The 537950-nt window shown below is 39.8% G+C and overlaps 1 protein-coding gene across 5 annotated transcripts; it reads left to right on the forward strand.

Annotated features, from left to right (window-relative positions):
- The first annotated feature begins 6047 nt into the window (after window positions 1–6047).
- Window positions 6048–476653, forward strand: cadm1a (cell adhesion molecule 1a). Of its 5 annotated transcripts, XM_026182490.1 has the most exons (12): window positions 6048–6277; window positions 311265–311282; window positions 347918–348064; window positions 371740–371892; window positions 373399–373536; window positions 384376–384534; window positions 392559–392655; window positions 402772–402944; window positions 416999–417088; window positions 431577–431609; window positions 463165–463293; window positions 471699–476653. In XM_026182490.1, exons 1-12 carry the CDS (start codon window positions 6205–6207, stop codon window positions 471815–471817), a joined length of 1329 nt encoding a protein of 442 aa, XP_026038275.1. In that variant the 5' UTR covers window positions 6048–6204; the 3' UTR covers window positions 471818–476653. The 5 variants fall into 5 exon arrangements, with proteins under 5 accessions (XP_026038275.1, XP_026038276.1, XP_026038272.1 ...); XM_026182491.1 differs by lacking the exon at window positions 311265–311282; XM_026182487.1 differs by lacking the exon at window positions 6048–6277 and having other exon boundaries at window positions 310802–311282.
- Window positions 476654–537950: the final 61297 nt, after the last annotated feature.

Genomic DNA, 537950 nt, shown 5'->3' on the forward strand with positions numbered 1-537950 from the left:
GCCAACTATCCACCCCACTTTATTTTCTCCTTTTTTTAAAAACCTGAAACACATTCCTTAATTTCAACATCACAGTCCATTTACCCATTTTAGGATCTACAGTGATTCCAGCCTTACAGGTTCTTCTTTGACTTGGCTTTCTCTGTGAGCACCGGAACCAATAGGTGGCAATGTTGGTCAATCGGTTTAACAAGTCATCATGTCAGTCAGTCCATCCAACAGTGATCTCTGCAATATACAGGAGGGAAACATAAACCACTCACAGAGGATTCAGTGGCTCTTTTATGCTTGCTGGTTTGGATATGATTTCCTCCTTAGAATAAAATGTCTTTCTGCTTTTAGCATTGTTTTTCGGTGTATGCAGCATTCTTTATAATAACAAAGACACAGGCAGTGTTCAGTTATACTGAAGGGCTGACAGAAGTAAATATGAAGAAGTGGTCTCGGAGAGGCTGAATCAATTGTGGGAGGAGGAATTAATGCTGGTGGATAAGATAGTGCAAATCCAGCTTCAAGGGATTTCAATCAACACTTGGACTGAGCCTAAAGCATACTTGGTCTGGCCTTGTTTGTAGAAGAACAACAGTCACCAGCATCAGACTTGTCAGTAGCACAGTCCAAAAAATGCCCCATTCTGCAAATATCTTAAACCGGGCCATATTTGATCTAAGTGTCACAGGAATCAGAGTATGTTTTTAGAGGCTACAGACTAGTGGCAGTTTAAAAGAAAACAAACCAAAAACAGATGTCTGGCCCCAACAATGAGAGAATCTTGTTGGCTATTGATCCAAAATAGTTCTGAGTGATTACTTTTATCCTGTGATGAATAATTTCTAGCCTAATGGGAGTGGTCTATTGCAACCACAGCATCCACAGGAGTCACTGAAAAACCTTACCGTAAACTCTGTAATAAATCTCAACCCAGCTGAGCACCTATGGAAGATTTCTGATTGTGTTTAACAGTCCTCTCCACTCCAATCACTGAAATGCCAAATATATAAATATCTTTTTGAGGAAAATGATCTATCCTTTCAATATCCTCCAGTTCCAGACACTTATGAAATCAATGCCATGGCACACTGAAACAGTTCCAGCAGCACATGGTGGCCTAAAACCATGACAAAACCTTTAATGAGACACTTTATTTTTTACTTCAAACTGTAAATTTAGCTTGTAATATCATAGTTTAGAAGAGTTCTAACAGATAAGACATTTATTATATAGTCAAAATGATATGTTTTTACTATACTGTATAAATATTTAACTCACTGAACAACTGGCATTGTAGTTCTTCTTTTAACAGGGCAAAAAAGGGCATCTGAAAAGTCAGCAATAATAAAAGCAGCCACATGAAATAGGTTACATAAGCATAATGCAGGCACAATTTGTACATATTCAAAAGTCGTTAGGTTAAATATTTTAAGATACTGAATACAGTACGTCATGTTGCCTACCTACACACATGTATATCAAGATAGCATGACAAAACATTCAAAGATTAGGCCCTGCCACATAAGCCTGGAGAACTGTGGGTGACCATTTGGGAATCATCACAATGGAAAAATGTACATTCTCCAACTAGTTGGTGAGTGGCTGCTGAAGACTGTTTCTAGTCACTTTGAAATAGAATGGAAATGCATTCCTTGCAATTGCTTTGATACCTAACAATAGCTACAGTTGCCATTAGTTTGCATGAAGATGCCAACTTGTCTGCAAACACCTCCCAAACAACAAGACAACCGGTATTTTAACCGTGATACAAAGTGAAATTTGTACCTTTTATTCTTGGCAATGTGTTGGTGAGGCGCAACCGTCACTTAAGGTATATTCTTCAATTCAAATTTTTCAAAGTTTCACTCCAGCTGGAGGAATAAATGGTGAATACTTGTGAACAAGTTAGCGATTGTTATCAAGGGGTCACCAACCAGTCTCTTGGTCTGTGTGACTGAAACCTTGTACTGCAGTCATCGACTGAAGCTGCCATATGTAATTTCGGAAACATGCCATCAAGATAGACTGTTTTGAGGTTGAGGTGTTGCAATCTCCTGCAGTGGAGGATTTATTTATTATTTTTTTTAAACATGAAGTGCTGTTCAATTTTGAGATTTCATAATGAGTATTAAAGTTAAGTAGCACTCATAGCCGAACGGCAGTAAGTAAATAGTCTTAATTTAATCTGTGGTCCCGCTGTGGTTTGGGAGCCAGTTTCAGAAATGTTAAGAAAAGAAACAAGTTTAACTTCTTGTGTCCTATGTGCCATTGTTTGTGATGAAAAGAGCAAGGTATTACAATCCTAAATAGGCACTCCTCCACAATCCCCTGTAGTCTCATCTGCACATATGGCTGCTGTGAGGTTTCTCATGCTTTACTACTTCCTGCTACTACTGTGGATCAGGGTTCCCTATTCGAATACTTCCGCTTATAATAGGACAAAGACATAATTTTGCTTACTTTTCCAGTCATATCCTGCCTGTACTTTCTTACTCATCTGCAACAAAAAGTCATACTATCCCATGTGGCCTTGGGGGTAAGCTAATACTTGTAACCTACATTGTGGCATTTTTATATCCGCTGATAGATCTAAGAAACTAAAAGAAAAATGACCTTCTGAATTCAAGGTCACATCATTATTAATTAATGATCTGATTTTCTTAAAATATTTGCACATTCTTATTTATAGTAACTGAGACATGGCTGACCTCGGTAGACTCAGCCAACTTTGCAGAAACACATTTCCACCTGCCTGTTAGACATTTATAGGAGATGTCTTAGGGTCCCGTTTCCTTCTTTTTTAATTTTATTTTATAGTCCATTGTGCTGCTCCCCCCACACTGAGTTCTACACACAGGTAAAACAGGTACACTGATTTTTTCTTCTGGGTTATGATTGGCCAACTTTGATAGATTTCTTTGTGTTAGATCACAGAGCTGCCATTTTTAAAGCACCATTTAGGACATCATCCTGTCAAAGTGCGCTTCATTTTTAATTATGTCTCTGCATCGAGACTCCTTTCTAATTGGTCAACACCACCATTAAATGTTGAATTTTGCCCTCTTTAGACATATACTGTGTCTCAATTCTTTGTATTGCTCCACTGAAATGCAGAACTTGTAAATGGTCATATTATTGGAGCCGAAATGGAAACTGACTTCAGACACAATTGTCCATGAAAGTGGTAAAAGATAAAGATTTGCATATTTGTTTGACACAATATCAAATATCATTCAAAGGGCCAGGCTCAGTCAGTCCTCTCAATGGTAGACGTATTTTTTAATGATCTCGTCTCACAGTGTGATAGGAAAGAGCAATTTTTTACCCTTTGGTCTCAAATTGCACCTAATTCACAAATCAAGTTAGCTAATATTACTGCTTTGCTTTCCCAGTTATAAATGATTAACTATTCAGAACTATTTAAAATAGTTTCTAAAAAGAAATAATTTACCCGAGGCTTAAATGCCACCTCGGATAATTAGTTTATTCTATAATTCTTAATATCTCTTTATTTTGCTGATTTACTGGTTCTTTATTACTCAACAACCACAGACCAATTATCTAAGTACCTGCTGGAGAAAGTCAAGTCAGTTCGTGTTTTTTAAGAACAGTAATGGTATTTTTAAGAGTTTACAGTTAGGCTTAGAATCTCACCACAACACAGAGACATCTCTCTGTATGACCTACTTTTAACCACTGACAGACATAGCTACACACCCCTAGTGCTTTTAGATCTGAGAATTGCTTCTAATAGGATCAGTCGTTCCATTTCCCTCAACCACTTATGAACCTGTGTTGTTGTTAAGGGAACTGTCCTACATGTATTACATCCATATCTCACAAACACAACATTTCCAGTTACTATAGAAAATGTCTGTTTCTGTCTAATTCAGTTTTGGTGTTCCTCAAGGCTTTATCATTAACCCACTTGTAATTACAGTATACAATACATGTTTCCTCTCAAACAGGTTATTCGGCCCACTCTAAACTAACCCTATCTGTTTACCTGTTCCACAGATGTTGACTGTAGCCAGCCTTCCTAAACTAAATAACTTAGATGTCTTAGTCACTGACTTAGTTATTGACCATAACTGTTAAACAACTTGATAGAAATCTTTGTCTTTTTTATGGTGATCTCTGTTTTAATGTTGTGGTGAAAAAATTTTTTTCCAGTGATCTTTTTTTAATTAAAAACTATTACTGTAGCACCCACTGTACCAACAAAGCAATTAGGCTTTTCACTTACATCAAAAACTTATTAACTACTTGTTAGCCTACATGTAAGTTGGTGACTGGGTTTAGTTCAACCCAAGGAAAGCTTCAAACTCTAGATCTCTTGGATGTTTTCATTGCTTTGGATTATTTTATATTAAAGTTAAGCATATTGTAACCGTGTTAAGTTTTTTTTTTCTTAACAAAGTTACAAACAAAGGTTATAAATAAAGTGTATTGATATATATTCCACTAGACAAGTTAAAATCAGAAAATTTATACAGGTTTTTGAATGTGTTCAAGATACACAGAGAAAGGCCCTAATTGGTCCGCAAGCTGAAACCCAAATCTTTGTTGCTATGAGGCAAAATTGCTAACCAGAACATTATATCAAACTAAATTTAAAATTTTAAACAATTTAAATCACAGCAAAACAGCAGAACTTTACTGCATTTTGTGAAATGTCAAATCACTTTTCCCTTGCTTATTCTGTGGGATAGTAAAAGGTTTGAGGTTCGGCTCTGGTAGGAAAATGTCACCAGCTTTCTTTCGTTCTTTCTTTTTCTGATTTTCATGACAGAATCTCAAGGAGTGTCTACTATGGTGGCTCCAGGATTGCATCATTACTTTCTGCAGATGATTTCATTCTGCTCTGGAATGTGAGACTTCACAATGGGTGAAAGAAGTGAAAGAGTTCAAGGCTTTGTTCAAAAGTGATGAGATGAAACGTGATCAATAGATTTCATTGGCTTTGTCAGAATTAAATAGGATACTGTACTATACACAAGTGTTAAAACACCACGTACTTCAAAACAGACATAAACAAACATGTTTGCACTCTGGTGCAAAGAAGAATCTCCTGGACTTCAGTTTTTGATTTCATCTGGCATGCTTGCAAGCTGTAGCTCAGTATTTTATCATTAATTTAGTATAATGTCAAACCACAGGCTCATTGGCTAATGACTTTTCAATCCCAAAATGTTAACCAGTAAACATACCCTAAATAATCCTTCTTTAAGAAACAAAATATGACCAACATTTACAAAATGTACTTAAATATTTATTCAATTCAACCCAAAATGACTGGCAGAGCACTTATACAGTTCAACTCAAAAAGTTATTTTCAAGGGTCTTTTTGCAACAACGCGTACTGCCCCCTGGTGGCTTTTAAAATGAGGGCACGTTAGCCTCACTTTTCTAATCTGGGAGATACATCTATTATATTGTTTATGATAGTCCCATATGCTTTTGCTCAACTTTTAATTATTTGTTTAATTTATTTTTAATGATCTCAGTTTTGTGTAGTCTGATTAGTTTTCAGAAATTAACACAACTTACTGACGTAGAAGTGCAGCTGCCAAAAGGAAATCACTTGTGTTAAGCTTGTTTAGTATTTCCTTTCATATATTAACTTAGTTATCTACAAACCTCATTTATCGAAAAAGTAATTAAAGTGATCTGGGAGTGCAAAATTGTAACTTCTAACTGCAGCACTAACTAAGCTTGTGCCAGCCAAAATGCCAAACTTGAGCCTTCAAGACAGTGTTCCAGAAATTAATACATTTTAATTTTATATACAGGGAAGGGGGCTGGGGGCCTTAGGGCCTCAAAAATAGTATGACCATCCCTGCTCTTCTGAAGCATTACATACAAGTGGGTGAAATGATTAGTATAGTTTTCAAATTTTCAAAATACAAAAGAAAAACTCTACAAAAGAGACTAACGCCAAGCTACTAACACCACACACAGACACCTCCTAACCAACCCTGCAGCAGAACACAGCGTTAAAAACACTTTCCCGCCCTCCAATAGCATATTCTGAGAGCTATTCAATAGGCTGTGAGGCACGTCCATTACAAATAACAGTATTTATCAACACTGGTAATAAATGAATATGGTAAATAGTACCCTCCCTTTCTCGCATCTCATTAAGTGAGCCCCGTTGTAGCAGCTATAGGTGAAGCTGCCTCTATCTCTGCCATACTGAAGCAGGTGTCCAACATGGCGAACGCTCGCAGCGGCTCTCTCGCGACTATTCTCTTTTTATTCATGTCTTCGGCGGCTCTTCACAAAGGTAGGACTTTTCCCGCGGGTGTCTAAATGGAAGTGGCACTTTGTTCTTAGATTTCCGTGGATGTAGATGCGAACGAGTGCAATTTGAACAGCGTTCTGGGCAATTTGTGCTTTTGAGAGCATTCGGACGTTACTGTGCAGTTGTACTGTGATGCTGTTGAGCAAGAAGTAACAAAACCTCCCCGTAAAGTTGAATTACTGTGAGGAAAGAAGCCGATGCGCGCGTGGATACATCGGAACCGGCGTTACAGATGCGTTGCCCCTGGAATGCATCACTTTGGTCAGCTCACCATTAGGGTATAGGCTGAATGGCTACACAGCTGGCAACTCTTGGGTTTAAAAAAAATAAAATAAATGCTGATGTGAGAAAACAAATGGCGTGGTGTTTTGGTCGCTTGAGGGATATAAGGATGTATATGTGGCATGCTTAAACTGAGGGTTGCTTATGCAGTGCGCTAGCTTTGGTTTACTTGTGTAGCGTGTTCGGAACGCTGTAAACCACAGAAAATAGCGGTGCGTTCAAGTGGAATAGCTGCAGCCCCGACAACGTGCAATCGGAGGAAAAGAAAGCGCAAACTGCTCAAAACTGTTCATTTAATGGGAAGAAACAAGAATTATCATGTATTAAAACGTGACTCTCCGCATATTAATAACAGCGGGACTTTATGGAAAATTCAGCACAACGGCCTCACACGAATCAGCAGTTTTTTCCTCTCTCCACCCGCGTTTCCGAATCTGTTCACTCTCGGCCATCCCGCTGGATGTGGTGTGGAGAGCGCCTAACCCGTTATAAAAGTTGTCTTTTCAAAGAAACAAGTGCCGCTCGTGTATTTTAGCTGAACGCCGAACTGAAAAGCGGTGTCGGAGGAGTCCAGGCGATATCTCAAATCACCGCCTAATGCGCGTAAACTGTTAATGGCAAACAAGGAAAGATTAATTTCACCGAGTTCGCAGTCGCGCTCTGGGCTGTGTTTTCATAACACCGGGACTGGATTTGCTGTGGAGCCATGCATGAAAACATCAAAGCTTTTCGTCCGGGTGTAGTAATCTGAGTCAGAAGCTTTAAAGAAGCGGATCGGATACAGATAAAGCTGGGCGAAAACTGCGACACGATTTCTTTCCTTCTTTCTTTCTTGAACGCTTGGTGATGTTGAGCGCGTAAAGGAAAGCACGGACGTTTATTTAGTAAGAAGAGATAAAGTGCTGGGGCTGTTTGTTGCCAGCACGAAGTCCGCGTTGAAAACTGGAGGAGGGGGGGGGGGGTTGTCGTGAGCTACTGGGAAATACACGCTCCGTTTCGGGGGTTATTTATCCTTGGACAGTGATACGCTGAAGCTGTGGTGAAAGCACTTGCTTTGCCGCTTCCACCACCGGCGGTAGTAATGTATTTACATCAAGCCAATTATGTAATGAATCATTACTAACTTAAAGTTAGTGCGAAGCTGTTCGTCTGCAGATCATAACCCCCTTTTATGCTGAGTGCCGAGCCTCGGGGTGGGGGTGAAAATGACGGGAGTGCAGATGTCCTCGTTTGTCACATTGTGGATTATCCACAAGGCTTAATCTACTCTTTGTTTTTTAACCCATTTTTTAAATGAATCAATGTTTTTTTGCTTTCTCAAGTCAGTAAAAAGCAAACAACAAAGCAAACAAGGCTGTTGCTGTCCTTTGCTGGACAGTGGGCAGCTGTTACCTTCATGAAAATGGCTCCAGTGATTTCAAACAAAGCTCAGGGCGCACTTGCACAAAGCATATCAATTATTTACCCCGAGCAGAATACTGTAAGCTCTCATTGTGGTTAAGCATTAAAGAGTGGTGATTTCTACAATGTAGACAGTCTAATAAAAGGCTAATAGAAGGCTGCATCAATTCATTTCAAGTTTTATGGTGTTACACAGGTTGGACTCAGACTGCTGGGAAATCACCTCTTGTTCTATAAGAAAAGATTTAGAAGATGGTACCAATCTCTGTGCTCCACTCTCACATCATTTCTTGTTTTCTTGGCAAACCAATGTACTTCCAGAGATAGCTTTTCATCCTGTGAAATAAATAAAAGTTATAACTTTAGTCGGAATAAGTTATTTCAGGGGAATCAAACAGTAAACAGATATTTAGTAGGCATCATTTTTAAGTTGTGCTCATAGTATTTATCCAAATTCTTTGCTGTTCATATAAGTGGATTTTTTAAAATTTATTTAATGGTACTTTTTTAGCAGATAATAGGCGCTGAGTATTTTATCGCTTTCCACTGCTTTCAGGAAAGTGAGAAAGGTGTTATTTTACTATGATGCGTATACTGAGTGAAACATCAGCGATGATCATGCAGTCCTGTAGTAATTAACAGTTCCAAGCAGATGCACATGTTGTATCCTGCTGTAATTTATGCATTTTTCCATTTCTCTGCATTTATACAGTTCCTTTGTGATTCTGCACAGAAGTGTTTAGTAAGGCCAGTTGTAGTGCAGATTACAGGTTTAGAACACCCGGGCACGGTGCTTTACAGGTGTTTATTAAAGAGCGCAGACGCAGCACACCCTGACCGTAAGCCTGCTGAGACTTGAAAACGTGGTTAGGCAATCCTTCACTTATAGTGAGACGTGTCGCTGTTTTCATTTTTGCAAAGTTATGCAACTGTGTCGTAGCGCAGGTGAGAGCGGGGACTGGTATGTGTTTGAAAGCAGGAAAAATGGTTGTTAACATGACTTCTCTTGAATATCACCACATGTTCAGGCTTGGGTAATGATTATGTTAGGATAAGAGCATTAGTCGTGTCTGTTTTTAAAGGTTCAGTCTCACTAACTGCTGATGGAAAACTGACAGGAGGAGATTAGGTTGTGGCTTGCTGCTTTGTCACAGCGAAACACAAGGTAGAATAAATATTTTATGCTTAACTTAAAAGGTCTTTTTTAGCATACTGTATCAAAAATCCAAATGATTTACTGCCCTAATGTGATACTTGACAGGTTATTCCAAACTGTAAACGAATATCAGGGATAATAAATGAAATAGCAAGGGTGTAGTTTAGTGGGATTCTCTAATACTCAATAGTGTAGCTGAAAAAGAATCTCATTTCAGTAGTTTTAGGCTGTAGTGTGGATTTGAATACAACCTAAACCTGGGATGTCTTTCATTTGACAGCTCATTTAAGATGTTATCTCCGTGCACCCTGCCACTGAACCTGTTGTGCTCCTTACAAAAGATTTATTGGTCGCGTTAGAAAAGCATTTGCATTGTTGTCTCCACTTTAGATTGACCTGAAGGCACAAAGTGAGAAGCTGTTGCATGATTAACACTGAAGTTTACATCTTTCTAGCAGTTGCTGCGCTAACCTAAGCGTTGTGATTAGCAGTCAAGCGTGTCTCTGTTAACCTTGAGTAGGCTCGATGCACTAATAAGTGTTTTGGGTATTTTGGTCCAAAAGTTAAGACGTGCAAAAGAATAAAATCGTATTTTATTGGTGGATATGTTGAATCGATGACTAGCATTAGCTATACAAACAAAAAAACTCATGATCACCTTCACCGTTTAAAAACAAAACGAGGAGCTGTACTGGTGCTGGGATGACTGCAGAGTTTCATTATAGATGCTCAACATGATGCACTTAGCCCAAGCCCTACCTGCTTTTACAGCGTAGACAGAATTACTTCACCGAACAATTTAATTATTTCTTAAAAAAACCCAACTTTTTGTACGAAATTTGTCATGTGTGTTATTACCTCCAACTGGCTACGGTCTGTTTCAGTTACAAAGAAAAGCTGCATCACGCACAAATGAATCATACAGTGTGGTTTGGCTCAGAGTCAAGCTGGTAGAAGCCATACTGCTGGAAAACAGGTGTGTAAATGGACTTGTTCACCGTCTGTACCCTCCAGCAGCCTCTCCAGCTCTAATGAAGAACAATGGCTTTATTCCTGAAGGGAGGGGACCCCAAGTGACCCCCCCCCCCTCCTCCTCCTCCTGCCTCTGCCAGTCTACAGTGACTCTGCTGGCAAGCCAACAGATGACTGGGCTGGGTCGCATCTGGCCTCTGCGCACTTAGTGTAATCAAAGGGAGAAAAAAGGTTTATGGCCTACTTGTTAGTGATCCGCCAAATGATGGGATGTCAAGTAAGCACCCTGCGATTTCAAATCTCTTGAGGGGATTGGTGGGGGTGGGCGTATGCTGCAATATGCTATTCAGAAAGCAGCCTACCGGCCTATGCATCAAATTAGACTATTCCGTACACATTTTGACAACCTGGGTGTGAAACAAGTGAAATGAGTAAAATTAAAGTGATCTTTGAATATTTATGTGCTCATATTAATTGCTGTTAATGCACAACAGGCCTCAGTGATGAATGCTGCTATTTTTCACTTGCAGGATTCTCGTCTGGCACAGGCCTCTAGCAAGTGTGTGCTAAAAACAAACGCAGACTAATTTAAGTAGTTCCTCTGTGCGGAGCTCAAAGAGGAAAACTGCAAGACTGTGGTTCCATTATGTAAGGTTTAAAAGGGAAAAAATGTCACGTACGTAGTACTTTTTCCACTTTGTGTCCTGACCAGCTTAACTTTGCACACATAAATAAACCTTGATGTGTTACTGTGGCTGTTAAGATTGTTGTATGCTGTCTTCTCACAGTGTGGTCTTGGAGCTGACAAGCAGTGTTGCAAGCGGTGGATTTGGAACGTGAAAGACATAAGGTTGACCCACAGTAGAGACGAGGAAAAAAAACTCAGCTTCTAATAATTTATTATGTAATGTCTTTTTTTAGTCTCTTAACTTTGTGGAAGCTCAAATCTGAGGCAGTCTGATAGGTACCATTTTTCCTAGCATTGTTCCCCTAATTAAGGTTTATCTAGATTGTGCTTTTTAGAGTAATTGCATAATAAATATGCACTGCACAATGCTGGGTAGAGTGGCACGCTAGATGAGCATTTACCTCTGAAATCTTTACAGGCTGGCCTGTGTTTTATTATTAGACTCTGCAGCTACAGAAACCGATGTATGTTGATGACCGAGATCCACTCAACAGAAGACCACTTCTGTGATTGTGTTCTGATAAAATCCCAGATAATTACATACAAGTGGGGATGATTTTCAGTTTTAATGTCATCCCTGCCAAATGCATATAGGATGAGCACTTCCTCTTTCTGACAATTTCCTCTTCCTCTCGTCACTCCTCCCATTGACTAAATTTAGTCAGTGCAGCTATCATCAGTGACAGCATGGTCTTTTTTTTAAAGGGGTTGTGGGGGGGGGGGGGGGGGGGTGTGCAGTCATCACGTGCTGCTGCTTCTGTCTCTTGTCTGTGTTACGGTACCTGGGCTTAGTCACACGTATGAATAACAAATGTGAATGGGCAAGACAGCAAATTCTTATGGAGTTGTTCAAGCAGTTGTGTAAAACTAGTGATTCTCAAACTCTGGTGAAAAAGCAGTGAAAAGCACACACACACAACTTGGCTGCTGTATTTTCAGCAATTTTGTCCTATTAAACCATTTGCAGGACTACTGTGTAAAGGTGCTAGGTATCCTGTTGACCAGCTGTGGAAGTGCACGCCTTTTTCTAATTAAAAAGAGGGAAAAAACTATATATGTCCACATATTTGCATTGCTGAAAAGTCTTTAGTTGTTGGGCCTCATAGCATAACTTGCTTAATATATGACTGTCCACTCACCTTGATGCATACTGTGTGGCAAAGATGAAACATCTGAACTGCAGCTTTGTCTACGTCTGTTGCTGACGACAGAGGCAGTGATATCAGTAGATATCCAAGCAACATGTTAATCATGAATTTGGGAAGAAATCCCCACAAGCACACACATACTCACATATCGCTTTCATTATAGTGCAGTAATCATACAAATATATATCTTCTACACAGACATCATTATTTGGATTCACCTCCCGAAGGGCGTTGGTCCATGTCCCTTGGATTCCACTGTCTTGCCAGAAACATTTTCGGAAGCGTAGACAGCAGTCCATTGTGCTCTCCAAGAACTGCCTGGATTGTGGAGCTCCTGTTAAAAAGAGACCTTAGTTTAGGAAGTGGGTCTTTGAATGGCTTGAGCTGGATTCTTGTGTTGCACCAACAGGCACTAAAGGATTTGTGAATACCATGATCTTTGGAAGTCTCCCCAGGGAATTTGACAGCACTGCAGGAAATGCAGGCTAAATCCATCCTGTGTGTATGAAATTGAACTACATTTGTGGCTTCCTTGTGGAGCTGTCCAGGCAATGCTCAAGTTCCACTTCTTCTTTTTCACGTCTGATCTTTTTCACTCTAGATCTGAAGCATTGTGTTGACTGGAAAATGGCCCAGTCAGCTAATTAGACCTGATTAGTGAGGAGCCACATATTGGAGGCCATTAGTGGTAGGATTGAGATAATATATTGAGATAATATAACTGATAACACGGACACTAGTATCTAATATGTATTTTTGGAATGAATATCAAAAACAGCCATGTGCCAACAAACATGAATGAAACTAATGAGGATATAATTGTTTAATCCTTTCAAGCAAAGATTATTAGAAATGGAGCATGGTATTTTATTTAATGTTTAATGTCTAGTAATGCTACTAGAGATGGACCGATCCGATATTACATATCGGTATCGGTCTGATACTGACCCAAATTACTGGATCGGATATCGGCGAGAAATAAAAAATGTAATCCGATCCATTAAATATCAAAAAAGCACCTCACAAAACTTGCTACACGGCGTAACTCGGCTCATAACCGTAGCACGTCGCTGCATTATGCATCACGTGATAGAGCGGCTGTGTGTAGCCTCGCTACCAAACCAGCATTTCATCTCCGAGGAAGTGATCCCAGAGAGAAGTAAAGCAAGTGTGTAAGTTCGTCTCTGAATGTCTGTAAAGCATTCCCATGTTAAGCTTAACAACCGACTGCCTCTCTCTCTCTCTCTCTCTCTCCTGCTGCTACTTCAATCGTGAAACTGCTTAATGATCAGCTGATCGGCTTTTCTGTTGCGAATCCGTCTCTCTTCTTTGTTTTTGGCCCACTTTGCACCAGAAAGAGGAAACCAGTGGCTGAACAACAGCAGCACTATTAAGCTTGATCAGCTGTTGTTAGAATTTATTTATTATTACTTTCTAGACCAGGATCTTTTTCTAAGTAGCTGACGACTGGTAACTGTGCAGGGGCGGATCTAGCCAAGTTTAGCCAGGGGGGCCAATAGGGCACTAACAGGGAAAAGGGGGCACAAAGACATACTTTTCTTTCTTATTCTCATTCAAAATATCTAGCTTTTAATAAATAATTATCTGAATCTTACACCTAAAGTTTTAATCTGATGTAAAATATATAGAAGTCCATTACTGTATATAGTAACTGTTAAGTCTAATATACCCTAGTAAGCTAGTACTTTTTCCTTTGGGAAGATACCATCTGTGCAGTCTCCAATTCTGTTGAAGAAAGATGTTGAATCTATTTTATTATTCTTGAAAAATAATTTATTTCTGTGCATTTTCCCCCCTGCATCAATTAAGCATCATGAGGTGGGGGGTAGTTCCCTATTTTTTTTTTTTTTTTTGCTGGGAGTTTGCAACCCTATTAGTTAGGTTGCTTAATATTACTTCATTTGTAAAAAAAATCTATTAAAAAAGATCAAATGAGCATTAATTATCTAAAATAGGTTATATTTCAGGGGAACCACTGGAATAGATGCATGAAATTGCATTTGAGTCAAAGGAGTGCTGGTGTCGATCAATACCAGTATCAGTATATGGTGTCAGTACAGTAGTACTAAAAGTATGAAAAATCTTTTTTTTTCTTCAATTTCAGTTTCAATCAAAATTCGTGATTTTTGTTTTGCTTAAAAATTGGCACCACAAAAAACATGTTGGAAGTATATTTTTTCAGTCCTAATAAAATTTACTCTAATAAACTCATTAGTCTTTAATTTTAAAAAAATCTCCTTCAAGAGAACCAGAGAGGAGTCTTTGCAAAGTCAGATAACAATCTCAAGCAGTCTTGATCGATTGCAAAATATAAGGAGGACAAAATTCTGAATTTCAGACTCTTTTGTTTATGCAACATCACAAAACCTTTTTAACATAATGGCAAATTGGCTTAAAAATCTATCTACAAAATCACGTAAATATGATACATTGAAAACATTAATATTTGAAATCATAAATGAAATGAATAGAGTTCTAATGAAAACAAAATTAGTATGATTGATATATCGCTGTTGCATAGATGGATATTTATAATAGTACATAGTAATATATATTAAGATTTTCATAAATGTGGGATAAATATAGCATTTCTTATTTTTGTTATACCTTTAACACCAGTATGTTTGTATTTTTGTAGTATAAATTGGCTGTAGTCTGTACTGTCTAAAATTGACTTTAACTTTGCAATTATATGAAACAAATAAAAGCAACAGCCAAACGTGGTAAAGTCGAATCACTAAGTACTTGAACAATTTCATGGAGAAATGAATAAAAACAATTGGCAAGTATGTAAATGAAGGTTTTTGTGGGAGTCGACTCATTAATAAACTGATGAGTCATTTCAGTGTAATGTGGAGGGTCGTATCAAGGACAGTGTAACAGCCCTAATAGTAAAGCTGTATGGCTGACTAATCTAATTTGAAATCCCAAGTGAACCATTGTCAATCACAGCAAGAAATGTTTTCCATTCCAGTTTTTGAATTAACAAGAGACAATAAGGGGTCTTTGATTGCCCCCTTCCTCTGACTTTGAGGACTTCATCATCTTGCTGTGCTGTGGAGTCGCAGGGAGGCATTGCTTTGCTGTAATTGGACCCATTTTTCCTGCAATCATACTTACAATAGCCGAGTTCAGCAATGAATGAAAAAGGAATCAATGCAGATCATTTGTGCTTTCAGCCAAGTAAACAATACAGCTGGTGTTCGGTTGTAATCGTCGGAGGGGAAATGAATGCCCTTCTGAATACAATACAGGTATGTATCAGCTGCAAGAGCACACAAGGCTTGAGTGATCTGGGTTCTTCCATCTTTCATTTTACATAACACTCCAGCTTGTATTACATTTCAGTGAATTTGCTCCTGATGAGACCCTTCAGGCTGTTACACCGTTTCCAGTGGAACTGGATCGTGTCTCCCCACTGTGCTTGGTTCCCGTCCTTTGTCTCATCTATTGTCACTCTGTCTTGACTGATATTTTCTGCACTATTGCCAGACAACTATTGTACAGTAGCACAATCTCATTTTCCCGGTGTCCTAGTTGGATGATGCAGAGGAAATTCATACCTGCTACAAGACAAGAGGGCACTTCTTTGAGCCTAAATCATGGATTGTAACACTGCAAAGCACCACTTAATTCCACTTAGTGTCACAGTCCAATTCTCTTTGGTATGAAAAAGAATAGCACCTCCTTCCATTACTTTGTTTTCCACTAGTCATTATTTAGAGAGAAGAACAGTATCCTTTTTCATTGAGAAAAAATGGAAAGTTGGCATGGGAAATAAGTTCTTTCGCCCAGTGAATCTGTCATTATTTAGAACCACGAGAATTGGCAGCAAACACCTCTTTGATGAAGACTATAAAGAGGATTTTCAATGTGAACTCGGGGGTTTCCTGACTCACAAAGCACCTTTGGTGGAATTCTATGGATGCTTGTGTTCATTCCCACTGCAAGCAAAGGCTTTCTGCAGTTTTGCGTAAAAGCTCAAGTTCAAGTCCAAGTTCAAGGTTCTTTATTTGTCACATGCATAGTTATACAAGTATAACACACAGTGAAATGTAGCCTGACACGCTCCTCGACATGTGCAAAAATTGGGGGGGGGGTGTAGAGGAAGAACATTATATATATATATATATATATATATATATATACAGACATATAGTATATACACTGGGTGAATGTGCAGTAGTAGCAGCAAGCAGGTGAATTCTGTACATTAATATGAATAGACATCTGACTATTTTACAGGATAGACAATATAAACATATTTAAAATTAAAGGAATTGAAATGTACATTGTGCCTTGGTTTAGAGTGTCTGGAAGAGAGTCCTGTCTCAGTCAATTATAGATGATGTGAGAGGGCGGGTGTGTGTGTTTAGGGCACGGATGGCTTGGGGATAGAAGCTCCTCTTGAGTCTCTCTGTCCTTGCCCGGAAGATGTGGAACCTTCTACCAGATTGCAGAAGTTGGAAAAGCTGGTACTTTTCGGGAACAATTGGTTGAAAATAAGTACCCTTATAAATATTGGGATTTAGATTTACCTTTACCATGTTGTCTACAACTGATCATGTCCGGAAAACATATTTTTCAAAAGAACCAGTTAATGAACAAAGATCAAAAAATAGGGGCGACAGATAACATTAACTTTGGCACGATTACCTTTGGGGGAAAAAAAAGAAACTCAAGGGGAGCTTCCACTTTTCTAGTTTTCAAAGTCAATAACAATGTGAAAGGATCCTAGCTCTTAAAACTACCATGACCTAGATGACTGAGACCCTAACACCCCTGCTAGCTGACGTTTAGTAAAACGTGATTCTACTTGTTTATGTATGATATCATTAGGTTTGGTGTGACTTAAAAACACACGAAACAAACCCGGCATGTATCCTTTTTTTTTTTTACATCTTAATTTACACTAAATATACTAAGACTTAGGTTTTAGTATATCCTGAAAGCAAGCGCTGATCTAATCACTCTTAGTTGTAAGGCTTGAGTAAGACTGCTTTATAACTAAGATACGAAAACCAAGATGCAAAAATATATATATTTTTCTGTACATCAAATAGATGAGACCCATATATAATCACTTGCTAAAATGCAAGGGATGTTTGTGTTTTAGGCTAAATAATAAAATGGAAATAGGAGACCGGTTGATTTGATTTCCTAGAACACAATTAGTCAGGCCTGCACTATCGCAGCAAGTAGGACAAACAATCCCCTGCTCTGTTACAGGCTCTGATCTGAAAGACTTACAATTCAGTTCCCTGTGTATAACTTCTTGTGCTGTTGCTTGAAGAAGACACACAGCAGGATTCAAAGAGTATGAATATTTTAAAAGAATCTTTTTATAAACAATAGGCAACAAAACTCTTACCGAGCCTTACAGCTGGATGGTACATTTGCGGTGGTGTACTTTTCTTTCTTTTCTTTTTTTTTTTTTGAAGCTAAATATCCATAAAAAAAAACATTTGGCAGATTTAATAGTTTAATATAGTTACTATGTTGTTTAATAGATGAGCATATTTCATATTTGTGGCTTTCATTTTATTGTGTAACGATCAAAAAGCAAGTTCTCCTGTAGACATACATCCAGCAAGCACTCAGAGAGACATCGCGTCCTGCTGTGGTGTACAGATACCAATTTGTCCAAAGTGCTTTCACACCATGCACCCAAACAGCTTTAATGGACGTCAGTACCTGGAACCTAGACCTGTTGTTAGGTCATGGCTCTTTGAGGTTTGGCCTCGGGACAAACACATGGTAGTGCTGAAATTGTTGTCCTCCATCCATCCGTTCAAAGGTCTTTCAGGCTGTGGCTATGTTGTGGTGATGCCTGGTGGGGGGTTTTTCAGCCCAGAATTTAATAAGTGACATAATATTTTTCTCTAAATATTTATTAACTTTCAGCACAACACCAATAGACTTTGTTTTGGCTTTAAAATGTAAAAATGTTTACAGCTAAATAATGATGAAGTCAAAAAATGTCAGACTGATGATATCAACTCGTAAAACAATTTTGAGCTGAAATGTTCAGTTCGTACATCAATAAAAAACTAGATATATGTGAGGGTTTACTAAAAGTTGTTAAAAATACCATGGGCAGGGTATGTGTCTCCGACTGAAAATAGAAATGAAAGGAAATGTTTGAACCCGGCCTTTTCCAGAGCGGTTTCTTGCTGCTTTGAAGTGTGTAGTATTTGTTGGGCTTCACTTGGCTGTCAGATTAGTACCTTCTCAACTGAAAATGAAAATGGGTGAAGGAGCAGTTAATCCGCATAAGAATATTTTTTTGAGGATGAGAAGCTGTGGGTCTAGCAATCTGTCTGCGTATTGATTGGTTGTCTGGCTCTGCAGAGTTAACCTGACATGCCAGGATAATTTAATTCCCTCTACATCGCTGATTGCTGAACACAATCCTGTCTTATCTTAGCGCTCCTTCTTTGAGTTACCAACAATGATGATGCAACACGTGCAACACCTGGAAAGTGAAAAGTTGCGTTGCATCAGGAATTTCAGAGGCCACCGTCATTTTGAACGTCTTAATTGGGTGTAGTATTTGTTATTTACTAGAGAGCAATTCTTCAGTGTTGACTCGCAAAAAGTTTACCGTTGTAATTGCACAGTGAAAAATGAATACCTCCCTTAGTGCCCTTAGGAAAAAAACTGGAATCTTAATTTGATCTCTTTATGGGTTATTGCAAGCAACTACACCTCGTGGCCATTCTTTCTTTTGTGATTCTATTTGTTTCCGTTTTTGTCAAATTGGTGCCATTGTGGAAAACTATTACAAATTCATGTTTGGACATTAAACTGCATTATTTTAATTAGCAGGTTAATCGCCAGGCTTGGGGTGTGTTTTCAAATTCGTCATGGCTCACAGAAACATATTTAGTATACACATCCAGAAATGCATATACTATTATATATTGTACATATATTTATTAGTCTCAGATTTAGCCATTCTTATATTTTGCTTGTTTTACGTTATTGTATTTTTGCACAACTCTGTTGCTTGTGAAGCTCGCACACAAGAATTTCACTCACATGTACTGTACCAGTGTATCTGCACATGTGATGTGACAATAAAAGTGATTTGATTTGATTTGAAAATTAACAAATGTTGGAGTGTGACACATGAAACAAATGCAACATACAGACATATCATAATAGTAACATACCATAAAAATATTTTTGACTGGGAAGTAAATTAATTGATATTCATTTGCCTTTTTTTGCTTACTTTTAGTTTTTATGACCCAAATGACCGACAGTTCATATATTTTGTTCCTTACTTTGCCTCATAATCTTAATCCTGTCAATTCATTTTTATTTTTACCCGTGCAATTATAAAAGCATATAAACATGCTTCAATCACATTTGTAGCCTTTGTGAATCATCAAGAGGAACTGTAGAAATAAATTGAATATAATATAAAACACCTGCTATAAATACATAACGGTCAGAGTGCATTGTAGAATCCCATAATGGACAGTTTACCTCTGTGTGTTTAATTCTGTAAACATGATTGACCACCTGTAAGTGAATCGTGTCACTTTACATAAAGTGACTTTGACAGTTCATGCTCCAGGCCTGTAGACTGTCAATTTGAAATCTGAGACAATGTGCTTGCTTACCACCTCCTATATAGCTGCTTTGAGAATCCCTGTCACTATACATTCTTCATATAATCTCTGACCTGTTGTACACGACTAGCGGAGGACGGTACTTTGTTCTGCATACATTATTTTACCTCCCACACCAGAAAGATTGGCTTGTAATTGTACTGTTAAAGGTTCAGCCAAATGCTTTCTGAAAGCCAAAGAACAGCATTAAACCTCATAGATGAAGTCATTTTACTCCAAAAAATCAGACATCCGTTTTCAGCTAAGAACATAACCGTGTTTGTTGATTATTAAATAATACGGTTAATACAGCCAACGCACAGGAAATCACAAAACCTCACAGATTAGCCATTTCTTTTTTTGAAGAATATGCCTTAAATCTCTGTCTTCTTTCCTTTTTCCCTTTTGTTATTTCGACATTGCACTTATCAAGTCTATTGCTGTCGTCCACGCCCTGCTTAAAAAACACCACATCTCTACTTTCTCGCACTTTAGCATCGATGCAGCCTTGGCGACGTGGTCGCTGGCTGTGAAAGTCACCACAAATAATCAGAGCAGTCCCGGGTCACCGAAATTCAATTTTGAAATCTGCCCAGTGTGTTCAAATCAGAATATTACGTGATTGATATGAACATCTTTATACGATAACTACAATCCAGTCAGGATTAATTCAGTTGCTGTCCCCAAATGCATTTGTTTGTCATGACGGAAACAATTTGTTGTCAGCTGGTGACTAGTTTTTCAGTTTGCGACTGATTATAATTAAAAATGAAATGTGATACAAAGGCTGCAGCTTGTTTTTGTTAAGCTGTGCTGTCATTGGTTAGTAATATTCAAAAGAAGATAAAGGAAAAAAAAGAAAAAGAAGGCACATCAGACAGTAAAAATCAATTCATTGCGTCTTCTGTCATCCACAGATGGTGCCACTTCAATCTCCTTTCTATTTTGTCAGGCTAATGTGCTGAAAGATGACAAGGGAGGGTCATTTCAGAGCAAAAATAGCAAAGGCTGAGCGTAACGGCCGTGTCAGTCAGCCTTCTATTTTGTCATATTAATGTTTGGATAAATGACAACTGTGGGACATTTCAGTGGAAAAGTGGCAAAGGTAGCCGACTGTGACAGCAGGCCCAACAATGCAAATTTTTTGAGATTTGATCTCCTACTCTCCTCTGTAAAACAACATCCTAAAAATATTGTGGAAGACACATTTTGTTGATTCATATAAAGTGGAAATAATCTTAATTTCAGGCCCTGAGCATTCTCTTAATATGCCACATATCATTTGGGCATTCGTACTATAGAGAAGAGTTTATAAAACTGTCAGATGTAAATACAGGGTTTGGTAGGAGCCCATATGGAAAAGATATATATAAATCTTATAAAGTTTGTATCTGTCTTGTGTGAAACTTTTATGAAAACAGATATAAGATCCCTTGAAAATTATATAAATGAAACTTGTATGTTTTGGATACTTCCTAAAACAATAAATGAAAGTAATGAGAAAGTGGCCACTTTCATGAGTAAATCATGTAAGCCTTTTATGATTTACTATATGAAGTAGGCCACATCTTATGCAAGTCTTTTATAAGTTTTTACTATTTCTTTTCCATATGGGAGTGCTCTTTGCAGATGTTGTAATGTCCTTCACAGTTCTCTTCTTTTTTTTTGCTTTTTTTAAAACAATATCTCAAAGATTTCTTTTTAATGGCTATGATTTTAAGGGACAGTGACTCATCAGTAAGCAGTAACGGACACGGCAGATTTTTTGACATTCGCTACTTTAATTAAATATCAAAATGACCAGTTAATCAGCAGCGGACAGGCACCCACAAAGCTGTGGTGGGCTTAATGTATCCGTTGCATGAATTTGTTTTTGTGTACGTTTGCGCATCCCCGGCTATTCATTTATTTTTCGTATCGATAGATTTGTATATACCATGTGGTATTGCAAGCATCGGAGTTCCAAAGGCTACTTCTGAAAAGCCAGGTTTTGTTTTTATCTTCCTTGTCATTCCTTGCATTTGAGACGTCTTCCCATTTCAATATCTAAAAGCATCTGCTCTTTTTGCTGAAGTAAAAAAATGTGTATTTGATAAAGGTTTAAAATGAAAGGAAGGCATTTAATAAAATGATATTGTACATACAGTGTAAAAGAAGAGTTTACAGGTCGTCCCCAGCGTCGTATTGTTGGCCCGCTTTTCTGGCAAATATATAGAGCGTGCGCTGCATCACACATAGATGAATGCTGATTAATTTATTTCGTCTACTCCCATAGAGTGGGCGTTTCAGACACATGGTGGTGTTCATTTAAAATGCAGAACAATTCAGTGTGCCCCTGGCACTTCTGTCTTTTAATTAAGGCCTGTTATCCTGACAAGACTTTCTAAATCTAGAAACAGATTGTTGCACAACTATAGAATTTTAAAAAATTGCTCTCTATATATACTTTTTGAATATCCCTCACTGATCACATTAGTCAAATGGATGCTATCCCGCACAGATTGTAGCTGCTGGGTAAGAACGAGTGTTTTGCTGACACAGCCACTTCCTATATGATTTTGGGTTCGTTCCAGACAGTAATTTACCATAGCTTAGAGACTGACAATACGTTTCCAGCTGAAATTAATGAGCAGTAGGAACAACTGGACTTTGTTCAATGGAAGCTGGAAAATAGGGCTATTTCAAAGTTGTTGTTTTTTTTATGGCTTTTTATTTATTGAGCAAATGTTGATCTTAAGGTTTGTGATTGAACCTTTGCAGAAATGTTTTGAAGTCCACTCGAAAGTACTTAACGTTTGCTGTATCATGCGCCATGTTAGCGCTGGAGTATGTGTGGGTGCTGCTTGACCTCGCTGTTTTTTTTTCGGTTTTGCGATGGTAGATTTAGAGCATTAGCTTTTAAAAGGCTAAGGTTTGTTTATCTATTTTTTTTCTTTTACCCTGCTGTATGTTGTCAATAAAAATACATTTTATTGAGCAAACCTACTTCCAAACTCCTTTGAGTCATGAGTAACCAGCAGTGCTGTAGCTGCCATCAAGGACACCAAGTCCGTCTTCTGATTGATTGTTTTATTTCATATAAGCTTACTTCACTTATTTATTTTCTGTGAATTTGGGATTCTTAGTCAAGCTGGTATCAGCTGAACGACTTTCCAAGTATTTCTAAAATCCTGGCAGCTAGTGGATTCCCTAACTTGAAATGTTTACATTCTCCATTCATACATTATAGTTTTATAAAGTCCATCTGTGTTCTCGCTTCAAAAGACGACGAACCGCTGATAATTTAAGCCCGGTTCCCCTCTGACACAGACGGCCCCACATTGCTTCCTTGGACATTTTGTTTTATTAAATTTCCTGCATGTATGGCAGTACAATCAGAGCCCCCTGAGAAACAAGGGGGATTATGGTGCACCCAGACTAGTGTTTGGGAATAATCACTCAGGCCTGTGGAGAGGCAGCCTGGTAATTTTCCTTTCTTGCACTCCCATCAGTGTAGCATCATAAAGTTCTCGCATGAAGTAAATAGTGCACTCTGCCACGGCATTTTCACTACCTGCCTGCGAGTGACTGTGATTACAGTACATTTTTGTAACGTTTTATTTGTTTTAGAAATTTTAATAACCTTTAGAGAAGTGACATTTCCTGCTTGAAATCCATAATACTTTAGCACTTCCCGCAGTTTCTTAATGACTGTTTAACTCACCTTAGTCATTAAATACTTGATTCTAGTGTGGCATGCAACAACACTGCTCAGTTTTCTGAAGCTCTGTAGCGTAATATTATATCTGATTAAAATGGGTGCTTTCTTTAGATGATGCTGTAGATGTTCTGTGTGTGACACCAGGTAGGGTGCCTTTACTGTAAAGCAGCGGTCCCCAACCCTTTTTGCGCCACGGACCGGTTTATGTCCGACAATATTTCATAAATACAACAAATAAATACAACAAAATAAAACCAGTACCGGTACCAAAAAAAGAAGATTTATTCATAACACACGGGAAAAGATCCAGGGAAACCAAGTTAATGATAAAAACGATAAAAAACATAACGATAAAACCCCTGAAAATCATACATTTCACACCCGAGCCTCAACTATCGTGGCCCGACTCACGGACCGGTACCGGTCTGTGGCCCAGGGGTTGGGGACCGCTGCTGTAAAGCACATGAACGTCCTGCCTTTAGACAAGTATGTTTTATAAGACTGAACCCAATGATTGAAGAAAGTTATTCACACTGCCTATTTCACTGATAATCAACAAATTCTGCATCTTTCAGCATCTTGTTTATTATATTATCATATGTTTTAGTATTTAAAATTAGGAAGCAATTTCAGTACAAGAATGGAGTGTAGCTGACTTCAAAGTAGAATACGATACAATATTCATTTCAAGTAAGATAGCTTACAGAGCGGTATTAACCTCTTCAGTATTCATAGCAATAAAACTCATGCCGTTTCCAAAATTTATGCTTGAAGCTAAAGTCTCTACATCAGCCAGTATATTAAGAAACTGCCGGTTGTGTTTAGATGCCGTTTCTCTCCTTTAATACAGAGAATGGGCTGCCCTACAGGTCACTAGACATAAGAAAAAATCAGACATAGGTTAGGTGTGATTGGACCTTCGTGTATCTCCAGAGATAGCTACAAAAAAAGTCCTTAGCCCATTTGACTTGGGTTTTATGCATCATGCATTGACTTTCTACAGAGATTCACTGCACAAACACAGGCAAACATTGCACTTTGACGTAGGTTGATTCTCTCCATGCCAGGTTAAAATCCGTCTTTTACTAAACGGCTCAATACTATTGCCAACCGATGCTATATTAAGATATGTTAGATTGTCCATTGTGCAGTTAAATACAAAAGTGTTCATTAAATATACATTCATATCTTAATATTTAACAAATTCCAGAAATACGCGTTCTTGGATTTAGATCATTTCAATAGATCATGAAGTCCAAAGCTGTTGTAGCCAATTCCATCTACACTATATTAGGCTATGCCATAGTACGTAGACCTCTTAAATATTCCATCTCTTTGTGATTGTTAAAAATGACATTTCAGCACTACAGGCATTCATGTGCTGCTTTAACAGCCTCCACTCCTCTGGGAGGGCTTTCTTCAATATTTTGACCCTGGCTGCAGGGATTTGCTCCCATTCTGCCACAAAAGCATTAGAGAAGTCAGCCACTGATGTAAGACGATAAGGCCAGGTTTGCTGTCAATGTTCCAGCTCATCCCAAAGGTGTTGGACAAGGCTGAAGCACTTTCTATTGTGGTATGAGGCTCTTAACATTGAGATTTTTCTTCACTGGAGTTTAGGAGGTTACTATATCAAACAACTCCCAGATCAAAGTAGATTTAATTGCTGTGCGTGGAGAGATATTTTCATCTTCCTGTGTAGCTTTACATTATGTATTTAGCTTGAGTTTGCTTTAGCTTCCTGCATTTGGGTAACTTAATTGTCGTTATAGTTTTACTGCTATAATTTAGCACTTAAAATTGATTATTATTGCCCTACTTGAAGTACCATGCTAGAAACAAATTAATCACTTTACACCCTGCGGGTTTTAAATAAAACATTGGGAAGAGATGCTGCAAACGCTCCATAAACAAAAGAGGGGAAAGCCTCTGAGGTCACCTGCACTGATGAAAAACAAAGATGACCTTTTCTCACAGTCACATACGATTGCTCACATTTACCCAAACAGCAAACCAAACCTTATGGTTCCCTCCCTGCACTTAGCCTTCATCAAATATTAATCATTTCCAAGACACTGTGGCTTTGTTCACACTCTCGCGCACTCTGGCTGTTTGAACGCTTGGGTGAGATTACCATTTGGTCGCCTGCTGCCAGAGGTTTTTGAGAGATTTAGTAATTTCGGTAAACTGGTTCTTGGAATTGTCCAGACGGAGAGGTGCAAGAAAGGGAAGGGAAGAAAAAAAGTGAACTTTTCTGAAACCTGAAGCTTCACAGCACAATAGCACTCTAAATCATGAATTAATGATTATGCGTATAGATTTGCTGCCAGTGTTGTTGACAAAGTAATTTTATTAAAATATTTATGATTCTGGAAACACTGAAAATTCATTCCATGTGATAACTTACTTAACAGGAGCACCTTTATGTTACAAAACAACTGTAATCATTAGAAAGGTCATTACGAGAAATACTTGTGCACACAATAATGACACAGTAATCTCTGAGACAAACATTTACTTTGATCAGAAAATGTGTTGAAAATGAACATTTGTATATTTTTGGCTGTTGTAAACGGATCAGGCCTTTACTAACATTAAAATAAAAATGCTTTGACAGCCGTGATAGAGCTCAGGACGGCTGCTGTACAGCAAATGATTTAACTGTACCTGTATGTGTGTCACCTCACCTGTCGGAGGTGAGCTGACACAAATGCAGCCCGTGCCGTGATGCTTAACACCTGCTTTTTTTCTCCCTCCACACCAAAACGGAGCACTGTGTACACATTCATTAGCATGACGCCGCTTGCTCTCTTTCATCTAGTGTCAGCTTTCCAGAATGCCACTTATGAGCCTATTAGAAGGCATTAATTCAATCTCGTCATTTATGGAAGTAAGGTCTCTGTGAGATTAGAAAATGGGGGAAGATGTGTAACCTATATGTGGTAGAAATGGTAGTAAAAGGGTGACAGAAATCCTAATTTGGTGAAATGCACCATGGGTAGCTCACTGAATTTGAGCTCTTGAGCTGTGTTATCAGATCACATATCTGGTAAAATAAAAAGTATTGGAAAAGAAAGTCATTCCCTGCGAGAGAACAACTTTATTCCCAAGTACTTAAGAAAAGCCAACTTCTTTGCCCTTTGGCCCTAGTTAGCATTGAAAAAATACCACATCCCTCCAATGACATTTGCATGGTTCATTTTTAAACCATCCTCTGTGTACAAAACCATTTCATGGGAACCCTAACCAGCCCCCTCAACCAGTCCTGCAGGAGGGCATGCATTTGATATCGAACGCACTTTATATCGCAGGCTGTCGGTGCAACGCTGAATAGATTTCTCAGACACAGATGTATTTTTGTGCTGCGCACTGGGCCTCGGCTCAGGCTGGATACGGTGTCCCCAAAGAGCAGGCGGAGCACCGCAGCGTTTCAAGAGATTAGAGGTTGGTCAGTCTGGGGAACCAAATCGATACATCCTCTCAGGGAAAGGATTGACGATGCATTGATCCAGACCTAACAGGAGCTGAAGATGCATCAGACCACTAAAAGTAGAGGTCTGGTGATAACAGTACCTCTCAGCTTGATTTCTGAATCACAGGGACCAAAGTGGCATTTATGTGCTCATAAAAACGGTCATTAGGTGTTGAGCAAAATTACTGACTTGGAAAAACAGAACAATATTCAGCAGTGTGTTGAGAGCTTGAAACTCCCACTGGCTTTTGTAAATGTGAAAAATCCGTGGGCATCTAGATTCTCATCACTATTACAAACAAGAACATTGTTTTGGTTGATTTTTTGTATGTGGAATGATAAATTCACGTTGGCATGTAGTGTTCAGAACGTGTATTCGGTTAGTCGTGTCCAAAAACACCTCCAGGGTTAAAGCTAATACGTAGAGACGGTGTTCTTTGAATGTCTTTGTTTTGAAACGTGCCTTCCTGACATGTTTTATGGCAAAGAACACAAAAAATGGCAAAGAAAAAAGAACACAGTGTGACATGACTGAATTCTTGTAATAATGGAATTTGTGCTGTAGAAATGTAGAGAAAGACTTGAGGCTTCGGGATATCGAAATGGGAGCAGAATGTTCTTCTGTAGGTTTCATCCAGCTGTACAGTTGAACTCTTGTTATTTCCTTTGGGCAGTGTCAAAGATGATACGTGCTCGTCTTCCAAGGCTGTATGCTTCAACTGCAATTGAAAAAATAATCAGAGTGGCTCCAGGTATCACAAAGTTAGCAGTGATCAGAATTAAGTTTATATCTTAATATTTTCCACTGTTCTTTGCTTGTTTAAACGTCTGTTTTCACATATGTGTGATTACAAGCTGTCCTGTTTCATGTATGTGCAATGTATCCTAAACGGCACAGGCAAATAGCTGCTTGGAAGCTAACAGCCACATGCTAATCTGTCATTAGCATGTGGCTAAAGAAGTTTTTCCTTTCAGAGATGAAGATACAAAATTCGCTGTACTAAAACACAGTGTAACCAGCACAAAAACATCTTTTTAAAAAACAACAACATAATGAGATACTTAAGTCTTCCTCCCCCAGCTAAACGTGTCCTGTTTGAAGAAGCTAACGAAGAGAAAGTGGATAAATCTAAAGCGAGCTAGACGTCAGAGCTAGATACTCGCAAATAGCCTTGGTATAAGCCTTGGTACAAGTAGTGAAAGGCCAAAGCAGTTTGTGAGGGAAATTATAGAGTAAAAAGAGAGAAATTACATCTTGTTATCTGAAATTTGTAAATGTTCTGGAAAAAGGGGTAGCTTATCTGTCACACCTTCAGGTAAAGGTTCAACATATGTTCTTTAAATTATTTTATATCTTTTTCTAGTAGCAGAACACTTTATTCTCTGAGCTCTTTAACTAAGAGAGGCCCTTGTGGAGGGAAACTGTAAACTTAGTTTATCATGGAAGTGAAATGTTTTTTTGAAGACATGTTGATTGTCTGTATTGTTTGTGGTCATAGTTATAGTTTTGAGAATGAAAGAGTCAGCAACAATCTTGTTTCTAGATTACTGTTAGTGCAAACAAAAGGGCTACATGTAGTCATTATGGGCATGAATGACATAGTAAATTTAAGATTGAAATGATTAAAATTACCATGCCATTCTTGCCCATGATAACTGTAACTTTAAAAGGTACCTTTTACTGCCTTATATGTATATATAAACTCTTTCTATTAGCAGATACTTATTGAATGTAATAATACAATTCTTAAATATATTGTTTTTCAAGTACAAAAATTCACATTTTAAATTTTTAACTTAAAAGGTTCTAAAATTAGGCCATTTTTACATGCAAATATCCTGGACTTTGTACTTTTCTTATTTAATTGCAATATATTCTGTAATAATATTTAATTCTACACAATTCAAATAATTTCTCTGATGTGGAAGTTTGTTGTTCAGTTTAATTGACTGATCATTTTATTTTTGATGTGTGACTATTGCTGAATCCTATTTACTGACATTGCTTATGGACTGTTAACACATTTTTAATTTTCAGAAAATGAAGGAAGAACGCAGCATATTCTTCATTTCAACCTTTTTTTGTTGGAAAACCTTGAGTTCAGTATTATTCAATCATGACTTCATTCAAACTTACACAATCGCATTGCCACTTTTACTGCACTCTGATTAAATGCCATCATTTTCATTATATTCTCACTACTGTAAAGGAAAACAATACCCTGAAAGCAAATGTCAAGCAGCATCTTCTAAATACTCAAATACTGTATTTGTGTAGGTTTGCTTTTGAGGAGTAAAACTATTTATCTCTGCAGGAAATGAAGTGTGTGAAATGAAGGAAACAAAAACCAATAATTCTAAGATCACGGGTGTCCAACATAAGGCCTGGGGGACAGAGTCGGTCCTGCATAGATTTCAGTCCGGCCTGCGGGATGGGTTTGGAAAATGTGAAGGAGTGAATACATTTTTATTTAAATTTCTTTTCAAAATAACAAGTTTGAAAGTTTTTCCTGCTGATATAGAGCTCCCCACAGGCATCCAAAACACACCAAAGTAGTTAAGTAACAATGATGTGACAGAAAAGTCTACTACATAAATTTCACTTGCAAAAAAGAAAAACGAAAATTACCTAAAAACCTTATGTTTGAAAAAATTTGGGAGTCTTTGGAGTCAGAACTTTTTCTGTAATTTTACACATTTATTATGTAGAAATACTAAGATGAGCTATTGAAATTGCAATTCTTAAGATATTTTAGGCATTAATGTGTAGGTAAATGTCTTTACACTAACACAAAGCAGAGCTACTTAACTACTTAAGATTAAAGTGAGCCTCGATGTGAAATGAATATTATTGTCCAAGAGAAACAGCGTCTGCACTACTTAGTCTTAAACAGTTAGAGATGCTGGATACTCACATGTGACAACTGTGCAAGCAAAGTAAGTACTCAGGGATGAAACGTGTACGTGTAGTTGAGCGTGACCAAAATGTGCTGATATTCCTTGGTTGATTGCGTATTGTTAAATTATTATTATCCATCTTCCAACCAATATATAGTCACTTGGGCCCCAACTTTCTTGCTTTATTGTAAGGCCAAAGAAGATTTCTGATTTTTGTTCTAAGCATTTGTTTCTTCTGCGTTTGGATGTTTCGTTCAGCTGGGGCTGTTCTCTGCAGCATTTGCATGTTCTGTGTTGGAGGTACATGGTAGGTTGACTGGATGTGAGCATGACTGGTTGTCTGAAAGAATGTGTATTACGTGCATTCCATTACGACATCTTAGCTTTTGATATCTGCTGATACAGAGCACTGATCTGATAACAGTCGATTTGTACCTTTATATAAAAGATAACATTAGGCTTGACTTAAACATTCATTTCCCAAGTTTACAGAAAACCAAAACAACAGCAAACGTCTTTCATTTCAGTTCAGCGTGAGGTTCTTTAGACTACTGTGTGCTTTTGTTATTTACAGTTGCTGTAGTTTCATCTTTTCATGCTCTCACTGTGACTGTGATGGTCAAACTTTAGGTGTCTTAGTTCAGTATTTCAGTGTTGTTTGGCGTTGTTGTTACTAGTCTGCATATGCAGTGCATCCACAAGCAGATAATATAATAACAACAAGCAATTTCCTGATGCTCAAGTGTTTTTCATCTTAACTACTTTATTTGTTGCTGTTGTGTTTCTGGGTGTAATGAATTCTCCTCTTTTAGGGGGGGACGGAAGAAAAATAGGATAAAATCCTTTTAACGGAATCACAATCAAGATTACATTATAAATGTCTTTAAACCACTTTTACCAGTATAAAAGTGGTTTACACATTTTCAAATATTATCTGGCCACCCTATACTATAATGTATACAACTTCACATCTTTTAGAAGCAATCCAAAAGTGATGTTAATTTTGTTAATATGGTAAAAATCAAACAAAAGCAAAAAGCTAAACAAACTGTGCAGTAGTTCTTGTTTTGTGTCTTTCCTCTCACTTCTCAGAGGCAATAAACCTACTCTTATTGGCTGTCTTTCTCAGGAGTGTAATCTCACCAAGGTTGAGCAGCATTTAATTGCTATTCGTATGCTCCTGTTATCTTCTATAGGAAGTAAGAATTTAAATGCCCGACAGACAAAATTAGGGTGCTGTTATGTGGAAATTTATCCCGTAGGATAGCTGCTACCCTCGTAATTAGCACTGCCAATGACAACTGCAAACTTATTGCAAAACAAACCCAAAGGCTGAAGTGTGATGGGGATTGGATTGTTTTAGTCTGACACTTGTCTATTCTCTTTGCAACCTGCATTATTGGTGAGACTTGGAACATTGACCTTGCCAACTGGTTCAAACACTGAAGACGACAGTTCATTGAATTCAGCTCAATAGTTCTTATATTGCCTGTCTCTGTCTGTTTAACAGAACCAATTAAACTGTTAATTCTCACTGCAGTCGTGATCTACCGATAATGACTGGAGAAGAATAGAAAGCATGTGTCTAATTTTTTTTAGGCGAATCAAGAGTACGAGTCAGGGGTCCAGCTTTGAGGGGTTTCTCATTCAGCAAGGCAAATCAGACCTCAGGGCTTTGACGGGACCCTTTCTCATCCTCTTGGCTTTGTCAAGACTAGTTCATTTCAGTCTATTCAGGTGAACCACATTGTGCGCTGCTGCTCTGCTCATGCATTTCATTTGCTAGTCCTTTGTTTTGAATCCTGCTGGAGATGAACTGAAGGCACTGAGTCGGAGCTAAGGCAGGGATTAGGACCACTTTTTTCATGCTTTCTTGGAGGTGGGCTACCTTTAAAAATGTCCGGTGGGGTGAGGTGATACGGCTCCATTTGAATATAGACTGTTGACCCATCATAACAGTGATATAGAGCTGGAGCAGAAGTCAGATAAGTATACTATGGTTAATAGGTACTGTATGTCATTGACTAAATGCATGCTCAAGAGTGCCCGCAGCTCTAAAAAGACTGCAGTACGCTCCACTTGGTCATAAATTAGGCAGCCTGAACAAGTACAGCCATAGCTAATTGTTCGACAGCTCAATACCAAGACTACAGGCATTAATCTGCCACTATAACCACCTTTACTCTGAGATTTTGACTGTTGAGATTGGCTCACAAGAGCTTTAGTGAGGTCTGCCTCTCATGTTGTGCAGTGAAGCCTGGCTTGCACTTCCTATTCAAGTTCATCCCAGTGGGGTTGAGGTCAATGCTCTCTTCTCTTTCATCTGTAAACTGGGAAGACTATAATTCTGTATTAGTGTCAAAAGTTTAATTGTTATTACATTATCAATATTGACTGGAATCTAATTATATAAAAAAAATAAATGTCTTTTTTTGTCCTGTCCAGGGTATAAGGTCTGACTTTTATTTACATTGCAGGAAACAATGATATTGAAATAAACACATTATTGTAAAATTCTGTTTATTGTCCAGGTTAATGGCATAAATTAGAAGAGTACATTTCTAAGTAAAACAATCTCTGAATAAAGTGTTTACAATAAGGTTTGGAGCTCCACCAGTTTATCAGTGGGTTGATACTATCGGCCAGTATTAGCCAACGAAAAAACAAAAAAAATTAAATAAGAGACACACATTTTTGAAACTCCACAAACACAATAACCTGCTGATCCATACCGAATTACACAAAATAAGTTAGCTTCAGCCTGAGCCCGAAAAAAAGGCATGTATCTTATATGAATTTATTGTAGAGTCTGTGTAATGTGTGATGAATGAATTAATAAATATCATAAATATATCTAAAAACAATGTTGGGATATCTGTTTATGTCCCATCTCTGAAAGAAAAAAATATCTGATATATCAGAAGGTCAGAAATCACTAAACATCATTATATATATATAATAATATATGGTATAGATTTTTATTATACTGCCATAAATTCAATTTTCCTGAATTATAATGATCCCTCCTCTTAAAAAAATTATTTATTCTTCTTAAATAAGAGTGCATTGATATTTATATTAAATTATACACTTGCCATTATTATGGCATGAACTGTTAAACTTTACAGTAAATGTGTCAATAGATTAAACTGTTAAATGAGGAATAGGAGTGGTTTAAAATAAAAATAGACTTTGTAGGCTAACATGTACACAAGCCATAATTTTCCTTCACAATAGTTCATTATATGTTAACAGTCAAGTGGGCAAACTCAGTGAAATATTCAATAGTTAAGATCAGTGATATATTATGGAAGGTATTAGAGTAGAGGCCACCAAATTAGAGCTTTTACAGCCAAAATGGGAGGTTGTTATTGTTGGTTGTGTTGGTGGGGGGTTAGGAATCTAATAGCTGGCTACTTTTTCCCACTGGCTCGCCATGTGCTCATCTGCTGTTTCTCAGTAAATATTCTATTCAATTTCCCGTTTACCCAGTATGTTGCATCTGCATCACCTTTTGTTTCCTTATTATCCCATTCTTCCAAACAGAAAAAAGAAATCCAAACACCAAATCAAAATAGAAGCTGAAAACTCTCATTTGCTAATCAAACTTGGGACAAGAGGTAATTAATTCTTTGGAATCAGTCAATTAATTTGCATAATAAGAGGTACCATAATTATGACTTCTGCTACTCAAGCCCAAAAATTGTAATTAGAGATTTAGTTTGCATTACAGCAGAAAAGCCTGATATCTGGGAGCTGGTTCAGAGAGGAGATTGAGCATCCGTAGCTCTGGGATGGAAATGCTGGCAGAGCTGCGTCAGAATAAAAGCTTTTCCTCCACAGTTTTCCTTTTGCTGGGCCCTGAGGGGAAGTGCTGGTTGTACTGATCTTCTAATCTGTAAAAAACCAAGACCTCAGTTTTCAGGGGCCTCAGTCTCTCTCTCAAGTCAACTGCTGCCCCTTTTTCCTTGTCTTTTCTACCAAGCATATTTTTCTCATTTCCATTTGCAAAGAAATCCATAATTTTTGCAGTCAGCACCTTAATGCTAGTGCAACACACACACAAAAAGAGAAAGAAAAAAAAAACCTCACAACAAAACGAAAAAAAACAAACATGAAGGGTAGTATTAGTGTGGTGCTGTTTGCTCTCGAAGTGTCTGGGCTTTGACAGGAATAAAATAATAACAGAACATGAAATAAAAGGAGGAAGGAAATGTCACTGGGTGCCATGAGAGGACTGAAATCAATGCCAGCTAATCATCCACTTTATTTTGTTATATAAGGGCAATTATAAGCATCCAATCACTGTGTGAAAATGTGGTGCTGGGTTCTGGGCCAGGTCTTGTGCGTTAAGGATAAAGCTCAAGAGCTAGTTCTAATATCAAAATCAGTTCTGTGCAGTAATTTAACGTCTGCTTGTGGTGTGAGCACAGCTACAAATTTACATTCCAGTGGGTGGTAATATAACTAAATATCATTAAAAAAAACTTTATGCATGTAGTTAAACTTATGACTGTTGATATTTATTATGGCATCATATAATGTCGCCCTAAGTGTAATGTGGGTTGAACAGATGCACATCGTGTTTTACACTCTCAGATTATTAGTAAAATTGTAACTTAATTGTCCATAAGCAAAGTTACATAGTAGCAGTAAAGACATCTGAGCAATGCTCTTTGCTCACACACATTTACAATCGTGATGTGGATGTATCCTCATTAGATCACGTTGTATGAGTAGCAGAGGTGATTTTAAGCTGTTGCTTTGCAAGCCACAAACAAAAAGTCTCAAGAGTATATATTCAACTCCCACAACAAGACAGGCAACTCCCAACTGGGATAATCCCATTTAAAAACAAAAACAGGAGTATAACTCACTGCAGTCCAAATGGGATTGTTTTTCATTTTACAAATTATTGTTTGGTGATTAGAATCCTTTGAAATCTTATTTTATAGGTTTTTTATCTAGTCTGTGTCCTACACAATCACAGCTGCCACAGTCCCCAGTTTTAGGCCTTGTTTTATGTCCTGAATTCTTAGTTAGTATATTTAAGTTTGAGTTAATGCTTTGGTTCTATAAAGTTTAGATGTATTGTAGTATTCTAGTATTGAGTTCTAAGTCATGTTTACTCCAATGATAAGTTTTCAGTTTTGTAATTCTTCTTAGGTTTCTGTCTTGACTTTGTTATTGTGGCCTCCATTCTGGTCCTTTATATCTCTGTAGTAGTATCTCTTGGTTGTTATCTTTTGGGTTATTTCCTGTTTTACTTTGATAGTTAGTTGTTTTTACTTCCCCTGTGATTGTATTAATTGCCTACACCTGTTTCTCATTCTCCCAGATGTTTGCACTTCCCTGATTACCCTTTGTGTATAAATATGCTGTCTTCCCCTCAGCCTTTGTGACACTGTCTGTTCAGATGGGCTGCGTGGTCCCCCCTCTGTGTATGCTTGTTGTTTTTGGATGACTGGTCTCACTTTGGACTCTGCATCACGTTGAATAAAACGGCTTGCTTTCTACTTTAAGTTTGCTTCTGTGTCCTGTGGTCGGGTCTTTGCTCCTGTATTTTTCACTCTGAATAGTTAGCTGGCTAACTAAATGGTTTTATCTTTGTAAAAGGTGAATCTATAGTGTATCTCTATATGTTTTTATATACCATGTGGTTGTGTACCTAAACCACAAGCATATACCTGCCATATATATTGCAGCTGACACTGAAAGATAAAAGGCACAATCCTATTTATAAAGCAGAGGAAACACAACAAAAAGGAGGGGTACAAACTTGCATCTATTATAAGCATGCTAAGTGGTCAGCTACACATAAAATTAACATTGTGCTGCAACATCTATTCAGTTGTCAATCCTTCTTTCCTATAACTCAACTCTGATGAGGGATTTGTTCCACGAATGTGACGTTAACCCAAAAAGGCCATGTCATAAATGGGGCAAATGCCTTTCCACCACCACAGGAATATTCATGAAGTCGACATGGCAGTAAATTGAACGAAGGCATTTGTAAAATGTGGTGACAGTAGCTGCAGGCCCAGAACTGTCGCTCCCTGCCAGGGTAGAAGGCGTTGAGCTGAACGCTGTGCAGACTTCCTCTGAGAGAGTATTAACTGAGTGGTGAAAACAGCTGGAGTTGCATAACAGTTCCTCTGCATTTAGTCTGCTCAGAGAGAGAGAGAAGCTGTGGGTGAGAGTGTATGCAGAGATGCCATCTTTTAGTTGCGTGTCTGTGTGCATGCTATATGTCTAAATATGTCCATTAAAAAAAACAAAACCCCAGCATACTGCTTGGAGATGCTGTGATACGGTGCCAATTTGTGTGTATCAGCCGGCTCGTGTGTGTAGTGTTCACTCTGTGACTGTAAATGTGTGGTGGGTTGATCCAGCACTCTCAGGGGCTGATGGGAGCCTGCACTAAATCAAACATGCAGCCTCTCTGAGCAGCCACCCCCACACCTTCATCCCCAGTTTGCATCCTCTTCTTACACTGCGAGAACTGTAAGCTGTGACGCAGGCTGGGCTTAGCACACTGTACTCTGCTGATTCACATAATCGACTGATTTATAATAATGGAGGTTCATTTTTCACCATTTAAAAAAAAATCTAATAGTAAAAATATTCAAGTACCAGACCTTATTGTATTAGATTATTCATTTAATTTTATTTTTTTTCACAATTCAAGGTTGTATCTTTATTTTAAGTTGTCTAAAATTTCCTGAATTATGTTTTTTGTGGCAAGAAATTGTGTTTAATGGAAGTATTGTTATTTTTTAAATTTATTTCACAATAGTGATGAGGATTTTTGTACTGTTCTTAATTCTATGAAAAAAATCTCATAACTACAGGTAAAGTGTTTCTTCAAAAGTTTTTTGTTTTTTTTATTTGCTCTCCCTTGCGTTTATTTTTCTGAAGGTCAAAAACAGCAACACATGCTAAGGGTAATGAACCATCACAAGACAGAGATGCTGCAGAAATGAGTTAAATTAACACAAACAAATAAGAAGGCTTTGGAAGCACCTGCATGAACACCTTCAGAGATGCAGTCAGCTTTAGTTTGCTTGTCAAAAAGGTTCCCTGTTGGATTTGAGGCTAGCAACCATCGTCATGATCAGATATAAAGTGAAGTGGAACCACAATCCACTGTTTAATTTTCTAGAATGATTCTTCAAAGTGTGTGCATGCATGTGTGTTGGTCTTCAGCGACTCGCCTCACAGTGAGATATTTCAACCTTAAAATAAGTATTTCATTGCTACTGTCCATCAGCTTTGTTTGCTGAGATGAATCAACATCCCACAGGCCTTACTTTGAAAAGCAGTCTTGTACAAAGGGTCAAAGAAGAAGGTTTGCTTTTGGCCTTGGTCGTTGAAAGACAGCTAGGATTGTGTGCTATCCTGCCGAAGACACGTGTTGGACTTTTCAGTAGCCTGGAGAAGGAGAACCTTGGACTATCATCTGTTCATGCATAGGAACACCCACCACTTTAACATATTTGTTTTTTTATGTATCAGCTTGTTCCACAAATCTGTAATCACAGAAATTGTGTTTGTTCAGATATGAAGGTAAATGCATTTTATAGCAATTACTAGTCATATTGAGGGGAAAAAAAGGACAGTGGAAAATAATCATATTTGAAAACCAGAAAAAAATAGCAAAAATAGGCAGCAGGGGAGAAGTGAGAAAAACTAAAGCAGATGACAAGGCAGGTTACAGTCGGCGAACGGGAAGCATGCGGATGACTGACAAACAGCACGAGCAAACACAGGCGAAACCTAGTTTAAAAGAAATAAAACAAGCAGTGCAGCAGCACTTTGACTGTCAGGGTAGTTATTAAACTGGAGAGCAACAGCATGCATCTGGATTAATGTCTCTGATGGCAGCCTCAAAAAACAGGAACAGATTAATTTGTCCAGTTGGAGTCTTATGCAACTCATTCCAGTCTCAGCCCAGTGAAGTGGAATGAGGAAAAAAGCCCAAGGGAGTATTGGCTTTTGAGGACTTCATATGTATGTACTAGCTGAAAGCTTTAGTAAATAAATGGTATTTATAGTGTAGTATATATTTGGTTTTGTATGTTTATTACCTGATAAACTTTATTATGGTAAAGCATCAATAGTGATACCCAGATTTACCAAAGTTATATGATTCACTTTCGGATATCAGCTGACTCTTGCGTAGTGGTCATTTTAGGAAGTCGTTTGTGTTGTATTAAGAAAGCAGGCAACAAGGTGGAATGCAGTATAGAGATTATTATGGCTGGCAAAAATGTAATGGCAAGACAACACAGTAAATGGAGAAAAAATGAAGAATATAGTTCTTACTCTGACAACAAGGCAAGAACTTCTAACTCGGGGAGTCCTCTGTATGCTTGTACATGAAATACATGGTTCTTTTGCATCTATACGAGCCATATTTTCATGTAAATGCCATTGGTTGCAAATAAATATTGTGTATATTACACAGCAGTGTGTATATGGAATACTACCAAAAAAAGAGAAACGTTAAAGTGTCATGTTCTTTGTAATTAACTAGCCTGTTCCTGGTGGGCTACAAACAATGTGGAAAATATGCCATGCTTTAGTTTTTTTGCTTTTTGCTAATAATATCCAATAGTCTCCAGTCATGAAAAACGAGTGCGCTGTGAAAAAACTCTTAAGCTGATACATCACTGTGGAAAAAATTATCATTTTTTTTGCTGCGTCCCTGAGGAACACAATTCCAAAAACACTTCAGTTCCCAAAGCACCGCCTATAAATTAGGCAACATGAAAAGGTATCTGTTTGGGATGTAATTTGGTGTTCCATAAAGTGTTTTTATGGAGAGCAAGATTCAGCTTGTTTGCATGTCTACAAACAATTACAGCCTGGTTAGAAATGGTCCAACTGATGGGGGTTAACAGCATAGCTCCAGCGAAGGCATTATGGGAAGTTGATTTCTTCAGACCTTAAATGGAGGTTTGTGCCCCCATCAGGAGTAAAATATTACCCAAGTTCATGTGACATTGGTTGTAAATGGAGCACTGGTTCTCTGAGAGCCATTAAAACTCTGTTCTCTGTTTCATCAGCAGATCATTTGGAAGCAGCAAACAAAGTGCCTTAAAATAAGGTTTTTGTGAAATACCATGTTATTAACTCCAATGAAAGAAAATCTACTTTTTTAAATCTGTAACTGTTGACCTACTAATGGATTTTTACTCCTCTTGTGCATGGTATGGGAAAGCTGCTGAATAGACTGCAAGCTGTAAATGACATTAGCTTAAAAGGAAAGGAATAAGAGGGTTGTGACTTCTTTGAATGACTGTCAAGCTAATAAAAAACAAAAATAAAAACCTGCATTTTAATTTTAATTCTGTTTGAGCATGTTGTTTGTAGGATTTTTTTTTAAACACTGTAACATCTCATGACTGTACTGGACAAGGGGTTTTATGTAAATTTAATATAATGAGTAATTTATTACTCCCTGCCTTTCACCCTATAACAGCTGGGATAAGCACCAGATTCCCTGTGACCCTGAATTGGATAAGTGGAAGAAAATGAACAGATGGATTGATGGAATAATTTACCCTGAGCCACCCAGACTATAATCTTTCCCTGCAAATGCTAGTTTTTGCATCCAAAAATAAATAAAGCAAAAAATATATATGTATCTTATATTTGTACATGTTTCTATCCACTCATTCAGTGGTATTAGAAGATACTGTTAGAGTGGCGTCCAAAATACAAATCTGATGTTAGATGATGCTTTTCTGCAAATAGTAGGGCTGCTTACTGACATAGATATAACACTGTCTGTGAAGCTGGATTTAAGAAATAAGAGATTAAAGTTTTAAAAACATGTTTAGCGCCATCTTCTGTGAGTACAGAACGTGACGTCATGTGGTTGGTTGGTCGGTTGCGCTAATAGACTTGCGTTAGCTTATGTGAGCTAACTAGCGACGCAATCGATAACTCAGAGGAAAATAAGGACACTAACTAAAAATCTGGGGATCACATTTGCTCTGCCCCTGACTGTAACAATGAGTTTTATGTTTAAACTGATGACTGTCCACTTTCACTGTCTGTTCTCTTTTAGCACTAAGTGTCTGTTTGCTGGTTGGCTAGCTGCTAGCTCTTAGTCGCATTAGCCGGGTTCGTAAAGCACTTTATAAATAAGAACAGTGTGGAGGAGAGCCTGTAGGCTTTTTTCTTAAATCCAGCTGCACAGACAGCACTACATCTATGTCAGTTTTTGAGAGCAGAGCTAGCGGTGTATGTTATCCTTCATACCTGTAGCGTTTCATGTTCCCTTTAAAATAGTACAGTTGCATGCTAGGGTTTGACAGGCCAACTATTAGCTTTCAGTAGTAAAATATTTAAAATGTTTCTAAAAGCTCTAACAACCCCCCCCTCCAAAAAAAATCACTTATCTAATGAAATTTAAAGATGTCATTTACTTGTCATTTTACTACTTACCATTTGCCCCGAATTTCCATAAAACAACTAGATTAATATCCCCCCTATTCATACTTCCTTTTAACACTTCATTGTGACATGCTCACTGGAACGAGTTCCTTCTACTTGTCTTTCAGTCTGCCCAGACTTTTTAGGGGTCATATCACTTGAGAAAAGCTGTTCCTTAAATTATCCAGCTGCTACTTTTGGTTCAGCCTGATTTCAGTTGCTGCTGAGTTGTGTCAGTGATAAACCAATCTGTGGCTTTTGAGAGCTGGGCCCTCTTCCAGGCAGCATCTTTGGAGTTAAAGCGGCTTTTCTGAACCATGCTCAGGCAGTAAGCTGGCGGTATTTTGAATTTTCGGATGTTTTAAAGGATCAGACATGAGTGAAAATGTCTACGGTTAACATTGCAGTAGACCACTTTCCCATTGATTTTCTTCCTAATAGCTATTGTCTCCAGTAAGTTTCAGGAAATTCGGGAGTTGTGCAGTTATGTACCAATCCTAAACCAGTGGGCAAATAAACTGAAGCAAACCACAGTTGATGCTCTAATGGGATAATGATCTATTGGCTTGGTGTGTAGTTGGTGAGATAATGTAACTTTATTATGACCTCTAATACAATATTTCAAGGCATTATGGGGTAAGTGATCACTTGAGTGCCTCTGAACATCATGGAGCCATTATAACAGTAAATGCTGTGAAAGAATACATAAATGTTTCCACGCATCACCTAACTATGAGTAAGCCAGACATCACACTGTGAGATCAGCTTCAAGCCTTTACTCAGCGGAAAGGACCAGAATGAAGCTAAAATGCTTAAGCACTAGCCCTTCAGTGCAGCACTACAAGGGCGCCCCATAGGATAAAATTGTTATCACCTAAAAAACTGTGGACACACACACTTAACTTTGTGTCCTTTCTCTCTTCACTTTGAATTCCTGTTACTGTGTCCTTGCCTTAGCCCTTGGCGAGAGAAGCGGAACAAAAATATTAAAGGAGTGCTTCGTAATAGTCAGCCTAAACCTATTTGATGGTGCACAAAAAAACAAGAAAGGAAAAACAATAGCTTTATATATTACGCTGCACAAATAAAATAAGGCAACATTCGGTTATCTCAGTACAACTCAAAGTCAGTTAAACTTCAGGGATATCAATCTGTCCAGGTAGGAAGCATAAATGACTGAATCCATTTCACCTGCTGTGGTGAAAATCAAAGTGACAACAGGTGCACTGTAGAGGCGACAAGAAGACAACCCCAAAAAAGGAAATGGTTTTGCAGGTGGTGGTCACAGAGCATCGCTCCCTCCTCATTCCTCCTGAATGATTTTTCTCTATCCTTGTTACTACAAGTAGCATAAGACCGTACCTGCATTTCAGTCAAGTTGTACAGGTTTTTCCAGGCTCTCCATGATGGTGCATTTATACACTCCATTGCAAAAACGTTTGCTGTGTCTCCCAGCACAGTCTCAAGCATGTGGAGGAGATAGCACAAAGTGGGGAGTTACAGGACCTCAGCAGGACTGGTACCTGCTTGTTTGTGTGAAAAGGAGCACTGTCCAAACCCTACAAATTCCCTACAGCGAGCTGTTCATGCGCACGTTTCTGACCAAACTCTCAGACGCAGATTCCATGAGGGTGGCACCTTTAATAGGGTCTGGGGTCACAGCTGAGCAACATGTAGCTTGATTGGCATCGGCAGAGAACACTAGAACTGGCAAGTCCACAATTGGTACCCCGTTGTCTTCGCAGATGATTGTGCAGGCATCGTAACGCGTGCAACGTCATCTCTAGACTCTTTCAATCTGCCAAATGTGCTCAGTGTGAACCTGCTCTCATCAGAGGAGCACATGCTGGTCCTGCTTCTGGGCTCCTCTCCTGGTATCGCCTCTACGCTCTTGATACTATGGTGGGGAAGCAGCAAACCATTTTGTGACCAGCTGGATGGATGTGCCATACTGGAGGAGCTGGACTACCTGTGCGGCCCGAATGAACTGCAGGTACTGTCATCCCATGGTACCAGCAGTGACACCAGCAAAAAGCAAAACTAGATAAAAAATAATTCAAGAGGGAGAAGGAGAGAGAGGTCTGTGGCCACCATCTGCAAAACCGTTCCCTTTCTGGGGGTTGTCTTGTTGCTGCCTCTCCGGTACACCTGCTGTCACTTTGATTTTCACCAAAATAGATGATGTGGTTTTTTGGTTTCCTAACTGGACAGATTGTTATCCCAGAAGTCTAACTTTGCGTTACACTGTGTTGATCAAGTGTGAATATTTTTGAGAAGTGTGTTTAACTCAAGTAGAGTGTTCAAGGAGCTTGTGGATATATTTTTGGAAGTATTTATTTTTTTAAATACTGCCCATCAACTCAGCTATCCCACAGTGTTCCTCAGTAATACGCACTGCATATTGGGGCTGTGCGATTATGGCCAAAATGATAATCACAATTACTTTATTCATTAGTTGGAATTTTGACTTTAATGATTTTCATGAGAAATGCTTTCACATCTTTGCCTCAAAATAAATCTGGTCCACCCTTTTCACCTAAAGCTAAAGCGGGCACAGCTTTCACTTTCTCTGTGGCCGTTTTTCTGAAACGTTTTGATGCTTGGTGTGTTTAATGGACACACCTTCGGCTAAATTGAATGTGATTGCGGCGATGATTTTAGAGCATTTTTGTGAGTTGAATGAATACTCTGACGTATTCTGCAGGCTTGTTTTTATGAACTGATATTGGATGATTTACGTTGGGAACCACGGGACAGTTTTTTCTTGTCGTTCATGCATTAATTATACTGGAGTTTGCAGTGTCTTTGAAGCTTTTGAATAAGTTAGTTGCATATGCTTTTTTTTTCTTGGTTAACATCACTTGCACTAAATCCAAACTATTTGCAAAGAATAGAGGGACAAGCTCTTCATCTGCTTTGCCAGACATTTGAATTTTGTTGTGTATCCTTAATGTAGTATTACTTCTCCAGACTATTCCAGAAAACCTCAAGTTCTGTGGTGCAACAGCTGTGATTGGCTCATGCAGACATGTGGTCAGGTGCTGATTTAGGGTTTGCTTGATTTGCTTTTCCCTTGCATTTAAATATCGCTTTATGCCGCTTGTTTAATTGTCGGAAGCCAAAATTATGATTGAGATTAAAACTCAGTTCAAGTGAAGCCCCACTGTATATTTATGTTAATGATCTAAACAATGCAGCACCACAGGTATTATTTTTGAATGACGGAATTAAATATACTGACAAGACTAATTGTATTTTCAACAGTGTGGATCAGGTTCACCAATGCTTTACAGGAGGTAAATCAGAACCCTTGATGTACATTCATTATGAAGCATTACTGAAATCAATTAAGCCAGAGACAAGGGCTCATGGCAGCTTTTGAAGTAAACCCTCCAGTGACTTTGCTATTATGTCTAAACTATGATAATTTCCTTTTTGTAATCCCATCATGTGTAACTGTGTAATCTCACAATCTTTGCAAAGGTTCATTGAACCTGTGAACACAATTAAGATGTTTTTGCAGGAAACTGGATTATGCATTTGTGTGATTGAAAGTCATAAATCACGTCGTAATATCCCTGTCAACGTAAAGTCAAGTAAACCGTATTTAATCGGTTATTTGTTTATTTTTGGACCAGTCTTATGCAGCCAGAATTGCAGAAGCAAATTACAGTTTGAGAGTATGATTTAGAAACAATAAACTATAATTAGGAGAATGTCATTAGGCATTAGCATACTCTCACAGAGCAAAGAATAGCAAGCTTTCTGCCAGAGATGCACTTTTAAAAGCACTAAGTCAAGGACTGAGAAGGATTGAAGCTTCAGCACATACAGTAAAATATTCCTTGCTATACTTTATGATGAGGGACACTCATTATATTGTCTAGCATGATGTCCAGGTCATGGTAATCTAAAGAGCTTGGAAAGAAAAGCGACTGGACTTCTTTAAGATTTTTGAAGACGTTTCACTGCTCATCCGAGAAACGTCTTCAGTTCTAAGACCAAATAGTGGCGAGTCCTAGCTATTTAAGCCCTAGTGGGAATTTTCCCTTTAATTGTCCCCTTTGCGAGACCTTGCCTTACCCTATCGTGTGACCTATTGAGATCAACTGACTCAAGATGTAAGTGGGCGTTAAGGCGCCTGGGAAGGGATCTCAAAACTGGATTGTAGATGGCAGACAGTTGGTGTGGTAGAAAATACTTGGCTAATGTTAGTAAAAAGGAATGGAGGTCAGTCAGTGGTAACTCATTGCATAAATGTTATGCCAGCCAGGGCATGAATTCATTGGAATTCAGCTACAGCTCAGTGAATTTAGTTTCATTTAATTAAATTTTATTCATAGAGCCTCAAATCACATCGTATAGTAAATCACCTACCACTTTACATGGTAAAGTCAAAAACTTAAATCAATATTTTTTAAAAACAATTATATATAAGAATAATTCCTTTTGTCCATTTGGTAACAGTGGGGAGGAAAAACTCCCTTTTTATAGGCCATCTGCCCATACCAGTTATGATGAGCAAAGAGAGAAAAGAAGAGCACTGAGAATCAAGAAACAATCACTCGGCAGGTTAGTTAGCCAAGCAGATGTAGAGCAGGAATATATATCACTGGACCAAGTAGCCAGCAAGAGGACTGCATAATGGAGTTAAATAGAGAAGATTAGAATATATGCTGTCGCTAGTGACAAGGCAACTCAAGGCCGCATGTTGCATGAACTGAATGGAAGTAATGCAAGTCATTCATGATATCGAATGAATCACAGCTCATAGCAGGGGAAAACAAGGCAAGATGGACACATGGGGGGGCGGGGAGGGCAAAGAAGTGGGAAGAGATGGAAAGGTCTGGGAGGTCAGGTCTCGTGCATTGTTCTTTACCATGCTCCAGTTCCAGCCGTCATCCCAGCTCTTTGTTAAAGCCTGAGCACTAAGGATGTCTGGCTCCTGGGCACTATTGCCAGAGGCTGGAAGCTCAAGGGTCAGCGAATTTTCCAAACCATTGCTTTATAGTGGCCCGATTATCAGGAAAAATTGCTCCACTGTACTCATTCAACAGGCGTCAAGCTCAGTTTGGGCTGTCACGCTCAGGCACTGTTGATGGCCAGCATGATAGATGAATGAGCCGTTAGGATGTTACAAAGGCTGTTTTATGTGACTGATCTCAATCAGAACATGACCCAAATCTAAATTTAAATGTATTTCTACTTTATTATACCATGCCATCAATTCAACTGCTAGGCTCTGAGAAACAGTTAATGAACATTTCATTAAATGTTTGACCAGCAGCTACTGTACCTTCCTGCATTATCGAACAAAAACATTAGGCTACTGATGAGTGAGCAAATTGGTCTATGAATCAGCAAACAGGAAGAGTAACTGCTACTGTACAGTTAATTTTTCTGAGAAGACATCAGCCTTATGAGGAAGGACAGGCCGAAAGATTGTAGTTAGTTCCAACGATTTGACTTGTGGACTCACCAGATGTAACCCTGTAGCTGGAATCACGACGACAAAAACCTTTTAGAAATCCATTAGTGTCACTATATGAGCAGTTTGGTGGCATTTCAAAGAAAATCTCTTACTGCTATTTTTGAACAACAGGAGTCGGTAGTCTGAACAAATATGTTTTGTGAGGTGTCCACTTCAGCTAAAATAAATAAGTCACTTCAGAATGAAGTTTTTGAAGGCTGGAGTGGAAAACTAGAGGATTAGTTCAATGTTAGCTCATTCTCACATAGGTGCATTTGTTGTATTTGGATTGTATATTAACTTGCTTTAAAAATCTACTCAGCTTGTCTGGGATGGTTTGAGCCCATGGGCAGAGGCCAAAATTGTGTGTAGCGGTATGGCTTAAAGTGTGCCTATATGCACGAACGTGGCACAAATGTGCTTGTGCAAGGTTTTTAAGGCAATATGGACCAGCATTATCACGAAATGGTTACATTTTAGAAACACAAATGGGAAAAACTGTTGGATGGAAAAGGGAATTGGAGCTCTGATTAGAGCAAATGACAGAGTAAAAACAGGTAAAAAAAAAAAAATGGTTGGTTCACAACTGAGAGGTCATGATTGCATGCAACCATTCTGCAGGGTTGAAGGTATTTATAGCACCCATCCATCCATCCATCTTCATCCGCTTCATCCGGGGCCGGGTCGCGGGGGCAGCAGCCTAAGCAAAGAGGCCCAGACCTCCCTCACCCTAGCCACCTCCTCCAGCTTATCCGGGGGAACACCAAGGCGTTCCCAGGCCAGCCGAGAGATATAATCTCTCCAGCGTGTCCTGGGTCTGCCCCGGGGCCTCCTCCCGGTGGGACATGCCTGGAACACCTCACCCAGGAGGCGCCCAAGGGGCATCCTTGTCAGGTGCCCAAACCACCTCAGCTGGCTCCTTTCGATGTGAAGCAGCAGCGGCTCTACTCTGAGCCCCTCCTGGATGGCCAAACTTCTCACCCTATCTCTAAGGGAGAGGCCAGCCACCCTTCGGAGGAAGCTCATTTCTGCCGCTTGTATCCGCGATCTCGTTCTTTCGGTCACTAGGTATTTATAACACCTCCCCCAAAATTATTTTAAAAAACATGTTCATGTTCAATAATTCCTGAGGCACAATGCATGTATGTGAACAAACAAACAAAAAATATGTTCATAAGAAAATAAGCGCCTTTAAATTGGCTGTTTTTCAAAAGTCTCCAACCCACAATAGCTAACATGATTGCTCTCTAAAGGTGCAATGGTCTTAGGTATGTCTGGCATACATTCTGACAATTCAGTTTTATTTATACAGTGAAAAATCACAACAACATGCACTTTATATTGTAAGGTAGACCCTACAATAATACATACAGAGAATAAACCAACATTCATGTGAGGAAGCACTTTGGCAACAGTGGGAAGGAAAAACTCCCTTTTAACAGGAAGAAACCTCCAGCAGAACCAGACTCGGTGAGGGGCGGGGCCATCTGCCGCGAGAGAAAGAAGACAGGATAAAGACATGCTGTGGAGCAGAGCCAGAGAATAATAACAAGTATGATTCAATGCAGAGAGGTCTATTAACACATAGTGAGTAAAAGAAATACCCAATGCATCATGGGAATCCCCAACCAGCCTACGCCTATTGCAGTATAACTAAGAGAGGATACAGGGTCACTGTCTCTGCCAGTTTGTGACTGTGACCGCTGCATACACATGGTTTTTGTCCGTACACATAATTTACACAAGCGCCCCTGGAGTCATCACCTCAGGAGCGTGGCAGTAAATCTGCCTGCAGGGAAACTATGGTGACATTAGATTTGGTGATTCATGCTTGGTGACATCTATATTCCAGGGGTCATGCAGCTGGAGATTGGGGGTGATGGTTCTCTCACATCACTAAGTACTGGTGTTAGCATCTTTCAAATGACTTCTCCTACGCTACACTGAGCAGATGCTATAATGTGGTTCAGCTTTGCTGTGCAGTCATAATTTGTTGTTGCTGCAACGGGCAATTTATACCTACACGGGGGTTGAGCGACATAGATGAAAATCACACCTGGGTACTTTCAGGTTGAATGGAAGTACACAGATATATCTTTAATATTTTTCTAATGAGTGTGTTAAATGTTGAGGTCTGCGCCAAAACCACATGTGAAAACCATTCTTTTTTTAGATAGTTTCCTTCCCTTTTGAGAAAAGTCCAGCTGGAAAATATAGTTACAAGAAACTGGAGGGTTGTTCCTGTAGTTTTTCTTTGTCTTTTTGATAGTTATCAGTGTATTTATTCACCCAAGACCATTATATAAGTGCTTTATATTTTAATATTTAAAGAGGCTACTAAGAACCAATACAGATTTAATATACCTTTCACACAAACACACTGTACTATGATGAAGAACAGAGTTGCACCTGAAAGGCTTTAAGGAGGAAATGAGTTGTGTAAAGCAACATTAAGTTACATTTATATAATTGGGTTTTCTAATCTTATACCTTGTTTAACTATATTCTAACACACATTTTCATATTTTGTGGAAAAAAACAAAAATAGACATGTTTGGAAAACTGATGTGAACATCTTGGCTTGCAAAGTGACTCATAATGTCGGCAGTTGAATATTTTCAGTTTATTGATTGCCCTGGCAAACAGTATTAGAGTTCACAGAGAAGATGGTGCTTTGGCTCTCCACCAGGAAGAAAAAAAGAAGATATTGAGCGTACACTACCTCACTCAAATTGCATCGAAATTGCCAGCTGTCTTCTTGCCCCCTATGTTTTCTTCGGTGACTCTTGGATAGGAATGGTTTTATGGATTGGTCCACTGCAGTATGAAGCCAAGGTTATGGCATGGCTGGTCATGTTGGCTCTCATCATCTTACTTTTCAGTGGCTCCAGTTCATGCCCAGACCAACCCCAGCGCTACATTCAGACACTCAGACTGTCTCAGTGCCTGCCGCAGTGCTTCACTCCGCTATTAACATTCTGATTGCAGTCTTGTTTCGTTTGCCTGGCCAAGCACTTTATTTCCAAAAAAAGAAGGAAAAAAGAGAGACCCGGCCTCAGAGCTGACCTTTCCATTTGCAGAAACACGGCAATCATTCATAAATCACACTAAAATATCCAAACTGTTTGATATCACAGGCCTAATGAAATCACTCGCACTCCTTTACTGCTATTATAGCAAAAGGTCAGCGACATAACTGATGTTCAGCTTCAGCATGATTGTCCTACTTCATATTACCCATTGCTCAGCCCATAAAAAAATCAGTATAGGCCATATTGTGTGACATTTTGTCATAGTTTTTTTTTCTTTTTTAGACTGTCGAAAATAACTAATTTTGTGGTGAAAGCTCAGTTTGGAGTTTACTTTGAAATGAGTATTTTATGGTACATTTGGTTCAGTTATAAGTCAGACATTTATGAGTTTGAGGGATATTAGTGGGACCCAGACCGTGACTAGGAAAATTACCCTTACTTGTAATTATGTGTTTCTTTGCAAATAAAAAACATGAAAAATCAAGACTAAAAGGATATGAAGGAATACATTACATTGTGGAATTGCAAAAAGAAAATGCATTTGCAAAACGGGATATTTTATGAATGTCTGCACTTGTCTGCTCGTTATTCATAATGGCAACAAAACTCATTAATAAGATTTTAATCACATTCCCATAATGAAAAAACAACACATCTTTTTGATACAAAAATGCATATTTCAGATGTTTTATTTGCTCGGGTGTAAAATAAGATAAGATATCTTTTGCTTTAAGGCTTTGCTTTGGAGTAATAATATACTAATAAATAATATACAATAATATTGTTGTCCATTAATGGTGATCTCATGAGCTCTCAGGGAACAGTAACATGATTGCATAACCCCAGCACTGCTTCTATCATGGAGATCATCATTACTTTATAAATAAATAAACTTTCAGCAGGGTGGATTAACACAGTAAACTATAAGGTCAAAAGATGATATCTCAAGCCTTGTTCATTCTTTTTAGAATCAGCCGGGTTATTTTAGGGGGTTTTTGGTGGCACGTTTTGTGATAGTGGTGTCAGTTTAATCACATTAATCCACGACTAGCTTTGTAATTAGTTAGTGCTACAGCTTAGTAGCATGGCATAAGGCTAGCTTTGCAAATTAAATAAACTGAGCACAGAATATTACACAGGAAAAACATTTAATCTGCCACTACGAAAAAATTGGTAAAGCAAGACAAGACGTTACTTACAATAACAAAAAATGTGTGTTGTAGCACTTTATTATCTGGCTGATTGACAAAACATTGCTTAAGTTGTCTATAGCATCACTTTGATGTTTTGTTTTTTGCATCCTTGTGTTGTAGCAAAAATTAATGTGAAAATCGACAAACTCAAAATCAAAGAACATTTAGATCAACAAGTTGCTTGGATGCTTTCCTAATAAATAATAAATAAAGGAAATGTTTGGTAATGTTTCATAAAAACATCATGCAAATACATGTTTGTTTTTTGTTTTTTTTTTCACTTTTATTTGTAACATGGTGTTAGGTTGCAAATCTGGCATTTCTTTTTATTGCAGTGAGACTGAGTGCAAGTTAGACAAAGCAATTATATGCTCAAAGCATCAGCCTGTTAAAGCTGCCTAAGCAGTAAAATCCAGCACGTCATCTTTACAACATTCATGCTGAGCACATCGAAGTTGAAAGAACTTCACAACTGAGACCATCACTGAAGGAATAAATTTGTGTGGCCATGATCTATATTCTCATTGGCATGCAGAATCCTGTAGAAGCACTACCTTTCCCAATGCTACTCAGATCCCAACTTTCAGTAATGACTTGAACTTTATTTTCTAGCTTGAACAGCTTTAAGAGATATGAGCCAGTTGAGCAATATACTAACACTAACCTAAGAATTACTTCTCTTCATTAACGGCGCTTTAAATCCGGCCATATGCTAAGTCATATGTGCATGAGGGGCAGTCATGATAATAAGTTCTGATAATTAGTCCAGAAGCTGCCGGTGGCCTAAACAGTTATTAAGTGGGTTTGCAGTTGCTTTAACATTCGACCGGCATTAACTCTCCATCGTGTAACCAGGTTTCATAAATATTCATTAAGAAAGTTGAGTGGCGGCTCATTCAGTATTTAGTCATGCCCAATGTTAATATATCAAATGTTTATTCAAAGAGAGATGCAGGTCGTAACCGGCAAGTCCTTCCAGAAACAATAAGTACATCTGAATGGATCAGAGTTTCAGAGCTTTCTCGCTCGCAGATTACCAAGCACATTTAACTCTTCATGAACAAAAGTGAGACGTTTGTTGATGCCAGTCTTTACATTTCTGCCGTGTCACTGTGCTGGAGTTCTGCACTATATTAAGGTGCTAGTCTCACGATCTGGATGCATAGACTTGCCATAAACACTTGGTGCCAACAGATTTCTTTGGTAGAAACAGGAAGTGCTCCCTGAAAACACTGATGTTTGTTTTAATAGTTCCAACAATAGAACCCAAACTGTCGGCTTGCCTAGTGACTGCGGCATGCCATTTGTGGTACAGTAAAGCAGGATAGGGTGATTTTTATCTAATAGGGAGCTATAGAAGAAGTAGTCCTGTACTTGTCCTGGAGTTAAGTTTGTCTCACCCAGTGACACGCTGCATAAAAGTCAGGGCATGCCACAGCCAGCAAATCTGCGTGTTGTGTTAACTCGAGGTGGTGTAAGACTTTGTCTGCGATTAACTGAGGCTGACTCTCAGCACTGTCGATGTGCTGCTTGTCACACGGGGCGTCGCAGCAGTCTGTGCCTGGCTGGAAAGGTTTCTTCTTGGCGCGAGGGGATAATTATGATGAAATGATTGACGTTTCACCTGAGCAGAACTCTCGCTGATGGCGTGTTGCATTCGCCAATGTCCCTGTTTAAGTGTCAGTTAGATGGAGGAATGCTGAGCGATGACGTTAATGGATGCTGCAAAGGCAGAGGCATACTGGCAGATGTTGACGTTCCATGAAGTAGTTTTGCCTTATCATCTACCACCTGTAGGCTGTCTGTGGAGACACACTGAGTGTGTGTGTGCGACTCAGTTTTATATTAAGTGTTAAGTTTCTTTCCTGTAGGAAAATAAAAACGCATTTTTGCAAAACCCTCATATTATTCATGTTGTTCATCTGATAATATCAATAAGGATTTGTCCTGTTTGGTGATATAAAAAAACACTGTTTAAGCTTTAAGCTGAAAATTAAAAATTCTAATGTAATCAACCAATAATTAAGTCTAATGAATGTTAAAAGGTCGCATAAAAAAAGCATGTCTTTTCACCACATCGTTACACCCTGAATATGAAAACAACTGCATCCAGCAGCTGTTTTCTGACCAGTAAAAAAAAAAAAGGGATTTGATTTCCAGCCTTTATAACCAGAAACCTCCAGCAGTCAGGTCAGAGTGCCCCAGAAATAAAGCAAAAAACAACAAACATGGCAGAACAAGTAAATAATCTGCAAATATTAATAGAAATTCACAAAATATCTCAGTGAAAAATGATGGTGTTTTGGCATAACACAACCACGCTGCAGAGAGCTCTAGCTGTGCAGTATCCTGGTAGGAATAAAGCCATTTTCTTACTGACAGCGTATGTGGTGGTTTTTGAGGACAAGCCACCATCTTTTTTAGTAGATATGAGACCAGATAACAACAGGCGCTTATTATTTGTGGTTTGCTACAAAGAGGAGCTGTCATTAAGTAAAGGCAGGCGCAGTGTGTGAGGGATGGCTCTCTGAGTAATATTACTTGAGATTTTTTTTCCCACTCAAAATCTATTGACGTAAAACCATAAGATGAAAAGTACAATATGAATGAGCTCCTTCCAGTGATAACTAATTGAGTCATTATTTCAACATTGCTATCGTGCTTTACTGATTTTTTTTTTTTTATTGTTCAAGGTTGATTTATAGCTTAATATTTAGGATTAAAGTACATTAAAAAAATAGATTTTGTTAGCCAATTTCAGAGTACCGTTATATCAAGTTCAAGCACCGTATCCCATCACTTTTCATCTTCTACCTTATTGCACACTTAGACCTTAAACATTTCATTTAAGTGTTCTACCACTTTATTTGTTTCTTTTTGCACACGCAAAGCGATGGTGGAAAGCATCTGCCTAGTGAAGATATAAAATTAAACTCCTGGGGTAAAACAGCCTGCATTCTTCCTCATGGAATGAATATTTCATGGAAAGCCATCAGCGGCATATTGGGAATACTTCTTGAAAATAATTACGAGAGAAAAGGCAGGGTGATTCTGTTTAAAGCTCTATAAACATAACCCTGTTAGAGGGAAAGGCCACTTCGGGAAGAAGTTTCCATGCAGTGGCAGCTGACCAGAGTTCCCTTCCCTGTGGGATTAAATTCCACTGTTGGTTCCCACAGATGGATTACAATCCACAAATCCACAAATGAGTGCAAGTTATGCTATCACATTGCTACAATATCATAAACAAGAAACATGAGGTTATGCAACCAGAGAGACAGCTTTCACAATAACCTTCATCTCAAACGCTCTCAAAGGGACATTCCTCCAATTTTTTTTCACATGAAATGCTGGTTGAGAAATCAGGTGTAGGCCTGCTGAGCAGTTGTGTAATGTCTGCTGTGCCTGCAGAGGAGCTTTGTCAAATCAGTGACAACAACGTCCGATTATGTCATCAGATTATGTCTCGACTTGGCTGTTACAATCAGGACAGGGAGTCTTAAAATGGGAGTTTTGACCAGGCGGGGAGGGTGTATCATGTAATCTGCACTCCCCGCCCCCAAAAAAGGATATTAATTACAAACCAAAACTATCAGTATAAATTTTTTTAGTAAATTTACTCGCATTTCTTTTCATTTAAACTTTTTCGAGTGAACACACAAACTTATTAGCCTACTCTAAGTGCAAATAAAAACTCCCCATCAAGTGTTAATCCATGGAAAACCAAAGATGGACAGACGCTGCTAGAAAAGTCTCATAGTGTGACGGCGGGGAGGACAGTCTTGGCCGGAGTGCTTGCAGCTCTCCTGCTGAGTTACAGCTGAACCCCCGAACAAGCAGGAGGTACAGGCTTTGATTCACACTTGATTTCAAAGACAGAGGACCCATGTCAATGATAATGTTCATATTTAGAGAACAACCTGAAGAAAATGGATGAAAACAAGTCAATTGTCTCATTCTTGACTCCTGATAATGAAAATCAAATTTGGTCTCTACTGCCATGTATTAAATAATTTTATTTCCATTTACACTTTTATTTTTGGTTAACGCGCCTTAAATCTTTTATATTAGTTGATATGATTAGCGAGTTTTATGCACCTAAGCACAAGACTTAAATCGAATCACCAGATCGCTTTAAAATTTGCTGATCATATTTGTCGTCCCCAGAGTACGAACCATCAGCAGCTTCCTGTCCTCATCCTCTTTGCTTGAGCAAGGACAAGAAGTAAGCTTGAGAAATTGCCAGCTCGTCAGTGTGTTAGTTTTTAATGGGTGCAGTCAATACTGCATCGACGTTATGCTCAGACTTACACTTTTGGTGGCCCGTTAGTGTCTCACAGGTTTGGTAGTCTGGTACTATAAAACAATCCTAAATTTGAGATTAATTTTCGTCTGCATGCTTGCATACGTGGCTGCTGACATGCGTGTCTGTGTGTGATCGTAGAATGCGGTGTGTCCAGAGGCCCCCCCCCCCTAAAAAAAAAAAAAAAAAAGAGCTTCTTCTTAAATTGTTGTGGCATTTTTGACAGCAATTATTTCCAAGCAGCGCAGCATAAAATTACCATTAAAATGGCTTCAAACGACATGTCAGAATTTTCTGCTGGTTTGATTCTATTTTAAAAAGCTCTGGATTTACCGATGCTCTCACTTTGCCTGAATAAATAATGAAACCCATCCTTCTGCTGGACAAAGAACGCAGTAAATGAACCTCAATGAATACTGACAAGCATGTAGAGTACAGCTGCCTGACATCAGAATCATCGTCTCTCTCTCGTTCAGTCGCTCTTACGTCATTCAGCAAAGCAGTTTCTTTTTTTCCACTTTAAATCATTTAGCTGTTGTTACCTGTTATTTTGACAAATCTGCTTTTTAATAGGAGTTTTTTGGAACATGTGTATGACCTGAAAAAAGGGGGAAGATGGCTACAAAAGTTACTTTTTTTTCTTGTTTTTTCAAAGGCACATTTTATTCCGAGTGATATCTGTGGATTAGTGGAAACTTAGCAGACTGCATGAGCATATTCTGCCATGGGGAAAGACATTTCATTGCATTGGGGGATTAGTGCGCTGCGTGCCTCAATCACTCACTCTTTGTTGGGATAAATATTACCAGTGTCTGGAGAACAGGCGAGCGGCTGGAATCAGTGCTTCACTTTTCGCCATGCTTGACGTGCTGCTGGGTCTTGTACCAAGTCATTACCGTAACACTGCAGGGGGAAAAGTTATGCACGGAGACGACTTCCTGAGAGCCCTCGCTGAGCCTACCGGACAAAGCCGCTAGTGTGAGGGTTATTTGAGGTCGTTCGCTTTGCCTGTTTAGCATGGGAATCGTCACTTGAGCTTACTTTAACTGACTTAATTGCTCTGACACCCTCCAGTCCCTCTGAATTTATCATCTTCATCCAAGTCCAGGGAGTGCAAGTAAAGCAATAACATCACTTGGGCCAAACCAATAGGTTATTGATTGGCAACCTATATAGAAAGGGACATGTCTGTGCCATAATGGAGTGGGACACTAGAGTTTGTCAGGAAAAGCAGAGGTAGCTACCGCTTTTCTCTTCCTGTCCTAAATTTCCTAGCTTAAGTTAATGAGAGTCAAAGGTTCCCCGCTGCACATTTCTAATTGCCCTCATGTCGGCATGTGAAATGGCAGAGAGCAGCAATTTATCGGATAAATCAACATAAGAAGGAAGCTGGTCAAGGACTGCCAAGCCACTGAGGCCCACCAACTGCGAGCTTCATCATTAGTCTGTGACTTATTTTGACCTGGCATCTAGGCGATTACAATGGGACCGAGCAAAAAGAAGCTCTGGCATGACCTGCAGCAATAGACCAGTCCCCATGCAATGATTAACTGCTGGGACTGCAGGTTCTTTATTGCCAATCTATTACTTAGGTATCCACTAGTAAACATATACCCAAATATATTCCTGATGATCAAAGGTTCATACTGACTCAATGAAAGCAGAGCACTGGGAATTCACATGGGACCACTAAACACGTCTCATTTATACGTTTAGAAATGCATTTAGAGACATTTTGAAATAATCGTAGTTAACAAAGAAATTGTGCTGTTGTGTGAAAGTGATAGAAGTGAACTTTTTTTCAGTTTTTTAATATACTACTTACTTGTACTTAATTAAGGCAACAGGTCTGCTCCATGTATTGAACTCATGCAGGCTTTGAAGCCTGAAAGACGGTTAAATTATATTAAAGTTAAATTATTTCTAATTATGTGTGTGAGTAAAATTCAAAAATACAACCTCCTGTGTTGATGCCGACTTTTCTACGACATGAACGTCCAAGCTGTTATATTTTAAACCAATTAAAAAGAAACTGTAGAGAAATAAAAAGTCAAATAAGTACCTTTTCATTGAATACCCAATCTGGGATTTGGTTATAATATAATTTTAAACTACCAAATGGTTTTCTTTGCTGAGGCTATCATTTTAGTGAAATTGACTGTGAACTCGATACCCTCGCCTTCTTTAAAAATGCATAATCTTTTACACATACAAATGCACTTAGATGAGCGGCTCCTCTCTATGTTGGTTTAAATACGGCATATAATGAAGATAATAATCTCATAGGGCAATCCCTGGAATGCAAGTCTGCTCTTTTTAACTGCTACCGTAGTAATAAAACTGCTATAAGCGCTTCCCCACCATGAATTTTTTATAATTCCGTGCCATAAATGCCAGCTTACTGTGTACCATAAAATTAAGTGAAATTAAATGCATTGCATTTGCTAGCAGTGGGGTGAGAAGAATAGCTTGAATCGAAGAATGGTGCAGATAATTTTAGTTAATAGTTTTTAAATGGGGAAAACAACGGTGTTAGTCCAATCTGGTTGAGGCCTCTGCTGTGTTTTAAAGTTGGTTTGCCTCATATTAGTTTCAAAGACATTTTTAAAGACTGAGGCTGATGACATTTGGAGTTAATTCCACATATGCTATTTGCTCCCATGCATTGGAACCTTTTGCTTGCCGTGGTTAGGGAAAGATAAATTCCTGGGTTTAGGTAGATCCTTTGATAATTTTAGAATGTAAATTTCTCCAGTTTGAAAGTGTAACAGCTGGAAGAACTCCAGTTTTACCTATTTGTTGCATCATGATACTTTAACATTTTGAGCTCACCTCATCTTCATCAGACAGTAATGCACAGAGCATGGCCCGATTAAATCGCATGTTGACATAGAGATCACGTGCAGGCAAAAAAACACATTTGTTTAATCAATACAATCATTTTTATGGACTGTGCATTATTCCCTGGTAATAGAAGCTTGTGCATAGTAAAAACAAGAAAAAGTAGATAAATCAAGTAGGTAAAAGCAGATAAATAAACAAATAAATAACTAGATATAATAAAAAAAACTAAAGTAATTTAAAAAAAACATGTGAAAATAAAGAATAAAAATCCCTAAAATGAAAAAGGAACGTTAAAATAAAAAAATACAAAGAAATAAATGAAAGATTTTTGAAAAACACATGCACACCCTGTCAGACTGGATTTTTGCTGCTGTCTACCATGTCAACTTTCCATGCAAGTTGAAAATGAACACATCATGCTCTAGGTTATGCTTTATTTTTCTATTAATCAGACTAGAGAAGCTTTTCCTGTGGGTCTGTTTTGTTTTAAAGCTCTTCAAATTGTTTATATAAATGTAATATTTGAGTCTTAAATGTAAGAAAATGGCGTGTGGTGCTGGAATACGTTCTTCTTGTGATGAATTTTTGCACCAGTAATGCAGCTGGTGTTTTTTTTATTTGTACTTTTTCTCCAGTAATGAACCATTCTTACTCCAGATTACTCCTAAAAACAAGTCTATTACGATGAACATTACGGGGCACTTTTATTAATGCATATTCAGTTCCTCTGTTTGGCTGAGACTCAACCAAATCACAAAGGCAGATGTGAGCGTTGCCCAGAAAGTGTCAAACTGAACTGAAGGAACAGAGAGAAAAGATTTACGAGTAACTTGGCAGACAATGATGAGTTTTCTTTAATAGATTGCTAACATTTTGTTAAGTGTGGAGATCTTCAAAACCATGAAAGAGGAGGACTGTTTGTCTTTGTCTTAATGGAGAATTGGACAAGCTTCTGCATTTTTTAGACAAGGTAGAATTTTTAATGGAAAGGGAACTAGTGTTCTGTGACAGGCGAGGACAATGAAGAGTATCCTTGTGTCACCAGTCTGCATGTGAATGGCAAGAGCTGTTATCCTTAAACTGAGAAGACCAAATATGCAGAACGTTGTGTATTGTCAGCGAGGCATACTCATTTAGTGACACTGCATAGCAACAATAGACGAACAACTCGAATTCAGACATTAGAACATTGGCAAACAATGGGCTTGTTGAAAAAAGGTAATGGAGCCAGTAAAATCACACAAAGGGTGGAGATAAAGGGGCATTGCAGTTAAAATGCAAAATCATCAGAGCCAGCAGTGACAGAAGATATCCAGAAGCACAGGAAGAATAGGAACAAGAGTCATGAAGATGATAACATGAGGAGCGCTATTCTGATGCATCTATTCAGTTGCACGAGGCAGAAAAAAATACATTTGTTCTGAAGAGCAAAAGAAAAGAACGCGCTTCAGTCCTAAAGCTGAAACTGCATTCATTAAGATAAATTACTATTAACCCTTTAAAGCCAAGTACGTGAGTATTTTAGAGGTTTTGAGACTTCAACGTCATCACTAAATTGCACGAGACATTTTTAAGTTACAAATACCAAAAAAACGATTAATTGGTTGAAAATATTGGATTGTCTATCCAGTGTTTGAAAAAGAGTAACACTGAGATTCATTTGAAATGAGTGAGTCTCATTTTTAAGTGTTTTGGTATGAACCAGCTTCTGGGAAAGACTTTTGAGTTACTAACTACCCGTTGCCCTTACTAGCCCAGGTGTTGGCTTTTACACTCTTTTTATTAAATATTTCTCATTTAAACCACTTGCTGTTGCTGCAGCTAACAAATGAGTTTAATGAATGTGGAAATTGTGGGCTACACAATGAAAATGATTTAAAATAGGCCCAAAGAATTGAATCAAATCAAATCAAAATTTATTTCTGTAGCACATAATAATACAACAAAGTTGACCAAAGTGCTTCACAATCGTTCAAAGCAATAAGCAACAGCATAAGACAGAATAGATTTTAAAAAAAGAGAGTAAAAAGGAGGGCAGGAAACAATATGAACAATATGGGTAAACAACACAACTAGCCACGAAATAATATACTAGATTGATTTAAAAGAACTTTGGTGCTGAGCGGTAACCTTTCATTTTGGTATGATGTTCACTTTGAACACACAAATTGCTTTTATTCAATTCAATTTTATATATACAGCGCCAAATTACAACAACAGTCGCCTCAAGGCGCTTTATTTTGTAAGGTAGAGTGTACAATGAATACGGACAAATACCCAACAATCATATGACCCCCTATGAACAAGCACTTTGGTGACAGTGAGAAGGAAAAACTCCCTTTTAACTAGTATGTCTGTGAAGGTTCTCAGTCATCCAGGTCATCGTAGTCTAAGGAGCTTGGAAAGAAAAGCGTCTGGACTTCTTTGAGTTGCTTGAAGACGTTTCACCTCTCATCTGAGAAGCTTCTTCAGTTCTAAGGGTCAAATGGTGAGCGACCATCTTTGAACAGAGGCGGTGGTTTACGACACCAACTGTCTGCCATCTATAATCCAGTTTTGAGATCCCTTCCCAGACGCCTTAACGCCCACTCACATCCTGGGCCATCTGACCTCAGGAAATCACATGATAGGGTGGGGCCAGGTTTCACAATGAGCTCACCCGAAACTCTGGCTGATTGTGACCCACACCCGCTTTCACACCTTGGCTCATGTGATTAGGTAGAGGATCATCAGGGGGTCCTTTGTCCCTCTTTGGGGGGAAACTCCTACTGGGTTTAAATCTGGGACTCTCCACCATTTGACCTTAGAACTGAAGAAGCTTCTCAGATGAGAGGTGAAACGTCTTCAAGCAACTCAAAGAAGTCCAGACTCTTTTCTTTCCGAGCTCCTTAGACTCCCTTTTAACAGGAAGAAACCTCCGGCACAACCAAGCTCAGGCTGGGGCGGGGCCATCTGCTGTGACCAGTTGGGGTGAGAGAAGGAAGACATGATAAAAGACATGCTGTGGAAGACAGTCAGTGATTAATAACAAGTATGACTTTTTGAAGATGCAAACCTTATCAAAGTGATTACTTATACAGGGTGAGCTGCTAAAAATGCATGTTCAGCTCATCTATATCAACTAAAAACCACATCCCAGTTGTGGCAGATGACTGCCCCTCCCTGAGCCTGGGTCTACTGAAAGGTTCTTCCTGTTAAAAGGGAGTTTTTCTTTCCCACTGTTGCCAAGTGCTTGCTCATAGGGGCGTTGTCTGATTATTGGGATTTACTCTATATTAATGTAGAGTCTTACAGAGACCTTACAATATAAAGTGGTTGTGATTTGACAATATATAAATAAATTGAATTGAATTATGAATTATGAAATTGGGTGTTTGTGCTAGTACATTTGCCTTGATTCCTTTTGCCCTTTAAAAAACACTGCTGGTGTTTCCTTTTCACACACAAAGAAATTGTCCTCGCTTCAGTATTTCTAGATCGATTCTGTTTACCTGTAATTTGTAATTTGAGAAAACATTGCACAGTGCTACAAACATCCACAAATTAAACTTACATCAATGCAAAGGTGTAACACATATGTGGTTACACTGACGATGAGCTGTTTCCTGGAATGGTCGGTGCAGACGTGCCACAGCAATAAAAGCTTTGGAAAAAGTAGCTGCAAAATAAGTGGAAACTGGTGGGTACAGATTATGCAAACCACGCTTCTTCCAGCATGAGTATTAATTTGTAGGAAAAAAGAAGTGGCGCTTCAGGGCAATAAAGGAGGATGTGTGCAGTAAGACCAGGCTCGGCCATCCACTATTCCTTTGCTGCCATTTTGTGGAAGGCTCATGCTGGAGCAGTAACTCATGCATGTCTGCCCTAACGCACCATTGCAGATCAAAGCATGGCTGGGTTATGTAAAGCTGAAGGGGCTAATAGAGTGACCACATCCAATACAAAATATATTACAGTGCATTTGCCTCTGACAGGGATTGATGGGGTACATTATCCAATGAAATTGAGGGTTTCTGCAACACAGGCATAACACTGCTTAGTCCAGTAGAGCCCATGTGCTGTGCTACTGTAGAGCACCAAAGCATATGGTTAGATTTGCACATTTTTATTTCACCATAAATAGAATTCAGACCATGTTTTGGGAAGTAGATAAAGTTTCCAAGTCCTACTCTGTTTTTGTGACGGAGTCTAATAAGCTCAGTCTAACCTCATCACATCTTGTCGTCTTGCCCGTTTTATTTTTTTCAGCAGTAAACTGAGAGCAGTTAGCATATGTCATACCCACCAAGAACACAGATGTGTTGCTCGTGTAAGTAGGATAATAACAACATGTGTCAATCGTATCCATGCTTGTCACCGTCAATCTTTTTTAAAGGGTGCAGTTATGTAGCAAGCCAGCTAACTCGGAAAATAGCACCCTTATTCTAAACCCCAGCTACAAAACTCTAATTTGCAAGTAGAGCATATGTTCATCAATCACCATGACCAGATCATTAGGTATGAAGATGACGCAAGCAGATTCATTGCATTGATGTTATCCAACCCTTTCACCAAATTCTTGGGTGACATGTACCTTTATTTATCCTTACAGCTCCCGCGATGTATGATTTACAGTAGATTTACCTCCCTGTCTGTCACGCAAGGAAAGCGTGCCATACTACAGCTCAGGGAGCGATGAGAGTTGACACTAGCATTTGGGACGAGGACCAGAGGACATTATGGATTACCTAACATTTTACAGCATGCTCTCAGAGTAGTAAGCGTACTTGTGCGAGCCTGCTTCTGAGGGAATGCGACAAAGATTGCAGTTGTGATGATAAAAACGGAGCCGCGGGGCATCGTAAAGAGAGGAGTATTTGTGCCCTAGTTGCCCGGTGATGCCAGCTGAGACTGAGTCACCGTGCTGCAATGACTTTCACCTTGGCTGGAATCACTGTAGATTTGTGCTGGTATGTGAGGCAGCGGGGTCACTGCAACTGCTCCTCAGTTATTAATTGACAGACAGAGCAATTATCAGTAGGAACTTGAAGTAGGATAGATGCGCTGACAGTTACATGTGGCTGAAAAAGACACTCTGGGAGAAATGTCTCTGCATGTGCACAAAGCCATCGTGAAATGACTGCTTTCATTTGAATGTAATCATAGTGAACTTATACTAACAGTCAGTTAAGCACACTTACTCCCTAAACATGAGCTGGTTTTTAAGGGGGGACTGTTTTCATGCTTCGTTTGATTCAACCCTACCTCCCATTAGGTTTGTCAGGCCTCATGATGTGTTGGATGCTGGAAAATAACAATGGTTGTGTCTTTGATAAAATAACGAAGCGTTACAATTTTATTAGCAAACACGTACTGCACATCCATAGTTTTTTTTTGGGGGGGGGGGGGTTTTCAGGAGAGAAATGGCACAGCTTTTTAAACTAATACAAAAAACTTTTTCGTTTCTTCGAAGAATCCTTTTATGTGAAAAGTGGAGAAAATGTTTCCATTTTCTTCAAGGTTACCAGAGCCTCTGCGTTGAGCCATTGTATCAAATCAGTGCAACTGTCAAGCCATCTCTTCAGTAAGTGATAGACAAATCACCGTTCACTGAGTTGACCTTGAATTTAAGCCAATGGCTTCGCGTGCCCATTACCGCAGCTTTGGCTGACATATTGCATCAAAAGTTGAACTGAGTCGACGAATAATCTTGATTGAACTCTCAGGAAGCTTTATTAATCCCATGCTACCCAGAGAGGCTGTTAGCTTTTATGAGCTGTTGTCAAATTAAAATGTCCAAGCTTTTCAGTAGGAGTTTGTCATGCTTACTAAACTATGATCTTAACCAAATGGAAGGCAAGCAGGGCGGTCGAGCGCTAAATCATGTTGACAATAGTTAATGAACGTCCCAGGTGCCAAAAAGGCAGGCTTTAAAGCTTTACTGCCTCCTAGATAATGTAAAGTAAGACCTCAAGTAGATGATTTACACATCTAAACCAGCTGTGGAGTTTTCCTCTTTCTCCAAATGCATATGAGAACTAGTTTGAGTTCATGAAAAACATAAACTTTTTCTTAAATCACATCCCTGGTGGTTCACAGACAAAAGCATTGTCACTGCATCTGGATTACACCATTTCACAGCAGGGCCTTTTTTTCTAGGGAGAAAAGAGGAAAAAGGGAACAGGAGTAGTAAATACAAGAAACGCTGGCTGGTTGCAAAGAATCTTGCTGACGCCTTCTTTTCAGGATTGCTCAGCACCTTCTTCAGCTTGCAGTGTGGGACTAGAGGGAGCAACGAGGAGAGTGGAGTGGAGTCCCTCATGATCAATTACTTCACTTGTCAAAGTTGCAACACCGCCATCTTCTAGTTAGTGACCTTTCACCCTGCAACATCAGTTCTCATCTTCAAATTTGCTTTGCCAGCAGTTTTCTCAGTGGGCTGCTGTCAAATATTTTTGGGGAACCAAATTCTCATTCTTCTTAGAATATGTATATATATATATATATATATATATATATATATATATATATATATATATATATATATATATATATATATATATATTAGGGGTGCAACGATATTCGTATCGATATTGAACCGTTCGATACAGTGCTTTCGGTTCGGTACGCATATGTATGAACAATACAACATTTGTAATTTATTTTATCAACTTTCCTTCTGACGATGCTGTCTGTGTTGAGCGCTCAGTGCATCTGTGTTCGACTACTCCGCCTAGGCTGCACTGTCGAGCGCAGATCCACTGAGCGCTCAACACAGACAGCATAGTCAGAAGGAAGAGCGCTGGGCAAGCTAGCAAGACAGAAGTTAAGCTCTCCTTGCAACATGGACCTCCCCACCCTCATTCAGATCTGGCGTTTGGAATTATTTTGGTTTTCATGTGACGTATGACCCTGAAGGTAAGCGAGTCATGCACTAAAGTAAAACAGTATGTTGGATGTGCCATGCAATGCTCAATTACATGGGTGGGAACTAGTGTGTTAGCGCAGTTAGCTCGTTAACGTGTTGGCCGTCTAGCCCCAGCACGGGGCGTTCGGCGGTAGCTCGTTAACGGAGATTTGCCGTGTTGTGGCGTTAAGGTCATTTCAACGAGGTTAACCTGAAAACACTAGTGCAAAGACAAAAACAACAAGCATGCTACTAACTTTAGCCGAGTCATTTAGACAGCTGTTAGCACATGATTCTCCTTATGCTGCTGAGAATATAGCCCAGAAGAAGCGGATAGTATAGCTTTTATTTTGGAAAGAGACATTTCTCTGTAATAAACTCTCTTTTCCAAAGATGAGTGATTCCTCAATCAGATACAGGGCTTGCAATATCGCTAGCCCGACGTCCTGGAGCTAGCGGTTTTTCAGTCGGGCTACCAAAATCTATCTCTTCCCTGCGTGCGTGTGTAAAAGCAGCAGGATATATACTTGACTACGATGACCTTCACAGACAGATATATATTTCAGTTCTGCTGAGCCAAATAAGACAGGTCAGGGTGAAGAAGTGACAGCCAAAGAAAAGCTTACCACAAAACGAAGAAGTTATGACAAATGAGACTATAAGGCAAAAAGAAAGTGCAGCTTTATGGTTTCATGGACAAAATAATTTCTGTGGCTGCAATATGACGAGCTAAATAACCAGGGCTGCACATAAGTGGTCCGCAGGTGCGCATTCGCTGTCAAAATAAAAAACGCGCACAAGGGTTAGGGTTAAATTTAAAAACTGTACTTTTGAGTTAAAATATATATTTATAATTTTAATAAATGCCAAATTAAAAAGGCATGAACATTTTTTTGTATCGAAAAAATATCGAACCGTGACACCAAAGTATCGAACCGAACCGAACCGTGAATTTTGTGTATCGTTGCACCCCCTATATATATGTGTGTGTATATATATATATATATATATATATATATATATATATATATATATATATATATATATATATATATATATATATATATCCAGGCGTATGACAGCAATATCAGGAAGAAGGAACACGAGAAGCTAGAGAAATACCAAGGGCTCAGAGAAGAGCTCGAGAGGATGTGGAGGGTGAAGGTAACGGTGGTCCCCGTGGTAATCGGAGCACTAGGTGCTGTGACTCCCAAGCTAGGCGAGTGGCTCCAGCAGATCCCGGGAACAACATCGGAGATCTCTGTCCAGAAGAGCGCAGTCCTGGGAACAGCTAAGATACTGCGCAGGACCCTCAAGCTCCCAGGCCTCTGGTAGAGGACCCGAGCTTGAAGGGTAAACCGCCCGCATGGGCGTGCTGGGTGTTTTTTTTTTTAATTTATATATATATATAATATGGTTAAGGTCATCTGTTTGAGTGTTGTCACTTACATGGCTGTAACAGAATATTACAGTAGAACTTACTGAGAGTGTGAGCCTGGACGTTCCTGAAGTATGAAGCTGCTTCTGCACAACAGGAGAACTCCAGGAAATGTTTGATTGTACCTCCTTGGCTCATCATGTTTGCCCGAGATAAACCTTTGTTTGCACCTTATTTGCATTGTGCACAACATAACGCTGAGGGCTAATGATAAGATTCATTAGTGTGGGGAATAAGAACAAATCTTTCTTTTACAGACAAATGCTTAATATTGCCATTTTTGTTTTTTTACATTTAAAAATACTTTTTATTGCTTTCTGTTAATAAGAAAAAAAAACCCTCTCAAAGTACGGCTTAATCATACCATTAAGTTTAATCATCATCACTCAACCCATCACTTTTTTCAGGCTGCTTTAATCATTATTTAGTAGCGTTGTCCAGGGCAAACCATATGTGGCAGGACTCTACAAAGATAGATGAGTTGATTTATTAGACCTCATGTTTTGCTAACACTGTGTGGCCAAGTGCCCACCAGCCCACATAGAGTCTTCAGGTCAGTTTAACCTTGAGAACAGAGGGGTGTATCTGTATTGTAAGCAGCTGTAACCCTGCCAAGAGGCAGGAGCACCTCTCGCTAGCTGCACTAGAATAAGCAGTGGTTGTCAGTGATATCCAATTGTTTTTAAGTGGAGATTCCCTCAGCTAGAAGGCTACAAATAGGTCTTTTTGTTCCAGAGACAGGTAAATAAGATACCACAGCAGACCTGGCACTCATTTCACCGATGCCGTGCTGCTATTAGTGTTCTTAATCTTAACCCACATATCTGTAGGTTACATCACACATAGTCTTTTTTCTTCCGTGTTTTCACAAAGCTACCAGCCAGGGACTGAGGGTAATGATGTCAATTTTTCTGAGGTTTGTTCATCCATGCATCATTTTGATTCTGGAGGGTAGATTTCAGTGAAATTTGCTTTGAATATTTATAGATCCTGGAGGATGATGACCCCTGACCTTTTCCAGCCATTATCAGGTCGAAATATCACCACTGGAAAAATCTCATATTCAGTGAGAGAGATTTTGGTGCAAAATGCTGAGCACATCCATAATCCCACAGGGACATGCCCACTGGACTGTAACGGCCCCACAACTTTCCAGAGCTGTAAGATTCTGTGTGACACTCGTATATATTTTACTCAAACTGGATTTCCTGGATGGTATTTCATCTTCTCACTGATAATGTGGCAGTGTACCCGTATCACTACAGCTTCTTTCAAAGCACTTGCCAGAAAAACAGAGTCAGCACAATCAACACCATAGATTTAGCTAAATGAACTCACCAGTGCAAATAACTCAAAGTGCTCCCTGATTTAGCGTTGCAAAGTGTTTTTCTATTTGCCGAAGAAACTTTCTGTTCTTCAAATTCCACACGAAAATAACTAAATCTGTGTTATATAAAGTCATAGTTCATTATCATCATTTTAGAGGGACTGAAAGGGCACCTTTATAGAGGCATTAATTGTAAAGTTAGCAAAAGTATGGCAAGAAATTAAAATCAAGGCTGCTTTGGTCTCTGGCCCCTGAGTTTGGCACCAAAACAAGACCGACTCATCACACAGCGCCGCGACTTATAGCCCACAGGCATGGTCGTGACATTTCTCAGTTTTAAGATACAGAAGGAAAAATGCTAATGAAGTGGCTGGATGGAAAATGTCATATTTTTTTCTTCTTATTGAGAAAATGCAGCTCTGTGTTTTTGTGGTTTGCACTTACGTGCGCCTTCATGTCATGTTGGAGAGGCAGTAAAGTGACTACAGGCTGACTTTTTGCTTCTTTTTTTTCCCTACCCCCAGGGGCAGTGGCAGAAATGCAGAGCCACAACAATGGCTGTCTCTTTTTGCTTGGAAAGAGGTGTGGGGGGGAGGGGGGAGTGGAGGTTGGAAAGGGTGCTATAGGAGTTTATCTTAGTCATGGTAATTGGTTTGCTGGTGTGGAAGTAGGATCATTCGAGAAAACCTCATTCAGTCTGACCCCCTCCCATTTATCTGTCTGGAAGGCTGCAGGGAGAAAGGGGAGAAGGATGGAGAGAGTGAGGGAGGAATGAAGGAGTGCTGTTGCAGAGGCATTTTCATACAAAGGCTGGAGAAACTGAGTATATCTGAAGGCTAAATCTGATGCTGGCCTAAAACGAAAGGCACCTTTTTGCATCCCGCCAAAGTGCTCACTTCCTTACTCCCTAAGCATCCTTCTGTGATGCTTAATGTGTCTGTTTGCATGCACGTCTAAGGTGTAAAGGTAGAGTTCTAATGCAAACCAGCATTACTGCCACCATCAAATCATTTCTCATTTTCAGATTAGATTAATGGAGGCGGATATTGAACGGCTCTTTTTGGCCTGGTATTGTCTTAAAGTGAAATAGCTCATTCCCAAAGTACTGTAATGCATATTTTCAGCTTATCAGTCCAGGTTTTTATTAACTGGAGATGAGACAGATGGAAAGACCTGTGCGAGAGCTCTGGGCTCTATGTGGTGTTTAACATGCCTGTCCTATAGCACTGTTGCTGAGGCAGCAGGGTCCAGGTGCACAAATATCTTCCCAGTCACACACCATCAGCTAGCTGTTTCCATTTGTCCCAAGTGGCAAGCACCATGACTTTATACTGAAATCACTTGAGAGCTCCTCTAGGCGCAATTCTTCTCAAGACCAGTAAGTTGATTTAAAAAAAAAAAAAACGTCCTGATATTTCTCTACAAAAACAATGTTAAAAGTGTGAGCCACTGGAAGAGGTATAGCCAAGACATAAAGGATTTAAAAGGCGAAAGAATTATATTTTATTTGAAGTTCTGTCATTGAGTCACCACTCCACGCTGTTTTACAAAAGAGAAACAAGAAAGAAACGGACCTGGTGAAACTGCTGTGCAAATTTAAAAAAGTTTCCTTCCCCTTAATCTGACTAGAAACACGTGCATACGATGATCGGAATTTGTGGACGAGGAATAACATTTTCGGTTTGTAGTCTTGGGTTCCAGTGACAATCACATTTGAATAGGCTTTATTGTTTGCAAATAAATATTCAGTGTTTTTTGTTTGTCTGATTTAGATTTTTATTATCTTTTTGTCTTTTTATTATCTCTTTTATTTGCGTTTTTATTGTCTCTTTTTTTTAACGTATATGGATTTATAAACCATAACTGGCAGAGGAAAAGTAAATCTTGGCTTGAATATTCCCTGGCTACACTGGAAGTCCAGAAAATTTGCTCTTTTCTGCCAGTCAGAAGACTTTTTCCCACTCAGTTTCCACCCATATGGCCTAGAAAACGGGATTCAAAACAGAATATTTCATGCTTTTGCTATAATTCTGGTACGGTAGTCATTTTGAATATTTTTAGTTTTCTGTTAGTCACTATTTAATTAGTCAGTCTCCTCATTGTATACACTCACTTGAAACTTAATTAGGTAGAAATGACATGTTCGAATTCCCTCTGAAGAACCTTAATTCCTTGTAGTGTAGATTCAAGAGGCTACTGGAAACAAAGGTACTCTATTGCAGCAGTCTGCAGCCTTTTTTGCGCCACGGACCGGTTTACTGTCAGACAGTATTTTCACGGACCGGCCTTTAAGGTGTCGCGGATAAATACAACAAAATAAAATGATACGAACAAGACAAAGTGTGGCATTATGTAAATATAATAATCAACGCAAATTCACTGTGTAATTGTGTAACTTTATTAGCAGCGTCCTCCTGAAATGCGCCAACAACATTGAGAGTAGCATCCTCCTCTCTGCCCCTTAATGCTCTCTGGTCGCTAGGGTAACGCATAAATATTTCTTTCAAAATAAGACAAACTACAACACGGGAAAAGACCCAGGGAAACCGAATTAACGATAAAAATCCTGAAAACCATAAATTTCACACCCGAGCCTCAACTCTCGTGGCACTAAACGGCTCACCGGTCCGTGGCCCGGGGCTTGGGGACCGCTGCTCTATTGGATTGAGATCTGACCGTGGAGGTCATTTGAGTACATTGTCACGTTCAAGAAACCACTTTGAGATGAGTTTGTCATGCTTTGTTACATGGCATGTTCCTGTCAGAAGCAGCCTTCAAAAGATGGCTGCATTATAGTCATGAGTGGGACATAAAAATCTCTCAAGAATTTAGCCTGAACCATTGATACAAGGCTGGCTCGGTCCATCTTTTCATGTAGCCAATGAAATTGTAGCCTTAGTTACCTGTTCTTAGCTCTTCTGCTGCTTCAGAGTTTGGCATGTTGTGCTCTTCTGTGTGCCTTGATTGTAATGAGGGGTTACTTCAATTACTGTTATCTTTCCTTTTTGCAATTTTGCACCCATAACTTTGTTGTGACAGTATTCTATTCTATTGTCTTCTATTCTAGTGAGATCATGATTTAAACATAAAGAGCTGTTAATATGTATGTTTTGAGTACACCGGTGGATTTACCAACTAGTAAGCCTTATGTACTGAGAGAAATGTAGGGAGACCTCTCACACGTCTTTTACGCTGTGGCCCAATTTCACAGGTGATCAGATATGTTCCTCTGGCCTTCTCTCCCAACTGTTTTCAATTTGTTGATGCAGCTATCTTTCAACTTTGGCCCACCTTGCAATTTGTTCCCTTGGCCTCAATCTCTCTTTTTGCCTAGCCTGTTGGATTTATTTATTTATGTAGGCCATTTATTTATCTGTGTGGCATTGTTAGATAGAGCCCCCCCCCCCCCCCCCCCTTTTTTTTTTTTTTTCTTTTTTAACAGGGCAGGGAATTTCCACACGACACCGTTGCAAGTCTTGTGAGGGTCACTGCACACAGATGAATGATAATTGGAAGGGAAGAGGGAAGTCTCCGCTGGGCTTTCTGTCTAAGGTTGTTCCCTGCACCATGCTAGTTGCCAGGGTGACAACTAGACTCCCATAATAATGCATCATCTGGCCCAAAAGGGAGAGTGATGGCGAGCAGAGATAGCGTAGTAGCAGATTTATTCTTATTTTAATCATTGTGTTTGCTGCTTATTATGGCAAAAAAGCAGAGTGCTTGCATAAGTTATCAGAGTTCACGGCATAGAACTAACACTGCATTAATAATACACAACACTGGCTGTCTGATGAAGACAGGAGAAAACTTTCATGCTAACCATCTGCGCATATAACCTTTTCCTTGTTTACATGCGCAGAATGTTTTATTACTAAGGCGGCTTTAAAGGTAACACCTGACTGACCCTTTCCTTCCACAGTTTGCAAAATCTTTTTATAGGTATCTGAAGGTGTATTGGAACAACTAGTGGAAACATAGGTTTAAGAAGTGGTTTTAGAAAGCTAAATTCATCCTGTGAAACCTGTCAACTCATTGTCTGTCACAACTAACATGAGCTTTTTGAACCACAGCCCTGAACTTTTCTAGGTGCTGCATGTGAGAGCATAAATGTCAACTGACTGTGATCGGACATCAAGTGGTCTTTAACCTGCCAGCTCCCAATTACAAAGTCCAATTGAGCCCGTGTGAGAATAGAGCAGATAATTGTGCTGTGAATTCAAAGCGAGCCAGTGAATATACCCTGCCCTCTGCACGCTCTGCCCAGGCAGCATCATTCCCTAAACCAAACAGAACAATTCCAGGAGCGAGAACATGAGCCGATGCAGACTATTTCCTGCTCTCAAAAAGGGACGCTGCAGACAATATCTGATGTCCTATCTTGATTCTGATGTCCTATCTTGATTCTCCTGACATTGACTGAATCGATGCCCAAGTTCACACACGAACCCTTGATTATGCTAGTATAGCATGCGTCTTTGCTTATGTTTCACTTTACTTAACATTAACCCTCAGCTGAAAAACACTGAAAAACAACGATCCCCTGTTTGTTTTATATGTCTTATTGTTGCTGGCATGTATGCTGAAAAACATATGCAAAAGCTCTTCATTAAGGAGGAGCCCAGTTCTGAGCTGAAAAGCCGCCATAAAGACAAGATCTAGCAGCATGTCAGCACCCAGCAGCCATACATTATGCATCGTATTGTGAAGTATGCATGGCTGCTTGGGCCAATACTTGCACAGATTGTGATGCATCAGCAACACTGCTTTCTGCTCTAACTCTTGTCCATCAACAACTGCTATTCATAGAGCCCATTAATGATTTATTGAATAACAAATTGTGCGTAATGGGACCCTTATCTGCAATCCTGCTGCTGTTATTTTTGTCTCTTCAAAGATCCTTTTTCCCCCCCCCATTTAATTTTCAACATTTGAACCAAGAACTAAATTGAATTTAACAATTGTAAATGGATTAATTATGTTTTTTTCCCAGGGAAATAAAGGGTGTAGGAGGAAAACTGACCTCTCTGATCTCTTTGAACTTACCCTTGCCTTTGCGCAGTAATGAACACGGACACACTGGGATGCTATTAAGCATGACTCTCGCTTCTTTTGCAAACACTCAGTTTGATGCTGTTGATGTATTTTCTAAAGATGACCTGGTGTTTTAAAGAACCAGAGGGGAATGAGGGCTTCTGGTTTTAATAATGGCAGGCAGATTAAACCTTTTATTTCTTTCATTCTTAGATTAATCCATAAAAGCGCATGGGCTGTGATGCGGTATTGTGTGTGCAATGGGGAAAAGCAATATCATTTATATTATATTTAATTGGTCCCCCGAGGGCATTTGATGATGTGAAAAAACCCAGAGTCTAATACATTACTAAGCCAGACAAATTTTGGAGCTATTGGAAATAAGTTTTTCCCCTGTTATTTTTTTTAAATGAAAACATACACAGTCTTCAATTTATCCTTAACATCCACTTGGAAGAAACTGACACTACAGCGTCAGTGAGTGTGAGACAGTCACATCTCCAGATTTTGACCTGAGGCAGCTAACTTTACACTGCGGATGCAAATCAGCTTTTCTCAGCAGATGTTCTCCTCTCTCGGGGGGTCAGGGGAAAGAAGTCTGTGATAGTCCACTTTTGGGGAAAAGGTCAAATCTTGACACACTGGCATTGCCATCCTTTGCTCTGTATAATTAGAAAATCTTGTCAGTGGGATTCCAAGCTGTTGTTTTTCTTTTTGTTAGTTTTTTTTTTTTGTTACTATCTTTGTTATTTTGTGTGAAGTGTAATTATCATTGAATAGGCAGCACGGTGGTTAGCACTGTTGTCGCACAGCAAGAAGGTCCTGAGTTCAGTTCCACCATCAGGGTTTTTCTGTGTGGAGTTTGCATGTTCTCCCATGTTTGCGTGGGTTCTCTCCAGGTACTCCGGCTTCCTCCCACAGTCCAACGACATGCAGTTAGTGGGCAAAGGTTAACTGATCAATCTAAATTGCCCATAGGTGTGAATGGTTGTCTGTCTCTGTGTGTTAGCCCTGCGACAGACTTGCGACCTGTTCAGGGTGTAGCCCGCCTCTCGCCCTGTGACAGCTGTGATAGGCTCCAGCCACCCTGAAAAAGGATAAGCGAAAGCGAATGGATGGATGGATGGATGGATGGACAGATTTCCTTGAGCTGTTACAATAAATATGCTAGATTACAAATACTACATATATGTTATATCCCCCAAGAACCTGACCGATATATTGGTATATATTATCAACAGGTATTAACAATTCGAAATATCAGTTGTGGCAAATAACTTAAATTTATTGTCCAAAATTGAAAATGTAAAAAAATAAAGAAGTGACAGAGAAACACCTTGTTATGAGTGTTGAATCGTTAATCCATGAGAGGGCACTTTGCAACTTTCCAACAACAACCAGAATAACAACACGTTCTCTCACTCTCAAAGCGTAACATTTTAAGCTAGGTATATACTATATGTGTATATATATATATATATATATATATATTAGGGGTGCAACGATATTCGTATCGATATTGAACCGTTCGATACAGTGCTTTCGGTTCGGTACGCATATGTATCGAACAATACAACATTTGTAATTTATTTTATCAATTTTCCTTCTGACGATGCTGTCTGTGTTGAGCGCTCAGTGCATCTGTGTTCGACTACTCCGCCTAGGCTGCACTGTCGAGCGCAGATCCACTGAGCGCTCAACACAGACAGCATAGTCAGAAGGAAGAGCGCAGGGCAAGCTAGCGAGACAGAAGTTAAGCTCTCCTTGCAACATGGCAAATTGAACCTCATTCAGATCTGGCGTTTGGAATTATTTTGGTTTTCATGTGACGTATGACCCTGAAGGTAAGCGAGTCATGGACTAAAGTAAAACAGTATGTTGGATGTGCCATGCAATGCTCAATTACATTGGTGTGAACTAGTGTGTTAGCGCAGTTAGCTCGTTAACGTGTTGGCCGTCTAGCCCCATGCACGGAGCGATCGGCGGTAGCTCGTTAACGGAGATTTGCCGTGTTGTGGCGTTAAGGTCATTTCAACGAGATTAACCTGAAAGCACTAGTGGGAACACAACGAATATGACTGCACATTTACGCCGACATCATCCTAGTGCAAAGACAAGTGGAAGCAGACAAAACAAAGCAAGCATGCTACTAACTTTAGCCGAGTCATTTAGACAGCTGTTAGCACATGATTCTCCTTATGCTGCTGAGAATATAGCCCAGAAGAAGCGGATAGTATAGCTTTTATTTTGGAAAGAGCCATTTCTCTGTAATAAACTCTCTTTTCCAAAGATGAGTGATTCCTCAATCAGATACAGGGCTCGCAATATCGCTAGCCCGACGTCCCGGAGCTAGCGATTTTTTTCAGTCGGGCTACCAAAATCTTTCTCTTCCCTGCCCGTCGGGCTATTGTAGGAAAAATATATGTCAATGCTTTTGCATTCTTTCAGAAATGTAGCTGGGTAATTATGTCATTGGCATCGGTGAGCCACTGTCAATATGTGACATATTGAAGTCGCGTTTGAATTTGCGCTTGTTTTTTTTGCTTTCACTTTGCAATCGTGCGAACTGTGTATAGAGAGCGACAGCACTGATCTGTGAGTGATGATAATTTGTGCACCAATTCCTCTGACATCGTCTTATTAATCGTTAGCTTACTATGCAAACATGACAAGTGAAATCTCCCGCAGCAAGCTTAAACATGTGAGAGGTTGATCGCGCAGAGAATCGCTGAGCTTATGTGAGTGCATGTGTAAAAGCATTTCAGTTCTGCTGAGCCAAATAAGACAGGTCAGGGTGAAGAAGTGACAGCCAAAGAAAAGCTTACCACAAAACGGAGAAGTTATGACAAATCAGACTATAAGGCAAAAAGAAAGTGCAGCTTTATGGTTTCATGGACAAAAGAATTTCTGTGGCTGCAATATGACGAGCTAAATAACCAGGGCTGCACATAAGTGGTCCGCAGGTGCGCATTCGCTGTCAAAATAAAAAACACGCACAAGGGTTAGGGTTCAATTTAAAAACTGTACTTTTGAGTTAAAATATATATTTATAATTTTAATAAATGACAAATTAAAAATGCATGAACATTTTTTTGTATCGAAAAAATATCGAACCGTGACACCAAAGTATCGAACCGAACCGAACCGTGAATTTTGTGTATCGTTGCACCCCCAATATATATATACAATGTTCTTCCTCTACACCCCCCCCCCCCCCAATTTTTGCACATGTCGAGGAGCGTGTCAGGCTACATTTCACTGTGTGTTATACTTGTATAACTATGCATGTGACAAATAATAAAGAACCTAGAACCTAGAACCTAGGTGACAAATCGTTGATATATTACGCTTCCGGGCACCCAACACGTCCCTATATTCAGCAAATCTTGGTAAAGATTTGCTGAATGAAAATCCTATATTGGTCAGGCTTTATAGCCCACACACTAGTGCTTTTTATTGTATATTTGTTATCAATATTTGTTATCAATATTTCAACATAGCAGGCCAAGATAATGTCACATAAAGGATAAAATTGTTGTACTATATACCAAACATACTTTGAACAGTTAACATGTGGGTTATCTTGGCTTAATTTTGCCTGTAATTTGTACGAAAAATAAGTTGGTATAATGTGGTCAGATTTGCACCCCAAATTGGTGGATAACCTAGAACACAACTGTAACTGGCACAACAGCTGAGAAACAAAATGAATTAAACCCAACTTTTGATGAAATGCTTTTCAGCAAGATTAAAACTCCAAATGCAAATTGCTTTTAAACTGTGTGTAGTTCAGTGAAATATTTTCAGCCTCAGAGTAAAAGAGTGTGACTGCTTGAGGTTAAAGTAGTTCATTGGGAACTCATGCTTGCTGAAATCCCCAGGTTATGGAACACTGTCATGTGATTAATTAAAAAGCTTCAGGAAAAATGGCCCCAGTTCACAGCAGGACTGTTCCAAGGTGCCTGGAAAATATGCAGGAGGACCAAAAATCCACAAATAGACTATCAAACTGTGTGTCACCAGGAATGAACATGGAGCCCTTATTAAGACATCGTGCATCTGAATGTGTGCAGGAAAGTCTAAGTCTATGTGCTTAGCATAAAACCATCCTTGCTACTGGTTTAGTCTGCAGGAGCTGGCACCAACCGTGTTGGCTTTCAGATAATAGGACAGCATCCAAATTCCCCGTCAGCTTACTGAGACACGTACAAAAGATTTTTACAGCTCACACTTTAAAATGTGTGCTAAAGTGTGATCATATCTGGAGCAGCTTTATCCAAGTTCTTTTACAGTATACAGCAGGGCTGTGCGATATGACCAAAATCTCATATCCCGATATAAGAATTCTATCGTCCCGATAACGATATAGATCACAAAAATTTAACATTTTCTGTAAATTCTGTGAATCTCGGGCAGCTCGACTTGCGTGAAGTGTTTCCAGCTGCGCGTCCTTTACCCGGAGTAGAGTGTTTTAACCGATGCATGAAACTATATATTTTTAGACATACGTTGTAACGGCCGCCGCTTTCTTTGTATTTATTACACGGCGTGCTGCGGGGAAAAGCCTGTTCTAAGTTTGAGTCTAAGGTAAATTTTCTAGCACCTGGCGGCTCTTTTTTACTTCTCATCCGTAAATAATCTGCTCTTTCACGTGATTTAGTTTATTTTGAAAAGTCTCAACAGGATCTTGAGCTTTATTGTGAAAGGTTTATGTGGAACATAAACAAGCGGACACGCGAAGGCGTTACCGTCGCTGTCGCTAACGACAATGCATAAAAACAGGCGCTTGTCCGTCTGTAGTGTGGTTATATTAAATATAAGAGAAAGAGAGAACTTTAAGAAATTAATATAGCCACTGCAGTGACCATCAAAACGATGAAAAAATATTGCCGTAAACAGTTTATTTTGCGACACCACGAAACAAATGATAGCGTAAAATGAAACGATAGACGTTTTTATATTTTATATATATGTCATTATATCGAACAGCCCTAAATCGGACCATGTTTCGGTGAACAAACCAATAATAACACACAATAACACAAAGACTCATTTACAAACACCAATACCTCACCATGAAGATCAGCGGAACCCACACTTTTGAAAATTAAATGCTGTGCTGTGTATTAATGTGTAAAAGTCTGCAGTACTTCAAAGCACACATTCTATTTATTGGTAAAAAACAGACACACTGCAGAAAAGGCAATCTCAAGCCCAAGCCATTAACCTTTAATGGCACTTTAGCACCAAACAAAAGCTATATACGTCACATCGCTCACTCAATACCAATTTTGTATTGGTGCTGCCATTGTCCTCCTGGCCTGGAAAAAAAAAAATCAATAATTGGGGACTGCAATACACTGTATTTACCCAGCGCAGTACTGTATACTGTATTTACTCAGTATGCCGCCCAAAAAAAGAAAACAGATCCAAAAATGCATTTTATTTATGTACACCGTGTAAAAAAAAAACAAACAAAGCATGCCCCCTTTCGTTTCTAAGGGTTGACATATGACAAATGTCATGTCCTTAGCATACATTAAAATGTGAGTGAACAAATATGGTTTGTTTGGAAGGGTTGCCAGGAGATGGCCTCTTCTCTTTAAATGAACATGGCAGCATGGCTTAGGTTTGCACATTTGACTAACCACAAGGCATCTGGAACAGCACTTTGGAGAGAAAGACCAAAGAGGAGATGTTTGGCCATAATGCAGAGTGCCACATTTGGCAAGAACCAAACACAGCATCTCAGCTCAAACACCTCATCCCAACTGTCAAACAGAGTGGTGGAGGGATGATTTGGCTTGTTTGCAGCCACAGGACCTGGGTGCCTTGCAGTCATTGAGTTGACCATGAACTTGTCTGTATACCAAAAGTGTTCTCGAGCCAAACCTGAGGCCATCTGTCCAACAATCCAATCCGCGAGAGTTAAGGCTCGGGTGTGTGAAATTGATGGTTTTCAAGTTTTTATCTTTTTTTTTTAAATCGTTTTTATCGTTAACTTGGTTTTCCTGGGTCTTTTTCCGTGTGTTATGAATAAATCTTCATTATTTTTGGTACCGTTACTGGTTTTATTTTGTTGTATTCATCTGCAAACCCGTCGGTCCATAATAATATTTTCATAAACCAGTCCGTGGTGCAAAAAAGGTTGGGGACTGCTGCTATAGAAGACTACAAAAAATGCCCTGTTGGGTTAATGGGCTCACTCACTCATTTTGGTCCATGTTGAATGAAATATTATTTAATGTGCTCATCCACCTTTAATGCCATCAGTGCACGTGACACTCCATTTTTGGAACACTTGCATGACTTGCAAAATAATTTTCCCCGTTTTTTTGGGGGGGGGACTTGTGAAAATGTCTTTACTTGCATAAAAGCGTCAGATAAACAAAAGATAATAAAATAAAACTATTAGTTCTATTAACGGACATGCTGATGTCACAGAGTCTTTGAAATCAGAAATTGTGAGCACATTGCAAGAGTTGTATATAAGACTATAGCCAATAAGTGTTGTTAATATAGCCATTTCGATTATGTTGCCTGTGCTATTTAGACAGTTTTATGTAACTGCTATGACTTAGACCATTGATAATTAATGCGTTATATGAGGTAAGACAAACAAATGGAAAGTAATGACATGTGTTTGAATTGAGTCAGCATCTTAATTTTCAGCATTACTTGCATTTTGGTTTGTTTGGACGCCCTTTTGTGTCTTTTGGGACTCGATGTGCTTTTAATACTGCTTACTCCTAGAATGTGGTGTTTAGCCGCATCTTAATGTAATAGCTTTGTGCTTTTCTCAATGGGGCACTTGGAGATTACGTAAAAAGCCTAGCCTCAGAGGTTCCTCCTGGCTGCAATCCACTGCCACCTTGATCTGCTTCCAAAACTGTAAGAATTATTCATTATCTGTCATCGTTTGTTTGCAGCATTTTCAGTTCTAGAAAATTATGGACGCTAGTTTGAGATTCAGTAAATTCGGTAACAGGTTAAGCATTGTCATTATGTATACATTTAAAAAATAATAATGAGACAGCTGCACTGGATGAAATACTCCTTCATTAGAATGAGCTTTATCAGTGTAGGTGATTCTGAATCAGGTCTGTGATCTCCTGAGGAAATCTCCATCATGGCCAGATGTGCTTCGGTGTTTACACTGTTTAGCAAGTTTGACGAGCTGAGAGGAACACAAATGCAATGTTAATGCAGATTTCTCTAGTGTGAAGTTCTCATCTAGAATATGAATTTCTGAAAATTTGACCAGTTTGTTTCTGAATAATGTGCATCTGAAATGATTGAATTTCCATTTTTGTTTCACAGTGGTGCTATTTGTATTTTCTCCTTGTGCTTGTTTGGTTTTGGAAGAAGTTTCTGTGCTTAAAAGTTGAGATTGTAGTTAATTGGCAACTCCAAACCCATCCTGGTGTCCTTCCTAGGGCACGAATTATTGCTGTTTTGTCACAGCCAGTGGCATTTCAACAATTTCCCATGTGAGATCAATCAAATCTATCTCCTACTACTACGTTCTGGCTCTCGAGTTGGAGCGCTATCAAACATGCATCCTGCTAAGACTACGATGAATATACTATATGCTTTAAAAATATGTTGTAGGTTTCTCAAAAGCTGAAGGTCGTGTACCACTGATACTTAAAATGAAAATGTAAAAACCAATGAAATATGTGAATTTAATTTTTAAGATACTTTTATTGAGACACACAACTTGGGGATGAAGATAATACATGGCAAGCTTTGTGTAGGTCACCCTGTTGAGATTTTTCACAGTGCTTGATGTTCTTGATCCAGTAAACAAAGGTCCCAGAATAAGACTGAGCAAAAAGAAGGTAGAATTACGACTATTCTTTTAAATACCATTTTTATGAGCCGCAGCAGTTTCTCCTAACAACAATTGTACTCGGTAGATAATGATGGCTTAAATATATACTCACCCGGGGCCCGGTAATTAAATAATTTGAGGGGGTATGCAGTGAGCTGTGATTGTGTGCCAGTAACTGTTTTGTTTCTGCTTATACATACCAGAATTATTTTCCCCTAGTTTGGCTGGTGCTGGGAGGCAAAAGTGACATTGCTCCCATTCATAGTGGTAATGGAAAGGTCCTTGCTTGACTAAGACTCCAAAAAAGCATGGCATTTGAATTGTTTTGGTTACTTGAACTTTAAGAGGGATTTGGCACGCGTGCTCATTCAATGAATAAAAATGATGCGAAGTGAGTGTATGAGTGATCATGTGACGCTGTGTTGACTTGCTCATCAGAGTTTCACAAGTGTCATTTTGATCTTCGGCATTGTTGTTTGGCATAAGCCACATGCACTGGGAATTTTCTCCACCGTGTGGATTGCAAGGTGTCAAACCCCATCCCCGAAAAAGATGGAATACCATGTGATTTGTCTTTTTAATGGTCCCACTAGGATTTCTAATTTTATTATTGTGGATAAAGGTAAGGAGTTGGGAAGTATTTAATTTTTTTTCCATAACAAGGGGCCTACACCTCACAGCATGACTACCACTGTAGTCAAAAATTGCTGTATTTCAAAATCAGCTTGCTTGTTGCGACCTTTCGTTGTGCTGTCATGACAGTTGTCTGTGACACTCAAAAGGTTGGTATAGGCATCATGGATCTAATATCAGTTCTCGGCTGCTGGGTTTGTATGTTTTCGATGTTGTAAAGCAGTGTAACTACCAGTGTTTCCTCTGCAGTGAGGACTGGGTTGCTATTATTGCTCGAATTAGCATTATTTTTTCTTAAATTGCAAGACAGCAGATCCCTGTGTGGTACTGTTTGATTGTCTCCTGGCAAACTTCCTCACCGAGGACTTCACCCCATTTTCCTTCTTCTGCTTCTAACAAACCTCGGACATGCTGGCGCTTTTAAATGAAAAAAGCCCTCTTCTGAGCTAGATCGAATCACAGTGAGCCTGGTGCACATAGATCATCCCTTAGAGCTGCAGAAACACAGAGGCTTTTACTCCAAGCAAGCCAAGTGAATACACAGAGGACCCTAAAAGCCATGTAGCCTGTCAGGGTGTATTTATAGAATGTCCCCTAGGCAGCCATGTCCTGATTCTAGGAAAACACAATATAATATTTATATAGTGTGAACAGAACAATGTAGGGATCAGCCTTTATGTGGGGGCAGATGTAGACAGTTTGTCTATAAATCGAGTGGAGAGTTATGAACTCCAGATAGAATAATATTTGTGGCCACGTTGGGGAGAGGAACGGAAGGCATGGAGGAGCACGAATGCTACAAGTTTTCGGTGAGGTGTTATAATGTCAATTTAATTAGCTTGGGTCTTAGGCCTCATATAACATCTTCGATTTGAGCCCACACCATTGAATTAGACCCTTGTCCTGCAGGAAGACGCCAACCAGAAGCGCAATTATCACTTTCAGTGGCGTTCATCAAACTGGAAGCTGCTGCAGTGACAAAACAGTGGCAATAATAAGTGTCAAGGCTGAAACCAATATCCTTGCGTTTATTACATCAAGATGCGTGATTTAATTGGAAGTGCTGCACTGGCATCACAAAGTATAAAATATTGATATCACATTTTTGTGACACTCCTCAGAAATGTGTTTTGTGTTTACCTCGCCAGCTGCTGTTGCCAAACAGCCTTAAGCCCCGTGGGCTTTTCTTTCCATGCAGCCGCTGTTTAGCATAATAGGCACAGTAGTATACTGCCCTGGTGTTTTGCCTCTGTCAGCCCTATTAATCGGAAGTCAAATCACTTCCATTAGATTTCTAGGGTAAAGCATTTGGCTGGTGGGATTTGCTGAAGCAGGACAGAGGGAGGAAAAAGGCAGGAGAGGGGGGGAAAGATAGAAAGAGGAGCACAAGAGAGAGAGAATGGCTGCTGCTGATAAGCTGCAGGCAAGAAATATGCAAACCTCCGCAGTGTATGAGAATGATGAATCAGGGATAATAGTCACCCTGCAGTGAATGTTGTCATCATGGGACATTTTCTTCAGAGACAACATTTACCTGTCACAGCATCTACGTTCGGAGGAGCAATAATGGGCTTTGTTCCCAGGTGCAGCTGGGGTAAGGGGGCGGAGGGGGGTGCTGTGCAGGGGTATTGGGTTTTATAGGAAGAGTCGGTTTGGGGGATGAATTCGCTTTCACTGATTCGTGCAGATTGTGTTAAATGGGCCAGTCAGTAATTGCTGGCAAAAGTAAAGAGGTCATTCTACCTTTGCATTCGTTCCTGCTTGAGTTTACCAATCTTTTTATTTTGACGGTTACATTCTTATATGATGATGTCACAAAAGTGGCAGCAGGTGTAAAGGATTTTCCAAATAAGAGGAGCAGTAAATATGTCCTTGTAAACTGTGAATTCTGTTCATTTGAGGTCAGCTCATCTTGTTTTCCTCTTCACTGTTTACTTTCTAGCATTGTATAAATATGATATGTAAGTATTTTTATGCTAATACTGATCTAGTACCTGTATTAAACCAAAGACAGAGGCACAGGTACCTTCCATAGATTATTTATACCCAGCAATGTAAAAATAGCTGTTTTAATATCAATATAGGGCTGCTCGATTATGGCAAAAATGATAATCACGATTATTTTCACTGAAATTGAGATCACGATTATTTGACGATATTTATTTAACCCTTTAAGACCTACTATAGAACCAAGTCCACCAGAGCTTATATTATTTTTTTTACATGCTGTAGTGCCATTTGTGGGAGCATTTCAAGTTGCTATACATCAATACAACTGTTATAGCCCATATTTTAATAATATGTATGCATTAAGTGCATAGTAATTACATAAATTGCAAAAAAGTGCAATAAACTACAAAAAAAATTGAAAATCGCTTTTGTTTTGTTTACATATATTTCTACTTGGAGAAATTTAAGAGGTTTATCCCTCAAAACTTTAAATACAATAAAGTTGCAAAAAATAGTTTCCCACCACAGGAAATTTATTTTGAGTGTCTTCATAGTTTTATTTTGGAGATACAGCAATTTTTATATACTGCAGGAAAAACAAAAAACAATCCTATGATGCAAATTTGCAAAGAAAACAGCAGGTGCATCATTTCACTGTGGGAAGTGTTACGAACAGCTGATAGGATCGGCAAAGCGTGTTTCTGGAATATTATGTTTTTGTTCCTGCAAGCGCTTTTTATGCAATTTTTGCAAAGCTATATGTGGAACGAAACCGTGACCGAGGACAAGCTGATGGCATCAGATGTAAGTACAACTCCTCCGGTTTCATATACAAAACAAATTATTGCACTAGCTTACGCGGTTCAGGTTCTACAGGGATTTAAAAATAGTTACGCAAAACGGAGCGTGCTGCTCTGACCGGCTTTAAAGGGTTAACAATGACTTTAAAAAATAATATAAAATAGTGTGCAACACCACTGAAGTTTTTTTTTTTTAAACTCTCTTTTCAACCAACGGCAGTCACTCTCCAAATAACTTCTGCTTAGCTTTCCGAGCTTCCCTCGGGTCCTCTTAATCAGCGGTCTCCAACCTTTTTTGCGCCACGGACCGGTTTATGCCCGACAATATTTTCACGGACCGGCCTTTAAGGTGTCGCGGATAAATGAGGGAGGGGCTAATAATCGGCTCAGTCATTTTTAATGATCGTTGAAAGCCCAGATCGTAATCGTGATTAAAATTCGATTAATTGAGCAGCCCTATATCAATAGCTGTGCTTTTGCCAGTGATTCATCATCATTAAAACATGAATGCATAATGATCGATAGACACTTCTAAAGGCAAAGTCCAACCATGCTTTTAAAATCTCCCTCTTTACTTTTTCTAACTGTTAATGTGCCCATATGACTGATAGGCGCATTAGACAGGAGCAGCAACCCTTGTTGAGAGATTATTTGCCATGCTGAGTCAGTGGACCCCTGCTGGCCAGCAGGATTGCCACCGCCCCACTGTTTAAGCCCGGAGCTGACGGGTCAGCGTGACTGACACGGGAGCAATTGGTCGTAGTCGCCCATCTGGGTGTGTGAGATCTGGGAATCAAGCTGTCTGACCTCACACTGCGACACTCTAGAGCTCCAAGCTGGCATCCAAAGAGAAGGGAGCTTAAGTCTTATTAGAGAGGGTATTACATCCAAACACAGACACGCCACTTATTAAGACAACACTATCTAGGGAACAAAACAGGAGATTAAAGACCCATGCCATTACACTGTAGGTCACAGGGGGCTTCTTGGCACTCTTGTAATCTGGAAACAATCACCCATGGTTGACTAGCCAACAGGGACTCTGAAAACATTTTGTTCTTTGTTTTGTTGGGACAACTGTGTCTCCACCAGCTATTGAGGGTCATGGAAAACAGAGAAGTCAATAAACCTACTAGAAGAGCCTATTGGTGCAGACCTTTCAGTCTGGGTTCAGTCACTGTAGAAACAAAGTCTTTCCACCATGCTTTATAAGTCATTACCAAAGAGCAGGCATAGTAGGTTTCCTTGGTTGCACGATTTTTATTGTGTACCAGCCGGCGTATCGCTCGCTGTTTTGATTTCTTGCCTTTCTGCTTCTTGACACAGCTGATGGCTTGTCTACCAGCGTGGGTAATAAGAGCCGAATGCATTAACCTTGTTTTCATTTACTCCCCGTGGATACAGCGTGGGCCCTGCAAGTTGTAAATTCTTCTTCTTTTTTGGCAGCATACTTTATCATCGCTGGCACTTTCTGTTAAATCTCAGGACCTTTTCAGGACCTCCCTCCTCTGGTCTCGGGAGAATTCTCCTGGAGGTGACTGCAGCCTCTGTTTGTGCGTTGGGAGTTTCTCAGCCCTCGATCCTTGCCTCAGGCTGCCATATTCATTGCTTAAAGGGCTCCCAAACTCTAGCTGCCAATAAAAAATCCAGATGGGTTTTGATACTGAATGGCCCAAGCTCGAATATGTCGATTTGTAGACACTAGAGAGTAGAGTTGATTTCCACTATTGGAGAAGTTTTAAGCAATCCGGGCCTCAGTGAAAGGCACGACTTTTATCTCACTATGCATCTGTTTCTCACCGAAATGAAACAGACAAGAAACGGGGACGATGGGACTTCTGAAACAGAGGTTTAGATTATTGCCATGAGTGTGATAAAACATGCTCATGAGCAAATTATATTATTTCGCTTGCAGATATTCACTGCTACTAGGACGGTACAAGTCCCTGTGCACAAATTCAACAACCGCACAAGTACGTCTAAACAGCCAAGGGCACAAATCAGGCAGCAGCTTTCTTGTTTTATCCAATGCCATAAAGAAGCACAACAACAACAAATAACACTACTTGCAAGTTAAAGCAGCTGGAAAGCTATATCTCGTGAGCCCTAGATACATCCTCATTTTAAACCCCACCACACATACTTATTTCTCTAATGACATTTCCTGTTTCCTCTGGGAAACCAAGCTCACTTGCAACGAATCCACAAATTCCGCTGTAAAGGTAATTCAATCTTGAGTTTATCTACAGAGGTTAGACTGGTGTCATTACAAGAAGTCAGCCTTTTTGAGGTAATTGAGTTCATAAAATGTAATGGACTGTATTACTGTTCATGCCTAAATAATTTCCCTTGTAAAACCCCACTAGGATTGCTTTAACGGCTCCTCAGCTTTCAGATCTTTCACTCTCATTCAACTTATATATTTGCATTTGTATGATCTGGAAATTCATATTATAGATAACATACCGTCCAGTTCTCGCTGTTTCATTAATGTGCGCGCTGGCTGTCTTTATTACCCCACATTCCTGCTTGCGCCCTGTTCAATCCTGCACAGAGGCGCCTTGCATTTCAGTGTACACTGGGGCCAAAAGCACAGTTGGCACTCTCAAACCCGATTGTGCTTTTAATGTGCACAAGCTATTAATCAGCAGTTTTATTCTAGGCCATGGGGTTTATGAGAGGCAGTGTTACAAGGACTGTAAGCTGCCCTGCATATTTTTTTATTTTTTATTTTTTGGGCCCATCACACTGTAACAGCTGTTTGATACCACTGAGGGAACGGCGGAGCAGATTTGACCAATAAAACCTATAGACCCTGGCCTGTGACACACGAGACGCAAACAACACTTTTGTACTTTTCACTGCCTGCATGGGGGGTTGGTTCTCCTTCATCTGTAAAACTCAAAAGACTTGGTAGGCTAAAGAATGCTTAGAACATTGCATCTTACAAAGGCAGCTACACTGGGATTAAAAGTTAATGAGTGTGTGATTGTAAAGGAACAGAGACTCGAATGTGCAGGCTCAGCAAAATGTGCAAAAGGAGTCTGTTTGATACAGAACCTCTGGTTATCTTTAATTTGATTAGCTCCTTGACTGTGAGTGAGCGTTTGAGAACAGTTAATTGCAAAGAGATTCATATTTCATATCCATAAACACATTGACAGTAAAAATGAGACATGCACATTTAGAGTTGTTTTTTTTTCTTAAATCACCCTCTGATACTTTCTACCAGAAATCAAGCAATGATTAAAGAACCTTTTCAAAATGTAGTATGCGCTCATCATGCAGTCGGTTATTAGACCTTTAAAAATATGCAAGAGGTCAGCAGCAGAGTCATAACATTTGAACTTTTTCCATGAAGCATGATAAGTCGATATATTTGAAAGGGCTGTGAATCCCAGCGAGCACCAAACGGTACAGAACCTTCATGCTCAAGCAGTATTATGTAACAGGGACTCCTGCAGGGCAGGAATACAAAATTTGGCTTGTAATGTGCTTGTTTAGGGTACTTCCCAGGCTACACGCTTTTGTTCTCTAAACAATACAATTTTTCTGTAATTTTCTTTTTTTGTAAGTATGCATACAGTGGGGACTTCTGACTGTGTCTAAGCACTAAATGCATTTTAAATCAAGTTGAGTGTCAATAATTTAAGTGGCTGCCTGGATAAGTAAATAATTTGAGTACTTAGTATTTTCTATCTGGAATTGGTCTTAATAATGCAAGAGCTGTGTAACCCCATTACATTTGTGTGGATTGCATATGAAATATCAATTTCTTTTGGTTTACTTGTGGGCAAACTAAATCCACTAATGCATGGAAGGAATAGAAAGGGAGTTCAATAGAGTTTGCAGTGTATAATTTCAGGTAAAAGTTGCTTACAGAGCAAAAAAACAATTTTGCTGAGCTGATAGATTAACTGGCCTAACTTTTAAATGCCACTCATCCTTTCACAACTTGGGGAGAGTAAAACCATCCCATCACCATGTAGCTATGGGAGCATGTGCCAAAGACACCCACAGCATTGCAAAATGATTCAAAGTTTATTTAAAGTGTTTTTTACCTTACAGATTAAGCAGATAAAAGATCTGGAGTTGATTGCAAGTGTTGATATGGCATGTGGTATTTTATTCAGTGGAACTCTCAACATGAGGTCTAAAGAGTCATCAAAGTTAAGGAGGCCATGGACTCAAAGACCAAAATAAACCAAAGAGATAGATTCCTATGACTTTAGGCAAGGCCACATTGATAATTTGCTACATTCTGGCCTGGAGATCTGGAGTACCAAAGAATTCTGTCCGTGGTTAAGAAAAACCGCTCCACAACATCGAACCAAGTCAAGAACAATCTCAACCTATATATACATTATTACCAAAGTATACAATTGAAAGACACTTTACTGTAAATACAGAGCGTTTACTTCAAGGTGCAAACCACTGGTTACACTCAACAACAACTAGACAGAAAACATCTAAAGGAGCCTGCACAGTTCATAAACCAAGATTAACTGACACCAGAATGATCAGAAGAGAAAACATGGCAAAGAAAAAGTGGAAGCAGTATTAATGCAACAGTGGAACCATGTCCACAGTGTCTGGGGCATATTGTAAATTGTACAGGACATTCTGCACATGCAACCCAGGAGCTTCCCAATGTAGTTCAAGTTCAAGGTTCTTTATTTGTCACATGCATAGTTATACAAGTATAACACACAGTGAAATGTAGCCTGACACGCTCCTCGACATGTGCAAAAATTGGGGGGGGTAGAGGAAGAACATTATATATATATATATATACAGACATATAGTATATACACTGGGTGAATGTGCAGTAGTAGCAGCAAGCAGGTGAATTCTGTACATTAATATGAATAGACATCTGACTATTTTACAGGATAGACAATATAAACATATTTAAAATTAAAGGAATTGAAATGTACATTGTGCCTTGGTTTAGAGTGTCTGGAAGAGAGTCCTGTCTCAGTCAATTATAGATGATGTGAGAGGGCGGGTGTGTGTGTTTAGGGCACGGATGGCTTGGGGATAGAAGCTCCTCTTGAGTCTCTCTGTCCTTGCCCGGAAGATGCGGAACCTTCTACCAGATTGCAGAAGTTGGAACAGTTTGTTGCCTGGATGGGACGGGTCCTTCAGTATCTGCGCTGCTCTAGTCCGGCATCTCCTGGTGTAGGTGTCCTGAAGCGGGGGGAGAGCAATCCTGCAGCAGCGTTCTGCTGTACGGATCACTCTCTGGAGAGCTTTTTGGTCCTTCACACAGCTGTTCCCGAACCACGATGTCATGTTCTGTGTGAGGATGCTCTCCACAGCGCCTGTATAGAAAATCCTGAGGATCTTTGGAGAGACCCTGAACTTCCTCAGTTGTCGTAGGTGATACAGGCGCTGCCTAGCCTTTTTGGTCTGGACCTGAATGTGGGCAGCCCATGTCAGGTCTGAGGAGATGTGGAGAATTGGGATAATTTTCAACTGCTAGATCAGTCATTTTTACTATTATCATTATTATTATTATTAGATACAAAACTATATACAAAAATGCAGAAAGACAGAAACAAGTAGCAACTGAAATAAATGACTAACAGAGCATCTCAAGGGAAGAAGTGCAACACTTTTTGATGTCAATGGGCTCTACACTTCAGTCAGTCTTTAAATGTAACATTTTGTTAATTTGCCCAATTACTTTTGACCCACTGAAAATATGGGACAGTGTATAAAAATGGATGTAATTCAGCCAATTAACTGTGAAACAGTTAATGCTATGCCCTTGAATTAAACCTGCACTTAAATTACATCTTGATTGTTAAATTTAATAGCCTCTGTGGTGGTTTAGAAGCAAAATTCCAAACCATGACCTTTTCCTTAACTTAACTAGGGGGTATTGGTGTGTAAAGCTAACTAAACTAACCCTGTTGTAATGTAACAAGCAGTCACCAAGAAATCATTTGTTCAGAGCTTGCAACAGGTTCTTTCACATAGGAGAAAAATGGAATATAAGATCTAGAAATCTGTCAGAAATGAGCCAAACAGGTGACGTTTAAATTTGGTGTTCTACAGTCACATAAACAAACCTCTGAAATACGAAGGTAAAGCATGATGGGTAATCTTTGTATGTTGAGCAAGTTTTAAATCATAATTACTGCTCACTTTTATACTGCTCCAACAGTTTTCAAATGATTCAAAGGGCACTACAACTTTTTAATAATGTCAAAGTCCTTATTAGAACTTAATAAGAGTGTAATCATCCACTTCCTCTTCCAACCTCATGCTGCGCATTTGTTGACAAATCTGAAATGGGAATGCACCTCAACAACTCGAAGATTCACAGATTTACTGTACTCAAGCACAGCACACAATTGATTTCAGTAAATACAAGCCTGTGGCAGTTGCTCCTCCTGAGTCCATGCAAATCAACCCTATATGACCCCGGGAGAGGGTCACAGCGGGACACAGCAGACGGGCTCCCGCTCAGGGAGCTTCATGAGGTCATAGGGGCAGCACTGGAAAATTTTGGCAATGATATTCTTCCATCTGTTGAGAAAATAAGTGCTGTTCATTGATTGGCCATGCAACTGACTGGGGCAACACAGGCACGGGTAGGAAAGAGATGGAGATCACCCTGCCAACTGCCGCATAACTGCAGGCAGCGCTGTTTGGGGTTTCCATCCATCCTTTGCCCTATCTCGTTATTTAAGCCATGCACTCAGCACAGCAGATTGTATTTATTACATATTTGCATATATATGAGCGCCTCTATTTTGACAGCTTTTCAAGCAGCACACTCTTTATTGAGATTACATGAGGCTGAAGACAAAGTGAGAGATGTCATTCCATCTTGAAATTGAAGGATAATAGTGGGCAATGCTGCAGTTATTGCCAATACAGTATCAACAAAAGTAAGGTACTGGTAGGAATTTACTAAATAGTCACTGGTCACCCCTTTCAAAATTTAAAATAATCTCCTGTTTCTTTGGAGCCTTGCTAAACACACATATGTTACAGTTTAAAGCTATTTTGAAGTAGAGCAGGGCGATATGACCAAAAGTATTTATGATGATATACTTTTGAAAATTTGCGATAACGATATAACTGACGATATAATTGACACTAGACAAAATACTTTACAACTCCACAACTTTATTAGTGCAACCCCCCCCCCCATCAATGTATTTTCACTTAAACAAGCAGCTAGTTTTTATGTGCATTAAAGCTATATAAAAATTTAACCATGCAAATGCAAATCCTTGCTGACAGTTTAAGCAAAAGGCATTTCCAGTGGAAATTGGCCGACATATCCTCAGCATAACCGTGTATAATATCCACAAAACTTAAAAAGAGGTTATACACACACAATACAGTAATATTATGTAGGGCTGTTTGGGATGACGGTATAAAAACGTCTATCGTTTCATTTTACGCTATCGTTTTGTTTCGTGGTGTCGCAAAATAAACCGTTTGCGGCAATATTTTTTCATCGTTTTGATGGTCACTGTAGTGGCTATATTCATTTGTTAAAGTTCTCTCTTTCTCTTATATTTAATATAACCACACTACAGACGGACAAGTGACTGTGTTTATGCATTGTCGTTAGCAACAACGACGGTAAAACCATCGCGTGTCCGCTTGTTTATTTTCCACATAAACCTTTCACAATAATGCTCAAGATCCTGTTGAGACTTTGCATACTGTTTCACTTGATTCCATTTATTTTGAAGAGTATTTACGGATGAGAAGCAAAAAAGAGCCGTCAGGTGCTAAAAAATAAACCTTAGACTCAAACGTTAGAACAGGCTTTTCCCCGCAGCACACTGTGTAATAAATGCTCATAAAGAAAACAGCGGCCGTTACAACTTATGTCTAAAAATGTATCGTTTCATGTATCGGTTAAAACACTCGACTCCAGCTACAGGACGCCCAGCTGGAAACACTTCACGCAAGTCGAGCTGCGTATGAAAACAAAGGCACTGCGCATGCACGTTTTACCCATATTCTATCGCGATATTTCATTTTCTTATCGTTGCCCAACATTATACCGGTATTACAGTGAACGGTATGATATGGCCCAGCCCTATTTTGAAGGATTGAAGAAGCAGACACTGAACACAACTCAAAATTAAATTCGGTGAGAAGTCAAATTCAAAATCTAAGATACAGATAAACTGGAATGAGATTTTATCATTGGAGTGCAAAAAGAAGAATGCATTTTACATCGTGCATTGCTAATTTATGTCACCATGTTGATACTGGGAGAGAGATTAAATATTTATCTGCTGGAAAGTCTGGAAATCTTCTCAAGGGAGGAAGATGCCTGAAATACCTAAGGGGAAGATAAAAAACACAGGACTGACAGGGAGATGTGTGGCAACCGCTATAATGCAGATCTTATGAAAACAAAGCGCTTACTTGTTGATTTATGTCTAAAACAGAGACACAGAAGAGTCTTCTCCATCGGTTATATGGACACAGTTGCTTCTCTCTATCTCACTGTGCATCTTGGTTGTGGGCCTAGTAATATTAAATAAAACAGGAGCAGAATTCTTTTTACATTTCACCTTTAATTTCATGGCTTCACTGTACATGTTCGGTACAAGCAGTTAAATATTTCAGTACTCCAAGAAGAAGAACCTGTTCTGATCAACTTTGCTCTGCAAAATCACTTGTGAAATGTGAAGATGAGGGTATCGTGTGTGTATGGTGGAAAAAGCCAGTGATGTGTACTGGTGCATGTCCTGCCAACTTGTTCTGGCAAATCCGGACCTTCTGCCCGGTTAAGTCTCTCTGCGCTCTCAAATTCACAAGTCACGTGGCTGGCGGCATGATAGATGACCACACAACCGATTAACCGTGTTTTACGCTGACTTGAAATTGGATAGATAGTATTTCTGTCAAAAGAGTGAGCTGAGACAGGGGGATTAGGATATGGTGTTTTTCCCGCAGCACTGCCTTTGTCATCCGTCTGACTTTCTTCCACTTTAAGACAGAGACAACTAGTAGTCAGTACTCGGTACTGAGGTAGTCATATCAAGTCTTATCATACCACATAGAGTCACATCAACTCTACTTGAACACTCAAAGCACTTTATACAACATTCCTCATTCAACCATTCACACCCATTCATACAAGCACTTTTTTTTTAGTATGACACAATGCTTTGCGCTAGCTTCTGTGCCACAGCCAACTCCCCCACATTATTATATAAAAAGACAACACTCTGTTATGCTACACATTAGGGCTGCCACAAACGATTATTTTGATAGTCGACTAGTCACCGATTATTTTTGCGATTAGTCGACTAATCAGATCATCATCCATTAGACGTAAAACTACAGCTTATTGCACCAGCAGCATCTGCTCTTATATAACTATCATTAGCTTACAGCTTTAAGTGTTTAAGGTATGTGCTAACTAAAAATAAAGACAAGATGGTAGTTTATTAAATTTTAATGAAATTTGCAGATTGTTTCAGTGAAGATTAATAAACTCCTTGCTATCTAAAATATAACAGGACACTGGAGTATATTCTGGAGCATCTCACACTTCTGATAATCAGCTGTCTGCTTGACGTTTATTCAGCTGTGTAAAAACTATAACTTTAATCTCAGACAAACTGATTTACTCAGGAACAAATAAAATACTAAAAAAAAAAGCCAAACAATAACATTTTAAGTTATCTAAGTGACTCATATATATTTAACCTGAGTAGCGAAAGACGGCGGTGGGTTTGAAAACGATTTGTGGGGAGTCCGGTGTTCTCACGGCGCTAGTGAGCCTTGCCCCCGGCTCGCTAACGAGCTAGTGGGTAACAGATGTCTCCGAAAACGTCGGAGCGCTTTTGAAAATATGTGGTGTCCTGATAAACTGAGCAGATATTTGAGGTTTACACAGCTACATTCTCGCCTGAAAATATGTTAAACGTTTATTTTGTGACCCAGAAAGAATAATAAGAGTAACATTAAAACTAACTAGCTGCCGCCATTGTTGGAAACTGCGCTGGGCCGCGCTATGAATTCTGGGACACAGCTGCTTTTTCTTCTTCTTCTTCTTCGGGGTTTAACGGTAGCTGACATCCTTGTACATGCAATGCTGCCATCTTCTGTTTCAGTCCGTTATTACACTCTTAAATCCTGCCACTTATTCCTGCGTCTTTTGTGATCGTACAAAGTTTCAAACGACGCGTCGACTATTAAATCAGTCGTCGACGATTTTGATAGTCGACGTAATCGTGACTAGTCGACAAATCGTGGCAGCCCTACTACACATGCAGAGCTGTAACTCTTTTTTTCTCCTCTACCAAAAAGATTTTCGTGCTGTATTCTGGTTTGTTTGTTTGTTTGTTTGCTTTTTAAAGTAAACAGCAAATGCATTAGTGCTAATGAACCCATCATACTGCTCGTGTCATGCTGAATTTATTTGTAATTATCCTAGCCTTATGAGCCATGTCAGCCATGTCAAAATTGTTGAATTTTTGACGTTCTTGGGTTTTTGATGCCATTTAAAGTACTGAAAAGAAAAACCTGAATATATTCACTGTTCTTCTATCAACCACAACACTAACTTGTGAAAATAACTGATCACAATTAGAAAGTAAAGGCCAAATCTTTTTTTTTTTGCCCATTTCAAGTAATTCCTCAACATTTAAGTGGAGTTTTAAATCTGGGCTTTGATTATGTCATTCCTTTGAGGATTTGCTAGTGTGGTTTGGATAATAATCCTTTTAAAAGTTCACTTCTGGTTCCACTTCAACTCCTGGACAGATGTCCCCTCACTTTACTTTTGACTGTTCTTTGATATGATTCAGAGCTCATTGTTGAATCAGCGACTGTAGGCTGTCCGGTCCCTAATACAATAAAACAACCGGAATGATTTCCTCCCACTATCTTTCACAGTTCATATCCTAAAAAGTTGCCTTTGGACTCGGCTTTGGTGATATGTTAAAAATTTCTGGCCACAGTCCCTCCAGTAACGAGCAATTGCTGATGTATTCATGCTCATAGGTATCCTTAACCCTTCTCTCAGAGAGACTTCAGAGCTTGGCATAATGACAGCACACACATCAAGAGCAGAGAATGTCAGCCTCTATACATCATACTGTAGCTTTAAATAAGACTGTTTCCAAGTAGAATCTGGAGCAATGGTTATTCTATCCTTGTATGACTTTGAATATGTGATAAATCATTCTCAGTAAACATTGCTTATTGAAAATGCAACAATTTTCATGTAGCACAAAGCTTTTTCACATCAGACATAAGCAGTTTCACAGTGATGCATACAGAAGTGATAGAAGTTGCAGATTGTTTAATCATTCTTTTCTATAGTAAAGGCCGTGTAATAAGAGTTGTCAAGGAGTCTCGAGAGGCCTAATGAAATGGTGCGTCTTCTCTTAAGAAATTCATAACTTTGCTTTAACTTTTTACCTTTAGTTAATACTTCATGCTTAGTCTCTTTTCTTAACTATGTTTAGTTTTGCTATTTTCTAGCGGTCGTGCTTTCATTTTAAGACACATGAGTAGAACTCAAACACAAATGTCACAGAGTGCTACACCTGAATACAAAAGCCCATCTTACTCTTTTCTTCTTGCAAGAAAAGAAAGTCAACACCAATCTATAACACTCAAATGTTATTTTTATACATGTTTTCAACTTGTGAGTCATAGTATGGTCTGTAAATATAGTGTTTTGCAGTCCCCAATTATCGATTTTTTTTTTCCAGGCAAGGAGGACAATGGCAGCACCAATACAAAATTGGTATTGAGTGATCGATGTGACGTTTATAGCTTTTGTTTGGTGCTAAAGTGCCATTAAGGGTTAATGGCTTGGGCTTGAGATTGCCTTTTCTGCAGTGTGTCTGTTTTTTACCAATAAATAGAATGTGTGCTTTGAAGTACTGCAGACTTTTACACATTAATACACAGCACAGCATTTAATTTTCAAAAGTGTGGGTTCCGCTGATCTTCATGATGAGGTATTGGTGTTTGTAAATGAGTCTTTGTGTTATTGTGTGTTATTATTGGTTTGTTCACTGAAACATGGTCCCATTTAGGGCTGTTCGATATCGGATGACGATATAAAAACGTCTATCGTTTTATTTTACGCTATCGTTTGTTTCGTGGTGTCGCAAAATAAACTGTTTACGGCAATATTTTTTCATCGTTTTGATGGTCACTGTAGTGGCTATATTAATTTCTTAAAGTTCTCTCTTTCTCTTATATTTAATATAACCACACTACAGACGGACAAGCGCCTGTTTTTATGCATTGTGGTTAGCAACAATGACGGTAACACCTTCGCGTGTCCGCTTGTTTATTTTCCACATAAACCTTTCACAATAAAGCTCAAGATCCTGTTGAGACTTTTCAAAATAAACTGAATCACGTGAATGAGCAGAGTATTTACGGATGAGAAGTAAAAAAGGGGCGCCAGGTGCTAAAAAATAGACCTTAGACTTAAACGTTAGAACAGGCTTTTCCCCGCAGCACACCGTGTAATAAATACAAAGAAAGCGGCGGCCGTTACAACGTATGTCTAAAAATATATAGTTTCATGCATTGGTTAAAACACTCGACTCCAGCTACATGACGCGCAGCTGGAAACACTTCCCTCTAGTCGAGCTGCCCGAGATTCACAGAATTTACAGAAAATGTTACATTTTTGTGATCTATATCGTTATCGGGACGATAGAATTCTTATATCGGGATATGAGATTTTGGTCATATCGCACAGCCCTAGTCCGATTGTTAACCGGCAAAAGTTGAAATGTCTCTTATCTATTTGGAAACAGATGTTCTAGTACATGATTGGGCTTATATACAAGGCCAGAAATCAAGGTTCAGGCTACAGGATGCCCCTAAGTAAACAGGATACATTACTGTTGTTTTCCTTTTATTGTTATTTTTATGCCTGTTGAACCTCTGTCCTAACAGTAGTTGAGTAGTTGGCTTGGTTGACTTGTAGGTGCGGATCCACACAGCACTTTGTTAAGATTTGAGAGGTGTGCACTTGGCTGCTGTGTGCGCCTCTTCAATCGATGGCTCCCCATTATACCCTTATCTGTGTCTATAAAGGGGTTTCTGTGTACATTTGGGGAAGTATAACTCCAGCATGACACTCGGAGTCTGTACCGCATACTCCTGTTCAAAGCTCTTAATGAAATTGGCTACCTACAGTTTCTGTTGATAGCCAGTGTACAGTATATGTGCACCTTTCTGAGTGAAACAACAGCTTGTGTCTTCTGCTGGGAAACAACCATTTTACCACAGAAGCATCAAGCCACAGTAAAGGGCAATGAGCATGATAAGCAGATGATGATAGCTTTGCGGTTTCTGTTTGTAGTCCACTTGTAGTCCTGATTCTATTCCCAAATCATTTTTGAGTCGGTTTTGATTACATGCATGCAAACAGTTTGGGTGGGGAGTGTAAGAGCGATTACATGTTCATCTACACCGGAAGCCCTGGAATATTGGCTGTTGCCCCCAGAGGCCAAGGCAGCAGACTAACTGATGGATTCCCAGATTATTTAGACTTCAGCTTGTCCTTGTTGAGCAGTGAGCCATATATAAACTACTGTAGGCCTGTTTGACTAAATGCATCTATTCATGCTACAGCAACAGTAAACTTTAACCTTTGTATTAAGTTTTATTTTACAACACAACATGGTTGTTGGAAAGGACAGAGCAGGTGCCGCAGGGAGGTGTGTGTAGCTGTCTAGCTGTGTATTAAAGTTCTGTAAGGTCCCTTTTTTTTTTTTTTTTTATCTCTGTGCGTCTTTTTCTTCTGTTTGTTTTCGAGTCCTGCATTTGATTTCACAGTACATATATTGTCTAATATGTCATGTGATTTATGGATTTTATTTCTCTCTCTTTCTCTCTAGGTAAGTGCGATTTGGCTTTCCTCTTCCTCCATCCCGAAACAAGCACCTCTCACCCCACCCGTCAGAGAATGCCCCCTGGAGATAGTGGGTGCTGAGGTGATTCATCGGTAGCGGTACTGGTTAAAAATATTTCTCCTCCTCCTTCTCCCTCCGCTCTGTTTCCCGCTGACTGTCAAAGGAAATGAAGCCAGCTTGTTCTCACCCCTAAACAAGACTGGAAAAGGTCTCTGTAAGCTTGTATCATTTTAATGTCTCCTAACTCCTTCCAGGCATGGAAGAGAAGTTCAGACGGGTATAAAATGGGAGGGAAAGTCCCGGATGATGCGAGGACTACAGAGAAATGTGGGTCCGTGCCTGGACAGATGTAGGAAAAGACCAACAGCGATCCTTAAGGGGTTGGGAGCTTGTTTTCTTTGTGCACTGATTAGTAGGTTGCTGGTTTGTCCTTGCCTTTCATCGATGCACAGAACCAATTAATCATTGTTCTTTATCTAGACCTTTATTCATCGGGGTCGTTGACAAAGCTTGCTGTTGACCTTGTGTGTTCTGGGTTGTTTTTTTGTCTCTTTGTCCAGTGCGCTTTTCCAATTCAGATACTCATTAAGCAGTAGGGAAAGTGTGCAGGCAGAAAATATGACGGTTCTGTATGAGGTCCAAAAGTTTTCCCAACTCGAGGAAAGAATCCTGACCTTGACAGGGGACGATAAATAATTATCATTACAATGTCTCTGATACAGTTTTGCTCCATGTGATTATCCCTCCCTCCTTGTCCTTCCTGCTGATATTGGCCTGAAGTACATTTTATCTTCACCTTCCAGGCGGAACAGATTAATCCAGTGAAATGTGTTTTAGCTAAGTCAGTGCACTAAATGGAGAGAAGAGGAAACCCAGTAGTTCACTGTCTCTTGAATTACAATGAGTATGGCTCCTTTTTCTTTTCTTTTTTTTTTCAAAAAATGGTGTTTGTGCTTCAAAGATCAATCACTTCATAGAGCATTGTTTGGGTTTTAACTTTTGAGGACCTTGTTGGTTTGGGGATGACGAATTTTTCAGCAATGCTCCCTTGGACTCAACATCCAACTGATGCAATGAGGCTGCAATTGTTTTTTTGCTTTTGAACAGTGGTTTCTCAGATCGCTGGAGTTGCCTTACAGTGTCTCTCCTGCAAACCTATTCTTCTCAGCTTCAGACTGCAGCTTTTATTGGGGAGATTGTGTGCAGGGCGAGTCGCAGCAAATTAGCCAAGGGCCGCAAAGGTTAAACGCTGCTACTGGGGACTTTGTGGATGAGGCAGGCCGAACCACATCATTGGCAGCTCCCTTCTAGCCTTCCTGTCTTGTCAATAATGACTGTCCACATCACAGCCCATTCATGTCCACATTTCAAACACAATCCATTGTAACTGCGTTACATTATGCAGAACATGGCAGCAAAACAACAACCCGACATTCATTTTCGCTCTATTCATCGTTATATTTCTTTGCATATCAACAGTGTTCGTGAATGAAGCTTTGTTCGCATCCATCCAGATGACCTCTTAGTTTTGTCCTTCCATTTGTCCATAGTACACTGGCTCAATGGGCTACTGTGTTCACTCTGACACAGAGACAGTATGGGCCCTAAAGGCCCAAGGACTCCTAGATGATGGAGTACATGAGACATCTGCCATGGAAGTACAGATGGTAGCCTTGGGTACACTGGACCCTGTTAAGGCTGAAAAATATGATTTCAACCCAAGTAAGCTGTGTTGACCAAGACCTCTCCTCCAGTACTCCTGGGGTCGTTGGTGCAGGGTGTGGGTGGTGGATTGATTACACTATTCTTACGAGAGAGCGGTGACCCAGAATTTCTCGATAAATATGGAAATGCAGTTCTTGGAAATGAGGATAACCAAGAGTTATATAACTAGATTGTCAGATCAAATAAGGAAAGGAAAGGTGTTAAGTGCATTTGTCAAAACCAGTAAGATTAGATTTTTCATAGTGCACAGGAATCTCATATTTATAGGAAGTTATGTAAGTGGGTTTGGTTGGAGCTAGAGATATTGACTTGCACATAGACAGCGACAGAGTTTCTATTATGTATGATTACCAAATGTAGAGCTGTGGTGATATTAAGCACTGGTATGGAAAATAGGGCTGGGCCATATTATACCGTTCACGGTAATACCGGTATAATGTTAGGCAACGATAGGAAAATGAAATATCGCGATAGAATGGGAGTAAAACGCGCATGCGCAGTGCCTTTGTTTTCATACGCACATGGCCGATTGTTGAGTGAAACAGATGAACCAGAATTGGTTTGTAAAAATGGTGCAACTTCCGTGATGTGGAACTGGTTTGGTGTTTGTCCGTCAGATACACAACAAAGCACATTTTTTTGCAGAACATGCAAGCGGCCGTTCTAAGATGCTCTTAAATCTGGGAGTAATCTGGGTCCTAAACTCCGTATCCTTCAGGTCAAACAACACTGCAGCATCACTTAGAGTTAAAAACTGTCTAAATTCTTTCATCTTTAATAAAACGATCAGCATTGCTGCTTTACCAGGTGTAACTATAAAGTTTAACTTCCAGGCATCCATGAAAACAAAAGTTATTACATTTAACGGAGTTAGAAGTTAGCAGGAAGCTAGCGGAAGTTAGCTCGCTAGTTTCGCTAGTTACCTAAGCATGATATTGCATGTTCTGACTGAGAGATTTCTGAAAAAAATCAAACGTACAGCTCTGCTATCACTTCCAACATAAATGAAGACAGGAAACTAAACAGCAGTGACGTTTGTAGGGTTACTGAAGTTTGGCTAGCTGGTATATAATGATGTGCTACGTGATCGCTAGCGACACAGCTATGTTAGCATAACATAAACAGTGAAGCTGGAGGACGAACACTAACACTTTTCCACTTATAAAAGTTAACGTGAAGGTTCTTCATGGTTAGAGACAAATGCAATCGCATGGCAGGATGCTGTAAACGGACCAAACTTCAGTCAGGAGAACAACTGAGATAATCCATCCACAATACGAGGTTAGTCATTAATATACTGCAACAACATGGGAATAGAGCAGCTACCAGAGAATTCAACATTAATGAATCAATGGTACAGAAGTGGAGGAAGCAAGAAGAATGAGTTTAATAAAGTTTGATTTATCTGACTGCTTTGTTTCGCTTAATGTGCCTTATAATCCCGTGCACCTTATGGTCCGAAAAATGCGTACTGCACCTCTTTTTAACTTCAGTGGATATTATACATGGTTATGCTCAGGATATGTCAGCCCATTTCTACTGGAAATGCCTTTTGGTTAAACTTTCAGCAAGGAATTTGCATTTGCACTGTTACATTTTTATAAAGCTTTAATGTACATAAAAACCAGCTTCTTGTTTAAGTGAAAATAAATGGAAGGTTGTCTTTTTGCGCTAGTAATGTTGTGGAGTTGTATTTTGTCTCGCATCAATTATATCGTCGGTTATATCGTTATCGCAAATTTTCAAATATATATCGTGATAAATATTTTTGGCCATATCGCCCTGCTCTAATGGAAAACTCAAATTCTTCGGTGGGCAAATTTCTGCGCTAATGTTGGCCACTTCCAACATTGATGGCTATACTCACCTGCTTGCTCATCGAGAGGCTGTAAGATGTCCTTCATCTGACTGCTTCACGTAGGTCCTTTGGCTAACCAGTTTTGTCCAATTTAAAATGAAAATAATCCAAAATCGGTAACACATACCTTCTGTGATTTTATGTCAGATGTTAGACTGACTTTGTCTAACATGTGACCTGACCTTCAGTTGTATGTAGCTGGTGAATAAAACACTGAGGACAAAATGAAAAACAAACCACAGTGTCATGGGATGTTTTTCACATTATTGGACCACTTATCTTCATTTTTTGATGTAAAGCTAGACTGTAAACAGCTTTATTTTTTAATCTCCCTCTTGCCTCTAAAACGTAGATAAGCAACATCCTCTTCCTCAACGCGCCGGCCAAAAGACCTTAGACAGCAAAACTGTCACTTTTTGCTCGAGCAGTATTGGGTTGGACTCTAGTGGGCAATACATCTTCTATCGACCACTATGTGAGATTTAGATATGAAGGACCTCTTAACCAAAGAGGATCTGACATGAATTAATAATGTTTCATATAACAATCCAATAATAATTTAATATTAATTCAAATTTTAGGTCAGAATTGCTTCCCAATTAATCAGACGGTTCATTAGTCATGTGAAATGCCTCACAGTTGCTCGCTTGTCATTTAGTTAAAACCTGTTTTGCTTTTTTTTTGTATAAAACCTCCTTGAGCTCGCCAGGCTGTGCTCTGTTCTCCTTGTGCATTGTGTGGAAGGTGCGAGTGTGCTTGCCTTCAAACGCTCGCTTGTCGATCCTTTCTTTGTACCACGTCTGGCTGATGTCCTCCCACTACTGCTGCTTCGTGTTTGGAAGGGCCAGCAGGGCCAGCATGGAGAAGGGAAGGAGGGCCGTCTGTGCCCAGCCTTGGCCACCTGGCTGCCCAGAGGGGAAGGGGGCGTGGAGGGCGGTGGAGAAGAGGAAGGGGGTCAACGGGAAAAAAGAGACATTTCCCCTCCTCTCTCTCTCTCTCTCTCTCTCTCTCTCTTTCTTTGGCTTCTTTTCATCCACTCTGTTCTTTCTTTCCTTTTTGTCCCTCTCACCTGCTTCCTGGGTTTGCTTTCATTGATTTTTATACTCCCCCTCCCTGTAGGATCTCTGGGGGTCCAGCTCATGTCAAAAAGCCCCACAAAAACTAAAAAAAACGCTTTCAACTGTTCTTAAACAGTTATTATTTTGTATTTTCTTTATATACAAAGTACATTTATATAGAGGACACTTTGATACAATTTTGAGGCTATATCACTCATACCCAACTCAAAGTATTTCAATTAAATATGCCAATATTCATCTTCCTTTTCCAGTGAGCTGCTCTCATTGATGCCAGGCTATTTAATTTCCACCCCTGCTCTGCACTTCCTCTCATATTGCGTACGACTAGCAAGTGCTCCATTTATTAGCTTTTGTGCCCCCCCAGTATTCCTTCTGTGGGTGCCTTCATAGCCTGGTTATACTCAATGATGCAGCAGGAACAGTTTTCCTGCAAAGCTTTGTTGGAGGTCTAACCTCTTGTAACCTAACCACCATGACCATGGATCGTAGTCGTAGGTGGACATGGTGGCTGACTCTCTGCTGTCACTGGCAGGCATGCTTGGGTCAGTGTTGTCGTGCATGCCAGAGAACATAAATGCATGCCATGACAATACAGTGATATCACAAGATGGCACTTTTTTTTAAGGTCGCACACAGATTTAGCAACTAGATTCCATCTGCTGGAGTCAGACCTACACACACCTCACTGCGCAACGTATATTTGCACGCATACCAGCATCTTTTACCTATTAATATCCCACAAACATTTGTCCTTTTATAAATTGCATTTATTTCTCTCTTTCTACACGTCCTTTACACATCTGCTCTGTTATCTGTTGTATGTATGTTGCTATGACAACTCCATTTCTCTCTGGGATTAATAAAGCTTCTCTGATCTGAATAAAAATTAATAAATAGTAAAATTAAAAACAGAAAAAGGCCACTTTTTCAAAACAAAACATTGCTTATCTTTTATACTTTAATGTCAAAACCACAGGGAGATACTGGAGATAGGCAAACGAGCTGCACAGAGCCTCAGGTTCAAGACCTCTGATTTAGGAGAACATCTTGTAAACAGGAGCAAATTTCATATTTAAATATGTTTAATATTGCAAGTAAAGTGGTTAGGAGTCTGTCAGCTGTGGCAAGATGTTTAATGTATGCCACCAGATGCCATTATGAATGTTAGGTTTAATGTCCTTGAAAAGCATAGGAAAAAAAAACACTTTTATGAATGCGTGTGTGTGTCAATGGGTAAATAAGGCTTGTAGTAAAAAAAAGCTTTGAGTGCTCAAATAGAGTAGGAAAGCTTTATATAAGCACTCATCCATTTACCATGTCACAACTCTATTATTAGTTCAGATTTGTCCTCTGGTTTGGTTTAAAAGTAAAAAGAACAATTATTCAAGTTTTGCTTTTGTAATGTGTGAAAACCATAATAGTTTTTGGATCTTTGTGCACATAAAATGTCTATGTAAATGTTCAAATTATAAAATATCTAATTATATTATCTGACCAGAGTGTACTGCCCCTTACCTCAAATCAGATGGGATAGGCTCCAGCCCCTCCTACAAGCATGAATTGGATAAGATAAAGTTTCTCTTGCATTATTGTTAGTCTTAGGATATGAGTACAGCTTTTTTTAATGATGCTTATATGTATTATAAAGTATGGTTGCTTGTACTCTGTAGGACATACAGCCAAAAATCATATTTACACAAAGATTACTGTATGTTTGGTTTCAAAGGCGATGTTGTAAAGTTGTAGATTTTATTTTATTTTTGGTCAGGTACATTTTAGAAAACCTCTTATTTATGTTTAAGGAAGATTTATATTTTTTATTAATATGTAGAAAGGGGAAAAATGTAAAAAAAAACTAAATGAATGTTGTTGTGCTTTGTGAAGCATTTCGCTGACACGGTTTGTGTCCACTTATTCTGTAAGGGCCATTATGAATCAATACAGAGTTCTGATTCTGAGTCCTTTATCCAATAACGTTGATACACTAATGGGAGTGGTTTCTTTTAGGATGACAATGTCATCCATAAAGCAAGAGGGGTGAGATTAAACTGCTTTGACCTTTTATAGTTGCCAGGTTTCAACCATTTAAACATCTACAGGAGATTGAGAGCAGTTAGACGGCACTCTGCAGCACCATCGTCAGAACCGCAAATGAGAGAATATCTTCTGGAGGAATTGCTGTAGCACATTCAAGCTTTTTGTGTCTCACATACATACAATTGTGTTCTTGTTTTAAATGCCATCAAAAGTTCCCATTTGTACACATCAGTTACATCACCAATGTCAATAATCAGCTCGTATCAGCTCTTCCATTCTGCATGATGTTTAACATGTTTTTGCATCCCTTTTTGGATTAAATGTGTGTAATACACTTTTGAGCACTTAGCATGCATGTCATTATCTGAAACTACTTCCCATTCAGAAGACTTTTGCTCCTTAATTATTTTTAAGCTCTTCTGGAGGAGTTGACACATGGTCCAGAGGTCAAACTGTGAGGCCAGGTGAAACTAAACTCACCATATTGCAGTCTCCTCTGCCTCCTCCTTTCACTGCCTTTCCCCTCAGGCTGATAATAGAGATTTGGGGCTCCCCTGCTGCTTGAGCCACCTGTGATATTATCTCTGAGCTCTTCCGTGCAAGGTGGGACTCTTACCCTCGCTATGGGACTGAGGAATTAGAATTAACTTTGTGGCTAAGTGGATCGGATGCCTGGATATGAAGGATGAGCAGAAGGCAATAAACTGAAATTGTTCTGGTTTTTTGGGAGAGGAGGAATGTGTTTGTGTGTGCCGAAAACAGTGGCTTTTTTGTTTAGCACAAATGAGTTAAAGATTTAAGGCTATTGCTAACTAAATTATTGCTAATTTTGCATTTCAGTACATTCAAATTAGCCAAAATGAAATAAAAACCTATAAAATATACATATCATCCACATCAGGATGGGGGCAGGTGCTGTGCAAACCCTGACCAGCAGCAGCTGTTAAATATTCTTTTAAACTATCAACTGTTCTCACACTGCAGGGCTCCAGTTTTATTGCACTACGAAAAATAAGATTTTTCAAGCACAGCTGTTCTTCATCAGACCGATGATGACGTTTAGCTTTGACTGATAAACTGAGCTCATAACTTGACTAACTTGTCAATCATAATGTAAGCCTGCCTTACAAGATACACTTTCAGTTTCACTCTGAACACGTAAGTCATTTTGCAGTTAAATCACTGTCCTACAGCAACTGCGTCACTGCTTGTGGACGTATTTCTGAATTTCTGCTTCAGATCTATGAGGTTAGACTCCGACTTTCTGTGTATGTAGATACAATAGATTTGCAACAGAAGGCAACATATTATCACAAACAGCTGGCATGTAATTGCAAACTTGATTCCATTCAATCACCAACTGATAACAGACTGACTCTGCCTCGTTACCCTTTCATTGCTGTCTTGATGCACCAAAGTTACTTGGAAGATGGCTGCGAGTGGTTGCAGATCTGCTGCCTGTCTTCAAAGCAGTTACTTCATAGTTCCCATGATTACAAGTTTATTCGACACAGAGATTTTAGTTGTGTTTCAGTCTCCAACCACTGTTTTCCCAGTATGATTGTAGCAGTAATGATGGCAGATTGAATCAGTGTCTGATTGGGTTAGGGTAACTGCTGTCACTGTCCTTTTATTCTGATAAAAACAATACAGCAACTAAATAAAAACGAATGCATGAGGACAAAAACTTATAGACGTGTTCTTCAATGAATACAAATGAAAGACAAGATCCAATGAGAACTAATTACATTGTGTAAAATCAGAACTAATCTCCTTGTGCAGTAAGGTTAGATGCACATGTTTGATTTACCCCCACGAAACAGTACAACTTCTCACTTTCTCATTAAAAAGTAACAAATTGTAGACACTTGGGAAGAAGAGAAGAATATGGACATATTTCACATTTGATGTCAAGGGAAATAAGACACCTTGTAAACAGTTTTGAGCAGCTCTCACCAGTAAAAACAAGACTAAACAAGACAAAACTTTTACGCTTTATATTTTAGTCAACAAATCAACTTCAGATTCAGTCTAAGCCAATCTTTGGAGATTTACTTTAATCAAACTAAAAGAATTCAGATGACCAAGTTATGACTAAAAGTACATGTATCAGTGAAAAGAGAAAAAGTAAATCAAAATCTGCTGTTTCTCTTAACTTGTTCACTTGTTTCCAAGTGAAACAGTGATTGAACTGCCTGATCGGGTTCATTTATCAGTATGTTGCATACAGTTTAGACTTTTTGTGTAATTTTCTTTTAAACCTAAATTAATGAGGCTGAACATTTTTAGGGTTCTCATCAAAATAACGTATTATAAAATTTGCCATCAGAAAAAAATCATATCTGATCTTTTCTTTTTTTCCTATATATGTTTGAGATAGGCTAATTGGAATGACTGTGTGCAACTTCACAAGTGTAGGAGGTGAAAACTCAGAATAATAATGTATCGGTTACAGTTTGGTGTTACATAGTAACAGTTAAGTCCCTTAGGTCCTGTCAGGTTAACTACAGGTGAACTCTAATTGGGAGTACATGGTATGGTTCAAGCTTTGGGGCTTAAAAAACTGCACTGGTTCACAGTATATAGCGATTCAAATTCAAATGGAAGTTCCCAAGTTAAATTACGGTGTTTCTCTTCTTTCCTGTCAGCTATCCTTAAACAAATGTGATGGATTTCAAAACAGCCAAAGCTCTCATTTATGTGAGTGGGGGAAAAAATTCAAGGAGCCCTGTAGGACACAACGTATAGGCTAATCAAGCAAGCATTATGGGTAATTTTATGGAAACCTCCCTCGGTGCACCTGTTAAATGGGCCTTATCATTAAGTATGTATGTTAAGTCTCCACAGGGAATTGTAAACACTGTGTTTTTATTTTGTTCTTAGACTGCTCGCGTAAATCAGGTGATGGCTTTAAAGTGAAGACTAATGGTGGGTTTTTTGTGTGTGTGTGTTTTTGTTATGTCTTCATTCATGGTGTGTATACTCCTGCTAACATTTGAATTCACTGTTAAATATCACACAGGAAGCAGGGGACTATTTAACTAATGAGGTGAATTCACAATTGCATCATCCATCACTTCACGCTCAACCTGCTTCCATCAAGCCCCTCACCCACACAACTGCCATCGTCACGGTGATTCTGCAATTGCCCATTTTTCTTGTGCTCTGTTGACAGAAGCCCACTTGATACAGCGCTGCTGCTTATAAGGAGAAGTTCAGCACTGGGCGTTTAGTTAGTGTGATTTCACTTCCTTTTACGTGGCTGTGACAACTTTTCTCTTATGTGTGTGATTTTGCAATGCCATCATTTTTGCATGTAATGAGTAATTATTATTATATTGTTGTGGTAAATGCATAAGATAAAAGGTTTAATTGGGGAACAAGTGAGATGGGGCTATCCGGTCGTTAAGTGATGACGTGACGAATCCTACTTTTGTGTTGTTAACACGTTTAATCTTTTGTATTTTCTTCTATTTAATCTCAAAAAGCTCCTAAAACAGTCAGTGATCACTGTTGACCTCCCTCGGCTTTTATTACCGCTAATCATTTATTTAAGCTCAGTTTTTAAAACCTTAGGATGTAACTACAGCCCAGCCCATGCAGCAGTATATGAATGACTAACCTCGTATTGTGGATGGATTATCTCAGTTGTTCTCCTGGCTGAAGTTTGGTCCTTTTACAGCATCCTGCCATGCGATTACATTTGTTCCTGACCACCGAGAACACTCACGTTAACTTTTATCGAGTGGGGAAAAAAGTTAGCTTGTTTATATTATGCTAACATAGCTGTGTCGCTAGCGGTCACGTAGCACATCATTATATACCAGCTAGCCCAACTTCAGTAACCCTACAAACGTCACTGCTGTTTAGTTTTCTGTCTTCATTTATGTTGGAAGTGATAACAGAGCTGTACGTTTTAATTTGTTTCCAAAACCCCGCAGTCAGGACATGCTATATTGTATTTAGATAGAAGCTAGCGAGCTAACTCCCTGCTAACTTCTAACTCTGTTAAATGTCATAAATTCCGTTTTCATGGATGCCTGGATGTTAAACTCAATTGTTACACCTGGTAGAGCAGAACGCTGATCATTTTATTAAAGATGAAAGACTTTAGACAGTTTTTCAACTCTCAGTGATGCCATAGTGATCGTTTGATATATGGACCTGCAGCGGAGTTTAGGCCCAGACACGGCTAGTGACGTCAGACTTAACGACCGGATAGAGACTAGGTTTAATATATTGTAAACAAGGCAATTTACCCAAATATTATGCCAAAATACTTAGTTAACTGAAATAGTTATAGAAACAATGCACTGTGAGGGAAGATTATGTGCATGGAGGGAGGAACGTTAAAATACTGTAGCAAAACTTGCAGCTGGTTATCAGGCAATAACATGGTAGCAGCCCAGTGCATTTAGACCTGTAGACCCAGTCTAGACAATCTGCTGAAGTTCAAACTGAACATTCGGATGGGGAAGAATTTAAGTTGATTTAAGGCATGTTGTTGGCGCCACTTGGGCTGGTCTGAGTATTTCACGAACTCATGATCTGCTGGGATTTCCCCCACACAACCATTTGTATGGTTTACAGAAAATAGTCAGGAAAAGGGACGATATTCAGTGAAACGTATTTTGCAGGAGTTTAAAGGGGAATGACCTGACTGCTATGTGCTCACTGGAAGGAAACGGTAAATAACAACTCATCATGGCTAGAGTTAAAGTATGCACAAGGTCATCTGAAGATGCACGTACTTGAAGAAGTTGATGTACAGCAACAGAACGTGTCTTAGATTACAAAACAAAACAAAATTCCAGCATCGCACAGCAATGTTTCCCAAATCGATTATGCAAGTATGTAGAAGTTTGTAATATAATTTCCGGTCTGTTCTCAGAGTTCCTTCATCTGCACAGATTAATATAATCAAAATTATACAATGTTCCTGTTGGGACATTGCAAGTGTGTTGATAAAATCTCCTTGATCAGAGTCATTCATGTTTTCATGTTTTGATTTTATTTTTCAGCTAAAACCTCACAAAACTTGAAGTGACTCGTTTGATCCTGACTTTTTAGATCTTTAGGTCTAATTTATTTTTATTGTATCTTACATGCTTCGTATATCTGATGCAGTAGGAAATAAGCTGCTTATTTCTTAAGCAGCATCTCTGTTGATTGATGTACTTAAATTCAAATTGTTACTTGTTTCAGTCACAGTTGCCCACATTAGATATCGAAACATAAGTTGAAATCCAGGGCCATTTACTCTGTAGTATTTCATGCCTGTCACACATGTAGGTTTTATTGCACTTTCAGTTACCATGTGGCACACTTACTGCTGAAAGACATTTAGAGAAACTTTCCAGCTGATAAAAACATATAATTGTGAGACAACTTTTGATTTCACTGCTTCCACTCACCTGATTGTTACCTTCCTCATCATGTGTTCCCACATCAAGAACCCTCATAGAATTGCTACGTGGGAGTTCTCCTCCTACACCAGGTGACAGGGTGGATATTTCACTGCTACCAAATTGGCCATTTGTCTTGCCATACCCTCATTTGTGGCACACGGATGGTAAATGTAGCAAACTGCTCCGCGCGTTTCGTACCCTCTTGGTTGCAGCAATCATACAATCTGCGATGAGGGAGGTCGATAAACTGGGCAAACAGCGCAAGGTCAGTCGTGGCCTTCTTGCAGCTCAGCTCAGTCATTCTTGCATCCTCCCTAACAACCTGTCTTTGCTTCTCAGAGGCTACTGTGTCACAAAGATTCACTAAATCACTAATATAGTTTCATAACAAATATCCTGTTTCAAAAAGCACACCGTTGTTCACCGGTTTTAATTTTTATGACTGAACTTATTGCTTTAGATTAAACACTTTGCAGTCTGTATTGAAACAAGGGTCCAGCGAGAGAGAAGAAATACCTGGGGAAGGAGGCAAGAAGTCCACGGTTAATAAATATCGTACCATCCTGCCTCCCAGCTGTTTATCTTTCATTATGCCAGATTTTATTAAAAATGCTTATGGAAATCTCTGTGAGGTCTGGCCTCTCTCTGGCCTCTCCTGTGGGACCTTAGATGAGGAGGAGCATTTCATTTGCTGTGTTCTCACAAGCAAGGCTCATGGCTTTGGCCAGTGCTTGTTATTAGCAATCCTAATGACTTTTAAATTTGATATGAGAGCTCTTGCCAAGGCTTCCTGGTTGGTGGCTCTGTGCCTCTCTCCTGAGAGACTTACTACTGCCTACTGCTCCTTTGATTAAACTTTCATATGGCACTGACTTGCACCATCCACCTGGGACTGAGTCACCGTCTCCATCTCCCTGCCATTGTTTACCCAAGTGAAAGAGGAGAGGATATCTGATGTGCACCAAATGAGACTGCTGAAGGAAAAAGCGGATTTCTTAGTGGAGTCTCTGCAACAAATGCAAGTACACAATGGTTTGGCCTGGGTAAGCAGCACAGTGTTTGTTCAGTCTTTATAAAGTGGGTTTGGGAGAAGCCATAGTTGTTACATGGTGACAGGCAATCTGTCCTCTGCTCAATAATTCCTGAGGGCTTTTGTAGTTGACTTTTTAATGGAAGTTTCTTGCTTTTTCTGATATATGCTTGCATTAGTTTCACCGTGCAACTACATTTGCTGACACCGTTGATTAGAAAAGCATCTCCCACATAATTTTAACATTTCCACCAGTACTTTTAGGATACACGCTGCATCTATCGATTGTTCCAGGATGAAAAAAAAAAGGATTAAACAATACAAAACAAAAACATATGCAGCACTTCTTGACTTTGTTAAAAGCACATATTGTTTGCTGGAAGCCCTGTAGCCTTCCCCGCTGACATTAGTACATGTCTGTTTGTATTGATGGCCTGTCAAGCCACTAGCAATAGTGGGTGTATGCTATGTGCTAAATGGCTGAGGTGAGGTAAGACTGTGATGGTGACTAAGCTCCCACTTAGAGACCTTTTCCCACTGCCAAAGTTGAGGGTTGTTATAGTGGGAGCTCATTTATATGAACCGCAGGCTTCCAAGCAGCTGCTGAAAAACAGGTAAAAATGATTAAATCTCTGTTGTCGGTGGAGGTGATTTTAAGATATTGACAATGTAGGTAACAAAGTGCTCTTCATATCTCAAGATTTTAACACAGTGGGGGGGAAGATTTCAAGATACCTGTCAGAAAGTTTCCCTTCCACACCAATAAAATAGAACAAATTGATATATTTTTTTAATCTACTGGTAATAAAGTTATTTTTACCTGAAAAAATGAATGAAAAACTAAAAACAAAGACAGACTAACATTGTTTTGTGGGGGTTTTCTGTTGAACTGCATTGTATGTTGCTCTTAAAATGTTTAAATGACTTGTGGTGTGAGCAGCACAATGAAGATTTCATGAATCCCTGCTGGTTTAGGATGGAAGCTGAAATCCCAGGGACAGATGTCTATAAACCTTGACAAATAAAACCAAAACACTGCACATGAAGAGATACTACTGAACTAATAATGCTTGTTTGCATGAACTGCCCCTTATGATTAGCTGGGGGGGGGGAGGCAGTTGTGTATCTGAGTGAGAATTACTGCTCAGTGTGCCAGAAAGATGCAAAACAGAAGCAAACACCGTTCAGCATTAAGAAAATTAATTTGGAGTTTTTACATTAAGAAAAAAAAACTATTCTGTTGTGAAAGTGGTAGTCCCAAATTTCCTGCCCGCAGCCTGAAATTTTCCCCAATTTTTTCCACACTCCTGCACAGAATAATCGTCGTGATAAATTTAAATATTTTTTATTGCTTTCTACTGAAAGTCGAGCATTTGGAGCTGTGGTGCATCAACAAATAGACAAGCAAACAAAGGATTTTCAGAGGTGAGTGAAAATCCACCATCACAAAAAAAAAAAAAAAATTTGCTATTGTGTGGTTCATAGATCTGTTGTTCCTAAACTGATGATGCAAGTATGCAGAAGTTTGTAATGGTATTTCCTGTCTGTTTTTGAAAAGTTCTCCAAGCTCCTTGATCTGCACAGATCAGTATCATCAAAATTACACAACGTTCCTGGTGGGACATAGCGGAGCGTGTTGATAAAATCTCCTTGTTCGGAGTTCTGTCCTCTGCGTTTGTGCTGAGTTGTAAGTTGCTGCTTCTAAGCATTTGGCTATCACTGTGTGACAAAGCGTTGCGTAGTCCAACTCATTTTGCTTCTCTGCCATTACTAATTGGATGCATTCAAATTTTCCTCCATCTCAGTTCTAGTAAAGCTGACTTTCTAGTGTTTGGCCCCAAAACTTTCTCTAAGGAGGTCTGTCAGTAGGTCGTTAATATCACATCATCTGCTAAGAACTCTGGTATCATCTATAACAGGGGTGGGCAACTCCAGGCCTCGAGGGCTGGTGTCCTGCAGGTTTTAGATAACACCCTGGGTCAACACACCTGAATCACATGATCAATTCATGATCAGGCCTCTGGAGAACTTCAGGACATGTTGAGGAGGTAATTTAGCCATTTGAATCAGCTGTGTTGGATCAAGAACACATCTAAAACCTGCAGGACACCGGCCCTCGAGGCCTGGAGTTGCCCACCCCTGATTTATCACCTTGGTAACTGAAGCTTGAACCTCACATCTCTAAGCTCACTCAGTCTTGTTTCCTTCATCTCAGAAATGTGCAAAAATCAAACCTTTACTGTCATCCAAACATCTGGAACCTTTAGTACACACTTTAATTATCTCCATTCTTAATTAGTAGAACTCTGTTTTCATGTGAATCTTTGAGTCCTCCGTAGCCTGTCTATGTAGTCTACATGGAAAGGCACCTGTTCATATAACGGGGCTGCTGGACCGTATCCCCACAGCTGACTTCTCAGATCAAGGTCTCCTAATTGTTCCAGGCTCTTACTCTAGAACCAGAGGCGACCAGTGTTTTTGAACTTTTAGCACCCAAACTTTGAAACAGCCTTCCTCAGCCTATCAGGTCGGCTAATTCTGTTTCCTGAAACACATTTTTATTGGTTGGTTGTCCTTTAATTTTTGGCATGTATGGTGTGTGTATATGGGAATGAATGCGTGGCCCTGTGCTTGATTATGTTTATATATGTTGGAACATGTATACGTATCTTTAATGTGACTTCTATTCAAACTGTAAAGCACTCTGTAACCCTGTGGGCTACACAAGTAAAGGTATTATTATTATTGTTATTATTATATTCTTCTGTTAAAACCTCACAAAGCTTGAAGCACTTTGTCTGATTCTGACTTTTAAGGGTGATTATGGTGTCATTTTTTAAATTTTATCTAACTTGCTTAATATATGCCATGCAGTTGATCTTTTCAAAGAAGTCTTGACCTACAAAATATTTATTTTTCCTCTTCAGATGTTCAGCTCACTGTTTATTTCTCAGCCAGCATCACTGTTGATTAATAAACCCATATTCAAATGGTTACTGCTTTCGATGGAAGCTGCCCAATCCAGTTTTGATAGTCACATTATAGATCTAAATATCAGGTAAAAGCCAGGCTTAAATTATTTCATGCCCATCAGGAACACAGAGTTTATTGCACTTTTTCGGGGATCAATTTCCAAGTGGTACGATTTCTTCTGAAAGGTATTTAGAGAGACTTTCTAGCCGATAAACACACATAATTTTGAGGCAACTTTTGATTTCACTGCTTTCACTCACCTGATTTTTAGCTTCCACATCATGTGTTTCATCAAGAACCCTCAGAGTGCTGTGTGGGAGTTCTCCTCCTACTCCAGCTTTGGTTTTACTTCCAAGATTTCAAGACATCTGTCTCGAATTCTTCCCGTCCGTGTCAATAAAGTTGAGTTTAATTGATACGCTTCTTTGTATTTACAGATAATAAAGTCGTTTTTACCTCAGAAAGTAAGCACACTGTCAAAGTTTCATAATAAAGACAGAGAAACGCTGGCTTGTGGGGTATTGTGTTGTGTTGCTCTTAAAAAATTTAAATGCTTTTTCGGTGGTGTGAGCAGCACAATGAAGATTTCATGAATCCCCGCTGGTTTAGGATGGAAGCTGAAATCCCAGGGACAGATGTCTATAAACCTTGACAAATAAAACCAAAACACTGCGCATGAAGAGATACTACTGAACTAATAATGCATGTTTGGATGAACTGCCCCTTATGATTAGCTGGGGCGGGGAGAGAGAGAGGCAGTTGTGTATCTGAGGGAGAATTACTGCTCAGTGTGCCAGAAAGATGCAAAACAGAAGCAAACACCGTTCAGCATTAATACAATTAATTTGGAGTTTTTACATTAAGAAAAAACCTATTCTGTTGTAACAGCAGCCCAGATTTCCTCCTCACAGCCTGGAAGTTTTCCCTGTGTTTTTTTCCACACTCACAGGATGATCATCTTGATAAATTTACATTTTTAGGGCTTTCCTTGAGGCAGCTGTGTTAACTTCACTGCGTGAAAACCAAACAAATGACAACAAATCAACAAGCAAACAAAGGATTTCCAGCCCAGTGAATTCCCACAAACCTCAGTTAGCCTCTTTTGAGCCTGCATTTGCAAACATTGTCACACCCAGTTGCGATGGCAATGGTCTGGTGTGAATGACTAAGCTACCATTAAAATGCAGGCTTGGTTTAACCCCACTTATATTATGTTGTTTATAATCAATAAGCATATATCAAAAATACGACAGTCAAGTCTTTTCTGAAATACTGCAGAAATAGCAAGCACAACTGTAAACATCTTGCCTAGCCATTAGCTTTAGTCTGGAACAGTCACTAGACTGCCTCCAGCTGAACCAGGAATCCCCCTCAAAGGTGCCATCCTCCTCATCAAACATTGATTTCGATGTGTCTCTAAGTCCGTTTCATCTGGAGGTGGTAAACTCTGCCTCACTCCCAGCAGCTGTAAACAGTGAGCGCATCAGAATGGCACAATGAACTGAGTGTTGACACAAAGTATCTACTGCAAGAACTAATGGAACTGAAAATAAAGTCACATCCACCAACATTGCAGTGAATTGGAAGCAGATCCAGTGAGTCTAATCAATAGATCTCTTTTTTAAAGTTTGCAGTCATTCTGGGCTGATCTGCGTGTCCTTTTGTCGTTGCAAATCTACAGGCAGCTGAAAAACATTCAAATGAGCATGTTGCAAATTAGCCACACTGCGCGAATCCAGACTTGCAGTTAGAGCTTTGAGGTGAGGTCAAGTCTGTGAAAACAGAATAAGAAAATCCATAATCGATCACAGACCCATTTACTTATCCCTGCGAAGCATGTTGTGATTGCATGGACCCTGAAGTGTGCTTCAGAGTTGCAAAGACAGCAGGTGACTTCCTATAACTTAAAGGCAAAAAGTTAGTTGACTTTTCCTGTCACTTCTTTGTCTGCATTGACACTGACTGTTAAGATCCAAGATGTCTGTCTTTCCTCGTAGTCTCCAATACCAATACTCCCGCAAAGAAATTGCTGCAAACTTTGCAATGGAAATTCATCATGAAAGTTTTTAGAGTCCACTGTGACAACTTCAAAGGTCCTTGTTTCAATAACTGCCGATTGATAGATCCAATAGATTCTAGCTCATTCGTGTGCTTGAGTATTTAGCTTAAACTTACATTGAGTCCAAATGCAATCCCAGTACTCATAATCAGAGTCACTGCAGTGCCTGAGCCCTCATCACTGCAGAGCTGGTCCAAATCCAACGAGCCCGGCCAGAGCAAAGACCCAGCAGCATTTTGAACTTTTCAAGAACCTGAAAGTTAAATTCTGACTTTGTAAGAATTTGCACATCATTTTGCAACAACAAGCATGGTGATCTGTGTAAATAGAGATAAGCAGCCTTATTACAGCAGGCACTGCTGTAGCAGTGTTTCATTTATTTTTTTATAATTTTGGTTTTATTTCTTTCTCTAAGGAGCTTGGGAAAAATCTGGACTTCTTTAAGTTTCTTGAAGACGTCTCACCTCTCATCTGAGAAGCTTCTTCAGTTCTAAGAGCAAGTGGCGAAGAGTCCCAGATTTTAAGCCCTATGGGAGTGTCCGCCAAGAGAGTTATGGACCCCCTATTGTGCTTCTACCTAAAGGTTCCATGACCCTCTTTGGGGACACTCCCATAGGGCTTAAAATCTTAAATCTTAAATTTCAAGAAACTTAAAGAAGTCCAGACGCTTTTCTTTCAAAGCTCCTTAGACAACGATGCCCTGGATGACTCAGAACCTTCACAGATATATTTCTTTCTTTAAACACCTTTATCTATTGAATTGTCCTGAATATAGTTTTAAAAACAAAAACAAATGAACCGGATCTAAACCTAAGTAACTGCAAAAAAGTACAATTATCCATTTGTTTCACATTCACCTTGAAGTTGCAGACTCCGTTTAGATCCTTACGTAAAATAAAAGCCTGCGTTTTATTTTTAAACTCAACCTGTGTCACCTTTATTCTGCCACACAGGGAAAATCAAATCTACGATTCACTGCTTGCTACCCATTTGTCAAATAATGCCGCAGTTCGCCTTTATTCTGCGCACAAAAACACAGACATCTTTCCAAGTTCATCTGTCAGTCAGTCTATTAAGGCCTCTCTGAGCCCCATAATGATTCATTGTTCAGGAACTGAGGGTCGCTGATGGCCAGGGCTGATAGTGTCTGAACCTTGTCTCTTTGGCTGAACTGAAAATCTTTTGATTTTCATCAGGCTCATCCCTGCTTCCACCTACGTCTCGACACTGGTGACAAAAGAGCGATGGCACATGCTGATTCTTTGCCCAAAGACTGATTGATCTCATTCGACCCAGATACCAGCAGAAGAGAGACATTATTACCTTTGTTCGGCTGCACAGTGGCACATTTCAAAGAGGCAGTGTGGAGGGTGAACTAAGTCACTGGGAGTGTGTGTGTTCCTTTGACTAAGCCTTTTGATGAGTGCTTCTTCACAGTGGCAGTTTAGAAAGAAAAGGTGATCCGTGTACATATAAAACTTGCACAAATCTGATTTAAATTTAAAGGGGGAATAAAGTGCTATGGCATATTAATGTTAATCCCGGCAGATACACTTCTGTTCTTTCCTGAACATTTCCCCGCAATTTCCTCCGTCCTTCTTTGTTGTTTGAATTGCTCTACAAAGAGAAAGCCCAGATTCATTTTGCTTAAAGCTCTCATCGAAAGTGTGCAATTTTCCTTCTAAGGAAACACTGCAGCAGCTGATTTCTCTGATTAAAGCCGTTTCTTAGATTGAAAGCGCCTTAATCAATCAAGTCAGGTGTGGAAGTTTTTTTTTTTGTTTTTTTTTTTAACTGTAATGAAAATCTGGCAGTTTTTCTGCCCTAATGAGGCATGGTGGATGATTCCCTTCCAGAAATCTGACAAACAGACACTGAGGATCTTTGAGGGGGAAATATTTAAAAAATAAAGAGAGAGAAAGAGTTGGAGAGAAGGTCCAACTTCTGAACCCTAAACACAAAAAAGCTCTCATCCAAAAGCAGAGAGAATCGGGCGTGTTCACTAAGATGTCAACGCTACTTCATTATTGATAGGATTATGGCTCAGTAAATAGGCCTCCAGCCCATTTTCCTCTCACTGCCCACAGGAGACCGCTTCCATTTTTGGAGAAAAGTGATTGAATTTTGAAACACAATTGCCACATATCAATTCCTAACTCGCACCTCTCTCTGTTTTCCTTTTGGTGTGGTATTAAATAACCGGTAAAATATTGCAGGCTGTCTGTCAAGTTCATAACTGTTTTCTGTCACACTGTGGGGAAGAAGAAGAAGAAAAAAGATTAGACAATACTGAAATACATTTTCAGCGAGCATCACACGCGTGTCAGGACCCAGATATTAGAAAAAAAATAACTGACAGAGATCATGATAAGTGCAGAATTTCTGTTTGTATGATGTCAAGCAGAATTTACTGGAGTTATTGCCTGGATGCGCGGCGTTCATTTTGTAAATTTCCACGGGAAAATATTGCATTTATGTGGAAGTGAGTTGTGTGATTTGTAAACAATTTGCCTGCAGTTCTCTCTGATGAGATGAGGGAAATGAGAGGACAGGAAGCCACAGTTAGCAAATGAGATACACCCCAAGGGAATTGGCGGCGACCGCACTTCGCAGTGGGGATCCCGAGAAGTCGAAGCGAGAGCATTAGATTTTAATGTTCACTTGTGTGACGTTTTACTCCATTATTTGAGAACAACAGCGTGTGCAAATATTGAAGTTGCACATTCGATAACACTCAAAGGAAAGGTTACTGCACCCTTGTCTTACACATGAGAATACAAATAATAGTATATCTGTAGAGGTGTTTAAGTGGAAGGTGATGAATATGTGACGAATGCACCGAGACAGATTTCTGCTGACGTTGCTTTGACTGACAGAGCGGGTGCAGGTGGCAGAAATTTGTCATTAGGTTTGAAAGTACACGAAAAATTTTATTTTTCTGTGTGACTCAGTTCTCTACTTGAAAATTGAGTTTTTTCTAAACAAGAAATGGAACAGATGGCAAGCCACCTCACTTATTTGTGAGAAAAGTCTTGGGAGTGTATGTGGAAGGCAGAGAAGTTTGGTAGTGGTGCTGTAGGGTGACAAAGTGAAACCGCACCTATGGTGTGAACAAGTTCCTTCAGAGCGAGCTATTAAAAAAAGTCTGTATTTGCAAATGAAACACTTTTTTTTTTTGTTCAAAGAATTATGCGTACAAAGAGCACAAACCCCACCCCTCCTGCTCCTGGGAGGGCTGGGGACACAGGAAAGAGTGGAGGCAAGATAAGAGAGCACTTTCTCTCAGCTGTTTGAGGTTACACGCTTTCCTGAAACCATTATGTATTCCTTATGTGCGAGGGAGCACACTTAACTCATCAGAGAAAGGTGTTATCAAGGTTTCAAAGTATGGATTTGGAAAAAAGCTTTGATATTTTGACACAGAAATTCACTCTACACTCATTAGGCACTTCTTCTTAGCAGATTCAACGGGATGCTGGAAACATTCCTCAGACAATTTTGACGATCTCCATTCCATCACATCGCAAAGGAGCCTCTGTTGGATTGAGATCTGTTGACTGTGGCCCCATTAGAGTAGGGGCCCAAAGTGTGCTTAAAAAAATCTCCCACACACCAGCAACCTGCTTATACAAGGCAGGATGGCTCCACAGTTTCTTGCTGTTCATCATAAATTCCCAACCTACCTCCTGAGTTTCACCATAGAAACTGAGACTTTTTTTTTTTTTTTTTGCCTGTCCCATTTGGTTCTTTAGCCGTCAGAATTGTTGTCTGAAGACCAACAAGGATACCCAATGGATTTACTTTGCCAAATGGATCATCGTGGCATTGCCGTATTGGTCCATTTGATCGACCTTTGTTTTTATTGTTTATTATATTTTATTTTCAGATGTTACAGACGGGACAGACATGAGTGAGGGATAGGAAAGGGAGAGAGAAAGAGGAAAGAAAAGAAAAACAGAAGGGGAGAGGGACAGTGAGAAAGGGGGGGAGAAAAAAAAATAACATACTAAACACAACACCATCGCATTAATCTAGCTAAGTGTAAACAGCAGTAAATACTGAATATTCAATGTTGTTGTGCAGCACGCAGGACAGACAGCGCACAATGTGCTTTGAAGTAGCAGCCAAGAAAGGTGTAATTTAAGTCTACGAGCAGTGAACACCCGTGTGCATACCTGTGTGGATCAGCGTGCTTGTATTCAAAAGGTTTCCACATGTAATGGTCTGCAAGAGGATGTAGCGAGCCATAGCCCCGTCCCCCAGGGCATGAAGCAGGCATGGAGGAGATCCAGGCCCCAGACATCCAGAGGCTCCCAGAGCACGAGAGCCCAAAGAGGACCACCGGAGGGGCATCCGTGCCACCCTCATGGGGAGGGCTGAGGATCCCCAGACGAGGCGTCACCCAGTAGCCACCGAGCAGAAGCTAGAGGGGGCTGCACCGGCGTGCCCGCCGGCTCTGCCGGCAGCCAGCTGTGCCAGAGTGAACCGAGCCGCAGGCCCAGAGGCCCGAGGGCCCCCTGCACCCCGGAGGAGGCCTGACCGAGCAACAGGCGCCAGGCCCCGCCAGGTAGCCACCGGGAGTGAGCCGGTACATACCTGAGTGCCCAGCCCCGGACACCAAGAACCACCAATGCACCGACCCTTAAGGGCATCAGTTACCGGCAGGGAGTGTGGTGAGGGGAGATAGGCCTGGGAGTTCCCAGAGAGGTGGAGTCTAAGACCCGACCTGACATATAGACACAGACAAACAGGCACACACAGACATAAACATGCATTCCCACCCTCATGCACACATATACAAACACTCAGCACTCACCCAACATAAGGATTGACATAAATGGACATGTACACACAATCACACTCCCCAAACATACTCTATACCCCGGGTCCAGGTACCCTCGCCCCCAGAGGGGGAAACAGAACCCAGACCCAAGAGATATTACCCTTCCCCCCGAGGTGGAGGCAAGCAGACCGTCCCAGGCTCCGCAGCAGCAGGGAGGCCAATCGGACAGCTAACATCTCCTCCCAGCCCCCCCGCCCCAATGGCTAGCAGAGAACGGGGGTGTGTGAAGACCCCATACCTCCCTGAGACTTGCCATACCTACACATCTCCTGCATACCTTGGTTATTATGAGTGATTATTTTACCTAATGCTGTCTTCCAGTAAGTTCAAAGCAGTCTGGCAATTCTTCTCTGACCTCTGGCATCAACATGGCATTTTCTCCCTGATAACTGCCATTCACTAGACATCTTCTCCTTTTTTAAAGAGTTTTATCTGTAAATCCTAGAGTAGATCCCAGTAGATTAACAGCTTCTGAAATATTCAAGACCAGCCCATCTGGCACCAACCATCATGCCACATTCACTGTCACTTTCTAGTAATCTTTCTTCCCAAGTCTGATGCTCTGTTTGAACTTCAGTAGGTCGTCTTGACCAGCGGTCCCCAACCATTTTTGCGCCACGGACCGGTTTATGCCCGCCAATATTTTCACGGACCGGCCTTTAAGGTGTCGCGGATAAATACAACTAAATAAAACTAGTACTGGTACCGAAAAAAAGAAGATTTATTCATAACACACGTGAAAAGACCCAGGAAAACCGAGTTAACGATCAAAATGATAACAAAATAACGCTGAAAACCGATAAAAACCCTGAAAACCATACATTTCACACCTGAGCCTCAACTCTCGCGGCCCGGTACCGGTCCGAGGCCCGGGGGTTGGGGACCACTGGTCTTGACCATGTCTGCATGACTAAAAGCATGATGTGATTGAACATGTGCACCTAATAAAGTGGCTGGTCAGTATGCAGGCTACCACTTGTTTTTTTAGTTTTTTTATATAAATATCAGCCACGAAGACCAATTTATCAATGAGTGTTATTTAAAAGATGAGTGACCTCGTAACTGGTAAGTTGATGAAAACATCTCCTATGAACTGGTTGTTTGTTTGTGTTTGATTTTTTTGGGAAGCAGTTCTTTTTTTCTTTGTTTTTTTTTTCTAGTTTAGTGTTAAGCTGGAAGCATCTCCCCTCCTGAATATTTCAGCAAGTATTATGTGTTGGTCTGATGGTGGTAGTGTTGAAAAACGCTAACATATTGACAGCATGGTAATGATTACAGTGTTTATATATAATGCTAATGTTGCTAAGATTTTCTGACAGACTGGCTGAAGACAAAGAGGCTACGTAACTAAAGACAAGCTAATGAAGCTCACACAACATCCATTTACACTGCTCAGTAATCTTGCTCTATTTTTTATTTTTTTTGCTCCTCCCCCTTTGTGAGTGTGGACGCTTCATCTCTTTGCTCTTTAAATGCTTTGCTTCTTTTATTGATTTTTATTGATTTTTATGCTGATTTTTTCCCTTTTTTCCGTATGAGCTTACCTGCGATAGCTTCTGGACACTTATAGATCATTAGGACTAAAGTGTTCTTAACAGAAACAGCAACATTTTTATAGTTACCTTATCCTCAGCGCTCCGTGTGTCTGTGGCCTAGACACAGCTGAAGCCTGATTACAGCGTCTGGGCACTGAGCAGCCTCAATACCCTGGAAAGGTGCTAACCGCTAGGCTAACTAGCAACAAGATGCCTTCCCTCTCCACAGATGACTACCACAGCCTCCTGCAGAAGATTGCAGTACTGGAGACAAAAATTCATCGCTTAGAAGTAAACGTGGAGGTAAATGGACTGTGTGGAAATGAAACAACCTTGCCTTTGATTCAAAACAATGGCGATGAGCAAGCTAGTACACAGCTAAGGAGCACAGATAACATGACCAAGAAAGTAGACTTTGTGCACTATTATAAATACTCAAGCGATAATCCCCCCTTGGACTGTCTTGGTGCAAAACCAAGACATAAATCATGTCTCCTGGAAGGGGGAGGACGTATCACAGGCAGGGCACAGCGAGCTGAAATCTCTGAAACCGACTGGCCTTCACTCCCTACGAGACAGAGAAGCTCTTCTACCCCTGTATACAAGAGGAAACAGGACTGGACAACCGTGAATAGGAAGGTTAACAACAAACCTCCAAAACAACTGAATGTGAAACTGCACAACAGATTTGCTCCACTATCAAAGGACCCTGGATCTATATCGGACAACCATCCATCTAAAAGTAGCGAAGTAAGGTCCGAAAATCTTTTGAAAAGTAAAAGGCCACAGGGAAAGCTAAAGGCTAGGCCTGAAACTCTGATTGTGGGTGACTCTGCTGTAAAGGATGTACAAAGGATGTGCGGTAAGAACACTAAAGTCCTCTGCTTTCCTAACGATATGGTCAACAACCTGAAGGAGAGAATTCTTCAAATTGCAGAGGAATATCCAACTGTGACAAACATTGTTCTGCATACAGGGTCAAACGATGTGTCCAAACAACAGTCGGAGGTTCTGAAACGGGACTTTACTGGATTATTAAATACTGCAAACTCTCTGAAGGCAGCTGTATTCATCAGTGGACCTGTACCGCCGGTCAGAGGAGGAGACGAGGGATTCAGCAGGTTGTTTGCACTGAATAAATGGCTTATATCAGCATGTGCTGACCACTCAGTGCATTTTATCAACAACTTTAATATTTTTTGGGAACGCAGGCATCTGTTCAAAGCAAATGGATTTAATTTTAACAAGTCAGGGGTGAAACTGTTCACCTCCAACTTGTTTTATTCCATACGTCATCCATCTGTGCTTGGTGCCAAGGCTGAGATAAACGAGGAGTTATCTCATAAAGAGGAACAAACAGTACTCCAAGAACAGACAAAGCCCAGCAGAAACCTTGAGGAGGAGCTCCATCTGCCCCCACCCGGGAAGAGCCTCAGAAAGGAGAGACATCTGAGGCAAGAAGAGGGGTCTCTATTTGCCTCCAACTCTCTCAACAACACCAACGACCAGGACCAGGACCAGGGACCACGATCTTCCCCAGTCCCCCAAACCCCTGACAGGCCATCACCCTCCTCCCCCTCCCTTTCTCCCTCCTCCCCACGCCTGAAATTCACTGAGGAGATGATGGAGCGGGTCAATGCTGGGCTCAGATCTACCCCCCGGCCCAATCCCTTTTTGTCCCCCATAAACCCCCCACCAGAGCAGCCAAAGGATCACCATCGAGCCCCACCCTCAACAGAGCAATCGAAGTCACATTGCTCAGCCTCGCCCCCCTTAGTTCCTCCTTACCACCTTCATGCTCTGTCTCTGAAGTCTGATGTGTGATGTGTGGAGGGTCCGGGCTGCGAGGATTATGGCAGTGGTGACTTTTCCCAGGAGAAGCTGGGACCCTGTTTACTAGAAGGTTTTAAAATCTCTGTACTTTCAGGTGACAGAAGGAGACATGTGGCCTGGTCAAAACACAGAGAAATGCACTCTAAAACATCTTTAAATATAGTAAACATACCTTGTGTGCCACAGACTGCTCCCAAACACGAGGGGACAAGTAATGCCTCTAAAACACTTAAGTTGGCTTTATTAAACGTTAGATCTTTAGCTGGGAAAACATTTTTAATTAATGATTTAATCACTGAGCACAGCCTTGATTTTATGTTTTTAACTGAAACTTGGTTGGACCAAAGTAACAGTGGAGCTGTTCTCATCGAGGCGACCCCTCCTAACTACAGTTTTATCAGTGAGGCCAGGGTGAGCAGGAGAGGAGGAGGGGTTGCTGTCTTATTTAATGAATCATTTCAATGTAAGCAGCTATCTCCTGGAAGTTTTCAGTCTTTTGAATATGTGGCTTTACAGCTGAAGGCCCCATCCAAAGTTGTGTTTCTTAATGTTTACAGGCCTCCCAAATACTGCACAGACTTTTTTAATGACCTCAGTGAACTGCTGTCTGTGTTGATTTCGACTGTGTAATTATTGTTGGGGATTTTAACATCCATGTGGACAACCCTCAGGACAAAGGGACTAAAGACCTGAGTAACACTCTGGGCAACTTTGGGCTGACTCAGCATGTAACAGAGGCCACACATAATAGAGGACACACTCTTGACCTACTGATCTCCAAGGGCCTGAGCATTTCAAAGGTTACTGTGTCTGATGTGGGCCTGTCTGATCATTACTGTGTTTTATTTGAAAGTAAAATCTCAGCCCACACAAATATATCAACAGCAGTGATCACAAAACGATGTATAACTGAAGACAGTAGTGAGATCTTTTACCAGGTCTTCCCATTAACACCTGACCTGTCCAGAGGTTCAGTCAATGAGCTCGTCAATAGCTTCAATGCAAAAATGTTAAATGTAATGAATACAATTGCTCCCATTAAGGTGAAGGTTATCTCTGGAAGGAAAAAGTCTCCATGGAGAAACTCCACACTAGTGAAAAATGAAAAAAGAGAGTGTAGGAAAGCTGAGTGCAGATGGAGAAAAACAAACCTCCAGGTTCATTATGACATCTATAAAGAGAAACTTCACAATTATAATTTACAACTGAGGAGTGCAAGGAGGTCCTACTTCTCTGACATCATCACTAAAAACAGCCATAATGCTCGGGTCTTATTTTCTACAGTTGACAGGCTAACAAACCCTCCTGTGTCAGTGGCAGCTGAACTTCATTCAACCATGGCCTGCAATGACTTTGTCAAATTCTTCACAGAAAAAATCCAAAAGATTAGACAAGCAATTGGTACATCAACAGCAGATCCAGACTATGTATTGTGTCCACCGAAAAACTGTTTAAACACCATAAAACAGTTTCACCCTATTAACAGCAAAGACCTGGAGGACATCTTAGGTCAACTGAACTCCTCCTCTTCCTGTTTAGATGTCCTGCCAACAAGTTTTTTCAAAAAGGTCTCAAAGACTTTGGAGTCAGACCTGTTACAGATCGTCAACTTTTCTTTAATGTCAGGTGTGTTTCCGGAACCACTAAAAACTGCTGTAATAAAACCTATACTGAAAAAGGACAATCTTGACAAGACACAAATGAACAAGTGTTTAATGACATATGTCTGAATACAGACAGTGGAAAAATGTCAGTCTTAGTTTTACTGGATCTCAGTGCAGAATTTGATACAGTTGACCACAACATATTACTCAAACGACTGGAGAACTGGGCAGGTCTTTCAGAAACTGTACTAAACTGGTTCAAAACATACTTAGAAAACAGGAAATACTTTGTATCAATAGGTAACTTCACATCTGAGCAGACAAGTATCACATGTGGAGTTCCCCAAGGTTCCATCTTGGGACACCTTCTGTTTAACATTTACATGCTCCCACTGGCACAGATTATAAAGAACAACAAAATAAACTACCACAGCTATGCAGATGACACACAAATATATATCACAATGTCACCAGGAGACCAAGGCCCTGTACAGGCTCTTGGTAAATGCATTGAGGAAATTAATGACTGGTTGTGCCAAAATTTTCTCCAGCTAAACAAAAACAAAACTGAAGTAATAGTCTTTGGCGCCAAAGAAAAACGATTACAGGTCACCAGAGAACTTCAATCTATACACTTAAAAACCACAGACCAGGCGAGAAATTTGGGTGTAGTGATGGATGCAGACCTAAACTTAGAAAAACACATTAAGACAATAACAAAATCAGCTTACTATCACCTCAAAAATATTTCGAGGATAAAAGATCTGATGTCTCAACAGGACCTGGAAAAACTAGTCCATGCATTCATCTTTAGTAGGCTTGATTACTGTAACAGCATCTTTACAGGTCTACCTAAAAAATCAGTCAGACAACTACAGCTCATTCCGAACTCTGCTGCTCGAGTCCTCACTAAGACCAAAAAAGTGGACCACATCAGTCCAGCTCTGAGGTCTTTACACTGGCTGCCTGTCCGTCAGAGGATAGACTTTAAAGTTCTGATGCTGGTCTATAAAGCTCTGAATGGTTTAGGACCAAAATACATCAGTGACCTCCTGACCCAGTATGAACCTTCCAGATCCCTCAGGTCATCTGGATCCGGTCTTTTATCAGTTCCCAGAGTCAGAACCAGACACGGAGAAGCTGCATTCAGCTTTTATGCTCCATATATCTGGAACAAACTCCCAGAAAGCCTCAGATCAGCTGAAACACTCAGTTTATTTAAATCCAGGTTGAAGACTCACCTATTCTCAGCTGCATTTGAATAAAGCACCAAATCCACACCTTTAAGCTTAAATTTCAAAACTTACATTTTAACTACTGATTTTATCTATTGTTCTGATTTTATCTGTTTTGATTTTATATACTGTTTTGTTTGTTTGTTTGTTAATTAGTTTGTTTGTTTGTTTGTTTGTTTTAATCAATTTTAAATCATGCTTTTTATTCGTTTTTGTTTCTAATGTCTCTGTAAAGCACTTTGAATCACCTTGTTGTTGAATTGTGCTATACAAATAAACTTGCCTTGCCTTGCCTTACCAGTGATACCAGTATGTTATATTATCATTCATTGTTCAGTTGGATTAACATTAGTTCAGCTGTAAAGTGGAGGGAATCGTGAGAGTTTTCCGTGAATATTAGTGTGGATGAGATCTCTTTAGTATGTGACATCACTATAGCAGTGTGCTTGTGGCTTCGCTTTAAGAACCCACTATGTGAAGACTTTGAGTAATACTTTGATGGTGTTTAACAATCCAAAGTTAGTTTCGTTGCATTTTTAAAAATCTTCCACTTACACAGCAGAGCAGGATCTTCCTGACTAGTGAAATTTAAAAAAGAAAGTAATAGTGTGGCACTCTTTTGCAGATGCACAAAGGCACTTCTTTATTGTTTGTTTCAGACTCAATACCATACATGTCTTCCTCCTGCTGCGACTTTCTCTTGGTCCAAAACTGGGTTGAAAATTTGATGTGACTACAGTTTGTAGAACAGGAAGGGAAATCTGTTTCTGAACGGACAAAACGGCACATCAACCTCAGCCAGCTTCTTCTTTCCCTTGTTAGAGCATAATACATTTCACTGTCATCTCTAAAAGCTGCCGCATGCTTATCTCTCACACTGAGAGAGGATTTGAAGGGAGAGCTTTGTTGGACATATTGAGCTTTCCATGTTTCAAAAAGAAATATTGCCAGATTTTTTTAAGTGCTGCCTCGAGCCATGTTTCACCCCACCGCTCTTCTCTTTTACTATGAAAGTTGGCTGTCAGAGAGCTCATTTGAGACTACTGTATGCGTTCCCCTGTCTCCTCAAGACAGGAGGAGTATCCATATTGTTCCCCCTGTGTTACCTGTCGAGACATCTTCGGTCTTTGAGATGTTTCATGAGCATATGTGTAATACAGTCAGCTGTCTTAGGCAGTGAGACAGGGCAAGGGATGCTGGTTCAATACTTGAATCATTTTGGTCTGCTTTTCATGTAAATCTATCATGCATATCGCTCCGAGCGATCTACCTAAAATACTACAGTGGTGAGACGTGAGTCGGCTCAGGACTGAACACTCATAAGACATCACGCGTGGAAGCGAGCCGGAGTGCCTCTGCCTATTATTTTAGCCAGTGATAAATCTCGTCTCCAATCATCTTCCTCGTGTAATAAGTCTTCCTCTTGAAGTGTAAAGATGATTGATGTGTAAGGCACTCAAGACGTGCATATTGGTAGGATGAGGAGTACGTGCTGGAAAAAAGACGGGGCAGTAATGACTCGAGTGTGACTGTTGCATCACTTGTGCTGGGTTTTTCTTTGGGTTTTTTTTTTTTTTATCTTAATCGCTCCCTTAGACTCGTCTCACAGCAGGGGTGAGTGGTCGAGCCAGATTTGGCTCTTTGTGAAGGATTATCAGATGAGAAAGCGGAAAGCATTTGCAAAAGGCAACGGTTGTTGGCACAGCTGACCTTTAAATGCTGAGTTGGGGCTGGAATTGACTTGTTGTATCAGCAAACACAAACAAGTGCAAACTAATTACATATTTGAAGCTCAAATTGACCAAAGGTTTGAGCACTGGGCAGACTATTATGTGCCACCGGCATGTTTCCGAAGTACAACGAGCAGTAACCAACCGTGCGGCACGAAGAGGAGGGCGAGCAGAAACGCTACAATTTGTGATAATGACACAGTTAATTAACTTTCTGTTTATGTTGATTACTTCATTTACCTATAAGCTTTTCCGAGACTTGACGAGACTGTTAAAATTTAATACATTTTAAATTAAAATTTATAATTGACAGTGGTTCTCTCAGGGTTTCGGCATCTTTGTAGAATAAATGAATGAAGTATTTGTTCAGTGTTGCAATATAACCTTGCAGTTTTTAATGAAAACTCTCCGATGTCCTGTTATGTTAGTTATCACATTGGTCCCTCAGGTCCATTGCTTTTAGTTTATTTTGGGTGCAGCACAAACAGCTATTTTAACCCCATTTTGTTGGTCTAATCACGCCGCAACAGTTCAAACCATATCACATGCCATTATTTTTGAGTGCTGCTTATCTAATTGAACTTACCCTCGTGCCTATTACTGTGCGCTCGTGCGCAGCTTGTGACATGAGTCATACTTCAAGATTGCATTGCGCTATCTGTGGCCGTGCCCTTCCTTTGATATTAAAATATCAAAGTTTGCAACAACAAGGAAAATTAACAAAAAGAAAAAAAAAGAGGAGCACAGGCACGCATTAATTCTCGTGCAGTCTGCTCGTACTCTTTCTGCAGCGCTGCCTTGAAAACATATTTTTGTGCCTAAGTTCGAGGCAGGGGTTACAGGCAATTTATGCCATTTCTTTCGCTGCGATGGGTCGTTGAATGTATTAAATTAGTGTTACATTATGCACAACTTACTGGCATCGTTTGAGACCTCTGACCTTATGCAAAATTCACATGAAGACCTTTAATAAAAAGTTTGAGAACCTGTGGTATCACTGATTAAACATGTTGAGTCAGTAGCATAGGTAATTTGTTAGGGAGAGTGTTTGATCAGCAGGCCTCTGCCGCCTGTGTCTTCACACACTAGGCTTCGTATGTCAAAGGACTGAGTATGAACTTGTGGCTTTTTTAATTTCACCTAATCCTCAAACTCTTATCAACCTCCCGTGACGTATGGCTTGGTTATTAGCTATTTTAAGGAAATTCATTAGAAATTCTGGATGTTTAGCATGTAACATGCTTTTTAAACTCATGTAATAAGGCCTGATTTTTGCGCCCTGCCAATCAGAGTTTGTACTTCAGCACAAAACATGTTGTTAAATGTCTTGTAATGCTGCATAATTTATTTTCCTCCATTCGGAGTTGACGCTTGCAGCCGTGCATGCATGTAGCTGTGATGTGCAGACGTGCCAACACGTGTTTAAGTCTTGTAAAGTGAGCCTTGGCTTAACATAAATACCGATATGTTGGAGGTCCCTATGAAAAGGTGCAAATTTATTTTATAAATATATATATATATATAATTTTTTTTAACTGCTCAGTCTTCTGTTATCAGTCTTCACTTCATAGCTTGTTTGCTGTCATGTCATTCCAAAATGAGCTAATTACAGCAAAGGATGGAAGTCATACTGCGAGAGATAGTAGGGGGTCTCAGAAGATGTCTGATGGATTAGCGTGCCTGTTTACTTTAGATTCCAAAGTGTTCATTTATTAATTCCTGCTGTAACGCTGCTCACTGCAATCCTGTGACAGTGATGTACAAAGGCAGATACCCCACAAATATTTTCCTGTCTGTCTTTCAGCAAAAGCTCGATAAATTAGTCCGGCAAGTTTAACAGATGGCTTACGCTCTATTTACAGCTCACATTCCAGTATCATAACTTTCTAACACCACCTACACAAAAAGAGAACTTTTTGCACTCGACGACTTAAACGCTCTTAATGTACTTTCACTCACACAAACTTAAATGAACATCAAAATCAATGGCGACCGCCACGCAGAGAAATAAATCTGACCCCAATTATTGGAGAGCATTTCAGAACTGTTGACATGGAAGAGTTTTTCTTGTCTTTCACTGCTTTAGAGTAATCTAAAAGTTAAACTATCTTTAACTTTAATAAGTGACCTTAGTTTTCCTACCTATGAGTTGGTAACATCTGTTAAGAGTTCTTCATTTTCGTTGGACAGCATCAGTAAAACCAGGGTCTATATAGCAACTGTATGAAATAACTTTAGTCAGAGTTAGTAAATCCAAATTTGGGAGCAACAGTGAAAATAACTTTACACAAACAGTGGGAATAACACCATTCATACTTTTTCTTATAGGTTGAAGTACCTGTAAGCATAAGGCTGGGATTATACTCACTTGCAGAAGTGTATTATTATTTTTTTACTTCACCATTCTTTATGCTCATAAATCTCATTGAGACACAAAGTCTGATCTTCAAGAGTGACCTGTTTTAAATAATCATACAAAACTACAACACACTATCCGGTCGTTAAGTGATGACGAATCCTACTTCCGGGCCTAAAGTAGTCTGCGTTTAATATGGCTTTTGTGTTGTTAACATGTTTAATGTTTTGTATTTTCTTCTATTTAATCTCAAAAAGCTCCTAAAACAGTCAGTGATCACTGTTGACCTCCCTCGGCTTTTATTACCGCTAATTATTTATTTAAGCTCAGTTTTTAAAACCTTAGGATGTAACTACAGCCCAGCCCATGCAGCAGTATATGAATGACTAACCTCGTATTGTGGATGGATTATCTCATTTGTTCCTGACCACCGAGAACACTCACGTTAACTTTTATCGAATGGAAAAATAGTTAGCTTGTTTATATTATGCTAACATAGCTGTGTCGCTAGCGGTCACGTAGCACATCATTATATACCAGCTAGCCAAACTTCAGTAGCCCTACAAACGTCACTGCTGTTTAGTTTTCTGTCTTCATTTATGCTGGAAGTGATAACAGAGCTGTACGTTTTAATTTGTTTCCAAAACCCCGCAGTCAGGACATGCTATATTGTATTTAGATAGAAGCTAGCAAGCTAACTTCCTGCTAACTTCTAACTCTGTTAAATGTCATAAATTCCGTTTTCATGGATGCCTGAATGTTAAACTCAATTGTTACACCTGGTAGAGCAGAACGCTGATCATTTTATTAAAGGTGAAAGACTTTAGACAGTTTTTCAACTCTCAGAAATGCCATAGTGATCGTTTGATATATGGACCTGCAGCGGAGTTTAGGCCCAGACACGGCTAGTGACGTCAGACTTAACGACCGGATAGTCATTATTACAACTGATATAGGAAAATACATCAAAAATAAAATAAAAGACAGGAGCAATAAAACATTAAGAACAGGAATAGCCAGCCAGTGATGCGTTCTCCATTGTCCTTAGAATTTCTTTAAAACTAGTGCTGTCAGCGTTAATCTTGTTAAGATGACATTAACGCCATGACTGCATTAATGCGGCAAATCTCCGTTAGCGAGTTATCGCAGATCACCCCGTGCGTGAGGTTGCACCGCGTCAACGCGTTAACGTCATTTTATCGAGACTAACGCTGGCAGCGATATTTAAAACCCTTCAGTTGAATTAAGCTGCACAGCTTCAAGTCTTGTTGTAATTAGTTCCAAGTATAAGGAGTATATTGAAAGAAAATGTCTTTTTTCCAAAGTTTTGTATGTAGGAACAGTCAATATAATAAAAGCTGTAATAAAATTCTCAGTGGCATAACCACACCTGGTCTAAAATATTATTTTAGATAAATATTATTATTTTTTACTTGGTTAAAAAAAAAAGGGGGCTTGCACTTCTACTTTATATCAAGTGCTTTTTGATTTGCACAGTTTTGTTTTTTCCCCTCGAATTTTGATGACAAATTTTAAATCTTTTAACATGTAACATTCATATTGGATATCTCTAAAATGCTAATTCTGTCACATGAGGTGGTACACAGCATTTGTCTTGACACTTTTTGCAACGCAAATCTGGACACCTTGTCAGTGATGTTCCTGGCATCCCAGGGAGTTTTGGATCTTTCCCCTCACTCACATGACCCAGCTGGGGTTGATTAAGCCATAACCTGGGCCAAGAATGCGCTTTCCCCGACAGCTATCCACTCAGCCACCTAGAGACTTCTTTGGCATCTTTTGTTGGCTTTTCCCCGGATCCAGCACCCCCTCGGAACAGTAGTATGACCTGCTTGGAGGATCAAAAGAGTACGACAATGTTGTGTCTCCATGTTACTATAATCTCCTCAGGGAACTTGACTTGTCTGCCTGGATCAGCCTTCAGTTCTCAGTTGAGCCCTGTGGGGCTTGAAGGCCTTGTTGTCAGTTGTGTCCTCCACAATCTGACAGAAGTGGTGGCTTTTTGATATGTTGGCCTCAGGTATGTATTATAGATGATTGTCATGCAGGTACTGTCAACTATGGATTTCCACCATGGTATCCACCTTTGTTTACTTGCACCAGTGACGGGCAATGCAATAGCTGTTTGAAAATAACTGTATTAATAAATAAAAACAATATTTAATTTTTCTTTTCTTGAACTGCATGAAGTCTGCACATAGAGTGCTTTCCCTTGTCCAGATATTTCACATCCCATTTAAGAGATGAGTGAGATGAGGTGCTCAGAAAGTCACTGACGGTTAATAAAATGCAACCCAAGAGAGTAGACATTGCCTGCAGTTTCCCCAGTAGGGTTGCTTCAAAGTGCAAGGGCATTACTTTTTAATGCCTGTGTTGAATAACTGTGGGTTAGCTAATTTCTAGAGGCTTCTGAAAGGTCAGGCATTAGGGCAAGAATATATACGGCTGCAAGTCATTGTCAGTACTGCTAAATTGCAAATGGTCTCCCGCTCTTCAAGGAAGGATAAAATACTAATGTTAGCTCTAAATATAGTTCAAAAACCAAGCAAGAAATGTCGGTATATTATAGCCAGAAGGTTTGCTGAATGTGATCCGTAGCCTTTACAATTTTATGGGGCGGCAGGGGGAGAGGGGGAAGGCGGGTGGGGGGTCGGACATTCAATCAGGAGCAGCTTGTCTTCTCATATTTGTACACGCTTAGTAAATGTGGCATTAGGGAGAGTATTTAATCAAAACTTCTTTTGGTCCCATTGAGAGTTTTTAGGAACTAATACCATGACTGCACAAGCTCTGGCTTGGAGGGAATTTGCCAAGAAAGAGCTTGGCCAAACATCTTTTGACTAATACCACATTCTGCTCAGCAACCCTTGTTTCCCTTCATAGCATTAATTTGTTTCAGCTAATTTCACAGTCTGTGTTTGGGCAACCAGGAGCAGAAAAGCACAGGCTTGGCTTCAAATCCTAACCACAAGAGGACTTGTTTGCCTCAAATTACTAGTAATGGCTAAGGTGCCTCTTTTGCCTTTTTTTGACATTTAATTTTTTAAAGTGAGCTATGACAAACCCAGTCACAATTTAATGTTATATAGATTTTTATTCTGATTTATGTTTTATTATAATAATGTTACTGTTTTAGCTCTACAGTTTGGACCTCCCTTATTTGGTTTCATTAGAATTACACCAACCAGTCTACTCCTTCCAATGTGAATCATGTATACCACTTGTAGTGTCTCATTGAATTCATCAAGGCCCCTCCTCTCATACTCATTTCACAAGCACTCGACTCACATCTTGAGAACAGAAGCTTTAATATGGTTTGTTTACTTACAGGATCCAGGCTTCACAGCTATGGTTTACTGAAATGGAAATAAATCTTTTCACAAATCCAGGATTTAATTATACAAAAGGGCAACTATATTTGCTGAATTCATCGAAGGTTGGAACAGATCCACATTTTACCTCATCCATTCCCATCTTTTAATTTGATCAAAGGGTTTCCGGATTAGCAGCATGAGTTTTTTCAGGGACGTGTCCAGCTAGTTCAGATGGGCTGGCTAGCCTACCTGCAACCAATCTGCTCCTTTATATATATTCTGCCAACGGTTCTGGACAGCTAAAGCATTTCAACTGGCTGACGCTCAGCAGTTAAGAATTCTCAGTTAGAGACGCTCTGTTCTAGACCCCAAACCAGAGACATAATAATACTTAAACTATGTATTTATTTGGACACAGATGGATGACATAGAAGATTTTGGGACAAGCTCACAGTTTATTCCTCTGTTATTGCTGATTGATTCCTACCAACCTTTGGCAAAATATTACCAGAATAGTGGGAGTTTGTTACAAGTATATGGATGTAGGACCATTTTGCTTCTGTTTCAAACCCCTTTCTCACTTCAGCTGCCACAATGTAACTAAGTAAGGTTAAGCTAACTTTCCTACTTATGTTACCATGCCTTTTAACTGCACACAGAGACATGAAAGCCCATCAGTGAATTCCGAGGCTGCGGATATATAGAACAAATTCTTGCAGTCCTTGGTTTGAGGAAACGGAAACTGTCCCAAATTCCCCCGAGGCCAAATTTTTCCTTTAAAGGTTTTTCATGGTGGATATTTCATTCGCTAAAATGAGGTACCATTACCAAGCTCTGTGGTTGGATTCATTAGCACACTGATCATAATGAAAAAGATAATAAGCGAGAGATGAAAGGACTGGATTTTACTCCCTGCCTTCATTTCCACAAATTGGGCATCCGGAAGGAACAAAACATCCATCTGTGTTGTGCATAATACAGATAATGGCAATGGAATGATTCTATATTTCTGATTTCTGCTAAAGCCACTGCGAGGAAGACTACAACAAAAAAGAAGAACAAATGGAATTGGAGAATCTGACCTTTGGTTGAAGCGCTTGCTATCTCCTCACATGGGTACACCATTTGTATCTGGCAGAACTCACTTCCCTTCTGTTGCCCTGCTGAGAATAAATGAAGCTTCTTCAGGACCCTTGCTGTGTCTCTGGAACTGACTGGAACAGTCTAAAGCACCAAAACTGGCATGAATCCCTCCATACCAAGCACACCACATATTGGGCAAACATTACTTTAGCCAGAAAAGTCTATTTGGTTAATGGAAAAAAATCACCTCCATTTTTACCCCTCTAAATGTTCTAGCAGAAGTAACGTGAAGAGAAGCAATTCCACTATCAGGTGTCAGTTGCTTCTTAAACCCCCCCCCCCCCCCAAAACAAAACAACTTAAAAAGCGTTTTCTTGAAGTTAGTTTAAAACACCGCATAGTTTGGACTTAAAACTACAGGAGAGTTAGTTGGGAAAATGGGATATCTCCCTACCCCCCACACAATAAATAAATGTCTGATAATAAAAAATATTATGTAAAGAAACCACATTTCTTCCCATGCAAACATGGGTCAACCGCATCAAAACACAAGAAATATGCTTGAGCTGGTGTAGTAAAGTATTTGCACTCTTCCTGATTTCTTGGTTTGTGCATATTTGTCACATTAACATATTTCATATCATCAAACACATTTTAATGTCAGACAAAGATAACCTGAGTAAATATAACATGCAGTTTTTAAATGATGATTTCTTTTATCAAAGAAAACAAAAGCTGTTCAATATCATTAGCTACACCCTGGCCTGATCGCTGCCAGACCTGTTGAAGCAGGAAATCTCTTAACTAAAACCTGTCTGACAAAGTGAGGCAAGCTGAAAGATCTCAAAAAGCAACACATCTGATACAAAGTTACTGACATCTATCAGTTTACTAGCTGGGCCCACGTCCTCATTTTAGGTTTGGTAGCGTTTTTAGTAAATAAAGGCTAAAGGCTTAATCAAGAAATGAGCTGCGGTTTGGGGAAGGCCTCGATGGGGACTGGCAGCGGCTCCCGGGCTTGGCAGATCTCCATGTACTAATGAGAAGTGAAGAAGTGAAATAATTGAAAAAGGGGAGGGAGGGTGGGGCACGAAAAAGAGAACGAACAGCTCAGCTCAGGGGCGTGTTTGGAGGCGTGGTCCTGCTCCTGAAATTACAATTATTTATCTCCAATTGGGAAAGGGTTGTGAACCACAGTGAGAACCATTATCCACAAATGGAGAAAACTTGGAACAGTGGGGAACCAGTCAACCAACTTCTCAGGATTGGCCAACCTACCAAAATTGCTCCAAAAGCGCATCGATGACTTATCCAGGATGTCACAAAAGAACCCAGAAGGCATCTAATGAACTGCAGCCCTCACTGGCCTCAGTTAACGTCAGTGTTCATGATTCAACAATAAGAAAGAGACTGGGCAAAAATGGCATCCATGGGAGAAGACATCATACCAGCAGTCCAACATGATGGTGGCAGTGTGATAGTCTGGGACTACTTTGCTTCTTTAGGACCTGGATTAGTTGCTGCAATTGATGGAACCATGAATTTTGTCTGTACCAGAAAATGTGTGGCAGTCAAGCTCAAGTGTATTTGGGTTACGCAGCATGACACACTGGCAAGTTCAGTACTGAAAAGACTAATTCGCAGTTTCTATAAATACTTGATTGCAGTTCTTACTGCTATGGGTGGCGCAAGCAGTTATTAGGTTTAGACGGCAATTATTTTTTCACACATGACCAGAAAGGTTTGAACTTTTTTTTTCCTTAATTAAATCATGTTTTAAAAACTCCATTTTATATTTAATTGGGTTATCTTTTTTAATATTAACATTTATTTGATGATCTGATACATTTAGGGGTCACAAATATGTACCTAGTGATAAGGTTTTACTTAAGCTTAAGCTTAATAATGGAAGCTTATAATGCTGTGATAATTCTGGGCGAATATTATGAGTAGCATGAGTAATATTTCGTTAATGCTACATCAGATAGCAAAGTAGATTCTAATTGCACACGTTCATCCGCCGGTGCGGAGAGAAGTGACAGATAGTTGTTGACAAAAAAAAAAACATATCCTGCTTTTTCAAACAATTTTCCAAGAAAAACCCTCCAGAAGGATTTCTTATTTTTGGTCTTAAAATAAAGAATAGTGGATTTTTTCTGCAGGAGCTGAAATGTGTAACTGGCAGGTTTGTCTGCGGAGAGATAAGACTGGAAGTATTTAAAATTTGCATCGCATGCAGTAGCATGAACTACACACTGAGCAATTTAGCAATTAATCAATTTCAAAATCAATTCACACATAATGCTTTTAATTAATGAAAATGAATTCTATTCCTGCCTTGCAGTTGTTACAGCTGCCCTTGCATTTGCTTGTGTGCTTCACAGGAGATTATTCCAGCTACAAGTTGACTTTGGCTACCTACTGAAAATGAACTAGAGCAGCTCAGTGGCTGGTTTTAAAAGGGTAATGTTGCTTGGCTCGTGATTCCAGTCTTGTGGATGGGCATACCAGACTGACAGGTCAGCCAATTTGGATAGTTTTTGGCCAAAGAGTAGAGGACTGTGGGTATCCTTCTGCTCATCACTGACGCTGCCTGTCAACATGTGTCCATCAAGTGTAGCCCTGTTGTCACATTCTGCAGCTTTTATTTTGGAGAGTGCTGATTCACTGGCGTTCTGACAGCTGGGACTTGTGTAATCTCTGTGTCCACTTTTTCAAATGACTCTTGGCCTATTTGCTGCTCTCCCCACATCCCCTGTATAAAGCCTGAAATAGCTGCATATTTCATTGGTTGATACTCTGAACTAAGAGCTCAGATTTGGCAGCTTTGCTTTTCCCTGTGCCAAATAGAAAAAGAAGGAAAGGAAAAAGATACTATCAAATTAGCTGCTAACTGCTTAGCTTCTTAAGTATGTCTTTAAATTGGTCTTTAAATTGTAATTGCTAAGCGAATCAGGCTTTTAATTAAGACACCTAACAAGTTTGTAGCAGCCGTTTTAAATAGGTTTCATTAATACCTTCAAACTTGGTAGTAGTACCTTGATTACAAGAGATATGTGCTACTTGGTTAGGATTGTAAGCATTTTTACAAATTGTAGATACTTAACAGAATTAAGTAGATAAATGTATCAGTGCTAGCAGTTAAATTGTCATCAAAATGAAGCTTAAAAACAAGCAAAAATGCATAGATTGAACTAAACAGTTGAACTGTAATTTGTTAATTCAGAGGGTAACGTTGAAATCACAGTTGAAATTGGCACACACATACACTCACGGGATACCTTATTAAGTACGCCTATGTAGGACTCTGTTGGACCCTCGTTTGCCTTCCGAATTCTTTTCAATAACACACATTAAAAAAGGTACTGAAAACATTCATGTGGTAACTTCGGACCGTTACTGCAGATTTGTCAGCTGCCAATCCATGATGTGAATCTCCCATTCCACCCCATCTCAAAGGTGCTTTATCGGATTCAGATTTGGGGACTGTGGATATATAGTAAATGAGTTTGGTCATTGTGATGTTCAAGAAACCAGTTATGGGATTTGAGAGATTTGAGCTTAGCGGCGTGGTGTGCTATCCTGCAGGCATCAGAAGATTTGTATGTCGTAGTCATACAGTAAAGACATGGGCATGGTCAGCAAGAATATTCAAGCTGAATCAATGCTTTCGTGTTGCTTACACCTAATTCTAACCCTACCATATGAATGTCATAGCAGAAATGGCGACTAGGCAATGATTTTTGTAATCTTATGTTGTCTTTGTGGGAACTTTAGTCTCAGTTTCCCATTCTTAGCTAATGGGAATGTCACCCAGTGCAATCTTCACTCATGGATGCATCCTTCATTCAGCAGTGCATTCAGGGATGCTTTTCTGCATACCTTGGTTATAAGAAATGGTTTTTGAGTTGCTTTCTTATTAGTTCAAAGCACTCTTGCCATTCTCCACTGACTTCTGGCATCAACAAGACAGACTGAGAGAACTACCCCTCACTGGATATTTTATTTTCTTCACACATTCTGTGTAAACCCTGGAGATGGCTGTGTGGGTAACTCCCAGTAGATCAGCAGTTTCTGAGTTTCTGAAACATTCAGACAAACCTATCTGGCACCACTAACTATGCCACATATGGTCACTTAAAGTCTTCCCATTCTGATGGTCGGCTCGAACATTATCAGGTCATCTGGACTTAGGACTGTCTACATGCATGAATGCACTGAGTTGGTGCCATATCATTAGCTGTTTGGATATTTGCTTTAGCAAACTTTACCTAACAAATTGTTGTAGTTGTCATTTTGCATTTAAACTATGGTAACTTGAAATCTGACTACATTTAAAATGTTAACTACTGAAATAAAAAGCAGGTAAAATGTTGGTTGAATTATAAGAGATGCAATGTTAATCTTAATGAAATGAGCAGTTTAAATAAATAAATACATTTTACTATACAATGCATACTTTTAGTCATGACTTTTTTATTTCTACAACCCATGACCACACCTGAACTCAGTTCAAACGCAGTGTGCACCACTGATATGGGAGTTTGTCACGGCAATATTTGTTACAACTTAACAATTTGGGACTAATAGACAGATTTACAATTCTTATGCACAATATAACATCTCTTGTGACTACTCTGCATTTCTGCTTTAATTTTAGATTTTTCTCTGAACATTAGCATACAGTGGCAGCTTGTAAAAGTACGCCTTGGCTGCCTGACTTAGAAAGCTGAACTCTTTTTTTTTGGACTGCTTCAGAATATTCTGCAGTCAGACTTCTGTGAAAATCTTGATGTGATATCTCACTTTGCATGCTTTGCCAAATATGTGTTACAGCAAATAACAACATGGGTTTTAACGTAACGTCGTTATTTTCCGTATAGATTCATGTCAGTTGCCAGTTTCCCAGATCCCATCTGCTCTTGATTACAATGAGATATTTAAAGTGTTACAGGCCTTCGATGGGGTCTGTTTTTAAACTGTTTTTTTAACAGAAAAGCAGAGACAGGAGACATCAGTTGAGTTCGGTCTGCAGGCTCTTCCTCGTCTGATTTATTAACAGAGTTTAACAACGTCCTTTTCTTTTCATTTAGACACACACATTTCGCTTTTAACAACACAAACATTCAATTAGGTCCATAGCTCAAACCCTTTTGGTTACCTTGCACTCTCACAAGAATAAACTTACAAAATAATCATTGTATATGAACGTCCTTATTTACAATAAATCTGTAACCAATTTTACTGCATTTCAGCATCAAAACATTTCTGTGCAGCACCACTAACACTGCAATTAACCCGCTTATGTCACCTTTATACTTTTCTTATACTTTAACAGATTCAAACAATATATTACATTTGTAACCAATAAACAAAAATATTCTTCCATTGCTCACAAACAGTTCACAATCATCCACAAACAGTATACATCAGACTATTTACATTTGACACATAAGAACTGGGTAGGTCCTAATCAACTGTAACTTCCAATAATGCCAGGATAAAAGAAGTGTCTAAGAGCTCCATTTGTCACAAAATAAAACAGGTAATAAGACCAGCTGCCTATTTAGACTACGAGTGAAATGGCGGCTGCCATTACAAATGGCGGTATAGTTAGCTTTCTCTCAATCAGTGAAAACACACTCTCTCACAACATTTGCGGTCTTTAAACTAAGACAGAAAAAGGTTTCTTGCCTTTATATGTACATTGTGGTGAGCAAACTTGAACTACTGACCTGTTTTTTTAACAGAAAAGCAGAGACAGGAGACATCAGTTGCGTTCGGTCTGCAGGCTCTTCCTCGTCTGAGGCCGAGACGCGTTGCAACAGCCTATCGCACTCACCACTATCTCCCCCTTGTGGCAATGCCACGCAATTACATTGTCCATAACGCTAAATGAAAAGTGCAATACCACCATAAAATCAGGTCTTTTACATCAAAAACAATTCACAACAAAATTAAAATTGTGACCATACACTTGTGGGCGTCACAAAAGCATCTCTGTGTTCACTATGAATTCTGCTAATGTTAATGGTTGTGATCTCCTATTAACAGTAACCTTATAAAATCGTCTTAACTCTAGCAGGTGACTGTGTATGAAAACATGTATACTTGCAATCCTGAATTTAATCCCTAATCTGTAAAGGGCAGTAACTTGCGCAGTAATTGTTAGACCTCGTTATATATAACAATCAAACAGCTTCATATACGTTTTGGTGCCCAGTTGCTCTGAAAAAGTAGAAAAATACACTCCGTGTCAAAATGCACCATTTATTTTGAAGAACAAAAACAATGTTATAAGGAAGGCTGCTCCCAGATATGTGCGCATCAACACCGAATTGTCCAATTGAAGATCAAGAGGTTAAACAACAGATAGAAGTACAAAAAGGCAAACCACTGTAGAGTAGTCGACATGGGAAAAGGTACACCAAAAGAGAATCTTTTGAAAACCTTGCTGCTGTGAAATGAAGTTGTTTGATTATTTATTTATGTATATAAATTAATTACTTTATCTTCCTGTATAAGGAAACTATTTTCGCTAGGTTTTTGAGGTGTGCAGAAATGACAGCTCATTCACAGTTGACCATTTCATCTGTTTGTGGCAGGCTTGTTTCTCTCATGTTTGGATGTAGAAGTGCATTATGGAACAGCTTGTAAAAGTGTAACTAAAACTATCAGTAGATTAAAAAAAAAAGAAATTGGTTGACGTGTGTTTAGGCCAGATGGTGTGTGAGTAAAAGCAACCTGAACAGACTTTATTCCCTAAAGATTCGACTTATTAAAGACTTAACTCAAGTTTTAGGTTTTTATAGGCTTTAGTGTCAGATACAAAAAAACCCCACAGTTGATGTGGTTTTGAGTAGAAATTCATAAAGTGCTGTCATTTTGAAGCTTGGTGTTCAGGTAGGACTTCAGACAGTCACATGAAGACTTTATTAAGTTCAGAATTCATGTAGACTTGACTTGGATATGTTGACTTAGGGCGTAAAGTTATTTCAAGTTTCCTCAGAGTTTGATTAAATTGATATCTGACATGAACTTCTCCAGCTCTCCTGCTAACAGACAGACTGCCATCCTATACGGCCTGCAGCTGGCAGGCCAAAAATATCTAAACCCAAACTAGCTCGTGTTTCTCCTTGAGGATACATCCGTGAGAGTTAGTGCTACATGTAGCTTATGTTTATGCTGTCAGCTGTCAGTTTACCGGCTCCACCCTACATCTTCACTTCCATCATTCTCTTTTAACTGTCGACAACACGGCTGTCTACGCTTTTATCTGTTTATCTGTTGATTCTTTTTATACTCTCAAACACTAGCTGCGCTCCTCTTATCTTTGGTTTGTATCCCTTGAGTGTCTGTGTTTGCCCACTTTCTCCTTTTCACCTAGTCTTTGTTTGCAGTCTGCAAGTCGACTTAGTGGCATTTTTTGGGTAAAAATTTTTGGGACATCATTGTTGTCATCTTTTGATCTTTTTTTTTTTCTGGTCCTCTGCACTGCAACTTTTAGACTACAAATAAAAATGCCACACTGTATGTCGGTATGTGTTTGTGTGTTGCAGCTCTGTGATGGTCATGCTTCAAGGAAATAGGTTTACCTGTGAGACGCTATTGTGTCTTAGTGACAGGTCAGACTTTCTCCATTGGGAGCGTGGAGTTCTATTCCTCTAAGGCTGTAGACAGTTTAGGTTCAGAAACTCGGGAAAAAAATGGTTCCCATCAGATGGTAAACTCATAAAAAATGCTAAATAAGTGTTTTGAAGCAAAGCTATTTAAAGTTCCTTTACAGAGGCATTGTGTTACCTGCGGCATAATTATTAACTTACTTAAAACAAAACATGTAAGATGTTGCTGCTGATCCGTCGGTTCGGATTGTTTTTGTGCAGTTGTGTGACTAGTTCACATCTGAACTACTGGTAGACAAGCAAATCTCATGTTCTATGTGGTAAAATTACTGTCAAAGCAGTGTGGTGGTTTTGAAGAGAGCATTAGGATGGCTTTGGTTTCCTGTTGGAAAACTAGCTGAATGCAAGCTGATAATTACTTGGATGTTTTATTAAGTGGCTAAATGCATTCTTAAAAAAAGGTGAGTTTTCACAGGAATCTGTGGTGTCCTGCGAAAAGCCAAATGCGCTCCGTGATTCGACAGCGTCTAGAACCACCTTTTAGCAAAGCCAAAGTTGAAGTAATCATTTTCTGTATGACTGTATCAATCTCTAACAACGTTGTGAAGGAATTTGGGCCCCCCTGTCTTTATGACAGTTTCAGTTCACTGAGGTTTGTGGACAATCATTTATGCACCGCTGTCTTAATGTTCTGCCACAGCAGGTTGAAGTCTGGACTTTGACTGGGTTATTTCGACACCCCGACTCTTTTCTTTTTCACCCATTCTGTTGTTTGCTGCTGTGCTTTGGCTCATTGATGCATGATCCAAATAAGGCCAAGCTTTCGCTGTCAGACAGATGGCCTCATAGCTGTCTATAAAAAATACATATAGAGGAGTTCATTGTCATCTCTATGACCGGAAGGTGCACTGGTCCTGTGTATGGGCCACTGTGGTTGCGATTTCATATTAGGTGTTTGTGGTGATATGCTGTGTTTGGTTTTCAACAACCGTGGCACTGTGCCTTATGGCCAAACACCTCAAAATCAGGCTCATCTGTCCAAAGCCCATTATTCCAGAAAAGCTGGCTTTTTCATATAAAACTGAGAAAAAGCTAATCCATGCTGACATTTTCACTTTAGAGAGAAGGGGCTTTTCATATCAATCCCGTCTTTAACTGATTGTATTGTCATGAACTTTAATATTTAACATGCTGACTGAAGGCTGTGGATCATGTGGGGTTTTTGCAGTTTCTCTGAAAATTGCTGAGTTCTATGTTCAGAGAGTCAATTTTCTGGGACGTCCAACCCTTCGGTTATTGTAACATCATAGTAAAACACACCTGAATGTTCCAGAACCGTAAAAATTTCTGCTTTTATAGAGGTGGTCACACTTGCTTATGAGTAATTAATCAAATGTATTTGATTAGCAGCACCTAGCTCCTACATACCCTCTTAATTCTAATTGTACTTGGTTTTTCACAGGACTCAGTCTTGTGACATCTTTCTTTTTTGCATGGCTGAATACATTTTGATCTTGGTTCTTCTGGTATATACACACTATATATTGTGTTGTGTAACTTGCATGCGCATAGCAATAAGGACATGCTGACCCTGATCTATTGCAGGTAATACATCAATCACGTCATGCAAACTTACTTCAAAGAACCCAGACTTACCTTTTAAGCCTTGTGCAGCTGAAAGCCTCACTTGTCTCTTTTTACTGGCTGCAAACTAGAATTAAAAGGTAATTTAAGCCATTAAGGGACACAGGAAATATAAAATCACCTACTGAGATTGACAGTAAAAGCAATGATGAGAGGTGAGTGTTTCAAAGCAAGAGTTTGTGTCTTGTTTTTATTGCAATTGGATTTCATCACTGCAGTGATGAAATCTCATCCAAATTGTCCTCCAGTGATTTTTCAGTTATCCAGCGTATGACCAGAAGTGGTTGAGCACAGAAAGGAAGATGAAAACTTTTTTATCATCCTTCCTTTGATTAATTTCAGTGCAGCTAAACAGAGCATCGAAAACAAAGCAGGAGTGAAACCGTGGCAATGGTCTCACGTAAACGTTAGTTTGTAATGTGCATGAGAAATACAGCAGATGAGCGGTTGTACATTCGTTATCTATTTGACTGAAGTTAAACCTATGATTGGCAGAATTAATGAACCAAACTGTGTATAACATTTATATATATTTAACAGAATATGATTGAGCTTCCCTTTTTCTTACTAGTGTTAGATATTCTCTTTCATGCAGTGATCTAATGGAGATTAAGTTTAGCATCTTTATAGCACCAGTTTCCACTAGGTTAGGATGTACAGTTTGTCAGTTCTAAGAAAGGAGGCAGATTACTTTGAAATGTGCTTTTCCAAGTGTGATAGCTTTACACAACCTCAAGCTAAACAGGAAAATTGGATTTTGAAGTAGAAATTATTCTCTTGATGAAAATCTAGAAGTGTTGAATTACCCAAATTCCTGACAGCAAAGGCGACATTCTCTCAACACACACTATACTTTACATTTCGTGACCTTCTTTGAGAGCAAAGTGCCCCAAAGTGAATTTTAAAAAAGGGCGTTTCAGCCTTGAATGGTTTTGGCCACACTGAGTTAAATCAAATTGATGGTGACAAATTCCCTGATGTGACAGTGGTGTCGTTGCTGTCATCTGGATTAGCTGCATTTTTCTCCATGTGTTTCCAGCTGCTGCCAGCATTTATCCCTAAACCATTGCCATTAAGTACAGCGCTGCACTGGAGGAAATTCTACCATTTCTCAAGGGAGGTTCTGCCTTCCTTTTATCTCCTACCCTATCTATTATGTCAAATGCCACGGTGTGCTCATGTTCCAGTTTCTGAGCTGACCAAGGTGAGATTCGCACACCCACACTTTCTGCCATTCTTGACCTCCAGCCGTCTAGGCTGCATCACATGTACAAGCGTGAGGGAAGTGAGGATGCACAGATAGACTCCAGGGAGTTGGGGACAAAACAGGGCGAATCTCCTGTGGTGGAGAAATGGAGGTGCTTTCTGTGGAACTGCAGAAATACAAACTTTATTTACCGAAGCTGTTATTGAGGGTTGGTGAAAACAGTTGGTCTAAAGAACAAAGTTTTTGATATGAGTAATGACATGCTGCCCATATTGACCTTTTCAGCACACAGATAAGCTGGTCTGTTGTTTTCTTATGTAGCTTTAAATATCAGAAATAAACAATTAACACTGTGCAGTGGACATAAGCATTTACTGATTTTACTCTGTCAAAGAAGATAACTTCTATTTTTAAAGTGTCCTCACAGGAAAAATATTTATATCAAAATAAGGAATTTGGCTTTTAGTCCATCCTCTCTATATTATACCATATGTTCATAATGGCTCAGAAGTGGGTTTTTCTGAAATAATTGCACTTAGATGAAGCACGCGCGTGTGTGTGCATGATGCCCGTCAAGCTAATTCTAATGTAAATGTCAGGCTTTTTATTTATTTACCAAAGGCTCTGTCACCCCGCGGTTAGCTATCTTCTTAGAGCGTCTCTGTTGTCCGTGCCATTACATATCATTTAATCATAACATTTAAAAGGGATTAATTGGCTACCACCATGAAAAAATAGCATCACGCTGATCCACTGAAGTTATATTTATCCATATTGATTAAAACAACTTGAAAGTTCTGCTAGAACAGAAAAGTGGTGAGAATGAGATGAGAGTTTGTTTGGTCCTCTGCGATGGTGGTGATAGTGTGAAATTTTAGATGTAGTGTTTGAGCACAGAGATGGATATATTATCATACCGGGAAGAAAACAATTCCGTTGTGTAAAATGACATACATCTAATGGAAAAATTATATTTCAGGGAGGTCAGTCTCTGGTGTGCTGCTTGGAGATCACGACTGATGGAGGATTTTTAAGACCACGCCGGTATTTGGTGGTTTATAAATCCCAAAGCATGAGTGTTTCTTTTCTTTCTGGCATACGAAACATAACGCATTTTAAAAATAAACTTGTTTTGTCGTCACAGCAAGTTGCGGATTACTCATTTACACTCTGCCTGACACTGCTTGGATCAGCCGCTTGTTGTGTTTGTGGCATTCCAGACGTGTTCCCAACAGGGAAGCTGCAAAGTTAATTTACTGGTTGTTAATTTATTGGTAGAACTCTCATAGAATTATATTTATTGCATGGAATAAGAGACAATGCGATATTATATTAACTGTATATGTTAGGGTTTGGGCAATTGGGTGAATATATCGACTATAGTTTTTACAAGGGCGATTTATTTATTTATTTGCCCAAGTTTGCTAATAATGATGGAGCTAACATAAGCAGTCAACAGAAAAAGAAAATAATAGCGCTCTTTTAACAGCAGCCTCTTTCATCTGCGAGCAAATGCAGCCTCCTCAGAGTGCGCCCAAATACTTGTTTGTTGGAGCTGCAGAAGCTGGTGATAGCCTAGCATACTCAGCCGGATGGTGGACACGAGCATGCTCATGCAAGTTAGTCGTGTTTGACTACTTTGCTCGCATAATACGTCTGCACAAGCGGCACACAGCTTTGGTTACTTCCTTAAGTTTATCTCTGGTCATCTGGTTTAAAGCCAAAGAAATCCCAAATTGACGACTTTATATTTTTTTTAGTGCTGTCAGCGTTAATGCGCCGTCATCACGACTAACACAACTAACAATGAACCCATCTGGAGCGCAGACTGAGTCAAAATCCCTGAAATGGCAGTTTGCCCAAATGTTCTTCATTCTGCGCTCCAGATGGGTTGAGAGCGTTAAAAATTTTAATCGTGATGACCGCGTTTAAGCCGCCTTAACACTGACAGCGTTTCTTTTGGCGGGGGGGGGGGGGGGGGGGAATTAGTTCATCCATGTTTGGACTCTGTGCTGTAAGCGTGCAAATTAGTCCGTGCATGATTGCATTGCCCCGCCCATCAAAAAGTCTGCGCATGCGCAATTGATTGCCCGTTGGAAAAATTTTTACATATAGCCCAACCCTAGTATATATTAGCTAAAAGCACTTTACTCCCATTTACAAATTGTTTCTTCTGGATTAAATTAATGTCAGTTTTTAATTTTTTACAGTTAGTGCTGAATAATATTATATTTTAAATGTCTATTTACATCTTTAGTGCTCAATAATTAATCAAAAAATTAAAAAGTATTTTATAGAAGTACAACATTTTGTATTAAACTGCTTATAGTAGTTTATTAACATATTGGCCAAACTCAAAATGAATACTTCTTACTGCTTTTTCCCTTCATGTGCACAATATAATGAGTTTAAAATATAATGTAATGTGGCTGTGAAATAGTCAGTATAAAATAAGAAGGCTTTATTTTATTTACATTGTAAATTAGTAAATTAAATTCCTCACAACGGCATCATAATTGGAGAAGCAAGTGAATGAGTGAAGAGAGGGAGCAGAGGGTGCTTTGAGCTCCATAACACATTTTTCTTCTTCTTATCGTTATTTGGAGATTTGTTCTTCCTCACAAATTCTGACAGTGATGTTCACACTGTTCACGGGAGCGACTGGAAGATGAACACCAGACACTTTGTTTGCCGTGTCTGTTGTTCTATTCACGAGCTAAATCTACTTGAGACGCTTCTTGGAATTGTGTTTGAAACAAAACACTGCCTTCCTTTCCTGAAGTAAGTTGTGTAGCATGTTGCTCACTAGCGAGGATTTGCGAATACACAACAAAGTCAAGATCTCATCATATGCGATCTCTGGAGAACTCTGGATTCCAAAAAACAACAGTGAAAGCTCATACCTCTGGAATTTGATCAACAATTTAATGATGAATGGGAAATAAAAGCACACAATGGCTTCTTTTCAAATACACAATTTTAATAAAACATAAATGGTGTGGAAAAAAAGGAGGAATTCTGTTTTCTGCATCAAGGATTTCATGAAAGTGATATAAATAAAGATTTCAAGTGGAAGGCACTTTCATGAAATGCATTTTTAAAAACAAAGCTTGGTATTAGTTGAGCAACCAATAGCATAACAATAGGCTGGCTTAAGTGTTTCACAGCAGATAAGACATGTAGGCATCCGTTACAATGTAAGCACATATTGATTACTGGATTTTATTTTTTAGCAGCTTTTCAGCACTATATGCACACTACACCTATGTTTTTATTGTCATTATTATATTGATAATATCTCTATAAAATCACCATCAGCTGTTTGCTACTTAGATTTTCAGCAGAGCTAATAGATAGTAACCAGTTTTTAAAATTCATCATGTGAATCGGATATTGCAGTAGCATTTGAAAAAACACGATCAAAGTGAAATCCATTTGCAGGGCATATACCCAACTATCAGTTTTACAGGTGCAAAAAAATTAATAAACTGTTAGGGGCACACAGGGCAAAAAGCAGGTTATGTGCAGATATTAGTCTTTCCTTTTCAGTGAGGTCCCAATAAGACTCTCTCCATTTCTAGGCATCCCTGTACTTCTTTTGCAATGAGCTTGCCACATCCACAGGGAGAAAGTCTTCTCATGTTTGTGTCCAGTGTGAATAATTTTTCTTGAGCCAATTTATGTTTTACTTTGAAGGGGAAGTCTGGGTGGTTGGTGGAAAGCTTTCAAGCCCTTTTGCTTTGAACATCAAACCGCTTGTCTTAAAATTTGCTCTCGGAGTGAGAAGTGAAGAGCAGAGAGTGAAGGGAAAGGGGGAGAGAGAGCGATACTGACATGCGGAGTAGCAGGCAAGGTGTCAGGTGAGTGATTTTAAAGTTCTCCTGAGGGGCTGCACTGCAGGCGCAGATAAGAACAAACTCCAAATGTCACGACAGCTTCGGAAAGAAATTAAATTTACCTCAAAAAGGACGTTTTTGACATGCTGAAAGAATGATTTAAATTGTGCTTTAATGAGCCTTTCAATTAACAAGTTGTCCCTCAGGAGCATAGCTTATGGTGTTGTCACCTGGTCATGTTCTCTCAGTGGCTGCCCTTGTGCCATTATCTTGTGCGGGTCCTGTCCACAAACGAGTTGAAGGACGTAATTAACCTTCTGCACAAATTATGTCAGATGCGCGGGACACTGTGGAAAAAGACCTTTAACTACTTTCATAGTTCATGGTATGAGTAAAAGAATGTCATGGCTTATGCATAAAAATGGTAATTAATTGATAAAACAATATGTTCGTGGCTGATTAGCGGTCATAATGTGGACGCCAGATAAGACCTGGCACCTTCAGAAGATATTGACTTTTAACAGAAACAGTCAGAAGCCATAGGTGTGTGAGGTTCACCTCTCAAATAAAGCACAGGGACAGCTTATACTTTTCAGTGATCTTCAGTGATATCTTGTATATTTAGATTTCACCTAGCTCCATGAACACAAATAAACATACATCCATTTTCTGCTGCTTATCTGGGTTTGGGTCCCAGGGACAGCAGTCTTAGCATAAAAGCCCAGACTTCCCTCACCCCAGACAGCTCCTCCAGCTCAGCCAAGGGGACACTGAGTTTTCCCCAAGCTAGCCAAGAGATACAATCTCTCCAGCGAGTACCTGGATCTGCCCTGGGGCCTCCTAACCAGTACAACATGCCTGGAATACCTCACCTAGGAGGCGTCCAGGAGTCATCCTAGTCAGCTGGCTCCTTTTGATGTGGAGGAGCAGTGGATCTAGTCTCTGTTGAATGACCAAGCTCGTCACCCTGTCTGTAAGGAAGAGCCTAGTCAGTCTTCAAAGGTAACAAATTTCTGGTGCTTATATCCATGACCTCATTCTTTGGGTCACTACCCAGAACTTGTGATCATAGCTGAGTGTAGGAAAAAACAAGATTTCAGCCATGGAGCTACTAATTCTCATTCCTGCCGCTTCACGTTCTGCCACAAACCGCTCCAGTGCAAACTGGAGGTAACCACTTGATGAGATCCCAAGGCCGCCAAAGTCGAGACCTTCCACCACTTGGCTACACCTAGATATTCCACCCATAAAAGCTAAAAAGGCAACCCTGGCAAATATACATCTGGACAAAAGTTAAAAGTGGAAATTCATTTAATTAAACAACAGTTTCTCATTTGTAATGTTGTCTACTCATGTCCATCTCTGTTGGCGCTCTACTTGAACCAGTTTCATTAAACAGCTTTGTTACTAAAGCTTATAGATGGATAAGCCGACTTGTCACGCTTTTGCACAAGACCCTGCTACTCTCCCACATATCTCAAATGTGTCATATTTTCATGCCACGAGATTAAATATTCATTTGTGCCTTGGCTTTCAGAGACAGAATAGCAGATCTTTACAGTATGCATTGTTTCTGAGACCTATCACTTCTCCGCACGATTCAGAGATAAATTTCACTCCTGTGATCGAAGCCATCTGGTGAGATTTGAACTCGGGACTGTGCTCACTGCAGAAAATTCCATGTTGAAGTGCAAGTGCAGCCAGTGCGACTTTGAGACGCACCCTTGTCCACGCTTTGTACTCTTTGCTGGCTACTTATTTTCTCGCTGTTTTGTTGTCAGTCTTCCTGTTACCAGTGAAACGCAGGAGTCATATGGTAGTTGCCTTTTGGCAGTGAGGTTAATCAAAGGGGGCTTTGTAGTGGCAGCAGTCCTTTTGGTTTTGAGGAGGAGCCAAAAGCTGCTTCTGTGGCAGCAGTTGCTGGATCCTCCAAAGTGGGTCAGACTGAGCAGCACACAGAAATTTATATTTAATGTTCCCTGTGGGACTGATGCTTTAGACCATGAATAATTCTTCGTAGGCTATGGCAGCTCTCAGTTATATGCTCCTGTATACAACGTAATGCATGACCGGTCATGGTTGGTGATTATAAATTCAGAAATTAAGTTCGCGAGAGATTAATTTTCTTTATTATTGGCTCTTTCAGTCTGCATTGTAACCCTTCCTTTTGTGGTTCCTGTTGTTTTGTGGCAGCATGTTCATGCTTGTCTTTGTTAAGCAATACAAAGACAGAAATGTGAGCATGCCTGTATCTTGTCTGGACATTACACGCCAACATCAATTGTGTGCTAAGTGTTACTGCACAGTTGGTGTGGATTCATTGGCTTGTGTCGGTGTGTGAAAGTGGCACCACTTTGTGAGCCTGGTGCATGAAAGTGGCATTGCCTCACCAGTCAATAGCATGAATTATGTATGGCAGGGGAAGGTGAAAGCCATGTTCTGCATCATCTGCAGGCTGTTCAGCAAATTAACATTTGGACAGCCATTTGCTGGCTTTAGGAGGGGTTCGTGCCTTATTTAATGGCTTGCTTACAGTTCAGAGTCATTTTTCTTAACAGGTTTCGTCTCTTGAAAATCATTTGTGACTGAAGCAGTCCCACTTTACAGGAGCAGACTATAATGCGTGGGCAGTGAAAAGGGCAGATGGAAGTGATGTTTAATTGGCTAGCCTCCTGTCAGGTCTAATCCGTACTGGGGTTCTGCCATCGACATCATTCCAAGTATGTTTCCCTGAAAGACAAGCTTTCAGCCTAACATGTTCATTTCACCTCTGAAGACACTTTCAGAGACAGTCTCACTCTGGCTTCCTTAGTTTCCCCGAAGCCTGATTTGATAGGCAGATGGCTCTACCTGTCATATGCTTTACCGGCAGAGGTTAGCTGCATTATTAATCCTGTGGAAATCTGGCATGTCAGTAGTCTGTAAAGGGACCAAGGTTGGTCGTGACGAAGGTAAAAAATATTCAAGTGCAAGACAAAAATGTCACTGCAGGTCACGAGAAAGGTCTCAAAAGAGGAAAGGTCTGCATACTGTGAAGCTTCAATTCAACAATTTAATTCTCTTTTTATGCCATTCTTTCATTTTTCGGGCCTGAAGAAGATTTTGTAGATTGAAAAGAATCTTTTGAAAGTGAATTCAATTAATGAGTTGCAACCTAACTGTGTTCAGGCCTTTCCCTTTGTGTACATGGACAGTTATTCAAAAAATCTTAATGAGCACATTTGACCAAAAGAAATAAACTCCTCTGATGAGGTTTAGCTTTAAACGCAGAATTCAAGTCACTCATACCTAAACCACCTAATTAATATTTATAGCCCCCTTCCAGTACTGCCATGGCCCACTGGGACATGGGCAGGGGTCCTCTGGGGGTATCCTGAACACCAGATCTTTTGGGTGCTGTGGGTTTTGAGTGAGTGAGGCTTGCCCTGGCAGACCCTGTAGGTGCACTTTCCAATTATGATCTAAAGAGTTTGGACGCTGTTGGTCAAAATATTATCCACATAAGTGACAGGAACGAAGGTTTCTTTGTACAAAATTGCAGTGTAATAAAAAAAAAAATCAGTGTAATTTACTTGATTTTATTTGGCTGATCAGTTTTCTCTCTGTGTTTCCTCAGTGAAAGACTTATTAATGGTTGGTTTAGGGTAATTTGGATTTACTTATTTTTTTCTTTTTGTTAAATCAGCATCTGAACACTCTCAATTTTATCTGGATCTGTTTTGCCTTCTGGCTGCTACCCTCCCTCTGGTATAGCCTTATTAACTGGCAATCATATATCTTATCACCCTTCTTTGGTCTGACTAAGGGCAACATTGTGAAAACCATTATTAGTACCTTTGTGCAGGTTGTTTACAAAGCCAAAGCTGCCTTGTAATTTGGCTTATTCATTCAGATTAACCTTCCATGTTTTCCATTGATTCTCAGGATAAGCTTATTAATGCAATATAGACACAAATAAAACATCCCGGGAGCCATGACCCATGACTGATTTTATAAGCTAGCTTGAGGCAACATACTGAACCTTTTCCTCCGAGGGAGAAAAATACATTTGGGACTGCTGAAGAGACACGGCATGCTTCCAAATCTGTATGTATTCCTCCCAGTAGGCCTTAGACTGGCCTTTAGTCATGCTCAAATATGCTTTCTCTCATAATCTAAGAGCTTTAATCCAAGTGTTGAATAATTTGGATCAATTTTGATTTAGGAACAAGGTCTAGGAAAGGCTGCACATCCAGTTCAGTTAAATTTTACATATGCAGAACCAAGTTTCTGGTTTCCCTTCTGGGTTCTTTATAGTTTATTCTCTGGCCTTTTATTTAAATCCAGTCTCTTCTGATTGTTTTTTAGTTATTAATAGTTACTTTTAAATACCCTCGATGGACGATTAAAACTCACTTTTCCAAATAGTTGTTGGATATTCAAGCACTAAAACAGTTTTAGGGACATTATTTGCGTGTTGCAATAGGTGATGTGTTTTACAACATTTCAGGAAAGAATTTAAAAAATGCTAGCATAGCATTGCAAACTGAACATTTTGAATTTCAAACATCAGGTTTAGTTTTAACGTTTTGGTGGAATGAACAGCAGTAAATTGTTTTGTGACATTAGGAAATTTCAATATAAGAAAACACCGAACAGGCAGTACAGCACCATGATAAATGACTCTGTCTCTATCAGTACAATAGAGATAAATCAACAGCTGCCTCGGCAGTAGTTTAACTAATTAATTACAAAATTGTGAGTGTCATTTCAGTGCAAAAGAAGTTCTGGTTCAAACAAAAATTTTTCCTGTAAAAATGTTAGCAGCTATGTTTACAATAAGACTTATGGACCCAAACCTCTGCGCACAGCGTCTGCAAATCGGGGCTTTCATCTTTACGGAGGACTAAGCTGTCATCTGTGAGGCGTGAGCGGTGTTTGTTTTTAACATAGTTCATGGCAGCCGACCCTACCCGGGGTCGAAAGTCTCGATAAATGCACGGCGTTTCGGCGGGTACACCGGCTTCCGCGAGTGTGACGCTTATTTTGAGCGATGAAAAAATAATAAGATATAATTTCTTTTTTTATATTTCAAAATCACAATAATCTTCCAATTTAGAACTACAAGTTAAAAAAAGAACTAAACACAAATAAAATACACTTCAGCTAAATACTTCTAATTTATTTTCCCAAACCACCCAGAGCCGCAAAATAAAGACTAAAGAGCCGCGGGTTGCCGACCCCTGTCCTAGACAATCAAAATTGATTTAACTCCTTAAGACTTCTCTTAAGAGGTCAAGACTGTAGGCGGGAGCAACCATTTGGTTACCACTGGAGTCTAGAATCACATGTCAATAGGAAGTGAAAGTGTATGTTACATCGAAACATAAGCTCTGCCCACACGTGAAAAGCTCACCAATAAGATATGGTTGTGGAGTGGCTCACGCTGTCAATATTTCTCTTTCCATGAAGTTTTTAACAGCTTTCAAGCTAAAGTGCAGCACGTAGGACATTTATTTGGAGGCCATTGCTCTTTACTTAAGCGCTGAAGTAATGTTTTGGCTTTGAACACCTAAGCCTCAGGGAAATCACAGCTTTTTACAAATACTAGGTTCACAGGTTCAGGTCCACTGATAGTATGGAGAGTGAGCTATGGAGTTTTTCCAAGAACTGTGTTAATGTCAGATGGAGTTAATATTTGTTGGGAACTTGTTGTGAACATAGTGTACATCAAACTGTGACCTAAAGGAAATCAATAACCAACTATGGGAAAAAAAAGTCGAGGTTCATAGCGAAGGAGCGAATCTTCAGACGTCTCTGTATAAACCGAAACTGGAGTTCGTGAACGAATCCATGAAAAATATTGGATCATTGTTTTTAAATAATTTATTCTTAGTTTGTTTGTTTGTTTGTTATTTTGTTAGTTTATTTATTTTGATCATGTAAACAATATACAGGTATCTTAAGCAAAGAAAAGAACAGAAAAAAATACCATACAAAATAAAGTTAATACATTTCAATATTGCTTCTGTTCTGATTCTGTTACATATCAAAAAGGAGTGGGAAGAATTACACACTTATTTAATCCCAATCCTTTGCCATAAGTTATCAGTCAATATTTAGTCAGCTTACTTACTGATATGATCTGTAATAAAAATAGCAAACAGATTTCTGATATAATATATACATCACATCATGAAATTTTCTAAGTAGATACACTGACTTAATTTCAACATTTTCCTTTTTTTTTTACAGTTCAGGAAGATCATATCTTTATAACTCTTTTTCAGCTGCATTATGTTTGGACATTGCTTCAATTCCATATTCAAACTGTTCCACAGCTTCACAGAAACACAAAAGCCTTTTCTTGTAGTACGCACCTTCCCTGTTTTGAAGTTACAAAAACCTCTAATTAAAAAATTATAACTTCTTTAAAAAAAAAAAAAACTCTGAATATTACCTGGCATTTCCTTATTTTTTGCTTTGAATAGAATTTGTGCTGTTTGGAATTTCACTAGATCAGCAAATTTCAATATTTCAGACACGAATAGTGAGTTTGTATGATCGCTATACCCATCATTGTGGATGATTTGATGAGTAAAAAGTGATTGTATAGTGAAACCAGTGAACAGTAGAGAATATGAAGTGATGTCCCGTCTAATACCTGCTTTGCCTTGTTTAGGATTGCAATGCTTCTTGATACTTTGGAATGAATATATCTTACGTGAGCTCTCCAGTTAAGTTTTTCATCTATTATTACCCCCAGAAATTTATTTTCTTAGCATTTGGTTTAAACTACTATTTCCAAATAACATAATTTTAGTTTATTCAGATTTAATTATAAGTTGTTTATATCAAGCCAGGACTTCACTTTACTTATTTCATTAGTGATTTCATCCAGTAAATGCTGCAGATCATCACCAGAGCAGAAAATGTTTGTATCACCAGCAAAGAGTACCATTTTTAATACTTTGGATACTTTACAAATGTCATTAAAGTATAAGTTGAAGAACTTTGGGCCCAAAACTGACCCTTGGGGTACACCACAAGCAATGTCCATACATAGGTAATGCATCCATTCTCACAGTGAATGGATGCATTACCTTCCTAAGACCTGATCTGCTTCGTAGTTTCATGTCATCTTTTTTTGCAGCTTTGTATAATTTCTTATTTCAAAGATTAAACAAGAATTATGTGTCTAGAATGCAGCAAGCCTTGGAAGTATTTATAAATTTGCTTTTATTGGGTTTAAAATAAACTGACACAGACAACTTGATATAGTTCTGCATCACAGATCATTAATTTTTGTATAATTTTCAACTTCTGTTATTCTATTCTTTATTTTTATTTTTTTGTCGAGATGTTGCAGAGAATAAAGAGACAATTAGTAGCGAGCCTCGAGTTCCTGCTGCTAAAAGATCTTGGATATATTTTGGCCCTGTGACTGTTTTGGAAAAGACGATAATGTTTCTTTTCCAGTTGTATGTTGTGTAGTTAGTTTAAATGCTCCACTATGTTAATTTGATACTGGTAGAAAGGACATTTGTGATTTCACACAGTGAAACAAAAATAGATTAAATACTACCAGTAGTCAGTGGATGCATTACCATATTCTTGACATCTACCGTATTTCTTATTTTTAACTTGAGCTCTCAAATTACTTGGCTCTTAATAAAGCTCATTATAATATCAGTATGCTAGTATCATGCTTCTCTTTGCACTAATAGGCTTTGATGTGCATGTGGGTAGATGGAGTGCAGAGACTGACCTTATATTGGAAAAAATGTGCAATATTTATTATATAGTATGTACATAATGGGGGAAAAGGCTGCTGAGTGTAGCATTATACTGCTGTTTGAATAACCCCCAGTTCTCTCTCTTTTTCTTTCCCTCTAGGTAAGCACTTTCTTTGCTCTCGGTTGGTAGTGGTGATGGAGGCGGGATTGGCCGAGCGTGCATCCTGTTGCTGTCAGCCCCGGTGAAGGTTTCATGCAGCTGAAATGTGAGGCAAGAGTGTTTAAGCTGATGCATTGAGTCAGTCTGTTCATAACAGAGATGCACCTAGGTCTAGTACTGGCAAAGTCAGCAGTATGAACACAATGAAGCGAATGCCCTCCCGTCACATACTAAACCTTTTTACCATCGCCTCTTTGTCTACTGATGGCTTACTGGGTAGAATAAAGGTCTAAATTTTAAGGTGTGCACACACCAAGACCAGTGTTGCTTTGGATGACTGGGGCAAAACACAGCCTGCTTTGCAGAGTGTGCAGGCCACTGTGACATGGTTTAATGCTTGTAGAGTTCGGTGAGTCTTGCTGGACCTCTGTGCTCTACTTCACTAGTGTATTTCCAGAGATCTGTGTGGACTCATATTGTACTCACACAGAGTGACTTGAAGAGAAAACTTTCACAGATTGCACAACTCAAGCTTGTCCTGAGTATTTGAATGGTAAGGCTGGTCTGGGTTAGGGTCAGAGTTTCCTCCAATTCCAGACGGCCTTTGATTTTCACTTATCTTCCTCTGAATAAAAGTAAAGTAGCAGACAAAACTGGTTTGAGTTATGTAACACAACTCAGCAGGATGCTAGATGCTACATTTTTACCTCAGGGAATGAATTAACTTTGCTCTGTGTGAATGTCCAAAGGAGAAAAATAAAAGGCGTGTTGCTCCTGATAAAGGCTGTTTGGTTCCATTTGTTTGGTTTTGTCCCCATGTAAGATGCCACTGACCTGGTGCAGGTTGGAAGCCTTGGTGTTAACATCGATGTTGCATCTTGATTGTAACTGTCTTCAGCCTGGTGCAGTCAGACTCAGTCACCAAAATACCAACCAAGTGAAGGCTGGTATTAGGTAAAAAACATCAACATAGACTCACATAAAGCCTCAAAAAGGAGAATTTTAGGCTTGTTTGGAGCAGTTTATACTTCCTTGTTGCTTTCCTGTACGTATAATATTTGGACCATTAAAATCAATCTCAGTGCACCAAATATCCCCACACTACATTTACAAAATGCAAATCTTTGTGGTATTCCCTTTAACTGAAGAAGTAGCTTCCACGTTTCCACATCCAGCAGTTAATGCATGTTTTGAAAGCCGAGCATGATATAAATGAAGAATAAACGGCAGCCTAGACTGATGGTTCTTGTTATCTTCTCTTCTGTTCTAAACTGGCATGAACACTAAAAGAGGCAAATTATGGCAAACAGCACTGACAAGTTCATTATGTTTAACTCAATTATACAGAGTCTAGAATTTGACATGTTTTGACATTGTGCACTGCCAGAATTTCTAATCTTCGGGGCTGACATGTTACCAAGATGTAAATAAATGCGCCACTTTGAGAGTGCCTTTTTTTCACTATTCTGATTTAAAATGTAATTGGACAGTTTGTCTCACTATGTATTTTATAATGTGGTCAAATACACAAATGAGCCCTGTGTTACTCTGTGCTGTGTATATTTTTCATATTGTCAGTAAATCCAAAATTGGCTTAAACGAAGGTTGGCCAAGAGGGGAAAGGAGCTAAAATGACTTGCTTTAGATAGAAAATTAATTATAGGGCTGTAAAAATGACACTGTACTTATATTGAATGATTAAAAGCTACTCTAGTAGGATTAAAAATAGGGATCTGGAAATTGCACGTATGCTAATATTATTTTTATAAATGCTAACGTTTTTTAAAAACAGCTTGGCACTGTACTTTTTTAACAGATGTTATTTATGTAGGAGTAAATCTATTTTCAGTTTCATGTAATCAGAATAGACTGTACCATAATGACTACTAAACTGCATTAATGGTAAATGTACTCAGTCCTTTTTTGGACAGCAGTGGAACTCTTTTCATCAGGTTTGTTGACAAGAAGAAGAATAAAGAATATCAAAAGCTTCATCTCATAAATATATTAAAAAGGGACCTGAAGCATCAGATATCTTGCACATGCATGCTAGCGTATGTCTGCATAGAGGTACTGTGTCCACAGTCACATTTGATGCATCTATGGGGTAGAAATTCAGTGGAACATAATTATCCTAAGTGCACTGCATCATTCTGCTGCAAAAAAGAACATCTTTCCATTTCAAGCCTCCCACTTTGCATTTGATAGAAACAAAGCACATCTTTTATAACAACCACTAGCAATGTGTCATTTTCAAAGTGGTATGTGCATTTAAGATATGAGGTTGGATGTGTGAAGCCACCGTGGCTTGACACTTCTAATATCAGACTCTACCAGTGACAACTGAATTTTTCATTTAGCGGTTATTCTCTTTTGCATTTATGTACCGAGATATCTGACTAATTGTATTATTCAAAGGAGTCTGGTATTTTGAAAGATGATTAAAACAAAGTTGATGTAGATGAATATGAAACAACAGGATAGGGGAGTAAACAAAACTCTTCATTTCAGTTGTTTTGACTGCAAACGCATTAGCTTGGAGCCAGTTTAGAAAATACCAAGAAAAATGACAGAGACAGATCTGCCAGGCTTTAAACTAGATTCACTTAATGCTTTTGTTTCATCCCTCATCCTGTGCTAAAGCGTCAAGTCTCCTCTCCCCTGACATTTTAACAATGTAATGTGGTAGCTCTGCGGCCCAGCTTGAGTTCTCTGTATATATTTTTCTTAAATGGGTGCGAACAACACTTTATGACTCCCTGCTTTGATTAGGACCTTTTGCTAACATATTTCGACACACTGGGTGCATTATTTGACATGCAGCGTATTGCTTTTTAGTATCTTCCTGAATTAGTAGGTATAGAATTCGATGGAGGTCCATGTAAAGAGACTGGAAGATTGACAGTGTCAAAAAAATCCCAGATCCTAGACGACAGCACTTTTCTCTGCGTGAAAGATTTTTTTAGTCATACTAAGTTTTTGACTTTATTCTGTCAGTCATTGTTTGGTTAGTTTACACAACAACAGCAAAGAACACCTGGCTACAGTAATGTTAAGACTATTAAAGATGTTAAAGTACTTCTGTTTCAGTCACTTGGACTAACCTAGACAATGAAGAGGATACCCAGCATCCCCATGTCGTGAGGCAGGATCAGTCTTCATTTTTAGAACATCAGCACCATCCTGCTCTTTTTCTCTCTTTAAGTAATTGCTCTTCTGTAGTTTAGATATACTGCATTATCATTTTATTTCGCAGTTAATTAAAGCAGTTAACCTGGAACCCCCAATAAGACCACTGGTCTGTCATTCAATAAATCTGTTTATCTGATAGTAAATCAAAACACACTTATACAGATCATAAAAAAATGGTACTTGTAATGGTAAATAAATAGGTTCAGGGTGCAATAACAGAGGAGGTGATAGAATATTTATATAACTTCCAACTAATTTTCACATGTGACCACATTGTTTACAAAATTATTTTTATTTTGAAATGAATATGCACAATGTTCTCACTCTCATTCTCAAGTATTCCTCTTCAGACACGCTGATCCAATCAAATGTAACAATACAAGCATTTAATGTGGCAGCATTCAGTCTCACTTCCACTTGACTCTGTTTGACCAGCTGTGCAATTAACCTTCAGTATTTAATATAAAATAATGTGAAATTTTAAAACTACAAAATGCCGTCACTTTAAAAAGTAATAAATAAATATTTCATGACAGCAGGCTTAGATGAGTTTTTGTGGTTTTCTTTGAAATAAGTTCAGCAGAACAAGGAAGGAGGCGACTCTGTTCTGAGATATGTGAAAATAACTTGGATGTTACATTGTAACTTGTGAATGATGTTTAGGGGTAGCTCTTTTCACTATCAGCCTCGCAGCTGCACCATTACTTTCCAGGCGAAACAAAGTATCAGCAGGTCTGATGCATAGCTACAGTTTTACAAGTTGGAAGAACAAACTTTACAATTTACCTTTGCAGGGAATTCTAAAATTCTTATATCAGCAAATAAGCAAATATTTAACACACAGTAGGAATGTTTCTTGAATTCTTTGTGAGTCTCCTGAAACTCTAAGTCTGGGTCATTTTTCTTGTATTTAGTACTAATTGTTACAAAATAAAAGCAAAATACAGCAGTCTTTAGTGGCTTAAAACACACACACACACACACACACACACACACACACACACACACACACACACACTGCTGATAAACTGTTTTAAGCTGCAGCTTTAAAAATCAGATTTTTATCTCCACTGGTGATGAAAAATAATTTAGTAGCTGCAGGGATATGTGAGTAGTGGATTCCCTCCCATCCCCCTGGGCAATTGCACCCTAACTAGGACTTTAGGAGTTCCAGGTATAATCATAATTTCAGGAATTTCTAGAAATGGTTTGCTAAATATTGAACATACATTCACCGCCCCTAGGACATTACGGCACCTCTATTTAATAGACAAATAATTTTCTGTTTCATCACTTATTTGGTGTTCATGATTTAAAGTTTGAGAGACCGTGATGTGCCCCATTGGTAGCTGCCCATGCTAGCTAATTAACTGCCAAACTTAAGGTTTTGATGATCATGGGCCCGTTCTTCGTACGTCGCTTACTACATCCAAGATCAAATGACACATCCAAGATCAAATCATCGCGCTAACTCTGAGCTCGCTATTCTGGTTCCCCGAACACACCTGTTGTTGACGATTAGTATAGCTGGATGAAGTAATGTGAGATCACTGGGTGGCCCAACAGGGGCTACGCATCGATAGTAGAAACATTGATCGGCAACCCTCTGATTGGTCGGCGAAAATGTCGAAGGAGCGCGCTCGGTATTCTTCGGCAGCAGAGCAAGAACTCTTGAGTGAGGGATTTTAGGAGTTTCAGAGTCTAATTAAAACGCAAGGGAACACTGCAAAGGCTGCAAAAGCAAGGAGAGAGGGCTGGCAGAAAGTTGCTGACAAATTAAACTCGTAAGTAATTTAATAATAATAATAATAATAATGGAGTGGATCTATATAGCGCTCTTCAAGGCACCCAAAGCGTTTTACAATGCCACTATTCAGTCACTCTCACATTCACACACTGGTAGCTGTCACAGCTGCCCTGGGACAGAAGCCAGGCTGCCATATTGTGCCATCGGCCCCTCTGGCCAACACCAGTAGGTGGTAGGGTAGATTTATCATATCACACTATATTATCCAATATTATATTACATTATATTATATTACATTATGTTATATTAGTCAACAGTGCAATAGACTCAATACTTGAAATGTGCAATTCACTTGTATTTTTATTTTTTATTCCTATTTATTCTATTTATCCCCTTTGTATATTTTATTTATATTTGTCTCTGTATTTATATATGTGTGTGTGTGTGTGTGTGTGTGTGTGTGTGTGTGTGTGTGTGTGTGTGTGTGTGTATATATATATATATATATATATATATATATATATATATATATATATATAACAATTCTGTAACTGTAACTTCGGTCGTTGCTGTGCTTTTTGGAAGTCGAATTTCCCAGAGGAACCCACCCGAGGGATTAATAAAGTTCTATCTTATCTTATCTTATCTTATCTTATCTTATCTTATTATATCCTCTTTCACATTAGAGCCACAACAGGACCCACTAGAACATGGGAACAAGTAAAAGTGAAATATAAGAATATTCTATAGAATGGTAATATTTATCACTTATATTGCTTTTCGTCTCTTGGAAAGAGACCCTGAAATAATCTGTTTGTTTGTTTATAACAGCAACCAAGAAAAGGGGCAGCGCAAAAAAAGACAGGTGGTGGTCCTGCACCCCCTCGTCAACAAGTTGGTTAAGTAAATAATACCCTCACGGGAAAATCGATATCTCTCTATGAGCACACTGTCGCGCTGAGCTAAAGGATCCTGTCTGTCCCGCAATATACGCTGGATTCTGAGGACTCTCCTTATCAATCTTGCACCTTCCGCAATGGGTGGCTCGCGTATACGGACAGGACATGGCTGCAACAGGCTTCCCAAATCCACCTTCGCTTTTATAGCCGTGGTCTCCCATCTTGATTACACGAAGTAAATTGCAATTACTACTCTGAAATCTGAATTACATCTGTAATAATCACATACATGTAATAGAATCTTAATAGTACATTTCCCTTTTTTAGGAAATGACCTGTATGTATCTGTGTGACATCAATAAAAGGATCAAGTGCTGCATTATCTTTAGTTACATTGATGTTATTTATTTATGGTACAACAGTGGTAAAATATCGCTGTTGCTTTCGTATACATGAAGCGGAAATACCTGAGTGGCCGCGATCTAATCCTGTTTACATAAAGTAAACCTGCTCCCGAGCAGGTTTACGCTTACGGCTCTGTTGCTATGACAGCAAGTCCCGGATGGGCTTCGAAGAACCGAACGATCCAGGATCACGCGAAATCGTCAACAGTCAAATCCGGCTAACTTACTTAGCGAGGTACGAAGAACGGGCCCCTGGGCTCTAAAGGCAGTTTGCCTGTGTAAATGACCGCTTATGTTTCCTCTTAGGTGTTAGACATTTCACTTTAAACATGTTAAACCAAAAACCTTCCAGAGAGGCCTGGACTCGTGTGGATATATTGTAAGATGTAAATGAAACCCAATCTATTTCAATTCTAGAAACAGATGGTACTTGAGCTGTGGTTAAGAGTGGTAAATGATCTGCTCTCAGCCTGCCTTTATCACTGTCTAACTGAATGAAAAACTAGCATCTGATAAATGGACAGTTGGATTAGAAGCCCAAGAAAATAGATTATTAAAACTATGGCAAATTGAATTCTTGAGGATTTAATGTGCGCCTTAAATTATTTTGTTTAAACAGCTGTCTTTTCTTTGAGGCTAGGTAAAATAGCCTGCCTTAGATCCAGAATACAGATTATGGACTGACAGCACTGTTTACTGCAAGCCAGTATTTGTAGCATTTCTGTGGGAATTCCTGTGCAATTGCATGCTGGTTTTAGACACATAGGCGATGGAAAAATACAGAAATGTCAAGATATCCACTTATCCTCCACTTCACCATATCTGAGAGATTCAGAAGTTTACTGTCAGTTTATGACCTTTCTATACATTTCTTCAATAAAACCAGTAAAGCACTCGCAGGCTCTCTCAAAGATCACACCATGTGGACCTAATTGTGAAGAACTTATTCTTCAACCATATAGAGTGGTTTTAAAAAACAAAACAAAATACATGTGATTGAATGGGTTAAATTGTCAGTAAAGGCACTACCTTACATTAGAATACATCATATATGTTATGTTCATTGGTTGGTGCAAAGACATTGTGCACTGTTCATGCAATTATCAGATAACTAAAGGTAAATGCCAAACATTTTACTTCGAAATCACAAGTTAGGAATTGAATCGGCATCGGATGAGTTTAACATATCAAAGGACACAAATGTGAAATAAGGCTACAAGTCATGCTAGTTGCTCCGCGAGCCCGTGTTCGCTGAAGGCTTGGAGATGAAAAGTCAGGGATTATCAAAGTCATTACATTTCATCCTGTGGCAAACATGAATGTGCAAGATTATGGCAATGTATTCAGTGCTTGTCAAGATTTCTCACAGACCAAAGTAGCAGACTGACCAACAGACAGCACAGGCACTTTTATGGTGCAATATATTGATTAGATAAATTAAGTGAAATACTCTATGGCTCTGATGGTCCTGTAATCAGGATTTCTGCACCTCAGTAACATACATACACATTACAGTCGTGCATTCTTGCCCTAGCTGCCATTAACTTAAAGGGTAGACTCAGAACAGGCTTCTTCAGTAGGGTAGGATTAAAGCCTACCTTTGACTTGAAAAGACTGGTAGGTGATACACTTAATCTCTGTCTGTCTGTCTGTAAAATTCCTACAGGAGTTGTGCAACCAAACTTGGCACACAGGTAAATCTGTAGCACATACTGAACCGAAAGCCCAGACTGCACCGAAAGCTCAGTTTGAGACTGTTTATTCTAAACTCAGGCTGTGTATAATGTCAGCGAGAGCTGATATCCTTAATATGGTCACACAGCTCTATCTGTGAGCAGCCAATCCCCACCCACTTGCTGTTCAGATCAGCTCGTTTCAGGCGGTGGATGAACCAAGTTTTTGAACTGTGAGTCATGCAGAGCTTCTCCGGTAGTTCAGAAAGTAATTATAATGAATAACTCAGCTTGTGTTTAAAGATACTTTGTCCTCGCCATTTTTCCTATATGATGCCGGTGCATTTTGTACACTGGCAAATATCAGGAATCATGCTTAATTTTCAGTGCCTCTTAGGATTTTTCAAGTTTTTCATTATTTTAATGTTTAGTTTTGTTTCTTTAATGAAGTCAATTACTTTAGTCCTTTGTAGTTTATCTGAGGATATTAAAGCTCACAGAAGTGACACAGTGCTCACCCTCTTGAGATAACTTTGCTGTAGACCAAAGACGTGTATTTTCAGAGGTATTCATATTAGCAGCGTTGTGATTACGGTTTCTATAATAATAAAGTTCCCGAGTGTCGCTTTGACTTGTGCATTTCTGCTATCAATAGTTGAGCTTATTTTCTTTTGCAGATGTCAGTTACATTTGAAGTTGCATAATTCTATTCAGGCCTTATTTCCTGCTCTTAATTTAAACAGAGTGCAGCTGCAAAAGGACGTTTTCTGCTGGATATCATGCTGCCAACATATGCAACTCAAAGCATATTCTTGAGTTGCATATAGTTTCTGAAGATGTCTGCTTGCATGACATTAGGAAATGCAGAGCAAACGAGAGACTAAAGCAAGACTTGGCTCAGGCCAAAGATTTTCTGTCTTCTAAACAGATCCCAGGGTGGAGAATCAGTTTGAGGATTCCAGTTAGCATCTGGGTCGGAGCACATCTCCGCGGCTCTCACGTTACCCCGTTTTGTGGCAGTGAAGCCTGCGGTGGTGAATTCATGTGAATGGCTGAAGAGGCAGTTCAGAATTACCCACATGGGGCATCGTATTTATTCCGTTTTTTCTTGTACAGTGCAGAGAATTTCAAAAAACATTTTTTTAACATTTTGTTTGGAAAGTCGGGCAAATGAGCTCTGTCACTATATCTCATCACAACTCCGTCGAGGAATGCGGAGTTGATGTGTTGGTGTTGCAAGTTGTTTCAAAGTCCCTGGTGAGCTCAGATGCTCAGTGCAGCCGGAGGGATCTTCCATGAGATGAAATGCCATCAGAGATACAGTACGTATGTAGGAGTCTTAATTAAGTCAGTCTTCTCTGATTGTGAGCTTTTAGAGCATGCCTATCTCAAGCTTGCCTGCTTAATTGGATGTGTGTGTGTCTTTGTGTGTGCTTTCTTTGTACGTGGGCGAGCCTCTTTGGAAATGTGCATGTCCGTATCGCAGTCATTATATGTGTAAACAGGAGCTCAGTGGGGAACATTCTGCATAGCACAAACCATTGGCATGTTTACTCAGTCTCTTTTCTCAGCTCGGGCTTTCCCCCCCTCATTCTTCCTATCAGCATGCTGTCTGCTTCACAACTTCAGTGACTTAGATGACTTGGGTGTGCAGGTGGCGGCTCACTTCACAGACTTGACACACATACACACACTCTTTAATCTCCCCTTTACCCAATCCTTGTTAGGCAGATCAGCCACCATGTGCTGCTCTTTTCAATCAATGAATGCCAAAGGCAGTAAATCATGGATTAAGGTGCAGCATGGCACTCCATTCTGCATGCTCCCAGCCCTTCATCTCATCAAGGTGCAAACAGAAAAACCCAAGCACCTGCACGTCTATGATGGCCCCCGTAAACTTTAATCATTGCTGGTGACCTCGCTCATCACCACCAGATTAAAAAACAATTGTGCCTGCGCCTCGGTCCCTGCTACGGCCCCCTGCTAGTTTTATGTATTGGCTCTTATCTCTCTGGTTAAATTATTTTCATCAATCAAACAACCCTATCAAGAAAAGTGACTGCCGTTTAGATAAAAGGCCCCCCCACTGCTCACAGGTAATATTTAACCGATGAGGGAGCTCGTAAAGACAGATGAAGAGCTACAGTGCGTCTCTCCGGGGAGCCTGTGTACATCTGATTTTTGTTATGAAGCTGTCACAGATTTAAATAGAATTTCAGGATCACTTTGTCCCAAGAGAAATTCAATCGATTCCCTAATGGAATCCTGTCTTTATATCGGCAAAGACTTATAGAGACAGCACGCTGCATGGTTCAGACACACTAAAAAAATGCACAGCTCTGTGTATTGTTGTACGGGACATAAATTAAAAAAAAAAAAAATCACATTTCTAGGCCATTTTGGGCTTTGATGGGGGTATTGTATTTTTCTTACTCAGCTGATATCTCACCAAGAACACATGACAGAAAGACGTTTCTCGTGCAGAAGGAATTTTCTTAAAGAAAACAGCAAAACACAAACACTGCGTGGTTTGCAAAAAGGAGATGCAGAAGATTAATAATAGATTTTTGGTTGTGTCGTCTAAGTGGATCAAAAAGGACAGAATTTTCTTTTCTTGAGACGTTGCACTGATATTCAACAACTAAAGGCCTGAAAGGGTTAGAAAAAAAACCCCTTGATGGCAGTGTGTATTGTAACATGCAATATTTCACCAGCTTCAAATATAGTCATCGGTTTATTGGTTTGCATTTTACCCCTCCTTCCAAAAAACATTGCGTTGTTAAGCAGGAGTCAATGAGTCTTATTTCCCTTGTTTCTTGTCCCCTTACTAATCGGCCCTTTGTGAGTTGTAAATTGATTTGGTCTGCCATTATGAAGGAAGTCACAGGGTTTCTAATTTTTTCCCGGGGAAGTGCAAAGTGACCAGGCTTTCAGCACAGGATCTAATTTGGAGGTCTTTCATCTAAAGTGTTTATACTTGTTCTGAATGCCCTTGAAAGAGGGACAAACAAATCTGCAGCATCCCGCTTCATCCCACAAGTTCCTCCAATCTCTCTACAAAAATTTTAGTATAGACTACATCATGTTGTAGTGTCGGCATGATGAATTGGACACGTGTGGAGAGTGCCACATATTTTCAGACTCTTTCTTCAAAGCACTTTCAGTGCTGCACTTAGATGCACACGTGGCAAGTGGTGAAAGCAGTTTTCTGATGATCGTGATCAAAAAAGGAAGAGCAGCAAAGATGATATAATTTAGCCCATTTTTGCTACCACAAACTAATTAGCCTATACTTTTACACTGCGGATGCATTGAAGTGCTTAGAGCCTGCACAAAATTTAGCCAGTGAGGCAATATTAGTGTCTCACTCACCTTTCTTCTCTGCTTGTCTGTCAGTATGTGTGCGCTCGTATCTCTCAACTTCATGTGTGCATTTATTTTGTATTGTTATATTGTTGTTATATTGACTTCTTTTGTATTTCTTTATAATTTACAGTTATTCATTGGCAGCAAATCGAGGCAAAGCAGACAGATTCTCCTTGTCTGCAAATATATTTCACACTAGTAAAAGAATATAGTGCGTGTTAATATTCTCACAATGTGGCTGAAGGAAACGAGAAAGGGATAGAGACATGAAACCCAAACATTATATAGAGAAATAGCTGGAAAAAATTCGTCTGGAAGAACAGAACGCTCTGTAGTTCTAAAAGTTGTCTGCTGGGCATTTGCACTGCAAGACTGTCCTCTCTTAGAAAAAGACCGACATACAGAATATTTGCAAAAACAAACATGGAGTGACACTTGATGAAACTCTGTTAGGATGTGCTGGACTTCGCCCAACCAGTCTACACCTGGAGAAGGCATTCAACCACTTCTCTAAGGAAGTCTTGTGGGAGGTGCTTTTGGAATTTGGGGTATCAGGCCCATTGTTGCAGACTCTTCAGTCCCCGTACACCCTTTGTTGTCGGTGGATGTTGGAATCCACCAGGGTCACCAGTTGTCATTATCTTCATGATCTTCATGGACAAACGTCATGAAGACGTAAAGGTGCAGCTGAGGGGTGGTGGGTGTCAGGTTTGTTGGTCTCTTGACCCTGTCTTGAATCATGCAGCGAAATTTAACAGTTGATGTATATTCCTACCCTAGCGAATTAAGTTCATTGATTTGTAGAAACACCACTCTAACAGAGGAATTGCTCTTTTGAAAGCTGCCAGAATCTTTTGACATAAACTGTCATTTTTAACTGGCAGAAGTTCTCCTGTCTGCTTTAGGGCATACCTGCCGCCGTCTACAGCAGATACTGCACTGAATGAGAATCAAAACCTCACACAACCTCATTTGAAAGAAACTAAACCATCACCATCTGAATTAAAATATCTACCCAGGGAAACAGTTAATGTTTTCAATATTATGATCTCGAATCCAAAAATGTAGCCTTGCCACAGGCTGCCAACCTGTACAGCATGTAGCCCACCCTGTGACAGCCTGGATAGGCTCCACAACCCTGAATAAGCAAATGGATGGATGAGATGTGTGACTAAGTTTCTTAAAAAAATAGATAAAGTCACTGTTGTTAATGCCGTTTTCACATGATTAAAAATTTGCACAATACTTGATCATCTACGGCTGCGGGAAACTTGATTGCTTTGGGGAAACAATATATTTCCTGGAAACAGAGAGCAAGTGAAGTCTATGGATTAGGTGCAGCAGGTTGGCAGAATAACAGTGCGCTGAATATCACACATTTGCTTCCAACTGTGTAAATATACCAGAGGGAGGATTTTCTCTTTAAAGACCTTGTGAGTTAGCATAAAGCGTTACCCTGCTACAACAATCAATGTTTTAACTTAACCTCTGGAGACAATATTTTGACCAAAGTGCCTTTAGTTTCTGGTACAGGCTCCGAGTCAAAATTGGAGTTGAAGTAGCTGCGGGCTAGAGGTTTTGAATACTTTTGCAGTTACTCGCTTAGCGAAGGTTGTTGGAGATGAAGGAGAGCAAGATGCTTTTTAAAGCCAATAGGATTTATTATGTGTTCTGTGCCCTATAGCAGACTGGATTTAGCCAATCCCTAGACATATCCTTTCCCTCTCTGTACCCACAGCTGTCATGCAGAATATCTCATCACATCGACCGAATGCGGGTGGGTTGGTCTGTCGCCTTTCTGTGAGAGTGTGTGAGTGTGTTAACATGAGAAATGTGGCTTGTGGTTAAAAGGGCAGTGGAATAATAACTCTGGCACCTGCTCAGGCTCCCGTGCGCTGTTAAATGTCCCGCTACTCACAAAGTCAAATACAAGACAAGCCTAATGGCTCCCCAATGCTCGTCTTTATAAATGATGGTGTTAACTATAACTCTCTTAACACTGAAGCACTTTGCGGATCAAATACAATACATATTGCTGTGGTTTGTGTGTCCCATTAAAGGTGTCAAGTTAAACTCGGCAGTGCTTTAACTATTGAATTCTGTGTGGACTTTTCAGCGTATTTGCTTCAAAAAATTGTTTGAAAGCAGTAATGAAAGTGTTTTTGTTCAGCTAAATAAATTAGGTAGACATCCTGGTCTCCTGTCCAAGGCGTGCTGTCAGTTTGTGTGGTACTCAAATCAATGCACCACACGAAATAATAGGTTCCTTAGCCATTATTTAAACCATTCGTAGGACCTGAGTTATAGTTTTCAAAGTTCATTCTTTGATTTTTGTGCTAATTGATACCGTGTACCTGCACAAATCCAGTTTCACTGAAAATGTTTTTTAAAAAAGCCTCAAAAAAGAAGCCAATGTGTTTGTGTTCATGGACACCGTAACTGAGGCATTTAAATGTGAAGGGTATTTCATATCTGCAGTACAGATACACTGAGACAAGTCATCAATGCATCACCGTGGCAACCAAGAAAACAGCTCCTTAAAAGAAGCAGTATGTAGTATTTTAACCTAAACCCTGATCTTTTCTGTAAACCCTGCAGCATGTCCTCAGAATAATACAAATGATGTGCAAAAAAATTAGATGTGCATGACTTCTCCTCGACCCTGATAATGGATTCATTTCACCACCATGAATTAGTACATATGAGAGTGGGCAGATGAAAAATCCTGTTCAGGGACGCGGGAATAATGTTTGGAAAGTCCGGTGTCCTGAAACACTAGATCACCGGTTGTGGCCGTGAGACCGTGTTGGCCTTACATGCAGGATTTTGCATAACTTCGGACGACAGACCGTAGTTATAGCAGACCAGTCTCCAAGTGTCATCTTCATCAAAGTCCTCATGCTTTTTTCTTTCTCTTAAAACAACTCAAATGTCGTTTCCATGGTTTTAGGTAAACACGATAAGATGGCTTGCTGATTGCAGTATTAGTTTAGAGTGATTGTCATTCACTAACGTGTGCATGGTGATAACAGCAAATATTAGATATTTCATAACTCTGATGGTGCATGTACACTTATGTTGTGCATGAGGTAAGAATTCCTACTCACATTTTTGTAAACGAGGGCGCAGATGTTCATGTCGCCTAGCCTTTGGCTTTTACCTTTAATTTCCTTGAAAGCAGATGCATAGTCACATATCTCTTAATATTGAAATCTGACGAGAGATCATAAAAAATTGAGACCGATATTTTTTTGCAGGTGTATATATTAACACATTTTTATATATGAGCATGAGATGTGATATTGTTAGTGGCGGCACCACTCCACACCATCCAGATGAATGAGCTCAGCCCTCATTATGATTTCGGTGGATGTTGAAGGGAAAATATTAGAGAGATTGGTTCCATAGCAGAACCTAATTGATTTATAATGCATCAGCTCAGAAAGCAGTGAGTAGTTCCTCACATGGATGAACATCGGCTTAGGGTGTGGTGGAGGGCATTTGGAGGTTAACAGAAGTGTGGAATTGAGGACTACATGAGATTGGAAATGTTTTGAGGAAGATTGTACTGGTATCGGTCAGTGTTTTTTACACTTTTCCATCTGCATCTTGTTGTTCTGCCACAGCAGAGGCTGTTGTTGTTGTGAGGATGTGGTGTGTCGGCTCCAAGAGTACTCAGATTTACTTCCGATCAAGTGCAGCAGCTCCTGATTGTTAAAAACAATACCTGTACTTTCTTGATTGTCTAATAGTGGGATAATGAAAATTGGCCTTGAATGTGGATTGTGGATAATTATTGAATATGAATGCTACATCCTTCCTGTACTGTACTTTTGTTTATTTTTTCCCTGCATCAAACAATTTGCTGTTACTGCAATAAATTCTCTTATTTTTGCCCACTAGCATTTTAGCCTCCAAGTAGTGCGTCACCCAGTGCTGCATGGAGATGATGGAGGGATGCATGCATAGCCTCGATGTACAGCTTGAGAGGAATGCAATGAGGGGAAACCTTGGTATGAAGTCAAAGTGAAGGTTAACACGATTTGAGCTTTGATTGTTTTTAAATGAAAGCGAGCGAGTGTCTTTAGTGGTGAAAGAAAAGCATAGGATGTGCGACCTGCTTTAGCCTGTAAAGACTTCAGTGTACATTCACAACCATCATTTTAGGTATTTACCAATAAGTTGTGCTGGCTACAAAGCAATCTTAGATCAGTCTCTGCAGTCTCACCCAGTGATGACAGTAGATGGGTGGCTGATGTCTGTGTGTTCGGCTGATATCTCACTCCCCAAAACCTGCCGCACTACTTTTAATAGCGAAGCTCAGAGCTGTAAGGGAATCTCGTTTATTAGGATTCAGCCCACTTCCTGACATGCTGTGAAGGAATAGATAAGAGCAGTGGGAATGTGGTCTGAGATAAATAAATAAACAGATCATGCACCAAATAATTAACCTCACAGGGTCTTTGACATGCTCTGAAAATGCTTGGAGGTGGGGGGCTTGGGGGGGTATTGAAAATGGAGGTAGAACTCTCGCATTAGGCTCATCCTTCCGCCCTGGGAAGCTGTTCTATATGGATCTCCAAGGTTAACCGATCCATTCAGATGCTCCTTTATAGTGCTGATGATATGATTATTACAGACTGATCTAGATTTTTTTTCTTTCCCAAAATACCAGTATAATTTATGTGTAAGTATGAAATGTTCCAAATCCTAAGGGCTCTTGATTTCTGGCTGATGATCCCCATTGAGGTGGTACTGAACTGAGAAAAGTAGCAAACTGTAAAATTGAAAGTTTGAACTGCACAGTCAGTGCCATGCCTGATAATTTAATCACAAGGCGAATGATATAAAAATGCAATGCAGAATAATGCAGACTATAATAAAGACATTATAAAAGCCCTTTCTCTCATTCAGGGTCAGTTCTTGGTCATCATTTTCTATGGATTCCAGCCATTTCGGTTCCTTTTCAGGGACCAAGGCCAGAGAGAAAAGCCTCAAGATACCAATTTTTAATCTGCACCAGCATTTTCAAAATAACTCCAATTAGCTGAGGGAAAGAGTTTTAGTGGCTAGCTGTTTTCTCATGGAGAACTAACACAATAATGAAAATCAGCAGAGTTCTAAGCCTCTTATATCTCCCCTCATTCCGAGCTCTCCTTCAGCCTTTAAATTGCCATCATTTGACAAAGTAATCAACATTGTTTTAATTAAGTTGTCTAACTAAGCTCAGATGCATTTTTCCCTCTCCCTATTACCACTCTCCCCCACCATAAAGTGCCTCACATCACTTCTTCACTTCTCTCTGTAGCTTGACTATCCACAGAAGTAAGTTGGAAATCATGTTTTCTATTGAAAATTTGCAAAGCCCACATTTCAGTGCAGTTATTAGGCATTGGGCACATAGTATTATTTTCATACTGGAACACTTGTCAAAATAAATGTCAAAAGAATCCTTTCAAAAAGACAAATATGTTGTGTAAAATAACAGAATTCTGCTGTTATTAAAACCTGTTCTGCTGTATAAGACAGGAAGTGAGTTGCAGTACGGCTATGTTACTCTTTCTAATTCAAGTATTATATCTATGTACAATTCCATGCAAAACATTTGCTGCATGCATACAAGCATTAGACAGTTAAAACTGCATTAACAGAATTGAACTCAAAGGCAGCCCCGTTTACTGTTTTGTTTGGAAGCAGGGGCGTCGCTGTCCATGGTGCTGAATTTGAGCTCTTGCATCTTGTAGCTCTTGGAGCTTGGAGTGTAACAACAGCAAACTAGATTTAATTTCAAGCTATGATGGCTGTTATTTACAGCCTACAACTTGCAATAAAAACATAATCTATTATTCACCAGACGACTATTTCCGTATGTGTCCCTTGTTTCACCAGTGCAGTCTTATATATTAGCTTTTGCTGTTTATTGGACCTCTGCCACTGAATTAACTGAGAAGTACAGCGCTGCTTTGTGTCACGTAATAACAGATCATGATATGCAGGTGCTGAATTTGTCATTAACACACAGAATGGAATATAATATTTATGCGATTTTCTGTGTACATATGCACTTCATTTAAGAAAACAGCTTCCTGTTGGTTTTTGCACGAAACATGCTGGGCTTTCCTTTTTTCTTTCTTTCTATCTTCAAGTGCAAGTTGGCTTTTATTCTTGTACTTATTTGCCCTGAATCAGAAATGCACTAATTAGGTGACACGGGGAAATTTTACTGATGTATTCCAAAACATATTGAGAAAACTATTACAGAAGACTACATTATTTTTTATAAAACTAATCAAACATGATCAAAATGCAGTTTTAAAACAATATTTCTTAAGCTCAAAGATGATTGCCTGCAATATAATCCACATTAGTGTAATCTGATATACTAGTGACTGATGTTTGAAACATGAGCTACGTCTTCAGCCAAATGTTGAATATTTTCTCTGCAGATGATTTAACACATGTAGTCAGCACACTCCAGGAAGGATGTGTGCGTTTCATCCGCACGCTGATTTGTGAGGGGAGCTGTGTGTAATTTTATAGGCTGACATGACACCACTGACTAAAGTTATTTATTTAAATCTCCCAATAAGACGGCGGGATCAGTCAGCATCTACGGCTGGGGGTTTTTTCTTCAGCTTTTTTAAACATGACATTAGAAAGCTATTCAAAAAAGGTTTATTAGCAAAATGATCTGAATGAATGAAGCCGTCCTCGGGGGGAGTCACAGGGAGTCCAGAGCTTCATGACATCTTTGCAAATATTTTTTTAATACATTGCATATATTATTAAATCTAGTGTATGAATTCAAACATAGCACGGTGCTATATCGGAACTGATATTACTGTGCAACGAGTTTCAGTTTTTCAACTTCTAGCTATAAATATTTTGTAATAGCGGCATGTGTTCATGATAGATTATCTGTATAATCAGTAACACCACGAAATGAATCATTTTGTGCATTTTTATGAATACAATTTCATAACCATTGGATATGAAGACTCTGAGGTCTTTTTCCTTCCCCAATTAGATAAATAACAACTGTTATTGATTTATTTTTATGTTTATTACAGTAAGTTTCCAATCATAATGGAGAAGAAAAGCCACTGAGTTTAAACAAATTAATTAGTTCATATTAACTGTTTGCACTGTTAATATTCCTGCTGCTTGAACAGCAACACACATCAACTGTCTGTTAATTCTTCCACTGACAGCATATCTTGGGTGATAGATATTGATTCTTGTGGTGGTTTCTAATAATAATTTGGGACATCAGGGGCTTCATGGAGGTGAATGTTTTTCTTCCTCTCTCAGAGATCAACACCCCCCCTTAAACACACCGTTCTCAAACCAACCCCTGCAGCCTCTCCCTACACACTTCAACTGTGTTTGTGGTCTGCCAGTAAGTGCCATCTTAAACCAATTTATTGAGGGAGGAAAAAGGTTATTAAGCTCCTCTACCACAAGTCACACTGACTTACTAACGGAGTGCAATGCTGTGTTTGTAAAACACACTCTGTGCAAATGCAAGAGTTAAGAATAAGACGTACTTTTCTTTCATTTAGAAACTTGTTAATATGGTTATTTATGAAGTATTACATATTTATAGGAAAAAATGCCAAAAAGCTTGGGAGTAAGTTATATTTTCTTTCATAAGATTCCACAGGAGGAAGGTCCTGCCAATGTAATTTTATCCAACATCTTAATGGAGAGCGCTTCATGTGTGAGTGTGGCTACAAACACAGTTACGCTCCGTGACAGAGTGGGAGTGGGGAGGGTCCAGTTTGAAAGAGGCCCCCTGTTGCAGCTTTTAAAGGGGGATGAGAGGAGCGCACGTGATTGCGCATTACTCAAGCTCGCTCTGACTCCACCTGCTGATTTTCTATTCCTCCCACTATTCATGGATTCATCTCCTCTCCTGTTCTGTGTAGGATCCACGCTGCACCAAAGCTGGTTCACCATTTCGCTTGCGTGTTTTTTCCGTTTTATTATCCTCCTTGTTATTTCATTTGCCAAATTTCACCCTCACTGGTTTTGATTTTGGCTCATAGTCTACAAAATGCTCAGGGCTGTTTAAGTGCCAAACTGTCTAGAGCACCTTCAGATACTCTTACTTCCCTGATTTACAACCGTCAGTAACATGTGATCTCTGTATGGATAGATTATCTGGACCCTGCCATCCCTTTCAGAGATCTTTGCATTTACTATTAGCATTAAAATAGCATCTTGTTATCTCGATTGTGTCCACAGTGTAGTCTGACCTCAATTTGCAAATTCATTAGCTAGAGCCGACTGACTTGTCAACAAATGTAGCACATTTCAAATCAAGGAAAGAAATGCTGCTGTATGAGCTCGAGCTTACTTTTTCCATCGCCAAGATTAACTCTACCACCTTAAGCTGTAGTTGGATCTTCTTGAGTTAGCAGTAGCAGGCAGAGTTAGGGGAGCTTTCGGCTTTAAGATCAGAATATGGCACAGATTGTATTTATACTAGAGATGGACCGATCCGATATTACGTATCGGTATCGGTCCGATACTGACCTAAATTACTGGATCGGATATCGGAGAAAAATAAAAAATGTAATCCGATCCATTAAATATCACGAAAGCACCTCACAAAACTTGCAACACACCATAACTCACCTCAGAACGTTAGCATGTCGGAGCAGTATGCATCACGTGATAGAGCAGCTGTGGCATGGGGACCTGTGGTCTGGATAGCATGTGGAGCTTCGCTAGCAACCCGGCATTTCATCTCCGACAAAGTTATCCCCGAGAGAAGTAAAGCAAGTGTGTAAGTCCATCTCTGAATGTTTGTAAAGCATTCCTGCGTTAAGCTTAACGAGCGACTGCCTCTCGCTCTCCGGCTGCTACTTCAATCGTGAAACTGCTTAAATGATCAGCTGATCGGCTTTTCTGTCGCGAGTCCGTCTTTGTTTTTGGCCCACTTTGCACCAGAAAGAGGAAACCAGCGGGTGAACAACAGCAGCACGTTTAAGCTTGATCAGCTGTTGTTAGAATGTATTTAATATTACTTTCTACTCCAGGATCTTTTTCTATGTAGCTGACGGCTGGTAACTGTGCAGGGGCGGATCTAGCAAAGTTTAGCCAGGGGGGCCGATAGGGCATTAACTGGGAAAAGGGGGCACAAAGACATACTTTTCTTTCTTATTCTCATTTAAAATGTCTAGCTTTTAATAAATAATTATCTGACACACAAAGTTTTAATTTGATGTAAAATGAATAGAAGTCAATTACTGTATATAGTGACTATTAAGTCTAATATATATACCCTAGTAAGCTATAGTACTTTTTCCTTTGGGAAGGTACCATCTGTGCAGTCTGCAATTTTGTTGAAGAAAGATGTTGAATCTATTTAATATTTCTTGAAAAATAATTGATTTCTGTGCATTTTTTTTCACACTGCATCAAATTAAGGTTGATTACGTCGATTAAGCATCATGAGGTGGAGCGTGAGGGGTGGTTCCCTATTTTTTATTTATTTATTTTTGTTGTTGCTGGGAGTTGGAACCCTATTAGTTAGGTTGCTTAATATTTACGCTAAGTACTCTTTAAAATACCAGAATAGGGAGGATGGTGTAGGTCTAAGTTTATTAGATTGATCAGTATTGCTGAACTATGAAATATTTTTTTTTTGTATACAGGTATAACAGAATAGCTTTAGTGTAGTTGTTGTTTTAAACTTGAGTATGAACTTATACAAAATGCAGCAAGATATTTTAAAAAACAGTTTTGTTGATTAAAAAACACTATATCGGATTCATATCGGTATCGGCAGATATCCAAATTTATGATATCGGTATCGGTATCGGACATAAAAAAGTGGTATCGTGCCATCTCTAATTTATACCTTGCTAAGACCTGATGCCAATATAAGCCCAGCAGCCTCCAAATGTTTGTGTAATCCAGTCCCATTTGAATCATATGAAGGCATTTATATTTTGAAATAACATTCTTTTTTCCCCCTCAGGCTCAGGTCAACCAGGCCTAGAAACCAGTCGCTGAGCACTTGGCAAACACCAGAAAGGTGCTTGCTGTTGATTTCTGACAATAACAAAGACATGCAGGGTGCTGCACCGAAAACCTCCATGCAATTCCTTTGGTCACTAGCAAACTGCTAGTAGTTTGCACGTAAGATGCCAAGTTGTCATGCACTACTCTCAAAGTTTGGGGTGATGAACTGTTTGCTTCAAAGTAAGAGTCACACCATCTCTGTAAACCTCCAGCAACCCCTCACCAACCACTCAGGCCTCCTCATTTTCCCGTCATGACTAAAGTATCTCGGGGGGTCAGAAACTGGTCTCCAGGCTTGTGTGACTGAGATCCAATCCCTATTGAGTTGTACTGATACAAACTACATGTTAATACCCAGTGTAAGTGAGGTAACCATATTGTACACACTTTTACTCTCTATTATTATCAAATATCCAGTTACAGTTATACTCTGGTCATTTTACTAGCTTGAAAAACGTAGTAAAAACCTAAATCTTTATATAATATACCATTGCATTGAGAAGATTTTTCGTCAGCGTCATACATACATTTGTTGTCTTTGATCAGTTTAGCTTGAACATGTTGCTCCCTCATGCACCAAATTCGTGTCACTTAACAGCTATTCAGTTAATAACTGCGAGTAGAGTAATTTTCAGTGCCTACAGCCTCGCTTTTCTCCAACATTTTTCTGTCAATAATGCTGATAAAGGAGAAAGCAAAGCATCATTGGTAAACTTAATTATATATTGTACTGTGACCTTTAGAAAAAATCTCAACTTCTTCTCATTGCATGCTTTCCACACAGTCAATAATAAAGTTTCTGGCAAACAAATTAACTAACAAACTTACACCCTTGGCCAAATCCTTTATGTTTACAAAAAGGTGATTCTGGGCTCCAAATGAAAAACACATTTTTAATGAAACTGCTTTACAAAGTCTGAATACACCTCCCACACATAATTAGCCTATTGCCCTTGAATTTGAAGCTAGTTTTTGTAGTTTGTACTTATGTTTGAACAAAAATAATAGTCAAGGAACAAGAGGAGTAAAAATTATACAGTAAAAGCTTTGATCTATTAGAAAGATGTTGAATTAGAAAAAAGTAATGAACGATACAAGAATCAATAATAAAATGTAAAATTAGAATTTAATGATTTTTGTATTTCCATTCCAGAGGCCTCTAAGTTTGAAACGTGATGTTATGCCTCCTCCCGCACGCATCATTTCAGTCACAGGAAGTGGCGCCGAAGAAGTCACTGCTCCTGTCGTTTCATCTGCGAGTAACACCGGGTTCATATGTGCATGTGTACAATACACAGTCAATTATTTAAAAGTTTAATTTTAATAAAATTCCACCTTGGCATTAGGCACCTACTTGCGTGAAGCAAACAAGTTATTAAGAAGCATTCTGGATCAGGAATAATTAGCTACTCTCAGATATAATTCAATTTGTTTCCTTGGTTTTGCCCCTTTTCTTCTTCCGTGGCATAAACAGCGCATACATTAATTATAGCAACTTTATTTAATTATTTTGGTTTAATTTTAATTTAATAATTCTGTACTGTGGAAGGTTCATTGTTGGAGAATGCTTATAATATGATGAATAATAAAGGATTCTGAACGTAAAGGTGAAAATGCCAAGTTCATTTTTAAATTATTAATGAATGAGCCCATCTTCAGAACAGAGTCAGCTAATATGTGTTAGTGTCATGATCCGGAGTTTGTGACTCCGTGTTTATGTTTTAGTAGTTATTATTATTCTGGGTTTTGTTTTCATGTTCCTATGTGTTCCCCAGTCTGTGTGAAGTTTTTGCGTTGTGTCATTGGGTGTATGTGTTTCCTGTTTTATTTTGAAGGACCTCCCTTCGTTTCTGGTTTGTTTTGTTAGTTTTACCCAGTTTAGGTTTCCGGTTTCATGTTCACCCACCATTGCTGTTTGTACCCACTCCTGTAAATAAATACTCACCAGAGCTGCCGCCTTTTGGGTCCTTTCTACAACTCCACACGTCTGCCACACCGGACGTGACAGTTAGATTGTTTTGTACAGTAATGTGCAGAAGTCTTGAGCTGCCTCTTATTTATTTTGCGACCAAAAAATTGACTTTCTTGTGATTTTTCTTTTCTTTCTTTTTTGGGGGCAGGCATTTGTCACCTTCATTTGATAGGACGCGATATAAAGTGTTGTTGCTGAAAATCAATGGCAACAGGTCTTATGTAATGATTATTCAAAATTAGAATGTTTTAATTCCAATTTTCATCAGTATGTATCGTGGTCACGAGACAGGCACACCGCTGAGTGTCTTCATATTACGCTGGGTCAGCACACCTGAATCAAATTACCAGGCCTCTGGAGAACTTCAAGACATGTTGAGGAGGTCATTTAGTCATTTAAATCAGCTGTGTTGGATCAAGGAGACATCTACAGGGAGTGCAGAATTATTAGGCAAATGAGTATTTTGTCCACATCATCCTCTTCATGCATGTTGTCTTACTCCAAGCTGTATAGGCTCGAAAGCCTACTACCAATTAAGCATATTAGGTGATGTGCATCTCTGTAATGAGAAGGGGTGTGGTCTAATGACGTCAACACCCTATATCAGGTGTGCATAATTATTAGGCAACGTCCTTTCCTTTGGCAAAATGGGTCAAAAGAAGGACTTGACAGGCTCAGAAAAGTCCAAAATAGTGCGATATCTTGCAGAGGGATGCAGCAGTCTCAAAATTGCAAAGCTTCTGAAGCGTGATCATCGAACAATCAAGCGTTTCATCCAAAATAGTCAACAGGGTCGCAAGAAGCGTGTGGAAAAACCAAGGCACAAAATAACTGCCCATGAACTGAGAAAAGTCAAGCGTGCAGCTGCCAAGATGCCACTTGCCACCAGTTTGGCCATATTTCAGAGCTGCAACATCACTGGAGTGCCCAAAAGCACAAGGTGTGCAATACTCAGAGACATGGCCAAGGTAAGAAAGGCTGAAAGACGACCACCACTGAACAAGACACACAAGCTGAAACGTCAAGACTGGGCCAAGAAATATCTCAAGACTGGTTTTTCTAAGGTTTTATGGACTGATGAAATGAGAGTGAGTCTTGATGGGCCAGATGGATGGGCCCGTGGCTGGATTGGTAAAGGGCAGAGAGCTCCAGTCCGACTCAGACGCCAGCAAGGTGGAGGTGGAGTACTGGTTTGGGCTGGTATCATCAAAGATGAGCTTGTGGGGCCTTTTCGGGTTGAGGATGGAGTCAAGCTCAACTCCCAGTCCTACTGCCAGTTTCTGGAAGACACCTTCTTCAAGCAGTGGTACAGGAAGAAGTCTGCATCCTTCAAGAAAAACATGATTTTCATGCAGGACAATGCTCCATCACACGCATCCAAGTACTCCACAGCGTGGCTGGCAAGAAAGGGTATAAAAGAAGAAAAACTAATGACATGGCCTCCTTGTTCACCTGATCTGAACCCCATTGAGAACCTGTGGTCCACCATATATTGGCTTCGCTGGTAAAAATAAATAATTGAAATGGGTATATATTTGGTTTTTTTTAAGTTGCCTAATAATTATGCACAGTAATAGTCACCTACACACACAGATATCCCCCTAAAATAGCTAAAACTAAAAACAAACTAAAAACTACTTCCAAAAACATTCAGCTTTGATATTAATGAGTTTTTTGGGTTCATTGAGAACATTGTTGTTGTTCAATAATAACATTATTCCTCAAAAATACAACTTTCCTAATAATTCTGCACTCCCTGTAAAACCTGCAGAACACCGGCCCTTTGAGGCCTGGAGTTCCCCACCCCACCCATGATTTGGAGCTCTTGGGGATCTCTCCAAAATTGATGAAATTATGGATGCAGAAAAATATTTTCAGATTTTGTTCCACCATGCGGTACCATCTGAGTGTTTCTGATTAGCAACAATTTAATTTTTCAGCAGGGCAATGATCCCAAACACAGGCAATGCAATTCAGCTATAGACTAAAACACACAATGGAACATTATCAGTCATGGCCTGGAGTCCCCAGAGCCAGTCGATAACTGATAGGGACAGAGAAGGGAACAAAAAAGCAGCCAACATCCAAAGAAGAGCTGAAGATCTACTCCTGAAGATCTTAAAGATGGACATTCATGCTCGTTAGAATTGAACAGACTTGTGTTTCTGCCTCGTTTCGATAAAACCCACTGCACCCATTCCCCATGTTTCTAATAAAATATAAGGAAACAAGACATGGCTTAAGAAATGTAGATGTTCTTTGCTTATTTTTTGTTTAATCTATGAGCACAACCACTGAAAATTATTAAAAATTCATCTGTGTGTGTGTGTGTGTGTGTGTGTGTGCGCGTTTCAACTTCAAATTCCTGGCAAGGAAATCAGTTACCCTAACACCATTGCCAAGTTCGGTGTTGTCAGGCTTCATATCCTGTCATTGCATCAGCTTTCTCTATTAATAGGTTATTCCTTCAGGTTAGGTTGCCAGACCAAAAAAAAGCTTCAAACTCTTAATGAATTAAAACAGAAACACAACATCTTTACTCTAAAACCCCCTCATTCAAACTCACTATTTAATTCCCGGTATTTGTCTGAATGTTGTGATTTCCTCTACGCTTGGCTTGCATAGTGCAGCCCAGGGGAACAACTCTGCTGGCTCCGTTTTCACTGTGTTTCTCTCCTGGCTTATTCTTGAACACTTTGATTAGTAAAGACAACATTAGTTCTCTCATGGGACCGTGAACCTCTGGAGCAAGGGCATGTTAGTTCTTGTTTATGTTGGCTTTGGATCATTGACGGATCAAAGAAGGTGCACGATCTCTTAAAGGGCCACTTGTTTTCCATATTTTAAAAGGCTGCGTTTAGATTTTTTAATCAGGAAATTTATAGGATAAAACGAAACAAAAAAACGTCAGTGTGGGTGTTTTAATAAACTATAAGCTCACACATAATGTACATCAACAACAGACCATATCTTCCCTAACAAATTCCCAGTGCAGATCTCTATCAACAACTTATCAACCACACGCAGATACATTATGGTCATGTTCGCTAAGGGGCAGTAAAGACCTTGCACAATTCCTCTTAAAGCTGAGGCTTTAGTGTGGACACAGCCAAGTGCACTGTGGTGAGTGATATGCTAATAACAGTCTTTTTTGGATTGTGGACAAAGTGACTGGAGATCAAACAGAAACACAAAAAGCAGCCCTGAAGCTTTAGGCTGCCGTTTTTCTGTTTCGCTGTCATATTTACCTGCAATTTCAGGTTGCATTAACATGTTTATTGTATCTTTTTATCTTCCCTGCATAATTCAGTTTGATCAGATGATGTGGTGGTGGTCTGGGGAGCATTAAGGATCTAAGTAAAGTGCACTCTGATCAGTTTGGGAAATTCTAAATCCAGCCAATATGCTGAAGATGTTGAATTGGAGACCTAACCTCACCTCTCCTGCTACATCTCAAGCTGCTCATTAAAAAGCTATAGATGGCTGTATAAAAGCACATCTGCGAAGGGCTCTGTGGGACCATTATAGGTTGCACTATGGAGGTCATATGACATGGGCGGGATGGCTGGACTGGTTCTGCTGGTAGTGAGCTTCTCGAATTGTTACATTACCATAAAGTGATGGTGGCAAATTAGCTGGCAGGTGTCTTCTTTTATCAAAGGAGCCTCACATATTAGAAATCTTGAGTCTCCTCCATTGCTGTTCTATATCATAGATAAATTTGGTCACATGTGGAAAGAACATAGACCTTTTATTTCGCTGCAAAATAGGAGCACTAGAGAACTGGATAAAAACAGAGTCCAATTTGTTGTTTTGTCCTTGAAATCTTCAAATAACAGACAAACAAAACTCAGACAGAGATTCGAATCTTGTGGAGTTGTCATGGTCTTGTGTCGTAAGGCCAGTTTTCTCTCTCCCCTTCTTTTATGACTTTTTGAGATAATAAGTTGGCTCTTTACTAGCACCACCCCCATTACAGATTGTGCATGCTGATAATTACATAGCCCGGTTTCCTCACCTGTTATTGCATAGTTGCAAGCCTTCCTTTATCAGATTAGTTCCAGTAGGTCCCTCAAATTGCCAGTTTTCTCCAGTTAAAAATAAAAGTAATTTCAGATGCACACCTCTGTGGTTATATTGGCCATTGTTTGACTAACTGTGTCTGACTGGGTCATTTTACACATTGCACAACACTACCTTAGTTCATACATTTTCATCCATTTGTTTGAGGTAGTTTGGATATTAGAGTTTCCTAGTACGCTGTAATTTTGTGGTTGTTGTCATGCCCCAGAAAGATTGTTGAACCCATGGTGCCTTCCTGATTGTACCACTTGATGGATAAGGTGCTTAAAAATGTTGCACAGTGCTGTATGGTTAGAGTTTGGGAGCAGTGCATCTCAGGGACACAAACCTTCCATTCACGGCTCGACCGCTGATCTGTCAAAATTGCTTCTTCTTGCCGGGGCCCCACATGACTCCCCACTGTCAAGCCAAATCCTGTACCCTCACCTTTACAAAGTGCAAATGGGAATGTACTGTAAGAGCTCAAGGCTCAACAGCTTTGTTACCAAGGAAACTTAAGTTGAAAGTCTGCTTCCAGCTGTCCACAGGGACACAGAGCCTTGCTTCACAATCCCACCATTGACAGAGGTATAGTGAAATTGCTGGAGACTACCAACGGAGTCCCTTTAATACTTGTGTCCAGCAATGGTCCAAGGGTAATAAACGGTTTTCCTCGCTGATACCCAGCATTTCCCCGTTTTGTAATTTACCCATTTGTCTTTAAAGCAATAGGGCTCCAACAACTGTGCTTTTTCCCGCCTTACACCACTGTCAAAACAGCTCATTTTCAAATAAGGTCACATAGATCCAGCTCCATAGTTTCACATCAAAAGCACATATAGATTATGGTTGAAGGTTATTAAAGCAATGCCATCTTGTATCAATGCTTAATCGTGTTATTTGGAGATATCAAGTTGTTATCTTGTAATCCCCTAATTATCTCATCAAGGTCCTCACTTGTAACTTCTAAAGCCTGTTATCCTGAGATAAGGGTTTAATTATAGTGTTATGTGGAAGCATCAGCTGTTGTTTTATTGTGATCATATTATAAATGTGTCATCTTATGGGCACTGTGGAGATCAGAACAAGGGACCTATACATATCAATGTTTTTCCATTTTTATTTACTGACAAATCAATATTTCTGATATTGAAAAAAACCTTGTTCACTAAAATCAATTCTCATTTTACTTCATGTTTTGGATTATCAGTAGTCAATTGTTTTTCCAATTTGATATAAATGCTTATGTGTAAAAATAAACAACAGACCACATAGCAACTATTTATGCAAAGGGTGAGTACATATATTACAGGTAATATTAACATTTAACTGCTGCTTTAGTCTCTCTTTTCGTTATTTTGTGGGAAGGGTTGTCACTAGTGTATCTCCCTTAGAATGGAAAAGACATGCAGTAAAGATATGACCAGAATTTAATATAATGATTTAATTAATGTGGACGCCTTGTAACCACCTTGTGAACACAATAACGCATGAACAGAGCAGAACTTTCAAATTGGTGCTATAACTGTATCTACTGAAAAATAGTCTCTTAGTGACCTTGACCTCAAGGTCAGAGGTCAAAGGTCAAGTTTTCTGAAAATCTTGTGAATGTGATAACAGAAGAAGGAAGGATTTTGAAATGGATACTTGGAGGCTGAGGGGTACCGCTGGCGGCTGCCTGTAAGTTTGCTAGTATACTAGTCTAGTATATCATATTTATATCATTTAACTATCATAGTAAAATACTGTCATGCAATGCTTTTTGTTATGGACTTTTAAAAAACATAATTACTTGATCATGTGTACAGTTTTCTATTTAACTGTTAATTTAATCTGTTCAAATGCTGAGACAGTGGGTGTACTTTCACATGGCTTAAAAAATCTGCTGTTAGTGTTACCACAGCCCGATTATCCCTCACAGCCCTCCCCTCCCCTGATTTTCCCAAAGTCTAAAAAACTTCCTCTGAGACAGGACAAATAGGAGACCTAATTAAGGCTTCTTAACAGCATTAACAACCACAATGAAAGTGCCTGTCTTCAGACTCGGAGAAGCACTGCACTCCTCTTGAGTTCTGTGTGGGCTTTTCATGCCAATACATTTTATGAAGCAATACAGTGTCTGGGAATCCGATTCATTTTCTGCTTTACTCGCTAGGTAGGTCTGAAGGAGCCAGCTTGAATAAGGAGCTGTTTTCCCACCATCCGACTTTCTCATTACCCAGGCCTTCACCTCTTACCGGGGGACTGACAGTGTCTTGCACCCTTAATTCTGACAAGGGTTAAGAATCATTACATGTGATGGAGCCAGCAGGCTGGCTAGCTCTGGCACCCCCTGGTCTTCCTACATTCATTAAGCCTCTCAGAAGAAAAGGCAGATTAAGGTAGCCTTAACTGGAGCATGTTTTACCCCCACACATTATGTCAAGCTTTAACCTTTTCAGCTGAAACAAACAAAACAGTGAGCGCAAGTGCTAACAGGGGATGTTTGCCCGCTGGTGAATGTATTTGCATGTGTTTTTTGTTAAGTACAGTTAAACATTGGTTATGGCTGTTAGGGAAGGGGCAGTGGGGAGGAAGCTGACATGACTGAAGACAAGCACTTACAGCTAACTTTGTTATCCCTGTTGGGGAATATATTAGATTGTCTTCCTTCTGTTAGCAAGAGGTGGTTTGCCATGTGAAAAATAACAGAAACTGTCAGGATTTCAACATGTCGATGAACAGGTAAAGGGAAATATTCAAGCTTTTTTTCTGATTTAGGTCTACTGTAACAATCTGTGGTGAAAATTAATCTGTTTTCAAGGTACCATGGTAGAAACAGATGACAAGAGCAGCATTAATTTGCAGATGTAGTGAAGGATAGTGAAACTTCTCTGATTCTGCCCAATTTAGTTTATCTGTCTGCAGACAAACCATCAAAAAGAACCCACTTCCAGGTTTCTCATTCTCTGAGGGAAAAAAAGACAGTCTTTGTAATAGTTGTGAACAGAGTGTCAGAAGTCTGCAGAAATGATGTCTTGTGTAGTTGCAAAGTAAACACACCATCAGTTTGGGGTCTCTATATGCTGAAACATCAAAGGAGCAGAATCTCTCGGTGTGAGTTTTGTCATAGTCCAGCAGAAACCTTGTTTAAACTCTGCAACAAATGCAAAAATAGGCCCCATTATGTCTTTGTACATTTTGAAGCAAAACACAGTCATTTTTAAAAAAAAAAGAAGCTATTTTACAGTCATGGGAATAAATACACTAAACACCTTCAAATATAGGAGCAAGTGAGTATTTTACTAAGGATGAGTCATGCAAGCTAAAAAGATGGTGTTTTTCTGAACAACTAGTTGAAAACAGTTTTTTTTAATAAAAAGGGCTCACCTCCTGGGGAAATTAAATGCACCTTTAATAGCAGTTTGCAAAAGTACTTTTTATAGTTCTTGTTAAAATGCTGGCTTGTTGTTGGCATTAAGGACTTTTGGTTATCTGCAGTCCTGTGAAAAAAGCATTTGTCTGCTTACTGATTTCCTTTTTTTGTATATTTCTCACACGTTTCAGAATATCAAACAAAATATCAAACATATTTTAATAATAGATAACAAGAAGTTATTTTATTTTGTTTATTATGGGAAAAGGCTAAAATGTAATTGCCTCCTTGTTGCCCACGCACACCGGGATTATTCTATATGCTGATGCAACAGACGTTTTGTGTCCTGTTACATCTGACACGGTGGAGGTAGTATGATGGACTGGGGCTGCTTTGCTGTTCTAGGACCTGAACTACTTGCTTAAACTGATGGAACCATAAACTCTGTTCTCTGAAAAACCAAAAAAAAACCCCAAAATGAAGGTTTTGTAGTGGCCTAGTCCAGACTTAAATCCAGTTGAGAAGCTTTGATATTAAATTAAACAGACCTTTCATGCTCGAAAACTCTCCTAAAATCCACATAAAACAGAAGAATGACCAAAGAATGGGCCAAAAGTCCTCAATAGTATAAAAAGTAATTGCTCCATAGACCCAATAACTGGCTGTGCCACCCTTGGCAGCAATAATTGGCAGTGAGTCTTTCAAATTGTAGGTATGGATCCAAAAAACTCAGACAGGGTCTGATTATTCAAGACTTTGTTTATGAGAAGGATTTTAAATTCAATTCTAGATTTAACAGGGAACCCAAGAAGAGATGCCAATATAGGGGAAATAGGGTCTCTCTCCCCTTCTGCATTCATTTTGGAAGAATATTACAAATAATCTATTTCATTGTCTGGGCGTAGGAGCTCTCTGGGACCATTAGTGAACAGAGACTAACATAACTTCAGGCTGTCTCACTTATGGGTTGAAAAGTGTGTTCCAGTCTATGTAACTCACAGGACATTTGAATATGTTTTTGAGGGATATTCAGAAATATCAACTCTGGCAGCTTTTAATGCGTTTGAAAACCCTCTTCTCTCATGAGTGTGCCCCGTAGCTTCAGATCTTCTTGTTGTGAACTTAATGATGTTAGCTTTAGTTGGAAGCCACACTTTACTCTTTAATGTTGTCTGTCTTGAGAACTACTCAGTGCATTCATTCATTTGAGGATCTAGTTGCGCATTCTCTTTAATGGCTCTCTTGCACTGCCGCTGTAGTGGCGCCTTCATTTTCTTCTGCTGATGCAGAAAAGATGCTCACCTTCACCAGCCACCTACAGTTTTGCAGGTCTAATTCAGATTGCACATCACTGGGTGGCCCCCTTTCCAATTATGGCTTCTATTTACAGTATAATTACAGTAATATTTTCTCACTATAATGTAATAAACTAGGAGATAAGCCTGCGGATATCAAGCTGTAGAGGGGATCACTAGTTCACCATTTGAAAAACCTAATTGTGTTCTGTGCAGTAGAGGCTTTTTAAACAGCATTTAAAAGCTAATCAAATCAAGGATTTGCCCAAAAAGGCATCTGGCGAGACAGCTTTTTATAGAGGCCTTTGCACAGCTTGTCTCTAATCTGAAAATGAAATTTTACTTTCAGCCGTCTGTTATCTTCTCTCGCTGTTGTGCATCAATGGTCTTGTCTTTTGTTCCAAACGAAATTGTTTTCTCATGCCTGTAATATCAGTAATCTTGCGCATTAAATTGCAAGTGAAAACAAAAAGCAAGACAAAGAGGACGACTTAGCTTAAAGAACAACCTGGCAGGCACTGCGGTGAAGGGACAAGGATCCTGCATAACTGCTGCCAGTTCTTTTCTGCTGCACGGTTAATAGCGGAAACAAGAAGCCACTCAGCAGTACAATTTACGCGTATCTTCTCAGAGCTATTCCCTCAGTTTGAAATGCTCAACAGAAAAAGAAAGCCTAAGCAGAAGAAAACAGACGTTGTGTTTTTTTAGATGCTTTTAAAGCTTCAGTCACAGTAAAGAGAAAGCACACAAAAATCAAAACATTTAACAAAAATCGTCCGTTATTCATTATTCGTTATTTACTTAACAACTGAGCCAAAATGTAGAAGCAGTGTGTAAGAAAACAAACAAACTACTGCTTTCATATGAATTAAGAGGGTAAATAGCAAGCAGGTGCTACTAATCAAATGCCGTTGATTAATTAGTCATCAGTAAACATCGGCGTCACTTAAAAAGCAGATGTTTGAGCATTTTGCAGGACAGCAAACTGCAATAAGGGTTACAAAGCTATTTCCAAACAATTTAAAGTCAATCATCAGACAGTGAGAAAAAATTATTTACAAGTGGAAAATATTCAAGACAATTGCCAATTTTGCCAAGAGTGAAAGTCCCAAAAAATTCTCCCCAAGCTCAGACAAACTGTAAAAAACCAAAGATCTGCATTTGTAGGCCTAAGTTTGCATGTTAAATGTTAAAGTTCATGAAAACACAAGTATAGTTTGTGTTTTTGAATGGCTGCCGGGAGAAAGCCTCTTCTCACTAAAAAGAGCGTGGCAGCATAATTTCGGTTTGCAGAGTTGCATCTGAACAAACCACCAGACGTCTGCAACAATGTCCTTTGGATATTGTCCCACGTGTATGCGTTTACTGCCTCGAACCGGAGTTTCGGCCAGTATTTTTCAATCCATTGTACAATATCCCTACACTGCTGTTTACCTACTGTCCTTATTTTCTGTGGTCTTCCTCAGCTGCTTATCTCTCTGTGTATCTGTATACATTACACTCTACCGATCATCAAAAGTATGCAATCCATTCACATCTCCAAAAAAAAAAAGGTCCTAACCTTTTCTCTTTGTCTACTTTCACTTATCTTTTTGGTTCAGCCTTTATTTACAAGGTTGTAACATTCAGTTCATATTTACAGCTGTGAACTGACAGAGCCAAACAGGCTGACAGGGGAAATTAGCAATTGCTCCTCTTAGTTAACATATGTATTAGCATATGTGCATGTTTACTCATCTTTATTTATGAAAAGTGTTACCCCAGCATAACCGATTAGGCCTCTGATCAACTAATTATCCTAACTAAAACGCCCCAATCATAATTGTCTCGTAGGTGTCCCAAAGAGGTAATTGGTTTCAGCAAGAGTTGAACTTTTAATTCAAGCTGCCAAAGGAAGGTTTTAAAGGAATGAAATCAGGTTTTTAGACGTTCAAGTTTCAGTATATTTCTTAATATTCTCAGGTAAGAGTCTGACATTCAAAGTATGCTATAGAGCTTACCTCTTTGCACTACTTTAATATACACAAGATTCTTAAAAAAATAACCTCCCACCTCTATGAGTAATGTCCATACAGTCCACTTACATATTTCTGCCTCTTTTTAGTCGTCATCCTTAAATGAAACTGAATTTTTTGTGTATTCATTTGAGTTATCTGGTACCAGGGAAAAAAGAAAAATCTTGTTATCAATGGGGAAGCTGATGGCCTTAGGTTACAATTGTTACTTTCCAATAACTTTTTCATTTATATTACTATTTTATCAGCTATCCAGTGTTACCAACTTGATGAATAACCATTGTGTTGTAGTAAAGTAGTTACCAGAGGAGCTGTGCAGAGAATGTTTTGAAAGGATGGGTAGAAATTCTGACAAATACAAAGAATCACACAGTCATGTCGCCTCTAAGAATCTTAATGCGGTTGACTTGGAGTGAAGGCCATTTAGAGCGTGTCACAGACCTGCAGGAGTGTTAGAAAAGTCCCTTTTTCTTGGTGTGACAAGTTTATAATACTTCTGCGGGGAATTTGTCAGTTACAGAATATGGTAGACACAAAAAAATTACATGAATTTATGTAGCATTTTTGTTTTGAGATATTCAAGGTGATCTCAGTATTGGAGGGCATTTGCGTGTTTCGGCCCTGTGAGTTCGTAGTAGTGGCAATACTGATTAGTGAGGATAAACGTGATTATTGGGAGCAGATGTGAGATTTAGTGGCGTGACAGAAACGTTCCTTTTGGTTGAGCACTGACTCACAGGACTGACACTGTGTTGGACTGTATATTGTCACCAGCTTCTTAATCCAGCATCTGTTGCATAAATCCACTTCTAGAGAGAGGCTTTATCTTCATACCATCAGAATGAAAGTTGGTCTCTCTTGATTCTCATCTGTGTTCATCTCTAGCTGTCATGTAGCCACTATAGTTATGAAATATGGGACTACAGAAAACCTACCTTAAAAGAAGCACATCTTTGGGGCCAAACGTGAAGCTATTGCTTTAAAAAAACAAACCAAAAAAAATGACCCCGTTACCCTAAAACGCACAAAGCTTTCTGGCTAGCTATGATTAGAATGATTGTACTGAAAGAAAGACCAGTTAAAAGAAAGGTAAATAAAGAATAAGTACAAATAGACATTATAAACAGTTGTTTCAGCAGCAAAAGCACAATTCAGAGCTGAGGATTGCAAAACTGATCGGCCTCATTTGCATCGCCTTTCAGTCCAAGTGGGCATTTTGTCCAAGGCCTCATTTTCCGATCTGTAATTTCAATGTTGATCTGTCTGGAGAGACATGCCCCATAAAAGTCAATTAGACACCTCTACACAGGCTCTAGTGAATGATTTAATCTCCTATCATATGAGGAGTTCTAATCAACGATCAACCGTGGATCACTACTATTGTCTCTTACTATCTCTTGGAGACTTCTCTTAAATGTTGAATGGTGTGGGGCCAGTGATGCATCTCTGTTGGTGCGTTATTGATTTTGCAGCTTCATGGATACCAGGCTTCAGCTGGTACCTTTCTACTGATAAAGTTTGTATATCTAAAGCAAACAGTTGCCCTGTAGTATGTTCAGATACAGCAAAAGTCCAAGAGGATGTCCCTTTGGAGTCATCTTTATGTCAGCTTGGTGAATTGTAGTCTAATATTTAATGATTATTCAGCTCAGGTTTGGTCCAGCAACTCCCCAGAATAAAAATATGTGGCTCTGGCTGGCTGCATGTTCCAGTCTCTTCACCATCCTTTTGCTTTCTGCCATTTGGCACTCAGTATGAAGCTAGCCTGAAAATGGCCCTGATGAGAGTTTGAGAAAGAAAGCGCTAAGCCTCTAATGCACAGCATTCTTCAGCTAAGGCTTATTGGTACTTGGGCCAGTCCCAAAGTATTAACAGCAGAACTGACCCTTGAATTAATGCATATGTCTTCGGCATGATACTTATGTGCCAAAAGAATGTGAAGACTTTTTAATTTGAAGTCCTTAAGTTCCGAAGAAATGTAATACTCATTCTTGGAGCTTTGTCGCTGCTCTTTCGAGGGAAGTTTCTTGCTTTCATTTTTGAATATAAAAAGCTCCCTAGTCTCAAAGTAAAGTAAAACAATCTGCTGAGGTAGTGAGATGATCTTAGGAATAAGTAAAATTCATTCAAATAAATTAATTTGCAATATCAAGTTCGGGGATTCACAAGAAAATTATTTTAAGGATATAAGCAGATAACTGGCAAACATCTGCAAATGGGACTGAAGTGCTTGTTTACCAACTTCTTGCTTCCAATTAGAGCACAAATCTGGACTTGTGAATAAATGATAAAACTCAGGAAGGTAGATTATGTGAGTCAAGCTGCTGAGTTATCTGCCTATCTTTGTAATGAAGTAAGCAGGGTGGCCCTGATTGAAATAGGCGGCCAGGAAATGACAGCTTCAGCGAATCACACGGCATCAACAATTTTCCTTAGAGGAAAATTGACAGTTGCCAAAGTGGCCATTATTCTCAAGCAATCAGGCTTTGTAAAAGTGCTGACACCAGGTGAAAATAACCTCTTATTCAGAGCCGTGTATCTAAAGCTATGTGGGACGCTGCCGTCGTCACACAGACACCTCATCCATCTCAATAGCATGATTAAAACACAGATGTGGACATAAGTTAATGTAGCATTTTATCAAATTTAATGGTGGCGCCGACTCACAATTCATCAAATAAACGAGAGATGATTAAAGATGTGTTTCTTTTCTTGTGGGTTATTAGCATAACAGTCCCTTGTGGCATGAAAAACTTTGCATTGATTGACTAGGTGCAGCACTAACCTTTAGGCTATACTTTTTTTTTTCTCGTTGGTATCTTGGGTGTGCATCCTCAAACTGTCAAGCTGTCACGTTAAACTGGATGAATGCCAAGGGTCTATGTTAAGCTTTTCAAATGAGACTGGGGTGTTGTGGTGAGTGCACTGGTTTGAAATGGGATCATTATTTAATTTGGGTAGGGAAATTCAAAATTATACCATGCAAATCCATTAATGATGCCCGATGGCCAACAGAGGATGATCGGCTGTATTAAATGCTGCGTGTCCTGTACCTTTTTTCTCTTATCTGTGTAGAGGTATAATTTTGGCTCGTGAGCTTACAGAGTAGCTGTTTCTACCAATTTAGCTTGGTTAGTCATTAAGAAAAGTGTGAGGAAATACTGAGAGCTTGAGGTGAGCTATAGAGAAAACAACAGTTGCTCCCTGTAAATAGGTTAGAGTAGATCCTTTTAGGTTGCACAAGTTTTATTGTAGTTACTGTTTACTGTTACTGTAGTTGTTTTGTTTACTGTTCGATGCTGCTCTCCTATGATTCACTGATCTAATTGATTTTCTCATGATACTTTTAGAAGTGTATGATTCATCAAGTCACCTGCAAAACAGTTTTTAAGTGTCCTTTTGAAATTAGTTTCCAAGGACGACCATTTGGCGTCCGTCCATCCACCCATCTATTTTCTTTCACTTATCCAAGGCTGGAGTCTGTCCCAGTTCTGTCATAGGGAAATAGGCGGGATCCACTCCGGACAGGTCGCAGAGCTCACGCATAGACAGATAACCAATTTTATCAATGCTTATTAATGTTTAACTGCTATGATACATCAGTAAGACTGATAATCTTAATAATGATCACACTAATTGCAATATGTATTATGGGGGATATCATTCATTCTCTAAGACAACTCAACAACTAAAAATGATATTGTATCACAGATGATGAAACGTCACAAAACTGGCCACCTGTCTATGTCAGTATGTGTTCACTTCTTTTTTTTAGGAGGTAGGGTACGAGTTCGGGTGGGAGGCTCTGGTGTTCTTTTTCTTTATCGGAGTGGAAGGCAGTACTATAAATTGATATGAGAGAAGCAAAATGAGCTTTGAGCTGGAAAGGTTTTCCCACTGGGGATTATGCAAGACAAAGTTGGCCCAGATATAAGGATTTTGTTGTTGTTTGTGTTGTATTTCTGTTTGTTTTTGGATTATGACAGTCAAACATAGTAAGGTGAGATTACAAATGATAATAAGATCTTTCTTTCAAATCACTGCCAAAGCATTTCAGACTCGTCAGTCTACTTTTACACTTTTAAAGACAATTGTTTTTGTTGTTTTACAATTGCTGAACGATATGACAGAAATGATAGATTTGTTTTTCTTCTTTAATAACTGCTTCCAAATCAGTGACAGTTTTAGGTATGGTTAAATTAACACTTTACGGTGGATTTCACGTAACTTAAGAAATTGTCTTCATGTAGTTGTTAAATTTTCCTTTAAAAAAGAAAGTAAGAAGTAAAAATAAGTAAAGGGCATATGCGTGACATTACGTGACATCTAAGAAAGAACACTGCCAGGTAGGTCTATGCTGTATATTATCATCAATATCATCATGTTTTAAGGAAATTTGCTATACTGATATTTCAGACAATATAGAAAAACAGCGGTTTATTGGTCATTACAGATTGCAGGATGACTGACTACCTAATTTACACAGTGACTCTACTGCTGTAATGTGCGAGCAGCAGCGTTATAGTGCAATACTAATGACACAGCATGATGCAGAGTGACAAGGTATAAGACAAATGTGAGAACAAAAGTAGGTTTGCCTTGAAATTTCAAGTGTAACATAACTGCTTAAAAACTTACACGTGTAACTCTTAAGCAGGCTGCACAATATTGTCACATAATTCCACAAAAAAACCCAATTAAATGCAATTTTCGCACACTGTCTCACTTAACGCTTATAAATTTATTTCACAGCTTTTCTGTCCCGTCGACCTTCATCAGGTGCCTGATTTTAATGTGACATTGTAAGCAGGAGTCACATTTAATTGTTTTTGTAGAATTTCTTCTCCCACGCACCTGTTGCACCTTCAGATGTGCAGAGATTTTGTATTAGTAGTTTTTGACATCATAAACATTAAATATTTTCTACCTGGCAAATTCTTGGGTCGAGCTTTTGTACCACCATGTACACTCATCAGTTGTTTCCTGTCATATGGAGTGCAGCTAGCAAGCGATTCAAATTATCCAGGTTGAGCCATTTATGTACGTTTGTGCTGCACATGACCAGGTGCTAGTATCGCCTGTTTTGTAACCTGGTTGTTTTTGCCTCAAGCGAAGAAACAGTTTTGCTGTTTCCACCGTATCAGTAATCGTTTTCTTCAAATTGCTCTGTTGGCAGTTGTTAAAGTAGCTCTCGTTTCGCTACATCCTCAGTGGAGGCTGAAACACACTCTCAGTCTCAGACATTCCTGGGCTTGTCACGTGTTGTTTGTACTGGAGAACATAAATCCACGGTGTTGCTATATCACTCATATCATGACATGAAAGTTCTTGTGGATCATATCACAGCTGTTAAGTTAAAGAAATCTCTTATATGACTTCAGAAAAAATAACTGTAAGTCTTTGACGAATGCTGGTCTAATGCTTTTAGACATTATATAGATAACACATCACCTTGTAGAGAGTTGACAACCACACTTGTTTGTGCTGCTCAAATGTGTATTTTTATAGAGGCATTGTTAAACTCTCTTGGGTTTTTATACACTTCACTGGTGGCCCTCTTCTCTGTGTTGGTGTATTTTCTTTTTTTTAACATTTATTCACTCATATTTGTATATTTTATGGTTGTTTTTAGTTTTTCTTTTGGCTTAGACATTAATTCCATTTTAGCCCTTGTCTGGTAGTGAGTGGGAGTGGGATTGGTTTTAGGGGATTAGTTTTCATATTTTGTCCTTTTAATTTTTTGTGTGTTTTTTAGTGTTTCTTGCCTAACTTCCTTCTTTTTGTACCTATTATTTCTGTAAATGGCCTTGTGTTTGGGAAAAACCAGTAAACATAATTTAAAAATGACTGATGTCAGGGTTTTAGACTTATTTTTCATATTTAAATGTTACCATTTAGTTCGTTTGATAACTATGTATTTGATAATCCAGGTTTGACAGAATTTGACAGAATGGGTCAAATAACAAGGACTTCCAAAACAACGTGTGAGTGCTTGACCAGATTCTCGCTGGTCTGTTGTCACTAAACATCTTCTAAAGCAGGTCTTTCTGTCAGAGAGGATGGCCATAAGGCACTAAAAGGACTACCTAAATAAACAATTAAACACAAAACTTTCACCCAGGAAACAAAATAACTACTATATGGTCATGTATATCCTAAATGTCTTTTCATAATAGGCCATCAAATATCCCTGTTCTGCCAGATTTGCCAGCATCACAAAGATCTAAAAAGGTGACACACTGGTTGCAGCAGTACTGGACATAAAAGTCATCTTTTTCAGTCGTAAGGACCTGGTTTGTCTTGCAGTTGGGAAATTTGCGTGTTTTCACTTTTGTTTGCACAGTTTGTATCACTTTCATAAAGTTTCTACACCAAATCTAACCCATAACCTGATGAGCACCTCTATAGAAACATAATTCATCTCACAGCTATAAATTATAGTAAATGGTATAAGCGGTGTCATGACCTTGCATAGCTACTGTATTTCACTTGGCTTATATGGCCACTTTTTCAATCACAGATGATGGTATAAATTCCTAATGTTATGGTCATAGCCCTGCACTCGTCCTCCTTATCATCCCAGCTGGATGTACTGTCAACAGTGACCGCAGTGTCAGGTTTGCATAGTGGAATTGCTGGTTATTTTTAGCGTCCTTTACTGAAACATAGGGCCTCGGTGTCTACTGGGGAGGCTTTGTCTCCAGTTTTCTTTGGCAGCTGCCATGCACCTTCCCACCAAAGAGGAAAAGTAGTTGTTGTCAGCTGCAACAGGATGACAGCACTCCGAGGACGGACAGTGGGACTGTGTGGCCCAATGGCTCGGCTAGCCAATTAGCATACAGAGATTGCCCTGTCAGACATGCTCAGAGAGAGGGAAAAAAATTGAAGATCTCCACAGAGAGTGGGTGGCAACCTGTAGTAGCCATCTATCAATTAGCCCTAAAAGCCTGGATGTTAGCGTTTGTCCATATGCTTTCTGGAGTCTCTTTCTGAGTACTGTTTTCCTCTGAGAGTTGCAGCATCATTTATCTTTCAATTGATTTTCATATTCTTTCTTTTCACCCTCATCTCTTTGCTTCTTGTTCCCCTTTTGCCCTGTATCTGTTGCCATCCTTTCCCCATATTTATTTAGCGCTGACACATCTCCTCCTACTTATAGATTTGATGTCTCTCCTGCGCTCACTCTTTGTCAGTCCAACTAGCTCCCCTTACTCCTTCCTCCCTCCCTCGTCCCAGTGTGAAGGGGCCAGCCTTCACCATGTGGGGCTTCATTAGGTCTGCCTGGACAGCTCTCACTTTGGTAATGAGATTCCATTATTGGATGAAAGTGTTAGATCCCAGCAGTGTGCATCTCTCCCCTCCATTCTAACTTATTGGCGCTCGGCCTCCCTTCTTGTCCCCACGCCCGCTCCATATGCTGTGACTCAGCATGCGCCGCAACAGCTGGGTTTGCAACTGCATGACAAACGGCAGTACTTTAATCAAATGCCTAAAGAGTGCACGGTTATCCTCCAGCCACATTTGGTCCGAAACTCATTTTCTTTCCCTGTGCTGCTTAAGTCGCAGTCTCCTAACCCATGCATCGCTGAAGCCCCTTCTTACTACTATAAATACAAATTTGCTGGACTCTACAAAGTTCCTTTTTTTCTCCCACAGAGTAAATGTACAAGAGGAGGCACTTTTCACCCTGAGGCATTTTACCATTAGCAGTGCCGAGGCTTGTCTTTTTGTTTTGATGCTTAATGATAGCTAATCAATTATAAAACATATTACTCTCTTGATTTTTCATGCCCAAAGCACTCTGAATAGAAGTGCTTTGGGCTTCAATGTTTGGACAAGCCTGCCTTTAGTTCCTGTTCTTAACAGACAGTTATTTTATGTTTTATGTTTTTTTTGACTGAAAACAGGGTTATGGGCATTAAAATATGGTAACAGAAGACCTTTCCCTGCCTATTGAATCTAACCTATTAGAGATTGTGGCGCTCATTCTTTTGTCTAAGAATGGACGGTCCCTTTTCCCAGAAGTCTGATTTCCTACATATTTGAACAACCAGGATGCTGTTTTTAAAGGTGACTACCATCTCCCCACATCAGGTGCCTCTTCACTCCACTGGCTGCTCATGCTAGTACTTTGAGAGTCGTAGAGATCCCCTGATTAATCACTTAAGAAAAGTCCCTTCTTGTTGATAAACTAATTACCCAGTGCATACTGACCAGCCAACGTGATCCCGGCTCCAGGCATAAGTCAAATCAATGATCCCACTGTTAATTTATCTCACGCTTGACAACGTAATAGGCCCTCTGGAGTAAGCTGACTAATGAGGACTTCCTAAAGGTTAAGTAAACACAGATGATTTTAGAGGGACAGGGCACACCAGTAGCTAAGTGGTCCACCCTCTGTGTTCCAAAATGGGAGAATAGTAATAAATAGTGTTGTTGAGTTATTTTGTAGACTCTTCTTTCAAGAAATGAACTCTGACTGTTGAAGATCTGTTTGTTCTTATTAAATTTGATTTGGTAGTTTTTCCCATCATGTTTGTCAGAAATAATAACAAAAATCGATGAGACTGCAAAATAAAGCTGCGGGATCACTAAAGAAAAAAGAATAAGAAGTCAGATGAGACACAAGCATTCATACAATCAAACGGAATTTCAGAAGAATGGGAACAATAGAAAAGATATTTTTATCTATAATCCAAAATGTTTTTAACGTGACAACTTGTTGATTCAGTATTTACACAGCTGTATTTCCACAGTTCAGGACAATTTTTCTAAAGCTACAGTACAAATCCTTGCCAGCAGTGAGCTCTGAGGCTGAACAACAAAGCCAAAGGTAGAAACGCCACCAGCTACTGATTATCTCAATTTATAAAGGCTGATAAATAGAAATTAACAGCATAAAAAAAGAGTTGGAACAAACACCTTTGAATAGTTTGTCTAAAATAATATTCTGATATATTGGGTTTTTAAATCAGCAGTACTGGTGTATGTACTGTGCTCTGCTCATTTCCATTCCCATGACAAATGTATGGGGGTGATTTTTTTTTTAATAATTCACTTAAAATGAAAGTTTATACTATTATGACCTGACCTTTTTTGACTGAGGTTTTAGGTCCACTATTTTTAGTCACTGAACTAGATCTCTCAGCTAGGGATGGAGCAAAAATACATTTCGATATTCAGTGGGGAAAATTCGATTTGTAGATTACCCCCAGAACCCCCACCTCCACTCTCAGTTGACTGTGCTTAGTTGTGGCAACTTGTGACATGCTAGTTTTAACTTTTTAATTTCTCGAAATTGTTTGATGGTGGTCTGCGACACTTTCTGATGGTGTTTTTTTTTCTTTTAGCCATTTATTTTTAAAAAGTTCTGACCTGTCCTATTACCTACAACATTTGAGGTGTTGTTGACTCTTGAAATCGATGTTTGTGCTTCAGTCAGAATCTTGTTTTTTACTTTTTATGTTGCCAAGCATGTATTACTTATATCGTCTTTAAATGCTTTTATGCAAACCTGGCACTCCGCCCTCTCATCTCAATATACACACTGCTGGCTCCACAGCACCAAAGGTCAGTAGACTTCAAATTTAACCCCTTATCGACCAAGCATCATTTAGGCCGCCTGGACTCATTGGTCATTTTGGCTGTAAAAGGGCCAGAAATTATACGAAGTGTGAAGTATAAGTGAATTATTTTACCCCTTTTTTCAGAATCACCTCAGCTGTCAACATCTGGCAGTCATTTTACATTATTGTATTGTTATGACAATGGAACAACAGTTTAAAGTGGAAAAAAATAAAAATCGTACTTTTCAGATTTATAGTTAAGTGGAAACTGAAGTGGAAACGGGAACAAAATGTAACACATTTTTCTTACACTGTCACACTTTAATGTAACATTGTCACTGTAACATTGTCACTGTACCCATGTCTGAATCATGGCTGTGGTTATAACATAGTTCTGCTTCGTTACTGCCTTCACCCTTCTTAGTAATATGCTAAAACTACTGTGTTTATGTAGTCATATTTTGTTAAAGGCCAACTGTCCTCGCTGTGTAGAGGCTTTTATTAACTGCTTGGTATCCTTGGTGCAAAAACCTTTAATTTGTAGTTTTTTGTTTGCTTTAGATTTTGTTCCATTGGGCAGAAATCCTCCAAATGCAACACATTCTTGGGCAAAATTGATGTATGAGTATGATCAAAAGAGAAAAACAAAAGGGACAAAGTTTGACAGATGAAGTCATTTAGCCTTATTGCCGTATATCCATACAACCACTGGGGAAATAATCCTCAGCTATGTCTTTCTTCTCCAAGTAGGGTCGCATGATTTCCATGCTCGACCTTGTCATGGTTTTGTTACACATTCAGAAGAATCTCCTCCTTTTCTTTGACTTACAAGTTTGAATGAAGTTGTGTTTCAAGAATAGGAGGATAGAAGTTTTCAACTGAAATCATATTATACTTGAATCTGGATAGCATGAGTGAGTGAATAATATGAACTGTATTAGGCTAGGCACCCTGCTTGCTTTCTCATGAATAAATAACAAATGAGCGTGAGTCGGAGCATGGAGACATCAACTCCATTACCATTCTGTTTGCCCCGTCCGATATGTGGGGAGCAGAAATGAGAAGTGAATTGCTGCATTATGCACCCAATTTTCTATAAGGCTCCTGGCTTTCTTTGTAGATATTTGGTGAATGGGTTGTATGGAAATTCTAATTTTTCTCTTGTCGCAAAGAAGAAAACACACTCATAAGTATTGCTTATATAAAACTGTTTCCAGTGTTGGTTTCAAATCTTTTACATTCTAGAAAACATCCAGACAATATCAGCTGATAGATCTTGCTTTGAAAGTTCCTCTCAAATCTTTCTACTGTCACCTTTTATAACCTTGGCAATCCAGTATAGAGTTCAAAAAAACAATGTCATGCCCATGCTGTCTTTTGCTTCCCCTCTTGCTGTTGCTTTCATTGTTTATTTAGTCATTCTCAGACAGTTTTCCAGCTAATCCCCACCGTCCCCGGCAGGGAATTCAGAGGAGCAGCCAGGCCTACATCACACTCCAAACCCAACACAGAGCTGGAGCCTACAGGGTCACAGGTGGAGATCTTGCTCCTTGATGTTTTTGTCCATGCTCCCCAGCCAGAGTCCAAAGCCATTGTTTTCACATTGAAAAAAGGGGGGAAAGAAAAAAGAAAAGAACAAATTGCAAGTGCCTAAGATTTTTCTACCAAAGAAAAGAAAGAAGATGTGGACACTTCTGTGATTTTTGTGCCACTGCAATCATATTTGTTTATTACATATATTTTTAAAACGTTAAACGCAATCCCTGATACACTGAGTCACTGTTTTTATAATGAAGTATTCTATTAAGCATTTGATCTTGTAAGCTATATAGTGTTTGTTCAGATAGGCCACAGTGTTAAAAGCCTGAATGGTACATTTTATATTGCATATAGTAATCTGCAAGCTGCTTTGCAACCCACCTCCACCTGCAGACAGAATTAACTCTTATTTTGAGTCTTATGGTCCTGACTAAATTGTATTTGGGGAATATACTAGAATTCCTGGTTTACAAAAACAAATGGAGGGGTGGAGGGGACGACTGCTACCATGTAAACCTCCCTAAGGCTGCCCGCTTGGATTTTACACCATGCTTCTGTGCACAGTCCAATTTGAACGGGAACTGACACTGTTTGCGGAGGATGTTTCAGTGTACAACTAATTAAATGGCAGCAACCCATGAAATAACCTGAAAGTGACCTGGAGTGGTTAAGCTTAGGCAATTAAAACTACTTGTTTAAAGTTAGTAAAAGAAAAGAATGTGGTCATCGTTTCACATCCATCACAGAATGTTGTTAGGAAAAACAGACATTGTATTCCCTTCAACTTTTTCTTGCTAGAAAGCATTTTCTGAACTGTTATGATCAGGTTACTCACTCTAAATTGTTATGATAAAATAGTGAAAAAAATAGTCTCCATAAAAAGTTTTTAAAGCATGCTCATATATCCATTAAGTTGCTATATAAAGTACTTCCTGCACATGGTCCTGCATTCCACTCACTGTGGACATGTAGTTTTTCAGACTCGAAGTAGCTGTTGTGCAGAGATGTTGCATTTTCTACTAAATTTACTTTGACACTGACTAGAAACCTCAACCATTTCTTGTGCTTTGTTGCCTCAATAGTGAGATTACTGTGTGTGTTTCCTGTGTGTGTGTGTCGTGCACACATGCCGTGATGGATGAAGGTATGCTTCATTCTGCACTCCCTGACACCGTCCCATCTGCTCTCTCTTTCTTCCATCCATACCTTGTTTTTAGCCTCTGCTCCCCCGCTTGGCTCAACAAATAGTCGTTGTCACTTCCCCAACTGTAACAAATACATGGTAGTCAAACACAGACATTAATTAGGAAGCATGGCATCCCTGCAAAGAACATCAGAGTTGTGCATTGAAAAATCCTTCCGCAGCATGCTGAATGTAGAAAAGAGGGTAGGATCCTGGGCAATTCACTGCAACTCACAGGCCTGGGCCAATCTAGAGGCTTAATTTTACATGAAAAGCAATTAACAGCCAGAAAGTCATTTTAGTTTTATTAAAGCACTCACAGGGGCTTTATCACATTGGAAATTAAATTGATGAATTGATACTGAAATGATCCATTCTACCTAACTGACCACTAACTTGTTATTTAATAGCTTTAGTATGGTTTCGCCAACTCTCAGCTGTGATGCTGAAAATGGGAACGAAAACGTGAAGCCATGTAGTCATTCAGAAAAAACCCCCATTAATATAACTTCAAAATACTTTTGTGGTTTCTGGGAACAGCTTTGCTAGAATGTGATGTTCTTAACATTGATCAAAAACATGCTGCACCAATGGAAGATGGAGTTATTCTTTGTGCTTTTTCAACAGCTTTGCACAGCTGGGTTGATCTCATTCACATTTGTTGTCATTTTTTCTGCCTTTTTCTGTTTCTGGCACAGCAAGATCACAAAAATGGCATTCATAATTCTCCTTAGAGAGCTAGGATTGACTGGGGCTGTTTTTGGCATCCTGCTAAGGGAAACCGTCATCAATGAGCACAACACCAGGTCTATCAGAACTAGATGTGATGCTGAGGTATTGAAGGCAGGTAAAGAGCTAGTTGGCCTCAAAGTCAATGAATGATAAATTATAAAGATAAACTAATAAAACCTATGTAAATTATTGTTGACAGAAAATCGTGTGAGTGCATAAAAGACTGATGTGAGAGCTCAGTAAAGAAAATATTTATAGGTACGTATCTGCCAGTGTTGCCAGTCTAAAAAGGTATAAATCTTTGAAAACGCACGGAAATGTTGGTGCTACTTTCTTTCACAGTGCAGCTGAAGTTCTTCTTCTCCTGCAGTATTCTTCTTTTCGAGTGCATCTTTGTTCCAATAACACTTTAATAATTTTTGCTAATGATTGTTTTTCCAATGAAACAGTAGAATAATGCTTTAGGGAAAAATAACACTGGGTCATCAGCTTAGAACCAAGTTTGTACTTTGTTTACCTCAAATTGTGCTTTTTGTGACTGGGACAATATACAGTACTTTTATTCAGCTGTGCCTTAAGGCCTCTGGGCCACCAAGCAATATGCGTTCTACACTTTGAAAAACAGATCAAGGGTGGGAGCAAATATTTTTGTGCTAGACTTTATTGTTGATTTCTCTGCCTTAATGATGACTTCTTCCCAGCTGCCTCCCACACAGAGCCACACACAGAACCTCTGCTGGTGTATATTTTATCATCTCCCGGAGATGACTGACTGCACCAGACTGAGACTTAAGACTGGGAGGTTGCTGCGTCTTCTCTCTACTTTCAGCCATGCGCCAAAAGTAATCTAGTGGAGTTTGTTGTTCTTTAAATCTGCAATATGCAGCATTTCGCAACATAAAAATAAATAAATGTGATAGGGGTTCGGTTCCTGGCAGTGGTGCCTTCTTCTTAATTTCCCATGTGCTCTGAGGAATACTATAAAGTACTTTATTTGCATTTAGAGAACTCCCAGGGCTTAAATGGGCATGAAACACGTTCAGTTAAATAAAAAGTGAATGAGTCAAAGATTAAAGCTTTGTAGATAAAATCTTTGCAAGTCAACTATGATTTCCAGGTTGCTGCATGGTAATAAACATCAATCATCTGAACTTAAAAGCCTTCAAACAGCAAACTGAGACTTTGTATTGCACTATTTAGGCTTATTGATTCCTCCAACCTCCACACCATATTAGAGATGGCACGATACCACTTTTTTATGTCCGATACCGATACCGATATCATAAATTTGGATATCTGCCGATACCGATATGAATCCGATATAGTGTTTTTTAATCAACAAAACTGTTTTTTAAAATATCTTGCTGCATTTTGCAAGTCTGCAAGTTCATACTCAAGTTTAAAACAACAACTACACTAAAGCTATTCTGTTATACCTGTATACAAAAAAAATATTTCATAGTTCAGCAATACTGATCAATCTAATAAACTTAGACCTACACCATCCTCCCTATTCTGGTATTTTAAAGAGTACTTAGCGTAAATATTAAGCAACCTAACTAATAGGGTTCCAACTCCCAGCAACAACAAAAATAAATAAATAAAAAATAGGGAACCACCCCTCATGCGCCACCTCATGATGCTTAATCGACGTAATCAACCTTAATTTGATGCAGTGTGAAAAAAAATGAACAGAAATCAATTATTTTTCAAGAAATATTAAATAGATTCAACATCTTTCTTCAACAAAATTGCAGACTGCACAGATGGTACCTTCCCAAAGTAAAAAGTACTATAGCTTACTAGGGTATATATATTAGACTTAATAGTCACTATATACAGTAATTGACTTCTATTCATTTTACATCAAATTAAAACTTTGTGTGTCAGATAATTATTTATTAAAAGCTAGACATTTTAAATGAGAATAAGAAAGAAAAGTATGTCTTTGTGCCCCCTTTTCCCAGTTAATGCCCTATCGGCCCCCCTGGCTAAACTTTGCTAGATCCGCCCCTGCACAGTTACCAGCGTCAGCTACGTAGAAAAAGATCCTCGAGTAGAAAGTAATATTAAATACATTCTAACAACAGCTGATCAAGCTTAAACGTGCTGCTGTTGTTCAGCCGCTGGTTTCCTCTTTCTGGTGCAAAGTGGGCCAAAAACAAAGACGGACTCGCGACAGAAAAGCCGATCAGCTGATCATTTAAGCAGTTGAAGTAGCAGCAGGAGAGCGAGAGGCAGTCGCTCGTTAAGCTTAACGCAGGAATGCTTTACAAACATTCAGAGATGGACTTACACACTTGCTTTACTTCTCTCGGGGATAACTTTGTCGGAGATGAAATGCCAGGTTGCTAGCGAAGCTCCACATGCTATCCAGACCACAGGTCCCGCATGCCACAGCTGCTCTATCACGTGATGCATACTGCTCCGACTGCTAACGTTCTGAGGTGAGTTACGGAGTGTTGCAAGTTTTGTGAGGTGCTTTCGTGATATTTAATGGATCGGATTACATTTTTTATTTTTCTCCGATATCCGATCCAGTCATTTAGGTCAGTATCGGACCGATACCGATACGTAATATCGGATCGGTCCATCTCTACACCATATGTGCTTTTTGTTTGGTTTTAAAGCTTCTTAACATCTTGGGTGTTCACAAAGTCAGTTTGAGAAATGGATAATGTAAGTATAGTCACATGTCAAACCCATAAACCATCTTTGAAATGCTTAACTTCGCAGTCTCTAAAGTGAAGCTAATATGCTAGTGGTCTTTTTTTTTTTTTTTTTTAAATAACAGCCAGCAGGGGGCGACTCCACTGGTTGCAAAAACTGGCTTGTGTGTGTGCAGCGAGTCCGCACAAAAATCAACTGAGAGTTAATGCCAATAAAAAATGCATTTTTTTTTATTAATCTGTGAATCAAATAGTATTTTTTCTAAATATATCCTTTTTTTTGTATCAGTTTTTATGTATTTGTACTTAGTTTTTTTCAACTGTCCTTTATGATTAGATGAGGAAAAACACCATCCCAAATGTAAGCTCTTCCTGTTTAAGTACCAAACATACCCAGGTTTGACATTGATCACTACCCAATTGCTCCACTGGTGAGCAAATATACTAGATGAAGATGATTGGGTGTTCAAAACCTTTCCCCTAGAAGTGGTTTTCTACTCAAACATGCTGGTTAAAGTGTTTGCCTGCAGTTTGTTTGCAATATAGTTCTTGATGACCATAATAAAAACCACAGGCCAAGCAATAAAGCTGTTCTTTATACCAGAAGTGTTGCTGGAGCTTCAACCAATTAATGAACATCAGAAAGCCAGTACCTATAGAAATGTATTCACTCACTACTCTGTTGGGGCTCCACAAGTGTACCATGACATGGGGGTGGTCATCTTGTGGCGCTGCTGAGGTGTTATTAAAGCCCAGGCTGCTTTCATAGCAACCTTCAGCTCATGTGTATTTGTGTATTTTGGGGTCAGGTGTTTCTCATCTTCCTTCTTACAATACCCTGCAGATTTTTCTGTGTGGTTCAGGTCAGGCAGGTTGGCTGGTCAGTCAAGCACAGTAATAACATGGTCAGCAAACCATTTGCTAGTACTTTTGGTTTCCTTTTCCTGTGGAGTCATCATCAGCTAAAGTAATTCACTGGTTTTCAGTTCTTCAGGTGACAGGAAAACACAGCAGTTATTTGAAGGCTAGATAAGCATTTTCATTGCTTTAATTGCAGTTGCAAATCCCTTTTACTGGAATCTTTTTATATTTAGCAACGTTTTTATTTTTGTATGTTTTTTAAAGCAGAGTCTAATGCCTTAAATCAAGAGGATAGAGCTGTCTGAGAACAGCTAAAGCCCAGAAAACGCTTATTTCTCAGTCATATCTAGCCCTTCCATGTAGGATTTGATCTCAGATCACAAAGATGATACTCAACTTGTTTCTGAGACTTCACTGACCAATGGCTGATATAACTGTGGGTTTTTAAATGTCAAACTTTTACTGTAACACAGTCATAAAAGAAATAGAAGAAGATGAAGCGGATTTATCAGTTAACTTAGACCTAAACTTCTGGTCTCAGATTTGCTTAAAAACCTTTCATCTAATTAGAAATCCCAGTCTTCAATTAATTCAATACAAAATATTACATAGAGTGCACTATACAGGTCATCGGATGTTCAAGATGGGCTTTACGTCTACCAACAACTCCTCACACTGCCAAACCAATTCACCGGACAATTATATCCACGCTCTTTGGTTCTGTCCACCAGTTCAGAAGTTTTGGCGCGAGATATGTGAAGACTTATCGAAGTGTCTGAAATGTAACATTCCAACTTCCCCCTTAGTGTGTTTGTTGGGCAGCTTAGATAATGTCACTTCAGAAAAGAATATCGCCCATATGGTTTTCACTGCCCTATGCATAGCCAAGAAAACAGTCCTCATGAACTGGAAAAATAAAAATAATCTTAATTCTAACCAATATAGAAATTATCTATTAGATTACATTAGTCTTGATACAGCCTCTGCCACCACATCAGATCAATTGCTCTGGGCTCCTTTGATCAGCTCCATCACCTAGTGGGGGTGGGGGGTCATAGTTTGGTCCCGCCTTCACTGTTGTGATTGATGTGGGGGTAGGGACAGGCTTAGGGCGTCGGGGGGTTCTCCGGAGGCATCTTCCTTGGGGGGCTCAACCCGGGGTAGCGGTCATGTCCGGTTAGGGGCTCTGTTGGCTCTCAGGTGACTGTTTCCTCGTGGCTGTATGCAGCGGGGCTAGGGGAGGGTCTGTGCTGACGGACGTGGGTTACTGACCTGGTAGCCTGGCTGCCCCTGGGTGGGTCCGGGATGGGCGTGAGGTTCTGTTGGCGCTCCGTCTCTGGGCTGGGGCCCGGGCCGGGCCTCGGGGGCTTGGGTCCTGGTTGGTGTGTTGCCGGGGTTGTGGGCGGGTGGGTGCATGGGGGCCCAGCCCTGGAGCAGGGTGCCGCCGGTGCGTCGAGCCACCTGGGGGGCTCTTCAACTGGTGGGGGAGATTGTCACATCTTGCAGGAGCTTTCCTCTCCTCAGGAGCTGCCTCTGCAGGAGGGGGAGATACAGGAGAGGTGGAGGAAGATCTCAGCCTGGGTGTTTATTGTCTTATGTAGTCTGGAAGATGAGTGGATGGTGGGGTGGGTGCAGTTTTCTCTGTGGTGGGGTTGGGTGGACTGTCCCGGGCTCTGTGGGGCCGGGCGGCGCTGCTGCACTGGGCCCGGTCTGGATGGGCCTGGGCCCCCTTTCCCTGGCGGGTCGTGGAGTATGGGGGTGCCTACTGGGGTCAGCGGGGGAGCTGGCCCCAGGGAGGGGTCACTTGCCCCTCCCTTCCTTCCCTCCCCATCTCCAGCTGCCTCCCTCTTCCCGCTCCACCACAACCACCCACACATGCAGGACCTTGGAGTAGGGGTATGTCACCAGGGTGCAGAGGAGGCTACCCCCCCCCCCCCTCTGTCCCCTTCTGGCTGCCTCTGCCTCAATTTTATCCCACAACTTAGACATTCACATTACTCACACTCTCATTACACATACATATAGGATCTTGGGGGTGGGCACGATACACGGAGTCCAAAGTACCATCAGGGTGTACACCCCACCCCTGGCATCGTTGCCCACCTCTCAATTTTAAATACACGTAGACATTGAGGGCTAGCAGGAGGGACCATGCGCTTACCTGCTGCTCTCTGGCAGGTAGCTCCAAGCCCTCCTGGGTTTTAAATGCACCTTAGAACACACATGCATCAACACTACAATGAGCGGGTGGAGGGAGGTTCGGAGTCTTCTCTCACCCCCGTTCTCTGCGACCTGCTGGAGCAGGGGGGCTAGGAGGAGGAGGAGGAGTTGGCCGTCCGACTGCGGTCTGGAGTGTGGAGCCTTCCTGCTGCTGCGGAGTCGGGGCAGTCTGCCTCCCCCCACCGCAGGGAAAAGGGAAACACCACCTGGGTCTGGGTGCAGTTCCCCCCTCCAGGGGCGAGGGCACCTAGACCCGGTTTGTAGAGTACGCTTGGGGAGTGTGATCGTGTGTACAACGTCTCTTTATGTCTGTCTCCACGTTGGTTGAGTGTGGAGTAAGTGCATATGAGAGCATGAGGGTGGGAATGGATGTTTGTATCTGTGTGTGCCTGTATGTCTGTGTCTATATGTCAGGTTGGGTGTCAGACGCCACCTCTCTGGGGACATCTCAGGCCCTCCAAGGTTTGGAGGCCTATCTCCCCCTACCACCACTTCCCCTGCCAGTGGCGGACCCCCTCAGACATCGGTGCGTTGGTGGTTCTTTGTGTCCGGGGATGGGCATCCAGGTACACACCGGCTCACTCCTTGGCAGCCGCTTATCGGGGCCTGGAGCCTGGGGCTCGCTCGGGCCACTTCGGAGGTGGGGTGCCCCCGGCCTCTCGGCCTTGGGCTCGGTCACTCAGGCGCAGCTGGCTGCCGGCGGAGCTCACGGGCGCGTCACTGCAACTCCCCCTGGCTTCTGCTCCGCGGCTGCTGAGTGAGCCCTCATCTGGGACTCTCCTCAGCTCTTTCTGGGACAGTGGCGTGGCTGCCCCTCTGTTGGTCTTCCTTGGTCTCTTGTGTTCTGGGGGCCTCTGGATGTCTGGAGTTTTGATCTCCTCCACACCTGCTTCACGCCCTGGAGGACGGGGCTGTGGCCCCCCCACACCCTCTAGCAGATTATTACATGAAGGAACCTTTTAAAAAAACAAAAAACAAGCGCGTCCATGCTCACAGGTGTACACACGGGTGCTCACACCCACAAACTACACCCTTTTTGGCTCCTACCTCAAAGCACACTGTGTTCTGTTGATCTTATGTGCTGCACAATAATGTTTAACATTTAGTATTTACTGTCATATTCCCATATATCATTGTGATGTTGTTTATTCTATTACTCTTGTTCTCTTCTGCTTGCTTTCTTTTTTCTTTCTCAGCAGGTGATCCAGGTGATTGATATATGCTTTTTTTTTTCTCTGCCCGTTCTGTTGGTTTTTGTCTTTTGCCCTTCTCCCCCGTCCCTAAAATAAACAATAAAAGGTGAATCAAACGGACCATTACGGCAAGGCTGGGATGGTCAGTTTGGTAAAGTAAATCCGTTGGGCATCTTTCTTTGCCTTTAGACAACAATTCTGATGGCAAAAGAGCCAAACGGGACAGGCCAAAAAAAAAAAAAAAAAAAAAAAAAAAAAAGAAATAAAGAACATGTTAACTTAAAAAAAAACAAAAAAAAAAACTTTTACTGTAACACAGTCAGAAGAAGATGAAGAATAAACTACTTTCAGTTGTTGCCTTGGTACAAGGGGTTGCTCCACATGTTTGATTTGGCAGTTTTAAATGAGATTCTCTTCCTGATTCAACTCTAAAAGGAATTTTAGTCTTTGGCTGGATTCAATGCAGCCATCTTTCAATTGGCAAACAAATGTGTTAACCACAACTGAGTTCTTATAAATGAGGTGCCGTGATTAAAGGTGGATTCATTGTTTCCTGAAATCTATGTCACTATATTTGTCCAATGCATAAAGACTTTGTGCTTACTTACAATATATGATTCTCAATCCCTAAAAAAAATCGAATACTTTTTTTTTCATATTTTAATGACTGAAAATGGCATAAAAAATATATTTTCACCAATGTCAAGCTTTGTTTTGGGCATTAAACATTACTCCCATGTTTAATAAAACCACAAACACACGAGAAATCCTCCTGAAATTGCTCGAAGAAAGAAAATGATGAGCACGGCTGCCGTAGTGAGAGGATTTATAACTGCTAAGAAGAAGAACCAGCAGAGCCAGACAGAGTACAGCTGCCCACCCTCACCCCCCAACTGCTCATTCCTCCATGCTTGGTTGGCTCAGCTAAGAGTAGTCAAGTGCAATGGAAACCTCAGTCGCTGCCGAGGTTCCATTCGCACCTCGCCAAACTCGCCTCACTTCCAATTCCCAGCTGGTCCCTGACCAACCTCCTGGCATCCGTGCTCCTCCTCTTTCCTCTTTCTAACAACTCAGCGGCTTCATCCCTCCGTCGCTGTGGCCCGCGCTACCTTTATTACTGCTCAGGCTGTGGGAAGAAGGGAGCTTGCCCACTGGCCCATGTCAGGTTAAACTCAAACCTATTTGAAACAAGAAGTGCGCGGTGTAGCGTGAGTACAAGTAGGGCGGCTGAAAAGTTGAGGTTTGAAAAGAAGTAATTAGATTAGCTTAATCTTACATGCTAACATAGACAAGAATTAAGGGTTTGGGCAGGAATGTCTGATATATAAAGCTGTATTAAACCTGCTACACTCTCTGACTTTGATCTTCATTCAGTCAGAAGTAATACAGTTGTTTTTATTTCTCATTTTTCAAAGGTGGTCTGGAAAGTATTACTTTGTTTCTCTCTAACTCCCCAAAAAACCTTATACTACTACGGAAAGTTCTGTTGATTTGAGCTTCTTTGGGGCATCAAGACTAGCGTCGTCTGGAGAAGTGAATCACTGATGCCTGCATGAGTGTCAATCCAGTTTTCTCAGATAAAAAGGAGCATGATATCCAATAAGCAATCACGTCTAGATGTTGGCAGCGGTCATGGCAGAAACATCCTGTGGAGGAGTGAGTAGTTTCCCTGTGGAGTGTGATTTTTTGGAAATCCTGAAGTACATTTCATTAGGCTGGTTTGCCTTTAAGTGTGTTTACGTGTGTGCATAAATGCATCTCAGTGGGCGTTTAAAAAAACGCACCTGGAGACAAAGCGGTTACTCAGGCAGAAAAGACCAAATCAAACTGTCTGTATGGGGGGGGAGGAAAAAAAATAATTCCCTCTCGCTGTTGAAAAAGGGGAATAATTCTTGGATGCCAGGCAGCAAAAGCATATTTAACAAATGATTTCATAAGAGCAAAGCAAAATAAAGAAATGAGCGTGGGCAGCAAACCGATGACACAGATGTTCTACCCTGATCTTTCATCTGACTCTGAGCATCCCTTACATCTCAGGGACTCTACATGGCCATTAGTTATTTGGCGTAGGTGCACACATGCTGAGCACAGGAAGCGGCAAACTGCTGCCAGTCCTCTGGTTGCTCGGCATTGAGTCATTTCTTCTCAAATATCAAACAATATCAAACGTTCTGTAGGAAAACCAGACAAAAGTTCCAGGGGATAGATGCATAAATCCCTTTCTAGCTTTATTGCTTAAAGTTAACCGTAGTTACAAAGGCAGATTACTCCACTGTGATTCTTTTCGTTGGATTTATGAAGCCGTCTGTTTGCACAGTTTGGCTTCATACATCTTGATCAGTGTGCACGGACCTGATTTCAACTCTTTCACTTTGTCATAAATTCTGTTTAGACATATGGACAGCTAAATCAGCTGTTTGCATATTTTTACATAATTTCCAGCATACGCCACAGTAATTCAGCAGCTGCCCCTTTTTCTAAGTATTACAGCACGGCTACGGCAGTTCATAACCTTTTGATGGGTTTAAAGGTTCTAGCAGAGCCTGTAGGTTCAAGGTTTAATGAGTGAGCTGGAGCTATATCAAAATTATAGGTTAAACTTAAGTTTTTGCCTCTTTTTTGGTATTCATCCCTGTCATAACAAACAGACAAATGTGTTATGATACTCAGTTATTCGCTCTCAAACTGCAGGCTTACTTGTGGTTCCTAGAGTTTCTAAAAGTAGGATGGAAGGTGGAGCCTTCAGCTTTCTGGCCACTTTCTTGGGGAACCATCTCCCAGTTTGGGTTTGGGAGAAATTCACTCTGCTTTAAGAATTAGACTCCAGAATTATCTTTTTGATAAAGCCTTTTTTGACCTTGATGTCTCCCTTAGTTATACTGCTATAGGCTCGGACTGTTGCACAACTTCCTGTGATACATTGCGTACTTTTTCTCTACTCGCCGTTTCTCACTCCCCACGTTTTTATACTTGCAGCATGTTATTACATTTTCATCTTCTGTCCCCCTTTTCTGTGTTTTTCTCGTTTCCCTATGCTTTCTTTTTCTTTTCCCCTCACCCACCAACCACTCATAGGCTGCCCCTCCATGTTTTTCCTTTGCTGTGCTTGCTCAATAGGGGTTGTTTGATTTTCTGGGGGGTTTTCCCCATTCTTTACTTTATAAAATAAAGTGAATGACGCAACAGCTGTTCTAAATTGGTGCCATATAAATAAACCTGAATTGAATAGAGTTGAATTTTCCATAAAGTATTGAATGATTTTAATTGGTGCTTTACCTTATACAACATTACTCTCATTAATTCTTTATATGTAAAGCAGCTTTTTCTTCTTGTTGTCTCATACCAACACTGTGCCCGTGTATGTCTGCTGGTACTGAGTTAAACTAAGAACCTGTGCACCTCAATGTCAGGAAGAAACTGGGGATCACCCTCCATTTAAATCCAAGAATATGAATATACCTTTCTCTTTTTATTCATTGCTGAAGTAATAAATAACAACAGGCTTAGGATCGATAAAAAAAATGTTGCTGTTATTCACCTAACTTAATAGCAATGGTTTTATTTCAGTTCAAAGAGACATCAGGCTTCAAACTGTCTTCATATATATATATATATATATATAGTCACAGTAGTAATCCAAACTGCTGATACTAAATTAATAGTAAAGACAGAACAACACAGAAACCGACTGAATGGATCGTTCCATGGATCGCCTAATTGTCACTGATCGAAATATCGGATCAATGCATCCCTAAAGTAAAATGTCATTAACAATAGCAAGGCTCGAATTAAAAATAATTGTAACACACACACACGCACGCACGCACGCACGCACACACACACACACACACACTGCTAATTAATCACTCCCCTACCAGTTGGGTGTCATTTGCCATTTATCATTTGCCAATAAAAAAGCTCAGTCGTTATGAAACTATACTGACATTTATCTGATGCGCTTTGCTAAATGCTATCACTCTGTTGCTGCTTGTCTGCATAGAATAGAAGCCTGCTTAAACATGCAGGTAATAGGAGGAGTTGGAAGAAATCAGAAGACGCCTCCAGTTTCTGCATATACAAATGTGTATATAGATCGTCCCTTCACTAAGATTATGTGAAAATTAGCAGCTGGTTTGTCAGGAGAAAGTTTCACTTCCATTAAAACACTGAAAACAAAAAGCGCTCAAGATGATGACGCACTTTAAAGAGCACCGACAAAGCTCAAGCAGTGAAAAACAATGTAGTAGAGGTGATTGAAACGTGGCCTTTATGCTTTTGTGTTCATTTGAAGAGCAGAGCTATCTTAACACAAATGATTGAAATCCTTTTCACTGGCTAGTATTTTTCAAAATTGTGCTTCTTGTACAAAAACAGTTTATTGACTTTATTTTGCCACATTAACATGTTAATATTACAGAGTTTTTCCTTAAGGGAAACACAGTTTTTCTGTGATTTATTTTTCTCTGTGCAAGAAGTAATTTTCCTATTTTAAGAAATGTGCACTTGATTGTGATTTATAATGCACAACAATGAGAATAACCATACAAAATTATCAAAATGACACAAATTTTAGTTTTTCACCCCGGCCAACTCTGAAAAACCATGCTCCTGCATGGTCTAAAGTAGGTTAGAGGCACTTACGGACTTCACATTCTCTTTTTCCTGACAGTAATGGGTGGAGGACGCTGTCATTTTGTTGTATTATTTAGACAGATGTTCTAAATAGCGATAACTGTCAGTATCTTTGTGCTCTGAGGAGTGTTTTCTCGTGGTGTCTCGCTCATGAAATAGTACCTGCAATAATGCACTGGATGTGATAGGTTAGCTGCGAAAGCAGCACTCATGAGTTGAGCCTTCAGTGTTTGTCTGCAGTAGACTGTGGCACCGCAACTCACTAACACCCAATGGAACAGCTCTCCTGGGCTTCCACATAAAAGACCGCAACAGCTGTTCCACCATTTTGCAGCTTACCAGCTCGCAATGTTCTCCATCACCCTCCACCTCGATCACATTCTCTCATCCCTCTCTGTGCCTCTCTCCCTCACTCTCTCTCACCTGGGGGTGTGATTAGCAGAGTCAATTAGCGCACACTAATCAGGCTAAAACACAGACTGACAGATGTAGAATGCCAAAAATTACTTTTTTCCCCCACTAACTTTTCTCTTTTCCCAAGTGATTTCCTAAAATTAGTGAAGGGAGTCTTGCCACGATTCATCATCAGAGTAATTGTTGGTGGATGTGTGTGTGTGTGTGTTGTTCGTTGCACTTTACATTGTAGAGACAGCATGTGTCATTACAAGAGTATCTTGAAATTACTGAACCTTCATGGTTTTGCTCAGACACTGTAGTGTTGTTGAGTCAGGAGCAGGTATTCAAGGTGAGTCAAGATGTTTCTGTGCATCTTTACTGAGTTCATATCTTGCATCTGTAATCTGTGACGCTGCCGCTGACTGTGAGATTTTGCTTTAGAAATGAGGATTTAAAGAACAGATACCGATGATGCAGGACAGATATAACCATGTAACTAAAGCGAGATGCTGGTTTGCATCGTTTGGAACTATTAAAATACTACCAACAATTCTTAACTGTTGTACTATGAATTAAAAAAGACAATAATTGTGGTTTGCACATGCCAGAATCGAAAATAACCATAGATTTTCCGTCAGTGACTAATATCTGGAAGCAGCGATAGAAATATCTGTTGCTCTGACAAATTAGTACTAAAGGTTTGACACTGTCAAGAACACAGCTCAGTGTGTTTGTTCCGCCTCTTTCCGGACATGAAATTAACATTACGTGGCTGGATCTCCTCTCTGTGAAGCAACTGTTTGTGGGTTCAGTGAGTCCCATATTTTAGTACTATTGCTGACTTCTGATCAGTTCTTTGAGGAGATCATAATGGGGCTTTGTGGGTAAAGGTAACTCCATTGTCCAGGGTGGCACACAAAAAATTGGCAGAAAAGATGCAAAGCCAATCATCAATCATCGCTTCAGCGATCTCCGTTATGCTACAGTCACACAGGGAAAATAGTGGTTGGAGACCACTGAACAGTCCAAATTGTTGCAACCACGGTGACGTTCTTTCAATCTCATTGGCTGTTAAATGGTTGTTTCAACGATGGGGACCTGGTCTGGACACTCGATGTCTTCAAAGCGATAAAACAGCAACAGAACGGAGTCAGTCTAATATTAGTTTACCAGTTTGGGATTGAATGGGATCAAGATGGCAATTACCAGCACACTGTTTGTGATAAATAGACAAGCATTGCCACTTTTAGAGAACCCCGTAGATTTGAAACTGAAATTCAGAAATGCCTCCACAAATAATGAGCTGGTTGCTACAGAATGCCAGTTTAACTGCAAACTGACACATATGCTCTGTAACAATGCTTTTATATAAGAATAGAACCACAACATAACCAGCTGGCAACTGAGTCCAATTTCTTATTTTTAAATTAGACGGCAGTGATTTGCAAAAACTCACCAGTTTGTCTGAGAGTGATTGCAGTCAGTCCGAGGTGACCTGTGCAATCACCTTGACATCGAAATTGGTTGAGGATAAAGCAGCTTCAAATTTTGGGCCACCAGTTGGTTGCAAGAACTACTTGTAATGTGTTACCAAAATGCAAAACATTTAATGCAACCATCAGGTTGCATCAACTGTTTTTAATTACAAGGAAGTTGTTGTCCTATTTTTAGTCGAGCCATTAAGCGAGCAAGCATCCATTTCATCTGCCTGTTTAAACACAGGAAGAAATCGGCTTCACTGCTGTGTTGACATGAGCAGTGACTACATCATCACTTCATCTTTTAGCTCCATGACCGCAGAACTTCACACTTTGTTTCGTACATTCTAGGGATAAAATTAAATGCCATTAAATCAACGAAATAGTTTATTATGCTGGCCTTTTTTTTTTTTTTTTTTTTACAATTCTGTCCATCAAAAAGAAGATGCACCTTCTGATCCAAAGTAGTCTTGCATAGAGAAACCTCTGTGACCTCTGGGTGCAAGCACGGGAGAAAACTCTATAAACACTGTAGCACTTGGGGAAAAACACTTGAGCTTGTTTGGATGAACCCGATACACTTATCCTTTCTGCTAAGCCCAGGATGCTGCACCTTTGGCCCTTACATGCACTGCTTGGGAGAGATAGAGTTGGACACTGATTGCATATTTTATCCCAATTAAATCTCCTCAATATATGAAACTGATTCTATTAAGACACAAGATGTTGAAGTACTTTTAGACTCCGAAATCTGTTTTTCATTTTTGTTTGTGTGTGATTTGGACAAAAGTGTTACCCTTTTTTAACGTTGTGGCACAAAACCATATTACATTACTTCTCAGTTTTCACTCGTGTGACCTTCAGTTACCTTTTCATTTTACACATATTCCACAGTGACGATGGTATCTCCCACAATATGAGGGTGGCACAGTGGGTGGCAGAAATATGCAACTGCATAACACATGGGCGAGTAGCGGCCCAATTTTCTGTGAGCAACACCCAAGATTTATTGCCTGGTAGCTGTAGTCCAATGTGGGATCTTCGCAGGGAAAAAACAAACCTCCCATGTGTTACGCACTTCCACTTAAGTTCTCAGCTGGCAAAAAGAAAGTAGCTGGCAATTCCATGTGAGACTATGAACCACAGACCCTTGTCTTAGGCCAGAAATGGAACTGGCAGTGATGCCATAGGCAGCCCAAAGGCAAAACAGTCAAAAAAGATGAAAAAGAAAGATGTCTGCAAATGATAACAAGAAGAAACAAGAGTAGGTGAGGACCTGCTTGTATTTGCTTCCACTTCCATCACCCTTAATCATATCGCAGCAAGAACAAGAAGAAGAAAAGTGTGCTTTTTTTGTGAAAAGTCTCTTCCCGACACTCTTGCAAATGTAGTTGTTTCATTATTATGCCACCTCTTTCACCTCAAGCAAGTGTAAAAGCTTTCATTTTGATTCCATTTATTTTCTCCAGATTTAAAATGTGCATACAAATTAGTGGATGGAAAAAATTTAATGTGAGAGGTGCGACTGGCAGTAAGATAATGAGCAGTGCATGACAGCTTGAATAGCCCCACTTTGCTTGATAAAGTGGGGGTTATCACTCGTGTACAACTGTACGGATTGTGCAGTTCTGTCCCCTGACTTTGTATGACTTGTCTGCTTGATCTATGTTCTAAGGAAAAACCTTCTTGCGGATGAGCAGTACTTAAAAAGCGTGCATTTAAAGTGATCCAATCTCAACTTAAACTTGACAAACAATTACTTTTTTCCATAGAACTTCTTTGCTTATATTTCATTTGGCTTTGAGTTTTGTATTTTGGGAGGAGCTGATGCTTAAATGTGTTCTTGCAAAGCTGTGTAATCCTTTATGTGATCAGGAAGGCATGAAGTTAGAGTGTTGGGGGAAATGATGTGGACAGGGTAATCCCCAAAGGTCTTACTCTGCTTGGAAAATGAGGGACATTACCTGTGGTCTTGCATATGGGTTGTCTTCTCTCCACACTACTCTCCTTTCCTCTCATGAATGACTAAACACACAAAATATGCTTTGTATAAAATGTTAGCATCAGCTCGGAACAGCAAAAGAGACCATTGTCAAACATGAGCCAGTGGTCCGGTGTAAAATTTGGAAAAATACAGTGCAGCATTTGATCTCCTTTAACACATGTAACACGTGTGCTTGACTGAAATGGTGCGATTTGAAGGGCAAAGTGCTTCAGGAGCAGTCAATCGAAAAGTCTTATGGTTACTCAGTAGGAGACCTTATCTTGCTGTGTGCATCGCTTTAAATTAATAAATCATTTTGAATCAGATGTGGTATTTCTTTTACTAACATTGCTTTATAATGTATCAAAAGCAGTTCACATTCTATTGAAAGTGAATATGAAATCATACATCGATGCAACTGCAAGCAATAGTGAACAGCAGTAAATAGTATAAGTAGTTTTTTCAACTCCAAGACGTTGCTATTGCTTTTACATCCAGTATTGTGGCCAAAAAACCAACAACGTTCAATTCATCAAATGTAACAGTCCCATGTGCTGAAGATTTAGAGAAATCAGAAACTGATACCATGGACCAGGGTGTATTATATATTGGGGGTGTCAAGAAGCTCACTAATGCAGTGGAATTGTGTATTATTTGTCTGTAGGAGAGAAAAATATGAGGTGCTGGCACATCAATCAAAGATGCCATTTCAACATGGCTGTATTGAACAGCTGGGATTAGCCACAAACTGTGGGGAATAAGCGAGGGACAAAAATAAATGCAGTTTTTTCCCCAGCACTCGTCTTACTCTTGTCCGTACTGTCACCGTGCATGTAACATGTGCATAACCACTACTTTCGACTGCTCCCTTGTCACAGGGGGTCGCCACAGCGGGTTTCGCCCCATGTTTGATTTGGCAGAGTTTTTGCGCCGTATGCCCTTCCTGGCGCAACCCCGAAGAGATTTGTGTCTCCAGCTGGAAACAAACCCGCGACCTTTCGCTTGCCCAGCTAATTTGAAAAGTGTGATGGTTGCTCAGTAGGAGACCCAGGATATCTTTCCCTTATCTGGCTTCACTTGTCTTCGCCAGTCAGGATGAGGAGTCGCATGGAGGTGAATATGAATCTGGGGTCTCCAAAATTAGCGACAAGTGTTTTCACCAAAAAAAGCAGCAGTGTCAGGAGCATATGTCCAGTCATGAATATGGACGGTCTATTGGCAGTGAAGGACAGTCAGGCTGTAATATTCGAAATACAAAGAGGTTAAGTAACAAATACAGGCTGAAAGCAACACAACTACCAAAGCCAGAGCAGCATCTTGCTTTGGCTAGACACATAGAAGCTGGACACATTCAAAGGTATATAAAAGCTACCTGTGTAAGTTACAAGATTACCAGTATGACAGCTGCTGGGAGATCATGTATGCTCTCATTTCGGTTAATATATGTATGTTTAAAAAAAAAGAAAGAAGGAGTAGGAGCCAGTTGGACCCAAGTGTCCAATGTTCAGATTACAGGCCACACAATATTTGAGTTGAAATATGACTTTATTCGCAATAAGCAAACCTGCACTCATGGACCTGACAGAGTTGTTACTGTGACAAAAGAGAAGTTCACATGACTGACCAGCCTGCCAAACTGTGAAGCTCTCCATTCTGACAGATAAAGACATTAGTTGTGCCTTGTCACTGTGTTTCACTGCAACAGAACAATTTGCCTTGGCTTAAGGTCTGCAGCTTTTGTCATTTTAGAACGCATGGGCGGGAAAGATGGGAGTAGCTGTCTGACAGCTGTAGACTTTCTGCTAACAGTGGTGCTCCCCTTCAACAAGTTTCTTTTAAGATGAAAGCCCTGCATGCTTTTATCCCACTTCCATGTTTGATATACAGGCAGGGGTTGTGGCTCTGTTCTTGTCTCAAAGTGATGTTGTGTCATTTGATCTTGGCAGATAGGAAGACATCTGAGGCCTGATTGGGTTAAAAAAAACTGTGACAAGCGCAGTTTGACACTGCTAAAATATGTGCTATCCTGCTTTGAAGAGACAATTAACATGGGAGCCAATTGCTGTTGCCTTTTTGTCTTCACGGTCCTGTCACAACAGTGTCCTGACATCTTTTTGTAGTGTAGTGCTCAATTAGCATTACCCTGACTTAAGAAATGGTGTAAAACATCCAGATTCTGTACCAGTCTGTCAGACACCTCTGTTGGTTGGGTTTACAGTTCTATATGATGCAAATCGAAGGCAAAGCGGCTTTCTTTTGGCAAAACTTCTGCCAAATCTACTCTTTTGCTCTTCCGAGCCACACAATTAACCTCATGACTTACTGATAAGTTGCTTCTAAATTGGTCCAATGCAGAACTCATTTGGCTCAAGCTATTTGTCCCTGAAGCCAGAGGTAGCTTCTGCGACATGACAGAAAACTAGGGTAAAGTTTAGAACATTGAAACTAAAAAGGAGGACATTTTCTATTCTCCCCATTAATTAGCTCATGCTCACATATCCACCCTCACCTAAAAGTTTCTAAATCTGCGGATTGGCCTCATTAAAAGAGTAGAGCACTGCAGTTGGGTATGTGTGATCAATAGCCCAAACTGAGAGTAGCTCCATGCTGATCACTTGCTAAATCCCACTTCTGATAGGAGTTGTTGTTCGGCACCAGCAGAGCTAACTCAGTTGATTAAATATCCACCTCCCTACCCTCCTTTTTCCTCCCATCTCTGCAGGCCTGAGTGATTGCCTGAGATGTGAAGGGGGGCTAATGGAGGGAGAGGGAGAGAGAGACTGATGGAGGAATAAAGGGAGGGCAGAAAAGGGGAAAGATCAATTGTGGATTTAGCTGAGAGCACAACTTGGCAAGTGCATGCAACCCACGGCAGATAATATGATTATCTTGGGAAGAAAAAAACAAAACAAAGAACCCCACCTTGCTGCATTATGCAAAGGAAGATGTAAGAGGAGTCTTGTCTTCCATGCAGGCTTTAATTCAACAATATTTACTGGGTGCCATGTTTTTTTTTCTTTTTATCTCTGCCAGCAGCTTAAGAAAAATTAATAAATAAATCAGAAACTAATACCATGGTCCAGGGTGTATTATATGTTGGGGATGACAAGAAGCTCACTAATGCAGCGGAATTGTGTATTATTTGTCAGTGGGAGTGAAAAATATGAGGAGCTGGCACATCAATCAAGGATGCCATTTCAACATGGCAGTATTGAACAGTTGGGATTAGCCACCCACTGCGAGGAATAAGCGAGGGACAAACACATGCATTATGGTTTTTCACATTTTTTTTTCTTTTAGGGTTCCTGGTTCCTTTGTCCATCCTGTCACTGTGCTTCAAAGTTATTATCAGCTGATGAATAGAAGGATACTTTTTGGTTGTTCGCAGTGTCTCTACATTATCGCTGTGTCCTCTGGTAGACGCAGACAAGGAACAATAATGCAGAAATGTATCAAGTTTGACATTCAGAACTGCCCAGAAAGAAATCAGCAACGGCACACATACTTATTGGATATAATGCATGTGATTTCATTTTCATTCAGGTTACCTACCAAAGTGATTCCTAACATGTAGTAACACTGAAACATCATTAGGTTAGAAAACCTAATCTGATTTAGATTTGCAGTGAGTGACTGGAAGTCAAATAGGAGCGGTGATTTATTGAAGCATGCAAACATACATATAAACAGACTTTGTACAATTCTAACATGACAACCTTTATTCTTCCACGTAGCCTGGACTCTCTTAGGCAAGCTTTCTTGTAATTTCTAGAAGTAGTCTTTAAGAATCGTTTTCAAAGCTTCTTGAAGGAGATTCAAAGCTCCTCTTTGAGTGCTGCCTGCCTTTTGTTCAGTCCTCTGTCAAAAACATTGCACGACGCTTCGGTACTGTTGTTGTCTTGTCTCTGAGGAGGCCAATCCATGGCTAGTAGTGTTCTATTGTGCGCTTTTACATCCATGTGTGCTTTTAATGCACTGGCAGTATGTTTAGGATCATTGTAATAGACGCTTTCCAGGTGGTATGGGACGGTGAATCAAAATCTGATGCTACTTTTCTGAGTTCATAATCCCACCAGTTTGCACCACTTACTGAAATGCAGCCCCAGACCATGACAGAGCCTTTACTGTATTTTACAGATGGTTGTAGATGCTCAGTGTTGTGCCTCTCTCCCGATGTCTTCTGTACATATTTGAACCAAAACTTTCAAATTTGGATTCATCACTCCGCAAGACCTGTTGCCGCCGACTTTGATTCCAGTTCTTGTGCTATTTGATGCACCTCAGCCCTTTTCCCCCATTTCCCTTCCTTAAGAATGGGTTCTTGACAGCCACCTTTCCACTGAGACCATTTGTGATGATGCTCCGGTGAACAGTAGATGAACCAGCTGAAAGGCCAGATGAATCTCTCAGTTCCTGTGACTCGTCTTTAATGGATTCTTCTTTCCTATTTCTTAAGGACAGGATTTTGAGATGCTGCTAACCTGCTGCAGATAGTTTTTAGATTTGCCTTTTCTTCCTTTGTCCTCCATTTGTCCATTTTTCTCAAATGTTTTAGGAACACACCGCGCGCCATGCTGAGATATCACACTTTGACAGGGATGCCAAAGACGTATTAGCTAAAAACTTGGCATCTCAAACTGTGTTATCATTTTTCATTGGTTCAACTAAAGAAATGTAAACAACTTTTGTAATAGGCTGGCAATAACAAAGCTTCTAAAGATACAATTTAGAGTTGGGTTTTTGATAAGGTGTTATATGTAGGCGCAACACTGGTTCATCCCTTTAGTTGGATGCTTTTTTCTGCTTGAATGATTCATTGTTCATAGGTCAGTGTTGAAAATACTGAAAACGATCAGTTACAATGATGGACTGAAGATAAGTGGAAAAACATCCAAAAGGTGTCCAAAGAAAGTCTTCACCTTCAAAAAGGCTGGAGAACTATTGTTCATTATTGGGGATCTCTGAGATTTGAAGAAATGTGTAATAAACTGAACTTTTTGCAATCTTTTGGTGGTTATTCTCGGCACTTAAATTCTAGAGGGTTCACGATTTTTTTCCACTGACACTGGTGACACTGACACTGTAAACCTTCCTGAAATCAAAGTTTGATCTAATCCTTTCCTGCTTTGGCCTTTTGCTTTGACACCTTTTGCCCCCCGCACTGCCGTAGACATTTAGAGTTGCCAAATGTTTTGCTCTTGCTCAGGGTGGGTAGGCAAGAAGAGAATATAGACTTCTGTCTGGACACGTTGTCCCCAACTCGGTCTCAGGCTGTCTCTTTTTCTCTCACGTAAAGGAAATGGAAGCTGCTCACTGGAGATAAGCTGCTTCTTTCCTGTGAATTGCAGCTGCCACTGTCAATATGCAGCGGCGTTTTGGTATCCATTTCTCCGTGTCTTGTCATTGGCAGGAGTGACAGGTAGATTGGATGGAAGACCTGCAAGCTGGGATAGGTCACCAGCTTGGGCTTGTGACGTCTGGAAAGTTGGTGTCAGCCCGCAGGCCATTGGCATTCACACATTCGGCTCAATGTGCATTGAAAATAGGCCTGTGAAGTGAGACAAGGCTGAATGCATATACTTCTTTCCAGGATGCACTGGAAGCGGTCATAGGATGTACGAATGTGCTAGACGTCTGACTGGAAAACACTGGTGGAGCTTTAGCCTTTGCAGCGTATCAGCACAGTATCACAACTGGAACAAATCGACAGCTGCCAACAGGAGACGTTGTGCCAAGATTGAAATGATTAAAAAATCCGCTTGCATGAAATATTCATACAGTACTTGAAATTTCAATTTTTATTGACATATTTTATTTATATTTTTTTTAATGCCAATCTTGTTTGTTTTTCATGTTCTTTTTAGTGTTTTCTAGTTACGACTTTCTGCTTTCATTTATAGCTTTTAGGATGTAAAAAACTGAGTTTCAATAAGAGTCTGTATCTTTTTCATTTTTCAGAATGTAAATGTAGGTAAACATATGTTTAAAGATATAATTAGATGCTAAAAGAGCGATTTATCATTTAAATTCCCAGGTACTGTTAAAATTACTGCATAAATGACTTTGTGGCATATTAACAGCGCTCTGTGTAATGGTAGAAAGCAGTTTGACAAATGAGGCCCATTTTATTTAAACAGCACACCTACTAGGCAGCAGCCAATTACCCTTGTGGGCCAGCATGCAGGAATTTGGTCCTCAATATGTTTTGACAGCGCAGTGCTATATCATAGTTAGCCCCGCAGACACACTCGTCAGCCTCATACTTGATCCTGAACACAAAAGCTGTCAGCCAGGTCAGAGGCTCGGGGGGGCTGACATTGTCTGCAAAACACAGCCATATCTTCCAGCAAATGGAATGCGAGTTTGATGCCGTGGTGGTTCATGTGTGGGTGGGAGGGAAGGAGGGTGGCTGTGGAGGCAGGAGGGGGTCCAGAGAGGCTTCTTGTCTGTACTGTGACATAATAAGTCTCACAAAGGCAGGGGTGACAGAATCCACGCTCCAAAAGGATGCAGGGGCCCAGAGAAAATAACACTGTGTAGATAACTCCATGTCTCCAATAGCATTTTTACTAGAAAGAAAAAGCTGAAATTGCCTTCCTAAAAGAACATTTTGTTTATTCTTCTTTGCTTTCAACCCCAGAACCAGATTGAAAATACTGATACTTGGATGTATCCAGTAGCTCAGGGACATGTTAATCCAATTTTTACCTGGTGTGCGATCTGTTTGTGCATCTAATGTGATCTATGTCTGGATATCCTTTCCTCTTTGTGGCTGATTTACAACGGTGGGCATTCAGAACTCACCTAATAAAAATGCTCACCATGTTCAATGTGATTATCAAGACAGCAGCGCATCCAGATCCGCACAGCTACATATTTACACACTAAATTATGTAGTTAAATTATTATGAGGTCCTGGGTATACGTTATATAATATTTAGCAACTGGACACATTTGTTCGTAGAGGAAAGCAGTCGATTAAATTACAGAATACATATTTACAGAATAGAAATTTAACATGAGGTAAAGAAAGTGTTGGCATTTTCAGTCTTGGAAAAAGAGGTGGAAGTGGTGCTTGACTATGTGGAACTGTGGCTCGCGCAAAAAACCAAACCCCTGTTGTTTTCTCAGAACCTCTAAATATAACCACAGTATATGTTTAACCACGATTTCAGAGACGTCCGTCACTTTCAACTTTCACACCCACAACTTCAGAAAATTCTCACCTCGAGCTTTCACTCAAACTCAAACTTCTAAATATTTTGCCTGTTGGAAAACTGTGAACAAACCTGTCCTGGTGATTGACCTGTAATAACCTCACATATGGAGACCTTTTATTGCAGTATATAAAAATTGCTACACCCTCAAATGGACTTTGGCTCTACTGGAGCCACAAACCCGTCTGCTTGTGATGCAAACTAGCTGAGGCAGTCCAACTTAAGGTCAGCCAAGGAGACCTACTGCCTGAGGCGGGATGAAGGGAACAAATGTTCACGTGGAAAGCATGTAACTGTTGGGTGCATGTGCACCAATCACCTGCGGGGAAGTAGGGCATTGCCCACGAGCTCTCGTGCAAAGTCAAAGTGACAGATGCATCATGCGCATTTTTATTTGTGCACGCAGGCGCAGGTGTTGTTGTATTTGATTGAGTCAAACTTAGCAAACCTTTACTTTGTGGGCTGGAAACTGGCAGATTTTTTCCCCCCAATTTCAGGAGGTGTACATTGTGTAAATGTGCCACCAACTTGCCATGGAAACCATCTTTATTTAGCATAATATCACGCTAACATTTACTTATTAAAACTGTTATATAGCTGTGGCATTTCTTCCTTGAAGCTTTGTTGAAGCTGGATTTGTGTTGTTTATGTGTAAAAACAGATATTAAGCTTCATCTTGAGTCTGTAAGTGTTTAACTTGTTAAAAAAAACCACATTATAATGATTGCTTTAATTTCATCTGCATTTCTTTCCTGAATACAGCTGTTTTATTCTAATAACCGACCGTTTCTTTCTTTAATTATTTATTTTACTTCATTGTAATTTTGTTGGACTGCTGACATCGTTGGGTTTTCTGTTTGCTGGCTCATGTTGACACATATTAGCAATTCATGAATCCAGGTGGGAGATATCAGAGCCTGGGAAAAAAAAAAGAAAAAAAATCAGCAACTAAACAAAAAGAAGGAAATTGGATGAAGGCAGGTTCCATCACAGTGTGGATGTTTTTGTTGAAAGGCTGCTTTTTAATCAGGTTTTGGGTTCAACTGCTGTAGATTATGTTGGCCTCTGTGTGTGCGCGTATGTGTGTGTTTATTCTACAGCTGCTGGCAAACATTAACTACAAACAGCTGTACTGATGACAAAATGGAAACAGCCATTGTCAGCAGAGAAGAAACCAGCAAGACCATTCAGAATGAAAATAACCTGATACGATAACATGAAACATTGTGATGCAGATGGCGTCAACAATACAGTTGCTGACAGATAAATACAGAGAAGGCAAAAATATATTTTTCTGAAATTTTGGAAGGCATTTCCTTTTAAGCTGAGGTGGAACACATAACTTCAGATAACACAAATGTCAAAAGAAAGTGAACAAGTGCTTAGCTTTATGTACTTTATAAATCTGCCATTTTATTACTGCAACTCGGTCTCCTTTTGTTAAACATCAAGCCTATTTTGAAAAAGCCACGAGCCTGTGACTGTGATGGGAAATCAAATCAAATCTAGGTCACATTATGAGACTTTTGCCTTTGGAGTGTACTTTGGTCTGTTGTCTCCGACATTTCATTTTTCTGCCTTTCAAAATGACCTTTACAGTTCTTTCTAATGTTTTCCAACAATTTACCCAATATAGGATGATCCTATAAATATATAAAAATATATAAAAACCTTACACTGCAAGGTTTAAAGAGATTTTCAGAAGTATATTGACTGGTGTTATAAAAATCTGTCAATATCAACTGCTAAACCGTATAAACAGACTATTTCGAAATAGTCTAACTCTGACAATTTTCCACCTCTGACATCACTGGAAACCTTTGGAATCTACAGAACCTACAACAGTCACATTAAGGTTGTCCAAATACTTACGGAGCTGCAGTACAATCACACAATTTTTCAAATTTTTCCTCTTTATGATTGGATTTTAAAATAAGATAAGGTACAAACTTGCGGCTAATGATGGCCTCCTTCGTTAGAATAAACCAACATCTCTCAGACCTCACATTGATAGTAATCGGCTACTAAATGGAATTGCAACACTTGGGGATGAACTCCTTTATCTGCATAATTCTTCATGGAACAACAGGGAACAGATCTCACCTGACCATGAAATTCTAGAATTAAAGGGTTTGTAGCTGAGATCCCAGGAAAGGTTGACTTTGAAAATGGTCATGGCATTATCCGTCAGTATTGAATGGCCAAAGTAGACAAAGCAATGTGACACTGTCAGAAATTCTATTTCCGGTGTATTGGTAATTTTACATATACAATGTTACCTGTTATATAAACTCACACTGGATAATATTGTTGAAGATGGTGTGGTTTAACACTCATTATCATTTCACCCATTGTGCAAGCATACTGATAGCAGAGGTAGAACAGGTAAATTAGATAGGATCTCATGACTAACTACATATTATTAACATTGAAGAATAAAACATTGACACCTTTCATCCTCAATAGTACATGTCATAATTTGCATGGATCACAGGCATGCTGCCAATGTCTACCTTGTGATGCTAATGGAAAGTACATACATATTTAAGGTTGATCTCAAGGCAGCCAATTAATATCTTCATTAGTATGCATACAAGAGTGTGAACGTGCAAAGAAGGATGAGGACGCCATGTCACGTTCCACTTAAGATCTCGTGAATCTTGTATTTATTCCTGAGCACTGGAAATAGAAAGTAGAAGGCACAATGTTAAATCTGATTGCGTTCCTTGCTCTGCATACCGATTTAGCATCTTATCCAAGAGAAAATATAAATTTACGAGTGGTTCCTTAATCAGTGTAAACAACTTACTAGTGGCAACAGTTTATAGCATACTGTGTGAAGGGTAAACACATCAGCATGCACTGAAGAGAAGCTTTCAGGGATCATCGTAAGCTCAAAAATACAGACGATAAACGCACATCACATTTGTTCATTCAGAGGGTGCAACGTTAAGACGCTTAAAAAGTAATCGAAAGGTGGACTGACATTGATGTTTTGGTGAGGTCAGGTATTTGTTGCAAAAATCGTATTGTTTATATCTGAATTTGGTCTAAGGTTTGGCAGGCCACGCAGGCACCAATGCTGCAACTTGTGCGTTACCCATTACACTCTTGAAACAGGAGAGTAGCTGAAGATGGTTTAATCTTACTGCAAGCGTACAAAAATTGTTACTTTGTGCTAAGAGTCATTAAGGCATCGCTCCAACCCTCCTCCACCCATTGATAAATGTTTGTGCACCCATGGTGACAATGACCTCTGACTGTTCTCGATATGCTTTCTACTGTGTGTGTGAGTGGTTGTACAAAACTGAAGTAGGGACAGTAGGAATTTTCTTACTAAGGAAACTTAGATGAGAGTTGGTTAAAGGATGTGACAGTCATATCGATGGACAGTGGTGAAGTTGCAACAACTGAATGCTAAAATAATCTTTCTTTTATTGAAAATTAATTCTATTTAATACTTTGTAGCGGCACACATGTACCCCCACAACTCAATAATCAGTTAAAAAGAGCCCGCGATGCTTTATATCTGCCTGTGCTATATTAAAAAGTTAAATCACAAAAATAACCATGAACTGACTCACTAAAAATACAAGTTCCCAAATAGCTGCTTTAAAATGAATGCTTTTTTTTTCCCCTTTATAGACGCGTCTCTTATTCTGTTCAAAGCCTGGCTTCAAGTTTCTAACAAACATCAAAAATGCTAGAAATGCAATATTGAGAAGAACTATCCTGCAGCAGTAAATTTAACCCCCTGTTTTTTTTTTTTTCCTCCTCCAAAGTCTGTGCTCAATCTTGCCAAGACATGGAGTAATCCTGTTTTTGGCTTGTGCCTTTCTATGAAAGCCGACATTCAGGAAGTCAGCGCATGCAGACACATGCGTGCTGTCAGCTGGAAGGCGTTCATCAGATTTTGCATCCTTCCGTTATCCTGTCACAAAAGTCTCACAAAATACGGCTCTTTCTTTTTCTGTCTGTCTCCTCCCCATCCCCCACCCCTTTGAATAAAGACACAACAGCAACCTGGCAAGTGGCAACGGCAATTCAGCAGCCTGGCAAAGGACATGAATCACGAGAGGTTTCCAAGACAGCCTTGAGCTGTCAAAGAGTGGAAGCAGTCAGGCTGCTGAGATCTGCCTCCTCATTCGATTAAAGCAGCTGGGAGATATTAAACTGTACAGTAACAGGTCAGATAGGATTGCTGCTACACCGTACTCCCTTTTTCTATTGCTTTTGACTGTGTTTTGTATTCTATTTTTATTTGGTTCAAAACCCTCACAATGTTTGCTTTATTTTGATAGAAACCGTTTTGCGTGTCGTGTATCTCTTGTTTCCTGCTGCTTCACGCTCTGTTGTAGGTAAATTAAATTTAATAAAATTTGAGATGATGTTTAATTGTGTTAGATACAGTGTGGTGTTGCATGGAATGAGGCGTTTTTGTGGCTTAATATACCACAAGGTTCACTATTAGCGTACCGTGTCAGATGAGAAAATAAATGGAGCCAGCTTGAAGCTTGACACACACCTGTTCCCAGCTGTAACCACACTTGAGCATTTGTTTGCCTGTCACCTACAATGAATTTCAAAGCTGTTATTCTAGCGGTGTCACACTCCTGATAGGATGTGATTTGCACACTTTTTTTTTACAAACTTGACATGTGACCCAGTCAAGCAGAAAACATCTTAACAAAGTTCCCCTCCACCTTTCTTTGACTTTGAGATCTTTGTTCTACCTTTTTTTTTTGTATTTTAAACTCTTCAGTGCTCGCTGTGTGCGGTGCCGTCAAAAATAGTCCCTGTGTGACACATTATATGGGAAAATTGACAAATGTGAAAGCACAGAAAGAACCTGTCTGCTTAATCTTACTGCTGGACAGAAAAAAAACGCTTCCTTATTTAAGAATCTCTCATTTCTGTGTGTTCTTTTTTCACGCCTCACATGTCCTTCTCTTTTCTCATTTCTGTTAATGATTGCAAGTATCTGTGTCACTAATGGGATGCTTGGTTTCTTTTTTGGTAAGTGGCTGAGTGAACAAACTGTCCCTCTGTATGTTGCACTTGTGCACCTGCTCGCCTGTTAGGTGACTAAACTGCATCTATCAGCCATGATCAGGAGTTAGGACTGCCTGTGGCTAATCTGAAGGTTGCTGGTTTGACGCCCAGCTTCTCTAGTAAACATAGCAAAGGGTCCTTGGACATCACAAGTTGCACATAGTACATCCATTGTAATGGTCACTAAGAAAAAATGCTTTACTACTGCGACAAGCAACTGTATGGTTTCCTATTGTACAAAGACATGGAGAGGATTAAAAATTGAGCGCAGTGGGAATGGTTATCTTTCTCTAGGTGTTAGGCCTATGATGGACTGGAGATCTGTTTAGGATGCACCGTGCCTCTACGCCATCACATTTGGGATAGGCTTCAGTCCAACCGAGATCCCGAATTAAATGGTGATAATGGATGGATGGATGGATTGGAATATCTTTGAGTCCAATTTCCTCCTGTTAAAGCCAGCAACCAGTTGAAAAATATACATTCTTTCCGGTGACTTGTGGCTGTTTCTGCCTGTGAGACCGAGTCTAAAATGAAAGCAGGAAAAATCATCTTTTGTAGACACTGAGGCACTGAATGATCAAAAATCTTTTTTACAGTAATTGTTTCAGCACCAAATAGCCTTCCTTTAAAAAATAATTTGATATTTTGCTGGAGGGTTATAGAATCTTTTGACTCACTCTAACCCATTAACCCAATTGAAATAAAACTTTCACAGAAAACTTCACTTTGTTTCCCATCCTGCATTACTATCTGCGCACCAAGTAGTAAGTTCACCTTATGTGGCTTCTTTAATCGAGAATTTAGAATTAAATGTCTGGTTATTTCTCAAAAACTGTAAAGTTATCGAGACGAGAGTGCTTGTCCTATCATGAAAAAATGTACTTTTAAAGAAAAGCAACTTGTACTTTATTTTTTTTCCCTCGACTTTAAGTTGAGTAGTAACGTACATGAGAGCAGAGATCATAAAAAAGATGTGGTGCAGAGTTATCTCTCAGCATTTCTCTAACAAGACTTGAGTATCAGTTACATCCTCACATCATGGTTTGAAAGCTTTCTGTTTTAAGACAGTTTGACAGCTGTGTAGTTACATTTATTTAGTTTTGCCTAATGTGGTTCATTTTTATTGAATGAAACAGTTGCATTGAGTTTCTATGTGTGAAAACGGAGAGCAGTAAACATTTTAATAGCACATTCAGTAGATAGAAACTGTAGAACAGTAAACAGTAAAATGTTGCTAGAACCATTAAAGAACACGTCCGATGACTCTAGCTTACGGGGAGTGTGGTTCTGTTCACGTTCATGCTTTTACTCCACTGGCAGCTTTTGGTATCCAATCCAAATCAAGTTTGGATTCAGTACACCATCAGATCTATCGCCAATGATTTTCAGTCCAGTTCTTGTATAATTAAGCGTGCCTCAGCCTTTTTTCCATGTTCCCCTTTCTTAAAAATGGCTTCTTGATAGCCACCATCACAGGTCCTTTGTCATAGCTTTGCTGAATTTCTGTTACCTGCTTTTTAGGGAAATGAGTTTCACATACTGTTAATTTTTTTCTTCTTCTTTTTCCTCCACTTGTCTAATTTCCTCAAAACTTTTAAAAACTGTACATCCATGCCCTCGGCTAATAGCTCTTTGGGAATCTCCTTGTTGGTGCAACCCCCCCCCCCAAAAAAAAAAACCAAACAAACAAACAAACAAAAAAATTATGTATATAATTTGTAAAGTAAACATCATCTGAGAAAGAACAAGGAACAGTTCCTTGATGATAAAACTGCTTAATTTAACTGATTTACCAACAACAGTTTGGGTTCTAGCTATCCAATAATATTGAAATCAATGAGCGTTGGCTTCATCTAGACCTACAGACTGTTGTTTGAGGAGAGGGATTTTGGGCTTTTGGAAGGTTGGTGACGAGGGCAGCACAAGCCAGTTTTTATTCAGGCTGAAGACGATGCCACGAATGGACGAGAGTGAAGCTATTATCGGGCTGTGATCGTGGAAGTGCTCTGGCTTTGATATGTATTCATGTGTAGTGTTGACATGAGTCATTCATGTCAACACTACACATGAATTTCAAAGTTCCAAAGTTACTGTGTTTGTCTGCTTGGCATTCTTCTGTGTGCTTTATATACATATGAGAGCTGGTATCAGTATAAGCTGAACAGAGTGAAGAATACTTGTTTGTACTACTGAACTCTGACTCTTTCAAGTTGTGAGCTCAGTTGTATTTTGCCCTTGCCTTTCAAGGCACGCTGTTAAAATCTTATGAAATATTTGTATTGTTTTTTTAAACCCCTACTGTTCAGATCATATTTTGACCTATGAGTGCTGCCATTACTCAAAGCACTCTGGATCGATACGATAATCTGGTTACACTCCAGAGCTATTATTATTTCTAATGTTCCAGAGTATATAAAGTAAGAAAAGCACAGTGCACTGCTTTTGATTGTAGTGCACTGTCTGTAGGGAACCAAAGAACTGATATAGTTATGGTCGAGTATGAAGACAACGTCCAACAGAGCTGCAACTGAGTTCATGGCAGTTCTTTCCTGATGCATGAAGTCAACTTTAAGAGCTTGCTAATGCTAATGGTTATAAGCAGCAACTAAAATCACATGTGCCTCAAACCTTCTCCAAAAAGAATTGAAATGCCTTTGTGTAGCAAGTGAATATCCAAAGAAATGTAAACGACAGGACATATTAGATGCCCCTGTACAGCAGTAGGGCATAAACTGTACACTAAGGCAGTTGCTGCCTGTGAAAGCAAAGGACTGATCAGTACCCAGATCATTGAGGAAGTGTGTTCAGTGTTTTCTGACTAAGGCGCATGCAGTTACCTAAAAAGATATACGGTACATACTGATAATTGTGGCCCATGAAACTGACTTGATAAAAAGATAAAAGAGCAACATAAATGCTGCTAGTTAGAATACATTTAATGATCTGATCAATGCACCGACTAGAGTTTCGGACAGATTTGAATGAAAATTGCACACAATGATCACCTTTTGAGTCTTTAACCAAAATGTACTCAAGGTCAGATTTCAATATTAGTCAGATTTTAGTAAAATTCGATGAATTTGTGCTCGATGTGTCTGTTTAGAAGCTTTCTTGACTTCTTGAGTTTTGTGCTTCACGCATTGCAGCAACCTGCGGACTGTGATGGATCATGAGCCCGAGAAGCTACTACGTCACCGACGTTCTGGCTTCCAGATCTTTATAAACTAACATATTTTCAGGGTTCCTTTTAAAGTTTAGTCTTTAAAAGGAACTCGAGCATTGCCTTAATTGTGCTTTTGGCTCGCTGTGTTTTGTATGAATAACAAATACACAACAGGGCCTAAATTGTAACTGGGCTTTGTTAGCAGTGGGGAAAGCTGTGTTTTAAGTCTATCGCTCTTTAATTAACACAGTGGTCCTTTGAGTAGTTAGAGCGATCGTCTTTACTTTGCCTGCTTATATCTATTCTCTCCAAAACCATCTGTTCTTTGAAAACTGTTATGCAGTAACCTTTGGGAATGTAACAGGCCAGTATTATAACTGCGGTATTTGAATCTTAAGCGGATTTTAGAGGATCAAGCAGTCACAAGTGTTTTGACTGCATAAATCATAATTACTGACTGCAACAAATGAAAATAATTAGACTTATAGCGGTTTGGTAAATATTCTAATAAGCAGATTCAGTGACATCGGAAGAATTTTTTCATTGAAAATGTGGGATTTTACTGGAAACCTGGTGGGTAGAAATGAAGTAAATTAATTAGTGGATTTTGATCACTGAATAAGGAAAACACATAGGTTCATTACAGTACAACCTTATTTCCTTAGTCAACGTTGCCTTGTCTGATTAATTATAACTCACTAAACTAAACAAAGTAACTAAACTAAACAACATAAAGACAAATGATCAGTCAGTTTATAAAAAAGGTAAGAACAGGAAGGCTCTGGCATTAAAAGCTCTAGTGAGGTTTTTTTCCTGATGGCCAACTTCAGAGGTAAGAGGTAACCTTGAATATTAATGTGAAATCATGGCTTTAATTACACCCATACCTGTCAGCAAATTCCCTTCTCTCTCTTGAATACGAGTCAAGCTGGTCAGGAGTGCGAACAAAGGAAGTCTGCCTTAGTCACATGAACCAGCCGAGTATGAGCTGTTCTGCACAGCCCCTCTCAAACATTCACAGTAATTACCTTCCCATGATTTTTGCTTTGTGATTCTTGTCTTGTCAATATTGCAGCTGGAATCCATTATTTAATATTTTCTCTCCCTGTTCTCTTTTTCTCCTCTCCTTTAGGTGAGTGTCAGTCAACAACGTGTGGATTATTTCATTATGTGAACTCCTGCTGTGTCCTTCTGCGTTGCCTTTTCCTTGCACGTCGTTGTATGATTCTGCCATCAGGTTTGGGAAAAAAGAAACCCTTCGACTGTTTCACTGTGATTTTGATCAAAGAGAAAATGTAGGGCGTCCAAGAAGACGGGCTTTCTCCAGCAGACCTAGATCCTAGTGCTAGTGGCTTGAGCCATATGCACATAAAAGTAAATGGCTTCTGTGACCAAGGGCCTTCTTTTTTTGGGTGTTTACTGTCTTGGCTTGACTTGATCTTTCTGGACTCCATTGGCTCCCTGGGAATAAAAAGGCTACTGCATTTAGGGAACCTTTGTCTTTTTTGGGAGTACTTGTTATTCAGCTCTCAAGATTCTAGTGCTTACTGCATGTGGACTGATTACTGATTACTGTTGACCTGAATCACTTGCTGTGTCGTCTTTTCTTAGCAAGTCCTCACATTATTCCTGATGATGTTTAAGTGTTTATGTTTTGTTGGTTTTGCATCTTTCTGGAGTGTGTTTGCAAGGCAATCTTTGACCTTCTTCAAACTATTTTCATAAGAAGTGGCAGGTTCATTGTAAGCGTCTCGACACTGCTGTGACAAAGCCGTGCTTACCCTTTGAAGTAAGGGTTAAAGTGACATATTGAATTTCAATTACAGGAAAAAATGAATGGGACTGTGGAGTTAGCAGTGTTGTATTTGCAAAGTGCTGACAGATGCTGGAAAGAGAAAAGACATTCCCACATTTTGACTTCTTTTCACTGGCTCCTTGTTGAATTCAGCATCAAATTTAAAACCATTCTCCTTACATACATGGTCTGAAATAGTTTAGCCCCATCTTATCTTGTCATAGTACCATATCACCCCAATAAAGCACTTCACTCTCAGACTGCAGGCTTACTTTTGGTTCCTAGGATATTTAAAAGTAGAAAGGGAGGCAAGTCTTCAGCTTTCAGGCTCCTCTTCTGGAACCAGCTCCCAGTTTGGGTTCAGGAGACGGACATCCTCTTTAAGTTTTATGATTAAACGTAAAACTTTCCTTAAATAAAATTGAATTGATTTGAGTTGAATGCTCTCGCTGTGCTTGCCTGAGTTCTCTCTGGTTACTCCGACTTCCTCTTGCTGTCCAAATAGATCATTCAAATTCGGAAAAAGGTGTGAATGTGAGTATAAATGGTTGTCTGTCTCTATAGAAATGCTAACTTTGCCTTTCTACCACTGGCAGCAAAGCTAGTCGCCATCCCTAGCGCAACCCTGAATTGGAAAACAGTTGAGAAAACTGATGAATTGATTGAAAATATTAATCTAATAATAAAAGCAACAGCAATGGGACTTTGCTTTTTTATTTCATGTGATCTAATTTTAATGTAAGTGCATCAAAAAGTAGTAAAACAAAGATATCACATAATGTAGTGGTTACTCCTTGTTGGATCAGACTACTGTACAGTTTAAAACCGCTAAAAAGACTTTTTTGGCTCTACTTCAATTATGTTTGTAAGTATGGTACAAAGCATTAATTAGGTTAGCATCACTGCAGGCAAAAGAAGTTTGAAATTTCCACATGCAATAATTTATATTTGGTGACATGACTCTTTTCTGTAAAAGCAGTAGCAAGGCCACTTTACGGAATACCATTAACAACAGCAAGTATGAAATTCATGCAAATAGATACACAATGAAGGGAGGAATTACAGTGCAGGTGGGTTGCAAAGTGGTTTACAGATGGGGAGGAAATGTGGGCAGGCTGAAGATGTCACGGTGGTGGAACGGACTCAGGCGCAGACTGAGGGAGCACGGTTCAACAATACTTTATTAATCACTCAGGTGCGCTATGTACACGTGAGGGGGGGACACCAGGGTCCCGGGGATCAATAGGCTGGGGAAACACACTTCTTCACACTTGCTCCGCTCCTTGTCCAAACAATCCTCACACAAGCAGCACACTCACGGGGTCCAGGAGTCAAACACGGGCAGGTCCAGATAAACCTATAAACATAGACGAGGGTAAGTCGGAGGTAAGTACGGGAACAACAGATTCCCGATGAAGCCAGGCAATACTGACGGGAGTTACTCAATATTCCAGCGACAAGTAGCTCAGAGCCCCTGCCTTAAGAAGAGCTGCAAATCACCGGAGATCAGCTGCAGGTGTGTGGGCCAAGGGCGGGAGCCCAATCAGAGCTCCGCCCAGGCAGATAGGTAGGAGAGAGAGAGAGAAAGGGAGAAAGGCGAGGGAGTGGAGAGAGAGTAACATAACAAACACTTGTGGCCACACTGGGCTGGCGGGGGAGGCACAGGGACCGTGACAGAAGAAGCTTAAAAAGCATGCCCTTATGATATAGCCAGATGAACGTGTAGCTGTATTTCAAATTCTGATTTCAAATGTCTTTGCAGTCAGTTGATCTGCCAGAACTGCGGCTGAGTTTGACTTTGTGGCCGGCCTGAAATAGTTCTGTGTTTGATGGTGCACGTTTGTGCACAAAATAACAACATAAAGTTTTGTTCAATATTTAGAAGTGGGATCTGCATTTATGTCTTTAGTTACTGAAATCAAACAGCAACACTAGAAAATTACTGAGATCCATACTTCCTCTACCTGTATTCATGCAACAGGTAAACGTATTGACCTTGCTAGTTAATAAAGAAAATGGCAGAACAGGATTAAAATTATTATTAAATTAATTCTAATGGCCCTGTATTTAAAGATAAGTAATATAGATAAAGTGAACCACAGTTAATTTGTAGCATAAAAACTATTGAAAAGGGACTTATATTTGACGAGGGATGCTGAAAGTGTTCAAGCTAACCATAAAGCCTGTTAATTTTGATGGCTGGAGGATTTGCCATGAGACCCCTGGCAAATTAACATTTATAAAACTATACACCTTAATATTGTGGGGTTTAATGAATATTGCAGCCTCTAGGAGCTGCTAGTCGAGACTAAAATTGTCGTGTAATTGCTTTTAAATCTCAGACATTTGCTGTCGGAAAATGTAATCTAGACAGGGAAGCTTCCGAAAGAAGCCACTGTGAAATATTGATAGCAGGATTTGCAGAAGCAATTATGGAACAATATAATGTGATGTCTTGGCATAATCTGTTTTTTTCCCCCCTACTCTGCCCTAGTGGTTAAGACCAGTCTCACCAGCAATATTGACTTGCATTTGCATACACACACGTGCGCACAATTCAGTGGTCATTAAAAGCTAACGTCACCAGGGGCAAATCCTTGGCAGCACCTGCCAAAGCCATTATCTGCCACCCTGTCCTAGACAAACGCTTTGGCATACATCTGAGTAATTAGGCCAGATTATTGGCAACCTTCCTTGGCCTTACCCCATTATCAAGACCACTAATTACCAGCAGTGTTCTCTCTCTCGGTGTGGTGCAGGCACGAGCGGCTCAAGGGAGAAAGCGAGAGGAATGGAAGGAATACAAAAATGGACAGAGCTGGACAGGCCAAGGTGTGGGATTTCATGAGGGTTAGCCACAGTGAGAAATGCGGCGACTCAATGGCGCCTTCAGTATAAGAGACCAGCGTGTTATGTGTGTTAGTATATCTGACGACCCTATGGGAAATATTTTGTAAGGGGAAGCAGTTTCAAAGTGTCATCAGCCGAGAGATTGAAGTCTTTTCGAGGCGTAATGGGAGCTGATGACTCGTGTTGGTGAGGCGCTGGTGAGTGTTGCTTTCAGCAGAGTGGAAAATCATGCCCGCTGAGCAATTGCAGCTTTAATGGAGAATGGCACACAAACAAGGCACATATGGACATTTGCGTGCACACTCAGATGGACGCTCCTCCTCTACCCTCCCGTGAATGAGCACACACAGAGGAGCACATGCATACACACTAGAAGCGTTCATATTTGCAACCATTTCGTCTCACAGGACGTTGGTGCAGTAAATGTATTTACACAGTTTGAGACGTTCTCATATAAAAAAATATATATAAAAAAAAACGAATGTATGCAGTGCTTTTTGACTATGGACTGACTAGAAACTGTGTGATCTGTGGTTCTTTTTCATGTGCTTAGTTTGTATTTAAGCATAATTATTTTTATGGTTTTAATTCTTTTGGTACTCTTTCTTAGTTCTCTTGCATAATTTTCAGTAGCTACTGACCAGTGAATATCTCTTTTCCTTACTCATCCTGTACAGTATTTATCTCTTAATACTGCTTCATCCCCTGTCTTTGCTTCCTAGCCAAAGCACTCTTACATGCACACACACATATACTCAGGTTCGTTTTTATCCACTCCGTACACCTGTCTCGACCCTGCTGAAAAACTAAAGGTTAGTAAAGGTCTGTGAGATATTCCAAAGTGGAGAAAACCTGCATACTAAGAGCGTGGTCAGTGGAGATATTGCCTCAGACCTCAGTTCCAGCTGAAATTACCATCACCAAAGGTCAGATATCAGAGATACTTTTTTCTGAGGCACCGAGGGGCTAAATCACACCCATTCGCTGTGGCATACAAGGAAATCACAGTTGTTATGTGGTTATGTGGCACTCAGAGCTACTTTGGAGAGAATTTTTTTCAGGTTATATTAAGAACTCACTGAATTATGAACTGGATTATAAAGTTTATTGGAGGTCTTTTCCTTCCTGTATTCTCTTTGTCGCCTCCACCATCACCCCCTTTTCTTTCCTCTTCCTATTTTCACTGCATGAATCCTGGCCCTCCTATGCAGCAGACTAAGCACTGCATGAAGCATGGAAAAAATGGAAATCAAGGCTTATTAATTCTCCCTGGTGGCCGAAATAGTCCTGGCCATGTCAGAGGACTTTGGAAAGCACAGTGAGAGAAGGCAAATGCTTGTCTGTGGGCAATTTCATAGCAAGCATGTTTAGAGAGGTTTATTTGAACTCTGGAGGGTTTATTCCTTTAATTTGTTTCATTTGGGCATGAGAGACCAATGCCATTTGAAACAAATAACCACACAGAGACTGCTGGAAATGCAGACCTCACTTCTCCTCCAAGCAGACTGGGCTTGGTTAAAAGGGAGAATGTAATCGGTTCAGGAACAGGAAACAGCCCCAAACAGATGCTTTTATTGGTCTAAAGAGACGGATGTGATCAGAGGAGCCAAAATAAAACCAGCACAGCGAAGCAAATTTTTCCACAGTGGAACTGAAATCATGACAAGGTTTGGGCAAAACAAAAACAAAGCCTCTAGGTGAAGAAGTCATTGCACTGTAATAATACTCACTGTAAGATTTTACTTGTAGAATTTGGGCCAGGAAAACATACTGACAAACAAACAGACATACAAACAAACTATAGTTTTCTACCTTTCAAGGCAGGGATTGAATTATCAAAAAAGTTGGTGATGGATCTCCCAAGACATGTTTACTATTTGAAGTACTGCGGAAAAGCCTGCAGTCTCCTCTCATTTCTTTATATTTTACTATGAAAGTGGGAAAAAGCTGCAGAAATACATTGAAACATGCACAAACATACACGGAAATATCGTAAATAAGATGAAAACAGAGTGTGTACAGTTCTAATGAACTTAAAAGTCAATACTTCAGCCTATTCTGTGTTTCCCATCCTAAAGAATGGCTTCTTGACACCAACCTTTCCACTGAGACCATCTCTGATGAGGCTTCAGTGAACAAAGGACAGATCAACGGAAGGGTCAGATACATCTCTTGGGTCTTGTATCCGGTCTTTGCCTGATCTTTTCTATTTCTTAAGGACATGACTTTCAAATATAGTTGATCTGCTGTAGATAGTTCTTTTTAAGCCTACCACTTCTTTTGCCCTTTACTTCTCCTCAATTTTTTTAAGGACACACTGCACGCCATGCCGAGATATTCCAAGTTTTCCTCTTTGGAATCAACCTATTTGTGCAAAAATACTTTTTATGCCAAACTCTGATATCTTTGATATTTTTCATATCATCAACTAAAGAAATTAGAACGAACGATTTGTTTATATAACGGGCAGCTAGTAGCAAAGTGTTAAGTACCTTGAAAGATTCATAGGTCAGCATTAAGTGACTTAAACACAGCAGACACTAAACACATGCTAACTGAGAAAATTCAGTTTGCAAGTTCTGAAAAAAAGACTTCTTCTTCTGTTTGTTTGTTTGTTTGTTTTTTGCATTAAACATATTTTAACCAGATCTGGAAAGACAGAAAAATAAACCTTCGTAATGATTCCAGATTCCTGCCATCCTAGAACACTCATAGAGATATTACAGTGGATCATGGGGGGACCTCTGATATTTCCATTTTTGCGTGTACGTTTTCACAAATCTCTCAAATGATTGCCTTTGGACTGGACTCCAAAATCTTTGTTTACATCCAGCTTTGGTCTGTTGGTCTTCTAATAAAAAAAAGCCTGGACAGATCCTCCCGAAACGATTACTTCCATTCCGATGTGCTGGAAATACATCAGAATAATTTATTTTTCGACCATGCTGCCACCTGCCCCAAACACACAAAAAGGAATCTTGTTAACAATTAATTGCTGAGAGCACTGGCACAGACCAATTAAAGCACTGTTTACATGTGATTGAGCTGTCTATAAGGCAATGCATTTAGATGTCATGTTAGTAAATGATGTGAACAACTTAATCACTGTTTTCTTAATCTCGCTGTTGCTAATAGTCATTTCGCTCACCTAGTGTGTTCACTGCAGTTCAGCTGGGTGAACGCTGTCACGTTATCGGTGTGTAACCTGCAGCTCTCAAAGTTTCACTTTCATTTAAAATCCCTATGTGAGCTTTTCCTTTTCATGCTTTACGGGCTACATGCAAAATCATATGTGATTATGTTGATGTGCTTTTGTATCTGTGTCCCGCGCCTTCATTTGTTCTGACAATAAAAAGCATAGCCGATGAAGAGCTCCTCTTCATAAGGACTCCACACTCGAGAAAAGTTTGGTGCTGAAAAGTTCAAGAAATGCCGACCCTTTCATCTTCAGTGAGAGCCATGTGTCAAATTGGGAGCCCCCGCTGTGGTTTGAAACCTTTGTCCACTGGAGGAGATTGAAAAATGCCCGGGCAGGCCGGATCTAATACTTGGTTGCATCTGCCATTCCCTTTAAAAACGACCTCATGGTGCAGCGACAAAAAGGCATTTTAATAGGCCTCAGATGAATTATCTATAACTATGACTGAATAAATCTTTAATCGCTGTAATGAACTTTAGAGTATGGATTCAAAAAGCCATTTAGCTGATAAATGACCCATGGAGGGCTCTGATACAAGGATAAATCAAAAGAGGCTGGGGTCTTCAGTTCTTTTTTTTTACTAAAGACCAGCTGATTTAAATAATTGACTTTGGAGTACAGCAGCCCAGAACACGCCTGCTGATAAGCAAGAAGAAAAAAGCTTGTTGTATTTGAATCGCTAGAAAACACTGATTGAATTTCTCATCTCGGTATAAAGCACCCTTGCATCTCATGGGAACACATCTGTCTCCCTCTGTCTTGTTCTTTGACTTAAGCTGTAGTACGTGGGCTGCCGGATCTTCCCGTTGAGCCACGGATAAGCACAAAATGTGACTTGACGCCGACCCTTCTCCCCTTTAAAGACTCGCGCGCTGCTCGTTCTGCTTAGCTTCTCAAAATGACAGCGTAAGGTCAAGCACTTCATCTATTTCTTTTGCTTGGCCAAACTCTGGCCAGATCATGTCATGTGTAATACCCCTGGCCATTAATTGCTAGCATATCCCACAATGCCTTCAATGTGCACAAGAAAATACGAGTCCCTCTTATTTCTGCCTGTGTCAGCAGTACAGCTTGTGTGTGTGTGTGCATGCTTGTGTGTATGTCATGTTTAGAGCTATGCTCATATTTCAGGTGGGTTCAGTGAGATTGTCTTTTTTGCCTTTATATATTATGTATGTCACTGTGATTTATAGGTTGACAAAAGCCGCATCTATTCACAGGCCGGCATTGCTGCTCTTGTTTTGAAGGGGAACTGGCCGGTGGGCCTGCTTCCCGAGCTGGATTAGTTGGTGATTTTGCAGAGCTGCAATATGCCAGCAAATGAGCCACAAAATAGGAGCAGGACTACATGAGTAGTAGAACCACTGGGGCCGGTAGTGACCGCTCCCCTCCGTCGGTCGCGCGTGCTTTTGTTTCACTTACGCGTTTCATTCACAGCAGTGCTGCCTCAGAGTCCATATAGGACATGCCAGTCAATAATTAAAGCATTCTAATCAAAGATTTCAAAACATCACAAGTCTCTTTGTGCTGGCCTACTTACCTGAAATAGCTTCACTTTGTATTTATATGTTCCGAATATCTCTGAACATCTCTGGAGCTGTAAACAAACAACAAAGTATGAAATATGAAGCAGATTTCTGGCCCTCGCTCAGACACACCATACATCACTATCAATTACTTTTTTTATGAAGATGAATTGCTTTCATAGCTTCTCCACGGAAGCTCTTCTTTTTATGTAGAACTCAGTGATGCACAGGCGGTGCACCGACCCCTTTTGAGCTTTGCTCTGTCGGGCATTAGTTTAAGATGAGATCACAGGGACTCAAAACATAATGCTCTTCACAGTTTGGCTTATACTTTGTGAGTCAGTCACTTTGGAGTTTTCTGCCCACTAGTCTGTAAGAAATCCAGCATCTTCTTTGTTTTGCATTTTTTTCCCCTTCTTCTGTACTTTGGCTGGTTAGAGTGCTCTGTTTTGATCGAGTGGCGTTCCCACATATCCAAATCCTTCTAAATTAGCATCTTAAGACCTCTCGAAATCTCATGTAGATTGTTTCTGTTCCCCACAGTTGCATTGAAATGATTCATTTCTTCCTACATTTGAAATGGTCTCGATTTTAGTTATTGCCGCCACCTACTTTTTGTTGCGTTGCCTTTATATTGAGAAAAGGGGGCATTAGTTATTCAAAGTACTTTGCTGTTTACTGACAGAGTGGTATGACCTTCTCTGCAGGCTGAAAGGTGCTCAGCTTTGACAATTACTTGGCTCAAAGTGACTGAGAACAACAACGACTGAGATGAAGCAGAGGCAATAATATTCGGCGGGGAACCCACTAAAAACAGCGGTGCCAATTCCCTTTACTAAGGAGCTGTCATCTTGCCAAATGATGCGCGTCACTGGGTTTCACTTTCGTTTCTTTTTTTTTTTCCTGCCGCTGCTTTTCAGACTTGTTTCTGCATTTGAAAGCCTACTTATTACAATCTTTGAACTCTTGCAGATTTTTTTTTCTTTTTTTTCCCCGCTGGTAGAGATAGTTCTGACAGCTTGCTCCACACTTTGGGAATGTAATATTTTGCATGGAGGAGATATTCAAGTGAATCAGTGTCAGCTCAGCTTTGGCGTCACATGGCAGCCATGGGAAATCTGGGGTGTTGGAAGAGAGCTTTGTGAAAACTGTCTGTTTGTGCTGAAACGTCGGGATGATTGAAGTATGACAGGCGTGATTGTTCAGGCCTTATTCAACAAAACCTGGTTTGACAATTAAGCTGCTTTTAAGTTAGAAATAGTTTAACACAGTGCTAACCTCACCAGCTGTGTTCAAAGCTTTGTGTGTCAGCATTCACAGGTGCTTCCAATAAATTGTTGCAATTGTTTTGAAATCTGTTAAAAAAACAAAAACCCTGATAGATCGTGGCCTTTTTAGAAAAATCACTTTAATCTTTCGCGATCAACGTCGCGGTTCTTACCAGTGCCGTACAGAGAGGGTGACATTCAACAATGTATTCATAGGCCCCTTTTCAGGATGGAGCCAGGGACAGAGTGATTATGTACAACCCTGACAAGCCCTTTAACCGTGACTGGCAGCAGGGTATTAATTCTACAAAAAGAAGAAGCAAAAGCAAGTACAGCAGCATTTATTAAGTACAGAAGCTGTATTAAAAGATGTCTTTATTTCCTCAGTGTGACAGCTTGTTTTAACCACAGCAAAGCATAACAAGCTTTTTTTAAATTCTATGTATAGATGTGAACCTAGCATTCAGCAGATGATGATCAATGCAAGCTATAAAAAAACTGCAGAAAAAAATTTCAGGGTAACTTTTTGGAGCTAAAGTATCAGAAAATACAAGGTAATTAATAAAGTCGATGTAGCTGACATCAGGCCATAGTTTCATGTCATCTACCCACTCCGTGAGAAGTGACGGGTGAGGCACTGCAACTGAACTGTCCTCGCTGCTTTTTAAAACATCTCTACTGTGTATCCACCACGATGTGTTGCTATTTACACCAGGTAAAAGAAACTGCAATGAGAGAAATCTTAATCAACAGTGAAGGTGTAACCCCGCAACTGTCAACAACAGCTCAAGCGGAAGTAAAAAAACATCTTCTGCTATGAATCAGGAGTAATGGCGCGAAATAGTGTGGATATAGGTTCCCCCAGTTCTACAAGCTGTTCATTCTCATTTAAGTGCCCCACCCTCCCTCCACATGGGCATCTGCTAGGCCCGGGAGCCGCCGCCAGTCCCCTTCGAGGCCTTCCCCAAACTGCAGCTCAATTCATGTCCAAGCCATTCACCTTTATCTACTTAAACGCTGTTGAACCTAAAACGAGGACGTGGGCCCAGCTAGTGTAACGGTCTGAATCATTTTTACCGCCCTCTTACTAACGTGAACTATATCCGTGGGTTGCCATTACCATTTGTGGAGAAATGTTTACTTTTTATTGTAAGTTATGAAAAAATTTAATATTCTGTAAATTACATTTTTACTTAGCAATGCTGTCGTGTTTAGTATACAACAGAAGGTAGGACTAATAAAGAACCTTCATTTTACACAGAAATGTTATCATATGGAGTTTGACAAAGCATATTTTTCAACTTTTTCAATTTTCTATTCTCTAAGAAGAAAAATTTAACATGTAATAAGGTTGCCCTACAAAAGCAGAGTTTGATTTATCAATAAGAGTGTTTTTCTCATTTTGAGCATTTTTATTGTGGCTATACTTTAATTTTTTGCCCTCAGCTAATGTTTTCTACAATCAAGCCAGTGCACGACTTATGCAGCATTAATTAAGTTTATTTCCCTCCACAAGCAACTGCAGAATTGCAAATTCTGCTACTAATTTCAAATGATACAAATTTTGCGTTAAGGAGCAAAGGTCGCTCGTCTTTTCTTGCTGTTTTTGTTTCTTCATTTCTGGCGCGTTTGCTTTGAAACACGTTCTTGATGTTTGTTAATTACGAAGCATCGGTGACATGAATGATTTCAGCAGCGGCATTACCGAATAGAAAAATGGAACAGTGTTTGCCTTTGCCCCTCCATTTATTTTCCTTGTCCTTTGCCAGCGCTGTTTTCATCCAGACTATCGAATAGAAAATTAGCACAGGATACTACTTATGGATCCAATAAACATTAAGTACAAATTGCTCTCATTATATAAGATAGCTTTCGGTTCCCGATGTGCCGCGCATGACCCTGTAAATTAAAAAGATGGAGTAAAAGTCAGTGGTGGTTCTGAATGACACAATCCTGCCCACCTTTTTATTATTCCAACCTATCTACGCGTAACAGATACTTATAAAGCTGTTGCTCTTTCAGGTGTTCCAGTATATGATTGGGCTTCATCATAATACTGCAGCATTAGCCGTTGGCACAGCTAGCCATTATCTGTCCCCTGAGCAGGCTGGTTAGCTGGCTGACTGGCAGGCTGGGTGGAGGTGTATTAACAAGGCCACTCTATTTTTCTATCTCGCTCACGCTGCCATGTCTCCGCTGCATGGACAGTCATTTATTATTTATAGACCTGCTTTGGAGGTGTGACACAAAAGGCAGGCTCACATTCATCCATCAATGTGTGTGGGCACTGGCTGCAGTCATAAACCACGTACACATGCACAAACACCCATATACATGTTGCTCTCTAGAAGGCAGCAGTAGCCTACTGATGTACTCTACATTAACTGCTACATATCACACACACACACAGTGCACTCTCACACGCACACACAGATATCGCCACATTCGACATGCTGCTGACATGGCTTTAGCCAAGATTAGCAAGGATTAGATTAGATCAGCCGCAGAACTGAATAAATAATTGAAAATAGATTCTGCTCAGAGCAATTAAGAGCTTTAAGGCTGCTTAGTCATGATTTAAACAGAGTAAGCAATACTTTTAGTACTTAAACACTCAAGGAGCATGGAGAGAGCAGGTTTTCAGGACACCCTTTAAAGTAATTCTCAGCTTTTTAACTGATCACAGTTGATCAAAGTAGAAAATTTCCACTAAAATTGTCCATAAAAATGGAGGCTGCTCTTTTCTCTACTTTACCTCATCGCTGGGAGATTATTTTTCTATTTGTTTTCTTCAGAGATGATGGAAAAACTGTAAAAATGTTTTCTTTCGAGGACCGTGAATAATAGGCATCACGTAACCGGGATAATCTGCGATGACTTGTTCGACCATCGAAAAATAGTGCACGGCACGACCTGATGTGAATATTCATGTCGTTTATGTAACATAACGAACTGGTTTAGAGCCTGTATCAGTGCATGAAGAGTTAAAGAATTCAGACACAGCACGTTTTTAAAATGACTTCATCTGAAAAGCTGAAATTAGCACAAGGCAGAACACTGAAGCATTACATGTTAGGCTTCATGGGGTCACGTTTAAGGGATTAGGGGGGTTTTCTGGGTATGTGCATGCAGCACAACCTAGAATGTGCATGGAGGAGTCATAGGATTGCATAGTTTAAAAAAAAAGAAGACAATCAGCCCGTTTAACTGTGGCACTAAACTCGTGATCATGTGCCCATCTTCTGCATGTGCCAGCGACATAACACCCAGTACTTTTCATGCATCGTGTAAATTCGAGATTAATGAGGATGTTTATTGGCCCGAGATGGCGATGCTGTCGTTGTGGGGGAGTTGATGACAGCCAGTGTCTGTCACAGTTAACACACTCCACCACATGTTATGTTTCATATTACATACGCAGCAGCTGCACACAGAGCTACCAGCACAACACACATATCATGTCGTTAATAATTACAGTTCAAGTCTTGGATCTTCCATTGTCCATTTTTTTCAACGACTTCCTACCTATGTACAGATATATAGACACACACACATGTAGAGACACACACGCCTGCAAACGTAGACACACAGTAAGTGATCCCAGTTCCCTAGACTTGCTCACTGGCCTGTGGTTGATGTGACACATCCTCAGCCCCTGCAGTGATGCTCAGAGATGAGCCACAATGGTGGGAGTAGCGCACACACACACATCTTACATGTGCACATTTTTCAAGCACACACGCCTCACACATGCACACACAGACACACACACATTAAACATGGATCTGGTGACCTATGCCTTGCAGACTTCAACCATGCTCGCTGGCCCTTGGATGATGAGTGGCAGGCTGCTCCCCTCTCTCACTCTCTTTCCTCTCTCTTCCTTCTTCCTCCTCCTTTCTCTTTCCATTTCCAGGAATCTCAATTTGTTTTCTACCCAGCAGAAGGGGAATATTAAAGAACATTCTTATTTTCAGCAGAAAATGCCAGGAGGCATTAATGGGATTTGGGTTTGATCAGCACCAATGACTCAGCCATTACTCGCTCGTGTGCTGAAATTGTTGCCATTTTTTAACACTTTCCTCCATGTTCTTCGTTGTGTTTTTCAGTCGTCATCTCATAATGCAAGACTCTCTAAGTCCTCAGTAAAGGGGGACTTTTTGACTTGTTTCCTTCTTGCAAATCAAAATTAGGTTGTTGTAACTCTGCTTAACTGCTTAGCTAGTCTTACTAGCTTCTATTTGTCCAGGAGCTTTCCGTTGCTTATCCCAGCATGCTTTTACATATTCCTTAAATGTCTCAGGTACTGTTTTTGTCTTATTTTTCATAGCATATGCACTGGAGTCCTTTTGGTTGAGTCTGTTGGCTTTCCGTGGTTCTCTGCACAACTGGCACATAATTTAATGCTTCAGTGCTTTAGCTCTTTTTTTCCTATTTGTTTGATTTAATACTTCCAGATTCGAATAATGCAAAGCCAGCTGTTTTGTGTTTGTAGGTCTTAGGATGTGTTACAAAAGGGTTCTTTGTTTAAAAAAATTGGAACTTTTATTGGTATTATTATCATTACTAATCAGTAGTAGTAGTATTATGAACAAGAACATAAATGTATCTGAAGCCCCGCACTTTACACCTTTAAAACAACATTTATTATTTCACTACCACAATTTTACTGTTTCCTTGCATTTGGTTAGTTAGCGTGTCCTTTTTTAAAAATCAGTGTTGCTGAATTTACGTTATGTTCACTATTCTGTTGAATAGCAGGTTTAGTGTTTAGCTCAGTGTCAAACATATGGACTGGGTCCAAAAAGAGGCTCAATAAAGGGTCCAATCCAACCCACTGGACCGCTTTGCAAAATGTGAAAATTGCGAGTGGATCATATTATGAGAATCATAAATGTTCATTTCATATGAACCAGAGATCTGAATCTTAGTCATTTTTACAGCTTTTTACTAACAGTCTCTACACATGGGTTGCTATACTACACCTAAGTAAGCATTAGGAAACCATTAAATAGAAAGGTAATTACGCCTTTTATGCAGTTAGTCTTCTAGTAGATTACTACTTTATGTAATCAGGTCCACAGTCAATCAAAAAAAAGGAATTTTTCTGTGAATTAACAGCATGTGTCCTGTTTTCAGTTAAGTCAAGGTAATCAGATGCTATAATGCAGCAGTAATTTTACATAGTTGTTTCTTAGAGTGTGGTAAAGTCCAAGGAGCTATGCTGATGGGTTTCTTTGGTTGACTACTGGAGCATTTCTGTGTTATTTGGGAAAAATTGAGGGAAAAAATGTGGAAACTGCACTTATTTTTCTTAAGACATCTCAGATTATTCATCAGTGGAGTGGATTGTTAAAGGAAATCATCTTCCAAAGTGTACTAAAACTTACCGCTAGAAGAAAGATTTGGATTGTGTTTGATTTTTTATTTATTGTATTATCTACTCATGCTTTTATTTTACTGCTACAGCCCACTTAAGATCAAATAAAGCTGTATGCAGTTTGTGAATTGGAATGAGTTTGACTCACCTGGTTTTGTGCATTTCTCTTTAATCTCTCAGGTACATTTTTGTTTTTGACATTTTGTCTAGAGCAAAGTTAGCCAGATAATTCATTCGCCATTAAACCGGCCTGCCTGCTTGCTCAAAGAGCAGCTGCACACTCGGCCCTTGAGACATATGTTGTGTGTTGCCAGGTTGCAGTGACAGATTGACTGAAACCGTATCTGGTCTGTGGATTGTGTATGTGCACATGTGCGTGTGTATTTTGTGTTTCATAGATGATCTGAAAAATTGTGTGACAGCAGAGAAGTAATGAAATCCTTCTTGGGTTTCTGATTCGGTTTCCGATGATGATTATTCATAATAAAATTTGTGGTCAATGTAAATCCCACTCTTGTTTTCTGGGGGAAACAATGTAGGAAGACGTGAGGAGAGAGAAACGTGCAAGAGAAACCCTGAACTCTGTCCACTGTGCCAAAATTGCCCCACAGCCTTGTGCTGTTCCTATGATCTTGGTCCAGACATGGTTCTGAATAAGTGGGCCACTAGAACAAGCAAAAACACAGATATGGCAGTTGTTATGTTAGCAGTATGTTTACTGCCACACCACTACCACATTACATGCACAATTTCATTCCAGTTGACATAAAAAACCATTGGTTTGTCTATCTTGAAGTCAATTTTGACTTCTTCTTATTGCCTGTTGTAGTTTACTTATTTGTATTTGTCAGCTTCTAAGCTGCTATTTTTTTGGATTAACCTTGTTTTTCTTTAAAAAAAAAAACATTAGATAACATCATTGTTATTGAGTTAGAAGGAAACATAAGTAGACATCCAATCTGATGCAAGTTTGGCATCTGGGAATTGAATGAATATATATGACACAGATTCAACAGGAGTTTTGAGTTGCCCTAGTTTTCCTCAACCAAATTTGCTTTCAGACTCGCAAGAGGGTCCGTAGCAATAAAAGATGATTGGATGTGTAACTGTGCTGTCGCTAAATGCTAAATCTGACGATAATAAGGACAGGGCAGTTTTTTGTGTTGGGGTTATAGTATCTTCGTAGTAAATGTTTGCGTGCAGTCAGACGTTATGCTTGTGGTGCTAATCTCAAAACGGAGATGCCCTTTGATCACCGGCCTGGTTAGATAAGGGGCAAAACACATTCCTGGCTTTAAGTATCAAATGATACATTTTGTTGAGCATTTTATGATTTTAGCTGAAGTTTAAACACACTTATTGACTTATGATGTCCTGAAGTTCATTAAGTCTTTAACCTAATCAGTGGCTCTATATCACTTGGCTGACCAATTCACTACTTATATATATGTTAGTAATGCCGGAGTCTCCAAAGCAGTGCTGCTTGCATTTTCCCTTACAGTGCAGAATGAGTCCACACTAGTTTAGTTCACTTTGGTTGCTAACATAAACAAATAACCTAACTTGAAAACAAAACAGGCAGACAACGGGTTAACATTAGGATGTGATTTTGTCATGCGTGGTTGTCTTGAGTGTTTATTAGTCTGAGGAAATAGCAAAATAAAAAATGATATTCACCCGTGGTGATGTCTTATGTAAGCTGATTCGTGCAAACTACAGTAAGAGCTTCTCTACTGCAACTCCTCTGTGGTTGCGCCTTCTTTTTACTGAATATTTAAAACTGCCAAGCTGGAAAAGAAAAAGAAAAATGTTTCATGTGTGCGACGATTTAGCAAACAATAGCAGTCAGCTATGACTTTTGTTGCAAAATGCACTGGAATTCCTGCGGTTGTTTCATGATTCAAAGGCCTGAGCATCTGATGTAGCTGCGGAAAGCTTTTAAATATGAAACAACACAGCCCCAATTAATCTCCAGAACAATATTCTCAGTAGATTATGCTTTAAATAAAAGTTTGAAAAGCACTTAAAGATCTCCAAGTCTGTTGTGTGTGTGTGTGAGTATCTTGCATGCCTGATTGGTGACCCTTGTTTTAAACACTTCCCTTTAAATTATCTTCATAATGTCATCTGTTCATGGGGGGAGAAAACAAATTAAATTTTTTTAAATAATATAATTCAAAATGACTTGGTAAAATCTCTACTTATTACTTTAAATGTGAACAAAAACATCTTCACAAAAACGAAGAAGGGGGAAAAAGAAGAATCCACTGAGTAGAAACTGACAGTTACTGTGGAGTTGAGTATGAAAGAAAAGAGTGACTGAGGAAACCATCACATTAGTTTACTGTTATTGCATCTGGTCCTTCCTAAATAGACGTTTCCTTGTTCCTGGGTGCTTCTGAAAAATGACTTTATTATGAAGGAGTCAAAATAGCCTTTGGTTGAATGAAACCTCCTATTAATCATTATACACTTACAGTATACAGAGGGTGCACAACACTTTATATCTTTATTATACTCATTTATTTTCTTCCTTGATAATGAGCACAGTTTCTATGTAACACACTTTAAATTTAACCACTGCCTCTAAATCACAGCATAAATCTAAGACCAAAATTTTACAACCGTACTGCCCAGTATTCTGTCTTTATGGAAGGTTTTTATCAGCATAATACGGGATTTAAAGCATTGGTTATGACTGCTCCAAAGAAGCTTTTCCTAAACTGAGTTATAATTAAGATCTAGAATTTAATCAACTTGCGACTGATGAGAAACAGTCAAGATAAGTCTAAGATTGAAATTGTGAGGTAGTTAAGATAATGGACAATTTTAAGAGTTAGAAGCTGACACTTGAATCAGTAACTCCTGTGAAGGCTGGAGAGCAAAATATTTGAAAACGCAGGGGATGGAAATGAGCAGCTGAACAATATTCACTGAAAACTGCTGAAAAGTGGAATAAGTTGAAATTAAAGTTGAAGAAGAAAGGGGATTTTGTTTGCTTCTGATTTGTAGAAATTCTATCACACTGATTCACAAGAGCATCAAATCTTCAGAAAAAGTTAAATTTGTATTCCATCATTACAGGACAAATTGTGAAATTAAAGGGAGACGTCTGAAAGGAGATTTGCTATGTCTAGTTTTGGATTACTTCATGTTGCTAATCAAGCAGCTTAGCCATGTTTGAAATGCGCGACTGCAGTATTCAAAACTTGCTTCTCATAAAGATTTAAAACATCGAATTGTTCCATTCTGGCAATTTAATAGTAAGAAATTTTGTAGTAATAGAGAAAATTGAAGTTTTTTTCCTGAATGAGCTATTAGTCAGTATTTTTTATTGAGCAATCTGTGGATAGCTCTTCAGTTTCCACTTTTTATTAAGCTCGGCCACATAAAAGGACAGAAAAGCTGTTAGTTTAATTAATAGAAACAAATTCATCACTTAGATGTTTGAAAAGCCAATTAGGTCTGTGTAATGCCATTTTTATATGAGGAAGTTGTGCTTTTATTTGCATTCATTCATACAGCAGAACAATTTAGAGGAAAACTTGAATCAGCAGGAAAAGTATCAACAGAAATCGTCCTGTTGATACTTGATTGCAATCTAGAATATGTTTTTGGGGACCACTGCGGTTGGGAGAGGTTACAACCCAACCGCAGTTCTGAATTGGATAAGCATAAGAAAGGATGGATGGAAGATATCTTTCATCCGTTACAAACAGCTCTTATTATTCAAGATAAAATGCAGATTCCAGTTCATATCCTAAAATTGGTATATAGATACACATTTTGTGTGACTCCGTGAAGTCTTCAAACCACGACTTATTTGTGTTTCATTATAAGATATGTGATACAATACAGTATCTCCAGAATTGTATTATTCTGTTTTAATCAACTGTGTTAAAAATAAGTAGGCCAATTAAGCCAATAGAAATCCACACACACTCCCACACCACAACAGTGAGGCAAAGATATTATCTGCAAATGTGAAAGTCAACTGGAGTTTAAAGAAAGATGTCACGTAGAGTAAATATTCATTAGAGGAATTGTGTATGTATGTGCGTAATTATATATGATTCATGGCTTGTAAGTTCATGAGAGTGTATACAGCACTGACTGATGGATCGCGGTTTCTTTTTTCCTTTGTATTTTAAAGATTACTGGTCTTTGTTGCTGGTGTTGTGGGAAGTTTGTCTTTTTTATACATTGAGATGTGAATAACATCCAAAAATAAAAGTGAAAGAAGAACAAATGTGGAAAAAATTTCAAGTTCAAAAAAGTTTATTATCAGCCAAAACTTCTGCTTCTGAAAGGATTCAGCAGACAATAAAGCTCATGTGTTTTTCTTAGCTGCAGAGGTGTTGAGAGGTTGTTGTTTTTTCATATCTATAGCACTCAGACAGCTGTCACTTACCTTTACACTCAGCTGAGTTAACTTCACGACTTGAGCGCCGTACTTAATGCAGTTATTTTCAAAAATTGGAGACTATATTTAGTCTCTCGCTCTCCTACTGACCACTGGAAATCATTTGGTATGCCCAGCTGTGTGCTTGTTACTCATTAGCATTGGTGTGCAAACCATTTGCAAATATATATTCAGTGAAACTTTTTGGCAGCACACACCTGTCCACTTGGCAAAGCAAAGCAGAAACGTAAACATCACGGGCAAATAGAAGCAAAGACGTGAGCGCAACAGAATCCTAAGCAGGGCCACAAAAAGCATTACGTCACTATTTATACCATCGTGTTTGCACATTCTCTCACTTGTCACCTCAAACGATGGTTGTTTTTAAATGTGTGTCTGCGTGATTGATTCTTAGTTTCCTTTGTAAATACAGATAGCGCCTGATATATGGGTGGTTATTGCTCATTATACATGTACACAGCATGCATGTATAATACATTCCTAACACACACACGCTCGCACACGTCGTGTGACGCACAGTCGCTGCGGTACAGGAGGCTTGTTGCTTCTACATTTATCTCTATTTTCGTTCTGTCATAACACACACACGAATACACGCACATGCACACATGCAAAAAGTGCTGCTTTGCACAGACTTGCCTTCTCTCCTCCTCATTGGGGTTCAAAATCTTCTTTTCTTCTTCTTCTCTTATTCCTGACATGCTTTCATTCTCATCTCTGCATTTTTTCCCTCTTATTTATGCTCTCAACATATGAAACCACCTGCCCTCTGCTTCCATCTCTATCTTGACCAGTTATGTCTGGTCCTTCACTGCAGACTTCTTACTGCATGCCAGCAACCACGGCAGCCCCAGCCACAAAAGCACTCTTGCTTGTGTGTGTGTGTGTGTGTGTGTGTAAACCCTTTGTCACATTTCACACTGAACTATAATAGTTGTTTTGGGGGTGGTTATGGGTTTACTTTCAAAAGTGTCTTTTGATGCCTCCACTGGCTGGACGCCTGCTTCACCCTGCAGGTTCTCTGAAAGCTTCCCATCATTCTCTCCAACTATGTATCTATCTGTCCCTTTCCCTATGTCTCTTTCTGTGTGTGTTTATACTGTCTCCTCTCATCTGTCCCAGATTAAAGGCTCGTCTCCACTCCAGAAACCTGCCAGCCTACATCCAGCTTGGAACAGGGTCACAGCACTGATCTTGTCCAAGAGGCTGCCTTTGAAGCAGGCTGGGACGCATGCATACACACACACACAGACACACTTACTTACACATGCTATCCCTCGCCCTCTCACCACGCAGTGATGAAGTGGCCAGGGTGTGACTCTCCTCTGCACTCTTCTAACGCCTTTTATTTTAATGAACTCGGCTAATACACAGACGTGGATAGCAGAACTGAGAAATGGAGTCCAGGGAAGCTTTTCAGCCAATATGATGGAAGACTAGCACCATCCATTGTTGGACTTCATATACTCATCTGTGTGCCAGTGCAGAATATAAAGATTAGGCAGGATGTTTAAAAGTTTCTACATATGAATTGAAAAATCGTATAAGTAGCTGCGTTTCAAAGAAGTCCAGACTTTCTAATTGTGATCACACATTTGCTATTTTTGCCTCATTTGATCAGATGTTCTGCAGATCTATTTTAACTGCGAAATTTAAAACAATCCTCGTCTCTTTGTCCAACTTTGGCAGCATCAAAAAGTTTTTCAGAACACCTTGAAAACTCGGAGCGGTGGTCGACCACATCGCTGCCACATTATCCGCCGATAATTAATTCCAGGAAGTGTGAAGTGTGTCACGCTAAAACGCGGGGTGCCATTTGATATTCATGAGGTGTCATCCTGTTTCAAATGTTCCCTCTGGTGTTAGCGTGACAAAATGCAGTCCTTTTCAATCCCAGGCCTCCCACAGATCTTAACTGGAGACTCATCACTCATTTCCGGTGTGTGGTCAGAGAATGGGAGGGTTCAGCCTGGTGTGCGCGCACATTTGTGCATCAGGGTGAGGGATTCCAATCTGGCAGGCGTTTATCTTCTCCGAGGCCAAGCCTGACTGACCATTAATGTCCTGTGATGTTTAGGCTCTCCCTGGCCATCGAGGATCATGTGCAAAGAAAGGGTTCAGGGGGGAGGCTTGTGTTTTCCTTTAACGGGACCTGTTTTACAAGATTAAACTGGGGAAAACTACAGAAAACTATACGGGAATCTCTTTTTGTGACACAAGACACGTTTGAATTAATAACAGAAGAGCACAAATTGTTCAAGTCTTCAATCTGCAGTGTTTTGTGAGCCTGCTCGAAACTTTAAATGCATGTTTGCTTTCCTCTGGGTCCGATCTCTCCTGAAAAATGCAAAGCTCACAGAGGAAAATAAATGTAAAACGTTTTCTTTCCAAATCTGGCACGCATCTCAAAAATATTATTAAAATGCTATAGTAATTGCAATAACACTTCATTTACATATAAATATAAAACCCTTTGTTACACATGAGTTCAAGTCAATTTCACAGATTTTTCACAGATGTTTTGCTTGCTTGGTTTTCTTTGGATGAGAGACAAAGAAGTGCCATTTTGCTATACACTTCATTTGGTGTATAGCAGCATGTACATATAATTTATTTACTCGCCGTTTTTGTTGTGGCAACAACAAACCCTCTGACCTGTGTAAACGCAGTCGCACACAATGTGTTTTATTATGATAGTTAAGTTCCCAAATTAGTTCATTTTGCCAATAAAGTAAGAGTAAGAGGATATAATTGGGTATTCTCTGCTGTTCTTATACATATAATGCTCATATTGTGTCTCTCTGTAATCACCAAATGTGCCTAAAATTAGAGCTGCTGCTAAGATCTATTCCCACAGAATTTTCTTAATAATTTAACAGATTTTAGTATCGGGCATAAACATCTTGGCAGCTTTTTCCCTCGATTTTCTTTCTTTTTTCTTTCTTTTCATCCGTTTCAAGTTGGGAATTGTCGAGGAAGCAGAGAAAATAAGAAATTCAAGCTCTGTTAGCAGATCCATTAAAGTAGTGTCATCCCCGAAGATAATGACCTGGAGGATATGCATTGCAGCATTTTGTTGCTTGGTTGTGTTTTTTGTGTTTTGTTTTTTGCTTATGCTGCTGCTAGTAGGGTTTCCTGGGGAACAGACCTAGGGGGCAAATTTAGAAAACACACAAGGCCCACACATTATGATGTAGTTACCAGCTGCGATGGTGTGGTTGGCATTGATTTTACTCAACAAGCCTGTGTGTCTGTGTGTGTCTTGAAGGGAGAATTTGGACCTACTGTAGTGGAAGCTATCACAAAAGCCAGTTTTACTGGTTTGTCTGTTTATGGAACGATTTTCTAGCAAAAAACTGTATAGTTGACATTAAATAAACAAGTCTGAAGAGTAGTGTACTTGTCTGACCCATGAGTACTCAGTAATTGTAACTGTGAGTAATGACAACCCAGTATTCAAGGTTAGAACATCTTCATTCGATAGGAAAGAAAAGAACAAAAAGATGTATTATCAAGAAAAAATATTAAAGGGTCTGTTGTTTCCAAAGGATCTGTAATGTGGGTTTTTTTTGAAGAGTGCAAATAGACGGATCCCATTTTGAGTCCCACTGCACATTAAGTAAGACATTCTACTCTATCATTTCCCCTTCCCTGGATAAGATCTGCTGAAGGTGGCAGAGAGTATTTTTTATGAATAAGCTCAAACCTCTCCATCACAAATTTGCTGAAAATAATGCAGAAATATTGTTTGTTTGTTGTCTGCTTTGGAGGCAGCAGTGGCATCAAATTAAATATTGATGGTCTGCCTTTCTTTGATAATCGGTGACAAATGAGACGCCGTGAAGAAAGTCTTTTGTCACTGCTAAAATTCAGCGTATTGCGAATTTTGAGGAAAGCTGCACTTGTAATTAGATGACCTGCTTTAGCAGGGAGAATTTAGTAGGACTTTTAAATCTTTGTGATTTAGAGATGTTGGAATTTAGGGGGAAGAGAGACAAAAACAAACACAAGGATTTCGGGAACAAACCCAATGAATCCCTCACAGCAGATTTAAAACTCGACTAAAATACCGCACCGAGTCTGTTTGACAAACATATTATTTTTGTCAGCTTATTTGTGTTTGTGAATGTGTGTGCTTGTGCACACATAAACATATCTACCTATGCAGTATGTAAGTGCCCTTGACAGCAAAGGCTGTTTGGGAATGCTGAACAGCCATGCTTCTTACCCACCATTCTCTCCCTGCAATCATTTCCTGATTGCCAGTGATAGAACACAAATCAGACACATGCAGTTGAGGGTAATATGTGTTGCTGTGAATGCCTGCAAGATAAGAGACGAAGCCGTATGACTCGGACAGAGCTTCGTGTGTTCATGCACTCATCGTATACCGTTGCATACAATTTATAAGTGAGATTAATTTGCAGGCACCACTGATGAGTAGGTGTTCTATTTTCTGGTCTTCTTGGAGGTAGCATGCATAGCAGGTGCATTTTAGCGTGGTGCATATGCTGACAAGTCCACACAAGCACAACAAATTGGCTCACGTTGGATGGCATGACGTTCACTTGGAGCCTCACATTTAGCCTCTTTTTACAAGTTTTAGGTCCTTTGAACCCGTGCGGACCCTCACATACTCTCAGATGCAGAACGCTGGCATAAAAAAGTGTTTGTCGCTAGCAGGTGCTACCCCACTCGTTACATGTTGTAGAACTGATGCTTTTGAGTGAGAGCTACTTGACTCATCCGGCTCTCCAGCTCTAACTCATTTTATACTTGTACATAATATTTTGAAGTGAGACCGAGTGAGAGTCGTATCTGTATTTTTTCATCTTAAACCCCTTTCTGCCCATTGTTAACATGCCACATGTATCTGGGTACTGAATTTGGATAATGAGTGGTATTAATGGCTCTTTTATGCTTTATTCTGTCTATTGTGTGTTTTTATTTTTGAGTTGACCCTTCAGTTTGGTGAGGTCTCGCTATTTTTTGGGAAGGCCCATTGAAAACCCTTTGCAAACAGGATGACCTGACTTTGTTTTGTTTTGCCTGTAGTAACAATTTAATTGTGCGTTTCTCATCTTGAATATGATATGAAGAAAACTCCAAGTCCCAGGAAAACTTTAGAACTGGGTAATCATACCTGCTGTGAAATGTATGCTTATCAAGTGTTTCCACAATACAAGTATCTATAGTTCCTGAAAGATTTTTATAACAGTGTTACAAAATCTTAGGGAAGGAACTGCTCACAAAGGGCAGTTTCAAAGTAGTTGTTTGGCATATAAAGTACGTATTATTCCTGACGGTACAGTGCTGTGAAGAAAGTATATGCCCCCTTTCATAGTTTTTATAAAATCTGCATATGTGTCAGATTATCAATTGAAATTTAATATTAGACAAAGATAACTCCAGTATTTAAATATTTCACTTTTGAAGAGAAAAAAGCTATCAACATCTACCTGACCCTTTGTGAAAAAGAAATCATGGTTTAAAACCTATCTGGCAAAGTGGAAGAGGCTAAAAGATCTCAAAAAGTAATGCATCAGATATAAAGTTACTGACATCTATCAGTCTGGAAAGGGTTACAAACCCATTTTCAAGGCTTTGAGACTCCAGAGAACCACAGTGAGAAGCATTATCCACAAATTGAGAAAACTTGGAACAGTGGTGAAAGTCCCACGAGTGTCCGGCCTATGAAAATTAATCAAAGAACACATCAGTGGACGCATCCAAGAGGTCGCAAAAGAACCCAGAGAAACACCTAAAGAACTGCAGGACTCATTTGCCTCGTTTAAGGTCAAAGTTCATGACTCAGCGATAAGAAAGAGACTCTACTAACCATCAAAAAGTCCCAACAAGAAAAACACTGCTGACCAAAGAACACAAAGGCTCGTCTCAGATTTGCCAAAAACATCTTGATGATCCCTAAAACTCTGACGAAAGTTTACATTTTTGGAAGGTTACATCCTGCATAAAACTGTCACAGCATTGCATAAAACAAATATCATATCAACAGTCAAACATGGTGGTAATGTAATGGTCTGCTTTGCTTTGCTGCTTTAGCACCTGCTCTCTAATAGAAACTCCTGAATACTGTATACCCATCCAGGCTGGAGAAACTGATCAGGAGGGCTAGCTCTGTGGTCGGCATGAAGCTGGACACTCTGGTGACAGTGGCAGAGAAAAGGACATTAAAGAAACTGCTGGACATTATGAACAATGCCAGGCATCCTCTGCACACGGCCATAAACAACCAGAAGAGTCTGTTCAGTGACAGGTTGCTTCTCCCCAAGACAAGAACTAACAGACTTAAAAACTCCTTTGTCCCACACGCCATCAAACTGTTTAACTCCTCTCTGGAGGGGAGAGGGAGGGGAAACAGGAGGACAAAGGAGGGGGGAACAACTAAGCTGTAGTGCCTCTGCACCTCACTGTACAATACCTTGTGCAATACTTTTTGTAAATAGTCAACAGACTCAATACTTGAAATGTGCAATTCACTTGTATTTTTATTTTTTATTCCTATTTATTCTATTTATCCCCTTTGTATATTTTATTTATATTTGTTTCTGTATTTATATATATGTGTGTGTGTGTGTGTGTGTGTGTGTGTGTGTGTGTGTGTGTGTGTGTGTATATATATATATATATATATATATATATATATATATATATATATATATATATATATATAACAATTCTGTAACTGTAACTTCGGTCGTCGCTGTGCTTTTTTTGGAAATCGAATTTCCCAGAGGAACCCACCCGAGGGATTAATAAAGTTCTATCTTATCTTATCTTATCTTATACCCAACCATCAGTTTATGCCCTGAAAGTCAAGTGCATTTGGGTTTTGCAGCAGGACAATGATCCTAAACATACCAGCAAGTCCACTACTGAATGGCTAACAAAGAAAAACAAACAAAAAAAACACAAGTTCGGTCATACCTGATGCTTCAAACATCCAATGTGTCTGAATTAAAATAATTCTGCAAAGACGAGTTGGCCAAAATTCCTCCACAACGATGTGAACGACTCATTTCCAGTCATTGCGTATGCCTGATTGCAGTTTTAGCAATTACCTTTTCTTACAGGGTTTGGATATCCCTTAATAAATTAAATCATTTAAAATACTATTTTGTATTTACTCTGCTGCTTTTATTAAAATGAGTTTGATGATTTTGATCTACTCTTTTTTACTGATCTTACTAGCCAGACTCAATTTACACTCTAAGAGGATATGAAATGCTAGTATATACCTACCAATGGGTTGCACAGTCCTTAAGCATTGATGCTGTTATATAAGCTCTTCTTGTAAGATTTACTTCCATGTCACTTAAAGCCACTGTACAATTATTTCTCAGTATCAGTATAGCCCTTTACCACTGCAGGAAGAAAAGTATTTCCATTGTTTACACTGCTATTCAAATGCTAGCAGGGAAACCACATGAATTTAGATTACTGTATTACAGATTTTACCCTTTGCCTGCAAGCCAGTGTACACAGAAATTTATTTATATTTATGTTCTCTTTATTAATTTCCTTTTCATTTACTCATCTTATTCTGAAGCTGCTGTATGAAGCAAGCACATGCTGACAGTATGTTTTCCTTTATAGTTATCAGCACATGAGCTGATTTTTGGAGGCTGGGAGCATAGGGGCAGCATTCCTTCTACAGCATCCATGCATACATATGCATTTTTGCAATCTTCCTGATTAAAAAGAGATGAAAAAACACAAGTTCAAGCTCTAACTTAACAGTCTAAAGTTCCCTTTTGCCATTTATTCCCATAAATGAGCATAAGTAACCTTAATAATGTATTAGAAGGTCTAACTTTCAACTTGAAGGCTTCTTCTTATCTTTGCCGTGCGTTTCGTTTGGTGTGTGTATGTGTGCTCATTACATGTGAATGGCAAGTTCTCTTGGGAGCAATAAAAGGTTCATTTCACTTCGAATCCTTGTTGAATAAAGAACAAATATATGACCCTCTGCAGCTAACAAGACCCTTCAGCCCCCGACCTGTGAATCCATAGAGAAAATGCCTGTGTCACAGCGGCAGTCAAAAGCAGCTACAGTTTTCCCAGCACAGCTGACAATGTCACAGCTTTCTGCAGCGGCTGCTGAGGGCCGGCCACTGCAGTCAGCGGCACCATAAATGTCACTCTATCTTTGATGGGGCCTCCTGTGGATCAATGCCAATATATAGCATACCTCCCACCAGCCATCTAACCTCCATCTGTCTATCTATTCATTCAGCCATCTTTCCATCCTCCCCTGCCTCATACCTCCCGCCACCCTCTTCTTTCCTTTTAACTTTGCCCATTTACATCCATTCCCTTTCTCTTTCCCTTCAGCAGCCAGACTGCTCCGTTCTCAGCATATTCACTGCTTGTCATGTAGTCTGTAAAGGTGATGTTTATAACGTGCCCATCACAGCGTTCAGTGAAAAAAAAAAATCACAATTGCTGTCAGTTCTATACCTACCCATTCATTTTAACGGGAGAAATGATCATTTGGGAGTAAGTTGGAAGTGACAAAATGTACGAACATCTCACTCATGGCGGCTGCTCTTCCTCGCTTTCTGTAACTTAATGAACAGAGGAGATGAAGATATGTGTGTGTCTTTTATAGGGGAGCTCATTCAGCAGTGCATCCGATAGACTTTTGGTTTGCATAGACTTGTGGTGTCCCATTTTGAAGGCTCAACTTGAGTGTCTTGGCCTTAGTTTTAAAAACTAGATGCAAGAAGTAAGAGGTGGATATGACGCACTGCATACTCGTAGGGTGTTGACTTGTTGGAACATCATGCATTTTTAACTAAGGCTAGAAACAAACAGTACAAAAGTGTTTATTGAGGTTTATTGAGCATCAAAGCAACATTTTTCAATCAAAGCAGTTGCCCCCTGCTGGATATTAGAAATAATGCAAATGAAAGTCACTTTTATACTGCCTTGCATTCAGACCGGGGAGCTTTTGTCCATTCTGTCCATTTTTTTAAAAATACAGTGTCAGGTGGCTAGTAATTGAATGGGAAAATGTAGCTGTAAAGATGCTATGTTGGCAACTGTGAAATGAAATGAAGTAAAAAAACATTGTGATCAGTGTGTATGTATGTCCACCTACCCTACAAATACATGCCCAAATACTCCAGTACTCACATTCAGCCCATCGGGGACTGCTTTGTGTCAAGGGAAAGCTATATCTCTAACATACAGCCTTAAATTATTTTTGTATTATGGCGTGCTAAGGGTTCTGTGTGCTGCTTAGACAGGGCGACCACCCAGTGTTGATGTTTAGCTGATATGGCTCTTTGTTTAGTGCTATCCAAAGCAGAAAAAGGCACAGGAGAGCCAGCGGTGAGAGGAAAACGGAGGCTGAAAAGATACCGGAATGACCGACTGTGGCACAAAATCAATGCCTTCCAACACTTTATCACGGAAGCTACTGTGATGCAAATGCTAACTCTGAGACTTTCAAATTTGTTGAATAATTAGGTCTGGAAAAATGTGGGCACTGTTTGAAAGGCAAACCAATCTAGATGGTTGCAAACCATCAAGTTTAGTGGGAATTCTGAGAGGCTCAAACTTGAGAAAAGTCAGCATTGCTAAAATAATGTATTAACAATGTGCTTGTAAATAAGTGATTGTAGTGGTTGTTTGTCCAAGCAAGGACACAATCTCTGCTTTAAAGGTTAAGATGGTTAATTGATTAAGGCAGTGGTTCCCAAACTTTTTTTGCTACCTTTGTTTTACAAGAAAACAAAGGGGGGGCAGGCTCCACACTTTGGGAAGGTCTGGATTAAGGTAACGTCTAAGTGACTGAATGGTAGCTACAATAAGAGTACATTCCCTCCATTTATAGCAAAGGAGCTCTTTTCGTGTTCCTCTAGCTGAAGAAAGCAGGGCCTCTATGAAAGTAGATAATTTTAGAGCTCCCTCCCACTGTTCAGGTAACATTACAGTTTTGATTAAATATAATTTACTCTGATACTTAGCAGTAGTCGGATTGTAGCTTAAATATTAAAGCTGTTTGTCCTTTTTTAGCAAGGCTGGGCGAGATCGCCTAGTTGTTGTCACTGGGACTGGGGTCATAATAAGTGTATGGGACCCATATTTAAAATCTTTGTAGGGCTGACAGGGTTACGATGTGTAATATAAGTGCCGATTAGCTTTAGGTACACACATTTGGACACTGCCTTACTCTCAGTTTAACTAGGATCATTGCAACACTGTGCTGAAGATTTTTACTCAGTCCTTGTGAATTCCCATTTGACTTGAAAGCACTGGAGGTTATGGAAGAGTGGTGAGGGCTATTCAGTTCCAACCATAGTTTTACTTAGCTTTAGCCATTGTTCATGATGCAGCAGTTCAGGGCTCAATGACCACTGGAAGACTCCAATCTTGCTCCGGGATGCAACCGCATTTATTTTTCCCAGATGAGAGATGAAAGACGGGGCTCGGTTTGATAAAAGCTGGCGCTCTTACGGTCATGCGTTGAGAAATGTTTCTCTTTTTTTTCACATTTTGTATGGAAAGCCTCAGTATTGGAAGTGATGGAGCACCTTGAAGCAGAATCCACTCCAAAATGGTTCAGTTATTTGCCATTAAATGTGTGGATTAGGATGTAATAGAGGGTTGTTGGGTGCGATAAGAAGTGCAGCAGCTCCAGGTAAATCAATACTCTCAAAAACATCCTTCATCTTACAGGTTTCGTTGAGAATTTGGATCGATCGCAACACTGTTTTATTTATATCGTTTCACTTTATTTGTCACCCTCCTCTAGATTTTTATGTTTTGATCTCCCCCTTTAGCCTTTAAGTGCCAAATCTCCCACTTTATCAGTATTTAACACTTACTGCGTGGCGAATGCCAATGTTTACTCTTCTGTACCTTTAGCTGAATAACCTAATAATTTTGTTCAAACCGTTAAAGGTGAGTAAAGGACTCACCAGTCTGATACTGTTGTTGGACTCCCAACTCTCTGTATTTCTGGGGCGATCGTGGCTCAGGGGGCTGGGAAGCGCATCTGTAACGGGAAGATCCCCGGTTCGATCCCCGGGCTCTCTGTCCTGGTCGTTGTGTCCTTGGGCAAGACACTTTACCCTACTGCCTACTGGTGTTGGCCAGAGGGGCCGATGGCGCGATATGGCAGCCTCGCTTCTGTCAGTCTGCCCCAGGGCAGCTGTGGCTACAACCGTAGCTTGCCTCTACCAGTGTGTGAATGAATAGTGGCATTGTAAAGCGCTTTGGGTGCCTTGAAAAGCGCTATATTAATCCAATCCATTATTCCTCTAAGTGCACTCTAAATGTTCAGAAATTCTAGTGCAAAGTATCTAAATAATTAAATCAGAAAAATTTGAGTGCCAATGGAAGTAGACATGACTGAGAAAACTGTGTCGCCTCTGTGTACTATAGGTACGCTGCTTCACATACTGCTGAGAAGATGAAATATCTACCGGAAAACAGGAAATACAGTTTAAATGACAAATTCCTCACTCTAAAGGCTGAAGAGATGGAAAAAAAACATTGTACAGCAATTCATTATACAGATGAGCCACAGTTGTACAACTCTCTAAAGCCATTTTATCTTTCATCTCCACCATATGTAAACAGACAAATCACAACTTGTAGAAATTGCAGCAAAACAAACATATGGCTCTATATTGCTTCTCAGTGCATCTACGGAAAGGCAATCATAAAGCTTCATGCACATGTTGCATGTGTGGCCCAATATGCTTTCATAGGCTGGACATCGCAGAAACCGATCACTCAAGGACAAGGTAAGAAGTTGAATCGCTTTCTTAAACTATCATGACCTGGATGACCAATATACACAGACACACAGTGGCAGTCTTTTTTCCTTTCTCATGATTTTAATATACCGTATTTTTCAGACCAGAAAGCGCACCGGATTATAAGGCGCATTAAGAGAAACGGAACAGTCAGATAAGTCAAACTTTGCTCACCTCATTCTTCTTGCTTCCTCCACTCACGTACCATTGATTCATTAATGCTGAATTGTCTCGCAGCTGCTCTATTCCCATGTTGTTCCAGTATATTAATGACTAACCTCGTATTGTGGATAGATTATCTCAGTTGTTTTCCTGACTGAAGTTTGGGCCATTTACAGTATCTTGCCATGCGATTGCATTTATCCCTAACCATCGGGAACCCTCGTTAACTTTTATTGAGTGGAAAAAGTTAGCGTTCATCCTCTAGCTTCACTGTGCTAATGTTATGCTAACATTGCTGTGTCGCTAGCGATCATGTAGCACATCGTTATATACCAGCTAGTCCAACTTCAGTAACCCTACAAACATCACAGCTGTTTAGTTTTCTGTTTTCATTTATGCTGGAAGTGATAGCAGAGCTGTAAACTTAAATTTTTTCAGAAATCTCTCAGTCAGAACCAGTGTTGGGTAAGTTACTTTAAAATAGTAACTTAGTTACATTACTAGTTACTTCTCTCAAAAGTAACTCAGTTACTTCAAGTTACTCGTTACTTTCAAAGTAACTAGTTACTAGGGAAAGTAACTTTGGTTTTACTCAGAATTCTCTTGTTAATGTGTTGCTTCCATAACTTTTCCAGTCTTCTAGCTTGCTTACTTGCCACAAGTGCACTGTGCCACCTACCAATAGAAAGGAAAAGATAATGTGCACATTTCCACGAGAGAAATCCCACGCCTGGACCGTCATTGACTGCTGCCATGATTGTAGCCTACGTCACAGAGTCATGTGCGCCTTTTACATCCAACACAAAAACTGCAGTCGTGGTGCTTTCAATTGTACTCAGAACTCAGAAATTCTGCCTTCTGAATAGGAAGATGTAGGCAACACCAGACTGCAGATGAGCTGCTTACAGGGCTGGACTGGGACAGAAAATTGGCCCGGTCATTTTGACTAGAGACCGGCCCACCATTATAGGAAAAATCATAAAGCCTTTGAATGAAAACAAACGCTGTTGTGACAGTGATGTACACTGTTTTGATGGTATATATGCATCAATCTATCAATCGTTTGTTGTAAGATTCAGATAATTATTTTTTAAAAGCTAGACATTTTAAATGAGAATAAGAAAGAAAAGTATTTCTTTGTGCCCCCCTTTCCCTGTTAATGCCCTACATGCCCCCCTGGCCACACTTTGCTAGATCCGCACCTGCACAGTTACCAGCTGTCAGCTACCTAAAAAAGGATCCTGGTGTTATTTGTCTCTCAGAAACAGTTCATAACTTCCCTTCAACTCATTCATGTCACCTAAAAGGTAAACCTGTTTCTCCATCACCTGTTCAGCTCTGATGATCCAGTAAGGACATCTCCTGGTTTCATCTTCATGTTTCCCTCTCACCAGATAACCAAACCATATCATGACCAGCAGCTTTTTTGCAGCTGTGGCTCCAACAAACATCAGCTGATACTAGAAATTAATATTAAATAAATTCTAACAACAGCTGATCAAGCTTATGGTAGTTTATGCTGTTGTTTAGCGCAACATCCGCTGGTTTCCTCTTTCGGCGTAAAGTGAGCGATAAACAAACAAGAGAGAAAAGCCAATCAGCTGATCATTGATCAGTTTTCATGATTGAAGTAGAAACGGGAGAGGGAGGGGGGAGAATGAGAGAAGAAGAGGCAGCTGTGCAGCAAAGACACAGAATAACTCCAGCTTTGTGCCTTTTTCATTGTAGCTGAATTACGGGACAAACTGTTCCTTTTCACCTCAATAAGAAACACGTAATATTTTCTCTGAATACCAGACGGGACGGTTGGCAACTCTAATAACTTATGAACAAAATAAAGTTAAACATCATTAACATCATAGCACCCACCCAGCTGTATAGAAACTCCGTCATGCTAGCTAGCACGCAGTACGGAAAAAGTCAGAATAACGAAAATAAACTCCACCTAAACTTGGTTCATATCTGACCCAGAGAGACTGCAGGTCATAACTTCTTACCTGAAGTTCAGTTCACACTTGGACCGGCGGCTGCCTCGGGTCTCTTTTCCTTCTGCGTCCCCTTTCCTTCATCCACCGGCTGGTGTGAGAAACCGCCTCTGTCCGCCGAGCCAGCAATTTGAATTCTTTGCATTTCAGGATACTGTTCTTTAATAAACGGTAAGCATTATACATATTGTCCTTGCAACATTGGAATTTCATAAATGAATGAATCGCTTGGCTTGCAAAAGTATGACGTCACAACAATGTGAATGGTCACTTGCAATGTTGGACCTGGAACAACATTTATTATGATGATGTGGGAACAACACCGACACGAGGATATCACATCATCCGCTCCGCACTACGGCTACGTAGCTTAACAAAGTTGTACTAAAATAGTTTTTGACAGATTTGTGAGCACCGTCTACCACATAAAATCGGTTCGAAGTCAGTGAGCACAACCAGAATTCATACATAAGGCGCACCAGATTATAAAGGTGCACTGTCGATTTTTGAGAAAATTAAAGGATTTTAAGTGCGCTTATAGTACGGAAAATACAATATATGGTTCCTGACTGTTTATGGATGAGTAATTGCACAAGTGAAGTGCAAAATGTGAGCCTGCTGTGTCTTAATGACCTCAAAAGTTTTATCTGAAACAGTCTCTACAACACAATCACTTTTCTCTTGTAACATTTTGTTGTTGTCTATTACCACACGCTGCAGTGTAAAGAGTGAATCACAGTTTATGTGATTACATTAAAAATGCAAACTGTTTTGGACATCAGAATTAATCCAATATCATCCGGTCTTATACCAAATTAAAATGGCCACACTGATGAAAGAGGAGACATAAGAGATTCATTTGTCAGGGTTGATTTGCTGCATCAGCAGGCCCAATCCACCAAAGTAACTTCCAAAGTAGTTTTGGGACACGGGCACTCATCAACATTAATTCTTAATAATCTCTGCCCAGCTGGCTAAAACACTCTGCATTTATTTTGAGGAAACACACATAACAAACACGTACCACCCAGCCACGTTTAAACCACTTGCTTAATATTGCCCTGGTGTCTTTGAAACAGCCCTGACCAGTCGGTCCATGGACGAGCAACCTCTGGAGAGCTACGTGTCAAAGTAACATCCACATGAATGCAATAACCACACTTTCCCAGCAGAACATTGCATTCGAATAAGTAAATAACCTTTATTCACGCGGCCTGCGGTTTTAATGTTGTGGCTCATCTGCGTCTTTATATACCACAGAGATATGCGGTATATTTACTACTGGGTAAACATTCAGATATAAAACATTCTGATCCAACACTCGGTATCGTCAGTGAGTGAGTCTTTTGTAAGTATTCCATGTTGAATTGCCAGAAGTTATTATTGTGGCATCTTTATCATATTCTCACTAATGAGACCAAATTAACTGAGTGCCTTAGGATGAAAAATCATGATGTAATTTTATTACAACATCAGTAAGAATATAGAGATACAAAACATTTACATTTTTAAACATTTTTCCCTTTAAAGTTTATATAACTGCTGTGCACTTCTCTTCTTTTCAGCAGTGCTATATCTAGAAAGCATAGAGGGCATCTCAAGAGATGAGCCAACACTGCTGGATTATGACCAAAGGTGGAAAAACAATGCTATCTATTGTCTTTTTGCTGCACAAGGGAGTTATCTCTTATCTCCGAATCATCTGATGATTCGTTGTCTCGCATATCTTTCAAAGCTTACAAAGAAAACAGTGATGACCCTTCGACCATTGCACATATCACTGTGCCAGCGAGAGATAATTTTCTGGTTTCAGTGTTCAAGGAAAGAATTGACCTGTTTCAAAGAAAAAGCAAGCATTATTTTTCTGTGCTTGCTATGTTTTGTCTCAGGGAGTTTTCAAGATAACATGCAGATTTCTTGCCTGGCACTTGGCCACATTTTAGTTGAATCCAAATCTCCACTACACTTTAATGATGAAAGACATCAGTTTTTTGCTGTGCTACTGAAGGGAACCCCGGGTCATTATGGTTGCCAAAATGAGTTGCTCTTTTATTCGCACATCAATGGTATTCAGCCCAACTCCTTTGAGGTCTTACTCCCTGTAAAATCCTGCAATGTGGTATCTGCTGTTGGCTGGTTGTCGAAGGTAGATAAGACTGAAGGCCTGATTTCTCCTTCACTCATCAGTGCTGTCGCACTCCATCTCACACCAATACTCTCCAAACCCAAAATCTTATGTGACTTTTAAGGAAATATTGTAATGAAATACACATGACGAACAAACCTGCTCGCCCCACAAGGTTGTTACAAAAACAACATAGGAGAGATTTCTTGGAATTTCATGTGGATGGACCTTTAAGCCAGATGTGTTTTCATTTTTAAGCATTCATATGAAATATTTCAGCATTTTTGCATTTATAAAAAATGTAAAGAAGAAGGAGATAACAGAGGATTAATAATGTTGATGTATTTATGAGTAAAATGCTGTACGATTGGGTTAACTACAGCTTAATTCAGCGTAATCCAGTGTGTATCTAAAATTAAATTATCAAGGGGCAAGAAGCCAAACAACAGAATCTCCTTTTTATGACTCTGTCATAATATTTCAGTGACAACAATATTCACTAAATCTAAAAAAAGGTTTATTTACTCATTGATTTGTAATCCAGTCTACTTTATCTATTAAGGATTGCTGGTGTTTTTAAGAGCTTGTACATACGTTTTATAAGGTGTGCAAAGAAATGCTTAAAGCAGGTCATTTTAACCCGCTGTTAAGAAGTTGTTTGGCAACATGACAGTGTCATCATATCTGATACAGATAAGAACCTTCAGACAACTAAGATCCCCCTCTGTGCCAAGTTTGGTTGCTCATTTCATGATTATATAGTAGGATTTGCCAGAAAGGCAATGGTAAGGTTGGCTTTAATTTAATTTCAGAGGAGCCTTTAAGATCCAAACATTAGCCTATGTATGCTTGCGTGTGACCCCTGATGCTAGTTAAATAAGCCTTCTGTCAGCACACTTTGCGACACCAAAAGTTTAAAACTTACTCATCCTTGTGACTTAAACAGTTAATTTTTGCTGGTAGCAGCTCTGGGTGAGGGATCAATCTCACTTGTGCGCTTGACTGACGAAATACTTCAGCTTTAAAAACCCAGTTGTTTACCCAGTGCAATCAAACATGGCTATTCTCCAAACCTTTCTACTTCAAGACAATTTTGTACCCTCAAGTGAAGAACACTGCCTTTCTATCCTTAAACCAAAACTGCCATTCTTTCATTCACCCCATTGTTACAGATGGTAGCATTCCGTATTTAGAATTTAGCCAGCCCAAGCTCTTGGACATGCCATGTCATTATCATGTCAGGACTACTTCTGCTTAGTCACACCAGGCACCAAAAGGGCCAAGTATTCATCCGCACCTCCAGCTGCCATTTTTAATCTCTCTCCACTGCAGTGAATCATTTAAGTTGTTCAAAAAGTGGCTTTTACTCCCATCTTCTCTTATCACCAAGACAGGCTCAGCTTTTGTCGAGTCCTGCAGGACACAAGAGGATTGCTACAGTTGTCTGGGATGGGAATAATTGCAAATGACATGTGTATATGGTTCTATTTTTATTGGGAATGAGCATGTGAAGTTTGGATCTGTGGTTGAGGAGAATTCTCGCCTCAAAACATGTTTATTGTGCGATTGGCTTCATGTTGTAGGATAACACAAGCTGTGATGCTTTGAAGCATGTTGCCGTTTCCCTCATGAGTAGTGTGTAATTACTACTGTACATTATTAGATAATTACATCAATACTCAGCACTTATGAAGTGGGTCATTCCCATCTTCAAATTTACCCTGTATTGTGATCCCAAGTACACGCGCACAGTCTCACAAGGGAAATACAATACTGCACCTGGTAAACACGTACCTGAGCGACAAGATGTGGTGATTTGAATTGTGATTCAACATTATATTGGGGTTAAGGGCTGTCTGAACACAGACACTGAAAGGTCCTCTTCATGATCGCAGTACAAGAATGTGCTTGTGTGGGCGGGTGGGCTGGCAGATCTGTGCTGTGTGATGATGGTCAGATGTGTGGGTGTTGGGAGGTCATGCTGACTGCTGATTACCCAGATGGCATGCTCACCATAGGTGTGTGCAGTTGAAAAATGCCACATCCATCAAAGTTCTTTTCTTTCAACATCTCCATAATGTGGTAACCTTTGGATGGTTTATTTTACCAGTTTTTGGATCACTTCTGCACTTTCAATTTTTCATTTTTTAAGTCGATGTATTTATACAACTCTGAAACCTGCTTAAGTGCTGATTACCTTTGTCTTGCCATTATGGCAGTCTGCGTACAAATTGTGCAGTGCAGTGCATTTTGTGTAAATGTATGATTTCAGCCTAAGGGTAGTGTAAGAAACATAAAAGCAGTTCAACCTCTGCAGAGTATGTATATCCATGAAATCCTTTGCAAATCCAGCCAATAAAAGGGAAGTCCACTTTATAATGTCCTGGAATAAAGTTTCTGTTAAATGGAAGATTTTACCTGACAATAAGAGAGTTGATCAGAAGGTTCCAGGAACTGCCCCTTGATACTATTTTCACTGCCTGAAAGTTGCATTATGATCAGGTCTATTGCACACCCATTGATTTGATTATAGTGTTTAAAAAAGACTGCAATGAGCAGCATTTCAACTTTCAAATTGACACCAATTTTATTTGGAGTGTCAATATTCAGCTTAAGAATGCACAGCACAAGTACAGAGTATCAGATGAGGAACTCATTAATTCATTCCTTCACAAGAGCTGCACACAATGGATTTGCTCTCGAGATCAGACTGTCAACACACCTGAGAGACAGCATTCATTGGAAGCGATCCGTGGTGAGTGCCATTGTGACACTGTGTGCCTGCACTTAGCCAATTAAAAAACAGGATTTTTTTTTTTTCGCGTCTGCACAAATCTTTGCTCTTAATCCAACCTTCTTTCCAGATTTGCCTTTCAACATGATTTTGAGTCTTAGGTAGGTGGAAATTCATCAGAGTTATCTATAAATAGCAGCTGTGCTGAAAGTGCTAGGGAGATGCACAAGAAGATCATCGTGAAGGAGAAATGCCAAATATGACAAGAGTAAGTGTTTTGATCTTTATGGTTAAGTTCTCATAACTTTGCACTTTATTGCAATTTAAAGTATTTAACAAAGGTTAACTTAAATGTGCATGAATCGCCTTCTGAAGTCGTAATTTAAAGATGCCTGAATGATAATCTTTAGGCAGAAAAAATAACATGTAGGGATTTTTGTAAAGACTTTTCACATCTGAACTCCAATCAGTGACATGAGGGATTGCTCCGACTCAGAGGTTCACCTTCAAAAACACAGTTTGTCACATATTATGAGCATGGTTCAAGAGTCTCAGAGCATGTATGTACATGTTTTAAAATGAGGAAAAGTACCACAGCAAAACCTGAGTGGGGGTTCATAGCTTAAAAGAGTGGCATGCTGTGTTTCACTTCGTTGATATTCACAGTCATAGATAATCATAAGGCATCCAGGAGGTCACACTGTGTGCTGACTCCCTCATCCACTAAGTGGTGAGATCAGGGTCATCTTAGTAAAAAGGCCTCATTGAAAGAATTCTCCTACAGAGCTGCAATGATGACCTCATGATGCAGCAGTGGTCTGCTTGTGTGCCTGTTAGCATTAAAAATCTAGATTTAAAGTGACTAGCAAAACTGTCTGCAGAACATCTTAAACACAACAAAGTACACATTAGTTTATCCTAATGACAACTGAGATGCAGTTGCAAGCTAAATATTACCAAGCACCGTTTCTTCTGTCCTTTGCTTTGTCCTTTAATGTGTAATTTGACTCGAGCATTTAGAAATGCAATTTCCAGAAAAAATTATAGCATATTATCTCTTCAAATTGTCACTTCATTGCAGCACCAATTCTTTGTTTGAACCCAAACAACCTGACGCAAACTCTGTGAATATACAGCATTTATGCCAACAAGCAAAGGCTTCTCACTTTTTCTTGCAACAGACCTAAGACAGGTCTTGCTATTTGTACTTAACCCAAAAACTACAATTTGTCCTAGAGCGCTTTAAAAATGGTGCATATTTGGACCTATCCTTTTTCTATACCCTGCTGTTTTAAATTGAGCTAGCAAGTCAAGACTATATCTCCTTTTCAAATGTACCTTTTAAATGGACGGACCTCATCTAGTCCACTTTTCGATAATGTTTATGAGAAGGCCTTTAGCTTTAGGCAAAGTCAAGACTCTGCCAAAACAAAGCACATCAGATCTCATCGGAGCCGATTAAAAACATTTACTTGACACCTGTTGTGTTGTGTTGGGATGCTTGCGGTTAAAATCAGGAAAACACAATTCCACTGTTGAAGGTACGTGTTTAAAGACATATATGAACCCCGTGTAGTTTTTTTTATTATTCTCTGACATTCAGCTGACAAATAAAAAGTCGTTTGATATTTTTGCAGTGCTGCAAATATCACTAAGTAAAGATGGACCTTAATTAACTTGTCTTAATATGTCAAATTAACAAGGCATGGCAGCCCTAATGTCACGCATACTCCCTCTCACACATAGATGTTATAGTAAATTGTCAGTGAGAGACTAGAAGATTTAGCCTACTTTTCCTCACAGTACAGCCGGAAGCATGTCAGCATATTTACATGCTGCACTTAATCCTCTAGAAGGAAATTCCTTCTGAAGGAAGGACTACCTTAACAAGCATGTCATTACATATTATCAATTTATCTTCGTGTAAAAGCTTGTTGTGTGAAAGTGTGTGTGTGTGTTAGTGCATTGCATGCACCATCTATGAAGAAGCGGGGGAATTTAATGTGATGTTTTTACTTAAGGCTACCCACTTATCATGTGACATTTTTGCATTCTGTGGTCACATAATTTATGATAGACCAACAAAAAACATCCAGTGGTGGATGATTTTCTTCCAGCTGCCAGTGCATTTGCTTGGCGAGTGGCTCAGATGGCAGTGTGAGGTGGCGTAGTGAAAAATACTGATTGCAGTACTCAGAAATCTTGAAATGCAATCCTAGTTGTTTGCACATATCAACCTTCATGGTCCATGCGCCAAGATTGTGCTTAGAACTTCTGGATTCCTTTATGTGAAATAAGAGCCGTCATTCCACATGCAGAGCAGTCTTAATATTCCTGCGACTGTTTTAAATCTGTCAGTGTGTTTGTCCTTTTAGCCATCAACTCCCCTACACGATCAGGAGTTGAGCAACCAAGCTCCGCCCACAGGTACATCTTAGGTCTCTGAAGTTTCTTATCTACATCAGAGGTGTTAAAAATATTATTGTCTGTTATTTGATAATTGATAATGTAAAATATTAATAGATAGTAATTGTTGTATTTGCCTTATTTATTTTCTAAGATTTTAAAATAAGCAAATTTCTTTTATGAAACTAAAGTCCAAAACAATAGTTCACAGTAATCAGACGGAGAGATTTTCAAAATAAAAGTGTGCTTCAAATACAAGTTCAAAGTTGAGGTAACTTTAGGCTCTGTGACTGTTTGAGAAAACACTTAATGTGACAGGGTTCTTGAATTCTTTAGCAGAGATCATTTCACCAGAGTCTAATAGCTTTTTCTGATTTTTTTTTTATTCTTTTTTTGTCATCACAGTTTAAAAAAAAAAACACCAGCGAGTGTCACTAATTAGTTTTAATTATCCATGACTTCATAAAAGGCCAAAAGAAGAATTTGTGGATAAAGACTGAGAAAAGACACTAACATACAAACTAAATATTAAAATTCTAAAATTATACATTAATATAAACAGCTTAAATTTTGACAGTATGTTGTACTGTACTTGCATTAATGCTCTGGTAGAAACAACTCACAGTTGGGTTTATTATAAAAAAATAAAACTGGTTATATGAAGAGAATCGGAGAGCCTTAGTCTCTCAGAAAATCAAGCTGGGTTGAGGTTTGCGTCTCTGTCAAAGAATATATGGGATGGAGTCATTAGTGCACTCAGAAGTACCGTTATTGCTGAACAAAATATAGACCCTTTAAGACGTGCGCTGCCATCCAGATGCCCCTAACTCAAGTAAGACCTTGCTTCTTTTAAGACAATGCCCTTGCCACATTCTGCACATATCACATTAATATGGCTCCATGCTAAAAGTGTGCTAATCCAATCTACTTGCAGTCCAGACCAGCTGCTGAAAATATTTTGTGCATTCAACAAAAGAGTCCTTAAACTGCTGAAAAGCTGAAACCTTACATTTGACACATCTTCTTCTCCTGGCTGCTTGCTTTAGGGGTCACCCCAGTGGATTGTCTGCTTCCATCTCACCTGTACCTAACATCCTGTTCTTTCACACCAGCAATCCGCATGTCGTCTTTTGCTACATATGCAAACCCTCTTGGTGGTCTTTCTCATTTCCTCTTACCTGGCAACTCCATATTCAGCATCCTTTAGCCAGTACATCCGCTGCCCCTCTGTTGTGTCTGAACCACCTCACTTTGCTTCGTTAACTCTTTAACTTGCAATTATGGAAAGTATTATACGTTTAAAACAACAGCAATCGGTGCCTGTTGTTAAAATGTGCTTTGATGTAATATAGTGACGCTCTTTTAGTATGAGTAAGAACATGCAAAGCATTTGTTCATACACATGAAGCCCAACTTTACCTGAAAGGTTGGGCTTCATCCTCTTTCGTAACTTTTTGCCACTCGTTTACTTATTTTTAAGCTAAACTAACAAAGAGAAGCTAAAAAAAGGCCGACTCACCATAGACACGGAGCAGACCATAAACTCTTGCTGAGGTTCCTACATCTCTTTTATGGATTCACTCTGCTGAGCTAAGGGGCTCTGTACCAGCAAGCAAATGTTCACCTTGATAAGCTTTTAGGTCAGCAGCATCTCCACAGAACGGCCTTGTTTCTAAAGCTATTACACAGCAGGTAGTAAGAAGGAAGCGCAAGAACACTTCTCGTAGCATAGCTCGTCAGTAAAAGCTTCAAAACGTTCCCCATCTGTCCCGTCTTCTATTTAAGTTGCTTGAACAGATGAATATGGGGCACTCGGCTGTCTCGGGGAAAGTGCTACTGACAGTGACAAAACTCTGTATGCTCACTTTAGTGTGTTTTCTCATTCATAATCACGCTGTATCCTGGAAGTTGATTTATGTTTCCCATTTGCTTGTTGTCAAACCCCAAAAGCAAATAAGGTAACAAACAGGAGACTTATGAGGTATTCCTAAAATCTAAAGTTCTGCTGCCAGCGACCAGGAAATATCTGAATAAGACTGAAAACTGCAAAGACTGTATGACTGTTTCATGTGCCACTTTATACTGGGTGTCACTGATAAGATCACCGTCATAGTTCAGTGTTTTTTCATATGCCTCTTCATCTGTCCGAGGCGTGCTTTAGTATTCAGTCTGTGCAGTGTGCCAGCGAGTCATGACTAATATGAGCTAGGACCCACCCGCAGTTCAGCTTTAGAGCATGTGGCTGATATTTGCATATTTTTTGCCACCTGGTATGATATCTATCTCGGCGCTGTGATGTTTGTTATTAGAGAGTAAACCCCCTGATATTTCGGCGGCCTTTTCATAATCTTCAGAGTCACGTGGGAGGCTTTATAGGCTATAGAAATGACAGGAGAAAGATTCTCTGTTTCACTTTCTCTCACCCTATCTTAAAAGTTATGTGTGGCGACACACTCGGCTTTAAGGTGGCTTGAGCATGAACTGAGAGTTAATTCAGTAGGGTGACGCATAAATTGCAGAGACCTGAAAGTCCCAATTCACAAGTTATTTTCTTCTGCACATAAGCACATAATAATAGCATACAAGAGTGCTGGCAGATTGTACGACAACAAAGAACTTTGTGATCTCGTCAGTAATTGCACTTGTATCCATTTTATAGAGAAGAGTTGAGCAAAAGCTGTAATTAATGTGTGGAAGCAACAATCATTGTATAGCCTGTAAAGTATGGATTTATACTCATAACTGACATCGCCTAGATTTTGTTTCCATGAACTAAATACTTCAAATGAAAAAAGAAAAATGTGTATTTTTTTAGCGTTCTTTCCATTCGCTCGGTAAAATGTGGAAATGGTGCACGAGAGATTATTCGACAGCCACGTGCTCGTCACGCAGCAGCCGTACATCTGAATTTTGCTTTGTTTGTGGAAGAACACGAAAAAGCAGAGTTGAAAAAGATGTGGCACCAAATACGAGCGTTGCCCTCGCTGTTAGATTAGTGTGCCACCCAGGCTATGCAGAGTGCTCAGTCATCCGCCATCTCCAAATAGTGCAACGACACCGCCTCTCTCTACAGTCTGCTTTTGATGGATAAACACAATGTCATCATGTAAACACATCCCTCTCCTCCTTTGCATTTCAAAGCCTCTGGCAATACATCTCCTCAGCCGGCTCATGCAAGAGGGGCTCTCCACTCACCTTTGATTTGTGGCTGTGTTGTTCTCTTCGGCCTGTCACCAGGAAGTAGTTGAAATGACTGATTGAACTTTGAAAGACTAATGTTCACGTCAAGCTGGCCAAATCAGGGCCACAGCAGAGAACGTATTAAAGCTAACAGGAAACATACAGGGAAGTAAGCTTTGTGCTCGCCAAACTCCTATTCTGCAGACAAATGTCTGGCAGCATGCCAGTTTCTTCACGTTGTGGAATAATTTCATTTTTGCAGAGACTGAAGAAATGGCAGCAGAATAAATCGCACATTTTGTTTGCACTCTTCTGCATCCTTTTCTGTGATTAAGTCTCAAATTACAACGCTGGTTTGGTGCCAGCCAAGGCTTAGAAAGAGTATTCTCCTCTCCAGAGTGTTGCCCCAAGAGTGAAGATTTCGCTTTTTTTCCCTTCTCCATTAGGGAGCGTATCTGAATGGAGATACAGGCCTTGCCATTTGAACATTAATAAGCCGGTTTTCTAAACCCAGAGTGGCTTGGCTGGTGGAGAACTTTTCCCCCTTTATATTCCAGCATAAAATGCCTTCTTTACCCATCTTGTCATTTATCAAGCGGCACCATAGGCTTGTTTGGCTTAATAAGTCTGTTTGTCTTTGTACTCCCAGGGTTTACCCCCCACTCCCAACCCACCAAACCACCAACCCCCCGAGCAGTCATCCACGGCACAAGTGGGAAAGAGTACCTTAGGGGTCGTAGTTTTAATTAGACCCCACTATGGCAGACCTGTGTGAGGCTGCTACGCTGGGTTTCTGCATTTGATTGCTTTTGATTGCATGTTATGAGCCTTCTTCACCAGGTTTGAAAAGCCTTGTGGAGAAAATCTAAACCTGTTTCAAACTGAGTGTACTTTACCATTAGATTTCATCACACCGTGGCTGTGTCACGTTTTAGGGGCTGTCTCTTTTGACGGGGGCTCCTTTGAAGGAAGTAGGAGACTCTACAGAGGATTAGCTAGAGAATCATTAGGAGTTCCACTAGCAGTGACCTGTACGCAGCGGATTTAAGGATACAGAGGACCACAGAAGTTACGCCAGCTGCATCATGAAATTTTAATGGTAAAAAAGGGCACATTTTTGGGTCACGCTACAAAAAATAACTTTGTGGCAAAAATGTGTCAGGCAAAAACAGTTAATTGGTATACAGTGGTAAGTCTTCCCACCCCATTGAAAATTTTATGAAAAGATTTTTGTTTTTTACAATTATTTTTAAGAGGAAAAGACATTCGAGCATTTACCAAGGTCTCGAACTTATCCCATTTATCTCATTGTTTTAAAGAGTCTTAATAAATTCTTTGTAAAATCTTTATAACACTCCCAACAATTATCAGCTGTGGGTGTAGAACTCTGAAATATGATTTTGTCAAAATGATGGCTCAAATGCTGAAAAACAAAATCAGCTTGTTTTTTTTATTTTGTAATATAATTAAAAAGTTCATGGTTCATGGGACTGGGGGAGGTCAAGTTGAGATATGGAAGCAACAAAACACTTTCTTGGAGAAATGCTCGTGAGAGTGCTCGAAAAGCAAATTTTTAAAAGCGTGTTTCATTAAAAAGACCTTCAGTAAGATGTATTCTTTGGAGTGTTGGAGAACTGTTGCACTCTGCAATAAGAACTCAAATATGCCCTTTATGACCTCTCTCGCACTCTCACCACAAAATTCTCAAGTTTCCAAATCAACACCCAAACAAGCCCGACGCATTTTGGATGAAGTTAAAAAAACAACCTTTTGGCCTTAGTGAATGAAAGCTCACGGGTGCTGATATTTCGGGATAAAAAGGGTGCAAAAATTCATAAAAAAGTACACTTCTCCGATTGCAAGCACGGGGTGGATCGATCAGGTTTTTAGGCACAGGGAAGATTTCACAGTTAGAGGAAAGAGGATTTAATTAAATCAGGTAAAAGAAAAGTTTTGGAAACACACCAGTATGACCTATTAAAATATCACAAGTGTCACTGGGGCATCAGGTACAGGCAAGCATTTATGTGTATCTTCATGGCAATGATATGCATGTGTCATCATCTGCCAGCCAGCAAGCTTATTCATGCAAACCTTTTGTACTCCTTGATAGTCCCTCTAACCTTGCAATATAAGTCTGCAGCGTGTGTGTGTGTGTGTGTGTGTGTGTGTGTGTGTGTGTGTGTGTGTGTGTGTTATTCTGATCAAGGGCTGTTAGTTCAGTAGGGTAATAATGTACATTTGCAGATACAAAGTCAATCCGTTATTTGTTTCGCTGTCTGCTAAACCTTCTTAAAAAGGTTTAGCCTGGTAACGTTTGCACATCTTTCATTTTGAAATAATGTTTTTCAAACATAATTAGATGTTTTTATTATCTACAACAACTTCAGCTTCTCAGTGCTTGCTTTTACACACATATACACATCACACACATTTTTACCCCGTTTTCAGTGATAATTTTGACTTCAGCCTTGTAATTGATTACTTATCTCGTACTCGTCTCACCTCTCGCTTTTCATGAGTTTGAGCCTCTGTTGATTTATGCATCAGTCAGAATATAGACAGTGTTTTGAGTTGCGCTGCCTGTTTTACAGGTTTAGCCCTTAGAAAATCAGCCTTTCATTGAATATTCTTAGTGGTCCCATTAAAATCATAATTATATATTTATTCTTTTTTTTTTTTTACTGAACGCTTGAATATTTGAAAGTTTGAGTTAGGCTCTCTCTGTAATTCTGCTGTTATCTATTCTGTATTTCTGCCTTTGGTGGGATTTGATCAATAGTTTTCTTGTGAACTGCCTGCGTGTGGATGTAACAGATCCAAGACTATTTATGTTTACTAAGATCTGTATTGACTCTGGCCAAGGGGTGGCTTCACTCTCTTCTTCCTTCCTTTCATACAAACCGTTTCTCATATTTACTCCTTCTTCTCTATTTCTGTTACATCTTGAGTCTTTTTTGGGGTTTCTGAAGTTCCAGTCCTTTTAAATGTAACCAACTTTGAGATTGAGCCAGAATTTGTGACAAACAGCAATAATTAGGGATTTTGGCAGGCGTATACAAAAGATGCTGACAGTTGGTGTATGAAAATATAATAGATAATGGCTTGTATCTTTGGAAGATGATCGGTAATCCTTCGTTGGAGATTTGGCCATAGTAATTTGCTTAGGTGCACCTTGCTTAGGGGTGGGTATTGATAAGATTTCCGATTCCATTTTCGATTCTGTTTAACGATTCGATTCTTTATCGATTCTTTTAAAAAAAAAAGGAGAACACTGAGGTCGATTAGCTTAGAACTTTGTTTTACATCTTCTCTTTGAACAAGATAGAAATTTAGGAGTGACATGGCCTTACAAACCCAACAGTCAGATCTTAAGAGATCTTTAAGAGATCCACAGCCTACGGCTCTTCAATAGGGTGTCACGGGGTCCCCGGGAAAAAATTGTAAATGTAAAACAATAAAATAAATATTCTTCTGTAGCAATAACAAAGTTTAACATAAATTATTCTGTAGCAAATACACAAGAATATCCTGTAATGTCCCTGCCTACAATTAAACACATTCACTTACCGAAAATCGGGGGCATCTGCTGTGGCAAATGGGTGCAAGCCTTTTACCACAAACTTAGTCACTGCTCTGTGACATTCATCCATCCTGGCCTGAAAGGAGACGCTACCGGTAGACTGCAGCGACAACTGCCAGCGAGTGCCAGCCAGACTCTATCTGTCTCTCTCATCATGGTCACCTAAATGCACAGTAATGGCAGGTTTTGTAATAAGGCAGATCGCGCTAACGTAATACGCACTGTTAGTTGATTATTTACCTGCCGAATTAACGGGAGAGGACGTGCAAACGTTACCGCTGCTGCTGGGTTGAGTTTCACGAGTCTGGAGCGGAATTAAAAACACGACATTCATTTAAGTTTATCGCTTCTTTTGTGAGCAAATGCTTTTGCATATTCGTAGTGTTTCCTCCCTTAAATGAAATATCTACTTTGCAAGTATTGCAAGTTGCCCTGTTGTCATCCGTTCTCGTAAAGTATAACCAAACTTTTGAGCGTTTGAGCTGCTTAGGCGCCGTGTTTCCTGCCAGGTAAATGATGCTCCGCAATGAGGTGACGTCATTCGGGGCGACTGGAATCGATAAGGGAATCGTTTGCAAAAATGGCAAACAATTCCAAGGAATTGAAACAATGGGAACCGGTTCTCAACAAGAACCGGTTTTCAATACCCATCCCTAACCTTGCTAGTATCAATTTGGCTCTGTTTTGCATTTACAACTGTCTAAATTCTTTGTGGCAAAGATTCAACGAGGTGCTGGAAAGAGATCAGAAATTTTGGGCCATATTGACATGATAGGATCATGCAGTCAGTGCAGATTTGTCAGCTGTACATACAAAATTTAAGTCTCCTATTTCACTAAAGATTGGGCTGATGTCTTGTGACTGTGGAGGACATTTGAATAGAGTGAGTCCATTGCGACGTTCAAGAACCCAGTTTGAGATGACTTGAGCTTTGTCATTATTCCTATATAGGTAGACACCAGTCGCGGCAGATGGCCCCGCCCCTCCCTGAGCCTGGTTCTGTTGGAGGTTTCTTCCTGTTAAAAGGGAGTTTTTCCTTCCCACTGTCACCAAAGTGCTTGCTCATAGGGGGTCATATGATTGTTGGGTTTATTATTTTAGGTTCTACCTTACAATATAATGCGCCTTGAGGCTGTTGTGATTTGGCACTATACATATAAAATTGAATTGAATTGAATAGACTGATTGTGGCATTTAAACACTAATCAGTTGGTACAGAGTGGCCCAAAGTTCGCCAACAAAATACCCCCCACACCATTACACCACCCTTGACATAAGTCAGGATGGATCCATACGTTTGTAAATGGTAAATTGCCTGTATTTGTATAGTGCTTTGTATAGCTTGTTCCAAATTCTTACCCTACCATCTGATCGTTCCAGCAAAAACTGAGACTCATCATACCGAGCAATGTTTTTTCAGACATTCTGTTGTGCAGTTTTGTGAGTCCTCATGAAAACTACCTCTTCTTTGCTGATTGGAGTAGCATCTGGTACAGTCTTCTGCTGCTTTCCTTTTTGTATTCGAAGTGCTTAATTAAGTTACTTTTGCCTCCCGATCAGCTCAAAGCAGTCTGGCCATTCTCCTCTGATCTTTTCATCCAAAGAACAGCCGCTCATTGAACATTTTACTTTTTCAGATCATTCTCTGTAAAACCTAGAGATGGTCAAATGGGGAAAATCCCAGTAGATCAGCAGTTTCTGAAATACTCAGACCAACCCATCCGGCACCAACAACCACGGCACGTTCAAAGTCTCTTAAATCATTTTTCTTCCCCATCCTGATGCTCTGTTTGAAATTCAGCAGGTCATCTTGACCATGTCTACATACCTAAATGACTTGCTGCCAAGTGATTAACTGACTTTGTATTAAAAAAAAAGTTGAACAGGTGTACCTAATAAAGTGTCTTGTGAGTGTATATGAACTGTTAGAGTCTAGAGTAGACACGTGTACATGGATGATATCAATCAGTCCCCTTTTCAAGCTTAATAAATGTAAAAGAAAGATCAGATTGAATTGCTCTGTAACTAGTACTCCTTAAAACTGACTTTATACTGAGATTCTGTTACAGTGAATCAGCGCATTCAAGGTTTTCTTAATAGAAGAACTGAGCTTAGCTTACTTACATTTGCAATAACGAGTTGTGCTGAGTGGCATAAAACTACAGTGGTTACCTGTTACACGTGGTCTGAATATGCCTGTAGCTACATCTTTTACCTCTAAATAGGCTTCATTTTAATGCCTTTCATGCAGACAGTTTACAGTTGTCTCTAGGACAAACAGGATTATTATGGGGCAGAAAGAGCGGACCAAAATTTGTTCAGGCCTTCTAAAAGGCCCTGCAGTGATTATTCACTAGTGTATGGGTCAAATCTATGGCATCACACTTAAGGTGGTTTGTTTTTAAGGCTAAAAGGACGTGTTTGCTTTTAAGATACCCGCTTTCATTCTCTCTCTTTAAAATATATGCAAAGGGTACTCCAGGTTGATTCAAAGACTGAGGCTTAAATCTTAAAAGATATACTTAATTACTTCACTCACTGTTACTGAGCTGGACTTGAGAGGATCTTCAACACATAGAGGTGTGAAGAAAGAAGGCAGATAAAACTTTAATTTCACTTGAACTGAGTCGCAGATGATGATGATGTCCTTGCACATTTTAAGGTAGCTACAGTCTTGTAACTTTTGTACTTGCATACTTTATCTCATTTACTTCATGAGTTTAGTTTAAGGTGATTGTTATATCCATTCACAAGACTCATTATTCTTTAAAGTATGCTGGAAATCGCAGCTGCTTGCTGCTCCCAGAAGGTAAGCTTCACAACTGGCTTAAGCTGAACTACTCATTGATTAACACATATTCCCATTTCTCATTCCCATTCCATCGCCACACACGCTTCCCTTAGCCTAAATTTGCAATTAAGGTTTCTCTCACAGGTTCTTATTTGCATCTTTTTATTTGTTTTCTGTGCTGTGAAATCTATCAATCCAACTCAGACCCTAGAATAACACCTAGAGGTGTCTCGATCGGCTGCCAAGCACACTCTCGAGCAGCGGTGCGGTTGGCTTGTGGTGCAAATGAAATCGACTGCAGGACTCTGTGTGATTTTTGCATACTTTCAAAAGCCAAGCTCAAGTTAAATTAGATGTGTCAGCTTGTGTCCAACTCCATGTAGTGAAGAACCTTATTAAAATAAAAGCAGGGCACTCACAGCGGAAAAAGCCTGTTTACATGTTCCTAAATTTCTATCACTGTTTCGGACATGCTGAGTCCAGTTGCAGTATTAAAGCTAATGAGTATAAGAACTTCAGCACCCATTCTTTTGTGGGCGTTTTGTGTTTGCACTCAGTGAGAACTACACTAATCTAATCTTGAAAACCGTAACCGTGAGTATGGAAGTCATATGTAGAGACAAAGATATTATTTTCTCATGTTATAAAAATATATGCGCATCACAGTATATGTGCTCTCCAAGATGTCCTTGCACACGTGAGCTCCAGCAGCACTTTGTGGTTTTTGAATTATGACAAGCATAGTCCCAGTATGATCATAATTGGCTGGATTGGATTATCTGTCTGTTAACTCTGGGCCCTAAACCAGCCAATTTACTCAATTGTCAAATGGGTCATGTGAAATAGTTTTCTACTGCCATTAAAACAAAAATTATTTCCCCTGAGTCTAGTCCCAAGCACACACACGGCCATCATAGTTGAGGTAGATTGCAGGTTTCGGGAAAAATGTCACCACGAGCCTCATTTCTTCCATCTCAGTTTCTCTGCTGCTGGCACATGTTGGCTCGTGAGACAGGGTGTTGTTACTGCATTTCAAGGACAGCGCTGCATCTGGAGACATCTGTGGCACAGGGAGAAAGTGTGATTGCTGGCAGGTAGCTCTCCAAGGGGGAAGCAATGGATGTTGCTGCTCTCACAAATAAGCCCCTTCAGCCTGGTAGAGTTGAGGACTAAGTGGCTGTTTAGATGTCAAGTTTACATTTGTTCGAGTTGTTGACACTGGTTGGTTGGAAACAGATGGGAGCAATGACAAAAAAAATAGGAAGCACACATATACATGGTTGCTGGATATTAGGCTGCCATTCTTCGTGGCCCTGGTCAATAACTCTGATGGTCACTGAAACTTAAAGCTTGGCTTTAACTCGCATCCAAGTACCTGCGGATGTATGGTGTTTCACAATAACTCCAACTGACGAAAGGTCTGGACTGCAGGCAATTCAGTTTATTAATTGTACTTTAGCACAGAGCCATGCTGTTGGAATAAATTAGGAAGCTGGTTTGGTATGGGATTAGTCTTTAATTGTTCATTTGCCCATGCAGTCTTCCTCCAGTTCATCTTCAAAGACTCTTTTTATACCCAGTCATTTGTTGACTGACTTGTTGCTGAGTAACCTCATTAGATGCGACGCTCCAGTCGTTTTTAATTATAAAATTTAAGTAATTGGGGCAAATTTTCTCATTCAAAATAAGAATATACTTTTTAAATAAATCCTCCATGTTTTAAATGATTTGCAAACTTTTTACTTTAGGTGGCCCCCAGCTTTAACGTCTCTGGGGTGTATAAAAATGCTCCAGAACTAATTGTTGCATTGACACCAGCAATGATTTTCACACAATGACGATTAGCCTCGAGTACATTAAAAGATAGATGGATACTTTTTGACCCTCATAACTAATAGGTGTGTTAATCAACACTGAGAACTATTGACCGCTTTGTAATTATCACTTTAAATGAAGTGTTTGCACATAAACAATGTTTAACATTGAAATAGAGTTTTTTATTGTCTAATGACGGTTATTTACTCAATTTTATTGACTTATGGTGTAATATAGAAACACCACCCTATTTATTTAGTCATTAGCTCTTAAGTGGTTAAGTAAGTGATCAGTATAATATATGCCTAGAAACCTACAGTATGAGCATTCAGCTGATACAATTGCAAACCATGTAAATGGAATGGGGTCCTGACCTCTGCTGAAACGCACAACAAGCATTATTTGCTGGTGCGTTCAGACTGTTGCTTCCCTCCTGTGTCTGCAAACAGAAGGCTCCCCAAATGGCCTTCGCGGTTATTTCGTGCTTTGCCAGTTGAAAGCTAGTGATTTCAACAATATGTTTGCACACCAAACTCGCTGCATTTTCTGAAGCTGCCAAACAAATTTAAGTGGGGGATGCAGCAAATGCAGCCAAAATTTTAGCCCCAAATCATTGCCGATCGATAGCTTTGATAGCTGCTGAATGGCGACTGTGTTTGTGCGAGTTAGGACAAACTTTATGGCGCCACGACTTGGGCTGCCAAGAATTGGTGAAAATGTGAAAGATATTTTCAGTTTTAATGCTTTCATTGTATTCCTGTACCAGCTACACCCAGGAAACAAACGTGACAGGTGTCAGATTTAGACCAGCAGGACGCCAGTGAAATGTCATCTGTGTTTGAGGAAGTCTCTGTGTGTGTTGTACCCAGGGAACGGGATCATGTGATCTGGATGGAGGAGTCAGAAAATGAAACTAAACGATAATTGTTGAGCAGGGAACTGGGATCACAGAAGCTTAATGTTTATCCAATCGACATTGCATTAGAGCGTTTGTCTACATTTACAGTGATTAACAGAAAATCTGTCTTTTATGATACATGGCTGAACAATTTTGCCTTTCTTTTTTGGGTGGTCATTTTCTGGGAGTATGAGCTCCAGCACTACAAGTTGGACAGCAATCAATCAGAGGTATTGATTTTGGAGAGCTTCCAGCTGTCATGTTGGATTAATATGGATTAGTCACACTGTGCATCTTAACACTGTAGTTAGTCAGGCGGCGGGTTCAGTATGCTGAATTAAAATAGGGTTTAATAAGCATTTTGTGCCTCCAACATCAATGCATTTAAAATGCTTTGATGTGTTTATCCGGCTTTGCCGTTCTGATTTAGTCCTCGCGATGCTGTGACACGCATGATAATATAATTAACCAATCACAGATAACTTACAGTACTAAACATGTCATGTGCTTCCAAATTGTGTGAATGAGAGAACTTGTTTTAATCACATTCAGGTTTACATCATAATTGTTGACTGACGTGTCTTTTAAGGAATATTATTAGACTATGAGTAAAGTGTCTATATGTTTAAGGTAGCAAAATGAAATGCTACCATGTTAAAAGCATAGCATATGGTACATTAATAGTACATCACTTATATGAGGCATTCAGATTGTGAAGAATATGGCTGATAAATTATTGATTTGTGTATTTAAAAAGTAGCTGGCTTGCTTGTGCGTGTGTCTTCTTCAACCTTAAATCTGAATGAATTATTGATTATGAAATGGGAAAAAAAGTATTTTGCAGCATCACATTTGCTTCACTTCATTTTATATTCTGATTAGTTGGCTGCAGATGTTGGGCACAGCAGCCGCTACACTCAAATCTACTGTAAGTTTCTGGTTGTCCTTCAGTGACATGTCTCTCAATGCATAATCAAGCCGTCTTTGGATTGACTGGACAGCATCAGCAGCAACAGACCTTCCCACATCGCTCTATATGAGTTTTTTAATTAGTCGGGTAACGTTAGATTTGTCTTTTGGAAGTGTTTGCTGCACAGCAGTAACACCTGGCAGTTACGGGGGTGTAAATATTTACTAACAACTCAAATCTTGATGTGCACAACATCGTGTGGTGAAGCTCATATTTAATCACTAATTATAAGTGTAGCAGTATATTACTTGTATTAGGACTCGACTAAGTTTGAACATATGAGCAGCTGTTGTGAAAGGCTCCAGTGGGTTCTCATCATACTGAAGCATATTGACAGTTCACATATGCATCTTCTCTGAGGTTGATCTTGATGTGCGGGTACTATCTTTCCGGGCTTGCCTGCCTCCTTTCTATTGTGTGATTTCAAGAATGTCAGCTGAGTAAGCTGCAAGCCTTCAGGACATTCCCAAGGCAAGATTCCAGCACTTGTTGCTTGACTTGTGACAGCAATCCCATGAGAAAGACTTAACTTTCCTCTGCGGAGAGAATACAGATTCCTCAAGTATGATCTAAACTTCAGCACAAACACACACAGATACTTCGCCTCAATATTCCCCCATGATCTGCACATTTACAGTAGTTTATGTTTAAATGAATGCAGCTTCTAGAATGTTTTCTACTGTCATCTAAGCTCTCGAGTGACAGTGTTTCGTCCCGGGTAGTGCCGGCCAACTGCTCCCATCTCCCCCCCAAAGTCACCTCTCGCCCTGCCAAGTCACTGCCTAAACCCCATTATCACAGAAGACCATATTGAATACACTGCTCCACACAATGCTGTGCTTTAAATTTCAATAGTCTTTTTCAACTTTGCACATTTCCCTGAGCAGTCTTGTACAAAATGTTTGAGATTTTTCTAATAACCCACTTACTCTATAGATTTCACTGGTCAATTGTAATAAAACAAACTTTACTGAACCATCTGCAAGCTAATTGTGATGCCCTTAGAAAGCCTCTTTAATTATAGCGGTCAGTTCCTCGGTTCTTTATTCTTCCCTAAACAAAAGAAGCAGGAGTCATATTGTTTTTATCAATTCCTGCAATCTTAATGCTTTTGTAAGTAGCACTTTAAAGCTGTTCAATATTACCCTCGTTCTCCTGTTTTACAGTGAAAGCCGACGGTAGATTCCCCCCAAATCCAGGATTTTTTCAACTACTAGCAACACGTGCGCATATTCCTCCGACAGCCTCTACAGTACCCTTCTTGATGAAACTGCCTCTCAGCTGAGAAGATATGTGACAGCCTCTGATATGGGTTTGAGTGGTAAATTGAATTAGAGTAGGATGCCAGAATATGCCAGAATGGCAGGTGTACAGTAGTCTCTGTGTGGACAGCCGCGATTGGCAGCATCTGTGACAGTCAGTGTTGCTCATTCTGGCTGCTTCCACACACCGAGTGCCTGCAGTCAACATCTCTTTGTCTACGAGATGAGCATGACCAAAAGAAAAAAATTTAACAGACAGCCAGATGAGCTGAGCCAGATTCACAAAAACAATTTAATTGACTTTTCAAAAAGCTAAATACCAGCCCAACAAAAGTACTTCAACCTAACAGGCACGCTAGCAGAAGCCCATTAGTTTCATATAAATCCAAAACCTTCACTCAACTCAGCCAAGTTCCACCATCCACAGCCTGTCGGCGGCGAGCTGGCCGCAAGTTACTTGATGGGACTTTTTCAATAGTATGAAATTGCAAATTAAAAATGACCCATTGACTTCAGCCACTCAAACCTGATTAGACCCCAGCAATATTCATTTGGCAGTGCACTGATCACACCGCACTTGTATTTATCATTAGCCGCTGAAACGTTGCCCACGTAACCAGTGTTTTCGGTGATTGTTCTGCAGCCGCCATCGTCGTGTACAACAATCAGCCAATCACAGCTTTGTTCGTGAGGTTAAGGATAGTTATGATATCTTTGTGCTCCAGAGCTATAAAATAACTCAATCTGTGTAAAAAATCCAACAGATTTACAGATTTGTCCCCCACCAAACACTAAAAGAAAACATGCTACAAACAGAAACTAGATAGTTGCAAGAATTGAAATAATACTGAGGCCTGATCGATAAATCAGCAAACATTAGGTCACGAAGTCAAATAACTTATTGAACCATAAAGTCCCCTGTTCAACTTACACTAACAGATCAATATAGGACTATCTACAGTGCCACGATAATGAAAGTTATTAATAAATATCTGTCTCTAGAAAGAGTCATCTTCATTCTGGTTTTCAGCTGTCTGCAGTACACTATGGATTAAATGTATGGGTACTTTACTTACTTGTAAAACCACTTGAGCTGTCCTCCTCACTTGAGCACAACAACAGAACAAACAAGTTAGAACGGCCTGAAGCTCAAATTTCTTTACCGTTTTATCTTTTACCTTCAGCAACAGGTAGTATATAAATGTGGGTATAACTGAGTAAACCTGTAGGTTTAATAGGGTGACTTTTCACCTGTTAACAGAAAACTGTGAGAATATGAGCTTGTTGCTTACTTCAGTAAACACTTTCCCGTAGAGTTTAACGTCTTATGCATTCAAGTTTTGTATAATACAACACAATGATGTAAACATGTTTGATATATCCTTTAGTCTCCAGAAGGATGATAAATGTAGGGTATGCTTTAGGCCTGCTTTGTCGCATATGAGCGTGCAGCATTCCTCGGTGTCTCAGTCAGATCTGCCTGTTTCTCATCTCATCTAAGATTGAATGAAGATAAGTTTACCTTTTAGACACACACACACACACACACAGGAGTTCTACACAGAAGTATTATCTACAAAAACTACCTCTGCATACAATAGATGCACTAAAAGGTTTAGCTACTAGCTCAAAGCCTCATCAACAGAGCTGACGTCAGTGTGGACAGGATTTCTGAAAAAAGGGGGATTTTGGACTTCCACCGTTTGTGTTTGTGCATATCTCCATTTTGGATAACAAAAGAAAGTGAGAAACAATGTGTGAGAGCTTTGTGAGAAAACACAGATGTCTGTCATAAACACCGAGTCAACTGTAGGATCTGTTAAAGAAATACATGTGTTCATTTGTTGCTTCTGTGAGCTTTTTGTTTTCTGCTGTGGTGATTATCTCACAAATGAATCACTGGGCTGTTATTTCATATTTTGGGTGCCTTATTAGTTGGAGTATTGAGAGTTGAAAACAGTGAAGTCAAGTCATATACAGTGCGTAGGAATGTCAGTTCCAAAGTGCAGCAAGTATCTTGGGTAACAGACTCATATCTGCAGTCACAATATAACAATATAAGTCTGAATATTAATAATATTTCATATTAATGCATGACTTTATATTTGCTGTGGATGAACCACTTCTGCAAGGAGGCAACATAACATTTGTGAAGAATATTGGAGAGACCTCGCAGTTTTCTGGGAGCCCTACAATGGTCGGGCTTGGTGGAGCATTTCCGGAGCACAAAGATCTGACTGTCATCTCTTTGCCATCTTCTGTTTTGCCTGTGTGTGCGTCTTGCTTATCACAGGAAGCAGTACGAACGAACTCTCAGACCTGCTGCTGTTCCCTTGAGATCAAGTATTACCGTGATAAATGCATATCCGTGTTGGACTGCTGGATGATTATTTCTACATGAGGAAAGCCAACCCGGGCTCGCAAAATTTCCCTTTTCCATCTGATATCGGTGCTGCAAAGCTGAAGTGGATTGATCTCACATATGTGCAGAATAAGGCACAAACAATCAGAGATGAATACGCTGTTAATCCATACTTTCTTTGTGTTCAGTCTCAACATTAAATGTATGAGGTGGCCGTTTACTGGTGCTCATCCTTTACAGACAACACACTCTGTTCAAGTGACTGTTGGCTCTTCCTTTTTAGCTGTTGCTGAAACTGTAGAGCTGGAATTTATCACCTGAACAGCTTTAAACAAAGCTGCAAAAACTGCCAAATTGCCCGTGCTTATGCCACCTGGTTAAACATCTAATACTATTGCAACTCCTAACAGCCCAAGACAAATTGGATCTTTGAAGCATCACAGGGTATGTGTCATACTCCCTGCCTGCTCCCTTGATCTGCTACAATATATTGCACCATGCATTCTTGTTTAATTTATCACAGACCGTCATATGAGTCATGTTGGCTCATCATTGTTGTCCAAGCACACCCTCACCATATTGCATGAAGTAGGCCATATATGCTTGGGGAATTGTCTCAATCGGCTTACTGGAGGTCTGCACCAGTTAAGTTATCTTCAGAGCGGAGCATATGCTTCCTTTTTTTCTGTGATCCTGCAGTGTGAGAGGCACATCTGGCAGTGCAGTCATCTCAACAGTAATTTGCCTCGCAATATGGTGTTCACGGGCTGGTTAGGACCACGTCTATTTATTTATTTTTTCTGACATTCCTATTATTATCTGGCCCGATTTTCATTTTATCGCCAGTTTGGAAAATGATCGACTTGTCAGTCGTGTTGCCAAAGTAAAATGTAAAAAAATGCCCTTTTCGTACGTGTTCTCGTTCTACGCCAAGGGACGTGAACCCCGGCTGAGAGTGAAAGCGGAAAATGTTTTGGCTTATTTAAGTAGTGGTTCAAAGCTATATACTTTTTGCACTTAGTGCCAAGAGGTGCCACAGGGCAAAATGAGCTCATTAGCCTTACTCGGAGTGCGGATGTAGATATCATCCCTCTTCAAAGGGAACGCTGGATTGTGAAGAACCTACTATTTCACTGTTCTTTTTAGGTCATTGTATCAGTCCACTGTGAAAGGATATCAGAAGTGACCACTGTCCCCAAATTTTAAAGGAAAGTGCTTTACTTACTTGAATGTCTTCTCTGAATCACCTTCTGACACTCTCAGTTGAAGCAAGTAAAAGGGCAGGCAGGGATTCGTGCCTGCCTTTAGTGCTCCTGACATTGTAGAGAGCGTGTGAGGTGTCCATTGATCATGCTCTTTAATTAACTCACACAAATAATATTTCTCCTGCTGTCCCCACTGCCGCTGTTAACCGCCAAGCTGCCGGTGACTCACTGTGTCATTTTGAGCGACCGGCCGCTGCAATATCAGCTAACCTTTTCTTCATAATCGCTGCTTTGTAGCTGAATGTCATGCCTGTAACCTTCATTCGAACATGGCTACTTACAGCAAAAGCTGACAATTAAAAATTCTGTTTTGGATCGGAGCCAACTACCTCATCTCCAAATGCGATGTCTCGGGGACAGTTTGGACAGGGGTCGACCCACCGAATGAATAATTTATTGCTACTTAATCTGTATGTGATTAAAAAAATGTCATCACTTACTTACTGAATTTGGCTTTGATTTGTTGTGCTCTTTGCCATATTGATTAAACTGAGTTACTGCACATAAAAGATGCAGAACAATGGAAATGAGGGAAATGCAAGCAAGCGCTGCACTGATACATCACTGGACAAATTAGGGTGCAGAATTTATGTTTAAAACTTCTCGGGGAACTTGGCATTACTTCATTGATTTCAGCATTCAAGTGAGGAACTTTTCGCTTCGATGGTTTTCATTTCCTACAGTACAAGTAGAACAAAAATAGACTCCAAATTGCTTCATAATTTATTTAGACTGTAAAAACAGCCCTCATTTCCCAGAGCTTTCCCTGTGCTGGTTTTGTCCCTCTTGAATGCATACCATTGTTGTTCTCTATAGGGAATCCACTGCAGACTCATACTTGTTTAGCTTTTTTTCCCCTCTTTACTTGAAAACTGTCCAATAAAAGCCAAATAACAAAATCATTCTTAAAATACACTTTAATTATGAATTGAAAATCTGTAGTTGACTTCACAAACACATCAAAATATCATTTGTGGTAATGATTGCGGACAGGAAGGTCAGGATATTGCTTCAGCTCAACTTCTAAAGCGGTTGGCTTTTTTTCTTTGTGCGTGTGGCTTTGCAGTGCTGCCTCCTCCTGCGGTCTGGGGAATTGCTGCCACCTTCAAGTGCAGCAAATCCTCAGACGTAAGTGTGTTAAGCCCCGTGCGCTTTGCCGAGGGTGGAAATGAAGACAGGCTACCCCTATGAAGAATGATGGCTCCTTCAAGAGGCAGCTGTCCTATTTTAAGCAGGCGACACTCAGCACAATGTGCTGTCTGTCTCTGCCTTTCCCTCCCTCTGTTTCCTTTTGGTCTTCTTTCTCTTTCTCTCTATCTCCATCTCTGGCATAGCGAGGAAGGACCTTTGAGATTGGGGTAAATAAAAGTCTCAGGAAGTGAGCAGAGCCTCAAAGTCTGTGAGAAGATTATGTGTAGTCCCCCTCAAACATCTTCAAGGATGGAAATGTTATTGATGCATGTTAAGTCCTCTGGGGCTTTCACTCAAAGGACATTTGGGGCCTTTCATCCTTGACATGAAGGTGGAGGGAAACATTATTGAGGCTCCAAAACATGACAGAGGTTTCTCCTTTTAGTGGGAGGCTTGAAAGAGAAGAGTCATCTTTCTTCACCCTTTGAGAGAGAAACCTCATAATTGGCTGAAATGGCTGCTCTTTTCTTTATGCCCACTTCTTGAGGTAATTGGTGTTTATGAACTATTTATGGCCCATCTTTGCTAGTGTCAGCCCCACACAAAGTAGAAATATGTATTTTTAAACCGAGGAAAAATTTTCCACCTCCTACTTTTCTTTCCCCAGACGAAAATTGTCTATTTTTGTTTGGACCATTTTACATAATATAAATTCAGCGGCGATATGGTTTGTTGCACTTATTTTACCGTCTGAGGAGGACCGAGGGGTTGTTGTTAGTTTGTGGTTTTGACCCAGACTGCCATCCCATCTGCGATGGTGATTTGAGCAATGTAGACGGTGTTTCTGCAAATAAAAAATGTTATCATGCTGTTAAACCACATAGGCTATAAAAATAAATCAGCTAGTGTTTATGGATCTGTCCAGCAAGGAGCTCCCTCAGCCCAAAATACGGCCCATACCTTTAGTCTTTTAGGATGGGAACTTTCAGAAGATACATAGTTGAAGTACAGTGTTGTGTAAAAGTCTTGAGTCGGGTTTTATTTCTTTATATTTTGCTTCCAATGAGCCAGACTTGCTTTAATGTTTTAAAATGAGCTTGAGCAATAGTTCTCCAGGCTTTCTGATGGTCTTAAAAAACTTTTTTCTTTGAATATTGGCACAAACTTCCCCATGAGCCATTCATACATGAAAAAGTCACCTAACTCAAGGGATCAAGCAATATTGTATCTACATGTAACAGACAACAAAGCAAACCAGCAGCCTGTTATAAAAAAAAAGTTAATCTATGAAAAATGCCAAAGACAATACGGTTTGACACACATAAAATAGGACTTTTAAACCAACAATGTGATTCCCAAAAGGCTATAAAGATGTGACAAAGGACCTGGGCCTGAAGTTGACCCATCTACTCTTCACTGAAGCCTCATCAGAAATGTTTTCAGTATAAGTGTGTCTGCAATAAAGCCATTGTTGGGGAAGGAAAACAGGGAAAACAAGCTGAGATGTGCCAAATTACACCGAAACTCTGAGGCAACAGGTGTTAGGGAATGATCAGCAACGTTTGGGCCGGATTTCATCCAGTGGTGTTGGGGAACTTGTAAAAAAATTGGTGAATTTATAAATTAGGTAATATTAGGATGTTATGTGATTGGCAGCAACTTCATTTTTCAGCATGACAGTCAGTCATGATTGACCTCCTGAGAGCTAGCACCTCAACATTACTGATGCAGTGTGGAATCAAACGTAGGGCAGGGCCAAAAATATTTATCACGATATACATTTGAAAATTTGCAAAAACGATATAACTGACGGTATAATTGACATGAGACAATATACTTTACAACTCCACAACTTTATTAGTGCAAAAAAAAAACCCCATCAATGTATTTTCACTTGAACAAGCAGCTGTTTTTTATGTGCATTAAAGCTATATAAAAATTTAACCATGCAAATGCAAAGTCCTTGCTGACAGTTCAACCAAATGGCATTTCCAGTGGAAACTGGCCGACATATCCTCAGCAGAACCATGTATAATATCCACAAAACTTAAAAAGAGGGCATACACGCACAATACGGTAATATTATGTTGAAGCACAGTACGTATCACTCCGCGAGGCTCTTGACTACGGTAGCTGTAATGCTCCAATAATCCATCAAGCTGTGCGGCTTCGTAGCTTACCAAAGTCATACTAAAACATCTTTTGACAGATCTTTGAGCGCCGTGTACCACATAAAATCGGTTCAAGGTCAGTAAACACAACCAGAATTCATACATAAGGCGCATCAGATTATAAGGGGCACTGTCGATTTTTGAGAAAATCCAAGGATGGATTTTAAGTGCTTGTTATTTCCCGAAAAACACGGTAATAACAACGGCCCGCTTGTCCGTGTCATTGCCTACTGTAATGAAAAGGCAGCCAACATTCAAAGAAGAGCTTTGAATCTCCTTCAAGAAGCCTGGAGAAGTATTTCTGAGATCTACTTTAAGAAATTACAACTCTGTTTTTTGTGTTATGTTAAGTATTTTATATTGCATTTTCATATATTTACAGGTTTCAATAAATTGCTGCACCATTTCTCATTTCCCTTGCCAAATTAAAGGTTGTTCAAGACTTTTGCATGGTACTTTATGAGATATAAAAAACTTTTATTATTACATTATTACATTTATTATTAACATTTATAATTTTTTTTGAATATTTGATACCAAGGAAAGAGATTGTATATGATCAGCTGTCATCGTAGGTATGACCATCGCCTTTCTGAAGCTAATGAACGTTTTCTTTAAACCTCTTCATACACATCTATTCGTCCTTCCAGATTCAGGAACAAAGTAACTTTCTGCAGTCAGGCAGACTTGAGGTTTGCATAGTGGCAGAACAGAAGTCGACAAAGTGAAGATAGTCAGGTCAGTCTTGCTGAATATAGTAAAAACTAGCCAAATAGAGGGTCAGCGCTTTGAAAATCAACCACATTATGAATTGCATCCATTAAAATGTTAAAATTGAGCATTATAGTGTCAGAGCCACCAACAAGGTGTTTCCCCCTGAACACCTCTTAAATGGCGCTTTCTCTCCTACAATTTTACTTCCGCTTCAGACCAACGAACAAACATGAGATCAGTAATTTGAAGAGTTTCACGACATAGCGGTCATGTGCTTGGTAAGCAGGACAGTATGCCTGTAAAAACCACGCAAGCGATGCAAAATGAAATTATCCCATCTTTGTCAGCCGATGGTGGGAGCAAAATTGCGTGTACTTTGCAAGCTATGTGTTTCCCTTTGTTCCCATAGAGTTCAGGCTTATCTTCCGGCTTTCTATCCTTTTTTATTATTCTGTTTATCCTACTGTACAGCTATATCCACATTCTGAGTGACTGAGCTAATTGTTCCTGCTCATGCATTCTCTGCAGATTCAATTATACGCCACTCTGGGCATCCTGAAAAAAAATGAGGGTGGAAAAAGATGGATGTTAGCTGAAAGTGTGGGAAAATGAAAAGGTAAAAACCAAAAAAAAGAGGAAGCTTCAGAAGGTCATAGATAAGAGAGGAAAGTTGAGAGAGAGAAAAAGGGAGGATGATAGAAAAGTAGAAGCAGCAGGGATAAATTAGAGAGGGGAATAAGAGCAGTCCCTTGAGTCATATATTTATGTAAGGGGAAAATCAGCTCACTGGAGTGTACACTGTAATGGCACCCCTCTGTATAATGATTGGCGCTGACCTCCCAAATAAGAGGATTACTTTGTGCCTGAGCTGGCCAGAAATAATGGACCTCACCTTAGCTTAGCTGCAGTTTGACACAGCAGAAAATAGGTTTGGAAATAAGAATACCTCAGCAGCAAGGGGCCTGCCTGGGCCTCATTCATCTGCATCAACATTGTGTCAAATTGGACATGCATTCCTGTGTATGTGCCAGGTTCATGAACAGATGGTGTAAATGTACTGCTTCTGGACCCCCATGGGCTCGTAAACTACTGTAGCAGACATCATGGAAATAAGGTGCTGCAAAGTGTAAAGTGTTGCAGTAATTTATTTCTTTTCCCATTTAACAAGCAGCGGAATGAGCTACAGTTTCTGTTATTTACATGGTACGTCGTCTGCAGGAAATGAGCTGTTGTTATTGTAGCTTTCGGTCAGACGGTGACAGGGCAAGTCTTCTGCTCGGAAGAATATTGTGGCTCAGCAGTGAATGTTGTGGCTAATGTCTGACTGCAGGGCATGCTCTCCTTTTGTGTGCTCTGAACCAGCAGGATTAAAGCATCCATCTTGCTCTCCCACTTCCCCTAATGGTATTAGGAAAAGGGTGGATAGGTTTCAGTATTCCGTTAAGGAATATCTGATATGGGGACTGGCCGATTCAATTAAGTAAAAGGCAAGGTAGGAGGGAACGAGCACTGCTGTAATAGCCTTTGAGCTGCATACCTCAAAGTGGTGCCTGTTAATCTGGAAAAATACTGCGTTACTACCTCCCGCTTACAAAAACACATATATTATATGCCCATTACAAAAGGACTTGTCATTCAGCGACATAAAAATGAATAGAAACCACAAATCAGACTAGACACATGGGATTCCACCTTTCATGCAGTGACTGGTGGGGCAGGCTTCAGGCCAGGACAAGCTGCCTCATCCTGGATCTGAAATAGGATGCAGTGAAAGATAATGAATAATGAATGGACTTTTGCAGTCTTTAATGTATGATGTCACATATATAAATCAAATTGTAATAAGAATTAGGAGACGGTGCTTTGGTGTTCTCGAAGAAAATACCACAAAGTAATCCCGATCCAGAAAAGGAAAAAAAGGAAGTGCTACAAGGCTCTAAAGGCTTATCCAGCTGGTGTTGATAAGTAGGGTGAACACAAGTTCAATATTTTAAAAAAGAGGTCTGCTGAGGCACTCTGTTTAGGATAAAATCATACAACAAATTTATTCTTGAAAGGATTTCCGCAAGAAAAACAGACCGATACGTATCGACTTCATCGGGGTTCAGCCTTAATCCAGATCCAGATATCCTTCTGGAGAATGTCTTGATTTAAAATGTACCATAAACTTAAATGAAATGTGTAGAAACAATATATTAAACAGCTCTTTCTTTTATTTGCCTCCAGTTATGCACATAGTGGTAAAACTAGTGGAAAGTTTGCATTTATGTGCTCTTATAGAACAAATAAACGAGCAGCACATCATTAAGTATCAAACTGCTCAATGCCTACGCTCTTTACCATTTAATATCAAAAGCTGTAGTGGCATCCAGCATCCATCTCCAAACTGTAATCTGGATTTCCTCTTTTCACTGACGCGAGCCATAAAAAACATTGTTTTTTTCTTTCTTTTGGATGGATATCAAAACAATGCATCAGAAATGTCTGTAATAACAGGCGGCCTTATGGTGGCATATGCAAAATATGCAACACTTATTTTCAGTGTGTTTTGTTACATTCACAGTTTGCAGGCTGGGAACAAGCTGCGTGTTTTCTTACATTGTAAGTCTACAAAATAATAGAGCGAACAAAGACATTTTTTCACACGGTGGAAGCTGACAGTAGCATTTATGAGCTCCACAGTATTCTGGTAACAAAAAAACCCCAATGTTATGTTTGGGGCTACTTTGTCACACCCTGTCTAAACACACAAGTTTGAGCAGGTTTAACATCAGGGATAGGTTTTATTCCAACCCTCAGGTATGAGAAGTCAGCGTCTTCCATCCCAAAACATCTGACAACTTTGATTCTAACTTGGTTGATTAATATACTTTTAAAGGTCACATTTTTTTTTAACCGTCTAAGAAAAAGAGCCTTAAATTAGAAGGAGAACATTTTGACCAAAAGCCAGAGTTTACCTGACATCTTCGGCGCTGTTACGCTCGAATGCCTCCAAATAGATTTCTAATGCATTACAGTATCTCCTAAGACTTTCATAGTGCATGGGGAGCAGAAAACCCAAATCAGTTTCTTGACTTCCTCCACTTCATACAGCTCAGCGGTTAAGTTATCACTCTGCCGTTTGGTGGTCTTCACACCACAAAGTCCCAGCGCTGTCTGGAGCCACTGGGTTTCGATTACCACAAATCCATTCCACTCATTTAAAATTAATGGCCGTGGACCTCCACTGACCCCAGAGATAAGCAAGGGCAAGTCTTTTTCTTTAGAACACCTTGAGGATTAGATTTTTCTCTCCGCATCAATCCATCAGGAGATATTACTTGGTTATGGTAATATTTTGGTGGTAACTGGAAAATTACTTCTTCAGTTTTGAATCATTCTTCTGCTTAAATTTGTTTAAGCATTTTTAACCGGTCCTTATAGATGTTGGACTTTGGAATCCAATTAGAGTTCGACTACCTTTACAAATTTTTGTTGGCTGTTGGTTTTGCTTTGTAAGATTGCTTCACATTTTTTGGTAAATTGTCAAAATACATTTTCTGTTTGTAGTTCTTTGGAAGGCACTACACAGAAGGGCGTATCAAATGTCAGGGTCAGCTTTGATCTATGATAGACTAGTGACCTATCCAGCCCCACTGCAACCCCAGTAAGGTAGAGACTCTACAATAATAGAGAGAAAACCCTGGAAGACATCCCCCTTTGAGCAAGCATTTGGTAACTGTGGGAAGAAAAAACTCCCTTTTAGCAGGAAGAAGCTTCTGGCAGAATCAGGCTTAGGGAAGGGGGAGCCATCTGCCATTCTGACTACTTGCATTTGTGCATCTGTGACACTTATTCTGTCCCAGTATGTTAAAATAGTTACCATTCAATTTGCATTTGAGAGAAGATGATGATGAAGCTGTTGGGAACTAAGTCAAGAGCACGCACCAGAGTTTAGATTATTTTTCATTGACAGTTCTCCCTCAGATGCCTTTGGACCCTCCACTGCACCCCATTGTAGGATTACAGTGGTCCCTGGTTTATTGCGGTAGTTACGTTCTAAAAATAACCTGCAATAGGTGAAATAAGCGAAGTAGCTAACTTTATTTTTTGCAGTTATTATAAATGTTTTAAGGCTGTAAAACCCCTCACTGCACACTTTATACACTTTTCTCCGACAGGCATGAACATTTTCACACTTTTCTCTTTTGATCACGATCGTGGCTCAAGAATTGGCAGTTCGTCTTGTAATTGGAAGGTTGCCGCTTCGAGCACCTGCACCGACAGTCTTGGTCGCCTACTGGTTGCCTACTTGTGGTGATCAGAGGGCCCGGTGGCACCAGTGTCCTCTGTCATTGCGCCCCAGGGCAGCTGTGGCTACAGTGTAGCTTGCCATCACCAGTGTGTGAATGGGTGTATGACTGAATGTAGTGTATAGCGCTTTGGAGTCCATAGGGACTAAGTAAAGCGCTATACAAATACAGGCCATTTACCATTTGTTTCAACACTCTCAAAGTTCAAACCTTCATAGAAAAATAAGTCCAGTATTATAGAATGAAACCATAGGCACCCGCGGTTGCCTTTGATGGTGCAAAATGTTTCATCTACATTTTTGTGTTTGTTGGAGAAAACATACAGTGCAGCACTTCAGAGTCACACTGCTAGCGATAGAAAATTTAGATAAATTTGACAAGCTGAGCGCATTCTGTACTGTACAGGAGACATGGCATGAGATTGATTGACAATGGTCTACAGCCAATCAGAAAGCAGAACACAATGCGCTGTAAAAAAAGAAAAAAAAACATGCAAAATTGCACAAAACAAATCTGCGAAACAGCGAGACCGCAAAAGGTGAACGGCATTATAGCGAGGGACCACTGTACTCTGACCTGATGCACTGCTTTCAGGTTTCTAAGCTGCAGCTCTTTTACTAAAACCTTCTTTTTGAACTCCAAGTCATACTTTGAGAGACAGCTCTAATCACCAGTGATAATCCTCGGCACAGAGTTGGGACTGCTTGACACAGAAGTTGATGATGTGATCTAAAACAAGTTCTCTGAGCAGATCCAACCCTTCATAGAATAACTTCAGCCTTTTGGCATTCAGTCCCAAACGCATTGGCAACTGTATCAAATTCTTTGTTAACAAAAGAACGGTTTCTGAAATTCAGGTGTAGGTACCTGGCATGAAAAGGCAAGGGTTAATGTAACATTAGAAAGCTATAGTTTTCAGAAACTTGCAATTACATCATACTCTCAGTGTGAATCACCTGCGCTATATTATTATCCATTTTATGGCAGCTGGGTGGATATTGAGACAATAGCAGCTCTCATGAAATGAAGCTTATCCACATTTGAGCGCTGCTTTTGTCCTACATTCCCAGTGCTAAGTGTACACAATTTACCAGATGGTACTGTAAACACACTTCACAATGTAAAATTTCTCTCATAAAAAGGGCCCTTGATGCATAATGTTACACTCTTAAACACTAAGCTGTATTACTTTTCCTCATTTTTCTGGCTGCTCTTATCGTTCATGAAAATGCAGGCCTATCTATTCAAAGTCATACGATGCACAAGGCTGCGCATTCATCCACCACCCATGACTTGGTGAATGGCGAGAAAGCATAAGGATTGGGGGGAGTTGGGGACATTACCCTAGGCTTCCTTTTTTTCCCCCTGCACCCTGAGGACACAGCCATTGGTAGTGGAGGGAGGGAGGTTTCTCAGCCTTATCAGCAGACCAGCACCCAGTGCTCTAATCACCAGGTCCCAGAGACAGCCGGAGGTAAAGGGTGAGTGGATGGATGAGCAACATCCAAAGAGAGAAAAAAAAAGGGTGGAAGGAGAGAAGGGAAGGGGAGAAAAAAAAGCTATGTTTATACCTCTTAGGTTACAGCAAATGACAGCTGCTTTCCAGTTCAATGCATAACTGAGTAGAAATCCTTTTGGTGAGAAGAGACAAGTGCAGATTTTGTCCCACAGCACAATGTCAGCAGTGAAATATAGACACTTTGCAGTTGCATCACAAGTCTCTTTGCAAAGATTGCAGGTGCCATCTTGAAAGCATTTCAAAAAGAAGGGCCCTAAAACGATGACTGCTGTATGAGTCAATGTCAATTAAATCATGTTAGCTTGAGTTTATAATCTTTGACTGCCATCGACTCTTACTTTCCTTACTTGTATGTGAGACAGACAGCCTGTGGGTTATTTTAGAGGTTGTGTTCCAAATGGGGTGAACAGGGTATGAAATTGCAAACCAAGATGTTCAGGTTGATAAATGGCTTTTCAGAGACCTCGGCAATGCACGGTGTCCTGTAGGTGTAGTGCATTTGACAGTTATCTGTCGCTGTCAGTCCACTTCCATCATTGTATCTGTTTATCTTGGCACCATTCTGCTCAGAGTCAAGTGTTGGCATCATATGTCTTGTCTTGTTGCTAGCTTACGATTGTGTGAGCGGATCTGCAGTGCTGGATTTTTGTGTTTCAAGTGATTATTTGAACCGGATGAATTGAGAGTCAACATCACACGTTGTAAAACAAATGAATTTACCCTGTGAGAAACTTTTGGTGAAAAGGACGCTATCTTTGAATGTGGTATTCAGTTAATTAATCTGTCCTTGGAGTCTAAATTGAACACAGACAAAAGCCCAGCTTCCGGGCTTGCCGCAATTGTACAATCTCTGATGGAGTTGCCGCTGAGACTGTACAAAAGGTACAAACCTATACTGTATATCTGAACTGATGTGTATGCCACTACGTGAACAAGTACTCTAAATTAAGTCTTTAGTTTCTGTTTGTAACTGGCCTTCAGATTAAGTCATAGAAGTGCGATATGGTCCTTCTATCTATGAGATAGTATAATATCTTTCAAGCTTCCAAAACTGAAAGAAATCACAGTGCTCAGTTTAAACTCTGGTCACATTTTGACACATTTGGGATTGTGGTTTGGGTTTGTTAAACACTCCTTGGCGAACGACAATATTCTTAATTTCCTTTGATTGTTTATTAGTATTTTTTTGCTTCTTGTGGATTGGCTGTGGAGGAAATGTTGTTTTTGAACCATAAATTTGACAGCCAATCGCATGGATTCGGATCAAGGTCTTGTCTTTTCTTCGAGCTCCTATCTCCCTTTGATGCAAAAGTTTAGTTGTATTTCATACGTCATGGTTTTCTTTTAAAAAAGGCTTTGGGGACCGTAACATATTTGGGCACTCACTGAGCCCTAGAACCTCTCTCACCCTGAGTGAGAATCACACCCCCAGACCAAAACAATTTAAAATTATGTAGAATGATTACAGCGCTATCATAGAAACAGTTAAAGAAACCATGACTATCAGTATTGAGTGGGGAGCAGGTCATGAAGACCTCAAATGGAAGGAAAGTGGTCATGGAGATTTAAAACAAATGTAAAACCATGAATTACAGCCCTACAACACTTCTGAAGGACAAAATTAGGTAATGTTCTTCAATTTTACTTCATCAGCAGAATTCCTTCTGGTAGCATACTTTGCCAAGTCTCACTGAGTTTGAAATACAATAAGGAAGTGCTATAGGCAGTAAATTACACTTTAATATTTGATCAAAAAGCTTTGAAGGCACTCGAGTCCAGGTGTGGTTGCAACCCCTAAACTCATTGTGATAGAGCACATAGTGTTCCATTCTCCACACTTGATTTAGTGCTGTGACTGGTTTAAAAGAAAGACAATAGGATTGGTGGTATTGATAATTAGTTTTTAATGTGGCACACTCATCATGTCCAATTTCATGCCCCTTAGGCAGCTGATCGCAGATTTAATCAACACATTATTGCTTGCTATACTGACTGGAGGGAGGGTTTCTGCCTGTATGTGTGTGTGTGTGTGTGTGTTTAGGTGGTGGTAGGAGTGTGAAGGGGATAGAGCATTAGTATGTTTGTGTGATTGAGGAGCGAGCGAGGGAGGCTGTCAGCATGTGCATCCATCCCAGCAACGTCCCTCTTTGATAGACATTGAATGTGTGTTCCAGGCCATTAACCAAGAGCCACGTTTGAAGATGACGGGGTTGGAAGCTTGCGGTTGTGCTGCGTCGAAGGAAACTGTTGTTATTTTGTTTCCAGTGAACAGTAGTGTCCAGGCCTCCCTCACTTGGTGAATGCAGATGAAAGCCTGCCTGTTACAGTTTTGGTTTTTAGGATTTTTTATTAGACTACTCTTATAACACCTAGGATTTTATATTTACCTGCTTTACAACTGCAGCGTACAGTGTATATATGTTATATGGTATTTTTAGAGGCACCCACAATATGTATTCTGCATTAAAATTGTATTTTAATGGCAACAATTGTATTTTTTTTCTTTTGATTATGAAATTGCGATATCAGTTTTTTGGGCAGTTGATCAGATGATCAGAACCAAAATTTTTAGTGTGGAATATATTGTGACATTTTTGTGAGATTATTAAAGATATCACAGATTTAATTCCTAAAAGTCCTGGTGATACTTCACCCTTTTTCCTGACATTGTCAGATTTTTTCCCCCCTGACCATCCTATTAGAACGCTCCTTGTTACGTCCCATAAATTGGTCTACAGCATGAGGGGTGTAGCACTTAAAGGGTCCTGGTAAAACTAAGAGTCAGAAAGACACATTCTTGACAAAAACTGAAACAAAAGAACAGCAAATCCCCAACATTGGTCAAGAAAATGGCTGAATTTAAAGATCACCCCTGTAGCTCACAACTTTGCCAAACTACTGTTGGAGAGGTCTTTTCTGGAGCCTTTTGAGTGAGTAGTAACATGTAAGTAGGAAGAAGTAAAAAAGGACACTCTAGAGCTAGACCTTTTAACGTGGCACACCCACTGAGAAGTCAGAGTCGGATATATATCCTTGCTAAAGCCAGCTACTATTTGACCAGTAAGATGTGATGGTAACTGATAGGCTGGTGGTGGGAAATGAAGATACTGACCACTGGATGACCTGTGGACTTGGTTGAAGATTGGTGCTGCAACTGCAGCTAGTGGTATCTTAGCATGCTACAAACAATGTTAACTGGTTGTATTATTTGTCTTTGAAAACCGCTAGTCTTTGATTTCATTTATTTTCTGCTGTGTTTTACGTGCATCTATTTGAAAGAGTGAGTGTAAACACAAAAAACTATTTTATTTCATGTGCTGGAATGTGCAGAAAATAGGTTTAAATGTTAAACAAATTTCTTCCAGTCAGAGAATGTTGCATATAATTTAATGTTTGCTTGAAGTTAAAAGATTAAAACTAATAAAACGAGTTTTAAAAAGAGACTTTTCATTTGATTACATTTTATATGATAGATTATGCAGAAAAGATAGATTATGAATTGGGCTGAAAGAGCTATTGCCTTATTACCTATTTAGGGGATAAATCATGTTTTAAAAAGTAACTAATTACTTTTGAAAATAAGTAATCAGTAAAAGTAACAGGATTACTTTTTTCTGGTAGTAATCAATAATTTGTTACTGATTACTTTTTTCAAGTAACTTGACCAACACTGATTATGAGAATGTAAATAATTAGCTTAACCAACTAGTGATGGTAGCTGTGTTTTCCTAAAAACATTGGGGGTCTGTAGGCCTGTAAAATGTAGAAAGTAATCACAATGAAAACCCTACATTTGACTGAAAATAGTACGAAGAAAAATATGTTAAAAATTGAAAAATGTTCAATCGTTTTTGAATTTTATTTTGATGAGCAGAACTATAAAAACAAAATCACTTCTGTGTGACAGCTGCTAAGAATTCACAAGTTGCTCTTGACCACCACTCTCTGCAAGCAGACCATAATAAGTTGTCAGGCTGCACAGTGAGTACAGAGAAAGGGGAAGAGGCAGAAAATCAGACAACTGGAGCCAGAAAGAGTAGTGGCAGTGTTTATCTTGAACTACTTAACTCCCTGGCTCTGAGTCAAATGTAGAGAGAGACATTGGGAGATAGTGGAGGCCTTCATTAAATGCAGCTCAGGCCCTGGTGAAACCCTGGTTAATATCCCTATCATCTCTGGAGTGGTCCAGCATCCAGCTCTCTGTCCAAATGACTCATGTTTAATGCATCTGTGCAGCGCTTGTCATTTAACCTCACCTCCGGAGGTTGTGGGTTGAGGTGGGACGGCGAAGGCTCCCGCAAGGCCCACAAGGGGCAAAGCGCCATGCAGTTATTCTTTACCCGCTCTCCATTTGCTTAACATGGGGAGAGCTGCTCCATGTCTCCCCTATTGCTGGGTAATCTCCCCAGAACTAACCCCCACCCCGTCGCACTGCATGAACCTGAACTCAAGGGTGGTCTGGCTTGGATATGTGGCTCTCTGAAGAACTCTGTTACTCCCATCCTAGTGTGCTGAATGTTTAAACAGGATACACCTGAGACTTTAACTTAACAGTCAGCTCTTTTGCTGGACCATGTATAGCAGCGGTCCTCAACCCCCGGGCCTCGGACCGGTACCGGTCCCGTGAGTCGTTTGGTACCGGGCCGCGAGCGTTGAGGCTCAGGTGTGAAATGTATAGTTTTCAGGGTTTTTATTGGTTTTCAGCATTATTTTGTTATCGTTTTTATCGTTAACTTGGTTTTCCTGGGTCTTTTCACGTGTTTTATGAATAAATCTACTAGTTTTATTTTGTTGTATTTATCCGCGACACCTTAAAGGCTGTCCGTGAAAATAATGTCGGGCATAAACCGGTCCGTGGCGCGAAAAAGGTTGGGGACCGCTGATGTATAGCGTTGGTTAAACACTTTGATAAAAGCTACCAATGAGGAGTTTTTACTACCAATTTTACTAGTTTATGAAATTTATTACGCCATTGCATGACACATCTTACTCCCTTTGATTTTTTTCATCATCACGTTAAGCTCATAAATAAACCTGTCCAGATAATTACAGTCCACAAAAAGACTCACCAACATACATCTTTACCACCGGCAAAGCTGTGTAACGGGATATAAGACAGCTGATTTTGTTTTTGAGCATTTTCCTCTTATTTTCCCCGCTTACATGCGAAGACAGGCTCTCCTTCTAAACACTCCTTCTCTCTCACTTGCACACACCCACTCAATCTCTGCCTCGCTTTCTTGATCTGGATAATGGTAATTAGAATATCACCATGATTGAAATTTGGCAAAAGTTGAAGAGGAAATAGGTTTTCTAATCAAAAGCTGCCTCATAGCTGGAATCCTGATGCTTACTTGGCTGAAAAATGTTCCTCAACGATGGGGGCCTAAACGGATGCCAGACTGTATACTGATGGCCAACTCTGCTCTTTTTCTACTGATGTCCCCGCTGAGGCTGATATAGCTGATCATGCTGGTTTACATTTATTTATTTTAAAAGTGGGTGTTTTTCTCTAATCTTTGAACGGGCCCACCATAAGTGACATATTTAGTTTCTTGGCTGAATGAGAGCAATAGCTTTTATTATAAAATTATGTTTTTGGCACAGTCTTTGGTGGTTAAAAAGTACATACATCAAAATACATGCATATATGCATAGATAAACGTACCGCAATACAGCAAAAGTCTTAAGCCACCCTTCTTTGCTTTTTTGAAAAGGGAAAAAATGCATGCAAAAATGTATTGAAAGGTGCAAACATACAGTGAAACACAGTATACAAGGCAATTGTAACAAGCTCGAAAGTCAATATTTGTTGCATAGTTGCATACATTTTTACAAACTCCCCAGCACCACTGGCTGAAATGCAACCCCAAACCTCAGCCATACTTTGCAGATGGCTGTGGGCACTCACTGATGTACCTCTCTCCTGACCTCGTCCTTCATTTCTGTATTGGCAATGATTTGAACCAACAAATTCAGATTCATTACTCCATACGACTGATTTTAGTCCAGTTCTTGTGTAATTTGGCATACCTCTACCTTTTCTCCCTGTTTCCTTTGCTTAAGAATCGCTTCTTGAAAACCATCCTTGCACTGAGGTTTCAGTGAGCAGTAGTTGGATTAACTGAAGGTCCAGATGTATCTCTCAGGTTCTGTGTCAGGTCTTCGTTGGATTTTTTTTTAAAATTTCTTAAAGACATGACTTTCAGGTACTGTTTGTAAGATGTGTGTTTTTAAGCCTTGCTAATTCTTCTTTTACATCTACTAATCTAACTTTTTTCCCGTGCACACCTATGCCAGGTTTTCAGCTAATAACTCTTTAGGAATCACCTTGTTGTTGCAAAAATACAATTTTTTGCCTGTCAAACTGTGCTACCTTTGTCATTTTCCATACATTCAATTGAGAACATTGGTGTTATTTCACATTGTTTGCAGAAATGTTTGGGGAGTGCACTGGTTGAGTGCATTTTTAATGTTTGAATGACTATTAAAAATACAAGAAAGTCTGATTCCTTGGACCTGAAATATAAAGAAACAGGGGTCTCAAACATGCACTGTAGTAGATCTAGCTTTTATGAGAATGTCTTTTTCTCTCCATAGAACAAAAATAAGAACCTAGCATGTTATAAAATGATATAGTTTGGTTAATTTGTAGAAAAGACAGAAAAATGTGTTTGTGCATGGGATTATGTGCTCGACTGTTTCTTGGCTGGGAGCTGGAGCTTCCTGGATGTTCTGCCGGTTGCTTGGCAAACTCACACCGTTGCCTATGATGTAATTCCTTTCTAAATACGGTATTATTCTAATCTGATTCAATCCATATTTCAGTCCTTTAACCAGTAAAAGGTAAAAGCTGTGCTATTTGTATGGCATAGCTAAGAGCTTTGTTCAGTGACTGTATAATGTTTTTAAAAATGCTGTTTTTAATTTTTAATTTTCTTGTTAAAACGCTGAAAAAGCATGATTGTTGTTTCCCTTTGGATTCTTACCTTATTTGTCCTGTACTGTACTTGCATGCACCTTTATGCACTGGCAAATCAACTTTGAATGAGGTTTTAAACGCTAATCTCCCTTTCTGTTTCTCCCCACTGCTTCTCCTCTTCCCACCTACTGTACCCTCCTCCACAAACACAGGAGCTGCACAGGACCCAGGTAAGCCTCCCCCACATCTCCTTTCCTTCTCCTGACCACAACCTCCCACCATATTCGAGCTTTTGTTTCATTTCAAATACATGCTTCCTCTTTCATCTCGTATTTTTGCACTGTGTGTCAAATCTGCAGTCTTTCTCTCAGCATCTCTCAAGCTCACATTTTGATTTTTGTCTACCTCACCCTTGCGAACTCATGCTGCTGTCATTGATGCTGATGTCTTCTGTCGCTTACCGGCATTCTAAGTAGCGCTAGCTTGAGCAACTTAGTACACACTGCACAGAGAGAGAGTTCAATGATCCGAAGGGTCTTATTTCAACAATATTTTTTTTCAAAATAAAAGAAAAAGCATTTAAAATTAAAGCTTTTGGGAGGGAAAAAATTGGACTTTGCAGTTTTGCTGTTCTACATTTGTACACACAGACAGTGCATTTATGTCGCAGACTGCTAGTGGCAGTGATTTAAAAATGATAAGAGGATATAGCTTTCACTACTTTGGTATTACATTTCATTGTTGCATTGTCGTAATTACCTATTAAGCTTTCATTCAGGAGATAATGATGTTGCCTTTCAAATCAAATGTGTGTAATCATATTCTTATTAATTTTACATGCGAGCTGGAGTGTTACAATTATTTTGGGAGAGAAAGAGACGAGTACAGAAGGTGAAAGGTGTGGCTGCTGACAGCAAACCACAACCACAGCGTGTGTTTGTCTGTGTGTGTGTCTTTGTCAGTAGAGATTTGATAGTTTCTTCCAAACTGAAAAATCCAGAAAGGAGTTGTTTTTGGAAAACGTGCTCAGAGGTGCATGTTACGCTGTTTTAGAGCAACCTGTGTGATCTGTTTTTCCTCTGTAGCCTCTGGTAACGACATCTTAACCCCATATATCGTGGTAAGGTCTGGGGTAAGTCTTCGAGATGATAATGATGATGATTATGGGAGATTTTTTGTGCTGTTTGTTTGTCTGTATTTCCGTCATCAGCAAGACTGTACAAAAACTCAGCCTGGATTTTATGAGGTGGAATATGGGCAAAAGAAGAACCCATTAAATTCTAATGATCCGGCTCACACTCTTGAAACTTGCAAAAAAGGCAATAAGCATTAGCTTTACTGGATCTCTTGTAGTTATTATTATGATTGTGATTTCAAATGCCTTGAGCTGTGAAAAACAGGAATTTCCATCCTATTATGTTTACTACCACGTTCTTCCTCTATACATTTCTTTAATTTCATTAAATACAAACCTGTTTCTTTCTTTCCATTGGCTCAGACTGACTCACACAGATTGCGATATGCCTACAGTCTGTCTGTATTTATAAGTCAAACAGTAATTATTTGCAACCCTTCACCAATCTGTCTCAGAGTAATTGCAGTCAGTCCGTGTCAGGCCTCGATTACTTGGAGACAGTTTGTCTCTAACCAGGTGACCTGTCCAATCACCTCGTGATCTAAAATGGATATCCAGAGGTTGGGATTGTTGCCTTCCCAACCTCTAGGAAACCAGCTGGTTGCTGCAAGCTCTCGCAATCAGTCATCGGGCGCAAAAATTAAATGCACCGATTTCTCGTTGTTCCATCCAAGTCGAATTGTGCCACCAGTTAATATACAGATTTCAAAATGCAGCATTTGAGTTTTAGCAAAAATATTCTGTCTGCTGTGAACAAAAACTCCAGCAACAACTATCTGATGTACAAGCAAATAATTTAACAGCTGCTCCGCTGAATGAGAAAAGTGAGTAATGTTGGGTATTAAGGCAAACCTGCAGAGCTCCATCCGGCGGTACTTATTGTTGTTTAAGGTCTCTGAGTGATTTAGGCGGCTTAGACTGCAACTGGACGGTGATGCTTTTCAGACAACATCTAGCTTTCTTTGACATTTTAATGTCCCCGACTTGCTTTCTTAAAAAGTGTTTATGTATTATGTATTACACCATCATATCGACACACTGTGCTATATAATCATTTTGGTGTCCTGACTTATCAGGGCATGAAAGCTGCTCCAACTAATACTGTAAGGCTAAAAGAATATACTACATTATGACATGAGGATGAACTGTCCTCTGTTCCTTCCTTGCTTTGCTTCAGCTATTCCTTTTAAAACATAGTGGCTTTTACTCAGCAATAATTGGGGTTTAGTGCAAAAATCGCCACCTTTCCAACAAAAAATTATGCTGCATATCATGCCATGCTGCCTCTCTTAACGTCTTCACTCCTCCTCTCACCATCTCTCCTCTACCAAGCCTTTTAATCCAATTAGCAATGCCAGTGACAGTTATTTATATGTACATGAATTAGAATTGAAGAGCCGGAGATCCTCCCTAGGGGCTGATTGGACGGAGCCCAGTCCTTCACAGGCCTGTTCTCGGTCACAAACCTGTCCGGTTGCCACCAAGCAGTGGTGGTCTCTCAGCTTATCACATACAAAGCAGCGACAAAAACTCATTGCAACATGCATTGCAAATGACAGTTACCCGTTACCTTGGACTTTATTGTGAAAACCAAATCAGTGGGTACTTTTTATCCCCAGCACAGAAAGACTTTGACCGTGTTGTTTCATCTTTTTTAGTGTTTTCTAAAACCGTCACAATTTAAGAAATATTTGACACATTCAAATTGGGACACTCTAATAAGCTGTCTTCTCGGTGTTCAGGTTCATCTTAGATCTATGTTTCTGTTGCATTCCATTGCGTGGACTGAAATAGTGGGAGTGCCAAATGAGTGTGTAAGCTGCCAAATCTGGCTCGCTTACCCTTTTGAACTATTTGCCAATGATTGCAGTACTTCAGAGGGGTAGAAAAAGGCATGTCACAGTGCTGCCAGCCTTATCCTTTAAAGATTTTAAGGTTTTAACAACACGTTTGAAATACAGTTTTAGAAATTTCTAAATTTACATTCATTAGCAATGCCACTTTAAGTCCAGCAGTACAAACATTAATGTTTGCAGTTATAAATTAAGAGTTGTTGGCCTGCAAAGTCACTTTAACATTCCATTTGTAAAATTATTCACTTTTGGTTAATTATGAGAACTCAATAAATGTGCCAGATGGCTTTTTTTTTGGCTTAAATTAATACAAAATTAACTCTAGGACTGCTTTATTTTAGCTTTTGGAATAAGTGCTCTCATTGTGCTTCTGTTTTCTACAACAAATTATACTGAAATAAAATGTAAAAGGAGCAACAAGATGGAAAATGAGTGACCAAAAATAGAGGACTGGATTTATTTTAGGCTTGTATGATTAAGCCGGTGTTTAAGGCATGTGATTAAATTCAAGATGTCTGTGAAGTAAAATAATATAGCTTAGTTCACAGCCCAAGAATAAATATCAAATTCAAAAAAGAAAGAAGGAAAAAAGAGATGACACAAGTTGAGACAGTTGGCGCACTATTAATAATAGCTCATGGAGATGTGCTCTACTGCCTTTCCTAAGCGAAGCATGCGGATACCGTTCAGCTCAAAGTTCTCATCATGTCGAAGTGCTTTAACTTTGTTGATTTTATACAAACTAAAATATGAATCAGTCAGTAGAGAACGTCCCATCTGCATTCAACATGGCTACAATCTTAAGTCTATAAAAAAATGACATAATTTCAAGGTTTGAAAAGTGAAAACAATGACAACAAGCCTTAAACTAACAAATGGCCAGTAGGGGAAAATCCTCTGGTTGGGAAAATGTAATCTGGTTACACTGAAGTAAAAAAAATCATTTGAAGTTTTTTTTAATGATCTCAGTTATTAGTTTAATTTCTTGTTGAATTCTAGGTAATGTTCATGCTGTAAATTATATCCCATTAAAGGATCATAAAGTAGGGTTTGCTATAGGGCGAGCCTACCATTGTGACCACATGTCTCTCAGATGGTCACACAGGCCTAGAGACTGGTCAGTGAGAAAAAAATGTGTTTTCCCCTGACGGTTAGATGTGGTTGCTGGTAGTTGCTAGGAGAAATTAGTACCCTCCCAAAGATTGGCCATTGTTTGCATGAACGGCACTGACTTGTCTGCTAACACTCGCCTTTTATTCTCTGAGCTATAGTGAACCTCGAGCAAAGTGCTTGCCTTTTACGTTCTGTTTTAGGTTTGTGTTTGACTATAGCTCGGATAGTACGGGTGAGTGTTTGCATACAAGTCGGCGTCTTTCATGCAAACTATAAGCGGCCACCTCTAGTGACCAAAGCAATCATAAGGAAGTTTTTGGTACATTACCATATACCATTTAACCTAGCAACCCCCAGCAACCATTTGCCAATGGGTCAGGGAACACCTGTGGTTTAACCAATCTCTTGTCCTGGGTGACTTAGACCTAACATGAGCATGTTTTTCCATTCAAGAGTTGATTCAACTGTTAAAGTACTTCTCAGCTTTTCAAAATATTCTCAACCAAAGAAGGAGGAGAAATAATAGTAGCATCAGCTAAATCACTGACACATTTTTATTTTTGTTTACTGGAGTAAACCAGTACTAAAAAGAACAACGTTTTCACAGACTTGAGAACAAGAAAAACATTTCTTGTTGTCAGAGGTCATGGTGTTTTCTTAGTTTACCCACCACTACAGACAAGAGTTCTTTTTACCTGCAATGGGGACTCGCGTATTTGTTCTGTGCGCCAATCAATAGAATGGAAGACGTGCGAGGACAGAGGTGGGCTGAGGGACAGCAGTTAAACAGAAGGAGTCTTATCCATGTGTGCACAGACGGGCTCTTTGAACACATACAAGCATGCATTTGCACCTTTGCAGCCCCATATACACACAAACACGTCGAGTACAGCTCAGATTAATGACTGAATCAATCACACGCATACAGTGTTTGCTTGTCATCCTGTATGCTTTCCTTTTATAAGACAAGTTCAATTTCCCAGGCTACTGAAGCTCTATCAGCGTTTCCACAGAATATGTATTCAGCAAGGTCATCTCTCACTGCACCAAGAAATTTCCCTGCCACGAGGATGTGTCTTTGCTGTTGAAATGTCAATAGTCCCCCAGTCGGATGCATTGCAATATACATTTGTCAATACATGCTGCTTAGAGCCATACCATGAGCAAAGCATGCGGCTCATTCATTAAGTAAACCTTTTTTTTCCTTTTACTCAGGTTGATTCCTGTTGGCTCTGATTTATTCACTTAATAAGCACATGAGGTCTGAATTTTATTCAAATGCTCAAGTGTTCATTTAAATTTTGGATTAGAAATTTTAGCGCTACAGAATGTCATATTTTTACCGTTTAGGTATTCCTAATTTAGAAAAGTAAAAATATAAGAATTCACCAGTGTATAGGAGGATTCAGTAGACATCATGCTGACTGCCATCTCTTGCCTTTTGGTAAATAAAATGACACCGACTCACTGATGCCAGTGGCCAGTATTTCTCTTTTGTGTCACTTTCAGTTTTGCGGTCGTTAAATGTTCAAAGATTGTGTGACGAAGGACAGAAGAACTTTGAAACAGCCTTGTTATTTTTTACAACAAAGATTTGTTTGTTCCCTTGGCACAAACTGGGTTATAAAGAACCACAATAAAAACAAGAAATACCACTGATACATTGTCGCACAAGTAATTGGTCAATTTATTAATACAATTCGTCTATTCAGCTGACAACAGTCCTCTCGGGGCAAACCAGAAACCAAATGATTCCCTCTGCGCAGCATTTGGTGACAGGGGAGGGGAAAAAAAGTCTTTTAACAGGAACAAACCGAACAGCAGAACCAGGCTCGGGGAGGGTGACCATCTGCCACAGCCAGTTGGGGTGAGGGTGAAGCAAAGAGAGGGAAAAGAAGAGCACAGAGAGACAACAAACGATACAATAGGAAGCACTCTGCAGGTTGGCGGGACCAGTAACAAGCTCTGGAGCCGGTATCATCCCAGATTATCACTGTTGGTGCATCCTTGCAAAAATATATCATTCAGACCTTTCAATTATAGATCCTAACACTGCCTCTGCATTATGCCAGGGAGAAGAGAATGTAATAAGATGTAAAGGGTAAGGGAACTGCATCCCATAAAAAAATTACAGCTCACACTGAGCATAGGTTAGACCCCCTGCTCTTGCCTGTACTAAGAGTAGGCACAGAGCTCAGTAAAACAGCTTTTATGGAGGCAGCTTCTTCTACGGTACTTGGAATAAACTAAAAAGGCTGAAGTTAAAAGTATAGGTTTCAACTTGCTGATGAATGTTGTTATTATTTAAAGATGAAGCTACAGTAGAGCAAGCAAAAAAGCCAACAGTATGTCTGTGTTGTTGTTCTGACCTTGTCTGCCTTTAATCTTAAATATCCAAAGTTATTGGGCCAGTCGATTTGATCATCTGCAGGATTGTGACCTTTATTACCTTTGAGGAAAACCTACAGATAAAGCAATAGCTCCCAAAATTAACATCAGAGATTTTGCACTTTATGAGGTTTTAATAATAAATAATAATAATACATTTTATTTATAGGCGCCAAGCACAAGCACAAGAATAGCAACAATACAATATAATAAAACATAGCAAAATATAATTTAGACAAAAAAACAAGCATGAAAGTATAAAAGCTGAACAAGGTCAAAATGGACTAAAACAGAATCAGGTGTATACAATTCTGAATAGATGGGTTTTGAGAGGTGATTTAAAAGTGGTGAGAGAGTAGAGTTTTGCAAGCATAACGCAAGCCAACGCTCCAGCGTGGCCGCAACTGAAAAATTATTCATATATGACACACGTCTCAAACGTCAGAATGATAACAATGCATGCTTCCAGTGTTTTAGATGTCTGCTTGCTTTCTCTCCTCCCGCTTGAGTCAGACAACCCTTGCAGGGCTTTATTGTGATGTGATCTGATGTACTGAGAGCGTAATAAAATCTAAATGGTTGAACTTTGACCACAAACACGTCTTGATCGTTAAGGAAAATGGCACAGCTGTTTCAACTGTTTCATCTCCTAATTAATCTGTCATAATGCAGATACAATATCATGGCAGTGGCTGTTTAAAGTAATTATCTTTGACATTTTCAGATAAATAGACATTTGCCTTGTTGCTCACTATCACTACCTGATAAAAGAAACCGGTGATTGAACTTTAAGTTAGACAAATTGTGTGTAAAAAAAAAAAAAAAATCATGTGAGCAATATAACTGTCATAACCTCATCACTAAGGTAGTTCAAGGTAATTCAAAAAAGATTTAAACTGAAATAGATGTGTATGGGCTTTATGTTGCTATGCTTTATATTATTTTCAGTATAAAACTGGTGCTGATGTTGTCATCATCTTGAAGTTAAATGGAGTTAATTTCGAGCTTTTTGTTGTTGCAAAAACAGGAAGTAAGTAGGAGAAAATGTTGGGCTTTTTCCTTGAAGCAAGAAAAGCATAGCCTGCTTTTTGTCCACTGAGAGGAGACGATTAAGCGTGCATACATCAAATCACATTTCAGGAATTATAATCAAATGTTTTTAAATAATTCAGCTACGGCTTGATATTTGTTTTAAATATTCATTCTTTGATTAGTGGATGTAATAATGTGTACTGTCTCAGTTGTAGCTTTTATTGACATTTTACTTTTGATTAAAACCAATTATCTTAATGAAATCAACATAAAATAATAAATGACTGTATGCAATATTTGATAGTTGCACAACAAACACAGCAAAGCAGAAATACTGGCCATCTTATAGCATCAGTTTTGTAGGAAATGTTTATGAACTGGTAAACAACCATGTGAATGTTTTAAAACCGTACATATATTGTAAAAACAAGAATTAAGGAATATGAATAACAGCAACTACTGTGCTGATATGTATCTATCTTCAGGGAACTGATCAAATACACGTCAAAGAGAAGATAACCATTGAGGAAGATGAATGCATGACAGACCAAATGTGTTGGCAGATGTAAACACCAGACTGTATTAAGCCAAACATCATGTTCTTTTCAAGCAGTCAGAATCAATCAGAAACAATCGGGATAAAAGAAATGTTTGTATTCAACTGCAGCCAGTGAGTCTAAGAACTTGGGTAAATAAATAGATGATGAAGAAAGAAATGTTGGTGTACAAATATTGCAACTTGTTTCAAATTCAGCTTATTTCAAGAATATGCTAGAATGCTAAAGTGAATGTTAACGCAATATCTGAAATCAACAGAAACTGAATCATAATTTTAGGGTGTGAATGGTGTTATTACGGAAAAAAACGACTTTCTCACCATATAAATATAGCTGAGTACAACAGTGTAATCAATGTTACAAAAATACAAGACTTTTTTTTTCTGATTCTCCAACTCCAGCAAGATATGAGATCTCTAGTGAGCAAATGATTAACATTTAAAAATATTCCAAATGACAACAAACCATATAATATTAACCTATTTCATAGCTGCTAAAGTAAGACACAAGGGAAGAAATATAACAAAAGGTGTTTGCGTAATTTATTTAATGGTTGTAAAATAGTTACTGTGGCAACATTGTAGCGTTACGGCCAGTGCTGCGGATCGGGGTATATTCACAATGCCTGCATTTACACTGCATTTAGCCTTTAGTAAACTTTGGTTCTCAGAACTACATTTATTGCTTTTGTTTTGTTTTTTGCATAAACAGTGAATAAATTACAATGCAATTACTATTACAATCACAATGCACGTAACTTGGAAAGAATCCCTCGATGCTGACCACAAAGAGAGCTACCATGAGATTAACACAAGGCTTTTGCCTTTTTAACCCATTGTTTGGGTGCAATGCCGAAATAATGGCTTTATGAATTCAGCCTAGTACTTTAGACAATGCTGTTGCTGAGTAGAGTCTTGGGAGCTTCAAAAAGACAACTGGACTTCTTTAGGCTCGCAAAGGCTTCTCTCCCAGAGGCTTCTTGAGTTCTGAAAAGGTCGGAGAGTCCGAGGCATTTAACCCCTAGTGAGGGCTGTGCTCTTTGGAAGTGGCTCTAATGATCGTTGACCCACTATTGATCCTGTTAGTCGTCACATGTGTTAAGGTGTGAAGAAAAGCGTAGGTCATTACCATAGTGGATCAACTATCCTTAGGACTACTTCCACAAGGGCAACAACCACCAGGCGTTACATACCTCAGACTCGCCTCTATTTTTTTTAGAACTGAAGGAGACTTTTTGAATGAGAGGTGAAATGTCTTCGCAAACTTAAAAAAGTCAAATTGTTTTCTTTTTTAGGGTCTCAAGACGATCCTGATGATAGATTCTGAGAGTACCGGTGGTAACAGCAGACATTAAAAAGTTGAACAACCCCTGCTCTAAAGCTTTGTGTATTGTCTGGTATTTACAACAGATTGAGCTCTAAACACCTGTCACTTTCACTTACAACTACAAGTGCAAAATAACAGCAAGTTTGTTCACACACCGCATCTAATCAATTTCTTTAATTTGTAGACCAGCAGTAGACCCTCTGAAAATGTTCACCCCTCATTAACACTGCTATAAAAGTGATTATTTAATCAAGAATATTGTTTTTTATTTGGTTGTTGCTCATTGTGCTTACTGTATTTATAAGTGGAGCAGCCACAGAGGATTGTGGGAGTTCCCCAGCAACAAATGTCCCTCCGGCTGCTTTTCAGTATGGCTGAGATACTTGCACTAAGTCATGCCATCAGCAACTGCAATCACAGCTGTGATGTATGCATAGCAAGCAGTGTTTTGTCAATAACAGACTGAAGGTGCGTGAAATCTGCAGATAATGTATGTTGCCTTAGCGCGTCATCTAGCCAGTTCACTATGGTTTCTTTCTCTTATGGAAAGAAAGACTGGCGTACTGTCTGCTACTCTGAATCTTTGTTCAAAACCACGTTCATTCTCCATTTTTGTCCATAACGCTTCTGCCAACAGGTAACAGTTTGTCCGCCTGCTGATGAGGAACTGCTTTGATGTTGATGGCAATATCGTGTGGATATAGGACATAGTCAGACAACAGTTGTGTCTCTAATAAAATGTTCTGAAATTATTAATCTTTAGTCTGTCATTACCTCAATTGTAATTGATTTCCATAGGGGAGGGGATTTTATTTTCTCAAAGCAATCACTAGAGACCAGTGTTATCAGAGTGTAACACAATTTTAAGTCGACACTGGTATACAGCAATCCCACCATACTGGGTGGAGTGAAATGAAGTTAAAACAATTCAGCCTTTCTTCAATTTGTTGTGGAGTAGCACATGTCTCGCAGTATATATGGCTGTGGAAATACACCACCTGTCATTGCTTTAAAACAGCTTGACAAAGGTGTCAGTCCTACCCATGTCATCATCCTCCCATCTGTCCAATTCTCCAATAACTGGGGCAGTCCTCGCAGTGTCCAGTGCCCACCAGGAATGACTGACTTTTTGACGGCTGTCTCAACCAAGAGCTCGTGAATTTTTTAAAGGGATCGAAAAGCTCATACCAATAGATGATGTGCCCATATCTCTCCATCTCCAAGCCCATGAACATTTAGACTTGTGAGGAAACCCATGTACCCCTTCAGGAATCTATGAGAAGGTAAAGAGCTTGTGCAGTGTTTCATGACTAAGGTGCTATTCCATATTTTCAAAGCCAGTTTGAGCAGTTGGGAATCAAAGCCTCTGGATCTCCTATGTGTATCCTGTAGTTAGAGCTGGGCGATAGAACGATAACGATATGTATCGCGATATAACTTTTACTCGATAGAGAAATTAAACTATCGCGATAGACTTCGCCGCTCTTGTCCTCTTAAAAAAAAAAAAAAAAAAGGTCAGCCAATCCAAATTAAGTAGCGCAGAGCCGAACCAATCACAGCCGCAGCGTCACATCGCGTGACTTGTTACGTACAGCACAAGTGCCAAGCCGCACGTGTGTTTGTTTGGGAAGCAGCCAGCGGGTAATGGAGGAAATGAGTGTGCCGACTAGAAAAATCAACCGAGCGTGACCAAAGAGAAAACAGATGATGGTTCCAATGCCGGAGAGATTGTCGAACAGAAGAGCCATAGAAGTTCCGTAGTGTGAAGGTATTTCGGCTATTTCAAGTCTGACAAAAAACAGAGTAGCGTGCACTGTAAATTGTGCCGAAAGCAAGTCTGGAAATACAATAAACTGGTGCATGCGTCACACTGTGCGCCACGTTATTGTTTCGGTGAAATGAATTTCTACACTACTGTTACTGTTAATTCTACTCTCTGCAGTGTTTAAATGCTTACATATACACACAGTTACTGTCCGTCCACACATACGACTCGGTTCTGCTTCTATGCCGCAGCTTTGTTTACTTTTTCCCACCGAGGCTTCTAGACTTCTGATTGGCCAACATTTCTGCACGGTTAGGAATCTAGCGCCACCTGCTGCTTTGGCATGTTCATAGCAGCGTTTTCCTTCATTTCTGCCTTTATGTGTGGACGGATTATTTTTTAAAACGAAAACGGAAAATCTCCGTTTTCAAAAATACCCGTGTACGTGTGGACGTAGCCTCAGTCTCTGACTGGAAGCGCTAATTCGTCATTCGGCTTTTGTCAGACTAAAGTAACTGTTAAAACTGTTTGAAAAGCTCAGCTATACAACAAGGAGAGATTGAGAATTTCCTTTTAGTTCTCAGTTTATTTGATATTGACAAAAGTTAGTCAATTTTGTCTGTTCTTCTGTAAAACAAACTAAGATTTATTTTTAGAATTAATATTTTGTTTCTAAGTGGAATTGACAATTTAGTCTGTTTCGTTTGTTCTATTTTGAAACTTAAACGCTTTAGCGGCTGCCTTTTGTGTAGTTTGCAATATTTGCCTTTATTTATCTGAAAAAGTCTCATGTTCCTTAAGTACATCTACCCTGTTGAACTTATTATGGGAAATAAATATTTAAATAAAAACAAGCTGCTGATTATTTCACATTTTACTTGTGAGCAACGGCACATTTAAATCTTACAAATATAGTTATTTGGCTTATATCGTGATAGATATCGTTATCGCCTGAAATGAAAAAAACATATCGTGATATGAAAAAATCTCATATCGCCCAGCTCTACCTGTAGTATATGCTGCTGGGTCACCGGTGAATCTTTCAGCACTTCCAGGTTGTTGGTGTGGGCCTCTGTGGATTCACCGCATCCTGCAAATGCCTATGCAACTTGGTAATCTCCTAAGGTTGCAGGCTGGGGCGATGCCTTGGGCAGGTTGATGTGTACCTCAGGCCATTCCTGTGCAGTTTTTTGCAGGCATTTAGTCCTGTTATGTTTTAATGAGATTATTACTGTTGTTTCCTTAACCTGTCATTTTTAATTTCATTCATCTTACTAAAAGAATTATATTCAGTTCCATTTCCGTTATGCTTTGTATTAATTATATTGCCTGTTAGTCTCATTTTTGTGGCAGGGCACTTCTTGATGTGTTGTTTACTTGACAGAAAATTGCACTGCTGAACATTTTAGAGATTTTTCTTAGACAAACACCTTTGTCATCAGTTGTTTGTCACTTGTCACGGGGTCTGAAGAGTAAACCTGCTTCACCCAGTGTGTGTCAGGAGCTGATGGTGAGATATCCCTGTTCTGCTTTCTCACGCTTTTCTACAGCTGCCTGACTCAACATAATATCCACATGACTGGCTGCACATTTAAAATGGTTCAGTCAGTATACACAGTAGGTCTACAGTACAAGCTGTTTTCTGTCTGCATTCTGTCTTAGTTTGGAGGTGACCTTACTGCAGTATAAATATGCTCAAATAAACATTCTGTGCAGTTTTCCAAAAAGAAAATGCTTTACATGGTCTTGGAGAATTATATTGGATGCTTGCATTATCTTTTTTTTTTTAATGTCATATCAGGTAAACAGTTGGGTTATGGTTAATGTTATTTTTGAATATATTTCAGAGTGGCTGAAATTATAGTTACATTCATGAAAACAATAACTTTTCACATGGCTTTATTCAGTCCTCCATTTCCATTGCAATTAAGTGGGTAACCAAATTAATAAATTCACTCAATTAACTTATCATTAGCAGAAAAGGTTGCACCTCTATAAAAGCAGAAGTTTTAATAAATTGCTGGTCTGGACCATTCAGGTGTGTTATTAACACAATGCTACAATCTTCCCAGGAGTGGATGTTTCATTAAAATCACCCCAATGCTCAGTGAATCTGTATAAAACCCAAGACTTTACAGGCCTCAGTTAGCATGTTAAATGTTAAAGTTCATGAGAGTACAGTTAGAAAAGATTAAATAAGACTGCCGTCCCGGATTCGAAAATGTGGCACAAAAACAAACCAATGGAGGCCCAGTAGAGTGCAATCAGATGAAGAGTTTATTAAGAACACATGCGTGGGAAGAAGCACACAGCATCACATCAGCGGACTTCTTTGCCCAAAATACACAGACAATGGCTTTTTTATAATGTCAGGGTTAACGCCCCTTCACGTGTTATAAGAACATTATTTGCATCTTAAGAACATTATGTGCATAGTTTACAGTAAATGGTTAATCTTAAACCCCTAAAATTAGACAAAGAAGTTCCTTTTTCTATCACACCTTCCGTAAAAGGCAATAAGTTGCAAGCCTAAATGGTCCCTGAGGGCTTGTCCTCCTCTCTGACACATCTTCTGTCACCTGTTACTAAGCAAACTCTAATGCAACAGCTTGCTGAATACATTCAGGCCTTTGCTCAGACCTGTTTCTAGATTGTATGTATTATATGTGTTTTGTAAGCGTGTATGCAGTTTTAACCTTCTGTAGCTCCAAGTCACTTACACAATAGATCGTCCGGACATCGCTCCGAACGAGGCTTATGACCTTCCCTTAATTGACTGAACTTCAACTCTTTAATAAGCACAAAATGCAATGTGTGTGTACAATTATTATGACTGCACCTGTAATAAAAGGTTACTGTGAGGCCGGCAGGTTTTAATGAACATCTTAATGCAGTATCAATGCTATAGATTATATTATTAATGATGCAGGATATATTGTAGCAATAAAATTTTTTATAATAATCTCTTTCAGAGACGTCACCACACCGTTTGTTGTGTCACTCCTCGGCCCACTCAGTTAGGCCTACTTCTAGCTCCATCAATGACATCATGGTCAGCTCTCCGGGGTCCACTGCCCTCGTGATTACCTTTTCCAACAATCCTCTGGCGCAAGGAATGAGACAACAACCACAAGTCACCAATATCCCTAGAAATGATGCAATAGAAAGCATTACAGGCATCACAAACCCTTTCCATTGTCCGAACACGGATGTCATCCAGCTCTCCAGCGGGTTGTCGATTCCTGAGTGTTCATGCATAGTTTTAGACAAAGTTTTCAGCCCTTCCAGAGCTCGAGTTACTGAGCCATCTAGGGAAGTGTAACAATTAAGTTTAACATCCAGGCATCCATAAAAACTGAATTTATTAAATTTAACAGAGTTAGAAGTTAGCAGGAAGTTAGCTCGCTAGTTTCCACCTAAACATGACATACCATGTTCTGACTGAGAGATTTCAGAAGAAATTAAAGCGTACGGCTCTGCTGTCACTTCCGGCATAAATGAAGACAGGAAACTAAACAGCAGTGACGTTTGTAGGATCACTGAAGTTGGAGTAGCTGGTATATAATGATGTGATCGCTAGCGGCACAGCTATGTTAGCATAATATAAACACATTAGTCCAGTGAAGCTGGAGGATGAACGCTAACTTGTTTCCAGTGATAAAATTTAACTTGAGGGTTCCGGGTTGTTTGGGACAAATGGGACCAAACTTCAGTCGGGAAAAGAACTGAGATAATCCATCCATAATACGAGGTTAGTCATTAATATACTGCTGCATGGGCTGAGCTGTAGTTACATTGTAAGGTTTTAAAACCTGAGCTTTAAAATGAAAAGTGGTAATAAAAACAGAGAGAGGCCAAAAGTATGATCGCTGCCTTTTTAGGGGCTCGTTTAGATTAAATAAAACAAGATACAAAGCATTAAAACATGTTAGAAACACAACAGCCTTAATAAACGCAGAGTAGTTTGGACCCTGAAGCAGGGTTCATTTGTCATCACCTAAAAACCGGATACCAAAAGACTCTAGAATCAAATGTGATGCCATCTGTCTGACAAAGCTTGGCTGAAACTGGGTCATGGAACAGGACAATGATTGCTAGAACAGAAGGAAATGAACAACAGAATGGCTGAAAAAGAGGTGCCGTATTGGCCCAGTCAAAGTCCAAACCTCAATCTTATCTAACCTGAAGACAGCTGTGTATAAATGAATATAATGTAATGTATAAATGCCCGCAAAAAGAAAAGTGGGGTAAAAATTCCCAATAACGATGTGAGAGACTTATTTTCCTATAGAAAACGATTACTTCAAGTTCTTGCTACTAAACAGGGTTTTACAAACTACGGAATCATGGGTGTTTTTCTTTTTTCATGACTCTAGAGAGTTCCTGGAAGAGTACTTGGTCATAGGGGGATTGTCTGATTGTTGGGGTTTTCTTTGTATTATTGTGGGATGTTTACCTTAGAATATAAAACACTTTGAGGCAACTGTTGTTGCGATTTGACGATGTATGAAAGTGAAAAGATTTTTCTTCAGTTTTTAATAATGTATAGCTTAACTAATCATTTCTGCTTCCCTTCTACCTCCTCAGTGTGCCATGTTTTATTGTGACTTTCTTGTTCTTCACTGTAAACTTCAGTTTACCCTATTTTATTTAGTAAGCTCCTTCACGAGTAGTGAAGTACTGACTGTGGTTTGTGAAATTGGCAGGGTAATCCATTTTGAGTAAAAAAAGAGAATAAAATATTGATATTTAGCACCGCTCTATCAGTATCTGTCACAAGTGGAAGCACAGTGATATTGTGATACAATATTTTGTTCCACCCCTAGTCCCAGTCATTATTTCATTCACAAAACATTAGCTGAAGAAGCACTGATGCTTAAAGCAGACACCAATGAATCATGATATGATAGACAGAAGGATGCTGCAGTGCCCTCTACTTCCTTCCCCTATTCTGTAATGCTGTCTCTCCTTCGCTGACCCTGGTAAAGGCTCTCAGCTTACTTTTGTTTATCTTTCAGGGGATATAGAAGCGTCTCCTCCTCCCTCTTCCCCACTGCTCTTCTGTTCTGTCTTTCTTCCTTGAAAGATATTTCCAAATGAGTGAGCCCAGACCACAGCTGCCTCTCTGACGCATTAATCACTTGGCTGACGCTCCCTCCACTCCCACGTGCACGTAGACATCGCTTGCGCACACACTTCGACAGGCACACGGCCTCTCGCTCATGGATAACCTGGTTTGACTCACATAAGTAAAGGCATGTACTGCCACCGAGTAATATGAACACGTGTCAGCGCACACGACTTGAGACATAGACAGAAAACATTCTGGGATTATACACAAAAGCATCCACCCACCCCTCAGATGGTCTTGACTTCCCATTCTACACCACCTCCCTCTCTCTCCATCCAGCCATGGCTCCCACATGACCCTCCATTTTCCTCATCATTAGCAACACCAACAAGCAGCCGCATTCCATCCATCCCTCCCTGCTACCCTTCCTGCCTCCCTCGCCATTCCTCTGTTTACTTCTTGATTTCTTTATTTGATTCCCGTACAATCCCTCCCCTTTGTGTCCTCTGTGCAAAGAGAGGCATGAGAGGCGAGAGGGAAAAGGAAGAGATGGTGGAAATAGAAGGGAGGGAAGCCTGTTTAGGCTTTTTAATTTGTATCCTAAAGTGACGCACCTGCTTTATGGTTTCGGCGCTGTCAGAGATGGGTAGAGAATGGTGCGCATCCTCATAGTGAAACGTACCTTAATGAGGCCATAAGGGCCACAATGGGTCCCTTCAGGTAAAAGCAATATAATGTTATGGACTAAAACTATCCATATTCTGCACTTTAACTTTCAGGAATACCTACAGCTGCATTTATTTCTACTTTTGCTCTTTATAGAACTGAGTCTTGCATTATGCCACGGTGACACTAGGGAAAACACTAGTTGAAGACAGCAACGTGATCAAGATTATTGCAACTGTATGCAAAAAATAAGTGTACTCATTGCCTTTGAAGTGATTGCTTTAAAGACAGGGAGCAGGTCTTCGACCCCTCACGGTCGGTTGCCGTCTTCAAAGCTTTGGTGCGTAAAATGGCAAAAAGGTGGAGCCTGAATGTTATCAGTCTATTGTCAGTTTGCAATTTAATGGTCAAGTTGGCAATTACATGTAATCTGTTTGTGATAATATAGTGATTTAGTGTGACTTTCTTTTGACAGGGTTGCAACCAGAAAAACAACCAGTTGAGAACCAGTTGAGTCAAATCCCAGAGTTTCTAACAGTCAAACTGCAGACGAGTTGTACTCATCAGCGACGTCTTTATAATCTGCCTGTGTTTATGAGCTACATAACAGTTGTTTGCAACTCTTCAATAATCTTTCTGAGAGTGATAAAAGTCGAGCCGCGATTGTTTGGAGACAGGTTGCAGGTTTGGGGACAGGTCCCAGCAGGTGCTTACTCACTGGACACCACCAACTTCTTTCCTGGTTGTAAGGAGATTACCGTCCTATTTTTTCTATGGTGTGATCGAGTCATTAATGGTCCATTATTTGCTACCTAATGAATGAACCTTGGTTGCAGTTAGATTAGTTCTTGGTTTTAAAAGTAATTAACTTGAGTTTTAGACAGATTTCATGGTGTAAAGTTGTGAGAGATGATAATGATATCAGTGTATTGGCAGGTATTTGTCACTTCTTTATACAAAATAATATTTTCTTAAAGTAAATCTATTTTTTGCCAAGTGTCCAGACAAAAATGATCAAAACATTTTCTCGCTGTATCAGGAGACTTCAGTGAAAAGCTTTTTGAGTTGTAGCTTTGGCCTCTGTATTTCAAACATGCACTCGATGTACTCTTGATGTTAAGTGGCCTTTAGTGAGCAAAAGAGCATGAAAATTAATGTGAAAAAGCAGCTAAAGCAGCATCAGCTTAGATTTCACTGAAAATATTACACCAAACACATGAAAAATGTGAAAAAAGATTGCACATCACGTTAAAAAAAGTTTGAAGAAAACACCATTAAAGAAGGTCAGTTCATCACCAATATACTTTCAGACTTATTAGGTACTTTCTAGTACTGGGTTGGATCACATTTTATCAGCAGAACTGCATTAAGTCTTTATGGCATAGATTCAACGAGGCGCTAGAAACATTCCTCAGAGATTCTGGTACATGACGTTGACATGACAGCATCTCACAGTTACTGCAGATTTATCAGCTGCATGTCTGTAATGAGAATCTCCTGTTGGAAGCAACTATCAGAAAAATGTGTACACTGTGGTCATAGAAAGATGGACACAGTCAGCAACAATAATCAGGTAGACTTTGGTGTTTAAACAATGCACAGCTGGTACTAAGGGGCCAAAGTATGCCAAAAAAAAAAAAAAAAAGATATCCCGAACTCTATTACACCATCACTGCCACTCTGAACCACTGGTGCAAGGCAGGATGGATGTGTTCATGTTATTTAGGCCAAATTATGACCCTACCATCCTTATTAAGCAGCAGAAATCCAGAGCAATATCTTCTTTCATCTGTCTTGTCTATGAGACAAGATGTGTTTAGAGATGCTGTTCTGCATACCTTGCTTGTAATGACAGGTTATTTAAGTTATTGTTGCCATCCTATGAGCTCAAAGCAGTCTGGCCATTCTCCTCTAACCTCTGGCATCAACAAATAGTGACAGTTACTCACAGAACTGCTGCTCACTGGGCATTTTATCTTTTTTTGGAAAATTCTGTGTAAGAGACGGTTGTGTGGATCAGCAAATTCTGAAATACTCATACCAGCCCCCCTGGCACCAACAACCATGTCACATTCAAATTCCCTTAAATCACCTTTTCTTCTCCAAGCTGATGCTCAGCTCGAACTTCAGGAAGTCATCTTGACCATGTATACCAGCCTAAATGCATTGAGCTGCTGGAATGAGATTGGTTGATTAGAGCAGCGGTCCCCAACCCCCGGGCATCGGACCGGTACCGGTCCGTGAGTCGTTTGGTACTGGGCCGCGAGAGTTGAGGCTCAGGTGTGAAATGTATAGTTTTCAGGGTTTTTAATCGGTTTTCAACGTTATTTTGTTGTTATTTTTATCGTTAACTCGGTTTTCCTGAGTCCTGTCACGTGTGTTGTGAATAAATCTTCTTTTTTTCGGTACCGGTACTAGTTTTATGTTGTTGTATTTATCCGCGACACCTTAAAGGCCGGTCCGTGAAAATATTGTCGGGCATAAACCGGTCCGTGGCGCAAAAAAGGTTGGAGACCGCTGGATTAGAGATTTGCAAACAAGCAGATGAACACATGTACCTAATAAAATGACCGGTAACTGCAATTCAACTGAAGTTAGCATGAGGAGAAAGCTTCCTTCTCAAGCTGAGATGATCACTTAATTTGATGATCACGTTATCAACTCTTTCACATCAAGGCATAGATACTGTCACAGAGTCTGCCATGAAATTTCATATGAATATTCATGGTCTCCAGAGGATGACGTTTTTCAGCTGTGTCTTTTGATCTCAGACAAAAAGATTATTTTGACTGATATTATCTTGAATATTATTTTAAATTATTGTTATTCATGTATCCCAAGGGGGGGAACTTACTTAGCCTTTTATTTAGTCCCACTGTAATAATGCATTATCTTCTTTTAAATTCAAATTGAGAAATTGTGCTTAAAATGTAGCGGTCTCACAGCAAGCTGTCAAATAGTGACAATATGTATTGGTTTGCTTATGTGCACATCTTTCAAGAATTTTCACATATGTAAATTATGACAGTAGAGCTCTTAGATTTGTGATAAATGCGGTCATAGTAATAAGATACGTCCTTTTTTTGAGATAAAGGTCAGTTGTGGAGAAAATTGTGGCCTTTGGATGATGCAAAGGAGGAGGATTTTGATGTAACCAAGAGTCTTTGTTGAAGTCTTCAGAAAATTCATTTAGTTACATATTGACAACAACAATTAAAGAGCCGTTGTGTAACAGCTGTTGCATATTCATCAATAATTACTCTATAATTTCCGAATTTCCCCAACGACTGTAATTTTCATTACTGTTACAGCGTATCGAACTGACATACATTTAGGCTTCATCGGGCTGCAGCTTCCCCATTCTTGTGAGATGAAGCAGTACTTGTATTATAACTCCCATATATCTGCTTCCAAATAGCTGCAAAGTCTGGTGAACAAAAGCAAGGGAAAAAATATAAACTTACAAGTAGCGGTTGGACACGAGATAACAGAAAGTAAATAACGAGAATAAATACGAGTGTAGAATGTCCCGTGTACAAAACATAAACAAATCACAATGCAGCGGTACTCTTAGAGCTTTAGAATACTTTCTTTTTATTTCCGTTGCATTGTTATAACTTGAGTTGCACTCATTAGGCTTAGCAGAGAGATAAAGGCATTATGTGTGGCATACAGCATACAGCAGTGGCTGCACAAAAGCCACTTACATGCTCACTGCAAGCATGTAACACCCTACAAAGCTCTTCACACCCGGCTCTTACGTAATGTGTCACAAATCCAGTGTTCCACAAAAATTGTGTGTGTGTGTGTAGGTGGGGGTATAAGTACATAGCTGTGTCATAATGTCTTACATTTTAAGTAAAATTATATACAAAGATGCCTTATTAGTTATCAGCAGCTACACTAATTTCGGGGTAGGTTCCAAAATGGTCCTCTTCCTTTTGCAGAGGATTTGTAAACATGCTGTTGTTCTTGATCCCCTGACTTTTCATCTTAAGCCATCATCTCGTCAAAATTTAATGCTACTTAAATATTTGATTATTTGTAGCACAGTGAATATAGTTTTACAATTTTATATACCTCTGCCTTAACTGTGACACCTCTAGCTTTTGAGGCTTTTCAGTGTGTGTGTGTGAGTGTGTGTGTGTGTGTGTGCGTGTGCGTGTTTGGCACTTTAAAGCAAGGCGATTTATTAGCAATTCACTCAGATGCATTATCTTACATTTGAATGAATCTCAAAGGGCCTTTCTGCTATCACCAGTTTTTGCTTTGGTCTATTATGGATTACATGGTTAAATAATGCAATGTCAGGCTGGAAAGGAATATATTGGCAATGAAAAAGAATCTCGATTATAGCTTTGCAACAACAAACACTGGTAGATTTTAAAGTAAAAAGTTCAAGTGAAACTCATATAGAAACAAATATTTTCTGGATGTCTTTGACATATAGGAGGATTTGTTCACTTTTTTGTGTCTACTGTAGTAAGACGCTTACAGTGCTGTGAAAAAATACTTTTTCCCCATTTAAAAAAGTTTATCATTCATTCCCTCAGAGAGGGCATGATGGCATGACAAAGTTAAGTAAACTGAAAGTTCTCAAAAAGCACTATAGCATCCAACAACCTGGAGAATCAGCTGAGAAACAAAGTTTATTGACATCATTCAGTCTTGAAAGGGTTACAAAGCCATTTCTCAGGCTTTGGGACTCCATCGAACCACAGTGAGAGCCATTATCCACAAACAGAGAAAACTCAGAGCAGTGGTGAGCCTTCCCAGGAGTGGCTGACCTACTAAAATTAAACAACATCTGAAAAACCGCAGGCCTCAGTTAAAGTCAGAGCTCATGGTTCAACAGTAAGAAAGACACTGGGTAAAAACGGCATTCAAGGGAGAGGTCCATGGAGAAACCCACCCAACTTGATTTAAATCTGGTTGCCATTTAATGTCATTAAGCAGGCCATAAAGGCTTGAAATCTCCCCAGCTTGGCTAAATTAAAACGATTCTGCAAAGAAGAGTGGGTCAAAGTCCCACTCTTCAACTACGACTGGCAACTAGGCCAAAGTCCTAGTTGCCAGTTCTCGCTGCCAATTGCCCCCCATACCATCAGGTTTGGTGGGCAATTTTCTCTTTGGACCAGGTAGGTTTGGATAACTTTTATTGTTGAACATATTTAAATGGTCAGAAACAGACCCACATGAAAACAAACCTTCTCCATTTTTTTTAGTACCTAAACAGATGTTCAGATTTGCACCCTGCTCTAATGTCAGCAGAGACTAAGCAAAGCCACTGCTTCAGTAGCACAAATTCGAATTCTTAAACTCCAAATGTTTAGCTGCAGTCCGCCATTGTTATTTCTTTGGAGCAGCTTTTGCTATTAAAATGTCTTGACTACAAGCAAAGCATGCCCAGTTATCTGATGTTGCCAACAAGAAGAAAGCACTCCGTTTCAAAAACTGAAGACTTGATGGGTTATTTATACACAACAGCATTCAAATCCTTAGTGTTAGAAATAAATAGCCGCCACTGGCTGCAGATTGTGTGATGCAGTGAGACGACCTGAATGCAGATGAACAGAGAACCTAAACTGTGAAATACTAAAAACCCATGAAACCATGAAGGGAAGACCAGCAGAGACTCCGACCAGGGACAAGGGGAGACTGAGACAATATATACACAAGAGGAAGATTAGGGGAGTGGAGACAGCTGGGAAACACAGCAGGAGCAAATTAGACATAATGAGGTAAGGGAAGCAAAGTGAACATAATACACAAGAAATAAGAGACTATCAAAGTAAAACAGGAAACCCAACAAACACCGAGAACTCAAAACTGTGTATACTTTACAAAACTCAACACTTTAAACACAGAAACAATGAGTCAAGACACAGACCATGACAGACATGCCAGTGTGTTTTTTGCTTGTATGGTTGCAGGCAAGACCTAAGACATTGTAATCATAATCAGTCAGAAAGTGGGAAAACTTTAAGACAAATCTGGAACCAGTAATCAAAGACTGGTGTGGATTACTGTGTTTTCATGTCGCCTTTTGTGCTACAGTGCAGCCTAAACCCAGGTGGCGTTCTTGTCAGCCTTTTACCTCAAAGAAAATTATAGTTTTCTCTTCATAACATTGTAATTTACTTAGAATGTAAAATGCCCCGAGGTGGCTGCTGTTGTGAATTTGAGCTATATAAATGAAACTGAATCGAACTGTCTTGAATTGCATTAAAGTAAACTGAATTTTCTGTGCTGTGCTCACATACTGTATTTTATTACAGCTGAATTCCCAGTAGGGCTGTTCTCATTGCAAGAGTTTCTGTTTCTGTTGTCAAACAATAGAATGGCTAAGAGAGTGTGACATGAACGTTGATGATTACGACTAGTTGTTATCCTAGACACTTTCAGCCTGCTACTGTAAACTGCTAAAATGCTGATTTAATAAACCGTGACATCATCGCCTATTTTATTTGTGAAATTATTGCTTGGACGTGACAGAATGTGGTCAAGTGTGTCAGCTGTGCCGCATTAGCTGATCCTCTCGGTCACTCTCTTTTTTTTGAAAGTGGTAAGGGAAGCTGCAACAGTGAATGTGCACATTTGGAGCAGGCGTTAACACCTTGCCCACACTTCAGGGGAAGGTAATTTGTGCTTTTCCATCGACTTTGCATTGCATAAAGCTACATCCTTGTTAGAAAGCTACATTATCAGCAGGGATGGGAACCCAGAACTAAGGTCTCTGGCACACAGACCTAGTCACTAGAGAAAATGTGCATTCCCTGACCGGTTGGCAATTGTTTGCTGCCAGTTGCTTTCTTTCTCCAGGTAAAATCAGATGCATAGAAGGTACAACACCAAAAATTTCCAAGTGGTTGCTTGACTAGACTACTAGTTTGCCACTGTTGCCCGTAGCTGGCATTAAAGATGTTGACTTGACTGCAAACCCTTTCTAACTGACCACCACTGGGTAAAAATGTGACGGAAATAGAGATCGTTTGCCTGACATTGCTTTGTTTCACTCTTCGCCGTTTCATACAAACTATGCAACCAACACAATCGCAAGGAGATTTTCGGTGCAGTTTTATCTTTGCAATCATTTTCACCTAGCAACAGCCTGCAGCTTTTAGCAACCACTAACCAACTGGAAAGGGAATACTCAATTTTCTCTTGTGACCAGTGGTTGCCAGTCAGTCTCTTGGCCTGTGGAAGTGAAGCCTAAATTATTATAACCTGCTGAACTGCAAAAATGAGCCTTTAATGAAAGAAATTTGGATGCTGGCAAAATGATGTGATTCATGAACAGGAGGAAAATATGAAACTCGAAAGCCTAAGCCTACATATAAGTCAGGTGGCACGTGATGTATTTCTTCTTCTTGAAAAAGTGCTTGTAGTAACGTCAAAGATACATGATTCAAAAAGCCAGAAGCAGCTTAATTGTGTTTGCCAGTGACTTAGCACGCTGTTTTTAAACAGTCATTTCAAATGAAAGATCTGTTCTGATGATCTGATCTTCCGATAAAACCTGAAATACACATTTTGGAAACGAATGACACTTGCAATAACTTGCACAATACACTACGCCCACCTTAAATCTTGCACAAATTCAGGACCGTGGCAGTATGAAAATATTCATTCACCTCTGTAATGGTCCCGTTGCTGTTAGGATTAATTTACTCCACTCAGGATTGTGAATTTGAGAAACTGCAGCTGTTTATTTTCAGTTAATGACATTCATGTTGGTGATGCATCGTAATGTGCCACCCACTAGGGCTCTATAAAACCGTTCACTGCTCAGTATAACCCATAAACAAATAATAAGATAGCAAAAAAGCCTCGCTAATAGAACAATACAAATTTGTGAACACCTCACAAATATGATATATAATAAAAAGAATTCTTTTAAATGGAAAGCACACACACAAACATATATATTCTGTGCTGATTTCTTCAGTTGTAAACATCATGCCCACCTGCATTTATAGGCAGAAGTGTGTTTTCTATACTCTTAAAATCAATCTATTTTATTTTTATCCAACATGTCTTTCTTTTAAAAATGACAGATTACCTTGTTATAGCTTATTCTGGGGCAGTGACCATTACATACAATCTCTGTGTCTGCTGCGTGCTGTTAACAATTCGTAACAGTGTTCTGATAGTTAAGTCTCATCTCTAAACTGACCAATGGGATCGTCTCCCATAAATTCTGTATGTCATATATTTGAAATTCCCGTGGTTTACAGACAGATTAAGTGAACTGCCTCCTTCAAATCCTTGCCAAGAGGGATTCCACTGTTTGAAGTGGTCAGGCTGTACAAGGATCTTGACCTTTTCTCGGCTGCCTCTAGCCGTCAGGCGGCTGTACTAACACAGCATTCACACGGTAAGTGCTGGTTGGAATGACAAGCTCAAATATGAAAAGCAAAGTCGTAGCTTTTTTTTTGGCTCTTGTAACTATCGTGCCACAAAGTAATTACACGGTCTGGGAACACTGGGAACATTGTCTTTACAAAGATGTCTGAAAAGCAGGAGGTCAAAAGAACAAACCTCCAGTGTGGACAAAGTAGGTTATAAAAGAAAACAGATCAACAGAAAAATTATTACCCATAAGTATCCACTGCTGTCGCTGAGGAGATAGAGCGGGTCGACCACTAATTGGAATGCTGATGATTCGATCCCCAGCTCCTCTAGTCTGGATGTCAAAGTGTCCTTGGGCAAAGATACCTAACCCCAAAACACTCTCAGTGCAATAGCATTTGGAGTATGTGTGATAGTTACAAAGTGCTTTAAAGCATAGAAGCACTTTGAGTGCTCGGAGTAGAAAAATGCTACCAGTCCATTTACCATGCTGCAGTTACACGCACATGAACGCTTTAATTTTCCTGAGCTATGGGGAATTGTTGGCTACTTTTTGGCTTACAGTCTATTTTATTTCTTCCAAATAAACTGGTTTATGTGAGCAAAATCACATCAGTATGGACATATAATCTGATTTAAAGTTGCAGAGCTTAGTTGCTTGTTGGTTTCTTCACGTTACTACAAATACAAAGGTGACTTGTTAATCATGTATTTTGGGCATGTAGAGCGCATACTGTTAAATTTCCATCACTAAAAGCACTCTGGAGCGATTGCTGGTCATCATTTATAGCCACTCCTATATTAAAGTGGATTTATAATGCGTTATAGTCTTTAGAGAGTTTGTGCAAATGGCTAAAATTGATGTTATCTACATTAAATGTTACTAATTACATACTGTGGCAAGAACCTTTTACTTTGTTTCTTTGTTTTCTCCTTTATGTAAGTTGGGCTGTCCTGGTGCTTTTTTAAAACTTGAGTTTGTAGATCATTTAAGTAACCGAGCGACATGACGAATGTGTAAACACACTGCATAAGTAGTCCCTTAGGGCAACTTGTAAAAGATGCAAAAACATAAATAAATGACTGAATTTGCCTAATTTCGTCCAGTAACTTAATAACAGGCAGTGGTGGGACTGCTGTTCTTTGGACTCACCACCTCATCATTTTCACAATCGTATTCTAGCTGGTCTTAATAACCCACTCCAGAGCCTTTTGGTCTTGGGTCATGCACTTTTCATGTTCTAGCATTTGCAGCTGGAGGGATTTAAACTGCAGTAACGAACAAAAATTATGGACCAAGCATCACTAACGCAAAACACAGAAACCTCCCACTAGTGTCTTGTGTTATGACTGTGCAGATTCTTAATCTGTCTAAAAATGCATGGACAGTCTCTGATTTCCTATTTCTTAATTTTAATTTCCTACAATCCATTCATCCATTTTAACTGGCTATCCAGTAGTTTTTAATACAACAGGTCAATACCCAGAAGATGGCCAAGTAGAGGAAAAAACCTTTAGTCTAAGCTAACTTGGGTTGGCTCTTTTTTGTCTGGTACGATCACACCATCTGCAGCGGTGTTTGGTCTGGCTGCTGGTCTGAAAGTAGAGGAGAGAGAATGTCTGGAAGTCTTCTTGTCTTAATCCAATTTCTGTGCTTCTTTTTCCAACATTGATTAATGTATTTCTGTCATCAGTGATAATATATAATATGTGTTTCAGCAAAATGAGGCAAAAAGTAGGACTTCAAGCAGAAAAAATAAAAATGTCTGCATATCTGCATGCACCAAGGTGAACAATGAGCTGTTATATTTGCTTGAACATGGATGTGCCTCTATTTCTTGTCCTGCTGAGCATTTTCTTTTTTGCATTTTTACTTGTGACAGGAGAAAAAAAAACGAGACTGCTCTGCAGTACTTCCTTGAGCATCATTAGCGTCTTTGATCTGTACTGATTATGGTTGTAAAGAATGACCTCAGAGCTGATATCGCTGTACTTATATACACATGTTCAGAAATCATCTCTGTGCATTCAACACAGACACTCATAATCAATCGTGCTCATGCGCATCTGTGGAAACATGTAATCAGACAGGACCGCTCGCATCGAGCAAGTGCAAAACACGAACACGGTCACTCTCTCTGCGCCTCGCACAAAAGCACACTCACCCACACGCATATTGTATGGGCCAGTGCACAAAGATTTGTCATTTTATCAGCAGGAACCTCACCAAGAAAATAGAAGAAAATGATTGTATGCTGTTCACTAAGCATGTACTCAGATACACGCAGCCCTTTTGAATGTCAAAGGGAAATCAATATCTCTCGATTGGTTGCGGTGATCGCAAGCTGTGCTGAGAGCATCACGGCACACAAATGTTAAATATATATAACTATATATAAAATTTACCGTGTTGTATAAGATTACTGTACGTTGCATCATGTTCCTGACTAAAACAAGGCATTAATAAATGCATGTTTAATACCGGAGCTGATAAAAAATGCAACAGCAGTACTATTACTACTAATATCACCACAGGGAGAGCTGATATGTGAAAAAAAGATACATCGACAGACTGATTCTTGGATTAATATTTGATCTTTTCAGCAACCTTTTTATCTTTCAATCCCGTATACAAGTGTCATTATGTACAGAACAAAATCTACAAACCGATTCTCAGAGAGTGAATCAAAGAACATATCCAAGATCATTTTCCAATGCATTTTGATATCTGCATTACAGTGGGTTTAATTTTCCGTTGATAATCGTCATCACTGTCATGGTGGCCATCGCTGTGACCTAACTTAATATGCATACAATTCTTTCCGAATCAAATGGAAATATGCAGCTGTTAGCCTCGGCAAATGGAACATGACATTTTTTCCCTCTTCCGCAGCAGTATTAGTGAATTTGGGCCTGAGGCTAGCTTTGCACAGTGAAGTGTGGAGTGTCATTGTCTGACAACTTTAATCTAGGATTGGCTGCTCTGACTTTTTGACATGGATGGCCACGGGCTTAAATCTTGTCCCCTCTCAGTGCCATGGGCCAAATATGTTGCTGGCTATTGACAAAGCAGCAAATGTTAGATGTACATGTTACTTAGTTCATGCTAGAGCTTAAAAGACACATTCCAACTATTTTAAATATTTGTTTGCATTTGTCATAGCATAAAAATTATTTATAGACCCCTCTAGACCTTCTGGATAGTCACTGGTGTGATTTAATGTCTGTATGCTCTGCTGTTGTTGCTAAGATGTACCTGCTTATACTAGTTAACCCTGTGGAGCTATTAATATGCAGTTAAAACACAACTACTGTGGTGGAATCTGTAATGTTTGAAGATTATTCAGGTAACAAGTAACCTGGGAATACATCAGAATACATCAAGGAGTTTTTTAGTTCATTAGGTAGTCATGATCAGGTGATTTGCCCTGCAGTCAAAATATTTTTTCTCCATCTTTTCTTATTTGCCCTCCTTTAAAAAAAGGACACGCAATGAAAAAACATAAGTGTGGCCCATACTGAATTTGAAGTTTTTTCCTGGAGTGCTGATTAAAGGATGAAGTCTCTGTATCCAAGCTGTACGTTGATTTTCTGCATGTCCTCCCAGTAATTTTGGGGTTATCTCATGGTGTTCTTTCCCCCCCCCCCCCATTCCTCCTCTTCCACATCTGCTCAATCCATTTACAATACATTGACACGTTGAGGAAACACTCTTAGATGGTACAGAGGACAGATGATGTGACACTGATTTATTGTTCAGATTTCATGTAGCAGCTTTGCATACTTGTTGTATTTCAAGCTTTGGCTGAAGGTATAGTTATTGCTCAGACTACACATGCAGTAGTATCCAAAGGCTACAGGTTTGACTTCTCTAATGAGGCTGAAAAATAAAATAGCACAGACATTTATCAATACACATCCACATGCATTACCCTATATATTCCTTCCACTGCACAGACATCACTTCTACCACAATCATTACTAGAAACAACACTGTGCTCCAAATGTACTCCAAATAATTATGTATCTCCCATATTTGCAACATTAGTTAGCTGATAGAGCCAGGGGGCGGGTAGTGGGTCAGTACAAATATTTGTGTTAATGCCCTGTTCAGCACACAGTGGTCTAATACAATATCCAGTGTCCCAGTACCACACATTTGCCCTCCCAACTTGTCACATTTAGTAATTCTTGGTCAAGACCAGGATTGATCATATTTTGACACACTGAAGACCCTTTCACCAGTGCAGGTTGTGCTCTGGGATAACTTATTGGTTGCAAAAATCTACAAAACATGCAAAAATCTGTATTGTTTCTCAGTCACATTTGGCAAAAAATAGGACGCAAACCTTCTTGCGACCAGGAAAAATCAATGGTTTCCCAGTGAATCCTCTAGTTACAACCCGGCTCTGCTATGCGACAGGGGAGGTAACATAAACGAGCCCAAAGCCAGGACGATCAGATTAAAAAACAAAGTTTATTGCCGAAACTGAAAACCATTTGTGAAGCGACTCACTAGGCAAGTAAATAAAGCCAACGTACTCTCACACGTTCAAATAACACATTCAAATACAAAGAACACTAATCATAAGGGCAGCGACACATAGACAGAGGTGCAGAGGCAGGAGGTACAGCCTACACAGTCTGTTCACAACAAAGAGTCCCCCTCAAGTGAAGAATCGCCAGCCTTTTGTAGTCGCGGACAGCCGCGTCATTGGTCCGTTGAATGCCGAGGATCCCCCAGCAGCCAATGCTCTATGAGGACCGGCACCCTTGAATTTCCTTACAGGAAGGCCGGCCCACTTCCTCCAAGGCCAGAGGCTGTAACAGCAACCACTTTTGATTGTTTGGTGTTTGCACAGGCTACCTTTCTCTGCACAGTTACGGTTCAGACCGACTGCAATCACTCTCAGACACGCCACCATCACACTGCAATCAATCAGTCTGTGCTAATGAGCACAACTTGCTCATGATGCATCTCTTTCGGTATGAGACTCAAAAAAACGTGTTGCAACTGTTTGTTTTCTGGTTATGAAATAATAATAATACTTTCACTGTATAATTTCTGTAATTACCAACTTGAACCCCTTCAAGCACAAACTGGCTGATAGCAGATTGACTGTCTTACTGCCTTTCACCACAATGATTGGTCACTGCCAACGAGTCAAATTCATTGCATATTGTCACAGTCATTTTTGGTCGTGCTGTAGTTTCTGATCTGGGTTTTTCCTGTCGTGACACCAGCATTTGTTGCAGACATTGTGAGCATTAATCACAGTCTTGCTTTTTGACTTTTACTCTTTACAGTGGCAGAAAAAAAGATAATGTTTTGGATTCAAAATGCCTCTTTTCACAACATTAAACACATAACCACAGCTTCTCGCCATTTTACTGCAGCAACAGTGATGACACCAGCGAAACAACATTTGCCTCTGACTTCAGACACTGGCAGACTCTATCTCAGACACTGAGTGGTGTCTCTTGAAGTCTTTAGGAATGCTCTTTACATTTAAAATCACACAAAGTGGGTACAGAGTGCATTTATCGCCAGTATGTGATGAGCCAGCAGTGAAATTGCCCTCCTAAGTAATGCTGAAGCTGAAATTAAAGTTGCTTTTCTCAGATATTTAAAGTTTTCATTTAAAATATTTCTCTTAAGCAGACTCTTGAAATATTTAATCATTTAGGAAAGCACCAAAGGGATATTTAAGTAATTTCCACCAGTCCCCAAGAGAAAGGTACATTGTTCAAATGAAGCAGAATAAAGCTCATTTATATTTGTCATTCCAAAAAAGCCTTTAAGTTGATTTTTTATTTTTTAATTATTAAAAGCCATTATCTTTTGGATGTAAAGGATAGCAGTCAACAAAAATCTACCATACAGTATTTCATCATTGTCAGTGAGCTCTCCAGTCATTATTATATGCTTTCCTATAATCATATTATACTTTCCAGCAGCTGCTGCAGACTGTGAAGCCTGAGAATATCAGGTCAATAAAGCAGTGATTTATGCCTATACAGTGGCAGTTCCCTGGTCTAGATTCATGCAGATTATTCTACTATTCCGAGTATATGTCATATATTGCATTGGAAATAGGAAAGATGTGCACTCGCAAGCTTTGCTGAATACTAACAAAGCTGTGAGACTGACCAAGAAATGAGCCTTCCAACTTTCCCATGGTGCCTCTCAACTGCTTACTGCTATTAAATCCCCAACACTGCTTACCTGTGTTTGACTTCTGTCTGCTGTTTGCTCGGGTTCTGTCGTTACACTGTTGGTCTCTTCATCTGTCCGGCGGTCAAATGGATGGCAATAGTGCTTTTTTTATTTGTGTCTAAACGCACGAGCTCCTTTTTTAATGGAAAAGGCAAATTAAGTGATGGATTTAAACATTTGGAGGAAATGCATTAAGTGCAGCTCAGGCTAGCAATTACATATCACTCCCACCATCTCTGATGTGCCATTATCATAATGTCTGTTTCAGTTATGAGAGTTTATCTCCTACTGTTGTCATACTGTGCTGCAGGACTGTCAGTGGTAGCTAAATGCACCTCGCTAAAAGCTTCAGTGTGAGACTTTTGTTTGAAGGCAGGGTATCATTAGTCCTTTACTCCTACCCCTCACTTGGTAATCGTGATGCTGCAACACTTGTCACACTTCTTGATGAGTTATCACACATCAAAAAGGGCTTACGGGCACATTATATAAATCCTTCACAGGTACTGAGGAAGCACACGGCCAATCTGCATATTTATTCCACGATCACTTGAAGATACTCTGATGCATATGTCACGGTGACATCCAAACAGCTGTTTTAGGCTCAAACGGGTGACACGGTTATGATAAAATGATCAAAACAGACAGACATTTTTTTTTCCGTTTCACAAAGAAGTAAATACTTTCCACAGGACAAATCACTTCAAGTTTGGACTCAGAAGAGCAGGGAACCAGAAAACTTTAAGCACCTGAGAATAACTTGGTTCTTCACGGTGACCTTCTGACACACTTCCCTCTCTAAACATTTGAGCAAAAAAGAAAAACAAAACGTCACCTTCTAGATTTTTACAGCCGTTGTCCACTCCAATGTCAGGACTACTTTTCTAAAGCTCCTCTGGTGGTGTCGTAGGTGGCTGTGGCACATGGTTGTTGTTGGCCATTAATTAGTGTAAAGCTCCTCCACCTCCCTGCACCGTTTTCCAGCATGTCAGACTTGTTTATTTTGCACAACAGGAACAATTAAGCAGCTGACAAGACAGCCACCGTTTGAAGTCCTTCCTGCTACTTCCAGTGACTTACAACGCAAGTTAGCAGGCACCTTGCAGCACCCTGCTGCTGCCTTGTAACCTTCAGCGGATGTCTTGAAATGCATTTTGTAGTACGCAAGTAGTAGTAGTATTATCATAACCAGATGCCCACCCTACCACCCACCTCTGCAACATCTTTGAAAAATGAGGTTCGGTCTTGAATATTAAAGACAGTGCGGTTCATTTATTTAGGGCTGCGTTCAGGCCACCGAGGGATGCTGATTTGAATCTCGTTTGTTAAGCTGTCTATCCTTATCTGTCAGCATCAGAGGATGCAATTTCTCTCTTCCCACCTCATCCTCCTTGTCTTCTAAATGGCAGGGATATTTAGAGGTGCTTGACAACTGAGGCATGCAAATTAGCAGTTGATGTTTCCTGTGTTCTTTCAGTTTCCTTCACTGTTCACCCCCCCACTCCACCCCTGAGTCGGCCCTTTTAGCCTAACTGAGAAGATATATTTGTGATTCTATTTTCATCATCATGTAGGAGGGAAGTATGGGCTGGTGGTGGTGATGGTGTGTGTGTGTGGGGGGGGGAGGGGTTCAAACACTTTATCCATAGTTTCTCGAACTGCAATCAGAGTAATGGCAAAACAGCAGCCTCCTTTGTATGGCGAGGAATGGAGGAGCAACAATAGCAGCGTTCATTTATTGGTGCATTTTACATTTGTTTAGCCCCGCATACCGATGTGATGTATTCATATACAGCAGCAACTTCGCACATTATCAGCAGCTCTCATTTTGAATTAAGCATAAATTCAATAGTTATAAAAATAATTTACTAGAAACTCCCAACCCCATTAGGAAGTTGTAGCCTCTTATTAAACTGTTTATAATAGCTGTCATATTTATTAGGTGCGATGCTGCTGCAGTGTGATCCTTCATTATATTAAATTAAAACTAATCAAAAGCAGCATTGGCCAGCAGAGACTGGTGATGATGGTCTCAGATTGCACAATATCAGGCTGAAAATAGTCCGGTCTGACATATGTTGGGCGTCAGGCTTGACAGTTTATTGTTTTATCTGGTCTAGTGTGTCCCAGTGGAAGAAAACCATGGATCTTGTATCCTTGCTGACACTCAGGTGATCTGCACCATGCCAACACGAATATTCTGTGGAACAGTATACATAACAGAGTAATGTCTGAGGAGATGTATGCAGTGCCGTATAGCAGCAAATGTTCCACGCATGCACACCCTCTGCAGGGTGTGAATAGGCCTTCAATCATGGCGTGTCTGCACCGAGTTCATCTGAGTTCACCAGTGTACAGTAGTAACTTTACAAAGAGGCTACCCACAGCTACTCTGCAGAAAGATGCATGAAGTATTTATTGTTCTGTCCTTAACCGTGTCAGCACAGAAAAAGTTTGGGCTGTGTTGTTTCAGTCTTACATCTCCTGTGTGTCTGATATATATATATTTATTTAAAAAAAGGCCTCACTCCTCTGTTCCAGCAGAGTACAGGTAACGTTTGAGGTGCAGGCTTCAAGCTTGTCACTCCCCACACATATATGACATATAGAAATTTGAGAGTAATGAGTAAATAACCACCCGGTTACAGGTGGATTCTGTTGGCATAGAGGGGTCAAAAACGGGAGACAAAAATTCAGTGTATGTCAGTTTTGCAGTTCCAGTATAAACCACCATATAAGAGGGTGTGTTGGGTATATGATGTGAAAGGAGTGGGTGTGTATTAAACAGTGCAGTTCGAGTTGAACTAACTGAACTACCTCACAGGCTTCACTTCATTTTTCTACTCCATTTTCTACTTTTGCACAAGTACTACATTTGGCTTCGAGCACTTCCAAAATGCAGGTGACCTACAGTCAACACTCTGCCTTAATGCCCTTGTATAAACACAGAGATGGAGTCATCAGCACTCGCTGCTGCTCATGATATGCTTCCTACTGTATATAGATCCAGTGTTCGTGGTGCTGTTATAAAGGAAGGTGTGTAGATGTAATGCCTTCTAGTGTCCTGAAGGCTTTTTCGCTCAGTCTCAATGACAGACAAACTTTCAAAGGTAACCAGCTGGAAAAGTCAACCAAGTTTTGAGCAGAAGGTTTGCTCTTTGTGCTAAGTAAGGTGTGGTTGCACTTACCTTTAAAACACATCATGCTGTTCACTGTTCAACAAGACAATTTGACTTTAGTCATGGTGTTTGAATGGGTAAACAGGTTGATAGCCATGTGTAACAACAGAATAATACAGTTAATAAGACGAAAGCTAAATATACCTGTAAACCGGTCGGCACAGGCCCGTACTCCATCAGGCCCTTGTACTCGGTCAAGCCCAGTTGGCTTCTCTATTGTCCTTTGCAAACCAGGCAAAGAAGCTGCTGAGATTTTCAGCCAGCCTTGCATTGTTGTTAGTGGTTTCAGGCTGTAAATTTCTGCTTTACTATTGATAGACTGTAATGAACTGGAACTCTGTCTCCGCCTGCTGTGGATGGGAGTTGAAATTGAATATGTACTCTGTCTGAAGTTTGTGGTTATAGCCCTTATGTGCTTCTTTAAGTTGCCTTTAGCTATACTGCCAGTTATAGCTGACTCAAAGCCAGCAGAGTTTTGTCAACTTTGTCAACTATATACTTCAGCACTCAGCAACCCCACTCTCTAACTTTACATGGTTGGCCTCTTAATTGCTGAGCTATCTAAATGCTTCCACTTTGCAATAATACCACTTACAGTTGATCGTGGGATATGTAAGAGGCAACTCGCAGCTGTGTCGGGATCCTGTTACGACACTCAAATTTAGTGTTTGATTTTGTACACTAGTAGGGATCGGACTGAAAACAGCTGAATCCAAAGATTAAGAGCTGTGGTCCAGTATTTTTGTCTATAAAGCATAGCTAAAATGTTTGACCATTACCTTGCTTTTTGCCATTTCCCAGTTTTAATCAGAGGCATTTTTTTAAATTAACGACTGATATTTATAAACCTCATCATACTTGCTTGGAGGTGGTGACAGCAAAGCCTGTATGTGGAGTTAGAAACAAAATCCCTTAACGTAGGTAGGAGTCAGCAGCTGCAATTAAATCTGTGAATCTATGTTTTCAGATGCACTGCTGTCTTTTAAGGGCTTTAAGTTTAACAATTGCATATTTGCTGTAACTGGATATTGTAATGCAAGAAATGACATTTTCGGGGGAAAAGGAAAAATGTTGTCAGAGAATATTCACTATCAACATTTTTTTTCCATTTGCCAGATGTCTTAATTAAAAACATTTCCTCATTATGCTAATGAAAAACTAATTTGATTACAATTATGCTTCCTTAAAAATGCAGCTACTGTTGCAGTACAATGTAATTTCTAGGAAACAGGTTTGATAGAAGTAATAATAATAATAATAATAAACTTTATTTATAAAGCACACTTAAGAACCAAGGGTATGCCAAGGTGCTTAACAAGTAAAAGTACATTAATGTGTGCTCCTGCAGACCCTTCCACACCTCTACCTGACGGTGCTTTATTCTCTTACAGAAACATGACTATCATATTGAAAAAGTTAGTTATCCGTTTTCCTAATTTGTTGACTTCTTCTGTGCTTTGACTTCCTGTTATCGTTTGTCCATGCTTCCATTTAGCCTGGAGCATCCAGTCATGTGTGTGTGTGTTTGTATCTCACCAATAAAAAATATTGCGGGGATGAACATAACTAGCACCCACCACTGACAAGCTGCCAAGTGTTGGTTTTGTGGTAATCATTTAGAAATAAACCAAAGCCACTCAAGGTCCACCATCAGCCACAACAATAGATGCTACCCCACAGCAAAGTCTGGGACATTATTACTGTAGTTTTTCAAACCAAGTAGCTACAAAGAATCCATTTTTCATTCTTCAGGCAGAGATATTGCTTGTGAAACAAGGAAGCGCAGAAGTCTAACTGGCTACTGATGACCAATGACGCCTGTGACCAATTTTTCACAGCCCGTGGGCTTGCTGAGCGGTTTCCCAGCTTTCTCAGTTCCTGTTTATTGGACACATATTAAGCTGGCTTGGTCCACCACCTGCTGAATGTTGACTCATTAAATATTGCATTGCACTAAAACAGTTGGTCAAAAAAAGTAGAATTACATATCATCTGTTCGATATTTGAAGATCTATATATATATATATATATATATATATATATATATATATATATATATAAGATAAGATAAGATAAGATAGAACTTTATTAATCCCTCGGGTGGGTTCCTCTGGGAAATTCGACTTCCAAAAAGCACAGCAACGACCGAAGTTACAGTACAGTATATATGTACATATGCTAACGTAATTTCTGTGTCTTTGTTTTGTCCAGTGGTGAGTCAGAACCTGGTGACAGACAACGTGACCGTGGTGGAGGGAGAGATGGCGATCATCAGCTGCCGGGTGAAGAACAATGATGACTCCGTTATCCAGCTGCTCAACCCCAACAGACAGACAATCTACTTCAGAGACATGAGGCGTGAGTGTTGTACAACCTTGAATGACTTCACTGCCATTCTTTATTAATTAGGCTATATTTTTGTGTGTTTGAGTGTGTTGATGTAAGAAAGTAAATTGACTTTTTTTGTAAAAGAAAATCAATTAGTGAAGCAGCTGATGCCTATTTCAGTTTTAAATGTCAGCGTTTTTACATTACAATGCGATGTGCCAAAGAGAGTTGATAATGAGATACCAACATGAATTTAGCAGGCTGATTGGACTTTATTGTTGCTTTTGGTTGCTAAGTATTCAAGCATTGGGTAGAATCAGGCTTTTAGTTTTTATAGGGTAGTGCATTGGAGATTTTAGATATTTAATAACTTACCTTTCTTTCCATTTTGTTTGAGCTAGCCGATTAGCCTTTGTGAATACAACTAAATCCGGCACGACATGGAATAATTTCTTTGCACAACCTTTCCATCAAAATAAAGGAATTTTAGTTTTACTTTGAAAAGGGGGTGCCTTTTGGGAGTTTTTGAGCCTATACGTGTCACTTCCAAACAGTACCTCAAAGAGAAGTGGGTCGAAATCCAGGAAGCGCTCCTTCTCAAAAGTAATTAAAGCGAGCTTATGGTTGATGGCAGATGATTTCAGCAGTAGTGTTAGACTTAGTTGTGTGTTTTTACTGAGGAAATAGAGATGCTAGGAGACAATCTTGTATATTGTGCGTTGTCGTATTGGAATGAAGCAACAGCAGAAATACGAGGCTACAGGCACGGGACAGTCTGTGGTGTAACGATAAAAGGCTTGGAGCTACAAACAAATTCTGGAGGATCTGGAGTGATGGAGGTATTAGGACAAGTGTAGTCATAGCAAAGTAAATGACTAAGTCAGGTTGTCCATTTAAAGAGAACATTCATAAAAACAGCAGTATTTTACATTTTCTATGTGCATCAGATTTCATGCCAGAAGACTAGGGTGTATAATGCATGGGATATACCACGGTTAGACAGCTTCTTGATTTTTATTTATTTTGGAAGCCTTTATGTGGAACATACAATACAACAATATTAAGATATTTTTTTAATTTTTCAGAAAATTAAACAAAATAACAGTAATTCACATATGTTTGACCCTCAAAGTGATCCCCCTTCCCCAGTGTGGACCTCAGTGAAATTGAGTTCAGCTCCCCTCCTTTAAACATTCCCGCTGCTGTGGGAAGAAGTCAGTGAACCTTCAGATTTAATAACTGGTCAAACCTCCTTCGAGAAGGAAACACCTCAAAAAAGTGTTTCCCATGGCAGCAGATCAGGCCTTTACAAAGTTCAGGAACAATTCCTCTTCTGCTGTAGGATGTTTCGTGTGACTGGCTCTCTGGACTTCTGGCCTCTGACTGTGTTGACTCATGGACTACCCCCCCCCCCCCCAAACACACACACGCACACACAATTTTTTCTTTCTATATTAGATTTACTAACATGTTTCGGGTCATTGGTGTCTGGTCGCTGCTGCTTTACCCAACTTCACCCTTCACCCGAGTAAGCAATATTTTTAGATGGAGTTTCTTAAGGACTGGGTGTTTCTCAACCATTAGAAATGGTTGTCTAAAATCACAAACCCCAATCGCTTATCGAAGAGACGTCAAACAACCAGCAGCTTTAGCTGATGAAAGCTTGTTTGCGTTCTTTACTGCTTCTACAGCCTGACATCATCCTGAAATATACCAGGATGCTTTGCTGTTAACTAGAGGAGATGCAAATTTGCTTAGATGAATTTAACTGGATTGCTATGTAACGTAACAGCACAGGATCAAGACCACAATCTACTGCTGACAACTGGCTGCGCACATTTGCAGTATGCTCTATGGGTGTTTGAATTCAAGGTGCCAAATAAAATTGAATTGAATTGCGTATCCAGTTGTAATATACAATCAATTGAGTGCTATAATAAAAATAGATTGTTTGTTCATTATTGTAACTTATGATTATAACCGGGGTAAATTTGGCAGGTCGGATGTGGGGGGGGATTATCAGACAGATGACATCCTGCATGGGCAGGATAATCAGGAACGATTCTGTTCCAGCGTTTCAATATAGAAAAGAAATGCTGTGTGTCAACCAATCTCAGCAGTGGCATCAGAATTCTCTGCAAAAGTGAGATTTGCAGATGTGTCTTTCATCTTGTTGAACTGCAGCTAAGCACCTGACTGCTCTCTGCAACATTCTGCAGAAATTACACACATGGTTTGTTGGCTTTGCATACTAACGCAGCTGCTGTGATAGGCTGACGGAGAGGAGCAGACGCACTCCGGTGTGAAAAGATTAAACCTAATCTGACCCTCTGACCCTTCACTGCATTGTTCACAAGTTAGAGCCCACAGTTTGTGATGCATTTGGGTCTCTTTCAGAGAATGAATTGGGTCGAGAATTAACGTCCTTCCCTGTACAAAGATTTGCATTGCAAACAGCACTTCATGGAAAAGCAGAAAAAGTCCACTTTTAAAGCAGTTTGTATTTTAGATTTGTATGTAGGAATCTGCCACAGCGGAATATTTATTAAGCCCAGTATTCCTTAAAAATTAGGCACTTTGTGCTGGTGAAATTTGAGCTTATTTCATATTAATTATTTTTCATTGGCTCTTCTGACACGGAGAGCAATGTCAATAACATGCTCTTTTATTTCATTTATATTGCATGTGATGTACTAAATAGCATAAAAAGCATCCAGCGATGACGTCGCGTGACATTAATTAATATTCTTCTTACATTATTTGCATTTCCGGGCAGCTACTTTAAGTTTGACCCACATGTCTGCAGCCAGATTAATAGAGAACAAAGTTAGTATAATCCACCGTGTTTAGCTCTCAGCATGTCTGCTTCAATAAAAGCAGCTCATACCCCTAAACATTTAATGACCTGTGTGTTTATTCTTATCCTCCCCAATTATCGTGTCACAGCTCTAATTAGCCGTGTTTAGCTGGACATATTCTGTTCTCTCCTCTGTTGTGCCAGTTTCTTTGTGTTTTTTTAAGCCGCCATGCGAAACGGTGACCTGCTCTTAAAATACACATTGCTCTTAGCAGTTTTCATACTTTTCAAGCTGTATCTTGGAAATGCTTGTTAATCTGCATGTAATTTTATTAGCAGTTTACATTTAAAAAGAAAAAAGGACGACGTGGACCATATCTGGTAGAATTTTTATGTTGGCAACAATAGGATGTTTTGTATGGTTACACTGAGGTCACTTAATAAAGTCGCAAAATTAGATTTAGCATTCATCATGTTGGTTAGTCTGCTCTAAAAGCAGGCTACATGCTCCACTTTGTACAGATGTGACACCACAGACTCTGGATGGTAATAGATCAAATGACTGCTGCCACCTGAGGGAATTTGCTCCCCGGCCCATGCAGCTTAGTCGTTCCATCACAGACACTTGTTCAGGAGAACAAATGAGCACGCAGCTACTGGTGAGGGACAATGACGTCTGGTAATTATTATTAAATATGGTGTTGTCAAACTGTCACCAAGAAAAATGCCCGGTTGAGTCAAATGGCCTATTAATTATGCAGCTAAATATTGCATAGAATTTGCCTTAAATGTAATTTCAAAGGAAAAAAGTGATCTCCAGAGAAATCCTAAAGAACAATCTGTGCGTGAAGTAAAATGTCTCGCTCATTAAATAGTTTTGTAGCCTCTGAACAAATGCAGTCCCCTGCTGAGAGCGATGATGGCAAAGCAATTAGCCGTGGAGGACAGGTAGAATACCAGCGCAAGCGGTATATATGAAATGATGTCGTTTACTAAACACACACACAGGGATGATAGATAGTTTGGTGTTTACATAAAAAAAAATCAAACTAAAACAGATAAATTGTGCTAGTAAAAATAAGTCTAGTCATATCAGCTTTATACTGTATGTATAGCCCATTTAAACCCAGTGAGCTCCATATAAAAATCTTTAAAATCTAATTATTACATAAATAATGGATTAAAGTTGTTTAATCAATAAAGCTGCCCTGACTGACTGCTTATTAATTACTGCTTTTTTTCCCCCTTTTACCATCAAACACATGCTGAGGGACAAAGAGAGAGGGGCACAGATAGTGAGTGGTTACACTGGAGCGTACCAAACCAGGACTTTGCTGAGAAAACTGAGAAGAAACACATCAATAAGGAAAAACTACAGGATAGTAAGAACTGAACTGTAACCTCTAATTGCCTTCACTGCTTTAAGCCTAAAACTCCTGAACTGAAAATTAGCTTCCCTCCAGCCCTGGGCCAAGCAGTTAAGTTTAGGAAAAGATTCTGATCTGGACTCCAACCTATTTCAATTTAACTCCAATTAGGGCTGCACGATTAATCGTTAGAAAATCGCGATCTCGATTCATACTTATGTGCGATCTCATTTCCAAATGACAACGATTTAAAAAAAAAAAAAAAAAAAAAAAAGACGACGACGATTGTACCGCATTTTGATCTGGGACGTAATCTGCATGAAAACAAGCGCTCACTCTTCCTGCTCAACAAATGACAAGGGCGGAGCCTTATACCACGTGATGCTAAAATTAGCAGGGAAAAAACAACGGAATTTCAAGCAGTACAACATTTTGCGGCAACAACAAAACGTGAGACATTTGTTGTTTTTATGTTTATTTATTGTTTTTATGTTCAGTTTCAACTGTTACGAAGTTGATGTGCAGTTAATAAGTGCAATAAATATTTATATTGGAAAAGAAAATCGTGAGAGAATCGTGATCTCAATTCTAAGGCAAAAAATCGTGATTCTCATTTTATGCAAAATCGTGCATCCCTAACTCCAATGTATTTTTTAAAGTCTCTTCCCAACCTTAACCGAATGTTTTTGTACTTTTACACTAGACTTGAACTTCTGGTGGCAATTTTGGAAATTAGCAATTTCAAAAAAATGTTTATTCATACATGTAGCGTATAGGAGTGTTCAATATAATGATATAAATCGGATGACCATATGAAATCATCTATCATTTCATATTACGCTATTAATTGTTTTGCGGTGTCGCAAAATAAACTGTTTATGGCAATATTTTTTCATCGTTTTGATGGTTGCTGTAGGGGCTATATTAATTTGTTGAAGTTATCTCTTTCTCTTATATTAAATGTAACCACACTACGGACAGATAAGTGACTGTTTTTACGCGTTGTCGTTAGCAACAAAGACGGCAAACCCAGCGTGTGCCTCCGGCGCTGTCTGCTTATTTTCCACATAAACCTTTCACAATAAAGCTGAAGATCCTGTTGAGAATTTTCAAAATAAACCGAAATGATGACGAACAGATAGACCAGTCAAATCCAATGACTCATTGGTTAAAACCAATCGAGGACCTTATTTCTAAACAAGGGGCTGTAGCAAATGTCAACCAAATTTCTGTAGCATGCACATGGTTTGGTTATGAAAAGTCGGACACGGACCAGAAAATTGTACTATGCAAATTATGCATGAAACTGGTCCCCACCTCAGACTCGAACACGGCAAACCTCTTCTACCACCTACGAAACATACTCTGATGGGTAAAATTAAGTGCCAAACCATGCTACCTTTGTGAATGTTACCTACATGCGTACTTTAACGGGTAAAATGAAGTACTCTGATGGGCAAAGTTAAATGGCAAACCGTCATACCTACTTAAATTTGTGCTGGAATTACTCTGTGACAGCAGAAATGTACATAAACTATTTACGGTAAGACGTTTTGCCAAAGTAGGATGGTTTGTCAGAACACCGTTACAACTTATGTCTAAAAATGTATGTTTTCAGGCATCGGTCAAAGCACTCGACTCCATGTACTCAACGCCCAGGTGGAAACACTTCATGCAAGTCGAGTTGCCCGAGATTCACAGAATTTACAGAAAATGTAAATTTTCCTTGTGATATTTATCCATGTCATGACGATAAATGACTTATGAGATTTTGGTCATATCGCACACCCCTAGTAGCGTAGTCTCATAGTATATTTATAGTTTGGTGCCACTGTGCTAACTTCTGCACCACCACGATGCTTAGACAGATACAGAAATATCAACCAAATTTCTGTTGTCCTGTTAACCAAATTATGTAGTTGGTTGAACGCAGCCTGTCTAAGTAATGCAATATACTATACGTTTTTAGTCACTCTATAAGGCACACATTTGCTTTGAAGCCCAAAAATTAGCCCTAGGGAGGGTATATTTATATAAATTCAACTTGTGAGGACAGAAACTGATTTCGTTTTATTTCTGAGGGTTAAGGCCGCACGGATGACAGGACATGAGCTGTAGAGCTGTAGTCCTCTGCTTTCCATGGACAGCCATCAGTGCTGACAGAGATGCATGGCTGTGTCGCACTCGAATCACTTTCAGAAACAAAGAGCGTACACTGCAATCACAACAGTGCTTGTCGTCATACCTGAATAATCAGAGCAACAAGGTAAATGTGTCAGAGGACAATCATGAACATTGCTTCGCTCTAAATTACCCGAAAAACACAGTCAGTGGCTTCACCAGTGACATGGAGTTATTTTGGCAACTATTCCACTCACTTGCGCTCTCAGCCTGACCCAAACAAGACCGGTTGTGTGTGTGTGTGTGTGTGTGTGTGTGTGTGTGTGTGTGTGTGTGTGTGTGTGTGTGTGTGTGTGTGTGTGTGTGTGTGTGTATCTAACCTTCCTCCTACACACTGGCACTGAACAAAGATGCATTCTCTAACATTTGAAGCAAAAGCTGAGTGAGTGTTTGAGCAGAGAAAGTAACGCTCTGTGTCTTTCTCACAGTTCGTATCGTTGTTCCACCACATGATAATCTAATACTGTAATTAAAGACAAAAAAGAAAAACAGCTGACTTTGCGGTTGTTAATTTCCAAAAGGTTTGTGTATAAATAACTGCTGCTTCACAAACAACAATATAATGCATTAATGCTAAGATTTATATATTTATCACCGCGGTCGCTGTGGGATGCAACACAGTGATGTTGCCATGCTAACAGGAGACCAATGCAGTACCTATAATTATCATAAAACAGTAAAGATGATGCACTGATGTAAGAATGATGTAGCACAGTGAGAGGCTTTAGTCACTCAGACATAGAGACCAGTCCCTGACCCCTGACAGCCTCTTGTTGCTAGGGAAAAATACGTTGCTAAGATGTTGCTGGAGGTTGTCATCTTTCATTAGGTGGCATTAGTCACAAACAGGTACAGTACTACTACAGTACAACACCAAAACCTTGTTATTTTCTTCGTCAGATTGTCGCAGTCACCTGTATTTAGCAGAGAAGACTTGATTTATCTGCAAACACTCACAAACTTGAACTTTTATAGGTGGCTGGTGTGCATTTCCACTTTGTGTCACATTTTTCACAGTTTCACAACCACTTGGCGAGTAGTTTGCAAATGTTTGGAGTCAAGTTGGCGTGCAAACTGTTAGCTACTTCCTAAACTTTCTACCAACCAAACAACCACTTGGAGATATTTGGTGCAGCTCTGCATACCTTGATGCGATCAATTTCAGCCACCAACAGGCAGCAAACCACTTGACAACCAGTCAAGGAACACACATCTTTCTCCTAGTGACCCATGGTTGCCAGGGGGGCACCAACAAATCTCTATGTCTGTGTGTGGCCCAATGAATGGGTAAATATAATATTTAGCAGCAAAAGGAAGATAGCAGCTAAATAAGTCCAAGAAACAATGAAAGGAAGTATTAATATCACTATTAAATTCATCCAATGGAAAAGACAAACGGTTGCTCCTTGTTTGATGGCAGTGAGCTGTTTTTGCTAACATGTAAGTCATGATAATTCAGGCTAATAAAAGACAGAAGTATCAGTGAAAAAGTCCTTTATTACCTTCGTTGGCTGTTTTTAACCCTAGAAAAAATTACAGTGCACAGCTCACACATTGTGTGCACTGCCTTTTTGATATTAATTATAATAATAACTTTATTTGTACAGCACTTAAAAACTGAGTTACAAAGTTCACCACAGTTTGAATTAAAGTCACCATTAAAGATAACTACGCGTGTTTGAACATGCAGACAGTCTAATCAGGGAAACCTGATTTCCAAGCTAGCTTCAGTCTAACACATCCTGGGTCTGACGTTACAGTTGGACATTTCTGAAACACCTCAGCTAGGAGGTGTTTAGGAGGCATCATAAATAGATACCCAGGAGGTGTAGTGAGTCACAAATAAGCCCTTAGCTCAGCCACCATTCAGAAGAAGTTAAATTGCACCACATGTGTCCATGATCTCACTCTTTTGGCCACTACCCAGAGCTTGTAACCATAGTGAGGGTAGGGATGTACATCAACTAGCAAATTGTTTGTTAACAGTAAAATAACCCTTAATTATAGTTTAAGTAACAATTAAATTATAGTCTGTTAGGTTTTAGCCCTTTACTTTGGTCCATTTTTTGTTAAAGTTCCTCTTTCCTTATTTCACTGTGAGCAGTCAGGGTGCTTTATACAACTTGCTTCATTGACCCATTTTTTAATGGTGTTTCTACAGAAGTGCTTACAAGTTCAAATATCAGCGACCTCGACTACAAGCTCAGAGGTCAAGTTTTCAAATAGCCTTTTTCAAATTAATACCGTAGGTATATCTACAAAAAATCTCAGACGAGTTCGAATATAAGTGACCCTGGCCTTGAGGTCAGAGTAACTTTTCTGAAAATCTTGTGCATGTGATAACTTGAGAACATGTTGATTTTGAATGAACGATGTATGATTTTGAAATCGATACCATAGGTTTATCTACTAGAAAGCTGAGGGGTAGCACTGGTGGTTGCCATTATTTTTTTTCTCTGTCAGACACACAGAACATGCTCGGATCAGCATGATGTTCTGCTACCAACAAGACATTTGCACAGTGCCCTCTGGTGGGCAAACTGTTCAACATCAACATTCATAACACAGTTGAAGGGTGTTTCTTCCGGTTCTTTTTTTTTTTCTTTTTTACTGTTTCTATTAGCCTTCTGAAACCTACATATGTGTGAATGGGTAAGACTGGCTGATATATCAGTCCTGCAATATATATACATTTGGCTTTAGTTACTTTTTGTAGTTATACATAAAGTTTCCCACAGCCTTCACTATTTTATTTCAAAGTTTAAAAAAAGGAAGGTTCATACATCAGCTTTGCAAATCTAGTGCAAACCTGCATTTGAAGTGTGTAAATCCAGTTCTGTTCATTTTTTGGTGTTTGTCTTCAGTTAAGACTCTATGCATAAACACAAACACACTGTTTATATACACTCATTACTTAATGGTTTATACTTTATGACTCACCAGAGACATCCAAGCACCCGGTGAGGTGGAGTGCCAGGCCCTCCTTCACATTTACTACTCCCTCCTCATTCATCGCCTTTCAAAATGCACCTTCTATATACTATACAAGGGCACGCTCGCAGAAAGCCCTCATGCGTATGCTAAAGCGAACTTGGTATTTATCTGCTGTTGTGCCGAGCCACGGTGAGCTGACTCCCACAAGCTGGCTGTCAAGGGCAAGGTGTTCGTCTTTGACGCAGGCTCCTTGATCTTCTGTGATCCCTCCCAGGCATCTTCGCTGCAGCTGCACTGCTTCATTATGACATAACCTCCACTAGGCTGCTTCCAAACAACATTGCCCCCTTCAAAATATCACATCTGCCATCGCAGTCTGAATTCGCAATGGTGGATTATCTTTGTGAGTGTGAGATGGAAAGCAAGAAGGAGTAAAGAGACAGAAAAAGAAGAGTGCTTTGAAACCTGCTCCAGTTACTTTTAGCGAGGAGCCTGACTATTGGTCGTCCTTCAGTTACACTTTATGTTCACCAAAAGCAGCTCTTATGCTTTCTGTAAACATTTTTACTCAGTTTAATCAATTTCATTCAAGTGGAATCGAGTGCCATGAGATGCAAGTACTGCGCTGCTTTTCATTTTACATCCCTGCCTCTGCAGCTCTGCAGAAAAACACTGTTTTGTACATTTTATGGGCTAATTCAGCAATTCAGTGTTACGCTTCTATAATACTGGGAGACACCAACAGGCCAGTGTCTTTTGGTTTCTTGTTTTTGTCAAGCTTCAGAATATATCACATGAACTTAGATTTTCATGAAGCCCCCTCTCCTTGACAAAAGCAACCATTGTCATCAGGGGTCCTCTTAACCTCTGACGGTGATTACCTGAAGTCTATTCCCAGTGCTACTTTAAATAATAAAAACCAGTCTAAAGATGTTTCAAGAGTAGCATAAGAATGCTTGGTATTTAACTCAGTCTAATCTTCAGTAGTTTAGTTCTGTGCAGAGTAAAACATACGACCCTTTAGTACAGACTGTTGTTAGCATCTAGCGTTTGCACAGATGGTGATATTTCAATGAAACAATGACATTTTTATTATGTGAGTGCTGCTGTGCTCCATTCGAAGTCAGCAGTAGTAAAAACACAGCTGGCAGGTTTCTGCTCAAACTGACTTATGTTTTATAGGAAAATATACATTGGCAACAGCTAATATCACACCTGAATTGGGACTTTTCAGCTCATCGAAAGGCTGTTATCAATTATCAGTTCCACACATAAAAGAAGACAGCGTGCTCTACGTTTTAGCCAGGCTGTTATCCATTCACTGTAATGAGTGATAAACATGCAATGCCATGATTATGTAGGAAAGCTAAATCTGGTGGCAAATGTTGGCGTAAGATAGCGACTGTGACTTTATAAGATCTGCTTAAATAATGTATGTTTTTTCTCCTTTGTGCCTCAACCTATCTAAACTGTTAAAAAGATTAAAAAGAAAAGCCAAAAAAGTCACGTTAGAGCATTAGGCTATTGCCACTTCTCTGCCGCCTCTCTCTTCTCCCAGTGCAGAATTGTGTTGCCGTTTTAACCTTGAAGCACGTTGTCCTTTTCTTTGGTTCAGCGGGGCAGAATGACTGGTGCTGAATGAGGTAATAACTATCTACTAGGAGCCAGAGGAGGCCACTTATGGGTGATATCTGGGCCTGATAACAACTGGAAACTGCCATTCAGGTGGCTGATAAGATTTTAAATAGGTGATCACTGTGCCAGCAAGACTTGGATATTGCACCATTTTTGCATTATCTTATGAGAACTTCACCATTGCCAGAAAGAAAATGCACACTCCTTTAATTGGCTTTTAAAATTAAGAATTATTCCAGAATTGCCACTGATATATTGATAATTAGGAGGTCTGCTAGGACCATTGGTGAATGTCTGGAGGGTAACCCTGTAATGCATGTCAAAATTTTCCTTCCATGTTAACCAGATTCACTATTTCTTAGACTAATTAAACAGACATCTTACCCCTACCATAAAACCTACTGTCACAAGTGCATATCTGTTTGGCTTGAGGAACAAAATCTAGTAATACATGTTGACTGCCTGTTCTTCTCTATTCTTTTCCCAAATACTTATGTTCATGAATCTACTCATACATGCTTCCATTACCACTCACTAAGGCAAAGACAGTATGTTCTACTTCAAATATACACCTACCCAGCTACTTGTATAAAAGGGCTAAGAAGGGCGTTCACACACACACACAGCCTTGTTCTCCCGTGGAGGATCGGTACAGTTGCAGCTTCTTGAGCAGTGGATCATTTTTCCACTGGAGGCTTGCAAGGTTCAAGGTAGAAGGCTTTTGTGACAGCAGCTTAACAAGCCAGGTGAAAGTACAAAAATAAACCCAGAATACCCCTATGCAGCTAAATTGTATTGTAAAGCTGGAGTGTTGGATATATACATAAAAAAGATATACGTATATACATAAATATTTTTTAAAAAATACACTTGCAATATGTTAGCCAGGTAACAAAATTAATACTTAATGAAAAGTCAAGTACCGTGCTTCATTAATGCATTGAGTGTTGACTAATCTCAGTGTATAATTTCCAGCACCAGCTCTACTTAACACAGTAAATGATATACTTTAACTCAAACTATTTGTATGTATTCCAAGAATGAACTAGAGAAAGAGGAATCAAGCCTATTATGTGTTACCTTACTGTTACTCTTACATAACATAAATACAGATAACCATTACTGTTTGTTTCTTTTTATTTTAGAGTCCAAAACAACACCTTTGAGTTCTTTTTAGGTGGAAGCAAGAGTAACAAAACCCCTCCAGTAAAATGCAGCTGAGAGGTGAAGTCTGCGAGAAATGGCAACACTTCACAGATTTTTCAGCAGAACTCGTGTCAGTTATGACCAGGAGGATCAATTCAGTCCTTATGCAGAAAGGTGGACATACAGAATTGGAGGAAATCAGTTCAATGAAATGTACTGTAACTTTATTTGCAGATGGATCTTAAATATAAACTTTTCGTTATATTTAAATTACACATTCTGGGGTTTTTTTTCATTCTTCTTTAACGGGTAGATTTGTAACCATTTAGCACATTAGTGATACTGACCCATGTGATACGCAGTTTTGTTTGGTGTGCTAAAAATATACAGTAGAAAGCTACATTCGGCTGCTCCTTTATTCACAAGGGGTCATCGCAACAGGCAGCTCGGCTTGTTTGATTTTCTTCTTATGCCTGAGGCCCTTCCTGACACAACCCCAAAGGGATTTGTGTCTTTTCCTGGGATAAAACCAGGGAGCTTTTGCTCATTAGGCAGACGTGTACGCTACAGTATAGAGCCTCTTCTGAGCACATGCAGTACAACTGACAAATAACTATGTATACAGATACCACTGTTCATCTCAGTCCAAACTAATAACCTTGTTATTTCAACCCAGTCTAATTCCTAGAGAATCAGATACTGCTGTTTGTAAAAGATGTCCTTCAGTTGACAGTAAGACCTCGCTCTGCTTCAGAATGGTCAACATTTGCTTAAGACGTGACAGCCCAGCCCTAACCCTGACTCTAGTTCTAGGCAAGTTCTAGTTCGAGTCTTAGCAATCAGGGATAAAATCCTAAACAAAAACGATTTTTTTCACACAAAAAGTCAGTTTTGCTTCTTTTCTCCAAAATACAGGTTAGTGTTGCCAGGGTTAAGAAAAAGTAACTCATTATATTAATCTTTGACAGAAATACATTTAGAGTGTTAATTTCAAGGAGACACAGATGGATGGAGTCCAGCCGAGACGAGCTGCCTCACAAGTCTTTCAACACTGAAGTTTTTTAAACAGCTCTTCACAAAGTGCATCTGTCTTCAAATATGAGGAGATCATTATACGTGCATTGCTGTCTTTCTCTTAGAATGAACATGTTGCAAGGTGGGTTTCTTTTTAGACACGAGAGACTGAATAATTTGGGGCATTCCCAAAAAAATCTGTTTACAATATTGATACTCCACATTTTAAGTGAGGCTGGTGCGGTAATTTCAGCCAGTTTTCCCATTAAGTGGTTAAAGAAATAAAAAAAATAAATGAAATGTATAATTAAGCTAGTCATTTACAAGACCAGGTACAGGTACATCTGAAGGGTTGTCTTTGCATTTGGAACATTTTGCTGTGAACAGACAAGTGCAGCCAAAGGAGCTCTTTGACCACATGTGAAACAAGCCACCCTTAAGCTGTGAAAAGAGAAAAATCTATCCAAGATACTGATACAAATGTAGGATAGGCAAAATCTACAGTTTAGTAAATCCTGAGAAAGAAAGAAAGAAAGAAAGAAAGAAAGAAAGAAAGAAAGAAAGAAAGAAAGAAAGAAAGAAAGTGCTGATGAACTCATTAAAGCAAAAAGAACTGGACGTCCTCGGAAGACAACAATGGTGGATGATCGCAGATTTATTTCCATGATGAAGTGAAATCCCTTAAAAGCAGCCAACCAAGTGAACAACACTGTCCAGGAGGGTAGACGTAGCAATACCCCAGTCTACCATAAAGAGAAGACTGCATGAAAGTAAATAGAGAGGGTTCACTGCACAATGCGAGCCACTCATAAGGCTCAAGAATAGAAACGTTAGATTGGACTTGCTGCTGGCTTTTTTAGATGGATGTTTTTAGCACTGTTCTGGAAAAACATTCTTTGGACAGAAGAAACCAACATCTACCAGAATGATGGCAAGAAAAAAAGTACAGAGAAGCTGTGGAACAGCTCATGATCCAAAACATACCGCATCATGTGTAAAACACATGCAATGGCTTGGGCGTGCATGGCTGGGACACTAGTGTTTATTGATGATGGGACTCAGGACAGAAGCAGCCGACTGAAGTCGGAGGTGTTCAGAGACATACTGTCTGTTCAAATCCTGCTACATGCAGATAGACAATGACCCAAAAACATACAGCCAAAGCAACCCAGGATCTTATCAAAGCAAAGAAGTGGAATAATCTTGAATGGTCACCTGTTGGTCACCTGATCTTAACCCAACTGAGCATGCATTTCACTTGTTGAAGATTAAACTCTGGACGGAAAGGCCCACAAACAAACAGTAACTAAAAGCCACTGCAGTAAAGGCCTGTCAGAGCATTACAAAGGAGGAAACCCAGCATCTGGTAATGTCCATGCGTTCAAGACTTCAGGCTGTCATTGGCAGTAAAGGGTTTTCAGCTAAGTATTAGAAATTAACATTTTATTTTCAGTTATTTCATTTATCCAATTACTTTTGAGCGCCTCAAATGAAGGGATTGTGTTTAAAAAATGCTCACAATTTAACCCACTTAATTAAAGCTGAAAGTCTGCCATTCAACTTATTTCATTTAAAAAAAATTGTGCTAATGTACAGAACCAAAATGATTAAAAAAAAGGTGTCTCTATCCAAATATTAATGGACCAAACTGTGTTTCTTTTTTGTTAATAATAAACATAATGTTTCAATCTTTAGGTATGCTAGCAAATAACTGCCGGCTAAGTATTTAACTTTTTAGCATAAATAAAACTGTGGTTTGTGTAAACAGATATAAAGAAGAGTGTTATAAACGGGAACAGAGCTGGAATTTTTAGCTTGATGGGAAGAAATATTTTAGTGCCACTGAAAAGCAGCGTCCTCTAAAAGCAGACGTTACTAAAGTTCTTTACATCAGCGCCACGGACCGGTTTGTGCCCGACAATATTTTCACGGACCGGCCTTTAAGGTGTCGCGGATAAATATAACAACATAAAACTAGTACCGGTAACGAAAAAAATACGATTTATTCATAACACACGTGAAAAGACCCAGGAAAACCGAGTTAACGATAAAACGATAACAAAATAACGCTAAAAACCGATAAAAACCATGAAAACCATACATTTCACACCCGAGTCTCACTCTCGCGGCCTGGTACCAAATGACTCACGGACCGGTACCTGTCCGTGGCCCGGGGGTTGGGGACCGCTGCTTTACATGATTTTGAGGTAAAGAAAAGACGATACCAATGAATTTAAAAGCATAAATATATTAGTAAACTGAAAATAAGAATAAGGTCAGCGGCGTCACAGCGAGACTATGACTGTTAACAATGACTGAAGTAATAGACTGGATTTAGGTGGTGACAAAAGCTAGAAAGCATGGACTTCACCTCCTAGAGTGGTGAGGAGGCTGGGTATAAGAGTGTAATTACCCCCGCCCCACCCCGTCTCGCCCACTCTGACACCCAATAATAAAACTTTGATGTGCTCCTCTCAAAAAGTAGCAGCAGCCACTAATCACAATTGATTGCAGCCACTTAGGCGAGGCACACTCATCATCTCCCGCTCTCTCTGGATGGGAGTCATCCTCGGCAAAGGCTGGAGAAGAAAAACTATTCAAATGAAATGCAGCAAAAGAATGAAGATTAATCAAGAGAGGGGAAAGAAAAAGCAAGATGAATTAAAATCACGCAGTCAGCAGAGGTGAAGAGGGGAGAAAGAGGCAGCAGAAGATATGTACAGCCCAGTCTTCTACTGCTTTGTATTAAAGTTTCTTTAAGTCTCATCCACTCTAATTTTATCTTTGCATTGAAGCGTAGCAGAAAGCAGAGATCACGGCTGCGTGAGGGATGACCTTTTACAGACTTTTTTCACTTTTCCCCTATTTGAATATAATTTGCTGGTTGTTTGTAATAAATATAAAACATGAATTTTTTACGTTTTAATAACTGAAGATAACCATCTCAAAAGCTAGTGTCATGGTTCAGTTGTTAACAATGTAAATGCACATATTAGCAATTCTTTGCCTATGGCTGTTTATGTTTCTGTACATGCAAGTAGACAATAGAGATATAGCAGCAAAACAGACTCTGAGGTCACCAGAGTCCATTCATCACTTTACACTGTAGGTGTCACAATATGAGGAGTGCAAGATGCAGGACTCAGGAGGCCAACTCTCATCCACAAAGGTTGAGCCTTTAATCTAGGCTATAGCAGAAAGTCCAAAATAACAAAGTCCAGAAGGTGAATAAACAATAATTCAAAAAGGAGCGAGGAATAACGCAGGGCTGGAAACAGGGAACAAACACTGTGCACAGACACTGTGACAAAGAGTAAGGAGAAGAGGGCTGATTAGATGTAATGCCCAACGGGAGGGTAATGAGACACAGGAGAGAGTAATCACACACAGGTGAAGACAATCCGGGGAGACTCACAGCAAACCTTCAAAATAAAGCAAAAATGAAAAGTTGGATACAGGCATGATGTATGTAAACAATCCAACAGGAAATACACTGAATATGAGTCAAGGAAACACTGAAGGACAAACACAATCATAGATAGACATGGAGGGAACTTGAGCTACTACTAACAGATACCAAACCATGGACCAAAACACAGGATGCAAAGTGGAACTCGTCATTAGAATAACTGTAAGGTAAAACAGAAATCAAAGGCTCAAGTATGTCACAGCAAATGAAGCTTGCGGTCTATTAGAACACAGAAATCAAAGCAGGAACCCAAAAATACAACAAACACAGAAATAAGAACTATAAAATCTTGCAGTAATCATAAAACCTCTGCAGAATCCCAGCTCAAATTACTCACCAGCAAATTCAAAACCAGAAAACAAGACAGATCCAAAGAATATCACAGCAGGGGTCTTAGGTCAGACCATTCCTCAGCTTACCGATTCTTCTGATTGTACAAGAAGCTTGCCTTTAAATGTATATTCATCCCTGCATAGAAAAAGGGCAGGTTTGTGATCAGTATCCAGAACAAAATCTACTGAAAATCCCTGCCTGGTGTTTCAGCCTGAAAACAAAACCCCAGAAAAGCGTCAGTGGTTAGCTTCATCACATGCATATGTTTTCTTGAAAAGTCAACTTTTGTGGCAACAACAGTTAAGACGATGACGCATTGTAAAAACATTCGAAATCCCTTCCCATATGTCCTTGAATAACATCAAGTTCTCCATCACCATCAGCGTATGAGAGGCATTTGAAAGGCACTTTGTCTTGTTCAGGTTAAAATAAGTGCTAAATGTACTGTGCATGTATGGCACAGTACATTTAGCACTTAGAAAGTATAAGTGCTGAATGGTAATATGAGTTTCAGCAGTATGGGGTCTTATACGGACATTATGAAACAAGCTCAGACTTTTTCAACTCTATCTTCCAGTACTCGTGTTCCACATGTAGGTTGAAAGTTATTCTAATTATTCCTCCTCTGCACGGCATCCACGAAGCAAAGCCTGTGTCTGCACCGTAAAAGATGACGACAAAATCCAAAGTACAGCTGAAGAGTGGTGTTTTGCTTCGCTATGTGGTGGGGAGTTACAAAAGCGTTTTTAAATAGCAGTTTGGAGAAGAGTGATTTCGGGGGCGACCTATCAATTTGGCTCCCTCAAAGACTGCTCAGTTCACCTACCTATAAATCTATCAATTTTGCCTTTACATTGCACCGATGCAGCATTGTTTATTGCTTTAGCACTCACCATTTACACTGCTCTTTCTTTTTACTAGTTTCCCTTTATGCGGAGTGGAGAGGGGATCCCACTAACAGTAATGTAAACATGATCTCTAATGAGAAGTGGTGCTATGAGGTTTCTGGTTACTTCTTGTTGTTAGTTTGTACACCAAGTGATATCCGTCATTTGGAATTGAGGAGACTGGTTGCGTGCAGGAAAGATTTAACTCCTTATTAGGTTTAAAAAACACCAAAAACATATACTTTAAAGATATACCAATTTTTTTTTCGAAAGAAAGCCAGATGTGAAATGGAGGTCAGAGGTCAAATGTGACATGATATTTGGGTTTCACTAAATGTGATATTTAGAATCCCCATATACCAGGATCATTTACTAATTATTGCCTTTATAAAGAAAGTCAGTCGAGTTTTAAGCATAGTTTTAAAGATAAAATGTGTTTTATTCAAGTTTGATCTGATTTGACCGCAAAGAAGAGGTCAAAGGTCAATTGTGGCATGATATTTTAAATACACATATATGGTATTTTCTATGTGTTGACAGTACACATCATGCTTGTAGGAGTCATAGTTTCTAAGCAATAAGGCTTTTTGTCCATTTTCACCCATTAAGTTGACCTTGAAGACATCGGTGCATGTGAGCCATTTTTGTCCCGGGTCATTCGACAGTGTTTTGCATTTTCCTGTGTTTGTGTCATTTTGTATTTGTATTATGATTTATGTATAAGTTCACTTTGTTAGTCTTAAGTTTATTCTATATTCTAGTTATCCTGTTTAGTTCCTTGGTTATTTAGCAGTTTCCCCCTTGTGTCTTTGCCCTCTGTGTGTCGGTGCTGTGAGCTCATGTGCATCGTTCCCCCCCCTTGTGTTTTATTCCGTCTTGTTTATCTACGTTCCCCAGCTCGTCGTGTCCTCTCTCTCCCTCCAGTCTGCGTCTCTGTGTACTTCCTGTTTTACTCTGATAGTCTCCCGTCAGTGTGTTTCATCTTGTGTTTGCTCTTCCACTGTCTCATCATGGTTATTCGTGTCAGCTGTGCTCCCCGTGTGTTCTCGCTTCCCTCATGATCCTTCTGTGTATTTATGTCCGCATCTCCCTCAGTTATGTGTCGTGTCCTCCCTCATAGCTGTGCGACTCTCCCTGTGTTTCCCCGTGTGAATGGTCATTAGAATTTCCCAGTTTAGTTTTGTACCGTTTCACATTTGTACCGAGTTCACATCCTGCTAAAAAAATCATTTTTTGATATGTGTCCATTAGAATGATGATGTACTTTATTTGTGTTCTTATAGCCTAAGTTTAGGGTCATCAGTGATGATTGACTGAAATTGGTACAAATATTTCACTCGTTTAGATTTCTAAATCTGGCCGGCTAATTGAACAGGATGTCAGTTTATACCAGAAGCCCCAACATATTGGCTGCCGTCCCCACAGGCCAAGTCAGAAGACAATAGCCTAGTTTTTCATATTGCTATAAAATAAACTTAAAGTGGTGACAACATACTAATGAATGGGATTCATTAAAGCCACCATGCTGTTAGTTAGCTCTAATTAGCATGCCCAGTGGCACTGCACTCAGCGACTCTTAAGAGGGAGGTGGAAAGTCAGCTTCCTCTTAAAGTCTCCTTGGCTAAACTTCAGGACAGCTCTACTGTACAATCTTATCACTGCTTTTAAATTAGCTCAATCACCATAAACTGCAAAAACAGATACATCAGATAATTTACAGCCTTTCAGGGTCTGGACAGACATCTCTTATCCAAAGACCTGACTATCAATTACCTTTGTCGGGCATCTGTGATGTCCCTGCTATGCTATCAGATATGATAGAACAAGAGAAGGAGAACGGGACAAAAAGAGCATGAAGATAAAAGGTCACTCTCTTTTCTGCCTGGTACACAAAGAAAAGTGAAATATGTATTCCAGTTTGCTGTGATGTTACAATAAAAGGACCGTCTGCAGCGTTTCTTGGCTTGCCTTGTCTTATGTTTTTTTTCCTGAAATGTACCACTGTGTTCAGCCCTGCTGTGTTAACCAGGCTGTTCTCCGTCATATGCCCTTGCATCTCTTTGAGCCTGCAGTATTGTTGTCCCAAACCTTGAGCATGGGGAGCTGTCCTTGCCAAAGTGCCTCCATTTTTCTTTTCATTATTTTTTAGAAAGTATTTATTCAGTTCATGCTTACACGGCAACGCCTTAGTTAGAAGTGACACATAAGAGGATTAAGAGATCTTTGAGAAATGCTTTTATGGAATGGATTATATCTGATTGGCACGGGTTTTTTAAATTGTTGACGCACCAGATTTTTCATTAATTTATGGATGTTTCAAAGTATCCACAGCATAAGATGTTTAGGGTTTTAGCTAAGCTTGGGTTGCTTGATGGTGCATTTCTGAACCCAGGCATATATGTTTATGGCTGGGTTTTATTGTGTCGTTGCAGGATATATAACATTTTCTGATGATGTGTTTTTGTTTCATGGCTAATTACTAGCACCTCTTATTTGGTCAGATGGATTGGTGTTGTGCTTTCTGACCCTCTTTCTACGATTTGAGCTACAGTTTGCAGCCAGTATAAAGATTGACAAAATTGATTTGTTTGCATTTTTTTCTCCTATGTCCTACACGTGTAATCACAGAAAATAACATCACGTGTGGGTAAGACTGATCCATCTGAGCAGCCCCCCAACGAGTTTAACATTAACGTCCTAAGACCCGAACTCTTCCACGGCATGCATTTTTAATTTCTCTTTGATATTTGGGCTGATTGGGGCCTGATAAATGTAAAAACAACGAATTAGCAGATTTTTTCTTTTTTACCTAATTTTAGTTTCTAAGAAAAATGAGAGCCACTCTGTTGTCATTTGGACATTGAACTACTGCTCCTCCATACAGCAAAATCCAGGTTTATACTGATGATGTTGTGTTTTATATCCTCTTAAGATTTAACACTTCTTCAAATTCTATTTTGTTTTTTAGTGACCTCCAGAAACCTTTTTACAGGTTTTTTGGATTATTCTAAGCTCCTTTAACAAATAAATTGTTGTGTTTCCTCAGTGAGATACATTACAGTGCCATAAATATTTGCATGCTGGATTACACTGACTATCCTTTTCTTTGAAACACAAAACATTGGCTGTTAATACAAAAGTCGCTTCTTTAAAAAGGAAGAACATGTCTCGTCAGTAACAGTTTTGCTTATTAGAGCCTTTCCAGGTGTTTTTTTTCTTCTTTGCATCTCTGTATTGTAGCATGGGTGTGTTTGAATCTGGGAACATTTAATTCAATTAAATCATTAGGATTAGATGCTGACCTCTCATTTTAATGAGGGCTAACAAGGCGTTTGAATGAGCAACACTAATTAGGGGCACATTATTCATCTCCTAGAATAAGGGTTTCATTGTAGTTAGACAAAAGAAACTAATAGCTGCGCTAATGGAACCAAGCATATAAGTTGCCTGTTTTTTTTTTTTTCTTTCTCTTTGGAAAAGGTGAGGAATATGTATTCAGATGAAATAAGAGCTTTTATGGAAAATAACTTTCTTGTATGCCACACTTTAACACAGCATCATTAAATCTTTTCTGGATTGTTTGCACTGCTTCTTAGCAATTTGTTGTAGTGTTGTGAGCAGGATTTTCTGGCAGAATAATCAAAGACTAAGAGAAGTACCGGGATAACAGCAGCATCTTAGTGATCTCTTGTTCAGATCATCCAACATCATGGCCAGCGTTTTTAGGCTTTCTTTTTCGGCCAAAGAAGAGCACAGATGCATATTTGGATGCAGATTTTTTTTCTAGTCAGCCTGGTGATATTATTTTAAATCTATCTGATGCAAATAATGATGCACAAAATCAGTTTTAGCCTCTTGCTTTTTGCATGTCTACAATGCCTCTCAGCTTTAAATCCTGATAACGTATGGCCGCGGAAGCCGTGTAAAATTATAATGGACCCCAGAGGTTCTTCTGTCTATTCATGTCTGTTTTGAGGTGTTTTGTGTCAGAAGTCTCCGTGTTTAATACTTTAAGCTGTTAGAAAAAAAGAGTGCCAGAGGATGAGTACACAGATCTAAGAGAGTGCAGAGTGCAGAGAACCTGGAGTTGCTGTCAGTCAGAGCAGAGTTTATCAGCACATCGAAGAGGGGATGGGTATGGGTAGGCTTTCATCTTAACCACATGTTGTCATTCTACATTAGAGCTGATAGAGTGTGCTTAGGTAGGTGGGCAAACAAGGTTAGGCAAGATGAAAGTGACTACAGATGAAGAAGAGACAGGATTTATGGAACTGCTCTCAATTGCTGTGTAGGCTCACTGAAGGACGGCCAAGGATGAGGCTTGTGTTAATGCAAACAACGCTGTTAACAGCCACAGTATGTGTGAACAAAACTGCATTTTGGATTGAATAGAAGCGAGTAACAAAGTGCTTTACAGAGTTGCACACTTAGCTCCGTGATTGATTGTTGACTAATTATATTGAGGGGTTTTTTTACCCATGTGAAAGCTCTTTGAGTACAGTTTGAGGTTGTGAAAACAACAATGGCTGGCTCGTATTTGTCCATATAAATAAATTCAAATTTCTAAAATGTTTTTTTTACCAGATTTACGCCTACTGCCTTAACAAAGGAAAAAGAAACAGAAAACGCCAAAGTCCTGTCGTTTTTATTACAGTATTGTTTTTGTAAAGTAAAATTAAAAATGAATGGCTTCTTTAATAATGTTTTTTTCTCATGCTTATGATGGACAAAAAGCTATAGAAAGTTAAAATAGTAAGTAGTCTTTCTCACTTGCTATTTGTCATAAGGAGCACACTTAAATTGTCATGTTTGAGTCTGTATTTAAAAACTGGAGGTATAAGTTGGAGATGGTGGTGCTAACAAAGCTGGAGGTGGCAGAATTTTATAGGCCCAGATTTTTGTTGGGAGTGACCCGAATGGAGAGCATTAGAATTTAGTATATCAGTGAAGCTGGATGAGTTTAAATACCTGGGGTCAACCATCTAAAGCGATGGACGATGCTCAAGAGAGGTGAGAAAGAGTGCAGGCAGAGTGGAGTGGGTGCAGATGAAAAGTAGCAAGAGTGAAAGGGAAGGTTTACAAGATGTTAGTGAGTCTTACTGTGATGTATGGTTTGGTGATGGCACAGGAGGTGAAGATGGAGAGCTGAAAGTCTAAAGATTGTCATTGGAGATTAGTAAGGAGTCCATCAGAAGCACAGCTCAGGTTGAGCAGTTTGGGAATAAAGTTAGAGAGGGGAAACGGAGATGATTTGAACATGTGCAGAGGAAGGATAGTGGATACACTGGAGAAAGGATGTTGGAGGTGGAGCTGCCAGGAAGGAGGAAAACAAGAAGAGCACAGAGTGGATGTAGTGAAGAAGGAAATGCAGAAGGTCGATGTAACACAAGAGGATGCTAGAGATAAAGTGAGGTGGAGGCAGATGGTCTGCTGTCGTGGCTCTTCACAGGAAGAAGTTACAGCTCTAGTGGAGTTGACCTAAGGCAGTGGACAGTTTGATGTATTTTGTGCTTTATACACAGATTCTTTTGAGGCCAAAAAGAAATAAAATGCACATTTTACATTATGATCTAATGTTGTTGTTTCTTTAATGAAATAACAGGATGTTTGTCTCACACCCTGCTCTATTGGATGCTGCAAATCCTTTTTTTAACATGTAACAATAATCACGAGCTAATAATATGTCTCATTATTAGCTATAAGCCTCATTTGAAGACTACTGGTCAAATCACACTTAAAGGAGTATGGGATCACATACCTTTATAATACTAAATCCTGAATAATGACAAACAGCAGCATGAATGCAACTTCCCTTTTAAATTGCATGAACAATACTAACTTCATAAAGTCATATAAAGCAGACGTCTACATTTTTGAATATATTATAATAATAATAATATAAAGTGGTGTGTGTGTGTGTGTGTGTGTTTTTTCTCTTTCAGCACTGAAAGACTCTCGCTTTCAGCTCGTGAACTTCTCAGACAACGAGCTGCGGGTGTCACTGTCTAATGTCTCGCTGTCAGACGAGGGTCGATATGTTTGCCAGCTGTACACAGACCCCCCGCAGGAGGCCTACGCTGAAATCACAGTGCTAAGTAACAAAGCGCACAAACATATACATACATGTGCAGACAAACGCTCAGTGTTATTGTTAGAATTAAGTGAGTTAAACAGCAATTAGTCTACACAAGGTCTTAACACATTAATGTATTAGTATAGATGTGTGAGATGTGAGATTGTTTTAGGCTTTTTATGGTGAGCTTAGTGAGAAAGGTGTTCAAATAATAAACAAAATATAACTTTTTCAATAATATTTTCACAGTTTTCCTTAAATTTAGAGACTAGCCCAACTTTATAAGTAGGCATACCTTTACTAGGATATTTTGGAAACAAATCTTGGGACTTTTAACTATAACTGAACAATATTGCTCTATAAATGCTGTTGTGATAATAGCTGATAAATATGAACATAATAATATGACATCAACATGCATTTTTTAAACTTTGTGTTTATTGTCTTATGTTTTCAGTGTTTCAAGTTTGTGATTGTCAGATTTTTAAAATATTTGTCATCTGTAACTGTAAAAACACTTAGTGGCCACTTCATTAGATACACCTTGCTAGTACTGTGTTGGACCCATTTTGCCTTCAGAGCCGTCTTAATTATTCAGTGGTGGAAACACTCCTCAGCAACTTTGTTCCATATTGTCATGATAGCATCGCACAGTTGCTGTCGTTTCCATGATGTAAATCTCCTGCTCCACCTCACCTCAGCCGTGCTCTGTTGGACTGAGATCTACTGACTGTGGAGGAAACATGAGTTGATTTGAATTTAGTGACACGGCGTGTTATTCTGGTAGAAGCAGCCATCAGCAGCCATCAGAAAATGGGCACACTATGGTCATAAAGGCGTGGACATGGAACAGCAACAGTACTTAGGTAGGCTGTGGTGTTTAAATGATGGTCAGCTGGCCCTAAAGGACCCCTAGTGTGCCATCCAGTGTGTCTGCTGCTGTAGCCCATCTGCTACAGGTGGTTGCTACGAGTAAGTGGTTGTTTGAGTTACGTTTGCTTTCCTGTCAGCTTGAAGCAATCTGGCCGTTGTCCTCTGACCTATGACAACAAAATGGCCCAGAGAACTGCCACTCGCTGGATATTTGATCTTTTACGAACCATTCTCTGGTTCCCTTGGAGGTCGTTGTGCAGAGAAATTCCAGTACATCTGGTAGATTTTAAAACACCAGCAACCATGCCATGCTGATGTTTGCTTTGGACCTCAGCAGGTTATTCCAATCATGTCTACATGCCTAAATGCTGTCGTGTGATTGGCTGGCTATTAGTTGAACAGTTGTATCTAATAAAGTGGCTGGTGAGTATATATTGAATAAATAACTGCAAAATATGAGTTATTTAAACGACATCCAACATGTTCACAGTATTGCAAATGATAATTCCTGAATTAGATTTTTGCACTTTTCTAATTCTAATTTTAAAAGAAAAGCCTTCTAATATCAGTCCTGTTTTCTTCTTAGCTTGTGGTTTTTAGGGTGTACTGCATTGCCTCAGTGTTTACACAGTTCTGTTTGTATGTCCTGTCATAGTTCCTCCAGGTAACCCCATCATTGAGGCCCGGGATGAGGTCCTGAGCGAGGGCAACGAGACAGAGATGACCTGCACTGCCATGAGCAGTAAGCCTGCTGCCATCATCAGATGGATGAAAGGAGATAAAGAGCTTCCAGGTACTCTAGGCACTGACTTTGAGAAAATCCCATCCAACAGTCAAGACCTTTCCTCTCTTACAGTTTTTCTCAGTCGCTTTGGGGCTTTTCTCACATCACTATTAACATTTCCACAGTAGTTTGTGTATTTCTCAAAACAATTAGTGCAAACTGCTAAACCTAGTGGATAACCTGCAAAAGCAGGTCACTTGCTCAAAATTGATAATCCAGTATTCATGTCAAGGAAACTGTCAGTGTCATCAAAATGAGAAGTCTTGACACCATCTTGATGAACAAGATAATCAAATGGCTTTGTAATGTTTTCATTATGACAGTGTACAGTATTCTCTCAGTGTCTTCCAGTGCAAAAAAAGGTCAGAACTCGGTGACACGTCCTGAAAATGCTCAAGACAGCACTATACACTTTTTGCACAGCCATGTACAGTAAAATCTACAGTAAAGTTAAACATTCCTGTAGTTATGGAAGTAAATGAGTACAAGACACTGAATACATATGTTTCACATTTTTACTGTGTAGGATGTTTGTAATTCTACAACATTGTGCAAAAGAAAAATACTCTACAGTCACATATTTAGAATAAACATGAGAAACACCCTTTTGGTAGAGCGGTGCACAATGTGAACAATATAACAGTACATATTGTAACTGAACATACGTAAATCATTCTGGCACATTCAGACGTCCCTGTCTGTCTGGTCACATATTCTCATCTACATCACAACGGATATCATCCCTTGCAATGCAGCGAGGAAAGTATCTCCTGGAGTGGCGAATCCACCCTCTGCATGACTCTGCTGTGATGTCGTCACATGCTGCATCCATGGCTGCTAGCAGGGCCATTTGTGCATGTGAATAAACCTTCCACCTCCAGGCAGACAAAAACTCCTCTATCGGATTAAGGAATGGGGAGTAGGGAGGGAGATATTCAACAGGCATTCTGTCATGTGCTGCAAACCACTGTCTGACCAGATGTGAGTAGTGAAAAGGGACATTATCCCAAACAACAACATACTTGTTGAGTTGACCTCCACCCCTGTCATTCTCAGGGACTATGGCATGAGAGAAATTGTTCAATTTCGGGGACAGGAAAAAATAACATTTGCTTGACGGCATTTGAAAACTAGTTCAACAATTTTGTATGTAATGACTCAAGCAATGAAATAAAGACTATTGGTTTTATTGGGAACGACTATTTAGCATCCAAAAGTATAGTTCATTTTGACTGACATGACATAAGCAAATGATAATGTTGTCGAGGGCAGAGAATTGTATGAAAGCAACTGATACATGTCCAAGAGCATTTGCAATTTGTTCAGAGGAAGGAGAAATTGCTACTATGATGTGCACAAATGACTAAAGGTTGTGGAGATTGCACTAATGCTTTTGAGAATTTTCATTTTGATCTGAGAAAAGCACCAAAGCGACTGAGAAAAACTGTAACACAAATAAATATATGTACAACTATCCATTAACTCATGTGTGTAAAAATAAATGAATAAATAAAAACACATTTTCTTTCAAACATCAAAATTTCAAAGATCATATTCATAATCCTGCCTATGTACCAACCAATTTTTAGAATTCAAACTAAACCCACAATTCTATTCACCTGTTAAAATCCAAATGAAGTTAAATAGCTTAAAATTTCCTTTTTGTCCTCTACAGAGCCGGCCTTTTTGTCATTATCCTTTAGAGAAAATAAGTGGCCACATATTTGGAAACCCCATCGTTTTGTATTTAGTGAGCAGCATACTGCAAGATTCTGTGAATACACAAACGAATAATTTGGATACATTGTTACATATCAGTATTTTTGCCCTCTTTATGTTTTAAAGAATTCACACATTTTATTTGGAATCATATTAAGCTAAGGTTTGGCTGAAACGTTTGCACAAGGTCAAAGCTAAAATCAGACCACAGCAAACATGTTCTTGACTTGCAGTACTCTGATCACATTTTTCTTTGACTTGAGTTCTTCATGGCAAAAAACAAGCTTTAAAAGCAGAAGCAAGATCAGTGAGTGATGGGTGAATATATTAATACTGCTACTGAAGCCAGGAGGACTGCACTGTTTGGCATTTAAGAAATGACTTGACAAATAGATTCTAAAAATTATTTTATTTTTATATAATTCCATTTATAGGCACACTTTTTCCTTTGAGCGCATATTAATGGTGTTACTTTTTAAATGGAGCTCTGCTGCGACTTTGAATAGATTCCATTAGAGCAATTTGCATTTGCAGTAATGGCTGAGGCCTGTTGGCATCCTGACAACCTGCATGCCTTCATCAAAGGTAGCTGCGCTTTAGAACTCGGTGCAGAGCTCAGGGGTTGAACAGGCCTCCTGCCAAGCAGCTCCACCTCAGAGCCCAGACAGTAAGCTTTGTAAAGACTTTGAAACAAAGGTCCGAATCAGAAGCTGTTCTAAAAGCCCGGAGCAGGTTCACCTCCGCACCGAGGCGCATAAAACCTTCAGTGGCCAGCTCAAATCGAAGAATGTTCCATTGTAACAAGATCAGGGATTGGCTTGCAGCTGGCTTCTAACATCACAAAAAGACTCATTATGTTCAGTATGGCAAGAACGGCAAATTCTTTAGGCATTGAATAGCCAGAGCCGATGGTCTTTTAGTCATTGATATCACAAAAGTTGCCATAAAAATGAACCTAAATTGTAATTTAAACTGTTTTTTCTGAACAGATGCACATACATTAAAATGTATTTCATGTGATATTATTGTTGAGAAATACAGTTAGCACCACCATGAATAGATTACAGTTTTCCTAAACTTACACATATTACTTAATGATATTTAAGAAATGCATTTATCCAGAAAGCACTGTTACTTAAGTGCATTAAAGTGCATTAAAGTACAAAGACTAATGGTTTTTTCCAGCATACTTACTTTTGTAAATGGAGAAAGTGAAACTAGTGACCACTGTGGCTGTTAGTCACAGTGAAATACTGATTCAGGGTTTCCAGTAACTCATTTAAATAGGAGCTTGCCAGGCTCTGCATACAAAATCCATTCCCATTCAGCATTTTCTTTTTATTTAACACACTGTGCTGTGTCATTGTTTGCTTCCACCGAGTATTCCCAGCCTCTTTAACTGAGCTCTCAAACAATGCCCATTTGTTTGTTTTGTGGAATGACAGAAAAATTATTTGTGTAATGCTAAACGCCCTTCAACCCCGCAGACATGTTGTTTTCTCACACTTGTTGGGAATGGATTGACATTTACAGAATAGGGTCAGCACTCTGTGAAGCTCTACAACTGCTAGATACAATTTTTCGCAGTAGCACAAAATACAGGTGTACTTAATAGCTCACTTGTCACAACACTACGTTTGGAGCATGCTGTTTGCTTTTATCAATTTTTGCCATAGGTGAAAAGGTGCTACTAGCTGAAGCAGCCTCAACGGTTGCAAGTTCTCCCAGATAAACCATCCTTTATTATTGTACGTACAGGTGTGGTCAAAGTTTATATACACTCGTTATGAGCATGGGTGCCGTGGTAATTTTGGACTTTTTTTAACCCTTTTTTTTTACAGGATGGGATGATTGTGCAACATAAATCTTTAATGACTTTAAAAGCAAGAATTGGGTATACAAGTTGACTTTATTTTGGACTTTTTGTAATGCATACAAGATTACAAGTATAGATAGATAGATAGATAGATAGATAGATAGATAGATAGATAGATAGATAGATAGATAGATAGATAGATAGATAGATAGCCAGCCTCAGGTGCAGGCCGTGTTAAGATGCCCCTGATGCCATAACCAAGTGGCCAGCGTAGTATACAGAAACATCTGTGCCGAATATGCCCTGGAAGTCCTGAGGTCAAAATGGGAGACCGAGCTAAGATCCTGTGGGACTTCCAGATACAGACGGACAAAATGGTGGTGGCTAACCAACCGGACATAGTGGTGGTAGACAAACAGAAGAAGACGGCCGTAGTGATAGATGTAGCTGTTCCAAATGACAGCAACATCAGGAAGAAGGAACACGAGAAGCTCGAGAAATATCAAGGACTCAGAGAAGAGCTTGAGAAAATGTGGAGGGTGAAGATAACAGTGGTCCCAGTGGTAATCGGAGCGCTAGATGTGGTAACTCCCAAACTAGGCGAGTGGCTCCAGCAGATCCCGGGAACAACATCGGAGATCTCTGTCCAGAAGAGCGCAGTCCTGGGAACAGCTAATATACTACGCAGGACCCTCAAGCTCCCAGGCCTCTGGTAGAGGACCTGAGCTTGAAGGGCAGACTGCACGCAGGGGCGAGAGGGGAATATATAGACTCAAATATATAGATACATCCCCATTAATATCTGGTTAAATTCCCCTTAGCAAGTTGCACCTCAACCAGATGCTTCTGGCCAAGTGATTTACCACTCTTCTTGACAGAATCGATACCAATCTGTCATATAAATGTAGTCCAAAAATTTTCTTTTGGGTTGATGTCGGGGCTTTGGGAAGGCTATTCCAACAGTTTAATGTCTGCCTGCTTTATCCATTCAAAACGTTTTGATGCATGTCTGAGGTCATTGTCTTGTTGGAACGCCCAGTTGTGTCCAAGTTTCAACTGTCTACCGTTTAATCTGAAGAATTTGGAGATAGTCCTCCTTAATTATTCTGTCCACTTTGTGCATTGTGCTAATACCACTGACAGAAAAACAGTCCCAGAGCATGATGATACCACCACCACCACCACCGTGCTTAACAGCTGGTACAATGTTCTTAGGTTAGAAAGGTTCATGTGTTCTCCTTATCATTGTGGCCAAATAGCTCAATCTTTGTCCCGATGACCATAAAATATTTCTCCAGAAGGCATTTAGTTCGTCTATGTTAGCAGCTGCCAATTTCAGTAAGGTCTGAAGTTGCTGATTCTGGAACCCGGGTTTCTTTCTCGGTTGGCAGCTTTTCAGTCCATGACAATGTGAAACCTGCTTCACTGTGGACAGTGATGCCGGTGTTCCACAAGTTTATGGTAGTTTATGTTTATCGTAGGCTTAAGTCTTGGTGGGTTTTTGGGTTGTTCTTGAACAATTTCCTCTAAAGTGTGACAGTTTTGGTCTCCTTCCACACCTTAGCAAAATGGTTACACATCCGAATAACTTGTAGCTACGTGAAATGAACTGATGTTCCCGGAAACTGCACTTGCTTAGAAATGACTCCAAGAGAGATTTCTTGGTCTCTTCCTCTACAATTCTCCTTTTTAGTTCTCATTGTTCTGAGTGTTGGTCATCCCATCAGTGCTGTCAGACAAATTATTTTTATGCTGACAAACAGAAACTACCTGTTGTAGTCAATCATGGTCATAAATGAGAAGTTACTCAGTCTTGGCCTTGTCTAGTTAAAAGACACTGTAGAACCTTCAGCATCACTTCTTAAAAGATTCAATTGAGTGTATGTATATATTTGAACCTTCATCTATACTTTTCAAACTTGTTGTATGCTCTGCAATTATTCCACCCTGGAAGTTCAAAGAAATCTTTAAATGCCCAAAATTAAATCAAGATCTTTCTTTTTGTTTGTTTGTTTTGTTGATGCCACAAAGAATCATTCTGTAAATGAAACATGGGGTTGTTCTGCTGATGCTGGAACTATTTAAGACAAAGCAGTGCAAGAAAATGAAAGATGAGAAGAAAAAGAATGGCCCAGGGTGCTGGAGATATGGCACTAGAGTAGAATTACTTAAACTGCCTTTGGCTGTCCTTGCCTAGAAGACTTATTTCTAATTAAATGTCTCCGGAATTTAACATAATTACCTTAAAGGATAATCACACTCTCTTAAATATCATTTAAAGGTTGCAATTGTCATGCTTGCCAATTTAAATCCTACCATCTTTCCAAATATGCACAGACCTATTATCTCATCATTATCCTTTTCTTTATTCCTGCTCTTATCCTGCTTGTTTAGTGTTTTATTAACATATGCCCTGACACTAATATCTCCAGTTTTTTAAGCTTGCACAACAATGGAAATCGTAAGAAAAAGGGAATCCTAGCCGTGCAGGTCATTCCTCCCTGTTCATTTAAAACTAAGGAGAAGAAAGCAGATAGAAAAACAGTCAGCAGGGCACTTCATTGACTGACAGGGACCAGAGCAGCCATTAGCCTCAAGTGTTAAGAGACTACCACAGGGTGATTTCAATTACCCTGCTCTGCCCCAGTAGGAAGACTGGACAAATGGATAAAAGGATATTTTGGGAAAAGTAAGTGATGGAATTGGAGAGACATATATTCTATATAACATTGCATTGCTTCATTTCTTTTCCACAAGGATACTGTCAGACAGTAAACGTTCAAGAAATGAAGTATGTCCGTGCAGGGAAAGAGGACTACTTGAGTTTTACGGTTGAATCCGCAAAAAGTTAAAATACCTCTTCAGCTTTTATTTGACCTTCCACTGCCTTTCACTGGCATTCATCTCTGCTGCCACAGCTCCAACATTTATGTCTCTGTATGTTTTCAGTGTTTAACACAGGTGATATTCCTATACAGAGAACTCTTTACGTGTTAAGGGCTTTTATAGCTGAGAGAGAAGATTAATAAAAAATCCTTTATATTTATTAACTGCTGTCTTTAAATGACATTTAGATCGATAGTGAGCACGACTTTCAGTGGTATCTAGCGGCATTGTGGTTTCTTCTATATAACAGCCATAGCAAAGGGCACTGAGTTGTGAAACTGCTCTTGCTGGCCCAGTCACCTCAGCATTTAAAAATAGATCACCAGAGGCAAATTACTTCCATATAAATTTTTATTCATCAAGGCAGCATGGACAAACGTAAAATATACAGATTTGTGCCGCTAAGCTAACAAAGCATGACCTTGACAGTGCTGGTCTTTAGGGGCACGACTTCAAAACAGAGGGAGCATGCTGCATCTGCTCTGATATAACCAGGCTCTGCTAGATTTTGCAGCAGTTAAACTTCAAACCCTACATTTCTAAGCTCATCCAGTCTTGTTTGCTTCATGCAAGGAACATTGCAAAAAATCTAATCTACACTATCAGGCAGCAACTTGGACATTTTAATAATAATAATTTATTTGAAAGCGCCTTTCAGAATACTCAAGGACACTGTACACAGTAGAATAATAAAAGCAACATAAAAACAAGCAGTTTACACAATCATAAAAGCATTTTAGTTCACACTTTAATCTTCCCTTGTCTTCTCTTACACTCCTGTCTTCACTTGGTTCAAAAAGCAGCCCATATACTAAATAATAGCCAGTGTTCACTCCTCAACCCTTTTCTTCCCTTCCCGTGGCTCCCAGCGAAATTCAGAATTAATTTAAAAACTTTATTAATTACTAACAAAGACCTAAATAGAGGCTCCTTGGTACACATTTTCCTTACAAGTGAAAGACCCCTGGCTCAGTCCTGGAAGAAGACATCAATTCCTTTGGGATTGTATCAGGAAGGACATCCGGCTAAAAATCTGTCAAATCAAACATGCAGAACTACCCCCTGTGAATAAGGGAGCAGCTGAAAGTAGCACACACTGACAATGCCCATGCTCCTGCTTATTTAGTGATCTGGGAAGTCTTTATTCAAGCAGTTGGTCTGATTGGGGTCACTTTTGACGATTGCATGGTCTCATTTTAAATCCAGAACAGGCTTTTGAGGTTATAGAACCTTCGGCTACAGAACACACAAAAAATACATATGTGAGGCCAAATATATGACATTTCTGTGTATGAATGTTGTATAAGTCTTCGTCCCAGTTGTGAAGTACTTTAAAAAGTGCATTTATATTTATTATTAATAGTAGCAGGAGGAGGAGTAGTAGAAGGAGTAGTCCTTAACAGGGACAAGCAGGAGTCTTCATGGTCTATGACATGTGCCCACAACATCGTAGTCAGAGCAGGTGGAAGAGAGCTGAGAAAGGCGGAGGTATGCTAAAGAGATAAGAGGAAATGTGAATGAGATGGACTCTGGTGTAATAGTGAAGAGTTAGTGAAGGTGGCTGAGTTTAAATACCTGGGGGTCAACTATCCAAAGCAACAGACAATGCACAAGAGAGGTGAAGAAGAGAGTGCGGGGAGGGAAGATAGCAGCAAGATTGAAAGGTAAGGTTTACAAGATGGTAGTGAGACCTGCTATGATGTCTAGCTTAGAGACAGTGTAACTAAAAAAAGACAAGAGGCAGAGCTGAAGATGTTAAAATTTTAATCTGTAGTGACAAAGAGGGACAAGATTAGAAATGGGTAGTCAGAGGGAAAACGCAGGTTGAGTAGTTTGGAGATAAAGTTGGAGAGGCAATACTGGGATGGTTTGGACATGTAAAGAGAGATAGTGGATATACTGGACAATGGATGGCACTGCCAGGCAGGAGGAACAGTGGAAGACCACAGATAAGATTCATGGATTGAGTGAAGGAGGGGATGGTGTGACAGGAGAGGAAGCTAGCGATAAGGAGAAATGGAGGCAGATGATCTGCTATGGTAACACCTAAGGGAGTAGCTAAAAGAAGAAGAAAGAGCTAATTATTCAGAAAGTTATTGGTCATGCGCACCTCTTGGATAAACTCTGCTAAGTGGCTGGAATTTATAGCATGCTAGTAGACAATTACATTAGACAGTTGCTTGTGTAGTTTGATGGACAGAAACTGAACATGAGAAGATGTGGACCTGCTGGAATTATTGCATTTGACCATGGAAAATAAAAAGTATGCTGCTTTTAGCTGGCTTGCTGGGATTCAGTGGCCACATATCTTTCTCGCATTGTCTGAATACTGCTCTCTGCCTAGCTAAAAGCTACACCTTTTGGGTTCTCTTAGCATATTTCATGTGGTAATACTTATCAGAGTGAGCTCAGTTGTATACTCTTAATTAGCAAGTGTAGGCCTAAGTAGACTGAGGAGCTATAGTTGTTAGCACTGTTGGACTAGCTAACCCTGCAAGCCGATACTATGATGCTAACTTTCAAGCACATACTTGGTTTTCACATATGCCAATGTCATTGCGATGGTTTGTGGTTACCAGGCCTACAACTTGGTCTTGAAGTCTGCCTTGAAGTTAGCTGCATATCATTCCTATAGCACACAGTGAATGATACACACAGGAAAAGGTAGAGTGGCTTGGATGTGCCAATCCAGGAGCAGAATGTCAGGAAATGACTTTTCTGGAGTGTTGGAAATGACAGATGGTGTAAAAAGGAGGATGGGGAGGAAATAAGATGGCGGATCATTAATCATCTCAGAAACCATTTATTCTAAATATATCTTCTACTTCCACACCTTTGTACCTGCCTTTGTGAACAGCTTTTGTGGGTTATTATTTTTATTGTGATATAAATTGTCAAATGTAAAGCACAAGGTTCAGACACCCAGGACTTGAATGAAGACATCTTTTCACTAGTCTTTCATGCATCTCAAAAGACATTTTGATTTGAGCAGACCCCTTCAGGTTCCCATTTCAGGTGCTTGCATACATCTAAAGCCTCTAGTGGTATTTATTCATGACAACCTGTTCCTTTACACCATCCACATCACACAGGTTTGCTTTCCCAGCTTCCAAAAAGACAGTTGTCACCACAGTGACAGGAACACCCCAGTGGCTGAGCTACAGAAGAGTGAGTGGAATGTGCACCGAGTACATATTTTACAGCTAAAATGTGAATTGATGGATGCAGCCGTTCATATTTGCACAGAGTTTCTCCTTTTCTGGCGTTTCTTTTTTGCAGGCTCTTTCTCTGATGTTTGTTTTATTGATGGGACACAAACACGCTTGTGCAAATGACTGCGAGGAAGTAGGACAAAGGGATAAAAAGGATCAATCTTTCTTTGTCACTCTACTGTACAGCATTCTCTGCATCTATGTCCCTCATTTTGCCCAATGAAGCTGTCCTCGTCGTTGCATTTGAGAACATTTTGTCTGTGTGCTATTAAAGAGCAGCCAGTAATAAGACGAGGGACGCTTTGCGAGCTTCAGATCTGGCAGTGCCGTACAAAAGGTGGCCACACAATAAATCTGGCTTGATAAAGCCTAATGAGTGATTCACAGTCGCACAGTAGCCCCTGACAGCAGGCAATTTTTAGCTGATTCACCTTATCGGACCATTTTCAAGGACACGCTTCTCACTCCCACTGTAAATATTTTGCAAGGTCAGGGGAAGAAAGACATTCCCCTTGCAGGCGAACAATGGCTGTCTTTGTCAGTCCTTAATATTTCAAACCTTGGTTGTTTTTTTTCTCTGGTAGCCTTGAGTGCAAAGCTGCCATCATTGATATTTTGTAAAGTAAAACTGTTCAGCAAAATACTCTTTCTTTCTTTTTTATAGCGTACTCCCAGAGGAATCAAGGATGCATAAAATAAACCTCTGACAGAAGTAAGGAAGAAATCCAAAATAAGTTTTGATAATATTTACCCAAATAAAAGCATATAGAAATTATTGACATTTTCTCTGCAATGGTAGCCTAAGCCTTGGGAGCTCTGTTTTCCTTATATGATCTTTGTGGGCAAAGCATACATTGAAAATCAATTGATCCCTCAAGCAGGAAATCAACCAGCCTACAGAATACAAGGAGTCCATAAATGATTAGGACAGCAAGCTGTGCAGTTTTTACTTTAAACCAAACTCCAACTTTTTACACCAAAAGAGCGAGTCGGTGTTTGGCGCTGTTTGCTCAAACCAACTAGTCCTGGTATGGCTGCTGTGGTTGGATTTCCAGGCGAGCTTCCTAGAGGTGCTTCTCCCACAGTACAACTACTGCCCCAGCAGTTTCTGTTCCACACCCCAGTGCCACTGGATAGATGGTTCCTGCCAGAACCCTCTGAGTGAATTGATTTGACCTCCTTTATTTGTTTTGTCTTTGTTCTTTCTTACCATAGGCAAGCCCAAAGTTGAACTGACCTACGACAAGATGTACACAGTAACCAGCCGACTGACGTTCACCGTTAGCAAAGAGGATGACGGCGTACCTGTGATCTGCATCGTCGACCACCCTGCAGTCAAGGACTTCCAGGCACAGAAATACCTGGAGGTGCAGTGTAAGTGCTTCAGCTTGGTAATAAATTAGAAATCAGCATTTGATGGATATTTAAACAGCGCTATACTTTCCCTTTTTTCCTTTTTTCTGAGTATCATCTGCCTAACTCATCATCTTAATTCAGAAAAATGGACCGGATTAGAGAAGAGTGTTCCATTCCTACTAATTAAATGGAATAGATTTGCTTTTTTCTTACCCGCAACTAAAAGTTTAATGCATGAGGTGTGGCAGTGACATTGAAAGAAAATTATGCATGTTATAATGAATAAAAGGGGAAATTGGACTGTAACACAGTAGACAGTTCTATCTTCACTAATTAAATGACATAAACTTTCCACAACCTATCCCCCCACCACCCTCTGAAAGTTTGGTGAAAGGCTTTGCCATTGGAAAAAAAAAAGATTCATCTTGTGTGAGTAGGAAAAAATGAATGTAGAGGTGGTTTACAGATGTAACAAAGGAGAAGGTGTACAGGGTTCATGCAAAGCTGGGGTTGCAACAGAGAGGGTGAGATGGAGGGTGACGATCGACCCCTGAAGGGAGAGCTGAAAGACGACGTGTTTAGTTTCCTCCGGAAAAACATGTCGGTGTTAAATTTGAATTTCACTTTGCTCTTCTCACCTCTTTGTGAGAAGCATGGAAAAAAATCTGCAGATCTAGTTGAATGCAAAACAGATGCATACTTAAAAAGCTATTATCTTGGTGGCACAATGGCCAGCACAAGCAGATCTTTTCAACTGGTGTTTTCCTGACTTCAGACATGCTTCGGTTGCCTGTGGAGTATTTTGGTGCAAACAGCAGAGTGCACAGTGTGCAGGTGGTAGTGTTTTGTGGAAAAATATTTCACATGTGCATCAGAAATAAATATTTTAGAGTTGTGTTTTTTCCCCTAACCTAATGTCAATCATTTCATTAGGAAGTGCAAACAAAATGCACGGCAACTATTTACTACAAATATTTGCTACAAATGCACGGCAACAGTGCAAAAGAATAGAAAATAAAATATAGATCTAAATATAAATAAATCGCCATAATTCACCCGTAGCCAGGCAACGCTCTTAAATTTAGCATCAGAAATTAAATGCCTGTCAGGAAGTCTGCATTCATTTATAAAATGATCTGTCAGGATCCAGTTCTGTTCTTGATATGTGCTTTGTGCTGCACGTAAAGCTTTTGTATCAGTTTACACCTGTAATTAAATACTAACAACCAATCTGCAATTTGCAGTTTATCTTTGATTTGACAAGTATGACACCAGGCCACTCTCTCTTAAATCCTTATTGTTGTTCCAAAAGGCATCTTTTAGTACTTCCTTGTGGTGAACGTCTGTGCTTTCATTTAGAAAGGTTAGCTAAAACCGTGTTAGCTCACTATTAGATTTTAAATTACAGGGTAATCTGTGACAGCTAGGATCACTTTCTTGTCCACCTTTGACGGCGTTAATATTTTAAGTCTGGGGTTCGTTTTGATGTTGTGAGAGAAATGGCACTGGAAAAAACTCCATGGTACTCCAAAAATGTAACTATTTTCAATTGAAAATGTTTTTTAATACTTTAATGCTGAGGGTATTTTTAAATAAAAAGTCAATGCTGAACCTTAAGAGCTGTTAGGAAGCAGCTGAAAGCTCCCTGTGGACACATAACTTTACATTTTGCTAATATGAAGTTAATGTTTATTATAACAATTAGAACATTTATTTCTGAGTTAGTTTTAGTCTCGGTGGTGGGGTGCTGTTGCAGAAGCTCTGTCATGTTTATTTCCCAGTGTTGTATGATGCACAGCCCTGATCACATGCCCTCAGGGTCCTGGTGGGAATAGATGAATGTCAATGTACAGCCATGCTTCTCCATGCAGGACCTTGAAAATTCATGGACAAGCTAAGATCCAATCCTTAATTTCCATTTGTTTTCATATTTATTGACAATATGCACTCATTAAATGATCTTAGTATTTATTGCTGAACAGAGAAGGACTTGATGCCTTGTGCTCATACCATGACACTCTGCACCTCTATGCTTAGATTAACTAAACTAACCAGTGGCTTATAGATTTCTACAACATCTCTCAAAAACATAGAATGTTACTTATTTTCCTCAAGTGAATGAGACTCTAAATTTGCTGCTTCTATTTGTATGTGAGGTACAAACATTCTCAGAATTCATTAAACTCTCAAATAATGCCCCTGTTTTCATGTAGGAATGGTTAACACAATGTTTATCTATCTAATCATCTGACCTTGTTTATTCAACTAAATGTTCCTTAAAAAAACAACACGTGGCCCATAATGGAGGCCAGGAGGACACTTTTGCAGCAATAGCCACTTTTAATTGCAGTATTATTTATATATATATATATGCACAGACGACTCTTCTCAATAACTAATAATAGCAATAACACAACACTGTTATAAAACAGCATGTAACAAGTAATTAAAATCCTAGACTGAATGTTTAGATCTTTTTGTTAATAGAGAATGGTTAAAGTTCTGTATTTATTGTTTCTGTAACCTTATGTCTTTGGCCTCTGGCATGTCCTAGCATTTTATTTAAAAAAATAAAATCTCTTCTGTCACTATCTGACCTTTCTCTATGAGCATGAGAGGAGGAGATCAGCTCATCTACAGAGGCAGAATGGCATTTTGCTGGCTTCTGATAACAGGGAGCTCACACTGACCACCCGGCTCAGTGCCTCACTCTGCTCCGTGCAGGGGCTGAGGCTGCCATGCTCTTTGCATACTGTAGTGGGTAACAAACAGACATAAACAGTCCTCCTCTCTACCTTCTCTTTGAACTCTGTTACACAGTTTAATATTACATAGCAACTGCTATTAGTGTATCCTTCCTATGTCCAGAGGAATTTTGTTTCTCTGTGGACTGTCTAAAGACTAACAGTCAACAGTAGATGTTTACTAATTGAGCACTCGGGGATGTGATAAAGTGCAAAATGCACAGTTTGGAGTCACGATTCTGTTTTGTTGTTTTTTAAATTTATTTGTTTTAGCAAAAGGACCAGCATTGTATAAAATTAGTGGAAGTATTATTGTTTTTCAACCAACACCTTTCACAACTTTTACTTTGAAAGCTTTCTGTTTCTATAGCATTAAAAGGCTCTTAGTAGTCGTGGTTTTCATTGATCATACTGCCCCTAGTGGTCACTAATGTTACAGTCACACTAGAGAAAACAGTGAAGGAGCAGCCGACAACAAAACGTGCAATCGACACGCCGTTCCACCATGTCGATTTCACTATTTGCCTCTTAAAATCAGTAAAAAGACACGCATGCAGAATCTATAGTAAGTTGCAGTAAAAGCAGAGGGAGAATTTTTATTTCAAGCCAACATGAAAATTACCACGGGAAAGCGTTTAAACAGACATCATTAACACATTTTCACGTAGATACATATTAGCTGCCTAGATTCATCATTTCTGGCTGTTAAGCACCCTGGAATGGCTTTAAAGATATCATCTCCCCCTGCTGGTAGTCCAATATCTGCATGTAGTAATGCAACTTCTGCAAGCGAGTCCATTTTATGTTTTGTCTGTTACAGGTTTTATGGATGAGACAACGGGTCAACCAAGATTATTAATCATTATTAAGCATTTCAATGAGACTTTAATAAACTGATCGTTCCCAGTTAGTTATTGGATTCAAAGCAACAGAGTCAGTCTGCTGTCAGTTTGGGATTGACTCGGGTGAAGCTGGCACTTGTATCATTATATTATCATTGATTATTGGTGATAAATGAACAAAAATCTGTGCAAACTACTTACATTCTACTTTTAATCTCATCCAAAATGGTAACATTGTTGCAGGATGGAAATTTACCTACAAATTTACAGGCACCCTTGCTTTTATATAGCATGTATAGCCAGAATTTAACAAGTAGTTAAGTTCAACCCCCGACTACAAAAACGAAGCACAATCGTGCTCATTGGTGCACCCTGACTCAAATTGATTGCAGCATGTTGGCAATCTGCCTGTGTTTATTACACTAGATGAAAATTAGTCACAAACGTTAACCAGCCTGTCTATCAGAGAGTGACTCCAGCCAATCCAAGACTGACTGCAATTGTTTAGAGACGGGATGCCTCCCAAGAGGTGTTGTGTGCAGTTGTCTTGCAATCAGAAGTGCTCAGCCTGAGGTGGAATGTGCAACCGTTCATTGCCACGCTTACGAAAAAATTAAACACAGTCACCACAACCACCATGTATTCCTAATCAGCAAGGAGATTGCTTTTGGACTATTTTACTCTAGTGTGACTGACCCAATAGCTAACAGAAAACTGTTTGGAAAACTTTGGTTTTTGTGTCGAGAACTATATGTACAATCTATGTATCTTTACAACCCCAATGAACTGTCTGCTTTTTCCTTCTAATTGTCACCACAGAGCCCTTCCCATTAACATATCTAAAAAGTGCATATGTCTGGTGAGAAAATTATGAATGACAAAACTAAAATAAAGCCTACTTCTGCAGTTTCTACAGTGACATGCAAGTTAGCTTACTGATTAGATGCAGTACACTGGTTGATTTACATTTCATTCACCCACTGTGTAGGCAATTTGTGAGTGGAATGGAGAGCATTGTGTAGTAAGAAAAGGCGAAGGAAAAAACCCCATTGTCAGGGGACAGCATAATTAAATAAGACACTAATGATTATGTGTATAAGAAAGCAAGCTGTTTGCTCGGATGCTGGGTTGTTTTTCCCATAAGGTCAGCTGGCTGCCGAGAGATGGATAGTGCCGTCTTGAGTGCTTATGAGGTGAGGCACACAATAAAGCAAATAATTCAGTTAGCATAATGATAACGGCTCTCTTGCATATGGTAGACACTATTTCATTTCCACTGAAGTGGCAGCATCCGAATCTGGCAGCACAGTGTTTTCCCATCAAACAGAGACAAGAAAGCTTTGCCATAACTACTTGAGGCTATCAAAACAACCTACAGATGCCTGGCGTCCTTCATGTTTATGGCTCCGAGATGACAAGGTCAGATGACGTCGTGAGCAAAGAAAAAGTTGCAGGATGCCATGTAGTGCCTGGAGTGGAAATAAAACCAAAGGGTTGCTGTCTAAATCCAAGCATGCCTACTGAGCAGAAGACTTGGCTTTTTGCCCATCTGCTGTCCATCACAGAAACTGAAAGCCAGCCACTGACAGGGTGTGATTTAGACAGATGGATGGCCAGACACGTGTTGTTTATTGCCGAGAAGGTCGGACAGCAGCGTGGAACTTTACCGCCAGCTTTGAAATCATAACTCAGCCTCGATCATTCCAACTACAGGCTGATTAAAAAACACACGCACCAAAAAGTGGATTTAGGCCATAAAAAGAGGAAGAGAACAAGAATAATTTGCATCATAACTGGTAAACTATAATTACTCTACTTTGAAATAAAATGGTTCCACTGAATGGCATTTCTCTCTGCCATTTAATGTTAAATTTTTAACAAAACTAGAACAAAACTTTTTTTTTCATGGGGTAAAAATACTCTTATGCTCTTTTTATTACATTCAAGTAAATGGTATTTGTGACATCGATTGCATTTACAAAAAAGATGGGGATGATGTTTCCCTTTTGAGATGTGCTGTTGCTGAGCAGACGGCAAGATAAAAAGCAAATGTTCTTCGGTTTTCTGTCAGCAGGACACCTCATTGACTGGAACCATCAACCAAAACATACCTGGCATTTTTAAACCTTAGCGAAAGGTTGTAAGTCAGACGAGAGCTTCCGTTTCCCATTTCCCATTCAGTGCATGGCAAGAACGAATTCAATCCCTTATCCGTTTGATAGATTGAATAAAACATTACATTCAGTCGTCTCTTACGCCAAGGTGAAAAAAGGGCTTTGATAGCACCAGCAACAGCCAGTGCAATGGGAACAACCAAAACTCCACGGGTGCAGAGAATAGCACAGCGGTGACTGTCAAAGCACCCCACTGATTTGTCAAAACAGCATTCTTACATGCTTTTTTTCTCCAGCTGTAACAGCTACTAAAGTGCTTTTGCAACTTTAACCGGAAGCATCTTTGAACATACCAAGCTACTTGTGATCCTGCCCAGTGCCCACCTATCATCTCCTAGTGCTTTATGTTTTGCTGTCTTCTTTAATTTACATATCCACAAAAGATAAGATAAGACAACATTTATCAGTTGGCTGGGGCAGGGAACAGTGGCAAAAAGAAATAGAGCAGGAATAAAAATAACTTTATAGCCTAGAAACTAAAATGTACACTAAACAAAAATATGCTCACGTATAGCTGGTTTGATGCTCTGTAATCTGTATGCACAGGCTGTAATAGCAGGAAATTTAAAGGAAAACACCTTGAAAGTAATTTACTGTTTACTTAATGTCAAGTCAAATCCCCCCCGGACTAAGCAACATAGCAGCTCAGTCCTAATAACAATAACAGTGCCTTTTAGCAACTTAAACATGACCTGGCCTCCTCTGATGCTTGAACACTGCTGAGGCAGGTCATGGATGTTGTTCTTGTTGCTGTATTTCCTGTTAATCCTCGCACCTTTTAAGGGTTTGCTCTTCAGGCACCATTCTCTTTCTGTCTTTTTAAAAGTAGAAGCTATTTCAAATGCTTGCCCTGAACATTTTAACCATTATTAACAACTTTCTGTCTCTCTCTACGGATTTTAACAACATCTGTATAAGGAGAACGCATTCAATGGAAAGATTCCCTTTTATGCTTCCTGTGTTTTGTGGGGTTCCCCAAGAGTCTGTACAGGGAATCCCTGATTTTTTTACCATGTACAATATAACCCTGAAAAAATCAAATGTCATGTGGAAAAGAAAGTGTTTGCAGGACCTTTAAAAACAAAGTATATCCCAGGATTTATCAGCCTGTAGAACCACCTTTAACAGCGATAACTTTATATAATTGTTTGCTGTGTGACTTTATCAGTCTCACGTCATTGTGGAGTCATTTTGGACCACTTTTCCTTTCAACATTGCTTCATTTCAATGAGGTTTGTGGCATCCGTTGAGGCACAACTCTTTTAAGGTCCCACCGCACCATTTAAGTTATGTTGACTTTTACTTGATCTTTGCTGCATTCTGTTGCTGCTGTGCTTAGGATCATTATCCTGTTTCATGACCCAGTTTTAATCAAGCTTTAGCTGTCAGACAGATGGCCTCAGATTTGATTCTAGAGGAATCAAATTTAAGAACAGAGAAGTTCATGTTTGACTCACTGACTGCAAGGTGTCCAGGCCTGTGGCAGCAAAACAAGTCCGATTTATCACCCATCCACTGACAGTTAGTATGAGGTGTTTGTGCCGATATGCTGCGATTGGTTTTCCCTAAAGGTAGAGCTATGCAATATGACCAGCCATCTCAACTTAAGTCTCATCTGTCAAAGGAGATTGTTCCAGAAGTCTTTTGGTTTGTATATAACTGTATGTCCCCTTTAAAATCTCAGATTTCAAGTGCTGGCTTAGTATCTCCAATTGTCACCAGAAGGTGCTTTATGTAATATAAGGTAAAAGAGCCCACATTAAAAAAGAGGCCAATTTCTTAGATGTACTTAAGTTGATGACTAAAGTTATGCACCAACTAATAAATTTAATCAATATTTGGTTGCTTCTTTCATTTGAAGATCCGCAAAAAGGATTCACAGTGTTGTTCGTGGGTTCTGATTTTCAGATTACTCATTTTAAGCCTTGAATAGTCAAGATCTTAGATGTGATCTCCCTGCTCCTTGGACACCTTATTAGTGCTCGAAATCCTCCTTCAGTTCATATAAATGCGAGAAGTCGGCAAAGCTGATTGACACCAACCAATGCCTCGTGCAACTTCATTGTTCTGCATGTCACTCCCAGGTTGAATTGGATTTAGCAGTTTTACGTTCTACTCCTGACCACAAATTTCAGCTTTGATGCATGTGCTTATCATTATGTTGATACTAAAGTTATACTATAGATATTTTTACAGCAGACCAGAATTCATGATAAGAACTTGTAGTTTGTCACTAATGTTATCTGGATATTTAATACTTTGTGTTTTTCTCATTTTTTCAGACAAACCAGAAGTTAAGATCGTGGTAGAATTTCCTCAGGGTCTGACCAGAGAAGGAGAGAACCTGGAACTGTCGTGTAAATTCAGAGGCAAACCCGAGTAAGACACAAGCAAACACACGCAAACATACACATTTAACCAATTAATGACAGCCATGGTGAAACAGGTATGCCTGCCTGCTAACAGTTGCACATCAGTGTATTCACTGACATACCATCAGTGCATTGTGGTGTGTGGCTGTCTGTTACTGTTTTAGTTTTGCTGTTGAGAAGTAATGAACATAGCAGCAGTTAGCTTGCACTGGCATTAAAAAGCATCTGTACATGGAAAAGACATAATTTCAAAATCTATGATTATTCAATCACTTTTTTTTTTCACAAATCATGGTCACAATACATAATGAAAACGTTGCAATTATACACAAAAAACCCCCCCAAAACTAACAAAAAACAAAACTAACAAAAAGACCCCCCCCTCCCTCCCTACCCGAGGCTCACATAAAGAGAAACAGAACAAAACAAACAAAAAATGTTTTTATATAGTCAATAAATGGGTTCCAACAGAAGGCTGTACGGGGCTTTTGCTGGTAGTATTAGGAATACAGTACTATGCAAAAGTCTTTAGCCACCCCTGATTTCATCACGTTTTATTTTCTCAGAGGCAGACTTTCTTATTATATTTAAAGTAGTCTTGAGCAATCGCTCTCCAAGCTTTCTGACAGTCTTCCAAATTTTTCTTTGGATGTTGGCTGCTGTTCACTCATTTTCAATCCAGTCTTTGTACCTGACCATTTTCAGAGGAATCTTTTTTTTTTCCAAAGCTGCTCAACACTGAACAAAGACTACAGAGTTTGACCATCGTGATTCCCATAGAGCTGTTAACTGAAAACTTTGCATATATGATAATTGAGGACAAAAGAAGAATAAGCACGCCTAAAAAAAAATATCTACAGCAGATGAACAGTATCCAAAAGTCATGTCCTGAAGAAAAAGGAAAAATCCAGCTCAGACTTGACACAGGACCTCAGAGTTGCATCTGACCCCGGCTGATCCAACAATGGAGAGTCATCAGAAATGGTGGAAGGGTGGCACAGCATGACAAAGATCCCAATTTCCCATTTTCCTAGAAAATGTGGGGTGGCTCAAGACTTTTGCATATCACTGTACATACAGCATGTTTTTGGTTTTTGGTATTAGAAATTTGCTCACTGCTGTATTTTTTGTTCTGCAAGAATATTCTGTCTGTCGAGTTTGTACTGACTAAAGCACTATTTACGTTTTTTTAATACGTTCATTTAGGTACTCACAACACTTAGGAAAGACCATGGTGTACTTTTAATACAGTAAAAAAAAGCAACAGTGACTTGACACACAGTGTGTTTATGTACATTCAATCAAAACCCAATTCAGAGTGCTTTTGTTGCCTAAACCTAACCACAGATGGAAGTCTGGATGTGAAACCCGGTCCTTTGTGTAAGAGTCGCTTTGTACGCCCACCATCCACCAAAAACACCTCCTGCTGTCTATGTTACAATTTGTAAATGTGGCACATTGGCACACAAAAACTAATGTTAATCTAATGCAGCCAGACAGTACATTCAACCCAAGCATAGAAAAAGGAAAAACACAAAAGCACTATTAGTTTGTGATTTATTGGAGCCTTCGTTGAACTATGAGAAAACATGCAAATATGGAGTGCATATTGCTATTCACAGTATCATGCATTAATTTCATCTGAGGCTTCCAGACCATTCATGGTTACACTGCACCTTTGAAGTTATAAAAGGACATAAGTCCAAAGACTTTCCCCCTTTGTAGTTAGTATAAGACCGCAAAATAAAAGTGAATGGAGAAAAGCAGACAGAAAATATTCTACTGGATTTGAGAACTCAGAAGCAGCAGTGGGTTTAGTTGAGGTAAAATGGCGAGGATACTATAAATTTAGTTCTCTCATTAGCTAAACTGGCATAACTTATAATGCCAGTGATGAATCATTGGCTTATTGTAAGCATAGAGTTTTTATTCTCTTTTGATGGGTAACATAACATATACTGCACACACCTCCAAAGTATGTGTCTGTGTGTATGAGTGAGACACGTTATATATGTCTAGTGTACAGTACTGTGCAAAAGTCTTGAGCCAATCCTTCTTTATATTTTGCTCAGAAAATGGGAAATAGGTGCAGCAACTTATTGAAACGTGCAACATATATGGAACGACTGTATATAAGGTACTGTAAAAGCAGAGTCTGTATGGTTCTAACGAGCTTCAGAGTCAATATTTGGTATGACTTCCTTTATTCTTTAGCATAGCCTGAAGTCTCTTTTGTCATTTCTTTAACTAGTCTTCTGGAATAGTTCTCCAGGCTTCTTGAAGGCCATTTATTCCACACTGCTTCAATAATGTTGACGCCTGGGCTCTGGGCAGGCCAATCCATGACTGATAGTGCTCCATGGTGTGTTTTTCTATCCAACTATGCTTTTACTACAGTGTGTTTGAGAACATTATCATGAAAAACAAAGCCGTTGCATGATCGCCAACACCACTGGGGAAGCTCCAAACCATATCAGAGCCTCCACCGTGATTTACAAATTACTTGCCACTCACTATTCTACCTACTGGAATCACTCCATAAGACCTGCTGGCATTGATTTTTAGTCCAGATCCTTTGTAATTAGCATGCGTCTCCGTTTTCTCCCTGTTTTCATTCCGTAAGAATGGCTTCTTGACAGCTACCCTTCCACCGGGACATTTCTGATGAGGCTTCAGTGAACAGCAGATGTATCAACTTAAGGGCTAGATGCATTTCTGAGGTCCTATGTCAGGTCTTTGCAATACATTTCCATATTTTTAGGGACATGACTTTCAAATGTTTTTTTCTGCTGTAGTTTTTTTGGTCTGTCGCTTCTTTTGTCCTCCACTTGTCTAGTTCCATCGACTTTCTTAAGGATGCACTGTTTTTGGCTAATAGCTTGTTATTAGCATCTGATTTTGGCTAATAGCTTGCTATTAGCATCTGATTTTGGCTAATAGAACCTTGTTGTTCTTAAAGATGCAATTTAAAATTGGATCTTTGGTCAATTTTCTGTTATGTTAAGTGGCTTAACAAAAAAAAAAAGAATTTATCTGAAAACACCTTCTGGGGAGATACTGTTGGTTTTGTCCATTTTGGGTTATAGCTGTGGCTGAATCCATAAGCGACAACCTTTTCCCATTGTAGATATAAAAGGGCTCATTATAAGTTAATGAAAAAACTGTGATTATTATTTTCAGTGAACTATACACCAATGCAAACATAATAATGAGTGTTGTAAGGTAATGCGATTGTTGTCTAAATCCTGCATACTCGACTTTCCAAGTCTTCCCCATTTAGAACAACCAAGCATCTCTCAGATCTCCAGAGTTTTTCTTTAGGGGTATCTTGTTAGTCCCTTTATTATGCTGTAATATTAAAACCACCTGATTATTATTGTTTTAGGCCTCTTGTATAGGTGTTCTGGCATTGACATGTGACATTTAAAGGTGTCCTGTCATGTCTGGTGGAATGACTTTGGTAGCAGTTCCCTTGGGCCCTGTGGGTTCTGGGGTGGAGCTTGCTTGCCTTTGTACATCCTGTATATGTTTAATCACATGGGGATCTAGCGAGTTTGAAGGACACGTCAGTACTTTGGACTCTTGGTCATGCTTCTTGAGCTTATCTGTGGACTGTTTACTAATTGGTGGGCCACATTGTTCAGCTGATATATGCCAGTGCTACAGGCAGTACTATTATCATGTGGAGCGTGCGTAGTCTGTTTGCTCAAAATACCACCCACGTGAATGCCACTACTCAACATTCACCCAATTGTAACGAGATGATCCGTGCCATGTCCTGGCATTAAAAAAAGTGACTCGTGAACATTGCCTCATGGGCTAAAACTTAGTTTTTGATGACAAATTAGAAAATTGGAAATGCCAAATGTCACAACTCTGTGGAAGAGGAAGCTAAGAGTGGTACATAAGCCTGACAAGCACAGTGTGTTGTTTTACTCAACACTGGCTCTAGAACTAATCTTCTCGCAGACAGCAGAGATTTCTTCTAATTAGCCGATGGAGTTCAGCTGATGGATAGAATGGCTGTGAAAGTACAGTTTCAGGGAGAAAAACTGTGAGTGGAATGTGATAAGGACCTGGGTCCTGGCTAGTCTAAATACCCATTACTGGCTACATAATCACGTAATTGAATGGCTTCTATGTTCGTTTTTCAGATTTCCAAAGGGGAAATTTGAAAACTGACCTGTAATTATGAAATACATCAGAATTACTGTGTGATATTTTGAGCAGGTATTTAATTACTGCTGCTTTAAAAGTGGAGGACCGAGCAGAAGGGCATTAATAATAGTGAGGGGAGTGGGTCCTAATGTCTTGCAGTTAGAATTTCAGTAGGCAGAGGGTTGAATAGGCTGGGTGTTTTTTCCCCTAAATGATGAGTGATAATATTCTGAAGGTATCTAGGGAAAGTGTATGAGGCTGAGAGAGACTATGTTGATGGATTCGAGACACTGGATATGCACTCATGAAGTCAATTTTGTGATTAAAGTTAAATGATTATTTGTGGTACACAGAGCTGTGAACAGAAAACTGTCCTCAACTAATTTTTCTCACCATTTTGAAAACTTACAGTGACTCGGTGCAAATAAGCCCTTTGAAATGCCTAGCCTTATCATCTGAAAGCTCCAGCTTGTTGCTCATTAGGATATTATTTCACCTGCATCATCGGTAAACCCAGCTGTTGGTTTGTTTAGATGGCAGGTCTTTGTGATATGAGATGTAATGGAGTGCAAATGAAACCATTAGGGAGAGCAGGGTTGAGCGTAGCCCTGAGAGCCTCCGGCAGGAGACCTGCTGAACTGTTCAAATATCAATAAATTGTACTTGGTGCTGTTGAAATCTATCAAATTAGTATGTTGACAAGCTAGTTCAAATTTGAACAGAACACAGTCATGAGATGAAGATGCTGTTATGAAAATTACATTACAAACTCAATGTGACCAACTTGCAGGTGCTTCTTTTGTTCAAATTCAAAGGTAAATTGCAGCCTTAGAAAAAGGCCCACGCCATGAAAACTTAATGGTTTCTGGAATCTGCAGACTTGAAAAGCAGTTTGTATTTTTGTTTTTTAGCATAAAAATATAGCTAAAAGAGGTGTTCACAACATTTTATACTGGATTTAAATGCCAACTAAGCTCGTTTATGTTTGTCATGCCCAACTAATGTCAGACAGTGTATTTATGAAGACACACATACAAACAGATTATCGTGTTAGTGACAAATGGAACCTAATAATTGTGTTAGTGACAAATGGGCCCTGTGTACCTGGGAGCGCACTGAGCACATAAATGCATACAAAAAGTGAATTGCGCTGCAGTAGAGGGTTAAAAAGTTTCAGAAGAAGTTTTTTACCTTGTAATGCGGTCGCTCTTGTCACGGACTTCAGCTGTCCTCTCTGCTGGAGAGTTGAAAGTTGGAAAGTGTGTGAAATTTAGTTTTTCGGGGAAGTGTTTTGCTAAGGGAATTAGAAGCATGAAAGAGTGATTGATAGTTATTACTGAAATGTGATTGAAATTAGTTTCCTTCCTTAGAGGTCTGAGTGAGGTGTAGACTTTCTAAGCAGGTTAAAATGCAACCAAACATAAGCAATCATAATTTCTTAGTGTGTTATTAAATGGCCTGTAGTTGTATAGTGCTTTACTAGTCCCTAAGGACCCCAAAGTGCTTTACACATCCAGTCATTCACCCATTCACACACACGTTCACACACTGGTGATGGCAAGCTACATATAACCACAGCCACCCTGGGGCGCACTGACAGAGGCGAGGCTGCCGGACACTGGCACCACCGGGCCCTCTGACCACCACCAGTAGGCAACGGGTGAAGTGTCTTGACCAAGGACACAACGACCGAGACTGTCCAAGCCAGGGCTCGGACCGGCAACCTTCCGATTACAAGGCGAACTCTTGAGCCATGATCGCCCACAGTTAAGTCTTTTTTTCATCTAAAGCCACAGGCCCCAACCCCTGGGCCACGGACCGGTACTAGTCTGTGAGTCGTTTGTTACCGGGCCGCGAGAGTTGAGGCTCGGTTGTGAAATTTATGGTTTTCAGGGTTTTTATCGTTAACTGTGTTTCCCTGGGTCTTTCCCTGTGTTGTAGTTGTGTCTTATTTTGAAAGAACTATTTATGCATTACCACCTGCGACCAGAGAGTATTAAGGGGCAGAGAGGAGGATGTTACTCTCAATGTTGTTAGCGTGTTTCAGGAGGACGCTGCTAATAAAGTTACACAATTGCACAGTGAATTTGCATTTATTATTATATTTACAAAATACCACAGTTTTTCTCTTGGTTGTATCATTTTATCCACAACACCTTAAAGGCCGGTCCGTGAAAATATTGTCTGACATTAAACTGATCCATGGCGCAAAAAAGGTTAGGGATCGCTGATCTACAGCTGATCTATATCTGTTAAATTAGGATTTTCCATGATTTTCTTTTTCAATATTCGACTATATACATTAATGGAAATATAATCTATAAGGTGAAAACAGTTTGGAACAAGGTTAAAAAGTCAGTACGTTGGCAGTACATTTGGCATCATAGTCATGGTAAAAAAAAATGAAGCTACTGCCAATCAGACACTCTCCAGATGTTACTATGTAATAGATCAAAATCTAATCTAATCTAATCTAAAAATGGTTCAAGGTACAAGTTCTGGGCTGAAAAGAGGTGAAAAATTTGAAAGGCCTTCAGAAAGCCTGGAGAGCAATTGCTTAAGACCACTTTAAAAAATGACAAGAATGTCTGCTTTGTTAGAAGCGAAATACAAGGGAACGAGTGGTGACTCTTGACTGCACTTTATTTGTCAAAATCTTTGTGTGCGAAACCCTCGTAAGCACCTTCGCATTTGCCTACACAGGCAGCTCTAATGCATTTCATCTTGGATGACGTTATGACTATGACATCAACAGCTGAACTCTGTTTGCAGGTTCAGCCAATGCCAGCTTTAAATTGGCCCTCAGATTTAAACCTTAGTCGTAATCCAGTCTTGACCATGAATCAAAGTTAGAACCAATCTTTAACTGTCTTCACTTTTCACTTTCCCATCTGAGGCTCAAAAACTCAGTATGAAACTCTGAAAGGTAGAAGTACAGAACAGGCATACACACACACACACACACACACACACACACACACACACACGCGCATAGATCAAAACAGTGTGCACTCCTGAATGCTCCTCCCTTCCAGCCCAATCCCCCACCCCCTGCAGTTTTCATACTTGGCATAGAGACAAGCTCACTACCCGTATTCATTTTATAAAGATGAAAACACAATCAATACAGTGAGCCGGGAATTGGAAGTCATTTTCATTAGAGCTGCTGAGAGTTGTGCAGTCATTACCAGCAGATAGCACAGGGGGCCCCGACTGCAGGCAGCCATTTGTATTCTAGACGCCTGCCCTTCCTCTCTCCTTGCAACCCCATCTTACCTCTTCCATCTATCTATACCTCCTTTCCTAGCTTCATTTTTCCCTCCTCACAACATCTGATGCACCTATAGAAACATTTTCTTCTAGGTTATGTTTCCAACTCCATCTGAGAAAACAACTCATATTTCTAAATGTTTTTTTTTTTATTTACATTTCACTTCACCTACATAACACTTGCAGCAGACACGGTCCTCTCTCTTTCAAGCCATCCACCACAGCCATTAAAAACACTTGTGGTTTGTTTGTTTGTTTGTTTGTTTTGGAAATGAGCTTCAGGAGCTATTTCATATTTTTCTTTTTCCTGGATTTTTGTGCACCCCCACCCCCCTCCCATTTGCTTGCTCCCTTCACACCAAATGTTTTCAAATGGAGGGAAACAAGTTAAAACACCACAACAAAATGCAACAAGAGAGACCATCAGCACATGCTCAGGGGAAATAACAGTAGCTGGCAATGGCCATTGAAAGTTGCAGCAGCAAAATAGAGGTGTTTTGTCTTTTTCTTTTCTCTTCACCCTCTGTGACTCTGGGCACTTTGAGCTCATTGTCATAAAAATGGAATCTGTCACCCTGCTATAAACCTCAGTCAAGGTAGAAAAGAGAACAAAGAAAGACGCTTGGTAGGCAGCCACCTACAGAGCTTCTCTAAGTATACAAGCGTGAAAAGTCTGCAATTTCAAGACAAGGCTGGTGCACGGTTATTGTTACTTTTAGAGGTATGCAAAGGTACAGATGTCATTTCAATACATCTTATTTACCATTATTTATTGTTGCTTTAAACTAAAGACAAAAAAATATGAAGCTGTGTTAGTTATCTTCAGAGAAATGGTAATCTGTTACCACATGTGGGTAAAGTTGTTAAAAGGACCTGTAAATGTATGTCTACTGTAGAACAATCATATACTGAAGTGTTTTTACTGATTGAATCAATTTGCTAAACCTCCCTGGAATGAAATAAAAAGAGAAACTGAGATTTAGATAAAAAGACAAACGTGACATTGTGACACATATAATAGACTTTGGTCTTTTTTTTCATGAAATCTTAGTAGTCAGAGTATTACTACGTAAGCGCAGTGTACCACAAACATACAGTCATTTCTAAAACAAAACAAACTGACCTCTGAAAACAAAGAAACAAAGAATGGTGGGCTACTGTGATACTGACTGCACTGTGAAAAAGGTATTTGAGCTTGAACAAAACATGCAAACAATTAAGCAACAGTTGTCCAAGATCGGATACTGATGTCAGTCCAGAGGGTTGTTTAACTTGTTCATTTTTATATAACCAAAAGTGCAAAACAAATGCAGACCTATAACCTCCTAAGACCCGAACTCTTCCAGAGCATGCATTTTTAATTTCTCTTTGATATTTGGGCATATTGGGGCCCGATGAATGTAAAAACAAAGAATTATCAAATGTTTGGTTTTTTTTACCTGATTTTTGTTGCTAAGAAAAGTGAGAGCCACAAATAAGGATATTTGTTAGAATTTTGATAGAACAGTAGCAGTATAATGTCCTCGTAAGTGGATATCAGGCCCTTGCAGAGCAAAATTGAGTATTTTGGTCTAAATAACCCAAAATGTGATGTCCACATATGTGGACGGCAGGTCCTAGGAGGATAATATAAAAAAGAAAAAGAAAACTCAAAAGATGGAAGTTCTTGGTTGCCTTTGGGATGCCATGGGATTTGTGTGTGTCTGTGTGTGTGTATTGCATGACCTTTACTCTGGGGCCAATCCTTAATCATTAGTTGGCCATACAAGATAATTATTTGGTAGATTGACAGGAGATTTATTACATGCATATTGCCCAAATATGAAACCTATAGCGAGTACATTAAAATGGTAATATAACCTTGGTACCGTTGCCGGTGCTTGCTGGACTGTCTGATCACTGAGGTTCTGTCTTCAATATTACATAGACCCTATAATCTATCGGCTTTACCTTACAGTGTAAAACACTGTTGTTGTGAATTGCCATTCTATTTTTTTTTTTTAAGTATTACTTTAAAAAAAACAAAAAATATATAAATATTAACATTTTCTGTACATATTCTAAGTATGTATGGCTATAATGTTACAATATTGTTGTTTTTTAAAGAAAAATAAAAGGAATATAAAATAATGTGACAAGAATTTTAATTTTCTCATAATTTGAATGACAGTGTGATTGCATTTTATGGTTTTTAAATTTAAAAATATATATATATATATATGTGTGTGTGTGTGTGTGTGTGTGTGTGTGTGTGTGTGTGTGTGTGTGTGTGTGTGTCCCCATAAACATAAGATACATTTTCACTTTCAACCTTAGTTGTTAGTCATACTAAATAAAGGATCATGAAATAGAACTGCCAAGATTCAGCTTTGAAGTATCAAGAAAAAAAATTGATGAGAAGTACTTAATGAAAAGGTTTTTTAAGTAAGAATTAGTTCAATGTATGTTGTGGACTCTAATTGGTTCCCACTTTTAAACAGCATGAAACTTGATTTTACAATTCATTCACTGATAATATGAATGCCGTTCATTTAAAACAAGGTATGCAATATGAAATATATATATATAATATATAAAATATAAAAGGTATTGCTGATATAGGGGATCAATAAAAGATCTCAAAGACTGGCCGAAACTAGCTGATGAAGAGCAATGTGATCTTACTCCTGTACTTACTCTGGTGTTTTAATTTCAGGCCACAGCGGGTGAACTGGTTGAAGGTGGATGACGACGTACCTTCCCATGCAGTTATCACCGGCGCCGATCTTTACATTGAAAATCTAAACAAGTCCTACAATGGAACCTACCGTTGTGTGGCATCCAACTCAATTGGAGAGGCTTACGATGACTACACCCTCTATGTCTATGGTACGTTCATCTATCACTGATCCACTAATATTTTATTATCTCTTACTGAACAAACTTCCAGGTCTTTTCCTTTACTTTCTGAGGCTTTCTTTCTTCAGAGGACCAGTTCTAGTAAAGTATGAATTGTTGCTTCCTTGTACTCTGTCTGAGCTATATTAACATTTAAAGATCTTCAAACCTTTGGCCTTTTTGAAGAAGTTTTAGGAGAGTGAACATAAACAGCAGAATAATTTATTTGTAGAGTGATGAATGATTTTTAAGACTGGTAAGCAGTTAACTCTGGTGCTCATTACTAGGTCTTGGAGCACACTGAGTACTCTACTGGCATAATCCAGAGTATGCAGGCTGACTTTTAAATACGGTCTCTGTTTTATTACAGCATAGACTTATTATATTTATATGAACAGCTTGTCACTGTACTCTATTCACTTTGTTAACCTAACTGCCATGCACCTTCATGTAGGAAATACATTACAAAAACATTTGGTCTCTAATAAACTGTTAAATGCATGATTATTGTTATTTAAACAGGATTGTTGTTCGTCTCACTTGTGCCTCAGTAACACACCTATGCTCAAGCAACTACTTAAGATGTTGCTTCTATTTTGTTCAAAGAAAACACGAAGATCCTGTCTCACAATTGTGTCTTTGTATTTTGACTGGCTATTTTAATTAGACACATTTTTGCATACACACATTTTAGATTTTACAAACAAATTCTTGTGACATGTCTTGAAATTTTAAATACTTTGCTGCAAAAATGGAATTCCAGATATAAGAAGGAAATGTATTGTTAGTTTGACTAGTGGATATAACAAATATAACTTAATAGTTAAAGTTAGAAAAATGAAAAATATCACATTTTTTGATGGCTTTAAAAATATTAAGTTCACTAGGTAGTGTGGATTAGTTCCAGACTTCTGAATTTAGCTCTGAGCGTAATAAACTAAAGTTCTTGTAGGCCCTAGAAGCACACTAGAAGGTGGTCGGCAATTGGAGAAAACAATAATAGCTGCAATTCCCTTCAGTGTGTGGTTTGCTCAAGAAGTAAACATCACTACATCTGCTCCATTGAGTTATTGCATTTTGTTTTTAATATACTGGCCCTGAGACCACAGAGTATTATTACGTCCTAATATAGCTTAAGTGATTTTTATGTATGTGCCCTAAAATTTGCCTTAAATGGCTTTATGATCTTTACAACATATACCACAATAATACATGTAAGCAAAAATTACTTTTATAGATGATGCAAAGTATGCCCTCAGCTTGCTGCCTGTATGTTGGAGTTGCTTGAGGATGCTCCACCTGTGGACTCTGTTGTCCTCTTGATAGGCTCCAATGCTCATGTGGGCATGATTGGGAGGAACGGCCTGCCAGATCTGAACTCAAGCAGTGTTCTGTTACTCGATTTCTGTGCAAACCACAGTTTGTCCATAACAAACACCACGTTCAAACAGAGGCACTCTAGGCCGCATGTCGATGATCGATTTTGTAATCGTTTCATCAGATCTGCAACCATATGTTCTAAACACTTGGGTGAAGAGCAGTGCTGAGCTGTCAACTGATCACCACTTGCCAGAGGTCCCTGTCCACAAGATCTTCAACTCCCACATCCGGCAGAACTTTGACAGCATTCCAAGGGAGATTGAAGGAGGTCACTGAGGCAGTTTAACAACTCCTTGGTGGCAGATCCCCTGGGGCTGATAGAATAGAATAGAATTAGAATAGAATTCAACTTTATTGTCATTGCACATGTCACAAGTACAAGGCAACGAAATGGAGTTTGCATCCATCCAGAAGTGCTTTAGTATAGATATATTACAAGACATATATATTATATATTACATACAAGTTACATTTCCATAAATATATATTACAAAAATGATGAGTTTCACCCTGAGTTCTTCAAGGCTCTGGGGTTGTAGGGTTGTCTCGGTTGACATGCCTCTAGAATGTTGCACGGAGATCAGGGGAGGTACCTCTGGATTAGCAAACCGGGGTGGTTCCCATCTTTAAGAAGTGGGACCAGAGGGTGTGCTCCAACTATAGGGGGATCAGACTCATCAGCCTTGTAGCAATGGGCCAGACACCCATTGCTACCCATTGCTGATTATATAACCGCTGCAAGAGCTTGGTCCGCATAGCCAGCAATAAGTCGGACTAATTCCCAGTGGGTGTTGGACTCCAACAGGGCTGCTCCCTGTCACCAATTCATTATTTTTATGGACAGAATTTCTAGGCATAGCCAATGGGTGAAAGGCTTGGCTCAGCACCTCCAAGTCTGAGGCCATGGTCCTCAGCCAGAAAAGGATGGAGTGCCCACTCCAGAGATCGACAAATGGATTGCTGTTGCCACAGTGAGGTGAATACTGTACCAATCCATTGTGGTCAAGAGAGAGCTGAGTGTAAAAGCACAGTTCTCGATTTACTGGTTGATCTACATCCCTACCCTTACCTGTGGTCACAAGCTTTGGGTAGTGTGCGAAAGAACAAAATTGTGAATACAAGCGGCGGAAATCAGGTTTCTCCGAAGGGTGGCTGGCTTCACCCTTAGAGATGGAGTGAAGAGTTCGGCCATCCCTGAGTGACCTCCTGTGTGAGGTGTTCTGGGCATGTCTCACCGAGAGGAGGCCCCGGGGCACACCCAGGACAAATTAAATCTCTCAGCTGGCCTGGTGTTCCCCCGGACAAGGTTGAGGAGGTGGCCAGGCAGAGGGAGGTCTGGGCTTCTCTGCTTAGGCTGCTGTCCCCCTGGCCCGGACCTGGGTAAGCGGAAGAAAATGGATGGATGTATGGATATGATGCAAAGTGTACACGGCTACATGCTATCTTTTCATCCCCCAGCTGGGATCACTGGATGAGGGGTGTGCATTCCGTTAAGCACCGGAGCTCCTGTCCACACACCTGGAGTTATACCACACCAGCTTCAGCCTACTTGGACCAGTTTTACTCATTTATGTCGCTTCCATGTTGGTCCCTTCTTTTTCTGTATGCATTTCTGTCATTCTCATAAACATATTCTCAACATGTTTTTGTATTGTTGATACCAATAGCATTTAATACCCGAGCAAGGCATTATACTCTAATGCGCTCATTTTCCCTGACCAAAATTACTTCACTATCCCTTTTGGTAGACCCTGAGCATGCAGAGAAATAATTTGGCTGCTATTGTGAGATGGAATTAGCAGAGTGGCAACGCTTGGGGTTTATTTTTTATGTGGGGTGTGAAATACAAGTTCAGTGCCTGATGGACACCAGCTGAAAAGATGTTATTTACAGCAGAGCGAGCTGCTGTGCTAATGATGAGTACACTAAAACAAGAGAGGTACCATTGCAGACCAGGAAATGGCTCACTGCCACCTGCTGTATTATATTTATTAGTTATTATGTTAGCTGTGTCTTTTCCAGAACTATTTTTTTCTCCTTTTTATCCAAGGATAGTATGAAATCACTGCTACCTAACTATAGATGTGGAGCTTTCTCCAAATTTGTAACATTTATAAACATGAACAAAATTTTTGACTGAAAAAACTTTTCCACATTTACTGAGCCACTAGGGCACAGTAACTGGTAACAACTGCAATTGAACCTGAGTAATTTGTTCATGTTGGAGAGGAGGTTTAAATCACATCTGAAGCCTCCTGCCAGAGAGGCAGTCCACACTGACAATCTCTCTCCACAGGCATTATACTAAACAGCTAAAGGACTAAATACTCTATCCTGTAGGAAAATATGATGCTGAATTTTTTTTTTTTCAACTACACGTATTCAAACAAAACCATTTTTTAAATAAAGTCATGCTGATGTGTTTATCATAATGGTCTTTTTTAATAATTATATTTTGCACAGAGCTGTAAAACCTTTGTAACAAATGTAACAATGTAGCTGAAGCTGTAATGTGATTACTGAATTTAGTACTGTACAGTACTTTGAAAGAAACATTGTAAATATAGGTCAAATTCCAGCTACATGTTTAGTACAGTCATTGTACAATGCAATGTGACCACAGTAATAGTGTTATTTTGTAACAATGTAACATTGCTACTTTGTAACATGCGCACTAACCCTAAAAGTGCCTGTCTGTGCATGCAGATGTGTTTGTACTCAGTTACAACACAGATAAAAGCATCAGTAGCAGTAAAAGTGTACCTTAAACCCATGTTGTCCCTAAGTAACAAAATTCATAAATCACAACTTTGCATTCAGTATAAATTTTGTGGTATTTATTGCTGGCATTTTGTGCCTCTCTCTCACTAGTCCTAACCAACAAAATCCCATGGTGAGGGCTGCAAGTCGGCCTCTCTTATCCACCCACACTCCCCCTGGTGAGAGAAACACAAAGATAATCATGGTGCAACATGTGGGCAACTAAAAGCCTTGCACACAAAAAAAGAAATCCGCCATTAAAACCACAGAAGACCTCCATCCTTTTAGAGCTAGTCTTTTGATGACTTTGATGTGTCCGTGGGTCCCACACTCCTAATGTCTACAGTAATTCAGCAGCCAATCGTGCCAAACATTCGCCGTGCTAATGGGAAGACAGGATGTTGTGGTAGAGCTGTCAGAAGCTGATTCTCACATTATGTTTCAGAGCTCCTTCCAACACACACACACACACACACACACACACACACACACACAAGCATGCCACCTGCTGCTCCAGCACTATCAGCACCATGAAAGCATCTCTGCAGTCAACCTTTTACGTCAGCAGTAGCTTTAAGAGGGGCATGGCTCTGCACAAAAACATGACCCCTATAGGCAATAAACTGCTTGAGTGAGTCACACTGACCTCAGCTTTGTTCTCGTGTTTGTGTTCCATTTAGATAAAAATGAGCTCTGATGCATATGCCCATTTCATTTTGGTTTGTTTTGGGTTGGTGCGATAGCTGGCAGTCACACTGCGAGAGCTGTCAGTTAAACTAAATACATGGATCGTGACTACGTGAAAAATAGAATTCCACACAGCATTCCACTGCTTGCTGCCAGACGCATTGCAAGATTCATTTGAGATGGTACAGAAAAATAGACCAATGATTAAATTTTATAGTTAGAAATTATTTTTATAGCAATTCAAAATCTAGATTACTTTAAAAATCATTAACAGACTGTTAATTGTTATGGCTGTAATTTACAGTATAACAGGATATTATAAGCGTATAGTGAAAATTAAAAGCCGAAAAAAGGCTTCTCACCAAAAATTTTTCTGGTCAAGTTTGTCTCTTGCTCTTCTGTGCTTTTCAAACAACATCCCAGGAAATTTTGGTAAAATATGTAAATATATATTCTCACGTTGTATAAATGATTTAATATTCTGTGTACCTGAGTGATTTGTGAAGTTCTGTCAGCCTAATGTCAGAATGTTCTTATTGTTACAATACACTTCCAACTTGCACTCACTGGGCACTTTATTAGGTACAACTTGCTAGTACAGCATTCCAGCCCTTTTTGCCTTCAGGACTATCTTATTTCTTCATGGCAAAGATCCAACAAGGTGCCGGAAACATTCCTCAGAGATTTTTCTCGATATCAATATCATGGTATCACACTGTTGCTGCAGATTTGTTGGCTGCAAATCCATCATGCAAATCTCCCATTCCGTCACATCCCAAAGCTGCTCTATTGGATTGAAATGTGAGTACATTCACTTGTCAGGTTCAAGAAACCAATCTGAGATTTGAGTTTTGTGACAAAGTCCTTTATCCTGCTGGAAGCAGCAATCGGAAAATGGGTGCACAGTGGTCATAAAAGGATGGACATGGTGAGCAACAATACTCAGGTAGACTGTGGAATTTAAATGATGTTCAGCTGGTGCTAAGAGGTCCACAGTGTGCCAAGAAAATATCCCACACACCGTTACACCACCAGCAGTACCTACAAGGGGATGAATGCATGTTTTCATGTTTGTTCAGACCGAATTCTGACTCTGCCATCCAAATGTCACAGAATTAGACCAGGCATGTTTTTTTTAATCTATGCCACCAACAAACATGCAAGTTTCAAAATCACTTAGATCACTTTTTTATCCACATTCTGATGCTCAGTTTGAGCTTCAGCACTTAGATATTTGTTAATTAAATATTTCTGTTAATGAGCAGTTAAACAGGTGTAACTAAAAAACTGGCCAGTGAGTGTGAATTTCATCCAACCTTACTGACTAAAGATTCGATTTTCCCTGACAAATTAACAGAAGCAAAAATACCGAATTTAATTTAACCTTATTTCTGCTGGGATTTTAAAAGTAAAGCAGAGCAGAGTAGCAACACTTCAGCATGTTTTTCCAACTATCATTCAGCTTTGCCTGGAATAACAAAAAGATATTGGCACTAGCTGTTTAAAAGACCTCTTATCAACAGCTTCACCAAAAACCCCCCCCCCAAAAAAAAACGGTTTCATGTGGCAATGCCACACAAATGAGTCAGTTCTTGATTTTAGGCACAGCACTTGGTCAATAATGCATACAGTTAGTTATACCTTTATAATGTTACACAATATGTGCCTGTGAGGCAGAAAAGAGCAGTATGGGCTGCTGTTTAGTCCCCAGCCTCCTCCTTGGGATCTCAGTATAGCTCCTGAATGAAGAAACGACAATATGTCTTGTTATTCCTTGGCATAGACCAAATGACCTGGTTAACATGTGTGAAAGCACACTTGTGTTAACTGGGCAGATTAAAGAGTTCCATAAAATAAGTAAATACATGCTAATTGCTAGCTACCATATGTTGCCTCCAGGCTATTTCATTCAAGTCCAGTATATCACGAGATCCCGCATATATATGCAGGGTAATAAAGATGAAGGCAGTAATACTAAGCCAAAAAATAGAAACAAATGTAACCAATTACCAGTGTTATTGCTTCAGCAATGCAAAAGGAGATATCGTGAAAAACCATCAATTTTAAATGACTTCCATAAAATGAAAATTCTCTGCCACTCTGTCAACCTCGGGCCTTAAAGCACACACAATATAGCTCTGTAACTTGCAGCTATGTAAAGTCTTCATTGGACCTCCACCATCATTACTCCCTGTGCTCGGCAGCCAAAACAAATACAGCCATATAGCCGGCATCTCCTCTAATGCATTTGAGTCCTAAATATTGTGACCCTAAGTGATGGAGAGCACCATGAGACTGGCTGACACTAACAATGTTAACAGTGAAGAAAGCAGTCTGTATTGCTCCAACTCTCACTGCCTCTCATACTTCACAGGGTAAGAAAACACAACCATCAGGGTTTTCCTTTCACAGTCGAGTGAGACCCAACGCCGAGGGGTTTTAAGTTGTTTACAGGCTGCCGCTTACCCAATAACTGAGTTCTCTTCTTCTCTGCTCCTACACCAGCACTGGATTTTATTGCACACTAGCAGCATGTTTAGTGACCCTGTTGCTCTCAGTCATCCTTCTACTTGCTTTACACTTCTTCTCCTTCAAATTGCATGGCAGTTTTTCCCCACAAATCACTGTTATCTCTTAGAGTCGGATCCAACACGCCTTGAAGAGTGTCCCAAAACACCCCGTTCAAGCTGCCTGTGCTCTTAGTTGCTTAAATTGCACTTGAGTGGAAGTGAAATTGCAGATGTAAAATGTTCTGAGGAGGAAAAGTAATTCATCACTTCCAAAACAAATTTGTATGGACTTTATGTTTTAAATCCCTTCTGTCTGTTATTAAGACGTAACAAGATATATGAGAGGCAATATTTTAGATGTTTCTTTAAAATGTATCACCACAGGCAAGATGGATTGTGTCACAGTGGCTTTCACTCTTAAGTTACAATTATACACAATTTCACATGGAAATGGCTGTCAGGTCCTGTCAGGTGCCCATTACATTAATGAATATCAAAGTATATTTGTGCGTGTTTGTTCATATTCTCAAATTAGAGAGCAGCTTTTTCACTTTTTGTCTCTGAATGAAAGAACCTCAATTCTGAATAGGTTGTATACTGGACTCAACAACATCCTTCAAGAATTGTGTTGTTGCTATTTTAGTTACTTTTTATATATTTTGTAATTTCTCAGTGGAAATAGAAATCAAACTTTACAGTTCAAAGAATTTTTATACACATTTACAACTTTGGAATCTGAAAAAAAGACAATTTAACCCTTTAGAGCCGGTCGGAGCGGGCACGCTCTGTTTTGCATAACTATTTTTAAATCCCGCTCTGCAACCACGTAAGCTAGCGCAATAATTTGTTTTGCATATGAAACCGGAGGAGTTGTACTTACATCTTATGCCATCAGCTTGTCCTAAGTCACAGTTTCCTTCCACATATAGCTTTGCAAAAACTGCATAAAAAGCACTTGCAGCAACAAAAACATAATATTCCAGAAACACGCTTTGCCGATCCGATCAGCTGTTCATAACACTTCCTACGTTGGAATAGACGTCAGCGCGAACTTTTGCATGTCCGCCATTACCTGCCCGAAGCCGGAAGTGACGTCATTTTCGCGGAAATGTAGTTTTTTTTACCATCAGGGCCTCAGGGCCTATACTGGTGCTTTTAAAAGTTATGTTTGACTTTATGACTTTCTGTGTCGTTTCTGGGATGCTTAGGACTCATATTGCACTGCTGGAAATAGTTTATTTTGATGCACATGCTGCTTTTTTGCAAATTTGCAGTATAATATTTATTTTCGTTTTTCCTGCAGTGTATAAAAATTGGTGTATTTCAAAAATAAAACTTTGAAGACACTCAAAATAAATTCCCTGTGGTAGGAAACTATTTTGTGCAACTTTTTTGTATTTACAGTTTTGAGGGATAAGCCTCTTAAATTTCTCTAACTAGAAATATATCTTAAAAAAGCAAAAACGATTTTCAATTTTTTGTAGTTTATTGCACTTTTTTGCAATTGATGTAATTACTATGCACTTAATGAATACATATTATTAAAATCTGGGCTATAATTGTTGTATTGATGTATAGCAACTTGAAATGCTCCCAAAAATGGCACCACACCATGTAAAAATATAATATAAGCTCTGGCGGACTTGGTTCTATGGTAGGTCTTAAAGGGTTAACAGTTGAATCAAGAACAGTTCCTGAAGAGGGCTTCAAAGAACAGACGAAAAAAAGGAAAGGACTCTAACTGGATTACCTAAGAAAACAACAAATCAGTGATGCATTTATGCAGTGTTTTGGAAAAACAGAACGCAAGTAATTAGAGACAGCATCATACGAGGCCCCATCTACAATTTTGTTTAGCTGCTAGAATTAGGCTAGAAATTTCTGAATTTAGTTTGGAAAATATTAACGTTTTACCTGTTGATCTACATTCCCGCTCTCACCTATGGCCAAAAGCTCTGAGTAGTAACCGAAAGAATGAGATCACCGATGCAAGTGGTGAAAATGAGGTTCCTCTGAGGAGACGGAGTAGAACTTCTACTCCTCCACATCTAAAGGAACCAGCTCTGGTAGTTCGGCCATTTGACTCATGTGCCTCGTAGGGTGAGATGCTTCAGGCATTTCCTACCAGGACGACGCCTAAAAGCAGGACCCAGGACGAGCTGGAGAGATTACAATTTGATGTCTATCTTGGGAACAAATTGGGGTTCCCACAGATGAGCTACAGGAGGAAAGGAAAAGGGGGATTTAGACTGCTGTCCCTGGGACCCAGACCCAGATAAATGGAAATAAATAGACAGCAGTGCGGTATGCTATAAACTAGCCAGTGATTTACCACAGCCAGGGTGCTTGCCTGTACCTTCTGGCTGTAGCTCAGGAGGTAGGACAGGGCTCTACTAATTGGAAGGTTGGTGGTTCGATCCCTGGCTGCTCTAGTTTGCTTGGCATATATCATTGTGCAAGATCCAAACACCTAGTTTCTCTCTGATGAGTGTGAATGTTAGCTACAAAGTGCTTAAGTATATTAAAGTAAAAAGCACTTGTATAAATGGGTGAGTAAGGCATGTTGTATAAAGTGCTTAGAGTTGAGGTAGAGTAGAAAAATGCTATATAGGAAACAGTTCATTTACTTGGCAAAGATTAGTTTAATACATTTTAATTATTAATTAAGTAATCTGGAACATAGCGTGTGATGTCAGTAAAAGGATAGTTAAGCTCATCTGCAAAAAAAAAGGTTAGGAATTACAAATACTCCAGTGTTAAATACAATAAGTCTATATGAATGGTGGTACATAAATCAAACCATTGTCATTATGTAAAAAACAGTACTGTTGTTTTATTAAAACCATTGCAAATTTAAATAGCTTTGCTGTCTACTATCAATCAGTCTTTGCTGCAGCTATTTCTTTCCCCCAATTTCTTATTGGTTGGTGATGTTATTGTGCAAATATAGGGCTCCTGTCTCATCTGGTGCTCACACAGAGTTCTTTAACTCACTGGCTTTAGCAGGAATGATTCCTGTCAGGCTGTGTCTCAGGGCTTCCTGCAGTCCTGCTCCTTTCGTTCAAACCAGAAACTGATTCATAAGCCTCATCAGTAAACAAGGCCCGGTGACTCAGCGGGAGGAAAAACACATTCAGCCTGTCACATTTGAAAGTCAATGAGCTCCAGCATTCTTTGATACATTGCACCAGCTAGCCACCAATAACGAGAGATGTAGTGTACGTTTAGACAGTCTCGCCAGTGTTCCTTTGAATCTTTTTTGTAATGCTAAGTTTTTAATGAGTTGTTGACACTGATGATCCCAAACATCTGCTGGACCCTCACAGTTCATGATGGGATAAAACCAATTAGACAGCACCACCTCCGAGCTGGAGTTTGTTGGCTCTCAAGCATGTGTGAAACTCATCAGTTCAAGCTTTGCATGCCAGCCGACTTCCCAATGGATCATTTCTCTCTCTCCCTTTGTCTGCTCATTGGTCTGTACAGTCTTTTGTATTATCAAGGTTGTCTTTAAATAACAGAACTGTGGATAGATTAAAACTCTAACGCACATCAATAGAGTTCCAATACTAATCCTGATTACCTGGAGGCCTCAATTTGAATTGTCAATTTTGCTTCAGGAAGAGTTCTGAGGGGCTGCTTTGTATTTGAAATGCTTGATTCACTTTTAATTGAGTGCATAAAACAGATACTTTTGAAACCAACAACTGTGATTTTTATGAACTTGCTACGAACAGCTTCTGCCCTCAGGGAGGATTCCTTTTATATAATAAACAACCTCTGTACCCTTACGGAAGGCATCAGAAACAGCAGGGTAATGTTTATTATCATTTTAATGTATCTTTGGAATCTAAGCTTTTTAATTCAGGCTCATTTCATAGTAAAAAATATATGAGATCAAACATTAGACTTTGAACATTCAGTTCTGCAAATGTGATTTGCTCAGCTGGAAAGTTACCCTAATGCAACTTAATACAGTGTACCTTTTTTTCCTACTGTATGTGGATTTTTTAAAATACTAATACAAGTAAACATTTTTTTGAAACTATTTCCATAAAAATACAGAAAACTCAATAAATGGACTAATTATTACATTCTGTGTATGGAAAAGGACCTCTTCTGCTTCTTTGTGTTATCTGTACACAACATATACATTAGAGTGCAAAAGTCTTGAGCTGCACCTCATTTGTTTATATTTTGCATTAACAGGGCCACACGTTTTTGTCATTTTTAAAGGGATCTTAAGCACAGATTTCTGGAGGTCTTTTGCTTTGCGCTGCCCTCTGACTCATGCAAGTATTAAAACAGGCACCAAACTCAAGGAATGAGCGAGTTTTTAGTCTACATATAACAGATAATTTAGCAAAGAATCAATTTAGACACTTTGTTACTTGCAGCCTGTAAAAACATGAGCTGGTTCCATTGGCTTCGTTTAATCTATGAAAAATGGCAATGATACCACAGTTTGAAGGGCATAAAATAATATTTGTGCCCCAGCAAGATGATTTGCAAAGACTTAGTGGCAGAAGATTTCTCATATTGTCATAGCAAAGACATATCAGACCTAAAACACCATCTTTAGCAGATGAACAGTATCTGAAAGGTGTGCCCTTAAGAAAAAGAAAGAAAAATCTGTGAAGACCTGAGAGATGGATCTTGTCCTTCAGTTGATCTGTCAGCTGTTCACCGAAGCCTCATTAGAAGTGGTCTCAATGGAAGGTTGGTTGTTACGAAGCCATTATTAAGAAAGGGAACTGGAGAGAAAAGGCTGAGGTATGCCAAATTTCACAAAAACTGGACTGAAAGTCAGTGGCAACAGGTCTTATGTTCTAAATTGATTTTTTTTTTGTTAAATCAATGTATCCATGTAGCATCATCTTCAAAGCATCTGATTGGCATGGCAATGATCCAAAACACTAGCCAATGCAGTTAATGAATTCCTGGTTAAAAAACAAAACAATGGGACAGTAAGCAGTCGATGGGACACTATGTGGTCCCCAAAAATGATTGAAACAGTTTAGGGTCATCTGCACAGAGAACAGAGCAAAAGGGAGCCAACATCCAATGAAGAGCTTTGAATGTCCCTCTAGAAGCCCAGAGAACTATTCCTAAAGACTATTGAAAGAAATGACAAAGTTTCCCTAAGAGACTTGAGGCTGTGTTGAAGAATAAAGGCAGTCATAGCAAATATTAACTCTCAAAGTGGTTCGACTTGCACAAACTCTGCTTGTGCCTTCAAGCTTTCTTCCATTCTTCAAAATATAAAAAAACAAATGTTGGCTCGAGACTTTTGCACAGTTCTGTATGTTGGTGTATTATCGTCAGTAGCTTTGACAAGAATTTAAAAAAAACTGGTCAGTCTATTTTTCAGTATTCAGTTTCCTGTCATGTATCTAGTACACAACTCTGTCCCAGTTACCAGTTGCAACGGTGTGCTATTATTTAGAGCAAATTAAAAGTAAACTAATAAAGAGTAAGAAAGTGTACTTGTTTTGCACAGGTTTCAGTTGCAGTAGGATCTCTATGTAGGAACATATCAAGCGCAGAAGTTTGCCAAAGATAAACACAAGCTTACTTTTTAAAAATAGTTTATGAAAATTCATTTCAGTAAATATAATTATAGCAGCATACATGTGCTATCAATTAAAGGTAAAAAAGCACTATACAGTCTGTGCAGCCGACCCTTCTTCTGTCTCCTTCACCTTTGTCTGCTTAACTTTCCTCTCCTTCCTCCTCTGTCCATAAACATTTCTTTCCAATCATTCTTATAACCCAATACTTCATTAAAGTGTAGACCAGCCTCCCTCCTTATCAACAGCCACAAATTACTTGTTTTTTCAGCACCTTTTAATAACCCCAACAGGTTTTTCAGCCCATTGCTAGGCAATCAGAGCGGCATGGGAGGTCTCTAACCAAGCAGCAATCCCAGTGGCTTCATATCAGTGCAGCCCTGCCACTCCAACAGGGAAAATGTCACTTTGATATCTCCCCCTGGTCATTGTCAGTGTGGGGAGTCTAACCCAGCTAATGAAGTAAAAGGGAAAAAGCTGTGGGAGGAAAAATGGTCTGTGGTCAAAATCTGTGTTCTCAACGGCCCTGCTTGATGCCTTTCATTTGTTTTATATGTGTGTGTTGTTAATCCCCTCCTTCTGTTTTTGTGCCGTGTCATTTATCGTTTGAATTTCTGCATCAATCTTTTGCTTTTTTTTGTTTTGGACTAGTATCATCAGCAACTTTGTGCTCTTCTCCTCTGAGAAATTAAGAATGCACAGGCATATTTATTTGTCAAAACTCCTCACTGCATAACAATGACAGCATAAGTACAACCCCAGCACTTGTTACTCATTAGACATTTAATCACTTCTAACAAACATGTGCTTGCTATCTTTCATGTCATGGTGTAATGCCTGTGAATAGACATAAAAGAGAAGAGTTCCCAACAAGATCTTTGATCATCTCATTCGGGTGGGACGAGATGATCTGTTGAAGTATCATCATTGTGTCAACATATTTAATGCACTGCGATCCAGCTAATTTATCAGAAAGTCTGCCGCAGACCTTTAAATCACCCACACACGGTGGCACACAAAGAGCTGCTGGCCCGAGATACTATCAGTAGTGTTCACAGTGACTTTATTTTATCTTCATGGCTTTTATACTTATTTGTTTCCCCGCTTTTGTTTGTCATGTATTTGTCCCCTCATCCAGATGCTCCCACCACTACCCCTAAATCCACCACAGCCACCACCACCACCACCATCATCACCACCACCATCTCCTACCCCGAAATAAATCAAGGTACAGTATCACCTTCACGCAACCTGTTTATCTCTGTGTGCTTATGATTGTGTGAGTGTCTGTGTGTGCGCTCATGTGCATGCATGCTGCCTTGCTCCCAGTGTGCTGGATCCTTCCCTGTGTATTCCCATTTTTATTCCACAGTGGCAGCTTTATTTAGTCATGATGTTTTTGTCTTTTACCAAGTTATACACTGAAGCCATCATTTAACAGCTAAAACTAATGAGTCTGGGGCTGCAACAGGTATGCATAATCCTCAAAGAAAATGCAGTATTAGGATGTTAATCTTGCGTGTTTTCTTGGCTGTCAGCTCGTCTTATATGATAAGGAGTTGAGCAATCAAACTAGGCACATAGGTTCCTATCTATGTCAGACTTTATGATGAGATCATGTTGCCTAGCAACCAACTAGCAGTGAGCTAAAATTAACCAATTTTGCCAAACCAATCAGGAGTTAAATAAGCCAAACATGGCACACAGGCACATCCTAAGCCCCCAAAGGTTCTTATCTATGTCAGACTTTATGGCGACATCGTGTTGCCTAGCAACCAACTAGCAGGGAGCTAAAATTAACCAATTTTGCTAAACCAATCAGGAGTTAAATAAGCCAAACTTGGCATACAGGGACATCTTGGGAATGTTCTTATTTACATGAGATATTATGACATCTTCATGTTGAATGGCAACCCATCATAACTCGGCTGTGAAAGCTGTTTGTTGTCGACCCAAATGCAAAGCATGGGAAGCAAAATGAGCATTTAATGCTAATCCATAATACAGGAACTTACTAAAGGATAACCTGAATGTAACCAAACTAAGAACAGAAGACTCAAAGAACAGAGCTAGTAATTAAACCACAAAAAATTATAACCCTACACACACCCTACACCTATACAGAAGCCCAGCCCAAGGAAAACCTAAAATAATGAACATCAAATAATAAGTAAAATGCAAACAGACCACTGGAAAGGAAATAATAAATAACACCATATACACTAAATAAATCATAGTGCTAAATTTCAGAGGGAACAAAAGTTGAACATAAATCACAAAACCACTAACAATGAAGAACTAATCGAAAAATTGAAAACAAGGCTCCAAATCCCAGGGACCACGACACAACCGTGTAGCAATGTGCTAACATGACCCATTTTTCCCGAGATGATCAGGAGTTGAGCAACCACACTTGGCACATAGATACATCTTAGGCCCCTGAAGGTTCCTTTTTATACCAAATATTATTGTCATCATGTTGCCTAGCAACCACCTATCAATAGACTAAAGCGACCCATTTTAGCAGTTATGCTCCGATATCACCTTATAAAAGCATTTTATTATTTCAATTTTACAACAACACAAATTTATACTGGCAAAAGTTGAATTATGCGTAATATCTTAAGATGCCGTCATGTTAGCTGGCAACCAAGTGCGTTTTTACTTTTGTCTATGTGTAGTTATACCAGAAACACAGAGACGCCAAACAATACTGTAGCATGGGCATGCACTAGTAATATTAGTGAGCTCCAAAAAATATCTGCACCATGGCCAAAACAGATGCTACGCTAGCTCACCCAGAGCTTCTATTCACCGATGAAGAAAGTGAGTTGCAGGGGGCTCGTGAAAGAAATAAGCAGATGTTGTTTTAGAGCCACATTTTGAAAATACAGTATTAATATGCTGTCTTTCTGAGAGCTTTAGTCAGGATGAGACCACGGCAGACTACACTTCGTTGTAATACAAAAGCATCAAGTTGATATGTTGCAATCCGATTTATACAAAAGAAAGAATATTTCCCACAATTTTATTCCCATCTGCAAAAAAGCAAATACTTAAAAAAAATAGAACATCACAATGTGGCTTCTGTTGCCTTGTAATTTTCTGGTGCCATTTAAAAAAGTGCATCTGATTGTGCCATTTTAAATCTTTCTCTGGAATTAAATAATTTATTCTTAGCAATTGCAGCCTAGAAATGGTAGGGTTGCAATCTGAGGCATTAACATGGCAAATTACAACTCATATACACAAATAAATGCACAAAAGCTCTTTGAAGGGCTGATTAACATAGAAACATTAAATAAAAAAGTAACAGAATTTAGACAACTTCAGCTATATTTTTACTTTGTAAGTATGTGTGCAAGTGAGTGGGTGAAGATGAGTTTTGATGTTCAAAGGACAAATAGTAGGCCAAGGTTTAGTACCTCATGTTGTTTTGTTGTCAGTGGAAGTAACCAGGTGGTCGTCACTGCTTGTTGTTCCCAAATCGTTCTCAGCAGGGATTCAAAAGAAAAGCCAGGTGCGCAAAAACATGTTGGAAAAGAGTTAATTTTTCAAATTAGACTGCTGCACCACTGTACTTTGCACCATCACAGTAACGTGACACTTCACTATGGCATCAGCTTAATTGGTAAGATGTCAAGAGTTGGTGCAAGCAAACATCTATATGAAGCTGTGAATAATGGTACATAAATAGTGGGATTACTATGACAATTCTGTGAATTTGATGGTTCTGTAGCATTTACTCACTACAGACACACGAGTCGCCTTTTATTTGAAACTCATCTCTCATTCAGGAAGTCAATTATAGATCATACTCTAGGTGGGTTGTGGAAAAAGGCGAACACTAGAGGTGAACAATAACTTGAACATGAGCAGTTGAAAATTGGACCCTTTTGAAATAAGCAAATTTTATCTCACTCTTTCAACAGCAGAACTCGAGGCTATTGTGACTATAAATCTCCAAAGGGTGCAGATAGAAAACATCACTTTATGCCTCGTCTCAGAAATCAGCCTGAGCTCCAAATGCAATCAAAGCCTCTCTGACAGACCGCTCAATTGGAACAAATCTCACAAGGCTGGCAGAAATCACAGGCATTGTGCTTGATTATGCCATCTGATTGGATTAAAGAGAATACCTATCTATGCAGGCTGATTGATAGCTCCTTTGCCTCAGATCAAGGAGTGTGGAGTCTGCTCTGGCCTGTTCTGATTATAGAAGTCCTCAAAGTGAGATCTGTGCTGCTTTGCAAAATAATTATGCTCCTGCTGTGAATAATAGATTTACTTTAAAGGTAAATAATAAGAACCGTAAAAAAATATTTTGCAACCTCTGCTTGCACAAAATGAGCAAATTAGTCAGTGAATTAAAAAAAAGTAGTAACCCAGGCCCTTAATTGCATCTTTGCTCAGTTCGGATCAGTCATGCTAAAACGACAGCTGGATGTAGCCATGCTTTCTTGTTTCTTCAAAACGAGCATCTTGAAGAACATCATTAACTCTGTGATGCTGACTTTAGAGCTCATGCCACTGACGGTAATTTGTAAAGACTGTGGCTGTATGTTAAGGGACATCTCGCGAATTTGTGACTGATTAGAAGTCTCCCAATGGCAAGGAGGAATCACAGTAGGGCTGAAGCCAGTCCCAGCTGTCTCCCAGCTGTGGGCAAGAGTCACGGTACACTCTGGATAGGTTTCTGTGCTTTTGCAGGGGTAAACCAGACCATTCACCCTCAGATTCACACCTATGGCCTATTTAAAGTCACCAGTTAACCTTGGGCAGTGTTGGGCAAGTTACTTTGAAAAAGTAATAAATTACTTCTTCAAAAAAGTAACTGAGTTAGTAACTGAGTTACAAGATTCTAAAAGTAATTAATTACTTGAAAAGTAACTATGGTGTTACTTTAAAAAAAAATGTTTAACCCTCTGGGGTCCAGGGTATAATTGGCCATTTTAACCACTTTTGATGTTTCCTCTACATTTCACCTTTAAAAACTATTTACTTTGCCTTATTTGGTATCATTGTTTTCAGCACAACCTCATGTGTCTGAATTTACAGTTATGTTTTTATTTTGACATACTGTATTAACACAATTGATCTAAAATCAGACAAAAAACCATAAAATCCAATTAGAAAAAAGTTACTTTTTACTGTAACAACCACAAATATGTTCAATGAATCACATTTCATAACTTTAAATGCAAATATTAATTGACAATTTTAAAATTATATGCACAAGTTTTGCAAACAATAAAGTTATTTGCAGCCATTTACCTTTTACCCCTTTTTTAAATAACCATTTCAAACTATTTACAGAACAATCAGCTGTTCTGCATTCAATAAGATGTCACACAAATTATTTGTGCCACTCCAAAAAAGTAATTTCTGTCCACTATAAAGGAGAACATCACAGCCTGATACCTGCAGGTCTGACAGCAGCAGGTGTATCACTCCTGTTTCTACCTGGAGACAGCAGTCGCCTCATTGTTCGGACACACAACACAAAACTATCCACAACACTAACTACACAACACAACACATTAACTACACACTCCAAACACACTAAACATCACAAATCTCTCACATCTCAAAACTCGCTCTCTCTCTTTTTCTGCTGTCTCTCTCTCTGTCTCTCGCTGTCAGTCCTAAAACTTCCCCCTCTTCCTAAACAACCAAATGTCATGTTGCCATATCATTTTTTGATTGGTTGACATGGTGCATTTTTCCACCAACACGAAAGGGCGGGGTTTTGTTTTGTTTTGTTTTTTGGTTTTTTTTGCTCATAAGCAGAGAGTGCTTGCTAGCGCTGTCCTTAGACAGTAAACATGACGAAACTATTGAGGAAAAACAGGCGTATATATTGTTTATCATGACTCTGGTTTTACGTGGCCTATCAACACAATTAAAAACTGGTATATATCAACTTGTTGCTTTGTCATCTTAAAGTGGTCATGTGATTGGCTTACCACGACTACTTTATTCTTCCTCAGTCAAACAGCAGCACTCATGCGATTGTTTTGCCCCAGGTGTTGTGCCAAAAAGTGATCATCTACCAGAAAGTGATTGCCGTCCGCGGGAGCTCACGCAGCTGCTTAAAGCTGTAGCACCCAGATTACTTACAGCTACTTCCGTGCAACTGATGCAGTAAGCTGAAGACAGCTTCAACCGTCTGCTTGTTGAAAAATAGTAACGTGACCGCACGGCATTTTCTTGTTAGTAACAGTAACGGCGTTGTAACAATAGGAATAGTAATTAGTTAGATTACTCATTACTGAAAAAAGTAACGCCATTAGTAACGCCGTTTCTTGTAACACCGTTATTCCCGTCACTGACATTGGGTGCATGTGCGGGAAGAAATCGGAGAAGCCTGGCAGAAATGGGAAGAACATACAAACGTCACAGTGGGGACATTTTGGTGATTCGTCTGACAGCAACCTGTGTGGTGATTGCATGGACTACATAATGCTTATCGCAATCGTTTTGCTTTAAATCAGGTCACTTATTGATCTCCAGGTGAACTTACTTGATACAAGGAAGGGTAATAAGGAAACATCAAATATCTGCTTTTGTTGCACTGGGATCATTTAAGGGTTTGGGTTTGTTTTTTTTGGTTGACTGTTTGCATGTTGACAACCAGTTTGATTGCCTGATTTTTTTTGTGTCTTATCCTCTTGAATAAGAAATTATTGAGAGATATGATATTGATTGGCAAAACTACACAGTCAAGATCAAAGTTGTATTAAACTAATGTATAACTCTTTGAAAACTATAAATTTATTAAACAGCAAAATGCATTTCATTTTTCATCTTGGAGAAAATACAGCAATTTTCAAAATAGTCAATATGCTGGGTAAGATTTTTATAATTCAATTCCAATTTATTTTCACTAGTCAGATGACCCCCGATGTGAGCAGGCACTTTGGCGACTGCCTTTGACAGGTAGCAACATTCAGCAGAACCAGGTTCAGGGAGGGGAAGTCATCTTAATCAGTCGGGGATGATTGGGGGGAGAAAAGGCACACTGTGGAAGAGAGCCAAAGATGAGTAATAACCAATGATTAAATGCAAAGTGATGTATAAACACAAAATACCTGCTCGGCTAAACTCAAGTCTACTTTCGGTTGTTTCAGTTTCGGTCATTTTCCATTACAACTGAGTATCACATACGCGGTTTGGAGTCATTACAGCAACGCAACAGAAAGTCTCGTGACGTCATTTGTATGCAACACAAGTGCATCACAACAAGGGAGGATGTCGAGGCGATTGTATACCCGCTGCTCAGTCCATGGACCACAATGTTGGGCTTCATAAATTGAGATTTTGATTTTCAAGGAGTCACTCTCATGAGCCATCAAGTGATGCCACTGGCTGGCCAATTGGTGGCATACAGTCTGGTGATGTTACACTTTCAGACTGACTCAGATGGCTTGGGACCCTGGCCGAGTAGGTAGTAAAAAAGTACACGGGACAGGTTACAACCACCTTCTGAAAACTCTAAAACTGAGTCGAGCTGAGGGGAGTAGGAACAGGCTGGAAAAGGGCTAATACAGAGTGAAAAGAGGTGAGTGAAGAAGAAACACTCAGTGGATCATGGAAGGCAGCCTAAGAGAAAGTGAATGTATTGAACTATAAAATTAAGAAAGGTTATGCATGCTTATTATGAAAACTATATACAGTTTTTATACAATTTATAAATAAATATAACATTTGTGGTGCAGGTGCATCTACGAGAGAGAATAAAGGGAGCTTTCACTGTTACCTTAGACTCTTAACAAAAGCAGGCTCAGCTGTGATCGCATCATGTTGGGTATTTATGGGTGTGTACATGATTCTAGTTCTCATTTTGCCTTCCACTTTAATGCCACCTCTTAATAAGAAGAAAGAATGTCTGGAGAAAATCACACCCTAAACAGACTCTCACTGAAAAAGAATTATGATCATTGACTGTCTCTGCAGTAAAAAAACAACAACAAAAAAATCTCTGTACAGTATATTGGCAAGTTATTTCAGTCCCCGGTGAGCAGAACTTACGTTGAGATGCGTGGGCTTCACCTGATAAAGCCAACCTCACGTCGGCAGGGCCAATATTTTCAGGTTGAAACAACCCACTTATAGTTTCTGCCAGATGTCCTCTCTTTGCTTTCAACTATCAGGGGCATTCCATTATTACTGTGTATATAGATTGAAGGCAGCAGACTCATATGGCCATAATACGCTCTGCCAGTTGATTTCATTTACCCACAGTGTGCCGCACAGATCAGAGATCCACTGCCAAATGAATCTATCAGAGTGGGATTGGATTTTTTTATTTTTTTTATTTTTTTTTTTAGCAATTTCCCATTAGAAGGACAGAAAAGAGAACTTTAAAAAATCTGTTAGAGTCCCACCACATGGCTTTTAAGTGCTTGGCAGGGTTTAGAAAGTGACATGGGAAAATGACTAAATTACTGTTTTCACCACTAAATAAATTTCTAAATGGAGATATCTTGCTGACCAACTCCTGCAATTAGGATATAGTAGTCACATGTCATTTTTTATACTTATTAAACCCTTTTCAAGAACTGCTTCTTCTTTTTCAGTAACCTAACTTATTTTCTCTAATGCTTAGCTAGTTGTATTCTTATTGTCAGTGTCAGGGCAGAAGAAAGTTTTTACTTGAAAAGTAACTTTCACACTTTCCTCGGGTGCATTAGGTTCATAATAATAGTCACGGCCAAGAGAGATGAAAACTGACCTTAAAACCACAAATGCGCTGCTTTATTCAACATTATGATGTCTCCCATCAACAAACTACAGCTAATCTTTGCCTAATTCGATACAGCGACAAATGAATAATTGTTCCTAAGCCAGGAATGAGAAATATGCATAATAAATGTGTACCTACTGCAAATAAAACAATCAGGCGGCAGGGTAGCATTATTTTTAATCGATGAAAGACCGTAAACGGCGCTGACAACCAATTCATTTAACCCACACTATAAACAGAACATACAACAACACCGGCACGGGGAGGGAAAGGAAACAAACATTCATTACATTTGTCAGGGCCTTAAAATACATAAACACCATCTGGTGAAGTGACTTAGAAATTTTATGAATTTAGATGTGCCACCATCTATCCTAACCACTAACACATCCTTACATAGTAATGCACTGTCACATACTAATGTGTGGTATTGTTACCACTTTGTTCAGTTTGAGTTCCTATCCCTTTTCAAATTGGAGCCAGCCAGCTATAACTAATTTGATTAAGGTCAATAGCAACACAATAATTGACGTCATGTGATATTAGAGCGCCTCAGTGGAATTATAGTGCTCAGTATCATTGAAAACAGCAGTCAGGAGCCCAACATGGCTTCTTAATGCGAGAGTATATTGTCTTTTAGAGGTATTACTGCATTTTATAGTGACCACAAGCAGATGAAGGTTGTAAAGCAGGGCCAGGAGGTAATCAGGTTGCCACAATATCTGAAAAGTATCACCAGCAAACACAGTTTTGCAACCTTTCATATTGCAGCTCCTAAAATAAATGCACGAATTATGTCAATAAATCCTGTATTTCTATTACTGAATTAGTGGTTTTTGTCTAACAGTATTGGACCGAAGCACCTGGGTTTTTTAATCCAGAATCTATAGCCGTGCTATAACGTATAGTACATGGACATAGGTATGTGAAACGAGATGTCAAGAGAGGGGCAGATCTAACTGAATGGCCTGTCAATCACTCGTTTTTAGCCATAGAGCGTATCCTGAATCATCATGCTTTGTAAAACTTGGAATGACCATAATTTACAAAGTAAACTTACTTTTTTTTTTTTTTTTTTTCATTACAACCAATACTTTATTGTGAATGTATGAACCAATTAACTGTTAACAATGCCGAAACAAATGGTCATGTCTGTCTATGTGCCTGAAGCTCAATAGGCTGCCGCAGCTGGTGTGAATTGGCCATTGGGAGCACAAGGCAGACTTTAATATCTCCCAGGGATTTTTCTGTCTGGTTGCATTTTTGTTGCATCATGTCTCCATGCTTCTCTGGTTAGAGGCTACTTGTGCTGACCCATCTTCTCTCCATAGAATTACCTCGCCATAAAAAAAACCTTCATTAACCATTATAAAACCAATAAAGACTGAAGAGATGTTTAAAACCTATCCTTTTTTTTTTTTTTTTTGTTAAACTTACTTAGAGAAGATTCATGGATGAAGTGAAGGAGGGTTAGTGTGACGGAAGAGGGTAATGGAGAATGGAGGATAAGCCACTGCAGCGAGACTAAACTTAAATGGTAAATGAACTGGTTTTTACCTAAATATTGATCCCATAAACTCATGAGAAGCCTTTACTGAGGACAGATCAGACTGGCATTTACCAGAGACTAAAGGACAGGAAGTTGTGGTTCAGATTACAAACAAAGCCCCCAGCTGCCATTTCAAACAAAAAGCAGGTTTAAGGCATTCGAACATTAGCCTCACTTTTCAGACCTGCAAACTACTTACTGTCTGCGTAGCCCATATCATGCTAGAATTCAATAATACTACAATAATACATAGAGAGAAAAAAAACTAACAATCATATGACCCCCTATGAGCAAGCACTTTGGTGACAGTGGGAAGGAAAAACTCCCTTTTAACAGGAAGAAACCTCCGGCAGAACCAGGCTCAGGGAGGGGCGGGGCCATCTGCTGCGACCGGTTGGGGTGAGAGAAGGAAGACAGAATAAAGACATGCTGTGGAAGAGAGACAGAGATCAATAACAAGTGTGATTCAATGCAGAGAGGTCTGTTAGCACATAGTGAGTGAGAAAGGTTTATCCCTAAAAACATTTATTGTAATGCACTTTCACTACTGGGTTAAATTTGTGTCTGTTCCAAGAAGAAGAAAAAACAAGTGACCAGAAACTTAAAAAAATAAATAATAAAGATCACTATAATACGATTGCACCTCAAACTGACTTTGAAAAGAATTTCCTCCTGGATTTTCTGTTGTTCTCCAGCATTCAACTGTTATTACAGAGCAAAATCTTTTGTTGAAAAGAAAGAGATACAAGTTTCTCTATCAGCAGCGCTCCACGGGGGACGGAAAAGTCTGGGAAATATAGGAAATCACAAACTAAAGCCAGAGTAGAGAAGCCAGGTCAGTGGATCCAACAAAAAAGTAATCTAACAGCCAGCGGGGACACCCAGCAGCATGTTGGCATTTTTCTGTACTGCAGGGTTCCCCCTAATGCATTTCTACCAATATAATTATGATTGGCACGCAGTTATCTCTGCATGTTGAGCTGGATTTCGTGTCACAGTAAGTCACCAAAGGGCTTGTGGGAATCATGACAACTAGTCATGAAGCCATGTCCTCACCATGTCTCTGAATGTCAGCGAGGACAATGCCGATGTCTCAGTTGACCTGAAGCTAGAGATGGTGAAAGAGGGCTGCTGGAAAGAGAGGCTGTTCAAAAATGTACAGGCAATCACTCTGCAGCAGACATACTGAATGGTCCCACATGGTTACCACCCACAGTGTAATGAGGGTTAGCAGGTCAGGCTGCCTTTCTGTTGACTGAGGCTTGCAGCGACACAGGCTTCATTTTACATTTGGATGCCAGTGAACACCAGTGCATAAATCTCTTCTCCGGTGGCAGAGATGTTTTGAAAAGAGGCTATTATCATCTTTTGATCTAACCCTTCATAAGATGTGCTCTGATCTGCTGCTGTTGCTATTATACTGGAATGTATAAAATCAAAATAGTCGAGCCAGTCATTTCCCTATTTCCTCCTACTATACAAATACTTTTCCCCCCGTGCTCTCTCATAGACTCATGAAGTGTCACCAGTCAATTAAAAAAATGGGATCATATTCTACAACTCCTTGTTTCTTTCTGTTTTAGGAAAATATAAGGCAGATAATAGTACAGCAGACCTGCCTCCACCTTCTGGTCCTCATAAACATTTTTTTAAAGAAATGAAAAGTCAGCGTAGTGTGACATTTGATTTGGTTTTATTGTTAAGAAACTGTTCATAACAGGTGTAGTCACCACCATAAATACAGAAACCTTAAATAGAAAATTACTCCCTGCTTCTGGGGGCTGCAGCCATGTAGAACATTTACCAAATAGACTGCTGTGAGAGAGACGCTGTAAGGCTGAGATATGCCATTTAAAAGATCCTAAGGACAAATCTGTCCTCCCTGTTGGCTTTAAAAGAGACAAACTAGGAGACACTTGAGTCAAATGTGTTGCTGGATGGAAGAATGCAACAGTCAGCTGTTAGGAGACATGCATCTTCACTCACTATCATAGTAAATATGTAGGTTCATTTATGCTGTCTTTCTTCTCCGTGTCAGAGCCTGGATTTGGATTTTGAATTTCTTCACCAACAGTCAGCAAAAATGCTTCTGCGACACTTACCAGAGTCTAAAAAGGTGTTCCAGAAGCCACCGGAGATGATCAGAGTACGAGGCATCAGGCATTTAAACCTGAGTCTTTACCAACAACAGACTGATTCTGGAAAAAGTTTGAATCAGCTTATGTCCTCTGCTTCTCAGTCGCCTGTTTTTGCTAAATAAAATAAACTCACTGGTCCCTGAAAATAACCATGTCTTAAGATTGCCAACATTTTCCACTACCAGAGATTTTTGCAGCTGTCTACCTGTATGACATTTTACCTAAAATGAGCCTTTTTCAGACCTTCTTCATGCCTATTTTTAGATGCCAGCATTTCCAGAGAGATTTGCACTGCATTTTTATAAAAAAAAAAAAAAAAAACACCCTGCAATAATACTTACACACACTAAGCTATTTAAACTTTTACCTATCTCCATGTGAATGTGACTCAAACACCAGAAATATCAGAGCATGTAATGTGTAAGTTTACAGGGTTTTTTGCCCCTACAACACTATACATAATGTGATAAGCATGATATTTGTTCACTGCTCTGGCGAGACGAACAGACGCTGTTGCTGATAATGCAGACACTCCTGACTGAGCCGTAAATACAGATGCAATGTGGTGACTGCAATTCAAAAAAGATTTTCAAATTCATTTTTGAGCACAGCCACCACTTTTAAAACAAATTTGATCAAATGTGACTGCTGATCGTGTACTTGTCTCTTTCCATTATCCAGATAGGAGCTTGGCCTTGTTAGCCTGAAAAAACAGCCAAGTAGCACGACTTGCTTCGTGAAAGACTTTTCTAAGGTCTGCTAATACTTGTCAACAATCCTTTTGGAACTCAGACAACATCAAAATAACTATTGTGCAACTGTAAATACCACTGCCCAAACACTCACAATTAGTGAAATAGGATCCTGCTTGTCATATTTACGCCAGGGTATTGTTTTATACCTCCTAATTCCTGTGGAAAGCAGTGTCATTCTGTCAACATATAACAGTGTAAACCTAATTGTCACTTCAGAACTAATACAGCATCCTTTTGGTATGACAGGATTCTGTAATCAGGATCAAGCAAGTTTATTGTGTGGGGATTTTACGCTTTCGTTTGTTTGTTTGCGGCACAAAATGAGATAGCTGGGTAATGCACGTCCACATTTAACAGTCTACCTTACTAATCTGGCTCAAAGAATTTCTCTATATACAGCATCCAATTGCAAAAAAGCACTATTTTGGTCACTTCTGTGGCTCATACTAAGGGCTGTAACTTCACCAAATATGCATTGTCAGTCTAATCCCTGGCCCAGGGCGTTATTTAGCACTGACATGTCTCAACTACTCAAGGAGAACGGATCCTTTGAGACTTCAGTAACTCTAAGACGGACTCACCTTGTGAAATTGCTCCCTGTATCATAGCTTCTGGCAGCAGAGGTGAGGTGTGGCATTGGTCTATTGTTCCCTGCACATTAGCACCGAGCACAAATCTCTAACTTGCAATAACATCTATCTGTATCAACGCCTTACAGGCCCTGTCACATGTCCCTGCAGAGAGAAAAGACCAAAGAATTGGAAGTGACACACGGGAACAAAACTGTCCTGCTTCAGAATAATCGGCTTTTCATAGTCAAGGAGGGCCTAAACTTTATTGTAGGGTTACTTCCACCACACGAGCACTTCATATGCGGATCATTCGCAGAGCGGATACGGAGTAGAACTTATCTTTTGATTGGCTACACCTGCGATGGACCTCTATAGTCGAAGTGAGACACAGAATGCACATAATTTCATTGATTATTATAAACGGCCAGTGTCTCAGGATGCTCTCTACAAATGGTCCACATGTAGTATGTTAGACATAGAGAAGATGTTAGGGGTACGTTCTGAAATCAAAACCCAAATATAATATATGAGTAAGACTACAAATCTTCTCAAATGTAACACACTGAACCTTTTAAAACACACTGCAGTTGACATAGTTAAAGACATGTAACTGGTAGTTTAAATGAGAGTGAACTGTTTGTTTTCGTCTCACCAATTATACAGTGGGGTGTAGCAGTCTGCTGTGTGCACTGAAGCTACACCAGCTTTGGCTGTGATTTGTCTCTGTTTTACACATTGGTCTAATGTAAAAGCAACCTAATCAAAGCAGCCAGCGTTGCTAAATGCACTGAGTTGATGGATCTCAAATGGCTTAAGTCATTGAAATATTATAAATCTCCAGCTATCAACTAAACTTAATAAGCCATGTGAAATGTCTGTATTTACTTAACCAAGAGCTACGCATAATATACACTGTAAATATAATTTTCCTGTGAAATTCTATTAGTTACCATGATGCCACCACATTTTTCGAAGTTGGATAATGCAGATAATGTTCAAATTTGATAACGTTTTTTCCTCTCGAGCTACAGTGCTGCTGAACAAAATGGTGAAGTAGTCATGCTTGATAGCAAACGCTGCACAGCAGGGCAGGTGTAACATCTATTGAGACAGTGCTTGTCAGTTTATCTAACAGCATCTGAAATCCTCTGACGGCAGACTCAAGGATGTGCAGCAGCTGATAATTTATGTAGCGTTTTCCACAAAAAGAAGAAAAAAACTGCAAGCTGACACTCATCAGTCCAAGTTTTACACAGTCCCGGTCAAGATCATTTTAGCTGGATTTACTAGTAGTGGAGCTAAAATGTAAGGTCGCCACTCTCACGAATACCAACTGCAGGAAAGTGCATTTAAATTTAAAACCTGGTGTTGAAAAAGCCTAAAGTGATAAGAGTTGGCTGGTGATAATTTGGCTGCTGTATCTCATTCAATGCAGAGTTATTTCAGCAATGAATTCTGTTACTTTGTTTCTGCTTTACTTAACTATTTGCCATATGAAACATTGCCTTCATAAAGTGCTGGTGAAATGTTTTCCAAGTCACAAACTGATACATCAAGACGGCTGCACAATTATTTCCCCTCGATAGTCTTTCATTTCTGCACACCAAAGCTGCCAACAGCACACGATAATAGTCTCTTCCATATCTCCTCGAGCAGTAGCCACACTCCCCTCTGAGTCGAACGTCCAGTGTGTGCAGTGCAAAGTGTATTTTTGTGTGTGAATGCAAGCCCGTGTTTATCTCTGCACTGCCTTTGGTTCCCTTTGATTTCCCTTAAGTCTTATGTCTTTTGTCATGTTCTGGTCTTCTGAATGCTTGCTTATGGGTGTCATTTGTTTTCTCCCCCTGCCCTGCTCCCTCCCTGCCTCCCCCACCCCAATTCTTCTTTATTTGCATGCTGTTCCTCCTGTTCCACACCTCCCTCCACAACTGCCATGTCCTCTCCTTGTGTGCTCAGACACTGCGCCCAGCACTGAACCTGCAGCTCATGGTTGGTATCTCTACTTTCCTCCTTATGTCTCTCTTGCTCTCTCTTTTTTTTTTAACTTGTATATTTGTCTTTGCAGCATGCCTGCTTTTACTGTTACACAACAGGCATTATTGTGCCAGGCTGCCCAGCCTGGAAATGTCAGCTTTGTGCTGTGTGTCAGGTTTATGTTGGCCATACTGAAGCAGGTACCAGTCAGGCTGCATTTTACTTTAATTGCAGTTATGCTGTCAAATATATATAAAAACCCTTCTAATTCTTCTTACTTCAGCTGCACTTGCAAAATGGTTTCACCAACTAACCAATTACAGTGTTTCCCTGAAGGTGCCACAGAGGAATATCACCCACACTGAGGCCAGGGCTGATTATATCTGCAACATTAGATGATGCTGTATGTTGGGGCAAAAATAGACCTAATTTAGTTGTTTTCATTTACTTGAATGAAGATGATACACATCATTTTCCAATTTCACCTAATTTGCAGCCTTTTTTCATAATTTCGTGCCTCCAGTTTCATAATTTGTGGGACCAAATTCATGAAGGCGTTATCACGAGCTTTCTGTTAAGCATGTGTTCGTTTTGCAGAAATTTGAATCGCACTTCACAGACTTCTAATGACCATCTTAGAGGGCTGAAGAACAAAAAAAAGAGCAGCAGGCCTCTGCTGACCTGTTTATGGTAATTAATTTTGTTGAATAATTTTATGATGGTTTCAGTCAAACTGAAAATGAGTCAATAAGACAAACAGCTGTTAAAATGTTGTCAAACCAACATTTCTTTTCTGTTTTCAACAGCATATTTGTATGAAACACATACAGTACTGTGCAAAAGTCTTGACTCACTGCTTATTTCTTTACACAAGCATGAAAGTCAATATTTGGTATGACCACCAGGAATAGTTTTCCAGTCTTCTTTGTTTGGGATCATTGTCCGGCAGAAAAAAGACGTGGCTCCCGCTGAGACACTTTCCAGATGGTGTTGCACAGTGTATCAAAATCTGACGGTACTTTTATGCATTCACAATTCCATCTGTTTTGACAAGATCTCCTCCACCAGACTAAGACAGAGCCTCCAGCGTGTTTCCCAGATGGCTGTAGACACTCACAGCCATCTCTAACCTCTCTCCTGACCACTTCCATATGTAATGTCAGTTTGAACCAGAAATTTCCAATTTGGGTTCATCACTCCAATGCCACTGATTTTCACTCCATGTCTTCTGTAAACTGGCATCCCTCAGCCTTTTCTGCCTGTTTTTTTTTTTTCCTAAGAATGGCTTCTTGACAGGCTCCCTTCCACTGAGACATTTTCTGATGGCTTCAGTGAAACGGAGATGGATCAGCTGAAGAGCCAGATGCATCTCTTACATCCTGTGTCAGGTCTTTCTTTGATGTATTCCCTATTTTTAACGGGAATAACTTTCAGATGCTGTTTGTCTGCAGTAGATAGCTTGCCAAGTTTCCTCAGATTTTGTTTAACAACACACTGCACGCCATGCTGGGATTATGACAATATTTCAGCTAATATTTATTTGGGAATCAACTTGTTGGTGCTGATTTATGCCTGCCAAACTCTGTTGTCTTTGGCCTTTTGCATAGATTCTACAAAAGAATGCAAACAAATTAATGCTGTCAGCGTTAATCTTGCTAAAATGACGTTAACCGCATTAAGGCAGCAAATTTTGTTAGCGAGTTAGCGCAGATCGCCCCGTGTGTGGGGATGCACGGCCCTAACGCTTTAACGAGCTAACCGCGCTGACACTGTGCAGTCCCACGCACGGGGCGATCCGCGATAACTCGCTAACGGAGATTTAATGCGGTTATGGCGTTAATGTCATTTTAACAAGATTAGCGCTGACAGCGCTAGAAAAAATGTGTTTTTGTTATTTTAGGCTCAAAGTGCAGCACGGTGGCACGGTGGTTAGCACTGTTGCCTCACAGCAAGAAGGTCCTGAGTTCAATTCCACCATCAGGCCGGGGTCTTTCTGTGTGGAGTTTGCATGTTCTCCCCGTGTCTGCGTGGGTTCCCTCCGGGTACTCTGGCTTCCTCCCACCGTCCAAAGACATGCAGCTTGTGGGGATAGGTTAATTGGATAATCCAAATTGTCACTAGGTGTGAATGTGCGAGTGAATGTGAGTGCGAATGGTTGTCTGTCCCTGTGTGTTAGCCCTGCGACAGACTGGCGACCTGTCCAGGGTGTACCCCGCCTTTCGCCCTATGACAGCTGGGATAGGCTCCAGCGCCCCCCGCGACCCTGAAAAGGATAAGCGGAAGCGAATGGATGGATGGATGGATGGATAGGCTCAAAGTTTGAAATTGCTTAAAGAGACAAGTTAAACTGGCTCTTTGCTGAGTTATCTGTTGTGTTTAAAGACTAAACAAGTTAATTCCTTGAGTGTGGTGCTATTCTTCTGCATGAATGATTATGTTAAATGCCTTAAAAAACAAGAACAACATTCCTGTTAAAATGCCTTGTTACAAGGACTGGACTGAAAAGTGAAGAAGTAGCCAATGTTCAATGAAAGACCTCCAGAAGCTTGGAGATTAAACACGCAAGACCATTTCTAAACAATGACAAGAAAGTCTGTTTCCTTATATGATGGAATGAATTGTGGTTCAAGAGTTTTTCACTGTAAGAAGTGTTAAGTTGAATCAGTGCAGCGGTATCAGTATGAATATTATAGTAACTGTATTCAAATTAAGAAGGGGATTTCCTACATAAAGGCAGCCATTTTAGATGAGGCATTCAAAGATCCGTTCTTGCCTGTAGTGGTCGATAATCCAGCAGCTGTCAGACAGGAGGTTTTCAGGAAAATATTGATTTAATTTTCATGAGTGTTGGGTCAGGGGTCGAAAGGTCAGAACTCTGTGTTGAACTAATCCAAACTTTATATCCCAAAGGGAGTTATGACCAGATTTCCTGTATTGGTTTGTGCCAAGTAACAACCTACAACATACAGGGAAAAAAAAAAGGAATTTCACCTTTAGCTGTAATTCTAAACGTTTCTGGGAGAACTTGACGAATTTAATTACTATCGTTTGTTATTTTGATGTATTGCACACCCCAAAGGAAGCAGAGGCTAATCTATATCAGAGCTGGTGCTCTTTTATGTTTCAGTTATGGATTTAATTAGTGAAAAGTAGGCCGACTGTCGGATTTCGCCACATCTGAATGCATAGTCATTGACATCAAGGTCTATAATTGCTTAACATTCTGCATTAATCGCGATATCTCACATATTTTTGTAAAATGTTGTCTAATGTGACCATGATGTAGTCAGATTTTTCCAGGTGGGATTGGGGGAAGATGAAGAGCCTCCCGACTCGTTGGTGTCCTCTCTCAGCAGCAGTGAGGTCTGCTTCCTCTATATGATGCTGAACACTTGTGTTGAAGAGACCACAGATGCTTTGTCCTCCTTTTTCAAAGATGTGTTTTTAACATTTATGAGTTTTTGAATGGTTGCCCCAGATGTTCATCCGAGACCGCAGTCAGTTTTTAGATGTTTGCAATTAACTGCAGTAGTGCATCATTAATATAAGATTTGTTTACTGGTAGTTTTACATTAAGCATTAAAAATCACTTCAGCAGCTTCAATTTAGTCATTTTTCTGATTTAAAATAAATGAACAGAGGAGTCTAAAATTATCAATGTGTATGAATTTTAAGTTTAAGCAGAGGTCAAAAGTTTCCTCCAATATTTATTCCTTCTCACAAGCCTGAAATAAAAGAAACCACCCTGTAAATGATCTGCATGGATTCCTGCCTAACCTCGAAAATCTTTTTTTTAATGTAAGTTAAGTTTTTAAGTATATTTGTCAGCAAGTGAAATAAATGTATATATATAAATGTACCAAGGAGATGCCACCACTGCTGTTGCATGCAAAGGCGAGAGGACTGAGTGGGCTGAGGTCTCTGTCCAGACAAGTGAAGTCCTAGAAACAGCTCTCAAACTCAGGGTCATGGGGAGGGTGAGAGGGATAAACAACAGTTTATGCTCACATTTACACCTAAGGCCACTTTAGAAACACCAGTGATCCCTAACATGTACTGTATGTATGTGGACAGTGGGATAAACCCACTCAGAGAGAACCCACACAGGCACAAGGAGAACATGCTAACTAACCTAGCCCAAGCTGTGAGACCACCACTGTGCCGCCCCTAAAGTTTAATCACTTGTTTTTAAATCAGATTTCACTGCTGATTCTCTAGTTTTTATGTCCAGGCGACCGTTAAAATTAAACTTTATTTAGGTAATGCTTCAAAATAATTGCCCAAAAACATGGCAGGGGCCATTTCAAGATGGCAGCCAAGTGGCGAGGCACGCTTTACGCCTTCGGCTGATCCAGCATGCCACAAGAGTGCTAACGGGCACTAGACAGAACGATCATATTTCACCCATATTGGCTTTTTGTCAAATGTAGAATTGAATTTAAAATCATTCTTCTCACATAAAGGTCTGGAATGAGCAAAAAACCCAGCTATTATTGGACCAGAGAAATTCACTCGCAGACTGCAGGTTCTCAGAGTTTCCAAAGACAGAACAGAAGGCTTCTTCACTGTGGAACCGGCTCCCAGTTTAGGAGAAAGATACCCTCTGTAGTTCTAAGATTAGGTTTAAAAATTTCCTTTTTGATAAAGCTTACATTTAGAGCTAGATATGAGCATTTGTTCTTCACTCCCTCCTCTTCCTGTTAAAACAGGGTTCTTCTTTCCCCCAGTCACCAAGTGCTGCTTGAAGGAGATTATCTGATTGTCAAAGTTCTCAAGGGTTATCTTTCCTAAAGTGACTTTAGGCATTTGAAGGCATCTGAATTGGCACTGTATAAATAAACTGTTTAAAATTTAATTGAACCAACTCTGTATTTTTATGCCTTGAAGATATCTCAGGGGCTCTCCATTTAAAATCGGAAGCCCGGTATGTACTAGTAGCATTCATATTGCATGACAAAAGTTTTCTGTTGCTGCTGCTGAGCATTACTTCTGTATCTCCCAAAGAACTTTAAGCTTACCATCGATTCTGCTGTGCGGTGCTTACAGCACCTGAAAATGCTCCCCTCATCTTTGCAGAGCTTTCAGTTCATTGTTTAGCTGTCACACCTGCAACTGTAACTGTTTTTGGTTCACTCTCAGCACTCTTGCCCACTGCAGCAGCAGGCAGAGTGTTTCTTTTGTTTGTTTTTTTAAGGAAAAAAGCTCTAAAAATACACTGTAGCAGCTAGCTGGTGAACAGAGCGAAAGAGTCTGAGGATCCCCTCAAGAGCTGGTATATACTAAATATAGAGACACAAAAGTTATATGTCAAATTATAATTTTTTTTCATTTTTAAAGGTAAAACCAGGTGAAACCGAGGACATTGTGTGTTTTGCAATGAGACTAGCCCAGTTCAGCATTTAGCTGGAGGTATTTGTTGTATCCATATTAGTCTTGTTCAGATGAATGCTCCTGAGGATCACATTTTTTGTGCCTCCGCAAAATCCCAAATTAAACCCTTGCTTGTGTTTTTTCTACCTTACAACTCTTCAACAGTTCAAAACTCTGACCGATTAAATTTGCTAATTAATGCTAGCTAGCTAACCACCCATGTGGGTGTCCAATGTATTTTCAATGCACGTCGGAAAACAGTGATTCGCTTTAAAATGACGTGAATTTCAGTGACTATAGAAACTGATGAGTCAGCAAATGCAGATAATAACAGCGACGATGAATCTCCAGGAGACAGCGTTACAGTAGGCTATAAATAATAAAATTGAAATGAAATAAGATAAGATAAGATAAGATAACCTTTATTAGTCCCACACGTGGGAAATTTGTTTTGTCACAGCAGGAAGTGGACAGTGCAAAAGTTATGAGGCAAAAATTAGAATACAATAAGAATAAGTACAGTACACAGCTGTACAGAATAGAATAAAATAAAATACTATATACAGTAGAATAAAATAAAATAAATATACAATAAGATAAAAAATAGAATACAAATACAAATACTATATACAACTGAGTAAAAATACAACGATGACAGAAAGGATTATTGCACTTAGTATTAAATAACAGCCAAATGTAGTCTAGCTGTTGCATAATTTTCTTCTCTTTACTTATCAAAAGATAAATTTCACCAAGGCCTGATGCAGCTGTAAACTCAGCTTCATCTTTTGAAAAAAAAAGGAAAGAAAAATTGGATAAGCTTGATATAATTAAGCCCCATTCAGCTGCATTTACAATGCTGAATATCATTCATATTTTTCACTAAACGGATATATGAAAGGTTGAACTAGTCTTTTACGCTCCACATTGTTGATAGTTTGCATGTGTGTGTGTTTGCGTGCGAGTGAATGAGAGATGAATTGTAAGACACTTGTGGAGAAGTGCTATGTGAACGCATCCAGCTGGCAAACGAGACACCAGGTTACTGCGAGAAAGGGAGGAAATTAGAGCGTCCACAGAGCCTGCAGCTACTGCACAACCTGTACCTATTGGCCATTGTTTATTTCTCTGCTTCATCTGTCATCAAAAATCACTCAACCTCCCCTCTATGACCCCAGTAATAAAAATGAGTGACACATTGCTTTATTGCCATAAACACACCCCGTGTTGCAGGTGTGCATACAAAAACCGAAACGTGGAAAAGGCAAGGATAGTTTTGTACATTTATAGGCAGGTTGTAGGGCCAGGTAGGCTATGCTCTGTCTGAGCAGGACTAGCCCCTCTTTATGTAGGACTTCACAGGACGAATATGTCTTGTCCCTCGTGTTGAGACAGCGTTGCACCTTTTTATTGGTTCTCAAATTGTTATAGTGCAGGACAGACCGTTTTAGAAAGTCTGGCTTGTATCCAGAGAAGCAGAGAAGGCCATCATCTTGGGTCAAGTGCAGATTAACCTGTCACAGTCTTTTGCAGCTTCCGCTACATCCAGCGGGGAAAATTACGAGTCACCACGGAGCCACAGGCTATGCAGATTTAAGCAGAGTGTGATGGAAGCTAACACAAAGAAAAAGAAATGCAGCGACTGTACTCTTGAAGGCCGATGGATGGTGATTCTTTTTTCCCCCACCAGCTATGTTTTTTTAGTTTCGCACGTGGACGAACGTGACATAAAGAAGCATGTGATCAAACAGACATCTGCCAATCTGTTAGCGAGGGAATTCAAGTTTTTTTTTCTTTGCCTTCACGTGCTAAACATCAAACATGCTTATGCGTGTTTCGGGTGTAAGTTTGACTTACGTGCTACTACTGAGAGTCCTAAGAGTCCTATATTTAGTTTCTTGGCATCTGGTCGGCGTAGCCTTTAGCCTAACAGCTGCAACTTGAGCTTTTGTTAAGAATAACTTCATCTGGACAAATAAGCTGAACCTGGCCTGCATGACTCACACAGCATGCTCAAATTTACAGGTTTGTCAAATATTGTCAACACTGCTAAATCACTTTCTTTGCATCGCTAAATCACTTCAGAAAGCCAAGTGAAACGCACTTGTTGCTCCCTTCAAGCGCTCCCTCCAAAATCAAGAATTTTGGTGACTCCTAGTAACACGATAAAAAAAAAAGTGATAATTCATGCTCATATTTCCAGGCGTAGTTTGTAACACCAAGTCAGACCCTGCTTTTTAACAGCCTCTGACTCTGTCCGCACTGACCGCCTCACTCCTTACAACCTCTCAAATGCAGTTGCCATGGCGATGTCCCGCTTTTCGTGACTGAAAGAGAAAGGAAGCCGAGACACTGCTGAACTGGAAGGCTCTTCCCAAGATTGTCCATTTCCCTGTAAAATGGGCTAGGTACAGGGGAGGAGGCGTGGAGTGCAGGAGGGAACAAATTAAACATGCAGCAGAGAACAGAAGAGGCTTTGAGATGAGCTACCAGTGGACTGGAGAAGTGGGTGTTGAAACGTTTTGTTCTTATAAATTAAGCTTTAGCTGAGAAATGAGAGAGCCAGGAACTGGAAAAACTCAGACATAATGACTGACTTTATTATGCATGTGGATAAACTCGGCTGCACTTCTGGCTCTGCGAAGTTGTTGTGGTAAGAAGTCATTTCACTCGTGAGACCCGCAGAGTTGGAGCCGCTCATGTGAAACAAAAACTATAAAAAGAGTTATATAAAGACTTGACTAAAGTGATACCAACTCATTTTGCAGGACAGCACAAACAATTTCAAAGCTCCAACCAAAATTCTGTTCGAGCAAAAGAAACGGCTCCATAAACAACAGAGGAGTTCAGTCAGGTTTGAAGCAAACTTGATGGATATTTTAGAGTCCAAACACAATCATACATGATTATATTCGCAGTTCATTCACATTTCTGAGGGTGTATAATGAAAAGAGGTTTATTCATCTCCTTCATGGCCACTTTTTCCCTCAAAGTGAGCAAAGTAATTGATTTATTTCAATATATTTTCCAGAATTGCACCCATGGACGCCACATTTAAAAACCGGTCCGTTTCTTTCTGGAGGATTTCTTTTCATCATGTAACCTGCATGATGTAAATCAACTCTGCGCGTGCAGTTTGTTTCTTAGAAATGCACAAAAGCTGCCAACAGTTCAGAGGTAGCTTTTTGCTGTTAGATGTTCCAGCAGCATTTCTTCTTCTCATCTCACTTCCATCTCCTCACTCTTAATGAAAGGGCATGCTGGTGGAGGATGTCAGTTGCTTTTGCTGATGGCTAGGTGCACTCACTAATTTCCAATCCGGAGAGGTGAGCACGTCTGGAAAGGACACACCTGCCAACACGGCTGTCAGCAAGCATGTGAGAGTAGTGGGATAATTGAGCTGCGCTCAGAGACCTAATAGTGGAGAGGAATACAGCAGTATAATGGCCACTCTGCTCACAGTGGGATTGCAGCAGGTGAACCAGAGAACTTTTCTCTTTAATCCAAGGACTAAGCTGTCACATTTGAATGTCATTAAAGAGACAAGACATTCATTAAATGACAAGGACACGGTGTGCCAGATTACTCTGGTACTGATGTCCAACAAATGTAGTGATTGTGACTTCAGAATTTGATCGCTACAGTATCCGGCAGCTAGCTGTGGGAATTCTTTTCCTTAAAGAGCGGCTTCTGTCTGCTGCGCGTTTGATCCGCGGGCTCCACGTATGTTCGTTTGTCGTGAACGTGGAAATCATTTGGACAGACATGTGTATTAAACTCTGGCAGAATTCCAAATCTTTTGACATGAGGAACAGGTCGGTGCAAAGCTCAGACAGCCGCGCACAGATGATCTTGGGTTGACTGACTATCAAAGCCACAGATGGCACTGCCAACATCACTGACTACTTAACATATTGGTAGGTGAAAGGGACACCGTGGCAGGTTTTTAACTGGCACAGCGTTGGTTTGATGATTGTTTTTGCTAAAAAAAAATAAATGTTTTTTTAAAAGATCTGATACTGATAATGTGGTTTGTAATTAGAATTATTTTAAAAGTCAGATCTGAACAGATGGACTTCTGGAAAACATGCAATCTTTGATGTCAGGCAGAGAAAAACTTCCATATATCTGCTTAGAAGTCATGTTAACAAGATCTCTCTTAAAGCTTCACATCTCAACTTAATGCCATTAAAACAGGATATAGTTTTAGCTATTTCAGCGTGACTGTTGTGTTGCACAAAATGCAAGCTGTTATAGGAAGAGAAAGACCTTTGGTGGAACTGCAACATTATTGTCTATCTGTATTTAAATCACGACTGTATATGTAGAAGAAACTGGCAAAGTGCTGTCAACAAGATGTGATTGTCCTGAGAAGTATAGTGTAACCGTAGCTGTGCTGCTGGGATCTCTCTAGATTGAGTTTGCACCTGTACCAGTGTGGGTTCTCCTCAGGTACTCCCTCCCACATGCCAAAGACATTCATATTTCCAAACTGGCTTTACAAGCTGTCTCCTAACTCTCACTCCATAGGAGTTTAAATAGGAAAAACAGTTCAAATATTTATTGACCAAGACTTAGACAGGCTCAATGGACTTACTTTTGTAATTTTCACTGTAAAATTAAATAATAATTCCCGTCCTCCAGGAACCATCTGAGTTGTCTCTCTAGCCCAGAATGGTTAGGCAAGGTAATCTGAAGCACATGTGGCAAAATCTTTCTGTCTGAGCTCAGACCTTGTGAGGACCTTGTGCTATTGTGATACACTGACTAAAGCTCATCGTCTCCTCTTTATGGAACTGTGAGTTTTGTCTCTATCAGAAATGGTAACAAAATTACAGTATTTTAAAGAGCACTTGTAGTATGAAAACTAATAAATGGATGTCATCTTACTTTTGACATTAATGTCTGAGAAGAACCAGAATGGCTAAGAACCAGTGCAGCAGCACAAGTAGTATACAGTCTTTTATTTCACGCACAGTGAAGTAATACATTTAACAGTGGTTCACACATGACTGTGCAGACTTACACAAGTAAATCAAGAATAGGTACAAACCAGTTGAATCAAGTCCTCTATTGCAAAGAGGCACATTGCAGGCGAGTTGCTCTCATTGGTGCAATGTGAGTCAGACTGATTGCAACGTGTTGGCAATCTCTCTGCATTTTTAATTCAGACGGCAGATATTTGCAAACCTTCATCATTCTGTCTGAGAGCGGTTGCAGCGGTTGTTTGGAGAGTGGTTGAGATCACCTGGCAAAACAGTGGCATGGTTGTGAGATCCCTGCGGGTGTCCTTAAACCAGGAGTTGGCAGCAGATCATTTCTTTTGGGCTTCAAGTAGAACGAGGAGCACGTGTCTTTGGCTCCTTACCGTGATCTTCAAGGGACGTTGCAGACTGGTGAGGCGTGATCAGTCTGCAACAATGTTTAGGTGTGTGGTACACGGCAAAATAACTTCCGAGACTCAGGGTTTCCCGACAGAACATCACACCTTAATATGATGATTAATGTACTTCCCTTCACCTGTGGAGGATTTTATCTCTGGTGGGTTATCAAAATCCAGGTGAACATCTTTTTCTTGTTGTTTATTTTGTTTTTTAACTCTAAGTAAGTAAAAGTAAGAATTGCTTAAGTGTTAAGACTGAAGGACGCTGTAGTGATTTTAAGCAATGGACACTATGTAGCTGATCCACTGAGGAAGAAACGTTAACAATACAGATAATAAGGTAACGTTGTTTTTAAGAAATGTGGTGTTATTTGATCAAGCGAAGTCGCTCACAGACCTTCACTGCGAGTGCTTGTGTGTATGTTACAGATAGATGCATTTGTATTAGAGGCTGGCACTCAGTGGCTTGAACCTGCCTTTGGGGCTCTCTTCAAATGAGGCACATATGCTGCATTAATTAGTTTTAGGCACACAACTGAGTGTGACAGGTGACAAACAGCCCCCTCCCTCTATGTGACTTTAAAAAATGCATATCTACTTTTATAAGTCACCCTCCTTTCATGAAGGGAAAGTTAACCTCTAAGGTTCTGTCTGTCGTTCTGGCTTTTTATGATGAAATAAACAGCAAAGTGCTGAAATGCTTAAAGTGTAATCAGCGGTTATTCCTCTCACCTGTGACACAGATGTGATGCTTTCACTCTGCGTGGAGTGAAATCTTTAAGCAATGTCAATAAGTGCAACAACTTTAGAGGCAATTTTTGAGATATATAGCAATAGTTTTAGTACCCGTCAGTCATAAATATAAAGCAGGTGCCACTCGAGCCTCTTCTCGTTCCTGCATCAAAACATCGCATTCGTGTTTTCTTTTCCAAACTGAAGAATGTGAAAATACTGCATTAGGCCCGTGTGCACTGCTGTTTCAAATATTTTTTATTAAAATTATTTTTTTATCACTTGAAAATATCCATGCTATGTATTTTTTTATCGTGTTGTTAATGTATGTGTTTTTGCTGCTTACACCATTAGGGCCACCAGATGTGCACACATCAGTGAGATTATTTCACACTAATCCAAACTGTCAATCTTCCCCATCTGTCGCCCAGGTCTGCTACCTGCTGAAGTGAGAACACCTGCAACACAGGATCAGCCTCACAGTAACTGCTACCACATCAAGCCCCTTTTAAACCTTTTGTAGGAAAAGTTTTGCATGTTCGCTATAGTAATAATATATAAAAAATAACATTAAACGTCAGCGTTATTACAGATGAAAACAATGATATTATCCAAGCTATCGTGTAATATGTCCGAGATTATTATTCCTCCTATTTCTGTTAACTGCATTTACATAATCAATGTACCTGTTTATGTAAGGGGTAAGTAGTTCTTTTCTCATTGGGGGCTTGATTATAATAAACCATAATCTCAAAGTGGAGCTATTACACCTATTTCCAGCTACGTTATTTTACCCCTGAATTCTAATAGTGTAGTTTTGCATTATTACCATTAATAAAAGAATCCTTGTTCAGCACCTTATTTCATCCACAATATAAAACAAGCGTTTTACCTCATCTCCCTTTTAGGCCACACTTCCTTTAGGCAGATTTCCTTTGCATGGCCACCCCTTTAAAACAGAAGGTTTGAACAGCAGGCAGGTGGATCTGCTGTGCATACAGCCAGAACTCTGAGCCTGACAATGACGATATCAAGGATACCTCTCTATCGCATCATAAAGATCCAAAAGTTGATCTTTTTGATGCAAAATGAGCATTTAGGGTACTTTGAAGCCTTGCAGGGATAACTTGACCTCATAATTTGAAAATTTGGCTATGAAAAATATTATTGTTTCCCTTTAGGCCGTGTATGTTGTATTGTATAATGACCTGCTTGGACGTTATTAGACTATGCAGTTTGGGATTTGCATGTTCTCCTCATGTACTGAGTAGACACTCAGGCTTCCTTTTAGCACCTGTGTCACAGCTAAATGCATAAACACAGTGGGAGCTGTGTTTCCCTGCCTCTGTTTTCCACTGCAGCTGCTGTTTACTCTTTGGGTGAAGGGCTGGCTTGATAGTAAACTTGAGAAGAAAATGTTTTTTGAGAGAATGCAACAACTATGTGAAGAAATAGAAAGCTGCTCAGCACCAGATCTGATGTATGGAGATCATGTTCACTTATTATTAGTCCCAGTGCACCGAAATTAGTTGCAGTTCACCTAGAGGACACTCGATAGCTCTCAATGAATTGGAGTGAACGGAGCTAAGTGGCTTAAATAATTATTCACAGTTGGTCTGAGTGTGAATAATTATTTTTATTATACTCATATTCATTTTACTCAAGATAGCATTATGCTATTCTATATTCATATTGGTTAAGACATCCTCCCTTGATGGTTCCTGTTTCCAAGCAATAACTGCAATAGCATTTTCCAGTGTCATTAAGTAAGAACAGACATTTACATGCAGTATGTGTATAAAGAAGGGGAACTATAAATGCACATGTCAAATCTTGAAGCAGATGGGCTACAGCAGCAGAAAACCACTCCACATGCCACTCCTATCAGCTAAGAACAGGAAACTCAGATACAGTTCGCGCAGGCTCACCAAAATTGGACAAGAGAAGACCGGAAAAATGTACCGTGTCTGATGAGTCTTGATTTCTGCTGCAGCGTTCAGATGGTAGGGCCAGATTTTGGCGTAAACAACATGAAAGCTTGGATCCATCCTGCCTTGAATCAATAGGTCAGGCTGCTACTGGTGGTGTAATAGTGTGGGGGATATTTTCTTGGCACACTTTAAGCACCTTAGTGCAAATTGAGAATTGTTTTAATGCCACAGTCTACACGAGTATTGCTGCTGACCCTGTCCATCCCTTTATCGCCACAGTGTACCCGTCTTCTGATGGCTGCTTCCAGCTGGAAAACACATCATGCCATCATGAACATCATCAAACTGGTTTCTTGAACGTGACAATGAGTTTATTGTACTGAAATTTCCTCCAAAGTCACCTGATCTCAGTCTAATAGAGCACCTTTGGGATCTGGTGGAACAGGAGGTTTACATTTATTATTAAAAACCTGACAGTCATCTAAAACACAAGGATTAATTCTGCATAGACTTTAATATCGTTGTATAATTTGATGCCAGACCCTAAAATAGTTTCAGTACCCTACTAGTAGTTATTGACTTTACCTTTATTACTGTATCAGTAACATTAATATATTTATTTAGGCTAAGGGTAGCCCACAGATAAGCCTTTTGCTGCCTTCATGTGTCATCACAGTGAAAAAGCACATTATACAAGCCCACTGAAAGTGCCCCTCATTGGTTCTTTTTACTCGGCAGTGACTGTGCTGGTTGACAGTTCTGCAACCTTTGCCTAAATAATATGCAAATTAGGATCTTATCACAATGCAGATAAGCTATAAATGCTAAGGCCCATAGTCAGATGCCATTATCAGGACAACAATTCAGGACACATAGTGCATGTCACTAAACTGCAGAGCCACGAGATGCTGCAGTGACTACTGCTCATTAAACACACAGAGCAGACACGACCCTCCATAATTAGCACAAAATAACTTGTCTTTAGGTTCATGTATTTTTCCATGATAAAATATTTCTTGGATAGCATGTCAGTCGTTTATCTAGTATTCCGCTTTATTCGTAGAATAATGAATTATATTGAATTCATTTCTTAAGTGTTAATTTCCAGGAATGGATTGATACTCTCAGCTCCTAGCAGACTGAGAAAACAGGTGGTGCGCATGAAATGTGGTACAAAATAGGATCCCAAGGCATTTGACCTGCATGTTCCTTGTTTTTGAATGCTCTTATTACAATTTGCATGTAGGACTAGTGTTGCCATGACAGCAGCTGAGTCTTAAAACTTTCATCTGAGACAGTTGTACTCTTTTTGAGTTTGACTCATCCAGTATTGGCAAGGAGAACGCAGGCCGGCAGGCCGGGGAGCGAAAAGTTACAGTCTGACTGGATTTTGTAGGGAAACACCTTTATTCAGTGGTGTGGAACACATCTAAAATGAATATCTATTATTTAATATTCAAAAAATAAAAATGAGATCTGAGAGGAAATTGAAATTGATTATTAATAGCTGGTGAACAGCGCCTTCTTTCCTCCTTCCTTTTCTAAATGGAACGTGCAGCTCTCGCCCATGAGGTCTCTCCGAGGCTCTGGCCACTCTGTTGTGGCATTTTTCTTCGCTCGCTTGCTTCTCTTTCTCTCACTTGGCTTTCAGCGCAAGTGTTGGCACACAAAGTTAAAGTAAATGTTTTCCCAGTTTAATTCCACACTGTGCCAACCCGAGATCTGTCGTCGCAAGATCTTAAAACCCACCAATAGACGTTTGTTTACGACACATTCTTACTCCTATCACATGCTGACTCTTGCTCAGGGTCCATCCACCCATCCATCCGTCCATTTACTTATCCAATGCGGGGTCACAGTGTGGCTGGCGCCTATCCCAGCTGTCCCCTTTAGCATCATTTTCCATAGTACCAGCAGTGCTTCAGAACACTATTATGACAACTGAAGAAGCACAACAACCGAGTTTGCATTAGGAAGTGTGGTGTCACATGGCACCATCACATGACTAACCAGAAAAGGGATGTTTGAGTCTTATCTGAGCATGATATTTCTACATTTTAATTTAACTTTTTTATTTTTTTACTTTTAAGTTTCTTTAGCTGTTTTCCTTAGTTTAGGGAACAAAAATTCTTATGTGTAGTAAAACATAATGGATGGATTAAAATATACTCGCGCATTATCGCCACATCCTTGGTTACCACATGTATTATGCCGTTCTATACACAAGATGTCATTTTGATGCTGGTCTTGATGCAACAGCAATGGGATAACAAAGGATCCTCTTTTAGGCCTCAGTAACATAGCAACCAAACCCTGATATCTCCTGATGATTGAGGAAAAATGTGCTTTCCCCAACCAGTTGTTGTGTGGTTGCCAGAGGTAAAAAGGGCGTAGCACCAAAACCCTCCTTGTGATGGCTTCAATCTCTAGCAGATTGCTGCAGTTGCCTGTAGACCACTGATAATCTCCCTCGATCTGGGGCTCCACGCAAGATCTCATCCCGTGGGGTCAAAATGATCATGAGAACGGTGAGCAAAGATCCCAGAACCACACGGGGGGACCTGGTGAATGACCTGCAGAGAGCTGGGACCAAAGTAACAAAGGTCACCATCAGTAACACACTACAACTGTCAGGATGAGGTCGTGGACGAAAGAAGGAGGACCCAAACGCTGGACTCACGGTGCAGAAATGAAGGGGATTTATTGGAGGGCGAGTGAACAAAGCAGGACAGATGGAGTGACTGGCTGGCTGAAAGACTGGAAGAATGGCTGGCTGACTAACTGAACATACAGACGGAGGGACAACATCAACATCAATGACACGACAGAGAACTGGTGAAACCGAGGAACTTAAATACACAGGTGGATGATGACAATGATTGGAAACAGGTGAGTACAGGGCTGAACATAATCTGACTAATGACACGGGAGACAAGCTGACACGGGAAAAAACAGGAAGTGAGAACATTAATGTGGCGAACCAAACTGAACATGAACAAACTGAAATCACTGGGTCAACAACCCAGGAACCCTGACAGTACCCCCCCCTCCAAAGGCCGGCACCCGACGGCCAAAAGAGAAAGAAAAAAAACCAGAACAGGGCGGGCGGAGGGGGCCCAGGACGGAGGGACGGAGTCCACACCAAGACAGTACAGGTGGGCGCCCCCGTGGCCGAGACGAGACAGTTCAGGTGGGCGTCCACGCGGCCCGTGGCCGAGACGAGACAGTTCAGGGGGCCGACCGTGCGGACGGCAACGGCGACAGCACCGGTCCGGGGGCCGACCGCGCGGAAGGCGACGGCGGCGACGTGGACACAGTTCGGGGGGCCGGCCGCGCGGAAGGCGACGGCGGCCACTCAGGCGAAGGCGGTCCGGGGGCCGGCCGCGCGGAAGGCGACGGCGGCCACTCAGGCGAAGGCGGTCCGGGGGCCGCCCACGACGGCGATGGCGCCCGGCCAGTGGCTCAGCCAGCGGTCTAGAAAATGGCCGTTTAGCTCCAGACCCAAACGAGGCTGGGCCAGGCGAGGCTGAAGGCTCTGAGGCTGCAGCAGACGAAGGCTCTGAGGCTGCAGCAGACGAAGGCTCTGAGGCTGCAGCAGACGAAGGCTCTGAGGCTGCCGCAGACGAAGGCTCTGAGGCTGCCGCAGACGAAGGCTCTGAGGCTGCCGCAGACGAAGGCTCTGAGGCTGCCGCAGACGAAGGCTCTGAGGCTGAGGCCGGGCCGGGCGTGGGTGCAGCTGAGGCCGGGCCGGGCGTGGGTGCAGCTGAGGCCGGGCCGGGCGTGGGTGCAGCTGAGGCCGGGCCGGGCGATGCAGGCGCGGAGGCCTCTGGCCGGAGACAGGCAGGGCCAGTAGGCGCGGAGGCCCCTGGCTGAGGAGCGGCCGGGCCAGCGGGTGCGGAAACCCCTGGCTGAGGAGCGGCCGGGCCAGCGGGTGCGGAAACCCCTGGCTGAGGAGCAGGAAGGCTCACAGCTGGCTCTGGGTGCTGTGGCTGCAGGTCCGGGAACTGGACGGGATGGTGGACAGGTGACTGGGAAACAGGAGGCGACTGGACTACAGGGCACTGGGCGGCAGACTGGACTACAGAAGAGTGGAGGACAGGTGGAGACTGGACTACAGGTGACTGGAGGACAGGTGGAGACTGGACTACAGGTGACTGGAGGACAGGTGGAGACTGGACTACAGGTGACTGGAGGACAGGTGGAGACTGAGCTACAGGTGACTGGAGGACAGGTGGAGACTGAGCTACAGGTGACTGGAGGACAGGTGGAGACTGAGCTACAGGCGGCTGAACTGACTGGAGGGCAGCAGGAGACTGGACAGCAGGTGAGGGAACCGAATGAACTAAGGAGACTGACGGATAAACAGAGGCCGGTGAGGCTAATGGCTGAGCTAAAGAGTGAGCTAGTGACGGAGATAACATTACGGCTTGGGCTCGTAAGGCTGGTGCCTGGGCAGGGGACAGTTCAGCTAACCTAACTAGGGATACTGCGAGGGCGTGAAAAGCCGGATCAGGAGGTGGATGAAAGGGTGAAGTAGTAGGTGGACCGGTTAGCTCTTCCAAGCCTCCAGGGAGGTCAGGCTGGGTTCTGGCTGCCCTCAGCCTGGGCGCTGGGACAGGCACAGAAGGTGGCTGGACACCAGTCACCCCCACCCGAGAAACAGGAGCGGGTGTGGAGGTAGACTGGGTCGCAGCTGCCCTCCTCCTGGGAGCTGGCACTGGAGTGGGTGTAGGCTGACTGATAGGAGTGGAAATAACGACTGGGTGAGTGACACTGACAGGTCTATTGGGATTTATTCTGGTCCTTCTGCCACCACTATTTACAGTTTTTGACTGAACAGTCTTTGGGGGAGCAGAGCAGAAAAAATCCTCCCAGTCCACTTCATCCTCTAGGAGGGAAACGTCCCATGAATCAGAGATGGGTTTACTATTGGTTTGAAGTGGAGAGTCAAATGAGGGTGGAAAACAGTCGCTGGAATTCACCACGGGGAATTGCTGCAAATAGTCCATTTTATGGCGGCGTGTGCGCCGCTTTCTCCGGGAAGAGGAAGCGGCCGGGATAAACAGCTGAGCCTCTGGCGCGGTAGCCTCCGTTGAGCCGAGGTGGGAGGCGTAGCCGTTGTGCCGTGGCGATGGTGGAGGTCCGGCGAATGAGGCGGCAGGTGCGTGAGCGAGGAGCGGAGCGGCGAGAGAGGGAGCGGCCGCAACGCGGCGTGAAACGTCCACTCTCCGCGGCAAATGCTCCGGTGCAGGCGAGGCAGCAGGTGGGGGAACGCGGCGTCTCCGAGGCCCGCCCAGAGCCAAGCGAGTGCCCTCGAAGACGTGCTCTCGCTCCGCGAAGAGCCGCTGTCTCTCCTTGAGTTTTTCCGCCCAAATGGAGAGCGCTGCGTCCTGCCGCTCGAAGAGGTCCGAGTCCGCTGGGTCCACATCGTGTCTTCGTGGCACGGGTCGTGTCATTCTGTCAGGATGAGGTCGTGGACGAAAGAAGGAGGACCCAAACGCTGGACTCACGGTGCAGAAATGAAGGGGATTTATTGGAGGGCGAGTGAACAAAGCAGGACAGATGGAGTGACTGGCTGGCTGAAAGACTGGAAGAATGGCTGGCTGACTAACTGAACATACAGACGGAGGGACAACATCAACATCAATGACACGACAGAGAACTGGTGAAACCGAGGAACTTAAATACACAGGTGGATGATGACAATGATTGGAAACAGGTGAGTACAGGGCTGAACATAATCTGACTAATGACACGGGAGACAAGCTGACACGGGAAAAAACAGGAAGTGAGAACATTAATGTGGCGAACCAAACTGAACATGAACAAACTGAAATCACTGGGTCAACGACCCAGGAACCCTGACAACAACGGCAGGGAATCAAATCCCGCAGTGCCAGACGTGTTCTGCTGCTGAAGCCAGTGCATGTCCAGGCCCGTCTGAAGTTTGCCAGAGAGCACATGGATGATACAGCAGAGGATTGGGAGAATGTCATGTGGTCAGATGAAACCAAAGTAGAACTTTTTGGTATAAACTCAACTCGTCGTGTTTGGAGGAAGACGAATACTGAGTTGCATCCCAAGAACACCATACCTACTGTGAAGCATGGGGGTGGAAACATCATGCTATGGGGCTGTTTTACTGCCAAGGGGACAGGACGACTGATCCGTGTTAAGGACAGAATGAATGGGGCCATGTATCGTGAGATTTTGAGCCAAAACCTCCTTCCATCAGTGAGAACTTTGAAGATGAAACGAGGCTGGGTCTTCCAACATGACAATGATCCAAAACACACCGCCCGGGCAACAAAGGAGTGGCTCCGTAAGAAGCATTTGAAAGTCCTGGAGTGGCCTAGCCAGTCTCCAGACCTCAACCCCATAGAAAATCTGTGGCGGGAGTTGAAAGTCCGTGTTGCTCGACGACAGCCCCAAAACATCACTGCTCTCGAGAAGATCTGCATGGAGGGATGGGCCAAAATACCAGCTACTGTGTGTGCAAACCTGGTAAAGACCTATAGTAAACGTTTGACCTCTGTTATTGCCAACAAAGGTTATGTTACAAAGTATTGAGTTGTATTTTTGTTATTGACCAAATACTTATTTTCCACCCTGATTTACGAATAAATTCTTTACAAATCCTACCATGTGGATTCATGGATTTTTTTTTTTTCACATTCTGTCTCTCACAGTTGAAGTGTACCTCTGGTGCAAATTACTGACCTCTGTCATCATTTTAGGTGGGGGAACTTGCACAATCGGTGGCTGACTAAATACTGTTTTGCCCCACTGTATATGTGACGGGTTCAGAGTGAGAACAGGTTGCAATCTTAGTATTTTATGCAAATTGGACAACCCCAGTATCTGAGATTATCCCTTGCCACTGGCTTTACTCACTTTGAGCAGCACTGATACAATTTCTGGCTACAGTGTGAGCTGCACTGTGTGTGAAATGCAGCACATTTTCATTCTCTTTTTCCTAACACCATCCATGCATGTAAGCCGGTCTGAATTTCCTTTGAGGTGAGGCTTGGATTAGAGGCCGACACCATACACTCAGCCTTGCTAAAGGATTTTATTATCATGGCAGGTTTTTGTCGGCGTTGCTACACCTCACAGAGATTGTGCCACAACATTGCTCCTCAAAGACATCCATAACAGCACCACGAAGCACGCATTAGGGACCGTGATAACAAAGAAATACAATGCTTGGCATCCATCTTTACCCAAAGTCTTGTGATTTTGTCTCTTGATTCTGCAGCGCTGTGCACAACATGCATTTTATGCATGTTTGAATAACTTTTAGCCAACCAAACATTACCAGCAAATGCACTGATGAGTTTTGGCTTTTGAAAAGAACCTCAAACTTTTTTCTTTCAATTTTTTAAAGAACTGTCCTTATTTTATTTTCATTTTTTTTGAAATGTAGAGTCAATGAGGTAAGCTATGAGGGATTTATGTAAACCCCTCATTTCTCAGTACAACCTTGACCAGAGAATGTACTAGAGTCTGTTTACTGCATGTATGTAAATGTAGCCATTGTCTTGGCTTCTTTTCTAGGATTAGCCCTTCATTTTCTTGGCACAGTTCCTTCACCCAGGGCTCTGTCTGCTGTGTACACAGATCCACACAAAGCCCCCGATGTCATTTCACTGATACTATTCTGTCTCACAACACCAGGATACACAGAGTCTCTTCTGTTGTTATTATCAATATGCCAAGAGCAGAGGAGACACAGGACTTGACTTCAGCGGTCCATTTATTTCAAGACCTGCTATTTCTGTGAATTTGACCTTGACAAGAGTTTTCTCTTTGGATCATTTACGCTGTTTTTTTTCCCTTTTGTTGCTTGTTTTTTTTGGCATTTTCTTTATCATAAACATATCATTGAGTTATTTTGACCTTATCTCTGACAAAGTCAGAGATGTTTTTTAATTCAGTAGATGTGAAGTTCTAAAAAATACATCAAACACGAGTTTATGTGCACAGACCAGGCTTCTGGCCACCTTTCAACCACAAGCATAACTCTTCATGAGCTTTTCAACAGTCGTTGGAATGGCCGAGGCTGGAGGCCGCTCAGTGACAGCGGGGTGGGAGGAGAGTGTTGGCGGAGGTTTGGCGGGGCAGGGGGGAGTTTGATAATCTCGTGTGAAAGAAGAACGAGCAGTCTGCTGGTTGGAAAGAAGCTCTACCAGCCCCCCCCCCCCCCAAAAAAAAACAAAAAAAAAACAGTGTCCCCATTAAAAGGACTGATGTGCATCTCTGCAACAAGCTGCAAAGTCGTGTGGCCTTGGGAGCCATAGAGAGTCCTCACTGTGTTAGAATAAGTCACTCCTGAGACCACTAAAAGCCATTATTAGAAGGTGTTTATTGAGCTAGCCGTGGCCTAGATACAGCTTAATATCCTGAGAACAGTTATAGACCATAATTATATTACATTTTGGATGAAGACTGGCCATGATTAGATAAATGATGAATAGCTCCATCAGATAAAAAAAAAAAGGTGCAAGGTTTCTAAGGAGATAATGCACTGTTGGCTTATTTTTGCAAGTATTTGGAACATTTCCTGTCCTTCTCGAGACGATATTGTTTGACACAGAAAATGGAATTCATTACACAGACAAAGGTTTACATTACACAAGAAACACCACGAAAAAGGAATACCAGCTTCTTTTGTTTCATTTTACTCTCCCACGCACATCTCTACCCTAGGTGTAAATTAGATGATATTTAGTCTCTGTTTAAACATTAAGCAAGTTTCTTTTTCAGATAGGTTTGAGCTTTCTATTTTAGAATTGCGCCTAGAAGTGTGTGCCAAGAAAGGGACTTTAAATTGAACAGTGGGAGTGTGTTATTTTCAGCAGATAACGCCCCAGTATAACTACTAATTACACCTTTCAGTCAAAAGAAATTAAAGAAAATAAATTGCACTATCGTTTGCTTTGTCTTTGTCTTTTATTTAAAAACTGTAAAACGATGTTCGGACTTGATTTCTGGAAACTGCACGACGCAGTTACACGACAGTTGAGCAGCATCAGGTGCAGCTGAGTGTAGAAATAATATGTTTTTGACTTCCAAAGGACAAATTTGAAAGCTTTGTAACCTGCCTGTGCACTTGTGTGATTCGTCTGGAAGTTGTTTGTGTTTTTAGGTCCTGATGGCAGCAGTACCAGAAACCCTGTCATGGTTGGGTAGTTTAGTTTCGATTACTGGCAAATTCCAATTTCAGCTTTTTGTCCACAACACAGCCCCTTTGATGACAGGTGTCACAACCACTACTATGTGAGTGTACCATTCTGCCACTGTTTAGAAGCGAAGGCAGGAAAGTTGCCTGTTGCCTGAAGTTATATCAGCATGTGAGATCAGAGACAAAAAGGCACAAAAGTAGAATACCTGGTTACATGCTGGTAGGACAACATTTGCCATGTTGAATTCTTTGCATAGGTACTTGTTCAACGTCTGCACTGTGACTAGTGAAGCAAATACTATCTAAGTGCAGTGTTCTGTCATCCGATGGCTATAGTGCACACTTTGTCAAAGATACCTGAGCAGGAATGTGCAAATCTGTGATAAAATGATGGCTCTTGAGAAGTGTCGCAGCTTGTATCCTGATAGAATGGAACAGACAGTGACACATCTCACAGTGCCAGTTTCAAGATAGTGCAGGGCAACCTGCTTGCAAGTAGGAAAAGTCGGTGTTTGCACTGAATTTCTTTTGCTTGCACCGACCAATTGCAAGTAGTTACAATGACAAACTACCACCAGTCACCTGGTGGGAGGCAACTTGTCTCCAAACAGTCTCAGTGCAACTCAGAAAGACTGCAATCACTCTCAGCGAGATTACTGAATGTTTGCAGATAATCACCATTTATAAATAAAGGCATGTTTCCAACACATTGCAATCGATCTGAGACAGTTTGCAGCAATGAGCACAACTCTTCTGTGCAAAAGAGGACTTGGCCCAACTGGCTGTGTTCAGGTTATGTCCCTATATAGGATGCTGAACATGTGTGTCAGCAGCTACTTCACTATTTATGGAAAAATTTTGGAATTTTTTGTGTCAGTTCTTGGAGGTTCTTGCTGGAATCTGAATGTATGCCTTTATTTGTCAGTTGCAGTTGCCCACAACCGAGATGGCAGACCTTGCCGACCGTACATACAAAACAAAAACATCACATTGGGGAGACAGGTCAGGCTAGGTAGCAAGGGAAAAAACCATCAAAATGTGTAACACAAAAGGATAATTCAGGAATGCACAGATATCAACACACCCTCACACAATAAAACACAGACAAGCAACATGGGAGAATATGCCAGTGTGTACAGCTGGATCTGGGACCGCTGCAATCTTCGATTGCGCCTCCAGCTGATCCGCTGTCCACATCGGATGGGAGGTAAGCATGAGAGGAGGCGTTGGATTCAGGGGAGGGAGGGTCATAGTGAGGGTGTATCAGTATCAGTGTACATGTTTCGTGTGTGTGTGTGTGTGTGTGTGTGTGTGTGTGTGTGTGTGTATCCCAGTTAAGTGTCACCACGCCCAATTAAGCGAAGGTCAACAGTCTCCAGTGGACCCAGGTGGCCTTGAAGGAGGGACAAAGAATTCTGTCAACAATTCTGTTATCATGGAGAATTTTTGTTCTTCCAGTCAGCTTCGACCTTGGCAGGCCTTCAGCTGGCGCCAGTGGGATAGCCACATAAGTGAAGATGGCGAATGTTTGGGTTTAGTGCGAACAACTGCATCAGATTTTTACAGTTGGTCTAATGTCCATCACTGGTCACCAATTCTCTCAATTCCCATTCTTCTTCTCCAAGATCTTATCCATAGTGCATTCAAAACACAGCCTGAGTACTCGCAGCCCTGCCAATCGTCTATCATGGCGGCCAGCCTTATGGGATTTTGAACAGCTGTAGCCGCTTCTTTTTCTTCGATAAGCCAGGTCCGAGCCATCTCCAGTCAGCCAGAACTCTGTGTGCCATCTTTTTGGCACCTGTCTTTTATTTTGGTAGAAATAAGGAAAACAGTTCTATTTGGGCTAGAAAAGGGCTACTAGAAAGAAATAGGCACTTTTCTTTTGAATGAGGTTATACCCAGCCAGTGTGCAATGCCCTCGAGATGTCTTCACCATGGTGGAGTTATCTTTTTTGTGGTACTGGCCCAACTTTTATAGACTTTGCTTCTATTCTCAAGTGTTCATCACTACAGTGTTCCCTCAGATCCCTTTGCCAGTAAAATAGTGAGAGTGATGGTGCTATTCAAGAAATTTGAATAGCAGAAAAGATCTTTGTCTGAAATGTGCTGCCTACACCAGTAGGCATCAGAACATTTCTTCTGTCCATTATGTCGGTGTGGAATAGGTAATGTCCCTGGGAGTGCCATCAGGCTTTTCAGTTGGTAGTGGAATAAATGAAAATATAAAGGTTATATTGTAGGTGTGTTCGATCCATTATTTTTGGATTCCTGCCCATACAAAGGAATAAAAGTCAGGATATCTCAGGCTCTGCTGTGTCGATTTTGACCATTGTATTTTTATTTCTGTGTCTTTCAAACTTGCCGACAAGCCTTCTAACTTTGTTGAAGTACTCTTTGAACATCACAATATATGCGGTTTAGCTCCTCCAGCAGTCTTTTAGGTTTTTTTTTCATTTACTATAGCATACATCAAAAGTAATGAGGACTTTTGAATCACAAACATGCTGCAGAGTCAGCCGAGGTCATTAAAGCCAAAGAAGTCTCCGAATCGTTGCTAAAATCAAACGTCAGAAAAACTTCATGACAGTCTTAATAATCATTTCAATTTCAACTTTACACGACCCCGTAGCTACTTTCTTTTTCTACTCTGTATTTCTAATGGTGCTGCTGTCTTTTTAAAATGACACCCCTTTTTTTGACATTTCGAAAAAGACTCAATAAATCTTAGGCCAAGTCACTCTGTATGTAAGCAGTGTGGTTCGCTACCCAAGAGGCAAAGGATTTAACTGACATTTTTAAATAGGTTCAATGAATGGGTTCATTGGGACTTTAATTACATTCACTCTTTAACCGAGAGTGTTGTTGGCAATGGAAGTGGATCTTGACAAGCCAATGTGCTCTTATGACACCCCACCCACATAGTACTGCTGTTATTCTGATTGCCCCTCTATCTACAAGCAGTATGGGCACACCAGTGAAATCACTAATGCTTAATTAGCAGATTAGAAGATCCAATTAGGAGATCTCCTCTGTCTCAAATCAAGCCTCTGTCAACACGCCCTATGAAATGAGATAGTTCACATCTCCAAATAAGGTGGATGTTTCTAAAATGACCACGCTTGATTGACAGTTGCATTCTCGGCTTAGCCCTTCGGACACCTTGTTTGATAAACCATCCTCGATGAACCATTCATAATTATATTCTGAAGTGACAGCACAGTACATAACCTCTAAACATAAAGTAGTACTCCAGCTTTTTCCCCATGATGTTTGGTGGCTCTGCTGGCTGTTCCGTTCTGAGATGAATGTTTCTTTTTCAGAATGTGCTGCAGCAACCAAGTAAAGCTACATTAAACCCTTTAATAACCCATTTGGCCTCATCAACACACTAAACAGCTTCACCAGTGATTTAAAAGATTCTGCAGGTTTTATTAGTGGTGCTGCTGCAGTATAGGAGCTAAACTGAAGGACAGCAGCTGAGTTCGCTTCTGACTCCCTAACCTTTTCTCTCAATGTATTTTTATTGTAGAATTATCTAATAAGAGCTTTTTTCCTGGTATCAAAACCATAGAAAGGAACAACCATCTCTGTGTTAATGGCTATCCTGTATGGGAAATTTGAACACTGTTTTCAGTTGTAACCCCAGCAATATATATCTAATGGATCAGAGGCATTAGAAGAGAGAGACATGACACTCAAAGATTGTTTAATCGATAAGTAAACAAGAATTTTATAAAGGCAAACACTGCAATTGTTTCATCTGCACAGACAAAGAGCCAGCTGTGTTGGTGACAGCCATATGTCTCTGTTTTATGGCTGTTTGTTAAGATATGAGTAGGTGTACTTTATATTTCTTTGTTCTGCATATTTCTTTACTGACAAGTGGCCAGTTCGTTACAAGGCTAAGGCAGAAAGAGAAACTGAACTGGATAAGCAGAAGATGATGGATGGATGGATGGATGGATGGATGGATGGATGGATGGATGGATGGATGGATGGATGGATGGGTGGATGGGTGGATGGATGCTGCTGAAGCTGTAGCATTGTTTAAGCGGCACATATGTAGTATAAGTATAAGTTGCAGGGAAATACAGGATTTAAACCTTATCTTGAGCACTGGCCCTCGAGGCATTACTATGACTGGATTTTTGATGAACTTTGGTTGACTTGAGAGCTGGCTCTTTAATATGATTTTATAAATGGCTGGGGTTGCTTTGGGATATTATTGTTTGTGGAAGTGCTTACTGTAACTATGCTTTTGTTTCTATCTTGTTTTGTAATTAATACAAAGTGCTGCAGCTACAGGGAATAGACTGTCACAATTCCCATTTTGATGTGGCTCTCAGATGCTATTTATTCATGACAGAAGTGACTTTTATGGAAAGGCAAAACTTGAAATTGTTTTGAATTTGCACTCCTTTGATTGCTAAAACAATGATCCGTGCAATTTAAAGTTTGACTTCCAATGTGAGATAATAACGCAAATGTACTGTATTTTACTGGGTGACAGTAATTGCTCATAAGTGATACTCACTGGTATGACATGCAAATTGCTTTGTATGGTATGACTGGGACTGAGTGCTTGCAGAAATTGACAGCACTTTAACACAGTTTTGGCTTGCAAACAGGCCTCATTAAAAGCAGAACATTTTTCTGCTTTTTTGGTTTGATTAAGACAGAAATTGTTGGCTTTGTCATTCTACCAAGAACTTAATGCTGCTGCGACTGTTATGATTCACAGATGAGTGGACTCAAATGCAGGACACTGGAGACTGAATAATTCAACAAAAAGCAAGTTTAATAGCTGATGAAAACATTCCTCAGGGTTGAGTAAAAGGAAAGATATAAATCCAGAAGTCCAGGCATGCACAAAGAAGCAAAGGGAACAAGAAGAATCCACGTGACAAAACATGCTATCCAACACAGGGGAAGACAAGACTGTATAGCCAATCACAGGGGTAATTGGGGTTGGGGAAGCAGTTAAACAGAAAAGAAAATAATGAGGACAGGGCTGAAGATAGCCAAATAGGGAAAAACTAGAAGGTAAAACGAACCAAAACCCATTGTGCTGTGTCATAGCACAACCGAAATTACTGCAGATGTGTGCAATGAGCTTGCACTGTCATTGCTCTTGAAATGGTTGCTTTAAAGACAGACACCAGATCTTTGAGAACTCACAGTTTTTTGCCTTTTTGGCAACTTTAATGTATCAAGATGGCGATAAAACAGCAATTGGGTGGAGTTAGTCTGCTATCAGTTTGCAGCTGAATGGGATAAAGATGGCACACGATCTCTTTGTGATGATGCCGTGATTAACTTCTATTTGGAGATTAATTATCGGAATTTCAGGAGCGGGACCACGCCTCCAAACACGCTCCTTTTGGTTCTCATCTATATAGGTTCCCTCAGTCCTACAAGTGGTCATTCCCGTTTATGTGCCCCACCCTCCCTTGCCTTTTCAATTCTTTATCTTCTTCAATTATCTTCTTCGCGGCCCGGTAGCCACTGCCAATCCCCTTCGAGGCCTTCCCCAAACTGCAGCTCAATTCATGTCCAAGCCATTCACCTTTACCTACTAAAAAGCTGTCAAACATAAAATCAGGACGTGGGCCAGGCTAGTGAAAGACACAGTCATTCACATGACACAGAATTAAACGTTACATTAACATAAATTTCTCAACAAAGTGGCACAATTACTGCAGGGTTGAAACTTAACTGCAAAATGGCATAGATGCTTGGAGACCTTGCTTTGATATAGCAATACTACCAGAATACAACTGTTTGGCAACTAGTTTTGTAAAGTCTCCTACTGCAAAAAAATCGCAGACAAGTTGCTCTTGTCAGCACAGACTGATTTATTCGGTACGGCCTGGGTTTAAATGAGATACTGCAAGACACACATATTAACAGAATGCCCGCTCTAATAAATTAAAGGCAGTGCTGTTTTATAAGCCCAAATCTTCCTTCTAGTGCAAGACCACAGTTTACACATATCCCTCCTACAAGGAAAAAGACTTCATCTTATGCATGTAAATCCATAAGGCAGGGCTTATTATTCTAAATAGCAACATAATATTATGCAAAGACTTGTGGAGACTTTGATGTTCTCTGCCTTCCTTTCATCTTAAATTAATTTAAAGGAGGAAAGTTTGATATAGACAATCAGGACTGATCCTCTGCAACCGTCCGATCCACCTCCACCACCCTGACCACGCCGCACACACGTAATCTCCCCTCCCCGAAAGCCAAAGTCCACATTAACATCGTAATAGGAAAGTGTGTTAAAGCAAAGCTCTTGCAGCCTGACAAGAGCGAATTGGATGTCAGAAGGATTCCTGCTCAGTTTAATTGAATCTGCCCAGCACTAAAAAAGAAAATCTGAAGTCAAAATAACCTATTAGATCTATCAGGTAATGTTTTGTTGAGTTTGACAGGTAGCACTGCGCTGCCCTCCCCACTCCCAACTCCATTCCTTCAGGTTGGGTAATGCAGGTGTGTAGGGATGGTATCCATGATGTTTCTCTCTCTGTTTCTGTTATTCGTTAATCAATTGCAGCCTGGCTCTTTCTGTTTTCTGGAGCTCACTCAGCAAATCCCCCGTGTAGAACTAGGCTGGAGAAGCATGTGGAGGGGTTTTTAGTGAGTTACTTCAGCTAATGGATGGTGGGGCTGAAGGTCTGCTCCATGTGTGAACTGAATGCTAAGAACTGGACGTTGTTCAGTTTCCAGGCTTCTGTAAATATTTTCAGTAAAAAAAGAAAGAAAGAAAGAAAAGAAAGCATTAGTGTGGAAATGAAGGTTGGTGTAATGGTATCAAAATAAGCTAAAAGCACGTAAATGTACCTGTACATGTATATTATGTTGAATACAAATGTGCTTCATGAATACACAATGAAGCCCAGGTCACATCTCAGTGCAGCGTTCAGCCATGTGAATCTTCTCTCCAGCAGCCGTTCACCTTCCTGGGGCATAATGTGGGGAAAGAAATGTCCTCATGCTTTGTCCCATGAAGGACCAATCACGTCGGCAAATGGATATTAACTTAGGGTTGTCATGGATCCCTACACATGATCAATAGCTTTCACACAGCATTGCAACCAAGGACTTTAGGGGACTGTTGTCCAGTCACAGATGTTTTTTGTGTTGTTTTTTAACCCAACTCCTGCTCTGAAACTTGATTAACTATCCCCACTGTGTTAATAATTTGTGAAAGTTTGTTTTGTTTAGGCACGGTTGCATACAAAAAAACATTTTAAAGACTTATTTTTCTAATCATGAAACCTCACAACGATACACAAGCCGTGGCGAGCAGATTCTTAATGAAAGGTACAATACTGAATAATTTCTCGTTTGGTATGACTATGGTTATTCTTAATCAATTCTTGATTGCAATCCAAACAGTTATTGTTGTGGCAATTTCGTACAGTGGTTATTAAAATGTCAGCAAGAGACAAAGGAGCCAGACTGAACTCAGGAAAAGAAAAAAGTCCTTCTTTGTCTTGTGGGAGAGCAACTATGGAGCAATCAAAACAACACAAATTGCACAGCGTAACGCGTGATGTGTGTCACTATATTAACCCTTTGGTTATAACCAAGTCCAACCCTAGGCAATCAATTGTTCTTGCAAGTCTCTGTAATTAGAACAAAAAAGTTCTAAAAACTATTTATTAACTCATTTTTAGCTATTTGTTATTTAAAATATAGGGTTATCACATATCGTGACCATGACTTCAGAGGTCTTACTATACATGCAGCGAAATTCTACTTAAGATAAAGAGCTCAGCATGCTAATGAAAAACAAACGACATAAAAGAGGCATTAAGATCACTAGTTAAAAACTGAAACTGCTGATGAGGTTTGGACACATAGTTTGAGTACAGTGAGGAAAAATTGTGGTATAATTGTGACTTTGGTGTTGTTAACATAGGATCGAAGCGTGGCATGTTGTATGTGTCACAAGCTAAACATGCATCCTGGCCCTGAACAGCTCACCTGTCAATATCTAAACATATAGCTTACTGAGCCATATGTGTGTGTGATCGCTGAACGAATCAGTGTAGTAAGTTGATTTGGTCAAAAACTGAATTGGCTTCCTTGATTTTCCCTGCATTGAAGGGATTACACCCTTTTTGAGTACAGTTGTAAAGTTGAATAAATGTCAGTAAGTGTACACTAAGTATTAATATATATATATGTTAACCTGTGATTTTACAAAATGAACGATCTCTCCTTATTTGCAGCACCATTGTTGCTTTTCAGTAACAACTTTTTAATATTCTTCATAACTCTGTCTGTACTGTTCCTTCTTACTGAAGCTGGTCGGTCTTGATCGGTCCATTTAGAAGAAATGTCGAACGCGTCAAACGCCCCCCTTTTATGTGAGCGCGTGCAGAGCCTGAAGCAGAAAGCCTGCTTTAACAAAGGAAGTTGATAACCACCCTTGTGATACCCATTATGTCTGACTGAGCTAACACAAAGAAACACTTGCTATGTCAAACTTGCTTCTTAGTACACCCTCTGGACCTCCATATGATTACGAAAGGACCTGTGTCAACATGTTTTTCCATCAAAAAACACATACGTTAAATTTCTGCACAAGACTGCTGACATCTGTGTCTGCATGTGTTTATTTCTTCCACTGAGCTCGTTCAGGAAGAGTAAAGCAGTATTAAATTCATTTCTTTTGAAACACAAGAGCGACAGTCATGACAGTCAACCAGGCAGCTCTGGATTTACTGGAGTGTATGGGTTAAGTCCAAATCTTCGGTTTTGTTAAAGCAGTGCATCTTAGGCATTGCTGCTCCAAAGTTCCTCTATCTAAATGCCTTGTATTAAATATAATCTTCATTTCTATCACTTTAACTCTCAGACTGTGTGGTAGGGATTTGGTGGCTGATCGCTATTCTCTCAATGTCAGGAGAAGTTTTAGTAGCACTGTTACTGATTTTGTTTTTTCTTCCCATTCAGATTCACGAGCCGGAGAAGGAGCACCCAGAACAGTGGACCATGCAGTTATCGGAGGAGTGGTGGCTGTGGTCGTGTTCGCTATGCTCTGTCTACTCATTGTCTTGGGACGCTACTTTGCAAGACACAAAGGTAGTAGATATAGGAAATGTCTAAAAACAAAGTTGCTAAATGTTTGAATGTTGATACAGTTGGGTCAACTGCTCATTAGCACAAATATCAAATCAGCCAATCAAATGGCTCAATACATTTATGCATTTAGGCATGGTCAAGATGACCCGTTGAAGCACAAACTGGACAGCAGAGCAATGTGCCAAACAGACTGGTCTGGTCTTCTAGTATTTTAGAAACTTCTTTATTGAGATGCCACACAACCATATCTAGGTTTACAGAGAATAGTCCAAAGGTGAGAAAAGAACCAGTGAGCATCAGTGCTCTGGGGGGGAATCTCATGTTGATGCGAGGCTGATAGGAAGGCAACAGTCAGTAAACTAACCTCAACTAGTGCAGAAGAGCATCTCTGAATACAGATGGGCTAAAGTTGCACACCGGGACCACACCGGGCACAACTTCTGTCAGCTAAGAACAGCAAGCTGAGGCTACAATTAACCTGGGCTCAAAAAACATGGACAATTGAAGATTCGAAAAATGCTATATGGTCCGATGAGTCTCTATTTCTGTTGCAACATTTGGATAAGAGATAACATATGCAGTAAATGACATGAAATTATGGATCTATCCTGCCTTGTATCAACAGTTCAGGCTTGACACACACTACCAGCGTGACTCGCCATCCCTTTATGACTATGGTGTGCCCGTGTTCTGATGGCTACTTCCGGCCATGCCACAAAGTTCAAATCATCTCAAACTGCTTTTCTTGAATGTGACAATGCATTCCCTGTACTCAAACGGCCTTAGTTTAATAGAGCACATTTGAAGGCTGGTTGTGCCTCTGGAGGTAGAGTGGGTCATCTAATGACCAGATGGCAAAGTGTCCTTGGGCAACCCTGAGTTGCTCCCGATGCGTTTATCTGGGTGTAAATTTGTGTGAATGTCAGATAGAAACCAGTGCTTGTTTGAACCTGTATCAATTGGTGAATAAGAACTGTATAAAACACTTTGAGTCCTCAAGTAGAGAGCGAAGCTGCTGTGTACGAACAAGTCTTGTTACTTTTTACCATTTACCTTTGGGATATGTTGGAACAGGAGAGTCACATAATAGATGCTCAGCTGTCAAATCTGAAGCAGCTGTATGATGCTATCATGTCAACATGGAGCAAAATCTCTGAGGAATGTTTCCGGCACCTTGTTGAATCAATGCCACGAAAAAGGCAGTTCTGACGGCAAAAGGGGGGGTCTAATCCACTATTAGCAAGGCATACCCAAAAGCTCCATATGATACATTTAAATTTTGTGTATCATTTTTAAGAAGTACCTGTTATTTCACAGCAGCTTTCCTTTTAAGCATTATCTGTCCCAGCAGGCAGTTTGTCAAGTGTAGCCTCTTTACTTTGTTTCTGCAAAAACGACTTATTACATCAATGGATGGTTGCTATCAAAATGATGGAAAGACAGCTATTAAGGCTATGGGTTACTGATGATGAGTAAAATTACATTTTTCATGCAGTCCTGCCGCATAGTATAACAAATCTTGTATGCCGTCCTCACAACAGAGAAATAATTAGAATCTATAACACATTTCACACTTTGATGTTTCTTATGCGGGGGGAAATGAATTGGGTACATTAACCACTTTAGAGAGGAAGTACAGTAAATGAGGCAAATTAAAAGTATAGAGGAAATGTGCTCTTATTTCAGTGGTGCTGAACTCTGAGTGGCTCCTCACATTTGTGTCTAGAAGCAACATGCAAGCTGCTTGCTGGTAGATCTTAGCGGTGCAGTGAAACTTTGAGGCAGTGAGGTTTGCAGTAGCTCCAGTGATTCGTACGACTGTTTCCCAGATCAACACACAAAAACAGCCTCTGTCTAGCTGACTCCGAATGACGTGACTTATTGACACCGAAGACCAGGCACACAGCCATGTGAAGCAGTCCCACTGTTGTGTTACCGAGTGCAGCAGTGCAGATTTTAAAGGATAACTCTAGTTTATTACAACTTGGTTGCTATTCTGTATATAATGTTTTCAGCCACTTTCGTCAGTAATAAAAGAATTGAAATCCATAATCCAATACTGAGATCTAGAGGTGCAGAAACATTGCTTAAAAAAAGAAGAAGAAAAAAGCGTTAGAGGGAGAAAGAAACAGGTGCAGTCAGACAATCAGAGAAGTCAGAAACAACCCCCCCAGGTTGGTCAAACTTATTTAGAGGAGAAAGCAACTTTGAAATTACTGTCCAAACATCCATTACACCTCACAGACGATCTTCCTCAACTTTGACCCACTGTGGAATTGGGACCTTTGTAAGGAAAAATAGGGGAAAACGGGTTCACTTCGGGCCTATTTTGTGCCCACTTCTCATAAAATGATTTGGACAGTCTTGCTAAACTTTTGGCATTTTACACCCTGCCAAATCATCCAGCTGTTCATGAGTCCTAACACATCTGTCTCTGCTGGTTCCAGATCTCAGCAGTTACTTTGGCTCATGCAGAGATATTGAAACTGACTGGCAAAACTATGAAATATAAGCTGTAATAAACTGGACGTATCCTTTAGTGTTCACTTTGGAATTATTGTCACAATGCTGCTTTCCTCTTAGGCGACTCGCAACATGTTTTCAATATAAAACAGCAATAAGATGCAAGTACAAATAAAAATTCAGGCCACTTTGACTAATTGTGTATATTATGAGAGGTAAACTGTTTACAAGGTAGAGTGCCTGGAGGCCAAGTATAAATATTCATGACGGAACAATAATAATAATCACGAGGAGGGAGGTTTTTGTTTGTTGTTTTTGGGGGGGGGTTGGTGTCATTTGGTGGCTACACCTATGCAGATGTGAGGCTGCAGCAGCCACTCAGAAAATATTTGAATTAGAACAGAAATATTGTCTCAGGCAACTTTTAACTACCTCTTTAAAAACTTTCCAATAATTACTCAACATCACACTTACCTGAAGGGACCCACAGCCCTGAGAGTAAGTGAAGCAGCAGATTTGTATTAACTGAAGATAAGGTTGGAGGACCACAAAAGTCTGATATTACTGTTCAAACTTCTGCCAAATTGAGACACATTAATAATTTTATGAAGTTATGATGTGGAATACAAATATATATATTCCACATCATAACTTCATAACTATATATATACTAGGGCTGCCACAAACAATTATTTTGATAGTCGACTAGTCACCGATTATTTTTGCGATTAGTCGACTAATCGGATCATGCATCCACTGGACGTAAAACGTACAGCTTATTGCACCAGCATGCATCTGCTCTTATATAACTATCATTAGCTTACAGCTTTAAGGTAAATGGTAAATGGACTGGTTCTTATATAGCGCTTTTCTACTCTGTCTGAGCACTCAAGGCGCTTTATACAACTAATTCATTCACCCAGTCACACAAGCACTTCTAAGCTCTTAAGTGCTGAGTATCTAACATTCATACACATTCACAGTCCGATGGATGCATCGGAGAGCAACATGGGGTTAGTATCTTGCCCAAGGATATTTGGCATGCAGACTGGAGCAGCCTGGGATCGAACCACCGACCTTCTGGTTAGTGGCTGCCAGAGCTACAGCCAGTGTGTGCTGTTTTAGTTAGTATGTGCTAACTAAAAATAAAGACAAGATGATAGTTTATTAGATTTTAATGAAATTTGCAGATTGTTTCAGTGAAGTTTAATAAATTCAGCCGTCTGCTCCTTGCTATCTAAAATATAACAGGACACCGGAGTATATTCTCGAGCATCTGATAGTCAGTTGTCTGCTTGACATTTATTCAGCTGTGTGAAAACTATAACTTTAATCTCAGCCAAACCGATTTACTCAGGAACAAATAAAATACTGAAAAAAGCCAAACAATAACATTTTTAAGTTATCTAAGTGACTTCTATATCATGTTTAACCTGATAGCGAAAGATGGCAGTGGGTTTGAAAATGATTTGCCGGGAGTCCGGTGTTCTCACCGGCTCTAGTGAGCCTTGAACCCGGCTAGCTATCGAGCTGGTGGGTAACAGACGTCTCCGAAAACGTCAGAGCGCTTTGGAAAATATGTGATGTCTCGATAAACCAAGCAGATATTTGAAGTTTACACAGTTACATTCTCACCTGAAAATATGTTAAACGTTTATTTTGTGACCCAGAAAGAATAATAAGAGTAATATTAAAACTAGCTGCCGCCATTGTTGGAAACTGAGCAGGGCCGCGCTATGAATTCTGGAATAGGTTGGGCCACAAAGTATACACCCGACCCATCCTTCAAATCTGGGGAAATGAAGGGCGCACTTGTCGGAGTCTTCAAATTTGGACAGTCTTCGTCGTGTCGCTGTAACGTAATCGGCCTACAAATGCAGGCACAGTGTGAAGGGAAGTGAGAGGGTTAGCCTTTGGCGCTTTGAGTGTTCAGCTGTGTGATTGAAGCCCAGATTAAAGTTGGAGTAAAATATTGGGATCTCTCGTGTTGTCCTTACATACCTCTACAGTATATCCTTACTGCTTCCATAGAAATGAAGAGGGTAAGTAGCAGCCAGCTGCTGCTAATCAAATGCACTTGATTAATTGATCATCTGCAAGTGGAGGCACCTCTATAAAAGCAGACGTTTTCGGCGGTTTTCTGGTCTGGAAATATAAAGGTGTAAATTCCAAGGAGAAAAAAAAAGGCAATGATCTTAGAAAAGCAATTTTTGCTTTGTATCAGTCTGGGAAAGGTAATAAGTCCATTTCCGAATAATAGAGTCTGGCATTCTACAGCTAGAAAGATTATTCACAAAAAAACATCCAAGACAGCTGCCAGTCTGCCAGCAGTGGACGTCTGAAATTCACTTCAAGGTCAGACTGTGCAATACTCAAAGAAACTGAAAAAACCCCAAGAGCTACATCTCAGACTCTACAGACCTCAGTTATCATGTTAAATGTCAAAGATCATGACAATACAATTAGAAAAAGACGGAACAAGTACAGTTTGTTTGGCAGCACAGCTTAGATTTGAAAAGTTGCTTCTGAAAAACACTTCTGTAACAATGTCCTTTGGGCAGATGAGAGTGGAGATGTTTGACCATATTGCATTGAGTCGACCATGAACTCCTCTGTAGACCAAAGTAGTCTAGAGTCAAATGTGAGACCATCTGTTTGACAACTGAAGCTTGGCCAAAATTGGGTCATGCAGCAGGACAGTCAGAAAATCTACAACAACATGTTTGAAAAAGTCAGAGTGTTGCAAAGAGACCTTAAGAGAGCTGTGCATGAAGGAATGTATGCAAGCCTCAGTGGTCTGAAGCATGATGACTGCCATCTAAAATTTCCTCAGAAGTCAATGTCAAATTCAAATTTATTTGTCACGTACACAGTCATACACAGTACGATATGCAGTGAAATGCTTATGTGCAATGTGCCATACGATTGCATTAGCAATAATTTTAATAACGCTCTATATTAACAGTTACACACTATATAGAACAACTTTATAGAATTAAATTTGTTTGTAGATGTTGGCAACTATCAGCGAATAGTTATCAGCTATTTTGAAACAAAAAAACAACACTTTTTATCCATAATAGCAAATGGACTGTACAACAGAAAATGCAAATGCTACTTATGGTCTGCTCACACCAATGATAAGAAAAATAAACTGGGCCAATGTGGCATGTTTGTTACTACAGAGATACACATGTTAATGTGATCTCTGGTCTCCCACTCAGAGATACAGGTCTCCGAGTGTCCAGCATTCAGACGGCTACCTGAGGACACTCAGATATGTAGAGCCAAATACAGCAACAAATCCAGCTGCGTTTGTAGTTCTGCAAACTTTGACCCCCACAGAGTCAAATCAGCTGTATTTCGATGTCCTCTGTGTCCAGCCAGTTAATGCACGGCAAATCCAGCTGCTCATTAACGCTTTCTGGTTTGATCAGAAAAGAAAACATTGGTCCATACACCTGAAAGTCCCAAAAACACATAGTGAATTCTGTCCTGAGTCCACGGATGTATCCGTGTATTTCCGCGGTGCTGATGCTGCGCTGAGCGGACAGATCTTGAAGCAGATGGTCAGATGATTTCTATACATTTTACATCAAATAAAAACTTTGGTTGTAAGATTCAGATAATTATTTAATAAAAGCTAGACATTTTAATGAGAATAAGAAAGAAAAGTATTTCTTTGTGCCCACCTCTCCCTATTAATGCCCTACCTGGCCCCCTGGCAAAACTTTGCTAGACCCACCCCTGCACAGTTACCAGCTGTCAGCTACTTATAAAATGATCCTGGTGTTATTTGTCTCTCAGAAACAGTTCATAACTTCCCTTCAACTCATTCATGTCACCTAAAAGGTAAACCTGTTTCTCCATCACCTGTTTAGCTCTGATGATTCAGTAAGGACATCTCCTGGTTTCATCTTCATGTTTCCCTCTCACCACATATCCAAACTGATATCATGACCAGCAGCTTTTACTGCTGTGGCTCCAGCAAACATCAGCTGATACTAGAAATTAATATTACATCAATTCTAACAACAGCTGATCAAGCTTAAACGTGCTGCTGTTGTTTACCGTGACATCAGCTGGTTTTTTCTTTCTGGCGCAAAGTGGGCGATAAACAAACAAGAGAGAAAAGCCGATCAGCTGATCATTGATCAGTTTCACGCTTGAAGTAGCAACAGGAGAGGGAGGGGGAGAGGATGAGAGGAGAAGAGACAGCTGCAGCATAAAGACAGAATAACTCCAGCTTTGTGTCTTTTTCCATTCTAGCTGAAGTCCGGGACAAACTGTGTTCTTTTTCAGCTCAACACGAAACGCATAATATTTTCTCTGAATACGGAACGATTACACTTTTTATGGGACGGCAACTCTACTAACTAACCTTATGAATAAAGTTCACTATCACTAACATCATATCACCCGCCTAGCTGTATAGAAACTCCGTCATGCTAGCTAGTACGCAGTACGAGTTATTGTAACTGACTGTAAAAAGTCAGCACAACGAAAATAAACTCCACCTAAACTTGGCTTATATCTGACCCAGATAGACTGCAGGTCGCCTCGGGTCTCTCCTCCTCCTGCCTCCCCTTTCTCTCATCCACCTGCCTCTGTGGAAGCTCCGCCACAGCCACCACCAAACAACTAAGTTATTTTTACACACCGGCTAGCATCTGGCCAATCCACCACCTTTCAATGTTTACAAAAAAACTAAACAAAACATCGGCCCATAAAAATGAAAAATCAACATCGGCCGGTATGCTCGATGGCCAGTCCAGCTATGGTAAATGGCCTGTATTTATATAGCGCTTTACTAGTCCCTAAGGGCCCCAAAGCGCTTTACATATCCAGTCATCCACCCATTCACACACACATTCACACACTGGTGATGGCAAGCTACATTGTAGCCACAGCTGCCCTGGGGCACACTGACAGAGGCGAGGCTGCCGGACACTGGCGCCACCGGGCCCTCTGACCACCACCAGTAGGCAACGGGTGAAGTGTCTTGCCCAAGGACACAACGACCGAGACTGTCCGAGCCGGGGCTCGAACCGGCAACCTTCCGATTACAAGCTACAGTTGTGCCATCAGTTAACCCCTGGCACGTGTGCCCAGGGTTGCTGATCCCTGGTCTAAAGCAACGTAAAGAAGAGTGGATCCAAAATTCCTTCCTGGCAATGTGAGAGGTGACAAAGTCATACAGAAATAAGTTACATCACGGTATTGTTGCTAACAGGTTGTTTTTGAAACTACTGAATCATGAGGTATACTTAGTTTTTCACACACTACTTCTGGATGTTGCCTCAATCTTTGTTAAATAAATGATGATGTTGTTCATCTGAGGTCAAGGTTACATTTGAATTAATTTAACACATGCTAAGGACTAGATGATATTTTGTTTACTGTGTTCTGATACGTAAAACCTTAGAACAGACAGGGTAAACGTTCTTTTTCAGGTCTGCATAATATTCTAGCCAGCCTTTTTTGCAGCACTCCAGCACCTTGTTTCTCTCTTTTCAGGCAGCATTTGTGCTTTTAATGTGGCACTACTGTCCCTCATTCTTCCTAAAATATTGTCATCATCGCCTCTACTTTGATAGGCTGTGAATAACTCTTGTAAATTAGGTTTGAAGTGGCTGGCTAGTCCCTTTTTGTGTGAACTTGACAAGGTTAATTTGAAGGTGTGAGCAACACTCTTCCTGACACTCAAGATCATTTTGAAACCCTGATTTTCATGTGCCAATCATAAAGGAAAGTGAGGGGAAACGCTGTGTAATCTGAATATCGCCGCTTGCTGGTGTTCGGTATATGTAAATGGCCACACAGTGAAGGATTTGCATAATTGGGTGCTGTGAGATGGAGAGCCACATTTTAATCTTTTGTATCATCTGAGCAGCAGGCTATTATCCAGTTCGTGACACTGTCCTCCATCCTGTCCTCCTCAGGTACCTACTTCACACATGAAGCCAAAGGAGCAGACGACGCAGCGGATGCAGATACAGCCATCATCAATGCCGAGGGTGGCCACACCAATTCTGATGAAAAGAAGGAGTACTACATCTAATCAGAACAGGACCCCTCACCTCCAATGTCCTGCTTGGGACACTGAAGGGTTTTTTGGGACGGGGAGAGGGGGAAAAGGTGGGGGTTGACAGAGGGGTTGGAATCGGTTCGGTGGAGGGGTAGAAGAGACACGGGATTTTAAAGAAAGGCCTGGTTTTAAGCCGTTGTCTAGTCTAGTCTGCAGATGTAGATGGAATGTTGTGTGTGTTTAAAAAAAGAAAAAATCAAAAAAGGATAAAAAATGTTAGGGTCTGGGGTTTTCAGTATACAGGGATGGGTGGGAGGGTGTGCCAGAAATCACTGTAGAGAGCTTCACCATTCAACACCTCCCTAACTGCTGGTACAAATTGTATTTAGTTCAACCATTTGCAGAAAATTCTGTGCCTTGTTCGAAATCTTTTGGTTCTACCCATATTTTGCATTTGTGTTGATCATCGTTTGCATAACCTCGTTGCTCCCCTTTTCCCGTTTCATCTTCCCACCTCGTAATTATCAGTGTGCTGTTGGCTTTTGTATGAGGGTAAAATTACACAGCCACTTTATTAATGTCTCTTAATGTGTCTGCACAAACGGATCCTCTCCTGCATAACAAAAACTCTTTCCAGTATACTGTGATTTGTCTCAAGCCATTACTTTCTTCTCTTTCTCCCTGAAGTTTTGACAGCTCTAAAAATGCATGGAACGCTTTACATATCATTGTACAAAGGACATAAAAGAGAAACAGGTTTATAGTACTGGACCACACACACGACACCACAGAAAGAAACGCGACTAAAACAGAGGCACAGAGGCTAATGTAAAAGGATGTTCCCATTTCAACAGGCCGGTTCAGTTTGAAAATTCATATTTAAAAACCTCGGTTTTGTTTTTGCAGAGCAGATATACTTCTGTATTACTGTCTTTTAAGGCATTACATTCCTTAGTGAAAAGAAGCAGTGCATTATTTTTTCCTCACTGCATTGCCATTTCATTATTTTTGATTTCTTCCTCTGCTCTGTGTTATTTTTCTTCTATTTGCTGAATGGAAGGCCTGTCTTCCCACCGGCTTTTATTGAGTTGTAATGTTGGTTTTCAATTGATTTCCATCTGCTCTCACCCTAGAATATTTTTTATTATAAATGAGAAAGTAAGAAAATGTAAATTGTCCTAAAATTGTTTTGACACATCCTCAGTCAAGATGCCTCTGTAATAAAAGACTGTTGGAAAAAAATATTTGGTGTTAATATTTGCCAATCAGCAGCTGACATTGCTGGTGTAGTGTACGCCATACAACAAGTTTTCCAAGTAGAGAACCAGCCTTAATATAACTCCAAACTGAAGCCCATTCAAAGTTAAGTTACATCTAATCGGTACATAGCTACACGATACATAGCAGTCAAGGTCCTCCCATTAGCAGGTTCACGTTATCTCATTGACACACAGTCCAATGTAAATCAAGCCAATGGCATCACAACTGTATTGTACACTAATCCTTACTAAGAAATATTTTTTACAACTTACTAGAATTACAATGGAGTACCTTTGTGGATTTTACTGTATCACGTTCATTGTCAGTTTTGTCAAACTGTAAAATATGGAAGTGTTATGGAAAGTACATGTCTTCGAAGTAGAGTGTTCTGAGAGACAAACCATTCACAGCCATTCACCACCATACACTATATGGACAAAAGTATCTTTGAGTGCAGGTGTTTTGGGTCGCCACAGCTGTAGAAAATCAAGCACCGAGCCGTGCGGTCTACTTTTACGAACATTTGTGATGGGATGGGTTCTTCTAAGGAGCTCACTGAATTCTAACGTGGTACTGTAACAATGTGCCACCAGTGCAACAAGTCAGTTTGTGAAATTTCTTCCCTTCTAGGTATTCCACATCTAATCTAAGTGAAACCACAGGACCTTAGCCATACAGTTATAGAGCTCCAGCCCTCCTCTGGCATTAACATCAGCACAAATCTGTGTGCCAGGAGCTTCATGACATTAAGAAGCTCCTTTAGGTGTAATGGATAGGTGACCAAGTACTTTTGTCCATGTAATGTACGTAATTTTGCTCAAATTCATTCATTTTTGAACACCAAAATATTAATTTTGCATGTATGCTCATGCTAGAACCCGTTGTTTTTGCTTCTCTATCATGGTTTATGTACAACCTGCCAAAAGCCAATGAGAATCTGTTTCGCTATGTCAGTTTGGGAGCACTGAGGACACCAGAAGTAATTAATTGTTCATACGATGACATATTACACACGTTGTGGTCCTTGGTGTTAATCCATGGTTTGCATTATTGCTCTGGCTTTTCAACATGGCAATGTGGGTTTACCAGTGACATTGTTTCTCATTATTATGTGTTCGCACAGCAAGCAACACGCTTAATGAATCCTTTCTCCATGTGACAGCTGTGGGTGGATAAAGCTGGAGGTTTCAGATGCCGTGTACAATTTCAAGAGTTTGAAACACTGAAAGCATATTTATTTCGTGGCTTTTTTCTGTTGTGATATTACATCACACTTCAAAGATTTGTCAAAGTTAGCATGTGCCCAACATCAGCAGCAGCAGTTTTATTTTTTTAAAGTGAAGTTGGTCTAATGTTGAAAAACTAGTGTCAAGAGGACAAACTAAATCATATTAGTCAAGGAAAAGGTGGCAGTTTGATTTCTAGTGTTTATTTACCATCCACATACTGTTAATTTCAGCTCAAAATCTGAATTACTAATGTTTGCTTGTTTATTGATATACATTATTTGTTGTTGTTTATTAAATGGGACACCTGTGGCATTGGAACAGTTAAGCTTTGCATTAAATCCATTTTCAAGAAATTTGAAAAGTAATGGCAGTGCATCGTAAGCGTAAGATGATGCTTGATTTCTGAATTACGCTTCTAAATAAAATGAATGCAATCTGTTTAAAAATCTCAAATCTTAAACCTGCTTTACCTTTCCCTTGTTTTGTAATGAGATGGAAATGTGTTTCAAAATGACTTTGAAACACTTTGGTCAGACTTTGCCCCCCTTTGCAAGTTGCTAACTGTTAAAATTACTTTCTAATTTGAATAGGAAAAAATGTTTTTTAAGCTTCATAAAATGGATTCTTTGAGAGAAACCAATAAGATGTTGGAATAAATAAATCAAGACACTGAAAACCACTTTTCCATTTCATCACTGTTTGGCGCATTTATGGATTCTTTGGCACTTAATGGTGTTGCTTGCCATGTGTACACTCACTATGATTTAACACTGTGTTGCTATGTTAAAGCATTTGATTGGATTTTGTTAACGCGCAGCTCGTATTGCGACACATTACCAATGTGATAGCTTTAATATTTCATGGTCATGCATGAAGACAACATTCAGCCTTTCCATGTTGAGATTTGGGGTGGCTCTTAGACATAGCTCTTGTGAAATCCACAGCGCAAATTACACTTTCTTGACCATCTGTGCATTTAAAAACGTTTAAGTTTTGGGGCGGGGTGATTTTAGAGCACAGCAAGTGGAACGGGGGGAGCTGTGGATACGTTATTTTTAGTTTTGGATGTAGTAGTTGTAGATAGGATTTACAGGAGAGACGATGTGGACAAAAATCAAAGATGTTGTGTCCAACTCTCTCCATCTGTTTCTTGTTAAAACTTGAGTTCATTTTCATTAGTTCTGGACTCACAAAGTAATTTTATCACAAAGTTAACACTGTATGCTGACGACACTGTTTTGTGTTTGTTAAATGGACGGGTGGGGGTGGGGTGGGGAACTGATTAGGTAAATGTTTCACGGTCTGGTGTCTGATTTAACTATTGATTGACTTGTTATTGTTGCTTTATGAATCACAGAGCAGATGTCACTTTCATCTGTAAGACTGATATTGTGTGATTTGTATTTTCCAGTGAGCACTATTTCGCTTCAGTGACATGTGGCAGCTTTGATTTAAATCAGACTTCAAAATATGTACTTGCCAATAAAGGAATAGAACTGAATATTGTCTTCTCCCTAAGGCTGATACGTTAATATTTTATTTGTGAATATTAAACTTTTTGCAGATTGGAATGCCAGGAGTGTTTTACGTTATAAAAATATTTTTTTGTTCCCCCAAATTTCCAACATAAGAAAGTGAAAAAAATATATTTAAGTACGCTTAATTATTCCGAATCTTAGGTGCATAACAGAACGATAAGGTTATTGTACATATCATTTTATTTTCCATTATTCCCAGTGAAGTTTTAAAAAACGTTGACTATGGTCTTATCTTACAGTGCAACTGAAGTCGTTTTCTTCCCATTAAATTCTTTTGCTAGTGTCCTGTCTCAGGTTCATGCCTTGCTGACTGATGTGACTGCATCTCAGGTAGAATGCAAAATTTAGGCCCCACCTATCAATGACATGAAAGCAAGTACAATACATCATTAAATACAATTAAGTACAAAACAGAAGTTTAGGTCCCAAAGCAAAAAGGGTGAGATAATTTTGCTTCTATGTTGTACATGTTTTATGTATTTTTCTTAATATTTGGTGCACTGTAAAAGATGTGTTAAGTATTGCTTTGTGTTAACATAGGTACTAAAGAGTACAATGTTTATTGGAATGAAGCAGGATCAGAAACTTGTTGTGGCTGTACTTCTGTCAATTTCAACGCACCACCACCTTTTGATTCCCAAAAAGTTTTCTTTCACCATTCTTTTCAGATTGATTATTTTTGTCTCTCTGCTGTACTTGGGAAATGTTAATGTGTATTAATGGAGAAGAGGAGTTCCACATTCCCATACACATTTTGTATTGGTTCATAAATAGACATTTTTACAAAACAATGAAGAGTTCTTGTCTTAATAAAAGAGAAAAGATATAAATGTCCAAAATAATCAGTGTTGGCATTGGTTTTTTTTAATAGGCTTTAGGTGAATTATTAAATGTAAAATGCTATACGTATAATATGGGCGCAGAGCAATACATACAGTAATATTTACTTTGGAATTAAACAACAACAACTGTCCACCCTAGCATCTTCTTTGTCTTCCCCAATAGACACAAACACAGATTTTTACAACTGTTTAAGTGAAGGGTCTCAGTCATCCAGGTCGTCGAAGTCTAAGGAGCTTGAAAAGAAAAGCACCTGGACTTCTTTAAGTTTCCTTGAAGACATTTCACCTCTCATCCGAGAAGCTTCTTCAGTTCTAAGAGCAATTCGGGTTCACCAGAAGCTTGGCTTGTGTGGGTCAAGATTCAGCAGGCATGTCCTGATTTAAAACCAAATTGCCTGAGGATAGAAGCTCCTATTGAGCCTCTCTGTTTTTGCCCAGATGGTGCTGAACCTTCTGCCTGATTGCATAAGTTGTAACAGGTTTTTGATGGGATAGGACAGGCCCTTCAATATCTGAGCTGCTCTGGACCAGCATCTCCTGGTGTAAATGTCCTGCAGGGAGGGGAGAGCAGCCCTGCTGTAGCGTTCTGCTGTACGGAAAGTCCTGAGGATCACTGAAAGGACCCTGAAATTCCTCAGTTGTCTGAGATAGTACAGGTGCCGACTGACCTTTTTGGACTGGACCTGAATGTGGGCAGACCATGTCAGGTCTGAGGAGATACTTGAAGGACTGCACCCTCTCCACTGGAGCTCCATTGATGACAATGGGCTTGTAGTCTCTGTGCTTACTCCTTCTGAAGTCCACCACCAGCTCCTTGGTCTTGCCAACGTTGCCGACGTAGGTAGAGGACCCATGACCCTCTTGGGGACACTCCCATAGGGCTTAAAATCTGGGACTCTCCACCAATCGCTCTTAGAACTAAAGAAGCTTCTCGGATGAGAGGTGAAACCTCTTTAAGGAAACCTAAAGAAGTCCTTTCCAAGCTCCTTAGACTGTTCCTGCAGATGAACCACATTATTTTTGTGTTCCTGAATGTGATTTTTCATATATCACGTACTGATTCATGACAATGCAAACAAAATTGACATTTTGCACTTTTAAAAGACAAACACCCCTGCATTGATTGCTTTAGTTGCTCTCTGAGTTGTAGTGAATCTTGAAAAACAGCAATGCAACCAGAATTGGAGTATGTTTGCCTTGAAAATAAAAGTTGTGCCTTACCGCTATAACAAAATTGTGTCAAAAGATGCAACTTTTGTTTTGCATCATACCTTCATGGTTTTACTACTCCATTAGCATTTGCAGATAACTTGGCATCTTCCATGCAAAGTATGGGCACCTGTGACAAAGGACTATACCACTTCAGCTAGTCACAGCAATACACACAAGCTGAGGTCTTCCTAAGTCCTTAGCCTGCGTGACTGAGGACTTGGGGAGCACAGGTTGTGTCTTCCTGAGCACAAATTTCCCACAATTATTATTGTGTTTCTGGTTATGATTTTTAATCTGCCCGGTCTCATATGCTCTGATTTATGTCAGTGTACACAAAATAAATGTTTACCACTTGTGAAAAGCAGAAACTCTATATTTGGACTTGAGGGGTTGCACCTAAGCTTGGGTCATACATGTCATACAAGTGTTTCAAACATCATGTATTTTTAGTTTATATGCCATTAATTCAAAGTACATCACGTTTTTGGGTTGAGACTAAAAATGACTTGATGTGGTTTAGAAAAATCCCACAATTTTGCTGGTGAATACTAAATCCAGACTTTTACTAGACAACATTCTGCTGCCTGTCAAAGAAAAAAAACCTGACCTCTATGAAGAGAAACACAGAGGTTCTCAAGTGACAATTACACATTTGCCTGTGAGAAACGGTGTCACAAGCGAGTCGCAGTGGAATACAAGTTTGATGTTTAGAGTGTCGTAATTTTGTTGGTGGATGAACATAACTCCATTACAGGAAACAGTGGAGGGGGTTTTACACTTACTTTCATTTTGAAATGTCTCATAAAAGCGTAATTATCCACACAGGTTCAGCTTCGCTGAGCAGTGTTGATGAATATCACAAGTGTATTTTGATTGAGACAAAGGTAGGTGTAATGGGATGGCTCTGCACATCCACTTATTCTTTGAAAGTGAAAACCTTGGCAAGAGGAGATGACATGAAATCTTTATCACATGCATAAACCAGTGTGAATATGGAGTATAAAATCAGTACTATCAATTAACACAAAGTGTAACATGTTGAGAGTGCCATGAAAGCTTTGACACATTTGGCAAGGTTTAGACTCTGACTCTTTTAAATCAACATCTCAAATATATGAAAGTAGTATCATTGATCTCAACACAGACAGAGTTGGTGTGAGGTGAACTGTCTGTCACAGACAAATGTAGTCCTCCATTCATATTTAATGTTCATGATTTAGGCTCTACTTTACACGTTAACAGACCTGTAATATTCAGGATTCAGTAGATGACTTGAGTAGAAGACGATATTATCTTTTTAATTACAATTTCGCCCCAGGCTCTCATTATACCTCAAGTGCTGTATATAATGAGCCAACATCTTAAATAAGTAAAGGTGATACTGCTATTGATTAGAAAGTTAAGACCCGAGGCAGGCTATCAGTCATAGAAAATGTACTTCTGAGCTCATGTTTAATGTGTGTGCCAGTTGGTCTCTTATGGAATCATTACTCAATATCCTCAAATAACTATTGAAAGAAAGAAATCCTATTCATTACACCTTAACGGACTCTCTACATAAATAGCTCCGTCCTAATAAAGCAAAGTCAAACCCTTCATGTCCTCGCTGATGATGTTTTGTACACAGTAATGAAAAGGTCAGTGGTGCGGTGTTATCTCTTTGTGTTAACCTTGCATGCTCAAAAGGTTAATATAGATATCCTGCAATAAGGAATACACTTTTTATCCATTACTTGCGCGCAGCAATGACATTATTATTTGACTCATCACAAGATAGCGTTTTGATTCTTATTTAATGAACTCCTTTAAAAAAAATGTCCTTGTTACCATTTGCATATTATTCAGGGGATTGGTTGTTTAGCACCTACCCAGAGGCCATTAAGATTAGAAGGCCATGAGGAGGCTCTGCAAAGTAAACCTTTATAGCCTTGTATCAACAGGTGAACAAGAAGTGATTATGAATGATTTAGTAACTGCGAGATCGTGAGGGGCAGGAAAGAGCAGAGCTATAAACTCTGGTGGTAATGGCAACCCTTAAGGCTACTTGGGAAATTAGGCTGTCTGTAAGGTCAACAATTACGCTACTTGTCTTTGCTCTGCAATCAGACCAGGTCCCCATTATGCAGAGAATTTTTTTAGACATCCTTTTTGCATGCAATAATTGAGTGAATAATTAGTTTTTATGTTTCTGCTCTGTATTTAAGCCTGTCTGTTGAAATTACATTAATATACTATTTGTGTTTGTCATTTATTTTTTCTTCTGAGGAATCATGACATGTCAGAACATGTAAGATTAGGACTTATGGTTAGGTGTAAATGCTGATATCTATACTCGTCATTGTCATGGTCTGTGAGTCCATAGGTTATATTTTTCATTTTGAGATTGTTTGTAATTGCAGTTAAGACACAATTCTGCTCACAATTTGTTTTATCACTAGCCATAGGTCTGTTTTTCTTTATATAGTATTTTGTAGGTGTAGGTTTCCTTATATTGTCTTCTTAAGTCCACATTTTTATATTAGCTATTTCCATCTTCTGTTTCTTCCTATTTAATATTGGCCTTATTTTTGCTTCCTTCTTCTCATTGTCATTGATTAATTTCACCTGCACCTTGTTTTCCCAGCTGTGTCTCATTGCTCTGATTAATCTTCAGTGTATTTAAAACCCTGTCTCTGTCTCTCATGTGTTCTCTGTGAGTATTTGTTTTCCTGGCCTGTGTGCTCCAGTTTCTTTGCGTTATTGCCTCAGTGGCTTTTGCTTTGTTTTGGGACTTTGGTGTACTACCTAATAAAAGGTCTTTTTTTGTTTGCTTGCTTTTTTGAGTTTCTGCCAGTCTCTGAATCCTGTACTTGGGTTCTGTATCTTGTTAGAAAAATACCACTTTACTAGTTAAACCTTAGTTGTATCGGGTTTGACCCCCTTTTGCCTTCAGAACAACATTAATTCTTCATAGCACAGATTAAACAAAGTGCTGGAAACATTACTCAGAGATTTTGGTCAGTACTGATATGATAGCATCACACAGTTTCTGCAGCTTTGTCAGCTGCACATAAATGATGTGACCATTCCACAACATCCCAAAGGCGCTCTACTAACTTGAGATCTGGTGACTGTGGAGGTAATTTTACTGCAGTGAACTCAGTGTTATGTTCAAGAAACCAGTTTCAGATGAATTAAGCTTTGTGACATGGTGTGCTGTCGTGCAAGATGCAACTATCAGAAGATGTGGTCATAAAAGACATTTTCAGGTAAGCTGTGGTGCTTAAATGATGCTCAGTGGGTGCCAAGGGGCCCAAAGTGTGGCGAGAACATATTCCACGCAATATTACGTGTGGTTTTTGTAGCCTTTTCAGTTACTATTTTAGTATCTGTTAGCAGGTACTATGACCTAATGAAAAACCCTGAAAACTGTGGTGAGTCAATCCGAACAGGTACTAATGGAAAGGAGGGCTTTGGAGTGGTCTTCTGCTGTTGTAGCCCACCTGACTCAAAGTAAGTTATGTATTTACAGACGCTTATATATCTTTGTTGCATTACTGTATTTTTTGCACTATAAGGCGCACTTAAAATCCTTTAATTTTCTCAAAAATCGGCAGTGTGCCTTATAATTCGGTGCACCTTATGTATGAATTCTGGTTATGCTTACAGACCTCAAAACGATTTTATGTGGTACACGGCGCTCAAAAATCTGTCAAAAAATGTTTTAGTATGACTTTGGTAAGCTACGAAGCCCCACCGCTTGATGGTGTTGGAGCATTATGGCTACCGTAGTCAGGAGCCTCCGGAGTAATCTGGGTCCTAAACTCCATCCGCTTCAGGTCCCAAAGTCAAACGAACACTGCAGCATCACTGAGAGTTAAAAACTGTCTAAATTCTTTCATCTGTGATAAAATGAATCAATGGTAGGGAAGTGGAGGAAGCAAGAGGAATGAGTTGAGTAAAGTTTGACTTATCTGATTGTTTTGTTTCGCTTAATGCGCCTTATAATCGGGTGTGCCTTATGTATGAAAACAGACCCGTTCATCCACAGTGCGCCTTATGGTCTGAAAAATACAATAAGTGTTTTGAGGATTGTTTATGTTTAAGTTTTGCTCCTTTTGTCACGGTTCTGGGTCAGTTTCGACCTTATGTTTTGGTTTATTTTGCATGTTGGAGTGCTTTGGGGTTGTCTGGTGTTTTGATTATTTGTGATATATTTTATTACTGTGATTCTGGTTTAGGGTTTTTGTTCGCAGGTTTTGTGTTCTCATGTTTTATGTGAGTTTAGTTCTGTGTCCTGTCTGCATCCTCGTGTAGTGATCTCTTGTTTCCTGTTTTATTGTGAAGGTCTGCGTCTCACGTGAGTGTGTTCAGTTTTACCTCTGTCTCGTCTTGTTGACTCCCAGCTGTGTCCCCACCTGTGTGTAATCTCTCTGTGTTTCTCTGTGTGTATTTAAGTCGCGTCTTCTGTCTTTGTAGTTGCTGCTCCGCCTGTGTATCCACCATGTCTCACTCGTGTAGTTTCCCTGCTGTCCGTCGTCATTCTCCGCTGCTCATCCTCCTTCATGTTCATGTCCTGGTTTGTGTTCACTAGTGTAGTTGTTCTCAGTTTAGATAGCCTTCTGTTCCTTTTGCCATTTGCCCATTTTTATTTTGTGTTTAATAAACCACCCTCACACCTTTACAAGTGCCTGCGTTTGGATCCTCCTCTATCTCTTCCACACGGCTCATCTCACTCGCCGTGACACCTTTTGTAATATGGATCATCATAATTCTTTTCTCTGTATCTTGTGTTGAGTTTTATTCTCATCCTTTTTGACACATTAGGTTAATTGACCTCAGGTGCGTCCCCACCTGTTACATGTCCCCTATTTGGGGGTATATGTGTGTTTATATTGTCAAAATCTTCTCTTGTTCTTTATTGTGTCATCCCACATGATTGTATCTCCTTGCCCTGTGTTTTCTGGTATTCACATCCTCTGCTTCTGTCCTGCATTGTGTTGGACTTGTGTATTCTTGTAGGCTAACAGCTTATTGCGTTAAAGCTGTGGTTTTGTTTTGTTAGTTTATTCCCGTTTCCCTGAGTCCTGCATTTGGGTTTACTCTCTGTATATGATACCAGGAAACAGGATTTCTGTAATGATATCATTACAGTATTGCAGTGCACCCTCTGACCTTTTCCCCTTTATAATAAGTGCATCCCATGCACATGTTAAGTCTCTAAACATGTGCATTTGAAGTTATTATTAGGATGACCAATTATATATTCATGAATTTATACATATTTAATAATAATATAAAAACAGTTTTTTCTTTGGTCTGCATAATCTGAAAAGATAATGCACAGTTATTGTGTGATTTCTTTACTGTGAGCTTTCCTTGAAAAGAGAACATTACTTTAGTAAATTCATGGCTAATTAGTTCTTTATTAAGCCCAAGGCAAAAGACAAAGATAAGAAAAACGGAAAACATAAACTATCTTTGTTTTTTCTGCTCTCTTCAATCAGAAAGCAGTGCTTTATTTAACAGCCGGTGTAGATTCATTTAACAAACACTCTTGGGCAGTCATTCACCTTTCCCTTTCCTCAGCCTTCTTCTTTCCCAGCAACCTTCACTTCCTTCATTCTGTTGACCAGTTTCTCTCTATAACTAGTGCCACTCTGTCTTTATTGCATCATCCTACTCACTCACTTCTTCACAAAGAAACCCCATCGTGCATCATGGGAGATTTAGACTATTTTAGGATATTGCATCTTGGAAACAAATTAGAAAAAAAAAACCATACTTTGAGCAAATTTAGCTCCAGGCAAAACAACCAGAGCATCTGAGTAAATCATAAATCATGATCATTCCACTCAAGATAATGTTAAGATAGTCTGGCAAAGTAGCAACTGCAGTAGTGCTAACATCAACCAGAGCTGTGGTTCAGTTCATTGCAGCAGATGTATTTTAATAAAATACATATATATGTGTGAATGTAGGTAATCCATTACTCCAGAACCAAAGGATTTCTCATTTGTTTCACTACTTCTGAGCTCTTTCAGTAATCAGTGAAGAGCTCCACAGCTGAAAGCAACTGAATAATTCAATGTTATTATTCTGTGTACTGAAGATGACCAGAAGAAACAGTTAATATGGTAATTTTTTTTTTTAAAGACACACACCAACACCTTATTTGAGGGTGTCAGGTTCTTCTGTCAGATGCTGCTGGCATCATGAGGTGGTGTTTGGTGTTGAGGCTTTGACACACCAGCTGTGGCATTATTAGACACTCACAGAAACCAGCCACATCTGCAGACTGCAGGGTGGTTAAGTTTCATCTCAAGAGACCTGGGTTTTTGGACCATTTGCCCTGTCTGGTTGTTTTCATGTAACTTCTGATCCTTGGTTAAGTACAGTTTTGGGAAGGTTACTTTTAAGATGTATTCCACTACAGATTACAGAATACATGCCCCAAGATGTATTTTGTAATGTTACAATTACTCATTGAGAGTAACCTATTCTGAATACTTTGGGTTACTTAATATATTATCATGCTTTTTACAACTTCATGAATGTACTATTGCCGTGTGATTTATTACTATTACTGAAGGCAACTCGCCATACCAATAGCAACTAGATTTTTAAATCTTAATATAAAATGAGTAACAGCAGGGTGGACATTAGGTAAGGCTGCACTTTTTGCAGCGATCTCGTATAGAAAACTATGTATATAAAACAGGTTCGCAGCTCCGAACCATAGTAAAGGGACCGCTGGCTAATAGGTCAGGTTCCATGTTGGGCTCGTAGCAGAAAACTAGCTTTACTTTATTGTCTGGGTCAACTTTGCTAGCGAGAGACAGAGAGAGGCGTTGAAAGGCTGCTCCAACGGAACTTGTTGTTTCCGAGGAAAACACGAACACAGTGTACAGCCGAGTCTTAATAGCTTACTTACAGCTGGGCTCGTCAGGCACTCTTTTTGGCTGCAGTGGTTATTATTATATTTACATGCTTCCAGCTCCTGTTTCTGCTCGGTGACAACTCGTACTGTTCGACTCTCCTTTTTCTCCCTCCTCGCGCTCACAGACACATGAGGGGTATGGCAGTGAATTCTCCCTGCAGCACGGACTACACTGCCCATGAGGCTACATTCTTTAAGGCGATGCCTGTAACACTCTGCCTATTGCCTTCATATTGAATAATTTTTTGAATAATAATTTTAAAAATATTTCTTCACGTCATTATGCGGGCCGCAAGTCGGGGTGACATGGGCCGTGAGATTGACACACAGACATGAGAGCCTCTTAGTGCGTGTTTTGTTTGGGTTTCCACCAGCGTGGAATTGCCAAAAATAGAGAGGGGACAACTTAACAAATGAAACAGGAAAAGACCACCGTGGAATCCATTCATTTCAACAAAGTAACTGTATTCTGAATACTACCTTTTTAAATGGTAACTGTAACAGAATACAGTTACTCATATTTTGTGTTTTAAATACGTAACGACGGTACATGTATTCTGTTACTCCCCAACACTGGTTAAGTGTCAGAAGATGGTGGTTTGGAATGAACCTGTAGGTGATGCTTGATGAGTGTAGAGCATCCCATTACAAGCGCATCCCAACCAAAAGTAGAACCAGAGGAAATGCCCTGGAAGATGTGCAGTCATTCATCTATCTCAGACGTATCATCATCAATCTTGGGGGCACAGATGCAGATGTCACAGCAAGGATTGGCAAGAACTCAAGAACATCTGGAATTTCTTATTTTTGTCACAATGACAAAAAAAGAGAAATCCATCGTCTGAACTCCAACATCAAGTGAGTGCTTTTATATGGAGCTGAGATATTAAGGATGACAAAGACTGTGCTCAACAGAGTGCAGACGATTATTAATAGCTGTCTGAGAAGAATCCTCCAGATGTCATTCCCAGACAAGAGTAACATCTGCCTTTGAAGAAAATTCTCAACAAATGCCAGAAACCGGAAGAAGAATGCAAGGATCGATTGGGCACACGCTGTAACCAGCATCACAAGACAGGCCTTGACATGGAATCACCAAGGAAAGAGGTCAAAAAACACCTGGCCAAGATGCCTCGAGGCAAATACCAAGAAAATGGGCCTTACTTTGGGCCAGCTGGAGGCAAGGGCACAGGGCAAAAGACTCTGGAGGGCTCGTGTTGCCACCTATATCATGTAGGGGGTGAAAGGGTAACACATGTGTGATGAGTTGGGAAAAACAGTCCTTTCCATCTCTCTCTGTGCTCCTGTGAGTCACAGCCCTGACACCACAGGAGCAGTGGCTTTAAGCAGTTTTTGATTTCCCAGGAGAAAATATAGGCTGCAAAAGTTCTTAAAAAAAAAAAGAAGCATAAAGTCATACTAATGTCCTCATAATGTTGTAGTCCTCAGTGTCTAGTTCTTTAGTTCTTTTCCACTCTTTTAGTACTTCCTTACCTATTTTTACCTATTGTTTCCTGGTCTGTTTCCATCTTTTCTTCTGTATGTACTTTCCATGTCTCAGTCGTATTCTCTTCCTATTATAGTCAGGTCATCATTTGGTCATGTCCATCTTTTTTATCCCCTCCACCTTTAGGATGACGCTTCATTTTCACCTGTGTTTTATTATCCAGTTGCATCTGTGTGTATATAAACTCCCATCTTCTCTCTTATCTTGTTCGCCAGCCTCTATGCAAATCTTCTTTCCTGCCCTCCTATATTAATGTTAATTAAGGTTTTGTGTGTTTTCTCCCCTTGTTGGAATTTTACACCCATACAGTTTTTTTGCTTGGAGTATTTGGTTATTAATCATCATTTTAATGTGATGCATTTTGTGTCTTTAAAATCCCACATAGCATAGAAAAACACACCATGATGAAAATCTTGATATTTCTGAAGTCTTGCCAGCAGCAAGCCAGACTTTGGTCTGTCGCTACCTCATGAGTCATTACAAATTGTAAAACATCAATTATAAGTGCCTTTTAGATTCTCTTGTACATGTAGAAATGCTTGTAAAAAGCAAATTGGTCCACATGGAAGAACATACATGGTACTGTGCAAAACTCACAAACCACCCCTCAGTTGCTTGTATTTTGCTTCCAGTGAGCATTAGAATTTATTAAAGTAGATTTTCTTTAGACATTGGCCAATTTTTCAGTCATTTATTGTCCAACCCTCATTTTCATGAAGGGTTTTTTTTTCTTAAGCCTCTTAAAGCTGACACAAGTTATTCAACCATAAAACACCTAACTCAGGGAATCACCTCGTGTTGTATCTGCACATGTAACAGTAAATTCAGCAAAGAACCAATTTTAAATTGTATCTTTTGATACTTTGTTAGTAGCAGCCTGTCACTAAAACATATAATTATATATTTTAGCTCCAACAAGATGATTCAAAATGGAAAGCAGACAAGTGAAAGACAAAACAAGGAAGGTCTGAACAATTATCTACAGCACAATAAAAGCATCTTAAAGTCGCGTTCTGAAGAAATAGGAAATTCACTTCCAGTGCAGTAAAAGGATACCTGGATAGAAAAACGCACGATTGAACATGAGTCATGGATTGCCCGCCTAAGAGCCTGGACCTCAACATTAATGAAGCATCATAGGATCATTGTGACAAAAGCCAAAACAAAAGAAACCAACATCTGAAGAAGAGTCATTGTTAGCCTCCAGAGCTACTCTTGAAGACTGCTTTAAAAAATTACAGGAAAGCTGCCAATGAGAGTTCAGACCGAATACAGAATCTCAAGCTCATTAGTACAGACTCTGCTTTTGCCTTATATACTGTACTTCCATGTATGTTTGCACATGCTTCAGTAAATCACTTTACCTAGTTCCCATTTCCTTGAAAAATATAAAGAAGCGTTGCTCAAATTGTTTGCACATTATTTTTAACCATAACTGCCTAAAGACTGGCTGTCTTTAATGCCAGTGAAATTGCAGCTTTTATGTAACTGAGTCAGTCATCGAGGTCTTGACCTGTGTAGTTTTTTCATTTGTTTGTTTTAGTAAACAACTAGATTAAAACAAAAACAAATCACTGCTCTAAAATGAGCACATGCTTCATTCAGCTCAGGCTTTTGTCGTGTCTGTATAGTGACAGAGGGCAGAGGTCAGGTTCAGCTCCTTGTATCATCAGCACTTTCACTTCCCTCTGTAAATACGTTCCTATAAACAGACCTGCTAGCAGCTTTGTTAAAAAAAGGATTCATGATGAAGATTCAGCTATTTATTACTATTGCTATTTTTAATAACAGGCTTAGGTTAACTAACCTTTCACACAATGGCAATGACAATCAAAAAACAGCACAAATGTATGATAAGTTAAACCCAGCCACAGCCCTGAAGCTACCAGTAGGCATCAACAGAGTGCAAATTTGTTGCAAGTTGTTCTTAATCAAACAGGAACCACCTGAGCTGAAAAAGGTCTTAAATAATTAGGCTCCTTATCTTAAAGACCTCATAGAACCTCATAGTACCATTTTCCAGTTCCATGCTGTTTCCTGTTTTATTTTGAAAGTATGTGTCCTATGTCGGTGTAGTCGGGTTTGCTTCCTTTGTCTCCTTATGTCAGATTAGCCTCAGCTGTTTCCCCATGTGTTTCCACTTCCCCTGATCACCTCCTGTGTGTATTTAGTCTGTTTGTTTTCTTTCACTCATTGTTAGGTCGTCTGTAACTTCTTGCCATGTTTCCAAGTTCCATGTCCAGGTTTATGTCAAGGCTCTTTGTATTGTTTTCTAGTTCTCCCAGTTTAGGTTCATGTTTGTCTTGCTTTTTGTTGGCAACTTTTTTTTTTTTTATCAGCCTTATTAAACGGCTCGCCTTGTGTTAATTCTAAGTCCCGTTTCACATTCTGGTTTTGATCTGCTTTTGGGTCCTTTATTCGTAATACATACAGTCTGCTTCTGCAGACTGTGACAAGGACTGCATCAGGTGACCCTGAATCCTTCCTTTGTTACACCATAATGTAGTTTTTCTTCTTTACCCTTTTTTTTTTTTTTTTTTTTTTTTGTCCTGTCTTATTATTAGGTATGTGTGTTTTTGAAGGGATGCCAAATGCTATCATTTTTTCTGTAAAGCAAATTTACCTTGCCCCTATGGGTATAAATAAAGTTACCTTGACCTAGTCCCCACACCCCCCAACCAGTCACAGCAGACGGCTACCCCCCTCTAAGCCTGATTCAGTTTTGTTCCAGTTCGAAGGGAGTTCTTGCTCTATCTTTGAGTCCTTATTATTAATAGATAGATTGTTGGGTTTTTATTTCTCTAATATTGTGGAGTATTTACCTTAACAAAACAAAGTGATTTGAGGCAAGTGTTGTGATTTGGTGCTATATAGATAAAACTGATGGCTGGTTCCAAAAGCTGTAGCCTATCACTGCCTGATCAGCCTCAAAGCCACTACTAGAGTTACTGTACTGGACCTCTCAACGATGTTTGTGTCATTGGTGCCTTGCTGCTGTGTGGTGCAGCCCATGTTTTTGTTTTGTTTCTGGAATTTTTTGTTATTTTAATTGGTGTGTTAGTACTAATTAAAAGGTATTTGAAAGTGATTTACACCTATATATAGATTAAAGCAAGATTTTTAACCACAAAAAATTATTTTCTCCTGGTTAAATAAAGTTTTAAATGTAAAAAAATAAAAAAGAATCTCAAAAAGAATTTCCAAATATGGACATTTTTGGCTCCACAAACCAACATGGCTGCAGCTTCAAAGCGCAGACTATAAATACGCAGTGGGTGACGGCTCCTCGGCTACATCCATCTTTTTTTATACAGTCTTTGGGCCTCATTCATCACAGGTGCAGCAGTGAAGGCACCACCTGTTGGTGTGTAGTTAAATTCATAGACATGAAGTCGGTATCGATCGTGTCGGCCAACGAGTGAAAGAGAACAATGATGCCTGCTTTCCTCTTTGCTCTTGCTGGTTCTCTCTTTGTATTTTAAATCCATTCACCTGAAAATGTTCCCACCTTTGTCACCATATCTGGAAAACAAAACAACTTTCAGTCACTTTTGATTTCAGACATTGTTTAATGCATTACCCTTCTGTCACACGCATGCTTGTTTTATAGTTTAAATATAACTTCCATTCAGCCACAAGTCCCTTCTCTTTGAGTTGTTGTCATTGTTGGATTTGTGAGCAATAGCCACTTACCGGGTAAAACGGCACCTCTATTTATTTGACTCCCCCAGAAAATTGCTCTGTGACATTCAGCATTTGTTATGATTGTTTTGTTTTCAGCTGCAATTTGTGCTCAGTGGGTCAGTTTGATTTTCAGGTGGGCATCTTTAAAATTTATATTTTGTATTATACTGCAACAAAAAAATCCATGTGGGGCTGGTGTTTGAGTCCCATTTCTTGTCGATGTGTATATAAAATGTGTTAAATAAATTAGATTATGAATGCAGAAAGCCTTGCTTTGGTTTTATGTTGCTCAGTGACAGCTGGGCTGTTATTGGATATCTGTCTACATCTCTCTGTCGTGGTTCCTATCTTTTATGAAACAGCCAAGTGAGAAGAGCTAAGCTGGTTACTCGTCCAGTCTTTATGACCTAGCACCGACCCTGGCTGGCAATGTTAGCGCAGTGATGATGTGAAGGAGGAAGGGGAGGCAGGTTGTTTTCAAGTACCAGACAGTGTTTTGTTCATAACGCTGTGAATCACTAACATTTTTTTTATCAGTTTTATTTTTTATTAGTTCTTTTATCCCCATTTTTCTGCCATACCTGTGAGGCAACATACTAGAGCATCTCAGAATATTATGAAAAAATGAAATATTTCAAACCTTTTTATTGTTTTAAGTTTGTTGATTTTGATGATTGTGATATTTAGCTCATGAAAACCACAAGTCAAGAACCTTAAATTAATAGAATAATTAATTTTGAGTTTTAGTAAATTACTGTTGCAGCAGTATAAGTATCTTCAGTACATGCAACCACAAAACTGCTGAACTGGCAGTCATACAGAAGATGAGCAGTGACACCCTCCAGAAGGAAGCTAAAACACAGAAAAGGCTGGTTGGTGTTCATTCCTTCAGTGACCTGCCTGTGAGAAACCATCATGCAACTGCTACGTACTGACTGGAACAAATAAGTTTGATTAATATTAGCTTATTCAATGAAAATGACTATTTTATTTAGCACATTTCATACTATAAGCCAGTTTTGGAAGCCGAGGATCAGAGCGGCAGGACCTCTGCCTCTGACTCCCACCTGAGGATGCCCATGTTGCTTTTTCAGACTGAGTCCACGCGAGCAACATGTGCCAGAGCTTGGCCACTAGATGCTTGCCCTTGAGACTCTACCCTGGGACTCAACCAGGACCAATCTGCTATGGAAGACCCTACCAGGGGAAAGTCGCCCCAGAAAACATCCTCGGATCACTGGGACACACAAATCCCTCCACCAGGCTAAGATGGCGATTCGTGGAGGGAACGAGTCAGGGAGGAAATACTGCCCCAAGTGGATGAGTATAAGTATCTCAGGGTCTTGTTCATGAGTGAGGAGAGAATAAGATGCGAGATTGATAGACGGATTGGGGCAGCGTGCGCCAAGTGAGGCCCATTTTCTTGATGAAGTGTAAAAGTAAAACTGTCACTTTACCAATCAATCCACATTCCTACCCTCACCTATGCTCACAAACTCTGAGTAGTGACTGAAAGAACGTGATCACGGATCCAAGTGTCAGAAAAGAGTGGCTGGGCTCTCCCAGCAGAGACGGGTGAGGAGTAGAGCCGCTGCTCCGCCACATTGAAAGGAGCCAGTTGAGGTAGTTCAAGCATCTGATTAGGACACCTCCTGGATGCCTCCTAAGTGAGGTATTCCAGGCACGTCCTACCACAGAAAATAATTCAAGTTGTTTATTATGATTATTTTTGTTGGGAATCCTGTACGCCTCAATGATAATTTCAGAGAAAGCAACACCAGAGCAGGGACTCAAACTCGCAACCTTGTTGTAACACCCCTTTCAACACTTGGGATACAGATTTAAATGGTTACCTGTGTGTTGGGCCAATAGCTGAGGTTCGACTACTGGAGCAGTGGATGACTAATGAAACGCTCTGAGAACTTGGTTTGATCAATTTGTATTCACAATTAAAGAATCTTACATACATACAATGAAAACAATAACAGTACATGAAAGGAAAAATTGGGCCCAAGTCACGGAAAATAATAAACAAAACACACACAACCCCGGGGGATTTGACTCAGTCTCTCTCTCTCGTGTCAGCCGACACCCTTAAGTGTGAGTCCAGCAATGAGGATTCTCTTTGCAGGATGTGCAAAGGAGGAATGACGTGCAAATCTGTCCTACCACTTAAGTAGAGTTTGTACAGTTCACAGTTCGTCCAAAGAATTTAGTTCTCTTCCTAGAGCAATCATCTCAAGGGTCCTGGAGGGGTGGCTCGCCATCTTTGGACTGGATCATCACTGAACTGTACGCCCAAGTAAAAAAAACCTGACCTGTATAACACAGTCAGAATAACATTCAAAAATCTATATTTAGTCATTTATACATATATCCTTTCTTATGTTTCGTTCATACATACTAACAAATTTGCATTTTACCTTTCCAGTATACAGAAAGAACGACAGAATATTCCAAAACATAGACAATGATAACTTCTTACCGAAGTAACCAATAAAATGGACTCTCCTGGAGCTTCAAAATGGCGATGGTGAAGCGTTGTAGCACAACTACAAAGAAACATAACCCCATTTTCTTTAAACTGTATTCACCTCACAATGAACGCAATTAAGGATTGATATAGGAACATATCAACATCTACAGCATACATATGACTTACAATCTTTACATGCATCGTCATAGGAAGCTAACAAACTCTAACATACAGTTTAATCCTCACAATCACACATGTACAGCCACATGGCTAATAGCAATAGCCGCGATAGCCGCTAGCATGTCATCGTTAGTGGCTTAAACTCACAATATTCTTGTTCACAACAAATTAACTCACCCAGAAGAATCCGAGCAGTAACAAACTCCTTTCTGGTTAACAACAATTCCTAGATAGCTTATTTCCACCGTACAGGATAAAAAACAACCACGCTTTTCACTTGGAAAAAACTGACTTTTCTTCCTCTCCCTCTCTCCTGATATCCGCAACTGCTACGCAGTGAACGGCAGGAGGCGGTACTTCCCCCTGTATACTTCAAGGACCATCAGGACATTATAGACATCTTCTATTTTATTAATTCTCAACAAAATAATTTAACTTAATAAAACTTAACAGTGAACTCAAAATACTAACATCACTCATAACACACTAAAACCCTTAGTAACTCTCCAGGGTTACACCCTCCCCCACTGAAGGGTGGCACGTCCCCGTGCACCTTCTCTGCGGCTGTGTTGTTACTGGATCGACAGGAGGGATGGTGGTTTGATTGTACCATAACGGTTCTGCAGCATCCATTGACCTTATTATAGCAGCACCCAGACCATGAAAAAGTGACTGAACCACCTCTATTAAAGGGTTTCCAAGTTCAGCATAATGGAGTCTCTTTGGTCGACTTCGCTGCCTGTTTGAACATCTGACGGCCTCATCTAACCCCTCTGATGGCTCCTTTATGTGGGTTAAATTAGCTATGTCATCAGTTTCAGGAACATCTTGTGTACCTTCAATGTCAAGCAGCTGAGATTCCCCAACAGGTGAAATGAGGGGCACTGAAATCTCACTATCCTTCCCAGAAGATTCACTTTCATCACCTCCCGTTCTTCCTGGCTTCTTCAAGGTCAAGAAAGCTGACCTGAGGTGAGCTTGTGGCTGGGGGCTCCTCCCCTGCTTCTATGGGAATTTCCACCTCAATTTCATCTGAAACTGCTCCGGGAACAACCACTCTGCTAAGAGGGATCACATTGTCAGTAACGTGCTGCTCTGGTGGAATGTCGGATGAAACGTGGTCAACCTTGGGCATTAGGGTGGAGGCAGCTGGATCCAAAAGTACAACCCTTGAAGGATACACTTCTTCTTCGTCTGACATGACATCATCAAAGCATTCGTTTACATGACCTGGGTTTTGACGGGTTCTTGGCCTTCGCACTGTTGGCGGTACTGGGGTTTCAGGAGCACTTACGGGCAGAAACCCACAGGGCAACAGGAGGTCCCTGTGTAAAGTGCGCAAAGGACCATTTCCAGCCTCAGGCCGCACTGTATACACGGGAAGGTCATTAGCATGTGACACAACTATATACACATCTGCCTCCCATTTGTCTGCTAGCTTGTGCTTTCCCCTCAGTCTCACATTTCGAACTAGCACTCGATCCCCTGGTTCAAGGCTAGACCCTGTAACTCTCTGGTCGAACCTAGTTTTGTTACGATCTGCAGATTTCTTAGCATTTCTGCTTGAAAGCTCATAACTCTCTTTCAGGCGGTTCTTCAGGCCTTGCACATACTGTGAATGAGACAATGGCAAAGGATCAACAGGAAGCCCGAAAGCTAAGTCCACAGGGAGTCTTGGTTGTCTCCCGAACATAAGCTCATAAGGTGCAAACCCTGTGGCTTCATGCTTTGTGCAGTTGTATGCATGCACAAGAGGCTTAACATAGTCCCTCCAACGGGACTTGTCCTTATTATTTAGAGTGCCTAGCATCTGCAGCAACGTTCTGTTAAAACGCTCAACAGGGTTACCCCTTGGATGGTATGGGGTTGTCCGTGTCTTCCGGATTCCTGCCATTTCACACAGCTCCTTAATGGTACGGGACTCAAAATCGGGGCCCTGATCACTATGGAGTTTTTCAGGGAACCCATAATGTGATATAAAATGTTCCCACAGACACTTAGCCACGGTAGTCGCCTTTTGGTTTGGCGTTGGTATTGCGAGGGCATACTTAGTAAAATGATCCGTTATTACTAATATGTCCTTGGTATTACTTTGATCTGGTTCCACACTCAGAAAGTCCATGCAGACTAATTCCAATGGTCTGGTGGTCGCTATTGAAACCATTGGGGCTGCTCTCTCTGGTGGAGTTTTTCTTTTCACACAGCGATCACAAGTCTTAATCTTTTCTTCAACCACTGAGGACATTTTAGGCCAATAAAATCTAGCTCTCACTAGATCAAGGGTGCGTTCAACACCAAGATGGCCCATGTCGTCGTGTAGACTTTCAAGTACCATATCTCTCAGTTCTCTTGGTAAGACAAGTTGATGAGTCACTCCCATCACTCCCTGTCTCTTGCGAAACAAGACTCCATTTTTGAGCTCTAGCCGGTTCCATTCTCTTAACAAGAGTCCATACTCAGGGAGCTCCTTTCTCACTTGAGGTGGAGGTGTCTCACCACTTTCCAATTGAGTAATTATTTCCCTGATGCTTGCGTCTGCTTGCTGTTTCTCTGAGATTTCAGCAAATGAGAAAAAGGGGATAACTGGCAGCCCATGACTGTCATTCCCTTGGAAGCAAGGTGGCAGGGCTTCAGGACTGAGTGCTATGGACTCAACCAAAGCAACTGAGTGATCAGAGCACTCAGAACCTTCACCAGCAAAATAGATGTCATGCCGCTCACAGATGGCTTTGATCACCTCTGGTTGAATGACCTCTGAGGTTTCCGTTTCTGATAGGTGGTTGGCAGTGAACTTACAGATCCTTTCCTTCTCTTTCACTGAGATATGATCATCTATGAGTCCACCATGTGGCCTTCGTGATAATGCATCTGCGTCCACATTCTGTTTTCCAGCCCTATACTGCAGCTTGAACGAGTAGGTGGAGAGAGCAGACAGCCATCTATAACTAGTCGCGTCAAGCTTGGCAGAGGTTAGAATGTATGTAAGGGGGTTGCTATCGGTGACCACAGTGAAACCAGCCCCATAAAGGTAGTCACTAAACTTTTCTGTGACAGCCCACTTAAGGGCTAGGAACTCCAACTTATGTGCTGGATACTTAGCTTCACTTCTAGACAACCCTCTGCTTGCAAATGCTATAGCCTTAAGCTCACCATCTTGCTCTTGGTATAAGGCTGCACCTAACCCAGTCGTACTCGCATCTGTGTGGAGCAGGTAGGGAAGTTTAGGATTAGCAAAACCCAAGACAGGTGCTGAAGTGAGCCTCTCGATTATGGTGTCAAAAGCCTGTTGACAAGAAGCAGTCCAGCGCTCACCAAATGGTTCTTTAGGATTGCGGTACTTGACATTGGCCTTTCTTTCCTTGTTCTTACAGGTTGGAGGATATCCGGTTGTTAGCTCATTCAGCGGCTTCACAATTCTGGAGAAATCCTGAATAAACCTGCGATAGTAACCGCTGAACCCAAGGAAGGACCTCAGTTCTTTTAGGTTAGATGGCTTTGGCCAGGTTTTCAGGGCACTAGTTTTCTCTGGATCAGTCTCAACTCCGTTCTGGGAAACAATATGGCCTAGATATCGGACAGAAGACTGAAAGAACTTACACTTCTCTGGTGAAAGTTTGAGACCATATTCCTTCAGGCGATTCAGAACATGCAGAAGGCGCCTCTCGTGCTCTTCAACTGTGTCTGAAAAAATGATAAGGTCATCAATAAAAACTAACACCTCTTTGAGGTTCAGATCACCCATGCAACGCTCCATGCAGCGCTGGAAGGTGCTGGGGGCATTTGTGACTCCTTGAGGCATTCTATTAAATTCATAAAATCCCAAGGGACACACGAACGCTGTCTTCTCCTTATCGGCCTCCTCCATTTCAATTTGGTAGTAGCCGGATTTCAAGTCTAAAACCGAAAACCACTTTGAGCCTGTGAGAGCTGAAAAAGCCTCTTCAAGATTGGGAAGGGCATAGGCGTCCTTGATTGTCTGTGAGTTCAATTTGCGGTAATCGATGCAGAGACGGATGGAGTCATCACGCTTCCGGACCACCACAATAGGGGACGCAAAAGGAGACTCAGATTCGCGAATCACGCCTGCATCCAACAGCTCCCTTAAATGTTTTCTCACGGCATCAACATCCTGTGGGTGTATTGGCCGGGCTCTCTGCTTAAAAGGTGTCTGGTCGTGAAGTCTGATGTGATGCTTGACCTGACCTACATGACCAAAGTCGAGGTCATGGTGAGCAAACACTTCTGGCATTGACTTCAATGTTTGTGTTACTCTTTCCTTCCAGTCAGCTGACAAAGGAGAATCTCCAAAGTCAAACTGTAAATCTGGACTAGAATTGTTCTTGTCTTTGACAGAGTCAGGTACATTTGTGTCAGACTTATGTGCTACTATTTGTTGAACAGCACTGAGTTCAGCGATCACTGTTTTTGGTGCGATTGTTACATCATGGGCGGTTTCATTTTTGACTATCACTGCCAATGTGCTCGCCCTTTTCTTAGGCAATGTGATTAAACAATTTGCTACCAGTAGGCCACCAGGCAAGGAGGGTGTTGTTGGTTGCTCTACCAAGGCCCACTTTTCATTAAAAGAGCTCCCAACAAGGGCTACCCCTTCTAAAGCAACAGTCCGTCCAGCAGGAATCGTCTCAGATTTCCCCCCAGACAGTTTTACTTGGCCCAGCTTGCCATTTGGTTGCTGTCTGTGCCTAAGCTCCAAGGCTTTGAGGACTGCTCGGTAGCCATACTGGACAGGTAGGCCAAATTCATTCATGTGAGTAGCAACACTTGAGTACAACACGTCTAGTGTATTGGTGCCAATGAGAATTTGCTCTTGGGCCTTTTCTCTCATGTTTGGAACCACAAGGGCTAAAGTAGGAATCTCAATCTCCTCTCCTACAAACTCTTTGGGAAAAGTGATATCTATCTCCACATAGCCAAAATATGGAACTTGCTGTCCATTAGCTCCTTCAACCTCCAACAAATCATCTAATGATTTAATTTCTTGGTCCTTCAGGTTGCTTTCATAGAAGGACCATGGGATCGTTGTAACTTGAGATCCAGAGTCTAAAAGACAGTTTACTCTTTTCTCTGCAACACACACTTCAGCAGTGCATTTGCTTCCAACTAACCTCTGTGGCAGCCCACATGGCTGACCTTTTGTCTGTCTTTTGCCTTTTTGCTTGGAGGTAGAGGGACTAGTGTTAGACTGAACTCCTGTCTGTCCCACAACAGGAGTTGCTGTCAGTTTAAATGGTGTGGATCCACAGAGCCAGTCTGCGTCTCCCACTCCTGCCGTTTTCTTTGAAATTGCTTCCTTTTTGCTGCTACTAGCACGGGGTTAGCCTCATTACTGCATCTCAAGGCTACATGGCCATCCTCTCCACACCGAAAGCAGTACCACGGGCGTGGCCTGGGAGGTGGCTGGTGCTCTGGAACAGGCACTGCCAAGGGCTGCTCAGGAACAGGATTGGTCTGCACAGTCACCTTTGCATTTGAGTTTGCGTTCTTACCCCTGCTTTTCCTGTGGGGGGTTAACTGAGCCATTTGAGCCTGTAACTCAATAACTTGTTTCTTCAGGAGATTGGTTTCTGCTACAGCCTTAGACTCAGAGCAAACACAGGCAGTTTGCAGTTGAGACCAAACATGCTGTTTGGGTGGGGCTGGCTGTTGTCTGGAAGTACCAAGGTGCTTTTTCATACGTACTGCCTTGTTAGCATGCTTGTCTTCCTCAGTACGCAACAGGAGCAATAATTCAGCAAAACTAGGAGGGTTTTTAATTTTTTGTTCAAGCTGGAGCTCTGCTATTAAGGAGTCATCCCAGCAGCCTCTACAAAACTGCTTCAACAACTGCCTATCAAACTCATCAGCAGAGGCCCCTCCTCTCCTTGTAGCAGTGTTAAGCACAACTTGGAGTCTGTGAAGGTAGTTTGATGGTTTCTCACCAGCATTCTGCAGAGTACCCATAAACTTAGCAAACAGCTCATCTCCATCCTCCACAGCACCATAAGCTGAGTCAAGAAGCTGCAAATATGCAGAAGGTAAAGCTTGTGAATCAAGATGCCTAATGAAATCTGAAGCAGGGGGCAACAAGCTGTCAACAATCTTCCTGGAGCGACTTAAATCAGACAATGCTGGGTCTGTTAAAAGAAGTTCCACACTAGAGCGCCAGGTCTCATAATCCGTTTCATTATTTGGCCGCGGCAATCGGCCTGAAAAGACTCGAAGGCGTGAGGCAGCATAATGGTGTGGCGATGCCTCCTCATTTCGCACAATATGCTCCACAACAACCTTTTGTATCTCAGGGGGGTTGAGATCACTGGGGCTTAGATCTGGGCATGAACTCACCGTCACTGGTTGTATTCTCGGATGTTGCTCTTTGGTCAGGTTTTGTATCTCTGGAGCTGAGCGTAGTGCAGCACCCTGAATAGTGGTATCAGGAGCAATTCTAGATTGCATTGCACCTTGCGGTAATGATGCCGAGCCGAAATTAGGTGCCTGACTTCCCTCATGTTGACTCCTGTCCACAGGGGCATTTTCTACTGTGGTTGCAACTGTAGAGCTCAACTTAGTTAGTTCATCTTGCAAAAGAAGCTGAAATGACTTCCCTGTTAACTTAGCAATGTTTTGCAACTCAGACATGTAACTCTCAGTAGCACTATGGCTAACCACAGGGGTATAGACACTAGCAAGCGCACACACGTGGAAAGTCACATCAGGCCGAGTGGGGCTTTTGTATTTAAATGGCAACAAAGGAGCAAGCGTTTGCAGCGCGGTACCAAAAGTGAACTCAACAATTGCATTGTTATGGAACTCTGAGTTCGGTTCATCTATACGCAGGACACGGTTAATAGAACCATGAGTCTCTAGATAGCTCTGTACTTCATTGTCCACCTCAGTCCAGGTTAACCCTTCAACCATGACAGAGTTAGGGATCTTTACCAGCTCACGTGTCACTACCTCCATGTCACCAATTTGGCAAATTACTGTTATAATGACTGAAGATAAGAATTTTTGCCCAAAAAGGAGAAAAAATGAAAACAAAGCGTCAATAGTCTGCCATCTGCTCCTGGCTGGCTCGCCAATTTTCTGTAACACCCCTTTCAACACTTGGGATACAGATTTAAATGGTTACCTGTGTGTTGGGCCAATAGCTGAGGTTCGACTACTGGAGCAGTGGATGACTAATGAAACGCTCTGAGAACTTGGTTTGATCAATTTGTATTCACAATTAAAGAATCTTACATACATACAATGAAAACAATAACAGTACATGAAAGGAAAAATTGGGCCCAAGTCACGGAAAATAATAAACAAAACACACACAACCCCGGGGGATTTGACTCAGTCTCTCTCTCTCGTGTCAGCCGACACCCTTAAGTGTGAGTCCAGCAATGAGGATTCTCTTTGCAGGATGTGCAAAGGAGGAATGACGTGCAAATCTGTCCTACCACTTAAGTAGAGTTTGTACAGTTCACAGTTCGTCCAAAGAATTTAGTTCTCTTCCTAGAGCAATCATCTCAAGGGTCCTGGAGGGGTGGCTCGCCATCTTTGGACTGGATCATCACTGAACTGTACGCCCAAGTAAAAAAAACCTGACCTGTATAACACAGTCAGAATAACATTCAAAAATCTATATTTAGTCATTTATACATATATCCTGTCTTATGTTTCGTTCATACATACTAACAAATTTGCATTTTACCTTTCCAGTATACAGAAAGAACGACAGAATATTCCAAAACATAGACAATGATAACTTCTTACCGAAGTAACCAATAAAATGGACTCTCCTGGAGCTTCAAAATGGCGATGGTGAAGCGTTGTAGCACAACTACAAAGAAACATAACCCCATTTTCTTTAAACTGTATTCACCTCACAATGAACGCAATTAAGGATTGATATAGGAACATATCAACATCTACAGCATACATATGACTTACAATCTTTACATGCATCGTCATAGGAAGCTAACAAACTCTAACATACAGTTTAATCCTCACAATCACACATGTACAGCCACATGGCTAATAGCAATAGCCGCGATAGCCGCTAGCATGTCATCGTTAGTGGCTTAAACTCACAATATTCTTGTTCACAACAAATTAACTCACCCAGAAGAATCCGAGCAGTAACAAACTCCTTTCTGGTTAACAACAATTCCTAGATAGCTTATTTCCACCGTACAGGATAAAAAACAACCACGCTTTTCACTTGGAAAAAACTGACTTTTCTTCCTCTCCCTCTCTCCTGATATCCGCAACTGCTACGCAGTGAACGGCAGGAGGCGGTACTTCCCCCTGTATACTTCAAGGACCATCAGGACATTATAGACATCTTCTATTTTATTAATTCTCAACAAAATAATTTAACTTAATAAAACTTAACAGTGAACTCAAAATACTAACATCACTCATAACACACTAAAACCCTTAGTAACTCTCCAGGGTTACATTGTCATCGTCCCTCTCAAGTTTCAGTGTGACAATGAAAGGAAATGTTAATGACTAAAATACTGTCCACTTGCTTTTAACTCCTCTTCTGCTACTTTTAGCATCTGTAACTTAAATGAATTACGATTATCATAAAATCCCGAAAGAAATGCTCAAAACAACGACATGACCAATGCAACTTGCCCTTCACTTTGATCTTTCAAATATAGCTTATTATCATCTTGGGGCACTTTTCAAAGCCTGTGTTAAAAAGTGCTTCGCACGACGCAGCAGCCTCATGAAAAGCTGTCTTCAGTGAAGCGTAACGTTCATAGTTCAGCTGTGTGTTTAACAAATCGCTGAAATTTCATAACATAGCTGCACATTAGCAAGTTATAGCACAAGAGAAGGAGCACAGCAGCCATTTACTCAAAGATGGTGCAGTGTATCCTCTGCTATAGAAGGTAATAGAGGAAGCACTGAAGCACCTTTCTTAACAGTTAGAGAATTCGACCAGCTCTTTTTATGACTGCCATTTAGACACTTTCTGGTCAACCTTACCGGTTAGAAACCTTCCTAAGCAACCAGCTATTCCACCGCAACCATGACCTCACCGCTAACACCCCCAGATAATGGTATTTAAATGTTCATGAAGCTGTGAGAGCAATATCTTTGATACAGTAGACCACACTATTCTTTTAAACAGACTGAAACACATGGTGGGCCTCTCTGGTGCTGTACATAACTGGTTCACTTCCTATCTCTCTGACAGAACTTTTATGGTGAGTATGGATACATGCTCCTCTAAGATCCATAAAATGACATGTGGTGTGCCTCAAAGGCCCTGTACTTTTTAATTTGTATATGCTCCCTCTCGGCGGTGTCATCAGGAGGCATGGAGTGAACTTTCACAGTTACGCTGATGACACGCAGCTGTACATCTCCGTGTCTCCTGATGACACCAGACCAATGGATGCCCTTTTTAACTGTATTTTAGATATAAGATGTTGGATGGCAGAAAACCTTTTACAGCTTAGCCAGGACAAAACTGAAGTTTTAATCGTCGGTCCCGAGGCTCAGAGAGAGAAACTCTTGTCTAAATTAGAGGCATTTTCACTATGTCCTTCGCTACAAGTGAAAAACCTGGGTGTTATTTTTGACTCTGAGCTTGGTTTTATCCCACATATTAAACATGTAACCAAAATTGGATTTTATCATCTAAAAAAATATAGCCAGAGTCCGCCCTATTCTCTCTCGGGCCAACACGGAGATGCTGATGCATGCTTTTATTACCAGTCGCATTGAATACTGTAATGCCCTGCTCTCTGGTCTTCCTAAGAAGAATATTTCAACTTTACAACTTTTGCAAAACTCGGCAGCTCGTGTGCTGACGAAGACCAGAGGGCGGGCCCACATTACACCGGTTTTAGAATCGCTGCACTGGCTCCCCGTGTGTTTCAGGATCGATTTTAAAGTTCTTTTATTGGTTTTTAAATGTCTTAATGGTCTTGGGCCTTCTTATCTCTCAGATCTGCTTTTACCATATGAACCCTCGCGGACCCTGAGGTCCTCACGTACTGGCCTTTTGATTGTCCCTAAAGTCAGGACACATACTCATGGAGAGGCAGCTTTTCAGTGGTATGGTCCTCGTCTGTGGAACAGCCTGCCAGAGGAGCTCAGGGCCGCAGAGAACGTACATGTTTTTAAGAACAGGCTCAAGACCCACCTTTTTAATTTAGCTTTTACTTAGCGTTTATTTATTTTATGCTTATTTATTCTATCCTGTTATTCTATTATTAATTTAGGCTTTACCTAATATTTATTGATTTTATTCTTATTCATTTTTTAACCTTCTTACTCTATTTATATTTATATTTATATTGTATCCCGTTCTTATTTATTTTATCATTTTACCTTGTATATATCCTATTGTGTCATATCTCCAGTGTTTCCTCGGAGGGGGCTCTCTGCACCGGGGCTGTGATCGACCGTGGCTGCTGGGGCTCTGGGGTCCTCTCAGCCTGGCTGGGGGGCTCCTTTGCCTCCCTCCTGCTGTGTGCCCAGCCTGGAGGCTGCAGTCTGTGACCGGCTCCCGGTGCAGACGGCTCCCTGTTATAGTGTTTCCTCACTTGGCTCATGCGAACCCAGCCCAATTTTTACTCTTTAAGTGTGCGTGTGTGTGTGTGTGTGTGTGTGTGTGTGGGGGGGGGATATGTGTGTATTCACATCATTTATGTTAATGAGAGTGTGGGGAGTGAGTTGGAGGGTGGGGTGGGCTGCTTTTAACTATGTAAAGCACTTTGTGCTACATTTTTTTTGTATGAAAAGTGCTTTATGAATAAAGACTGATTGATTGATCTAATAGTAGTAAATATATATATACTCTAGGATGGGTCCTGTCGACTGCTTTAGTTATTCAATACCACTGGTGCTGCTATAACCTTAAAGGCACCCTGTGGAGTTATCTTCAGAACAAACAAAAATTATCTTAACATTTAGCTTTGGTCATACTGATGTACTGCCTGATGATGTTAGCAGCGCAGAGTTGTGCAAACCTTTGTATCTGCTACTGAATCCTTATGACCTCTACACCATCATAATACTTTGCTTTTAAAAGTTTTGTTATTGCTGTATTTTTCCCAAAAGCTTGCCAGAGTGCAGAAATTCCCTGCAGGATTCAGCTGATTGTGAGCAGGGTTGCGGTCAAATGGTGTTCTTGCAATGAAAGGTTTCTGACTATGTGAATTATTACAGAAGTATCTCAGTGGCAGTCATGATAAGACCTGGTAAAACTCTGCTTTGGTGCTTAATTTCTGATCCCCTTGAGGAAGATACACTGGACCGACGTCTGTGAAGGGAAGCGAGATAATACATTTACACATTCGCTGCTGAAGCGATGTTTAACAACCTTCATTACATAATGACACAGCCTAGTTTAAGAGCAATCAGATTTTCTTGAGTCTCCTTGTGAACTTCTTTTTCACTTCAGCTTGATGTTTTTCATTATGATCAAAGAAATGTTTTTAGGAAAAGACATGGCATGCATTTTTTATAAACATCCTTCAAACAAGGTCTCATTGACTTGTAGTCCTCCACCGTGCCTCAAACATTTCCAAGACTTTTAGTGATAAAATGCTTTGTAAAATATCTACAGAACCCAAACTTTTGACAACTAAAGTTTTGCTGAATGACACAACTGTTTTTTTTTTTTAAATTATCATTTATTTTTTAAGGGGTTTCTCCCATCTGTCTAATATTTTGTGAAGATGCCTCAATTTTGTCTAATGTTAAAGTTTTTTTTGTCCTTTTCTTTTTTTCTTTTATTTCATCCAGGATCTGATGTGGCCCTTCTCATTTGATTGGTTCCCTTGTTGCCAGATTAGGGAACACAGCCTGGAAAGGTGGAGGTATGCACTGGAGAGAGGAAGAAAAAGCAAGTGGTGGAGTGGGTGGAGATGATCTCTGGGGTGATTTGTGACATAAGGGTATGGCAACAGTGGAAGGGAAGGTTTACAAGATGGTAGTGAGACCTACTGTGATGATGCTTCGGTGATGGTGACACTGACAAAAACATACGAGGCAGAGGGTTGAAATGATCCGCTGTGGCAACCCCTAAAAGCAGCACCAAAAGGGGAAAGATTAATGTTACTACCATGCGCAAATTTTCCCATTTTTTTTCAGAAAAAAATGGGTTTTTTCCAGGAAAATCATGAATGTATGTATGAAATGTATGAAATCAGGAATGTAACGATTAAAAAGATATAATATTATGCATTGTACATCCTCGTGCTGATTAAAGATGCAAAACGATACATATTTAAGTTTTGGACAACATAGTCCCCTCATATCCATCGCTGCGGCTGGGTTTAGTGCAGCCTTCTAACAGTTTAAGACTAACAAATTACTCATCATTTGCTGTGCACTTTAATTTGCAGTTACAAACAGATGATGTGTGAGACATTTGTGTTTATGTTTTCAGTTTAACACAGAATAAAACAAACTTGAGGCTTTAATCACACTGCATGCTGTTAGCACCACTGCCTCGCTGTCGAGTCTTTTGATTCTTTATGTTCTGAGATTTGCCTCTCTCCTATTTATCTGGGACCAGAACAAGAACCAACAGGACACAAGCTTCTGACCCTCTGAGGGTGTATGTGTCTTGAATTGTTTAAACGTAAGGCAAATAGGGTTAACCACTACACAATCATAGAGCTACTATGCTTTAATGCATCTCTGAAATGGTTACGGAGCTGTCTCCTAATATGTTCATGGAGGCAAAATGTCTTTTTACAGTTACAATTTTTACACATTTTTCAACCAGTTTTAAATGGTTTGGTTTCACATTTTCCCCTCAAATGTCAGACAAACTCCTGGTTCGCTGCCGATCAATTATCTCCACGAGGCTTCTACATCAGGTGGAGTAGTTTGTCCTCCTTTGTGCTGATTGGGTAGGCGCCTGTGCACTGGTGGCTCAAGTGATATGGAAGTCGGCATCTCCTAATTTTAGCAGTAATGGATATCTGTCGTCTGATTGCGATTGTTAGAAAGGATGCAAACCACATGAGCAGCTGGATAGGCTTTGCTAAGCCGTCAACACACCAGCAGGCTCAGATAAGGGTTCTTTCTTTAGCTCTGGCATTTTTGAATTCCAACTTTTGTCTCAAGCACTTTGTTGCTCTGTGGGTAGTAAGTGCTTGAGATTACACGATTAAACCACCAAGTTTAAGCAAAAACTCTAAAATTCCTAAAGGGAAAATGCTGGTAACTGTGAATGTGAGAACATACAATAAAAATTTACAGAGCAAAAATCATGAGCAGAGAGTCTAAAGGAGCCAACAGGTGTTCACTTTGTGTTGAGGTGTTATGGTGCCGGGACTTTTGTGTATCTGAGTTTGATTTTTTAAGAAATTACTGAATTTTTGATTTCTGATTTTATATTCTAACCAAACACATGTAAAACCCTGCCATCTTCTCCCTGGTCAAACCTGGTCGCTGTACAAATTCACAGATGTACAGATGTTGTTTTAACACACAGAAGTTTACAGTCGCTCATAATGGGCAAAAATGTCATGGTATTGTTGGGCTCCAAAATAAATAGATTTGTGCAACCCAGTTCTTGTTTGTTAAAGTCATTAAAGATACACGCATTCCAACCTGGAAAAAGAACAGTTCAGAGAAATTAACGAAGGCCCCAATTTACTACGATGGTTCTGCACATAACAAAGTGCGTGTAAACCATAATTGTGGATTAGATGTTGCATCACATCGTGTTTTACCAAGTGAGTAATATAGATCAGATTATTTCAAAGATGGAATGCATTTGTGAAAATGTTTTTGTCTTTTTTTTTAAACATTAACAGCGAATGTGCTTATTACATGGCTGCACATGTCTTCTCTACATACAGATAATATTAGTAAAAAAAATAAAAATGCTATTTACAGTTTTGTACATCTAAAGTCCATTTAATTTGTTAAATGTTGGATGTAATATATCAAACTCTTACAATTAAGTATTAAAAAGCTCCGGAATGTCATTTCTTCCATATAAGCAATTTTCTCCTGAAACTAAATTGATATACTTTATTTTATTTTATTTTAATCAATTCTTGAACACAAGCTTTCTCTTGCTTGAAAGTCTAACAAAGACATGGAAGCGATGTTTTAGGCTACGTCCACACGTACACGGGTATTTTTGAAAAAGGAGTTTTTCCGTTTTTGTGTTTAAAAAATAAAAAATAAAAAAATCCTGTCCACACGTAAACGCCAAAAACGAAGGAAACGCTGCCAGAAACATGCCAAAGCAACAGGTGGCGATATATTCCTAACCATGTAGAAATGTTGGCCAATCAGAAGTCTAGAAGCTCGGGTGGGAAAGAGTAAACAAAGATGGCGCATAGAAGCAGAACTGAGTCCTGTGTGTGGAGGGACAGTAACTGTGTGTAAGTATTTAAACACTGCAGAGAGTAAAATTACCAGTAACAGTATTTTGTCTTAGTTTGCCATTGTAGAAATTCATTTCACCGAAACAATAACGTGGCGCACAGTGTGACGTCAAAAAAGGCGCACATCTTTGGCGTTGCGTTTTCTCCGTTTTCCTCGTCCGCACGTAAACGCAAAAACTGAGTTTTCAAAAAGCTCCACCCTGGCAGGCGTTTTTAAAAATCTGCGTTTTCAGTGACCGAAAACGCCGTGTACATGTGAACAAAAGGTGCAAACGCATAGAAAAATCTGCATTTTCAAAAATACCTGTGGACGAAACACCTTGAACAAACGGTGAAGTGACGTACACGACACTGGCTCCACTTTCATTTAGGAACTGTTTAACCACTTAATAGTTTATAATAATTACTCTGAATGTTGGCAGGGTTTGAGTCCCTTCCCAAGACTTGCTTTATGGTTTCTTGTAATTAGCTTTGTGGTTTCCAAAGTATTTATAACTGACTTGTCTGTTAGTTGTTGTAGTAGTATTTCTACCATGTTTTTATGTGTATTCCTTCCCCGTCTCAGCTCTTTGTTTCATATTCATGTCAGTATTCACATCATTTTTTTTGTTCTGCTTAATTTGGTCATTTTTCTCAAAGGAATCTTGTTTTGTTCAGTTCTAGTTAGAGGTGAAATACTTTATACTAGGTTTTTCAGGTATTTTACTTTTTTTCTCCTTTAGGATAAATGCATGTACTGTCTACTTACATTTTTAAACAGGTTCATTACTGTAGTTTTTAACACAACCGAGGGGGAGTTATTGATTATTTCTTCCAGCATCAAACAGATTTGTAAATGGAGGAAAAAGCAATACATTAAAGATAACTTTATTGGTGGATTCACCACAGGAATTTGTTGCATTAACTTATGTTAATCATACAGAGATAAAAAGGAAAAAAGGGGGGGGGGGAAATGTTGGAAACAAGTGCAAAGCAAAGGCGTGGTGACAGAAAATGACACTGGACAGCTGGCCTTGCACCAAACACACAAGTATCTGTACTTCTACTTGAGTGAATATCCACATCTTCATCGACTTGTTTTATAAACACTTGGGATCTAAGTATGTAAAGATAGTCATGCCTGCTACTTTATTCTTCTTAATTTTTTTCTTCTAGTCTCCCTGTTATCCAGTATATGTTCTTTATGTGCTAGCCATGTTTTTCTGTGGTCCACGTCCACTTCTGGATTGCTGTTATTAGGACTTCATGGAATAAGGAGGGAACTGAACAAGAGAATCCAAACATTGGGAGGGAAAAAATTAAATATAAACTCACTTGAGACTTGCAATAGGGAGAAATAGGCCTAGGCTACACACAATATGAGGATGATACAACAAATAACAAGTGCAGACTGCTGCAATATATGCACACGTATGATAACAAGGGGATCGATAAGAGGTGGGATACATGGCTGGAGACAGACATAATGAGATGGGGGAAGTAAAGTCAAAAGAGACTGAGAGAACAACAGTTACCGAAATAAAACAGGAAAGCACCACTGACTGGGGAAGCAAGGGTTAAGTTGACACTGGGGAAGACAGAAAGACTAGACATCGAAACACTAAGGGATAAAAGACAAACAGAGATAAGACAGAAATAGAAGCAGAAAATGGACATGCATATGGGATCTAACTAAATACAACCCGAGGGTCACACAACTAAAAACAGAAGACTCAAATAATAGGACTAGAAAACCAATCATGAAGAATACAAAACATGAGACGAACAAGACTTGTCAACACAACGACAACAGAAATAGCAAGAAATCTAAATATGGACTAACCAAGAAATACAGAAACCCAAATCACAGATAACCTAAAAATGAAGGAATTCAAACAGGCTGGGGAAAAAAAATACATTTTTAAAAAATTACGGTACTAAATTTCAAAGGTAACAAAACATATCACAGAACTTGAACATAAATCACTTTACAGGAAATAAAGAACAAGAAGAAAACCCCAAACCAAGGGATGAATATATCGGGTCCTTTTATCTTACAAACAATCTAATCTATCCTACTATTTTACAAACCCATGCAGTTTCTGAGTAAACCTTTTCTCTTTCATGAATGCCAGTGTTCACATTATAGACCAAGAAAACAGGTGGTTTCAGGAGTAGAGGAGGCTATCTAAGTCCACTGTGAATGGCCTTCACTGAACAGTGTTGGCAGCTTCCAAGACCAGCTATCAGCCACCTACAGGGCAGTCTTGAGATCTCTTCCCAGGTGCTTCAACCCTCACACCTTGCTTCAGGTGACCTAAATAGGTCACATGATAGGGTAGGGCAAGGTGTCAATGGTTTTTGGCCTAACCCTCAGTGATGGTAATAAACCATGCTCACTTATGTGGTGACCCCCATGATCAATAGTGATTTAACAACCACCTCCAAAGGGAGCAACCCCCACTAGGGGTTAGATACCTGGGACTATCCACTTTTTGTTTTGGGAACTAAATAAGTCTCTTGAGGTGAAATGTCTTCACAAACGTAAAGAAGTCCAGTTTCCCCCTTTTTTTTCAACCTCTTAAAATGTACCTACCATTTCAGAAACGTGTGCTCAAGTTTTACTTACCATGATGTTTGTTGTTTCGGTCTTCATTTAAGCATCATACTTTAAATCAAAACAACAATGTTAAAGATAGTGAACCATTAATGATTGAGCATAGACATTTACATTTTTATTGGTCTTTCTACCATGAAAATGGTAGATGTAAGTGCAACGGCTTGCGGCTGGTAATTTTTTTCTCCAAGGCATCAGCATTTACAAGATAATGTACAACTATATTGAACAATGATTGTACAAATTTGCTCCGTTTTTAGAGCAATTTGTTAAATTGCATTTACAGTTTTTCAAAAGAACAGCTTCAGTACTTAAGATCCTGTGTGTGTGTGTGTGTGTGTGTGTGTGTGTGTGTGTGTGTGTGTGTGTGTGTGTGTGTGTGTGTGTATGTATGTATGTATGTATATATATATATATATATATATATATATATATATATATATATATATATATATATATATATATATATATATATATATATGTGTGTATATATATATATATATGTGTATATATATATACATATATATATATATATGTGTATATATATATATATGTGTATATATATATATATATGTATATATATATATATGTATATGTGTGTGTGTGTGTGTGTGTGTGTGTGTGTTTCTTAAAAGTGTGGTGCTTGCAAGATATGCTTTGCACAGCCTATACTCTTACACTCACTAAACAATAGTTACATCAGTAAGAACCAAGTCATAGAGTAGCACAGCCCTGTGGCAAATATTACCTTTGTTAGACTAAATATTCTAAATTTGTTGACACTCTGTCTGAGTAGGTTTATTATGGAGCCTGGAATAAGTGTTGGTGTTGTATTGAATTATATTGCAGTGCACCCAGTGTCTCCCCCCCCCCTCCCCTTACATAAGGGAAGTGTGGGTGCAGTTAAAGAGACAAAACATATGAACATCTTAGAGTTGAAAGCAATTACACGGTGTCTTGTGTTAGACTGAACATGTTCTCACCCACTGAAAGTCTAAATTAAGCCGAATGGTCTTGGTCACAGGTATGAAATAAGGCTGTACAGTTCAGTCAGTGCCATCTGTGTGTTTGAACTGCCTTTATGGAATTCAAGACAGCTGACACGGTCTTGAACATCCATGTTTAATCCATGGATTTCATTCGCCCGTGGGTTTAATATATCTCTGCTCCTTGCAGTGGGGTTGCAAACAAAATGGTCCCAAAGGTTGCGATCCTCACAGGAAGTGTATCTGTATTTGTTGCATACAGACTTTTAATGATATAAGTCATGTTAAAAGAGCACTTTTGCTGTTATAGAGAAGGAAAAGAAATCCCGAGACATGCTTCTATGATGTTGGAGTGAGATGTAGTATTTAACCCTCAGGTCAAACTTAATCCAACAACAAGTCAGCTGTCAGCAGTCTGTCCTGAGGGTTCTCTTAATGAAGGAAATCTGAGCTACTCTGTCTACACTAATTGAAGAGGAATCTTATTTAAGCAGATGCAATTCCACACATTAGCATGGTTAGCCAAATGTGTCATTCTGCACTTAAACTCTCATTGATATCCCTCCAAAAAGGAATAGTTCCTAATTGCTGACTGAACCTTTTGTTTTTTTGATGTGAAACCAACTAGACAAATTACAAAAATGACCAAGCAACTAAAATAAACAAAAAATGCAATTAATAACAGCTGTAGCAATTAAATGCATACCATAATCTTATTTTAATTAAGAGCAGTTGCTGAGGCTTTTTCCCTACAGTTTTCCTGTGAGAGATTTTACCTGACGCTTGTCATTAATGACCCTATTTTTCAGGGGGGTTTTTTTCATTTGTATTTTTGTAATGCCCCATCTAGATCACACCTCTGGGATTTCATGTCTGCTAGATTAGGGGAATTATTTTTTAAGAAAACCTCTGTGTCTCCAGTGAAAACACATTGTTAGTGTTAAACTCAGTGGATTGATCAGTTTGAATAAGAGTAGATATTTTTAAAAAGTGGACTAACTTTTAAACACAGCGTACATTTTGGGACCTTGTTGTTTTCATCTGGTTTGTTCAAATGTTGCAACCCTTCTTCTGCCTGTTAGACTTCCATATGAAATGCTTCTCCTTCTTTGACTCACAGATTTGCTCTGAAACAGGCGCTAGAGTGCCTTTTAGTGGACAAGTAGGGAAGTGCACAGCTGTGCCTTCACATGGATTAAATGTTATATCTAAAGAAGTATGGACAAAGTGGGGAAAAAAAAAGATCTGTGCGAGGTACAGTTAAAGCATAGCTCTAGCTTCAGTTTGATATTTAGAAATGCACAGCCACGTATCCCACCAAAATTCGGTGTAGTGATTGACATTTGAGAAAGTGCCATTTTCAGCACTAAATTTGTCTTTTTGTTTATTACTTGATTTATAGCTTTTACCAGCACCTCGCAGAAAGAAAAACCTCAATCTGTTAATTACCCACTCTGAAAATGATTGTAATTTGAGTTGAACATTACTAATTGGTGTCAGTAAATGTAAAGATTTTCATTAGCTTGGGTGTAATTAACCATTTTGAGTGATCTAGCAGATTTTCTTTTTATTGACATACAGCTGAAAACATGAGGATTCTGTATATCGATCCAATGGATCTTATTAGCCGCGTCCTCTAGACCAAGGTGAATTAATCAAAGCATACTTGATTTATATACCCCACCCCTTCCTTTCTTCTTCCACCTCTCTTCCTCTCTGTGTGTTTCCAGCTCTCTCGCTCTCTCTCTCACGCCGAGCTGGGGATTCATTTGTCTTGCTGATTAATGATGAGAACCATATCCTCCACAACACCAGTAAATTAAAAGAGATTGGGGACAGAGAGAAAGAACATCAAGGTCCATTCATCCCAATCAAATTTCACAGTAGGTCCAATTCATCCTAAGCTTTATTTGTATTGTCTGCTATACAAACACAGAAAGCACCAGTCATTCATGTTCTCCTCCCAGACTGTCTCTGGCAGTCTAGGGATTTCATTTGGCAACTTTCCAGGTGCATGCTCATTTTTTCCAGCCTTTGGGATACAACCGTACTCATTGCTTCAGTGTTTCTGTTTCAGACAGCAATTGTTCGAGAGCTGCAGCTTTGACTGGCTGTCGATGCTGCTATCTGTACTGGACGTGCAGCGTGCTTGGATTCATGACGCCATACAGTGAAGAACTGAGATACATGTAGCGTCCTGTTGCACAACGTCCGATGTAAAGTTGTACACCATGGACACATTTTTTTAGACCAAAAATGAACAAATTCTTTTACAGTCAGATGAAACATCGGTTTTTAATGCAGACCTGAGAAATAACCCAAACTTTGATGTTTTAGTAAATTCTTCTAAAACCCTTAAAGTACGTAAATGTAACACAGTCTCTGCAGATGAAGAGGTTGTAGCCATGATGTCACTCATTGATTTGTCTTGAGATTGGCATTAGGCCATCACTATTTGCATTTTTTGGAGGAAGAAGTTATATGAGAACTTGGACACTGTCCACATCCTTTCGGTGCCTACTTACAGTATCAGTCACAAGGTCACCATGTTCTAAAGTAAACTCTGCTTAATCATCTCTAAAAAATTACAAAATGAAAATCACTCTTAGTTGGAAACATTAAAGGAAGTTTTTCGCCTAACAAGTGAAAGATCCCTGGTTTGATCCCGAGTGGAGACACAGATCTCTCGGGTGTTGCATCAGGAAGGACATCCGACATACCACTGCGGCCAATCCTTGTGAATAACGAAGCAGCTGAATGTAGCTTTTTATCTTTCTAAGGAAAAGGGAACTTTATGGTAATCTCTCTAATAGTCACGCTTCCCAGCAACAATGCTTGTCAAAGTGCAGCCCAAGGACTGCCAGAGGTCTGCCACCAGCAGCCAAGGGCTCTGCTAGTTGCTATAAATCTTAAATCTGTATAATTAAAAGTGCATATACAGTTAGTTCCATAAGTATTTGGACAGTAGCACTTTATTATTATTCTTATTTTACTTTTGTAATAATAATGCTTATAAAGTTGTGAATGATGAATTTCGGCTTCAATGAAGGGGATTAAATAAAAGTATTGAATTAACTGTTTAGGAATTATAGCCATTTTTATACATAATGCTCAGGTGAAGCCTCTAACAATCTGGACCTGATTTAAAGTGTCGAATTCATTTGTTGGAACTCTTTCAATTTTTCATCCCCAAATTAAAAATCGATCCTTGTATTGAAAATGTTAGTTTGTACTATTACAGATCAGCCTCTGATAGGGTCTATGTTTAAAAATGACTGTAATTCTCAAACAGTTCATGGAAAATATTTGTAAAACCCTTATTAAAGCTTAAAGTCTGTCATTTGAATAAAAATGCATTGTGGTCAAATTACCAGGAAAAAGTCCTTGTCCAAATACCTGTGAACCTAACTGAATGAAAAAGGAAACATTCACACCAACGAAACAAGCACACAACACAACGAACCATGCTTAGTGTGCTGTAGCAGCTAGCTCGAGTTTGTTAGCCTCTGCCCTATAAAATCAAACTGTTAACGTACAGGTGGCTATAAAGAGAAAAGAGGAACATCTGCACAAAATTTTATTGCTGTCCATCCAAAACCTGTGAAGCTCATTCAGACTTCACCAAAGTATCTGACTGACTGACAGGCGGCATCTCTCGAGCCTCGCTGCTAGCATCATTGTTAATTCCAGAAGTGTAGCTTTAGATTGCCAAGTCTGACTCAATGAATGGGCCTGATAACAAGAAACAACAACAAAATCAGAATGTTTGCTCTCTGTTTGTTGTTGTTGTTGTTGTTACTTCTTTCACTTTAATCTGATATTCGTGGGGATAGTGGCTCAAAAACCTATTCTCAATCTCCATCTCTGTTATAGCTTTCTTCAACAGTAAACAAGATTAAACCCAGCTGTTATCAAAGAATCAGGGGCTTAAGCACAAGGGCTGAAAGCATTTATCTTTGTTTGTATGACTGTTGCAATTTCATGTTATATGTATATATATTACTGCGAAGTGACTCTTTGCATAACAAATTCCAGAACAATTCCTTACTTATTCCAAGTTACAGCTTCTGTCTATACGATCACTATCTGTAGTCATTTTTTTGTGTGTGGTTGCAGACTTTTCTTATAATTTAATGTTTTTGAAGCAGTAGCATTTATATCCTTTCCTTCCTTCTATATCACATTACTGGAGCTCTTGCAGCAAACCCCCTTTTTCCAGCATTAGGAATCAATAAGCTGTCATCTTCTCTTGTTTGGTTGGATGTAGTGACTGCTCAACTCTCAGCAGGACCTTGCAGTGTGTGGACAGTAATTCTACATTGTTCAGGGACTCAAACAGGCCCTAAAATTTTCAATTATCCCTGCAGTGTTTGGCAGCTTCCCAAAAGGCATCTCAAGTGACTGGCTTCCAGAGGAAATGGAGGGAAGTTCTGAGAAGCACTCAGGTCACATCTCCCTAATTAATGCAGCTTTCTTCTGCTGTTCTAAAATCAACTGTAGTTTCAGGTTTTTTGCTTTGGGGGTTGGTTTTTTTTTTTGGATGTTTATTTCTTTCACCTGCCATTGCCTTCAGAGTCACCAAACCACATCTACTGGAGGGGGTTATTGTGCTGAGAGGTCGAAAATGTGCACCTCAGAAAAACTTTGTGCTGATTTGCAGTGGACTCTTAACCATGCCAGCAAATTTCTGACTGCAGCACAACACAAGCCATTGGAGCCCCTGAGGGGGTCAAGGTTTTAGGTTTTTCCTCTAATTTGTCACTGTTTACATATGTACCTCAGGTCTGGCTGAATCAGCTAATGCTGACTGTGACTTAAAGTTGCCCAGATGCAAAACTTCTGGTATAGATGGAAGCAATCTGTGGACGGCAGTTCCTCTAACAGCAAGCCGATCCTCTCTAAAAGTAGGGTTTGTTTTTTTTTCTTTGTTATGCCCCTTCAAGCCTTTAGTAAAAGCCTACTGTCATCAGCTTATTTAATAGCCAAAGACCTCGTTACCATAACTCCTGACAAGTTCAGAATGATGGGTTTAAAAATATTCATGCTTTTAATAATCACGAACATAAACTAGCCAGGTTGGTACTTTCTTTCAAAAGTGGACACAAGCACCAAAATTTGCATGTCTGTCACTTTCGAGCTATTAATTTGTAAAATCCCAAAAGCCACTTGAATTTTTAACATTTTAAAGTGTCTATCTGAGGAAACAGCTGTCTTACTACATAATTTGAACCTGTGGATGAAATTTAAAAGGTTTCACTCTTGATTTGTATCCTTTGACCATCAGAAAGTCACATTTATAGCTTAAAAAAAAACATCTTTAGAGCTTTGTGGTTTCAAGCAAAACATAGCAGGCACACATGCTTTACATGTTGCTCCACAGGTGCAATACGGTTAGAGCTGCACAGTGCTGTGCAGACTAAAGGTTACCCTTTTGATAGCACTATGATGCATACACCTTGGTTTGGGAATTTAACATTAATCTAGCCCCAATTTATTTTTGCGAGAGTCAATGAATTTTATGTATTTGTCTCTTTTATCCCTCTTTATTGCTCATCATGGCACATCTTATCCTCCAAACTAGTTATTTTTTAACAAGTTACCATGGAGAGGGAGAGAAAGAGAGAACCTTTTACTGTCCCATCAACCAATTTACGGATCACTGGTTAATCTGACAAGCAGGTCTCTGAGGAGGTTCAAACTTACAACAGTCTTTCTGGGCGACCGGTTACTTAATGTTCCATCCTCTAGATTAGTGAGTGTCAAGTCAAGTCGAAGTTTATTTCTATAGCACATTAAACATGGACCAGTTGAAGTGTTGTCCAGGTTGTGCAAGTAAAAAAGGCCTGTTTGCATAATAAAGGTCACGGGACCCTGGTAAACTATAACTAAAAACAAGCGATAATAAGTAGGTCTTTAACAGTTTTTAAAAAAAATGAATGACACCAGGCAGCTATTATACAAGAAATTAGGTTGTTCCAAATATTAGGAGCCACCACGGAAAAGGTCCCGTGACCTCTGCTTTCGAGCCTGCATCTAGGAATATTCAAGATCATAGGGTCTGTAGACATCAGTGCTCTGGTACTGTGGGAAGTTAAGGTTCAGTTAAGTAAGATGGTGCCAAACCACTGAGACTCTTAAAAACAAGTAGTAAAATTTAAATTTAAATGGACTGGAAGCCAGAAAAGGACTGTAATGTATAGAGCACTTTCTCAAAGCTGCAAGCTGCACCCACAGACACATTTTTAATGCTCACATGCAAAACCAGATACTAAAAATGACCGTAGGAGTGCTGACAGTCACTGTGGAACAGCTTGACTTTTCATGGCTATAAATAGAACCTTCTTGATGCAGGTGACCGACCCAAGTGTTGCCGTACTAGCTGGATCATGACACTAATCCAAATACACTATCAAGTTTGTAAGGTTAGTCTCCCTCACTCTCCTTGTTGATTCCATGGGAAAATGGACTGCAACATATGCAAGACTTTTTTTTCTCTTCTGGCACTTTTCACACTTCACACACTCCACACCCACATGTTTAACATTGGGCACAATTGCAAACTGAGATGGAAACATCAGTATCTGGGGTTTAGTATCTTTTAAGGACGTTTCTTTATTCAAATCAGTAGAGAGCATAAGTAGCAAACAGGGGACAGAACATCGGGGACAGAAAATTGGCCCTAGCATACATATATATGTATATTACACATATTTTGTATATATTTCATATTGTTTGATTATTGATATTGAAACAAGTTTGTACAGTTGTTGTTGGATTAGGACATCTTAGATGTACTACACTGCAGCATGTGACAATTAAAAGCCACACTAGCTATTAGGAGTGACTAATGGTTTAATAAGTAACCATTCATTTTACCAGAAATCTCGAATCACTCCCTTCCTAATTATACCTCTCATGCACCTTGAAGAGCAGAGTCAGGGGAGGGCCTGGCTGCATTAAGAGATTTGATTGGACAATACATGTTAGGGCACCTGGGTCGTTGACCCAGAGTTTTGACTTTTACATTATTATTGAGCTTTTATTTTGTCATTATTTATCATTTCTAGTGTTTTGGTTTCTTTGTTAGAGTTCTCTGTCTTATGGTTTATGTCTCCGTGTTCCATGGTTGCTCTGTCTCCCCTGTCTGCTGTATCCCCTTGTCAAGTCTGTATCTCTGTGTTACATTTCCTGTTTTACTTTGAAAGTCCATGTCTCATGTTAATGTATCTGATTTTGCTTCCTTTGTTTCGTTAGCCCAGATTTATCCCAGCTGTGTTTCCCTCCTGTCTCCTATTCCCTGATTGCTCCCTCTGTGTATTTAAGCCCTTCGTTTTCCTTTGACTGTGTTGTGACCTACCATCATATTTGTCCTCAACTTTGCACTGTGTGCCATCCTGCCTCCCAGTTTAGTTAGACAGGGTCTCAGCAATAAAGCTGTTTGAGATCACGTTTTTGAGTGTCCGCACATTGGATCCACCGTTCCTGCCTGCACACAGCACATGACAATACAGTGTCAAGAATGAAAATGGACGAATGGGCTGCTGTCAGTGCTTGTACAGCCAGTGCACAGCGGCCCTTCAATTGACCAGTGAGCCCAAAAGCGTGTCGGCTCACTAGGTAAACATCAGGCATGCCAGATTACTGGTTGTATTTCATGGAGCTGAAAATGAGGCGTACATAAGATTTTAATCTAACAGCACTTTACTTTACTTAAGAGAAATCTGACTCACTTAAGAGGTAGTTACACTAAAGCTTATGATAGCAAGCTATTTAATTTCCTACTCAAAAGCTTCAGAGGAGCTTGCAAAAACAACAACTTGGACGGCACGTTTGGTGTGTGGTTTGATGGTCAATGACAAATTAAAGGGTAAACATCAGGCATGCCAGATTACCAGCCGAGTCCTGATTACATCACGAAATTACAGGGAGTGCAGAATTATTAGGCAAGTTGTATTTTTGAGGAATAATTTTATTATTGAACAACAACCATGTTCTCAATGAACCCAAAAAACTCATTAATATCAAAGCTGAATGTTTTTGGAAGTAGTTTCTAGTTTGTTTTTAGTTTTAGCTATTTTAGGGGGATATCTGTGTGTGCAGGTGACTATTACTGTGCATAATTATTAGGCAACTTAACAAAAAACAAATATATACCCATTTCAATTATTTATTTTTACCAGTGAAACCAATATAACATCTCCACATTCACAAATATACATTTCTGACATTCAAAAACAAAACAAAAACAAATCAGCGACCAATATAGCCACCTTTCTTTGCAAGGACACTCAAAAGCCTGCCATCCATGGATTCTGTCAGTGTTTTGATCTGTTCATCATCAACATTACGTGCAGCAGCAACCACAGCCTCCCAGACACTGTTCAGAGAGGTGTACTGTTTCCCCTCCTTGTAAATCTCACATTTGATGATGGACCACAGGTTCTCAATGGGGTTCAGATCAGGTGAACAAGGAGGCCATGTCATTAGTTTTTCTTCTTTTATACCCTTTCTTGCCAGCCACGCTGTGGAGTACTTGGACGTGTGTGATGGAGCATTGTCCTGCATGAAAATCATGTTTTTCTTGAAGGATGCAGACTTCTCCCTGTACCACTGCTTGAAGAAGGTGTCTTCCAGAAACTGGCAGTAGGACTGGGAGTTGAGCTTGACTCCATCCTCAACCCGAAAAGGCCCCACAAGCTCATCTTTGATGATACCAGCCCAAACCAGTACTCCACCTCCACCTTGCTGGCGTCTGAGTCGGACTGGAGCTCTCTGCCCTTTACCAATCCAGCCACGGGCCCATCCATCTGGCCCATCAAGACTCACTCTCATTTCATCAGTCCATAAAACCTTAGAAAAACCAGTCTTGAGATATTTCTTGGCCCAGTCTTGACGTTTCAGCTTGTGTGTCTTGTTCAGTGGTGGTCGTCTTTCAGCCTTTCTTACCTTGGCCATGTCTCTGAGTATTGCACACCTTGTGCTTTTGGGCACTCCAGTGATGTTGCAGCTCTGAAATATGGCCAAACTGGTGGCAAGTGGCATCTTGGCAGCTGCACGCTTGACTTTTCTCAGTTCATGGGCAGTTATTTTGTGCCTTGGTTTTTCCACACGCTTCTTGCGACCCTGTTGACTATTTTGAATGAAACGCTTGATTGTTCGATGATCACGCTGCAGAAGCTTTGCAATTTTGAGACTGCTGCATCCCTCTGCAAGATATCTCACTATTTTTGACTTTTCTGAGCCTGTCAAGTCCTTCTTTTGACCCATTTTGCCAAAGGAAAGGACGTTGCCTAATAATTATGCACACCTGATATAGGGTGTTGATGTCATTAGACCACACCCCTTCTCATTACAGAGATGCACATCACCTAATATGCTTAATTGGTAGTAGGCTTTCGAGCCTATACAGCTTGGAGTAAGACAACATGCATGAAGAGGATGATGTGGACAAAATACTCATTTGCCTAATAATTCTGCACTCCCTGTATTTCTAAATAAATTAAACTAGTTATTTCACATTCCATAATAGCATTAAAAAAATTAAATCTAGTTTATGGGAGAAAAATCTATTTTGTCAATAGCCATCACAAACGTCGTGCCATCTTGGGTTTTCTAATGGTCTTTATCACAAAAGCAGTCATAACACAGTTTACATACAAATTTTGGTACTTGTATCCACCTGTGAGCAATTTCCCAGTAATGTTATGAGTTATCTGCTGCACCACACGGATGGCTCCAGCTTGTGTGTCTCTCTAAATGTATGAGATGAAGTAAAGTTTGAACCTATGAGTCCTTGTTAGGTTTATTTTTGAAAACAAGAGAGTGAGCTAAATTGGGGGAAAAATCAGTTTTGAATGTTTGGACGTAAAATTTATGGAAATTGTTTTCTCTAAAAGCCAAACATGTCAAACTGCTGGTGGCATTAGTGGATTCACCCCGTGGGCAATGCAAAACTGGCAATCTATCCAATAGTTGTTGACATATTTCAGCCTGGACCAACCAACAGACAGAGTGGGGAAAAACTGGCGCCACTATTTTCAGAGCCAAGATTGTTGTATGGCTGAAAGTACGCAGATGCTTTGTATTCATACTGGCTATTACTGTATGTCAATAAATCATTAAAGATTATTTTCCCTGCCCGTGTTTGTCACTGAACAATTACTAAACCCTTAGTTCTTTACCAAATAAAACCTACTTTAATACTTTGAGTGCGGTGGTATTTGTCACTTCTAAATTCACAATATATGGGGTAGTTACAGTTTGTACAGTCTGTATACCTGCATCATAAATCCTTTAAATCCATTTAAGTCTTTTAGATAAAACTATGCACCTATTATCAGATTTGCTGTCATTTATCATGCTTTAATTTATTTAAGATTCTCACAACTTACAGTGTGCATATAATTTGCATCTCATTTGTCAGCACACATTTTTCTCCATTGAGCATGTAAACAGCCCTTGGACTTAGCTGCCACCTTTTCAATTACTAAGCCAGTTCATTTGTGGGGTATGCTGTTGAAGGATTTATCAGCAAAACACACATTGAAACTCCTGAACAAAGAGCCTTTTCAAACATTTTTCTTAAAGGTTTGCTACTTTGTCCACCCTTTGCCATTTCTGGAACCTTCGCCACCTCATCCTTCCATTGTTTGGATGTTGATTTGACCTCTTCTTACCTCTATTTCGTTTTGATGAAAGTAACGAGCGAGATGTCAAGGAGGAGGAAAGGAACATTTCATTTTAGAAAAAAAAAAGAGTGCCCTTTAAGTTGTGGCCTGAGGAAGTTCTTTCAGTGTGAAGGGCATCACTGCTGCACTTCCTCCTAACCCAGGGTCATTGTGAGAAATCGCACAAAGCCGGTCCTTCAAACAATTTCCGTACTGTATATGCCGCTTTTGTCAAAGACCATGCTTCCACTTTCACTGAGAAAAATAATCGAAGCTTCCAACTCAGGAACAGCAAACTGTATGTGTTACTCAAAGCAGTCGCCGTATTCAGATGTCGCTGGCTACAATGTTTGGAGTGAGTAATGTGTTCTTTTTACGTGCTCACAAATTCTAAAACGTAATTTAGAAATGACAGCATAGGTCATTTTTTCCTCCCAACTGGATTAACATAATGCTGACTAGTGTGGCATTGTGTCAATAATGAATGTCCTCTTACGCCGTAACTCATGTGGAGTCGGTGTGAGATTCTCCAGCAGATTATTTTGCATTAATGTATTTGACTGGTTGTATTTCATGGAGCTGAAAACGAGGCGTAAATAAGATTTTAATCTAACAACACTTTACTTTAGTTAACAGAAATCTAACTCACTTAAGAGGTAGTTACACTATAGCAAACATTAGCTAAAGCTTATGATAGCAAGCTATTTAATTTCCTACTCAAAAGTTTCAGAGGAGCTTGCAAAAACAACAACTTGGATAGCACGTTTGGTGTGTGGTTTGATGGTTAGTGACAAATTAAAGGTTAATATCTTATAAATGCAGCCTGTTGCAGGTTTGGTCAACTGTTTTACACACTCTAGATGCACAATTAGAAGGCTGTTGGATGCAGTAACTGCAGGTCAACGACAGAGCAGCGATATATGCAGACATGGAGCAGGAAAAGAAAAGAGACAAAGTTAATGACATGCAACAGCGTGGTATTGAAAAGTAGAGCACTTTCACCACTTAGTCACAAAGTAGAGAACTGCACTGTTTTCAGTCTGATTTTACATCTTGCTTGTTTATATCTCCCTGGCTAGTGGTGGGTGGCTGGATACAATCTTAGAACCAACAGTTAATTTAATAAAGGGATGATGTCATGGAAAGGGACTCAAATGCAGACTGAGTCATACTTGATAAACAAAAACAACAAACCTTTTATTAAGGTGGAGAAAGAAATCCAAAAGGCAGCAAATAACAACAAGTCCGTGAAGCCAAAAGGAAGGGAAAACAGGAAGACATTATGACTCGACAACAACAGATGCAAACTGAGGCTTTAAATACACACAGGAGTTAATCAGGAAATGCAAACATAAGACCAAGAAAACACAGATTAAACTAATTAAGATAAATTAAAGGACAAAGGAAGTAAGACAGTGACCAAAGGTCTTTATGACTTAGGGTCTGTCTTTAGGGTGCAGGAGGCAGATATCCTATTTTTAACCCGCATGCTTTTTATGGTCTAATAATAACCACAGATGGATGTCAGATCATAAAGCCAGGTTGTTAGAGATTTTATAAATGCATTTTACATCTGTCACCATGACACACATTTGGGAAAACAGCTTAGTAATACATGCCATTTCTAGGACAACAGCTATTATCAACCCAAATATTCTTTGGAACGAGATGAAATGGCCTTTACTCTTCACTGCACAGCATTATCCTCAGTATGAAACAAATTCCGTTTCTGACCCATCTCCTGTATTACAGCCTTTAATGACAGCATTGTGCTCATTTCATTAAATTTTTGGACATAGTCTCATCCGAGCAACTGGTGTTTGGCTCATGTTGCCACAGCAATATACCATCAATTCATACCAAGAGCAGACATGTAGTGAGTGAATGATTCATTATCAGATGTGTTCTCATTTGGTATCTGCTTCTAGCTCACTATCACAGCCAGAAACACTAATTCCACAGATGATGGTGCAGCACTCAAAGCCCAGCAGTACAACAACAGGGTGTCGGGGTTGCAAGCTCTACAAACATTGGCTTCTTTCTACCGGCAGAACACACACATGGAAAGACACACACCCCTCCACCATCATTGCCGCCGCTGCCTCCAGCATGTGCTATTTTGCCAACTGCAACCCTGGGCAAGATAATAAGATGGCTAGCAGACATTTTGTCAATATTTCTGTCTTGGCTCAGAGTGTGCCTGGCCCACTGCTTACTGATAGATGTGTTGACTATTTTTTGTATTTTGTTTTTATTTTTTTATTTTTTTTCACTGTAGCTCTGCCCTGGTTTGCTGGACTGCGAGAGAGCAAGTCAAGGCAAGTGCACAGGGAGGAGAGAAGCGCTCGCTAATGCAAAGCAGTTCATTAAAATCAGGCACAAAGCATCTATCAGGGGGGAGGGATGCTGCTAATCAGTGCCTGTGGTTAGTCCAGCAATATGAAAAAAGGAGACAGTACACTTCTCAGCTGTGCTGTCTGGGGAGCAGCAGAGTTGGTTGATGCTAAGGAGCCGTGCAGATGATTGATTTTCCAGAAGGATGCTTTGAGACACTGCTCTTGGTCTGGCATCTGATTAACATACACGGCATTATTCATGTCATGAATATACAAGGAGGCAAGGAACAAATAAATACTGACATGCATCCAGGACCTGATAAATATTAAATGGAGCACACATGGCTTCAGATTTTACCATTTCATAATTTGAACATTCATGCTGTGAGGCCTCTAGCCAAGGTCTAATCTCGGGTTTGAACAGGTTGAGCAGCCAAGTGAGGAGACCAAGAAACGTCTTCACAAACATAATATATTTTTGCTGTGGTTCGGTGTCATGAATTCAGTTTCTGGTTAAAAGTTTGTTGTTGATCCAGAAACTTCAATAAGTAACACCATAAAACAGCCTCTTATTTGTTTCCATGTGGGTTTAATACAAAAAATCTTCATAATGATTAAGTAGTTAAATAGACTGATATGTGCAGCTGTGCTTCACATACTCCACAAAACAAAGCTTAAATTTAAATGAACTCTACGAGGCAGTCCTATACATGTAGGCTACACAACAAATTAAAGGAAAAACAAGCTACTTTAAATCACATCATGAATTGGTGAGCATGATTACAAACACATTTGCACAGTATTTGACCTGCACAGCCCCATTTGCCCCAAAGTCAGCCTCCTCCTCAATCATGCTAGCAATAGCAGTTCTCGCAGCCAAATATATCAGTAGAATTCAGGTGAGGGAGCATAGTTATGTCTAAGGAGTTTTCTGGACCCCCAAAGTCTCCAGTAATGCAAATGAATTGCTAGGTAAGTATTAAAACACACTGTACTCTGTGAAGGCATTTAGAAAAATAATGAGGCAGTTTGTGTTATCAAATTTGACCTATTTTTTTTTTAACTGATTTTTTTTTTTTTTTAAATTACGGTTAACATAAATGGCTAAGAGTTTTACTTCTGAGTTTAATCTTAGCTAACTGTCACAAACTTTGGTAAAACAGTAGCCATTATCAATGCACTGTACTGCAATGCACAAAAAATTAAGAAAAACAACAACAAAGAACAACAAAACAATTTAACAGCTAAATAAACTAACATAAGCAATAGTATTTGTGTGAATGATTTCAAAAAACAAAAATATTTTATTACCCATGCAAAGCTAGCTGTAAAGCTAACGTAAGCTATCTGTTAGCAACTATCGTCTTTGATAGCTAGCTTAGTTCTTAGTTTCATTGCTAACTAATTCTTTCATTGCACTGATTAGATAGATGCTTTGTGCCTGAACCAAAACATGTATGTATATTCTAGATATCTGTAGTATTATTAGAATCATATTATTACACCACATTTACCTCTCCTCCACTTCTTTGAAGTGTCTCCCAGTCTCAGCGCACTTGTTAGCATGTTTTGGTTTGTGCAACTGGTCCGTCGGGTTATTGTCTCCCCAGAAACATTTTCATTGTGTTTTTTCCTATTTCCGTTGTGTTTTGTGTGCTTTTGCAGCGTTTTTCTTTTTGCAGCGTTTTTCTTTTTGCAGCATTTTTCTTTTTTTAGGTGTTTTTATTTTGCAGCGTTTTTCTTTTTGCAGGTGTTTTCTTTTTGCAGCGTTTTTCTTTTTGCAGGTGTTTTCTGAAGTTGCAGTCCGTTTGGCCTCTCAGGGCCACCGTACAAATGTCACAAAAGGCTGTACAATAAATTTACTGATAGGAAATAAATATAAAAAAATAATAAAAATAAATAATATCAAATATAACAAATGAGTGTCAATACAAAGCCTGATGAAGCCGAAAAGTTCCTGTTTTTTTTTTTTTTTAAAGACTCCACAAGGTCAGCTAAATGGAGCTTTGGCCGTAAACTGTTCCAGTGATCCCTGCGCTTGTGATGCTTGTATACCACACAGGGGTACTGAAGTGTTCTCCTTTTTTTTCAAGCCATCAGAACTGAAACAAACAAATTCCTGCAAGATTGGGAGTCTACAGGTACACTAGCTTTGTCAGGTTGCTAAAGTTCATAAAAATAATATTCATCAACCATGGTACATTTTCATGATAACGTTTGTTAATTAGTGTTAAACCCAATATACCGCTTCATTTAACATGAGTATTTGGCAGACATATTTTTAGAAAATACCAAGTTAATAAGAGTTCTATTTTTCTTTCAAGCACATTAAATGATCAAACTTAAACAATAAAAACTTTCACAAACTCATTAAAACTCAAGTGCACTTTGTAATGTAACGGAAAGCAGGGGGGAAAATGGAAACAACAAAATGGTACGAAGAGTGACAACTGTTTATTCTTACTGTTTAAATATTGCTTCTTTTGCACAAACAGGCACAAACCACACACACGGAGCCCACTGGCAGATGATCCAGCCGTGCCTGTGACAGTGATTCAGATAACAATTTCACGTTCATTAAATGTGTTTCTTGAAATCGCCCTCTTTTTTTGGCATCCTCCCACTCAAGACTCCGGTAAGGTTGAGAAAATGACAGGAAATACAAATGAGATGCCACCAAGTTGTTACAGTTGAAAAAGAGTTCATTTAGAGAAAATTTGTATCACTTTCTCTTATCACGAGTAATTAAGGAGATATTGACTACAGCATTACCATGTAATTTTAAGTCTATTTGCACTCTCTTAGATTAAGCCACTGTTAAAGTATTGAGTTATATCAGGATCTATCAAAAGGTATTTGCAAATGGCATATTTACTTATATAAGATAAGCAGAGACGCTCAGCTTTCTTTCTATTGCCCAGATTTTTCCTTTACTTCCTCTCTGATAATTACTATGAGAAGGGTGTGATTTGGAGAGATATAACCAGTATGTAATCTGTAGAAATAATTGATGCTGTCTTTAACTTTTGATGAGGGTTGTGTCCCAAAACTGTGCTTCAATTAAAATATCTCTATCAAAAAGTTGGGAAACAAATTTTTTAGAGGATGAAGTTAAACACTACAAACAAATAACAAAAAGCTTGAATAATTAAATGTATTATATTATGATATTTATGGTAATTGAGCCTGTGTGTGTGTGTGTCATATATAGTGTGTATTAAACAGGCTTGTTGGTAAATAGACTATCCACAAGGAGGAAATTTACATTTAAGGTTTGTTGAAAAGTAAAGCAAAGTTGGATCAGCTTTTAACTGAGCAGGGTCGAAGTGCATTTAAAAACAAAAAACTTCTCAGAAAGCTGTATTTAACACAAGAATCCTCCTCGGAATGCAACTCTAGACAGGAACTGAAAGTAAAGTATTTGCCGCACTTGCCTAGGTATCTTGTGTATGCATCACAGAGGTTATTAGCCCAAAGTCTGGGGTTGTTGCCTTTGAATCATTAAGGAAAGGGTGAGTGTTTGAAGCTCCTTGATATAATGATCCTTGGCAACTCTGAGAGTTCAAAGTAAATTGGCAAGGGTAAAAAAGGCTTTTCTGCCACTGAACAAAATAGAGAAATCAGCCAGCTATGTTTAATAGAATTTTCATCAGTGCTCAACCAGTCTCTCAAATGGGTTATCTAAGATAATGGCTGCATGGGTTCATTACCTCCTTGTCAAATTAAATTTCTTTTTCTCCTCCAGGCAGATTGGATAGTGATTACAGATCTAACCAAAATACGGCTCTAACTTTCACGCTGTAAAGCTGGGAAAGGGCCGCCATGACAGCAAAATTAGTCTGTTTCATCCCAACCCTTTGTTGTAAACTGACCAGACCGCATCACAGAAAGAATTGGTTTCTGATGCTGCACCACTGTGGATTGTCTTTGTTTGCCTTCTTTCTTTCCTTCTTTCTGACTCTTGTACCTCTTGATTGAAATGTCTTTTGTGAAAATGAGATAATGCATGCCACAACAAGCAGTATTTACTTCAACAAAACAATCAAAGGAATCATCTCACTTGGTTTTAATCATTGTTCTTGTCGTGATTTGATCAAGTAAATGAAAGTAAATGGCGTGATTTTATATTCTGCTAAAAATACCAACCGTTCGTTATCAGAGTCCAGGTGGCAGGGCCAGCAGTCTGAGCAAAGATGCCCAGATGTACTTTTCCCCAGCCGACTCACCCAGCTCTTCTGGGGACACGGAGGCATTTCCAAGCCAGGTGAGATACATAATTTCCAGTGTGTCATTGCACTGCCTTGGGGCCTCATCCCAGCAGGACGTCCAAAACACTTCGCAGGTGTCCTGGTCAAATGTCCGAACCACCTTGAGGAGTAGCAGCTCTATTCTGAGACCCTCTCAAATGACCGAGCTCCTCACCTTATCTCTGAGGCTGAGCCCAGACACCCTTCAGAGGAAAAACTTGCAAACCAAAGACGGAAAACATACGCCTTCAAAGTAAAAGTTTTGCCTTTTGAAATATGTTGGCAATACAACACATTTCAAAAGGCACAACTTTGTGAGTTGTACCAACTTAAAGTTGTGCCTTTTGAACCTTCAAAGTAAACTTTACTTTGAATGCATCTGGTTCCGATTTGCGTTGCACTTTTCATCTGGCGAATAGTTTGCAGCCAGGTCAGCAGCTGCCGTGCAAATGGCAACAACTTGTGACAACCAAAGCAATCTCAAGAGGTCTTAGGTACAGCGCCATGTACCTTTATGATCAGTTTCATGCTAGCAATGCAAGCGCCAGAAATCAGCAGGAATTCTTTTTTTTTTTTTTGATCGCTAGGCCTGCTAAGTTTGCTAGCTTAGTAAACAATAGGTTTCTCAGTTAGTGAACTTTCCCACACATCAAACTTGTCTAAAACTGTTTCTTTTAAAAAGGACTAAAGGAACAAACATGACAGATACAGTAGAGAGTCCTTGCTAAGGTCCCACCTGACAAGCAGCTAGCAGCAGCTAAGCCATAGAGACCAAAACTTTTACTATTAGGCTGTAAACATGTTTACTTCTGCTATAAAGTTGGCCAATTTCAAGTTAAAGGAAACTGAAGAATTCTCAAAGAGCTGATTGGAGAGCAGTAAATAGTGTTCAACTAGCAAAGTCAATTTTAAATATAATGCACTAAATCAAACATTTGCTTTAAATGACTAGGAAGATTCATTACATCACAAACATTTGTTTAACTACATAAATGTGCAGGATTTTTTTTGTTTACCTATTTCCTGTTTAGCTTTTGAGGACATACAGTCTATGGTAGAGATATGTGAGCAAAAATAACTGGAATATAAATGTTCTCTCAGGTGCTTTTAATTTCCATTTCAGTTAGTATTTGTTGGCAGCACCTATTTCAAATAAATGAAAAGTCCAAGGCTTCCTTTCCCATCTAAAGGAATGGTAACACTTTTCATTTAATTTGCTCGTCCGAATTGGAGTGAAAACAAATACCAACGTGTTTGGTTGTGAACTGGCCTTCACTGTTAGAAGAGTACAGAGGAGAGCGAGCAAAGCAACTTAAAAGCTTGAGAGAACCCCCTTCAAAAAGCACCTTCCTTTACCCCTCCGTGAGGAAGAATTACATCAGACTGTACCTCTCAGGATGTGCAGGATCTACAAATAGATAGCTTCAAAGAGATGAAAGCGCTACCTGTGTGATGAGTGAACTTAAATCATCAAAGTGGAATGGGTGGAGCATGCTGTGTCTTGAAAGGTAATTTGCATTTAAATATGTTTTAAGGCGTTTAATTCAGTGGTCTGTGAATATTTTCAGGCAACCGTTCTCATCACTGGAAAAACTCAATCACTGAAGAGTTCACTAATGATAATAATCTACAGCATGCTGAAAAATGCTTAGAAAGGCTTATAGCGCTTTCGCACAGGCTCATTGTATTCATGGTGTTGAATATATGAAAATGTGCAGATTTAACAAGTAAATTTTTCACTTTCATTTATACAGTAATTACAGATGCTTATGAATATGACATGTTCTTTCCTTTGTTCTTATTTTTATTTTAAGGCTCTGAAATGTAAGAAACCTCAATCAGTTTACCGTTTCTGAAAAGGGAACAAGGCAAAGTTCACTTTTGATTGCCAGTCACCTAGCAACAGTGATCTCACAACTTAAACCAACTGAATAGAAAGCGTATCATGCTCTTGACCTCTCATGTTGAAAACACAACCTCACAAGTTTCACCTGAAAGCAGCCTTCGTCATCTATGGACCAGGGTTCATGAAGTGATATTAGCGGGGGGAAAAAAAGCTTGAATACACTGATTTATTGCTATTTAAAAGTGGGTTTCAATTTAGTAGGATATCTTGTGTTTTTCTTTACAGTGGTGCTGTTTTAGTACCTTTAATAGTAAGAATAGAGTTCATTACCTTCTTAAAAAGAAAAAACACGTGGTTGCGCAAAGAGATTGTAGATGAAAACCCCTCATGCTACTAAATAAAAAAATAAAACATTTTAAAAGGCTAAAGTGTGTAGAATGATGTCAATAATCTCATAGCCCGAGGAAAGAAACCTCTCTGAAATCTGGTGATGCAGCAGCACAACCTACTGCATCCGCTTGCCAGATGGCAGGAGGGTGAACATGCTGTGGCCCGGATGGGTATTGTCTTTTAGTGTCCTTTGGGCTCTCTGCAGACGCCTCTCCTTGGTGTCGGTGATATTCTGTGCACTGTTAATCACCTGCTGCAGAGCTTTGCACCATGCACATCCCATCCCAGTTTATAATGTTTCGAGTTAGGATGCTCAATAACTTCACACTGAAGTTTAGCCTTCTTTAGTGCAGAACAGGGCTTGAAAGAATATCTCTGACCTTAGACTTTAAATGTTTTGGCTGGAAAAAATCTTTGTTTTAATTGGATGAATGAGAGGAAAGATAGATTTTTTTCCGCGTATACAGCAGGCATCTTCACTTGATCACTCCCATTACCTGAACCATCTTTAAAGATTAAAGATCTCATGAGATTAGAGTGCTTTAACAAGGCATTGATCAGCATATCTCTAGCATACATAACATCGGCTAGTACATCTGTGTGCCCTGTGCATGTTAACTAAGGTGTCTCTTGCTCTTTAAACCAACACAAAAGGTGCTGTTAACTCTCTGAGCCCCAAACACAACCCCTATGTTTTGGAAGCAAAAAGGACCAGTAGTTTTTGATGCATGTTAGTTACAAGGATTAGTCTTTTTTCTTTTTTTAAAGAATACATTTCAGATCTTTCTAAATGAGAAAGACTGGCTCCTCAATTGCTTAATCTCCTCTATTAGTAACAAATCACAGCAAAGTAAGAAGTCCGGGGTTTTTTCACCGAGTGTTTTTGAGTTGTGGACTTGGTATTGTTCCTGAGCTTTCTTTTATGACTTCTACAGATCAGGTTTGGTGTTTTTATGGTAATCTTGCATTCTGTGATTTATCTTTTGTCTCGTTACCCTGATTCAGTTTAGGCGTGTCACATTCCCCATTAACTACCAGTGTCTGTGTCATGCTGTACCGCTGGTCCATTTGTGCCCTGAAATCATTCTAAACATGACACAGAAACTTGGATTGACAACCTTACCTTTATCCCTTTAAATTTTTAAGGTTTCAGAATATGAAGCCGTGTGTTTGTCATGTAAATAAGAGTTTTTGTTTAAACGTATGCGTGAGCACTGTGACACAGTAGTGATGTGTGCAGTAGGAGTGACAGATGGGTTCAAGGTGGAGGTGGGATCACACCAAGGGTTGACTCTAAGAACCTTTCTGTCGGCAATGCTGATCAGCAGGCTGACAGATACGATCAGGCAAGAGCCTGCATGAGCTATATGTTTGCAGGTGATATTGGGATCTGTAGTGAAAGTGGAGGTGGAGAAAAGAGGAATGAAAAGTCAGCAGGAGCAAGACAGAAAACATCTGTGTGAATGAGAGAGAGGAAAGTGAAATGATGGGGATGCAGGAAGCTGGGGTATGAAGTTGGTTAAGTTTAAGTCCTTCAGCTTAACCGTCCAAAGAACGAGGGTGCAGGTGAGAAGTAAAAAAGCGCAGACAGCATAGGATCAGTGAAACCATCGTATTGTTACACATATATAAGTTAGGTCCTGTGATGAAGTCTGTTTAAAATCTTAATGATGATGGGTGTTAGAGTGAGCGAACCCTGGATAATCCTCCTTTTTGTTTGGAAAGATGACCAAAATTTACTAAAGTAACTTCATGTTATTTGACATGAAACTCATGACTAAACCAGTAAAGCATAATTACTGAGGTCAGAGAGCAAAACAAATTATAAAACCAGACGTCTTTTGGCAACCACAGGAGTCACCTCCTGCAGGCCACCCCGCTTTGGCTTCAGTTTTCAGACCCAGAGACTATGGCCATCTTTTATACAGTGTATGTAAAGAACAGAGTGAAAAAAAGGTTTAGAAAATGGTAGTGAGAGCAGGCAAAGTACATGGGTAACAGTGCTGATGAAAAGGGAGGAGGTGGAACCAGTGGCTGCTGTGTTAAAGATAATAAATTTGCACTGAGAGTGACAAAGACTGACAGGATTAGGAATGAGTACATCAGAGAGAAAGCTCAGAGATGGACAATATGCCCCAAACCAAGCTTCAGGTGAAACATTACCTTAAAAGGGACAGCAAACCTCCCTAGACATCTGATCTCTGAGTAGTATAATTCATTTTGATGTTATTAGGTTACTAAGTTGATACTTTGTTAAATCAGTAGACATTTTTTTGTAACTTAATAAATAGGATGTTACAAGTTCACAGAAAGCCTTATTTATTGTAGAACATAGCTTGTGTACTGCTAAGTTAAAACGGGAGAAGTGTATCATTTATCAAACCTTTTTAACAAGACTGTTTTAGGGATTTATAATCAAGTATATATGTTGTTCTTATTAGGATTTCGCCTACTTCAGTATCAGTTTAAATGTATTAGTAAGACATACACGCAGCAAGGGGCAAAGTAACTGAACTGGGCATGTGCAGAGAAAAAAACGCCAGGTGTACTGGGAAAAGGATGGTGAGGCTTAAAGCTCCCTCGCAAGAGGAAAGAAAAGAAATAAAAGGGAAGCAAAGAAGAAGGTTATGGATGTGGTGAAAGAATCTTATGTGACAGAAGAAGATGGAGAGGAAAGGAAGAGATGGAAACAGATGATCTCATGTGGTGACCCCCCCCCCCCCCCCCCCCCCCCCTACAGGAACAAGTCTACAGAAGAAGACTTGGACATCATTTAACACAGTTTAACTGGAACATTTATCACCAGCTCATTTGCAAAGTGCTTTTAATTATGGGCCATCTCACACAGCATACAAAGTCCTTGGTCTCTGCAAAATCCTATGTTGTAAATATGTGCAGTAAAATTGTACCAATCCATGGAAATGTGTTTCCTGGCCAGAGAACGAGCAGTCAAATGTCCCGCAAGCCAAAGAGTTTGACACTTCCCTCTAAAGCTGGCAGACCAAACCGGGGCTAAAGCACCACTGAGTACTTAATTGGGATTCAACAGGTGAACAGAGGACGCTCTAGCGTAGAGGCGATGACAACAAGCATAATTTTTATGTTACAGCACTTTGTTTGGTAGTAAATACAGTTAGCCGCTGCGAGAGTTTCACACTCTTTAGTGCAGGCCTGCCCAAGCATTGTTTATTAGGTTAATAGCTCAGCAGCCACCCATCTGTAACTGATTTATCACAACATGATTATTTCTATGGCTTTTGCAGTCTTTCAGATAGCTTTTTGAACAGGAATGTATTACGCTGTACATTACAGCTGAGCTGACAAGGGCAGTTTGGGACGCTCTTCAAAAAGGTTCCAATGCAAAACGAGTCCGAGTTGGTCAATAACAATAATGGCTCAGAATAGCTGGTTCAGCTGAAGATTCAGTTTGGGGACACTTTCTGAATTGAAATGCCAGGAACACTTTAACGGGATGTGAGTAGTTACAATATATCAAGACTCTTTCCTCCAGGCTTGTTGTTGTATTTCTGTTGAACCAGCTCCAGATTTTTATTTGGGAGCCAGACACCCTCTCTACTTTTAAAACCAGGCTCAAAACTTTCCTTTTTGATAAAGCATGTAGTTAGAGCTGGATCAGGTGACACCGAACCCTCCCTTAGTTACGCTGCAGGAGCTTCCCATGATGCACTGAGTGTTTGTTCTTCACTCACTAGTGTCTACACACCACTCTGCATTTAATCATTAGTTATTATTCATCTATGGCTCTCTTTCACAGTGTGTCTTTTGTCCTGGCTTCTTCACATCACTCCCAACTGCTCACAAAGATGGCCCCTCCCCTCCCTGAGCCTGGTTCTGTCGGAGGTTTCTTCCTGTTAAAATGGAGTTTCTCCCAGAGGTGTGGACTCGAGTCACATGACTTGGACTCGAGTCAGACTCGAGTCATTAATTTTATGACTTTAGACTTGACTTGAAAAAATGTTCTAAGACTTGTGACTTGACTTGGACTTTTACACCAATGACTTGGGACTTGAATTGGACTTGAACCGGTTTACTTGAAAAGACTTGATATTTTACCCCAAATATAAAATTTAACATGCATATTATATAGAGATTGAAAATGTGACGTCATTCACGGGTAGAACCGCAAAGGATTCTGGGAACTCGTGGCAAGCGGTACTAGCGCACGCAGGCTTTCAATTAAAATCAGTCACACAGCGATAAAAAGAAACACAAAAATGTCAAGAAGCTGTTGTATTATTAACTGCAATAGCCGGTCACATGACAGCCACGGGAAGCCGACGGGTAAAGAGATCGGTTGTTATCGGATTACGTCGTTGAAGAGAAATTGTTCGAGCCATGTTTCCGAAGTAACAAAGAGGCGACTGGATTGCAGCCATTCAAAGACCAATTATAACGTCCCAGAACCCTCCAGCTCACAGGTTAGTCTGCTCCAAGCATTTACACGAAGGTCAGTGTTTTTTAGTAGTTAATACGTCATTTTCATAACATAATTGGTGATATAGGTTACAAGCAAGTCTGGCGCTGAACAGAAATTGTCGCGCTATGCTCCTTTATTTATTGTGCATAAATAGTGAATTGTCCTGACACAATATTGCGTTTCGCTTCTGTTATTATGGTACATTGACAAAAACATATACTTTTATTCACAGGATAAAACAGGTTTTTTGTATCACTAATTGCCCAGTACGATTACAGCATACAATATTATTGTCACTGCTACATTTCTGTGATGCTACCAGAAATTATTTCCACTGCTAATTAATTACCATTGAGCTCAAAGGTCCTATTAATAAACGGTTAACGAATGTGTATTTATGACGACAATTTGTGAGACTGGTAAACTTATGATACGTACGATGGTCTTTCGTTCTACACGGTGCATTTCAAGGTCCTGCACCCATCCGTCGGTAAACTGTACCTGGGCTTGTTGCAGTGACCTGAAGTTACTAAACTTCATGAGTGTGTGCACTCACTCCAAGAAGCGTATAATTATAAATATGCATATAAATATGCTAAGATGAGATAGCTGACTTCATCTAACTAGCAAATGTTGTCCAGGCTACGTTGGTGATACAGTTTTTTTTAATGTGTATGATATTTTTGTCATGCGATTTTAAAGCCGGTCCTACAACCGCATCCAAGAATAACATGCAGCTTATCTCAGAACTGTCGGTGAAAATTATTCTTGGAGCTAGGTTTAATTGAGCTGCATTTTAAAGAGGTGCAATTTCACAATTTGTGTATATTTTCTAAGTTCACTATTTTGTCATGTGTTGAGAAAAACACAGATTTAAAAATTACATGGTCTAATATTTACATTTAGCATAACTGCAACATGCTTTTTTTCGGGGTTTTTTAAAGACTCGAAAGGACTTGAAATTCAAAGTTTAAGACTTGTGACTTGACTCGGACTTTTACACCAGTGACTTGAGACTCGACTCGGACTTGCCTGACATTACTTGAGACTTGACTTGAGACTTGAGGATAAAGACTTGAGACTTACTTGAGACTTGCAAAACAATGACTTGGTCCCACCTCTGGTTTCTCCTTCCCACTGTCGCCAAGTCCTTGGTCATTTGATTGTTGTGGTTTTATATTGTGGGGTCTTTATCTTAGACAGTTGTGATTTGGCGCTGTATAAATAAAATTGAGCTGAATTATTTCTGTCCTCCAGTCATTTAAAAAAATATTTTAAGCCAAAGTTGCAATGTGCATCATTATGAATGGTAATGATGAAAAATGCTTTTGTCATCCATTCAAAAAGTAGAGGAAAATGATGTTTGCAGTATTCATACAGCCTAATCCGTGTGTCATAGTTAATTCTCATTTCATTAAATTTTATGAGACTGTGTTATTTATGAGCAGATGCAGCCACAGTCCCAAAACTGCCTAAACAGCAGCAGCTGTGGCCTGCAGTAACCAAATCCAAAAGAGGAGGTGAAGTGGTCCTCGTGACCGTTTGGATGGTTTACGCGCAGGACGGTCTGATCCAACAAACCTCTCGACGAATATGACCAAGATGTGGATTCATTTGGTCAATAAAGACACGTCATTCACAAGTGTTCGGTGGCGTGTTCTTCTGGGAATGATCTGGTGTGCGCTTTAACCTGAAACTCGCAGGCTGACATGTTGCTAAGTGGCTCTCGTGTGTCAGTATGAAATATATCCAGTTTATTCGGGCTCAGGTGCACTCGGGTTTATATATGCAGCTTCGCCAGTGTGACGCTGGGAGCTGCTGAAAAGTGTTAAATTAATCTTTCTGAGTAAAAAAAGAAAAAAGTTTGTGATTACTGATAACGATAATGACAATTGCTCACTGCAGACATGAATTGTAACCAGTGAAGTGGCAAGACAATCAAATATATTATGACTTGAAACATTAATCTGTGACTGTGTTGCAGCAAGTTTCTCCAGTTTTTGATTACATTTCTCAAAGTGACACATCCACTGTTTTTGCCTACTGAGGAGATGATGAACAGCAGGTTATCTGGAGCTCAGCGTGATGGTTGCCTCTCTGCAGATATCCTGATTGGTGCGTGTTTTTCTGCACACAGAGGGAGATGACTTCACAGCCTGCTAGACAACTCTTGGTGTATTTAAAACAGCAACTTCCCTCTAAAGTAGAGTGAGTTCCCCTCAAATCGACTCAGTCTCTTAATTCATACACGCAACATATTATTATTGATGTATTCGGTTCAAGCAGGCACTGGTTGTATCTGTCAAAACATATAAAAATAATAATAATAATAATAATAATAAAAGAGGGATGTTGGAGTCAGACGTTGGGGAGTCTGCTGAGAAAACAGGCTATGGCCTACTATGACAGCAGACCCAATGAAAGAGGTTACACACAACAAAGTCCAACGTCAACACTGACCAAGAACCAACTGGCATATCAGTGCTTTAAAATCAGTAACACAAAGGGAACAATTCTGAGAGGTGTGGACACAATGAGCTGACCCTGGCAGAGGAGAGCAGTGTTAAAGACCTAGATGATGCTCAGACACCTGCAATGTCTGATACATCCCTCCAGCTGAGGATGAAAACTGCTGTGGCCGTGGCTTCTGTGTAAACTGTCACTTTGTTGCACTGTCCACTGTGATATACTGAACTACTTTGTTGCTGTCTCTCCTACATTTACTGAGACATTTTTAATTCTGCTTTATCGTCTTTGATGAATTTTTATATATATCGCTACTCCACAACTGTGTTGCATTTAAGCTATTTGTCGTGACACACAATAAGACTGACCTATGAATCATTCAAGCATAAAAAAAGGACGTAACTCAAGGGATGAATCGGCATCGTGTCCACAGATAACAGAAAACTTAGCAAAGAACCAGCTTTGATTTTAGTCTCTTCAGGCATTTTGTTACTAGCAGCCTGTTACAAAAACACAATGTGTTCCCATTTCTTTTGTTGAAAGTGCAACAATGCCAATAATCACACTTTGACAGGCATAAAAATAGTGTTTTGCACCCACAAGGTGATTCCCAAAGAGCTATTAATCGAAAACCTGGAATATCTCGGCATGCTTGGTAGGGTGTCGTAAAGTATTTCAGAAAACTGGACGAAACAAAGTTGAGTACGAAAGAAGGAGCAACAGACCAAAAAATTAAAACTTCATCTACAAAACTTGAACAGTATCTGAAAGTCACGCCCTTAAGAAACAGGAGAAAATCCAGCAAAGACTCAACACGAGATCTCAGAGGTGTATCTGGTCCTTCCATTGATCCATCTACTGTTCGCATCCACCACTCTACTCCTCATTGAAATGGTGGATGTTGAGAAACCATTCATAAGAAATGGAAACAGGGAAAAGGGTGAGGTATGCCAAATTACACAAGAACTGGACTGAAGC

The sequence above is a fragment of the Astatotilapia calliptera genome, chromosome 10 (genome assembly GCF_900246225.1).
Source record: "Astatotilapia calliptera chromosome 10, fAstCal1.2, whole genome shotgun sequence".
In the NCBI taxonomy this organism is placed as follows: domain Eukaryota; kingdom Metazoa; phylum Chordata; class Actinopteri; order Cichliformes; family Cichlidae; genus Astatotilapia; species Astatotilapia calliptera.

What these genes read in the sequence shown, in the direction of transcription:
- cadm1a (XM_026182487.1), top strand. Translation starts at nt 311,033, where the DNA reads ATGTTTTTAAAAATGCTGTTTTTAATTTTTAATTTTCTTGTTAAAACG. An exon ending in AAATTCAGAGGCAAACCCGA is followed by an intron (nt 392,656 to 402,771) that starts GTAAGACACAAG and finishes TTTTAATTTCAG; the next exon opens with GCCACAGCGGGTGAACTGGT. An exon ending in CTACCCCGAAATAAATCAAG is followed by an intron (nt 417,089 to 431,576) that starts GTACAGTATCAC and finishes TTGTGTGCTCAG; the next exon opens with ACACTGCGCCCAGCACTGAA.